General features: G+C 46.6%; 1 protein-coding gene across 1 annotated transcript; it reads right to left on the bottom strand.

Annotated features, from left to right (window-relative positions):
- Positions 1-115,229: 115,229 nt before the first annotated feature.
- On the bottom strand, positions 115,230-426,937 carry CTCFL (CCCTC-binding factor like). The gene is made up of 8 exons (XM_069650133.1): positions 426,901-426,937; positions 423,878-424,048; positions 393,884-394,017; positions 304,249-304,369; positions 295,896-296,045; positions 117,454-117,614; positions 115,958-116,140; positions 115,230-115,259 (listed from the first exon to the last, which is right to left on the bottom strand). Exons 1-8 carry the CDS (start codon positions 426,935-426,937, stop codon positions 115,230-115,232), a joined length of 987 nt encoding a protein of 328 aa, XP_069506234.1.
- Positions 426,938-576,716: the final 149,779 nt, after the last annotated feature.

Below are 576,716 nucleotides of genomic sequence, written 5' to 3'. Positions count from 1 at the left end.
ACCACTTGCATGGCACTGGTGCACCCAAAATATGATATCGTTACCACTTGAAAACCGCTTGGGGTCCCATCATCTGATGAGGTGTGACGTCAAGCAGCAAGCGCTTGGGTAGGGCTTGCAGTCAGGATTAAGGACGGAGCCACACTGCGAATGTCTTTTTTAGTGTTTGCACAGCACTAATGTGTACTTTCATTTACATTTTTTACATAGTATACTTCCGTCTTCAAACCCAAAGACTTGGCAGATGTGATGTGTTGCTCAGATGTAATTTATTGGTCAAAATAGACTATATTTTAAATACTCTCTGTCCAAACTGTACATTGTCTTGCGGGGCAACCACACAAATATTGCGCCAGTCTTTTGGTGAGGTTTGTATGGCGCTGAATTTGTGAAACTTTATCTGCTTCATACTGAAGCCCATGATACACATGCCTTTGGTGCTCGAGTTCGCAGGAAAGTATCTAGGTGATTGGTTGATTTCATTTTTTTAAAGGCCACCAATGCTGTGAGAAGAATTTTGGTTTTGCATGGTTTGGGATATTCATGCGCTGAGACACACAAGCAGAAGCATGCTTAAAAAAGTATACAAAACAAGGGAAAGTGTAAAGATGTACATGCAGGCACACACACGTAGAGTGGTACACATATGAACACAGAGGCAAGCACAGAGCCTAAAAATGGAGTGAAGCAAGGTGAGTGTGTGGTAACAGAATTGTCATTCAGTTTTATATTGCTATAAAGAAAAACAGTTGTCACCTCCCCACAGAGCCATGATACGTTGAAAACACATTCCTCAACAGTGCACACTTGTCATAATTTAACACTGTTAATTATAAGTATGGTCCTCTCTGCCCTGTGCGAACACTGTGCACAAAGAGTAATCTGCTCTGTGTGCAGTGTGCTCGCACAGGGCAGATTAGATCGGCTCTGAGCAGCCCAGGCCCCACCTGTTGGGGGTCTGTCAGCACCCCCGTGCATGCCCGTGAGCCCCTCAACCCACAGACCTCACTCGGCACACGTCTGTGTAGTTCGGGCTCCCCGGTCGCTCTCCCGCGGCCGGGAACGCCCCCTTTATTTATACATACCGCGGCGGCGTGACACGTCACGCCGCCGCGTAAGCCCGTCATCGGGCAGCGCCACACTCCTCCTTTTCCGGGAGGAACAACAAACCAGATTAACATTAACTTTATTAACCAGAAACCCACACATCTATCATAAACACTACTGAACACCCACAAAAAAACCCCCTTTAATGTCATCCACCCAGATCCTTTCACCCCAGTTCACTAACCAAGTGTCCCACGACATATTCACTGAGGTAGGCAGGTTTCCCTCGCCCAGCCCTCTGGGGGTACCTCCTGCCTACCTCCGGCACGTGACGTCCTTCCGCCGTTTCTCCCCGGACTGGGGATTCGGGTACCTCGTCCCAGAGGCCTTCGCCAGCAGGCATGTCTGGTGGATCAGGTTCGGGTGGGGTGTCAGTTCGTGGATCACCCAGCTTCTTGAAAAAACTCACATTTCGGGTGACAGCAGATCGTCCATCCGAGGCCGTCACCATGGACCCTTTCACTGCCACTACATCCAATGGCTCCGGTTCATAGGGAAGTGAGAGCTTCCCGTGGGGGTGTCGGTTGCGGATGAGGACCTCATCTCCCGGTTCAAGTCTTTGAGGTCGGAGAGTCCTGCGCAGGTTTTCCTGTTCAGTTCGGACTCGCCTTTCAGCCTCCACCCGCTGACTATCGATGACCCCAGGTTCTTTCTCCCCAACTTCCGGCAACAGCCCCCGGGGGCACCTCTTGAATAACACTTCCGCCGGAGCCACTCCCGTGGCGGCATGTGGGGTGGTACGGTACACCCGCAGAAACTGATAGAGGGCGCGTTGTAATGATTGACCCTGCCCCTGAGCAATTCGGAAGGTTTTGTTCAGAGTCCGCATCAGTCTCTCAGCATCCCCGTTCGCTCGGGGCCACAGCGGGGATATCTTCCTGTGTTGTATTCCGCAGCTCTCCATCAACTCGGAGAACCGCTCACTTTGGAAGGGCGATCCGTTATCAGAGCATAGAGTGTGGGGAAAACCATGGGCCGCAAATATTTTCTCCATAGCCACCACCACATGCTCAAAGGCCACAGATTCAACGAACTCGACCTCTGGGTATCTCGAATGTTCATCAACTATTACCAGGAAGTGGGTGCCCACTGATGTTGAGCCAAAGTCGGCGTGGGCGATCTCCCATGGCCTCGTGCCTCAGGGCATTGCCTCAATGGCAGGCTCTCGTTGCAGAGGAGAGGCCGCCTGACACCATACGCATGCCGCCACAAAGTCGTCCACCCTTTTCTCCAACTCCGGAAACCAGACTTTCGAACGGAGCCGCGCCTTGGTCTTGGCGGCGCCCTGATGTCCATGGTGGGCGAGACTGATCACCTCGCTCACCTTTGACTGTGGAACAACAATTCGGTCACCCCGGAGTAGCAGCCCTGAGTCCGAGAACGACAACTCCTCCTTCACCTTCCACAACTGCTCCAGTACTATTTTGGCTTCTTGGGTGTGCCCGGACACAGCTCCGAGGATGGACTTCCAAGACCCATTACGCATCGAGTCCTTCAAGATTCGAAAACACTCGTCCTCAGCTGCCGCAGCCTCCAACTCCTCTAGGGACATCGCATTTGGTGTTGCCGCCTCCACCACCATTCGTACATGACTGTCCGCTTCTTCTCCGCAGGTGTCATATCCCTCTCCCCCACCCACTCCCGGATGACGAGAGAGGTAGTCTACGGCATTGTTGGCCCCTGGCCTGTAGACCAGGGTGACGGAATACTCCAGGAGGGCGAGCATCCACCTCTCGATTCTAGCCGGTGGTCTTGAAGAGGAGCCCACCAGTATTGGAAGCAGTGGTTTGTGGTCAGTTACCACCGTCACCGTACGCCCAAAAACATAGAGCCGGAAATGTCTGCAGCCCCACAGCACCGCCAAGGCCTCCCGCTCGATCTGGGAGTACCTCTGTTCCGTTTCGGTGAGCGCTTTGCTAGCATATGCCACAGGTCGAACAATCCCGTTGCGGTCCACTTGAGCCAGCACTGCTCCCAACCCGAAAGGACTTGCATCGACCACGATCTCTGATTCCAATGCGGGGTCGAAGAACGCCATGGTGTCCCCTGTTGTGAGGGCACCCTTAATGTCCTCAAAGGCGGCCTGTTCGAGAGGGCCCCAATGCCATGGTGACTCTTTCTTGGTCAGCGCCCGGAGTGGTTCAGATCTCGAGGCTAAGTTCGGGATGAACCGCCCACAGTAGGTTACCATCCCCAGGAAACTCCTCACATCCGTCACAGACTCGGGGGCTTTCGCCGCTTTGATGTCCTGGACCTTTTTCGGGTCTGGCGACACCCCGCCCTCCTTGAATATGAAGCCGAAGAATTCAATGGAGAAGCGCATGAATTCACACTTTTCCCTATGAAGGGTGAGGCCCAACGATTGAAGTCGTTCCAGAGTCTTATCGAGCCTCTTCATGTGGTCCACTTCGGTTTTGGCGAATACCAAAATATCATCGCTAATGTTAAGGAGGCCCTCCAGATCTGCTAGGGCGCCCCTGATGATGTTTTGGAACACTTCAGCGGCAGACGATACTCCAAAGCTCAACCGCTTGTATCGATACAGTCCCCGATGGGTGGTAAACGTTGTTATGTACCGGGACTCTGGATGAAGGACGACCTGGTGATATCCGGCTCGGAGGTCCAGTTTCGAGAAAAATCGAGCCCCTTGAACATCAGCAATGATATCATCGATCGTTGGTGTAAGATGTCGCTCCCTTTTGATCGCCTTGTTGGGGAGCCTCATGTCCACGCAGATGTGTACCGAGTCGGGTTGCTTGGGCTTTCTGGCCACCACGATCGGAGACACCCAGGGGGTTGGGCCTTCAACCTTCTCGATGATATCCAGGCTCACCAAGTTGTCCCGCTCCTTATCGACCTGCTCCCTTAAATGGAATGGCACTCGGCGGTGTTTCAATGCAATGGGCTGCACCGACTCATCGATGTGTAGTCGAACTGGTTCTCCAGTCATCTTTCCGATCCCACTGAAGAGTGCAGCATATTTGTCAAGGAGATCATTAATGTCCTCCAGGTGGACGGAGTATGCAAAACTGACGATGCCTAAGGCCTCCGCAGCTGCACAGCTGAGCAAGGTATTGCTGCTCACCGGGGTTACATAGAATCGAGCCTTGATTTGTGAGCCATCATGCTCCACATCTGCCACGAAGGCACCGTCTAGCGGTATCGGTTCCTGACCCCCAAAAGCAAATATGCGGGCCTTCGGTGTGACCAGACCTGGGAGGGGTTTGAGAGAGTCATAATGCCCTCTGGCCATCACATTGACAGAGGCGCCTGTGTCAACGAGCACTGGGACTGGGGACTGGTTGATCTCCACCACACATCTCGGCCGTCTCCTGCTTTTTCCTTTGAGTATTCCCACGCTGGAGACGAAAAAGATGTTCTCCTCGTCTTCCTCCTCGGCTCCTTCAGCATGGGACTCGACTTCACCCTGTTCTATCTGGGCTACATTGGGCAGTTGGCTCTGGCGCGGAGTCCACGTCCGTGCCTGACCTCTCGGCACCATCACCGGCATGGCTGCACAACATACTCTCGAGAAGTGATCGGCCAGTCCACACCTCCCACAGGTTTTTCCAACCGCCGGGCATTCTGCCATGTGAGGGAGGTCGTACCCGCACTTCTGGCACGACTCCCCTGCTCTTCCTGCTCTGTCTCGGGGTCCTCCACCCGGGCGTCTCACTCCTCGGCCACCTCGCCACACGACACACACCTCCTCCGACCTCACCGACCGAGACCCTGCTTCCATCTTGTTGGCTCGGGCTTCTGCTACCTCGTGGCACCTGCCCAGCTCCAGTATGCGGGGCAGCGTGATGCCCGGTTCTCTCAGGACTTGCCTCCTGAGCTTGCCAGAGGAGCATGCCTGGATCAGCATCGTGCGTATCATGTCGTCTGCATCCCCCCATGCGCATCCGAGGGAGAGGCGGCGTAGGCGACCATAAAAAGTGTCCAGTGTCTCCTCTTCCTTCTGCTTAGCCGAGAGCATGACAAATCTCTCATAATCCACATTTGCAAGGGGAAGGAAATGTGCAAGGAGTGCCGTCTTGGCCGCATCATAGGAGTTATTAATAGGTGTAAGCGATTCAAATATCTCCTGGACTGCCGGCCCTGCCGAGTACAGCATGGTGGCAGTTCTGCTGTCGTCATCCGTCACCTGAGCAGCCCTGAAATACATGTCAAGGCGACTCACCCATCTTCTCCATCGGGGCCCCATGCTTGAGGGTGGGCCTGATGCATCGAACTCCGGGATGGGTTGCAAGGCGGCATGGGCCGCGGGCGCTCGTGCTTGAGCCATGATGGGAAGTCCTGGTTGTCCAGGTAGCTGTCCTGCAGGGGCTTGAATCACCGGAGGTAGGACAGCCTGTTGTTGAGCCGCAGCCTGGCCATGATCGCGGGGGAGTGACGCAGCTGCAGCACCACTGTCTGAATCCTCAGAGTCACCCATGGGCTTGAGCGCACAGGCACCCCCACCTACTGTCCTGAGGGCCGCAACTCAAACTCCCACCATCATAGTGCAACTCACCCCTTCCTTTCCGGGCACATGATGGATTGGCCTAGACAGGCTCTGTCATGTTAGTCCTTCTCCTAGCTTTCACACGACGTAGGAGTCCCAAAACTGGGTTAAAAAACACAAAACAGGCATGGGCGTGCAGGGTAGACTTCCTGTTACCAATGTTTCCAAAAATTAGGCCCGTGTTGCCTTCACGCTCCAAACCGGAGCCTCGTGAAGTTTCACAGCCTACAAGACAAAATGGCCGCCGGCCGCGTGTGCGTCCCGCGACCCGGCATGAAGCGAGGTGAAGCTTCGTTCCGCTTCGTTTGAAAAAATTAATCCAAAGGATTTCACCGCCGGGCCCGGGTCTCCCTCACCACTCGTCGCCATTGTTGGGGGTCTGTCAGCACCCCCGTGCGTGCCCGTGAGCCCCTCAACCCACAGACCTCACTCGGCACACGTCTGTGTAGTTCGGGCTCCCCGGTCGCTCTCCCGCGGCCGGGAACGCCCCCTTTATTTATACATACCACGGCGGCGTGACACGTCACGCCGCCGCGTAAGCCCGTCATCGGGCAGCGCCACACCACCTTCACGGGCCCGGCGGTGTAGTCTGCGTGGGTGCAGTGCAGGCATGAGGCAAAGCAATTTACCAGTAGTGACGGTGACGGTGTCGGCGAGGTCGGGCTCCAGAATCCAGACGATGGCAGCTCCAGCAGCAGGCTCCAGACAACGGCAGCTCCAGCAGCAGGCTCCAGACGACGACGTGGCAGCTCTGGCTCCTCAAGATGGCGTGGGCTAAGTGCAGGCCAGCCATCCAGGCCTGCTGTTCTGCTGTTGTGTACACGTAGGGGGGTGGAGCGAGAAGAGAGCCCATGGCGGCAATGAGCTGCTTCGCCCCCCACGCCATGCCATTGCGGGTGCTTTTGCTTTTTTTCCTCGCTCAAGTGTTTGGGGCAGCTGACTCTGGCCGGATCCGAGATCCGGCTTCACATCTGGTGCCGGATCTCAGATCCGGCCCAATGACCTGCACTGGTTGGCACTTTGTAGCTTTGATCGTCAATCACTGGCCAAGTATATCATCTACTAAATTAGAGTGTTAGTCGTTGGGGTAGAATAAAACGTACCTACTCATTAAGAGCTCAGTAGAAATATGAAAAAGAAACAGTGAAATCGATGTGCATGTCACACAAAATTAAGCAGGAAACCTTAAAAAGTACATATGTGTGCATACAGCAAACAGCAATCACACACATTTCGCTAGGGGTTACATGCACTAATAAGAAGTAGGGGTTATGTACATTTCACAAGCATTTCACAATGATTTCTTACCTGGCTGCGTGTCCTTGACTGAACTCTGGATATATTTTTTCATAAACTTGACCACTGAATTTTCAGCAAAAGAGAAAGTGAGAAATTCTTTGGGCACATTAAACGTTTGCCAGAGATGTGAAAATGAGTCATGCATTGAGATGTGCTGAAAAAATGCTAGTGCTACGAAATACCATTATTATGTGCTGGGAGATAGCATCAACATGGATTCCACATCTGCCCAGGCATCATTAGTACTGTATCATTACACAGTAGCAAGCAGCAAGTGACACTTGAAGAATGTTGGACGTTTGTCAATCTAGTTGTAAGAAGTGATTGCTTATAAATAAATTGACGAAAGCACACTTGGTTAAAATATTTTCAGTACACAAGAAGCTGATTCACATTTGCTATGAAGCCCTTACATTTCAAAAGACCTCTTAAAAATAACAATAGCAGCAAAAATAACAATGGCAGCCCCAAAATAGCACATAGATTGAGACCTTTGTCGGGGTGGTATGGATAGGGATGGGTTGGCAATAGTTGGAAAAGGCATTGGGCCTTATTCATGGAAAAGTGCATATTTATCCCATAAGGGCCGCGTGCCGAAAAACACCACTGCGCGAGGCTACGCACAGAATAAAAAATGTGCACCTCGCGTATTCATGGAATTGTTTTCGCAGCGTAACCGTATACGCAAGTCGTGGCTGGAACGCCCCCGACACAGACCCATGCAAAGCAAAAACAGCCAGAAAAGCCACATTTGCATGCTCCCCGGGCACGGATATATGCACCCTTCAAACATTGTGTGGGGTCCCCTGCAAGCAGGCCTGCATCTCGGGGACCATGCGCGGGGTCCCCCGTAACTGTTACCGGCACCCCGACTACATGCGTACAATACTGTGTAACTCAGGTAAAACTCAGAAAATCTGTGTGCGAAACCCTGTAAACTGTTTCTGCACCCCGCTACACTGCATATGCGCACCCATATGTTAGATCGGAAACCCGGCTGCATACGCGCACCCCTAAATCCGACACCCAATCTTACCTCTGCATGGTGAATCCTATCCACAAGGGCTTTGCGTGACCATTTGCTTGCCGAGACGTTGCGCGGTCGTACCGATGAATCTATATCGTTCCGCGCAATTATGGGCGTGCGATGGACTGCCTGTGGACCGTCCCTCGTAATGCCCAAATTTTTCCCTGTTTCTCCTCATTTTCCGAGTTCTACCCCCTTCCCTCTCCTATGCGCAAGTCATGCCCATGCTCTGCATGATGTTTCGCACAAGGCATTCGGACGCTCGCAAAGACATGCCGAGCCTGCCCAAAGTCCCAATAAAATATGAAAAAAAGTGCTGCGCAGTCGATTCCATGAACCGACAATCGGGATTTTGCACGTGGTTTGGCAAGCAAAGTCCCTATTTTCCGCACAGATAATTACATAAATCAAGCCCATTGTCTTTAACATGCACTTGGCTGTGCACGAGGCAGCGACATAGCCAAACAAAACCTACAGGCTGTGTGTGTCCCTCTCGTGCCATATCTCCTCTGTCTACCCTCTTATGGCAATAGTTTTGTAGCACTAAGTGCTGCACAAAAACTAAAAAAGGAAGGAAGAAAGAGCAAAGAAAAAATATAAAAAAACAGTGTTGACAATAATTCATCAAACAAATCCATCGAGGACCTTATTTAAGCAATAGAACCCGAGCATCGGGGGCATTACCGTCCCAGGTAATGCCCCGGGGCCCATAGGTAAGGACCCGAGCAAAGCGAAGGACAGTAATGCCCCCGACGCGAGGGTTCTATTGCTATTAGTACCCCCAAAAATTGCGTGACCGGGGCATTAAAAGCTTTTTTTTTGTCCCAAAATGCTGTGGCGTTTCGGCGCTGCAGCGTTTCAGGAGAAAAAGAAAATGGCCGCCATGGAAAGGGAAAACGGATAAAAAGAAGGTAAGTGGGGTTGGGAGGGCGGGAGTGGGATGGGGAAAAAAAGTACGTGCATCCCTGGCGAGGGACGAGGGAAGCCTCCAGCCGTGTGGAGGTACGGAGCGTGGATGGCCTCGCCCCGAGTCTCCACACGACTGGAGGCTTCCCTCGTCCCCCGCCGGGGACGTAGGACCAAGAAGGTAAGTTGGGGGGATGGGTCGGAGGGAGGGAGGGAAGGGATTTAAAAAAAATAAATAAAAAAAGACTTACCCGAGACCCCGGCGGGGGGCGAAGGCACCCTCTCAGCCGCAGGGAGGCTCGGAGCGGGGATTGCCCCGCTTCAAGCCTCCTCATTGGCTGAGGGGCTGCCACGCCCCCCGCCGGGGACAAAGGCCGTGGAATCCCGACGGAGGGATTCCCGGCCGGGTAGGGACCTGGCGAGAGCCAATCAGAATGCTTATTGCATTCTGCTTCGCTCTCGCCGGGTTACTAATACATTTTAATTACAATTTGTCAAGACACCTGAAACATCATCATAGTAATCATTAAAAAATCTCCAAAAGAGAACACTAGTCATAACAACATATAACCAATTTAACTCACCCTGCCAGGGTACCCTCAAATAGTGACAGTTCACTCCATACACCCTAACAATACATCCCTCTGCTGGATGGATTTACTCCAATGACACAAGATAGCCACAACTGGACATTCAAAACAGCAAGAGAGATAATGGCCATACTTGATTCCTTTCTCTACCAAACGTCATAGATTAGCCATAAATCCTCCATGCAGTGACTCAAACATCAAATTCATCCATGCTATAAAGTTGCGACTCATGCCAAACTTGCTGTCAGCCTCCCTCAAAAAGTCCTCTTGACTCAACGGGTGTCCTTAGCCCCAAGGGCGAGTAGAATGGGCCTTCCCAACACGGCCAGCCTCTTGCGTAACACTATTACATCAATATTTAACTCCCCATCAAGAAGATTCGTCATCACCGCCTTTATAAAGACTTCCTGCGGTTTAATCTGTCCCCAATGGATGACCGCTGCTGTGCCTTTGCATTGCCTGATGTAGTGTTCATTTCACACCTGGTTCTTTCATTTTATTCCTCGTCCAATACACCTCAGCCCCATGGGGAACGTATGCACTCCACTCTCAAGCTATCCCACATGGTTGTTTTGACTTCTTCCCAGGTGTGAGCCTTTACCACTTAACCATTGTCATCAGTCCCTTACGAAACGTCTCAAACACCTCTTCTATTTATTTTCTTTGAAAACAAACTTTCAATAGGTTATCATTACAGATTAACCATCCGTCCATAAAATAATTGTGAGGGGCCTGCAGAGAAACTAAACTTCTTTTCTGTGCACTCTCTGCTGTCTTCCTGCAGTGCTGGCAGAGAGCAGCTTTGAATAAATTCCTGCTTCAGGATTGCAGCCTCCCGGAGCAAATCTTCCTACGTCATTGTGATTCTCATTAGTTGTATCATACGTTTTTTGCCTTTTTTAGTGTCAGCGTGCTAAAGTAAAATTCTTTGGAGGGGGAATAATGAATCTGCTGTTTTCCGCTGATTATGGCTGGGGACAGAGAAATACCAACGTGGAACAACGCTGAAGAGCGTATAGGCAACAGCCTAATAACAAGCACAACTAGAAAACAGTGTTGGTAAAGAGGATTGATTACGAACAAAAAAAAATGTCAATCCCAGCAGGACCGCGCACCAGACAGCGAGAGAATCAGGATGAAAAATTGGCAAATAAGTAAAAGGCCTTCAAATCCACATCGTTGGACGAAAATCCACATAAAGTCACACCCACTCCACAAGAAACTACGGTGACCTGCGGTCACTGGAACTCCATAAACCCCACGACAATAGAGAACAATTGCCAGATTAAGATCTCGGTCAGAAGCTTGAACAGCCCTTTAACTAAACATGAAACCACTCTGGAAAAAAGTTCACACGACCAAGGTCCGCACAAGGGAAAAATACTATGTCACCTAAACGTTCAACAACTCTTGTGGGGACAGCAAAACCGAACAACATACCAACGTACTTACTGGTTACTGGCTATCTGCATGAAAGTCCCGCGCCATTATTAAAGGAAAAACCACTTCACATGGATGAAAAAAAGGGAACCAGCACTGCAAACCTCAAAGCTATAGCCACATCAATAGCTCAAGCCCTTGCTATACAAGGAAAGACGAATTGAACCGACTCACACATACAAACCGCGAACCCCCTCCCCACAATGCAGAACCCCGCCTGTGTGGAAGGGAGGGGCAGTAAAGACGGCAAACCCCAAATGCAACAGAAGCGGATCACCGAACCACAGCAATGCAACCTCCCGAACAACCATGAAGAAGCACCAAAGGAAACTTCTTTGGAAGAAAAAGCAAGAATAGCAAAACAAAAATTGCCAACAACATTCAGACAATTAGCTACAACGGACATAGCATGGGAGAAGACAAACCTTCTGGAAGAGCTGCACGGTTATCGTTAGATATAACAGAAATAGAATCAATTATGAATTTGTATGAAAGAAAAAAGGACATTTTTGGCGATCTTTACAACCTCGTCCTTTACAACCAACAGACCTCGTCCAAGGCCCACTGAGACAAGGCTGGAGCCTGTTTCATGCCTGGACTGACCCACTCCCACCTTCCCAGCCTAGGAGCAGGAGCTCCAGGATCCGCCTCTGCTGGAGCAGCGGGCCCCCCTGCACGAAGCCCTGGCCCCCTCTGAAGCATTTAGGTGAGCGCCAATTTTGGATGCGCTTTCCTGCAAAAATCGTTCATTTTAACTGCAGCACCTTCATCTGCTGAACCGCTGCGAAGTGAATTGCCTAATAGCCTGCCCCGACGAGATTTCGAGCAAGAATCACTGCCACAGAACCTTAAAGCCATCAAGGTACACAAGGTACCTGATTGTTCCAAGATGGCCGCCTGCTCACCATTGTGTTTCTGTAGTGCCTAACCTGACCCATGCACCAGGCCCTGATAGGCTGCCTTGCCTACTTTCAACCAGATTGGTTGCCGGCAGGCAGAGCCGGCCCACCTCGTCCAAGGCCCACTGAGACAAGGCTGGAGCCTGTTTCATGCCTGTTTGTGCCTGTGTCTGCCATCTGCCAGGCCCCCTGTCTGGCACACACCACGCCAGGTAACCTCTAAGCCTTCATAACACTTTCACTGAGACCCATGACTCTTGTCTTTCTGTCAATTACTACTACGCCGTGCTCGTGATACATTAGAAACGACAGACAGTGCGCCATAATCTTGCCTACGGTTGGTTCGCCCTACAAATTGCATGTATATTGCTTGAAACGGTCTGATCTAACGGTCACACTTGCAAATTATATCCCGAGTAGCCATGACCCTGCTTGGCACCCCCTAGAACTGCATTTAGTCTGTTGTCACCTACTTGACTTTTGGCAATTCTAGCCACTTAGCAACTGCATCTAGTCTATTGTAATTTGCCTGACTACTGCCTCTTAGCTGCATATTTATCACCTAGGTGCCTTGGTTGCTCAAAATTGATTCTAGATGACCCATTGCCTGCGCATATAGCAATTGACCTCACTCTCAGATCCTGCATGTCACTGCATTCCTATTGCTGAATCTCACTCTGCTTTTTGTGCTGTACATTGTACCTCCCACTGTCACCAGTGTTGTAGGCCTTTCTTGTGCTCTCCAGTCACTAGTGTTTTAGGTCTCTTTGCTAAAGTCGAACCTAGACGTTAGCTTGTTTGAATACCCTCATTGCATCTCTACAACGTCAATGCACTAAAATGTACTAAATGCTAGCTCACTGTACTCCCAGTCAGTGCTCTCCAGTCATTAGTGTTTTAGGTCTTTGAGCTAAAGTTGAACCTAGATGTTAGTTTGTTTGAATGTGCATCTCCACAACGTCAATGCACTAAAATGTACTAAATGCTATCTCACTGTACTTCCCTGTCATCAGTGTCTTAGGCGTCTCATGTGCCTTCCAGTCACTAGTGCTTTAAGACTCTATACTAAAACCATAACTAGATGCCAGTATGCTTGAACACCCCTACGGCACCTCTACAATGCAAAGTTACTAAATGTTAGTTCACTGTACCTCCCAGCCATTAACGACTCAGGTATATCACTGAAGTATCTTCGACCAAGCTTAATATCTAGACGCCAGCCCACAGTATGCTCTTGGCATAATCAGAAGATGTCCCGCACTTGCCTCACTAAAGTCACCTTGACCCTAATACTCTTCACCGCTATATCTAGTAAAATGGCATTTACTCTCAAAACCAGCCCTCCCAAGGATAGAAACCTGAGACTCAGGTCCAGACTACCTAGTATCTATGAACCTGTAGGAAACCACCAGAATGACGCCAACAGACGTACTACTACCCAACCAAAAAGCCTGTACCGTTCAGTCAAGCAATCCAGCTACACCGGTGTTCAAACTCCTACTATAACTTTCACAACTATAGATACCCTACCACCTAAAACCTGTCAAACTAGCAAACCCAATTCTTCTCTAACACTACTAGGATCTCGCATTAATGCGAGATCAGTGGTGGCCCATGCCGCAGAAATTGCGGACATCCTAAATAATGACAATTTGGACCTATTGGCCATAACTGAGACTTGGCTTCACGAGGCTGGAGGACCAACACTAATGCTAGCAGTGTCCGATAAATACCAAATTCTCAGAGCTAACAGGCCAAATGCCAGAGGTCGGCAGACTAGCCATCATCTGCAAATCTACCTATCCCATCAGACCTGCCACAACAGTCTCCTACTCATCCTGTGAAGTACTTTCAGCCAAAATGCTCCTCTCCAACAACCGCATGCTCTCAATCCACTTAATATATAGACCCCCACGGACCTCTAGGCACCTTTGAAGACGATTTAACTAGCCTTATAGCCAACAACACTAAAGACCACTCCCAAACCCTACTATTGGGAGACTTTAACCTCGGCTTTAATGAAACTGACAATAAACACGCAGAGTCAGTTGCAGCCCTGCTTAAGGACCATGGCCTTGATCAAAAAGTCCTCTCCCCCACGCACATCAAAAGAAGGACCCTTGATTGGGTATCGGAACTGAACTGAAAACATCAGTATCACCGATATTGTTCCACAAACATGGACTGATCATTATTTAATAACCTTTTCTGCCACTCTAGATCTCCTTAGCCCCAAAATCAACAACATGGTTCCCCCTCTCCTGACCAGAAGTAAGAAGGACATGACTGCTGAAAACATGATCCCTCTTCTCCTTCCAGCCATATCGGGATTGGAAAGTAACAACCCGGACACCTTGGTAAATTCCTTCAATGATGCTATGACTAAAGCATTAGATGCAGTTGCTCCAGCCAAATTACGTAAAGCTAAACAGGAAGCCCACTTAAATGCCTGGTTTAAGCCCCACCTCAAATCTCTGAGACAACAAAAAAGAAAGGTCCAATCCATCTGGCGCCACTCACCCACTGAATACAACAAAAACAACCTAACAGAATTTGCCAAATCCTACAAAAAAGAAATTATCAAAACCAAGAAGAACACCTTTAACGACAGAATTGCAAAAGCCAACTCTAATACTAAAGAGCTCTTCGCCATCCGCCGCAAACTGGAATCCCCTATTCAACCAATAGAAATTGCCCCCAAAAACAAAGTTTGGTGCACAAACATACAAAACGCCCTGGCTAAAAAAATGGCCTCGCTTCAATGTAAAATTGCTAAAAAAAAGGCCACACTGCCACCACAGGACCAACAAATACCCCAATCTCAGGAGAAAAAGACTACTGCACCGTTTAGATTCAAGTCTATCTCCATAATTGACACAGAAAAAATAATACTCTCCCTCAAACCTTCAAATTGTAAGGGTGATACCTGCCCAGCACAATTAATAAAGGACGCAGCTAGGGATCTAGCTCCCTTAATTTCAAAGCTCATAAACTCTTCCTTTAAATCCAACACGGTACCCACCAACCTCAAAGAATCATGGGTCCTCCCATTACTAAAAAAACAAACTCTGGACCCCACCATCCCCACCAACTACAGACCAATCACCACAGTGCCTTTTCTACTTAAAATCCTAGACAGAGCTGCCTACATACAAATCCAGGATTACCTGGAAGCTAACCACCTGCTTGACTCACGGCAATCCGGCTTCCGCCCACTCCATGGCACGGAAACAGCTCTGTTAGACCTCAAGACACAAATTGAGGAACTTAAGGATAACGGAAAAACAGCCCTGCTCCTCTTATTGGACTTGTCGGCTGTTTTTGACTTGGTGGACCATGCAGTCTTATGCAACCACCTCGAATCTGCCGCCAACTTCACCGGGGATGCCATAGCCTGGGTCCAGTACTTTTTAGCAAATCGCACCATGCGAGTCTTCTCCACCTCCGACTCAGCCGAACCTATCAAAATAACCTGTGGTGTCCCACAAGGATCCTGTGTCTCCCCCACCATGTACAATATCTTCACCAAGCCTTTGTTTGACAAGTTGGACAGACTGGGTGTCATCTACACGAACTACGCAGATGACACCCAGATCCTCATACCCCTTTCGGGCGACTATGTGACAGACTCAGCCTTGTGAACAAGATATACACCCTCATTCAGGCATGGATGGCCTCACATGGCCTCTGCCTGAACGACGATAAAACGGAGTTACTAATTCTAGGCTCTGAAGCCAACATCCAAAAATTAAGCCCAAACTACACATCCTTCAGCATTGATAACAACCCTATCAAGGTGATGTCTGTGGTTAAAACCCTTGGATTCTATCTGGACACCTCCCTCACTCTCAAGAAGCATGTCAACTCCCTCGCCTCTTCTACTACCAACACCTGCAAACTCATCCGCACATATAGACCATACCTCTCCAGTGCCAGCTGCATCACCTTAGCTAATGCCCTCATCATATCTAGGTTAGACTACTGCAACACTCTGTATTCTGGAACCAATAAATACATCACAGACAAACTTCAAAGACTACAGGATAATGCCCTGAGAGCACTTTGGGAGACTTTAACCTCGGCTTTAATGAAACTGACAATAAACACGCAGAGTGAGTTGCAGCCCTGCTTGAGGACCATGGCCTTGATCAAAAAGTCCTCTCCTCCACCCACATCAAAAGAAAGACCCTTGATTAGGTATCGGAACTGAACTGAAAACATCAGTATCACCACTATTGTTCCACAAACATGGACTGATCATTATTTAATAACCTTTTCTGCCACTCTAGATCTCCTTAGCCCCAAAATCAACAACATGGTTCCCCCTCTCCTGACCAGAAGTAAGAAGGACATGACTGCTGAAAACATTATCCCTCTTCTCCTTCCAGCCATATCGGGATTGGAAAGTAACAACCCGGACACCTTGGTAAATACCTTCAATGATTCTATGACTAAAGCATTAGATGCAGTTGCTCCAGCCAAATTACGTAAAGCTAAACAGGAAGCCCACTTAAATGCCTTGTTTAAGCCCCACCTCAAATCTCTGAGACTACAAAAAAGAAAGGTCCAATCCATCTGGCGCCACTCACCCACTGAATACAATAAAAACAACCTAACAGAATTTGCCAAATCCTACAAAAAAGAAATTATCAAAACCAAGAAGAACACCTTTAACGACAGAATTGCAAAAGCCAACTCTATTACTAAAGAGCTCTTCGCCATCCTCCGCGAACTGGAATCCCCTATTCAACCAATAGAAATTGCCCCCAAAAACAAAGTTTGGTGCACAAACATGCAAAACGCCCTGGCTAAAAAAATGGCCTCGCTTCAATGTAAAATTGCTAAAAAAAAAGGCCACACTGCCACCACAGGACCAACAAATACCCCAATCACAGGAGAAAAAGACTACTGCACCGTTTAGATTCAAGTCTATCTCCATAATTGACACAGAAAAAATAATACTCTCCCTCAAACCTTCAAATTGTAAGGGTGATTCCTGCCCAGCACAATTAATAAAGGACGCAGCTGGGGATCTAGCTCCCTTAATTTCAAAGCTCATAAACTCTTCCTTTAAATCCAACACGGTACCCACCAACTTCAAAGAATCATGGGTCCTCCCATTACTAAAAAAACAAACTCTGGACCCCACCATCCCCACCAACTACAGACCAATCACCACAGTGCCTTTTCTACTTAAAATCCTAGACAGAGCTGCCTACATACAAATCCAGGATTACCTGGAAGCTAACTACCCGCTTGGCTCACGGCAATCCGGCTTCCGCCCACTCCATGGCACGGAAACAGCTCTGTTAGACCTCAAGACACAAATTGAGGAACTTAAGGATAACGGAAAAACAGCCCTGCTCCTCTTACTGGACTTGTCGGCTGTTTTTGACTTGGTGGACCATGCAGTCTTATGCAACCACCTCGAATCTGCCGCCAACTTCACCGGAGATGCCATAGCCTGGGTCCAGTCCTTTTTAGCAAATCACACCATGCGAGTCTTCTCCACCTCCGACTCAGCCGACCCTATCAAAATAACCTGTGGTGTCCCACAAGGATCCTGTTTCTCCCCCACCATGTACAATATCTTCACCAAGCCTTTGTTTGACAAGTTGACCAGACTGGGTGTCATCTACACGAACTACGCAGATGACACCCAGATCCTCATACCCCTTTCGGGCGACTATGTGACAGACTCAGCCTTGGTGAACAAGATATACACCCTCATTCAGGCATGGATGGCCTCACATGGCCTCTGCCTGAACGACGATAAAACGGAGTTACTAATTCTAGGCTCTGAAGCCAACATCCAAAAATTAAGCCCAAACTACACATCCTTCAGCATTGATAACAACCCTATCAAGGTGATGTCTGTGGTTAAAACCCTTGGATTCTATCTGGACTCCTCCCTCACTCTCAAGAAGCAGGTCAACTCCCTCGCCTCTTCTACTACCAACACCTGCAAACTCATCCGCACATATAGACCATACCTCTCCAGTGCCAGCTGCATCACCTTAGCTAATGCCCTCATCATATCTAGGTTAGACTACTGCAACACCCTGTATTCTGGAACCAATAAATACATCACAGACAAACTTCAAAGACTACAGGATAATGCCCTGAGAGCAGCACTAAACACCCCCCACAGAGAGCACGTCACTAATTACAGGAAAGAGGTTAACTGGCTAAAAATAACGGATAGAATCCTACTTAAAACAGCATCCCTCACATATAAATGTCTAAACAACCTAGCCCTCCGTATCTAATGGAAGAAATCAATAGGAAAATGTCCACGCGACCCACCAGATCTGCCAACATCTTCAAACTAGAGATTCCAAGGTTTAAATTATCCACCGCGGGAGGAACTAGCTTTCCTGTCAAAGCTGCTCACTGCTGGAACAAATTACCACTTGACCTTAGAACTGAACAACCGTACCCGAGATTCAGGCACAAGATAATCAATTGGCTGCGCGCCAATGACACATAACTTGATCTATACCTAGCTTACTCCCTTAGCCACTACCTACCTTCCGCCTGGACACCCCCCAATACATGCCCTGTTCCTGGGCATATGTTTGTATATATTCATGTATATATTTGCTCTTTGCCGTTTGCGTTCTATAGGCATATGCTTGTATATAGCCTTACATATATTTGCCCTTTTGCCGTTGTGTTGTATGTACTCTTGCCAAACACTGTAACAAGCTTAAGTCTTCATGTAAACTGTTGCGCCTGGCTACCCATGGGTTTGGCGTGCATTACCAAATAAACAAACAAACAAACAAACAAACAAACAAACAAACGGAAAGTAAGCAACACGTATATTCAACTCCAATGCCAAATCCAAGAAAGAATAATAAGTAATATCGTCCAAATTTTTACCTAACAACTCATCTAACCAGCTGGAAGAAACAACACGAGAACCATGCCCGGAATCAAATCCGGAACATCCTACCAGAACCAGGATGAGCAACACCATCCAATAGGCAATGATATGAATCCTTACGACAGAATACCAACCACTATGGTGGATCTACAGAACACACTAATAGCAGCCCTTTCAGTAGCCATGGTTCCAATCTTAAAAATTCAAGAAGCCATGGTCGACGCTACAAAAGACCAAGCGACACTACTGTCCTTGATCCACTCGAACAGATAAGCACAGAATCATTTATAGCAAACCTACCAGACCGGGTAAACCATGAAGCAGAGGCTTCCAGAACGTGGCAACACCACCTTGCTGAGATCGCAGGAGCAGACCGAGAAGATAAACAATACCTGACAGAAACTCTAGCAACAATAACCAAAACAATGATGGAGGGCAAAGGGAAAAAAGATGCGGTCTCCCCAGCCACACTGAACACAGCACTGCCGCAAACCAATATGGAACATGGCCCACAATCAACTATACCCCAACAATCCATTGAGCAAACACTGCCAAACGCACTAGATGGTCTCACAACCCTGCAAACAATGAACGCTCTGCCCCCACCGTACACACCATTTGACATCTTTAACCTAACAAAACGAGAAGCCATGATGAAACCAAACAAGAAGAAAAAGAAAGAAATTAAAAACAACAAACAGGATCAAGAGCTTTCTTGAGAAAACCTCAATTACCTCTCTCTGACGATCATGATCAAAAGAACCTGCCAAAGGACCGCCAGACCGATCAACGGCAGAACAGCAAAACGATGCAAAACATTGAGCAATTTTAGCGTGCCGCACCACGTCAATCTGAAGAACCAATAGACATGCTAATAGCAATAATAAATTTGCAGCAGACAACCCAGCCAGAAGTCGATCCGCCACCGACATTCCCAGAACACACAGAAAAGCAAGTGTCGACAATTGACCTAACAAAACACCCACAAGACCAAGATTTAATAATGCTGGACGAATACTACAAAGACCCGTCAATTAACTCTATCTCTTGCGACGAGTCGACAAATGCCTCACTTTCATACTCTACCATTTCTGACACTGAAACCAGTGTATCATTCACTGGCTCGCTCACGCAACAAGCCGGTCAACCTGAAGAAGATGAACAGGAATCCTCAATAGTACTCCCGGAATTCGTTGAGCCGAGAAAAACCTCAAAAACTTTTAGAATCTGTCTGCACCAACAAAATCCGAAAACACAAGAGTCAACAATACTAAACAGAGACAACATATTACGTTTGTTCAACGTAATTCCACATCTGGCCGCAATTCGATCCAAAGACATTGATGTGATTTTCTTTCCAAACAATGTCCAACTCCACCTGGTCCATATTGATTTACAATCAGAACCAACAATGAAGCACATACTGCGTGAAAAAGGGCAACTGGCTACACTGGGCTTTACCTACGGTAACAAAAAAATGGTGAAATGAGAAACACAACTATGAACGAAACCAACAACCAAAGATCCCCAAAGATGACCCAAATGCTTATTCTGAAACTCATACACAAACAGAATACAATGCAATGACCACTCAAAAGAGACAGGAGATCTGGCGGGACATGAACTACAACATTCAATACAGAAACCACAGCCAAGAAGCTCATAAGGATCTCAGAAACCCCAGGACAACATATTTATAACCATTAAACATCACTAAGCCACCACAACAAGAGTACTCACTAGGATTTTGGAACACCAGGGGACATAATCATCTTCTTGCAGAAGGTGCCAATGAATTAAAAAAACTAAACATAATATGCCTGCAAGAGACATGGCTGATGTCGGAAGTAACCTGTGAAAGTTACGTTACACATATGAACCCAGCAATCCAACCGCAACAGGGTAGGCCATCATCGGGAATGCTGATACTAACTAAAATAGATCGCAACTGGTCAATAGTGACAAAGAAGAACCTCCATCTCTGGGCCCAATACCAGATTTTACTGATGAAGCAAACAGACACGAACCAACCGGCTAGAGATCCTTCACAGAAACATTTGGGAATTTTCAACATTTACTGGAACCCGACTGCTATGAACGACAATCAGTTCATCGACTCAATGCGACGAAATAGACAGCTTGGCAAGTAAGTTCGCCCACATTGAATATATAATTGTTGGAGACTTTAACATCCACTTATTCAACGCAAATGGAACACCAAGGGACTTGATTGACCTAACCCTGAGAGCGAGAAAATGGGTCAAAGAAATAGCGATTCGTCAATTAACTCTGGAAACCTGAAGATGATCAAGGACAAATGCAACTGACATGATCACGCGCCAACTCAGGAGCCATCATAGATTACATCTTCATTTCAGAGAGGATATCTCAAACACTGAGAACCGCAACTAACTACCGACAAGAGAACAGCGATCACCATCTCATAGCAATTGCGTGGGAGAACACACGCGTTCATCCGGTGCGATTGAAACTCCCTGAATTAGAATTAACCAATGGCACGAACAAACTTTGTATAAAACAACATCACATGCATGCCCTCCTAAAGAAATTTGATTCCACTTTGAAATCAGACAACAACACATTAAACTATGAATGGATATTACAAGAATATCAACAGCAAACTACAAAACAGGCAAAACCAGAAAAACTTCACAAACATAATTTCAACCACGAGATCAACCGGATGAAAAAAAGCTTACAGAAAAGATTACGCACTCTAAAAAAACAGAACACACTAACTTCCAGACAAGAAATCAAAAAAGAACAACAAAAATATACGAACAAAATAAAAGAAGCAAAAGCCATACTACATCAAACAGATGCTGAATCAATCTTGGCAGCCCTGAATCAAAGAAATACGAGACACATTTATGGGTGCTCCTGAACCACAACAACAAATCATCAGACCGGATGACCCAAGAAGTCGAGGAACAGGATTGGACACAGCACTTTACAAACATGTACAAGAAAAGGACCGACATTAACACAACAGACGCATCTAACTCGGTCAACCCATGGGATCTCAAATGGGATATTGAAGACATTGAAATGACAATGAAGGCCCTAAAAACATCGCAAGCACTGAGGCCTGATGGCCTTTCGAACGCAGACTTAAAATCCGCCCCAGAAGAGTGGGCAGCATTATTTGCACAGCTGCTCATATTGTTCGGTCGCACACAACAAATACCATATAGCTGGAAAGCTGCAACACTTATCCCAATCTACAAACAAGGAGACCGGAAAAAGTTGGAAAACTACAGACCCATAGCTCTCTTATATCCTCTGGGAAAGTTGTTTGCTTCAATTCCTCCTGAAAAAGTTGAATCAATGGGCAACTGATAATGAAAGACAAGTTAAACGACAAACCAGATTCGTCCGTAAGGTTGGAACCAACATCAACCTATTAATCCTAAACATGATCAAGCAAGAAGCCAGAACAAAAAAAACAACAGGAATACGCAGTCTTCATAGACCTAAAACTAGCATTTGACACAGTCAACCGACAAAAACTATGGGGAAAATTAACAGTGTGGAAATGCCGTGAAGCAATTCTCAACCCGATCAAACAACTGTACTCGAACACCATGATACGAGTCAGATTAACGAAAGAGGGAATGGTGACTAGCCCAATACACACTTGGAACAGACTAAAACAAGGATGCCCACTGGCAGCGACCCTCACATTTCGTCGAGCAAATCCAAGATGCAGCAACACATCCTCCGAAGATAAACGACGAAGCCGTCCAAACACTGATCTATGCACACAACATCATACTTCTAGATAAAACAGTGACCAGCCTCCAAATCAGCCTCGACAAATTAGACCAATACATGATTGACAACGAGTTACAAATCAATATGGCAAAAACATAACTGATGACCCTGTCAAATCAAAAAGGGAAGAAACAAAAATCGCCGGTATTCACACTCAGAGGTGAGCCTATTAAAACAGTGAAGCACATCAACAGGGTAATTCATAGATTTCAGCGCAGAGGCAGCTCACGCGAGGAGCGCAGAGAGGTAGCGTGCGCCGGCCGTGTGCGCTAAACAGCATTCTGGCACACCGCGTATTCATGGAACATCATAGCGATTTTGAGCGCTGGCGCAGAGAACATCCTGCAGCGCCAGTTACGCCCCCAAGAACGCCCCTTGCGCAGGGATAAGGCATTGAAATCCCCAATGCAGCGCAAAGGGCCACGCTAACCCTGCACCAGTACACAGGGCCGTTACAGTGTATTTGGGGGGTGCGTGGGAAGTTGTACATGCAATAGGCCTTGTGCGAGCAGGGTACGTGTATTCTGAGGGGTGCGCAGGGAGTATCACACGTGATAGGCCTTGTGCGAGCGGGGTACCTTTGGTCATCGTGCCTTTGACTACTTCCAGTGCCTAGTCCACCTGCGCTTCAGCCCCTATCAACCAGAGCGGCGTAAGCCACTCAGCGTCCACACCACCTTCCAAAAGGAAGAAGGGTGCTGTTGCGGTACAGGCTGGGACCCCAGACACGGCTACCCACTCTGGCACATCAAGGAAGCCTAGTTTCAATGATGCAGAACTAGACACACTTGTGGGCTATGTGTCGGCCAATGGCCGCGAAATGGTGGTGATTGCAGGGTGCAAGACTATGCCTGCTCAATGTAGGGCCCACTGGCAGACCATCGCGGACCACATTAGTGCCCTTGGATTTGTTAGGCGCACAGCTGATGATTGCTGTAAGCGGTGGAATGACCTGAAACGCAGAGCAAATAACAAGCAGGCTTACAATCATGCCTCTACTGTGGTGACTGGCGGTGGGTCTCCACCAGAGGAGGAACAACTCACTGAACATGAGTCTATCGCTGGAGCCTTCATCACAGAGGATCAGATCCAAGGCGTGGGAAACCTACCAGATCTTGAAGCAATGTCCGGTGAGTGCCAATTCATGTGTGTGCAATCCATGTGTATGTTGCTTGGGTGATGTGTTTTGATTGAGTGCCAGGTGAGGCTGTGTAGTCATGACTGCTATGGGTCACCCATGTGGTCCCTCCAAACCATTCCCCAGCCTTGGGTTTGGGTTTTAACGTATCCCTCCTGACCGCAGTTGACAATTTGTACCTCATTACTGCACTTGCCCTTCGACTGTCATCTTGCCACAACATTGTTCATACTGTTTTCCTGGTCATTCTGCCTGATTTATGAAATCCTTAGCATTTTTACCACACATTTTTGTGCCGTACTGCCCCAAATGTAACATACTTCAGTCATAGATTACACCCCACAATGGGCCACATTTGGTACCTTATTATGGGAATGATTTCACCAATCAGGCTGATGGAGTAATGTGCACCTGCACACAATCATTTTGGCGCCCTGTTTTAATGTTGATCATGACAATTGACTTTTGTCATGTCGAAGTGAACAACCATTGATGTATCCATGTGCCTGACATCACTGCATCAGTGAACACTGGCTTTGTTGCAGCGTGTGGCACATGCATGCTTTGTCACACTATTTTGCATGTTTTATTTCATGATGTCCATCTCACATGGATGGGTGGCAGTACTGATTTGCTACCAGCAGGGTGTCCTTGTGAAATCTTCCATGGCTATGCTACGTGCCATCTGTGTGCTGGCATGTATCATGTATGTGTATTGGCCATGCCACTCACAGGCTAATGTGTGATGCCAGTGCTATCCAGCATGCAGCACATGTGTTGCTTTTCCATTTTGGAGTCCTCAGTGTCTGCATTTTGCCTCTCCTTCCAACTCATGGACAGTGCATGCATGCCAGAGTTATTGTCATGTGTGACATGTGTCATTTATGTACTGGATTTCTGCCTCATCATGCCTATGTGTGTGTGCTATGGTGCTCATGCTTCCATTAGTTATGTTTCATGTTTTTGCAAGTGATGAGGCACTTGATGCTGTTGAGGAGGAGGCGATGGTGCAGAGCCAGGAGTACTCACAGCCACAACTGGCCAACAGTGGAGGACGTGGGGTGGTGGTGAGTGAATACCCAATCCACCTACAGATCATACTGTCCACGGGTGTCTCTGAGTACACCTCCGGAGACCTCTATGAATCAGGTGCTGAATCGGACATTGAGACATACGTTCCGTCGCAGGTGAGTGTTTCTGGCATGGATCCTGTTCGGTCCAACCCACCTGCACCGGGGGTAGACCCCACTATGGGGATTTCAGTGTTGGAAAGTCCGCCTGTGGCGGTTACGGATGCAGGGTCACACTCCACAATATTTGCTCCTGTTCCTGGGCCAGCAGATCAAAGGTGGAATGCAGTCCTGCAGCCTCAGGCAGTGCTAGCACAGCAAGGTGCACATCACCTTGCCCCAAACAGGTGTGGTGCCCGCCAACACGGTGGCCATGCGCCACCAGGCAATACTGTGTGGGAGACCTCCATCTACACTATAGCAGCACAACAGGGGGCATTGTGCGAAATTATGGCTCAGGCAATGGATAGGGTGGCCACTTCCATTCTCCCCCCTGAAAGCTCCATCAGCAGGCAACAGACTCCATTTGCCACTCACACAGGGAGGACATGTTGGCATCTGACAGGGAGCAATGGGCTGGACTGGAGACTCTGCACACAGCCATATCTGTATAGTCACAGGCCCACAGGGAAGCCCTGAGGTTGGAACACAGCTCCCTAAGAGATACTCTGTGTGAACTTGAGGTGTCCCGGAGTACAAAGGCAGAACAGCAGCTGGATCAGCTGACACGCACACTGTCAGCTGAGCTCCAGGCAACCCGTCAGGAGATCTGGGCATCACGCGAGTCCATGCAGGCAGAAATGCGTGCTACCCGTGAGGTGCTACATGGGATCTCCGTAGCATCATCCTGCAGAACCAAACCTTTCAGACCTGCATGCTTGCTGCCATGGAGGAGAATGCCAGGGTCTGCCTCCCATATCACGCCCACCTTCTAATGTACCACCAGAGGGTGATGACAGCGACGGCAGTTCTCTCACTGTAGCGTAGCTGTGCAGGCCATGAGCACATGGAGATTTTTCCTTTCTCAACATCCATGCATGTGGGTGTTGGGGTGCACCCTGTACCTCGTCCCTCCTGGGTGCCGCCCACCCCCCGGGTCCACACATGGCCATTTTTGATTTTTTTAAATTATTTTTTTTTTACAGTGTGTTTCTTTGTGTGGCTCCCGTAGGCATCCACTGTGTATTCCAGCTGGGCACATGCAGGCTTGTCCTGTCTTTGGGTTAGATACTTGTGTTCCTGACACACACACCACTCCTGCTCCCCCTTTCCATGGGCTTGCAAAGGGTGTGACCAAGTGACAGTAACCTACACAATGACATTTGGCTCCCATAAGTTGTGTGGACAGAGTGTAGTAAAAACTGTGTATACATCCCTAGTGGGTATTGTTGTAGAAATCTCCACTGCATGGTGGATTTATGTATGGTTCTACATACATGACTTTTTCCTTATATACATGTACCTTCTTCATGTCTTAACAAGCCCCGCTAATTTGCAGATGCAGTTCATGTTGTGTGCAGTACACTGATACATTTGACTTCCAGCTACACTCTGCAGTTGGAAGAGGTCGATGTGCGGCCTTAGTCAGGTTGTGACACTTGCACTACTTTCATTTATTTTTTCTCATATATTGCCACTGTTTGATCACGTACTGATGTTTTCTCTTGTGCGCTAAACGATGTGCACTTTCCCTGTGCGCGTAGCGCACGCCGTTTAGTGGCGTGTGCGCCCACATGCGCGACCCACGGATTTGGCGCACATAGCAAGTTTTACTAGCGCAGCACATTCCATGAATCGATGAACGGCTGCGTGCGCGGCTTTGGCACGCGTGCACTGCGATTTTCACGCTTGCACTCCCCTTTTCGGTGCACATTTATTCCATGAATTACCCTGCAAATATCTAGGTGCAATGATCAATCCATCTTACCATGAATAGGAATGGAAAGACTGCCTAGAAACAAAAGCCCAATCACTAGCGCAACAACGTCATTTTTTTCACAGTAAATTTGGCACATTTTCAATCAAACTGGCCCTAGCGCTATTCAAACAAAAAGTAGTTCCAATACTTACCTACATCGGAGAAACTATAATCAATCAACAGCATATCAAGTGGCAATTCTATGAAGCGACTTTTTGGAGGAAAACACCAGCATTACCATCTAATTTTCCGATGCCGAGAATCCGACACAAACTTGCGTTACAATCACTCGATTCAATAATCATGTGGAAACGATCTATACAGAAAAATCATTGCAAATGAAAAAATCTGTGCAATCGAGATTCTTCAGAAAAAAAAGAACGCAATGCACGTAACTGCACTATCCCAGTGGTCAACACAGATTGAGAAACTGATGCAACGGGAAGAAATCTCTGAAGAGATGCTGATTCAAACACCACAATATGCTAAGCACAAATTACAACGCAACAACTGGATTAAAACACAAGCACGGCAAATGCACTACAAAAGATTTCTCAGATGCAAAACAGAAACCAGAGCCCTAAACGAACTTCCAGCCTATCTAGTTCGATTTCCCGATCAAAAGATCCGGGATCTCTACCTGCTTCTTCGTCTGAATATACTCCCAACGTGGGAATATTTAGCACAAATTAAACAAATAGACACGAAGAATGTACACTGCAGATTTTGCAAGTAGGAAAACACCACTGAATCTCTCTTCCATCTAGTGATGACATGTCCTGCATTGACAGAGAAACAAAATCTGTTCAGCGACTTTTTTGGCATCTCAAAGAAACAGTTAGATACGCATGAAAGATGGTTCCAAATTCTCAGTGGCACTGCCAAGGCTCTAATCTTCACAATTATTAAATTCTGGATAGACATTATGGAATAAAAACAACACGGCGAAGCAAACGACAGTCGCAAAAGATAATGAAAAGTTTGGATCCCAAACATACCATTAAAAAAAAGAGATAAGGTTAGTTAGTGGAAAGATCTACCATATGATTGCAGTTGTAAAATTCTTGAACACATTGTTTTGTTTGTTTGTTTGTTTATTTGTTTATTTTATTTGTATAGCGTGCCAGACCCAGGGGTAAATGGGCGCTCAAGAAAATGGTTACAGGATACAGAATATACATTTAGAACATTTTGTGCAGAATGTATACAGTTTACAAAAATACAGTTATTGTACAGATTATATTATAGGAGTTATACATTATATATAATATGTACACAGGAATAATACAGAAGCTAGTACCATCAGACGCAGGGTAGTAGTGAATGGCTACTAGGGTATGTGTATAAGGTGTCCGGAGTGACATGATGTAGTGTTATTTTTTGTTCAGTAGCCAGGTAATGACCTGGATTCTGAATGATTGAAAGGTTGAGATAGATTTGATGTCCAGTGGGAGTGTATTCCAGAGTTGGGCGGCTAGAACAGGGAAGCTGGTGCCGTCAGCTCTTTTTAGGGTTTTAGGGTGTATCTGGGCACCACCAGGCATAGTGTGTTGGTGGATCTGGTGATTCTGGTATAAGGTTTCATGGTGAATTTGTTGGTGAGATATGGCGGGGCTAGGTGATTCAGGGCTTTGTAGGTGAGACAAATAGTTTTTAGGTCGATTTTTTGTTGTATGGAGAGCCATTTGCACGGTTTTCTGACAGCAGAACTATGTTCTCTACTGGGAATATTTAGAGCAGCTCAAAGTGCGTTGTTTTGTAGAACCTGCAATTTGTTAATTATGGATTTGTTTGCACCTACATTTAAGCCGTTGCAGTAGTCCAGTTTAGACTGTATAAGTGCCCTGGCTAATATGAGGCAGCTGTTTAAAGGTAGCAGAGGTCTGCAAGCCCTGATCAGCTTACCTGTGTAGGCAGTGGCTGAGGCGGTCATGTTGATTTGTTTAGAGAGATTGGTATTGGCATCCAGATAGAAACTGAGGGTTTTTACATTTTTAGCGATGGGTATGGTATTTCCATCGATAATGATGCTATTCTAGCAGGGGCTAAGCTTCAAGAGGTTGTTGGGGGAGCCCACAAGGAGCAGTTCAGTCTTATCATCATTCAGGCAGAGGCCAGGCGTGGCCATCCATGCCTGAATGATGGTGAAGACTTTGTTGATCCGGCTGACGTCAAAGCTGTAGTTACCTCATAGGGTTAGGAGTATCTGGGTGTCATCTGCATAGTTGGTGTAAGTGACACCCAGATGGTCCAGCTTGTCTAATAGTGGCTTTGTAAATATGTTATACAAAGTAGGCGAAACACAGGAGCCCTGTGGGACACCACATGTGATGGGTATCAGGTCGGCCGCCGCTATAGGTGAGAAGACACGCATGGTTCTGTTTGCGAGGAAGGATTGGATCCACGTGACCGCAGAGTGGGAGAAGTGTGCTGCTGATGACAGGTGGTTGCATAAGATTTTGTGGTCGACCAAGTCAAAGGCTGCTGAGAGGTCTAAGAGAAGAAGGATGGCAGCCCTGCCCTTATCTTTGAGTTTGTCGATCTGACTTTTGAGATTAACAAGGGCCGTTTCTGTTCCATGTTGAGGTCTAAAATCAGATTGACGGATTCCTAATAGTTGGTTTGTCTCTAGATAGTCTTGAATTTGTAAGTAAGCGACCCTATCTAGGATTTTCAGTAGGAACGGGACAGTGGTGATATAATTTGTGGGTATAGACGGGTCTAGTGTTTGTTTTTTTAACAGTGGGAAAACCCATGATTGTTTCAGATTGCTAGGGACTGAGTTGCTGGTGAATGACAGGTTTATTAGTTTGGTAATGAAGGGAGATAGATCCCTAGCTGCGTCTTCTATAATCTGAGCAGGGCAGCTGTCCCCTTTACAGTTCGATGGTTTCATGGAGGCTATAACTTTTTGTACTTCAGGTATAGTTACCTTATTGAATGTAAAGCCTGAATTGATATCAGTAGGCGGTGGTGAGGTTGGACTGGGCATTATGCCATTGATGAGTTGTTGTCGTTTGTTTTCTATTTTAGTTTGGAGCTCATTGATTTTGTTGGCGAGGGCATTCTGGATGCTCGTGCACCAGGGTTTATCCTTCGTACAGGTATCTGTGGAAGGATTAGGGTTTTCTAGTTCCTTTAAAATGTTGAAAAGTTCTCTAGTGCTAGAGCCTGCCTGGGTTATCCTGGAGTTGAAGGTTTATTTTTTGGCGCGTATTATCTCATTTTTGTATAGGGCGGGATATTAATAAGGTTAGTTCTATTTTCTGAGGAGGGAGCTGTTTTCCACAGTGTTTCAAGTTTACATTTTTTTTCTCTGAGTAGTTTGAGTTCAGGGGTATACCAAGAGTTCAAGTGTGCTTTGGGTTTCCCTTTACGCATTTTCACTGGGGCGATGATGTCGATAGCTTTAGACATGGATTCGTTGTAGGTGTTGACAAACAGGTTCAAGTCAGCTGTGGCCGGTAGTGCGTTAAGAGTAGGGACTACCAGGGGTATTAAAGCTTCAGCTGTAATGTTATGCTTATTCCTGGTTAGGCAAGCAGGTGCATTAGGAGGCTTTTTGGGCAGCAGGGTTTATCCTTCGTACAGGTATCTGTGGGAGGATTAGGGTTTTCTAGTTCCTTTAAAATGTTGAAAAGTTCTCTAGTGCTAGAGCCTGCCTGGGTTATCCTGGAGTTGAAGGTTTCTTTTTTGGCGCGTATTATCTCATTTTTGTATAGGGCGGGATATTAATAAGGTTAGTTCTATTTTCTGAGGAGGGAGCTTTTTTCCACAGTGTTTCAAGTTTACATTTTTTTTTGTCTGAGTAGTTTGAGTTCAGGGGTATACCAAGAGTTCAAGTATGCTTTAGGTTTCCCTTTACGAAATTTCACTGGGGCGATGATGTCGATAGCTTTAGACATGGATTCGTTGTAGGTGTTGACAAACAGGTTCAAGTCAGCTGTGGCCGGTAGTGTGTTAAGAGTAGGGAGTACCAGGGGTATTAAAGCTTCAGCTGTAATGTTATGCTTATTCCTGGTTGGGCAAGCAGGTGCATTAGGAGGCTTTTTGGGCACTAGGTTATTGATATTGATGTCTAACGAAAGGAGATGGTGATCCGTCCAGACAAGTGGTAGGGGTCCTTGAGGGTAATATTACAATTAAGAGCGGCTACTCAGTCGAGAGTCCTTCCTTTCGAGTGAGTGGGTAGAGAACAGAGTTGTAGGAGGCCATGCTCAGCTAGTGCATTGGCCAGGGAAGTAGCTGGGGGGTCATTGTATCCCAGGTTGAAGTCCCAGAGGATGATAATTTGTGCTGAGGGTTTAGACCTCTTGGCTACTAGAGATGTAATATCTTCTTCAAACGATACAGGCGGACCTGGAGGCCTGTATATTAGGTGCACCGTAATTGTACTTTTGGGGGAGGTTTGAAATTTGACTGTGAGATGCTCACATGATTTTAGAGGAGATGAGGAGGCTAGTCTAATGTCTAGAGAGGATTTAAAGATGATGGCTACACCACCTCCTCAAGCATTGGGTCTATCAGCTCTGAGGATGGAGTAGTTATTGGGAATAGCTAGTGTTAGAGATGGGCCCGCAGCGTCATGCAGCCAGGTTTCTGTCACAGCAAGAAAGTCAAGATTGTTGGTCAGGATGATGTCAGCGGTCTCTGTGGAGTGGGCGACTAGGGACCTAACATTTAGAAGTGCTCCTTTTAGAGGGAGGAGTTTAGAGTTATTAGAGACTTTATTCTGGTTGTTAGTCTTGGTATGGGGTTTGACTAGATGGTTGCTGTTCTTGTGGGGGATTCTGGTACCTAGTCTGTTGTTACGCTCGGTAAGGTCAAGGATGGCGGTGTGTGTGTCTACTTGGACATTAGTTGCAGGGAGCTTGATTGTGTGTGTGGGGTGATTATGGTTGGGACTGTGACCAGTGGCAGGGCGTGATGAACTCGGACTAGGGCGATGCCACATGGAACTATCAGTGTTACATTTGGCTATGGTGTCAGCTAAGGGGTCGCTGCCACAGGATTCTAGTGGGAACGCTGGCATGGAGGGGAAGAATGGTGTAGGGCAAGAGATAGGATGGTGCCTCGGGCAGGCACGTCTGGCTAGACCATTTTTGTAAGCTATGTAATTGTTGCTGCTGCAAGGTACACTATCTTGCATGACACAGAATGGGAACATGATGAAGGTGAGCCAGAGTTGCATGGTGGGAAGCTGTAGCAATGTGGCGGGGACACAGTGCAGGGATTAACAGTGTGGCATCAATGGCATGGGGTCAGATCAGTACCGTGTGGCATCAAAGGCATAGGGTTAGGCTGGTACAAAGTGGCCGCAGTAGCATAGGGCCAGATTAGCATCAATAGCATAGGTCAGACCGATACAGTGTAACATCCGTAGCATAGGGTCAAACCAATACAGTGTAACATCAGTAGCATAGGGTCAAACCAATACAGTGTAACATCAGTAACATAGGGTCCAACCAATAAAGTGTAACATCAGTAGCATAGGGTCAAATGGTGTAGCATCAGTAGCATAAGGTCAAACCAAAACGGTGTAACATCAGTAGCATATGGTCAAACCAATACAGTGTAACACCAGTGGCGTGGGGGCAAACCAGTGAAATATAGCAGGAAAAGCATAGGGCCAGATTAGCATCAATAGCATGGGGTCAGACCGATACAGTGTGACATCAGTAGCATAGGGTCAAACCAGGCAATGTAGCAGCAATAGCATGGGGTCAGGCTAAAATAGTGTTGCAGTAGTAGCATAGGGTCAGGCTGGTACAGCGTGGCAACAGAAACATAGGGCAAGACTAGCATCAATAGTAAGGGTAAGCTAATACAGGGTAACAACAAGTAGATTGAGTTAGGTGATTCAACTGAACATGCCCTGTAGTGGATGGGGATTAATGCATAGCAGGGGGAACAGGCATGCAACTAGTTCAGAGCAGCACTGATTCTTTTAATACATACGCATTTATGGAAGACATATATGCAGCACATTATTGTATGGCATTGAGTGTATATATAAGATTGGACAGGAATTTATCATGTACAAATATAGTATAGTGGTTATAGTGTACACGTGCACTACTGGATGGATAGAGTTCGTGCTGTGCGTCGTACTGATTGTGGCAGCGTTGCTGTACATGTGCAGGGTACACTTGTGATGTTATAGTTACTGTAGATTGAGAATGATAATTAGTGTCAGTGGGTCACAATGGTCGTACGCTTACCGATGAACATGGGCGGGCAGGGGTGTACGGCGTTCCGCTTCTTTGGCTCTGACAGGCTCGGGACAGGGTAAGCCTTTGTAGGTAGAGCCTTCGTTGGGAGGGCCGGCTCTCGCCTGCCGGTTTGGATTGGCCAGAGATATCTAGGGCAACAGCCAATCACCAGGCAGCTAGCTTGGTAGAGGTTCAGGCACAAAGGTACTGGTGATCAAAACAGGCGGGCGGCCATCTTTAAATGTGAAAGCCTCATGGTAGGAAATGGCGGGTCACTGAATAACGCGGATGTGAATCGTTGCAGGGGATCAGCTGCAGGGCTACTGATGTTGGAAGTAGAAGGGCAGTAATAACGCAGCGATCCTGGTCTCCGCCGAAATTCTGCATCAAGGCGTAAATAAGCCATCCGGCTTACCTTGCAGCACGCTGTTGCTGCAGGCATTTTCCTTTCTGTGGCACTGCTCCAGCAGTGTAGGGCACTTTTTGAGATTTTAAACATAATTTTCAATGGAATGGATTGGAATAGTTGTGTTTGCTTTTGCTAAACAATTGTAAATCAATTAAATGCAAAAAAAGGAAATAAAAGATTTGAGCAATTCTAAAAAAAAACTCTTAGATGTTGTCACTGGGGAGAACACATAAGTTTCCTCAGACCGTCCGTGCACCTGTCCCACAGCCTCTGCTCCTTGGGTTACATCTCTTCACACTGGCTTAACTGCTTCACAGGGTGACCTTTCTCAGCACCAGGAGGGAAGCCAAAGCGAAGTAGTGCCTTGAGGGCATCATAGCTTCCCCCTTTTGAATATGTTCAGGTAGGCCCTTGGCCAATGGAAGCTTGAGATGTTCTGCAACATTTCTAATTGGCATATTGACTGTGGTGCCTTGTTACTCCATTACTCCCTGGATCTACCCTGGGAGCATGAAAAGGAAGCCTGTAATGGGGACATATTCTTTCATTTTCTCCGGCACCACATCTGAGACATGAGTTGGGCATAGGCTAGTGCCACATAAAACGAGGGGCCTCCAGCTAGTTCCATTGCTTCTCTCCTCAACTGTTCCCTCACATTTCCCTTTGGACAGAAACATCAGCATTTGACTAGAAGATTTCTATATACTGTACGTTGACTTTGGCTTGTTACTCTGGTAGAGGTGTTGCTGGGTAAGGGGCTGTGGAGAGTAACTTTCGTGATTAAAATGGTGGGTGGGTAACAGAAGCCAGAGCATTAGAGAGACAGAAAGTGTAGTTAAGGGGACAGGAATATGGACTTTGAAAAATAGGTCAAAACAGTGGTGTCTGATAGCAGTAAGTCACATCTGCAATGAGGCAGGAGGCGGAGCTTTCGCACTTTCAGTGGAGTGGATGGGAAAGGTAGATTAGAGATAAAGTGGATGGAAGTATACACAGAGATTGAGGCTATAGGTACGGTCGGGTACAGACACAGAGATCCAGGGTATAGATATGGTCGGGTACAGACACAGAGATCCAGGGTATAGGTATGGTCGGGTACAGACACAGAGATCCAGGGTATAGGTATGGTCGGGTACAGACACAGAGATCCAGGGTATAGGTATGGTCGGGTACAGACACAGAGATCCAGGGTATAGGTATGGTCGGGTACAGACACAGAGATCCAGGGTATAGGTATGGTCGGGTACAGACACAGAGATCCAGGGTATAGGTATGGTCGGGTACAGACACAGAGATCCAGGGTATAGGTATGGTCGGGTACAGACACAGAGATCCAGGGTATAGGTATGGTCGGGTACAGACACAGAGATCCAGGGTATAGGTATGGTCGGGTACAGACACAGAGAGCCAGGGTATAGGTATGGTCGGGTACAGACACAGAGATCCAGGGTATAGGTATGGTCGGGTACAGACACAGAGATCCAGGGTATAGGTATGGTTGGGTACAGACACAGAGATCCAGGGTATAGGTATGGCCGGGTACAGACACAGAGATCCAGGGTATAGGTATGGTCGGGTACAGACACAGAGATCCAGGGTATAGGTATGGTCGGGTACAGACACAGAGATCCAGGGTATAGGTATGGTCGGGTACAGACACAGAGAGCCAGGGTATAGGTATGGTCGGGTACAGACACAGAGATCCAGGGTATAGGTATGGTCGGGTACAGACACAGAGATCCAGGGTATAGGTATGGTCGGGTACAGACACAGAGATCCAGGGTATAGGTATGGTCGGGTACAGACACAGAGATCCAGGGTATAGGTATGGTCGGGTACAGACACAGAGATCCAGGGTATAGGTATGGTCGGGTACAGACACAGAGATCCAGGGTATAGGTATGGTCGGGTACAGACACAGAGATCCAGGGTATAGGTATGGTCGGGTAAAGACACAGAGAGCCAGGGTATAGGTATGGTCGGGTACAGACACAGAGATCCAGGGTATAGGTATGGTCGGGTACAGACACAGAGATCCAGGGTATAGGTATGGTCGGGTACAGACACAGAGATCCAGGGTATAGGTATGGTCGGGTACAGACACAGAGATCCAGGGTATAGGTACGGTCGGGCACAGACACAGAGATCCAGGGTATAGGTACTGTCGGGCACAGACACAGAGATCCAGGGTATAGGTACGGTCGGGCACAGACACAGAGATCCAGGTATAGGTACGGTCGGGCACAGACACAGAGATCCAGGGTATAGGTACGGTCGGGCACAGACACAGAGATCCAGGGTATAGGTACGGTCGGGCACAGACACAGAGATCCAGGGTATAGGTACGGTCGGGCACAGACACAGAGATCCATGGTATAGGTACGGTCGGGTACAGACACAGAGATCCAGGGTATAGGTACGGTCGGGTACAGACACAGAGATCCAGGGTATAGGTACGGTCGGTTACAGACACAGAGATCCAGGGTCTAGGTACGGTCGGGTACAGACACAGAGAACCAGGGTATAGGTACGGTCGGGTACAGACACAGAGATCCAGGGTATAGGTACGGTCGGGTACAGACACAGAGATCCAGGGTATAGGTACGGTCGGGTACAGACACAGAGATCCAGGGTATAGGTATGGTCGGGTACAGACACAGAGATCCAGGGTATAGGTATGGTCGGGTACAGACACAGAGATCCAGGGTATAGGTATGGTCGGGTACAGACACAGAGATCCAGGGTATAGGTATGGTCGGGTACAGACACAGAGATGGAGGGTATAGGTACTGTCGGGCACAGACACAGAGATCCAGGGTATAGGTACGGTCGGGCACAGACACAGAGATCCAGGGTATAGGTACGGTCGGGTACAGACACAGAGATCCAGGGTATAGGTACGGTTGGGTACAGACACAGAGATCCAGGGTATAGGTACGGTCGGGTACAGACACAGAGATCCAGGGTATAGGTACGGTCGGGTACAGACACAGAGATCCAGGGTATAGGTACGGTCGGGTACAGACACAGAGATCCAGGGTATAGGTACGGTCGGGTACAGACACAGAGATCCAGGGTATAGGTACGGTCGGGTACAGACACAGAGATCCAGGGTATAGGTACGGTCGGGTACAGACACAGAGATCCAGGGTATAGGTACGGTCGGGTACAGACACAGAGATCCAGGGTATAGGTACGGTCGGGTACAGACACAGAGATCCAGGGTATAGGTACGGTCGGGTACAGACACAGAGATCCAGGGTATAGGTACGGTCGGGTACAGACACAGAGATCCAGGGTATAGGTATGGTCGGGTACAGACACAGAGATCCAGGGTATAGGTATGGTCGGTACAGACACAGAGATCCAGGGAATAGGTATGGTCGGGTACAGACACAGAGATCCAGGGTATAGGTATGGTCGGGTACAGACACAGAGATCCAGGGTATAGGTATGGTCGGGTACAGACACAGAGATCCAGGGTATAGGTATGGTCGGGTACAGACACAGAGATCCAGGGTATAGGTACTGTCGGGCACAGACATAGAGATCCAGGGTATAGGTACGGTCGGGTACAGACAGAGATCCAGGGTATAGGTACGGTCGGGTACAGACACAGAGATCCAGGGTATAGGTATGGTTGGGTACAGACACAGAGATCCAGGGTATAGGTATGGTCGGGTACAGACACAGAGATCCAGGGTATAGGTAAGGTCGGGTACAGACACAGAGATCCAGGGTATAGGTATGGTCGGGTATAGACACAGATCCAGGGTATAGGTATGGTCGGGTACAGACACAGAGATCCAGGGTATAGGTATGGTCGGGTACAGACACAGAGATCCAGGGTATAGGTATGGTCGGGTACAGACACAGAGATCCAGGGTATAGGTATGGTCGGGTACAGACACAGAGATCCAGGGTATAGGTATGGTCGGGTATAGACACAGATCCAGGGTATAGGTACGGTCGGGTACAGACACAGAGATCCAGGGTATAGGTACGGTCGGGCACAGACACAGAGATCCAGGGTATAGGTACGGTCGGGCACAGACACAGAGATCCAGGGTATAGGTACGGTCGGGTACAGACACAGAGATCCAGGGTATAGGTACGGTCGGGTACAGACACAGAGATCCAGGGTATAGGTATGGTTGGGTACAGACACAGAGATCCAGGGTATAGGTATGGTCGGGTACAGACACAGAGATCCAGGGTATAGGTACGGTCGGGTACAGACACAGAGATCCAGGGTATAGGTACGGTCGGGTACAGACACAGAGATCCAGGGTATAGGTACGGTCGGGTACAGACACAGAGATCCAGGGTATAGGTACGGTCGGGTACAGACACAGAGATCCAGGGTATAGGTACGGTCGGGTACAGACAGAGATCCAGGGTATAGGTACGGTCGGGTACAGACACAGAGATCCAGGGTATAGGTACGGTCGGGTACAGACACAGAGATCCAGGGTATAGGTTCGGTCGGGCACAGACACAGAGATCCAGGGTAAAGGTACGGTCGGGCACAGACACAGAGATCCAGGTATAGGTACGGTCGGGCACAGACACAGAGATCCAGGGTATAGGTACGGTCGGGCACAGACACAGAGATCCAGGGTATAGGTACGGTCGGGCACAGACACAGAGATCCAGGGTATAGGTACGGTCGGGTACAGACACAGAGATCCATGGTATAGGTACGGTCGGGTACAGACACAGAGATCCAGGGTATAGGTACGGTCGGGTACAGACACAGAGATCCAGGGTATAGGTACGGTCGGTTACAGACACAGAGATCCAGGGTATAGGTACGGTCGGGTACAGACACAGAGATCCAGGGTATAGGTACGGTCGGGTACAGACACAGAGATCCAGGGTATAGGTACGGTCGGGTACAGACACAGAGATCCAGGGTATAGGTATGGTCGGGTACAGGACAATAACCCTTGACAGGTAGATCTTTCAAAGTACTTTTTTTCTGCTACATTTTGCCCACAAATTATATATGAAGTATAAGGAAAAAAGATTTGGCCTTCAATTATTGATAGAAGGTATGTCAGATGGGAATCGAAGAGGAAATAAGAAAACGGAATTCAAAAGGCAATAAACAGAAATGTGCAATAAGGCTTTTGGTAGGCCGGAAGCATTTCCTGCTGTATCACTCACAGGCAAGTTATACCCATGCTGTGTATCGGTTAATGCTTTCATTTCCTGCAAAAAGACACATTTTCATGTTATTTAAACAGAAGATTAAGTCATTAGCAAACAACAAAAACATTTTATTAGAATACATTTCTCACCAATTGATGTTTACAAACGCAGGAGGTTATATATGTTTGAAACAAAGGCAACATGCAATGATGTTCCTGCGGTGGTATAGTTTCGGTGAGCAGTGGCATCCAACAACTTAGAACTGCGGAAACAAACTCCTTTTAGCCAAAAGGTATATTCATCAATAAAAAATAACTGTTTGCCACAAACATTCTCAGTCCACGGAAAACAAACTCAACAGGACTCTGGGGTCTCAATATCAGAAACTGGCCCAACAGCATGACTATGCAGTGGAAGGCCGTCTCAGGCACAGGATGTGAACTCAACTTTACATTAAAAAAGTTCTAGCATTTGCAATTGCAATGTCTAATTGTGATTGCGGGACACCATGAGGGTGCTGCTAGTGTTGTGGCCGTCACCTGCTAAAAATCAGAATGATGCATCAAAAGGGCAGCCACCGATCTCCCCTCACTCAAAGTTCTCTCCACCGCCCAATATCGCAGACAAAATGGCGGATGCATGTGGACATTACTGTACTGTGTATCAATGATGACATAGTGTGTTCCCTGGATACATCAACATCATAACTCGGCTACAATCAACAGGGCGCAGTAAAGAAATTCCTGCAGCTGACATCTGAGCAAACATAATACGAAATCTTAAATTCTATAAAAATGTCTTCTTTGACAAATGAAGATGCCAAACTGATACTCACCAAAGACCACGACAACATTGTAGACAATGCTACGGGTTCACATGGCCCTTAAATGCTATTGTAAGTCCTGCAATTAGAAAATGTCAGGGGTGGAGTACAATTGATTTTCCAAGAGGCTGTGAGGCCCGTTCCTCCCGCCGGCTTGATTACATGTGTAAAAAGGAGCAAGTGAGCACATGGTGCAGCTCCAGCCCTAATCCTTTCTCAACATGACTCCATGAATGTTTCTACCCCAGAACACAGATGACTACACCTTAAGTCAGGTGGGACAGCTGGCCCGGCCTTCTCGACCCTCCGACTTCCCTTATGACAGGGTTCTGCAACCTGCGGCTCTCCGGATGTTTTGGACTACAGATCCTTGATCACTCACGATTAACTATGCTGGCTACTGGTGATGGTAGTTGTAGTCCAAAACATCAGAAGCGCCACAGGTTGCAGGCCCCTCCCTTAGGAGATATATATATATACATGCACATGCCCTATTTGTAACTGGGAATCATTACATGCAGCCAGGGCTCTTGCAGGGACCAGCAGCTACACGTTTTAATAGGAGGTAAGGAACTGTGGGAAGCCATGCCATTCCTCACCTAAACATTCAAATGAGTTGAAGCCGAGTAGCTGCATGCTTTCCTCCACAGGGATCAGTTTCCCAAGCAGAACCAATCAAATGTAAAAGAACAACGTGGGTACTAAACCTTCAGACTCCCACCAAAGGAAGGCGGCTCTGGTTCCACTCATCGCGTCACATTCTATGACAGAACAGGTCACTTCCTGCAGAGTCCACTTCCTGCAGAGCGTTTCGGTGAACACAAGCAGTCATTGAATGACCAGAAAACAAGCGAGGTCTCATTGTCATAAGTGCGCCGCAAGCACAAAGGCACTCGTTTGCCACCAGGGTTCGCCATGCAGTTTGCACCTGCTAACTTTAAAAGGGGGGTTCTTCCTTTGCATGGTTGTTTGCAACATCCAATCTAGGGGATCCCTGATTCCTGTTTGCATCGTTTGCATTAACAACGAATGCGCCTAAGCCATAGGAATGTGCACATCCCAGGGGTCCATTGGAAGTGGGAAGGAGGCTCTCAAGCACCCTGCCTGGGACCTCTACAGTGGGGTGCAGTTAGAGACTGCACCTCACCGTGAGGCGCCCATGATTTCTTCTCTGACTAATGCGGTGAACATGTCAATGCTTGAACAAATTCACTAGAATGTACAGAAAGAAGTATGTTGAAATCCCTATTTTTCTTATTTCTAGTTATTGCTAAACCAAATAGCTCAATGGATTTAATTTTTGTGCTTTTGCAAACCTGTTGTCTAAATCTATTATTAATTAATGCATAATTGTAGCCCCGTTTAGAATGCTAACAATGAGATCAAGTTTCTGAATGGGCGGTTGGGGAGGACGATCTGATAATGGGGAGGTGGACGGACGAATAACTCTTGAGAGTAACACAAATGGGGCCTGAAGAATGTTTGTTTTCACAAAAAAGAGCCCAGTCCTAATGTGTTCGTTGGCCAAAGGGCCTACGTGAGCGGCCAAGGGGCGTGTTCTGGCTGTTCAGAACTATACGTTATAATGCCTGCTGTACAAACACTCCTCTTTGTAACGCCGCTCTCTCTTGTTTACTCTCTGCGATAACAGAACACAGCCAACCGGCAACTTAAAAAAGGCGGGAATAAACGGAGCAACAGCCGAAACTGCTGGAACCTACCCAAACATGTGCCTTTGCAGGACACTCTGCATTCATACTCCAGTGCGCTGAGGAGAGTGGAGATTTTCTCCTCAGTCTATACCGCCACACAATGGGCCTAGTGAGAGCTTTGAGGTGGGGGTTAGCAATCATTGGTATGCACGGTAGGCCTGGGTCTCTCCCATTTTAACTCACAATAAACATACTTACGTTTCGTTTGGTGTCATCACAGTTAACAAAGTGGTTAGTTGAACAACATCGCCGGGGCCAGTGCATTATGAACACAACCCAAAACCTTTGCATAACATGACAACTGCCTGATGAGGCAATTAGCCGTATAATCACCTGAACTGAATATCTTACCGTTTCTGGGAGAGTCAGCAAGATATTCAAGGATCTACCTAGAAGATACTCCCACTGGAGCCCTGAAGCCAGGAGGCGAAAAGGGAAAGAAGAGCAGAGGGAAGGGTGGGGGAGAAAGGTAATGTTAAGCCTCATTCTAATTAACTATGGGATTTGAGTGGCACTTTAATATTGATATAAGAGAGCAGGAGCCCATTTTGCGTGGAGTAAAAAAGACTTTCCCAGAGGAAGGGCAGGTCGTAGATGGCCAGCAGAAAAGGGGACCAGACAGCACCCATCCAGATTGTCCTTGTTTTCCATCAGTACAGAATCTAATCATTGTCTTTAACAAAAATCCCTGGAGATGGTTTCAAATGCAAAATGGTTTGCAATCAGTATTGGCAGGTTGCGAGCGAGGGTCAGGAGCACTGCTGTACACCTGCTCTGCCTTCTTTAGGGTTTAGGTCATCATTCTTAGAAGCGCCTCGCAGGTCAAGTCAGCCTGCTCCTTGCTCTTGGCCATCCTCTCTCCCTCCTTCTCCTCCTCATCTGCTTTAAAGGAAAGCACATCAACGATCTCAGTTTCGAAATCCGCATCGGCGCTCCCATCTTCTCCTTCCACCTGGTCCTCAGCTTAAAAGACATAGGGAAAACGTGTTAACGGAAACCCAGTCTGCACAAAGATCCATCCAATGCCTACCACCAGCCTCCCACCTTACGGCGCCAGACACGTGGCCGAAGCAGAGGGAGGTCCCCTATGATAACAATGGGAGAACATGTGACATGTCTGGGCCAGAGGAGACCCGAAGAAAAGCTTCTGGGTGCACTCTATGAAGTCATGAAGGATGCCCAGAAAATACACAAGGAAGGAGACAACAATGTGGGACAATATCAAGACAGACTTTTTAAAGCAACTAAAAACCCCAACAGGTGATTTTGCTGGAAAGAAACCTTTATGTGTCAACTCCTATTTTGGTTGCTAGCTTTCAAGGGCCTTTTGGTCCCTTCCTCATGCGCCTATTATGGAACTGAAATATCACCTTCATTTCCAAAGGAGAGCAGCCTGGTTAACATACTGCGCGGGGTGGAAGAGTTAGGCGAACACCGGTAAGGATGAAACATACTTTTCTGCATGTTGCTTTCACTCAGATCGATGTTTATAGTTTTTAAAAAGTTACGCTAATTTGGTCAAACAAAATCAGAAAGGGAAAAGTTAGTTACTTACCAAAGTGGTATCTGTACTCACAGTCCATAGTAGCCTTTCCTCCATACTTGCGCAACGTCAACCCTACAGGGATGGGACTGAAGCACTCGGGCCACAGTAATGAGCAAAAAAAAGCTTGGGTGGGCCAGACTCGTCATGATCGACACCTGGCGCCCAATAACCAGTCCTTCTTGCAGCGAGTGTTAACTCAGGCAGGGAACTTCTTAGCCGGGCAGAGGGAGGGTCGTTTGGAGGAAGGAGACTATGGACTCAGATTGCATTAGTCACCACAGTGAAAAACTTGTAACTTACCCCTACGCCCCATCCTCTTTCTTCCATATTTGATGGGGAATAACAAGCAATGAAATAAGATGGAGGATGGAAGCTTAGTCCGTGAATTGTAGAGTTAGCCAAATGTGCCACTCGGAACAGGCTGATAAAACCTGTGTTCATTCTAGAACAGGAGTGGGGCGAATAGTGTCTCAGAAGGCATCTGGAGTGGACCAGGTGGTTGCCTTTCAGATATATTCCAGCAGAACATGCTGCTGGAAGGCAAACGTCCTGGCTCTGACAAGGTGTGAATGCATTCCTTTGGAGGGAGCACTTTCCTTAATTTGAAGCACTCCAGAAGGCAGGAGAAAGCCCACCTATTAACTGGTGAGGGGGGCAGGTGGGTGGTGTCCAGACTGGAGGGGACTGCCTGGGGGGGAGGTGTCACAGGTGAGGGGCGCTGGTGGGTGGTGTCCAGACTAAAGGGCTCTGCATGTGAGTGTCACAGGTGACGGGGGCTGGTGGGTGGTGTCCAGACTGGAGGGGGCTGTTGGGCGGCGTCCAGACTGTGGGGGGCTGACTGTGGGGGTGTCACAGGTGAGGGGGGCTGTTGGATGGTGGCCAAACTGGAGAGGGCTGCCTGGGGGGTGTCACAGGTGATGGGGCTGGTGGGTGTGTCCAGACTGTGGGGGGCTGACTGTGGGGGTGTCACAGGTGAGGGGGGCTGGTGGGTGGTGTCCAGACTAAAGGGCTCTGCATGTGGGTGTCACAGGTGACGGGGGCTGGTGGGTGGTGTCCAGACTGTGGGGGGCTGACTGTGGGGGTGTCACAGGTGAGGGGGGCTGTTGGATGGTGGTCAAACTGGAGAGGGCTGCCTGGGGGGTGTCACAGGTGATGGGGCTGGTGGGTGGTGTCAAGACTGGAGGGAGCTGGTAGGGGTGTCCAGACGGGAGGGGGCTGACAGGTGGTGTCTGGGCCAGAGTGGTTGATGTGCAGTCGGGAGGTATGCGGCCAGAATGGGTACCGAGGGAGTAGGGGGGAGGACTCATGTTTTCACAGGTGTGTAGCATGGGCTTGTGAGGGAGGGCCTGTGGGTTCGCAGGGGTGCAGCCTGGGCTTGTGAGGTGAAGCGTGTGATTTTGCTGGGGTGCAGCCTAAGCTTGCGAGGTAAGGCGTGCGATTTTGCTGGAGTGCAGCCTGGGCTTGCGAGGTAAGGCGTGCGATTTTGCTGGGGTGCAGTCTGGCCTTTGCAAGGGCAGGCCAGCGTTTTCATAGGGGTGCAGCCTGGGCTTGCAAGGTGAAGCACACTTTTTTGCACGGGTGCACGGGGCTGCAGACTGGCCTTTGCGGGGGCGTGCCAGCTTTTTGGCAGGGGTGCAGCCTGGGCTTGCCAGGTGAGGCGTGCGATTTCAATGGGGTGCAGCCTGGGGTTGCGAGGTGAGGCGTGCGATTTAGATGGGGTGCAGCCTTGCCTTGCAAGGGAGGGTCCGCGTTTTCACAGGGGTGCAGCCTGGGCTTGCGAGGTGAGGCACACTATTTAGCTGAGGTGCAGACTGATTTTGCGGGGCAGGACGTGCCTTCTCACAAGTGTACTGGATGGTGGGTCAGGGGTGGAAGTGGAAGCTTGCGCCTGGTTTGGCCTTTAGCTTGCTTTTTGGCGTGCGTGGGGGGGTGTTGTGGGCGTTCCACAGGCAGCTTGTTTTTACTTGCGTGCCGGCTAGTAATGCGCCTTTGATTCCATGAATACGCGGGGCACGCAATATTTTGTCTGCGCCACGGCTCGTGCAGTGTCCTCTTCACGCAGCCCTATGCTCCATTTCTGAGCTCGATTCCATGAATCGGGCCTTCTATGTTCAAGGGCTACAACGGTGCAGATGTTATGTGGTTTGGTGTTTCACCATGATTTCTTCGGGAAAGAGTGCAGTTTATGTGTGCAATGGGCACATGTTTGGTAGCATCATCAGTGTTTTGTTTGTGTCTCACCACGTTTTGTTCCAAGATTGTGCACATCGCTTGTGAATGGGGCGAATGCTCCGAAATTGATGTTACTTTTCTTTTCCCTACAAGATTTTTGGGAAGAGGGCAAAGTAGTTTTGCATGTGCTGGAGGGCAATGTAGTTTTGCATGTGCACGTTTTTAGCAAAGATTAAAATAAAATAGTGTAACATTTTACATTCTATTGGATGTTTAACCCATTTCCCTTGCAGGAGTTCTGGGGATAGGACAATGAAGTTTTTAATGCCAAAGTTGCTTAACATGTTTACCATGTTTTGTTTCCCTAGGTTCTGTGGTCTTGGATTTTATTGACCACACATTTTCCATGGAACTCTTGTGACTCGTTTTTTTTGTTGATCCATAAATGTCTTTTAATGAACTTGCAAGATGTTTCCAAGTTGTGTCCTGACTCTTTATAGTTACTGATGTCATGGCATTGTTTGCTTAGTTTCTGAATAACAATTATCTTGCTTATGCCTTGTTCATTGGTAACGCCAGCAGTACTTCCCTGTATGTTTCGTTGTTCACCTGTTTCATTTCCTTCTGTGAGTTGATGATCGTGAGATGTTGTATGGGGGTGAGTGAGATATGCAGATGTTGGATGGGAGATGATGAATGACTGTGAAGCCTACTTTCCTGGTTTCTTTCTGGTTTGGTGGTGGAAGAGGAAAGGTACGCCCCTTCTTGTGTTGCTGTCTCTGGTATAGTGCAGCACCACCCTGGCCTGTAGTTGGTTGATTGGTTTGAAATTAGCATGGTGTACCAGTGCGAGTGCCCCCTGCTTGATCCTGTGTGCATGGAAAGCGATTGGGTCTGAGTGTTTTGGGAGGGGTGGAGAATGAGCTGCCGTGTTTGGATTGCATGGCACCACCCAGTGTGTTGAAGAATGTGCGCGCATGTGTTGTGGCTGCTATCCTGCTTCCTGGACCCCGGCTGCTCTTCAATCCCACTGGTTCTGATTGGTAGTGATTCTGATGGTTGTTTTCAGAGTGTGTGCCAGGCCCTGTGTTTGGGGGTGGCAGCCCCACACGTAAGGAATTTGGTTTGTGGTTGTCTGTTCAGGTGCTGTGTGGGTGTATGGCTTTGTGTGTTGTGGTTGTTGAGTTTGTACGGGGGAGGATGTTGTGATGTATTGTCTTGTCCTATATTTCTGCTGACCATCTGTGTGCCTGTTGAAATGTTCCTGAGTGAGTTGATTGACAGCTTGGTGGAATGTTGATGAGTGATTGTAGGTGAGTGTTCTATGTGTTTGAGTTGGGCACAAGCTTTAGTGGTGTGAGGATGGCTGGTGGTGGTGGTGGTGTGGCGTTTGTCCTTTTACCAGCCCCAGTCCTGTCTTACTGTACACATCCTACAAGTAACTGGAACTTGTACACTTGTATATATATATATATATATATATATATATATATATATATATATATATATATATATATATATATATATATGTATGAATAAAGCCTCCCCGACTCGGCAGCTGGTCTGTGTCTGAGTATCAGAGCTAAGAATCTACAGCCTTATTACAACAGTGGGCTGGATGGATTAGTCCACTACACCTGAAACATATAGACATAAAGAAAACACACACACACTACATGCAATAAGTATTTTATTAAATCCTGGTGTCTGTGTCTTTTTTTTTCTAGGTTTTCCTTAGGGGACAAGCACATAGTCCTTCCTAGATGGGCCCCATTTGAGCCAGGTGCTACACTAGGGAAAGTGAAATGCAGGGAATGGCAAGAGGATAACCTGCTTTCCCTCAGCAAAGTTCATATAAAAGGGGTAGACAATGCGGTGGCCGATGCGTTCAGCTGTGTCTTGCCTCAATAACATTTCAGCAGATTGGTCAATTACTCGGTTAGTCTTCCGTGGACCTCTTTGCCCCAGAGATAAAAAACCCTATTTCTGTCTTACGCCTCCAGGCATCTGGATGCAGAAGCTTGGGAGACGCGTGCATTGTCAATCCCATGGCCTTGGGGAGTCATCTATGCAGTGTCACTGATTCCCCTTCTTCTGAGGGTCCTTCACAAAATCAGGAGATCAGACTGCAGGGTAATTCAGATAGCCCACTTCTAGCCCAGGAGGTCATCGTTTCCCTTCCTACTCAGAGGGGCTGTGTCTCCTCCTGTTTTTCTTCTGAGGGTCCCTTCCTCAGTGGAGGCCAATGGGATGCAGAGCAGTAATGAATACTGCGTGGCATAGCAGGTTTTTTCCTGAGAGGGTGCGGCCTGTATTCAGGGGGGTCGGGGGGAGGCAGAAGTGAACCCAAGCTTCATATGACTAACACCGTGAGGTGTTCTCGGCTTGGTGTAGGAGTAGGGCTGATCCCCCCTTTGCATTGTGGGGTGCCTGATATACCGCCCATTATTTACCATTTTCTATGGGCTTGATCTCAGTTGAGCACATTTCTCTATCAGAATCCAGTGGGCAGAAATGAAGGCAGCAAGGAAGCCCTGGGTTGCCAGGAGCAGCGGGCTCCCCGATACCCAGAATGCTGAACAGTGTCATAGCAGAACAACCCGAGTCCGGTCACTGGTTCCAACTTGGAAGCTGCCGCAGGTGCTCAAATTGTGCAGGCTCACCCGCACGACGCCCATGGAGGAAGCAGAGATAATGTTTCACACCTTTAAGGTGGTGTTTCTAGTGGCCATCATTTCCGCCAGACGAACTGGTGGACTTTGTGCTTTGTTGTGTGTGGCGCCATTATCCGCGATGACCCAAGCGGCCGTCATTCTGCAGTGTGGTCCCTCCTTTAAGACCAAGGTTCCTTCACCCTTTCATTTGGCTCAGGACATTGGTGTCCCGGGGCTAGCAGGCTATCTCCCTCACGAAGAGTCTGAGGAGATGGCCAGGTTTGATCTAAGAAGGGCTCTGCTGTTGTTATTGGAAACGTCAGCCTCATGTCAGGAGATCTCAGAACCCGGTCGAAGTGAGCGGGAGCGGTTGGGAGCGGTGCTCCTCTACTTTTTTTAATTAAGTTTTACAGCTCCTATACTTTTATTTTAAAAAGAAACCGTTCCGGAATGGTTTCGTTTTAAAATAACAGTGTAGGAAGAAGTTGAAACGTGCACTTTCAGTGCACTGCATTGAACATTCCCTTAAACAGCAGGTACATGTGTTTGGGGGGGTTGTATTGTGTGTTGGAGGTGGCAGGGCAATGGGGTTTGTGAGGAGCGGGGCAGGCTAGCAGGGAACATAGTTTCACTACTTCTTTTCTTACACTTCGACCAGTTGGGAGTGGATGAAAAGCTTCTGGAATGTTTATATGCCGTTGCTTGAAGGAGATTATTGGCTTGGCATACTCTTTGGCAGGAGCGCGCCTTGTGGTAGTGTAAATGGCCGGCCCACTGGAGCGATGGCTACGTCCTGGCAGGAGGCACAAGGAGCCTCAATACATGACATCTGTAGGGTGGCTGAACTGGGCATCACTATCCACTTTCATGCTGCACTTCAGGCTGCGTCTACTGAGTCACACTGACCAGGCTTTTGCACAGGTGATGCTTTGTGCAGTGCTGCCGAACAATTAGGATGTGTCTTTATAAAATCACAGTACTGGGTGTGCATTGTATCTCGTGCCTGCTTTATTGATACAGTTCGATCTACTCTTGGTATGCTTGAGAATTGTAAGTACTGGAACGGGTAAGGAGAACAGGGGTTCTGGTTTCATTATTTGCTGGTAATCTTCAGTACTCCTAGTCATACTCTTCCTCGTCACTGTACTTACGCCAAATGTGCCCTCCCTGTGTGTGGAGCAATCCGTATCAGAAGTGCCTTAAATGTCAAAAGAAAACAAGCCGGGGCTCATCGAGGGGGGTGTGGCCTGGGGGCCACCTGCCCCCTTAACAAGCTCCGGCTCAATGGGTTACAGACATCCCCCACTGTCCCCTCCACCAGGAAGCACTTTGCAGAGATCATCACCCTCTCCCCCTGGGAAAGGGTGCTTATCTCTGCGTCTATTAACAAAAGGGATGACTAGCAGGAAAGCGCATCACCCTTTCAGCCTTAATGGTGGCGCTGTCCCTCACCAGCCATTTCTTTAGCTAAAAAATCACTGCATCTCTTAGCTAAAGAAATGCCTAGCGAGGGACAACACCACCATTAAAGCTGAAAAGGCAAGGCCGCTGGAAACCGAGGTTTTAGGAAAAAAGGCCTCGGTTTTCAGTGGCCTCAACTTTTCTTCATAATAGTGACGCCAGCACACGAGCATCTCTGCTGCCGTAGCCACATTAGGAAAAAAAGCTTTTTTTCCAAAGCCGGAAGCTCTCGCACATGAGCGAGAGCTTCAGGCTTTACAAAAAAGCCTTGGGCTCTAGTGGGCGGGACTGCCAGGGGACAAGAGGCAGGGCTGCGTCTCATATTTCTGAGCCTGTCGGGGTGCTGCTCCGCCTATTCTTGGCCCACTTAAAGCCATGCGTATTAGTGGGTATGGCACAGGAAGCACTTGATGGTTAAAGGAGCTTCCCGCCCGGATGAGGGGGGCGAGACCATGGGACCCCATTAATAAAAACTGCAGTAAAATACGACAAAACACTCCATGGTGTCAGATGTCAGGGATCCATTTTGATAGGTTTTGGCACATTTTGATGGTGTAACCACCAAAATATTGCCAAAACGTTGCTACTGTAAAATAAAACAGTAAAGGGATTTCGGGAGCACTGTATGCCGTTGGCATGGCAATTTACCAACGCTTAGGGATGAAATGGCCAAAGCATCAGCCAGGCTTTCACCCTCTCGCTCACGTCTGCTGGCCTTGTGCTGTTGCCGGGGAGCTGTGAGGTGCTCCGAAGTTGGAGCAAAATAAATGCAAAAAACGAGTTGGCAGTTATTTTTTATTTGTATTTACCAATTATTTTTTTCAGTTTAACTCCTAACAGACTATGTTTAGGTCTGCCGCAGAGTGATCTGTGTTCCTCCAGGCAGCGCTTAGGTTGACACAGGAGAGCACCAGGACGGCCGTCACAAGGAGGGTGGGGGGTAAACTGCTTGCCATAAAAAAAGTTAGATGCAAGCATGGGGGCTCGGTCATGGGATAGAGTGGGCAAGTGGTGCTGGCGGGACTGTAACAATGGAACAGTTTGCCAGCTCCACTGCCGCAATGATTTCATGTGACGTCACATCCCGGTGCCATTTCAGAAGTAGAACTTCCGAGCCTGAGCCAGTCTCCCTTGCCAGCAGTATCAGCGTTCAACTTTATTGCCAGGAGGCCCCATGGACTCGCGTTCTATGCCGGCAGCGGTACCCATTTGGAATGGATTTCTGGCCTGGGGGTCGTTGGAGAAACGCAGCAGTGCCGGCAGGGCATTATTACTAAGCCTACCGTGCCGAAGTGCAGCAGCAGGTAAGGTACCCTATCACCCACCAGAGCTGCCTATATTAACCCAGCCCCCTTTCATTCTACCCTCCCGAGGGGTGTTCTTTCGAGTCCCTTCTATTTATCTGCCAAATATTTTTGAATTGCCCTTCTAATTGCTTCAGTTTACAATTGGACTTTGGGATTTTAGCCATGCTTTTTCAAAAAAGCTCTAGAGGCTACATGTTTCCAGGCCCCCCGTGCTGGGGGCGTGGGGTGAAGAGTGGAAGGGAAGGGGTCAAGGATCACGGCGGACGCTGGCAGGAGAGACAATGAACCTGCAGGTTATACCCTCTTTTATCGTTTAGGAAAGATTGCTGTGCCGTTCTGATTAACTTGAAGCTGCATACTTTTATCGGGGACTGCCACAGAGTGCCTAGTGGGGCGATACCTCCAACCTAATTCAATGTGCAAACCTCGCAGCTGTGCAAAGGTGGAGGCCAGCTTGTACCATACATTTATCTGAATGTACCATGCCTAGTAAGATCGTCTGACTTGTCTTCCCTATGTCTTCCCCTCCCATGCATCGTTGAGCTTTGAATAACTTGTGTATAAGCGAATAATAAATAAACAATCAATTAGTTTCACTTGCTAGCAAGAACCTACATGAAAAACAAAACCCATAAACATTCCACCAGAAATCAGCCGCTAACACAGACTTTGACAACAATCCAGATTCAAAAAGACATTGGGCCTCATTACGAGGAAGGAGGTAACTACCCCCTTACCGGGTACCAGGTCCGGGGTTCTCGAATGAGGAATTACCAGGCCATTCCGACCTTGGAGAGCCCGGTAATTCCTCATTCAAGGAACCCGAACCCGGTACATCCCCATTCCCTTTCGAGCCCCCTTAGGGCTCAATGGGAATGGGGATGATGCTAACAACGGGCCCGTTAATAACGGACCCGTTCTTAGCATGCTGGCCTGCTCGCGGGACCCGCTAAGGCGACCTCATAATAGGGCGGTAGGGGGTTAACGGCTCCGGCACCTTTATCGACACCGTTAACCCCTTACTACCCACCTCGTAATGAGGCCCATTGTATTACGTTCTATTTGGATCTGCCATTCATGTTTGTACAAGTAAATGCAAAGGGAGTGGATGTTGAAAGTGTGTTTGCTCTCTCTCAATATGTCTATAATTTAGCAGCCCTATCGCTTTCAAGCCAGAATCCACCCTGCCCAATCTGGAGTGAAGTCTTTGCTTTACTGCCACACACTGTGCGCTATTATTGTACATGGGCCTGTTTTCTGCCGCAGACTAGGCCAAGCCCAAGTAATCGGAATCCATGTTTTGAAGATGATCCCACAGAAGGGGGATGTGATTGCTCCTATGCCCATGAGCAGGGCTTTATGTAATGCGTCACTTCTATTGAAAGTCCCATTGCGCTAAGTGCATATCTGGTCTGTTAACCATTCACCGTTGGTTCCATGTAATTTCATCGTGGGATGTTTTTTTGCTGTTTTTTTTTACCGCAGATTTCTTTATGAAAAAACTCATCTAATTTTTTATTTTTTATTTTAGGCGGGGGTCCACCCACAAACCCTTTAATTTTTTTGATATATTCCCGAAACATCCACAATCCAAATATATCGTTTTCTAACCCCTCCTACAAAATTCGATGATTTTGTTTTCGTTAAAAAATCTGTGGTAAAAAAAATGTGAAAGAACATCCTGTGATGAAAGGACGTTGTACCTCACCATTAGGGCCCTTCATCACTGGCCACCGGAAAGGTTTGTGATTTAAGAAATTCTGCATTCATAATTAAAACCGAAAAACGAACAAAGCACATGGCATGCTGCTTTAGTGTTACATTCTGTAAAGTGCTTGCACACGTTTAAACAATGTAATATTCTCAGTTGTGATGGACGTTGACAGTGACTCAAACGTGGAAATGTCTGTCAGGTTTTGTTGGCATTCTTTATAATTTCATTAATAATAGCGCTACTTTCCACTGAACTGTTAACGTGCTTGCCCCTTCGATTCTCCAAGAATGTAAGAACGTGTGTGTGTGATGTGGGACCTGCAAGGACGAGGCTTTGGGGTAATTCCAAGTACCAAATGAATGCATTGATCTGGGCTGGACTGGGGCATACAATTGTTTCGGGCACCAATGAAAATGCGGCCCACAGTTGCAAATGGCTCTTCATTCCTTATGTGACAGACTGTCTGAATAGTACCCAAAGGGGAGTTTTTTGATAAAATGTGATGCAAATTGTGCTTTTTAAAGATCTTTATTCAGCAACACTGGTCAAAACTACTAGCCACCTAGTGAAGTTACTCATCAAACTGGCCCTCATTGGCCAACATAGAGGCCAATTAAGACGTCTTTGGCGCTTGTTCAAGCCCTCGAGAAAATAGCTCTGCAATCCCCTCACGCCATGTCTCAGTGAAACCCGAACCCCCTGCAGGATGCCCATGCTCTGTGCCGTGTTTATAATGTTAATGTTAAAGGATATTTGTACCGTGCACTATCACCACCGGAGTAGTCCCCTGGTGCTCTGTATGCTAGTTCACCCCACAGAAGGCTACCTGGGCAGACTGTAGGCTCTCAACGGGCTTCAGTGCGCAGTGACCTTTGATCAACAGAGAATCGGCTGAAAGGTCCCATCTCTAGCAGTGCTACTGACCAGCAGCAACGCACAATAGCAGCAGACAGGTCTAGTCATACCTGCCTTATAAGCATTACATTGCAATCCTGCCTTCTCCCAATAACCGCCCAAACCTATGCTCAGCACCACGGAGCCACCAGCCTTCTCGCCCTTGCACAGTTTTCCTTCGCCTCCCGCTCCATTCTGACAGATCTTCCTTCGCGTCGTGCACTGCTCCTCTGTACAGCTGCTTGCCAGGCTGCCATCTACTGGATTTTTTAATTCTCCTTAATGCTGTCCTTTATAACCCCTCCGGCACAGTAATTACTCATTACTTCCCCCATGTAAAGTGCAATAAACAATTACACACGCCCAACACTATTGGCATTGCCAATGCTTGTTTTACTAGGTATTGCTTTTGAAAGTAACATTTTAGCGAATAAAAAAATAAAAAACATAAATGTCATGTTGTATTAAGGGAAGTTTCAAGTTTCCTGAATCTGTCAAGACTGGCACGGTTACTCATTAAAGAGGCAGAGGCCCTTTCTGAGAAAAGACTTCCCACTGCCCATCGGTGCCCATGTGCGTGTACACTGAGCATTTTATTCCTAAACGAAGCGCCTGCCATAGACGATTAATTCTTAGATTAAGTAGGAATCGCTTACCTGATGATTCAAAAACATCCTCGTCCTCGGTTTCTGAAAAATGAAATCCAAAAGGGTTAGTTACAGGCGGCGAAATTAAAACAGAACATGTTTGATCCATAAAAAAATAGCTAAAGCAGTACTTTTTAATAAGTGATTCAACGCCGCCCCCCAGCGGGGATGCAAGTGACTGCAATTGTATTTATCCATTTACCTGTTTTCTACAAAATGTTGTACTAATTTCACCTAAAAGCATCTCCATTAGGAGTGCTGTACATTGCTAATGAGTTCCACTGCCTGCAGAGTGGTTTGAGAAGAAATAATGGGGAAACACTGCACATTCTGCACACAGGGCGCTGCAGAGGAGTCAAGAGGGCATGGCTGTAGGTGGTCACAAAGAGTCAGTTGATACTGGTGGTGGGGCATGTCGAGTGGTACATCAGTGGTGTGTCCAGACTCTTTTGACTGGGGTGGCACAGTGGGTCACTGACTTATGCAGAGGTGGCATGAAGTAGAACCGCGTGCACGTAAGCATGCATGCACGTGCGATGATGGGGTGGCCTATCAGATTACAGGGGTTGCACATGCCACATCAGGCCACTCCCTGGACACGCCTACCATTGGTAGCAATGACCAAGCGCATTAAGAGTTTGGGGTTATTGCATTGACTCCCACGGGGCACAGCCTTTTTCGAGTTGGCTTCTGTGAATCTGGACATTTCTTCTGAATATTGGAAGAGAGAGCCTTCTTTGCTGAGATCAAGTGAGCAGTCTATTCTCGGGGCCTCGGACTACACCATCAAAGTGGCGGTGGACATCACAGACATGGGTTGTCGCCAGATGGGGAATGGGGCGTCCCTGCGTCGGCAAGGCTGGTTGAAGGCAACAAAAAACTTCCACAGGACGTTCAGGCTAATGTGCTGGATATGCCGTTTGACGGGTAAAACCTCTTTGGCAAGGCAGTCGACGAGTCTTTGCAAGCAATAAAAGCAGACAAGGAGACGGCACGCTCCCTGGGAACCTTACAGCAACAATGGCTGTCGTCCTTTCGCTCATCCAGAGAAAAACCTGGCAGATCTTCCATAGGTTACACTACCCCGTACTGGCAGCCTTCACACTCCTCCATGCAAGAAGCGTACAAAGGTCACTCTCAAGGCAGCAGTGGACAGTGCCGGCGCCGCCCGCTCTAACTCTAATGCAGGCCTGAAACAGCCATGGCCTCCGGCCCCCACTTTTGCACTTCAGTGGGAGGCTGGCTAGCAAAGTTCGTCAGCAAGTGGAATAAGATCACCACGGGTGCTGGACGCTCTTGGACAGGGGCACACCTTGAGAGTTTCAACTCAAGTGTCCTTGTATTCTATCTATACTGCGACAAGAACAACACGGACCACAGCTTCTGCAGGAGGTGAGAGGCATGTTACAGAAAGGGCCAATAGCACACATCCCCCAGCGTCTCCGGGGCTTTGGAGTATATCCAGATACGTTCTGGTTTGAAAGAAAACAGGGGGTTGGAGACTGATCCTGGATCTGTGTCGTCTCAACAAGTACTTAAAGTCCCAAAAGCTCCAGATGGTCAAGTTGCAGCACGTACTCGGACAACTGGGGGAAGGGGATTTTCTGACCGTGTTGAATCTGGAGGACACCTTCTTCCACATCCCCATTCACAAGCAACACTGCAAGTTCCTACGATTCGTGGTTCAGGGTCAGCACTACCAGTTCAAGGCTCTGCCCTTCGGCCTGAAGCCGGCATGAGTGCCTTTACGAAGTGCCTGGTCCGGTGGCAGCGCTTCTTCGTCTACAAGGCATCCACATATACCCTTACCTGGACGACTGGCTGGTGTGTTCCCACTCACTCTCTGGCAAGCGAGCTCACATCGAGGACCGTAGGTCTGCTGACAGCGTTTGGGTTCTCCATAAACTATCCAAAGTCCTGCTTGACGCCATCGCAGGACGCGCTGTTCCTAGGTGCCCAACTCAACACAGTGACGTGTTTGGCATCTCCCTCAGAGGAGAGGGTGAGAGCCATACAAGGCAAAGTGCTGCGATAGCCATCGGCACAGACAGCGATGGTGTAGTCCATCAAATCACTACTGGGCATGTTGTCCTCCTGCATCAACCTTGTCTGCCTCTGCAGACTTCAGATGAGACCTCTCCAGTAGTTCCTGGATTCGAGGTGGATGCAAGTATCAGGGACCTTTGCTGACAAGATATCCCTCAACAAGGAGTTCTGTCGGGCGATACAGCGGTGTGGTGTAAGATCGTATCGCGCCCAGGGGACTTAATTTCAAGTTCTGCCTTACCAGGAGACAGTCACCATAGACTCCTCTCTAGAAATATGGCGAGCCCACACCGGACGTTGCACGCCAGAGGCCTCTGGAAACCAGAGCAAAAGGGCCTCCTCATCAACATCCTGGAGCTTCGGGCTATATTCTGGCCCCTCAAATCTTTTCTGCCATCACTGAAGGGCAAGGTGGTGGGGATCTTCACAGACACCACCACCAACGGTTTACATCTGGAAACAAGGGGGACCCGCTCACCGGTGCTCTCCAAGGAACCCCAGGATATGTGGCTCTGGTCCATTTAGTAGGGCATCTTCCTTGTCCCTTTTCACCTGGTGGGCGTCAATAACACCATCGTGGACTGCCTCAGCAGGGAGTTGCATGGCTGCAGACGAATGGGAGCTTTGCCAGGACCAGGTGGACCATCTGTTCGACAAATGGGGCAAACCCCAGATCGATCTCTTCGCGATGACGGCAAACGCCAAGTGCCAGAGGTTCGCTAGTAGGTTCCCTCAGCCAGAGATCATGGGGATGCATTCTCGTACCAGTGGGAGGGACGGTTCCTCTACGCATTTCTTCCGTTTCCACTCATGCTACGTGTGATCATCACACTCAGACAGTCCCACTGCAAGATAATACTCGTCGCTAAAACGTGGCCAAGGCAGATCTGATATCCAGACCTACTGCGTCTTTCAGTGGCCCCCTCCATCAGGCTACCGCTGTTCCCGGACCGTCTCACCAGAGAGAGAGGGGCAATTCTGCACCACGACCCGGGGTCACTGAACCTGAGGGCATGGCTCTTGCAACCCTAGAGTTTGGGGGTTATGCTTTACCAGCAGAATGTAAGCAGATCCTGTCCAGAGCCTCGTCAACGTTAAAATGCTACGGCCATTAACGGAAGTGCTTCTCTGTGTGGTGCTGGACTCAGAAGATTACCCCTCTGCGGCTCACGGCCCCTCAACTTCTATCTTATCTGCTTTCCTTGGCCGAGGCAGGATTCACACATGCCTCTATCAAGGTGCACCTCGCTGCCATATGCCAGTACACCAGGTCTCCGGATAGACCCTCCCTGTGGTCGCACAGACTTGTCAAAGAGTTCCTCAAGGGGCTCATCAGGACTTTTTCACTGGTTAAGGCTCCAGGCCGGGCTTGGGAACTCAATGTAGTACTGACTAAGCTCAAGGGAGCTTCTTTTTTAACATATGCATCAAGTCCCGTACAATTTCCTCTTGTGGAAGACTGCTCTCCTCCTGGCTATCATTTCGGCCAGGAGGGTTGGGGATATCCAGGCCCTGTCGTGAAAGCAGCCTTACTTGTCCTTCCAAGCTTCAAATGTGGTACTGCGTACACATCCCACCTTTATGTCAAAGGTACAGTCGGAATTCCACCTCAACAAACTTTTGGTGTTGGAAATACCTAAAAAGACCAAATTAAAAAGCACAAATGGCATATTTGACCAAATTTAGGCTGTACGAAAATCTCGTAAAACCACAAATTCAATCAAATAATCCATTCAAATCCATTATAGCAAACAAGGGGAACGGGAGTTGCAAGGATGTTTCCCGCTCCCTTTGCTTGCTATAATGGAAGCAGAGTTGCAGGGTTGTCCCCCGGTTGGGGAAATAAAGTTGGAAAAAAAGGACCCTGCCATGCCGGTTCCCAAGTACGTAAGTGCTGAGAATCGGTGTGGCAGGGAGTTAGGAGAGTCGGCCAAAAGGTAAGTAATGGGGAGAGGAGAATGTATAGGTTGTTTGACCGTAACGGGCAAGTTAGCTATGGTTATTTCGACCATGATCATTCCCGTTATGGTTGAACAACCCAAATTCTTTGGGGTTACCTGTCTTCTTCCCGAATCAGTCGTTGCCAGCGGAGAGGGCCTTTCATTCGCTGGACGTTGCTCTTGCCTTGAAGGTCTACGTGGCACGTACAAATAATTTTTGGAAGACTTCTCAGTTGTTTGTCAACTCTGGACCTGTAAATCACTAAAAAGCCTAACCGAAGGCTTCCATCTCCAGGTGGCTCTCTGGCTGCATCATGCACTGTCATCGACTGGTGAGCAGGCCGCTGCCCGGCCGACCGAGAACCCACTTCACCACAGCCATCGCAGCAACGACAGCGTTTCTCTCTGGTGTGCCCCTGCTTCACATTTGCAGGGCTGCTATGTGGAGGTCTACGCACACCTTCACATGGTTCTGCTGGGTGAACAGGGATTCCAGGGAGGAGTCCAGAGTCGGCCAAGCGGTGCTAAGCAACCGGTTCACTTGAGGTATGTTCCAGAGGTGAGTATGTTATTGCTTCTGTTTAGCCTTGCCACCTCCTGTGGTTGTGTATATGCACTGCTGTGCAATCGTTATTCGTGAGCATGTTAATCCATGCCAGACCACATGCTTGAGAAGGTTTAAGTTAATTATCTGCAACTATTGTTCTCCAGCATGGGTCTGGCATGGATTCACAGGCAAACCCTCCCTCCTTCCCCTCTGATGCTCTTCCTGGTTCATACTGCCTCTTTACGTGCTTACCAAATCTGAAGATGGCCACCAGGGATGGATTTTAGGAAGAGGACTTTCATTGGATGGGGGAAGAATGACCCAGAGGACAGTGATTGATTTAGAGGGGAAATACAGTTTTAAAGTGAAAGTATAACTGTGCTTTTCATTTACAGAGGATTCCCATTCTGACGACGGGGAACATTCATGAGCATGTGAATCCATGCCAGACCCCATACTGTAGAAGAGATAGTTTGCAGCTTTTGGGACAGCATTGGGACTGGTGCCTCTGAGCCCACCTCAGAGGTTATTTGTTGTGAATTGGATCTGTCGCCCCGGTTGCAGTTTATTTGTTTAGCCAGAGGTCCGGGAGCTCAGGTGGATGTTTAATTGTTTGTAGCTGTGATCTGAGGGCCACACTGACACTTTATTTGTTTAAACTGAGATATGAAGACCTGGCTGGCAGTTTATTTGTTTACACTGAGAACGGAGGGCCCACTAGAAGTTTATTTGTTGGGATTGTGATCAACTTATTTGTTGGGATTGTGATCTGAGGGCTCAGCTAGGTATTTATCTTTTGGTACTTTAATCTGTGTGCACTGCTGCAATTTCATTTGCCGGGATTGCGATCTGAGGTACCAGTGGGGAGATTATTTGTTGGTATTGTCATCTGAGGACCCCCATTCTGGTTGAGTACCGAGAGTTTGTCTGCACAGTCATGAGGTTGAGGGAAGAAAGCTAGGGACCAAATGAAGGAATAGGCCAGAATTTGAATTTGTAAATTGATCTCTGGTAGGCAGAGAGTCATCCAACTTGCGGTCGATGTGGCCATGGAGCGCAAAATGTTGATTGAAGTGACATTGGTGACAATGGCGAGATGGGAGGGGCTAATGGATTCAGGAGTTGGAGTTCATTACAGAAGTCTCAGTTGCCAAGGACTAGAAGGCTTTTGAGGCCTTTGGTCACCCAAAAGTATAGGCACAAGTGCACTTTGCATATGTTCAGTCATTGGTAGTCCTGGCACTGGTAGAGGAGTTGGTAGAGGTTCTCCAGCTGCGGCCCAAGCAGCCACACGGCTACAGGCTCCTCTGGCTAGCAGAAGAAAGAGTATTCAGGAAGGAGGAAATGGGAACGTGATGGTGGGTGTTGCAGATAACAAGGGCAATTTCAGTCTTGACATGTTGAGCATGGTCGTCCACACATGACTAATGTCTGTGAGGCAGATCATACATAAAAGAAGAGGAAGGCGAGAAATCCTAGAAAGAGCTATAAAAACCATTAAAAAAGGCATTGGCACTTTAGTAGACAGAAAAACATTTAATGAGAATAGTCAGGGGTTTACCATTGGATAGAGGTGCTAATCAGAAACCTGCAGTGCACATCTTCTCTTCAACGCACATGACTTCCAATTTTCTAGAAGCAGATGAATGACTAAGCAGTGACAGTACAATATAAGGTTGAAGTATGTCTGTGGAGAGCGCAGGGTAGTGCAACCTTGGTTAATAAGGTTGTTTACGAGGACAGTGTGTTGGCCATGATCCACCAAGTCATCAGCGTGAGTGAATTAGCAGGATATAGTGCACAGGACAAAGAAGCCAGATTGATCCTTAAAGGCCTGAAAGAAGAAAGGAGAGAAGTGGCCACACTTCTGCCAAGATATCAAAATGTGGTACTGCAACTGGCATACACTGACTTTGTGAGAGGCAATCGAATAGTAGCTCTTGGGGTGCCAAGAAACAGAATCATCAGTTTGGTGCATAAGGAATACCTAGGTTGGGGTCCCACCAAGTGAAGGGTTATGAAACATTAGTGGTGGCCTAATATGGAGATCCAAATTGTGGAAGATATAAAGAACTGCAATCCTTGAAAACAATGCAACACAACGAAGAAACAGGCCATTCATGTCCTCAAACTTGAAGGATTTCCTTAGTGAATAAGGACCAAAGAAGGCAAGGATGTAGTTGGTCCCATTGAGGCTTTTGCGAAGTTGTTGCACTTACAACAGTATTGGTGAATAATATCTCAAAATGGAGTAGGAGAGCCTGCCAGCGGTCACCACATAAAAAGGTCATCATGTTTTTGACCGGGGTGTTTGAATGAATTCATGGCTGAAGAGATCAATACTGGCAAGGGTGAAGGGATCCAATGAGGAACATGATGGAATGGCCATTTCGAGAATAGGTGACATATCTGGACAGTGGCGCAGGTTGTGGGGTGAAGGAGTGAGGAAGGGCAAACAGGGGGAGGTCAAGCAGTGGCATTCAGATTTGTTTGGTACTTGTTGGTGGAAAAGTCAAAATCATTGGCATATGGTGGAACATAGAGAGGGCGACCAGGTAATTCCAAAAACAATGGCAGAGCAAACAGACACTGGGAAGGTGTAAACTTAGGCTCCGAAAAGAACCCTCCTCTCATGCCAGTGTTCTCGCCACCTCTGCATACATGACATGCACACTGTGTACCAATATGACAACACTGACTTAGCCTATGCACTGAATGACTAGGCGAAGCATACCACCAATAGGTTTATTGCACAATTAATGAAAACATATACATTATATAGAAGTGAGACTTTTACAAACTGTCCCCAAACAGTATACATTATAGACTCCCACCAGGGCTGGACAGATGAACCGACCAAATAGGAAAATGTAGTCAAGATTTCAGGAAGCCCACAATGAATATGGATGTGATGATGAATTCAGTGGAGGTTATGTGCATATTTGTTTGGTCATTTTGAAATCATAATGATTTTACTATTCAGTGTGTCCATGAACCCCTAACCGCATTACAAACGCAGAGGTTTCCTATAATATATTTCTCTTTTCCTTAATTTATTTATTTATGTCACTTTGTAAGGGAAAATGTATCACATCTCCCAGGAACCCTCACATTAACATGGCCTCACCAATCACTATTGCCAACAAACACTCCATAGTAAAAAACAGTGTCCACCCAAGTACAGTCCCTTGTTTGCTACTCATTGGAGCCAACAGCCAGTGTGATTCTACATCGTTGTTTTCTTTGATATTCTGGTTACATTGATACAAGGTATGTTGATAGTTAGTTTGTGCAATAAAGACACCTGTTTGGTGTTTCTTTCAAGGTGGTTAGGTACCTTTGCAATCTGAAGTGCGCAGAATTCTCCACTTTGCCGTCACTTCGCTCAGGCGTGCGTGGGCAAGAGGGCTTCCTACGTTGCTGTGTTAATCAATGGAGCCAATCAGCTCCTGTATCATGTGTTATTTATTTTAATGAAAGTTACCAGGGTCTGAGAAATCTCATCTTCATCCAATGCTAGGATTTAGAGGAAAGACCCCAGCATGAGAAGGCAGCCTTCCACTTGCTATTCAATATGGAGGCCGCTACATACCACAATGGGGAGCAGGTCTCTAGAGTTTGGGAACCTATTTCTTTGTGGTGCTGATGTCTTTCCGCTCACTTGAACTTGCCTCCCTGACCATTGATTTTGTGTCAGAAGGGATTTCTTTATTGCGTGACCTTAGCCTTACTCATGAAGATTTCGGGAAGTTGAAAGTATGAGTTGATCTGAGTTGATCTAATCAGCAAGCCCCACTCCCTGCCTTACCTGTTCGGAGCCTGTAAACAGCATTACTGATGAAGTATGCAGCAGGGTTTCAAAACATTTTAGGATTAATCTGTTTTTGATTTGATAGAAGGGAGTAGTTTCTTACCTGTAACTCCATTTCTCCAGCTTTGGTATCTTTCATGGATTCACATGCTGTGAATATTCCCCATCGTCAGGCTGGGAACCTCGGTCATTTTTAAAATAGCGTTTTCCTATGAATCATTTGACACTTTAGTGTCCTATCAACGTCTTCTTTGGGTGCTTTAGACACCACCAATACGACAAAGGGTATAAATAGCCCCACCCGAGCGGCTTCCCTTCAGATTTTAACCTCCAAAGTAGAGGCAACCCTGAACCAGGTTTGCATGCCGGGGTGGCCAGCGGGCGCATGTGAATCCATGAAAGATACCAACGCTGGAGAAATGGAGTTACAGGTAAGAAACTACTCCCTTCTCCAGCATTGGATCTTGCATGGATTCACATGCTGTGAATAGATTGCATAGCAGTATCAATTATGCATGGAGGTGTGCAATGCAAACCAAAACATCCTAGAATCACATACATGAGACCAGAAGCATTTCAGCATTGATAACGTTCAAATAGATACCCAGAAGCTGCAGGGCTTACCTTATTGAAATAGGCATTGCAGGACTGCCTGTCCCACTTGTACATCTGCACTGTGCTGCCATTCCAGACATTAATGTCGAGTAAAGGTATGCGGCACCGACCAGGGGGTCGCCTGGCAAATGTCCACCAGCGGAATCCCTGACCATAATGCCGCCGACGAAGCTGTAGACCTCATCGAATGTGCCTTGGGCCTTCTCTCCAGAGGTTTTCCCGCCTTAGCGTGGCAGAGTGAGAGAGCCGATGACAGCCAGCGAACCAGTCCCTACTTGGATATTGCCCGTCCCTCGACGGAGGGTCCATAAGCAAACAACTGTTTAGAAAGTCTGAACTCCTGCGTATGACTCAGGTAAAACTTCAATGCTCTTTTTACATCCAGCGTATGCAACGCTCTTTCTGCTGACGTGGTAGTGGAGGCAAAGAACGATGGTCACACACTCGACGAAAATGTATGAAAAGTGGTTGGCACTTTTGGAATAAAGTGCGGGTTAGTGGCCAACACCACCTTGTCCTTGAAGAACCGTAAGTATGGAGGATCTACAACCAGAGCCTGTAATTCAGATATTCTCCTTGCCGAAGTGATGGCCACCAAAAACGCCACTTTCCACGACAAAAACTGCAAGGGTGTCGATGACAGAGGTTCAAACGGTGGCCTCATCAGACCTGACAGCACTACATTGAGACTCCACCCTGGAGGGAACTTCTTGACTGGAGGAAAAGTTCAAAATAACCCCTTCAGGAAGTGCTTGATGATACGGTCACTAAACAGAGCTTCCGAGTGAATCAAGAAATTGCTGCCAAGTGCATTTTTATAGAGGAGAACACCAAACCTTTATTCGCCAAGTGCAACAAATAGGGTAGAACTTGTTCCGGTGAAATGTTCAAAAGGTCCACCCAAGGCTGGTCCTTACACCACACACAAAACCTTTTCCATTTACATGCATAAGAGGCATTCGTAGACGGAGCTCTAGCCGCCTTCAAAATGCATCGACAGTCACCAGAAATGTTCAGCAAGCCAAACTCGGAGAAATCAGAAGCCAAGCTGTCAGGCTGAGAGAGCCTGGATCGTGGTGCCAGACCGCGCCCTTGTCCTGAGACAGAAGGTCCGGCGTCACTTGACTAGATGAAGCAGGTCTGAGAACCACAGCTGCCTGGCCCAGTACGGGGCCACCAGAACCACACGGCATGGGTATTTCAGAATCCACTGGAGGGTCCGACGAATGAGTGGAAATGAAGGAAATGCGTAAGCGAACCGGTCTGTCCACAGGAACAAGAACGCATCCCCCAGCGACCCGGGCTGTGCCCACCTGCTGGCAAACTCCTTGCACTTCTTGTTCTCCCGCGTTGCGAAGAGATCCAACGAAGGACGACCCCATTCCCGTAAGATCGCTGACTCCTGTTGTTCCTTCAGCTGCCATTCGTGGAGTTGGTTTACCTCTCTGCTGAGCGAGTCCGCCTGCACATTCATCACACCCGGCAGATGAAACGCCACAACACTGATGTCGTGTAACAGGGCCAATGCCACAGTTAGTGAACTTCTTTCGAAAGTACTCTGGAATGAGTGCCCCCCTGTTTCCTGAGGTAAAACATTGTGGTGGTATTGTCTGTCAACACTCTCACCACAGAGCTGCGTATGCGTGGCAGAAACGATTTCAGGGCCCAATGTACCGCTCTTAGTTCGAGCACATTGATGTGAAAACTCAACTCCACCCGAGACCACAGACCCTGGACCTGGGAGCCCTCGAAATGCGCCCCCCACCCTGTTTGAGAGGCATCCGTCACAATTGTAACTTGAAACTCCGGCTCCAGCAATGGTATGCCCGATCCAGATTGTCTGAGCACTGCCAGCAGCAGCGAAGAGCGTCCACTAAGTCTCCGTTGACCACCACTTTGTTGGACCACGATCTGTGACTCTGAGCCCACCGGTCTGCAAGGAACTCCTGCACCGGCCTCATGAAGAGACGACAGTTCTTCACCAACGGAATGCAGGACGCCATGGCCCCCAGTAGTGACATGTATGTCCTGACCGTCACTCTTGCACCGACCTTCCACTCTGCCGCTTTCTGCATGAGCTTCTGAACTCTCTCGGCGGAGGGCCGGAGGGCTTCACCAGGTCTAGTTGAGTCTGAAATTCTGCGCCCAGAAACACCAAGTTCTTGGATGGAGATAGAAATGACTTTTCGAAGTTGATGGCGAAGCCCAGTCTTTGCAATAGCTGCATGGTAGCGCTGAGACTTGCCTGCGTCGCTCCCGGAAACGAGCCCCGCACCAGCCAGTCATCCAGGTAAGGGTAGACGTGATGACCTTCTCGTCGGAGCCACACCGCCACCGGTGCCAAGCACTTCGCAAACGTCCTGGGGGACGATTTTAGACCGAATGGAAGCACTCGGAACTGGTAATGATCTTGACCTACTACAAATCGCAGGAACCTTCGGTGCCGTCGACGCTTGGGTATGTGGAAATATGCGTCTTGTAAATCCAACAAGGCCAGAAATTCGCCCGGCTGTACCGATCGAATGACTTCTTGAAGTGTGAGCATCTTGAACTTCAGGCGTTTGTTTGTTTGTTTGTTTGTTTTATTCACTTATAATGCGCACCAGACCCGAAGGTAACCGGGCGCAGCAGTACAGAAAATGCGAAGCTTAGGTTGCAGGGTGGGGTCATGGGGTACATACACTGTACAAATACAAAATACAAATATACAATGCAAAATATCACGGTAAGGCAGCAATTGCGGTTTACATGCAGAATAAATACAAAATATGATCAAGACAGTCTATGTACAGATACTGTGTGGGCGAAAGCTCAACGGTCAGGTGGGCAAAGTGGGTGGGACCATAAGATCATGATGAAATGTCTGTTCTAGGGTGGGGTGAAGGATAAGTGGGCGCCAGTAGGCTATTCATTGGCAGTCCTTAGCAGATTGATGTAGTTATTTCTGAATTTAGGGAAGGGCTGTGCCTCGCGTAGAGGATTAGGCAATGAGTTCCATAATTGAGCTGCTTGCACCGGGAAGCTACTACCCCCCGCCTTAGATAACCTGAATCTCGGAATGATGAGGCTGTTGGCATTTGCAGTTCTGGCAGGGCGCGAGTGATGTCTTATTGTGAGTTTATTGCGGAGATAGCTTGGTGCTGCATTGTTCAGGGCTTTATGAACTAGGGATGCAACTTTAAGGTGGATTTTGTTTTGGGAGGACAACCAGTTGTTTTGACGCCTGATGTTTGAAATATGTGATCTTTTAGGTACACCAAGGGCGGCTCGTAGGGCATTGTTTTGAAGAATTTGCAGTTGGTGGGTAATGGATTTATTTGCTCCAATGTAGAGGGCATTACAATAATCAAGCCTCGAAAGGATTAATGCTCTCGCTAGGATAAGGCAGTTGTTATCGGAGAGAAAGTGCTTGCCTGCTCTAATGAGCTTGCATGTGTAGGCGGTGGCAGATGCCAATGACTTCACCTGCTTGTCAAAAGAGAGGGTGGCATCCAGATAGAAGCCAAGTGTCTTCACATCTTTGGAAACCTTGATGATGTTCCCGTCAATTTCAAATGAGGTATAGTCCTGACTGAGTTTCTGTATGTTAGAATGTGTCCCTAGGATGAGCAACTCTGTTTTGTCATCGTTCAGGCATAGACCGTGGGTTGCCATCCATGCCTGGACGATGATATACACCCTATTCACCAAGGCCAAATCCTTGTTGTAGTCCCCGGAAAGTGGGAGGAGAATCTGGGTGTCATCTGCATAGTTGGTGTAGGTGATACCAAGATGGTCCAGAACATCAAAAAGGGGCTTAGTGAATATGTTGTAGAGAGTCGGGGAGACGCATGAGCCCTGAGGGACTCCACAACGGATGGGGATTGGGTCCGCCGCTGCCGAAGGGGAGAACACCCTCATGGTCCTATCACTGAGGAAGGATTCAATCCAAGATATGGCCTCCTTGGAAAAATGTGCGGCTGAGTCTAAATGGCTACAAAGTACTCCATGGTCTACAAGGTCGAATGCCGCCGAGAGGTCCAACAGCAAGAGGAGAGCCATTTTACCTTTATCTCTTATTTCATCTATTTGTGCCTTTAGGTCAATAAGGGCAGTCTCTGTACCATGTTGTGGACGGAATCCTGATTGGCGCTCTCCTAAAAGTTTATGTTGTTCCAGGAAACTTTGGATTTGATTGTAGGCGATTTTATCCAGGATTTTGAGCAGGAAGGGGACTGTTGTAATGGGGCGGTAGTTTGTGGGTATAAGAGGGTCTAGCGTTTGCTTTTTAAGCAATGGTAGTACCCAGGCTTGTTTTAAGTTGGTGGGTACCGTGCCGGACGTGAATGAGGAGTTGACGAGTTTGGCAATAAACGGGGAGAGGTCTCTAGCTGCGTCTTTTATAAGCTGGGCAGGGCAAGAATCGCCCTGGCAGTTAGACGGCTTAAGAGAGAGGATGACTTTCTCCACCTCGAGAATCGATGTTTTGGAAAACATAAACCGTGTGGCTGTGTCCTGGGTCTTTGGGGTATGGTCTGTAATGAGGTCGTTGCAGAGTCTTGTTCAACGCCCGAAGGTCCAGAATGGGTCGTCACTTGCCGTTGGGTTTCTTCACCACAAAGTAACGGGAGTAAACCCCCTGGCCACTTTCGGCCACTGGAACCAATTCTATAGCCCCTTTCTGTAGCATAAGTACAACCTCCTGCTGTAAGATGTGAAGATGAGGTTGCACGGTGTACACAGGAGGAATGGGAACCGGTGAAGCCTTGAATTCCAGAGAGTGGCCCAACCACACCATGTCTAATATCCAGCGGTCCGATGTAATTGTGTCCCATTCGTTGACGCGTAGTGCTACTCTGCCCTTCAGCACATTTCTCCAAAGACAGTCATTGTTGCGACTTAGTTTGTCTTCCTTTGGCGGAAGAGGCCTGTCCCCCTCTCCTTCTGGATGACTGAAAATCTCGGCTCTTTCACGTTGATTGCACTGCCCGTCTATACCCTTGTGAGGAGTATCCAGACCGACCGTAACCCTGGTCTCTGAAAGAAGCGAATCGTGTGTTCCCTGACGCTCCACGGAAGGGACAAAATGAACGTCCACTTTGCAAAGCCCCCAACGATTTTGCTGTGTCGGAGTCCTCCTTCATGCCCTTGAGGGCCTCACCGATTTTCTCCCCAAACAACTGTTCCCCCTCACAGGGCATGTACAAGACTTTGTAATTTACCTCTGGCCGAAAGTCTGTACACTTCAGCCAGGCTTGTCGACGTAGTACCACACCATTATTAATCTGTTTGAAACCAGATTCTGCTAAATCTACAGCAATGTTAATGCTGTGATTCAACGCCTCCTCACCTACCAATAGCATGGCAGCTTTTCGATGTTCTTCCGGCAGGTGTTCCAACAGAGGGGCCATCCGATGTCACATCTCGCGATCGCAGCGAGCCATGATCGCCAACGAGTTGGCCGCCTTTACCGTTGTAGCTCCCCTGTCTTCTGGCGTCGCTGTCAAGAGATGTAGTACACTTGTGCTGGGTTCTGGCTTTTAGGCTAGCCACCGTCGACACCACCGACTCAGGGGTGGGCTGTGAAACCAAGCACTTCGTCGTAGAGTCCGGGGCCTTACATTTCTTCTCTAGCCTCCCTTTGACAGCTGGTTCTGAGAAGGGATGACGCATTGTGCGTAGGCCCTCCTGCCAGACATGGTCCAAGATAGGAATGGAGAACACCGCCTTTCGTCTCTTGCCCATGTGGTCAAATAGGAAGCATTCCTTCCGTTCCTCCTCCGGAGTCAGACCAAATTCAATACAGGCTTTTGCCATCATGGCATGGAACACCCCCACATCATCAGGAGGAGACGGCTGAACTGCACTACGAGGCGTTTCCATTTCCACAACCGAATCCCATGTCGGGTCTCTCGACGGCGACAAAGAGACTTTAGAGATAGTGGGGGTCATTCCGAGTATGGCGGTAGGGGGTTAACGGGCTGATGCCGTTAACCCCCTACTGCCACATTCCGAGGTCCCTTAGCGGGTCCCACCAGGACCGGCAGGTCTGACCAGCCGTCATTAGCGGGACCTGTTAAGGGAGCATGGAGCTACCAACGGGCCCGCTATTTGCGGGCCCATTATTAGCTCCTTCCCCATTCCCATTGAGCCCTATGGGGGCTCAAATGGGAATGGGGAATGGTATTCAGAATGGGGACCTACCGGGTCCTCCAAGGTCGGAATGACCCGGTAAGTCCCCATTCTGTCTACCCGGACCCGGGTTTGGAGGCAGCCATGGTGCTATTAGCACCATGGCTGCCTCCAAACTCGTAATGACCCCCAGTGTCCCTAGGACCACAGTCTGAATCAGAGTCCGGCAGCTCACCCTAATCCGGATGGGAACGAGGACGTTCCTCGCTCATCGGACGAGGCGTTGACAACTCAGCTGCAGGCGATGAACACGGAGGGACACCTGCCGCGACGACAGGGGGCACTGGGGCCACACTGAGAGGAGGCAATCTTGAATCTAGTTGACTCAACAATGACTGTAGTGTAGACAGGACTTGGAGCAACAGCATCAACTGCGGGTTCGCCAGAGGGTAAGTGGATAGACCAGACCCCACTCCCGTCGATGTCGAAGGGCCAACACGCTGTAAGCCGAGGCCCGTCGGATTCACCACTGGCTCCCGTTCCTCCTCCACCGATGACACTGAAAGGGCTGCCTCATGCTGTAGAAGAATGTCAGGCAGAAGGGCGTCCAAAGCAGAAGGCTGCCACGCCCCACCCGTTAGCAGCAAACTGTCCGTTGACGACGAAAACCTTGGGCCCTCTTGAACCACAGCCAACGGAGCCGAAGATACAATCGTGGAGGCAGACACTGTAGCCAGCAGTGAAACGGTTGACGACGGGACTCTCGTCGATGACGTCGGAGCGGGAACCACCAATTGTGGCGTAGTTTTTGGAGGCGATCCCGCCCGTTTGGCTCCACTGGATCGATGCTTCGACGACTCTCTACTGGAGGATGACCTACGATGGTCTCCTGAAGAGCAGCGTTTCGAAGAGTGTCTCTTTTCTTTCACTAATGAAGATGTTTTGTCAGGCCTTCCCTCCGACCCACGGGACTGGTCCGAACGACCTTGCTTGGAGGACGAGGGAGCCCTTTTCGGAAGGTGTTTGCCCGAAGAGGAGCGACCACTTTTCTCTGTACCGGAAGGCTGAGACTTCTTAGCCGGTGGTTCAGCTGACACCAACCGGTGAGGGACTGGTTGAACAGGTCTCTCAGATGCCAGGCTACGAACCGACCCCATCTCAGATGAAGGGTAGGTGCCCTCATTCAGCCAACACACCAACCGCCGATTGCAGTCCTTAAGCGTTTTCTGAGAGAATCCTTTACAGATGTCACAGGAATCGACAGAGTGATGAGGATAGAGGCAATAAAGGCAATCCATGTACCCATCTCCCTCATACACCTTCTTCAGCCCGCAAGTCGCGCAGTGCCGAAACAAATCTTTTCCCAAAGACATTGAGAAAAACAACCACAACATGCCGAATCAGAATGAGCACGAGGTGATCCCAACACTTTGGAGACCGTTGAAATCTGAAGGGAAACCGTGGAGGCGGGGCTATTTATATCCTGCGTCCTATTGGTGGTGGCTAAAGCACCCAAAGAAGACGTTGATAGGACACTAAAGTGTCAAGTTTTCCATAGGAAAACGCTATTTTAAAAATGCCCGAGGTTCCCAGCCTGACGACGGGGAATATTCACAGCATGTGAATCCATGAAAGACCCAATGCTGGAGACAAGGCAGTATCTTCATTGACGTCTTCTTTCTAATTGTCTCCTGCCATTAGTATCCTCTGGCTATCCCATTCATTCTGATGTTAAGTGAGTTATAATAGAACTAGGCAATGGCGGATTGTGCAGGGGGGCTGGAACATCCCTTTAAGAAAGGCGTAATGAAAAAGATAGCATATAAGGCCCTGGAGATTACTGCTGTGGTTTTTAATATCAGCCCTGTCACCCTAGCAGATTTATCATCTGCATGTGATTACCCCTTTGCATGCTCTACACTGTCTTAGCACAAGGAGGTCCAGACAGCACATTTTCTTGCTGTTCTAGACTCATCGCATGCAGGGTATGCAGTGCATGTCTAACACTCTAGGTCTCCTTGATGAAGAGGGTTTGCTGTTTCTTAGCATGATGTCTCTGGTAGGGGGAACATATTGATTCTCCAGACAATGATAATCCAAGTACAACTGCGGTTAAGGACAGTTTGTGGGTCTGTTGTTTGATCGTCCAATGTGGCACATTCTTACTCAAGTAAAGATTTGCTTAGGCCTCATGTAGGTGAATAAGCTCAATTCCAAACTTGTTGGAACAGGAGCAAGACTCAGTGCCCAGCACTCTCTCTTGATGGGAAGACTCTCTGGTTATAGACCCAAAGATGAATGTAGTCTTCTCAAAATATGCGAGCGATCCTAGTAAGGGGTAGATCATAGCTGGTATACCTGAAAGAACCGAATGCTCAACTCAGTCGGACCATTGATTGGGATCCTAGAGCAGAATGGCTCTATAATGGGCGTTACTATATATACAGCAAACTCACAATTGGTTTAAGAGGCCATTATGCTTCTTAGGAGATGCTAAGGCCTCAATTAACGATGGGAGACACAAGGGGAGCTTGTTGAAAATAAGTGCGAAATTGGGGCACTTGTCCGAAACGCAGATTAATGCTCGTCAGAGGTAGCACTTCTATGGATCGCTTTTTGAGGGATATTAGAAGGAACAAGTTACTTACCTGTAACTATTGTTCTCCAGCATGGCTCTGTCATGGATTCACCTGCTCATGAATATTCCCTGTCGCCAGGCCAGGAATCCTTGGGGAAATAAAAGCAGTCCTGCTTTAAAGCTAATAAACTTGCCTTTCACCCATTAACCAATCACTGATCTCTGGGACATACTGCACCAATCCAATGACATTCGTCTTCCTAAGCCCCACGCCCGATGGTCATCTTCAGATCTGAAAGAGCACGTGAAGTGACAGTATGAACGAAGCCGAGCCACAGCGGGGGAAGGCGGGAGGGTTTGCATGTGAATCCATGCCAGACCCATGCTGGAGAAGAACAGTTACAGGAAAGTAACCTGTTCCTTCTCCAGCATGGGGGCTGGCATGGATTCACATGCTCACGAATACAAATACACAGGAGTACATAAAACAACCATGGGAGGTGGCAAGACTCAACAGAAGTAACAACACTTACCCCTAGAACAGACTCACCTCAAACAAATAGGTTGCAAAGCTTGGCTGACTCTGGACTCCTCCCTGGAATCCCTGTCAATGCAGTACAATTTCGTGAAGCCCTGCAAATGTCCAGCAGGGGAACACCAGCGAGGAACGCTATTGTTGCATTGAGGGCTCAGGTGGAATAGGCTATCGGCCAGCCTGGAAGCGGTCTGTTGGCCAGACGATGACAGTGGATGATGCAGCCAGAGAGCCACCTGGATATGGAACCCTTTCAACAGGACCTTCCTGTGATGCACAGGTCTAAAATGTACAAAGAGTTGAGACGTCTTCTGCAAATCCTTCGTACGTGCCACATAGAACTTCAAGGCACGAGCAATGGCCAGCAAATGCAACAACCTTTCAGCAGGCGAAGAAGGATTCGGGAAGAAGACTGGAAGCAGCAAGCGTTTGTTGAGATGGAATTCAGAAGGAACCTTTGGCATAGAGGTGGGATGGGGTCCCGCAGCACCACCCTCGCAGCATGAAAAGAGAAGTATGAGCGCTTGCAAGAAAGAGCCTGAATCTCCCCGACCCGCCTGGCCGAGGTGATGCCCACCAGGAAAGCACCAGGAAAGCAGTCTTCCATCAGGCAATGGTTCGAAAGGGAGGTGCCATGTGTTTAATAAAAATAACATTGAGCTCCCAAGCCGGGGCAGGCACCATCACCGGCGGTAAAGTCCTGAAAATGCCTTTTAGAAATTCTTTGGTAGGCCTGTGAGGCCACAGTTAGGACATGCCCGGCGATCGAGTGTACCGGAAAATGGACACCAGATGCTCCTTGATGGAGGTGTGGGCCAATCCGACCTTAGCTAAGGACAGCAGATACATCAGGAGCTGTGGAGCCGTGACACGCAGAGGTGCAATGCCTTGAGCCTTGAACTACACAGTGAAATGTTTTAATTTGTGGGCGTAACATGATATCGTGGAGTTTGCTCTTGCCTTGGCCAGGACCCTTCTGCATTCCAGAGATATGTCATAATACCCAAACTCTAGGGCTACAGGAGCCAAGCCGTGAGGTTCAGTGATGCTGGGTCGTGGTGCAGCATTGTTCCGTCTTCTCTGGAAAGGAGGTCGGGAAGAGGAGGCCGCCGCACAGCCGGCGCCACCATCATGCAAAGTTGGTCTGGGTACCAAATCTGGTGAGGCCAAGCTGGAGCGATGAGTATCATCTTGCCGCAACAGTTTTATTGTGTTGATCACACGTAGCAGCAGCGGGATTAGAGGGAAAGCGTACAGGAAGAGGATCCTCCATGTGAATGAGAAGGCATCTCCCAGGCTCTCCGGCTTTGGGAACGTGATGACGAATGCCTAGCATTTCGAGTTTGATGCTGACCCAAAGAGGTCGATCTGGGGTCGGCCCCACATGCTGAAGAGACATGACGTTTGGATCTGCTGGAGATCCCACTCGTGGCAGGACCTCAGCTCCCTGCTAAGGGAGCCCGCAATGGTTTTTTTGATGCCCGCCAGATGAAATGGGACGAGGAACATGTCTTGAATAATGGCCCAGTGCCACAGGGCCTGCGTCTCCAAAGAAAGATCGGGGGAGCAGGTCTCGCCCTGCTTCAGGATGTAAAACATAGTGCTGGTGTTGTCTGTAAAGATACCACCAGCCCCCGCAGACGAGGAGGGTTTGAAGGCCCAAAACACGGGCCGCAGCTCCAAAATATTGATGTGCAGATCTCGTTCCTCCGGAAGCCAGAGACCTCTGGCATGGGAATGTCCAATGTGAGCCCCAACACGTCCAGCGAAGCGTCCTGATGCCCCTTCCTCAAAAGAGCTGCTACTCTCTCCTCCGAGGGAAACGTCAAAGATGCGATCATGTTGAGGTGAGTGTTCTGCAATGGCACCACTCAGAACTTTGAATAGTTGATGGAGAATCCGAGCTCCGTCAGCAGGCGTATTGTCTTCTTGGTGTGTTGCACCGCTAGGGTCTGAGAACAGAACCGGATGAGCCAGTCGCCCAGGTACGGACAGATGTGTAGGCCCTTGAGGCGTAGGTGCGCTGGCACCGGGGCAAGGCATTTTGTGAACACTGTTGGTGCCTATTTCAGGCCGAAGGGAAGAGGATAGTGCTCCAGTTGGCCGAGCACATTGCCGATCTTCACCGGCAACAGAGCACTGCTGCTGGCACTGACCAACGGTCAGCAAGAGAGAAGTTTGGACGAAAATTGAACCATTTGTACTGCTACCAAAATGTGCAGTAGCAATTGGAGCATATCAAGTGCTGGACGGGATTACCACAATAACTGATCAGGCCCAAATAACCAGACAGACTCAAAGAATATGGCAATTACTACTTTATTATCAGTACAATAAAATATGGAAATCTGTGGTCAAGTGAGTTACCTCCAATTTTACAATGACGCCAAATTATGAGTTTTAGCTTTGAGTGGAAGATTTACCTCCAGCAAAACCCTGGAGGTAAAACTTTCCACCCAACGCCAAAAAGTCAGCAGAATTGGCAGAATTACTGTGGCAGTAATTCTGCAAAAAAAGCCCCATTCGGTCCAATGGACCCAAAATAAAAGGGGATTTACACTGCTACCACCACTTGTAATCAGATGGAAATTCCGCCTGGACAAGTGGTGGTAACTGTAAATCCGTTTGTTGGTATTTCAGAGGATTCACCTCAGAAATATCTCCAAACTCGTAATGAGGCACTTTATACCTTGATGTACGTCAGCTAGGACTTCATCCTACGTGCCAAACAGTAAAAACCTATCGTGCAGAGGGATTGGTTAGGGGAACATATATACTTACAGTATGCATAAGTGTTAGTAACATCATTGGCTGCCCCTTATCTAGTAGGCACGCCTCGAACTACCTCTACCTTCATATAATAAAGATAATAATAAAATAATATCAGCGGATTTGCTTCTGCAACATTGTAAAATCAATCACTACATTGGCCCTTATGATTGGTTGGCATTCTTTTCCAACCTTGGACATTTGGCTCCATAGCAGGAGGTAAGCAAAACGAAACCCAGGTGCAGAGTACAACGTCAGGCAACTGCCCACTTGGCCAATTAGCCACCCATCTCTTATCCGTTAGGCCCTGAGCCAATGCTTCTTCTTTGTAGTTGACCTTGCTGACTGTTCTCTTCCTTGGAACATTAAAGGTAAGTAAGAGTAAGGGTACATTGCTATCTTCGTCTGGAGCCTTCTTGAATAGGCCTTGCTTCTGGTCTTGCACCACATATTAGGAGACCATGATTGTGTCCATTTTGTCCTTCTATTAAGTGCTATTTGATTCAATTATGTTGGGTGCTATCACTCATCCAGGCCTCTAGAGACTTGGTTGCTCTGTTTTAGATGTGCTTTCTGCACCTTTAATTGTCTACTAATTGGAACTCCCAAATGTTCCCTCCTTTGCTTAATCTTCAGAGAAATATGTCTTACGTACATGGCTTATCCTCTTCGACTCCCTGCTTCTCATTATGGCATCCTTGACCCTGAGCCAGACAAATATCCTTTGTTCTTGCACGATTCTGTACTCCAGCGCCTTTCAGCTCTGCAGCCTTGGTCTCTCTCCCTGAGGTAGTTTGGTTACTTTTAACACAATGCCGACATCCATTTTATCAACAGGTCTGCTTTACTTGCGTTATATTTCCTACGTTTAGCAAATTTCTATATCTCTCATCTACCTTGCGTTTCTGCGTATGTACATTTACTGTGTTTCTATTCGCTTATCTTCTCAACATATATGATTCTTTGTATTTTCACATTCAATTACTCTGTTATTGCAGTTTCATCTTCGTATTCGTATATCGTTTCAGTGTGCCCTCGTCGCTTTTCTTCATGGCGTCACTTTGCATCTGTCAAACTTCGCTTATAGCTCCTCGATGTCCAGTGGTGTCTGCAGACTTCCTTCTACCACTTCAGTTTGAGGGTACATTCGAAACGGGTGTCTGAGTGCATAACGTCTTTCATATGTTTGATACAGTATTGGGATGATACCAGTTGTCATGCACAGTGCTTTCTTGCTGTTCATCCAATATGGCGGAGGTGAAGGGGTGGGCTCCATGAGCGACGTCTACATCTCTTTCTCTACAGTATTCTAACTCCTTTACCACTTTGGATGACGCCCCGTGTAAACTCTTTTTTTCTCTGGTCTCCTCCAGGGCCGGCAGAAGAGGTGGCTCTTTAGCCACCGACTCCTCTCTCACCCTTTGCACCTGGGGGTGCCTTCAGATCCGGTGAGTGCTGGCACTTTCCACAACAGTCTCAACCGTACTTCTTCATCCAGAGAGGGAGATTCAGATTTTCTGAAGGTGCTGCCAGTCAAACAGTTTTCAAGATAATTCATTTTCTTCCAGATATTGCGGTGGAGGAAGATTAACCCATGCTTTAAGCAACAGGAGTTTCGGCAAGAGTAAAATAAAAAGCAACAGTGGGGACTTTGCCACATTAAAAATAGTTTTTCAGTGATATAGGATTGTAGAAAAATAAGGACAAAGGGTATTCTCCGGTTGTCCATCTGTGGAGCATTAATGGGCTCCCTTTTTACAGAAATGTTTCTTTGGCCTTTCGTCAGCACATTGGTGATTTGTGGAACTCCTTGGACCAATCGTGAGGTTATGGGTTTTCTCAGATTCAAGGTAGAACGTTTTATGATATATAAGGACAACATTTTCATAATGTTCAACACTATTGTTAGGTAAGATTTGCACAGAACTGGTAAATCTTCCTTTCCTGGGTCAACCCCAGAAAATGTTTTGCTTTATTAGTGGGATATTTTTCATTAATACCTCAGTGAGTGGGAACCTTTTTCCACACTCACATAATCTTTAACTCTTTTTATGGATGTCATTTTTAAGACTCTCCACAGTGTCTTTTTAAAGTTATCCTCTTTAACAACTTATTGGCAATACGTGCCTGTTATTGCTGGGTTGCCCTAGGGGCTCCCCTCTTAACTTTCTTGTTCTAACCTTGAGTGAACCACAGTTCCCAAGGGTAGAAAGGATCTTTGGATCCCTTTTACATTTTATTTAGTGAAACCAGCACACCCCACCTTATGTGGAGTGCTGGGGAGTTACAATGTATCCCCTTTCACACTAAAACTGTAACAATTACCTTCAATGGCTGGTGGCAGTGATACCTTGTATTAATTTGGTGCACCTTTACCGCGGGCTGTGTTCACAGCTGCAGTAAAGGGACCTAAGGGTATCCATTTTTACCAACATGGCCCCTGTCTTCTTTTTTCACCATTTTAGTGTTTCTTGTCATTTCTTGTCCCTTCCCCTGTCAATCAGGGCGGGAAATTCCTTTATCTGATTTTTGACTTCGGCGAGAGTCCCTGGACTCACCGGCCAGGCTCCAGTCTGTCTGTGAGAGCAGGAAGTGAGGGAGGAGTTCAAAACTCCCCAGCCCTTTGTCCTACGCCTTGCTTGAATGGCGACAAATCCCAGTGGGGGGCTGGCTGTCCTGATTGGACAAACAAATCGCCCCTTCTTGTAAAATGCAGGGAGAGAATGCAGAGGTTGTGCTGTAATTCCTGATAAATATTGCGAACCTGGAAGCTGAAGACATGTCAACCAGTGGAACTTAAACCGAAGCGTAAGATGAAGGAAAAGTGACTAAGACGATTTCCAGTGACTGGAGAGCCTGCTGTGTAACCGGAACCTGCTGTAGCCCTTCCTTCCAATCAAGCTCTGGACTCCGAAAACGACGACCCCGACGCAGAGCCTGGTGAGAGCCACTACACTCAAGAAGTCCTGCTTTTTGAGCCATCGCACGCGTTGCTGCACCCTTGTGTTGTTGCAATACCCCAATACCCTGGGACCTCAAGCCATTGTGCGGTGCACGGTCTTCCGAATCACGAATCTCACTGAAACTTTGTGGGCATCCTGGTGGATCTCCAGAGACACGAATCGAGTCTGAAAAGTCCCCTCACCAGAGTGCTGGACCTTTACAACAACGAGAATTGAACCACGATTTTCTGTCTTCTTCTGTGCTCCTTAAAAAGGTGCCAAACCAGCAGAACCGCATTCAGCCGCAAGGGAAACCTTGCCTAGAGCCTTCTTCATCGATCCCTGCTGCAAAGTCCCTTCTGAGGTCTTGTTTTCAGTCTCCACAACAAGGAATCCATTGATAGGGTATTCACCTTGAAGTTCTCCTGCTGCAAAAGCTTCTTCAATGCTGAGGTACTGTGTTGGCTTGGGTATGTACTTACCTTAAGCCTTTTAGGATTTCTGTGTAGTTAAGTGGTGTTTTCTGTTCAGTAAAGTCTAACATTGGGGTTTACTTTCCCCCTCCATTGTGAGGTTAAACAAAGTATGTGGGTTTTACTTACCTTGTGTTAGCTGTGTGCCATCCAAAATAACTTACAAGAGTTACTGCTGACCTCAATCTGGGGTTCCCCGATTTCAAAAGCACCTGTAATTGTATATTACATCTTTAGGTTTTACTCACCTAGTATAACTGTGTGTTATGACAAAAGTAGTTATAGGTAAGTGTTTCACTATTCATCAAAAGTATATTGTCCAGTTGACTGATTAAGTGATTTGTGCTGAGAATCATTATACAACTGGAAGGGTCTACTGTCCTTGCATTACTGAATGTAATTGTAAAAAGTGACCATTGGATTTTACTCCCCAAAAATAGGCTTGACCTATACTGAATGTGTATGAAAAGTGTTTGACTTCCCTAGAACTACTGTTAGGTACTTCAAATAAGGTCTATACTTGGGTCTGTGTACTTTCAATTATAGTGTTGTGTTTTTATACTATGATTTCATATAATGTTTTAGTGCTTACTTACCTCTAGATTCATCTGGGCCTACGTGTATTTAAATAAATTCTTTATTTTTACAATACATAGTGTTTCAGTGTTTCTTTGGATCATTTGTATGACAATTTACTTGTACTGATTCTACAGCCCTCTCTCCCTCCTAAGATATCTGTCTACGCTACCATGAACTCAGGTGGTACAGCCTTACACTAAGAGTGGAGTCTTGTACTGCCTCAGTTGAATGGTTTTACTAAGCCCTTAGTTGGACTTCAGAAAAACTGTCCTAACAACTATCACTGCTGATTATGTCCACTGTCACCAGATGATTGACCTATTGTAATCCCTAGGTCTCAAAGTGAGTTGGAAAAATGTGCCACCAATTCCATCTCAGAAAATATATTTTTTCAGTTTCATGGTAACCTCTCAGGCTTACTAACATCTTCTTCTGAACTTGAAGGGGTGTTCTGTGAAACATAAATTGAGGAGAAACTTCCAAGTGTGTGCATCCCTCAGGGGTCTGGCCAGGATTAAAGGGCTCTTGTCCTTACTAATTTAGGCAATATTTTCAGGTCCCCTCTTATCCAGAGTTCTCTATGCTTACTGGATATTTTATCACCAAAATCGGAGTTTAAATGATAGATTATCCACATGGAATCTTGTAACTAAAGACCTATATGCTGTTTTTACCATGTCAGTCACTGCAGGATCCTTTGCAGCCCAATGTCTTGCATAAGGAGGGTGCACCGCGCAATTCTGCTGCGCATTGGGCAGTGTGTCCGCAGTCCAATATATAAGCTGGGTCAAAGGAACCAAGTCCAAGGCCCTTCCAGACTTGACCAAAATCTTTAGGGAATTTTTGCCTGGGTCACCAGATCAGAATCCCGACAGAATACCTGCCGTGGGTCCGCAGCTTGATGGTGCACTGGAGTTCCTGAAACTTTAGACTCTATTGTTTGCATCTGCATCAAAGTATTTTTCTGCATTTTCCAAGCTCACTGGGCCCTGTTCAGATAGATCTCTTTGCCCCCAAAGGGAAAACACAGCCACAGTCCTTCTTTAGTCCTACACCACAGGCAGAGGTAAGCAATGCATTTATTTCAATGTTTGAAATAAGGAGCAATTACTATTTTCTCCCCTTAATGATTCACAGGACTCTTCTCTACCTCCTTAATCAGGCCACCATAATGATTCAAGTAATCCCCATTTTCTCTGTCGAGGTTCTGCGTTTCCTTTCTTCTAGATCTGACAATAGGCATCCGGGTTCTCCTACCAGCATTTCCAAATGAGTAAAGGTTCCAGCAGAGCTCAACATAGAATGATCATAAGCGTGTTGTCTTCAACGGATGGTCGGGCTAATCTCTGGGCTTGATGGTCCGTACTAGGCAGGATTCCTACGGAATTATAGACACCAGGTACTCTGAGGTCATACCCCTTTGCATATGGCATATGCAGTGCTCCAGATAAGGTTTGGAAGTGGAAGTATTTTACTCCCTAGTTAGGAGTAAAATTATTTTTTGGGGAATAACAATGTAAGTCCAATTCCCAATGAGAGTATTTTATAAGCAAGTAAAAATAGGTTTTTACTGAATATTTGTAATATTAATTTCAATGCATCTAGTTAATAGCATGCTCATTAAACGATACATGTTTACTGCTTCCAATCAGGCAGTTAAAATAACAGTTTCCTCCTGTGGGACTATGTGTACTACTGGTCCAAGCATATCCATGGGGCTTTCAGGGTGAAAGCAGGGTTGCAAGATTCTACGCCTTTTTCCTATTTTTTTTGCGAGTGCTTTTACTCCCCAATTTTATTTGTTGGGAGTATTTGCAATTGTAAGAGATTAAAAGTGGCCGATACACCCTTGATCTGTAGGGCTGGGCGCATGGGTTTCCTGATGTCATCCTCATCCCTGGAACCAGTTCAAGCCAATGCAATTGCCGTATTGTACTTAGTGACAAGCCTATGGGATGGTTAATTCTTACAGATCTGCAGTTTGAATATATCATTGAATAGCGGATGGTGTGACTGCAGCAGGAAGTCCTTTAACGTGCCATAGTTTGCATAGCATGTGACTTCAACTCCCACCTCAGCCCAAATATTGAAGGCTAGGGGATGTCAGTCTGGCCTTATCGTTGTTCCAGAACTGACTAGACAATTCAGACAAGCACTATCAGCAAAGTGGTCATGCTTATGCTTCTGGCCTGTTTCTGGAGAGCGTCAGATGTAGGAGGACTGGATCTTATGGGATGCACCTTGTGCTGCTGCTTTCTTTTTGTCCCGTTGTACCAAGTCAGGTTCAAGAGTGACTGATTATTCCCTTGTTCAAGATTTTCCAAAATGATGCATAATGCTGTTTCCATTCCTGAAAGATCTGTAAAAAGACTTGGGTGCGCCTGCTTCAGGGCTCCCATTTTCAAAAGGAGGTTTCATTGTCTGTTTCCTTTCCCACCTCATCTCCAAGGGTCAAATCGATCGTGATTTTGGCAGGGGTGGATGTCTCCGTTTTTGCAGGGGTGGTATGTTATGTTGTTTGGGGTCTTTCTTTCAGGAGCTATTAAGACATACTTGTTTTTGTTTATGTTGAAATGTTAAAGATTTGAAAAGTTGTTTTTAACAACTAACCAAATAAAAAATAAAAAAATATTAAGACATACTGAAGTCGGCAGACCGGTGGAATGATCAGTATTGCATTCTGCACATTTTATTAAAAACATGTGTGCATGCTACGGCTGCTGTCAACTTGCACATTAGGACATCACTGTGCCTGCCAGACAGCAACATTCCCATTACACCTATTCCCTATAGCATATAGTGGGTATTAATCCTCCACTATTCTCCCACCCTGACCGTTTGTTTCTATCTTTTTCGTGTTGCCCAGCATCATGTGATAACAATACATGACTTTATAACACAGTTGGGCATTCGTGTGTGCTCACATGGCTGTTGGGTTTTCTGACCAATCTTTCAAGGCTTCGCTCACACATATCTTGAGTATTTCATGCTCAAAAACAGGACTGCAGTTGCATCTACACTACTTCACAATATAAGCAAAACATTATTTAACATTTGTATAGCGCACATAACCCAAAGGCATTTAGGCGCTTTTTCTTAAGAAATCGGTTACATTGGTTACTAGAGATAGCAGGTTGCAGAAATGACATCAAATTACATGTGCAGCACAAGGCGGTGGGTCAAATTAGGTAGGTTAAAGGCAAATTACATAAGCAGTACAAAGTTCCCACATTCTTGGTACTAGTGATAAGTGGAGCGACGTCCAGAGAGGGTCCCTGGGAGAAGCTGTGACTATTGAAATTCTCACTGAGGAACACACACATTCCAACCTCTGGGCCTCTGAAGGCAATGCACTCTCAGACTCCCAAAGACATCCGAAATGTTCAGCTCTTACGTGGCTTTTCTCACTAGCTACCATAATTACCTTCTTCCGTGAGGTCGGACTGCCAATCCTGTCTTATCTTCTTGACTTTTCTTCTTTTAGAAGTCCTGTTTGTCTTGGCCATGGTGCACTTTTCTGTATGTCTGTGCAGTGCATTCTGTTGAATGAATGGAAGACGCATGTTCCAATGACCACCACAACATCTCGATTCATGCATTTTCAAACAAAGACATTAAGGACTAACAACTGGCATGGCAAAAGATTCCCTTTGTGCCCGCTAACCAAAGACGACTCAGCCACAATACGAAAATCAGAGGTGAGTGGGACATACTTTTTTAAAAAAAGTATTGTGCATTAGCCAGATTTATTGACTTTTAGCACATTAACCAACAACATATAAAAAAATAGAGAAAGATAAAAATATACACAATCCAGTCACATTTACAAATATCCAATCGTAACACTCTTAGCGAAAATAGAACATAAATCACCAAATGAGAAGGGGAAAAAAAATAAACAGAAAAAGAATGCAACCAGGTAAAATAAAACAAACATAAAAAACGCTTCATACATTGCATAGCATGAAAAGAAGACTTCATAGGATTTCTTAATCTCCTCCTTTTTCTCCCCTCTCCATATGTTTGTCAGATTATCACCAATTTAAGCTCCTTCAAAATTCTAACAACCTCTGCAGACAAGAAGATCTCATTACCTGGTGATAGTCTGCACCAGAATTCCTCAGTGTTTAACCGGTGGGGAGTCATAATGTCGAAAAAAAAATGTCGACAGACAAAAATGTCGACAAAATAATGTGGGAAAAAAAATGCATTGAAAAAAAAAGTCGACATTTTTTTTTTCGACATTTTTTTTTCGACTTTTTGACTGTCGACATTTTTGTTGTCGACATTATGACTATAAACCGTTTAACCAGCGTGCATCATGAACAAACCTAGCAAGTCTTTCAACCCTCACGTCCCAAGTACCGGAACAGCTAGATAGTAAGTGTTTGATTGATTGACATTCTTCATTGTCACACTTATTGCAGATGGGGCTAATGGTCCCTTCTTTATCTCAAGAGTGGGCAATAATTTTAACCGAAATCACAAAAAGGAAGATCTCATATATGGGTCAGGTGATTTTTTTAAATAGACAGGCAAGACTGACAGTCGTTTACCCAACACTGTAAAGGAGGTTGAGATCTTGGCCTTCTTCATACTGTCTGTCGTGCCTATCCAGTCCCATTGTTTCATCTGCTCCTTGACTTTGGTGGGATTTTGTACAAGGAGATCAACACAACACTCAGACCTAGTCAATATTTCAGTGCATTTCAGCTTGAATTTTACCAAGAACCCATTGTTCGCAAGCTGCATTGAAAGAGCCACGTCCTCATACAGAGAACTCTTCAGAGGATCTAAGATAAGTCTGCAGAGGGAAATCCACTTCCACTCCATCCAAGATCTAAGAGAAGAGAGACCAAGTTCAAATTTGAGGCAGACTATTGGGGCAAAATTGGGGAGACCTAAGGTTCACTTCCACAGTTTGGCCTCTATTACATCCCATGCTAAATCCATAGCCATTGGATTATAGTCCAAACCAAACAGTATTATAGGATCCACCTTTCCTATATAGAATCTTACAAGCAGGAGTAAAGAGAATTTGCAGAATTTGGATATTATTCTTTTCATCTGTGCTCCCAGCTTTATTACTTTTGATCAATAGATAGAAGAAGACTACTTTTAGAAGGAAAGGATTCAATTGAGGCTCCCAAATAAGTCAGTGTGGACAAAATCTGTATGGGTAAGCGGTCCAGGTTCCAGGTGTAGAACATAACTACCTTTCTCAGATGTTTGAATATTAGTACCCTGGACTTTGTAGGATTAATGGATAAATTATTATCCCGAGCATAGATCTCTAAGGCGGACAAGAGACGTTGCAGCCCAACGTGGAAGTGATCTAGAACTACAACGTCATCCGTATAGGCTAACCAGTTGATTTTCGTGTTTCCAATACAGGGTACTATTAGACCTATCTCCTGCAGCTACCTAGATGGGTCAGTCATGAAAAGAATGAATAAAAGGGGAGCTATCAGGCATCCCTGACACACTCCTCTCTAAATTCTGATAGGACTTGATAGTAATCCAGATCTGGAAAGCCTCACACGCATTGAATTATCGTGATGTAGCTCTCTCAAGATCGATAGTAGGTTAGGAGGGACCCCCCAAGGCGTCTAATTTCTTCCCCAGTAAATTCCTGTTGATTGTATCAAACGCCTGGGAAAGGTCAATAAACGCCCCAAAGAGGGGGAGCCACACTTATGAAGAGATTTTGCGGTTAGGCAGCTGAGAACTAGGCCATTAACAGAAGTTGACAATCCCTTCCTGAAACCTGTTTGCTGCCTGGGTATTATTCCATTAGATTTAGCCTAAGACTCCCCCAAAATTAGGCCAACAAAGATTTTACTGTCGGCATCTAGGAGGGAAATTGGACGATAATTTGAGGCCAGTAATCAATCCCCCTTCTTGTAGATTGGTATAACTATGGACTGCTGCGTCCACGTTTCTGGGAACTTCTCCAAGGAAATTATATTGTCGAATAGTTGTTTTAAAACCCGTGCCCAGGTTGGTGGGTCCATTTTGAGAATCGAATTGCTAAGGGAATTTGGGCCCACCGCTCTGGAGGAGGAAGAGTTCCTTATTAACATTTCAAGGTCTGAGCTAGTGAACAAGAGAGACCACTTAGATGTCATTTTTAACTCGGAGGTTGATGCCTTGACAGATCCATAAAACTCGGAGAAGTCATCGATCCAGAGCTGTTCCTGAACAATGGTGTCCTGTTTCTGATCATGAGAGTCACTATTAGATCCAACCATAGTCCAGAAATTCCCGGAATTTCTTAGACTCAGAGCATGGAGCATTGTTTCTCCGTTTTGCTGAAATACAAGATACCTATGCGAACTGAACCAATTTCTATAATTGTTTTTGAGAGCTCTGAGACCTTCTCTATAGGACTCTGGATCACAGTGAGTTCTTCTTAACACCGTCCTTTGCTGCCTCAGGCTTTTCTTTTGTTCCACAATTTGTGCATTAAAGGTATGTTTATGGACCCTATGTGGTTTCTGAAACTTACCATCTGATGAAGCCAAACTTGCAAGAAACGGGAGAAAACTCCCCGGGTCACATAGACCCGACAATTGTTGGTCAGAGAGTTGATCTACCATAACATTCAGTTTGTGATTGAGCAACTTCCCCACTCTTTCAAATTTCCTGATGGTATTCCCTACCTGGCTGGATGACAGCTCATGGTCAAAAATATGAACAGCTAAAACACCTTCAAACCACAGGATTGCCTCTAACATTGCATGATCATCGACATTTCCCTCCCCTATTTGAAATCTCAGACAACTTTCAAAATGCTTCTCGAGGCAGTCTATCGGTGAAAATGATATTCCCCTGTGCCAAGTCGGTGCATTCGGGATATCCACCCATATGTTACCATTAAACAAAAGGAGATCCATCCCAGCCTTCCATAAAATCTACCCATGTCATACCATTACTACTTTTAGGACAAACATTTCCTGTAGATAGGTCATTTGTAGGGATACAATGTGAGTTTAGATCTCCGGCAACAATGATTTCATCTTCTGGAAATTTGAAGACAGACTCAACTAGACAGTCTGAAAGAGATTGCAGGTACTCGTTTCAAGGGCAAGCACAGGGGTTCCAATAGACATTTACAACGATCCAACCTGAGCCCAATTTGCAGCCTCTTTTCCTTACCTTTACTATTATAATGCCCTGGCTTTCATTAGATAGTATCGTAGAGGTATTAAAGGCATCATTGTTACAAGAAATCAACAGGCCCCCAGTTGGTCTACTACCCGCCGAGTCCTGTGCCAACTGTTGGAAAATAGAGAACCCATCACTCCCCACTAGACAGGTTAACCGTATCTCCTGAACCAAAATTAAGTCATAGGTCTTGAATATTTCAGTTTTCCTAGGCTCTTGAGAAAAGGAGGCATATCCTCTGGTATTCCATGAAGGTACATTAATCTGGGTATTTACTAGAGTTTCTGCTCAGACATGCCCCTTTTCACAGAGACTTGCGAGATTATCTCAGGAACCATTTCCCACATATTCAGTTGGGCCTGTGCATTTCCCTCCTTACTCTGTACAGCCAATTATCGTTCCTGAGTCTGGAGATTCATTAATTGTTCAGTTGTTGCTACAGGACAGACCTGTGAGATCCTCAGTGCCCTTGGGTCCCAAGCCTCAAACCCCCCAGAATTAGATCCAATCCCAATCTTGATTTTAACACTACTTCAGCAGTTGTTGGTGTCTGGACCAAAAGGGAAGCTCACAACCTCAATATCTGCTGTTGAGAAATATTTCAGAGCTGAAATTGTCTTCATTTCTGACAAGATCATAGATCGATTTAATGGTGGCCCATTTTGCATAGCTGGCGATTTTCTTGAGAGAAAGACTTTTAGATCTGTTGCATGTACCTGTGGGTTCGATTTGCACCCTGGGATTGCTGTTCAAAAAAGGTGCTCTTGCTGTGTTATTTAAACCACTCCCATTTATTGTTCGGGCCACAGCCTGTTGCTCTTGTGGATTATTGTCAATCCTTGGACAGGGGAGACCTTGATCACAACTGTTATTAACTTCCCCTGTGTTGCATTGACCCTCTTTGTTGGTGACCATGGGCACTTTTCCTGACATTTCAGAGTCTCAAATTGTAGTCTTTTTCAGAAAAATGGGAGCAATTTTTACCAGGGGATTTGCAGGTTTGCCTTTTCGTCTGGCTTGTAGGAAGATTGGGGCAATCCTCTTTGCCGACCCGACTGATTCAGTTTGGCTGCCCACTGTTAACTTCACTATTTCTTCATTTCCGGAGGGATTATGATCAGTCAGTCCTTTTGATTTAACGCTCTTCTTCCCCTTTTTTCCTCGGCCAATTACAAATTCCTTCTCTTTCTGCTTTTTCTCTTCCTTACTCAGGTCTTCCTTCAATTTCCGCATAAATCGATTGGAGTCTGTTGTCTGATGTTTCTTCTTTTGTTTTCCTTGGTTATTGGTGGGTAGGTATGGAGCTTCGTTTGTTAATTTCGCCATTTTTTTACTTCTCTTTTTGGATTTACCATTCAATTTCTTTTTCTTAGGTTCTTCCAAATCCAAGTGCAGGGATGATACATGTATTATCGATCCCTCTTCCGGATCTTCATGAGGGGACTCAATATCTACCACAAGCGCCAACCGTAAAAACTCCTCCATCACTAATGCTAATAGAGGGGTATCATTTAAGATCGGATCCAGAGTGGTATTGGGTGCGCTTACTTTACTTCTTCCCTCGATAGTTTTAATAGGGTGTTCCGATTTTGCCAATGGAATACCCAGATCCTCTTTTAGTTCCCCACATAGTGCAGCCAAGTGAGCCATTTTCACTGATTGATCTTTGTTTTCTTTGCGGAGTTCAATCAGGAATTCACTCATTACTTCGTTAATTGCCGATTTTAAGGCCACCATAGTCATTTAATTTAGCTCCAAATCCATTGAGATCTCTAACAGTATACCCGTATGATGTTGAACCTCTGTTTTAAAATTTCAAAAACCTTGACCAGTGAGCTTAAAACAAAGTTCAAGGCCATTATTGTGGGAGGCATGAGTTCCTGTGGCGCATTCACTGGGTAGTGGTTGTCCATCATTTGAGGTGCAGATGTCAAATTAGGAGAAGTTTGTAGAGCAGGCCCTTGTCCCTGTTTGAGACCTCTTTCTCCTAGTGTCCTGTTAGATTCATGCAATGAGTTTCCCGGAACCACCATTTCCAGCAGGAAAAGATCCTCATCTCTTGGTTCACTAAGATTCAGTGTGGATTGAACTAGGGGGTCTTCGGGTTGCACAGTGACCGGTCCTTGGATAAGAGGATCATCTATGGTACTGTCCAGCGTTGTCACTGTGGCTGGCATACTATGAGTTGAGATCACATTCACATGCTAGGAGGAGGCAGAAAAACTCCCCCCTCCTGACTTATAGCGCTTAAAGACACTTTTTCTTGAGCCCACCATCCCTTGGCCCTGAGTCTTCCTGCCAGCCCCATCAACATTATTCTGGTTGCTTTGACTGTCTTCCACATCCTGGGAGGTGCTTCGAAGATCATACATTTTTAAAGAGCTTCGTGGGAGCTCACCCCAGTACTCGGGTCAAAGGCCAAAGGCGCGCAGTCCCCAAGGACAATCTTCTTCTAGGAAGGAGTTAACTTGCTCAGATGAGAGGCTAGATGTAAGAACACCTGTCTGTCAATCAGAAGACTCGGGTCAAAGGCACAAGACCGACAGTCCCCGAGTCTAAATACACAGGTAAAGCGCTAACGCACTGAGAGGGCACTAATTGGTCATAGGCGCTTGACAGCAATACCGTGTAAGACTTAATTCCGAGCAAACAGTGGGAGACCTACTTCTCCTTTTCCAATCATCTGTTGTATAGAGGTGCTGGAGCAGTGTGCACCTCTCCCAATGCATGCCAACAGTACTGGACGAAACTTCTTCCTTTATAGATTCAGGTACGTGGCTAGTGGAGTGGAGCGATACTCACTCACTCGTTTAACAGTTCAAGTATACTGAAAGGCAGGGTACCAAAACAAACTCCTTAACACTTCCATTTGGATTTACGGAATCAAACTCTCTCACGGCGGGTAAAACAGTATAAGCGCTGTCGATCAGATGTAACCTTCGGGTTCTGGCATAACAGTTTTTCTACCGCAGTCAGATTCAGCTCACAGGCAAACAAACGGACAAGTCACAGTATTTGCGAGTGCGTGAGAATTACAGGGGCGGGCAAGTCAATACCTATAGATGGAACTGATGAATAAATAAGGTTCTGCATGCGGTCGACAGTCCACCATCCCTGACACACAGACGTGCACGGACTGCAGAGACTGCTTCCACTCGCCTCCACTCCGCGGTAATAATGGGTTCAAATAAACAAAGTGTGGAAAGACTGCATACTTGCAAAAATCCACAGAATAAGGATGACAACTGCACAGACTGTGGACATACTCACACAGAGGCAGAGAGACCCTTCCAGTTCATAAGCAGACATCACACCCTTCCCTACTCACCTGCAATGTCCATCTTGCTATCACTGTGGGGTAGATTTGTGTGCACCAGTCATGCCTTCAGCAAGCTCACCTCTCCTTTGTAAACATTCCTCACTGGATCACAAAGGAAACTACCAGTAGAGCCACTTGAGTCCCCTCTAAGGCAGCAGGTTTGGTTCCACAGACCATGCCTCAGGGAGCTACTGTGGTGCTTAAGATAAAAAACACCCAGATTACGGCCGGCTTTATGTTCCGCTTAATCTGGCTGGTTTTCTAACTTCCACCGCCAGTTGCATAGAACACTCTCCCATGTAAACGTGGGCTGGAGGGTACAGTTGAGTGGTGTGTGCGTGTGCTGCACTTGCTTATTTTCCCACCCTTTCATTATAAATAGGGTGGTACCATGGCATGCCGCTGAGTGGTATGCTAGTGCCCATTCCCTAGCAAGGATCTGAAAATACAAATCATCGGCTATTAAAGGACCATTCAGCTTTATTGAAAGTTTAATTATGGAAACCACATAGGGTGCTTTGTCAGAAAGATGGCAACATTTGAAAAACAGAATATTTAAATACCTAAATTATCCTCAACAAATGTATAGTAAGCATTATTGGTTATGTTTTTAAATGTATTTTTAAATGAAAAGGGTTAAATGTAGAATTTGGCAAACTGAAATAATCTCTTCACCGATTGCTTGTTTTTTCTTCTGTTATATCTTGTGGCTATGAATTTGTAGGTTTGGTGCCACCGTTTTTATATTCTGTAAAGTGTTTTTTCAATTGATTTTTTTTTCGGTTGGCGAATCATTAGGGGGGGGCGTTTACAAGCCCATGTAGTATACTCATGTAGAGTAAGCCAGCATGGGATGGGGATACTAGTCCAAGTACTCTACTTAAGTAAGTGGTACCAGAGATTTGCACTGGTTGGGTGGGTATGATGTTACAACTGCTCCTTCACGATTCTACAGAATGAACCAGTGGCCTGGTCAGACCACCACTTCATCTCATTTTCTATCCAGGGAACTACCACCCACAGCACCACCATCACCCCCCCACTTTATCCAGAAACTGCCGCAACATCTCTATCGATAGTCTGCAACCACACATCAACAACATACTGTACACGAGCAAGTTTAAGAACCTTGACTCCAGTGAGTTGGTCGACCTATATAATGCTACTCTTAAATCAGCCTTAGATACAGCTGCACCTCTCAAACTAAGAAAAGCTAAACGGACCACCCATCTCAACAAGTGGTTCAACCCTGAATTAAAAACCTTAAGAAACACCACAATGGCAGCAGAAACTACGTGGCATAAATCACCCACCAGCCATAACAAAAGCCTGTTCACCTCAGCAGCAACAACCTATAAAGCGGCTATCCTATCCACTAAAAAAGAAACCTATAACACCAGAATTCACAATGCCAAATCAAGCACTAAAGAGCTCTTCAGTATCCTAAAGGACCTTGAATCCCCTGCACCTGCCTTCTAGGACTGTATCAAGGATGCAGCCTGGTGTGAAAAAATCCAGCAAGCACTTGCAGACAAAATCTCTCTTCTACAAAATAAAATTGAATCCAAAAAGACTAGTCTCCCTAGCTACCAGCACCCTAAATTTGCACCAGTGAAAAGTAAGCCGCACTGCACACCTTTCGAGTTCTCCCAAGTTACACCTAAGGAAGTCGAAGACATCATAAAAAGTCTGAAACCATCCCACTGTCAAGGTGACATATGTCCAGCTTCCATCATTAAAGAAGGAGCTAAACACGTAGCCCCCTTCATCACCACACTGATAAATTCATCCTTCACTTCCAATTAAGTTCCCAACAACCTCAAGGAAGCTTGGGTTAAGCCACTCCTAAAAAAAACAACCTTGACCCAAACATTCCAACAAACTTCAGGCCTATTACCACCATCCCCTTCCTCTTAATAATCTTGGACGAGTTGCATATCTGCAAATTCAGAAGCACTTAGAAGAGAACAACTTGTTAGGTCTCCAACAATCTGGCTTCCGACCGAGGCATGGGACGGAAAAAGCTCTCCTAGATTTAAAGATCCAAACGGACGAGGCGAAGGACAAAGGCAAGCTAGTGATCCTCTTGCTCCTAGACTTGTCTGAGGCCTTTCGACCTTGTCGACCACCAAATTTTATCGGCCCACCTCTCCACAGCAGCAGCCTTCTCCACTAATACATCAGATTGGATCAATTCCTTCCTCTCCAATCGGACCACCAGAGTTTTCTCCCCATCAACTTCAGCAGACCCGAGCCCTACTCTCTGTGGAGTCCCTCAAGGCTTATGCGTGTCACCCATGCTTTATAATATATTTACGAAGCTCCTATTCGATCGCCTGGACAACTTGGGTGTCGTCTACACCAACTATGCAGACGACACCCAAGCCTCAGCCCTCTCACAGGCTGCTACGATCAAGACTCTAAACTACTGAATGATTTATACCTAGAAATCCAGGCTTAGATGGCCACTAATAGCTTTGCCTTAACAACGATAATACTGAGCTCCTGATTGTCGGCACTCAAGCACGCCTGAACAAACTTGACCATAGGTACACATCCTTCAACATAGACAGTAATACGATCAAGGTCTCCAAAGAAATACAAACTTTGGGGGTCTATCTTGACTCAACACTATCTCTCAGGAAACAAGTTAGCTCTATAGCTGCCTCTACAGATTATACCAATACAGTAATCTACAGCTGCAAACTCTACCTGTCCACGAGCAGTGGCCTAATGTTAGCCAGAGCCCTAGCACTATCAAAAATTGATTATTGTAACACACTCTTCCTATGCTCCTCTGAACTCAAACTTAACAAGCTTCAGGTCCTTCAGAACAATTAATTGAGAGCAGCACTTAACCTACCCATATCTCAACTTTCAGACAAAGTTCCAACTGGCTACCAGTTTGTGACAGAATCACGCTCCGCACTCTGGTAATCATGCACAAATGCCTGGCGAACACAGCCCCCAAATACTTATCTGATAAAATCTGCAAGCACCATTCCTCTCGTCCCGCCAGGTCTGCCCATTCCCACTGCTTGACAGTACCTAGGTTCAACCTAAAAACTGCGGGAGGAGCTTCTCAGTCCAAGCAGCCAAATGCTGGAACACCATACCCCTGAACCTCAGACAAGAACCTGCCCTCCTGCCGTTCAAATCTGGAATCAAAAACTGGTTGAACAACAAGCCTCCCCAATGAGGCACCCCCTAATTGCTTTGGATACCACCCAATCTTCTGCTGCTATTATACCCTGTCTGCACTTGTGCTTATGCTATGCTGTATATCTGTCTCTTGCGCCCGACCGACCTGTAACCATTGGTCACCCTATTTTATACTGTCTCGTATTTGTTTCCAGCGTCCAGTTACCTCAGGATTCGGTGCGCGATATACATAATAAACAATAATAAACAAATAAAAAAAATACAATGGCAGGTTTTTTTCAAAGTTTTTTGCAGAAAGGTTTTTGCCGAAAAATGCTCATCGAAAAATGTGGGAGGGTGGGGGGTTTGGGGATATAAGGGATAGGGGAGTGGAATAGGGACTAGATAATAGGCAAGTGGGGGGTTGGAGGGGGAACCCCCAAATAAAAATAAAACATTCAATGAGTTTTTTTCGGGCAAAAATATGCTGCAAAAAAACTGCAGAAAAAACAACTGACCTAAGAACATAGAACTGGTTGGGTGTATTGCATAATCTGGGTAATGCGTTTGCTTAAGTACCACGAGTTACAGACGCCTGGTTGCTTTGGACATTACAGCAAACAATAAACAGATGACATAGGTTCTGTGGTAACTTTTCACACACAGAAGTGTCACAGTTGGCAGTCCCCTGCATTCATTTTTAACATTATTTAAAATGACCCCCTATATGTATGAAGATTTCAACATTAGATATTCTGTTTGAAGAGCCAGCATTCAACATGCCTTTGAATGCTGTTGAGGTTGAGTTCTGTTTCTAGGCATGAAAGGAGATTGCTCCAGAGTGTTGGGCCTTACACTGGCATAGATCTCCCTTTTGAAACTAGGGGCCTCATTACGACCCCGGCGCTAAACCATGGTGCTATTAGCACCATGGTCCATGCCGGGGTCCGCCATGGTGAATGGCGGAATTACCGCCCCATTCCAAGGTTGGCGGGGCGGTAATTCCCCATTCACCATGGCCCCTTCCCCATTCCCATTTTTGCCCCATAGGGCTCAATGGGAATGGGGAAGGCGCTAAGTACGGTGCCGCAAATTGCGACACCGTACTTAGCACCATGGTCCCTTTTCTGCACCCTACTTTAACGACTGTGAAACCAGCCGTTAAGGTCGGGTCCCGCAAAGGGACCTCGTAATTAGGCGTTAAGGGTTTAACGGCGCCGACACCTTTTACGGTGCCGTTAAACCCTTAATGCCAGGGTCGTAATGAGGCCCTAGGTGCTGTTAATCTGTCACCCAGTGATAACCTGAATGATCTCGTTATTTGTTTATCTATTAGTTCAGATATTTAGGCACGCTGTTTGAGGGGGATTTTCGTGATCAAGGTTGGTTTGAAATTCGGCTTTTTTCTCCTGGAAAACCTTAGCAATTGTGTTAGTGAGTTCCTTTGAGGGTCTGGGTTGATTACTGCTCTGTTGTGAGTGTATTAGATCATTGTTCAACCTGAAAAATTCTTCGCAGAACAGTGAGTCTTTAATATTATCGTTTTTTTCTTTTGCATTTTGGGTCCTTTCCATAATATCCTTTTATGAATTTCACAAACAAGTTCGTAAAAGAGAGTTTTAGATTTTCTCCAAGCATGCCAGGCCCTTTTGAGGGAGACAATTTCATCATGTAATCATCTGTGGTTGTTCTGGGTCATAGATTCTAATATTTTCTGTTTCTTTGGAGCAATAATACTATGCATCTTAGTTATTTCCACATTCAGATTTCCTAGTAAGGTAGTGTGTTTGTTAACAGCCCTATTTTCCTTCTTGGGCAGCGTGAATTTCTCCTCAAAATGTTGTCTGTGTATTTCATTCATTGTCTAGCGAAGATTTGGTGTGTTAGGTTGTTCTCTGTGTTTATTCTGTTTATGTGCTGGTTGGGGTTATCACATTCCCTTAGTGGAAGGTGGTGCGCAGACCATGACAGTTTCACATGAATGTTCTCTCAAGGTCTAGATGAAATGAGTATACCATTTCAAGGGCATGTCCACCTTTTGGGTTATTTGGTTCAAAGTCTGAGTGAATAATTTGGAATTTGGTTTATCTGGTTGGTCAAGTTGCAAGTTATTATCACCAATTACAAGAATTATATTTGAAATGGCTTGTATAGTGGGCAGCAAATCTGACCATTCCCAGCAGATATTAGTCCACAACAATGTCACTGAGTTGTTATTTTTGATATAGCATTTACAAACTGAGTTTCAAAGCTGCAAAAGGGACGGGAGGGGGTCGTCCTGTGATATTCGTAGAGTTCCTCATACCCTCCTTGTATTGCAAATATGAGAGACACGTATTTTATAGGTGGTTGGTAGTATGGAATGAATTCCTTTTTTTGTAATGTTCAGGGAACCACGTTCCTTTAATCCCTAGTAGGGCCTCATTGGACTCTTCTATGCATTGAAAGATGATGCTGCAATTGCTGATGGCTGATCTACTGTGGAATGTGCCTATTTATAAAGATGGGTTGTATGGCTTCTTGGTTGGCAGAGAGCATGTAGGTTTGCACGGTTTTATAACGTCAACCAGATTTGGGTCAGGTGAGGAGGGATTAGCTACTCTGGTTTCTTTGGGGGAATTGAGTCATTGGTAAGATTCCAGAGGATATATACATAAATGCTTGGTGCAGGGCCTGTGGATTTCCATGGATTCTTGGAGTCAATTGATTTCTTAAGTCGGTTGGAGCTAAGATTCTTTGTGGGTTACACATCTGCTGGATGTTTGTACTACCTGTGCATAATTTGTTAACATTATGCAGCCTATCATCAAGTGCTACTAGGATCACATTGTTCACTTGGAGCACAATGGTTCCATCATTCTGTTATGCTCATGGCTAATCTATATGTTTTGTATGGGGGATTCTTGCACACAGTGCAGCATTTAAAGGAATTTCAGATTTTGCGTTGAACATGGTTTTTAATGGCAGATGCCAGAGAAGGAGGTGCTTAGGAAGAATGAGAATATATGTGAAACATTTATTTTTATCACCCCACTAGTAGGCAGCATAAGGATTGTCAGGGTTATCACGGAGGCAATGTTTAACTAGTTCTGTCCTTTTTGGGGTAAGGTTAGGTGAGAGAGTTGTGTATTTAGTGTTAAGAATGTTGGGGTGATTTTTATCCATGTTACCCTATAGTAAGTACCTGAATCAGTTCACAATAGGGTGGGGAGGTGAAGGTAAGTTGTGGGGAGATTGGTTACTTCAGAGAGTGAGTGAGGACTGGCTTAGTTTTGCATTACAGACTCTCACGTGCAAGGTGCACTGCTTAGGAACTCTAGAGAACAAATGTTAGTACACCGTCTCATGCTCATGTTTCATTTTTTTTCAAATGACCCCACAAGTCTTTTTTTAATGCCCCTGCATACTTTACTTTGAGTAGATTGTAGTATCTCTGACAATGTTCTGTCCAATTTCCTGATAGAATTGTACATGTAGAATGCGTTTCAAGAGTTTGCAAAGAATAGCCCTGGTATAGTTATTTTACATGAGAATGTGCTGTTCAACGATACGGTCCATTGTGTGCTTTCAGATTCGTTTTGCCAAATTGACTGATGGCAGTCCCATGGTTTTATAGGACACCCTGTCTTTCTTCGTCCTTTGCATGTGCAAGTGGGTTGCTCACTGGTATATCGCTTGCCTATTATGTAGGGCGATCATACACTTCACAGTCTTCTTGGAGTGATGACATTAAGTACCCATACATTGAGTAATACCAACAGCTATCAAAATGCTTAGGTTATTACTATTAGCCTTGAAATAGGAACATTATTTTATTTCAGTATTTCAATGCCCCAAACTAAGTGGTAACTAGATACTGTGGACAAATATACTACAATACACACATAAGATCTACACCAAGAGAGGAAAAAAGGGGAAATCCAAACAGAAAAAAATAGATCCCACAACAAGCTCAGAACATGGTCACGGTTGGCTTACTCCAAGAATCAGGAGGACGTTCAGAGCACTCCAAACCTTGTGCGGTGAAATAAAGGTGGCACAGCCTTTCAGCATAGAGTGGCACACCTTTGGCATGGCGAGGTACACTTCCACCAATGACCCTAGGTTTTGCATATTTGCCCTTTGGTACATAGAAAAGACCCCCTACACTGAAGAGCCCTGAAAGTCAGGATGGGAAGCTTGTACCAAACATGGAAAACACTTGGGCAGCGTGGGTCTCTCCGAGTCAGCTTATAGGCTTTTAACGTGACACACACACACCCCACAGTACTTGAGCACCAGCATTCTACACTAGCTGTGAGTCTGTGTCAACAAAGACTTTGCATATAGTGTATTTCTGTAGTCAAGACGTGTCAGCACAATATCATAGATCAATGATTCCTGGTCAGTTTATGCCTGGGGAATTGAGACATGTGAATTTCCTGAGATATAAATACACAGCCTTAAATGGCATGGCGGCATCCTGAGCATGCGCATTAAGATTAAAGTCAAGTAGGATGCTGGTACTGCTCAGGTGGGTAGGGGGTGCATGCAGGTATTCTGCAGCAGCAAACCTTCTCTCTGACCCTACACTTGGGCATCTCTACAAAGCGCTATTTCCATCTTATCTGGGTTTAGTGTTAACCAATTTGACTCCCAGATCTCTAACACATCGGCAGCCACACGCTGTGTTCAAGCAATCAAACATGGCGTTTTTGTACGTCGTCATAATATCTAATTCACAGAAAAAGACACAAAAGGGTTGGCACACGTCGTCGTGTCCTTGGACTACCAATTTCGAAATGTGGTTTAATCATGCCCCTGATGTTTGCACTACGCAGCGACTGTTGCCAGAACAGTTATTTATGGAAGTAGAGAATCGTGACTGCCCAGGAAAATGCCAAGTGGTGTGATGAGCTACATCTATTTTAGACCCAAGCCCAATAGAAAGATCAATAGTGAAAAGAAACAAGGGGAACCGGGGGAAAGGTAGTAACTCAGAATCAAAGGAAGAACATGGCCTAGTGACGCCCACTTCTGAAGAGCAGATTTCCTATTTAATAACACTTTCACAATAAAAAGGATTATCATTTGTTTCGAAATTAAAGTGGACTCTTATCATTTTATGAGAAAGCCAAAACTTGGAATTAATTAGGCAGACCAAGAGGGCACTATAATAGCAAGTGGAGTCCCCTCAGAATATAAGGAATTTAAATCAAGGGGCATCTTAAACCCTCGTATGCCAATAATACCTTATTTGAGACATTGATCCCTAATAATATGCGAGAAACACATTAAATTTACAAATACTGGTTTTACCCAAAGAAGTCTTAGAAAATCAATTCAGGATATCTTGGTCATGGCAAAATGTAACAACTCTTTCATTGGGCGGTGCCTTATTCAAATACAGTTAACATTCTATCAAAGACAGTCTGTACCCGAACAGGATTTGCACAATTATGGGTCTAAGGTCCTTTTTAGCGACATCAGCAACCCCACTACAAGGGTCTTGCATACAACTATCCAAGTCCCAGCCTCTGAGACAAGGAACAAAAGGCCTTGCCATAATAATTTCTGTTATTCCCATATGATTCCCCTCTCATAATAAAAGGGAAATACATCTGAAACACTGTTGAGAAATCCTGGCTAACAATGAAATCTGAGCAAAAAATACAGATTGCCTGGCTTCATTTTCCTAAAGTAGAATAAGCATGCTCCCGACAGCCGAGGAATCCGCCAAAAGCACCGGGCATGTTCTCATGCTTGCCCTGAGACTGACGAAACTGCTTACCTGTTGGCTTAGTCAACACCGACAGTGACGTGGCTTTTTGGGAACTACTTTACTTTTGGTCGCGCTCGTCATCAGTTGATGAGTGGAACAGTTCCCTTGAAAGGCAGAGAAAGAATGTGTTCCTGCACATCAGTGGTAAATTTGGTTAAGTGAGTCTATGATGATCTCCGTGTGTCTGTCCCCTCACAAGTGCTGTGACTTGCAGGGCCTATAGTGTTACTTGAAGATTGTTGCAGGTATTGAGCTTCAAGTTTAGCTTTGGATAACCCAGCCTTAAACGTCGCTTGACGTTTAATTGATAGCTCCGGCAACCAATCTGCACGCTTGTGCCACAATTTCTGATTTGCCACAGCCTGGGTGGCATCGAAAATGGTATTACCCAAATTGTTCGTTACAATTGACCTTCACAATTCGGTCAATTGTGAAAAGGTCAATTGTCATTCGAACAGTTGTAAAACGAACAATTCGTATACAACCTCGAAAATTGACTGTCTCCGATGTAAGGCCGAAGTTGAATATACTTCATAGCCAAACAACTTGAGCACCTTATCTTTTGTACTCAAAACTGCAGTGGACGATCAGACTTAACTGGAGGGTGAAGGCCGCTGCCACTACAGATGAATGAGGCTGTGAAAAGCAAAATAACTGTGCCCCTCAGAGCCTACAAGCCTGTACCTGGATTCGATTTTTCGGGTTTGCTGGATGCAGGGGTGTTGCTAGATCTGGAAAAGACCCGGGGCTACGCTAATGTAGGACTGTCGGGACTGGGGGCTAGTTAGCCTTTTGGTTGTAGCTCCTGAGATTCTATCCGGGGCTACAACCAAAAGACCAGGGGCTATAGCCCCCTTAGCCCCCCCCCCTAGGAACGCCTCTGGCTGGATGACACCAGTGGGGCCACATCTTCCCAGCCACTGATAGCACATCTTTTTGTAAGGGGGCACCTATCGACCCTTTAACCGCAAGGCCAATATCTCTGCAAACACCCCCTCACTGGCTGGTTCTGCTGAGGCGCAGGAATACGTAAGACTTCTGTCAGTCATGCCAGTCTGGCATGGATGGCATCTGCGGATGTGGGGAGTTCACCCTCTTCCTCCTCGTTATCTGTGGCTTGCCCTCCTTGACTGCCCAGCCACCTGCTTGAGGCTGTAGAAACATCCTGTGCAAGAGGCATGTCCCAATGCCGGAGCTGCTCCCACATACATCTGAGGGTGCTCCAGTGGTGGCAGCAGAGCCTGAGGGGGTGGTGATGGAGTAGGCATGGGAGGTGGCGCCTATGGCGGTGGAGGAGCTGGTACTGGGACCAGTGGTTTCGGAGGCATGGGAGCCAGTTGCCTGCATTTCAGCTAGCAGTTACCAAACTTGTGGCATAATTATACCTTACAGAATATTCAACATTTCAGTAGACTTCATCAGACCCATGAAGTGGCAAAAAATCTGATCTTCACATGCAGCAGAAGCTACCTGTGCTGTGAAGCGTGATGCCGCAGAGGACGAGTCCAGGTTGCCTTGGCGGGCACCCAGGGGGACAGCCACTCTTGAAAGAATCACACCTCCAAATACCAGATGGAAATGGAAGATGAGGTGTAGTAGGCGCCAGGGAGTGTTTACCAGTGACCAATCCACCATGGGAAAGAAATAGTGCCTCAAGATTATGGGTGGTAGGGAAATTGTGTCCTGGCACTCTGTACAGCTTATTGATTCAGTGGCCACTTCTGAAGACAAAGATTCGCCTGAGGATGGCACATCTTCCTCACCCACACACAGTATACTACAGTCCCACCCTGGCGACATTTTATTAGAGCTGTGATGGTGAGGGATCATGTGGGGAACCTGTGTTTGGCATGGAACCTTAAGGGGAAGGTTGCTTGGGACCCTCAGGCCAGAACCTGTTTTTCCTGGAGACCTTTGCCACACCTCAGGAGGATTGGCACACTCAGACTGGGGCCTGTTAGTCTCTTTGTCTGCAGGTGCTCCCTCAGTGAGAGCCGGTTCCAGAGCTCGTAAGCCCTTAGGATTAGGCAAAGGCCTGGTATCGGAGCTCAAAGGCCCCTCAGAGGCATTCATGGGAAGAGAACTGGAACGTCCCTTTGGAAAGAACGCCATTATTAGTGCTATTAGTGCTATGGGCCTCGGGATAGTGCCCTGGAGAAGGATTTGCTGTATTCCTCCGAGCAGCAGTACACTTGGGGAAGGAGTCCCCCACTGGAGTGCCCTGTTGAGATGTGGAGTACGTAACTTAGCCAATTTCGACTTCCTCTCGGCAAAAGACTTCAGATGATTTGCAAGTAAACTGGAAAGAATTGCACACTATCGGCTAGTGTTCCCTTTATCGTTCTTGGTGTCCACGTATCCCACGCTGGGCAGGAATGCCAGTAGTGGCTGGAGCCCAGACAGACCAAACAGACAGTGTGATAATCCAATACCAGGAAGGATCCCTTGCAGGGCACACACCTGGAGAACCTGGCCGAGACCAACATGTGCCGGTAGGTCCGCCGCCCCAGAGACTGTGGAAAGAATTCTCCGGACAAATTAAATAGGAGATAATAAAATAGCAAAAAAAAGTCCTTGCGCCCTGCAAGGCATGTCAGCAAGGGAAAGAGGACCGAGATGTAGGGGCTGGGGATGGGACTAGAAAAGCGTGGTCACGTAAGCGGCCACATATGTACATTTAAAGGGAAAGTTCCCAATTTATGGTGAAAATGCCTCTGGTCCCATCCCCTGGCAGGGAAGCCAATATAGTATGGAGGGAAGGGACGGGACATGGGAGTAGAGAAGGTATTTTTCAATACTTTCATTACACTGCAACAGAATGCAAATGAGGACCATTCTCAGGTGCACAGGAGAACTGAGTGTCCTTCACTGGATTCTTGCAATATACAACGAATTCTGGAAGGTCTTTCAAGTTTAGGAATCCATAAGTACTAAGCAGATTACAGTTTTACGAATTCCTGTGGGCCAGTAATTTGGAACAGAAACTCATTTTTTTAACCAACAGTCACGTGACAGGGCTGAATGAAAATATTCAGTGGCACAATGTTAAATAAAACATCATTAGGGCAACAACTAGTTGGTGGTGAGTCTTGCACTTCTATTGGTGATCCCTATTGGATTCAGAGGTTAGGGAACTGACAGAATGTATAGAAATCAGACACTGTAAGAGTACCCATTTGGGGTGTATCAGAGGTTATGGGTAGATCTATCCTTGTTAATAATGGATGTAATACCATTCTGTCTCGTTTTTTTAGAATGAGTTCATTCCATTGGGGTACAATAATCATGACAATAGGTTTTTCAGTGGGCATTTCTGTCCAGTTCATGGTGTAATTAGAATCTATGTCACAAAGTGAATGCAAAATAATAATGTTTTGTTAAAACTTCTTGGGGGGTTTCCCCACTTGTTTTCATACATAAGAGGGAACTCTTCTAGTCGTTTGATGTCTTCTGGACAATGGATCTATTTTACACAATGAATGTACAATGTATTGCCATGAGGTGTAAGAGGGTACATACAAACCTTATATAGATGCCGAATACATTATTTAATCAGGATGATAGAGATCCTAGGAGTCAGATGGGGTCAAGCTGAGCGCAATTCAGATATTTTGTGGGACCAGATGCATCCCATGTGGGAATGGCATTCAGGGGTGTTGATAGCTAGGCTAATGGAGTTCAGTATGCACACTGAACCGGTCCGTGGGTGTCTGATGCCCGAAAATGCATCTCTGGGACAACAACGAGGTTGCGATGCGCGTTTCGACGTGGCGTCATGGCATTACGTTGTACGCGATGATGTCATCGTTCCGCGCGCGACGAAGTGGGCATCCATTAGGCATTTATAAGATCGCGTCCCGGGAACATCCGGGATGCAGAGCAGCTGTAGCAACACCACGGGAACGTTGTCCTTATACCAGAGGTAAGCTTGAAATGTACAGATGGGACCGAGGACTTGAATGATAACAGTAAGGTGGGTGACTCTGAATAGATTTTAAGATGAATCTGTTTTTTTTTTGCAGACCAGGCATTGAAACCTGAGACATCCATTAAATGGAAAGGGAACTACCCATATGAAATGTGGACCTAAAGATTGCGTGCCGTATGTGTGTTAATACCATACTTAAGGTAAGGGCCTTAGCAATCCCTTTAAGGGGGAGGTATATTACCCACTCCTATTCCCATTAACTTATAGAACCCCATTGTGTACATTAGAACCATGGATGGGGAGAAAACCGACTAGTGACCTGCATGGTGGCGTTGCTTCCAAGAAAAATTACTATCGTCCTCAAGAGACAGGTGATCAGTCTCTGTGACCTAGGTGAGGATTTCATATTGTATCCCTGGGGTAGTCAGAGTTAGATTTATGGCAAACCGTCCTTGTGGCGGTATGGGAAATTTAGAAGTTCCTAAAGGTGTTGGTTAGGTATAGGCGAACTCTCCTTTCCATTATGCAGGTGAACAACAATATTTGTAATAGTTCATAAACTTGTAAACATTTATTGCTACAAGTGGCTTGGCACAGGTATATTCTGAATTGTATACTTGTTGCACCCTAGTGGTGATTAGGGATGGCTAGGTTTAATAAATGAACCAAAAATGCTCATGTAGTAATGTGTATACGTTTGTATGTACCCTCCGGTATAGGAACTGGAATCGTAAAGGAAAGAATAGAAAATCCTACAGAAAGCACAAGACAAACTTCTGCCCATGAAGAATGTCCAGTTATTTATAACATCAAGGACAGAAACTTATATAAGTTGGGCTAATTCTACGCAGTAGGAAGCAAGAGAAAATTAAGTTGCTACTGCGTTTGGGTGTTTCAGGCATTGATGAACTTGATTCCGTGTGGTGGAAAAACTACTTTTAACATTGTATACTTTTATGTGGTGTATATGTGTTTTTTTAATGTTTTTTGATATTTGTGCTATGAATCAGTAATTGAATTAAAAACTTGACTTTTTAAAAAATTGGTCGTATATGTTATTAATTAGATCACACACAGCCCACATTTGCTAAGTGGCTGTTGGTAATGTTTCGAGTCCTCAGGGTAACATGTTATGTTGACTAATTATGTTGTGTCCCTTCTTTTGGTTAAATAGATCATCTCCGAGACAAACATGTTCACAGACGCCAGATACCAGTGACTGTCACTGCACCATTGTGGTTCAGTACCCACGACCAGTGGAAAAGAGTTGCGTCCCTTTGCCCGTGCATGCCAAGCCTTTCCACAAAATGGTGAAACCATGAGTGTAGTCCGTGGGACATCATTCTAATACTATTCCAGAGCGCTTCACAGCAGAAGGGAGAGCGCCCTGCTCACACAACATGAAGGCATGAACCATCTCAGAAACCCCTGCTTCATCCCAGGAATCAGACGGTGCCCCTGCATACAGACTTAGTGCACGCTCATAAGGCCCAGATCATGACCTCGGTGGGCCAGGGGAGATCCAGGCTTATATACCAAACCAGACAAATCTGAAGCCCAGGGTTGACTGGTCTGTTCCATCTTGGGACAGACTGAGCCATGTAAAGTATGATAAGTGTGGGCCTTATGTGGTCGTACTTGTGGTGACATTTGATGAAGCAGATAGCGCAGTGAGGGACACAACTCATAGATACAAGGGTGGTGGTAGGTAGGCGATGAGCAGCGGGTTTCCTTCATCCAGGTGGGATAGCACCATCAGAAAATTAGTAGCCAAGTTTCCAGCCGTACATCATGATTTCAGGCTCTTGGATGGTCCAGATAGACAAAATTATGCCTGAGTTTTCTACACTATGTGTATTTTGAAGGATATGTTGCTGTCTATCAGAATCCTAGTGACTTGTCCTGGGTGCCAACTGCGCAGTGAGTCTAGAGATACATGGCAGACAGCTAGATCTGTATTTTGGGTTGTTTATTTTTTTTGGAGAGGGTCAGAAATTCAATCTTCTGGGCTTCAGCCACAGGTGGGTGCTGGACATAAAGCTAAGGGTCAGGAGACGCAGGCTTTGAGATGGGGAATGCCATAAATTAGTATTTTCTAGTAGATTTGCGTATCATCTCGGTATTGGTGGAGATGGATGTTGTGGCTTTCATGCAGGATTCTCAGGGGCTCCTTGCAGATTTTAAAGACCATTGTTCATAGGTTGTGATGTTACATGTATGGTAATTAGATCTCACACAAGCCTTGTGGAACATTCATCTAACCAAAAGTTGGCAAGATAGACATTTGATGGTTTGGATTACTCCTTTGGATTTATATGTGCTGAAATGCCACTGCTTACTCTCAACGTGGGAGAGTACTTCTTCCCTAAAATTGACCACGGGATCAAAGGTCATTATTAAACAAACAATGGGATTAGATTCAATACAAGTCACGTTGTGGGCATTCAAGAAGCACAAACAAATTAAGCTTTCTCTAAAGGATTGTGGTCCTCAGTCCTCTGTCCCTTGCGGGTACAAGGTCATTCACAGTCTTTTGGGGTTTAAATGCCCCAACATCTCTTCTTTGACCATTGAAGCTAGCTGCTGGCCTTTCATAGACATTCTCAGGCTGTAGCTCTTCTTTGTAGCAAAACTGCCACCAGCACCGCTGGTGTCCTGTGTTGTCTAAACATGGTCTAGTCTTCAGACTCTTCAGGCTCTTCACAAAGATTTTGGTGAGCCCTCGGATAGTCAGATTTATACCCTTTATGGCCAGGCACATGTATCTCAATACCACCCATTGTCCTGGGTGCCTCCCACTCATCTCTTCCCCGTCCTACATTCGGGTCTCCTTCTCGCCCCTCTTTGATGATTCTTTCTACCATATGGTGTACTTTTTTTCTCCTTGACCCCGGACTTTACTTCTCTTGTATGTTTCTACTTCTTCCTCTCCTGAGGACTTCTTCACTCTTCCTATTCATCCCCCTGTATCACTACCCTTCCTACCATTTCTCTCTTACCCTTGAGGGTGCCCACTTCTTTCTTCTTATTGCTCCTCTTAACCATATTCATTTCTGCTACTCCCTCCTTACTTTGTGTTCACTCCACCTCTTCCTTAGAGCAGCTCTCAACCTACTTTACCTCTGCTTCTTCCTCTTTGCTTGATGTGCTCTCCACCTCCTCATAACTGTACCTTTCACCCTCCTCCCCCTTACTTCTTCTCTGTCTCCACCACGCCAGCACTACTCCTCACAGCATCCTACCCATCATCTCGCCTCTACCCACTTGGCTCTCTATCACCTCATATTCTCCTCTTCTCCTATTCGCACCACCTTCTGTCTACTACCCTTCTCCCACCAATGGTCTCTCAACTTCCTTTTCTCTCTTCCAATGCCACCTCCTCTACTGCCCCTCCCTCCTGTGCCTATGTCCTCACCACCTACTGTCAACTAATCTGCATCGCTATCCGCTCATCTCCTCTCCTTATCCTCCCTTGCCCAGTCCCCTCAGCCACCTTCCTGCGTCTCTCCTCTTTGCCGTTTTACAGGTACTGCCTCGCCCCCAAGTCTCAATTCCCACACTTCTCCTGTTTGTCCCTTTTTACCTTCAGGTTTGCTGGCCCACTGACTTTGTAATTGCATGATTCACTTCAGCTGAGGCGTCTTTGTGAGGGCATTCCGCTGTTGTCCAGCCTGCTGAGGACATACTGAACCTTCAGAGATATGTGTCTGTCACTGGAAGCAGGCATTATGAAGCCAGTTAGGGCAAAATGTAATTTAATTTAATTGTTTTTTTATAACGTGCCTTATACCGTACCTGAGTTTGGTTTCTAATCGCGGATCAGGGATTCGAACCGCTGTTGCTCTGCGTGGTCTTGCTTCCAAAACTAGCGGGTTGCCCCTGGGTCTGTGCTAATCTCCCACATGATATGGCTTCAGGGTTTCCTGTAGCGCCTATTCCTTTTAATTGGGGTGATACATGGAGGGATGTTTAGATTAGTCTCTGGAACAAAGGGTCCTGATGCCTGTTTTGGACATTCCCAGATGAGATTTTCTGGTACCTCAAACTTTCCTTCAATACACCCATCCTTTCCTGCTACATGCCTTCTCTGCTACACTAGTAAGACGTACTAGCCAATGAAGCTTTTACCCGTCTACTAATACTAGTGTGTTTACAAACAATGTTGCTTTCTCCTTCGATAAGGGCTTCACATGTGTTGAATAAAGAGACACAATAACTGGTTTACTCCAAAACAAGGCCATATAATCCTGCACTGGGCTAGTTTAGTTGGAGGAATCCGCCTTGAATATGTATGCTTGCTTCTTAGATGGACCTCTGTTTTGGCACAGAAGCATGTGTATCCGTTCACTCGCTTATGAGCAGCTGCACAATAGCTTCTTTGTGTAACCCTGCTTATGTTGCTTAATTTAAAGCCCATCACCGACTAACTTCGTTTCAGAGTCTTGCTGGTTTGCCAAAAACAGAGGTCAATCTACTTCAAGTGGTGCAAAATAATGCGCTCAGAGTGATTATGGACCGCAAGAAAAGGGACCATATATGTGAGGAGATAAGAGGCCTACATTGGCCTCGATTAAAGAAAGAATCTGCTTCCGGCTCATGCTGATCACGTTTAAATGCTTAAGAAGCACAGCGCCAGCGTATCTTATGGATGAACTGGTTGTTAATTCCAATATGCATAATTTGAGATCCAACAACTCTACTCAACTGAAAACTCCTACCTGTAGACTGGCTCAGGTTAATAAAGGAGCATTCTATGCAGCAGCTCCGGTGGCCTGGAACAGCCTGCCGTTGAGTCTGAGGGTGGAACCCTCAATCACGATTTTTAGGAAAAGACTTAAGACTGTTCTTTTTAACTAATTTTATCTGCCCAGTCTCTGAAAAACTGGAGCTGGGGGGCCCCCACATTTGGATTTTTAATTGTCTGTTTGCATTGTCTCTTTCTTCTAGAGCCCTTAAGCCTCCGGGTCAGCGGCAGCGCCATAGAAATTAATAAAGATGTTTAGGCTAATAGGGGAGTAGCCGGACAAACTTGAATTGAAAGATTGTATGTGGAGATACTTTGAAGATAATTGTGAAGCCAGAGGAAACTCCTTATATCGAGTTGTACATTTATTTTCTGACATAGACGCAATGTGCTACAAAACCTATATAAGTTGAGGCCCAGAGGGAGGGGAACACACTCGGGATTGGTATGTTTGTCTGAAGCTGTGGTGTTATGTGTATGTTCCAGTGTTCTTTTCTGCTATGCTGCTATTAAACATTTATTGGAACAACGTCGCAAAAAAATAAAAAAAATAAAGAAGTTGTAAACTCAGAGGACAGCTAGTGTTGTGTATGAGGGTGACACCTGATTATCACAGTTTGAATGAGCAGGTTAGACGTGGTGTGGCCAAGGCCATGGTCAAGACTTAGTCAGTGCTATCACAGCTACTCTGGTTCCCAAGAAGTGGGAGTTTTTGGGGGGGCACTAAACATGCAGACTGCGAGCATTAACATATGTTAAAACCGAGCAAGGATCCAAAAGCAAAAGCAAGCATCTCGTAAAGGCCCCTATAAACTATTAATTTGGGATGTACAATTGTGGTGGCAGAGATTGGGTCTCTGGACATAGTAAGCCAGTTTGGTAGGGTCTCAGAAATTTGCTGTGCCAAGGCAGAATTATTTCATAATTATTTTATCGTCATGGCCCCAACTTATCCTGCTATATCTAACAAGTAGCCCACAGTGGCCACAGATTCAAGAACATGTCTTGGGGCCAGAGTCCACTGGTAGTTATGCTGATTGTATCATGCACCAACTGATGGCGGTTTGTGTCAAAATAGATAGATGGATGCAGCTCCGGATGAGCACAGCGGCCAGGATAGCGCAGTCTAAGGAGATTATTGTGTCCATGTTGTTCTATATCTTTGCAAGCACACTATACTTAGTGCTGTCCGCCAGGTTTTTCAAGTGGAACTGGGCGCTTATATACCATCTGATATTGGCTGGATAAGCTCTGAGAGTTGATGAAGACATGCTATCGAAACCACTATCCAAGGTGGTTTTGCAGGTCCCCGATCTTTAAGGGTATTATTAAGCGGCCCATCCTCAGCATGCCGTTCCGGGAGCTCACTAGGGCGAAAAGAATACACATTTATTCACGGAAATAAATCAATTGGCTCCTTCTAGACCCTCAGATCTGTTGCCATTTTCAGATAAGTTCACGTCCCCATTCGAATGCTCCATGGTGTCCTGGCTGGCCACTATGAGAGTATTCCAATGTAAGTTGCCACATAGCTATGTTGTGCCGGTGTGAGATACTCCTCCTTACTCTGCCGAGATAACTTTCCATAATTATGTGGAATGGTGGACAAATCTGATAAGAATGTTTGGGGATCGCTTTGGCAATGTTACCTTGGAGCCTACAGCCAATTTACAGGGGGTGTTGAGGAGATGTACTCAGTGGGCTCTTCCATATGGTCAGCATTTGGAGGCACTAGGGTGTGACGCTGGCCGCCTCTGCAGAGATTTGCCTACAGACATATATCAGCAGGTGATAGCAGTAAAATAATCACTTGCATTTATTCCTTGATACGACAGGCATGTGTGGTCTATCCCAAGCTAGTGAAGGATAAATGGTCTGCAGACCTCGGTGGTAACATGGTGGATGTAAAATGGTAAAGGGCATGCATAATGGATTATAGATTCCTGGCAGGATCATGCCTCACACCACATTATGATTGGCACTTTTGCGAATGATTATGACCCAAAATATTTTAAATGCAGTGTTGTTTATGGCACCTCATATTACTTTGTTTGCAAATGTCCCAATGGAATTTTTGGGCAAAGTAGCTAATGATTTCAATACTATTTTATCCATTATTGTAGCCCTAGATAAGGAACAAGTTACTTACCTGTAACTGTTGTTCTCCAGCATGGGTCTGGCATGGATTCACATGCTCATGAATATTCCCCGTCGTCAGGCCGGGAATCCTGGGTATAGAAAAAATCAGTATCAGTTTTGTTTCTGATCTGTCTTTCTTAGTAGTAACCAATCACTGGTCTCTGGGTCATACTGCCCCCAGCCAATGACTGCCCTCTCCCTAAGCCCCGCCTCTGGCAGCCATCCTCAGATTTGGTAGCACGTAAAGTGGCAGTATGACCAAGTGAAGAGCCACAGAGGGGTAGGCAGGAGAGTTTGCATGTGAATCCATGCCAGACCCATGCTGGAGAACAACAGTTACAGGTAAGTTACTTGTTCCTTCTCCAGCATGGGGTCTGACATGGATTCACATGCTCATGAATATAAGAATACATAGCAGTATACACATGCACAACCACGGGAGGTGGCAACAGGCTCAACATTAAGCAATACAAAAAACTCAACATTAAGCATCTCTTACCTCCTCACCAGGCTCACCTTAAGCGAACAGGTTGCGCAGCACTGCTTTGCTGACCCTGGACTCCTCCCTGGAGTCCCGATCGCCGCAGTAGAATCTCGTGAAGGTGTGCGTCGACCTCCACGTCGCATCCCTGCAGGTGTCGAGCAGGGGCACACCAGATAGGAACGCATTGGTAGCAGCGATCGCTCTGGTCGAGTGGGCTCATGGACGGCAGCGGTCGGTTTGCCAACCGGTGACAGTGCATGATGCAGCCGGAGAGCCATCTGGAAATGGAAGCCTTCGAGAGAGCCTTCCCTTGATTCACAGGTCCAAAGTTTACAAACAGCTGTGATGTCTTCCGGTCCACGTAGAACTTCAGCGCTCTAGCTACGTCCAGCGAGTGCAGAGTCCTCTCAGCCGGCGACGAAGGCGACGGGAAGAAAACTGGCAACACCAAGGGTTTGTTGAGGTGGAAGTCCGAAGGCACCTTGGGCATGAAGGAGGGGTGCGTCCTCAGCACCATCCTTGTGTCTTGAAAAGTCAAGTATGGTGGCTTGCAAGATAGGGCCTGGATCTCTCCCACTCGTCGTGCAGAGGTGAAGGCCACGAGAAATGCTGTCTTCCACGACAGAAACTTCAACGGTGCCGAATGCATAGGCTCAAATGGGGCCCCCATGAGCCTGGTCAGCATCACGTTGAGCTCCCACACCGGGGCAGGGGCCTTCACCGGCGGGAATGATCGGAACAATCCTTTCATGAATTCCTTCACCAGCCGATGAGACGACAAGGACGCCCGTCCTGTAGTTCTGGTGTATCGTGAGATGGCGGCTAGATGTATCTTGATGGAAGTGTGAGCTAGTCCAGCCTTGGCCAATGACAGTAGGCACGGCAATACTTGAGGGGCCGTAATCCGCAGAGGGTTAATCTTCTGTGCACGGCACCAGACAGAGAACCACTTCCATTTATATCCGTAGCACTTGAGAGTTGAGGACGCCCTGGACTTTGCAAGAACCTCTCTGCAGTCGGCTGGGATGTCGTACCCTCCAAACTCTAGTGCTGCAGGAGCCAGGCCTGCAAGTTCAGCGACTCTGGGTTGTGATGAAGAATGGCACCTCCTTCTCTGGAGAGAAGATCCGCGTTCGACGGCAGCTTGACTGGTGTGGACGCTGACAAGTCCAGAAGGTCCGGGAACCAGCTCTGTCTCGGCCACGCCGGTGCGACGAGGATCATCCTGCACCGGAACCTCTTGAGCTGGTTGATGAGCCGGAGCAGTAACGGCAACGGAGGGAACGCATAAAGAAATAGGCCGTCCCAGGGGAACGAGAAAGCATCGCCCATGCTCCTCGGCTGGGGGAACCTGCTGGCGAACCTCCGGCACTTGGAGTTTGTCGCCGTCGCGAAGAGATCGCTCTGGGGTTCGCCCCATCGTCGGAAGAGTCGATCCACTTGATCCTGGCGTAGTTCCCACTCGTGGCACGAGCGCAGCTCTCTGCTGAGTGAGTCGGCGATGGTGTTTTTTATTCCTGCCAGATGAAAAGGCACCAGAAACATCCCTTGGGCGACGGCCCAATGCCACAGATCCTGGGCTTCCTTGGATAGGGCAGGGGATCTGGTTCCGCCCTGCTTCCGGATGTAGAACATTGTGGTGGTGTTGTCAGTGAAGATCCTCACCACCTTGCCCTTGAGGGACGGAAGAAAAGACCTGAGGGCCCAGAACACTGCGCGGAGCTCCAAGATGTTGATGTGGAGTGACTTCTCCTCCGGGAGCCAAAAGCCTCTCGCGTGAAGATCTCCGGAGTGTGCTCCCCAACCTTACAGGGAGGCATCTGTCGTCACCGTCACCTGGTGAGCTGGGGTCTGAAAGTCTGTGACCGCCGACAGATGAGAGCGGGTACCCCACCACCGGATCGCCTGACGGAACGTCTCGTTGAGTGGGATCCTGTCCTCGAAGCTGCCCGTCGACTGGACCCAGCGGGCGTCGAGGAACTCTTGTAAGGGGCGCATCCGAAGTCTACAAAGGCGCACCAGATAAATGCAGGAGGACATCATCCCGAGAAGGGACTTGATAGATCTTACCCTGGCCATGTCCGTGGCCAGCAGACGCTGCACCTTGCCCAGGATGTCCTGGTCCTTTCCTCCGACGGCGCGCCACTGTGTTGAGCTTGGCTCCCAGAAACAGGGCGACTTGCGACGGGACCAGGTGGGATTTTGGAAAGTTGATGGAGAACCCCAGGTCCGTGAGCAGCTGGACGGTCTTCGCAGTGTGCTCCACGGCGAGCTCCCTTGTCCTTGCCCGGATGAGACAGTCGCCCAGGTAGGGGTAGACGTGGATCCCCTGCAGGCGCAGCCGCACCGCCACCGGTGCGAGGCACTTGGTGAACACCCTGGGTGCCGACTACAATCCGAATGGGAGGGCCTTGAACTGGTAGTGCCGCCCTTGGACCACGAACCTGAGGAACTTTCGGTGTCTTTTTAGAATGGGGATGTGGAAGTACGCATCCTCCAAGTCCAACGACGACAGGAAATCGCCCTCCTCCAGCTGTCGCAGCACGTGCTGGAGGGTGACCATCTGGAACTTCTGTGCCTTGATGTACTTGTTCAGTCGTCGCAGGTCCAGGATGGGACACCATCCTCCTTTCTTCTTTTTTACGAGGAAGTACCTTGACTAAACTCCGGAGCCCCGAAGCCTCTTTGGAACAAGCTCGATGGCACCTTTCTTGAGCATCGCTCTTACTTCCAACAGTAGTTGAGGGACGTGATTTTCCTTCCTGGCCACGGGTGGAACGCGAGGGCACTTCTTCTGGAACTCGAGGGCGTGCCCTTGGGCCAGGGCGTCCAGCACCCAAAGGTCAGTGGAGATGGACTCCCACACGCTGGAGAACCTCGTCAGCCGGCCTCCCACCGGGGTGCTTCGGCGGGGGCCAGACCCCACGGTCGGTTCAATCTTGTTTGGAGGCCGCCTTGCCTCCTTGACCTCCCTGTCGCTGACAAAATGGCCGCCGAAGTGTCCTGCGGCACCGGAAACGATGGGCGCGAGGGCTCTTGAGGAACCTCGTCGGCGACACCGTCGCTCTCGTCGTCGCCCTCGTTGGGATCCCTCCAGATGGGCTGGGCCTCCTCCACGACTTCAATGAGCTCTTCGTCAGAGGTCGTGTCCGTATCCACGATGGCCACCTGCCCCTCCCCCTCCTTTTCCAACGGGGACTTTGTGGGGGTCTTCTCGATGGGCCTGAAAGACGACTCCCTCCGCAGTGGCAGGGAGACTCTGGATCCTGAGGTCGCCTCCACTGGCGTAGCCTCCACAGGCTGAGCCAGGGCCGCTGAGACATCATCAATCGAGGTCTTAGCAATTAAGGCCATAGTCACCTTCTGCATGCCTGGGGCCTTCACCTTGGGGGGAGGCTCCGAGCCTCACCCACCCTCTGCCGGAATCTTCGAGATCGACCGGGGCCTCTCCAGAAGCTTCGCCGGGTTCTCAGACTTCCTCTTACCCGAGCCAGAGCGTTGGCTCGTGGTTGATGGTGCCGGGGAGGATGCACCCTGCCTGGCAGCCAAGGAGCCCGACCGTTCGGCACTCCCGATACCCGCGAACTTGCGGTGGTTGGCCTTGTGTTGGGCCCCCATCGCCAGGGTGCCCTCACAGGACTTAGAAGACCGCTCGGACTTCTTCTTCTTCTTCTCGCCTGACGGGCTCTTACCTTCCAGCCAGTTGGCGAGACGGAGGTGGCGATCCTTCATGGTCCGCTCCGACATGTTCCCACAAAACGCACAGTCCTTCTCCACGTGCGACTTGTCCTCATGGAGACAGTAGAGGCATAACGAATGCTCGTCCTCACATTCTGAAGCTGGCATCCAGGGCAGGTCCTGAACAGCTTCCCGGGCGTCGAGCTTCCTTTCTCCTGGGCCATGTCCGGGGTAGGCCTCAGAACTTCTGGAATCCTCCAAAAGCGTAACTCGAGGAAATCTTCACCCTTGAGGGGTGTAGAAAACTCTGAAACGGGTCCCCATTGATCAGATGTAGAAACGGTGGAGCTTGAGGCTCTTTTTAACCAAAAAATGAGAAAAATCTCCTGAAAAAGCGCAAAAACGCAGCAAAAGCTCGAGAGCTACAGCACGAGGACTCCCAACACTTGAACGTGCGGTAAAAATCTGAGGATGGCTGCCAGAGGCGGGGCTTAGGGAGAGGGCAGTCATTGGCTGGGGGCAGTAGGACCCAGAGACCAGTGATTGGTTACTACTAAGAAAGACAGATCAGAAACGAAACCGATACTGATTTTTTCTATACCGAGGATTCCCGGCCTGACGACGGGGAATATTCATGAGCATGTGAATCCATGCCAGACCCCATGCTGGAGAAGCTACACATATTACTGACCCACTGATGTAGCCTATCGCTGCCTCAGGCAATATTTGTCAATCTGTCACCTAAGCCTACCAAGTGTGGCATATCGCTTTGCTGGATGAGAAGCAAAGGCCACAAAATATACTGGTTTGGTGGCAGTTCTAGCAACATGCAACCCCTAGCTCACCCGAAGCAGGTACTTATGAACATAGGGTATTAGGAGATGACTACAAAGTCTTCTTGTCATGTCTGGCTCATTGATCCGAATAGTACTGGGAGGTCGTTGCGGTTCAGCGTGATCATGTCAGATAAGGGGCAGAGGGGGGAAATTCGTTGCTGCAATCCCAGATTAAGTGTACAGGATAACTGTGCCGGTATTAGCTCTGCCGGTATTACCGATGGTAATACTGGAGATTTTTGGAGGTAAAGTGGAGGAGTTACCTCTGGCTTCAAGGGTATGCACTGAATATATAATTTAAGTCTGGTAGCATGTTTCCCCTGGCAGCAAACAGATGAATCGATTGAAGAAACTCTTAAACTGAATTGTATTTCAAACAAAACATGTGTGTGGGGAAAAGCCCCGCACATTTTAGAAAAAAACGTTTACAAATAAGACTTTTATTAGTCATGAAACCTAATAAGATTAAATAACGGCACACAACCGTACACAAACACAAAACAGATCAAGGACACAAAGAGCAATAACTTATATAATTTACACCGTAAATAAGGCTACATTGTTAGATAATACTATGCAAAATAAATGCTATTTAATTCATTTTACATGAAAGCTTCTAACAGATGTTTGTAAAAGCATTTCTTAATTTTAAAAAGCTTTTCGGAAGCCTCTGGGCAACTGGCACCTTCAATCACACTGTACTAGTCCAGAATTAAATAAATGCGTGTCATTTACACAATCCTGTAGCAAAAAGATCAAAACCAACGACAGGACACCTCGGAGCGGGGCAGAGCTTTGTGACTCAGTTAAATCCATCCAGCTTTTCAGTAAAAACAACCTGGAAATAACATCAATTGAAATTCATTGCATGTAAGTTTTAACTATTCATTGTGTCGACAAGCAAAGATCTAAATCAGAGCAGGAAGTACTCTATGCCTAGTGCACATTCATTAAAGGAAAGGACCTTGTCCTGGAAGAACAGAATCAGTCAAAGTTACCAAATGCGTGATTTGGCCAAATTTCGGTTGTTCGAAAATTCCGAATGGCCGAAAAGTTCGACCAGATCACGTATTCGGTGCTGGGGGCTGTGGCGGTGTCCCCCGCCCTCTTGCTCACTATATTGTGAGCAGGGGTTGCGGGGATGTCCCTCACAGCCACCCCAAAAATAAAAGAAGTAAAAAAAAAAGGAAAGGACCCTGCAGCACCGGTTTCCGATCACGTAAGTGAAAGGAAACAGGTGTTGCAGGGACACAGTGAATCGGAAGCAAGGTAAGTAGGGGTGTAGGGGTGTGGGTAGGGTTGTGAGCCAAGTCCGAAATGTTCAGGGGAGAAAAGAGCAAAGGTTATTTCAGAAAAAAAAATCTTCTGTCTTTTCTGCCTCGAACATTTCTACCTCGGTCTTTCAACCCCGATCTGGAAGAACAAATCTCTCAAGAAACGGGGGTGGGGGGGCGGAGACATAGGCACTGATGGGTCCTGGGAACTGAAACTGGATTTCAGCAATGATTATACACTATGGAAGGATGTAAAGAGAAGGACATTGTGCAGTCTAAACCAATAAAAGATGAACTTGAGGAGGTGGAAGACTGGCGCAGAAATTGTGCCTGCTTCATTGGGGCATTATTCCCCACGCAGTTAGTGTGCCTTTAGGCTCGTCTTTATGAGCATCTTTGAATAAAGGATTGGCCTACAAACATTGTGACCCAAATAAATTAATTGGTGATGTGGGGCAGCCCCCCCAGTACATAAAAACGGTTAAAAAGGCACCGTATGGAATGTAGCGAAGGCACTGGCTCTTATTTCAAGGTGCGTCCAGTGGCACAGGACTGGTGCAAATATGAGAACATCCGTCATATTACCTAGAGTCACCATGTAGGGCACCCAGAGGAGGGGACGTACCGTATCCGCGCAAGAGAGCCAGGATTGATGCAGCTCTAGACTTGTCACCAAGGGGAGACTGTAGGAGGGAGTCTTTCTAGTTCTAGGCCAATAGTCTCCAAGGATTCTCAACCTTTGGGTTCTATCCAGGACACTCTTCCTTGGAAGAATCTGTGTTAGTGTGAGCTTGTGTACATCATTTATGCGAATGGCTTCTTTTCACAAATTGGCCAAAATTATAGTCTTTCGTAATGTCCCTTCCCTTCTTAAATCCCTTTCATCATCTTTTTCTTTTGTTAACCCTTTTGTTATGTTTTTGCCGCCTCACAGCACCAGATCTACCCCTAATTGACATTCCATTCCCAGGTGGAAGTGTCCTCAATGCATAGTTGTCCTTCTTTTGTTTTCGTCATTAAACGCTGTGGAGACCGTCTGGATATTCAGGAATGTATATCGGAGAGGGCCTGAACACAAGTACCGAAAGTAAGAAAAAGGGAGGAAACATCCTCATGAGTCATTACAAATGCGCAATATAACAAAACCTGCACACAAATCAACGTTCCTCAATATACATACATGAGAAAAATCCCCAAAGCACAAACAGGTTGGCGATATGACAAAAAACCCCAGCGAGGCAGAATCTCACCCAACGAGTGAACTCCTTTCCGCAGTAGACACATCCGTGAAGCTTTGGCACAAAGTCCGGGTCATGGTGCCTCTTGAAGTGGACGTCTAGGAGCTGCTTCTGCCTGAAGCACTTTTCACACTGCGTGCAGGCGTACGGCTTCTCCCCTGTGTGTATGCGTTTGTGCATCTGCATGTGACGCTGCTGCATAAAGAAAGGACAAAATGTGTAAATAGCAGGACTTGGAATTAAGAGGATATACCAATGGACTACAACCATACAACAAGCTCAAAGTGCATCTTTAATTCCTTATTAAAGACAGAATAATATATTTACGATGAATCTACAGACCTCTCTGGAAGTCCGACAGGGAGAATGAAGCACATTTGTTTGGTGGTGTCTACTCAGTTAGGTGCGATAGCATCCAAGATGCATGAAATTATATGATAGCCATCAGGTGGCGACATTAAGATTAGATAAGCAGGATCTAAAAGCAGCTCCAGAGTATCAGACATTAACCAGTGAGCAGGAGCTACCACTGGGGAACCAGGCGCTAGTACATAGCTTTACGCAAATCTACCTTCCAGATAAGATGCAAACTTAACATTTTGCTTATTTTGTGCCCCCTTATACTTTAAATATCATATCGATGTGTCCTAATTCTTCTTTGTAGATTGATCCAAATGAGTTAAATTCACATAGGTGTGTTTGCTTGGCATCCGTCGGCCTGGGGAGCCAAAAGTAGCTCCTTTTAGCTGCTGGTGCTAAGCTAACCGGGTGCTTCTAGCTCCAAGCAGAAGCTAAATAGCTCCCAGCGATATCAGGTAATATTATCCTCACCAATAATATCGCCATATATATGGACATGGGGTAAGGCCATAGGCCATATTATTAGTGGGGATAATTTATGGGTTTATTGGGACGGGGGGTTGCGGGGGTGTCCTCCGCTCCAGTAAAAAAATTATGGGAGTTGCAGGCATGTCCCCCGCAGGTTCCATGGCTTAATATCGCTGCATAAATATGGCGAGATTTTTGTATGGCGATATTTTTGCGGGGATATTAACACATGGCACCCTCCCAGCTGCCCTCAATTTTGAACCATGGTCATGTTGAGGTGAGATGTATTTTTCTTTTCAAACTGCTGTTAATTTGCGCTTTAAAACACTTCTAAGCACTATAGATGGTCAAAATAACTCAGAAACAGATGCATGTGTGCCGCTTTTTATTATAACCGCTCAAAAAGGACTATGAGGGATACTAGGGTATATAACATCTGAAGCTCCATTTCAAGCAATTGCAAAGCGGGCGTTATCACAGTCCCTCATTAACTATTCCATAGTGAGATGCGTAACGCTGTCACCCATTGAATGGATCTGATTATTACGTCTTATTGCATACTACTGAATAGAGCTGTTCTGCGGACTATGACGTTCTCCTCGCTACCACTCTACTGTGTCAGGTCTCTCTTGGCCTGTAGCAGTCACCGGACCAATGGCGAGATCATGAACGCGTAGTACCTGCTTGCACCTGTACTTGCACTCATCGCAATGGAACCTTTTCTCTCCCTTGTGTGATTTCTGGTGCTGCTGCAGGGTGTAGCGCTCATGGAAGGCCGAGTCGCAGTACCGGCACTTCATCGCTGTATCGACGTGCGAATGTAGTTTTCGCAAGTGAACACCTGGATGAGATAAAATGGGATACATTAAGCATGAAAAACGTCTTTCCCTTTAGCACGCCTGACCAGTCACATTTTTTCAGAGATCCCATTAGGAGGTATAATAACCCCCAGTATATCTTTATGCCAATAACATCATTGACACCAAAAGTAGTTCCCAGACCCTGAGAAGTGGCACAACTGCCACATCACATTACGGGCAATGAGCTGGAGGGGATGGCAGGAATGGTTATTGAGGAATCTGTGGGAACGTCACTGGGCCTGATTTGCCAAGATTTGCACTGCAGCAAATGAGGCGATGCCGATGAGCCTCTCTGAATTGCACCTGCTACCATATACCTGATTCTCAAAGCCTAAAAAAGTGGATCAAATATCAGAATGCATGGAGCACCTTTGAGATGCTCAAGCGCAAGTGCGATTTACAAAGCTTTGCTTAGATGCATCTCAGAAAAGCTCAAGGCATCTCCAGTTTCGCTCCAGTTTTAGGCTTTGGGAAGCACCAGGTGCAAATCTGATTTGCTCCAGCACAAATACTGAGGAATCAGGACCACTTTGACCGTCATAAAGAAAATGACGAAAGGTAAGTAAATTCTACTTCTAAAGCATCTTTAGGCAAACTGCATCTCTTCAGATTTGGCCTATGAATCCCATGACCCTTCACCTTGGACTTCGCCAGCTAAGGATTATTGGAAATGCAGTCCAAAACGTCTGTAGAGCCGCAGGTTGCCTATACTTGTTCTAAAGGGTGCCTTCTGCCCACAGATTCTGCATCTCATGAAAGGCTCCCAAAACGATACCAGATACAGAAGAAGAAAGAAGGCCAGCTACCATACCCTACAGGAGGAACTTCTGAAGAAAAGAATGCCCAAACTCCACACACCCTCCCAAACGTTTACACAGGGGCCCATATCGCAACCATCTGGCTGACCTCCATGCAGAACGGACACGGCTGCTAAACTGCTGGTAGACGGAGCCATGACACCTGAATTCAAACCTCAACCTCAATTCTGATTCGACAAGACTATTCAACAGCAGATGTTTATTGCGGTTACTGCTTTTTCTTTTCTATGACTAACAAAACGGACAAACTGCTGGTCACCAACCATGCATTTCCTACTCCTGGCATCATAACTACAGAGAGGTTTATTATGGGGTGAACACACTCCTCCTCCTGAGATGCGCGACTTCTGGAAAAAGGCAGATCAATGCATGGTCTTCTGAAAGGACATGGCCTTAGGCAAGAGAGAAGGTACAACTCCAACAGTCTCCATCCAGAACACAGGGGAAGGTTGCTCAACACATGATGCCCACAGTTTAGAAATGCACCTAGTGTTGTGTTGGCTGTCATGAAAATCCCTATGAATGTAAGCACTATCAAGGAAAACAAATTTAAAAGGCCTCTCAATAAAGTCCTAAGAAGAAAGCCGAAAGGATTTCGGAGGAAAAGGATTCACCAGACCCTTAAGAAACTGCATCACAATTAGGATGAACCTACAGGCGTCAGGCCCGAACCCTTACAATTCTCTGGTTATCTGCTAGCATTCCACTCACACACTGCGGGCCTATTAAGGTTGGTAGCGTATAGCCGCCTCCTGGCATCACCAGAGAGGAATTCAGGGGCAAATTGTAACTCAGTCGACAAATGCTGTTCTTTTCCCTAACAGGCCTAACCTGCAAGGTCCAGCTTGGTTTGCACCTGTGGAATGTAGTGTGACTCATCAGACGCTCTCTGGTGCCAAATGCACACACACAGGGCTATGTTAATGCTGACTGTTCATCTGCCAGAAACAGACTGACAGCAACTGCTTGCACAGTCCAGGCTGATTCCAAGGGATACTGATTATTCACCACATCATGCAGTGGGAGGCAAGAGAACTCCATGCCTTCTCCTGGCAGTCGCTAAGATTTAGTGTGAGCCAATACTCTATCCCTACAGACTCCACATGCTATTTTCAAATACAAAAGGGAGGACGCAATTATCCCCGCCTCTCTGACGTACCTTGTGATGCATAAGTGCTCTCGCAGATGGTGTTCAGGCCTACTAGGGCAAAGCGAGCACTAGATTCTCCAAGAGCGACCAAAATAAAAGTCTGGGGCATGGACTGTGCTGCAGCTGGTACAGGAACACCCCCCAGCAAGCATCTGCCGCTCTGGGATTGCCTGAAAGTGCAAGCATGATTGCACAGAAAAAGGGTTGCAGCACGATTCAGGGAGATACTAGATATAGTGGCGTATCTCTTCCTTAATTGAAGGTTTAAAACCATGAACAAGATGCTGGCAGGTCAGGAAAGAACAATGATTAAGTACTACAATATCTACAACTAGGTGAAGCTACGAGGTTTAGATACAAAGGTTCCGCTGAGAAGTTGGAATATAATTATAATTGTTCTTTTATAACATGCTTAATAACCGGCGACCACTTTCGAAGCACGAACCGGGCATTTGAACCTGTGCTGCTCTGTGTTGTCTTGCTTCCAAGACAAACACGTTTTCCCTGAGCGATCCTCCCAGTCTATAGACTGTAGTCCTGTAATTCATACTGCGGGTGGTTAACAGCAGAACATTGTTAATTCACTTTTAATCCCTACTTATTGATGAAACATCAGGTAATACTGACCAAGTGCAGGATAGATGGTCTGCAGATGTACAATAGAGCCCGACCAAAAAAAAAGAGGTGATCACTGAAAGGTTTTGTATTAATCTTAATCTCTGGCAATGCTCTGGGCAACCCTCCAGACCATCGTTCATCACCTGCCACGTCATTACAAAAGGGTAAAGACCATATGCAAATCAGACTTAGTCCCACCCCAAAAGGGGGTTTCCAGCCTGAACTGCTTGGTCACATCCCTTCTGCACGAGACCACCAGCATCCCCAAAAATGTTTTGGCCTTGTTGGGTCTCAACAGTGAGGAGTAGCTTGGGTTTCTAGGCCCAGCAGGCATGGGACCCACATCTGGGCATACCCGTCCCACTCGGGGTGACAAAGCAAAACAAATGAGGTGATGTGCTGGAAGGTTTAGAATTAATCTTAACCTCTTGCATTACTCTGGGCAACCATCCAGACCATCCTTGTTCGCCTGCCAAGCCATTACAAAAGGGGAAAGACCATATGCAAATCACGCTTGGTGCCCCCTGAAAAGGGGTAGTCCAGTTGAAACTGCTTGGTCACATCCCTTCTCCACGAGACCACCAGCATTCCCAAACATGTTTCGGCCTTGTTCGCTGTGCCATAGGGAACCAAGCTGCACCTCACTGAAGACGCCCAACGAGGCCGAAACATGTCTGGGGTTGCTTGTGTTTCTGTGCAGAGGGCACCTGTTCTACCAGCTCAGCCAGGGCTACTCCCATTGGTGGACTGATTTGCTAATGGCTAGATCCCTTTTGCAATGGCGCAGACGGGCTAAAAAACATTGGAGTGGATGGTTGCCCAGAGCAGCGTCACTGGTTCAGATGAATTCAAAACTTTACACCCATCAATTTTTTGGTTTTCAATAGAGACGGACATCACAGTCTAGGAGTGGAAAGCCAACGGTGCCCTTACCCGGAAGGTGACCATCAACGCCTTGTTTTCTATGATACCTTACTGCATTTTAATGAGGCTTTACAAAACAACCCAAATGATAGAATCCCATAACAAAACAATCCCAAATGTACCGACTGTGGGACAGAAGATGTTACACTTCTACATGCACTCTAGGGTGCCTCAGGGCTGGCGGACCGTTGGTCAAAAATCAATCCAGACATACCTGGGAACCGGCTGTCATGGAGCTAGAGAACGCCCTTCTGAAGAGGTGGGGTTGACAGCGGGGCTCCCTTCTTTGTAGAGCAGGTTTTACAACCGCCCGATAATATTGGCCAAAAGAAGAATGCATTAAGATCGTACTCCGAGTTATACCATATGGAGAATGCCTCACCTCATACAATGGCATGGATGAATGCTTCAGTGGCCCTTCAGCAGAGCCGGCTGACATCTTGGGAAGAATGAAAGTACCAAATTAGGAGGAAGTCGCTACATGTGAATGGTGAGCCAGAATAATAGATGGGAGGTTGATGCTTGAAGCAGGCTTGTGGGTGATCAACAATGCCAAATCCTTTTCAGGGAACTAGTTTATGTTCCTTTGCATTTGTAATCTGCATTACTGCATCTATAACACCACTAGGTAGTCAAAAGATATAGGGGAAGTATCAGTTTCCGTTTGCTGTTCTAAAATGTGACATCTCATCAAAAACTATTTGCGATGACAACGTGTACATATAGTATTGGATGGGTGCTACGTGAACCCTGATAAAGACATATCTAAAAATAATGCTATGAGCTGGGGGTCAATCTGCCAATTTTCTACAGAATTACCACTGGCGGAATTACTGCTGCAGTCATTCCACCGAAATCCCCTATGGAGTCCTATGGACTCCAATTGAATGGGGACTAACACTGCTATCACCACTTGTAATCCAGTGGTAATACTTCCGGACCAAATGGCGGTAATGTTATTACAGTTTGGCGATATCTCTGCGTATTTACTGCCTGATACTACCGAAGTTGCAATGAGCCCCATTGTTCTAACATTTCAGCCTTTCAAGAGACTGGCATTAAGGAAGAGGATATGATGTGCCCTCTCCATGTAATACTCCACGAAGGGTTATAGCACAAAGGATCGAAAACAAAGAATCGAAAGACAAAATGGTCGAAACCAAAGGATCGAAAGTCAAAGGGTCGACAGCCCATGGACATAAAGTAAACTGGTCATTAGATCGAAACAAAAAGATCGAAAGTCAAAGGGTCGACAAACACAAAAATAATATACACGGGTCATTTGATCGAAAGAAAATGCAAGCCCATTGAAATAGCAATAAAAACAAAAAAGGGTCAAAGGACATGATAGTAAATGAAGAGTAAAGCACCTTGTATTAGACCAATAAACACAGCTGACGGTTGAAAACAAACTGTCAGTGCGTCAGGAGGAAAGTGACAGAGAGAGCAGCTGACCAAAACAACCGAGTGAATAGCGTACACGTGACTGGAAAAACGGTAAGATAAACACACTAAAGATTTGTTCACACAGTTTTATATTAGAAATGGGGAGGTTCCCCTCGACCCCCCCATTTTTTTTAAAAATCTTTTTTTAGAAATGCGAACCCTCTCAGAAATAAAATTATATAAATAAAAAAATAAGCAATTTGATCTTTTTTTGCCATTAAAATATTCCATATTACAACTTTCAACGTTAATGAAAAGATACTTTAACTGCAGACTCATTTACCAAAAATAATAACTGAGTGGGTGAATTCATTTATCAAATTTGATATTTCAGATACAGATCGATAAAGAAATGGAATTCATGAAATCGCAAATGGGCGCTTCGCAATTATCATACGAAGGGTATATGTACAACAAGGAATGCACACGAAATGAAAAAAGCTATTGGAAGTGTAAGGAGTACAAAAAAAATAAATGCAACGGCAGAGCAATAACTGAAGGAGAAAACATATGTTTAACTGGTGAGCATAACCATATGCCGGACAATACCACAGTTTTAATAAAGAAAACGCTTAATGAATTGAAAGAAAATGTAGAAATGAATAAAAATGAAGCAACAACTTCGATCATAGCCAAAGCTTATGAGAGGTTACCACTGCATATAACAGCACAAATGCCAAATACGAAAGTAGTGAAACGGAATGTAAATAGACAAAAACAACGCAAAGAAAACCTACCCATAGCACCACAAAGTTATGTAAACATGATTGTACCAGACGTTTTACAAAAAACAGAAAAGGGAGAGCAATTTCTGTGGAAATCATTAGAAATAAAGAGTGAGAAAAAGTTAATTTTTACAACTTTTCAAAATATAACACACTTGGGGAATTCAAACACTTGGCATGGAGACGCTACTTTTAAAACCTGTCCAGCACCATTTCTTTAGTTTTACAGCATTCATGGGACAATAAATGGCACAGTGATACCTTTAATTTTCGTTTTAATGCCAGGAAAATCGGAAGAACTGTACAGCTGTATATATAAATTAATTAACAAATCATTGCCGGAAAAAAAACCCAGAAACAATAATCATGGACTTTGAACAAGGACAAACAAAAGCATTTTCAAAAATATATCCAGAAACTCATATTCAAGGCTGTTTTTTTAATTTTAGTCAATCATTATGGAAACAAATTCAAAAATTAGGATTACGGACAATGTACATAGAGGACACAGAATTCCAGCACCAGATCAAGAGATTATATGCTTTAGCTTTTGTAAAAGGGGACATGGTTGTTAAATATTATGACACTTTGATTGCATCTGAATGCTACACAAATCATGAAGAACAATTATGTAATTTAATGGACTATATGGAGAGCACGTGGATTGGGCAACTAACGAGACATGGGACCAGAAGAAAGGGAAATTATGAAATACAAATATGGAATTGCTATACATCGGTGAAAAAAAACTGGCCAATAACAAACAACGTACAAGAAGGTTGGCACAGCAAGATAAATAAAGAATTCAACACCTACAACCCGAACTTATGGCACTTCATCAAAAGTCTCAAATGTGAACAAAATAGACAAGAAATAAAACTATCCCAAACACTATCACTGGAAAACCGACCAATAACCGCAAAAAAATACAGAGACTATGAAGAAAGAATCACAAGCATTGTAAACAATTTTTGAAAGTACAGAACCTATGCAATTCCTAGAAGCAGTAGCCTACAATTTAAAATGTTAATAACAAAAAAAAAGCAAACGCACCAAAAAAAACGCCAGCTCCAGGCACAGAAAACATGCACCAACTGCAGGAAACCAAATCCAAATAGCGACTCCATGCTGAATCCATCCATGGTAGAAAAAACCCAAATCCAAAAATGCGTACTCCAAGCCAAAAAAATCTGTAAAAGTGAAATCCCCCATGCAGGAAAAACCAGAAAAAACAGAAATCCTCACCAAAAAATCAGCCATCCGTTGTTGTGAAAAACCCAAATCCATGAACATGTTATCCAAGAAAAACAATCAAAGACACGATCCGGTGAAAAAAGCATCCAAGCAGGAGAAAAAATCCACAAAAATAAAAAATGCATCTGAAAATCCATGAAAAAGGAAAAAATCCATCAGGAAATCCAAGAAAAAACGGAGCGCGAGCAACAGGCATCCGAAACGCGAGCAAGGAACTTCAAAAAAGGCATCTACGTGGACTTACAAAAAGTAATATGTCAAACGTTACAAAAATTATACCGTTTAACGTTACTATGCATTTCAAAAATGATACAATAGCAACATCTAGTGTTCAAAAAGAAATACATTCTTCTAAACTTTTTTTTCCTTGAGCAAAAACATTTCTTATATTTAATTATTTAGTAAATAAAAGCACAGTAATAATGTATTTATTTAAAAAGTTAACTATTAAAATATTTTAAATGTTGAAATTACACATAATACAACAAATATATGTTAAATAATATATGACCAAAAACAATAATAATAAAAATATATCAAATACAATACCATTGTAAAGTGTATTTTTGAATCCATTTCGACCAAAATGAATGCATTTCGATCCTTTGACCATTCGACCAAATTGCAATTCGACCAAATTGGGTCGATCCATTGTCTGTCGACCCTTTGTCTGTCGACCCTTTGACTAGACACCCCACGAAGAGCAAATCAACAAGTCGAGCCAGTCTAAGTACCAGGCCAAGTACCATTGCGCACACTCCCAATCCAGTGGGCCAGGAGGATCACGTTGGTCCCAAACCTCATCATACTTCTCAACACAACAGGAATGATTGAATAGGAGTCAAAACGTACCATATTCACACTATGAAGTGCAAAGAAAGGTTTAAAGGTGATTCAGCCTGTTTTTGCACTTTTTTTTCTCTTTGTGGTGCAAATGATGATAATTGCAGAGGGGGACCTTTTGCACGTAAGTGAAAACATAACGGTCCCCTGTGTGCAATTTACTCTTGACAAATTAAATTTATTGCATTTACCATTCACATTGAGGGCAAAAGGTTTGACTAATATATAATAAAGTAATACATAGTAGAGGAGCAGCGTGGGACTAACATTAGCAAAACTCCACACATGCCAACATGGTGCTCAGTTTCCTCAGTTTTCATCGCGGGATGCAATTTTTTGCCTACAGGCTGACAAACAAATTGTAGCGATCACCCAACAGAATAAGTGAAATAGGAGGGCTTCAGCCCCGTTTCTGAGAGTATCTCCCCAATTAATAGCAGTAGCAACCCTTCTAAACTATGACACTGTTTGCTTCCAGGCCTCGTTGATACATGCGAAAAATGACTGCAGCGTCATTACGAGCTGCACAATCTAGCTGCTTTGGTAAGGACTACGCTCTCTATCCTGAATGCACAAAGCCAAACTTCAACTTTCAAATATGATGCAATAATGGTAACATCACACATTTCTCTTTAGAAACCAACACACATTCATCAAACTGGTAAACAAAAGCAACAAAACAGGTTCCCCCACGGATCCTTGTCCCCTAGACATAAACAAAACAATCCTCTCACAAGGAACACCCATTGACTACTACAGAAACATCTTCAACCAATCAATCTCAACAGGGAAAAGGCCACAATCCTTCAAATCAGCATATATCAAGCCGCTCCTCAAGGATACTGCAGGAAATGATAAGGACCTCTCCAATTACAGACCCATCTCCAATATCCCGTACCCAGCTAAACTGCTGGAAACATACATATATAGAACAACTCAAGAATTCATACAAGAGCACCGCTTATTGGAGTAGGAACAAGTAGGCTTTCGACCATTGAGAGGAACGGAAACAGCACTTCTCTCAATCTGTGATGATCTAAAGGTAAACGCGGACTCAGACAATAGTACCGCTCTGATACTTCTCAATATCTCTGCGGCATTCAACACAATTAACCACAACATCCTCATCATGAGATTGGAAGAAATTGGAATCGCCGACCATGCCTTAATATGGATCAAATCCTTCCTAACAAACAGAACAGAAACCATAAGGATCAAACCTTTCAAATCCAACCCAAGAGAATCCTCATACGGAGTACCACAATGATCATCCTTCTCCTTGTTATTATTCACAATCTATCTGACTCAACTAATCAAGATCATTAAAAGATATGGCCTCACCTGGTACAACTACACTGATGACACACAAATAGTCTACAAAATACAAGACACACAAGAAGAAAACACAACATTAGAGAGCTGCCTTCGTGAAATCTACAACTGGATGAACTCGAACTACCTCAAACTTAACCCAGGCAAAACAGAAATAATGATCATCACAAAAAACGGAGGAGACAACCACTACATCCCCTGGCCAACAGAACTTGGTACAACCCTAGGCCCATCGTCGATTGTAAAAACCTGGGCGTCCTGATGGAAAACAAACTTACTATAGCGCCACAAGTAAACGCTCTAATCAAGAAATGCTTCTTTCTCTTGCAAGTAGTAAAGAGGATGCTACCGTTCCTGTCATTCGCCAACAAAACACTCACCGTCATCGCTACAATACATCACATCAGCGCTGGAAACGCTACACTGGTTACCAATAAAACAGCGAATCAAGTTCAAATCAATGTGCATAACTCACAGAGCAATCCACAGGCAAGCCACAGAGTGCCTAAGGGAATAAATAAACGTACACTGCCGAACAAAGACACTCAGATCCAGCAGCGACATCCGTTTGGAACCAAAACCATACAACAAAAGAAAATTCTGATGATTCTCTTTCTCTCCGCTCGCCCCAAAAACCTGGAACGAGCTACCAAAGAATATACATAACACAAGAGATCACCTTCTATTCAGAAAACTCCTTAAATCTTGGCTCTTTACCCCATACCTAGAAAGAATGCCTATGGGAGCACATACACAGCTGAAACCATACTCAGAGGAAACCGATCCTCCCTAAGCTACCGCCCATCAACTGAAGTAAGGGAAGAACAATCTACGGCATACAAACTTACCAATTGAAAGATAGATAAGCTAGAATCATACCAAAGAACGATCACAGAGAGATCGGGATGGAAGGGTAAGGATGATATGTCAATAACACCTTAGTCTACAAAGTAAACACAGGCAGCAATGGATCACCGACAGGAAATAGATAGGAAGGGAGCAGGTGATTATAAAAATACACCAATACCAGAGTAGGGGACAATGCACGTCTCAACTTGGTACACAAAGGTCGAAAATAACACAGCTGGGAACTTGCCACGCCATCACTCCAAACAATGAGACGGCCAGAAAAGAAAAAGAGAAAGAAAATAACTACTCCAAAGGACAACTGGATACATAGAACAAGAATTGTAAGGACTAGCAGACATATAACCCACTAACCCAAAAGCTCACATTTCTGCATACTTACCTCACACAAAAATCCACACAACCACCTTCTCGCACAGCAAAGCGCACGCACTTCACCACACCGCAACAACAAACAAACAACACATAAATTGCACCAACAGCACACGAGGACTCACACCGATCCGATATTCACACCCACGCTCCGTGCACAGTGAAAACCAAACTGAAGCTGCCAGCAGGACATCACCTTTCTCACTTTCCCACTCCCTCTTCACCCGACTAACCCCACTCCGCTTTCTTGTTTGCAGATCCACCTGAGCAACTGGGGACCAATTCCATTGGTGACGGTGCACAGTACTAATACCTTTAACATTAACATTAGATGCGACACAGTCTCCAGGCTGGTCTACTTCACCATTGCATGGTCAGAGCGTGCATAGACGGACTTGATCGCATTCCTGTTGCTCTCGACAGAGAAAGTGATTGAAAGCATTTTATATTCCGTACTTTTACTCCGGCATCTATGTTAGGCATGTTATCAGCAGTGGCATTTCAATGCATATCTGGCATTTCCTGCCTCATAGGACACAAGAAAGCCGGGCTATAAAAGTATGAGAAGGCCATTCACGGCCAACACTTAATCAGCACTTAAGGGGCTCGGACTAAGACATTTGTGTGTAAGACCCACTATCACACACAAGCCATCTGCTACCTTGATTTGCACTAAATCACATCTAATGGGGACGTGCTAACACTAAAAGCCTGCCTCATGCGTTGAATAATTCCCACGACTTTGGCTCAATAGATCACACAGCAAAACTAACTGAAATAATAATGCACCTGACAATATACAATAAGAAATGTCTGTTTAAGGTAACGGAATAGATATTCCTGTAAAGACAAGCTCATGTCAAAGCTACAAGCATATAACAAATTTCTATTGCTTATCTCTCTCTCTTTGTTTTTCTGTTTCTTGTCGTTCTCTCGTGATATTTTTATGAACGTTGTCGACTACCACGGTATGGTATAAATATGTATTATTTTGATGACTTATTAGAAGCTTAGAAAGTTCACAACAGCCCTAAAGAAGATTTTATTTTGAAACACGTGTCGGCTGAATACATGTGCCTCTAGAATTTCTGCTTGTCTTGAAAACGGCCTAATTAGACTCATTTAACCTATGGTTGAATATATGTAGAATAAGACTGACTTATGCAATACATGGTTGAAGATATGCAAAATAAGACCTCATGCAACATATCCTAGAATATATATGCTTTATTTGAGTATATCCTGAGCATTTGTCTAAGGTAACTTCAAACCAACCATGTAAAGTATGCTGAAAAAGGGTTACATCTAAAACATAGAGCTATCAATAAGCTATTTGACTCTCTTGATTTCTTAATGAGGCGCACAGAGAGGCTTAGCAGTTTTGTACGTGCTAAATCCCACACATGGTGACAACCCCATCCACTACCTTCTGGTGCAAAACCCACTCATGCTCAACAACAGGCACCAGTGGAGCATGTCCCCCAAGATGTTCTTCTTGCCTGCTGGTGAGTCAGTAAGAAATTCACATTATTCTCCAGGTCCCAGAACCATCACAACTGCAAAGAGGAATGGACTCCACTCCCCTGCTTTTTAGGGTATTGCATGGTGGCAGTACTGTCTCTTTGGATCTGAATTAATTTACTGCTGATACAAGGAAGAAAATCCTCAAAAGCCAGCCTGAGTGACCGGAGGTGCAGGAAGCTGATATGTCACCATTTTACCTCCTTTCAAATGCCGCTAACTAAGATATCTTGCAGGGGAGCTCCTCAATCAATCAGGGATGCATCTCTCACTAAGGTAACGGTATCAGGTAATATTATCCCTATATATATGGTCACTGTATATAATGTCGCCGGAAAACGTTGTGGGGACATTATATAGGTGACCATATATATAGGGACAGGGGCAGAAGGGGTTGCAGGGGTGTCCCCCGCTCCCATTCCATGTAATAATGTCCCCACATAAAACATCCATTTTTCGTCCATTTTTTTGCATGCCGATATTTTTGAGGGGACATTATTACATGGAACCAAGGTAACTTGATGCCAGATGGCACAAAATGGTTTCTCGCCCAGGACTTTGGGCATTCACCCACCACTGCAGGTAAGCCGAGGAGATACATGCACGTAGTGGACAATAAACACGACTCCAAAAGTGCAGTCTTTTGCCTTTCGAGTACCATTGCAACATTCATCCTCATTCTGCCTGGAGAAGCAAGAAAATGCGTGATGCCATGTGGCCAAACACCCTAACGAATTTTGCTGCAGTAATCCATGGCAACCAGAACATGAGGGTAACTATTTGTTGGGTGCTCAGATTCTGTCCTGGAGGGAAACACCACCCAAAAGAATTGGAGGTGTCTGGAAGGTGTTAGCAATGTCTTGCACAGGTTCAACAAAAGCCCCAGCAGTTGAAGCCGGTAAACAAGTCTTCCTCAAGTCATATAGGTCTTGGCTAACCGATATCACATAATGGAGCCAGTCGTACAAATCGGGAATGACATGCACCCATCCCTCAGTAGCTGCGCCGCTACGATGGGCATCACATTTGGGAACATTCCTGCAGCAGTTAATGCTCCACTTGGCAGATCTTTTAACTGGTAATGTGTCTAGTCCAAGAACTGATGGTGTTGAGGATGCACCTGGACTAGGAAGTACACATCCTGCAGGCCCAAGGACACCTGATCGGTCCCTTTCCTTTAAGGGCCAAAGAATGTTTGCCAAGGTCACTATTTTGATATTCTCGTTTTTATGTATTCGTTTGACAGCAGCGGATCAGCTTCTGCCAACCCTTTTGATGCAGGCAAGGAAGCATCTCAAATACCATCCATTACTCACCCGTGCAACCTATAGCCAATTCTATTGTCCAAAACATGAAATGGATGTCAGGTTCGGAATTAAGCTGAACCACTGGCGTTACTCTTAACAACCTTTCAGGCCATTGTTTTTTAGATACTGTGTGTCATTGCAAAAGGAGACCAGTCCTGTGCAAATCAGTTTTGGTATTTACACCAATGGGAGCAGTACAACCAGAATTGCTAGGTCGCATCCCCTCTGCACAAACATCTTCCTTATCGAGCTCTCCACTCACCCACCTCCAGCTCTCTGAGTGTCAGAAGCTTCTCCAAACAGAGAGTTGGGGGCAGATCTATCTCCTCGGCTGGGGCCTCCCTCTGGAACAGCCTCCCTGCCTCTCTCAAACTTGAGCAGAACCACCTCTGGTTGCGTAAGCAACTGAATACCTTCCTTTTCGCTTCCGCTTTCTCTCTTCCTCTCTGCTGCTGATGCAACTGAGTGCTCCACGCACTTGTTACCTGGTCACCCTCTGAACTCGGGCCCAGGCTCCTGCATGCCAGTTACCCTCGCACTGCCTCTGGGCTCCCCAACACTTAAGAGTCTGCACCTGCCACCCTAAAGTCCCTTCTCTCTGCACTTATGAGCCACCCGCTGGCTGCACTTGTGAGTTAACTGCACTTCCCCATTCCCCCAGACCCCGGCACTTCTCCCCTTCCCTCTTTCCTGCACTTGCGTGATCTGAATGACACAAGGCCTAGTAAGAGCCTTATTTTGTCCTCCCTTTGTTTCCTCCTCCTTGTCTTGTCACACCTAGAAACACTTGTGTACAGACAAGTTATAAATGCCACATCATATCATATCATATCTTATCATATATCACAGAAACAAAAGCCCCCCTAGGCATGTTTCAGCCTTTTTGGTCCTCATCAGTGAAGTGCAAACTGATTCCCTTTGGCACAGTGAGGAAGGGACTCATGTCGGTGTACACCCTCTCTCAGGGAGAGAATCTATGACCAAAAGATGTGATGGGTGGCAGGTTATGAAAAACACATATCCTCATATTCGTTCACAATTCCATGGCCTGGTCATCACACATGCAAACCACCCTCTCTAAGATATATTGATACCAATGGAGAAACATGGTGGCACATCTTAACCAACACTCCTAACCACTTAAAAGTATTTGTTAATATCTATGGGACTGCTATGACTCAGGGTAGTAGAACCTGCGGACCTTCAACTCTCTCCTTCCCTCCCTCACCTTCACTTTTCTGCCCACAGCCCCGCTCCCTTCTATCTTTAAAGCTTCAACTGACCCCATAGTCAATTATTGCCTTCCCACGCCCATCCTAACATTACCAACCTAAAACTATCACCCTGCTGACTCCCACTAAAGCTTCCTTGAGTCATCAATTCTGTGTTCCCAAACACCCAAATGAAGTCTTTCTTCTCTACTGGAAAATGTAATTTCCGCTCTGAAATGATACACACAGCCACCATACATGGCCTCCTGTAAGACTTGGAAGCTGATTTATTTCCAAGCATATGTGAAACTTCTGCAATAACTTCACCTTTATGGTTGATACACGCCTCCCTCTAACTATAAAATCCTTACCAACAATAAGAAAAATAAACCCGGTGGCGCGGTGGCAGTAATTCCCCCTGCCCAAATCCATTCCACACTGATCATTATGCCTAACACTTCCTCCTTTGAAAGTAGTGCATGCACATTAATTTGGGGTCGCAAAAAAAATGCCTATGTTAATTACCACTGGCAGAAGTACCCGTTCTCCGAATGGCTTATGTAGACAGACATGATAAGGCTGTTCGATTTGCTTATCGCTTGATGTGCTTTGCACCCTGAAGTAAGATGCACTTATAATGGATGCAGACGTTGCGGGGAGGCGAGTGTTGGTGTGCTGCTGCATACTGGGACGTTCTTTACACTCTCCCCACCTGTCGCCTTACCCTGGCGAGGTGCAGTTCGTTGCAGTGCAAATATCTTGGAAACCGTGCATCCGAGCGCTTGGACCTCGAGTTTTGTTCCTCGTGTCAGGACCGGTCCTTCTACGACCACATTGATGTTTCGCCGATTTAAGGCAAGTGTGAAGGTGCTGAAATCCGGGGAAGGGGTGGGGTGTACAAATGTCAAATAAAACGTACCAGCCTTTTAGACGGTGATGGCGCTCACCAATGTTGTTATAAAAAATGAAAAGAGATAGAAAATGCTGCAACCTGGTCTTGCTCAGAGGATGGCCTGGGCTATGATACGTACAAATATAGAATGTAGTCCTTGGTTGTGCTTTTTCATAAAAATACACTGTTCTTGAGATTTCCAAAGATTTTTAATTGATTGAAAAACGAAAATACATAAGGTTTCTCCCAAAACATTATGATCATGGATATCCTACGAACTAGAGCCTTAAGAACGGGGGCCCCTCCTCTATATGCTTTATATATAGACTTTGCGGCAGCCTTTGATTCTATTCCCAGAAGCCGTCTATGGTGGAAACTAAATCTAATGGGTTGTCCGAAAGGTCTTATATATTATCTGAGACTACTACATCAAAATAACACAGTAAAATTGAAACTAGGTCAAGAAGGGCACATAACTGCTAACATTACACAAAACAAGGGTGTTAAGCAAGGCTGTGTTACAGCGCCCCTTATATACAATTTATATGTGTCTGACATTCCCGAAGTAATAGCCGCCGTAAACAATTGCCCGCCAAAAATTGGCAAAGCCTCTTGCCCTGTCCTGGCTTATGCCGACGATCTGGTGATTTTCGACTATACCATCAGTGGAATACGCAGATCTGCGGTGGCCCTCTGAGAATATGCAGAGGTCAATGGCCTGAGTATTAATTTGGGGAAAACAAAGGTTATGAGATACACAAAAAAGAGAGTATCACGTGTATCACTTAAGGTAGGTTTGGTGAATATTACCTACGTTCCCCAATATCAGTACTTGGGTATAGACTTTGAAACAACTGGCGATTATGTGGCCTGTAAACAGGTGCGCGTAATTAGAGCGGCTCAATTGACGGCCCTGTTCCACAGGTTCACCATTAAGCAGTGTGGTTTTACGCTGTGGGGTATTCGGCAGCTGTATATACAGGCTTTCTCTCCGGCCATAATCTATGGCTTAGAATCCCTATCGGAGATGGATCTAGGTTGGCTACAGGTGATCGAAGGAAAATTTTGGCGTAGTATCCTCGGCCTTGCTCCTTGTATACCAATGGCTATAATAAGATTAGAATTGGGCTTGATTTCTCTTAAGGCACTCGTACTGAAGAAGCGAGCATCAATCTATCTAAAAATGACTCGTGATACCAGTAATGGTCTACTAACAGCAGTCCATCAAGAAGTGGCCAGGGAGAAATCGAGTACCACAACTATTGACCAAATGACTAAACTGTATTCTGAAATTGGGTGGCAAAATAAGGAGGGGGGTTACTCAGAGAAACCTCAAAGGGCTCTGTGTAAACGTATAGATCTCTGGGACTGGATTAAAAATTTTGAGCATCTAGGGAAGTTGAGAAGCTACAAATTCGTTCAACATAGTCTTTATGATTTTAAGAAACCACAGAGATACCTCAACATATGTCCATCAGTCAGACTCCGACGGTTTATCTTGTTGCTCAGACTGGATCAACTGCCTACGCTGACTGTTACGGGAAGAAAGGCCAAGATAACTATTTCTTTGCGAACATGCCGTTTATGTAAAGTTCTAGATTTGTTGGAAACGGCAAAGCATCTTCTAACCGAATGCACTGAGATGGCCAGCACATTCAAACCCCTGTTGGATAAATATGTCTTCGACAATGAGTATATTAAGGATGATCTTTTTTGGAACCATTGTATTAATTCTAACAGCATGCGTTTGTTGACAGCATTGTATACTATCTGGCTGAGGATTGAAGTCAGACTGGACATAACACTCTAAATAATTGTAGGGACTGAACAATTGTATATTAATATATGTATTATAGATAACTGTATGGTCAACATAGGACTCATGATGCTTTGTGTAAAGTTTATAATTTAAACTATTTCACAATAAATCAATAAATAAATAAATGTTTGGCTTGTTTTGTCTGTGAATAGCTGTGCTCATGTCCTCAACACGTGTTTCCCCGCTCCTTGTTGTGAGCGGTTCCTCAGGAGGTGTATTTATCAAAAGCATTCCTCATGACAATGGCATTCTTCCAGATGTGTGTTGTCAAAATAAGGAGTTTATGACAAAGTTTGAGTCCTTTCTATTTCATCAGGTAAGGTTTTAATGTTGGCTGACTAGTATTCAGATTGGTCTCTAGTATTTTTATGCGTGGATAGAGCATGGTTGCTTACTCATGATGGTGAAAAACAAAGTGTTTTGTTTCTAACAAAGATTGTAGAATCTTAATTCATTATTTCCATGAATCTCTTCTTGAGTTGATGGAAGAGAGCAATACAAAAAGTACTTCTATTTCAAATGAAGTGGTCTGCTTGGGAAGCTTGTTGATGTTCTGATTGCCATGTCATGTAGCTAGTAATGTCCGCAGGGTCCTAATAGGTAAATATGCATAATTTGGTGCAGATTGGTGAAACAGCATGGAAGTGTATGAGGAACAATGCTTCGCCAAACCAACATACACATTTTGACTTGTGCTGAAATACAGGGAAAGGGGAAGGGTGTCCAAATATCATGTAGCCAGTAATGTCCATAGGGTCCGAACAGGCCACTATGCAGAATTTGGTGCAGATTGGTGAAATGGTGTGAAATTGTAAAAGGAACAATGCATTGCCACAAATCCTGCCACAAACAAAAGCATTTTGACTTTTATATATATAGATTTACAGACATCCTGGTAATGCTACATTCTTTTTTACCAGAGGGGTTAGACGACATCTCCTCTGTTCAACCATCCACTGACTTTCCTTAACCTAGGAGACTTTAATTTCTTGTTAGACTGCCCCAACATTAATAGCATGCGTGACTTCCTTTCTCTAGACAGCACTGTTATTCTCAAAGTCTGGACAATATGCTTAAATCACATTGTTGGTCACATTCTAGATGCCACCATCTTCTCCTCCCACATTTATCTAGCCCCTATAGGAGTCCATCCTCTATCTTGATCTGACCACTGCCTTTTGTAACCAACCATATGAAACGCCTGACTGAATGTTCGACTCTACCTAGAGCTTCTAAAAGAATGCCCTATGAAAAGGGTTACTCCTGATCATTTTACTGCCTCCTTCACTATTCACTAATCCGAATGTCTCTGATAATGACCCAGATGCCTTCCTCTGATCCTTCAAACTTTCCAAAGCCCTGGAGACCGCTGCACTTATTCTATGCAAGGAATGTGTGAGACAGACATGGTATCAAGAGAGACACAGACTCAAACATAACAGTTCGAAAACCTTTATTATCAAACTTTGTGGGGTTGATGTAATGTCTATTTATTTTTATAGTGTTAAACATTTACGAATCAAAGTTATTCTAAGAGCATCTTACTAAAATTCGATTAAGAATGTCTTCATAAAAGCAGCAACATTCCATTTCATCATAATTAGAATAAGAAACAGGACTGAAAGCACTCTCAAAATTAAAGAAATGTCATTTTGCTACAATATCAATCAGCCGAAACTACTCAATTTGCCCATGTCTCAATTCCAGCAACAGATCTAAATAAGGTGCTAAAAAGGTCAGATTCCTATGCCAGGAGTTTAAGGAAGCAATGAATCTAAATAAGCTGTGATTGCTAACACAATCACAGTTGTTCTCCCCAACAAACATAGCTGCCAAACAGACTCATAATCACTTGAAGAAAATAGATCAATGAATTTATAAAAGAAAGAAAGTGATTAAGTGCTTCAATGTTTCTCTTTCATTTTCCACCTGGCAAAACCTGCATATACCCAACTTGGTATGCAATTGCCCATGACAAATTAAAACCTCCGTAGTAGGTAGCATAAAACGGAGTAAATTGCCTCTAGTTCGAATGTGGGGATAAATCGTTAAGTATGGAGCAAGAATATCAGCTTTTTTACAGTCACCACTCAAGTGACTCAGAGGTTTATAAGCATGCATCTCCCCCAATCATAACAAAACAACTGTGATTTAACTTTCTCTGGATTTGTGGGTAATTAATTTGCGGATTACCCAATTTGATTGAGAAGATTGCGGCAGAATTTTAAAAATTCACTAACAAAGCGATCCCCCTTATCTTTGAGAACTTGGCATAGATCTGCATAAAGGGAATTCTTCAATGGGTTTAAAATTTGATAAAAAAGATTTTAAAACTTCCAGCTAGCCCTATTCTTAAGGGAATAAATGACCAGCTCAAACCGAATCAGTGCAATTAGTGTACACTTTGGTAGCCACAACACATTTTTTCATATAATACTTTCGAAAGAGGATAAAAAATCTATAACCCAAGTTGCCTGAAATTCGAAACCATATGGAATATTGGGCACACATTTCCCCTCACATCTCAATGAATCAATATTTGGCAAATTTACAATAATTTCAGCGCAATTGGTTCAATAATGTTGCCGTCCGCGTCTTTAGCCAATCTTTAATGAACTCTTTATTTGCTTTCGTTAATATAGGAAAGCTTACGTAAACAAAATTGCCTACCTGCTCGATGGGAATTGTTTGCACATTCCACGTATATTTTGAAATCGTCCTGTGCCTAGTAATGCCTATCTGGCTCTAACTCTAAGGCGGTTGTTCCCTCAACTGATGTTTCTAAGGGCCGTCAATATCCTTAAATCCAAAGCCAAAGTTTGTCTGTGTCCAAACCTATGCTTGTCCTCACTCTTAAACCAAATGTGATGTGGTTCTTCTTAAAGGAGAAATGGTGATTCAAAAGAAAATGTAAACCACAGCTGGTTTCAGATAGTCTTACCCATAGATGTAGTTCTGCCAGTTCAAAATAGCCAAACTCAAAAGGGTTGCCCTTGGACCCTTTCACATTGGGCTCTTGTAGCAAATCAATAAGGTTCACAAGGTCTCTGGGGCTCTTGAGGTTCCCTTCCCCAAGCTTTGATCCTTCCAGTGTCAAACAAACAAAAGACACAGGGCCTCATTACACGGATGCTATTAGCACCTTGGTCCATGCCGGTAAAATACCGGCACCACCTTGGTGGAAAGGGGAATTACCGCCCTATTCCAAGATTGGTGGGGCGGTAATTCCCCCTTCCCCCATTGCCCTTCCCCATTCCCATTTTTGCCCCATAGGGCATAATGGGAATGTTGAAGGAGCTAATTACGGCACAGCAAATTGCGGGACCGTAATTAGCTCCCTGGTCCCTTTGCGGGTTGGTTTTTAATGCCTGCAAAAAGCAGGCGTTAAATTCCCCAACCCCCAAAGGGACCTCGTAGTAAGGCGGTAAAGGTTTACCGGTACCGGTAAAATACCGGTACCGGTAAACCCTTACCGCCTACTGTGTAATGAGGCCCACAGTTCCTGTTAGGCCTCTCAGGGTTCCCTTCCCCAAGCATAGGCCCCACTGGTCAGGATATACCTTTCACTGTAAACGAAGATCACCAATGTCTCTGGTGGGCCTCTTAGGGTTCCCATCCCCAATCCTAGGCCCTTCTGGTCTCAAACAAACAAAACGTTCCTCTTATCAGGATGTACTTTTCACTGTACAGTTCCTTCATGGGGGTAGTATCGGAGACGTTTGAGAATGTTGGGTTCTTTGCTCCTCCCAGGCACAACCACTCTGAACTCCAACCCCTCCGCTTATTTATTGGCCTTCTGTGCCTCTTTCACTCCGTTCTTTACTTTATTGTATGCCCTGCACACCTTCTTTACCTCTCGTGCACAATTGCACCTTCTGTGTTTCCTGTAGGCCACGTACACCCTTTACTCATGTTCAGGTTACATTCACCCTCTCTTCATTGTGCATTTTCCTTTTCACTGTCTGTTTGCTGTGTCTCTGTTTCGTGTTGGTTGTGCCCCTCTCCTTATTTTTGGGTCACTCACACCCCCTCTTAGCTGCTTTGCTGTCTCTCTCTGTTTAGGGTCGCTTGTGTCCCCCTAATTATTTTCGGATTACTTTCACCCCCTCTTAACTGCTTTTGTGCTGCCAGCGCACTTGCTCTGTCTTTCTTTACTTTGCCTCTAGCACACCTTTTCTTACATTCCGCTTTCTTTCTCTTTTCCCACTTCCAGCTTTCGCCTGCTTTGCTCTTGCCTTTTTTTGCTTTGCTTTGCTTTCTTCCCGCTTTCGCTCATCAGGATCTTCCATTCGCAGTGCTCCTGCTCCCTCTCCGGCCACCCACACGCTACTGAGTTTCTCCCTGCTTCACGAAACTCATCAACAGTGGCACAGTGCTGGCCAGCAGGTCAATTCAGTTCAAATGGGTTTGGGTCGAGGTCAGGGCCTCACCACCTTCCCCTGAGACACACCTGGGACCCGCACGCATCCCAGGGGAATGAGCACTTGCTTCGTCCTACTCCGGCTCCCTGGAGAAACTGGTCCCTCGCCACGATGCAGCCCTTTACACACACTGGGCCAGCATCTCGGTGTCCCGCACCCCACCGGTCCTTCTGGGCTCCTCTCCTTGCAGGCTTTTGCTCCTTTATCTCCTGGTTCCATCAGGAATCCCCAGCTCGCTCAATGACCCTGGCAGAATCACCCTTTATATACTGCAGGTGAGAGTCAATTGGAGTCAGGTGTGCACAGTTGGAGAAAAGTGCCTGACCTTGTCTGACTCTATTAGTGGGACAGTTCAAAGTTCTGTAGGCCTCCCTTTGTATCCTATGTTGTTGCTATGGGTAAGAACCCCCTGCCCAGGTGATACTCCCTTGCTTATCCTCCCCCAGGGTTGGAATCGGAAAACGATGGCCCTCCCGAGGCCACCTGAACAAAGGATCCTCTGGGAATATTTGTGAGAACGCCCTCAGATTTCACACAAATGCAAGACCCAGGCTAAGATTAACGTTTGGTTTGATAGTGATTTAACTCTACTGAAGTAGGGTCTCCTCTCCCTGGAACAACGCTGGAGGAAATCCCAAGACCCTCATGACAAAAACATGCGTCTTCGGCATCAAAAAGGATACCATACACTGATCATTTGCACACAAAACAAAATAAACTCGAGGCACACAATCCTACAGCTGAACTGTTCAGAATCTACAATGAACTCATAGCTCCCCTCTAGTGCCCCTCCTCCTTGGTCACATAGCAGTCCCTGACAGATCGTCGATCCTTCCTTAATGAAAGTAGTTTAATAAACGTGTAGGGTGTGTTTTATTTAGATGAGTGTGTGTGTTCCCTGTGTTTGTTTTTGGATCAAACCATCCTGCCCACCATTGGGCTGGAAGGAATGTTTAATAAAGAAAGAAAAAGAAAAGAACAATATAACGGAACTCCTCTGCCCAACAATGGGCTGGGCAGAGGAGAAAAGAATCCACAAGGATTTAGAACCAAAGCACAATTGAAAAGGGACAATTGGAAGGAGTTGAGAGATAGAGAAGGGAGAAAGAAAAGAAAAAGACTCGGTGGTGGGGAGGGAGTGTTCGCTGCATCCAGTGGCATCCTGGGACTTATAATCCAGAAATGGTGCCGGGCCGATGTGTGGGGAAGCCCCCCCAGAGACTAACCGAGCTGCTGATGATAGAGGCCCAGGTGGCGAGACCGGACAGGCCCAAGAATTAGGGTGCTGTAGGGTTGAGTAGGGAAGTAAAGTGTGTGGGTTGGCCTCGCTGGTCAACCCGTGTGGAGTGGAGGAGGAAGGAAGTCCCGGACTGCTCCATTGGCCAGCCCGGTTGAAGGAAAGCCGCAGGCCACCCAGCGAAGCAGCCCATGTGAAGGCTAGTGGCCGCCCACTGCCTCGCATGAATGAAAGGCAACGCCCCTGTTGTCATGGGGATGCCGCCTGAAAACAAAATGGCAGCGGGAGCATGGCGATGAACATGGTGGCATCCACATGACAACAGGGACAGGGCCTGAAATAAAGATGGTGTTGTGGGCCGCGCAGTGACAGGGCAGCCTCCACGCTAATGAGGCCGCCTCGAAGATTTTAAAGTATGCTGCGGATGCATCAATGACTGCGGGTGGGCCCTCCAGTCAACGGGCCCACCCAAAAGATTCGAAAGGGCTGCGTGTCACAAGGGTGATCACGAGTTGGCCCACTAGCCCACAGGGCCACTCAGAAGACGGGAAATAGACGCAGGAGCGGTGGTGACAACGGGCAGATCCCTTGCATGCAGGGGCCTGCCTAGGACCTTTTTAAAGAGCGCAGGCTGTGCAGTCAGTGCGGACGGCCACATGTGGTGCACGGGGCCACCCTGAAGAAATAAAAGGGTCTAGGCCCCAGTTGTAAGGAGAGGCCTCAACCAGCCAGTCAACAGCCAATACAAAGCCACCCATGCTAGCAGCCAGCCCCAGACAGCATCAACACCAGAGACAGACCTTAAGGTTATGTGACGGGGGACTAGCTTCAGCATTACCCCCTATTGTGACATAATGTTTATATGGAGGTTATATATTGTCTTTTAATGTATATGTAGTTGTGTAGTTATATGTATATGTAATTACTGTTATGTAGGGTATTTGTTAAGTAGGGGGAAGTAGAGCGTTGGGGGATGCTAAGTAGGGCTAAGACTTAAGTAGGGTACAATATTAAAAATACATAATGACGTTAAGTAGATGGGGAAGTACCCTGGCGTGAGGTACTCCATGTGGATGGTACCTGAGTTTAGGTAGGGGCCTGTTGCGCTAGACTCACCCTAAGGGTCCCTGAGACCCTTCCAAGTGTATTCGAGGTCCTGCCGAAACGTCCTTCCTATAACTCTGTGCCATCAAGTTCTGCTACACAGCACAACATCATAATTGAGGACGTAGACCTGGGATGTGCTTTCGGTCTTGAATAATGATTTCTTCAGTTTAGGCTAAGTGGCACTGTTCAAATGAGGATGAATGTGATTTATTAGACAGATAGGGCCAGTAAGATAGTCCTTGTCTGTGCTTCCTCAAATTGTATCATTGTACTGTGTTATCTTGGTCTGTACCTATTAATTCGATACTTTCATTTATCTATCAAATTGGTGATTTGTCCCCACCCCCCTTTTCTTCACTTCATCTCGCATAATTCATTCACAAGTTTGAAAGAGATGACATTATTGTGAATGAGTTATGGTCTACATGCGATTTGTCTAAGGTGGGGTATAGGCATTAATAGTACTTGTATGAATTTTTTTGTATATTGTTTTTATGTATTAATATATGTCTTGTTTTACCTGGATTATTATAAACAGGCTTAACTAGCATTTTTAAGATTGAAGTTGTAGGACCCATGGTCTACGTAATAAATTATGTATTTTCTAATATAACAGAAATACTACTTTGTGTGTGCTGTTCTTTGAGGCAAATTAGAAACCCATTGAATATGGCCAAGTTGATGCAAAAACTAGGCTTTTGAATCAGTTGCTTAATGGTTCATTTGGGGGACTCCCCTTTGCGTTTTAGGTTTACTACTCATTTGTCCCCTGGATGCCTTTTCAGTGTTTATCCCTTATGTGTAACATATTAGCACACAACAGCCACTAGCATTAAATCTTTTCCCTTTTTTTTTAAAAAACTAGAGAGAAAAAGTCAGTCCTTGAGCCTACTGTTTCACCTGCAGATCAATGCTAAACCGCCTAGCGACATTAAAATAGGAAGTCAAAGAGAAGAAAGGCCTGTCTTTCTGTTATGATTTTATCTCCTATATAGTTCGGGAACTCTAGGGCTTGCGACCGATACGGGAGAGCAGTTGAAGACGGTTTGCCTCCGGGAGTGGTGTGTGTGCTGTGCCTGGGGGTCTCTAGTTAATAAACGTACTTGTGTCCTCCCTCCATTGTCCGAGCCTCCTGATTACAACTCTTTCACATAGGAAAAGTCCTCCAGATCAATGTATTTTTAAGAAACAGCCTCAGAGAGAGTACATAATGCACTGCACTGGCAGTTAGTCCTCAGTTCATATGTTGTGTATAAAGAGAGAAGACTCTGCAATTGTTAGGGAGAATTCTCAATATGTGCTAATTTCCCTTACCTTTTGAGACCCCCAGAAACTTTGCTGGATTTCTAGGATTTTATTTTTTTTACCTGGGAAGAGTGTGAGCCTTTTTTTCCCACTCTTCCATGTATTTTGTGTGTGTTTTACTTTTGCGTTCTTTGGTTATGGAGTTTTAAAACAACTCCATAGGCATCATCTTTTTCTGTGTGTCAAACAGCACTTTCAGTGCAGTGGCACAGGGATGTTTTTCAGACTTTCTCTGGTTTAAATACCTTCTCTGGGACTGACTACCGTCTCCCAGAGCATGTAACGTTAAATTGACTTTACTAGTCTCTTTAAATTTACTGACCCAGCACAACTATCTTACTATAGAGTGCTGGAGGGGTTGCCTAGCTTCCCCTGAGTCAAAACACTCATGTAACAGTCAAATGTTACCCTTTCCTACTTCAAATGGCTGGGGGCAGTGGTTTAGATCAACTACCATGATTTTTACCGACTTCTAACAAAAGTAGCAAAAAATTGGGTCAGCCATGTTTTTCAATATGGCGCCCAAGACCTATCTGTAATAACAGACTCTGGTCATCTTTTTTCACCATTTCTTTTAGGAAAGGTCCTTCTTGTGTTTGTCTCTGCACGCCAAACCAGGTTTGGTCCCTTTGTTTGTTGGCCTTTGGTAGGATTCAGTGCTGAAGCCCTCCTCTGGCGCCTGAGTGTCTGGGGTGGACAGGATGTGAGGGAGGTGCCCGAAACTCCCTGTGCTTAGTCTCCTAGAAGACCTAAATGCACTCCGACGTGATTGGCCGGCTGGCTGTCTGGCAAGGACAGCCACCCTGCTGTGTGAGTGACAGCCAGGCTGGAATGAATGCGGGAAAACTGTTTAAAAGTAGGTCTCTGGGACTTGGAAAGCAGAGTCGACCACTGGAACGAAAGAACCGAAGATGAGCTGAAGGAAGAGGACTGCTGCAACTCCTGTACGACCGGTGATGCCCTGCTGCATGTCCGAATTGCCTGAAACTCCAATCGACAGAGAAGCCCTTCAAGGTTAACTAACTTCTTCCCTTGAGTTTGGTGGGAACAACCAACTCGTAAACCACCTGGACACCGTCTCCATCTGGTCGAATTTTCATCAGAGTGCTGTTGAAAACAGGATAGCCAGAGGGAAGGAAACCAGCTGGTGGACTTTAAGGCACTCACACCTTAAACCAACATCTTGCTAAGCTTTTGGCCCCATCCTTGGGCAGTGCAGGAACCTCCCAACGTCCTCCTTCTTGTCCCCACAACTGAAGCTCAGGAACAGCGAGATCTGCTCGAACTGCCAGGAACAACTGCCTCAGCTACAGCTCTTCTTCAATACAAAGGTATTGTGCAAACGCAGTTCAGAAATCTTTTCGGCCATTGCGAGAGTTCGTGGAAACTTTCTCAACTTCGAAGGCATGCCCTTCCCTAAACATTCGTCAAACTTTTCGTCTAGCCAAACTCTTCTAAACTCTGTGGCAAAGACTTAACCTTTATCTACCAGAACTGTGCTATCCTATACAAAGTCTCTGAACCATTGACTTTGGCCCAGGCCTATTGAGAAGAATGGCTGGTTGTAGCTCACTGAAACCCTTTGCCCTGCCTACGAATGTATTTTGGTTCTCTGTTCTTATAACCTTGTCTTTTTACCCCTTTATTAAGTATCTGAAGTGCCATTTTGCTTCCACTTCAGTGCAGCTAAACTTGTTCTTTTACTTACCAGTTGTGTATTTGTGGTTTATTAGTGTGTGATATTGAGCTACTCTGGTAGTGTAATATTTTCGAACTGAGTATATTCTTTTACCAAGAAACCTTGAGTAAGTGTTTGTTTGAATCATTGTATTAGTTGGTCCTTTGTGTAACTTGTTCTACTGCTCACTTAAACTCTTGTGATAAGTCTGGCTGCTCAGCCATCGCTACCACTTTACTGTGTAGTACAGGCTTGTACCAAAGGTGAAATTGTGTTTACACGTGTAGTCCTAATTAAATGTAGTGTGCCCAAAGGGTACTGCATGTGATTCTGCCTAACAGCAATCAGTAGCCAAAACTCTACCATGTCGGAAAGGTAGGAGGGAGTTTATGATTATAATTAAGATACTCATGTTCGAGAACTAGGATTAGAGGTAAGTAACTTTCCCTTCTCCATCATGGAATCTTCATTATAAATCATAAATATAAAGTAGAATTGCAAGCTCCAAACCATGTAATATAGCATCATACAAGGATAATAGTTTTTCCAATAATGTACACATTTCAGAAAATTCTAATAACCACAAATCTTTCACCTCCTAGGATTAAGCAAAGAGATTTCTTAGTGAGGCCTGTTCCACCTGGGCATCTGTCCTAAGATCTGAATCAAGACAGTAGTGTCTGGTGAATGTATGAATACATCTCCAAGCAACAGCTTTACAAATGTCTGTCAGAGGTACATTGCTCAGCAAACCCATTGTAGCCAATTTGCCCGTAGTAGAGTGGGATCTAGGTATTCCAGGAAGAGTCCAGTGTGTAATACAGGATACAAAAACTTTGGAGATAAATTGGTGGGAAGCAGGAAAACCTATTCTGACAGCCCTGTTATTTTCAAATAATCTCTTTGACTTCCTAATCTATTTAGTTCGGTAAAGCTAAATGTTTGGAGCCCTCTTCATGTGAAGAGTGTGCAAAGTCTGCCTAGCAGGGGAGGAAGGATTAGGAACGAAAGAAGCAAGGGATATGGTTTGATTTACAAGAAAATCAGAAACTATCATAGGGAGAAAAGAAGGGTTAAAGGGTTAGTCTTCAAGTCTACCTTATCCGTGTGAAATACCAGGACTCGTGAGACCACAATGCCTGTATTTCCATTCGAAGGGAGGTGAGTTCTTCCTATGAAAAAGCTAAGAAAAAGCTATGAAAAAGCTAACAAAAAGCCCCTACCATTCCTCCCTTCTTACTTTCTATACCCCTTCTCGTTCTCTCCGCTCTGCTGATCTTTTACTACTCTCTCCTCCTCCACCACCCTGCGCCCCCACCCACTTATGCTCTTTCCTTCTCCTCGCTCCGTTCCATTGGAACCGCCTCCCCCTCTCCATCGCCTCTTCTCCCTCCTACCCTTCCTTCCACTCTTCTCTAAAATCTTATCTTATCCATTCCACTCCCTAACACCTTTCGCTTCCTCCCCTATTTCTCCCACCGCCTCATCCCTCACCTCTTACTCCCTCTCTTTCTTCTGTACTTCATCACCCTCTACTTCCTCTCTACTCCCTTCTACTCCACCTCCTGCTCTTGTCTAGTCTTATTCTTTCCACTCTTCTCCCTCACACCTTTGAAAGGAAGCGCCCCCAATTTCAGCACGATCCTCCCCGCAATGAGAGACAATAAGGGACTCTCCCGTAGTGGGAATAAGACCAAGACAGAGTGCGGGTGAGCGTAAGTGGGAGTTTATCCAAAGAATAGGGCATGCAAAGAACTCTGCAACCTCCGAGAGCGCTCTGTCTGACAATAGCAAAGACAGGCGTATTTCTAATACAAAAAACGTCATCAGAACCTACACACTATAGGGGGCACAAGTTAATTGGGATTGGGTGGCGTCGACTAACTATAGGTGTTGCTGCAGCGTGGTTGGTCTTGGCGTGAGGACGTCACTGGTCAGCCTCGTGGGTTGGGTTGGGCCTGGCAGGCCAGCTTGAGGTCATCCGAGCGGTGTTGGTATGCTGGGGCAGCCTGTGACAAAGATGAATACCTTTCCTGACTCGTTTGCCCTAGGCCATGCACACTGCAGTTATTCAAGAAACGACATCTAAGTTCATCAATAAATCGCTCAGCAGTTTGTCTTATAAAATAAACGCAACACATGAGGAATGCACCTCGTGAGAGATCCGGTGGTTGTCGGTTGGGGTGAGATTTACCTGTGTCCTATTGACCGGTATTTTAGGTCGAGGGGCTGGGCTCTGGGGCCTGAGCCGAATGATACATGTCTGTCTGCCGCGTTAGAAGTTATTATATAAATGGGTCTCTGTGTCTTGTCCCAGTGATGGGGGTCGTCTTTGCACGGGGTCATGATTCTTGGGGTGGTCTAGGGGGGGTTGTGGGATTTACGAGAGGGTGCTGGTAGATCAGTAGATTCAAACGTGGGTTTATTACCGTGCTGTAAATAACACAGGTGGCGGGCTGTGGCCTTGGGTGCGGTACCGGGGCCTCTGACTCTCTGAAGCGGCTCCAGCTTGGTTGGGGGAGGTGAGGGAGCGCGGCACATGCCTTAGCTTCTTTATCTGGCAGGCTTGGTAGGGTGGGAGGGAGAATGGCCTTGCATATATTCACAAAGGTTTTTTCCTCGTGCGTTGCTAACTTTTGAATGCAGAACTTTTATAATGTTCCGCCTTATTTTGATGTTATTTAAACACACATATATATTTCAATTTCGTTACACATTTCTTTAATACAGTCGGTCCGAGTACCTTTTCATTATCTAACATTATATTTACTACATGGTGTGATTATTTTATGTACATTAGACGTTACACGAGGTAGTTCTAGGTTATGGCCTACAGAGATTGATGCTCGCTGCTTTAGGTGATTTAAGAAAACATATATGAGTTCAGGTTTCTACATAAAATTGTAAGAACACTTATACAGATAAAGGCTATACATTTGGTCGACATCTTTCTCTGTGGTTATAGCAGCACTAGTCCAGACCTGGGGTGGTATCATGTAACGTTACATCTTTATGGTTTATTCACAGTTTACAGGATCTGTTTAAACAGAGGTAGTTCGTTAATACCAATACTTGAATTATTTTCTACTTTCTTCAGATAGCGATGCTTCAGCTTTTTTCCCGTCACCCCGGCCTCGCGGACCAGGTCGTGCGGGGTGCAATATTACATTGTGAACGATAAAATGTTACAGTGTTAGCATCTCGGGTTAGCTCATACCCGACTTTCTCATGGGAACGCGCTCGCAGCGGATCTACCAGGGCTACTGCGGCGGCAGAGATGCATGAAAGGCCCTCCAAAGGTGGGGGCCTCGTTACAGTGTACTGAACTCACGCCATGTTTGCTAGACAAGATGGCTTCTAGGCCTAACTGAATTTTGGTATATGCAGGGAACGGATACGTGTGGGCAATGTCGTCGGCGGGTGAACCCTCCTCCACCTGGGCCCGGGTGGCATGAGGGGACGGCCACCGAGTCATGGTCCTCACCTGGGGAGAAGGCTGCAGGTGAGGAGGGCCTCGCGGCCAGTCCTCCCCTACATTTCCCCCCTTTCGTTACTAAAGTAACGAATTCTTTAGCTCTTCTAATCTTCTACATTCTTGCTCCTCTATCACTGCGTCATCCCATGCAGGTGTTCCTTTTCTAGGCATCCAGGCTCTGCATACCCCCCTCAAGCTCTCACCTCTTCTAGCATACTCATCTGGTGTACATGTTAAATATATACAGTCACCAGTTTCTTCCAAGTCTACCCAGACCTCCTCATACCATTCCAGTTCCACGTCTCGTGGTTCTTTGATAGTGGTGTGCCATAGTTTATCTACTATGTACTTATCACGGTACATAGGCACTAACTGGTACCTGGGAGTGTTATCTGTTCCTGTCTGTACATGTACTTCTTGTGTCGCCTTAATTGTACCACCAGAGTTGCCCATTGTCACCATCATCATTGCACCATTAGGGACTGCGTTAGCACAACATCGGAGGCCCACCTGGCACAGGCAGAACACCACGAGGAGGACCACCACAACTGGTATCAAGATCTTTATTGCCATTCCAAGCCATGAGGGAACCCAGGAGAAGATATTGTCGAACCATGAGCTATCTTTAGCCCCACCTTCCATCTTCATCTTCTCTCCCAGGTTATGTACTGCCTCAATGACGTGGGACAGGGACCCATTTTCTGCGTCTTCAGAAGGTACGAACGTGCAGCACGCACTTCCTATTTTTCGGCAAACACCTCCATCGATCGCTGTTAACAGGTCCAGAACATACCTGTTCTGCATGGTCATTAGTCGCAGAGCTCGTAGTTCCACCTTTATTATGTTGAACCCTTCTTCAGTGTCATTGGCCAGCTGAATCAGTTCCCACCGTGTGATCTGGAGCCATTTTGCATTTGCTCTTGCTTGGACACTTGAAACTAGTGAGGCAAAAAATGTTTCCACGGAGCTGAACAGGCGATACCTGTCTGGGATCTGTGCCAATAAATCGGATGATGCTTGTGATATGTAGTTCGATGCTCGCTTATTCCGTGATAGCTCCTCTTCTTTCCCTCCGGAGGACAGGACATAGAGGTGCGCTTTTGCAGTGGGAGAAGTCACATCCTGGTTCACGTTTCCTTGCGTCCTTTTATTTTCGTCGACGTGACTTTCTGGAATCACCATTAGGGCCGAATGCAAAGTGGCCATTGAGCAGCTGCCACTCCATGCCTGGGGAAGGTGCAAATAAGCCTGATTCCCGCATACCCAGTATGTGTCCATTAGTGCTGCTGTTCCTTTTTTCATGTCTGGGATGGTGAGAGTTTTGTTACAGTTTTTATTCGTTCCCATTGCCACTTTTCCTTCTCCCTTGAAACATAGTTCGTTTTGTATTTCACTTTGTAGCTTGAAGGGTTTCTCCATCGCTGTTACCCATGTTAGTTTAGAGATGTGTTCTTTCCATATTGGTAAGCACGTTTTTTCCATCCACCGCAGCTTGTCTGGTTGGACACCTTTCAGTGCTTCCGCTTTGCACAGTACTTCTTCATCTTTCCATTTGTTTTCGGAAAACAGCGTCCCTTGTATTGCAAAGAAAGGTTCTTTAAGACAGACCACTCCAGACGCTTTTGAATAGCACGTTTTGTTGTCCTGTATCATTTTGAAAGAGACATCGTGTGCTTGGAAGGTGTTCTTTATTCTACACAGCGTGAGATGAAGGAGACATTGGGCATCCACAATGGGCAATTCTCTTGGCAACAACACTTTGGGTGTGCCTGATGCATGGGGGATGAGCGAACAGACATAACAGCTTTCATTGGTTGTCTGTTTAGCTGTTGTACTCATATCTGCATACCATTTATTTGCTTGGTGGGGGTGTCGTGGGTCTTCCATCTTGTCTAATCCTAACCCATAATACTCATCATACCCCCTCCTACTTGTCTCTCTTCTTCGCCTACTTTTCTCCCCCCTCCTATACCTTTTAGTTTCGATAGGTGAAATAATAGGCCCCCCTTTCTCATTCCCACCCCCCTTTTCCAATTCCTCATATAGGAACTTGTGTTCTGTCATCGTAATTACTTTTCCATTTTCCTCAATAAACAACAAATCGCTGTTTTGTATCGGGACGGGAAGGGTAGTGGGGCTGTTATATATTTCAGGTGGGGACATTGTGTCATTTTCCATATCTTTATTTCTTGATTGTGACAGGGCAGCAGTGGGTGGTGCAGTATAGTAACCCCATACAAAGTGTGATCCATCCCAGACCAAAAAATCACCTTCTCTAATATTCATACTTGTAATGGAATTCGTGCCAGGGGCAAGGGTGGTGTTACTCCCCCCTCCCCCCTCGTTCATCTCGATAGAGATGAACGCTATGAACCAATATGTCACCAGGCAAAATATTGAGATGAAGAACACAATAACACACATTGATAAACCACATTCGTATGAATATGTCAATCTATCTACTAACATTTCTCTAAATCTAACAAATCTATTAGTTGCAGGCTGCCCATTCGATGCCATAGTAAATCCTGTTTGAAACATAAAAGTGCATTAAGTACAAGCATGTAAACATTTCTAACGTTGTGACATTGTTTCGACAAAGTATGGGAGTGGGTGAGGGAGGGGGTGTGTCCACAGACAAGGTAACTTTACAATCATTACTATCCGTACATTATTTCATATATAAAAAGGAAAGTCGAGAGAAAAAAAATTTCTCCAAAACCAAAAAAAAACCACAAAAACCTTCAAAAGTTGTAAAAAATTATATATATATATATATAATTTATTTCAGTACACTTGTCGTGCGCCAGTCGCGTTCAATGTTCATCACTTAATGCACACAAAATTCCCATCATTCATTCTGCACAACTTCATTGTCCGCAGTTGCCTGTGCCTCGTCCTGTACCTCACCTTCCACGGCGCTATAGGCTCTGCGTACGTCTGTCAAATGCACCCAGTATCGTAGGCCCTTCACCTTTACTGCTGTGGGTGTGCAAAACACTACCTCATAAGGGCCATGGAAACGTGGCGCATTCCACCTTCGCACAAAACTTCTGACATATATAAGGTCACCAGGCATTAGTTGTAATGGTTTTTCAGGCAGTATCTCTGTTTCTGTTGTGTTCCCCTCCTCTCTTGTAGAGGGGGGGGCTAGTTGCTTCGCAATTACACGCGCTGCCCGTGTCAGTTTTTTCAAGTACTCTGTGAACTCCTCTCCCAATATCGCTGCACTTCTGTGTGCATCAGAACGTTCACGGAGAGGCGAATGCGCTGTGTGCATTCTCCTTCCCGTGACGATCTCATGCGGGGACAAATGGTGGTCTTTACTTGGCTGATTTCGTAACTCAAACAGGGCCAAAGGCAGGCAGTACATCCAGGTCTTTTTAAGGGAAAAACACAGTTTTGACAATCTGCTTTTTAACAGACCGTTCATCTTTTCCACTACGCCATTACTTTGAGGATGATAAATCGAACATAATTTGTGCTTTATTCCCAATAGCGTAGTCACTTCCTTGAATAGTTCATTAACAAAATGCGTGCCGTTGTCTGAGCGAATAACTTCGCAAATCCCCCAGCGCGGGAATACTTCCCGCACTAGGAACTTCGCGGCGCCCTTCGCATCAGGGCGCGCACAGGGGCCTGCCTCCACCCACCTCGAAAATAGACATACAACCACAATCATGTAGCGAGCCCCGTTACATCTTTCTCCCATGTCTACATAATCAATGTGGAGCTCTCTGAATGGGCCACTTGGTTTTGGTATCGTTCCTCTCAGTGTGCGCAATGTCATACCTGAGTTGTAAATCTGACATGTCGTGCATTCTAAAGCCAGCCTTGTGATGTGTTCATGGAGGCAAGGTGCAAACCAATCTTCTTGTATGTCCGCCATTATGTGTTGCTTTGCGTTATGTGCGGGAAAGTGTAGTTGTTGAAATGCTATTTCTAACAATGTAACTGGCATTACCGCTTTTCCTGAACTTTTTTGTCGCCACAATAAATCAGTCGGCGATTTGCTGCATCCCCTCTTAGTCCACAGCAATTTTTCTTCTGCACTAGCTCCCTCTTGCAGCTCTATTATTTCCTGTGTGGGCATCATGTTGTATCCTGTGGGGACCTCTTGGCTTGCTGTGTGGTGCAACATGTACTCTCCTACTTCACCTTTCTGTAAATACGAAGCTTCTTTGGCAGCGGCGTCTGCTGCCGCGTTCCCCAAAGATATAAAATCTGTATTTGTGGTGTGGGCTTGGCATTTTACGATGGCCACTGCCGTGGGGTCTTGCAGGGCCTCAATCAGTTCTTTCAATAATTCTGCATGCTGAACCGGTGTTCCATCTGCTCGTCGAAACCCTCTCCGCCCCCACCGTGCCAACCCGCCGTGTACTGTTGTTGTCATGTATGCTGAGTCTGTATATATTGTCACTGCGCACCCCTTGGCGGCATGCAATGCTTCTATTAGCGCTATTAGTTCTGCTGCTTGGGCTGAATAGTGTGATGGGAGGCGGTGTTGCACTAGTGTCTCGTATTCATCTTCCTCTAATCGTACAACTGCCATACCCACATGTTTCTCTCCTGTCTCCATGTCTATTGATGCTGACCCGTCCACGAAATACACCTCTCCCTCGTTCAGGGCATTCTCAAAAATCACTTGATCCTGACCTTCGTCACCTGTGTACGTAGCGCAGTTGTGGTTCTGCATGTCCTCTACGGTGCACGCCTCTGTGATGAATGTGGCCGGGTTCACTGTTTTACATCTTACTATGTGGATGTTTGCGCTGGACAGTATTATTTCATATGCTGTGGCGCGCTGTGTCGTCAATGTGCTCTTTGATCGCTCTAATATTGCAAAGAGTGAGTGTTCCACAAACAGTGTCACAGGACAGCCCATCACTATTGTGGCACTTTTCTCAATCGCGAACGCGGCTGCAGCTAGGGATTGCTCGCACGCGAAATGACCTTGCATTACTGCGTCTAGGGTGCCACTATAGTAAGCCAGTGGTTTGTGCCCTAACGATGTCTTTTGTGTCAGTACTGCTGTCATCAGTGTTCCTTTGCAGTGTGAAAATAAGAAGAATTCGCGCCCATAATCTGGATTTGCCAGTACTGGAGCGCTTGATATCAGCTCTTTTAGTGAGTTAAATGCTGTGTTCATCTCTTCTGTCCATTCTATGTGTTTGTTTTCCTGCTGTGCTTCTTTTAGTGCCTGTAACAAGGGCCTTGTGTACGCTGCATAATCCAATATCCATGCTCGGCAATAGTTGCACATACCCAGAAATTTCTGCATCTCTTTTACTGTTTTGGGCTCCCCAACTGTTCTAATCGCCTGTGCCCTGTCTGGTATGATCCGCTTGCCATCCTTTGATATCAGCTGTCCCAAGTATAGGACCTCTGTCAGACAGTATTGTAACTTCCCCTTGTCCACCTTGTACCCTTTATTGGCCAATAATGTCAGGAGTGTTATTGAGTCCTTTCTACACTCCTCCTCAGTTTGTGCACAAACCAATAAATCATCAACGTACTGAATCACTGTGCTTTCTACAGACAAATTCCCCAGATCTTCGTGTAGTACCCTGTTGAATATGCTTGGGCTCTCGCAATATCCTTGTGGTAGTCTGCAGTGTTCGAACCTCCTCCCCCCTAGTGTAAACGCTGTTAAGTACCTGCTCTCTTCTGCTAAGGGAATCGAGAAAAATGCATTTTTCAAGTCAATAACTGTGAAGTGGGATGCCGTTTTCGGAATGTTGCACAGTATTGTCGCCGGGTTCGGGACTAAAGGGAACTCCTTCTGAATCACATCATTGAGTGGGCGTAAATCTTGTATCATCCTCCATGAACCTCCCTTCGCCTTTTTAATCGGGTAAATGCATGTGTTGCATGGGGAGTTTGAGGGCACTATTATTCCTTGTGCTAGCAGTGCATCTAGTGTCTCTCTGATCCCTTCTTCTGCTTCGCGTGACAATGGATATTGTTTCACCCGGGGTAGAATTGCTCCCTGTTTCAGTTTTATTACCACAGGCTGAACCCCATGTAATAACCCCACATCATGGGGGCCATTTGTCCATATGTTAGTGGGTACTAACCTCATGTCGTCATCAAAAAATGCATGTGGTGCTCCTACTACTGCCATTAATTCAACTTGAGTTTTTCTGGCTGTAACTACAATGTCGCACGGCATTGCTAGTTCCATCACTATTTCGCCATCTGTCTCAGTGTCAGAAAATAGCTCCTCGTCCGAGAGCTCCCTCAGTGGGATATTTGCATTTGTACACAGTACTGTCCGCCACTCACATCCTTCCATGTCAACGCCAATCACACATATTCTGTTTGCTGACACGTGTACTCCGTGTAAATCCAACGATAGCACTGACCCGGGAGCAGTGTCGGGGCTTGCTATGGGGCGGAAAAGGAATTCGGCTGGAATCCTCCAATCCATCCTTTTTAGTTCTGGTACTATGAGAGCCAATGTTCTCATGCCCTCAACAAACATCTCCTTGTTTCTTGGTAACCCTCTGATCTCTTGCATGATTGAGTGGCCGTGTATTACTGCTAATATGCGGAGGGGGCATATGCCTGGCGTCGAACATACGATACCGCTCCCTGTGAATGATATTGTCATGTTTAGTTTGCTTAAGAGATCTCTCCCCAGCAAATTAATGGGAGAGTGTTCATAGTACAGTAAGGGTGCTTTCACTGTTTTACCCCCCACTGTCACATCCAATGCCTCTGTGTAAGGAACTTCAATTACAGCCCCAGAGAACCCCTGCGTCTCTAACGTTCTATTAGATAACGGGAACCGGCCCTCTCTAATGCATGATTTCTCCGCTCCCGAATCCACCATGAATATGAACTGCTTGTCTCCTATCTGCGCTCCTATCAATGGTTCCTCTGATGCATTGTGGGTCGTAGATAGTACTGGACACGCAAGTGCTCTCTGTGGGCTGTCCTATGCGGGGTGTCTCATTGCCCCCCCTTGATCAAAAATGTTCCCCGAAACTACTGACACCCCGCTGTAAGGTGCGGGGGCAGGCGCTCCATTAGCTACTGTGGCGAAAGTGTTACCTGGCGTGTATTGCATATTGTCATTATTCTGTGGGTGGTTTTGTGTTCTGTACTGATGTCCGTGTAGTTGTGCGTTACTTCTTTGTCCTACATTTTCTGGTTGCTGGTATTGTCCCATGGGGAGGCCGTAGGGGCTTCCTGGGTGGGGGTGACCGTACTGCTCTGTCTCCTGGAACCCGTTGTTTTGTCTGCTCCTGCACTCTCTTGAGTAGTGCCCCCATCTCCCACAATTCCAGCAGCTCCCCTGTGGACCTCTGGGACCCTGCCACCCATTTCCTCCCATTCCTCCATACCCTTGTCCTCCTCTTCGGCCCCTGTACCCACCTCTTCCCCCTCTTGGGGCCCACTCTTGCCACGTTGGACCTCCGTTCTGCTCCTGCTCCGTCCACTGTCGTTGTCCTTGTCCTGTCCAATTTGCTGCTATTCTTCCTTGTATTGCTATTTGCCCCTCCTCTCCTTCGTCTCCCTCCCTCATGAGTGGGAGCCCTGCTACCGCTGCTGCAACCTTCACCAGTTTTGATTGTACCAACTTTGCCTCGTCTGCCAACCTTTTCTGTGCTACTTCCCTCTCTCTCTCTTTGATCCTTTTGCAATGGTGCACTATTATACTTTGGATCTCTGGCCACCCCTTTGCCTCAACGCCCGCTATTTTATCGAGTGCCTTCTGCACCTCTTTTGGGAGCCCTCTCTTAATGATAAAATAAAATAGAGATGTGGATTGGTGCCAGGGCATGCCCGTTTCCGCTCTCCACATCTCCTGCACCCGGAGAATGTAATCCATAGCATCCTCCCCTTCATTCATTGTACATTGCATTACTGATTGTAAATCAGGGGTATCTGGGAATGTCTCCCGCAGTGCGTCCCACACCCTTGCTCGTACTGTATTAAAGGAAGCCCCATCATGGCGATCACAGTCTAACGTCACAGCCGGGAAACCAGCCTTAGCCCATACTCTGTCCGCTTGATCTCCTACTCCGGTTACTAGTAGGCTTTTCACATCGCCTACTGCCAACGGTATGCCGGCGGTATGTTTCTCAAATGCATATATCCACTTGCTCGCCCCTCCTGACAGCTGGGGCAATAATTTCATTAAATTAGCCTTATCCATCTGAGCCCATGGTATATAGTTTGGTCTCCCCCCCCTCTGTGTATCAATGGAAGTTGTAACTTCCCTTTTGCAGTTGCACCCTCCCTTTCCTTAGTCGCTGCTGACTCCAATGACGCCATCTTCCCCACCCTATTTCTTAGTCGTCCCATCCATTCGTCGTCTATAGTCCCTAGTGAACATGCACCGTCCACTTCCTCGCTCTCCCCTCCTACTGCCATACTCAACCTATCACTCTCATCCAACCCTCCTCTGACATCACATAACAAGTCCTCTCTGATCCCTCTCTCTCGTGGTACATCACCAATGCTCCCTTCCACTGCTCCAACCTCTATTATTCGTGTCGGCTCTTCCTCAATTCTGAACAGTATTTCCCCCTTTTTCCATCCTTCCTCAATTTGTCTACTTTCGCTCGACGCTCTAGACGTGCGTCCTGATTGTGTAGGGGCGCACGCTGTGCGCTCACATATGTCTTTTATTCTTGAGAGTTCATCCCTTGCCACAGTAAGCCTCAACTCTAAGTCACTCGTTAGCTTCTCTATATCCACCCTCTGTGTGCTTCCCTGGGCGCGCTCTCTGGTGCTTTCGTATGGCGGGGGGGCTGTTGGTCTTTGTGGTGTACCAGTTGTGGGGGGGGGCACATAAGTAGGGTCGCTATATCCTGCTGCGGGGGCTGGTTTAGGTAATATCGGGTACAAACTAATCACCTCCGCAGGTTGTTCTGTACTTAGCTGTTCCTTTTCCTCTCTTGGAATCATCAGTGGATTATCTGTGGTGGAAGGTAGATCAATATTTGGTGCCGGAGCTTTGGGTGGGGGTACTTCCTCAAACAATCTCCAGAGGTCTAATATCTCCTTCCTATTTTGCCATTGTTTCCCCTTATACTTGAGGCTAATGCATGCTCGTACCATATCAAGAACGCTTTTGTCAAAAGACCCTCCCTCGGGCCAAATCTGGGGCAGACCCTCCCCTTTCAATTCTGTTACCCATTGATCGTGATATTTATTTATTCGTTCAGCGTATCCCGGTAAGCTCTTACAAATATGTGACAAGGGAGTTTCTGCCCCCATACTCTAAATCACTAACACAGCCGTGTCCACCTTCTTTACTTTTAGTTAGGTGTAGATATGTGTATGTATACCTTTATGGCACAGACAAGAGCGGACGTCTCAAAAATTATCACCCAACTTTATTCACTGCGCAAATCCTTTCTCACTCACCGTAGCTCATCTCCTTCCCATTCCCATACACTCTCATGTGATTTCACTTGCAACTGATCAATTACTAGTTATGACCAACACTCTCTGGCACCACCTCGCGGTCAACCGTTCGTCTCCAATACTCACACGGTGCGCGCACCCTTCACAATACTTTTCCACTCACACCTCGTCTTTTTTTCCTCCCTTTCCTCCCTGGCCAGCTGTCCCTGTTTTTCTGCTAAGGTTACTGTGTTCACGTCTGTACGTGCCACTACTTAATCCCCACTCCTACAAATGTGCTCCCTATTTTATAGTTCTTCTACAAGTATATTTACCTTATACCCTTTTCGCTTTCTCCCCCTGCCCCGTGGAATGGAAAAAAGAAATAGAGAGAGTAGCAATCACTAAAAAAATATTCCCGGTGTCTCCCTTTGCCAGACACCAATAACTTATTTCTTACTTCTTCATATATTCCCAGTACTAGTTTAGATAGCACTATGCGGCGCCGCCTTCCACCCCCTTTCGGAGCTAGGTTTCCGTCACTTCTACCACTTCACTTATTTCTTACTCCTAATGGCCATATGCAAAGAAAAGATAAAGAAAGTTTCAAGACCCGTCTTTAGTAGACCCCCGTTATTCTTCTCCTCTACCTGTCCCCGTTCTTCTGTTCACAATTTCCCCTCCCTTCCCCTTTACGATCGCTCGCACTCAGTACTCACGTGCCCGTCTTGAACCGATAGTCTCCGAAACTGGGTCCGTCCAGGCAGTGTCACCGGTAACTCAACGGTCAGCCCCTGGCTCCGGCGAGCGGCACTCAAAGGGGATTTTTTTCCAATCGGGATCCCGTACCCTTTCTCATTGAGTGCGCACTTCTTATTGTGCCGGTCGCCGTTGGCGGGCAGCCTCCCGGAGCCGGCTCACCGTGCGTATCCCTTCTCGACCGGAGATTCTCGTGCCACAAGGGGGTCGTTAAAAAGGAGTTAGGAAAAATAATTTGGAGATATCACGCTATCGGGGTCACCACTGAAAGGAAGCGCCCCCAATTTCAGCACGATCCTCCCCGCAATGAGAGACAATAAGGGACTCTCCCGTAGTGGGAATAAGACCAAGACAGAGTGCGGGTGAGCGTAAGTGGGAGTTTATCCAAAGAATAGGGCATGCAAAGAACTCTGCAACCTCCGAGAGCGCTCTGTCTGACAATAGCAAAGACAGGCGTATTTCTAATACAAAAAACGTCATCAGAACCTACACACTATAGGGGGCACAAGTTAATTGGGATTGGGTGGCGTCGACTAACTATAGGTGTTGCTGCAGCGTGGTTGGTCTTGGCGTGAGGACGTCACTGGTCAGCCTCGTGGGTTGGGTTGGGCCTGGCAGGCCAGCTTGAGGCCATCCGAGCGGTGTTGGTATGCTGGGGCAGCCTGTGACAAAGATGAATACCTTTCCTGACTCGTTTGCCCTAGGCCATGCACACTGCAGTTATTCAAGAAACGACATCTAAGTTCATCAATAAATCGCTCAGCAGTTTGTCTTATGAAATAAACGCAACACATGAGGAATGCACCTCGTGAGAGATCCGGTGGTTGTCGGTTGGGGTGAGATTTACCTGTGTCCTATTGACCGGTATTTTAGGTCGAGGGGCTGGGCTCTGGGGCCTGAGCCGAATGATACATGTCTGTCTGCCGCGTTAGAAGTTATTTTACTACTCTCTCCTCCTCCACCACCCTGCGCCCCCACCCACTTATGCTCTTTCCTTCTCCTCGCTCCGTTCCATTGGAACCGCCTCCCCCTCTCCATCGCCTCTTCTCCCTCCTACCCTTCCTTCCACTCTTCTCTAAAATCTTATCTTATCCATTCCACTCCCTAACACCTTTCGCTTCCTCCCCTATTTCTCCCACCGCCTCATCCCTCACCTCTTACTCCCTCTCTTTCTTCTGTACTTCATCACCCTCTACTTCCTCTCTACTCCCTTCTACTCCACCTCCTGCTCTTGTCTAGTCTTATTCTTTCCACTCTTCTCCCTCACACCTTCTCGCCTCCCCTCTTACTTCTGCTTCTACCTCCACTCATACCTCCCATTACCTCTCACACCTCTGTCCCTCTCCACTCTCACCTTACCTCAGCGATAATGTAAATTGTTCCTTGTACTGTTTTCGAGTTTTGATTCAATTGCCATTTTATGCTTGTTGTATATTTTCTTGTTCCTCATGTAAAGCACTTTGGATTAAAGTGCTATATAAATTCAGTAAAATACAAATAAATACAAATACAAAAGGGGACCCATGAACATAGACAAAACTATGGCCAGTTCCCAAGGGGGAGTAGGTTTGCTAATCAGAGGCAAAACATTCTTCAGACTTTCTAAAAAATCTCTGATGACAGGAATAGAGAAGAAAGAGGCCTGGGAATGACACTTCCTATATTCAGTAATGGCCGACAGATGTACTCTTAAAGAGGAATATTGCACGCCACTTTTGGCTGAATGTAGTAAATAAGGCAGTACCCTGTTTTCTTTAACTGTTCATGGGTTCACCTTCTTCTGTATGCACCAGATGGCGATTTGTTTCCATTTCAGACTGTATCAAATCCCTGCAGAAGGACGTTTGGGTTCCTTTGGAATGCCCATGCAGTCCTGAAGTACATTCATCTGCCCGCATTGAGGGACCTCATGAGCCAAGCAGCTCAAATTCAGTGGCAGAAGATTTGGGTGAAAAAGCATGCCCCCCACTTCGCCAGAAAGTCTGTGTACCACTGTTGCCTTGGCCAGGCCAGGGCCATGAGAATGATTGTTGCCCATGACCGCTTCATCATCACAATCGTATGCGGGATAAGAGGCAGCAGAGAGAAAGACTATAGAAAATTACCTGACAAGGGCATTGCCCACAGAGATGGGTTTGTAAAACCTTGGGGCGATGTTTAGGCATTTTGCATTTGCCGCTGTTGAGAACTGATCTATATTTCACTGCACCCCATTCTTCAAAGATGATGTGTAACACTTCTGACAATATTCGGCCAAAAGTGTGTATTTTTTCATTTTTGTTTCTGGGATGATAAACCACACTCTGACCGATCCCCCTCGGAATGGCACAGTACCACAGCTGTTATGCTTCTCTCTCGATAACCCTCAACCTTTTCTCTCTTTATTGGTTTATAGAGTGCATTGTGGTAGAGTTGCAAGTTTGTACTAGCACTGATTTGTTCTGCATCAGAGGGAGGAAGGATTTGAGGAGTAGACAAACTGTTCTGATCTCTTACGGACTGATGTGATAGTATTCTTCCACAATGTACCATGCTCTTTGAAAAGACAGATGGTCCATGAGTTCCCCTCACCCGAAGAGCGATGCATCCATCCCCATCGCTCCCCTTCACTGGAGGGAGGTACAACTGACCCTCTTCTATCAGGTTGGAGGATTTTGTCCACCATGGTAGAAACTGCCTCGCTCTCTGCGAGATGGTGATCCAGTCATCCTAAACATCAGATATCTGCTGCCTCTGGTCTTAAAGCCACTTTTTAACAGTACTGGTTTAATCTCTGCTCCTTTTGAAAATTCTGATTTTAGACCTGTACTGATTTAGTTTCTGCTGCCTTAGAATTTAGCCACACTAAAATTACTGATTTGGTTCCAGCTGCTTTAGATTTTAGCCAGCCCAAAGCTGAACTGGTTCAATCTCTGCTGCTTTTCAATTTAGTCACTTTTAAAATGTATGGTTTAATTTCTGCTGCTTCTGAATTTAGCCACCTTTGAACACTAGTTTAATCTCTGTTGCCTTGAGCCCAGCCACACAAAACCTGCTGATTTGGTTTCTGCTGCTTCGGAATTTAGCCACTTTAAAACTGTACTTGTTCAACCTGTGCTGGTTTTGAATTTAGACACATTAAAACCATACTGAATTGGTTCAAATCCTGACATTTGATTTAGCTGCTTTTGAACTTATCCTCATCCCTCTCTAACCAAGCTACAAACCCAATAAGATCAGACAATAAACTACTCAAACACTGGACACTGCCCTTTCGGACATGACAAGCAAGTGTACAAACCTAAGCACACCCAGAAACCTCACATGCATGGACGCCAGTACCTCCTGGTTCTGCACGCATCAACAGATGAGCACAACATCTATCATATCACGCTCTCCAGCAATAACCACCCAACCCACTTTTCCTTACAGAGCCACGTGAGCACCTGGAGAACATGAAAATGACAGCAGTTTGCGGTATATATGAATTTAACATAACATAAGACTCCTGGAGAGGGCACATGTTCAGTCTAGCATTCAGGACTAGGAATACATAAAACGCCATTGAACCTAGAAGACAAGGCACTTGTATCATGATCAGTTTTGTCGATTGTTTAAGTCTGGCAACCTTCATTGGTATGAACTATAACCTCTCTTGAGAAGGTCATATATATCCTTCTTGTGAATGTATTGTAATTAAAAAGATCCAGGAAACTGGTAAGGTAACAAACTCTTCTTTATTTGTAGATCAGATATACGCCCACCGGCTCCTAAACATAGTTTACTCCAAATGCACCAACAGCTTTCCTTTTGCATCTTTCTTATTACATTCCATACTCTACATTCCACCCTCCATGCCTACCTCATGTGAAATGCTACATGTAGAGTATGGAATTCTACACATCTCCCTTTTTTACACTATAACATTGAAAAATGTACACTGTATTGGTGGTGAAATAACATTAACATGTGAATATATACAGACATAGCACAGATTTGATAACCAGATAACAGGACATTAATTTATACATGACCCGATAAGGCATAAAACTAATACATGTTAATAGGAGCATCACATCTTCATTCCACATAGTCTTTCAGGCGCGAACCCCGCAGTGAGCCTATTTTCCTTTATCTCTTTCATTGAGACATCCGTTCTATCAGTATATTGTTCCGTGGAATTCACACCTCTATGTTTATCATTCACACATTTAAACAGCCTGTTAACATTACACATTCTTCCATCTGAAACCTTTACCGCTCTGTGAAACCTCTCCACAACTTTCACAAGTTCAGACCAATTCAGACCCTTTTCTGCTCTGGCATGGGGAAACATTATCCGCACCCAGTCACCTTCCTCAACCACACATTTCTTTACTGCCTTCCATATCAAAATGAACTTTATTACACATTTGTCTCTTGGTAATATTCTCCTTGACAAAACTAAAATCAATGACTTTCTGGCATGCTCAGCCCAACCAAGGTGGACAAACTCTGGTGTAAGATTTTCTCCCCTTCAACATCTCAAAGGGTGAAATCCCTGTGGTGGCACGAGGTGTAAACCTATGCGCCACTACTGTGTCTTCTGCTGCTTTCCTCCAATCTCCATTCTCTGAAATAGCACACTTGATACTATTCTTAATGACCCTATTGAATCTCTCAACAATTCCGTTTGTCTCTGGGTGATAAATCGAACTGGTTCTATGCTTTATGCCATTCCACTTAAGAAACATATCAATTTCTTCAGACACTAGTTGAACACCATTATCCGTCACAATTGTAATTGGATAACCTTCTCTCTTAAAAATGTTTTCCACAAACTTAATGTTATCCTTGGAACAGATATTCTGCACCCAGGAAATCTCCACCCATCCAGACAGCATATCCACTAAAACAATGCAAGACGGCAACGTTCCTTGACTCCTCACCGGTCCTACAACGTCCAACCCTGCAAGCTCCCAAGGTACAGACAAAATAAACATTAATGCCATGGGTTCTACTCTTGTCACACACCCTTTTGTGGCACCTTTAAAAATGTGACAATCCCGGATTAATCCCCCCACCTGCAAATCCATGCCAGGCCACCAGTAGTCTTATCTTATACGTTGTTTGGTCTTTGTCATGCCTTGATGTCCTTCATGTGCTATCTCCAGAATATTCTTCCTCACTCTGACCTGTGGAAATACTTTGTCTCCCTTCAAAATCGTACCTTTATTTATTAGCACCTCATCAAACACAACAATTCCTTGTTGTTGGGACTGGGAACATAGTATTCACCAGATCTTTCTTTGGTCTAATACCATGTTCAGATATCTCATGCCTTAAATATTGTATGGCAGATTCATGAAATGTGCACTTATCCTTACTCAGTGTTAACCTATGCTCCCTGAATATGTCCAACACTTTCTTAAGTCTGGCATTGTGCTCTTCAATTGTTCTCTGTCTCGGGAGGATAGCACAGTGGCAACGTTCTCGCCTTGGAAGCAAGATGACACAGAGCAACAGAGGTTCGATCCCAGAGTCCGTGCCTAGAAACCTCTGGGTATTAAGCGCATTATAAATAACCAATCATATCATATCTCCCACAAACTAACACATCAGGCCTCATTACATGTATGCCGGTCCGGAAATAGCATTGCCGGTCACTCCGTACAGGCACCTTTTTCCAGACCGGCATAGTCTGAGTTGCGATGCTGGTAACACTGGCACCACAACTGACCCAACCGGAACAGAGAACTGTATCATTCACTGAACGTGCAGATGGTGTGTGATGCCCACCACCTCATCACCCATTGCTGTGCCAGTTTTCCCGAATCAAACCCACAACTCCATGGTGCTGCGCAACTCCACGCTGCCTGGGTACATGGCACGTCACAGTGGACAGAGTACTTGGCTGTTGGGTGAGTCTAACTACAAGGGCATGTGGACTGTTGAATTATGGGCATGTGTAACACCAATCAGCTGTGACTGTGAGCAGTGTATGCATCTATTCATTTGTTGTTCTACTATTATGCGCTCATACAATTAGCAAAACACCCTGAAACTGCACAGGGTCAGACAGGGTAGGTAAAGGGGAGGGTAGACCATGAATAAGAGCAAGGATCAATAATTGCTACAATAGTACAACAAGTAGTGATAAAAATGGTAAGGGAAGACAAACCTACTTTGGGTTGTGAGTGCATTCAACATGCAAGTTTACCAGGGAAATCAAGGTGCAACACAGTAATAGCATGCCTGAGTGCAAGGCCTTGACAGGCATGTCTCAATTGAAGAAAATGATCCAGTGCATGCATAACAACATCAATTACCTACACCAATACAAAAAACACTACATGTACCAGAATGCCCCACACCAAACTGTGAAAAAAAAGAAACCCAAGCACAGTCAACAAAACCCACACCACCTGATGCACAGACCGAGAATATCTTTGTTCCCACTCACATGTGCAGGCTGTGTGCCGAGGGGGACAGCCGCATGGAACACCGTCTTGACCCGCTCTGCGCTAAACTAGCAGGTGTTGTGCTTGTCAATGGTGCGGGGGGGTGGGAGGGACATGGGACGTCGGTCCTGGAAAGCCTGGAGTAACATGGCCATTGTCTCTGCGATGGACATCACACTGTTCCCCTCTGTGACATCTGTACAATGGCACGTGTACAGCGACCAAGTGCACAGGCATTACGGCATCCACTGCCTTGGACAATCGCGCATGAGCTGCACCTCCTGAAGGTGCTGCTGGACCAGGGATGCCAGGGCATCCTGCCGTTGTTCCATCCTGGTGAGCCGTCCATCAATATCCCTCACACCGGGGAAGGGGGGACGTTGTGGGCTAATTGGGCTCACGGGGCTGAATAGGAGGAGCTCCTCAATGCTGTGGTCGGTGGTATCTCTGGTTTCCACAGCACCCTCGTGAGCTGTGACCTCTACAAAGCATGCATGTGCACGTCCTTGTGGCAGTGGTACTGCTGCATCTGGGGCTGCCGTGGTTGGTGCAGCTTGTGGGTGCACCAGGTGGCTGTGCTGGTGGCACCACTGGGGCCAGAGGTTGCACGATGGATGTAACTGGGGTTGCAGACGCAGTTGTGCCTGTTGAGGCTGTGGAGTCCTGGGTTTAGGTGGTGGTGGTCCTTTGGGTTCCTCTGTGTCGACGCCTGGTGCCCCTTGAGGTGCTGGGATGGGCATCCTCATTGCCAGATGATGTGCCTGAAGGAGTCAGAAAGGCAGTTTGTCAGCGACGAGTGTGGATTGATGAGGCAGACATTAATACTTTTGCTTTTTAATGACAGTGCTGTGTCAGGGACATGGCGGGGGACATGACATGGTGAACACATGCTTGTGTCATGCATACTGTGCGGGTGGATGCGTGATGTATGTACATGGTGTGTGGTGTGCCGGAGATACTGTCGTGTTGAAATGGCAATTGCTGGCTAGGGCGTTAGGGGTGTGGCACACATGCTGTGTGATGTCTTCGGGAGGGCTGTACCATGGATGGGGTCACCATATGCCTGCTGCTTGTAGCACTTACAGGGATAGGTGGCAATTTGTGCTCATGGGTCGGGCTGGCTGGGACGAGGCAGTCACATGTTTCCTTGGTGTGTGATGCTGGTCATTTGTGGGTGGTGAAGGTGCTTAGCACTGATGTGACTTTGTGCCAGGGCTAGCACAGAGGACACACACCAATTCATTCCTGTGGCAGGTGGATGTGTGTCTGATTGGCAGCAGGAACATGTTCTGTTGGCGATACAGAGTGCCTGTGCTATGTTATATTTGCATTTGTGGCATGAGTGAGGTTTTGGGTGAAGACGTATATCGTTGTCTGCACCCAGGTTGCAGGTCTGGGGGGAGGGCGGCAGGGGTGTATTGGTGTTGTTCACGACACACTTGACATATTTTGCTGCTGTATTGGGTGCAGGGTGGACAGGGAGGTTGATGTGACAATGAGGTTACATGTACTCACCAGCCTCCTCAGATGTCATGGCTCCGGCCTCTGCAGCACAGACCCCTTCTATTGACTCGAGGTACAGCACACTACTGCACGCCTCCTCCCAGGGCAGCAGGTGGATAGGGGATGCACTGCTGCCAACTGTGGCCATACCCTGCCTGTTCTGGGCAACAGGAGGTTGCGCACCCTCAAGCGCAGGTCATCCCACCTCTTGTGGCAGTCGAGCACAGTGCAGGGGGTTGTGTCAAAGGCTGTCACTTTCTTGGCAACCTCCTCCCAGGTGGCCTTCTTACGCAGCTGGGCCTGCCTGCGTTGGTCAGTGGAGAAAAGTTAATCTGCATGTTGGACAATGGTGTCCGCCAACATGTTGAGCTCTGCCTCACTGAAGCGTGGCTGGCGCCTCCGGCAGACTCTTGATGCTATGTTGTTTTATTTGATTCTGTGCTCAGGATTTTGGTCTGTAGCCTGTGCTCTCAGTATTGCAATGGTTTGTGTTTTAGTAATGGCCGTCTGTCGATTTCCTGTTCCGGCAATTCACTGTATTTCCGGTCACGGTAATTGAGTCAACAGCACCGAGGACGCCGGTGTTGGCATTTTAGGGGGGCAGGAGCTTGACTCTGGAATTACCACAGAATCATCTAGTGTTTCCGGCATCAAGGGTTGAGGGACAGGGCGGCAAAGGCATGTCAGGAATTGGGATTTCTTACTTGCAAACTTTTAATGAGGCCCATCATCTTGAAAACACAATACCCCCCATGGTGAAACAATTGATACATAATTCGTTGAAATATGGCTTCAGCCGATAGCAGACCAAAGGGCATGCGCTCACACTGAAACAAACCCTGTGAGCTACTAAAGGCTGTTACATTTCTAGAGGATGGGTGCAGGACAATTTGGTGGTACGCAGACTTAAAATCTAAAGTGCTCATTACTTTTGCTCCATGAATCGTGCACAGAATCTCTGTTATATTAGGTAGAGGATGTCTATCTGGTATTACACATTGATGTACACACCTCAAATCAATGCACAGTCTGAGTTTCCCACTAGGTTTGTGAACAATGACTAACGGTGAGACCCACTCAGAGGACTCAACTCTTTCTATCACGCCTTGTCTCTACATTTGATCAAGTTCATCCTTTACAGCAGCCCTGGTGGCTAAAGGTACTGGTCTACTGCTGGAACGGGATTGGGCATCAAGCAAAGTTTGTGCATAAAATCTTTCAAGCTGCACAATTCCTCTTGGAAAACTGTGTGCTGGGTAAATAATTCCAGTAATTTATCACAATCCACAACATAGACTGCTTCATCAGCATTTGGTTCAAGTTTTATCTTAAGCCTCTTCTGATGTGACCAACTTAGAAATTGATATGTCCCTTTGCTAGAAACATAAATCTTTCCTTTTGCTGTTCTGTCTTTAAATGGTATAACAGACCAAAACCAACCTTGTAAATCAATGTGTTTGCCTCCATAGGCCACTGGTTTCCTATTTACTTCAATGAGTATGATCTCTTTGCCCATTTTTGCTTCATAAATAGCCTTGGGCAGCAAGGTATACTTGGCTCCAGAGTCAATTACCACATCTATATTAATGCCTCCAATCTCTATGGTCGACATGGGTTTTTCAACATCAGCATCCTAATCCTCCACATTAACTATTTAATTGTTCATACAGTCAATAACACACGTACATCCTTCCAATTCTTCACACAACTCATCAACACAATCAATGTTCTCAGCTTTTGTCTTACAACAGTTAGTGAATTGCCCCTGTCTGTTCCACCTCTTAAACATTGCCTTAATGCCAGGACATTTGTCACTGCTGGCTAAATGATACAAACTAGGGGGTGCTGTTGAGCAGCGAGCTGTTGAAGGTCTTACCCGACATCGCTCCGCTAAAAACTGCGCTATTCGCACGAAGTGTGCAAGCATTTTCATAATAAAACACTTATCAATTTGCGAATTAATCGATCTGACAGCTGAGGCTACCCATACCAACATTCCTGGGAGAAAACAGAGCCGGGGAGGCCCCGCTGTGGCAGCTGCAGAGGAGAGATACAGGAGGCGGTGCCATCGCGAGCACGCCTGGTGTGGGGGAACCCGGCGCTGGAGGGGAGGCATCAGAGTAGCTGGGCAGGACTGCTCCCGTGGCGGATTGGGGCTGAGACCTGAGGGAGCGACCAAGCGAGAGGCCCCGCACATATTAGCCCTTGCCGCAGGGCTTCCTGTCCAGGGTCTGCGGATGTTTCTACTCCAGGAGTCTGCGTATGCAACGTGAGGGTGACCGACTGCAATGCAGTCTAATCAACATTAACGTGCGGTCTGTGACAGCCGGTGAACAATTGCGACAGCCTGTGAACCACTGCGGCTGAAATCCGTCTTTCCTGGCACAAGAGACATGGCTGTGAAGGACCTGTAGCTTTGCTCCGAGGTGGGATTGCGTGAGGTGGGAACTGCCCACAGATTGTCCGGACCCCTCTTGTGTGGGTGAAGTGCAAGCTGAGCGCTCAGTGTAGCCTGTCCGGAGCTGCACGGTTCACGATGCTTGGTGCCACAGCCACTGGACATGGCTGTGGGAGGTCGTCCCATAAGTGAGATCAGCTGCAGACCTGTACTACCTGGGAGCCTGCTAGTGGTGACCCGGCACTCTAGTTGTGTGGAGCTGTGATGGGGCCTCCAATGGTTGCATGCAGCCCTGTGCTACCCTGGAAGTGACACTTGAGCCCTCCCCTGCGTGGACATCCTGGTGGGAGCCATTAGCACGCTGGTACATACCACAGCCCCTCCGGTCTCCCAGTGAACTCTTTGTCTTTCTCATGGTTGACTCGGCGCCCACACTCACCGCCCATACTGCGCCACCCTGGGCCTGAGTGCTTGTATCGCCCAGATATGCATGGACTGGCTGCGGGTGCCACCTCGATGGAGGCCTGGACTGGGTCCACTATCCAGATTTGAGCATAAGGGGTGGAAGGACTGGCTTGGAGGACAATCTGCAGACTTGCAGCTGAATACTGCCTGTGACTCTTTGTTGTCAACGGTGGAATCTGGCCTTCACCGGATAGTAGCACAACAGCACTTTCTATACCCCTCACCAGTGGGGGAGGTTTCAGCATCTTGTTGGCCCTGTGCTGCCGAAGCCAGACCAAATATTCATCATACGTGTGGATTGTACGATATTGTTGGGCCTGCGGGCCAATGTCTTATTACGCACTGATCCGTTCCCACCCACCATATACAAATACCAGGGACCCAGCGGGCCACAAGGGAGGGAACAAAATATAACTTTCAAGAAAATTGATCCATCAGATGATAGCTGTGGAGCCCTAGACGGTCAGAGATCTACTATGAAAGGTGTGAGTCATAAGTACAAAGACAACTGCGCAAGAAGTTGACCCCAGCCGTGGATAGGAGAATTGTGGTCTTTGCAACAACAACTAAGAGCAATGCATACCACAGCTAGCTATGTCGGAGTTACTGGGCATTAGTGGATGGACCATCCCCGCTGGTGGGCTATTGGGCGGTGTGGACCTTGCAGTGAGGGCCCCTGAGAGGGTGGTGCCCTGGTGTGGACCAAATGTGGTGGCTCTGGGAAAAGTGCTCTGTACACTTGGGTGGGTGAAGACTTCTGCCTTCCCCGAATAGCAGAATTACCTGGACATAAACCCAATGTCAGATGATGAAGCTGTAGTGTGCACTGGCCGTCGCGGGGCCAGTGGAGCAGCTGGCGCTGGAGGCGGCCCCCAGCTTCCGGCTGGACATTCCAATAGTGAGGCGGGTCTGCCCCAGAGAGACCATTCCCTTGTCTGCCCCTGGATGTGTAAGTGGAGTACTCTGGTACCTGATCCCACGCTACCACACAATTGAGAAGATTCAATGTCCATCACACGCGTTCATAAATTCAGAGTCCTACTGATGGTTGACCAACGGTCTGGGGGCGTCTTATAGGAGGTTGGCAACATACAAGATTGTAACATTGCTTCCAACAGAATACAGGGTAATAACCTGGAAAAATGCATGTACCACTGCTGTGACAACATAGGTGCCTGAGGCCCCCACCGGAGGAGTGTAGACGTGCGAACAGCAGTCTCTGATCACAACACGATGAACAGAAGCGCAGGCAGAAGCAACAAAAAAATAACACCAAGGGTACCCCTGAGCCTGTAACAACCTCTGATGCGGCAGCACAAGCACAACCACTGATGACTCCACCTCCAGAAGAGCATGTGATGGAGGCCATGGCTAAGGGTTTTGCAGCCGCCCACGAGAAAGTGGATGATGTCACGGCCAATGTTGCTTCAATGAGGACTCCGCTGGACAGGGAATCCAGATGCATAACAGAAGCCAAGACAAGAATTGGGGGAACAGAGGACACTGTGCAGATCCTCCAGAATACGGCGTCATCCCTGGTGAAAGACATGAAAATGGTGAAGTCTAAATGTGAGGATTTAGAGTCCCGATCCAAGAGGAACAACATTAGGATAGCGGGAGGGCCGGAAGATGCCCTGACAGGGAGTATGGAACAGACAGTCAAGAATCTGCTCAGGGACCTCTTGGGATCACCAGCCTTATCCCCCTTCTTTGCAGTTGAATGGGCACATCGAGCCTTGGGTCAGCGACCAAAACCCAGCGACTTCCCACAACCCATTATGCCTAAGATTCTCAGCTACTGGGACAGGGACCATCTCCGTCGCCTGGCAAGGGAAAAAAGGGAGTTGCGCCTGGGCTCCCAAGTAATTAGACTTGTCTCTGACTTTTCCATATTAGTACAGAATGAACAACACCAGTTCATCAATGTTAAAAAACTGCTCCGCAGCCGCAACATTCAATATGCCATGCTATTCCCGGACAGATTGAAATTTAAGTTCCGTGGCAAGCTCCATTTTTTATGGTTGCAGACGAAGCGCTCAAGTTCATAGAGGCACAGATCCCGGTGCCGGACGTCCCTGAGCAGGCTGATGATGATCCAGCGCCGAATTGATGTGATACTTACAGACCGCACCATGTATTATCCTACTAAGCCTGTGATGATAGAGTTAACATAAGACACCCTACTGCACAATGGTATTTGAAAAGTATTGTATTATGTCATATTTACATAGTGGGTCTTGGCAATCACAGTTTACCCCATGGCAGTTGCTAATGTTATGTTGTCTCAGGGGATCGGTGGAGGCTAAGTTGTGGTATGCCAACCAGAGAGGGGGGGGCGGAGGAGAGGGAAGGTTACACTGCTAGGTTGGGGAGGGCAGTGAGAGGTACGGGGGCTTGGGAAGCGGTTTGATTGCATTGAGTCCAATCGGATGGCTGGACGCTACTTGCGGAATCAAGCCTGAAGAAAATGGGAAAATGTTTGGCAGCAGAGTCCATCGTTGACAACGTTCATATTGGTGTAACTGAAGGAATATCCGCTGAGATGGTAGTGGACGTGAAAGATACTTCCCATGGTACGTGATGGATACTAAACTAACGTCCTGGAATGTTAGAGGGCTAGGTAACTACACCAAGTCACGCAAAATCATGGCATACGCCCTTAGACATGAAATTAAAATCCTATTCCTACAGGACACACATGCCAAAAGGGGAACTGCAACTGGCATAGCGCCGACCTGGAGGGCAAAACAGATACTTTACCAACTATTTTTCCCAGGCCAGAGGGGTCATGATAATGATTCATAAATCTGTTAAATTCACTCTGAAAGGAGCTATATGGACCCTAACGGTAGATATGTCATATTGCATCGTATTATTGCAGGTGCTGATTACCTGTTGGTTGATACATCCTGTCCTAATGTGGATTCTCCCGAATTCTTTGACAATGTGGCTTCAATACTGATGGGATTTATAGGGATTCTGATCATATGGGGGGACATGAACCTGATACTTGACACAGTGTGGGATAGAACCGGGACAGCTTTTAGACCCCTATCATGCGCGACCCGCAAGCTGCTATTACACATGAATACTTTGGGATAACGTGATGTGTGGAGAACACTTCACCCACAAGAAAAGCAATACACGTAATATTCCTCGGTTCATGATAGCTCATCGCAGATAGATCTGTTTTTAGTGTTGGGGAGGATCAGGAGTGCTGAAATACGGCCCTGCACCTTATCTGATCACTCACCAGTAATATTAACATTGGTTCTGGGATCATCTCCCACATCCCGAAACTCCTGGCGATTTAAGTCTCAGGCTCTCCTGGATATTGTGTGCAAAACTGAGATTCGCCCGGATATTGACACATATTTCGATTGCAATGAACCAGAGGCCACTTCTGCGGGGGTAAAATGGGAAGCATTTAAGGTATATATATATATGGGGCATGTCCATATCCAGGGAAGCAGGTATACTAAAACGAATAAGGTGAGACCTTCACTATTCTGAAGATACGCTCAAGCACCTAGAACATGATTACTTAACCTCAATTAGCCCTAAAATATTGGAAAACATCTGTACCGAGTTGCAGCTCTTTGAAGCTCACGCAATTAGTGAAATACGATACCTCACGTGCCCACAGGCGGCTAGCAGATACAGCGAGGGTGAAAGGACTAGTTTTATCAAGAAAATGCAGCCCTGCTCTCCCCGCGATTGCTAGAGGTGTGGAATGAATCACTTCATAATTCCATCCTTCCTCCCACTCTGAGGGATGCCACTATGTCCTACAGACTATTGTCCTGTATGAATATAGACACTAAAAAGTACTGGCCTATACCGCTCAAGCCCTATATAATACATGGCGATCAAGGGGGCTTTGTTTGTGGTAGATCGACATCCCTGAACATCAGGAGACTCTTTAGTGTAATGGCCAGGACTGACTCTAAGGCTGAAGCTGTGGTAGTCACATTGGATGCCCAGAAGGCCTTTGACATGGTTCTGTGGCAATACATGTGGGAGGTATTGAGAAAGATGGAATTTGGTCCTAAAATGATCAGATATATTAAGTTGCTATGCACCTGCCCTACAGCCAGTTTATTGGTCAACTCTCACAGATCATCATCATTCACCCTGGGCAGGGGCACGCTATAGGGTTGCCCGTTTTCCCCCTCTCCTCCTTGCACTGGTTATTGAACCTATGGCTGACATGATCAGAGCTCGCCACGCCCATCAAGGTATCCGACTGAAGGACCAGCCGGAGATAACATCACTATATGCCGACAATGTTCTGCTGACCCTCAGAAGAACCTGGACCCTAGCTTGAGAGATATAATTGAAATGGGGGGCTTCTCTGGGTTTATGATTAATTATAGCAAATCTGAAAGATACCCGCTAACAGAAAATACAAGTCGACCAACTAGTGTGTTTCCGCTTCGTTGGTCCCCAGAGGGATTCACATATCTAGGGGTAAAAGTTACTGGGACGAAGTCGGCGTTATTAGCAGATAATTATGTGGCTATGGAAACCCACGTTGTAAGCAAATTAACCAGATGCCAATCACTACCCATCACCATGGCAGGTAGACTATCCATGATAAAAATGGTTTTGGTTCTGAAACTACTGTATATATTCGCAAATGTTCCTGTCTGGTCCGGGAAGGCATATTTTGTTACATTACATAGCCTTTGTGCACAATTCCTGTAGCATGTGTGGGCCGTGTGTAAAAAATGGGCAGCTATGACTCTTCCGTATGATAAAAGAAGCTTCATAGCCCCTGACCTCGAATTATATTGGATAGCAGCACAGGCCCAATATGCCTCTTTCTGGTATGCAATGTCCATTGACCGCCACATGTTAAACCTGAGCAATTGGCAGTCGATGATTCCGATCTCCGAACTCATATACTGAACTGCACCTACAGAGATGATTGCTCATTTGACCCAATTGCTACCACACTACAGGCCTGGCACAGGCTGTTGCTAGGGGACACTGTATCGTGCCCCTACAACAGATCTCACCCCATGTGGAGATTCCATGGCTTTGAACCCACACAAGACACTGCAATACTACCTTCATTGGAGGGGTCTAGGCTATGAGATATTGAAGAACATGTTCCCTAAAGGGAGGTTCATAACACTGCAAATCTGGTGGGGGCGAGGAGGGGTACTCTCTGGTTCTGGGCTGGAAATGCTACAATACTATAGACTCTGTGCATCAATTTGGTGCCGATGGCCATGTTTCCCCACCAAACCCTTGGAAACTCCTGAGTTACAGTACATTGCTAACACATATGGCACACATGGGATTGTGTCATCTCTTTACAAGATACTGCTGAAGAAACGCCCAAACCTTACGGCAAGGGTGCGTGCTAAATGGGCGGATGATCTAGACATAGACTTGTCGGATGCTCCGTGGAGATTCATGTGTTTGCACACACATACTGTTTCTCTCAATTTTAGGTTCCGATAGTACAAATTGCAGAATAGGTTGTATTACACCCCCCAAAGGATCACTCAGTTTGCCCAGAATACGATTCATAAATGCCACATGTGCCACTCTGCTGAAGCTGATCATCTACACATGTTCGGGTCATGCACTTGCCTTCAGGACGTCTGGGAATAGATCTTACAAACGCTTACCTACATAATTGGGACCCCTACGAACGTGCCCCACTCGGCGTGCTTTTTGGAATGTGGGATATAACCATGAACAAAGAAATGTTGGCATTTATAAACATAAGCTGTATCATTGTCAAGAGATGCATACTCCAGTGTTGGAAACAAACTTCCCCACCTAATTCTAAAATGTGTCTCACAGCACTCAGACTTCTAAGAACGTCTGGTCCGAATTCCGCTCATACCTGGCCAATCAGCTGGGAGACTGAACTCTGAATTGTATACTTTCCCATCCATTTACTGTTGCCTATCAAACTGTATAAATGTACCTACTACTGACATTATGTACCTGAAATATTACGTTCATGATCCTGTTCATGAGTCTGTAATGAATTTAACTTGTATTCCATGTAACCTGCTTTGTTTTTGCCAATAAATAAAAGGTTACAAAAATAAATTATATAAACTATCGCAACAAAAGCATCTTCGCCTTTCGCTCTCATCTTTTCTTTCTTTGAACCTCCCTATCTTTTTCTTTATAGTGCTTTCTTTTTTTGTTCCTTGATTCCTTATAACAACATTCTGTCCTTGTATTGCTAGAACTTCCATCACTTGTAGAGTTTCTTCTTTCTTTTGTTTCCGTTTCAGGTCTTTTTTCTAACTCCTTTACACACTTGTTTGTGTGTTCAACTCCCTTAGCAACCTTGATCACTCCATCAATAGATGGATTGCTCTTCGACCATAACGCTTCCCTCACCTTTCCATCGCTGAATTCCAACATAAACTGATCTCGTAATCTCTCATTCAGAGTGGTGCCGAATTCACATGAGGCTGCCAAGCCCGAGAGCTGTAATGTACTGTTCGACTGTTACTCTCTTCTCCCGTTTCCTTTTCCCAAAATGATACCTCTCAATCATGATGCTCACAGATTTATTGCAGTGCTTGTCAAGCATTTTGATGCATATTAATGCTCAGTGAGACTTGCTTATTCCGCATCAATGCGTTGTGGAAGGTTCTCAAACTGTTCCTGACCATAATTGCCCAAACAATGCATAAGCAGACATTTTTTCCGCACACTTGCAAAGTTCAAACCATGTACTGCAAACACATAATGGTCAAATCATTTTCTCCAACGTTTCCACGGTATGCTGGGTTCACCTATGGTATCCATAAAGTAGCTAGGGAGAGGTATGCCTTGCATGGTTTGCTTTCTTGTGAAGTAGTGTTTTTGTGTATTTGTTAATGGAAGGATTTGTTAAAACTACTTTCTTGGATTTGTTCATACTGTTTTCTCTTGTTATAAATTCTGATATTGTTGGATACTTTATTTCCAGCATATAGCGATTCTTCTTCCACCTTTGTGAAAAATTACCTTCACTTGTACATGTGTAAAATGAGAAGATCAGCACAATTCCCTTGTTATAAATAATGTATTATTGTGCTACTTCTGTATTCCTTAATGTGAAGCTTGTTTGTGTCTGCTTTGGCACACTGAACAAACTTGTCGTTGTGTTGCCTTGTTTAACGTGGTGTACTTTCTGTCGATCAGTCAAGCATTCAATTTCATTGCTCTATGCCATGACGGTTTGTTGTGATGTTACACTATATTTATGCTGTACATAGTTCAGGCTTATACATTCACGTTCTGCAACCCTGACTACACACCTTCGTGTATGATTCCAGAATGTGATGTGGAATCATACACGAAGATGTCAGTTTGAGAAAGGTTGGCCTCCTGGGGGCTCTTCCCTATAAACTACATTAAACCATAACCACGCAGCATTATGGTATAATTGTTACTTCAGACTTCCTAACAATTGGCCACGAGGACTCGTTAAGGAGGGAGCCCCCAGATGCGATTTGGCACCAGTTCCAGATCGATTGACTGCATTACAAGGAGTTAAGAATACGACCGGAACCCACGACAAACAACAACAAGAAAATAAGGCAAGTTGAGTGATACGTTGGGCAACGATCGATATACACAAGTGGGAAAAGCAGGAAATGATTGAAAGCACATACGCTTCAATCGGCATCTTTTGAGCTCAACTCGAGACCCAGGCTAACCGCTAGACAATTAGAGTAAAGCACCCTTGTGCGTGCTATGCGTGCCGCCATATTAGATATTGCGGATCGGTTGCTATGGTCACTGGACATTATGCGGTGAGCTCAAAGCAACACACTAAATAGCAATGGAGCGCATGAACTAAGTCATGCGAAAAGAATCGTATTATCATTGTGAAGTGATTGCACGCTGTGTGTTGGATAGGAGTCACAGTGCGCATTGAAAGGAACGAATGAAGGCACGAAGTGTTGAAAGCACAATATGAGGAATTTAAAGTCACAGCATACAAATCTGCTAACACTGGTTTCGATTTGACTAAAGTGAACTGCCAACTGTTAAATGTTTATGAAGGAAGAGGAAAGTTATAAATAAAAAAAAAAAAAAAAAGAAGGAAAAATATACCAATGAATTCAAGAGTGCAATGAATCACATGTTATGGCAATTGTGAGCAGTGTGGAAATATAATGAATGATAAGTGACAAGACAAAGCATTAAGACTACAAAAGAGAAGTAGAAACAAGCCACGTTTTAGTGCACACAAAAAAAAAAATGCAGAACAATATTGCGGCTCCATTAAAAATTTTAGCAGTACCAGGAAACCCAGTATGTCCTTGGGAACAATGGCAAGACAATTTCCAGGTGTACTTGAGGGCAATAGGGTGGTCAAAATTCAATGATGACTTAAAGGAAGCCAACCTCCTCAACAGCGTTGGCGTAGAAGCGCTCAGGATTTTCAGAACGCTACCTGATTTGGAAAGCACAGAGGAAGGCTCAGAGGAATCTTCAAGTGGAGCCAGGAAATATGACATAGCACTTGCTAAACTGAATAAACATTTTGGGAATAAAACCAATATCATTTTGGAACGCTACAGATTTTTTTCAAGAAAACAAAACAAAAGCGAAAGCATTGATGCATATATAACTGCACTGAGAGGTTTGTTGGCTACGTGTGTATTCACAGGAGTGGCAGACAAATATTTGAGGGATCAGCTGGTCCTACATGTAGCAGATCCACGAATCCAACAGCGTTTGTGGCAGGTGAAGAACCCTACATTAGAACAAGCAATTGAGATAGCCAGGTCCATTGAACTTGGTGAAAAGTGCATGAAAGAGGTCCAAAATAAATTGGAGAATACAGAAATAAAATCAGTTTGAGACATGAATGAGGGACAATATGGCAGAGGTGAAGAGGATCTCATTGCCATAGTCAAAAGAATAGTAAAGTCTGATGTTGAAAGCGGATCGAAGCAAGAAAAAGAGAATGCATATAGAATACCCAACAAATGTTTTAAATGTGGCTGGTACAAACATTTGAATCCAGAGAAAGACAGCCCAGCTCTATTGGCTGAATGTTATAAATGTGACTAGTAGGTCATTTTGGCAAGGTGTGTCGCAACAGTAGAGGAAGAGGAAGATTTAATTCTCGTTACGTGAGGAATGCTGGTCGTTATGGAAGGGGAAGAAGTACTACCATGACGAGTATAAAAGCTTTAGAAGAAATTGGTGGTCCAAGCAGTCTTTTGGCGATTTCAGTAAAATTTGAAGATGAAGTGCAAATCATCCACATCCGATGAGGGCAGTTTAGGTCCTTGGGTATCAATGGAAATAAATGGAAAAGTTATGGTGGATACAGGTTCCTCACATACAATGGTGGATAAAGAAAAATATGTGAATGTTTTGAAAAAGAAAATAGAGGATTTGCAACTGACCAAAATAAGGGCAACTGGTTAGGGAAAGAAACCTTTCAATATCATTGGATATGTGTGGGTGCACTTAAATTTCGTGGGAAGGCAGACGTACTGCAGGTTGTATGTTGCTGAAAATGGATTTTCCATAGTTGGATGGTGGGAGCAAGCGTCATTGAAGATCAGGATACATCCAGGTGAAAATGTGCCAATTCGTTGTATCAATGAAAACAGTTGCAACACATCAGAAAATCTGGCAAAGAGTTTTCCCAAAGTCTTCAATGATAAAATTGGAAGTCTTAAAGGTTTCAAACATCGCATCATACTCAAGAGAGGAGCAAATCCAATAGTACACAAAGTTAGGAACATACCAATTGGTACCATAGAAGCGTTAAAGATTGAACTGGAGAAATTGTGCACACAAGATATTATTGAAACTATTGAGAGTTCTGAGTGGTTATCCCCAATTGTAATTGTTAAAAGACCTGATGGATCAATCAGAATGTGTGTCGACCTGAGAGATCTGAATGCCAACATATGGGTGGATCGCCATCCTCTGCCAAACATCGGAGAAATGTTGACTACTATGAAGCCGGCGAAATATTTCACAACAATAGATCGATCATCAGCGTATCACCAAGTTGTGTTAGAAGAAGGATCCAGGCATTTAACATCATTTATAACGCCATTGGGAGCATTCAGATATAAACGAATGCCTTTTGGTTTGGCTTCGGCAGCTGCTGTGTTTCAAAGACTGATGCATCATCTGTTTGACGGTCTCCAAGGAGTTCATCATTTCCAGGATGATATTTTAATATCTGCAATGTCTGAAGAAGAACACAATGCGAAGTTGTTAGGCGTGTTGCAAGTTATAAAGCAAAAAGGCATGACACTTAAGATTGAGAAGTGCAAGGTAAAGATGAATGAAGTGACTTACTTGGGTCATCGCATAACTGCTGATGGTATAAAACCTAAAGAATCATTGGTTGACACCATTCTTAAGATTCCTGATCCCATCAACAAAGATCAGCTTCGGAGTTTCTTAGGGTTGACAGAATATTATTCTAAATGTGTGGATCATTACTCTGATAGAACTGAACAAATGAGAAAGCTCATGTGCAAAGGTATGAAATTTGATTGGTCTGAAGGATGCAAGGAAGAGTTTAAAGTGATCAAATCATTAATCAACAAAGCACCTGCACTCAAAATGTTTGGCTCAAGTGCAAAAACAAGGATATCAGTGGATGCCAGTAACATAGGCTTAGGAGGTGTATTAGAGCAAGTGCAAGAAGGTGAAATAGTTCCAATTGCTTTTGCCTCCAGAACATTGAGAGGGGTTGAGAGACACTATTCTATTCGACCATTGAGAAGGAGGTTCTGGGAGTCAAATGGATCTTAGAACATTTCAAAGGACTCATTTGGGGCATACCTGTTGATGTTAAGACGGATCATAAGCCGCTTATACATGTTTTGAATTAAAAAAAACTCTCACATGACATCCCCTCGCATAAGGAGGTGGACGCTGATTATCATGCAATACAATGTCAATATAAAATATACCCCAGGAAAAACAAATGTAGTGGCAGATTGTTTTACTCGTCTACCATGTGATAATGACACAGGTGAGAGTGAAGACAAGGAAGAATTAACAGATGACCAAAACATGGATTGTATAATTGCACATGTGCATCCTGGTTTTACAAAAGAGGAATGGATTAACGCTAGAGAACAAGATCCTGAGCAGAAACCTTTGAGAGAAGCTATTGTGATTGGTTGGAAGGATATTGAGGAAAATATCAAATCCTGGGAAAAAATAAAAGATGAACTAACAAGTGATAATACGTGTATTTATAGAGGAGAGCAGATAATACCTCCAGCAAATATGAGGGAGAGAATTATGAACATTGCACATGAAGGTCATGTTGGTAGAAATTTAACGAAAAGAAGAGTAAGAGAGGCTTACTGGTTGCCCAACATGTGGGGTGAATTGGAGACTCTAGTCAGAGATTGTACTGCGTGTGCAGTAAGTGACAAAGGAAAATCACACACATAACACCATTGCAACCAGTGGAAGTTCCTAGTACAGTCTGGACAAAACTAGCAATTGATATAGCTGGACAGTATGAAACACTAGGACCACAAGAAGTTTACTTTATTGTATTGGTTGTTTACACATCCAAATGGGTGGAGTGTGGAATTATTGAAGAATCAGTATCATCTATGAAAGTAATGACATTTTTAGAAGAAATCTTTAACAGGCAGGTGAACCGCAAGAATTAATTTCTGACAATGGAGCTCAATTTATGTCACAAGAAATTCAAAACTTTTTGAAAGCAAGAGCCATCAAACATAATACCACAGCCTTATACCATCCCATGGGGAATGGATTAGTAGAAAGAATGAATCGCTTCATAAAAGGAATTATTCAGCTGGCCATTGTTAACAATTTACCGTGGAAGGAGACACTGAAGGAAGAACTCAATACGTACAAAGTCACCCCACATTCTGTAACGTAGGAGGAACCATTTACATTGATGAGAGGAAGAATTGCCACAAACTGATTTAGACCCGCCTGGTTGACAAAAAGGAGGCACAAAGAAATAAATTTGCAAGAAATTGTCAACAAAGTAAGAAGAACAATACAAAAATTATTATGATAAACAAAAACATGTTCAAGAGAATAAAATTGAGACAGGTGACTGGGTTAGAGTGAAAGAACCCAAACGTGTAATGAAAGGAGAATCCAGATTTCGCTCCCCTCAAAGAGTAATAGAGTGTTTTAAAAAGTCTGTAATTCTGGAAGAGGGAAAGAAATGGTTGTGTGATGATGTAATCTTAGTAAAGGAGGAGGAAGTATTGAGAAATAGGAAAGAACAAATTGTAAATGGAGAGATGTTTAAAGACAAGTTTAATGACTCTAGAAGTATGAACAATGAGAAGTCAAAAGACGGAGAAACATATGAGGGAACAACCTCTAGACCAAGGAGAAGGGTGTGGAACTATAAACAAGACTATATATATTATTAAAAGATTGGTGGAACTGAATTCTTGGACACAAGAAAAAGAATTCCAATTGTGTCCTCAGTCATCAATGCATACATATATCCTTTTTATGGTTTCTTTTAAAAAGAAAAATATAGTCAGATATTGTTACACTGTTGAATTTATTGATGTAAACAAAATGTACACACAAACTATTTTGTGTAATTAAGTATAGAAAGGAAGATGTTGTGATGTTACACTATATTTATGCTGTACATAGTTCAGGTTTATACATTCACGTTCTGTAACCTTGACTACACACCTTCGTGTATGATTCCAGAATGTGATGTGGAATCATACACGAAGATGTCGGTTTGAGAAAGGTTGGCCTCCTGGGGGCTCTTCCCAATAAACTACATTAAACCATAACCACGCAGCCTTATGGTATAATTGTTACTTCAGACTTCCTAACACGGTTGCCGCGGCAACCTAGAAAACAATGCAACTTTAAAATTCCTTCCTTATGTGCTCTACGTCCTGTGGTTCTTTCCACGCACTTAGCATCGAATGTTGCCAGGGAAACAAAAAGGCCAGACAACGTCAGGAGCATGAGCACCGAGCGCACTCAATGTGCACACTCGAGCTTTCTCCCAAAAGGGGTCAAAGTTCGTCCCCAGCTCCTTACTTGTGGAGCTGTGATAGCCCTATGCCAGAGCTTCTCCTTACTCGGATCGCCCTAGATGGCTGCTTCTCTGCGACGTCTGTGTTTTGGCTGTGGAACAACGGTGGCTGCTTGTAAGCGACTTCGGTGAAATCTCTAGCAGCTGCTCGTCCCTCACCTTTGTGCTGTCTAACCTGCTCTCAGCTCACTTTTGTTCCAAATAACGTGCTCTCAACAGCAGGATGACAGCAGGGGAAGATAATTCTGGGTCCAATAACAGACGGCTACTCAGTGGGCTGCCGTGCTTTTTTCCTTGTCGCCAATAAAAAGATCGAGGAAACTGGTAAGTTAACAAACTCTTCTTTATTTGTAGATCACATGTACGCTCCTAGACACAGTTTATTCCAATAGCACCAACAGCTTTCCTTTTGCATCTTTCTTATCGCATTCCATACTCTACATTTCACACTCCAATCCTACGTCATGTGGAATGCTACATGTAGAGTATGGAATGCTACAGTAGTCCCTACATGTAGAGTATGGAATGCTACAGTAGTCCCTAGATACTGAATTGTCTAAACCAGTGATAAGGTAGACTTCTCCTTGTTTACTAGATGTCATAACTGTTCCATCAGCTGTAAATTGGTCTTTATGGATTAAATTAAAGAGGCTTCTGTTGACGCTTTCAAAAGCCCATTGTCCAAATAGGGATATATGACTATGATGCTCCTCCTTAGATAGGTGGCAACCACTGGTATACATTTGGAGAATGTATGGGGTGAAAATTTCAGGCTGCGATGTAGGGCCTTTTAATGAAAGTGCTCCTTACCCACTGTGAATCTCAAAAAATGCCTGTGATACCATCTGAAGGGTATATGGAAGTATGTATCTTGGAAATGTATTGCTGCTAGACCATCCCTTTTTCTTAGGTGTAAAACTATCTGGTGCATCCTGAATTTCACTCTTCTCACCAACTTTTTAGCAGAACTGAGGTTCAAAATTTCTCTGAGGTCTTTCTTTTCCCCTTTTTTCCACACCACGAAAAACATGAAGGACACTGTTTTCCCTTCTGGTTTGTTGGTACGTGCTTGTTTTGATAGGAGTCTGTTCTTTTCCATTTTGAGCCTTTCCAGATGCACCCAGGAGCAGGTTGCTTTCGGAAATAGAGCCAGTGCTGATGACTTGAATCTCAGCGCATAGCCCTGCTTGATAATTGTGAGCACATATGCCTCTCTGGCGATGTTTAACTGCTCTTGAACTATTACACCACCTGTATTACTTTGCTCTTCGGTGGGAGTGGCAAGTCATTGCAATTTCTGAGAGGGGAGAGGATTTGTTTAATGTAGTTGCTGGTTGACTGCTACCCCTTTCTCAGGTACGCTGTCTTTGGCTCTTGAGGTATTCATGCCTTTGATTATGTAAGGTAGTTGAAACAACTCAACTTGGATTCTCCTTGCGCAACTTCCTCTGGAATGCTGGCTATAAAACTCATTTTTGTACTATTAACCCTCTGGTTGCAGTTTGTCAGCTATGTCTTCATTTTCTGTGTACCTATTTATCAGCCAAAGCCCTAAACAAAGACGAACCACAGAAGGGAAGATCCATTATCTTCTGCTGAGCTTCCGTATTTGGAGGTGTTTGTCTTACCCAAGAATGATCTCTTAGGGAATAACAAGAATGATGTCTTAACATAACCGTGACACAATTCCCTCAAAGATTGGTCCACCAGATCAGTGGAGGAACTGATGACCTAATTCAACACCACTTGCCTTTTAAAATAATCTCCAGTCAATCTTCCCACTGGCACAGAGGCATATAACGAGACAATTGTTCCACTGAATTCCATCTCCTCAGTCATACCCTGCGAGCAATATTTTGGCACAGGATGCCCTCAAAACTGTAGAAGCAGACAGACACACTTTCTTTCAAACCGCATCCACTTTCCTGCTGTCCTTATCTGGAAAATGTGACAAAGATCATGTACTCGCTAAAGATCTCTTCTTGGCCACTGTTACCACTAGAGAGTCAGCCAGGCCTGGGAACTGATAACAGGCTTCTTCTGGCGTTTTGTATTTCTTGTCCGCCATTACTTTGTATCGTTTGCTCAAAAGGTCTTAATGAACACACACACAGATTCCACAACTTCCATAATGCCCAGAAAACAGAGGCAATATAGGTTTAGAGATCACTGGCTGGTGAAATGACAATAGCCTTTTTCGCTGTCATCGAAGTTGCAATATTATGTTTGCTTACAGCCCCAATGAGTACTTTGGTGAAAGTTCTAATATCGTCTGGAGGAGATTCAATTTCAATGTAGACAAAGAAATTGGACCAATCTGACTCCATAGGAGAACAAGGCCTCGGAGGAGTGCCAGATAACATATTTATTTATTTTATTTTATTTATTCATTATTTGGAATATGCACTATACAGCAAACATTGTGTTTCAAGGCGCATCAAGAAAAAGGGGAGAGGAAGAAGGTATGAAACAAAACCAGAAACGTTCTTAAAAGGTCTTGAAACATTCAGAACATGCAAGTGTTATAGCATGGGAGCAGGGGAGAGGGGAAGAAGTGCAGAGAAGGGGTAGAAGGGAGGAAACAAACAAAAATGACGCTAGAGCGGCCTGCTGGCTGATAGCATAATTCCCATCAGAGAAGCTGCTATTGTTTCCCCGAGGTGCAGATTCTGATGTCTTCAGAGAGATTGTCAAAATGTTGAATGGTCTGGTAGTGATTTCATAAATTCTGTGAGGATTTGGAGTGCTTCGACATTGAGTGTCTCGGCTGCAACAGTCTTGATGTCCGGCAGGGCAACGCAGTGGAAATCATAAAAGACAATGAACATGTCACCTGCAAACCCCTCGACATCAAGGAGTCTGAATGGCCTCCGGATGGGAGAGGGGAGCCTTGCAATGCCTGAGGGACCTCAGAAGGTATGAGGATCACATTGAGGCAGTTGGTGGACCTCTCCCCCACCTGGGACGTGCCAGAGGCACCGGAGTCTTCTAAAGATGCCCAACCTAGCCTGTAAAATCTTGGTCTCACTATCCCGAAGACTCCAACAAGGCATGTCCTGGCATACACTCAACACATTTGTCCTGCTTTGCCATTTTATCCCCACAGTCTCGGCATTTGGCGAACCGAGCCAGCATGGCAGACTTAGAATGTAGACAACTTTAGGAAAGAACTATCAAAAAAGCTTCAAATTAGAGGCTAAAAGCCTTGTGCTCAAGGATTACTCTCAGTAGGTTGGAAAAAATGAACCGAAGACTAACTGCAAGCGCACTGCATTATGGGGCCCTGTCTGGGCCTAAATGTTAAAGGGCCAGTGATCTGGAGGACTGCTTTTGTGTTAAAGGTGAACATTTCTTCTCTTTTTCTCTCGTTTTCAATTTTCATAGGCCGTTTAACATGGGTTGGCAGGTGACATAGCAGGCTCCACGACTGAGATTTCTCTCCGGTTTAAAAACAAAAGAAATTGAACATTGATGCTAATACTTGTTGTGTGCTAATATTGTATTGTCTACATTTAAAGTGTTAGTATTTAATTAAGTGTGATCTGAGACATGTATGCTCAGCCTGCCAGAAGTGCCATGACCTGACACCCCAAATGGGATTTGTGGACCTGGACACACACATCACTTCTGCTTGTCTTTGGTTGGTGTTGAGGAGGTGGGTTAGTTGTGGAACCACTTGGGGGATGGCCTCTTTTTCTTTACGATCATACAATCATACTGGGGGCCGGAGGGGGTCTGCTCCTGCAGTCAATGAACCTGCAAAAGTCTCCAGAAGTTCAATAATGGCTGTTCTTGCATGCTGAATGTATGTTGTGCCTGCAACATGCATCCCCTCTCAGCTGTTCTCCACTCAACAAAATGTAGAGAGCCACACAGATTCCTCCAACACTGTGGCCTCACACAATTGTGCAGCATTGTTGACAACATTGTAATTTTCAACCAGTTTAACATTGCTGCGAGATTCCTTGCTATGATGTGTAGAGAAACTCCTCCAAGCGCAGAGGAAAGAGCAATTTGCCATGGGATGGAATGAAGGAAAGGTGTGAAGGATGGGGACCTCTTGTCTGTGATTTCTGGGCTTTGTCCTACATTATTTTGAACTCGCTGCCTGTAAACATCCACTGCATGGAGAACCACCTTCTCTTCAGGAAAGCACTAAAAACATGGCGTTCTCCTTGCCCCCAGCCCCCTCCATACTTAACCTGATCCACTTGCCCCAGTACTACAAACAACCTCCTCTAAACAACCATCCAAACCCAGTGCCCCCACCTACAACATACATAACCCACTAACCAGCCTTCTTACTTACTCACTTCCGATCTGGCAGCATTGACAAGAGGCAGCGAATGACACTGACCAGAATCAGCCACTAACGCTATTCTATTCCCTACTAGACCACACCTGTTTCTGGAATTTGTATGGAATTATGCTCTACTAACATAAACACCTCTAGCCCCTACAATGGCCCCACCAGAGACTGAAGACTTTTGACACTCCAGTACCCACCCATAGGAATTCAGTCTCTTCCTCAGGTTGCCTTACCACGCTAAGCAGAAACCTTACTGACTTCAAAAGGACTCCTCACCAGAAACAAGGGTTGGCCCAACCCATATTCCATTTTTGTACGAACTCATTTACTGGATCCTTTGCAGCCCCCTGAGAACCCTAGTAATAGACAAGAGCATGTAGTCCCACACAATAGGCCCTGGAGACATATCCCACAAGCCCCAGACATCCTGGCCCTCCTTGGCCCTGGACAACCAATAGCCTCAACTGCAGATAGGTCCTCAAGGACCATAGCCTTCTTTGGACCTAAAACAATTCCGCACAATCCCCTTACTAATGACAGGACTGAGAGCATCATTCGGGAGTTTGCCCACACTTCTAGCGAGTGGTTTCTCTCTAGAGGACCTGATGTCCTGGAGTCTGGAGATGGCATGGATGACGAGTTCAGTATTTCTGTCTATCAGTGGCTATGCATTACCACCACTAGGTTTGAATCCAGTATACTACACCTTTACTGCAATAACGAGATGATACAGAAAGAGAACTTGGCGCTCATGGTATCTGTATCATAGCTGACAAGTGTGCATGTAATTAGGGGGGCGCTGTTGCACGCAACTAAAATGGCCGCCTGATTGGAGTGCTCCGATCCCACGAACATCCTATATTCGATTTAATCCTGTTTGGAGCCGTGACGAGAAGAAATGGCTTTACCAACTGATGCCCTAATACGTGCGGTACATTGTGTGCAAATTTTGTCCAGAAACACGGAAGCACCGAGGAGTTCGCAGCTCCCTCTACATTGACGGCTTGCCCAGCGGACCGCGAGCCACCCCTGAGATCCAGGAGAATTTCGCACCAGACCGATGCTGCACCAACATCGCGGGCCGTGTGGGGGAGGAGCTCCAATCCCCACGTTACGGCCTCTCGACGCGGGCCTGAAGGCGGACCGTGTGGGCCGGCGCCGGGCTCCCGGGCTGGTGGAGGATCGACTGCAGTGTATGCACACCCCCCCGAACAGCAGCTGGGTCTGTGCACCGTCTCAAACGCGGGACCCCAGCTGACTCCGGCTGCGGGTCTTCCGCCGAACGGGCCGCCCGCCGGCGCTGCGAAAGCAGGTGAGGGAAGTGGAAGGTGTGCAGCCCCAGCATCACAGAGAGGCTCATAAAGCACGTAACAGGGTGAAATAGGGAAAACATCCCGGGCATATCGGCCGACATTCAGAGACATTGGAGAACGTGGGAGGACACAATTCAACCGCGAAGTGGACCGTGAACTATATTACACCTGTAATCCCTTGAGGTGGTTACTTAAGGGTGTTGCCCCACTGATATTTGCCGCTGCGGGGGCCCATACACGATTCTATTAATCCTGTAATCCCGACTAATCAGCTGGAGGACAAACGTGCTTCTTAGCCGGACATCATCAAGGCACCCCTGACACCATCAGCATGATTGTGCCCATAGGGGGATATCGCGGTGACCCTCTGCCACTCCGGGGTGGATAGGCGGGGGGGGACTGCACTGCGGGGCAGGACACAGCCCGATTACATCAAGGAGCCGGGCATCCAGCACCGCGTGGACCAGGGCGCTATGTACGGGCGCTGGGGGCCACGTGCTGTAACACGAGTGGGCCGCTGGTTATTTGTGTGGAGGCCTGCCGGAAGTGATACTGGTTGAAGTCTATATTGGGGAGACACTAGACCAGAAGTGCAAGCGCGCCGCCACCAAACGCTGCACAGGATCTGGTCCATTATACGCAGCGGCCTGTGCTTAGCCCCACTCCAATCTACTACTCAAGTGCGCCGCGCCTGTGCAGGAGCAGCCCTGGCCTGCAGCTCTGTGGACTGCCACGCAACCAAGGTGCCGAACCCGTTGCAGTTTGCCCTGAGCATGAGGATCCACAGATCAGCTGATAGCACGGTAACAAGGGCTGGAACTACACTCATTACGGGCCAGCTCATACGTTGAAACTCCCCCCCGGCGGAGACTGTATTCAAAGCCCTCACGTGTACACTGCCTGATACAGCGGCCTACAGAGACACAAAACGAAATCACGCTGCTATCTGGACTACCACTGAGCAAAGCCCTGATCCAAAAAAGAAACACACCATCCTTTCGAACCGCCGACAAGAACCCGATACACACTGCTGGGGAGAACCCTGCGGGGCATGGCCTAGCTACGGAATACCTAAGGATCCGTGCAGCAACGACACCGTTCGGTCAAAAGATTTGATGTATTGGTGCCCAACGGGTTGCAACATATAGACAGCTACACAAGTCCGTACAGACTATATTATACCAGTGTAGACGACCGGCCCAACCCAAGTCACCAACCCTTGCTCTGCACGGGCGACTCATGGGCCACAACGAGAAGAAAAGCACAGGCGGGAAGAAAACCGGCCCAATGGACTCCTTTGCCATCTCCCAAACCCAAGGGACGCTGGCCACCACATCCATGGGGGACGACAATCCTGCCAGGACATTGCCTGACGCCAGAGAAGATCGCTTAATGGCTATGGTCCAGAACGGCTTCCTAGCAGTGAATGTCAAGTTGGACGATATTGTTTCAACGATCAGCTCCCTTAAGGCTAGAGTGGACAAAGAAAGCTCTTGCATTACAGAAACCAAGAACAGGATCAGCACAAATGAAGATGCGATAATACAACATGGCCGAGACATAGCGCAATTGAAAGGAAAACTACGTAAGACCCAAGCAAAATGTGAAAACCTTGAATTGAGATCTGGAAGAAACAATATCTGTATCTTCGGCATTCCGGAATCCTTCTGCAGGGGCCCGATGGAACGACAAGTAGAGGTCCTTCTGAAAACTCTTCTAGGCACAGAATCCTTCTCTGACCACTTCCTCGTTGAAAGGGCTCACCATACCCTAGCGCCACCACCCAAACCTGGAGCACCACCGCGCACGATCATTGTTCGCCTCCTCAATTACAGGGACAGAGACACGATCCTAAAGCTTTCCAGATAAAAAGGCACCCTACAATATGAGGAGAGCAGAGTCCACATATATCCGGATTTCTCGACCAACGTCCAAATACAACGCAGATGTCACGAGTGGCACTCTGGAAATAGTGGCACAGGACACCCAGGAAGGGTTTTGGGTAGTTGTGCCAAAGTAAGGTGGACAGATAAGTACACACACAGCTGAAAGCAATGAGAACGAAGAGTAAACAAGTGTAGCAACGAATAAAGTACAACAGAATGGATTCCCTCTAGGGGTGTATGCAGATATAGGAAAAGAGTATTCCACTGACCTTAGGAAAAACTCTAGCCTTCTGCACAGTTTGCTATAACAGAGGCCCACGCTGTTTGCTCATGGCTTGGAACAACAGCTATGGGTGTCTGTAACGTAGAAACGAGACAAGGGAAGGGGCAGAGGTTGCTGTCATGATCTCTGCTTCCAAAAGATCAGGACTTGCCCGACTCCCTTGGAAGCAGACCCATAACCCCGGTTCCGAGTGCCAGCCAGTCCCAATTGGGACCTTTTGGACCCTGTCCTGGCGCCAGTGGCACCAGGCTCATAAAGATGCCCAGTCCCAGCGCTGGAAGCGCCGGGCTCATAATGCTTGGGTGGACTTACCTGCAGCAGACCATGCTGCTTACTTACCTGCCAGTTGAGCCCCTGATCCTCTTCTGTTTGGGACTACTTTTCCTGTTGGGTGGGGCAGGAGCCACTCCCTAGGTTCAGAACACTGGAACTCTTCTGGAAAGCAGGAACTCTTTTCTTACCTAGGCGAGGCTGTGGAAGGAGACACCTAAGCACTACAGGAGGCTATTTAAACCACACCCGATGGATGAATCTTGCTTTGCGTTATTCTGCATTCTCTGCAGCAGAACGCTCATCGTGTCTTCTGCTTCTGATCCTGGGCCTAATGGAACAAAGGCTTACCATCCTGGAATCCAGTCTTCAGCAGCACCTGTAAAGACAAAGAAAGAACAGGTTAGCACTACGGTCTTCAGTGGCAGCGCATCTCTTACCTGGTCCATCGGCTGTCACCAACGCCTCGCGCTGCATTCCGGCATCTGAAAGACAAAGGCTTACCTACTCTTCGCATGCTCCGGAGGTCTTCGCACTGCATTCCGGCATCTGTAAGAAAAAAGCTTACCAGCTCTTCGCACGCTCCGGAGGCCTTCGGCGCTGCATCCCGCATCTGAAAGACAAAAGAAGGTGCGTTTAAAGACATTGGGCAAACTTATTACTCACGTGCCCTTACTCCTTCCCACGCCAAATCCAGTGGGTATTCCAGCACCCTTCAGCTTCTCTAAAGCTCCGAACTTGTACCTGCAAGATAAAAGGGACAGTTAGTGCGCATCGTGAAGCAGGCTACAAGCGCTTACTTACGTGCTTCCAGGCGCTTCTATTCCTCACGCGGGTTCGATCCTCAACTCTCATCAGCCCGCCATCCGCCATCGCCGGAACGCTGCAAAACAAGAGATATCATTACAAAAGACTTTTAAGACATTTGAAGTGCCCAGAACTTACCGTTCGTGCAGTTAACGACGGACAGCAGTCCTCTGAGGTCAAGAGGCCTGCACCCTTATCCAGTGAAGAAACTGGTTACGGCACCCTGCCCCGAGGCAGATGGAGAGCTCGGCGTTCACTTACCTAAGGTGAGGGCGTTAACCTTTGGGGTTCTACAGGAGAAGAGAAAGGGAAGAGGAGAGAGGCACCCAATAACCCCAGTTCATTAATCCCATATTTTCTATCTGCAGACATCTTACTCTTCGAGTCAGACATACAGAGCACAGAGGTACAGCCCAAAGAGCCAACCGTGTGTTACACATCACCTTTAAAGATACGGTATTCACCCAGTCAAGACCGGCGCCTCTGCGGGAATCAGGTGAGCGTTACAGTTGCCTGACGGAAACCAACAGACAAGCTCTGTACAAAAGGGTCTTCAAACAGTACAAGAGAAGATACTAACAGACAAATCCAGGAAAAGGAAGTCGATAGCAAACTAGCAGAAGGAAATGAAAGGAAAGTTGTATAACAGGATTGGATAGCAGAGGAAGGTAGGGAACCAGGTTGAGAGCTCAGAGGAGCACGAAAGCAATGAGCAATCCCACAGGAGCAGGGCTGTAAGGTAGGAAGCCCAGAGGGAAAGGGCTTAGGGCAGTGGAGTAAAGCAGGCTGCACAGCAAGGAGACCAGAAGGGCCGGGCAGCAAGGAGTGAGCCCTGGGGGGCAGGGCCACTGACCGTAGAAGGCTGCAGAGGACTGTAGAGGGCTGCTAGGCTGAGAACCCAGCGGACAAAGGCTGTAAGTAGCAAGCAGCGGAGCGTGATCGGCTGCAAGGTAGGAAGCCCCGAGTACAAGGGCTGCTGGCAGCAGAGAGAAGCAGGCTGCGCGGCAAGGAGCCAGAAGGACCGGGCAGCAAGGAGAAAGCTCAGAGGAGCAGGGTCGATGACTGTAGCAGGCTGCAGAGGACTGTAGAGGGCTGCTAGATTGGAAGTCCAGAGGACGAAGGCTGTAGCCTGGAAGACAATGGCGGAAGGTAGCAGCTGAACGTGATCGGCTGCAAGGCAGAAGCCCGAAAGGGCAAAGGCGGATGCTGGAAAGCGGCAGAGCGAGATCGGATGCAATGCAGAGAGCCCGGCAGGGCACTGGAGGAGACTGGAAAGCAGCAGAACGTGATCGGCTGCAAAGCAGAGAGCCCGGCAGGGCACTGGATACAAAGTCGGAGTAAGGAGGAACCGCATACAAGATCTGTAGCTCGAAGCAAAAAAGGTGTTGGAAGGACACTTAATGCAAGAGACTGAGCCCCTGCAGGCAGCAGCTTATATACCGCCCTGCCCAGCACAGAGGCAGGCTAATTGGTCGCACCTGGATCAGCACACCTGCAGACAATCGGCCACCTCCCTCTCTGTTCCTGAACTGGTGGAAGCAGAGCAGATCCCTAGGGCTTCTGGGGATTGTAGTTCCGAAGATGACGAATAGGAATGGCCAGGAATAGATGGTTATAGCCAAGTGCATTGTGGTAAGTGTAGTTTGTTGGGATAAATAGAAAAGCACCAAAGTCTCGCAAATGGGAAATAAGGTCCATATTGATCGCCAATGTATGCGCCCATGGCGCAGGCATGATAGTATGCCCCTCTTCAGGCCCCTCTCCAGACTCCCTGAAGGTTGACCAACAAGAAGAATGTCTGTCACAACATGAAAGCGTCTTATTCCAAAAAGGCACATCATAAGGCACCAAAAACTGTTTAAAGTTGCTAGGTGGGAGTCTTGAAGGACGGAGACAGTATCAATGTTCTGAACCTTTGAGGTAGAATTCAGAAAAGACAATGTCTTTGGAGCACAAAACCCAACAGTGTGTTCATGGACAGAGGAACCGTGAAAGACTGCTGCAGGCTCCATGGCAAATCTTGCTTTGAAAGGCAATAGTAAGGTGTTGAAAGTTGGAGCCAGATGTACAGCAGAGTTGGTTGCTCTAGGAAGGTTTTCCAAGGCATCAGAAGCAGCAATGGCAAAGTCAAGATTAGCCGCAGAAATTTCAGGAGTCACAGTGGCGGGTTCTCCATGATTAGTAGGAAGTTCAGAAACCACCGCAGCAGGGAGATCATGAATGGCTGTAGATATTTCCGATGCTGTAGCAACTGAGAGTGTGGGTGCCGTAGAAGAACCAGCAGGCAGTGACGCACCTGAGACTGACAGAGTAGAGTCTGGTAGTCCTAATGCTGCAGAGGCACCAGCAGGAACAACTGGAGCTGTAGTCCTAAAAGAAAAGTTGATATCTGACTTAGCAACCGGTTCTGTCCTTGCAAGTAGAGGAAGGGGGTGCTTCTACTGCAGAATGAGTGATGTGAGATGCTGCAACAGTAGCAGATTTAGAAGTATTAACAGGAGGAGCATCAGAGATTGGGTTAGCAGATACAGTAACAGGCAGTATGACAGATGTGGGATCAGGATAGGATAGGCGTTCGGAAGGCTGATCTTCAAAGTCTGGTGTGCTCAGATTGCTAAGTGGGTCTGGGGTATAAAAACCCTTAGAAGCAGAGTACATTTCTGATTTGATCACTTCAGAAGAGGCTGTAAGTGTGAGCAAAGGACAATAGTCATGGTTAAGAGTGGAACAAACCTTTGACTCAGAAGGATCTCTAATCAGAAGATTACACTTGACTTGTGGTATAATGGCAGTGTGAGTGATTTGGCCCACCGAAGGAGTTAATTCTTTACTGTCTGTACAACAACCTGAGTTACTGTGGCTGGAAAGTGAAAGAGCCGTGTCAGACTTTAGAAGGGATGCATATGTTAAATTTAGGTCTTCCACCTGCTTGGTATAAGTCTGTATTCTTTTCTGTGTGGCAATTCCAGGCCTTATCATGTCGATCTCTAAAGACAGAATATCAGGTGTAGGACATAGTGTCAGAAGGTCTGGAATCTTGTGTCCCTTCATTACATTTTTACTATGTATATAAACAAAGTCATCATAGAGATCTTCGGTCTGTCTTTTAAGGCGTAGGAGTTGTTCTTGAAACAGGTATGTTTCATTAGCCTGATCTAAAGCTTCAGAATCTGGTGTAGCAGAAGATTCGGTTGTAGCAATAGGAAGACTGACCTTAAGGTTATTATGGTTAGTAGATACTGGGGAAGTATTAAGACAAACAATGGTCAGTATTGGTCTTTTGTACCCAGGACCAGATGGACTAACTTCAGGATACTTAATGCCATGTCCTATCAAATGAGGGTAACCAGCAGTCTGGGAAGCTTGCCAAGCTGATCTTGAACATATCACTGTAGCAACAGCGTACTCTGGGTTAGAGTCTCCCACAATGAGTGCTATGTCCTTGGCTGTAGCAGTGTTAGAAGAATTGCCACAAAATGCATGAGTGTTTTCCATTGGTTGGGCTAACAAAATCTGCAGGAATTCATTTTCTTGTTGTAGTTCTTCTACAGATAGAGACTGCGGCTCATAGTTGCAAATGTCATAATAGTTACACATAGAAGGGTCAGCAAGCCAGTGAGTGTAGTACCGTGCTTGTAAATGTTTGTTTACTAAGGCGAGACTGTTCTTTAGACTAATGTTCTTGTTTGCTGACTTTAGGGAACCTATAGATTTTTGCAAAGGTTTCTTAACCCGAAAGGAAAGCATCCTCGGTCTGTGTGTGCCTTTCCTGCCTATAGAACAAGACATTTTTTGCTCTTGCATTCTGTCACGAGTGGCACTCTGGAAAGAGTGGCACAGGACACCCAGGAAGGGTTTTGGGTAGTTGTGCCAAAGTAAGGTGGACAGATAAGTACACACACAGCTGAATGATATGAGAACGAAGAGTAAACAAGTGTAGCAAGGAATAAAGTACAACAGAATGGATTCCCTCTAGGGGTGTATGCAGATATAGGAAAAGAGTATTCCACTGACCTTAGGAAAAACTCTAGCCTTCTGCACAGTTTGCTATAACAGAGGCCCACGCTGTTTGCTCATGGCTTGGAACAACAGCTATGGGTGTCTGTAACGTAGAAACGAGACAAGGGAAGGGGCGGAGGTTGCCTGACGGAAACCAACAGACAAGCTCTGTACAAAAGGGTCTACAAACAGTACAAGAGAAGATACTGACAGACAAATCCAGGAAAAGGAAGTTGATAGCAAACTAGCAGAAGGAAATGAAAGGAAAGTTGTATAACAGGATTGGATAGCAGAGGACGGTAGGGAACAAGGTTGAGAGCTCAGAGTAGCAGGAAAGCAATGAGCAAGCCCACAGGAGCAGGGCTGTAAGGTAGGAAGCCCAGAGGGAAAGGGCTTAGGGCAGTGGAGTAAAGCAGGCTGCACGGCAAGGAGCCCAGAAGGGCCGGGCAGCAAGGAGTGAGCCCTGGGGGGCAGGGCCGCTGACCGTAGAAGGATGCAGAGGACTGTAGAGGGCTGCTAGGCTGAGAACCCAGCGAACAAAGGCTGTAAAAAGCAAGCAGCGGAGCGTGATCAGCTGCAAGGTAGGAAGCCCGAGTACAAGGGCTGTTGGCAGCGGAGAGAAGCAGGCTGCGTGGCAAGGAGCCAGAAGGATCGGGCAGCAAGGAGAAAGCTCAGAGGAGCAGGGTCGATGACTGTAGCAGGCTGCAGAGGACTGTAGAGGGCTGCTAGATTGGAAGTCCAGCGGACGAAGGCTGTAGGTTGAAGGCAGCGGAGGTTGATCGGCTGCAAGGCAAGAGCCTGGACGACTTTGGCGGAAGGTAGCAGCTGAACGTGATCGGCTGCAAGGCAGAAGCCCGGAAGGGCAAAGGCAGAGGCTGGAAAGCAGCAGAGCGTGATCGGCTGCAATGCAGAGAGCCCGGCAGGGCACTGGAGGAGGCTGGAAAGCAGCAGAAGCAGGCTGCAAAGTAGAGAGCCCGGCAGGGCACTGGATACAAAGCCGGAGTAAGGAGGAACCACATACAAGATCCGTAGCTCGAAGCAAAAAGGTGTTGGAAGGACTCTTAATGCAAGAGACTGAGCCCCTGCAGGCAGCAGCTTATATATCGCCCTGCCCAGCACAGAGGCAGGCTAATTGGTCGCACCTGGATCAGCACACCTGCAGACAATCGGCCACCTCCCTCTCTGTTCCTGAGCTGGTGGAAGCAGAGCAGATCCCTAGGGCTTCTGGGGATTGTAGTTCCGAAAATGACGAATAGGAATGGCCAGGAATAGATGGTTATAGCCAAGTGCATTGTGGTAAGTGTAGTTTGTTAGGATAAATAGAAAAGCACCAAAGTCTCGCAAATGGGAAATAAGGTCCATATTGATCGCCAATGTATGCGCCCATGGCGCAGGCATGACAGCAGATCCTATGAACAGGCCAAAAGGCTTTTAAGATTGCGCCATGTTCCATACACCCTTATCTTCCCGGCAAAGCTACGAATTCAACATGGAGGCAGGTCGCATTTCTTTGAGAACCCTGCGGAAGCTATATCGTACATAGAGGCGTCCATCCCCATTCCTGCCAAAGATCATGCACGAGATCAGAACAGGCCGCCGCGACCGGGCGATAACGACCCAGACTCGGCTGATTGAAATGGATTGACGGAGACATCCTTACTTGAGCCGTGAAGAATATCCATTCGAGAACAACGGCTCCAATTGATATCAATTGAAATGGTTGGGATCGTGAGCCTCTACGGATGGAGGCCTTGCGACTGCAACTAGTGACCCTCAGGAAAGTTCCACAGGTTATGGGGGAAGGGTTACATCATCAGGTTGGGGTTGATGGTGCGGGCGGGGTGGGGGAAGGGCACAAAGTTTTACCACGATTGGCAACAGTTTCAAAATGGAGAGACAGGTTGCATCAAGTACACAGTTGTTAAGGTCAATGGCATACGCGACTTAGTTCACACATTGCGATTAAAATAAAACTATGGTATTGGGTGACAAAGGTATAACCGTTAAACTCCTTTCATGGAACATTCGGGGCCTAAACAATCCGATTAAGGCCAGAAAAACTGCAGCGTACATAACCAGACACAATGCCCAGATCATACTATTACAAGAGAAGCACGCACTAGGGCAGGTCTGTACCAATTTCCTTCCAAGATGGGGCGCACTGCGATACTATACTGAATACTCCTCCCAATCTAGAGGAGTCCTTACCTTAATACATCCGAAATTGGGCTTCCGTATCCATGATGCTAAAATTGATATACAAGGAAGATACATTTTAGTCTGGGGAGAGTTGGCGGGACGGAAGATGGTTATAGTCAATACATATGGCCCCAACATAGAAGACCCCGAATTCTACAACACTATACATAATATGTTAATGGAAGGTGAAGACACGGCAGTGATTTTGGGGGGGACATTTTAATACAATACTAGACACTACCCTTGACAGGTCCACAATCTCATACAGAACGTTAACCAAAACCGCACTAGCTATACGACAAATAACGCAACAAATGACTATGGTGGATATCTGGCGAGAATTAAATCCCCAAGAAAAGCGCTTCACTTTCTATTCTTCAGTGCATGATTCCGAAACCTGAATAGATTACTGGCTTATTAGTTCAACACTCACAAACATGGTCCAGCACTGCGAAATGTACCCCTGCACCCTCTCGGATCACTCCCCTGTATCAATCACTCTGGGTGTCAGCGAAGCTACCCCGAGGGCCAGACGCTGGAGAATGCCCCCTGTCCTACTTAGAGACCCGAACGTTTGCGAATCATTATGCATTGAAAGAGGAATTTTTTCAGCTAAATGAGGGTTCGGTGGACCGGTGCGCTACACTATGGGAAACATTTAAAGTATGGGTACGAGGTGCAATCATGGCCAAGACTACGGCCCTATTGAAAGCTGTTAGACAGGAATTGGACACCATGGAAGCCAAACTGGAGCTCCTGGAGTTTAAATACACCTGCACACATAGTAAAGAAGCCCTTCTGGACATTCACACAACACTGGCAAAATTTAATAAACTTGCTGCAAGGGAGGTCCAATACATGGCTGCCCCGGTCTGAGCTCGTAGATACGGGGAAAGCAATAAAGCAGAGAGGTTCCTAGCCCAGATGCTCAAGGCCGAGAATGGCCACCCCCCTATTGCAGCCATCCAGACGCCTGGTGGCGACATAGTAATGGTGAACAAGAAATTAATTACATGTTTGCCGCGTTTTACAAATCACTATATTCCAATCAGGACACCAAAACTAAAGAAGAAATAATGGAGTACCTGCACGTACTTGATCTCCCAACCCTGACCCCAGAAACACACATGCTATTAGATACCCCATATCACTTGAGGAAATTACAGAGGCAATGAAAGCATTAACCTCGGGTAAAGCCCCCAGATCCGACGGTCTAGGTGCTGAAATATACAAAGAATTCCATGACATACTAGCCCCTGCCCTACTGAGAGTCTGGGAAGAGGCAATGGAGCGTGGCGTTTCTGCCAGACACCATGCGAGAGGCAGTGATAACTGTCCTCCTTAATCCCCGAAGACCCCCTCAGGACATGGGTTCGTATAGACCTCTCTCACTTATTAATACTGATGCGAAGATTTTCGCAAAAATCCTGTCTACCAGGCTTCTGCCCTATATGCCCATACTGGTACATCCCTACCAGGCTGGCTTTATACCAACAAGGTCCACTGCCCTTAATCTGCGCAGACTCTTTGGAGTGATGGCACAAATAGATCCAGCGGCGGATGCAGTGGTGGCATCCCTAGATGCCGAGAAAGCTTTCGACTCTGTCTCCTGGGTCTATCTATTTCTGGTCCTTGAGAGATATGGGTTGGGACGATACTTTGTGAACTGTGTTCGGCTATTATACACACGTCCGGGAGGGAAAATACTATCTAACCAAACCATGTCATCCTTATTTCACCTAGGTAGAGGCACAAGGCAGGGCTGCCCCTTCTCCCCAATTTTATTTGCACTTACAATAGAGCCTATGGCCGAATACCTCCGACAAAATCATGCACGTAGAGGTCTTCGTATGATCGGGAAGCCACAAATTATCTCCCTATATGCAGATGACAGCCTACTACATATCAGGAACCCTGAGGAAAACTTAGCGCCAATCATGGCTGAGGTTGAGATGTTCTCTGAATACTCGGGGTACAGGATCAACATTTCTAAGTCAGTGCTGTTCCCGCTCACTCCTAAAACTAGAGACATGTCAGACACACATGGATTCAAATGGTCTCCTATACGCATCCGTTATCTGGGGATCATGGTATCAAGAGACAAGAGTACATTGTTTACAGAAAACCATGGCGAACTACTACAATCCCTCACAGTTAAATTATAACTCTGGAACAAGCTCCCCTTATCCCACTATGGGCGAATATCGCTGCTTAAAATGGTTGTGCTACCCAAACTCTTATACCTTTTTTGCAACATACCGATTTGGCCGGGCAAACTTTCTTTACCAAACTCAACACGCTAACCACTACATTTGTTTGGGGAGGAAAGACGGCCAGGTTGAAATGGTCCAAAATGACAGAACCCTTTGAAAAGGGTGGGATCGCAGCACCAGACTTTGAACTCTATTACCTAACTTCGCAGGCACACTTTGCGAGACACTGGTTCGACCCGGAAGACACAGCAACACATATCCCCCTGGAAAGATATGCGGCATCCCCCTCAGACCTACGAGCCGCAATGATTGACCCAAGTCGAAAAGTCACATGCGAACATGACCCTGTAAGCACCACCACGCGCGCGTGTTTTATGATATATAAGAGAATCGCCCTTACAACCCCGTATGACCCGGAGGTGCCACTGTGGAACTTCCCGGGCATAAGCCCCACATTCGATAAGGTACTCCAGGGTACATGGGACCCACAGAAGCAGTTCAGAATGCGGGACATGTTCCCGGAAGGGAGGTACTGTGAATTAGATGATTTTGTTAGGGCGGTGGGTGGAGATCACCTCAAGCGATTCCAGTTCCATAGGATGAAATCCGCCTTTGCCGCTAAATGGCCCTCGTTCCCAGGCGAGCCAGCCACACATAAATTTATTGCAGCCATGATGGAACCGGGGGGACACAGGAAAAGTCTGTCCGCTCTATATAACCTTGTCCAAACCCACTCTAAGTCATGCAATAATATTAAAGAGGCCTTGGAACGGGACCTGGGTGTGGAACTATGCGAGGCCACATGGTTGAGATACTGCCAGTTGACCAAACACGTATCCATGAACTCAGGGCTGCGTCTCATCCAGTTTAAAGTTCTAAACCAGCTACACTATACCCCAGCCAAGTTAGCTAAGTTTGTACAGGGCCACAGGGGAAAATGCCCCAAATGTGATGCCCCTAACGCGGACTCTTATCATATGTACTGGGCTTGCCCACCGTTAACTAGATTCTGGGGGGAAGTGGCGGAGATTCTAGAAGACATTACGGCAATACCTGCTACACCTTCCCCATGGAAATACCTCTTAGGGGATAACGGTAAGGCTGCAGTTACCACTAGACGATTGTTTAACTTGGCATGTGTGGTTGCGAAACGAAATATACTAAAATGTTGGAAATCCGTAGACCCCCCCTAGGCGGCTGGACTTTCTGAAAGACCTATCAATGGTCAATGAACTTGAGGAACAATTTATTATAACATTGCCGTCGAGATGCCGCCCAAAGGACATATGGGCACTGTTCAGACTATATTTATGCAATATGTTATCCGATGAAGACGATAATCTGTCGCCGCCCTCCTAGTACTGTCAAACAATATGAAAATATGAAATTTATAATGTAAATGCTCATTAATGTTGTACTTTGATGTGATACGCCGACTGCTGGCCAGTTTAGTCTTGTTGTAACTCTCTCTGAACAAAAATAAACATTTAAAAAAGAAATTGTGCATGTAATTAGCTTGTTGATTGTATGTTAGTCATTGATGCATGTGTTCTGCATGTAAAGTATAGCAACGACTTAAACTGTAGACAGTTGCCCTAGGGATTGATAGACTATTCGCAATACTCTTACCCCTGCTCGCGCTGGCCCAACTGTCACATAGTCACTGACATAGTCTTCCCTATGCCTTTGCAATATGTCCTGCATGATTTAAAATGCTTTAGCCTAGTCATCTATGCTAATTCCACGAATTGCAATTCTGTTTGCATGCATTGTATTGCTCCTTTTATCTACGTTTGCACAGTCTATAGTCTTCCGAAGGGTGTTCAACCACTGCAGCGCTTCGATGCCATAACATGGCACTATACAAAGATCAAATAACATAACAAGGGTGTCTCAGACCAATGCTGCCAACACCAAGCCCACAAGGCAGCATATTAAACGTAGAAGTGATCAGTCTGGAAAAGAGTGGTTGTGTGTGCATGTGTGTGTAGAGCACCAATTGTAATATCTTATTTGGGGAAAGCTATGTTCTGCAGTTTTGCTGTTTACATCATTATGTGTTTGTTATTCTAAGCTATGGCATATTTTTGCCATTTCGTTTGCGCTATGCTCTGCTCTGCTTTTAAAATACTATGTTCTCTTAAGTTTGATATTCTAAGCTATGTCATGATTTTAAGCTGCAAGAACATGTCATACCATGTTTTTCTGGAAGGGAGGCCCTATTCTATATGCAAGAGTGTGTGGGGACCAAGTGATTTACCAGATCTCCATCCACCACACCTTACAGCACACCCTCTGGTCCCTCCGTTGAATGACAATACCCCATCCAATATGTAACTGCCACTGCTGACTGATTGAGATTCCCACCACACACAGCAACACACACCAGTCCACCAGGGGTGATGAGCTTCTGTTCCATTTCAGTTTGGAACATTATTCGCGTTGGATTCTCATCACAACTTGATTTCACTGGGACCCAGCTTGACAATGGATTCATTTTTGCCCTACTGCACATCTTTCCCATGGACATTACCTTGGACTTTCCATTCGCTATCCACCCAGTGCATATCCCTTTTTGGAACTGTTTTATTTTTAGGCGTTTGGCCCCACCCCCATTGGCGCAGCAGCAGCAGCATTCTCACCTTTCCCTGTTTCAATAAGTTTAATACCGGAGTTGGTCTGGTCATTTCATTTGATTCATTTTGACTGGTGTGGGAGTAGTGGGGTGGGAACACTTATTTATTTTAGTGATGTACTAGATCAGAAGAAATTGGATGATTTCTTCCCATAGAACAAGCTCATCTACACTGTCCTGTTGTTTCCCTGGTGTCTGCTTGTCATGCCCATAGACACTATCATTGGAGGCTTCACTATATTTGCTACATCGGGCATGAGCATGTTGCATTGGATGGAAGTGTTGTGCAGCATGCAGCACAAGGCCACAATCATGAAAACATTCTCTGGTTGGTAAATATATGCACAACCAGTCTATACAGAGACTGGAAGTATGGCAGTCGGCTGCAGCCCGGACGTGTGTTTCTGTGCTTTGGGAGCTGTACCTTTAATAGCTACAAGGAGGAGCTTCTTTAATATCTCAGCGTGGCACGAAGCGCCGGCGAAGTCCAACAAATATGTGGCAGTCAGCTGTATATACATTTTTTGTTCGTCCATGCTCCAGATTGTTGAAAGTGGATTGTAACTGGTGAGCGTTAACACGTGACATAGGCAGAGAACCATACAGGAACCGTGCTGACTCATATTAATTAAAACGTGGAAGCCATACCTGATAGCCTCGACACAGCATTGTAAAACGGGGGCTCTGGGTTCTACATCATCGGCAAAAATCACGCCCTTTTTTGCAAACAAGTGTGTCTTGCAGAGGCCTTGCCCCCAGCTGATTGGCCATCTACCGGAACCTTATGAGCAGGTTAGAAGCATGTGTACTGCATCCCTCGCTAGAGAGATTTCGGATGCTGAGTTACTAAATATGGCGCAGTCGGAACCATGTATCCCACCAACTCGTGACTTTCAACTGGATCGAGCTGATGAGACTCCTGCTGTTTTAGAATAAGCTTAAGGCTCACCAATACTTGTGCTTGCAACCTGTGACCAAATTGTGCAAGCTGATCATCCTGATTAGGCATCTAGGAACTCTGTTGAAACTCGGCAAAACAAACAATCTCCAAATTTTGTTTTTGATTCAGACAGTAGTTGTTCTACAGAATCCAACAACTCTGTAACTTTGAGGAGGGCGCCTCGTAGGCAACATGTTCTACATGTGTCTCCTACGGGATCCTTGTTGCTTGCTGCCCTGGACTTTGTGCTAAAATCATTGTTGAGTGTGTATTCAACTGTTAATGAGAATATACTGGACCAACAGAATTCTTTGGTCCAAATGAACTCAAAGATTGCGTTCTTAGATGGATTGATGGTCGGTGTTAAGGGCAACGCAAGTCTACTAACAGAACACAGTTAAGGGTCTATGTGAAGAGAAAGCATGACAATATCAATTTACTTTAGAGACTGAACCTTGCGTGTTGATTCAAGAGCTGCAATCCATGAATCCTTCTTTGAATGAGGATATTTTAAGTGATCCGGCAACTCCAACTGTATCACTGGTACAGGTGCAGGTGGAAAATGACTCTATCTTCTGCAAACATAAAAAGAAAAAAGATCTCAGAAAAATGTGATGGTGGGCTGCAGAAGAAAATCCAAAAAGCAAAAGGGAAAATAATCTGTATGCGAATCGTGGGTCACGTAAATGTTTGTGTAATCTACCGACACTGAGGTGGAGACTAAAAAATCCAAAAAGCTGAGGAATATCAATGTACAACAAAATGAATCCGCTATTATATATAAGAGAAAAAGGAAACAATCTCCTCACTATGGAACCATTGATGATGAGGAAATCTTTGATGGCTTGCAGTTGGAAATGAATAATGACACGCCTGGGAATGTCGATAATAATTATATCGATGATTCACAAATAGAGATTATCGTACTGAATGACTTGACCTACTTTGAAGCTATTAATGACACACTGGAGACTAATAACATACCGTCTAATCCCCTGCCCATATCTGAGATGGTAAAAACTACCCACAAGCTAAAACTGAATGCTAGCTAAATTAAGTAAAACAAAGGAAAATGATGAAGGCAAGAAGAGTAATTAATTATAGAACAAAGGAATGTTTCTCCTCCATAGGAGGTGAATTAGCAGCACCAAAGAGTGGGAATTGAGGAAAATAAGATAAGGAAAACACTGAATCATGTTTAGAATCAAGCGTTTAACCTTAGAATGGAAGAGGGCACTAACTCTTAAACAAGCAAATTCTCAGGTGAAATGGATGCAACTAAGGAGTGTTTGCAAGCTGAGCAGCGTTCTAATGTAAACGATAAAAACCTGCAATTACAACTGGGAAAGAACAAGCCAAAGCCTTTGGGCTTGGGAGAGGGTTCAGGTCAATTTACGCTTCTTTTAGAAAAACTGTTCATTGATAAGGAAAGAGTGATTTTGAACCACTCTGCTATTTTATCAATGTTTCAAACAATTCCCATGCTACAGTCGATATTGAATGGGTAGTATTTGGGACAGTCGAATTCTCCACAGGTTGCTTTTGCATATTCGATCAAAACCTGTGGTTAACTTGCTTGTCAATGCTTTTGGGATATAAAATAACCCTGTTTAATAATGAGAAGGGTATGGGACAACAAGGTAATGTGGATCTCCAACTGAGTCTTGATCAGGCGGAGAACTGAGAAGTTACATGTGTATGAGGGGTGACATCTTGCAGAGAGGGCTGTAGAATGGTGCCTAAGGTTGTTGATTTGGATGAGGAAATACATTGGGCATGGGTAGCAAGAGCACTGAATAAAAGAGTGGGGTTGATGTGTAGCTGTCACTCAGGTACTGTGTTGAATCGATGCATATCTTGGTGTAGAACACGAGGGGTCACAACCATCTGTTCCAACCAGGTGGAGTAGATTTGACAGAGGTTGATTGTTCTCGCTGCAGGAAAAATGGCTCCTCCAAAAACCTGTGTTGGATGGCTACTCAGCTTTTCTTAATCAATGTTACGCTGTTATCCACAGGGACGCCACCCAGCCGGGTTACTCGCTGGTATGCTTCTCAGCTTTGCCCAGATGTGGTCTGCGGGGAAGGTTCTGCCTTGTGGTAGAGTTAGGCGAGCTCTCCGTCCTGCCTTCTTTGCATGGGAGCATTGTTTTTGATGGGCGTGTGCAGTCCAGTTACTTCACTGACACCGGCCCGTTTGATATTGTTCAGGTAGGTCTTATTGCTGTTCTTTAGTTTTGTTGCTATCCTGCATGCCTTTCTTTGTTTAAAATGTCTCTTTTTTGTCCCTTAGGTATGCAGAGCTTCAGCGCGGCGAACTGGCTTGGTTGAGCCCCGCTGGTAAATGATGGCGCATTAAGAGCGCTATGATGCAGTAAGTAAGCGATATGCGCAGCGCTGCAAAGTCTTGCCTTTGCTAACCTGTGTTTTCCTTCCTTGTAGGTTGCGGTGTTCTTCAGCACGAGTGGAATGTCCGGAGTGGTGCCAGCCAAGAGGCGACCAGCCAGGGAAGACTTTTGAGCAGTTAGTAATTTGCAAATGTCTCTACTGCTTACTTTAATGTTGCCTCTATCTTCCTCTTTCAGGTCGTTCTGTCCGGGAGGCGTGCAGATTCGAGGAAGCTGTTCTTAGTAGCTGCGAGTGGCTAAAGATGAAGACTGCAGGTAAGATGCTGCTGCTAATGATGTTCCTTTTGTCTCTTTGCAGGTTCTGCTTCTCCGAGGTTCGAGGGAATAGCTGGACACGGTGAGCGTCACGTTGCAAGCTGCAAAGTAACGCGAAGCGTGTTGTCTTGCTCGTGTGTGGTTTAAATAGCCCCAACAAAATAGTCTGGGTTAAGTAGTCCCTAGACTACCACTGCCAAAACACTAGACCACATACCTTGGTTCCTTGGAACCAAGTTATGTGGATGCCTCCATGTTGGCTAGCAATACATTGAGTAGTTCCCAAGCACATGTTTTTTCATGGTGTATGAGCCTGGCGCCATAGGTACCAGGAGTGGCCCCAAGAGGGTTTTGGAAGAGGATGCCAGGCTCTAGAGGCCCGAGTCCTGACTCCACCTGGCCAATGGGTTTGCCAGAGGGGTTTTGGGCGAGGGTCGTGACAGCACTCCCCCCTAAGGCCCCTCCCATGGTGTTCCTTCTGTCTGGCCCAGGTTTGGTTGGGAAGTTCCGATGGAATTTCCTGATTAGACGTGGTGCATGGATATTCTCATGGGGCTCCCAGGATCTATCTTGTGGTCCAAATCCTTTCTAATCGACGAGATAATATAGCTTGGTCCTAGAGTATTTAGAGTCCAAGATATCTTTGACTTCGAATTCTGGTTCTCCGTCAACAAGTATGGGCTTAGGTGGTGTCCCAATCCGTTTGCCGGGTTGCATTGGTTTCAGGAGAGACACATGAAATACCGGGTGGATTTGTAGATTAGGTGGTAAATCCAGTTTCACGGCTACTGAGTTGATAATTGCCTTAATGGTATAGGGTCCTAAGAATCTGTGATGAAAGGTCTGGGTTCCCTTGATGGGTACGAATTTAGCGGCTAACCAAACTTTGTCTCCTACTTGATAATGCCTTTTCCGGTGTTGGTCGGCGAACCTCTTTTGTTTTTCTTTGGCATGAATAAGGTGTTCCTTTGCCCTTTTGAACGCCTGAGTAATGGTTTTGTGTAGAGCCTTTACCGCTGGCATTTGCAAGCTGGCTGGAAGGTCTAGTTCAGAGGTACGTGGATGTCTGCCATAAAGGGTATAGAAGGGCGTTTGTCCCGTGCTTGAATGCAAAGAATTGTTATATGCATATTCGGCTATCTATAGTAGGTCTTTCCAATTCCTTTGTTCGTGGTGCAGCATGCACCGTAAATATTGCTCGAGTGTCTGATTGGTTCTCTCGGTTTGGCCGTCCGTTTGGGGATGGTGACTGATAGATAGCCGAACATCGATCTGCGCCATTGCACAACATTTTTTCCAGAAGTTTGAAACAAACTGGCTGCCTCGATCAGAGACCAGAACCGAAGGGAAGCCATGTAGCTTAACCACGCCCTCCAGGAACACTTTTGCTAAAGTGGCTGCGTCTGGGAGGCCTTTGAGAGGAATAAAATGGGCCATCTTCGAGAATAAGTCCACAACTACAAGGGTGGAGTTGAACCCTTGGCTTGGAGGTAGATCAATGATGAAGTCAAGGGAAAGAGTGTGCCATGGAACTGGAGGAATGTCCAATGGTTGTAGGATAGGAGACCAGATGGTTTTTGTTTCTATGATTTAATTTCTGCGCAGACACCGCAGGACTGAATATACTGAATAATGTCCTTACGCCAGGTAGGCCACCAAAAGTTCTCTTTCACCTTAGCTAGGGTTTTGGTGATCCCAGGATGCCCTTCGATCAGTGAATCGTGATAGTTTGAAATAATATGCTGTTGTAATTCCTTCTTGGGTACATATAGGCGATCCCTAAAAAAGGGTAGATGGTCCTTGATGGTATATTGTTCTCCTTGAGTTTGCCATGCGAGGAAGGCATCAGGATTCATTGTCCGTTGGATTTCTTTTCGTAGTTCTGCTTGTGTTAAGGCTGTCGTAATACCCAAGAGTTTGTCTTCAGGTATAATAGGTACTGGCTCTGGAGTTGTATATACCATTTCATCTATGCCTATGCGAGATGAGGCATCCGCCTTTCGGTTTCTGACTCCTGGTCGAAATGTGATTACATAATCACATTCGGCGAAGAAAAGGGCCTACCATAATTGGCGCGAGGACTGGGCCTTGGCTCTTTTGAGATATTGCAGGTTTCGATGGTCTCTGATGACTGTACTGGTGTGTCTGGCCCCCAGAAGGTAGTGCCTCCAGGCTTTAAAGGCGGATTTGATAGCCAGGAGTTCCTTGTCCGTGATGGCATAATTAATCTCTGGAGGTGAGAACTTTTTCGACCAGAAGGACACAGGATGTAGCTGGCCGGTTTCCGGGTCTCTCTGTGAAAGGACAGCCCCCATTGCGAGACTGGATGCATCAGTTTCAACGACATAAGGGAGGTCTGGACGAGGATGTCGCAGGATTGGAGCGTAGGTAAATCTTCGTTTAAATTCCTGAAAGGCTTCTTCTGCTTCTTCATTCCAAGCAAACTTTTTATTGTTTTTTCGTAATAGTACTGTGATTGGGTGCACAACCTGAGAGAAGTCTGGGATGAACCTGCGGTAGAAGTTTGCAAAGCCCAACATGCTTTGTACCCCTTTCAGGGACCTTGGTGAAGGCCATTTCAGAATGTCATCTACCTTGTGTACATCCATTCTGATGCCTCCTGCAGTAAGGATAAAACCAAGAAACTCGACTTCGATGACGTGAAAAAAGCATTTTTCAAGCTTTGAAAACAAGCGATGTTGACGGAGCTTGGTGAGGACTGAACGAACGTGCCTGACATGATCTTGTTTCGAGGCTGAGTATACTAAATGTCGTCTATGTACATTAAGGCACACACATCAATTAACTCCCTTAAGACGTCATTCATGAAATATTGGAATGCCACAGGAGAGTTACATAACCCGAAGGGCATGACTTGATATTCAAACATGCCGTACTTAGTACGGAAGGCGGTTTTCCATTCATCTCCTTTTCTGACTCGGACCAGGTGGTACGCTCCTCAAAGGTCCAATTTGGTATAAATCTGGGCATCTTTAACTTGCTCTAGCATCTCAGGGATAAGTGGCAAGGGGTAGAGGTTCTTCACAGTGATCTGGTTCAATGCGCGGTAGTCAATACAGGATCTCAAGTATTCTTCCTTTTTCGGTACGAAGAACTAAGGACTGGCTGCGGGGGACTTCGAAGGACGGATAAATCCACTGGTCTAAATAGGATTTCAAATGAAAGTTTTCCGGTTCTGTGAGAGCGTAGATCCTGCCGCAAGGGAATGGTGCACCAGGAACAAGGTCGATCTGACAGTCATAGGGTCTGTGCAGCGGCAATGTATTGGCTTGTTCCTTTTGGAAAACATCCTGGAAATCATGGTATTCACTTGGCAAGGTATTGGTTGCTCCCAGGGTTGATACTGTCGCTCCGGGAGTCATGGGGATACAGACGTCGGGTTTCTCCTCTTGGTAATAGCAGGCTGGGGAGCAGTCACCAGGGCAAGGTTAATTTTCGTGCCCGCCAGTCTATCAAAGGGTTGTGAGCAACCAACCATGGCATCCCTAGTATTAGCCTGAACTGAGGTGCCCTGATGAGATCAAATGAAATAGACTCCCGATGTCCATCCTGGCACAGCAAGGTTACCCTGGCTGTGCACTGGGTTACTGGTCCGGAAGCGATTTCTGTCCCATCCACGGTGGTTACCTTGTCCATAGTTGGCTTAGAACACAAAGGAAGCCCCATCTCTGCTGCCAGTTCTTGATCAATATAATTTCCAACTGCTCCGATATCGATGTATGCTTCAACGGCATGCATTCTTGACGACTGTTGGGGGTTGATTAAGATCACTGGTATTGCAAAGTGCGAGGTCAGCAACTCTTTCTTCTCACTCGACAAACTGACCCCTACGTTTGTCGAGCTTGGTAGTTTTCCGATTCCTTAGCTTCATCCTTCTCTGTGGCCCGACTGTTCTTCTAGGGGGTTTTACTGGACAGTCCTTCAGGAAATGTCCTATTTTCCCACAATACAAACAAAGTTGTTGTCTTCTTTTGTCGCGCTCTCGTTTTGTTAATGGAGGCCGTATCCTTCCAATCTGCATGGGTTCTACAGCATTTTCAGGTACATGGGGTGTGTTTTCCCTTGGTCGAACATACATGGTCCGAGGGTCCGTTTTAGACCGGTCTGCTTTTCGGTCCTGCAACTGGTGGTCTAGCTGCACGACCAGATTTATGAATTTGGCACAGTCTCTGGGTGGATCAACCACCTGGGCTAAGACGTCCTTTAATTCGCCTCGTAAGCCTCAATGGAATAACGTGGTTCTTTTGTTTTCAGGCCACCTAGCTTCGGCAACCAGTCTGTTGAAGGTAGCAATGTACGTTAACAAGTCCTGATTCCCCTGTCGGAGGGATAAGAGTTCATTGTCTACTGCTTGTTCCTGGGTATGGCGAGCAAAACGTTTTTCCATTTCTCTCTGGAACCCCCCAAAGTCATGTAATAGAGGATCGTCATGGGTTACCAACGGCACCGACCAATCTGCTGCACTACCACTCAGGTAAGTTAAGAAAAAAGCTACCCGAGCTTGGTCGTTTGGAAATGCTCCAGGCCTACAAAGAAAATGAAGGCAACACTGATTGATGAATGGCGCATACTTCCGTGGGTCGCCTGGGAACCTTTCTGGTGGTGCCAGGGGAACTGTTCCAGGTAACGTGATCTGTACCGGAGTGGAGGTAGTGGATGATATGGCGGGGTTTTGCATCATTGGATTGCTTCCAGGTAGAGGCGCCTGTCCTGCCTGTGATTGCAAGTATTGCCTGCTAATCTCTTCAGTGCGTTCTTTGGTCACTATTAGGTCTCTCCAGAGGCATTAGTCTCTTGTCGGGCAGAATGAACCTCAGCACGAAGCTCTCCTAGTAATTGGGCCAATTGGTCCATTTCTGATGTCTCCATGGCACCCAGGTGGATTTGTTAGGGTAGGCTTCACGTTCTGTTACGCTCACCTGGTATCCACAGGGACGCCACCCAGCCGGGTTACTCGCTGGTATGCTTCTCAGCTTTGCCCAGATGTGGTCTGCAGGGAAGGTTCTGCCTTGTGGTAGAGTTAGGCGTGCTCTCCGTCCTGCCTTCTTTGCAGGGGCGCGTTGTCTTTCATGAGCGTGTGCAGTCCAGTTACTTCACTGACGCCGGCCTGTTTTATATTGTTCAGGTAGGTCTTATTGCTGTTCTTTAGTTTTGTTGCTATCCTGCATGCCTTTCTTTGTTTAAAATGTCTCTTTTTTCTCCCTTAGGTATGCGGAGCTTCAGTGCGGCGAACTGGCTTGGTTGAGCCCCGCTGGTAAATGATGGCGCATTAAGAGCGCTATGATGCGGTAAGTAAGCGCTATGCGCAGCGCTGCAAAGTCTTGCCTTTGCTAACCTGTGTTTTCCTTCCTTGTAGGTTGCGGTGTTCTTCAGAGCGAGTGGAATGTCCGGAGTGGTGCCAGCCGAGAGGCGACCAGCCAGCGAAGCCTTTTGAGCAGTTCGTAATTTGCAAATGTCTCTACTGCTTACTTTAATGTTGCCTCTCTCTTCCTCTTTCAGGTCGTCTGTCCGGGAGGCATGCAGATTCGAGGAAGCTGTTCTCAGTAGCTGCCAGTGGCTAAAGATGAAGACTTCAGGTAAGATGCTGCTGCTAATGATGTTCCTTTTGTCTCCTTACAGGTTCTGCTTCTCCGAGGTTCGAGGAAATAGCTGGACACGGTGAGCGTCACGTTGCAAGCTGCAAAGTAACGCAAAGCGTGTTGTCTTGCTCGGGTGTGGTTTAAATAGCCCCAACAAAATAGTCCGGGTAAAGTTGTCCCTAGGGTACCACACCCAAAACACTAGACTGCATAGCTTGGTTCATGGGAACCAAGCTATGTGGATGCCTCTATGTTGGCTGACAATACATTAAGTAGTTGCCAATCTCATGTTTTTTCATGGTGTATGAGCCTGGCGCAATAGGCACCAGGAGTGGCCCCAAGAGGGTTTTGGAAGAGGATGCCAGGCTCTAGAGGCCCGAGTCCTGACTCCACCTGGCCAATGGGTTTGCCAGAGGGGTTTTGGGCGAGGGTATCGGCAATCAAGCGTCTTATACAGGATGTGATTGAGCCTCTGCGGAGCTGCTAACTGGTGCTCAGAATGGAATGGGTACTAGGGTGAATGAGTGTAAATACACTAGCCCCTAAAGCCAAATGGCTTTATTACAATGGGATAAAAAATTGTATGGGATAAAGGCACCCACTTTAGTTGTTAACTTGTACTGGAATCCGGTAGCCATCTCATTCCAAACGACAACACAGGGCATTAGAGGTAGGTTTGGAGGAGAACATGGCTCCGTTTATAGGATTGGAACTTGTTGTGGGTGGCAATTTTAATTGCTACTGTTTGTATGACTCTTATTTGATTAAACCAACCCCCACACTGAAGAAGGAATCTATTATTTGATGGAAGACTTGGAGTAGGCTATTAAATGATTAAGATCTTCATAGAGTTAATGATGCATTGCAGGATGACATTACCCCGAGAGTCACTTGGAGGAATGGATTTTCCTCCTCTCACATTGACTACATATTTGTTTCAAAAAGTATTTTTTGTAAATGTGAATCTTTTTATGCCCAGGAGGTTGATATTAGTGATCATGCATGCTTGCGGCTGGAGTGGGGAGTTATATGCGAAAAACTGCACAAAGAAATATATCCTTTAGTGTTAAAATGTAATTCAGTCAAAAATCTTATCGCTTGGAATGGGCATTTAGTGAGTAAATTCAATTGCTTATTTGAGAAGAATCTGCAGGAAAATGATTTGAATGCGAGGCTCCTGAGCCTATCTTATGATGTTTTGATGGAAGATCTAGATAAACTGTTGATTCAACTAGTTAAGATAAGAGCTATATATTCATATGCTTATGATGGGGACATGAAAAAGGGGAAACAAGAGTTGAGAAAGAAGCTGCGCTCTTTACAGAGCTATCATCCCCTGAAAATAGCTGAATTAAGTAGGCTGACTCGAAATAGGTTCAAGAATTGGTTGCACCAGCATCGATAAATCATGGTTCAGCATGATGCACATAGGATACTAACCATACTGAAAGATCGAAATGTTGCCCAGTTTGGGATATAGTTAATAAGCATCAGAATCCCCAAGAACGGCTACAGATTAACTCCATTATGGAGGGAGTATGGACGGCCTTTTATTTTAAGGTATATAATAAAGCCAGTGATGATCCTGTATATGAGCCCCTGGGTAACAATCTTTGAAGTTTGAGCTGGAAGATATCCTTGGTATAATTATTAGACGTAAAAACTCTAAGGCTCTGGACCTGGCGGCCTGTCTAATGTTACTCTGAAGGGCTTGCCAGTGGTATGGGCACATCTTTGGGGGGATTATTTAATAAAATTGTAATATGGAGAAAAATCCCCCCTCTTTGAAAACCTCAATTGTGGTCACTATCCTTAAGAAAGGGGATCAATGAAACCCAATGAATGTTCGGCCCATAGCCCTCTTAGATATTCCAGGGAAGATCTTTTGTTCTAGAGTGGAATCTAAACTCAGAAGTTGGGATGAGGAAGAAAACATTCTACATCCCTTTCAAACAGGTTTTGTGCGTGGGGCGGGAAGAACACTGAATGGATTAGTGGTTAATGGAGTGCAAGCTAAATATGCGAAAAGCAAATTATGCTTATACCTGTATTTTAAAGATGTTATTAGGGCGATTGACTCTATAAGTCGGGCCCTATTATGGACATACTTAACTGAAATCGTTCAGGAGCTCTATTCGGGACCATCTATAAGAATAATGCTAAATGCTGAAGGTCTCCTTTCCGCACCAATAATCACATCTAAAGGCTTAAAACAAGGCTACGTTCTTGCACCAATACTTATCTTTTTATATCGGACGTGGCAAAAACTTTGAAAAGAATGCAATGCTTTCCCCTGAAATTTGCAACATTGTGCTTAAACTGGCTATTATATGCTTATGATTTGCTGCTGTGTGACAAAACCCGTATTAGTCTCCAGCGCCAAATCACAGCACTCTTAAGATATACAGAGGGTAATACATTGATAGTTAACGTAACAAAATTCGAAGGTAATGATTTTAAAACAACCGATAATGAAAATGATACGTTCTTTTAAACAGTTACTTTTGAAAGACACTAAGCGGTTGAGGAATTAGTATATTTGGGATTTAGCATATTTGAGAAAGACAGACCTACAACCCATTACTTATTTCTGAGGAAATAAACTCATGTTGCTAACCGAAGCAAAAATAATTGATCACTGCTACGGACGATTCTCCGGACTGCCGTTAATAAACTTTTATAAACTGATGGTTATGCCAATTATGACATATGGGGCAGATGCTCTGCCCAGGTGGTCTGATATTAAGTGGGGTCGCCTGGAGGGATTCTTTTGGAAACGGTTCTCAGACTCCCCTTAGGGATCGTGGTGACTCTAATTCGATTTGAGCTTGGTTTGTTATCTATGTGGACCCAGGTCTCGTGGGAGATTTTATCTTTGTATCAGAAGATTTGAATAGCTAAGTAACAGTCATTGTTTTATAATCTGCAGCACATTTTAAATAATAAAAGGGAGGGTAGATTAAATGAATGGGAAACCAGCTGTAAGAAAATGTTAGTGGTGCTGGAAATATACTCACTTATTTTAAAGGAAACTCCGGAGTTGGTGAAAAAACATCTTGGGGGGTGGGGAGGAGTGGGTAGATTGGATCCTTACAATAGACAGGTGTAAAACGGACATCTATCACCATTACATTAAATTAGATGCAAAATCAGTGAGTAGACTAACAAATTATATGGTAACATTTCCAAACCCTAACTGGAGAGGATATTTTTTAACAATAAAGTTGAACTTGTAGAAACAAATTAAGTTTTGGGGGAGAGACAAAGGGCCTCATTACGACTTCGGCGGTAGCCATGCCGCTATTGGTGGCATGGCTGCCGCCGAAATCGGGTCCGGGTTCCCAGAATGGGGAATTACCGGGCCATTCCGAGTTTGGAGGGCCCGGTAATTCCTACCTCCAGGAACCCAGCCCCGGACCTTCCCCATTCCCATCTGAGCCCCCATAGGGCTCAATGGGAAGGGCAGAGGGTGCAGACAACGGGCCGATTATGAGCGGCCCGTTGTTTGTTCCCTCTTCCCCTCGCGGGACCCGGTAAGGACGCCTGGTTTGACCAGGCATTACTTACCGGGTCCAGCGAGGGGAGCTTGTGATGAGGCGGAACGGGTTTAACGGATCCGCCTCCTTTAGCGGAGCCCGTTAACCCATTTCGCCTCCCTCGTAATGAGGCCCAAAGTGTGCCAAGAGAGGAAAGAGCCTGTAGGTTCTGTAAGGGGAAAGAAATTGAAACATTACTGCACTTGGCTGTGAAGTGTGAAAAACTTATGGAACTAAGGCTAACCCTCCTGAGCAAATGTTTAAAGGATTTTACACATTTTAATACAGAGACGCTCTGGAATTTAATAATGGAGGGAGCCAATGTGGGTTTAAAATTGAATCTAATGAGATTTTTTTAAATAATTGTTCAAATGTTGTAGTAAGATGTTTTATGGATTGGTAACCGATTGCAAGATAGGTGGTATTTTATGAATGTTTATATTAACAGCTAAAACTGGTTTATACATTATATGCACCATAGCACAATAAAAATAAATAAAAAGAAGGGTTCTTCATATCACTAAATGCCCGCTCAACGGGATTGCATGTCTTGTTGTAAGGAGCTTTGTAGATGTGCTGTCTGAGGTTGATGCTTTAGTATTGCCATGAGTCAAGGGGTATCCAGCATCACCTGGGGAGTGGAGTGAAAAGGAGGTTCTGCTGGTAATTCATGTACTTATCGGGCACTTTTTCTGCAACGGCTTCTTTGTGTGGTGTCACTCAGATATGTGCAGAGTAGGATGAAGTTGGCTAACATGCAGGGTTAGTGTGCTCTTGCACAAATGATCATGAAGAGCAGGTCAGCATCATAGCCAATCTGTGCATTGATGGCGTGTTGCATGCATCTGCTTCTGAAGACCTGCTCTCTTTGTTTTGGATGGAACAAGGACCAGGTGTGGCAGCCCAGAGCCTCAACAACATTGGGAAAGCCTGCTATGGGATACCAAATGTGCCTTGATACGATTTAGGGCCACATGGACGGAAGGAAATGTGATGGCGCATCCATTTAATTATGGTGGTCAACACCTGTGAGAGGATCTGGGAGAAGCAGGGCTGGATGGTGCCATGCGCCAGGAACACAGTGAGCTCGAGTGGGCTTGCGGCATAGAAATGGGAGCACTGTGAGGCACTTCAAAAGAGGTGGATAGATGTTACAGTCTGCCTGTCAGGCTCAATGTAGCGCCCAATTTGTGCCAGGAGGCCGTAGACGGGGGGCTGGTCCAGGCAGTGGTCAGTGAGGCCTAGGTCGGACAGCTTGGACCTGTATATTCTCAGTGAGTAGCTCCATTATGCTCTCCTCACCTTTTTCCTGTTCTGGCACCGCTAGGGTTGGGGGTGCTGGTGTGCAGCTCGATGAGCTGCCTGAGGGGGTTGTAGTGCAGCCAATGGGTTGCCGGTGGGAGGGGGTGGAGGGAGTGAAGGCCGGTGGACTGTCTGTGGTGAGCTGGAGGGCAGGCTGATAAGCTGCTTGGGGAGGGGGCCCAGGGCGATGGGCTATATGGGGTGGGATTGGGTGCAGGTCCATAGCTGACCGGGAAGACTGGGGTGAAAACGGATGAGCTGTCTTGTGGGTAGCTAGGGTGCAGGCTGTTTGGCTGCCTGGTGGGTAGCTAGTGTGCAAACTGATGGGCTGCCTGGATGGGGGATGTGGTTCAGGCTGATTGGCTGCCTGGAGAAGGGCTGTGGTTCAGGCTAATGGGCTGGCCTGAAGGGGGCTGTGTTGCAGGCTGATTGGCTGCCTGGAGAGGGGAAGTGATATAGGCTGATGGGCTGCCTGGAAGGGGGGCTGTGGTGGAGGGTGATGGGGTGCCTGAAGGGGAGCGGGGTGTAAGCTGATGAGCAGGATGCTACTGTTGAGTCTGCCGTCGCTGTCCCAAAGTGTTCAAGCCAGGATTCCATGTTGTTGCCTTAAGAAGAGCCAAACCTGTAGAGCTCATTTGGTGGTGCTACAAAAGACTGTGTTGAATCTCTGTTTTATGTGGTGTCACCACCCCCTAATTGCTAGTCTGGTCAATGTGTATTTGTTGCATGGTCTGACATGGCTTGTTCAGCTAATTTGCTTCTCCTGTGTTACTTCACAAACAGTTTACACTTGCTCTGAGCAGGTGATATTTCTTGGAGTAAAGGGTGGTCCTGAAACATGTATAAAGGCTTATCAAAATGCCCCTGTGAATAAATGCTATAAATAAAACCCATGCATAAAAACAATCCAGACTAGACAGTATATACACACAGATTCTCTGAACAGATTTCTATGCGTAAAAAATCAAGGTGTAGGGTCATTGTGATACAATATCAGGTGAGGTGTTCAAAGCTTGCATACTATTGCATACTATTTTTGCAACATGTTTTTTGCTCTCTCAGTGCTTGGAAAATAAATACAAAAAAGTCAGCTTTATATTTGACCAAAAATCACTGGAGCAAAATTAACCAACAACGGAATGTGTTGGTATGTTGACTCTCACAAGACGATTCTCATGCACTGACATAATAGTGTCTACCCCTTCATATTCTTTCAAATTTCCACTCCCAGAGGGCCTCATTACAAGCCTGGCGATCCGTAAATAAGGGTGCCGGTAGCAGCAAACCGACACACGATTAACTAGGCAGCCACTCTCAACTCTGGGAGTTCCGCCTAACCCCCCAAGCAAGGTGGCACGCACCTAAAGCGCTTATACAGATTCAACTTTAGAGGGGCCTCCAACCCGTCTCACACCACCCCAACAAATACCCTCTGTACGACCAACAAGCTAGGAACCAGGTCTGTGTACAGTAAGTATATTTATTTAAAGTTTTAGCAAAGAATCATAGGCAATCACTAAAATATCAACCAGCAATGCTGTGGCACAACACAATAGCATAAATTCAAATGTCTCGCACCAGTTGACTAACATACGTTTAGAGAACTTTCAGTTGCTATAAGACACGGGTGACATTTTAAAGTTTGCAGTCACACTTTACATCAGATTTCTTGCAAATTAACCAATAGAAAAATAACAAACACACAGTGATTGCTTAGTTTGGCAAAATACTGCTTTTGCTCGGCAACCCCCACCCTCCAGGCATCAATTAGATATGACCCCTCTGATCTGAAGGCAAGGTACATGGAGTGGGAACATAATGGAAATCGTTTTGTGCTTTTTATTTAGGTAAAGTGCAATGATATGGCATTCTGATTGGACTGAAAGGGAAAATTCGTTTTGCACAATTTGTTTTCAATGGGAATGCAAGGGGTTGGGATTTTCGTTTTGGGGCCTCTAGCACATTCAATTGAACAGCGGGGTTACCCAATTACATTACAGACTAGAGTCATTTACAGTGCACTTTGATAATCCTTTGTCAATTTTGAATGTTGACAAAAACATCACCCTGTGATAAATGACCTTATGGAAATTAATTAAATTATATTTTTAGTTAATTGTGCTAAGGGTATGCACGCTCCACCACCCCCCGCCTCCCGCTAATGGAGAGCCCCCACCAATGCAAAGGTAAGGGTTAAACAGACAGATTCCAACACGATTGAAAGTAATTGGCTAGGCTGTTCTTCTGAAGAGGATTCATTGAATTAACGTTTTAGTTCAATATGTAAAGGGTCTACCTGGTCTTGCCCCCCCCCTCTTCACACACTAAGGGAAAGGTATTAAGGCAGGTATCTCACCACACAATTGATAGCTTTGGGATATATCTACTTACATGCGAGATCTCTGTTCTCTGGTGAGGAGGGTTGCAAGATCCTAGGACTCTCTTTCAGGCAGGCAGCTCACACCACAAGCCTCTATCCACCAGCCAGGTCTCTACAGACACAGGCCTCTCTCAGCTAGGCCCCCCAGATTTCCAAACAAAGTACATGGGTCTCCCTTTCTCCCTCCTTCTAGGTAGGCCTTGGTTTAGCTTTGTTCTCCTAGCAAGGTGATGTCCCGATGGATTAGGCAGCTCTCCTGGTCTCTCTCCCTAGTGGTTTTCTTACAAGTCCCCCTCTTAGATTAGAACTTGTCAAGATATAGTGCTGATGACACTCCATTATTATCAAAATGTCCATGCTACGTATTGGCCAGCTCTCTCCCTCCCCCAATACGCCAACTGCCTGCTGATAAGACAAGGAGTTAGGGGGTGTGAATGCTGGAGGCTGAGGGAGGAGGAAAAATACATCATTTCAAAACGACAGGCAGTTTTACACTTTTGGGTTCAGAAAATCTAACAACATGGTAGCTACCCTAATTTTTCAGATATTGGCTGGCACATATATATTTTTGAGTTCTATATTTTATGATGAGTCGGAAAATACTAATCATACCTCAGTACGCTTTTCCTGGAAGGAGCTACTGTTTTTATCGATTACTCCGGAGCCGAAATAATCACAAATCTGCCCCTTCCTGATTCAAACCTTACTTACATAACAACAACTTCCTATTCCCTCGGAATTATGAGAAGGCCGGAATCATAGTTTTTCTCACAACTCAAGTTGTATCCATCACAAAAGATTAGTTTTTACATGGTACTAACTGGCCTATGATCCGCTTGAATGTGAGACCGGGGTGAGCTCACTGGGACGTAGGGTGCATCTTTTATTCAAGAAAATGTATTCAATCAATGTTAGTCAATGGCAAGGCATCCCATGTGTCCCTCAGTTTCACATCAGCCCCCACCAATTCTTAGGCTGCATTTCTCCATCGTCACCTGACCCGAACATCTGCTTATCAGCAATCTGCTGCTTCATACATAATGTTTGATCATCCATTAGTGGCTCTGTAGCCATTTCTTGAGGTTGAGTTATTCCTGGCCATGCACAGCTAATGGAGAGACCTGACCTTACAGGTCATTTCTGCTCGCTGTGTTATCTGCAAACCCCACAATTTTGATCTACTTCTCTGTAGATTCTTTGTATTTATAAATGAAAACCAGATCTTCTCCTGGAGGTCCTCGGGCAAAGGTCTTGAGTTAAAATTTTCAAAGGCACAGACCTTTCAGTTCAGTGGGAAAAACACAAGCTGCATCCATACTTCAGAAAATACAGCTTAAAACCAACAACATGTGCTTACATGTAACATTTTAGCATTATATCTGGGCATGTGGTTTAAAATTCAATCTCTCTTTTCTACTATATTAGAACAGAGGTAGATTCATTATTAATCTTAAGCACAAAGATAGGCCGCAGTTAACATGGGAAATCAGTGTTCACTTCTACAAAAACCGAGATAGGCCTTTCTCTTTACAGGCTGTCATTTTATATGATGAACATTAAGGGCCTCATTACGACCCTGGCGGTCCCGTAATGAACGGTGCCGGTACGGGACTGGCACCATTCATTACGGGATGCCTGATTACGAGGTCCCCTAGCAGGACATGGAACAGATGTCTGGTAAACCCAGACGTCCTTTCCGGGTCCCGCAAAGGGACCAAGGAGCTAATAACGGGCCCGTTATTAACGGGCCCGTTATTAGCTCCATCCCCATTCCCATTGAGCCCTATGGGGGCTCAAATGGGAATGGGGAATGGTTTTGTGCATGAGGAATTACCGGGTCCTCCAAGGTCGGAATGACCTGGTAATTCCTCATTCACAGAACCCAGTATTGGAGCCCGGTATGGAGGCAGCCATGCCCTTATTAAGGGCATGGCTGCCTCCATACTCGTAATGAGGCCCTAAGTCTCTTTATTCCTGATAAACACAATGGGGGTCATTACGAGTTTGGAGGTAGCCATGGTGCAAATAGCACCATGGCTGCCTCCAAAGTCGTGTCCAGGACCACCGGGTAGTCGGAATGGGGACTTACCGGGTCATTCTGACCTCGGAGGACCCGGTAAGTTCCCATTCTGAAAACCATTACCCATTCCCATTTTAGCCCCAATAGGGCTCAATGGGAATGGGGAAGGAGCTAATAACGGCCCCGCAATTAGCGGGCCCGTTATTAGCTCCAAGGTCCATTAGCGGCTCCCGTTAAGGGCAGCTGGTAAAACCAGCCGCCCTTAATGGGACCCGTTAAGGGACCTCGGAATGCGGCGGTAGGGGATTAACGGCACCGGCATCCTTACCGGGGCCGTTAACCCCCTACCGCTGTACTCGTAATGACCCCCAATATGTCACTTGACATATTTATTTCTTAAATATCAGGCATCATTCCTCCTTTTTATGCTCCAAATATACAGGGCCTCATTACGAGTTTGGAGGCAGCCATGGTGCTATTAGCACCATGGCTGCCTCCAAAACGGGCTCCATTATCGGGTTCCTTCAATGAGGAATAACCGGGTCATTCCAACATTGGAGGACCCGGTAATTCCTCTTTGAAGGAACCATTCCCCATTCCCATTTGAGCCCCCACAGGATTCAATGGGAATGGGGAGGGAGGTAATAATGGTCACATTACAAATGGCCCGTTATTACCTTCCTCGTCCCCTTATGGGACCCGGAAAAGACGTCTGGTTTTACCAGATGTCTGTTCCGGGTCCCGCAAAGGGAACCTCGTAATCAGCGCTCCCGTAATGAAGGGTGCCGGTCCCGTACTGGCAACCTTCATTACGGGAGCGCAAGGGTCGTAATGAGGCCCACAGTGTTTCAAATGTATCATTTCTTTCCACATACACTGCTGCAGTTTTACATATGTCAAGGTGCCTTTTCCCAGTTAAGACAAATTCCGCCTCTGAAGCCCCCATGTTACTTCCAAGTTATTGGGTATATCCATCAGTTTTGGGCTCTCAGGTAGATTCCCCTTCACGTGCACACCTGTCCATTTTAGTGGAGTTGACTAGGCCCATTTATTTATCACTGTTTTGTACTGGCTTTTATATTTAAATGACACTCTACATTAGTCAGCTTCACTCTCACAATAGGGGCCTAGCATGGCCCGCCCCATCTCTGTCACCTTGGGGCTGTCTTTTCACCCCACAACTGGCACCCTTTCAGGACTGCCAGACTACAAGTATGCCTGCAGGAGCCGTTGCCCCTGGTAGGTCTGACCTGCTGGGGGCACCGGCCCCTGCAGGTATTGTTTTTCACAGAAGCACCGGCACCGTTGGCAACGGTGCTTCTGTGTGCCCATTCCCGTGGAGTCCTATATAGGACTCCACGGGAATGGGGATTTACACTTTTCGCCACCTGATATCCCGGGCTGCCGGGATAACAGTGTTACGAGTTTGACGGAAACCCGCCAGTAGCACTGGTGGGTTACTGCCAAACTTGTAATGAGGCCCCCTAGTTCGTCATTCTGTTTCCACCGTACAGCTCCCATTTAACAAAAAATGAAAGGCCGGTGGATGTAATTTGACCACTTAGTAGAGGCATTAACCCCACGTCAGTTTAGACACCATAGAAAGGGAGAAGAGTGCTTTGTCCTGTAGCTGCAGTTCTAGTGGCAGGACCTAATCCATTGTCTGAAAGCAGCTTATTTGAGCGTGGGGGACATTATATGCACATCAAGCTAAACCCTCCCATGCTTTGTAACTCCTTTGGCATAGAAAATGTAAACTGAGTGGCCACATGATTTAGTGCATTTGGGGCCTTCTAGGGTGATTAAAGGGGAACACTGTTGCTTCCTCTCCCATAAAAGCAGACAAGGCAGGGAATTGCTGATGCAGACTCAGGGACTCGACAGAGCAGCTAGGATGGTCAGATTGTGGGAAACTCACAGGGATATAGTTTCAGTGAGAACACAGCTGCATAACCTCCCCAGCCCAGACTGGATCCCTGTTGCACTCCATAACTTCTAAACCTTTAAGTGTACACTTAATAGTCTTGCCTTGTAACCATCGATGATAAGGCATAGAAGTTGATGGAATCTGGCATGAAGCACATTATGTACTATTAACCTAATATTATAAGAACCACAAGGAGTAGCTTGTGGGAAGAGGAATTTTAAGCAGCAACTTTGACTAACATCCAGTCCAAGCAGGGGACAAGGACATCAACAGACTAAAAACTGAAACAGACATGATAGGTACGTTACAGTAACGAGTTTGAATTACAGCATGGCCGATAGAGCCTTTCATATTTTCCAAGTTGAAAAATGAAGTACCATTATATTAAGCAATAAGAACACCTATCTTTATGCCCAGTGCACCAGATCTCTAGCCGGATCTCGGGATTCATCTTGCCTCTGCCTCAGCCCCTGCAAACAACCCACAGAACGCACTGTGCAAGATTTTTTCAGGGCACCCATGGCCTCCCCCCCACCCAGGGACGGCGGCAGAAGTGCACCGAAAAAACATTTCTCAATGTCCATCCGCTCACTGATTGGGACATGGAGAAAAGTTTTGAAGCGCCTATTAAACAATTAAGCCCCACCGGGCCACACAGACAGAGAGCCGTTTGGGCGGGCGCAGGTGGACACCTGACCGGCAGGCAGTGGGCTGCTAATTTCCTCCTTTTCCAGCTCCAGAGTGCGGAGAGAAGGATTGCAGCAGTGTGCGGGAGAGTGGAATTTATTGGGCAGAGGGATGACATTAGTGTTCAGCGGGCCTTGTTAAGCCGTGGTAGCTTTCTGGAACCACCTTAAATCAGCTTTGGGTGATGCTGGCAGTTTTGGGTACAGCCAGGATCAGTAGAAAATGCCCCCCCAGCCCCCTTCAATCCAAAAGTGAAGTATAGCTACTAGCTTGTTTTCCCAGGCACAAGACAAGTGTGCTTTAAACTAGACCCACTCACATTAATTTCAGTGCAGGGGGCATGGAAGATAAAACCCAAAGGAAACGTACATGTTGCTTATGTGTTTGTCCTGTCTTATATTTTAAAGAAATCTTTTACTACAATCCTTTTTTTTGTGCTACAATATGGATAGAGAACAAAACGTTATTGTTAATGTGAATATTAAAGGATATTTGTACTGTGCACTATCACCAATGGAGTGGTACCCTGGCGCTCTGGCGGTTCTCAACGAAAGGAGGGGTGGGGGGGGTTAGTGGGGATGAGCTTGAGAAGTGCAAGAGAGCAGTGATGTGCTGCTGGCGGCCTCAGCCCGGAATGCCGTTGGCTGGGCTTGGGGTGTTTCCCGAGATAGAGGCTGTTTGCATAGTCGATTCTTGACATGATTAGGGTGACGATTTTGAGTGTTTTGTGGGTGAAGGAGAGGAAAGGTAAGATTCTTCTTGCTGTCCGAAGGAGGCAGAAGCATTTCATGATTATTGCATTTATTTGTGGTTCTAAGGTTAGGGTGTTGTCCATCAGGACTCCAAGATTTTTTACTACCTTAGATGGAATTGTTGCGGTTCCCATTTCCGTTGGCCTATGAGGTCCTATTCGTGTCCTGGGAGCAGATACGCTCTACAGGGCTCGGAAAAGGGGGGCCGTAAGAAGAGCATAATTCAAGCCTTTAGCTGCTTTATTCTAACATATTCTACCATATAACGAGACTGGCTGGCAGCTGTGAAATGATTAAATTCCCTGCGGCTCTGCTTGAAGGCATCATTCGGGAGGGAGCTGGGCATTCCTCTCCGGAGCTGCCTACGTTGTGTTTCAACAAACTCTTATTAGCCTCGCGGCCTTGCGGCCTTGTCCTTTCACGTTCAGACAACAATGTTAACAGCCGAGCAGTGTAAGCAGAAATTTGCTGTGAAGCAATTTGAACAGAAAGCAATGAGCAATCGTTAGAAAACAAAATGGCGATCCTTGTTACATCAAAATGGCCGTTCATTGGTCAAACTCGGAAACCTGTATTTCTATCGTTTCGTACATGAGACGGTTGGCCTTCGCCGACCAAAATGCGTTTGCTGTCCATCGTGAGAGGTGTCCATTTTTCCTAGACCGACAGTGATATTTGTAGGGCTTTCTGGGTAAAAGCCTGAAAACAATGTAGTGGTTAATTACAAGCATTCCTGTGCAAGGCCTGTCTATGCCAAGCTCCTGGAGGTCTTGCAGTTCTCCTCGGTGCCCTTATCAGAGCCGGTCTGAGAGCATCTCCTCCATGTCCCGCCTTAGCTCCAAGATAGTACTTTTCCAGAAGCTAGGTTGGACCACCTGCTGAGACTATTTCTGCCTGACTCTGAAGTGGTCCAGGGCCCTGGCTGGAGTAGCACAGCTGCCATGATGGAGTGGCTGCTCCTACCTTGGGATCTCTACCCCTCAGCAGGCTGCTCTGGAGTGTCCAGCTGGCATCTCTCCGCCCTGTGTGTTCCCTTGCACCTGGAGGCCGCTGTGTAACGACAACCACTTGTGAATCACTGCTCAACTCAAGACTCTGCAGAGAGGATCCCAAGCTGTAAGCCTCTCTGTAGAGTTCAGCAGTCCATGTCCTATGACCCCCCTGGTCCTCAGATGTATTTATCTTAGAGAGGCAGTGATTGAGCACAGCATCTGACCCCCTTTCAGCGCCCTGGTGGTCGGAGCTATTTCAAACTACCTTCCTCCTCTTGGCACAATCAGTGGGTAGATTAAATTGGGGGGGGGGGCAGAGATTTTCAGAGTTACCGTCGACACGCCACCCTCCCACCGACAGGGCAACCTATGGACCCTGGATTTGGCCGGGCAAGGAGCGGCTGGGAACACCCCATAACCTGTTTATCGTCCTGGCTGCAGTGATTATTTTTCAGCTGCGAACAGACAAAGCAGGGCCATCAGCTGTGTGATGCATGAACAGTCACATGTCAGTGTGACACTCCCGCCTGTAGTCCACACTATTTATTACCCTAAGGTGAGCAGGTGTATGAGGTAAGCTCTGAAGATCCTTGTTTCTTGTGCTTTTGCTTACTGCACAGTATTCAAACTCCTCTAAAGAAACGGACTAAGTTATAAAGTGAAACCATTTTCTAAAACTGAAAAACACCACTTGTTATGACTTACTGTATGTTACATTTTTTTGTAGAACTGCAAATTGTAGTCAGATCATCCATATCGATAAGACGCGTTGCTTTTTGAAATACTGGTTAAGAGCAGGTGATGTTATCACAGATAGATATTAAAGACATCTCAGTTGGCCTGTGTGAAATGCTCCGAGAGTCGTGACTTTAGGGGCCAATCAGATTGCACCCTGGTAAGCGTAGTTCTGTGTTTTTTCGACATGCAAAATATAATTACAGGCACTGTACAAAAATAAGCCGCAAAATGCCAAATTTCCATCCTTTACCCAGGACAGGGAAATATGGGACAGAAAATGGTGTAGTGTGAAGCACACACATTTGCAAACTGCAACAAGAAAACCTAGGTGACAGCAAGGTTTCACATGTTAACCAGTCTGTGCAATCCTGGGCAAATCACTATCTAAATGGGTCCCCTTTTCTTTTGTACTTAGAAGTGATTCTGAGAAGTGTCAACTTAAAAAAAAAGCCTGGCTGATGCATGGTTTAACACACAGCACCGTTTACTCCATCTATAATAATAATATTGCCCACATATGCAGCGCATATCACATACGGCATTGCCCCAGGGCTCCAGCCCAATTTAATGTTTTTTTTTTATTTGTGTATGGTTCAATACAAAAGTAGAACCTTTACAAAAAGTTTATATTTACAGTACTACGAATTTAAAAATAATTCTTCATAAAACAAATTTCATAAAAACAATATTCATTAAACAAGGAAAATCAGATCTGAGAAACATAAAATCAATTGGAATCATAGAGTGTCAGTTCCTTTTCTATGTATTTACAAAAGGACACTATAGCGTATATTAGAGGCTTCTGATTTCCTTGCATCATTCTTGCCCATAATAAATTAAGACAGTCATCACACTCTAAAGTTACAAATTTCATCAATATAGTGGTTTGCTTGTCTTTGAAATAAGGGCAATATAAAATCAAATGTTTTAGTGTCTCCTTGGGTTCTGAGCAAGCTGGAAAACGACATTTGTCACAAATTATGACATTTTTTGTTTTGTTCCAAAATGGTGTCCTTTCTCGTGTACGATATAAGTTAAATTTAAACCACAAGAAGGCTGTTCTATCATGATTGCAGGGAAAAGAATCAATGTAGTGGTATATGGGAATGCGTTTTTTAGTATATGCAAAATATTCAGTATACATTTTATATTTCCCTATTTGTTGAAGGGTTATAATCCAGTCTTGCTCAGAGAGTTTTTTCTTTGCATACCCCTGTCGAAATGTACATCATCAACTGTTAGATTCAAGTCAGTCAATATTGCCTTCAAATTAGACTGATACTCAGTAATGGAAGGAGTATTTGTCATTTCAAGGTAAGCTTTCATGTCAATATAAATACTGTTTGAAGGAGGGAAGCATATTCTAGCATAGTTAGTTAGCTGTCTCCATTTCCTGCGCGTGGATAATGCAACTAACCCAAGTTCGTGTCTAATTATAGAATTAGGTACGGACATGGGCAAGTACATGGCAGACTTTAGCAAGGTTCCTTGTAAATGATCCAAACATATACTCATATCACATAGACAGATATCAAGCGCGTATAACAGTACGCTTTCAATTTTAAGCATGAGAAAATCAATCAAAGGCACTAATGAAAATTAGCAGTATTTTGCATGAATCATTTTCAGTTGTGAGAGTAATGGCCTACTCTTACGCTGCAATAGTTCCACCCAAGCAATAATTGAATTTTTCTCTGAGATGTAATAGCCGAGATAGATCATACTTGTGATCACAGGGATCGAGATTTTCGCAAGGTGCCACTGATAGCCTTTATATCTATTACGAGGTCCAAATCTCATAATAGCTGTTTTAACAGGATTCGGAGATAAATTGTGCGCACTTGCGAATTCTACAAACAACTGTAAGTCTGCTTGTAGACCTAACAGAGTAGGGTCAAATATGATGATGTCGTCAGCAAATGCAAGCCACTGAAGGCGTAAGGTGCCCAGTTTTACTGAAAATAAATTTTTGGTATTCCAAGTATGATCTAGATCGGCCATATACAGGATGAAGAATGTGGCTGCTGAGTTGCAACTCTGCTTTAGACCCAAATAGGTCATTATGGGCTCAGTGGTTCGCCGGTCAACGGATATATTTATCTTATAGGAAGTATTGGTATGTAATTTAATAAACCAATATAATAAAGCTGGCGGAATTTCCATTTTCGTCATTTTAGTCCAAAGGATGTTCCGGACTACATTGTCGAATGCTGACGACATGTCGATAAGAGCAATATAGACAGGATTTGTTTTTTTGGTTTTTGCACCAGCTATAACATGTGCCATTATCATGGCATTATGGGAAGTACTCATAGCTTTGCGAAAGCCTGTCTGGTATTTCGAATAAAGACTGTGGTCCTCAATGAATTTTTCCAATTCGTGCAACAAAAGAATAGCAAATATCTTTGCTTCCGTGTCGATCAGCGAGATGGGCCGATAATTCACAGGCAGAGAGGGATCTCCTTTCTTATAGACTAGGATAATATTCAAGATAATATTCAAAGATAGCCAAGAACAGGGAATATTACCACATCTAATTATGGATAGAAATTTAGTTTCTAGAATTAGTGCCCACAGATCTGGATCTGTCTTGTATACATACGGGGGAAGCCCATCTGGCCCTGCTAATTTTGAGTAGGACAGTTTGGAAATAGCCTATTTAATGTCGTCTAGAGACCAATGAAGACGTTGCATCTCGCTGTAACATAAAGACACTTCTGGTACATACATAAATCTAGTTGCAAGCCGATATTTGGAAGCGATGTAATCACACCATATGTGATCTGGAATGCAATTCGGCATAATCAATAGAGCTTGATTGACAGAGCTTTTTATATTGTGCGCCAGATGGTTCTAACATCGTGAGAACAAATTGCTCTGATTAAGGAGCAATTGGTTTTATTATAGTTCATTATGCGGGCATGTCTCAATTTCTGCTTATAGGTGAGGTGTATTCGCTTATAAAGGAGTTGGTAGGTCGACTGATCCACCCTATTATTTCTCAATCGCCTAAGCTCTTTATTTTTTTCACGTTTAAGGATCTTACAATTCGGATCATAGGGGTGGAGATGTTTCTTATTTGGGTACTTTAAACGAAAATGTCCCAAACCCATTTTAATTACAACAGAGCACTAGGCTGATAAGTCCATGCCCGATTTGGTTTTATCCCCTTTGATCTTATCTATGTTTTTTGAGACATAGTTTATAAATTGTTTACAAAGTCCTGAACTCCATCTCAGAGATACTTGTTGCTGATTAACTTCAGGAAAGACTATGGAAGGATCAAGGTGAAGTAAGGAACATTCATATTGCAATGCGATGGATAGTTGAGCATGATCCTCTTGGAATATAGAACTAATCAGTAAGGGGGAGGCTAATGCTAGAAGGTTATGCAATAGAAATATAAAATGTATCATTGAGGAATGAGAGCCACGCTTCCAAGTAAATTTGGAGCATGTGTCACTTGCTTCTACCATGTCCAAATCCCAATCTTGAAAGTATGATTTCCAAACAGCCCCTCTAGTACAGGAGGCTATATTGCTATTAAGTTCTTCTGTCCCCTGTCTATTCCGACAATCAGCATTAAAGTCCCCTCCAATTATTATTTCAAGAGGACAATGATTATTTGTCGAAGTTTCGAGACACTTATCAATTTCATCAAAAATTGCTTCTATTGGTGTGTTAGCTGGATTCCAGTATAAGTTAATTATAAGGAGGGTGCTATGATTTTTCTTGTTCGTAGACAGCAATATACACAAAAGGTTGGAGGACTCCCACACAAGTTTGGTTTGAACTTTCAAGGTGTTGTTAACAGCAATAGCAAGGCCACCAGAGGGGCGTCTGTTAGGAAAGATTTCTTAATTGTAGGTCATTTTCCTTCCATGTGGCAACCCCTAAACTTTTTGCTGTTGTTTTCACCCTGATCTAGACTTTGCCAGAGAAGCGCAGCCTTCCGCCGCACTCCTCTGGGCTTTCGCTCCATTCTTACGGGGAAACTGACATGCCCTTAAGACAGTGAGTACCGGGAAAGGTTGTTTTCCGTAGTTCTTTTATCATGTTGCAGCTTTCGCGCAACATGACACAAGAGGGCAGTGTAAGCTAAGTTACCACTCTATTTGGTCTCTAGTCACTCTACAGGCCCTAGACACTCTCTTTGGATTGTTAACGAACAGTGCAAGTGAATCACGGACGGGACTGGTGGCAGCGATCGTTTATTTGTGTTTTGAGCTCCTTTTGGCTGTTTAAGTGCGTTTCTCGCGCTTAGCCCAAAATGGTGGCCTGGCTCCCAAAATGGCCAGACCACGAGGCTCTTTGTCCTGCCCGCTGACCGTCTTGCCCCCTTCTCCTTCCCCAGGTCGAGCCGACCCGGGTCCTTCCTTATTTGGGCATGTACTTTCCCGCGAAACACAGATTTTTCGCAGGCTTCTACAGGCCTTGTGTGCGCCTCCAGGATGTGGGCTGGGATGTCTGGTCCCAATACACATCCTGAGTGCCAGAGAGTCTAGTGTGTTGTGAATGCCTGGGACCACCATAGTCCGTGATAGGTCCACGTACGGTGTGAGTGTTTTGTGAGCAGATCTCCCATTGGGTCCCCTCCGTTTTGGCGCGAAGGGAACTCTGGATAAGAGGAGGCTGGAAACACCACTACCATGTCGATCTCCTGAGTTCTCACGAACGACGGATACAGGAGCCAAGTATCCTGCAACCAAGAGGCTGAACCGAGGAATCGCTGGTGACCTGCTGAAGGACTGCTCCTCTGCACTGCTGTCGCTCTGTGAAACCATTCTGCCTCTGATCGAATGAGAAGGCCTGTACTGGTACTTCGACCCTTTGGAATAGTGGGAACAATTATTCTCGGCCTCTTCATCATCTCCTGCACGTAAGCCTTCGGAAGTGTCTCTGGGCCATCCAGTGGACTGACCAGTTTACCCAGGAGTCTTGCTCTGTTACTGCCGTCAGGTTGTGTTGTATTTCGCATCCGTAGCACTCTCACACGATTCGTACACTTGGCATTTGCAGGTCTGAAGTGAGAAGTGTACATTGGGCTGAAATACACACGGCCGCTCCGTTGCCCTGCTGTGGTAACAAACTGTGCGGGTTCACTGCGTTTGGGACATCCTCAACTCTAACTTCTGCTGCCGCGGAATCTACACGACGCCGAGACGTCCCCTGCTCGTATCTGAACCTGCCAGCACTGAAACTGACGCGGAGAAGCCTGGGTCTACCTGCATCGGGGACCGGTGAGTAGCAACGCTAGGAACTGGTCGCCCTCCTGCAGTAGCCCGTAGCTTTTCCTCGCTGTGTTAAACAGCACACCTTTTTCGCACTTGCGCTCTGCTTCTGCCCGCAAGTGGAGGCCGCGCTTGAGTAGCGGAGATCTGTTCGCCCTCCTTTGTTCACCACTCCGAACTGTCTGACTTCCTTGAAGAGACTCCCCTTGGCCCACTGGTACCAGCGTGTGCAGGTACTTTTGAGCACAAGGCTCCACTCTTCGTAGGGCTCGGACTTCCTTCTAGTTAGGTGGCTTCTGAAGGCGAACTGGGTCTAAACAATTACTTGCACTGCCTATTTTCCTCCCCATCTAGGTGGTCTGCATATTTCGTGCTTCTAACTCTTTAGACCCTTCGGTAATTGTATATATATTGTATTTGATTGTGATGTGTTGGTTTACTTGAGTTTTATCGTGATTCTTTGCTATGGTCAATATTACAAAGGCCTTGTAATAAATGTGTCTATATTTTTAATATAACACCTGCTTTGAGTAATTTGTAAGCGTCCTTGCTTTGTGTGCTCATTGCGGGCTTTCAGACACCCTCACCCCTCTTGAGACCTAGTCTTGACCACCACGATCGCTACCTTGATTGGTCTGGCTTATCCAGAGGTTACCCTGTTCCAAGAAACTAGGCTGGCCTTCTGATCCTCTGCCCCTCCAGGACAGAGTTCAGAAATACATCTTAACAAATTGGTGTACAGCGGTGGGATACGACTGAAGGTATCCAGTGTTGCGCACGAGCGAAGGCATTTCAAGTTACTCCTACCAGGACACGTAGTGAATTGTCGTAGTATAACTTTTAAAAGGCCATAGTCCTATCGAACAGTATGGAAACAAATACCTTGTTAACTTTAAATGCTTCTAAATCTGAAACATTGAAAAAGATGTGTGCGGAGAGAGGTGTCTCCTCTCAAGGCACCAAGTTGGATATGATCCAAAGAATCGTGGCGTGGCAAGAGGCGCAGCTTGACGCTATAACTTCTGAGGACAGTGCGGAAGGAGGTGGGGCTGCTCTCACTGGTAGAACCGACGGTTCTGCCGCTGCACTGGTCCACCGCGACCACGAGGACAGGGAGGATGAGATGTCTAATGTTTCCTCTGCCAGTGTCGATGGGGAGGCCATGCTTGAATTCAAGAAACAAGAGCTGCTCTTTAGGCAGAAGGAGCTTGATTTCAGTAAGGCCAAGCTAAAAAGCGAACAGACAGAAAAACAGAAAGACAGGGATCACCAGTTGGAACTGGCCAAGCTTCAGGTTGCAAATGGATCCAAGGGTCCTGGACACAGGGTCTGGGGCCTCCTCTCATCCACGGTTTCCAAAAGATCTGCTCAGTGTGTATGAGGAAAAGAATGACATTATGGACTGGCTGAATACGTTTGAGTATGCATGTGAAGTTCAACAAGTTGACAATGCTGATAAGATTGCCTGGTTACTCAGCAGACTGCCCCATTCTGGCTGTAGTGCCATTATGGAAATGTCAAAGGCTGAGCGAGCTGATTTTCCAATGTTGAAGCAAACTCTCATTTTAAAGTTTGGAAAGACTCCTGCCCAATATTTAAAACGATTCCGAGAGTATAAGAAAAAAGAAGGTGGTACTTGGGTATCTTATGTAACCGAATCCTTAAAAAACTTAACTGGCTGGGTCGAAGGTTATAAGGTTTCTACCTTTGAAGGCATGATAAGTCTTGTCATGCTGGAACATATTTTTGCATCTTCTTCCCCGGAGCTCAAGCAGCATTTGGCCGATTCAAAGGAGATAGATCCTAAGAAGCTGGCCATTGCAGCAGACTAATGGGTGTCACGTCGAGTGTCCCATAAGGAAAAAACTCATCCTGGTAAGCAGGAGGAAGGGAAAAAGTCCAAAGATAAGGAGGGTGGAGAATTTGATAAATCTTCTTCTCAAAAGGGCCACAAAAAGAAAAATAAGGGTAAGACACAAGAGAACTCACAGGGTAGTGGAGGTCCGCCTCCGAAACAGAACTCTGGTTAGAATAAGCCTCCCTATGTAAACAGACCCAGTGGATCTTGTTTTGCTTGTGGAGCAACTGACCACGTGAAGGGGGATCCCCGGTGTAAGGTTAAACCTTTGGGGGTCCACTCCGCTAATCTGGCCTTCTCCTCCTACGAGGAAGAAGAGATTACAGGAGCATCCTTCTCCTCAGACTCCTTCCCAGTGGGATAGAAGTTGAGGTAGTTTTAGTTTCCCTGGGTTCCTGGGAGCCTAAAGTCGCAGAGGCTTATGCTAGGATTCCAGATAATACCAAGCACTACTTTAAAGACAGTGTGGAGTAGATATTCCAGCTCTTAGGGATAGTGGGTGCAGTCGAACTGTAGTGGAATATACCTTGGTACACTCAGAGGAAGTTGCCAGAGCTACTCTGATGCCCACTAAGTTGGCTGACGGCCCACCTCGCATGTTTCCAGTAATACCTGTAAATCTTACTTTATGGTACAGCAGTCAGGATTCCAGTGAGCATTCAGAGAAACGTCCCGGGAAAGGTCTTGTTGGGCAACGATCTCAGAGCTTTAGGGCTCGTAGGAGACACTGCTGACAGACTCTGCACATGGTCTCAAACACGGGCAGCATTGGCCAAGACCAATACGCTGCCGCAGCCAAAGGGGAAACCCAAGGCTAAAGGAGTACGAAAAACAAAACGAGGGAAAGAGAATATTCCCCCGAACTCACCTACCACTGCGGTGGAGGAAGTTGGTCAATCGCCCGGACCTGACGAGGAGGCGGTGATACCTGAAGTATTTGCCCCCAATGACCATCCTGAACTAAAAGACTTGTTAGTAGAAGGTGGTCCTGACAGGGAAGAATTCAGTAGAGGCCAACGTGAGTGCCCATCTCTGGAAGGCCTAAGGAGACGGGCCTGCTCCCAGCTTGAGGGTAAACCTCCTGGGACGCATCGGATTTATTGGGAAGGTGGACTCCTGTATAGTGAGCCCACAGAGTCTACAGAAGGAGACCATAGGAGGTTGGTGGTTCCCCTTGCTGTAAGACCCTTCCTCCTGCAGCTGGCGCATGAAGTGCCCCTTGCTGGTCACCTTGGTATTAAGAGGACCAAGCAAAGGTTATCCATGCACTTCTACTGGCCCAAGATGGGGGTGCAAGTAGAAAGTCACTGCAGGAGGTGTGCCTCCTGCCAGTTATCTGGTAAGAGTGGCTCAACAATCCAAGCTCCATTGGTACCACTCCCAGTTGTGGGAATACCATTCGAAAGGGTAGAGATCGACATTGTTGGTCCCCTTGACCCGCAAACATCCTCAGGCAATAGGTTTATCCTGGTGCTAGTCGACTATGCTACCAGATATCCTGAGGCCATCCCATTGAAAACTGTAACTGCCAAGTCAGTTGCAAAAGCGTTACTTGGCATCTTTACTAGGGTTGGCTTCCCTAAAGAAGTTGTGTCTGACAGAGGCAGCAACTTTATGTCAAAGTATATGCAGGCTATGTGGTAAGAATGTGGGGTCACCGACAAGTTCTCTTCTGCATACCACCCCCAGACCAATGGTCTGGTGGAACGTTTCAACAGAACGTTAAAGAGCATGATTGGGGCTCTGGAAGAACCTCAGAGAAGAAAATGGGATCTTCTTTTACCATGCTTACTGTTTGCCTACCGAGAGGTACCACAGGAGGGTGTTGGCTTCAGCCCCTTCAAACTTCTGTTTGGTCACCCTGTGCGGGGACCCTTAGCCATAGTCAAGGAGGGATGGGAGATGCCCACTCCCCCTATAACTACCAACGTAGTCGACTATGTGTTAGGGCTCAGAAAACGGATGGTACTTCTGATGGGTCTAGCTAGTGACAAGTTGAAGGCAGGACAAGCGCTGGTGAAACATTGGAATGACCAGAAAGCTTCCCTCATCAACTTTGCACCTGGTCAGCAAGTCCTGATCATGAATCCCATAAGGCCTAGAGCTTTACAGGACAAATGGTCAGGCCCTTACACAGTGGTGGAGCCCCTGGGTGAGGTTAACTATTTAGTGGACCTTGGAAGGCCTGGACAGGCTCCAAATGTGTTCCACGTAAATAGGCTGAAGGCTTTCGTCCCAAGAGTCGAAATCGCAGCACTGCTACTGGCTTCAGATGTTGAGGAAGAGGAGTCTGAACCTCTCCCCGACCTGTTCCAAAGGGGTCCTTCAGATAGCTCCCTTGAGGGTGTCCGAGTGGCCCCTCACCTGACTTCTGATCAGCAGGCTGAGGTGAAAAGTTTGCTTAGGCATTTTTCCCTTTTTTCCCCCTGTTTTCGCAGTCCCCTGGTTTGACACTGTGGTGCAAACATAACATAGACACAGGAGACAGCGTTCCTACCAAAAGTAGAGGATACAGGATGTCAGACAAAGTACGGTCTTATATTAAGACCGAGGTCAACAAGATGTTAGACCTTGGGGTGACTGAACCCTCTAGTAGTCCTTGGTCCAGCCCTGTGGTTTTGGTTCCAAAGGCAGGCACTTCTGAATTCAGGTTCTGCGTGGATTACAGGGCTCTGAATGCTGTCACCAAGACAGATGCACACCCCTTGCCTCGAACAGATGAGCTGGTGGATACCTTGGGTGCCTGCAAGTACCTCAGCACGTTTGACCTCATTGCGGGCTATTGGCAAATAACCTTAGCAGAACATGCCAAGGAGAAGACAGCGTTTTCCACTCCAGACGGTCTTTACCAATTCTGGGTAATGCCGTTCGGGTTGAAGAATGCACCTGCCACTTTCCAGAGGCTTGTGTTGAATGGGTTGGATGAATTCTGTCTTGCATATCTGGATGATATAGCAGTTTTCAGTGCCACCTGGGAAGACCATGTGAAACACCTCGGGATTGTGCTACAGGCTCTTCAGAAAGCACACTTGACCATAAAGGCTAGTAAATGCCAGATTGGACAAGGCTCAGTGGTTTACCTTGGACATGAAGTAGGTGGAGGGAGGATACAGCCTCTTCCCAGTAAAGTACAAGCAGTACAAGACTGGCCTACCCCCACTACACAGACCCATGTGAGAGCCTTCTTAGGACTCACGGGGTATTACAGCAACTTCATGGCAGACTATGGCACCATAGCTGCCCCTCTGACTGCCCTCACCACTCCGAAGAAACCCAAGAAGGTAACTTGGACCGACGAGTGTGAGAAGGCGCTCAATGGCTTAAAAGACTCCTTGTGCTAGGCCCCTGTCCTCAGGGCCCCTGATTATCAAAGACCTTTTATTCTGCAGACAGACGCCTCTGACACTGGGATAGGAGCTGTACTATCGCAAGTAGATGAGAAGGGTAAGGAACACCCTATTGGTTTTATTAGTTGCCAGCTTAAGGACAGAGAGCTCAGATGGTCCACAGTGGAGAAAGAATGTTTCTCTGTTGCGTGGGCCCTACGGAAGCTTAGGCCCTACCTCTATGGGACCCACTTCACTGTGCAAACTGACCATAAGCCTTTAAAGTGGCTGATGAACATGAAGGGAGAGAATCCAAAGTTGCTTAGGTGGTCCATAAGTCTACAAGGCTTCGACTTCACTATTGAGCATAGGCCAGGTGTCCAACATAGCAATGCTGATGGGTTGTCCAGAATGTTTAACCGACCTGAACAAGAGACTCATCCAGGGGTGGATTAGTTCCCCCTGTCCATAGTCTGGGAGGGGCGAGTGTTAGGAAAGATTTCTTAATTGTAGGTAATTTTCCTTCCATGTGGCAACCCCTAAACTCTTTGCTGTTGTTTTCACCCTGATCTAGACTTTGCCAGAGAAGCGCAGCCTTCCGCCGCACTCCTCTGGGCTTTCGCTCCATTCTTACTGGAAAACTGAAATGCCCTTAAAACAGTCAGTACCGGGAAACGTTTTCCGTAGTTCTTTTATCATGTTCCAGCTTTTGCGCAACATGACACAAGAGGGCACTGTAAGCTAAGTTACCGCTCTCTTGGGTCTCTAGTCACTCTACAGGCCCTAGACACTCTCTTTGGATTGTTAACGAACGGTGCAAGTGAATCATGGACGGTACTGGTGGCAGCGATCGTTTCTTTGTGTTTTGAGCTCCTTTTGGCTGTTTAAGCGTGTTTCTCGCGCTTAGCCCAAAATGGTGGCCTGGCTCCCAAAATGGCCAGACCACAAGGCTCTTTGTCCTGCCTGCTGACCGTCTTGCCCGCTTCAACTTCCCCAGGTCGAGCCGACCCAGGGCCTTCCTTATTTGGGCATGTACTTTCCCGCGAAACACAGATGCTTTCGCTGGCTTCTACAGGCCTTGTGTGTGCCTCCAGAATGTGGGCTGGGATGTCTGGTCCCAATACACATCCTGGGTGCCAGAGAGTCTAGTGTGTCGTGAATGCCTGGGACCGCCGTGGTCCGTGATAGGTCCTCGTATGGTGTGAGTGTTTTGTGAGCAGATCTTCCATTGGGTCCCCTCCGTTTTGGCAAGAACGATGGATACAGGAGCCAAGTATCCTGCAACCAAGAGGCTGAACCGAGGAATCGCTGGTGACCCGCTGAAGGACTGCTCCTCTGCACTGCTGTCGCTCTGTGAAACCATTCTGCCTCTGATCGAACGAGAAGACCTGTACTGGTACTTCGACCCTTTGGAATAGTGTGAACAACTATTATCGGCATCTTCATCATCTCCTGGACGTAAACCTTCGGAAGCGTCTCTGGGCCATCTAGTGGACTGACCAGCTTACCCAGGAGTCTTGCTCTGTTACCGCCGTCAGGTTGTGTTGTATTCCGCGTCCGTAGCACTCTCACATGATTCGTACACTTGGCATTCCCAGGTCTGAAGAGAGAAGTGTACATTGGGCTGAAATACACACGGCCACTCCGTTGCCCTGCTGTGGTAACAAACTGTGTGGGTTCACTGCGTTTGGGACATCCTCAACTCTAACTTCTGCTGCCGCAGAATCTACACGACGCCGAGACGTCCCCTGCTCGTATCTGAACCTGCCAGCACTGAAACTGACGCGGAGAAGCCTGGGTCTGCCTGCATCGGGGACTGGTGAGTAGCAACGCTAGGAACTGTTCGCCCTCCTGCAGTAGCCTGTAGCTTTTCCTCGCTGTGTTAAACAGCACACCTTTTTTGCACTCGCGCTCTGCTTCTGCCCACAAGTGGAGGCCGCGTTTGAGTAGCGGAGATCTGTTCGCCCTCCTTTGTTCACCACTCCGAACTGACTGACATCCTTGAAGAGACTCCCCTTGGCCCACTGGCACCAGCGTGTGCAGGTACTTTTGAGCACAAGGCTCCACTCTTCGTAGGGCTCGGACTTCCTTCTAGTTAGGTGGCCTCTGAAGGCGAACTGGGTCTAAACAATTACTTGCACTGCCTGTTTTCCTCCCCATCTAGGTGGTCTGCATATTTCGTACTTCTAACTCTTTAGACCCTTCGGTAATTGTATATATATTGTATTTGATTGTGATGTGTTGGTTTACTGGAGTTTTATCGCGATTCTTTGCTATGGTCAATATTACAAAGGCCTTGTAATAAAGGTGTCTATATTTTTAATATAACACCTGCTTGGAGTAATTTGTAAGCGTCCTTGCTTTGTGTGCTCATTGCGGGCTTTCAGTCACCCTCACCCCTCTTGAGACCTAGTCTTGACCGCCGCGATCGCTACCTTGATTGGTCTGGCTTGTCCCGAGGTTACCCTGTTCCAAGAAACTAGGCTGGCCTTCTGAACCTCTGCCCCTCCAAGACAGAGTTCAGAAATCCATCTTAACAGCATCCTTGAGTTACTCTTGTGGCTGGCAAGGAATAGGTGGTGTAACCAGGCAGCAAAAGAGCATTGAGTTTCATGGTTTCCTGAAGAAGTATAATTGATGGGTAATTGCTCGGAGACATCGTGTTGTACCATTGCATTAAGTTATGGAAGGCACATGAGTTCCAGGAGAGGATCTTAATTTCATTAACTTGCAATGGCTATGGCGTGTCCGGTGATGTTTTAGAGCTTAAGATTGAGTTTAGCATTGGTGCAAGCCACGGAAGACCTTTGTTTTTGGCTACTAAATTCAGTCATTCGTGGACCACAGAATCACCATCTTTAATATAAGTACAGGGTTGGGATTTCGTGCCAACATTAGCAGCAGCTAAAGAGCACGAGTATGTAAGAAACTCATTTGCAGCGAGCTTGTCAGCAAAAGTCATCAGAGTGAGACCTTGGTCTTTGATTTCAGCACGATTAAACCAAAGGAATTTCATGATCGACTCTGATGAAAGATAGCATATTGCCCAATAATTGTTTGTTCTTGCAAGTGATACTCTCAAGATGTCTTCTGATTTTAGAATCCTTAATTGTGGAATTCGTGAGAGCAAAGCAAGAAGAAATGGGCGATTTATTCGAGAACTGCCAAAGGAAGCCACGGTTCCTTGAAGTCCAACTAAATAGGCTTTATTGGTTGTTTGCTGAGTACAAGGCTGTAACGTAGAAGGTGCAGTTTCGCTAATAGAGAAAGAGTTAAGAGGCATATGAGTAGGTAAAATTTCAGCAGATGTTACACCTTCCTGTGAGGCTTTCCTCAATGTTTCCAAAGTATCAGCACGGGTGGAATTAAATTAGTCGGTGATTGTCACTACAATTTAATCTTAACACCCCCCTCCCAACATCCTAGAGGCAAGAGCCATGGGGTCTTCATCTGCTACACAGTTTGCAAGTAGGTTGGTGAAGGAGAAGAAGAAACTCATTTTAGGCATGGGGTGGCTGCCTGCCTAATCCGGTTGTTTCACCACCAATTTGCTCCTCCCCACCCATTAGTTGTTAATGGCATCTGCTGGTTGTTCGGCAGTACAGTAAGCTTTATAGTTGTGGCTATTTCGGAACTCGTTATCAGGCATGTGTACCTCACCGCATGCTAAAAACCAGTGAAAAAACAACACCACAATAGAGTGCCAAGACACAACGGGTGTGGGCAAGGGCAGCGCTAGAGTGGGGTAAGCGCTATAGCTTCTCCCTGGGACACCTGAGGATGTTTCCTGGTCGTTTTAGGTGTGAGCAGCTTGCTGCTCCGGATTCTGTATCTTTTTGTCAGGTGCTCATAAAGTTTAAAAATTGGAACAAGTCTAGATATGCTTGAAGCATCTTTGACCAGAGCTCTCAAGTTTCCCGAGGGCATGTGTGAGGAGGCCACCCAGTGCTGTTTTTCCTTTGAAGCCTGGGACTTGTAGTATCCCTTAATTTCAAATAGGATATACAGAACTACAAGTCCCAGAACGCAAAGGGGAAGAACTGGACTGCATGGCCTTCTCACGCATGGCCACGGTAAAATTGAGAACTCTTGTTTTGACATTCCCAACTGCAAATACGGTTCTCAAAGGCTCTCGGAGATGGCACAAGGAACTCAAAATGTGTCCCAGCCTAAGGCTTTGTAAAAAATAATGTAAACCCCAGTCTGCTTGGATCAGCAATGCTCGGTGATGGCCTCTGTGGCAACTTCACCCTTTATCATTTCGAGCCATGAAAGACTTTGCACCATTTTTAAACTATTATTTAGAACATTTCCTTTGATCGAAGTTCAACAACTGCCAGCTCTGAATCCTCTGAACTCCGCCCCCTCCTCCAAACTCCGCCTCCCACCCCGCCAGCCCTTGGGGATTCCCCTTCCAATGTTTTCCATTTCCAACCCTGATTATGCATGCCCCTTAGAAGGCGGGAACACAGTGAAAACGCGAGATGGTTTTATAATGAAACTACAGAAACACATAAGAAGCTAGTGCTACGAAACCCAACAGACTCCCGAAAAAAATACAGAGCATGAAAAGCCAATTGAAAACAAATCTACTAATCTCGTATTCCACTCGCAATCAACGGTTGTCCCTGTTGCCCCAGGTAAATTGAATGCAGCTAGACATCAATAGTCATGCAATTAGTTGCGTGTAAAACAGGTATGTGCATGCCATTTTGCCCGCAAATCCCCATCCATCAAACAGTGATTTGCGGGCAGAATGGCACACTAACCCCGGTTTCACGAGCAAATAATTCCATGAATCAGGGCCCAAATTAGCGAAATGGAAATGGCACTAAAATCTGAGGTGTCGATATGTGAAACAAAATTGCGGCCAGAGGATGGCGCTGCAGCTGCACTAAGTGGATCTTCGTTATATTTTGTTCATACATACATAAATACACGACGAGTTTCTACAAGTATCAAGTAACCAACGACCCATAAAGGATTGTACGAGCTTCATATGAGCAGTTGCGGTTTATGCTTTGAAAGCATTATACCTAGGACCTTTTACAGCATTCACGTTCTATTCTGTACCCGGGATTCTGTACTGCCAAATCCGCTCTTTAATCCAGTTTCTATGGTGGACCATAAAACAATACACACTGGCAGGACCATCTGAATCATGCTCGGATTACTTACAAGTAAACGAAATTACTTCCCTCTAGACCTCCTCTTCCTTGTCACAGTACTTCGGTGTCCAAGGAACCTTTTTGCAACTTTTTTGTTGCCTCCCTTTTGCACCACTAAATACATCTCACAACCTCTTGGTTAACATTCCCGTAAGCATATTGTTGGCCCCTTTATCAAGGGTGGGAGTGGCAGGTCGTAAGAACTGTAAAGCCGAAGAGCAGAACTAGAAGTCAAAAAGATTACCAGTAAGTGACCTGAACATTAAACCCCACGTTCCTCTTCCTCGTCCTAGTACTTATTTGTGAAGAGTATAAACGCTTAAGATGGAAGCCAAGGAGCCTATGAATCACTGACACGGGCCATTATGGAATGCGGATGCATCACCATTTAGTAGGTACTTCAAAAAAAGACCTCCCCCTTCCCTCATAGTGACCCTGGTCATCGGGCACACATGCCAAAGGTACATGAAGCCTGACAAATTACAAGACTTTTGTAGTGTGTTAACAAGATATTAGGAAATGCATTCTTGGCAACCCTGCTAATGCCCACCAAAGCATCCCCTTGACTGCCAAGGAAGTTGCCTAGGCACCATTCTACGATCCTGGAGCATTGGTGATAGAGGCGCACCTGCCACATGGTATGCTGAAGGAACCCATCTACTCATAGACCTGACTGGCGCCTTTTTCAGCTCACGCCACTCTAAAATCACCAGAAGACTATGACTTTCTCACAACGTTTTTTTCCTTTTCATTTGAGGGGATGCAGCCCTTTTCGCACTCAAGCAAAGACCGCATTGTCTTGCTTTTAAGAGGATTTAGGAAGGCTGAATACATACCTGTGACCTATGGAATTTGGAATCATCCATTGGGAAAGGATTCCAATATTAATGTTAGCCTCCTGAATATTAACAGAAAGGGGATCTGACCATTAGGACCCCTAATCTCCCGCCCTCGTCCCGGCGGATGCAGTGGCCATTAGGGCATCATTTGTAAGTGTCAGATATACTATAAATAGCATCAATCCGTCCTCAAGGGTGCCTTGAAATTGCTCTGGAGCCAAGTAAGGAACCCAAGAGTATTTCCTAGAAAAATCAATTTTCGAGGAAGATATTCACTGACACTTTTCCATGATATAAGCCCAGAGAGCCCGATATCTGCCCACTGATCTCTTCAGATGGCTCTAAAGCTGGGGGAGGTCTTGAATGACCTATGACACCATTAAATGCAGAAGGAAAGGCATCAAGGTCTAATTGGCTAATGTGAAAGATAGTGTGCTTTCCAGAGGAATGCCTGATAAGCTGAACGACCCGGGAAGCAGATGACTCAAGCTAACATGATAGTTTGCCATAGAAAAGACATTGCATCCTCTGCCCATCCTCTCTATTTTAGGGACTGAAGTGAAAATTGGGAGAATTCAATTAACCCGGGGACTAACAGATTCAAGGAAGGGAACCCTAAAGTTGATCAGACTATGTAAAAACCCAGGCTGAAATAGCTATTCCTGATGATGAGGTAAGCTGCTGGGTAGATCTGTCACAGCATTTAATCATTCATGTATGTGACCAGTCCTGGATGTCCTTCCTAAGGCAGGTCTATGTCAGGCTGCTCTCCAACGCCCTCTTTCCCATTAATGCATGTGATTTCTCTGATATTACTCTGTACTATGGCCTAGAAGACCCGAGAGACCAGAGGCAGTGTCTGAGTTCGCTAGCCAGTAAAAGTTGCAGATGCAATCTCATTGACGGCACCGGGAGGACCCAGGCAGCCATGGGGTTCAGAAGTAGAGGTAAGCGACATATCATGACATACTCATTCTCCAGTACCTTCTAAAGAGTACACTTATGTATTGCAGGTTCAGAGATGGACTGAGCTGAGAGATGCTGAAGGGGCTCGGATGAACAAGTCACTGAGGAAGGCTAAGGACTGACTACCCTCCAGTGGTGGAGCTGTCATAGCCGGAGCACAAGTTAATGTGAACTCCTTATGGCCGCATGGATGCGCACAGAACTTGAAAGAAAGGATGACAGTGCAAGATATTTCTGATTGCCCTGTTTAAGGGAACACACATCTAAACATCCTGGAGGTCCAAGGACAACAGGAAAAGCCCCTTGAAATCATCAAGATTTCCTCGTAGGAAATCCAATTTATTGAATGCTAAACTTGCTGAGGGGAATCATGTTTTATAAACTGTCTGTTTCCCTTTGCACCCCTCCTTCCAGATTATCCATTTGACCAAGGATAATACAGGGAACAAACGAAGGAGGTGAAATTAGGATTCTATTTTTATCCTCAATTCAGAACTCTTGGTACTCACTGCACCTAGGTTAATAGCATGTCTGGAACATGTCGAGGACTACCGGGATACAGTAGACCCTAAGGCTTTGAGGTTTAGGCCAGGAGGTGTACAGGAATCACATCCTGGCTTTAGGAGTGGAAGCCCCTCTGCTTATCATTCTGTTTGTCGTCCTCAATACCTAGACCTCTAGGTGGAGGCCAACAACTGGCCCCTTCCGATTTGTATTTATATGGCACTGGAATGTTCAATCACTCTCTGCGATAGAGCAGTTCCTAAAGAACCGCCATCTACCCTCCATTGCCAAACCCACTTTTATAGGCGATTCCCGAAACCTACCTTTTGGACAGTGAGGAGAAAAACCCCAATTGCTTGCCACCCAGGAAGAAAGCTTAACCTACTCCCCCATCAACATCCCGATGAAAGTTTCTTGACTTGGAGGTACAGGAGAGTAAACTCTTGCCCCCCAACAGAAAGGCGAGCCAAGCATAAGTGTGAACCAGAATCATATGCATCTTCTTGCCTTTTAGTGTAGGTAGGACATATAAGGAATACGTTGCTTACCTGTAACTCCTGTTCTCCAGCATTTGTCTCTTTCATGGATTCACATGCTCTTGAATATTTCCCGTCGTCAGGCTGGGAATTTAAAGCAGTTTACCTTTAAACTTTTAAACTGCTTGTCATTTTAGTGCTCTATTAGAGTCATTTTGGGTCATATTGACCACAGCCAATTAGACAGGTCCCCTTAACTCCTCTCTTGGTGGCCATCTTCAGATTTGGCAGCGCAAGTAATGCGGCAGTATGAGCCAAGAAGAGCCAGAGAGAGATAGGAGGGAGGGTCACATGTGAATCAATGAAAGATATCAATGCTGGAGAACAGGAGTTTCAGGTAAGAAACTTTTCCTTCTCCAGCATCTGATCTTTCATGGATTCACATGCTCTTGAACAAGATTATACAGCAATACATATACACAACCAAAAACGAGTGGAGGCATAGCTAGCAGAAGTAACTACACAATTCTGGAACACTCGACTCATGCAAACTGGTTGCAAAGCACTGCCTGGATGGCTCGTAACTCCTCCCTGGAATCCCTATTGATGCAGTATAACCTCATGAAAGTATGGATCGACCTCCTTGTGGATGCCCTGATGTCGAGCAGGGGAACACCAGACAGAAAGGTCGTAGTAGATGCCATGGATCTTGTCGACTGTGCTCTTGGTATTCCTGGAAGGGCCCTGTTGGCCAGGCAATGGCAGTGGGAAATAACGCTGACACCCATCTCCCATGGGAAGGCTTTGAAAGGGAGTTGCCCTTGGCGACAGGCCAAAAGGCAACAAACAGTTGCAATGACTTTGAGAACTCCTTGGTGCGAGCCACACCGAACCTTAGGGCTCAGGCGACATCAACGGAATGGAAGGACCGCTCTGCTGGTGACGGTGGAGAGCCAAAGAACACTGGTAGAATTAAGAATTCATTCAGGCGGCATGCCGAAGGAAGAAAAGCTTCATCTGCAACAACACTTTAAACTGGTGAAACCTAGGTAGGGAGGCTTGCAGGAGAGAGCTTGCAGTTTCCCGACCTGTCTGGCTGAACTAGGAATGCCATCTTCCAGTAGAAACATTTTAAAGATGCTCTGTGTAGAAGCTCAAAAGGAGGGCCCACAAATTATGAGAGGACAACACTGAGTTCCCACACTGCAGCTGGAGCTTGGACTGGAGAAAAGACACCAAACAGGCCCTTAAGGAACTCTTTTACTAATCTTTGAGACCATAGAGAAGGCTGGTTTATGGTATGCGTGGTGCGCAAGGCCGGATTTCGCTAAAGACAAAAGGTATGGTAAGACTTGCGCCGCTTTAATGTGCCACAAATCTAGATGTTGAGTTGTACACTAGATGGTAAAGCGTTTCCACTTGCTCTTGTAGCAGAATAGCGTGTAAGCCACTCTCGCCCGGTCAAGTATCCTTTTGCATTCTGTGGGTAGCGGAATGTCCCCAAATTCTAGGGCTGCATTAGCCAGGCCATCAATTTTAGTAATGCAGGGCACGACGATGAAGCACTGATCCGCCCTCCCTGGAAGCAGGTCGGGTAGAGTAGGAAACCTGACAGAGGGTGTCACTGACAGGTGTAGGTCTGAGTACCAAATTTGATGAGACCAGGCTCGGACCGCTACAATCATATTGCAGCTGCTCTGTGTGAGTGTATGGATAATTCGAGGCAGCAGAGGGATTGTGGGAAAAGCATACAGAAACAGTTTGTCCCACTGGATTGAGAACGCATTCGCCAGACTCCCTTCCCGGTGAAACCGGCATGCAAACTTGGCACATTTCTTGTTGGCTGCTGAAGCGAACAGATCAATGTCTAGATGTCCCCAATCGGAGAAGAGATTAAGAACTTGGCTCCGGTGAAGCTCGCATTCGTGACAGGACCTACGTTCTAGGCTAAGTGAGTCCGCTATTGTATTGTGGATGCCTGGCAGGTTAAAGGCGATCAGAAACATACTGTGTGCCAGCCTCCATTCCCACAGTGCTTGTGCATCTGCAGATAGAACCAGCAAGCTGGTTCCACCATGCTTGTGGACATAGAACACAGTGGTGGTTTTGTCTGTGAAGATGCAAACCATCTTGTTCTGCCGCGGAGGTTTGGAAAACCTGAGTGTAAAGACCGCAGGGGGGGGTCTGAACTTCCACTCTCTATATGGTAGAGGGGAGGCACAGAGACCCCTGCCAAGATTCTCTATTATGGTAATGTAGTCGAGCAATCAAGGCCAAGATTCACGGGAGGTGTTGCAAGCTGGTTTTAAGTACAGTGTAGTCCCCAAGCACCCACGAAGGAATGTCCGCACACTGTATCGGTTAAAACACAGTCTTTATATAATTAATATTCAAGGTCATATACACAATCACGAAAGCTCACTTTGTACTCTGAAAATCAAAATTGGTAAATATATACAATTCTAAAGTGGTACCACTAACGTTATTAGATCTCCTTAAAGTGCATACGGTCAGAATGACACAAGATCAAAATAAACAGGAAACCAGCAGTAGAGAGAGGAAGGAAAGCAATATGGTTAAGCAATTGGCAGAATACTGGTCCTGCTACCTAGACACAGTTCTGTGTGGAGATCCCCCCCCCACCTGGGCAACCTGTAGAAGAAAGATACAAGCCCAGTCCATATATTGTTCACACTAGACTTTCCAATAGTTCTGCAACCCCAAAGTACCTGGCGTTGTAGCGTTCCTCGTTGGGGAAATCGACAACCCTTCTTGAGTGTCCTCCCTTTCAGGCAGGAGTCTCGGGTCGTCGAACGTCCGACGGAGAAAAGGTTGAGCTACGACGGTGAAGTGGGCGCGTCGTTCCTAGCGGTGCTCGTTGACGGGGAAGCGTAAACGTCCTGCCAGGAAGAGGCGTGTGGGGCACCTCGGTGTCGATAGTTCTGGACCGCAAAGAGTTGAAGAACTGTGGCCCAGCAAGGGCGTCAAGTCGTCGGCATCTCTGTGGTCTTTGGGTGGCGGGAAACCCACCGGTGGATGCTCCTCGGCGCGTCGACGGTCAGGCCTGCTCCAGCAGGATACAGCGGCGACGATGTGGATGAGAGCGTCCTTGGATCAATGAAGTTCTTAGGCAACGGGAGTACCGCGGCTCCAGTCAGCGATGGCGGTCATGGACAGTGGCAGACAACAGTCTGGGCGCTTCTCCTTGGAGTTCCACAGCAATCCCTGTATCGGGTCGGCAGCCAGTCGAAGGTCTGTCTACCAGGGAGCTTACGCAAATATCAGCTGTGCACGATGGTCCCTCGTAGCTCAGGAAGAGGGTGCCTTACCAGGTCCTCTCTGGGTCGGTTCTTGAGGCACAGCAGCTTTCAGATTTCTAAGGAGAGCAACAGCAATTCTTCTCGTCCAGCAGGGCTCAAGGTTAAGCTTCAGTTACTCCAGTTACTCGTCGTAGTGGACTTCAGCTTCCGAACACGATTCCTAGCAGTGAGAGGTCCCCAGATATACTGTTGATCTCTCATTCATTCCGCTGGGTCATACTCACGCATCCAATCACGACTACGGGCATTCATGCAGGCAGGCAGCCAATCAGGCACACAAGGTATTCAGGCCATTCACTTCTCTCCAGACGCTCACAACAAGTTATGTGTATTGGGACAAGTACCGAGCCATTCAACACTCCAAGCTGCATTCATACCGGTTTCGGGCAGGGCTGTCTCAACCATTGTGTCAAACACCAGACACTAGACAGCCACAACATAGAATGTATATTTGTCACACACTTCATTCACCCAGGTCCCACCCACACGCGTACCCACAACATACGGTCGTTGAGAAGGCTCCAGCTAGTCTGGTCGGCACTTCCCCACACTACCATATACAGAACTTCCACCCAACAGGCAGTCAGGGGGAAGGGACAGAGGCAGGGCTTCCCGGGACTTCAGGAAGATCAAGGTTACAGGTGATGGAAGGCAAGAGGCGGTGGGGGCCATTTTGTCTCCATCAGGAATCTGCCGATTCCAATGACAGGGCCTGGGCATCCCAAAATGGAGGACGCTCAGGGCACCAGTCATTTCAGCACTGAGCTGCCACCAGCCCGTACCCTGCTCTGTGGGTCACACACAGGTGCCCAAAAACATACACTAGGTGCACAGGGTTGTACCCCTACCCATGGGTGCCATAAGGGTATCCCACGGATCTGTTCACCAAACCAAAAGAGAGAGAGCTGCACCGCCAGGAGTCCCACATGAACTCCTGTGCGGAAAACACGACAGAACACACAATAAAAAGCAGTAAAGGACAAGGATATGGAGGCCCTGTCCCTCTGATGCATTTCCAGCATCACACTGAGGACCCAGAACACTGTTCTTAACTCCAATACATTGATGTGAAGGTGATTTTATGAAGGGTCAGAGAGGTTTCAGTGAACAGACTGATGAGATGTCGAGGCTCGATAGATGTTAGACCTTGTTCAGTATCGTTTTCACTCTTTCCTCTAAAGGTGTAATGACACATGCAAGAGTGTTGAGGTGTGAGCCCAGGAATAATGAGTTTTGAGTAGGATGCAAATATGATTTTGCAAAGTTCACTGAGAACTCTAGTGATGTTAGACACTAGATGGTATCTGTGGTGTTTTGCAACACTAGTTGTAGAGAGGGGGCACGCACCAACCAGTTATCCAGATATGGGCACACGTGGATGCTTGAATGACAGAGGTGGGCCGCAACTGGAGCTAAGCATTTAGTGAATACTCTTGGTCCTGATTTCAGGCCGAAAGGCAGAACTTTGAACTGATAGTGTCGTCCCTGGACTTGAAACCGCAGGAAGCATCTGCGCGTATGGGGATATGAAAGTAAGCATCCTCTAGGTCTAGAGAGGAGAGAAAATCACCTTCTTCCAGATGGTCTGGGATGTGTTGCAGCGTTACCATGCAGAATATTTGAGGCTTGAGGAATTTGAGTTTCCTGAGGTGTAGTATTGGCCTCCATCCTCTTGACAACTTCTTCACCAGAAATTATCTGGAGTATACTACTGTGCCTCGGAGGTGCAGAGGAACAGGTTTGATCACTCCCTTGTTTAGTAGGGACTGGACTTCCTGAAGAAGCAATGATTAATGTTTTTCCGTCTTTGGGGTGGGAGGAATAGAGGGGTGGAAAGACTGGAGGTGGGTGTCTGTACTTCTGCTATCTATATAGTAGAGGAGAGGCACAGAGGACCCCAGCCAAGATTCTCTATTATTGGTATGTGGTCGAGCAATCAAGGCCTAGCTTCTCAGGAGGTGATGCAGGATGGTTCTTAAGTACAGTGTAGTCCCCAAGCCCCCACAAAGGAATGTCCGCAAACTGTATTAGTTAAAACACAGTCTTTATATAATTAATATTCAAGGTTATGTACAATATCACGATAACTCACTTTGTACTCGGTTATCTACAATGGCAAATATGCAATTCTACATGGTACCATTATTACTATTCAATCTCTTTAAAGTGCATCAACTGTACGGTTAAATGTCACACAAATCAGTTTGTAAAGGAAACCAACAATAGATATAAGAATAAAGCAGTTGGTTAGTATAATTGGCAGAATACTGGCCCCTACCACTAGACACAGTTCTGTGTGGAGATCCCCCCAACTGGGCAACTTGTAAAATAAAGATATATCACAAGCCCAGTCCATATATTTTTCACAAAAATCTTTCCAATAGTTCAGCAACCCCAAAGTACCTGGTGTTGTAGAGTTCCTCGTTGGAAAATCGACAGCCCTTCTTGAGTGCACTCCATTTAAGGCAGGAGCCACGGATCGTCGAACGTCTGGCGATAAACACAGTGAACTACGGCGGTGAAGTGGCAGCTTCGTTCCTAGCGGTGCTCGTCGACGGGGAAGCATAGACGTCCTGCAAGGAGGAGGCGTGCGGGGCATTTCGATAGTTCTGGACCGCAAAGAGTTAGAAGAACTGTGGCCCAGCAAGGGTGTAGTCGTCAGCGTCTCTGTGGTCTTTGGGTGGCGGGAAACCCACCGGTGGATGCTCCTCGGCACGTCGGCGGCCTGGCCTTCTTTGGCGGTATAAGGCAGGCAGCGATGTGGACGAGCGTGTCCGTGAATCGAAAGTTCTTAGGCAACAGGAGCACAGTGGCTCCGGTCGGCGACGGCGGTCAGCGACAGTGGCGGACAACAGTCCGGGAGCTTCTCTTTGGGATTCCGCGGCAGTCCCCGTCTCCGGTCGGCAGCCTGTCGTAGGTCTGTCTACCAGGGAGCTTTGGCAAAGATCAGCTGGTGCACGATGGTCCCTCGTAGCTTGGGAAGAGGGCGCCTTACCAGGTCCTCTCTGGGTCAGTCCTTGGAGACACAGCAGCTTTCAAATTGACGAAGTAGAGCCACAGCAAGACTTCTCTTCCAGCAGGGCTTCAAGGTTAAGCTTCAGTTTTACTCCAGTTACTCTTTGTAGTGGACTTCAGCTTCTGAACACGAATTCTAGCAGTGAGAGGCCTCCAGATATACTAGTTGATCTCCCATTCATTCTGCTGAGTCATACTCAGGCAACCAATCGGTCAGAAGGGCATTCATGCAGGCAGGCAGCCAATCATGTGCATAGTGCATTCAGGCCATTCACTTCTTTCCAGACACTCACAACAAGTTATGTGTATTGGGACAAGTACCAAGCCATTCAACACGCCACACTACATTCATACCAGTTTCGGGCATTGCTGTCTCAGTCATTGTGTCAAACACCAGATACTAGACATCTACAACACAGAATGCGTATTTGTCACACACTCCAGTCACCCAGGTCCCACCCACAGGGTGTACCCACAACATAAAGTCACTGGGAAGGTTCCAGCCAGTCTGGCCTGTACTTCACAACAACACCATATATGGAACTTCCACCCAACAGCCAGTCAGGGGGAAGGGACAGAGTCAGGGCTTCCCCGGACTTTGGGAAAACAAGGTAACAGGCAATAGAAAGCAAGAGGCCACAGGGGCCATCTTGTTTCCTATCAGGAATCAAATGATTCCAGCGCCAGGGACTGGGTATCCCAAAATGGAGGATACTCAGAGCACCTGTCAAATTCAGCATGGACCTGCCACCAGCCCATACCCTGCTCTGTGGGCCACACACAGGTTCCCAAAAACATACACTAGGGGCACAGGGTTGCACCCCCACCCATGGGTGCCATAAGGGTATCCCATGGATCTGTAGGCACCCATGGGTCTGTACACCAAACCAAAAACAGGTAGAGCTGCACTGCCAGGAGTCCCATATGGACTCCAGGGCGGAAAACAATGCAGAACACAAATGAAAAAGGACTACAGGACAAGGACGGCAAGGCCCTGTCCCTCCAATGCATTTCCAGCATCACAGTAGACCCCCACCCCACTGAGGTTAGGGTGCCTAATCTCCCACGAGATAGACACCCTCATCCAGACAGTCAACATACCTTCTGGAAAGGCCATCTGCATTATCGTGACTCTTCCCTGGTCTATGCTCCATGGTGAAGTCTAGCCCTTGCAGGCTAATGGACCACCTGAGCAGTTTCGGCTCCTCACCCTTCACCTGCATAAGCCACTTCAGGGTCTTATGATCTGTTTGGACCTTGAAGGTAGACCCCGCAAGGTAGGGCCTAAATTGCATAAGGCTCCAAACTATAATGAAACGCTCCTTTTCAACAGTAGCCCACCTAAGTTCTCTACCCTTGAGTTGTCTACTGATGAATATGATCGGGTGTTCCCTCCCTTTGTCATCTAACTGGGACAAGACAGCTCCAATTCCAGTATCGCAGGCGTCAGTTTGAACGATAAAGGGCTTGCTGTAATCAGGCGAAAACAACACAGGTGCCCTACACAGACTTTCTTTCAAGCCATCAAAGGCCCTCTGACAGTCTTCAGTCCAATTAACCTTCCTAGGCTGTTTGGGCGAAGTCAGAGCTGTCAGGGGTGCAGCTATGGTTCCATAGTCTGCCATGAAATTGTGATAATACCCAGTGAGGCCCAAAAAGGCTCTCACCTGGGTTTGAGTAGTGGGAGTCTCCCAGTCCTGCACATACTGTACTTTACTGGGGAGAGGTTGGATTTGACCCCCTCCTACCTCATGACCAAGAAAGGTGACTTTCGCCTGAGCTATCTGGCACTTGGTGGCCTTGATAGTGAGGTTAGCCCTTTTTAACGCCTGTCGTCTAAGTAATCCACACAAAAGGCCACCAGCCCGCTGGGCGCATGATTGACCAATCTCTGGAAGGTGGCAGGGGCATTCTTCAACCCAAAAGGCATGACCCTAAACTGGTAGAGTCCCTCAGGTGTTGAGAATGCCGTCTTTTCCTTGGCAAGGTCCGTCAGAGCTATTTGACAAATAGCCTGAGGTAAGGTCAAAGGTGCTTACAAATTTGGCAGCACCTATGGTGTCCAGGAGCTCATCAGTCCTGGGCAATGGGTGCACGTCAGTTTTGGTGATGGCATTGACTCCTCGGTAGTCGACACAGAACCTCCAATTCTTGATACCTGCCTGGGAACTTGCCTTGGGGACAAGGACCACGGGACTGGACCAGGGACTGGTTGAGGGTTTAATAACACCCAGATCGAACATCTTGGCAACCTCAGCCTGGATGTGGTTTTTAACTGTTTCTGACGTACAGTAACACCTGCTTTTGACAGGCACACAGTCACCAGTGTCAATTTCGTGCCTACACCACGGTGTAAGGCCTGGAGTCAGTGAAAACAGAGAGGCATACTGACGGAGCAAAGCCCAGCATGCCCTCTGCTGCTCTGTCGTCAGATCGGGAGAGAGATGCACTCCCTCCACTGAGCCATCCTGAGGGTTGCTATGCAGCAAATCGGGAAGGGGCTCACTCTCATCCTCTTCTTGCTCTGAAGCTAGCAAGACACATGAGACATCTGCTCGCCTGTGGAAAGGCTTGAGCCTGTTAACATGGAATACCTGAGGGGCTACCCCAGGGACTCCCATGTCAACCAGATAACTGAATTTGCCCATCTTGGAGATGATCCTGAAGGGTCCAGTCCACTTGTCTGCCAAAGCTCTAGGCTTGGTAGGCTCCATCACAAGGATTTCCTGTCCCGGAGTACAATCCACTTACGAGGCTTTAAGATAATGCCAGTACTTATTCAATTCCTAGCTGGCCTTGAGATTTTCTATCGCCTGACCCATCATCTGTGTCATCCTCCGTCTGAGGCCTAACACATAGTCCCCCACTTGCTTGGTGGGACCTGGACGGGTGGCCTCCATACCTTCTCTGATCAAGGCAAGGGGCCCCCTCACGGGATGTCCAAAGAGTAACTCAAAGGGGCTGAACCCAACACCCTCTTGAGGTACCTCTCTGTAAGCAAACAGCAGGCATGGTAGGAGGAGATCCCATTTCCTCCTAAGGGGCTCTTCTAAAGTGCCTAGCATGCTCTTGAGCGTTTTATTAAATCTCTCAACCAGACCATTGGTCTGGGGATGGTAAGAGGTGGAGAACTTGTAGGTTACCCCGCATTCTTTCCACATGGTTTTCATGTAACTAGACATGAAGTTGGATCCTCTGACTGAGACAACCTGCTTAGGGAATCCAACACGGGTGAAAATGCCCAGGAGAGGCCTGGCAACCACCTTGGCAGTAACAGTCCGAAGGGGTATAGCCTCAGGGTACCTGGTGGCATGATCAACCAAGACTAGGATGAACCGATGTCCACCTGAAGTGGGAATGTCAAGGGGACCGGCAATGTCGATGCCCACCCTCTCAAACGGTGTGCCAACCACTGGCAACGGCTGCAGTGGGGCAATGACACTGCCTCCAGTCTTACCAGACAATTGACAAGTTGGGCAGGTCCTGCAGTGGGGCTCCACTTCCACTCCCATCCGAGGCTTAGTCTTCTTTGTACCAAGATGACCAGCTAAGGGCATCTCATGCGCCAACTGCAGCAGAAGGGCCTGTAAACCTGGGGTACCACCAACCTCTTGAGGTGACCAGGTTCAGGCTTAGTGGGCTCATTAACAAGGTGCTCACCCTCCCAATAGATCCGGAATGTCTAGGCACTTCTCCTCTTGCCTGGGACAGGGCCTATTTCCTCAGACCCTCGAGAGAGTGGCACTCTGTCATTTACAGAAGTGCGCCCGGGTGGGTCCCCCTTTAGCTAACAAGCATTGAAGGTTGGGGTAGTCCTCTGGGTTGAGTACCTCTCCCACAGGGAAGTCTTCTGGCTCTTCTCCCACAGGAGTTGAGAAGGGGTTCACCACTGGGCCCAACCCGCCCGGAGCCTGGATCCCAATGGGTGCTGTCGGAACAGCAGGAGGAGCAGGAGCCGCTCCACACAGATTGCCTTCTTACTCTTCCATTTCCTTTGTGCCTTAGGTTTCCCCATCGGTGAGGGTACCGGGCTCGCAGCCGGACCCTGGGTGGCCTGCGATCGGGTGACCGCCACAGCAGCCATGGGTAGCCCATCCGTGATCAACCCCAACTCGACCAAATGGTTACCTAACAATATGTTTGCAGGCACGTTGTCCTGAACCAGGACCGGAAGCTTCGCTGTCTGGTCTCCAATAGTAATGTTGACTAAGGCTACAGGCGATAATTTGGGAGGCCCACCAGCTAACCTGGTGGTTCTCAGAGGAGCACCTACATAGCCATCTGGCTTGAGCAGGGTCCTGTCCACCACTATCATGCTTGCCCCAGTGTCTCTTAAACCAGTAGAAGGCTGGCCATTCAAGAGGACACTTCTCAAAAACCTGCGGGTGTTTTGTGGGATAGTTGCCAGTACTTCTGCGTACTGGTCCCAGGCCCCAAGAGACACTAAGGAAATCTCTACGGGAGCACCGAATGTGGCGGACCACTACTCTTACTCCCACCCACAACAGACCTATCCCCACTCGGTTTTTGGGTCTTTGGAGAGAAAGGTTTTGGTTTACCCGACTGTGATTGCTTCGGGGACTCCTCAGCTTTCTGAGAGGGCCCCTTTTCTTTGTCCTTGTCCTTCCCACTGGAGTCCTTAGGGGACACCCGGTGGGAGACTCACTTGTCAGCCAACCTAGCCTGCTTAAAGGGGTCCAAAATGTTCTGGTCAGCAACATACTGACGCAGCTCTGGTGAACAGGCTTCCAAATAATGCTAAAAAATCAAAAGGTGGGACAATTCAACAAACGTTTTCAATTTGTAACCATCAATCCACCCCATCATGTTCATGAGTGCAGCACTCACCCAGTCAATCCAAGACACATTCTTTCGTTTCTTAAAATCCCTGAACCTCTTAAGGTACTGGGTAGGTGTCTTGCCAAACTTGGCAATTAAAGCAGACTTCATGCACTCATACTGACCCCTTTCTTCCACACTCAGTTTCAGAATACAGTCATATCCAGTCTGAAGCACTCTGCTTAACAAACACTTAGCCCAATCTCTCTTATCTACATCATGAATTGCACAAGCCATTTCAAACGCTTCAATCGATTGGAGGATATCTGAACCCGCCACAAACACACCAAACAAATCTTTCATAAACATAATGCTGGGGACCTAGCACTCTCAACTGGTTTAGCTGAAGTCTCCACTCTAGCTTTCTCTAGCTGGATCCGCTGACATTCAGTGTCCTGGTTCTTGAGTTCAAGGTCCTTATCTTTGAGTTCAAGATCCCTATTCTTGAGCTCCACTTGTTGTGCCAACTCCTGTTTCTTAAGTTCAGCATTTATTTCCAACTTGCGGTATTCAAAGGTCAATTTCATCCTTAATAACTCAAGCTCCAAGGAATTGCTGGGGTTTGGAACAGAGGCAGCAGGAACAGTGGCATTCCCAGGAAAAGATTCAGCAACAACCCCTGGAGTAGAGTCCTCATTGGTTGCACCCCCCCAATCCCCTTCAAGAGTTTCACCATCAGTCTGGTAGTCCACCATGGCAGCTATAAGCTCAGCCCTAGACGTATCCACAAAGTCTAATTCCTGGCTTCACAAGCACTCTGGAGAGCCTCTAAGCTCATCTTCGTCAATTTACCATTTGCAATAGATTCCATTGCTTGTAATGCAGTTATCTTGTACACAACTGAACCTCAATTTAACAATGTGCAGATATTTTGTAAGTGGCACAGTTATACACTTATTCTTAAAACCATAGGCATCACACCGCTGCCGCCAGTGTAAAGACTGGAGGGGGTGTCTGTACTTCTGCTCTCTATATGGTAGAGGAGAGGCACAGAGGACCCCAGCCAAGATTCTCTATTATTGGTACGTGGTTGAGCAATCAAGGCCTAGCTTCTCAGGAGGCGATGAAGGCTGGTTCTTAAGTACAGTGTAGTCCCCAAGCACCCACAAAGGAATGTCCGCACACTGTATTAGTTAAAACACAGTCTTTATATAATTAATATTCAAAGATATGTACAATATCACGATAACTCACTTTGTACTCAGTGATCTACAATGGCAAGTATATACAGTTCTAAAGTGGTACCACAATTATTATCAGATTTCATTAAATTGCATCAACTATACTCCGGTCAAATGTCATACAGATCAAGGAATAAAACTAACCAACAATAGATATAGGAGGAAAGTAGTTGGTTAGAACAATTGGCAAAAGATTGACCCCTACCAACTAGGCACAATTCTGTGTGGAGATCCCCCCACCTGGGCAAACTGTAAATAAAGATATATCGTACAATCCCAGTCCATCTATTGTTCAAAAGAGTCTTATTTCCTTCTAAAATAGTACTACAACCCCAATGTACCTGGAATAGCAGAGTTCGTCGTTGGGTCATCGACAAATCCTTCTTGAGCGGCTCCCTTTAAGGCAGGAGCCACGGATCGTCGAGATCCCACGAGGAAAAGGAACAAGTTACTTACCTGTAACTGTTGTTCTCCAGCATGGGTCTGGCATGCACATGAATATTCCCTGTCGTCAGGCTGGGAATCCTCAGTAAAGAAAAAATCAGTTTCAGTTTTGTTTCTGAACTGTCTTTCTACTAGTAACCAATCACTGATCTGGGCCATACTGCCCCCAGCCAATTACCGCCCTCTACCTAAGCCCCTCCGCTGGCAGCCATCTTAAGATTTGGTAGCACGTAAAGTGGCAGTAGGACCAAGAGAAGAGCCGCAGAGGGGTTGGAGGGAGGGTTTGCATGTGAATCCATGCCAGACCCATGCTGGCGAACAATAGTTACAGGTAAGTAACTTGTTCCTTCACCAGCATGGGGTCTGGCATGGATTCACATGCTCATGAATACAAGAATACATAGCAGCACACACATGCACAACCACGGGAGGTGACAAGGCTCAACATTAAGCATTTTAACAACTCAACATTAAGCAACTCTTACCTCCTCACCAGGCTCACCATCAAGCGAACAGGTTGCGCAGCACCTGGCCGACTCTTGACTCCTCCCTGGAATCCCGGTCGACGCAGTAGAATCTCGTGGAGGTGTGCGTCGAACTCCATGTAGCAGCCCTGCAGATGTCCAGCAGGGGCACACCAGTCAAGAACGCTGTGGTAGCAGCGATCGCTCTGGTTGATGGGCTCTCGGACGGCCAGGCAACGGTCGGTTTGCCAACCGGTGACAGTGCATGATACAGCCAGAGAGCCACCTGGAAATGGAAGCCTTGGAGAGGGCCTTCCCTTGTTTCACAGGTCTGAAGTTTATAAACAGCTGTGATGTCTTCGAAGACCCTTTGTGCGGTCCACGTAGAACTTCAGCGCTCTAGCCACATCCAGCGAGTGCAAAGTCCTCTCAGCCGGCGACAAAGGCGACGGGAAGAAAACAGGTAACACCAAGGGCTCGTTGAGATGGAAGTCCGACGGCACCTTGGGCATGAAGGAGGGGCGTCCTCAGCACTATCCTCGTCTCGTGGAATGTCAGGTATGCAGGTTTACAGGAGAGGGCCTGAATCCCTCCCACTCGTCGTGCAGAGGTGATGGCAACAAGAAACTGTGTCTTCCATGACAGAACTTCAACGGTGTCGAATGCAGAGGCTCGAATGGCGGCCCCATGAGCCTGGTCAACACCACGTTGAACTCGCACGACGGGGCCGGAGCCTTTACCAGCGGGAATGATCGGAACAGTCCTTTCATGAATTCCTTCACCAGGCGATGGGACCACAGAGATGATCGCCTCGGTGTTCTGGTGTAGCGGGAGATAGCCGCCAGATGGATCTTGATGGAGGCATGTGCCAGCCCCGCCTTGGCCAGCGATAGCAAGTACGGCAGCACTTGAGGGGCCATAATCCGCAGAGGGTTAAGCCTCTGTGCACGGCACCAGACAGAGAACCTCTTCCATTTGTGTCCATAGCACTTGAGAGTCAAGGACGCCCTGGCCTTTGCAAGCACCTTCTTGCAGCCCGCCGGGATATCGTACCCTCTGAACTCTAGTGCTGCAGGAGCCAGGCCTGCAGGTTCAGCGATTCTGGGTCGTGGTGCAGGATGGCGCGTCCTTCCCTGGCGAGAAGATCCACGTCTGTCGGTAGTTTGACCGGGGGTGACGCTGACATGTCTAGAAGGTCCGGGAACCAGATCTGCCTCGGCCACGCCAGTGCGACGAGGTTCATCCTGCACAGCGACCATCTGAGTTGACTGATGAGTCGCAACGGGAACGGGGGGAACCCATACAGGAACAGGCCGTCCCAGGGGAATGAGAAGGCATCGCCCATGCTCCCCGTCTGGGGAAATCTGCTGGTGAATCTCCAGCACTTAGCATTCGTCGCCGTTGCGAATAGGTCAATCTGGGGATTGCCCCATCATCGGAATAGGAGATCCACTTGATCCTGCCAAAGTTCCCACTCGTGGCATGAGCACAGCTCCCTGCTGAGTGAGTCGGCGATGGTGTTCTTTATTCCTGCCAGATGGAAGGGCACCAGGAACATCCCTTGGGCACGGCCCAGAGCCACAGATCCTGCGCTTCCTTGGATAGGGCTGGGGATATGGTGCCTCCCTGCTTCCTGATGTAGAACATTGTGGTGGTGTTGTCGGTGAAGAACCTTACCACCTTGCCCTTGAGAGACGGAAGGAACGACCTGAGGGCGCAGAACACAGCTCGGAGCTCCAGGACGTTGATGTGTAGTGACCTCTCCTTCGGGAGCCAAAAGTCTGTTGCGTGGAGCTCTCTTGTGTGCGCTCCCCATTCTTCCAGGGAGGCGTCCGTCATCACCGTTTCCTGATGTACTGGGGTCTGGAAGTCCATGCCCGCCGCTACATGCGTGCGGGTGCCCCACCACCGGATTGCTTGGCGGAAAGTCTCATTGAGTGAGATCTTGTCTTTGAAGCTGCCCGCCGCTTGCATCCAACGGGCGTCGAGGACTCCTGTTGTGGTTGCATCCGCAACCTGCATAGGCGCACAAGGTAGATGCACGAGGACATCATGCCGAGTAGGGACTTGATGGACCTCACCTTGGCTACCTCCATGGTCAACAGCCATTGTACCTTGCCCACGATGGCCTTCGTCCTTTCCTCCGACGGCGAAGCCAATCGTGCCACTGTGTCGAGTCTGGCTCCCAAGAACAGGGCAACTTGCAATGGTACCAAGTGGGATTTCACAAAGTTGATTAAGAATCCCAGATCCGTGAGCAGTTGGACGGTCTTCGATGTGTGATCGACGGCGAGTTCCCTTGACTTTGCCCGGATGAGCCAATCGTCCAGGTACGGATAAACGTGGATCCCCTGTAGGTGGAGCCGCGCCTCCACTGGTGCCAGGCACTTGGTAAAGACCCTGGGCGCCGACTTCAATCCGAAGGAAAGGGCCTTGAACTGATAGTGTCACCCTTGGACTACGAATCGTAAGAACTTTCAATGTCCTTTGAGAATGGGGATGTGGCAGTAGGCATCCCCCAAGTCCAGCAACAATAAGAAATCGCTTTCCTCCAGCTGTCCCAGCACGTGCTGGAGGGTGACCATCTGGAATTTCTGGGACTTTATGTATTTGTTTAGACGACGAAGGTCCAGAATGGGTCGCCAACCGCCGGTCTTCTTTCGGACGAGGAAGTACCGCGAGTACACTCCGGAGCCCCGGAGCCTCTTTGGGACAAGTTCTATCGCGCCCTTTTTCAGCATTGCTCGTACCTCCAGAAGTAGCTGTGGGACGTGGTTTTCCTTCCTGGCCACAGGTGGTAGGCGGAGACACTTTCTTTGGAATTCCAGAGTGTGCCCGTGGGCCAGCGGATCCAGCACCCACCGGTCGGTGGAGATGGACTCCCACATGCTGACGAACTTCCCCAGCCGGCCTCTCACCGGGGTGCTTCGGTGGGGGCCCGACACCGCGGCCGGTTCAATCTTGCTCCGCCGAGGTCTTGGCGCCCTGGCCTCCTTGGCGACGACGATGTCCTCCGGCCTTGCTGCGGCCTCTGTAGGCCTCCTGCGACAATGAACGGGCCACTTTGCGGTAGACGAGGAACCGCCACCAAATCCTTTGGAGGCACCTTGACACTTGCCTCCGGAGGTCTGAAAGGGCGGCCGTCGTTGGTGGAGAGAACCCAAGGCCCAGGCCGTCTCGGTGTCTGCCTTGATGGCAGCATTCGTGACTAGTCCACTGCCTTGCCGAACAGGTTGTTCCCGTCGAAGGACATGTCCAGTACCCTGGTCTGCACCTCCTGATGGAAATCGGTGGCCTTAAGCCAACCACGTCGGCGAAGGCAAACGCCGTTGCCCATCTGGCGAAAGCCGGTGTCAGCGATGTCCATGGCCACCGTGATGGCATGGTCCAAAGCCACCTCGCCTTCTTGCAGGATTTCAAGGGCTTCTGCCCTCTTGTCATCTGGGAGGAAGTCCAGGAGGGGAGCGATCTTGAACCACAGCTCCTTGTTGTAGCGTGCCACAATCTCGAGGGCGTTGGCCACTTTGATGGTCGTCGCCGCCGCCGAGATGACTCGCCGCCCCATGGTATCCAGCTTCTTCCGCTCGCCGTCCGGTGGGGAAGTGGAAGTTGATCCCGTCGCCCCTGCCAATTTCTTCTTGCCTGCTGCAGAGACCACCGAATCCGGAGACGGCTGAGCTCTAAGGCACATCGGGGCAGAATCTGGGACCCAGAATTTCTTCTCATACCAGTCAGTCTTCACAGGAGTCGTGGATGGGTTCTTGAGTACCGACAGTCCCTTGTCCCAGATGTCATCTAGTAACGGCACTAAGAGGACGGTCTTCCTCTTGGACTCCCGTTGTTGGTAGAGGAAACCTTGCTTCTTCTGTTCTTCGGGGCAAAGTTGAAAAAGCTCCAAAGCCCTGGCGACCATGGTGTGGAAGGAGCCAATTTTGTCGGACGTGGAGGCCCGGGCAGGTGATGGGAGATCTGTCCCGTCGTTACCACCGTCAAAGTCCGTCCGCGTCATTGCGGTCTCATTCACGTCCCATCTCTCGGTGAAAGGGAAGGAGGTGAAGGCTAGGAAGGAGGGGGAGGATGGATTTGCCTCTGTTTGTTCGGCGGGCTTCCCGACGGTCCAGGAGCCGCCGGATCATCCGCTGAGCTTAAGGGCAACCTTGTCCGTATCTCCGTACACAGGGCCTGTATAGCCGTCAAGATTGCTCCTGAGTTGTCCTGTGGCATGGGTTGCGACGGGAGAGATGGCTGGGGAGTAGGATCTTCCGCCTCCAGGATCCGCGGCTCCTCATCTGCTCCACCGTCACTTTCCACGTCCGCCTCATCGGGATCCCTCCCATATGGACGGACTTCCTCGAACTTCTTGTCCAGGATCTTTGCAACGCCAGCCAGCTCATCTTCAGAGGTGGTATCTGTGTCCGTTATGGCTACCGTGCCCCCCCCCCTTTTATCCACCCGGGGTTTCACAGGGGTCTTATCGATAAGCTGAAAAGAGGATTCCCTCTGGGGTGGCAGAGAAACTCTAGGCCCAGAAGTCGCCTCCACTGGGATAGCCTCCACAGGCTTTGCCAGGGCCGCCACGACTCCTTCGATTGAGGCCTTAGCAGGGTGAATCAGGGCCTTCGCGACTTTGGGTGCGCCTGAGGCCTTCACTTGGGGGGAGGGTCGTCACCTCGCTCCATCTCTGCTGCCCCTGTCGGGATCTCACCGGGTGAGTTTTGTCTTTGTGAAGGCAGTAGAGGCATCTAGAATGCTCGTCCTCCTTGAAGACATTCTGCAATCCATCCGCATCCAGGGCAGCTCCTGAACAGCTTGGATCCGGGCATTGTGTTTCCTTTGTCCTGGGCCATGTCCACGCGGGGTAGGCCTCAAAGATCTTCTGGAATCCTCCAAGAAGCGGAACTCGATGAAAACTTCACCCTTGAGAGGCGTAGAAAATTCCGAAACGGTCCCCGTTGATCGGAAGTGGAAACAGTGGAACTTGAGGCTTGATTGACCGAAAAAAGGAGATTAAACTCTTTGAATAATCGCAAAATCGCAGCACGAGGACTCCCAACACTTGAACGTGCGATAAAAATCTGAAGATGGCTGCCAGAGGAGGGGCTTAGGTAGAGGGCAGGTATTGGCTGGGGGCAGTTTGACCCAGAGACCAGTGATTGGTTATTAGGAGAAAGACAGTTCAGAAACGAAACTGAAACAGATTTTTTCTTTACCGAGGTTTGCCAGCCTGACAACGGGAATATTCATGAGCATGTGAATCCATGCCAGACCCCATGCTGGAGAAAGTCTGACGGAGGCGGCAGCTCCCTCACTCTACCCGAGTCCTTCGGGAAGGAGGCAATGATGGGGATTTGCAAAATTGGCACTGCCGTCAACGAGATCGTGGTTGATATTACATACGGAGGCCGTGGTGGCATAGACGTGGACATGTTGTCGTAAATGTGGACATGGCAGTCGCTGCCAAACTCTTTGTCAACGAAGGAATGGTCGTCGAAAAGGTTGTCAAGAAGGTGGTTGCCGGTGCAGTGGTTGTAAACGGTGTTGTGGTCGTCGATGAATTGACTGTTGACGAGTTGACGGTCTTGGCAGACAAAGTCGTTGTCGACAAGGCTGTAATCCTGGTAGACAAAGCTATCATCAACGAGGTCCTTAAGACCGGCAGAGCTACAGCTGAGGGAGCTGCCGACGGGCCTCCCGGAGGTCTCTCTTTGTGACAACTTATCCTTGTAAGAAGACTTATCCTTGGACGAAGACTTGTGCTTGGAAAGGGTTAGGGACTTGATCACAGAAGGCAACCCACAGGCCGGTAGGCTTACCATTGATGGTCCCAGCGATGGGGATTGGCCTCTTCCTGAACCAGATCCCACAGCTGCAGTAACCTTTGTGGGAGCAGATGGGTGAGGTTTTGCCTTCTATTGGATCCCCTCGGAAGGAGCATCTGAAAGGACCTCCACCTCTTTTTCTCAGAGGGAGCACGCTCATGGGACCTGCTGGTCCATGACAAGGTATAAGTGTGCCTAGAAGCCGTGTCGGAGGCCTTCTCTTGGTAGATCCAAGCTACCAACTTCCACTAGCAATCTATCTTGGTCTTCACCAGGAAGCCACAACAGATCTTGCACCTGTCTTTATCGTGATCTGGGTGGAGACAGTACAGGCACTTGAGGTGCTGATCCTCGGCATAAACTTTCTTCAGGCCACAGAATTCGCAGGCCCTGAAGAGACTTCTCTTGCCCGCCTCAGACATCATCAAGGTGAGATGTCGGCTAAGCCTGAGCCGCCGAACATGCAGAGAGAAGATTCAACAATGAAACTATGGGGCATCCCAATCCCAAAGTACCCCAAACTTATTCTATTGGGAATAGGGGGAGAAACGGACCTTACCAAATACGAAAAGACACTTCTAATTGTGGCACTAGGGCAAGAACCTGGGGCTCTGCGGACAGGATAGGTATTGACCGGTGGACCAATGAAATGGACAGGTGCGCCTCCCTGGAAAGGTGAATCTACATGGCAAGAGGGTGCCCCCGGAAGTTCCTGAAAATATGGGGGAAGTGGGAGGAATAGGAACAAAGCCAGGAACCGGGGAGAGCCTGGAAACATTCCGAACTGCCTCACGGTGCATCGAACCAACCTTTCTCTCCCTTTGAGGGACTCACTACCAATTGCAATGTCACATGTTTTGCTCCTGCTGTTAAGTCTCCTATTGTGATCATAAATGTGTACCTATGCTGTTTTTCTTGTTTTTAAAAAAAAACAATGGAACTACGATCTTGGCCGACAACAGGTCTCTGGTGCCAGTAGTCAAAGCGCAACCGTTGATGCGGAAAAGGTTGAAGAAAACTATCGAAAACTATTCAAAAATAGCAAAAAGGTCACAATTCCCAAGGAAAAAAGCGAGAAGATTCCCAACACTGAAACGTGCAGTAAAAATCTGAAGATGGCCACCAGCGGTGTAGCTTAGGAGGACGAGTGCCATTTGCTAGGGGCAGTATGACCCACAAGACAATGATTGGTTATAGAGGAGACAAGTAGCTTTCAGTCTAAAGCAAAACTACTTTCTTTTTACCAAGGATTCCCAGCCTGATGGCGGGGAACATTCATGAGCATTTGAATCCAAGCTAGACCCCACGCTGGAGAACTGTGCCCTTCACAGGGCTATTTTTTGATCCTCGAAAGCTCTGCAATAGATTTTGACTTATTTTGTGTAGTCCGGGAAGACCACCAACGATCTATTACCTCCATAGATCTTTCCACTCTCTCTGGTATGTCTAGGTAACAAATTCAATATCTTTGCGATAATGGAACAAGACGGTGTTCAAGGGGATGTGGTGCCTATTAGCACCATGGTCCATGCCGGTCTCCGGCATGGTGGATGGCGGAATTACCGCCCCCATCACAAGGTTGGCGGGGGCGGTAATTCCCCATTCACCATTTGCCCTTCCCCATTTTGCCCCATAGGGCATAATGGGGATGGGGAAGGCGCTAATTACGGCACCGGAAATTACGGTTGCCGTAATTAGCTCCAAGGTCCCTTAGCGGGTTGGATTTTAACGCCTGCAAAAAGCAGGCGTTAAAGCCTCCAACCCGCTAAGGGACCTTGTAATCAGGCGCTAATGGTTTAACGGCGCTGACGCTCTTTACGGCGCCGTTAAACCATTTGCGCCAGGGTCGTAATGAGGCCCAATGCCTTGTGAAAACCTGCCAGGCCCACGGATCGCAGCTGTAAATTCTCCAAATACTCTGTGGTGTCCACTCCTTCTTCCCCTTCCGGCATTTGTTTCTCCTCGCACGGCCTTCTGCATCCTCTATCTTGTATACCAACCCCACAGTGTGATAAGGTGTTTGTTTTTAAATATGTCTTGGGGCGTCCAAGTATTTTGACAAAGTGGCAGTACCCATGTTTTTTGTAATACTTTTTGTAATATGAACTGTTTTTACCGAGAGTTTTTAACAGATTTCTGGCAGAGGTGCACCATATACTGGCTCCATACAGATAATCCTTACAATGAATGCAATGTACAGCATGCATTTCGTTTCCTCAAAAGACCATCAAGGACTGATGCAGGTGACTCCTGACTCCTGCTACACCGTAGTGAAGTGGTTGTGATTTCCTCAGGGGACAAAACAGTGATAGCTATACCCACTAACCGACATAGATCACAAAGGGACCTTCCTGAACTGACCAGGAAAAGATCTCTCTCAGAGGAAAGGACAACAAGTGTAGGTAGGATGCAGTTGCCAAAAACCACATGAAGGAGTCCAACTTCCTTTATCGAAATCTGCAACCATCTGTAACAGCACGGTTCAAGTTACTTACCTGTAACTATTGTTCCCCAGCATGGGTCTGGCATGAATTCACATGCTCATGAATATTCCCCGTCGCCAGGCTGGGAATCCTCAGTAAAAAAAAAAAAAAGTTTCACTTTCGCTCGAAAACTGTATTTCTCCTCTAAACCAATCATTGGGCCTCATTACTCATTACGAGTTTGGCGGTAACCCTGCAATGGCTCTGGTGGAGTGGGCTCTCGGCCGGCCCGGCAGCTGCCTGCTAGCCAGTCGATGGCAGTGAATGATGCAACCGGAGAGCCAGCTGGAGATGGAGTCTTTCAACAGGGCCTTTCCGTGATTCACAGGTCTAAAATTGACGAACAGCTGAGAAGTCTTCCAAAAGCTCTTCGTGCGTGCCACGTAAAACTTCAAGGCACAAGCAACATCCAGAGAATGCAAGGCCCTCTCCGCTGGCAACGATGGATTTGGGGACCACCTTTGAAGCGTGGAAGGACAAGTACGGCTGTTTGCACAAGAGGGCCTGGATCTCCCCTACCCACCTGGCCGAGGTGATCACCACAAGGAAATCCATCTTCCACGATAGAAACTTGAGCAGGCCTGATGCATCGGCTCAAAAGGAGCCCCCACAAGTTTAGTCAAAACCACATTGAGCTCTTAAGCTGGTGCAGGAGCCTTCACCGGCGGAAAAGTCCTGACGAGTCCTTTGAGCAACTCCTTGACGAGTCTGTGAGACCACAGAATAGGCCTACTTGGCGCCCTGGTGTGACAGGATATGGAGCCGGGTGCACTTTGATAGAGGCATGAGCCAGACCAGCCTTGGCTAGGGAAAGCAGGTATGGCAAGAGCTGCAGGACTGTGATACGCCCAGGGTTAATCTTCTGAGCCTGGCACCACACAGAAAAAACGCTTCCACTATGGCCGTAGCAGATCAACGTTGAAGAGGCCCTGGCCTTTGCCAGGATGCCCTTACAATGCGCAGGTGAAGCATAATGTCCAAACTCTAGGGCTGCAGGAGCCAAGCCCTGAGGTTCAGCAACGCTGGGTTGTGGTGTAGAATCGCTCCTCCCTCTCTAGACAGAAAACCCGTAAAAGGTGTCAGCTTGACGGACAGGACCGCCGTCAGATGTAGCAGGTCTGGATATCAGATTTGTTATGGCCACGCCCGGCGACAAGTATCATCCTGCAGTGACACTGCCTGAGTGTGTAGATCCCTCGTAGCAGGAGTGGGAATGGAGGAAAAGCGTACAGGAAAAGTCCCTCTCACGGGAACAATAATGCGTCCACCATGCTACTCGGCTGTGGGAACCTGCTGGTGAACTTATAAAGCGTGGACTTTGTTGCCGTCGCGAAAAGGTAGATCTAGGGATGACCCCACTTGTGGAATAAAAGATCCACCTGATCCTGGTGAAGCTCCCACTTGTGGCAAGAACATAGTTCCCAGCTTAGCAAGTCTGCAATGGTGTTCTTGGTGCCCGCCAGGTGAAAGGGGACAAGAAACATGTCCTGCCAAATGGCCCAGTGCTACAGATCCTGGGCCTCCCTGGAAAGAGCCGGAGAGCGCATCCCGCCTTGCTTCCGGATGTAGAACATGGTGGTGGTGTTGTCTGTGATGATCCTCACCACCTTGCCCCTCATCAACGGCAGGAAAGACTTGAGGGCCCAGAAGATGGCCCAAAGCTCCAAGACGTTGATGTGCATGGTCTTTTCTTCTGCCAGCCAGAGGCCTCTGGCGGGCAACTGTCAGGAATGAGCTCCCCAACCCTCCAGAGAAGCATCCGTGGTGACTGTCTTCTGGTAAGGAGGGACTTGGAATGTGGCCCCTTGCTTGAGATGAGAGCGCACGCCCCACCACTGTATTGCTCGTCGAAAATCCTCTTTGAGGGTGATCTTGTCCGTCCAGGTCCCCGAGACTTGCAGCCATCTCGCATCCAGGAACTCCTGGAGAGGACTCATCTGTAGTCTGCAAAGGATGATGAGTTTGATGCAGGAGGACATCATGCCCAACAGCAAATTGACAGCTCGCACAGTTGCCGACCGCACCGACGACAGGCGCTGTACCTTCCCTGGTATGGCTACCACCCTCTCTTCCGAGGGAGCCGCAAGGCAAGTTACTATGTTCACAAATGCCCCCAAGAACAGAGCATTCTGCGAAGGCTCCAAGCAGGACTTTGGATAATTTATGGAGAATCCCAGTTCCATCAGCAGATGCACAGTCCTCGCTGTGTGCTGGCTCGCCAGAGCATGGGAGCGGGATCAAACAAGTCAATCGTCCACGTAAGGGTAGACGTGGATGCCCGAAAGACGAAGATGTGCCACCACCGGAGACAAACACTTTGTGAAGACCCTTGGGGCCGATTTCAGACTGAAGGGAAGTGGTTTGAACTGATAGTGCCTCCCTGGACCACGAACCGCAGGAACTTGTGGTGCTTCCGATGGATGGGGATGTGGAAGTAGGCGTCCTTCAGGTTCAGAGACGGCAGGAAGTCACCTTCCTCCAGTTGGCCGAGCACATGCTGCAACGTGACATCTTGAACTTCTGGGACTTCATGTACTTGTTGAAACGTTGCAGGTCCAGGATCGGCCTCCACCCTCCTTCCTTCTTTCGGATCAGAAAATATCTGGAGTACAACCTTGAGGTGCTGGGGAATGGGTTCTATCACCCCCTTTTTTAAAATGGCTTGGACCTCCTGTATTAGGTGCGCCAAGTGATTTTCTTGTTCTGCTACGGGGGGAATATGAGGACACCTGCTTTGGAACTCCAAGGTGTAACCCTACCCGAGAGCGTCCAGCACCCATCTGTCGGTGGTGATGGTCCTCCACGCCCTGACAAACCTCTTCAACTGGCCTCCCAAAGGGTTGCATGAGTGGGGGCCAGAGTCCACGGCCGGTTCGGGCCTGTTTAGGTGCCAGCGCTGTCCTTCACTGCCATATGCCTGCAAGCTTCCTCTGTACGCCTCCTGTGTCGTGGAGCGGGAAGGCTGCCGATAAGGGGTGGTGTAGCCCTTGGAGGACCTGCCAGGTTTTCCCCTTGAGGAATGTAACGACGACAGCCGACGTTGCTGCAGGGTGCTCAGCGAACGTGCCGTCTCCATGTCAGTTTTGATGATTTGACGAGGCTCTTCGACCATCTTGCCAAACAGGTTTTCTCCGTCAAATGGCATGTCTAACACCTTCGAATGAACGTCGGGCCTGAAGTTGGTGGCTTTCAGCCGACGAAGAGACACCCTCTTGCCCATCTGACAGAATCCGGTGTCCGCAATGTCCACCGCCACTGTGAAAGCATTGTCCGAGACCACCTTCCCCTCCTGGAACGGTTCAAGAGCTTCTGCCTTCTTGTTGTCAGGTAGGAAGTCAAGAATAGGGGTCAGTTTATACCAGAGCTCCCAGTCGTAGCGCAACAAAATGGCCAATGCATTAGCCACCTTAAATGTGCTGGCAGCCGTATAATCCTCTTCCCCATAGTGGCCAGCTTCTTCCCCTCCTGGTCCAGGGGTAAAATGGATGAGGAAGACTGATTCGCAGAGTGTTTCCTGGCTGCGGCTGAGACCACAGAGTCAGGTGAAGGTTGGGACCTGTGACACTAGGGGGCCGAGTCCGGGACTCTGTATTTCTTCTCAAGCCTGTCCCGCTTGGGCGGGGCAGTGCTAGGCCTTCATCCCAGATATCATCCAACAAAGGAATGGACATGATGGTCCCAGCCTGGACTCGCAACGTTGATAAAGGCACCAGTTGAAAAGGTTCATAGGGCCTGGACATCATTGAATGGAAGGAGCCGACCTCATCCAGTGCAGAGGCCTTGTGTGGGTCATCCACGCCCGCTGGATCTCCGTCCGCTGGCACAAATTCATCAGCTTTGTCGGTGTCCGTTGCCACCATATCCATGGCCTTATCCGTGCGCGTGGCAGGGTCCCCGTTGGGATCAAAACCCGAGGAGGAGGTGGTGTTGTGGTGTTGGTTGCCGCCTCGGACCCAGAGGATCCTTCAACTTATGTTTGCGCCTAGAATAACTTCCGGAAAGCAGCTTTGGAGGACTTCCAGATGGAGCGGGGCACGGTGTGGGTGGAAGTCTTTCCTGAATTTCCGATTTCCAGCGTGTGCAGCATGGTCAAAATGTCCAACTAAATGTTGGTGGGTTGAGGTGTAGAAGGAATGAGAGGTGGAGGCTCTGGGCTGGTATGCCTCTTCTGGAGAGATAGGCGATATGCTTTACTGTGCGGCAACCCACCTTTCAGTGAGGATCCCTGGCCCACTGCGTGGTCTGAATAGTAGCCCTCGGGCAGGTTGTCACCCTCATCACAGCTAGTATACATTTTTCTCCTGGGATACTTGGGTCAGCTTCTTGTTCTGTACCCTTGCTAAGGGTTGTGGGAGGCCTACTCCCTCCCCTCTCCTGAGACTTCTGGGAGGAAGAGGCTGCTATCCCCTTTATGGGGGTTTTTGGCCAAAGCCGTAGCAATGGCCCCATGCTGTGCCGGTAAGGACACCCGCAGAGTAGCCGTTGCTGTCACTGTGGGCACCACCTTCGTGGTCTCCCCTCCTTTCTAAGAAGTAGTGGTCGCCGACGAGGGCTTTCGACAGGGTTGTCGAAGGGGTGGCAACAGCAGTTGTCGATGTCGCTGTTGATGACGCAGTTAAGGATGGTTTTGTCTTGGCTGGTTTAGACGTCACTGTAGGCAGAGAAGGGCCCACCTTGGGTTTCTCCTTTATCGCCATGTCTGCTGATGGCAAGCAGAGTTTCGAAGGGGTCAAGGACTTTCTCTTTGAGCGTGCGTCCCTTGCCGGCAGGCTCACTGTGAATGTGGTTGCTGATGGCGACCCTTCTTTTGGACCAGCGTGGGCGGGGTGTCCTCAAAGGACCTTGACCTCTTATCTGAGGGAGTTTGATCATTGGACCGGCTGGTCCTGGGAGAAGCGTGCTCATGCCCAGAGGCCAAGTCAGAGGCCTTGCCCGATTTTAAGCACGCAGCCAGCCTGCTGCTGCAGTCCTTCTTGGTCTTCTTCGAAAAACCATGGCAGACCTTGCATCCCTCCTCATCATGGTCCAGATGCAGGCAGTAAAGCTATTTGTGGTGTCGATCCTCCATGGAAACATTCGTTAGTCTACATTTCACAGAGAGTTTGAAGAGGCATCGCTTCTCTTCGGTCATGGTGAAAAAGGCACAAGGGAGGCGCAAGCCTGGGCCATCTCTGATCCGATGACAGATCCTTGATGAAGTATGATCGTTACCGACAGCGGATCCAAATTCAAAAATCAGTCAAAACATTCAAATTTTAACAAAAACTCAAAATTTTAGGAAAAAAAAGTTCGGAGAGCACTAAGAGGACTCCAATACTGAAGCGTGCAGTAAAAATCTGAAGATGGTCACAAGAGGTGGAGGTTAGGGAGATGACTGTCATTGGATGGGGGTAGTATGACCCAGAGGACAGTGATTGGTTTAGAGGAGAAATACAGTTTAAGAGAAAGTGAAACTGTTTTTTTCTTTTACTGAGGATTCCAAGCCCGACGAAGGGGAATATTCATGAGCATGTGCATCCATGCCAGAAGCCATGCTGGAGAATGACGGATGAGTACTTCACGCTTGCCGAATACCCAAGAAACATGCATCAGCAGCCACTAAACAAATGAAAAGCTGGCAAAGTCGCTGTCACCAGGGAACACTCTTCTCATCGATCCTGCATCAGATTTGTCTGTGGTTGTGATACAGTCAACGGCAAAGACCTTGTCACTTGGCAACCACCCATCAATGAGACAGACCCGGACTACTTTCCTCTTGACCAGAAATTACTTGTGAGTTAGAGAAACCTAATCTACAAACAAACATCCATTAGCTACCAAAAACCCATTGACTTGAGGTTTGTCAGAGGATGCAAGGGAGCATTCTCATCCAAAACTTTCCTGTCAAAAAGAGGAGCAACACCGCCTTTGTTCAAGGATTGTACCCCTTCAGAACAACTTTGCACATTTTCCCAACTGAGGAAATGTCGGTGGTGCCTGAAATGATAAACACTGATGCAGATTGGGGCATGGTCAAATACTTTGTGGACTCTTCTTCAGTGGCCAGAGTAGGACATTTCCTCTGATGGCCTTGGTGGAATGGTATGTGGAAGTATGCACCCTCCAAATTGGGGTTTCCCAAGTTGAGACATGAACAAACCCTTTGCACACTCTGACTACTTCTAGATCAATTGTTGAGTTTCTGAAGTTCAAGGAACTGCCCTCACTTGAGGTCCTTCTTCTGAATCAATAAATACATAGTGTAGAATGAAGTTGTTGTTCTTTTGACACCTGCTCTCCTGCACCCTGCCTGAAAAGAGATTCCACCGCTTTTCATTATACTGTGGGCTTGTGGGTGTATATGGAGGCTTCTGTACGTGCTCCAAAGTTTGACCAGAGTTAACAATCTGTTATACCATCTATGTGAAGTGCTTCCCTCCAACACCAACGGGAAGTTCAAAATCATCACACATACTGCAGAATTCAAATTGGGGGAGGTCAGATTTGCGGTGGGTTTGCAGTTATTGCTACCTGGAACATAAGTATGACAAAGGGTGTATACTGTTGCTGGTGTGAGTAGGTTGTGCCTGAGGAAACTGCGTTTCTAGATCATGAACTCAAAAAGAGTGAAAAAGACATTAAGCGCAAAGCAACAGCATAGCTCTGGCTATCTCTGTGGCCGGTTTCATACACTTAAGCATCTCCTCCTTTCTATTCCTGTCATGTACAATGTCCAGGACCTTTGTTTAAACGTCAGGCAGAATATTCATAACTGTCATGCAAGCTTGCTGACAAAGAATAGCTGAACTGGAAAACAATTTCCGATATATCACCCATAGGACCGACAGCATCATTAGAGGCATTTTCTCTATCCCAAAAGATCTATTTTGCCATCTCGTGTTTGTCCTAGTGGATATACCTGATAAGTCAGCCATGTTAAAACACATCCCATGTTCATACTTGACATTATGGTACATGCATTTGCGACACAAACTGTGAGGGATGCAGTAGAGGATACCTTGTTTCACATAGCGTTGACATTTTTCCATTTGCTATGAATACGGGTGCGGAAGATCATCTCTTTACTTTTGCTGTCACCATTGAGTATAACTTGTAATGCCGTTTCAAACAAAGGGAGGCAAAGTCAATCAACTTGGCTTTTTAACTGGCATAGCACCAGACGTAGTCAAAAAGAGAGGCCTTGACGGGAAGCTTCCCTGCATCTGCTCTCACGAAGGAATGGAGGTAGCTACTACCCTCTGTCTTTCCAGACATAACAACATGGTCTTCTCCTGTTTCGGCACTTGAAGGTTGAACACTCTAGAGGAGTCCTCTCTGTTGCAAACATGCACTGTCCTCTGCAGTGGAGGCTCTTGGCACAGCATGTATTTTCTCCAGCTTGCCATCTTTTTCAAGTGGATTCTGTCCCTCATGCTGCACTTAAGGGTCATTCAGCTGAAAGGGCTCACCTTCCTCTAGAGGGATATCATTGTCAACTTCCTGGTGGAGCCCCCAATGTTTCAGCTCAACACCTGAAAGAATAACAGGTACCATAAATGACTCTCTATGGAGTGCTGAATCATACATGGTTGGGCATGCCTCTTTCCTTAATACTTTTGCAGGAGGTGGGGCTTGCATACTATAAGCACCACATTTCTCCACAACTAAGTCCTTAGTCTTACCTACTTAGTTGCAACAGTGATGGACAGTCTTTGAATCTTAGGAGGTTCAAGAATTTCATACTGAGCTACAATGCATTGGAATGACTTCCATAATTCTGGTTACATGAATCTGGAGAAGGGTCTCCATAGTATCCACTTCAGTGTAGCAGGCTGCATTAGGAAATGCCACTGATGGGTAGGCATCAGTGGCATTTCCTCAGTCGGGTAAATGTGTGGAGTGGTTGCATTTCTGAAAGGGCCAAAGAATAGAACAGTGACAGTGTTCCTCCGCCTGTCGTTAGGCAATATTTTGGGTGGTCATGATTGGCCAAAGTGCTGTTTTGTCATCCAAAAGTGCCTCTTTGCCTCCCAAAGTGTGAAAACCACCCTGCACTGCCCTGTTAAAATCATATGGAGTTCACATTGGACAGGCTTTTTGGCATTGACACATGTTTGCTCGTAGATGGGGGTCTTTCTCACTGATGAGTGCTTTCCCATTGACAGGACTATAGCAGACAATCACCCATTGACAGCTGAATTAATTGGCTTTGCAGGTGGGCAGAGTGTCTTCAATGGTGAGAGTACCTCTCCTGGCTGATTTCTTAGCCATGGACAGGCATGAAGTCCCCATAGACATCCTTATGAATGTCACAGACAGTTGCAGATTTTGGTAAAGGAAGATTTACTAAGAGATGTTTCTATTTTGATTTCTAATTGTGTTCTATCGTTTTTACAAACCTTAGACACATTACAAAAACAAAAAATCCCAACATACATATATATTACATTCATTATACACATATTAAAAAGGAATACATAAATAAGTAACCGTTTTTTAAGTACAATATCTAAAACAAATATTACATCAACTAACATCTATACATTTCAAAAACATTTTCCAGATGTAAAAAGCTGATGTTAAAACCACCAAGCAGTCCCCAGAAAATAGCCAACTCCAAAATTGATCAGTTACCACACTTGAAACATCATCTACCAGGGACTCATAGCCCCTCACGTAGGCAAGGGTAAGCCTACTACAGCTAGTTCACATATGGAGACTAGACTTCATTTGGAAACCACATAGTCTAAATATTCTGTCCCTATGTGGGAGACCACTCCAAGTGCAAGTCATTTCCAAGGTGATTCAGTCACAGCCTAAGCATACAATCCCAAATATCTTTTCTTTTAGTGAACACCAAATATTTGTTAAAGTAGTAAAGTTAAAACCTTGCCTGGCATATTCTTTAAAGTTGATTTTAGAGGCAAGATGGTCAATGGATCTACATTTGTCTCATTCAAATGAATTGAGGCCAAGCCCTTTGATCGCAACACCTAGTATAACTGGGAGATCTATCTTAAAATCAATCGCCTTAAAGAATTCTAACACTTCATCCTCGATTTCAATGAATATTGTGATTTTTTAACCTTCATTTTTTTGGCATAAGAGAAAAACAAATTAATATTGTTATATTGTAATTCGACATATTCAACAGTTTTAAATAAAAGTTACCTTTGTTAATTTTCCATCTGGTGAGCAGGGAAAGAGATCCCAATTCACACCTTATGGCTTCTATCGGAACACATTGAGGTAGTCCTAACAATAAACGCCAGATTTTACCCTCTAGTTTGGATAGCCATTTTACCTCTTTTTCTAAATAAGGATCCAGACATTCCAGGTACCATTCTTGCTTTGTAAAGTTTCACCATAGCAGGAATGGAGAAGCTACCTTTATGGGCTACAAAGGATCTTATCACTCGCACTTTTTCAAAGCTTTTAGAGACTACATGATCACGCAGTATATCCGCTTGCAGTTTAGCATGAATAAGTATCTCTCTACCACTTCAATAACATCCCCTTCCATTTGCCATACAAACATCTTAGTACCCCCCCCCCCATTTGAGCCCATCGTAATGATCTTTTTCTTCGTGACATTAGTTATCAGGCCATTAGTCTTAGAATATACAGCAAGTGCATCTAGGCTCCTCTGCAGTCCCACCGCCGTAGTATCAAAGATGACTATATCATCTGCATAGGCTAGCCAGCCCAATGGACTGTTATTAATATTTTGGGGAAAGTTTCTGCAATTCACAAAGCATTGGGGCATGTCTGACACAAATAAGTTGTATAAGAAGGGGGCCAACATGCACCGCTGTTTTAGTCCACAGTTTGTCATTGTGTCCCGAGTAGCCAAACCTTTATGATCTAGTCGTATGCATACATTTGTGTCACAGTAAAATTGCATGACCAGGTGTAAGATTGATCTATTACATCAAGCTTTCAAACTGTTTTCCCACAACAATTTCCTGGATACTGTCTCAAATGCCTTCGTGTATCGGTTTAGGGTGAAAGGATTGAATACAAAGTTTCGAAATGCAATTGTTTCGAATCAAAAGGACCGAAAAAATAAATAAATCGAATGCATTTTATTTGGGGGTCTGCCCCTCCCAATCGCCTGTTTTTTGGGCTAAAGCCACAAACGTAACCTATACCAAGGGCAAAAAAAAAAAAATACATTTAAAAAAAGGCATTTGATCTTTTTTTTCTGGTCCTTTTGAGTCGAATGTATTGCATTCGACCCTTTTGAATTCGACCCTTTGACTGGACACCTTGTGGAACCAATAGAGCATATATACAACTCACTTCCAGTTTTCCTATGGCAATTTCTTATCATATATAGTAGTACAAATATATTAAATACTGTACCCATGCCACTTCTAAATCCCGTTTGTTGTGGGGACAATATTGTGGAGTGGCAAACATTTTGGCAATATTATCTGATAGTTCCAGCATCATATAATTATTTGGATCAGCACAGGTTGGTTATATGAAAATGGGGACCGAGATAGCCTTTTTCCCTGAGTCTGGGATAGTTCCACATTTAGCAACATATTTAAATAGACAGAACACGGTTCCTCATATTTATTAATGATCATATTTGGTATTCTATCAGGCCCAGGGGCTCTGGACATTTTAAGGTTCTTTATGATATATATTATGTCCTCCACATCGAACGTGAACTAACTGCCTTTATAATCCAGATACAAGGATTCATTTAGTAGTCCACCCTTGTGCATTTCATTGCACTCAAACATTTTTGTTAAAGTATAAGCCTTCCACTGCAGAAATCCATTCATTCTCCCAATTTTCTCTCAGCTTAACCTTCATTCCAATTCTGTTGGCTGTCTCCATGACCACCAGTATGGCTTCAGAGCTGCCAGAAGCACGGAAACTGCTCTCCTGAACATCCGTGAAGATCTGCTCTCCAACCTTGACTCTAACATTCCCTCTGTCCTCAGCCTCCTCAATCTCTCTTCTGCCTTCGACACGGTCAACCATACCATCCTGCTCAACCGTCCCCGTGAAAACCTGGGTATCACTGATCAGGCTCTGGCCTGGCTGACCTCTTTCCTCTCAGGTCCTTCCTTTCATCTAGCTTCCTCGCTACCTGTGGTGTTCCCCAGGGGTCTAACCTCTCGCCCTGGCTTTTCAACCAATACCTGGCAACTCTCGCCTACTACATTGCCACTTTCTGCTCAAATTTCCAGTGCTGCGCTGACGACACTCAACTCATTTTCCGGCTGCCCTCTGCCACCTCCTCTACCTCTCTCATCTCGGATTGCCTAACTGCCATTCAAGATTGGTGTGCTGCCAATGATCTTTGAATGCCAGCAAGACCGAGATCCTCCTCATTGGCACACCTTCACCATCCTTTCCCCTCACTCTCTGGCCGGCCTCCCTTGGCCCTCCACCTTCCCCCACCTGCGAGGCTAAGAACCTCAGGGTCATCTTTGACTCCACCCTTTCCTTCTCCGCCCACATCTCTGAGGTCTCTTAAAAGTAAAATTTCCTACTGCACCTCCTTAGAGGTACTCTGCCTTTCCTCTCCTTCCCCCAGAAGCTCACGGTATCCCAAGCTCTGGTTCTCTCTTTGTTGGACTATTGTAACAGCCTCTTTCTAAATCTATATGCCTCTACTCTCCGCCCTCTGCAACTAATCCAGAACAGGACTGTGAGACTTGTCCTTGGCTTCAAGCCCTGGGATCGTATCTCTCCAGCTCTGAAATCTCTCCATTGGCTCCCAGTGGATGCAAGGATTAAATTCAAAACCCTCTGCATTGCCCACAAGGCTTTCTGAAGCCTGGGCCCAAAATACCTTCCGCTATCCCTCCGCAAATACCTCCCCTCTCAAGCTCTTCGCTCCTCTACCTCTAACTCCCTCAGGGTCTGTCGTTTTTCAAAGAAACGAGCTGGGGGTAGATCTCTGTCTTCGGCTGGGGCCTCCCTCTGGAACAGCCTCCCTGACACTCTAAAACTTGAGGAGAACCATCTCCGGTTCCAGAAGCACCTCAAGACCTTCCTCTTTTCTTCTGCCTTCGGTCCCCCTCTCCCCTGCTGATCTGTTCTGTCTTGGCACCGTGCACCTGGCCACCCTCTGTCCTCCGGGCCCCGGTACCTGCTCACCCCGCCACCCTCCCGCACTGCCTCCGGACCACCCCTTGCACTGGGGTCTTTATCTGTACCCATACAGCCCCCCCCCCTATTTCTTCCTGCACTTATCAGACCTACCCTGTCTGCTGCCTTTAACCTAGCACTTGCAAACTGCTGGCTGCACTACCACTGTTTGTTGCCTTTATTATTTATTTATTGCTATTTATCTGTTTCTCCTCTGTTTCACACTTTCCACTTCTCCTTCCTTCCATGCACTTTTCCCCTCCCCCTCTCCCATGCACATGCGCGTTCTCAATGTCACTGGGCCTAGTAAAATTGCTGTTTTGTTCTCCCCTGTTCCCCTCCCTTGCCTTGTCGTGCTCTGAAACACTTGTGTACGAGCGCGATAGAAATAAAACATCAATATCAATATCAATTCTCTGCAATCGGGTTAATTTCACTAGTTTTGTTTATATCTTTGCCATTTACCAGATACCAACATGTCTTATATCATTGGATAATAATGCCTCCGATATTACCTTCCAATTAGTATTGAATTGGGATGATTTATAGTATAGAATCCAATTTTTGTATCTTGTGGTCACTTTGGCAATCAATCGCTTGCCCATCAACGGGCTATCAATATTTTATTTTTTTAGCTTCCTAATCTCAGCCCAATGTAACTTTCTCTTTTCAGCAATGTTGACATCAAAATTATACTTAAATACTTTAGTGACAGGATTACACCTGCCCCATCACTACTTATACACTGCTTTGCCTTCTCTAAGCAGTCGACAATAGCTCTGATACCCTCATCTGCAATAAAATGACAGTCTTCAAAATTCAGGCCCATTTTCTCCCAATACTCATACACACAGAGATTAAACCTTGTAGTATTTCCAGGCGTCCATTTGAACATGTTAAACTGTACAAAGATTGAAACATAGCCAAGTCCAGAGTTAAAATTAACACGCTGATGCATCCTCAGATTTACCTTCAACATGCATGGTCACTAGCATTAGTGAAAACTGTTGTATTAGCTTCCAGTGACTGTAACAAGGATTGTGAAACAAACATATAGTCAATTCTGGTTTTAGACTCGCCCCTGAACCATGTGGACAATTCTTTTTCAACACTTTGATTTCATTATCATTCATATCTTCAAAGTCAATAAATTGCATATGCCAAGTATCATGAAACCAGGCCCAGACCTGTATCATTAGGCAAGCAAATATTACAGCAGGTTAAATTGAAGTCCCCCATAATCATAAAAAGTTTACCATCATCCTGGTTAACCAGTGGCTTAATATTGTGTTAATATACAACTGGATTTCCTTGGTCATAAGTCGACCTGGAGAATCATAAACATTGATCAACAGTAATTGCACTCTACAATCCTTATTCCGTCGCAAAGCAGTGACAGGAGGGATCTTTAACAAGGAAGTTTTAGAAAAAGAATTAACTAAACAATGGTCATACCAGACCACCGGTACAGCAGGGGAGGTAGAGATAGAAAACTCCTCGAACAGAACCAAATCAAGGGTATTACCCAGAACATGAGTGGGCTCATTCATGGTCCGATGAAGACCAAAAGCGGATAATGCCTTAAAAGAAAATGAGTAACAAAAGGAGGACGGGGATGATTGAATTTCATATTAAAGTCACCTAAAACAGTTAAAGTTGTATTTTACCTGAAGTTCAGCTATCAGGCCAAGAAATGGGGCCTACAGGGGGCCATATACAATAAGGAAATGCCATGACAGAGTTGCTGATATTGTAAGACAAATCAGCAATGCTTCCATAGCAATGTCGTGCACTAGAGAGGTCTGAGATAGTTGAAAATCAGTTTTAAAAATAAGTGCCACCCCAGCACCAGGGTGGGGAGACATTCTATCCAGATGGATCATTTTATATTCCTCTGGCAGGGCGTTGTGCAGTGCCGGTGCACCAGTCGCAGTAAGCCAAGTCTCAGTAAGGCACATTAAATCAGGAAGAGACTCAGCTAATACATCCTGGATGTAGGCAGCATGAGCTACCAGAGAGCGAGTGATAGATAAAAATGACTTTAAGGGAAGGGCTTGCCTCTCCCACACGAGTTGACTGCACATCTTACAGTATGAGTCCAATTTAGAGGAAACAATGGCAGCTAGATAAAGAATCTTTTTCTGCATAAGTCCAGCAGCGGAAACTTCTTCAAACCCGGTCTGGAACCCGGACGGGCCCACATGGGCTTGCATTAAGCGCGCTCAAGGCATGCCCGCTGCGCCAGCTTTTCCCCAAGCACATATGTGCAGTGGGTCACGTGCGGCGCGCGTAAATGAAACTGGAAGATAGACTTCCCTGTAAAATGCGGCAATGTTAAAAAGAGCTAATGTAGTCCCCCAAGCAGTGTGCAATATTAAAATAAACGCAACTTCACATAAAAACAGTACACAGAGCCCCGGTATTAAACTGGCGTGCTCATAGAACAAAGAAGCAGCCTTGTTGCTTGTCTCCCATGGCCTTCGTCAAAGCCCTGTGCCCCACAAGGCCAATAGGGCTGGTCAACAGCTAGGCCCAGTTACCATTCTACCTTCGGTGCAGGTCTGTGGTTCACTAGCTATTGCCTGCAGACAAACACAGTGGCCAGTGTGCCCCCATTTTGGGCCTGGGCCATGTCCAGTGGCCATTTTGCCCTTTGCATTGCCTTCAGGAACATTGGCTGTGACATGCAGCTATACCCAGTCCCCAGTTTAGCTAGGGCTTGGCCTCCCTCATACCGTAGGCCCTGCCAAGTCACCCATTGTATGATCTGCTGACCACAGCTAAGAATTACAACCCTCTCAAAGATTGACAGCTAACACTTGTAGGTTTAGGTGGTCTTGTGTGAGTAAGTGTTGTGGGGATGTCAGTGGGTCGTGAGTGTGTTGGTATATGTTACGTTGGTCATGTCCCAGCCTGGTCAAGCCACTTGACCAGGTCTGCAGCCTGATCCAGGAATCACTTTTCCCCTATTGTGGGACGGTGGGACAGTGGCCACGGCAGGTCCCCACTTTGTCCGCAGCACAATTTTCACCAATACTTTGCCAAGTCACCCGAAGTAGGCATTGGGTCTAGCCTGCAGCAAACCCCAGTTCCCACTTTGCCTACCCTGTGGATCCGTGGGCCACTCAAAACTCTGACTGTGGCTTGACTGCTCAAAATTGTTTCCCCCTGCCATAAATCTAGCTGACCCTTTTATGGGTTCAGGGACACATGTTCAGGTTTATGGGCCCTGGTTCCAGTTCAAGGACTCATCAGAAAAACATAATGTTTCTACAGTTTCTGTGGCATAATTAACTCCTCTGTGACTCCCTCACCTTGCCGAGGGTCCGAGGATGACCCAGGGGGCTAAGATATGCACCTTTTAAAAGGTTTACCAGCCGAGTTTGGGCACCCAAGTTTACGTTCAGGGTCGCTGTGAAAGAATTGCTCTTTTCTTTGACGTTTTGGGAGAATATTGCACTCTTCAGTGCCCACCACCCCCCCCCCCCAGCCCTGCCGTTGGTTGGGAGGTGGCCAAGGGGACTGCCCCTTTTCAAATGTTGGGAAACGCAGTGTCCACAGGACCACACAAATAGTCTGTGGATAACAATGACAGACATTTAAAAAAGTTTCAAGCCACAGGCAAAAATACTCAATCTGCTTGCACCTTACCAGGTCCACGAACATATCCTCGAAGAGTTTCCACGGACCGAAATCCAAGGTCGACAAGCAGGTGGCAAATATGCTTCAAGTGGTTCCACAGATTTTATCAGGAAACCCCACATATCTCTAGTTGATTATTGGCTACTTTTGGTCACTTCTAAAATAAACGTCTAGACGGTTATACACAAAAGAATTGCATGTCAGTCCAGGCATTATGTCCTCGAAAAGATTTGTTTCAAATCCATCCAACAGCTCGATCTGCAGGTCCAATCAAATATGTTCCCATTGAGAATGAACGTGGAAACCTCTTGACCAAACTGCACACCTTTCCCAAAAGATTCAGAGTCTATATTTTTTGGTCTATCTTTATTTTTGAAGTGATGTGCGGATTCATCGAACGAGCAAAACATACAAATCACGGAGAGTCCAACTCAACCAAAAGTATGGGGTTACTATCACTGACCCTGTGATTGATCTATGTACGCACACAGACACCTTTCCAGGGCTTCCAGCCTGTTGAAGGGGAAGTATCGAAATCATGGGTTCTAGCTAACTATCCAATGTTGGATAAGAGGGCTCTCTCCCTTCTTTCAGTTTCCTGCACACATCACCAGGAGTCGAAGCACAACAAGAATGATCCGGCTGCTACTTTTGTCAGGGGATATGATAGACATTAGTAGGAGAATGCGCATACCTTGGGCAATCGTGGCATGGCATTCTTGAGACTGGTGTAACCATTTTCTGAGGCAAGGAAAAACCAGACTGACAAAATGCTTAGCTGAGGCAACACTGGTGGGGAACTGTCGAGACTGGCACTACAATGTTCAATGGGCAACGTAAATGATGGCTTCAAAATGTGTTCAACTGGATTCCAAGATGGCTGCGTAGGTAGGCGGACGCGGCACCCCGAGCTCTCGACCTGGTAAAGGCCATCCTCTGCCCGCTCCATCTATGGCCCTCCCCGGCATTTTGAGTAGGCAGCGGGGGCCCTTGGCAGCGGTATTCATGCACTCGGCTCGGGCGAACCCCCCCCGAAGACAGGGCAGCGACGCTCCGCGGGCTGCGATCCCGTTCGAGTCTGTAGTCGGCGGCTAGAGGAAGCAGAGAGATCGGCCGGGTCTGGAGGCACGGAGAGCGGACCCTGGGGCAGCAAAGCACTGCGGGCTGCGTTCTGGTGCCCCAGTGGGGTGTTTTGATGGCGGCTAGAGGAGGCGGAGTGGCCAGCCGGGTCCAGAGGCACGGAGAACGGACCCCGGGGCAGCGACGACGCACTGCGGGCTGCGTTCTGGTGCCGCCGTTCGAGTCCTTTGACGGCGGCTAGAGGTGGCAGAGAGATCAGTTGGGTCCGGAGGCACAGAGGACGGACCCCTGCGGCGAACCCCGTGGATGGCGGTAGGGCTCTCGGGGCCCCGACGGTGACAGGGTGCGAGGCCCCCCTCTTGGATCCCAGCGCCCAGCAGAGGAGGATCTGCCGCTGGAGGTACGGGGGCGGCCTGGGGCTGGCGGTGAGGGATCCCTCGGCCCCAGGAGCATTTGGTTTGCCGCTCGGGGGGCCCGTGGGATGTAGGAGGTCCCCTCCCCCCTAGAGAGGCCCCCCCGTGGTCTCAGCTAATCTGGCCCTGGCAGAGGCCCAAGGGGCCCCAGTATGAGGCGCTGACCCCCGGAGGCAGGGGGGGCCGGGCGGAGAGTTTAAGACATTAGGATAAGGGGTCCCCCGAAGGGGGCCCCGGAGGACTGAAGCAGGCCCAGGTGCCGAGCCTGGATTCTGGGACAGGGCTCCGGCTGGTGCCGCGATACTCGCGGCTTGGGCGAGTCCGGACCAGCTCGGCGGCATCCTCTTCCTGTGGAGAAGCACCGGGGAAGGAGTGGAACATTGCAGTAACCACCAGGCCTGTGGTTGGGCGGCCCAGCTGGCCCTTGCGTTGGGTCCCTGGGGTCCTGGCCCCTTGTCACACATAGCAGATAAGCTTTGAGATGTCCAGGAACAGGGCTAGAGAGAATCTGTCCCAGGGAAAGTGCACTAGGAGACTGCCGGAGGGGCCCCTTACAAAACTTTGGGTGAAAGACACGGAGATGGCATCCCCCCAGGACATAGCCGTACCAACGGAGGTGAGCGCACCCCAGGCCACCCGGGGAGACAATGACGGACCGGTTACTCAGGCTATGCTAACTCATTTTATGTCGGGCCTGGTGGAGAAGATTACATCTGCAGGCCAGCTACAGATGGACAAGCTCCGTGAAGACCTAGCAGAAGGCCTCAGAGATATTAAAAGAGATATTAACAGAATTGAAGAGAGGGTGGACACCAACGAGCGAGCCATCCAGGAGCTGACCGAGGACGCGAGGAAGGTGTACATTCTCCTGGAAACCCTAGCGACAGCCACCCAGAACTTGGAGCTTCAAGCCGAGGACCTGGAGAACAGGTCCAGGAGGTCGAACATTAGGGTTAAATCCCTTCCAGAGAGCATCTCCGATCAGGAGCTATCTCCAACGTTGAAGGAGATCTTCGGCGGCCTGCTGGATTCCGACCAAGACACAGACATGCAGGGTCCATCGGATGGGCCCACGCAGTCAGGAACCAGGATCTCGTCCACGTGATGTGCTAGTGGCTTTCCACAATTTTGCGTTGAAGGAGAAGATTATGGAAAAGGCGAGAAAGGCCACGCGCATCACCCATAACGGTCAAGATATAGCTTTGTTTCAGGACCTGGCGCGGATTACGCTAATTAAAAGGAGACGGATGGGCCCGGTCCTGTCCTACCTACGGTCCCAGCACATTCGGTATAGATGGGCCCACCCGTTTGGTCTGCAATTCACTTGGCAAGGTTCCCAGCATGAAATCACGACCTGTGATCATGGTCTGGCCTTGCTTGGTCTGGAGGAGCGGCCGCAGTCCCTTGCGGCGCCGCGGGAGGCACAGCCTATCGAGCGTAGACCTTGGGAGTGGTCTACGGCTAAACCCAAGTGCAAAAAGAGGAGGGACACGGGCCCGGCCCCCAAGAGTGACATTAGCATTGATTCAGCGGGGGAACCTTCGGGGGAGGCGGGTTCACCCCTGGGCACATAGGCCCTTGAGCAGCCATGCGGCCACCAAAGTTGAGTCCGGGGAGGGTTTCAGTCTAAGCTTTTCCGTACCAGCTGCGGGGCAGCATTATTGAGGTGTATGAGCATCAGGGAGGGAGGGGGGGCGTTACTTGGAATGGGATTGGGTTATCCCGCGTGGGGAGTTTCCGGGTGTTTTATTGAGTTCGGTTCTCGGGGATTGGTCACAAGGGGGGCTCGGTGCCAACCGATCTCACCTGGCTTTGGGGTGGGTGGGAAGGGGGGGATCCAGGGGTTGGGTTTTGGGAGCCCATCTTGTGTCCTGAGGTGGAAGAGTTCTTTCAGGTGGCATTCGATGGAGTGCTTTGGGGCCCAGGGGGGGGGGGGGGGCAGCGAGACATCGCCAACCCTTGAGTAATGGCTAGAGCTGACCTCTTAAAGTGCCTTTCACTAAATGTGAATGGCCTTAACTCCCAGGTTAAAAGGATGAGGGTGGAGAGGTTTCTTAAGCGGGAACAACCACATGTAGTGGCCCTTCAGGAGACCCATGTTCACACTAGGGACACACATAGGATTAAATTTAGGGGCTATTCCCGGTTATTCCAGGCCACACAACCACACAAGAAGGGAGGGGTATTAATAGCCATGAGAGATGGACTATATTTCACTGTCAGCGCTATGCAAAAAGACAATTGCGGTAGATATCTAGCCCTGATTCTGGAGGGGACGGTGGATACTTTCACGATAGCAACACTTTATGCTCCCAACCTAGCCCAGGATGCCTTCATACAAAATATTCTGGCCCACCTAGGGAAATTTGCCAGGGCTAATATTCTCCTGTTGGGGGACTTTAATCTAGCGTGGGACCCTTCTAGGGATAGGAGCTATGCCTCCTGGGAATCACAGGCAGGACCATCGGGGGACTTGGTGCGGAAAATGCAGGATTTGTCCCTAGTCGATGTCTGGCGGAAACTCTATGGGGATGCTGTGGGCTTCACCTTTTACACGCATGCGCATAGGTCACATTCGAGGATAGATTATGTCTGGGTTTCTAAACCATTGCTGGGAAGAGCTCTTGCACTAGAGATAGGGGCGATTGCCCTTGGGGATCATGCCCCACTTATCTTTAAGCTCTCCATTCCAAAGAGCCCTCTGGGCATCTGGAAATGGAGGTATCCAGTCTCGCTGTTCAGGGACCTCGTTCTGGTTCGGGAGGTTGAGGAGCAGGTGGTAGAGTACACTGGCCATAATAAGTGGGAGGATACAAACCCCCGAACCTGGTGGGATGCCCATAAAGCTACGATCAGGGGTAGGATAATAGCCATAAAAGCAAGAAGGGAACGGGAGCTGCGTCTAGAGGAGCAGCAGCTTGAACACAGACTGAAAGAAGTGATGTCTCGTATGGGGGGGGCATCGGCTGCTGTCAAAAGGGAATTTAGAGCAGTGAGAGGTCAGCTTAACCTCATTCAGACCAGAGCTGCAGAACGCACACTCCTCAGGCTGCGTCAAAGGTTCTATATCAAGGGCAACAAAGCCGACCGTTTGCTAGCCAGAAAGCTTCGGAAGGAGTCAGGGGACTCAGCAATCCTTATAATTAGGGGCGAGGGAGGCACCCTTCTCACTAGGAACCCCGACATTGAGAGTGAGTTCTGTAAGTATTACACGGCCCTCTACAGGTCGGATGCCCCATCGCGCCCGGAGCAGAAGATATACCTCCATTTAGCGGGGTGACGCAGGATGCTGCAGGCGGATAGAGAGGCGCTGGAGGCTGAGATCATCACGGACGAAGTCCGTACAGTGATCAACAACATGTCCTCCAACAAAGCCCCGGGGCCTGATGGGTTCATGTCAGAATTTTACAAAACACATAAAGAGGTCCTGATCCCCATCGTAACTAAATTGTTTAACTCTATTGGCTCCACAGGGCTCCTCCCCGAGTCCATGAATGAGGCTAAAGTCATACTCCTTCATAAAAAGGGTAAAGACCCGACTAACTGCGCCTCTTACCGCCCCATTGCGTTGATTAACGTTGACGCTAAAATCCAAACCAAGATCTTAGCCAATCGTCTCGAGGGGGTCCTCCCCACACTGATACACTGGGACCAGGAGGGTTTTATAAAAGGCAGACAAACATCTGACAACGTGCAACGCTTGGCTCATTTAGTGGAAAAGGGCCAGAAAAAAGAGCTGCCGGCCTTGCTTCTGGCGACTGATGCCGAGAAGGCCTTTGATCGCGTGGAGTGGGGCTTTTTGTTTGAGGCTATGGGTCAAATGGGTTTCGGACCGGGCTTCCTGAGGGGGGTAAGGGCAAATTATTGTGCCCCCGTGATACGCTTAGCAGTAAACGGCCAAATCTCTCCACCGGTATGAATAGAGAGGGGGACTAAGCAGGGGTGCCTGCTGTTTCCGCTCATATACGCTCTCCACCTGGAGCCGTTTTTGCAAACGGTGATATTGACTACGGACATTGAAGGAATCCCATTTGGGGGTCAGATCCATAAGATCGCAGCCTTCGCGGACAACATGATCTTCACTCTGACCCACCCGATCACCTCCTTGCTGGCAGTGGTGAGAGAACTAGACAGGTTCGGCCAGGTAGCGGGCTTGAAAATCAATGCCCATAAATCAGAGGCCCTCCCCCTCACTTTGAAGTCCCGTATGGTCCAGGACATTAAGAAAGCGTATAGCTTTCGTTGGGTTGACAACTCGCTAAAGTACCTTGGCATACATCTGACCAGGAACATCAGCGACCTGTACACTGCAAATTACCCCCCGCTTCTTCAGAAGGTCAGATCGAAATTGGTTGATTGGGGCCCCCTGGAGACCTCTTGGTTGGGCAGAATCAACGCTTTGAAGATGGCGATCCTCCCTGTCCTGCTGTATCATTTCTCGGCTCTCCCAGTGCACATTCCGCCGTCCTTCTTTAGAGCTTTACATAAGATAACAAGCTGTTTCATTTAGAAGCGTCGGCGGCTGAGGATGGCGGTGTCCCTTATGAAGTCCTTGGCTTCCCGGGGGGGGGGGGAGTTGGGGAGCCGGACTTTAGGGTATATTACCTGGCGGATCAGCTCAGGGTGATAAGAGATTGGCAGAGGGATGATAGAGGGAAGGTGTGGAGGGTCATGGATAGGGCGGTGGTCGGAGGGGATCTAGAAGGGGTTCTGTGGTTGCCGAGGCATGACAGACCGATTAGAATGTACTGCAGCGATATCACGTCCACTACAGCGGATGCTTGGGACGAAGCTATTAGAAGGGCCCACATCACTACTTTTCCCTCCCCGTACACGCCCATGCATGGCAACCCGCAATTTACTCCTGCGGCAGCAGGAGACCCTTCATTTGACACTTGGTTTCAGGGGGGGGTGCCGCATGATTCGGGACATGGTGGCGGAAGGGAAGGTGAAACAATTAGAACGGTGCAAGATGGACTTCGGTTTAGGGGAGCTGCAAAGGTATTCATATCTCCAAATTCGGCATTGGGTCTCTCACCCGGTGATCATCCAAGCGGGTTCCAGACCGCTCACTCAGTTTGAAAAGTACCTGGACACTGACCCAGGTGATAAAGGGGTGGTCTCGTCTATATACAAACTTATAAAGCAAAATGAACCCCTGAGGTCTAGGAGGTACATGACCAAATGGGTACGGGATGTTGGGGGAGTCCTAGAGGAGCAGGGGTGGTCGCAGCTCTGGTTGCAGATTCGTAAGCTTACAAGATCCCTTCAGCTTCAGGAGATCTGGCTGAAACTGATGCTAAGGTGGTACCTGACCCCGAGCAGGTTAAATAGGATGTACCGGGCGGTGTCTGAGCTTTGCTGGAGGGAATGTGGGGCAATAGGGTCTTGGTCTCATATATGGTGGGAGTGTCCAAAAATTGATCTCTTTTGGTCGCTAGTTCGGCAGGCCATCTCCCAAGTATTAGACGTAGAGATGGGAGTGGATAGAGGGAGGGATTTGCTGGGTCTTAATGGCACGCTCTCAGCTCTATCTAACAGAGCGGACCGCAAACTCTATGTGATAATAATGTGGGGGGCGGCCTTGGTACTAGCCCGGAAATGGAAATCGAAAAGACCCGCCTCAGGAACACGAATGGGTGGCGAAGATGTGGTCATTGTTGGCCCTGGAATGGCTTACTTATACAATTCAGGATCTCCACATGAAGTTCATGTCAGATTGGTCTAACTTACTATCATACTTGAAGGCGGGAGCACGACGAGCTTGGTGTCCCAAGGCTATGGAACTAGTGGGAATAATTCGCCCCCAGGATGATTCAGACCTATAAGGCCTCGAGGAGGGCTGCGCACTGACTCATTGGTATACCACCTGTCTTTCAGCCTTGATATCTCGTCAGACCAAACGAGGCACACAAATGTTCATTATCTGTTTCAGTTCAATGACAAGGAAGGGCTTCCACTTGTTCTCTTGGATCCGAGGGGGAGGGAGGGGATGTGGAAGGGGGGGGGGTTCAAAGGTTGGGGTAAACTGGGTTTTTTGTGTTACTTTCAATAAGAATTTACTGGAAAAAAAAATGTGTTCAATTAGCGAAACAATAGCACAACACTGTTTAGATGAGCAACACTATTTTCTGGGTGTGAAGCAGAAACCACAAGATAATGAGCTTAAATGGGGCCACACTGACAAGGACTTGATGAAACCTGTATCACTGGTTTCCTCGGGAAATACAGAAACCATTAGGATGATGTGAGGATGTTAGGCAACACTGGAGTGGCTTTGTTGAAACTGGAATCACATTATGAAAGGGCAATGTAGACACCAGCGGGACCATGTGAATATGCTAGGCAAAAGTGGCATGGTGTTGTTAACAAAACCAACAAAACGTTCTGGTGAAAATGTAGATACAACCTTTACAGTGTGATTAACGGTTTAACACTGGCATGGTATTGATGAACCTAGCATCAGAACCTTGTGTAGGCAATGTAAAAACGAGCATGACAATATGCTTATCTTAGCAACACTGGCATGGAATTGTGGAGACTGGATTTTCATCACCTGTGGGCAATGTAGAGGCTAGCTTGACAATGTGTTTAACTGGTGCAGAACGACGGCATGGCATTGTTAGGCCTTTCATATCCCAACAGTACTGCATCACCATAGCCAGAGCCATCATCGGTTCCAGACTGGACTATTGCAATGCCCTATTCATCGGAACCTCTCAAAAAAAGCTTGCCAAGCTCCAGATTGCCCAAAATAATGCCTTAAGGGCCGCAACAGGCATCTCCCGTAAGGAACACATCACTGGGGTCAGGAGGCAGGTACACTGGCTCCCCATCAAGGAAAGGATGGTTTACAAAAACCTTGGCCCTAACACATAAATGTCTTCATGATCAGGCTCCTTTGTATCTAGCACAAAGGATCACCAAACAGTGTCCAGGCCCTCGAGGTCGGCCTATGCCAACCACATCACGGTTCCTCACACGTGCAGAGTGCATGCAGGAGGCACCAGCTTCCCTACAATGGCTGCAACCTTGTGGAACAACCTCCCAGCTCAGATTAGATCCATCGACTCTCACACAGCCTTCCACAAGGCCCTAAAAACCAGGCTCTTTATCTAAAGTGCAGATCCCCATGAACTCTGTACTGCATATGTCACTATGTATATGAAACCTATATGTACTGCATCTGTTACTTTATATAAGAAAAGAATACCGTAAACAACTGAAACGTATCAAACTGTAACAAATGTAACATAACAAAATGTAGCTAAGCATTCTTTCTTGGGCCGCTTATTGTAACCCTCAAGCAAGCCTCCTTAAGTTTCCTTAAAGCGCCTTGTTGCCTGTGGGCTGTAGTGCGCTCTACAAATACAAAACAAATAAATGAATAAATAAATTGTAAAGACTGGCATCACAGCCTTTTGGGGGAAATGTAGAAACTACATGACATGTTTAACTGGGGCAACAATGGTATGGCCTTTTGTGACTGGCATCACTATTTTCTGTGGGCAATGTAAAAACAGCATAAAACTGTTCTTAAGTGTGATAGAATTAGCATGGCGTCACAATTTCCTCTGGCAATATAGAAACGAATATGGCAATGTGCTGAACTGAGGTAACACTGTGCATGGCACAAGTGAAACTTGCATGGCACTGATTACATGAGATTTACTAGGACATTTTGAAACATTCTTAGCAATGTTCAAATTGGCATGGCACTTCTTAAACTGACATGCTAGCAAATTGAGTATGTATATATGTACTTGAGCAAACCCCTGGAAGGTAGCACACTGAGCATCTTATTGAGCAAAACCCTGGAAGGTAGCACACTGGGCATCTAACTGAGCAAAACCCTGGAAGGTAGCACACTGGGCATCTAATTGAGAAAAACCATGGAAGGTAGCACACTGGGTATCTTATTGAGCAAAACCCTGCAAGGTAGCACACTGGGCATCTAATTGAGCAAAACCATGGAAGGTAGCACACTGGGCATCTAATTGAGCAAAACCATGGAAGGTAGCACACTGAGGATCTTATTCTTGGCAATGACTAGAATACTTTTGTAACACTCTGATATGTTTCAGTGTGGCTTCCCATGAGGTAGCAGACAACCTGCAGCTATTTTTGAGTGTATTTCATTAAGCACAGGAACAAAGATATGAATGATATCTCTCCTGGCACAATAATCAAAAGGGATATATTTTCTACTGGCATATGAGTATATGAGTATCACTGTCCCTATTGTGGAGTGGCAGACCGGATCGGGATTGCTCCAGGACTGGATCACACATCTGGAATCCAGTGTTTGTCTTACGTGCCCAATTGTCGGATGGGCCTCGGCACAATTTGCTACAAGAAAAGGCTCCTGTGTACCAGTGGTGAACTACTCGCAAGAGATGTATTAGAATATTTAATATGTTTTGTCACAGAACTGTCTGTAAACCATACAGCTTTTTATACACGTTTTTGAATACATTTTGCTGTAAAATGTAGCATTTTAACTGACCATTTAAAAACGCCTTTCTGGAGGCGAACTTCCCCAAACCACAATGAGGATTGGGCGGGAAGGTGCAGGCTTGCTTGCGGAAAATGGTTACACCCAAGATGTTTTAAAATTCACTAGCTACCACTACACACAAGTATGCACATTAATGGGTTGGTACTATCGTCACAGCTCTATACGGTTGCCAGACATTTGGTCGAAAAAAATTGGTCGACCAGACAAATGGTCGAACCAATTTGGTCGAAAACCAAATGGTCGAATTTTTTTTTTTTTATTTTCACCCCTTTTTTTATTTTTTTGGGGGGGTCCGCCCGAACCCCCTTTTTTTCTCTAAAAACCCTTTTTTTTAAAAAACGAAAACCCGAAAAATAAATATATAAATAAAAAAAAATTCGACCATTTGGTTTTCGACCAAATTGCGTCGACCAAATGTCATTCGACCAGTTTTCAGTCGACCAAATGACTGGACACCCTCTATACGCTCTCACCAGTGACCAAGATTGTGTTGCAATGCCTGGGTACTCACACCACTGACTGAGATTGCCTTCAAATGTTTCAGTGCTCATATCATTACTAGAGAGTGCAATAGTATGGGTAGGTAGACAATCAGCGGGTATGGCTAACATGCCTCACACCATTGCACTGCAAGGGAGTAACAACGTTGCAAGGGTTTGCCATCAAATGCACAGGTACTGACGCCATGGCTGATTATTGTGATCAACCACTAAGGTGCATGCACCATTGCCAGAGATTACCATCAAATACACAAGTACTCCCATCATTGCCAGCCAATGCTAACATACACCAGTTACACAACGTATTCTCTGGTATTACTTTCAAAATTCCAGGTTCTAGTGCATAGCCATTTATTTTAATCAGCCAGCATAAAGGCTCAGGCCGCAGCGGTGTCAGGGCGCGGAGCGCCTGTAACCCTCCAGCAGTGTTCTCCAACTGTTAACTGCTGCTCTGCTCACGCTAGTGGCAGTTTATTTTGTGAGGGTCCCTTACTCGAACCCTTTTTTCTTGTTTCCTGGTCCCCGGCACGTATCTCGCGCCGGGGATCCAATTTTCTTTTTTTTCTCCTCTTTGGGATCCCCAGTGCATCTTCACGCACCGGGAACCTTTGTTTAATTCATTGCCATCATATGCCCAGGTATTTGTCCTTTGACCGTGATTTCATTACAATCTAATGCCAATGCCCAGTTACTCGCAGTATTGCCAGGGTTTGCCATAAAAACCAAGGTATTCACTCCACAGCCAGGAATTGCGGTCTTTCGTCCTAGTACTCACACTCATATCAGTCCCATGATTGTTCTCATATACACAAGTACTCATATAATGTCAAGGCATTGCCATCAAATTCCCAAACACTCATGTAATTGCAAGGAATATCATTCAAATGCTGGCACTACTCACAGAATGGTAAGAGTAAGTTACTTTCTAGAAGATTTCATCATGATTTTTCGGTTTTAATGTGGGGGTCACCCCATACCACCCGACCACTCTGCTCCCCCACCCCTCACCCGACCTTTTAATCTGTAGGGCTGAAACCATGGAACACGACCAGATATGAACCTCATTGCCATAGATTGCAATCTTACACCCAGTGTTAGAGATGTGGGTGCACAGAAGGCAGCATGGCGCGGTTGGAGTTGTGTGAGTCCAGGAAGTGGCAGATAACAATAGCACCAATCATGTCCGTGTTGTTAGCCACAACCTCAGTCAGGGTGAGAAAGCCATTCAAATGCTCAGAAAGTTGGCCTAGGACTGCATACCCCAGAATCCGCGGCTATCAGCCTTTTCGCTGGCAATTCGGTTTAGACCCCTGGTCCCTAAGGTCTGTGATTAAAGGTCTGGCACAGGTTCCAACCAGGTGAGGCACTGGCACCACACCAGGTGAGGCACTGGCACCAGAAGCGTGGTGGGCTCCCCTCCCAAGGAAGCAGCATTCAGCACAAATTCATCCGTGCCGAATCAGAACAGGAAGCGGCAGCGTTTAACATTCCTTGCTGTGTCACAAACCTGGGATCTCCATACCAAGAATACAGAGGCTGCCACCACCACATGTGAATGCACACCTGTTGTATTCTGTGTAAGTGGAGGCGGAGGAGTGATTGACAAATCTGCCTCGTGCTGAGTGGAATGTTGAGAAGACCCTCTGTGTAAATGTTTCGGGCGCCTGAGAGATGGGTGAAATGGTGTGCATGGTGGGTCTGTCTTCCCTGTTTACTTATCTGGACCCTCTACACTATAGGGAGTGAAATAAAGGAACATGGATCAAGTTCTTGGGACGCCTGACTTATTATTGCAGCCGGTCACTTTGGTACCTCTTTGAAGGGAGGTGTGCATTCGCATGTGGCTTGGTGAGTCACTGCTTCATGATACTGTTTCAGAGCCAGTCTTGAAGGGTCTGTGCCTGCCCCTGCCTGAATCTGAAGTGTGCGGCTTACTCTCCTTTATTTTTCATCGAAGCTGGGAACTCAAACAAACTTTGCCTGCAGACCTTCGAGCATATTGTTGTGAACTATCGCCTGTCTTCCCCTGAGGCTCCAACCCGGTGTCCTAGGGTGCAAGATTTACCTGGACTCATAGTGTCCAAGACGTAGGGGCCTGATATGCCTACTGTTAATCTGGTGTGATACCTTTTTCATCTATTCATTTGAAGAGTAGAGAATTACCAAAAAAGCTGATTGTCTAAAAAAAACGGATACAGTACTTCTAATGTTGTTGTAAGGCAAATATAGAGACACAACAGATACAGGAATCTGTATTTCCAGACCCGTGGCATCTGCAACACAGCAACACAAGAAAAGAGTAAGATCACATAAATGAACTAATGCTGCAATGTGTGGAACTACCCATAATGTTGGTGCACACTTTAATATTTGTTTTTCCCAATTAATGGCCTTACCTGGTTGCTCTTTTCTCCCTAGCCCTCTTCTTGGTCATCCTATCCCCCCTTCCTTCTCACAACCTCTTTCTAACTCTCTTTCCCCTTTTACTGCATTGTTGTGTACAATCAGGTACCCCGTAATGTGTGAGGGTCTTGCCGGTGCACGTTCCACAGTAATGTTAAGGGCATGGATACAATAAGCTAGCCTTGACACAACCCTGAAACCGAGGTACATTGCTAAAAATGACAATCAAATACCCTTGTGCTCAGACCACAGGCAAGTAATTCATCAAAAGGTCAGGTGCCCAGCCCTGTGCCATGTATTGCTAAAAAAATGGCCAAATACTCACATCGTTCCTGAGATTGTCATCCAATGCCCAGGAACATACACTACTGTCAGTGATTGCCATTGCCCCATGTGTGTGCACGCAAAGGCCGGGGCGCTGCGTTGCGTCACGCTCTCCCGTGCAGAATGCCTTTCCAGTCCCAGGCAGAGGGACTAGGGAGGAGATCTGCACGCTGGAGCAGCGATGCTGCACTCCTCCTCTCCCTGCCGACTTTATAGAACAACTAGCACTGGGACAGGATTGCGGTGCCTCTGCTCTTAATTTCCTCGCCTGTCTCACCTCGCCTGAAAGTGCAACGCGAGAAGAGAGGCTGGGGGAGTGCAGTTAGGGTGATTAATAGCAGCCGCATAAAGCAGGCGGACGCCAGAAGGATCCGTTGCGCTGGCTGTCAATTTCACTGAAACGCGGCCCGACATGCGAACATGCCAGGCAGCATTTACTAACTTTGCACAGCGCAGTGCAAAAGTGCAGGGCAAAAGGCAGTGTACACACATGCACGCAGCATCTTGCCCTGCACATTTGCCCACTGTGACAAAACTTTGGCACTGGGAAGCCACCTTCGTGTATGTCAACATGTATTGTCTCTCCTAGCCAAATTAAACATTTGAATAAACAGATCTCTTTCTAGGATTTCTGAGGTCTCAGGAAGAAAAGACTCATAAAATGTACACAGTGTCTGGAGGACTGATGTAACACATTTTTTACTGCCAGTTTGCAAATCCCTTAAAAAAAAAGTAAAACTTGTATGCATGTTTTTATGAACTGACAGATTTTCAATGAGTTTCATGGCAGAGTAGGGGCACGGATTTTAGGTTACAATTCGCCCACCCCTGCCCACCCGGCCAGAAAAATCCGAATTCCTTTCTGCCAGCATATGACTGTGATGTGGGTGAAAATGCATTTCATTCCTGTGAAATCTCCCAGCCTTTTGCCATACAGGCACATGTCACAAGGCATTTATAATTTCCTTTGGCATTAGAGTAAAGCAATAAGGAAACACGTCTGTGTCCAGATTCTGCAGTGCACATCCGGTCCTAGGTGCAACTTAAACAGACTACAAACATGGCCCACATAATGGGAGGGCCAAGCTTCAACAGACTGCTGTACAGCTTAGACAAGCTGCCCCCTTCCCCAACCCCTTTCACCAGGCAATGCATAGAACCTCTATTCTTGGCTACATTAAGCGTCACTTTAGACAAAGTAAACACACAGGCCCTCATTACGACCCAGGCGGAATCCGCGGTGCTAAATGCACCGCGGAGCATGGCGGAAAGCCGCCGATAGCGCCATGGGGGTTGGCGGATTTACCACCCCATGCCGACCTTGGCGGAGCGGTAAATCCCCAATCCCCATTTTACCCTTCCCCATTCCCATTCTTGCCCCATAGGGTATAATGGGAGTGGGGAAGGAGTTAATTACGCCGCCGTAAAGTACGGCGGCGTAATTAACAACGAGGTCCCTTAGCGCCATGGTTTTCTCCGCCCGGTAAAACCAGGCGGAGAAAACCTCCATGGCGCTAAGGGAACTCGTAGTACGGCGGACGGGTCCGCCGCGATTAGCGCTGGCGGAAACCCACTCCGCCAGGGTCCTAATGAGGGCCACACACATCGACAGCATTTTCTTTTAAACAAAGAGCAACACATGAAGCTTACCCAAGTCACTCTTCCTGGAAAGGACAACGCCACAACGAGGACAGTGATATTTTGGTACATTTTGCGTGTGTTTCTGCAAAATATGCATCTTCAAGGTACCGCTCTGCGTGAACTTGGCATGGCAAATGTAGCATTCATAGGGTTTTTCACCTTTGAGGAAACACGAATATCATGGAAACAATCAGGGGGCAGTAGAGCTCACTACAGGAAAAACAAATCAATAAGTGCGGACTCCACATTGCTTCTTAAAACTCATTTCCCCAACCTCCCAGAATGCCTTTCCTCAGTAAAATGAACTTAGGGGAAGAAAACTAAATTCAGGCTGCAAACATACAGGTCATTTTAATGTTAATGTTAAAGGATATTTGTACAGCGCACTATTACCACTGGAGTGGTCCCCTGGCACTCTGGAGGCTCTGAAAAAGGGAGGGGGGTGAGTTAGTCGGAATAAGCTGGAAAACTGCAAGAGAGCAGTGATGTGCTGTTGGCAGCCTCAGCCCGGTGGGTCAGGTAACTGGGGTCATTAACAGTCGGTCGGTAGTCATCATGTGCTGTTGTGCGAGTCTATGTGTGGTTTGTTTTTTGTTGCAGTGTAGTGAAGTTTGTGCGGATTGTTGTGTTGTAGGCTTGTGGTTGTGTTTGGTTAGAGTTTGAGAGGTGTATGCAGAGGGGTGAAATTGTTAGTGGATTGGTTAATTGGGGTTGCTGTCCTTGCAATTATGTCTAGGCGTGATGCTTGCTATCATTCACTATTCCATCTGGGTGTGGCACTTGCTAATCTTCAATATCCTAACTAGATGTGAGGTAGGCTAGTGATCACTATTACACGCTAGTGTGGCACATACTAACATTCATGAGAAATGTAGTCGGTTTGCAATACAAAAATGAGTTTCTTTCAGCTATTTGGGGACTCTTTATGACTATGGTGCTAATTCCTTTTCTTGAGACATGGCTTATTGTTTTTTTTTTCCAGGACAGCATGAGATCTGAACAATAATAAGTCGTTGCACAAGTAGAAATCAGCATATACAGTGGTGTTCCTCATTATTGAAGACATTACTTACATTTGATCCCAGCTTCTAGGCAAGATACAAACAACACATGTTTCATGGATGTTAAGGGGAAAGGGGCAGGGACAGAGAGGAGGATATTAATGCTGACTGAATCATGAAGGAAACATAAGGCTGAAGGCAGTAAAAGGAGGGGAGACAATGGGCAACACTTGCTCAGCCCGGTACAATCACAAATAAAGGTAGTCTTCCTCAAGCTTATCTTTCCTCGGAAAGGAAATGTTCTTACTGGTTGCAAGAGTGATCATGCTCTGCAGCCAGTCCTCGCAGGATGGTTTGGTCCGACTCAGTACTTGTTTCTTAGCCACATTGAAATCTTTATAAGTCCACCTAATTTGTCCATTAGGAATGTGCAGAGGCGAGGACAGTAGGTCCAATATGCTGTTGAGAGGCAGTCTTGAGATCGCAACCCGTAGGGCCAAGGCGATTCCCTGGAGCTCATCGTCCCAACATGATTTCATCTTCTTGCAGTGGCTAGAACATGTGCATGATTGTGCAATCGTTTCCATACAAAAGTAGCAGTCCCCAGAGGGAAGCAACCTGCAGGTCCACATCTTCCAGGATGACCAATACAAATGATGAATTGTCCTCTGCTGAGATTAGCACAGGTCTAGAATTACTCTTCAGCCAATTGCATTTGTACAGATCTGATTCCAGTTGTGATCCCTGATTGTCAAACCTAAGTAAGCTTCCCAGGCATCTTTGCTCCTGAAACACTAAAGTTTTGGTAGTGATGGATTTGAGGTGTCAGTAATTTGTAGAAGCGAACAGTAAAGATTCCCGGGACAAGAGGAAGACACTAGGAGGAGCAGGCATGATTGCATTCAGTCGAGAAAGGAGTACAGAAAACAAAGATTGGAGTAGTTGGTATAGCTTGTAGTTGAATTTGAGAAACTCCAATAGATTACCCCCATCAATAATCTGTCTATGTTTCCATATTCTGGCCTTCTACAAGGTCCTCCAGTGTAGAGTGCTGGTGGCACGTTTCATAGCAGGGTTTCTCTATAAGCACAAATCCTTCAAAAGAAGATATTTGTTTCTATGCAGGTTTCCACTTTTCCATTCTGAGAGCAGGTGTCTGATAGGCAGAGGGATGGATGATATCGGGAGCGTCCATGGATCACAATCAGTCATTTGGGGTGGGGCTGATTGGGTTGCTCTTGATCCGTGCTCAGTTCTGTGTCTGGTCTACATCAGCGTACCCAAATGGTGGGGGGAAGGCCTCATTACAACTTTGCCGGTGCAGAATTAATGTGCAGGTGCTACCATATACCAGCATGTTTCCGCACCAGCAAAGTACAAGTTTGCCAGTGGGGTGGAGAATTACCTCCAGCTAATAGCTGGAGGTCATTCCGTCACCCTACCAACAAAAATCGCTGGTATTACCGGCACCAGTACAAATCTCTTTTCAGAACATGCACTTGCGCCAAATAAAGGAGCAGTCCAATTCTCAAAGGGCATCTAAATGAGTGAATCTCTTCCACCCTGTCTACATTTTTGCAAGGAACAGGGCGTTTCTGGGCATTTAAAAGCACATCCCGAATTCACAAATGCGATGCACTTAAAAGGAGGGTCACCCCCTACACATTTTGAAACGTCCCTCCTGAAATGCTCAAGTCACCTTTGAGAATAAGGTGACCTGAGCAGTTCAGCAATGAGCTCTCCATTCATTTTCGCTAATTTCAGAGAATCTGGCCCTATGTGTGTATCAGAGAGTGTTCTGGCAGGAAGCGCTTGCGGAAGCATTCTGACTAGGCAGAGGTAGAGTTTGGGCAGGCGTGTCATCTTAGCTGCTGTGATGTTTCCCCATATAGTTAAGTTCAGTATAGCCCACATCTTACATAAGACCCTAACCTCAAGCAGTCTTACACGTACCTTGTGTGCCAGCATTTTGCATGTGTTCCTTTGTGTAGTGGATCTGTAGGTATTTGGTGCAATCCCTCCTTTATCCACTCTAAAGAACCAAGCATGCAGGTTGAGAGGGTCCGGGCTTGGGTGAAGCACATTACCTTCGACTGTGACAAGAGCTTCGGCCTCCAAGGAAGCTGGAGAGACGGGCAAATAGCCAGTTCCAGGAGATCCCGGGTACCACCCTGTGGGCATAGCTCCCACTCATGGGAGACCAAGCTCTGTCTGCTCAGACTGTCTGCCAACCCATTCTCCACTCCTGCAGGTGAGCTGCAGAGCCTGAGATGTTGTTCTCCAGCATCCAGAACCATAGCTGCATGGCTTTCCTGCACAGGGCCAGTTTTCCCACGCCTCCCTGCTAGTTGAGTGGTAACTGCGTTGTCCATTAAAACCAGGACATGTTTCCCCTGCAGGGAAGGCGCAAAAACTGTCAGTGCTAATCTGGCTGCTCCCAACTCCAGCAGACTGATGTGGTAAACTTTCTCCCTCTGAGACCAATGACCGCTGATCTGGTGGGGGTGGCAATGAGCTCCCCAGCCCTTCAGTGAGGCCTTGGTGACAACCTGCTCCTCTGGCCATTACACCCAGAAAGATTCTCCCGCCAACATGTTCGTCCTGTTGCTCCACGAGGTCAGGTCTTTCGCCACAGACCTCGACACCTGGAGGACATCCGACATATTGCTGAAGTACTGCCACAACTGGCTTCTGCAACACCAGGAAAATACAGTATGCCATGAGGCCCAGCAATTGCAGGAAAGCCGATGCTGGGAGACTGCTGGAGTTCTGTAAGAGACTGACCATGTGAGCATTCCCTTCCTGGGTATCCAAGGCTGCTCCGATGAACTGGAGCCTTTACGCTGGTGAGGTCTGTGATTTCTGTAAATTCAGGGAGAAACCCAAGTCGTGCAGTGGTGAACAGGAGTCTTCAAATTGGCTTAGAACCTGTTCCGGCGACCGTGCTCAGACCAGCCAATCATCCAAGTATGGAAGCACAAAGATGCTGGCTCTCCTGAGGTGGGCTGCTACTACTGCCATCAGCTTGGTAAAGACCCTGCAGGCAAAGGTCAAGCCAAAAGGGAGAACTTTGAATTGGTAATGCGGATCCCAGATGACAAACCTTAGGAACCGCCTGTGCTTCCTGTGGATGGGCATATGAAAAAAGGTATCCTGAAGGTCCACCAACACCATCCAGTCTTGGGACTGAGGAGCCTGGAGAATGTCCCTCAACGTCACCATCCTGAATTTGTCCTTCATCAGGAATTTGTTCAAATCCCAGAGGTCTGGGATTGGACAGAGTACCCCCTCCCTTTCTTGGGAACCAGGAAGTATCGAGAGTACCAACCTGAGCCTATTTCCACCGCGGGACGGCCTCTACTGCTTCCTTCAAAAGAAGGTCCTGCAGCTCTTCCTGGAGCTCCCGTTCCGGCTTTTGAGAGGGAGGTGGATGTCTGTTCGGTGGTCTCTTAAGGGAGGCAGTAACCCCACTCGAGCTGAAGGACCCATGCGTCGGAAGATATTTCTTACCATTTGACCAAGACTCTCCCTCCAACCGGCAAAGTATGGGGGGAGACCTCAAAGAGGTTTCTGAGGCGCTGTTGACACTATAGCAGTAGTTGACTGTCCCAAACCTCCTCTATCTCTACGTTGCCATGGGAACCTGCGTTGCCCTTGTTTGGCCTGTGGCGCTTGAGCCCTTCTGGGGAAGGTGGAGTACTGTAACCCCTGGCTGGCTCTCCTGAGGTGTAGGCAAAATTCTGCCGTGGAGGCTGTTGCTGCATGGCTAACCCTAATAATTTAGCCATCAGCTTTGAGTCCTTGACCTCTTCCAGTGACTCGTTGGCTTTGAGACCAAAAAGATGTTTACCATCGATACCAAGGTCCAACTTCTCAGACTGAATGTTTGTGGAAAAACCAAGGCACTCAAATAAGCAGACCTGTGCAAGAATGTCAAAGTGCCCATAGCACAACACATACAGTCAGTTGCGTCTTGGGGCAATTGACAGGCCATTTCTTTGCATTAGCCACTGTTTCTAAGAAGCCATTCTTGACATCTCCCTCTGGGAGGTGGTCAGATGCTTCTAAATGGTGCTCCAAAGGATATGTGGGAACTTAGTAAAAGCACAAGAGGCATTCATAGCTTTAAGAGCCATGCTCCCTGAGGCAAAAACGTTCTTCACCAAAGTGTTGACTTTTTCAATTCCCTTCTGGTGAGGAGGTTGGACGTCGAAGCTGAGGGCCTGGACTGTTGCGTCCTGCACCACTGACCCTTCGGGGTTCGGGTGAGTCATCAAAAACAGAAGGTCACCTCTTGCAGGCTTAGATTCTTTCATAAGCTCCATGTCAACTGCAGGTGTTGAGCACGGCGCTGCCACAAGTTCATGACTGGGTGTGCTATGGCCACATTGAATGGCAAAGCCTGTTCAGTTTGCGGGCCACGGTCGAGGATGTTGATAATGTCATACTGAAACACAGGTATCGTGGGAGCGCTAGGCCCCTAAGCCACGCCGACCTTATCGACCGACTTACGATATTGGGCGTTCGGGGGTGCATATGGGTTTAGTTTCTGGAATTCCGCATCCAGAGAAGTGTCTAAATCATTGGAATGGTGGAAGTCCTCTGCCAGTTGCAGTAACCCAGCCTGGTCTTCTATAAAATCTGGTAACAGATCCATGGTCGCACCCCCATCGACTCTAACCCAAATGGTATCAGGTCACCCTCCTCGTCACCACTTGACAACATCGAGTTGAAGAACACGGATCGAAGGTCTGGTACGACACTTTGATCACAGGTCGAGGAACTTCTTGGTCCGAGGGGGCTGCAGATGGTTTCGGCACAGGAGGCGGTTTCTCCTTAGGGTTCACACTCAAGGCGTTCGACCTGCCTTGGCTGCATACGTGCTGGACGGATCGGGCACAGTTGGAGTCGTTTCGACCTGTGGCATCGAGCCTTACCAGCCGAGGCCTTTTCAAAAACGTTCAACATTTAGTTTTTGAAGTCCTCCCATTCCTCCCTAGATGCACCCTTTTCAGGGTACGGCTCACCCTTTTTGTCCGACGAGTCGGAATAGCGTCTGAGACGACGACGATGAGTAGTGAGATTCGCTATGCGAGTGCAAATGTTTTTTGGATGTCTTATGGCGATGTTCCTCCCGATCTTTCTCGGGAGTAGGCCCTTCAGTATTGTGCTCTGATGACTTTGGAAGCGATTTCGCCGGGAATTTTGATGGCGGTCTGCCAAGTGACAGCTTTGTTGACCGTTCCTTCATCGCCTTCCGGGTCATCACCAAAAAAGAACCACATTGCTCCATATTATGCCCGACACCAAGACACCACACACAGATAGTGTGTGGATCCATGAGAGACATTTTAGAGTTGCAGTCCTTGCTGCATTTAAACCCAGACGGTTTAGGCCCTACCAGACTGATGCTGAATCAAATTCTTTTGAATTGAAGACGAGCGTGTTCCGAATAGCATGCTAAGTGCTCAGAAAAAGGAACTGAGACAAGGGGGCGTAGTGCATCCTTTTATACGGCACCCGACGTTACATTGTTTTCGAGGAATGGCGCGGTCATACATGAGGGAGTCGTCAACGATGAAATCAAGTGGCCCTATCCCAAATAAATGTGAGCAGCTGATGTTGGAACAATATCTACCAAGATGAGGAATCTATGGGTGAATGCAATCCATTGTAGCATTTGCATCCTGAGGGCTCACTGATCCCAAGAAGAACTACTCGATCATCAAGAAGAAAATGCTTGCATGGGCTACACAACATTTCCACAACTAGCTATGAGGAAGAGCTTTCACGCTTCGCAGTGATCATAAACTTTAAGTCCACATAATAACGCTGGGAAGCACCAGCAAAGTCACATAACGAGTGGCACGTCTGACAGCTAAGTTGCAGGAGTTCCTGTTCAAAATAGAGTATGTTCGAGGATGGCAGAACACCCAGGTGGATTGCTTATCACCCCTTGCACTACTCCACAAACCAATGTTGGATGCAATTCAAACAATTTAATTGTAGCATCTGTGCAAGATGCAGAAGAAAGCGTTGCATCTAGCAATTCTATATCCATATGGAGGAAGAATGTACATGAAGACCCCAATTTACACTTAATTGGGAAATACACAAGAAAGGAAGGCCCCGGAAAAGGACCTGTCCCCCACACTACAAGCTTTCAGCAAGATGGCTGCTGATATCACAGATGAGGAAGGACTGTTATTCAGACACAACACACTCATCCCTCCTAGACCTTTCATTGCACAATTGTTGGCATTGGCGACTGCCTCTCCCAACTCGCCCGTAGAGATATATTTAATCTTCCCAATCCACAGTCGTTGATCATTTCCAGCTATCAAATAAATATATGTTGAAGCTACAAATGAAGAGTGGCACATTTTTACCTACATGGTAATTTCCAGATTCTCTCCTCCCTAGACACAAGATGCCACATGTGTTGCACCACTAGCTGCACCCACTCAATGTAATCGCCTGACACTATCAGCTCTAAAATAATCTAAGCCCAAACAACATATGAGTCAGTGTGTGCTAATTCCGCCTCTTCCTCAACTACCCTTATGTATCTAGAAAATAGAAAATTAAAGCATTCCCTATTTACCTCTAAACTAGAAAAGCCACCAGCAACCTCTAGCTTCTGCCATATGTAACCTTCAAGCCTGAACACCAATGAACCACCCCACCCAAACCCTGAAGAGCTTTGGAAGATTTTCACATGTCTATATCGGCAGCAATCAGGGGTGTTCTGAGTTGACCTGAAAGAATTTACCCTGGAATTCTTAACAGATGAGGTGTGCACAAGTGTGTCTAACAAATTGTCTGTGCATTTAATATTGTTTACATTATATAATGCACATAGGCGCAATTTTAAGATGGGGACAAGGGTGTTTGCCTCCCCCCCTCAACTTTCGTGCCACACCATTTTGTCCCCTTCAGTTGGCAGGGGTCCATTTACTTTAGATGTCATGTCCCCAACAATTTCAGCAAAGTTACTCCACTGCTAATGCATGACTTAGGTTGTGTGCAGGGTAGTGTATGTTTTAACAGTTTGAATGTTGAATAGTGTATGTCTTCGATAGGGTGTTCATAAAATAGTGTATGCCTTAAATTGTGTTTATATTGAATTGAGTTTGTTAGATTGAATGACAAATAAAGAGGATTTTGGTAGCTGTACCTCCTCCATCTGTCTGCCCTGATGTGTAAATGCAAATCAATCCTTCTTGGCTTTGAGAAACTGCATCTCAGTTGCTTCTTAAAACTAATTAGGTGTAGCATTTGGGGTTTTCAGCCAAGCATAGTGTATAATGGTGTCCTCCCCACCCTCCATCCTAGATGCATAATGTTGCATAGCAGCTTACCTGAATGAATCCTCATGTGTCTTTTCAGCTTGTATGTATCTCTGCTGGCATAACTGCACAGACAGCAGGGGAATGGGCGTTCTCCTGTGTGCGAACGAACGTGACGCTTCATTTTACTAACCTAGAGGAAAAATGTTAGATAATAGTTTCATTGTGGTAGAAAGCAAATGCAAACATATGACCAATTTACCAGACACCCATGTCTTGTTTTGCTCTGGAGTAGATGCCTGAGGAGCCAGGATAACAGAGAGTAATGTAATGAGAAATGAGGTAAAAGAGTGTTTAACATTAGAAAGCAGCATACAAAATACAAAAAATATGGCCTACCCAATAGGCATTTGGTGTCGTATGTCAGGTACAGTCTCAAATGCCAAAATTATTCCATTATACACCTTTTAATCAGTGTATGCTAAGGTATAGCTAGATATCCGCAGGCTTTGCTATCACATTCTAAATTGTGGCGACAAGGAAAGAAGAGATTGACCAAGTGGTGCCATAGTGGTTGCTATAGACTTTTATTAAATGAAAACCAAAACCTATCTATCCCTCACTCTGATGAGGTTTCCCTACAAAAACTACAGAGTTACCCTATGCTCGTCACTCTGGTACGAACCACTCAAAAAGAATTTGGTTTGTAACAATATTTATTTAAATGAAGGGGTTAAACAAATTGTAAACAGATCATAAATCCAAGGGACAGTTACCTTGGACTATTAAAGAAGGGTTTAAGAACAAGTGTGTTGGAGAGAGAAATCAGAAGTAGTAGACCCGAAAGGTGTAGCGGCCTCTGTTTGGACACAGACTAGTTGGAACCCGAAAGACCGAAAATTGTAGGGTTAAAGTAATACAAATGCATTTCCAAAAGTATTATATATGCCAGTCATGTTAATTACATCAATGCAAGAAAACACATATCAACCAAATAAATCAGTTGAAGAAATCCCCCCAGGGAAGCCTTACCGACTCCAAAGACTACTTCAGCAAATACGACACAACAATTGACGTGTGGTCACGCATTGCCCCCCATACATGAGGTCAAAAAGCTCATACGAAAATAGTGGCAGTTGGCACAATTGAACCTCCCGGGTGAACCATCTCCACGCTTTGCTTTCAAGTGCTCAAAAAATATTTGTGAGCATCTGGTTCACTCTCAATTCATCAAAGGGGCACCTCGAACCGACCAATGGAACTTGAGCACAGTCACAGGACACTTCCCCTGAGGTACCTGCATAGTTTGCAGATTTGGCAAAAAAATACGCACATTCAGTATGGGGTAAAGTGAATGGGACATACACAACTTGATCAACTGTAAAACAAGTCAAGTTGTGTATTGTATCCAATGCCCGCGTGGCCTCTGCTATGTGGGACAGACCATGAGGTCGATCCAAATAAGGATCTTGGAACACAGATGAATAAGACAATGCATTACTTACCGTAAAAGCATTTCTGATGGTTGTATCTGCTTAGATTCACATGCTGTGCATAGGTCCGACATCCAGTGGTTACTGCAGAGTATTGCATTTTGTTTTTCGTAGTCGAAAAGGGGACGTTGACAAGGCGTGTCTGTAACACTATCCTTATAGTGATGTGCGTTGTACCCACAATCCCTCACGCGTCGAGGTCCCTCTGTTTGTATTTTTTCTGCCCTGAGGGAGCCTTCTATACATGAGTGAGTACAGAAAAGAGAGAGAGATGTAGAAAGATGTCTATGTTCCTTCCATCCGAGCGGGGAGGAAGGGTGGGCGCATGTGAATCTAAGCAGATACAACCATCAGAAATGTTTTTACGGTAAGTAATGCATTGTCTTCTGATGTTTCTTCACCTGCTTAGAATCACATGCTGTGCATAGACTAGCGAGCAGTACCCGGAGTTGGCGGTGGGTTATGAGAAGGAACAGTAGAGAAAAGATGTCTTAATACTGCCTGTCCCACCTGGGAGTCAGATCTAGAGTGTGCATCTAGACAGTAGTGTTTTGTAAAGGTGTGCACAAAACTCCAGGTAGCCGCTTTGCAGATGGACTCAAGGGGAACATTTGCAATGAACGCTATGGAAGCCCCAGTGCCTCGAGTAGAATGTGCTCTTGGCTTGAAGGGTAGTTCTCTCTTAGCAAGAGTGTAACAGAGAGTGATGCATTGAACAATCCATCTAGATATAGTGGACTTTGAGAATGCATCTCCTTCTCTTCCTGCTGCCACCGAGACAAAGAACTGATTAGTCTTTCTCAGTGGTCTGGTTCTTTCCATGTAGAACATGACAGCTCTGCGTACATCTAGTGTGTGCAGACTTTTTTCTCCCAAGCTGGAAGGGTTTTGAAAGAACGTTGGTAGTTCTATTGACTGGTTTACATGGAATTTCGAGATGAATTATGGTGCAAACCTCGGGTGTGTGCGTAGAACCACCTTATCCTTGTGAACTGTTACGAAGGGGTCTAGAACAGAAAGAGCCTGTAGTTCGCTTACTCTCCTAATGGAGGTGATAGCTATTAGGAAAGCAGTCTTAAGAGTGAGGTCTTTAAGAGTTGCCTTGTGCATGGGTTCAAAAGGAGGGCCCATGAGTCTAGAAAGTACCACATTTAAGTCCCATCCGGGAGCTGGGTTAGCTATCGGAGGGTGTATTCTTTTTAACCCCTCCATGAAGGCCTTGATAACTGGTATCTTCCACCACGACACTTTAAGTTGGGAAGTGGTGTATGCAGAAAGTGCCGCCAGGTGGACTTTAATGGAATTGAACACTAGACCTGAATCCAGTAAATGGGTCAAGTACAGAACAATGTTTGTGGGAGAGCAGTCAACCGGGTTGATGCTCTTACCTCTACACCAGATGACAAATCTTTTCCACTTGCTAGAATAGCAGTGGCGAGTATTAGGTTTTCTGGCTTCCCTGAGGATGTCCATACATCTCTGCGTGAGTTGTAGATGTCCAAATTCTATGATCTCAGGAACCAGGCTGCTAAATTCATGGTCTGAGGGCATGGATGCAGTGTCCTGCCCTTGTCCTGTGACAGCATGTTGTACGGGCAGGGAAGTTTCACTGGGGGAGATAGGGACATCTCCATCAAGTGAGCGAACCATGGCTGCCGGGCCCACATTGGGGCCACTAGTATCATGGTAACCTGCTCCTGGTGCATCTTGTGCACCACCTTGTTGAGAAGGGGAGTCGGGGGAAAGGCGTAAACAAATTTCCCTGACCATTGAATCGACAGACCGTTCCCCTGGGACCTGTTCTGGGGGCACCTGGAGGCGTAACTTTGGCATTGTGAGTTCTCCAGAGTTGCGAACAGGTCTATTTCCGGGAATCCCCATTGCGTGAAGACGTCTAAGACGATGTCTTTGTGCAATTGCCATTCGTACTCTTCGGGCAGGGGGGAAGTCTCTGCTGAGTTCGTCTGCTAGCAGATTGAGTTCCCCTGGGACCTGTTGTGACAGTAGGAACATGTTGTGTTTGAGAGCCCACTTCCATATATTCTGGGACAGCTTGGACAGTCCTGGAGAGTGGGTTCCCCCCTGCTGGTTGATGTAGTACATGGCTGTGGTGCTGTCTGTAAGGACCATCACTGTCTTCCCTTGTAGGTGTTCCTGGAAGGCTTTTAGTGCTTTGAACACCGCCAGTAGCTCCAGTAGGTTTATGTGCTTGGATGCTACGTTCTGAGTCCACACTCCGTGAGCAGTTTGATGGGATAGGTGAGCCCCCCATCCTGTGAGGGATGCGTCCGTGGTTCGAGTGGCCTCCACCGCGGGTGTGGCAAAGGGTTTCCCTATTATCAGGTTTTCCTTTGTCCACCACCGTAGCGAGAAAACCAAGGCTTGCGAGACCACCACTAGATCGTCCCATTGTCCGCTGGCCTGACACCACTGGCTGTTGAGCCACTCTTGCATTGGGCGCATGCGCAGGCTCGCGTGAGTTACCAAATAAATACACGACGCCATCATACCTAGCAAACGCATCGCTTTGCGCACCGTCACCTCTCGACCTGCCACATATTGGGGGATCTGAAACAGCATGTTTTGGACCCTCTCGTTGGAGGGGAAGACGAGGCCGTCCTTTGTTCGAATTAGAGCCCCCAGGAATTGTTTGACTTGGCTGGGGTCTAAGCTGGACTTCTTCTCGTTGATGGAGAAGCCCAGTTGGAACAAAAGGTCTGCAGTCTTTTGGGTGTTTGAGAAGCATGTCTCGTAAGAATCCCCTGTTATGAGCCAGTCGTCGAGGTAAGGGTATACTGGGATGGATAACCTGCGCAGGTGTGCTGCTGCCACTGCCAGTACTTTCGTGAATACCCTTGGTGCAGATGCTATGCCGAAGGGTAGCACTCTGAACTGGTAGTGTTTGCCCTCTATCATGAACCTGAGGTATTTTCTGTGCGCTGGCAACATTAAAATATGAAAGCATGTGTCTTTCATGTCCAGTGTTGTCATGTAATCTCCCTGTGATAGCAGTGGGATCACTTCCTGTAAGGTCACCATACAAAACTTCTGGGGTTTGACAAACTTGTTCGCTGGGCGCAGATCTAATACAGGGCGCATGGTTAGATCCTTTTTGGGTACAAGGAAGTACATTGAATAAATACCTTCCATTACCTGAGATAGAGGCACAACCTCTATGGCTCCTTTTTCCAGCAGTTGGTCCACTTCTTGGAGAAGGATGACGAGGTGTTCTGGTGTCATGCGGCGTCCCCTCGGGGGTCTGTATGTTGGGGAACTGTTGAACTGTATACAGAAGCCGCGGGCTACGGTGGAAAGTACCCAGCGGTCTGATGTTATTCCCTCCCATGCTGGAAGAAAGGATGTTAACCGGCCCCCGACCGGCGTTGCATGGGAGGGGACGCGAATCTTCGCGTCACTTGGTGGTGTTGTTGGCTTGGGAGCCTCTGGGGGTGGAACCCCGGCCTCTTCCCTTGCCACGACGTTGACCCCTCTGATTGTACTGGCCGCTATTACTCTGGTAGTTGCTGGCAGAGTACTGTTGTTGTTGGTTTTGTTGCTGGCGTTGTCCACGAAAAAGGCGCTTATTACCAAATCCCCGCCTATTAGGGGGTTTAGAAATTTGGTCTAAGGTCTTTATTGTATCAAATTCTTTCTTTGCGTTCTCCAGCGCGTCATCCACTGCTCTCCCAAAGAGGTTGGACTCCTCTATGGGTTTATTAATAAGGGACGCTTGTGTTTCCGCCTTAAATCCGGAATTGCGAAGCCAGACGTGACGCTTCAGTAAAATTCCTTGTACCAAAGTGCGGCCAGACGTCTCTGCTGCATCGAGGGTATTCTTGACGATGCTTTGATTGACCAGATAGCCCTCGTTAACTGTAACCAGTAAACAAGTCTTTAGGGGTTCGGGAGCTTCTTCGATGTCCTGTCTGAGCTTAGCCCATTGAGCATCGACGTAGCTTGCCAATAGGGTATTATTATTGGCGATTCTGGTAGAGAATGCTGCAGAGGTTGTGATACTCTTGGCTAGGGCATACAGCTTCTTCCCCTCTTTATCTGGGGGTGCCTCGCTAGTAGATAGTGGGACTCCTGCCCTTTTCCTGGTGTTGGTCACGACCAGGGAGTCCGGGATTGAGTGACCCTTAATATATAATGGGTCTGATTGAGAGGGAGAGAACAGTTTCTCAATCCTTGGATTGACCCCTCTCACCAATGCAGGAGTGGAAAGAGAAGGTGTAATACATCTCTTAACTGAGACGAGGATAGGTATAACCTGGCTAGTGGGGGGGTTTTCTTTGATAATCCTCTCCACAAAATCGGTGTCTGGGGTGACGTCCCCAGTTTCGATTTCGAAATGTGCTGCTGCCTTCTTCAGCAGTGCATTGAAGGTGGGTTGATCATTGACAGGCGAAGGGTTCCTGACCGGTGTAGTTTCAGTAGACCTGATGACTATACTGCTACTGCCTGTGTCAGTCGACCTAGCCGGTGACTGCCAGGGATTTTGTTTGCCCTCGCCTGTGTCTTCCTGGAATCCTTCCTCACATAGGTTAGTTTCCTCTTGAAAACCTTCCTCTTATTGTTGGTCCTCAACATAGGTGAACTCATCTTCCTCTTGGAAGAAGGTGTCTTCCTCAGTGGGACTGTAAGAGTTTATGTCCTCTTGTATGGGGTTATAAAACTTCTGGTATTTAGCCCTTGGACTCTCAAGGGGTGCCTCCCTTGGTCTCTTGGGTGCCCTGTCTTCTGGGATGGACATGAACCTATCTAGTTTGTCCATACAGGTCTGGAACCTTTCAAAGGTCCACTGAGGTCGGCCAGGACGGTCTGGGAAAGAAAAGGGGGTTTCTTCCTCCTGTAATTGTCTGGTTCTGTCCCATAACGTCGAAGAAAGAGAGCCTTTGCCTTCTGAGTAGCCTTCTTGCTGGCTAGGGCCTTCTGACGGCGTCGGGAACTGGACTGATCTGTTTTCCGGCACCTTCGGCGTATCTTTGGCCTTGTGCGCGGTTTTCACTCGCCGTACGTCTTTGGCCGTCCTTAGATGCTATGCCCGCGAGGCTTTCGGCGATCATTCTCTCTTCCGAGGGATCGGTCGCCGTCGCGCTATGGAGCGTCGAGCCTTTGCTCGTCGAGTCCTTGGTCGTCGAGTCCTTGGTCGTCGAGTCCTTGTTGGCAACGTGAGCGCTCTTGTGATGCGCGTCGCCGGAAATTTTTGTGATAGCGCCTTTATTTTTAGAGTGCCCAGTCGCCTGTCGCGGAAGCGGTGGTGGGGAGGGCTGACGACCCTTACGGTCGGTGGAAGACGTCGGTGGGCCCGGCGTCCCTGTTGGCGCTATGGCTGTCTTCGTCTTCGACGAATGTGTGCCTGGGAGTATGTGCTTTTGTGTTTTTCTGTGTGCGTCCTTGTTGCCGGGGTGTTCATCCCCATAAGCTGGGCGTGAGCCGGGCTTGTCAGGGCCGAGGACCGACTACGAGGAGCGTGAACGCTCCTTTGAGAGGTCTACAGCCTCCGTTACGGGGGCCATGTAGTCACTGTCCTCGTCACACTCGGCGGCGGCGGCAGCGGGCGAGGAGTCAGGCCTAGACATGGCGTAGGCCGCCCACCTTTTGACCCTGTTGTCCTTTAGAGTTTTGGGCTTTAGTAATTTACAGGCCGCACAGCCGTCCTCCTGGTGATCGAGGGGTAAGCAACGATTGTAAGCAACGATTGGAAGGTTGTGCTTATCCTTCCAGGTATATTTACCCTTGCAAAGCGGGCAAAACCTAAATGGCGTCCTCTCCATAGCTGAGGGTAATAGGTGTGACTACGACCTCGAAAGAGAGGGAGGGGAAAGAGAAAGGCATTCTTAAAGAAAAGAAAGAAAGACCACAAAGCCCCACTCTCCCTACTGTGTATGGCTGGCGAGGCCAGGCCACGTGTTCGGCAGCGCCGAAGGATCTCCTCTGCTCGTCCTTCCGTCGAAGATCTTGCTCGGCGGAGAAACGGCTCTGCGTCGAGGGAGGGATCTACGTTATTGATATTAATAACAAACGACCAAAGGTCGAAGAAACTATTTGGCAATGTCTCTCGAGGAGCTCCGCATACAGACGAACAGTAGCTGGGCAGAAAAAAAAACAATCTGAGGGACCTCAACGCGTGAGGGATTGTGGGTACAACGCACGTCACTATAGGGATAGTGTTACAGACACGCCTTGTCGACGTCCCCTTTTCGACTACGAAAAACAAAATGCAATACTCCGCAGTGACCACTGGATGTCGGACCTATGCACAGCATGTGATTCTAAGCAGATTAACAAACATCAGAAACATTGTTACACATTTAAATAAATATTTTTATAAACAACAAATAGTTTGTGGTTCATACCAGATTGACAACAATAAGGTCATTCTTTTGGAGCCCCCACTTAATTAATAAGGTTTAATTGAATGTAAGTAATGAATTCCGGTGGAAGGTCTCTATGTTTTGTTCCTACTCTATCCCTGTCACTACTACAAAACACCATAAAGTTCAGCTGCTGTTCGTAATCCAGGAGAATCACTCCCTTCTCCTGGATATAAAGCGTCCAAACGGCTCTCAGGTTGTTTAAAGCAAAAGTTCCACAAGAGTTCTGGGTTCTATGTGACCCAACAGAAAATAAACAGTTGCATCAGGTTCTAGTGGGGCTAGGAGAATGCCTCCCTTCTCCTAGCTGGTTCCCCAATCTCTTTCACAGTTCTTAATAGATTTTGTAGCTCTCTTAGAAAGGTTTTCACAATCCCTAGGTTTTGCACAATTCTTGATCTACCCCCACTCAGATGATAAAGCTTTCTGGAGCCCTTCACAACTCTCCAGAACCACACCTTTGAGGAACTGGCCTGAGAACTGTATCACAAAATGGTTTACGATTTTCTTTATTTCTCTATGGCTTACAATCTCGTAACTTCCCGGCCCCCTCCCAGACTTGTAGGTGTTCCTGTTACCTTCTCCCGGGGAATGCTTCATCGGTTTCACCAGGGGTCATGGGCCCACACTACTTAGTTCAACTTCTTCCTTCAGTAGTCCTCAGCTTCTCGCATCGCACAACCTCAAGTTATTGTGGACCACCTCCGAATAGCTGTCAGACCCCTCGATCCTTTTGTGACAGGTTACACCTCCTCCATGGTCCCTCGCTCTCTACAGATAGTCACCTATGGGGCTCTGCTGCTGGTACGCGGTCTCAGCACTGTTGTATGACCGCACCATTCTCCTACTACAGGTTGTGCCACCACCTCTCAGTCTCTGCAAGTTTATCTCGCTAGTTCCCAACTGACTCACAAGAACCTTCTTAGGCGTCCCGCTATTCCTCTTCTCAGCCTTGGAGATGAGCCTTGCTGCAGTCTCCCAAAGCCCTGCACCAGCTTTCCAGGCTTCGATGCGGCCTCCGTGGTCACCTGGATCTCCCTCTGGTTGTTTCGCAGTTTCCAGCTTGCCAGAACCGAATGGCCCATTGCTGAACAGGTCAACGGATAACGAAGAACACAGTCTGTCTTTTCCGTTCAGTATAAATAGCGGGACAGCCCCAGCGTAACGTCTTTCCAACTGACATCAGCTGTTCTAGCTTTCAACCCGCTCAAATGTAGCATTTTTGAGCGCTTCTTTGTCTCAGTACTTTTGTCATCAGATGGGTTTGATATTTCAAAATAATACATAGTTTCTGAGGTAATGTTATGTTGATAAGATTTGGGCGTTATCATCAGCCTACATGGGGGTTTTCACAGGTGCTGTGCCTCCCAATTTCATCCTTATTCCCAGGGGCGGGAGTGCAACCCCATGAGAAACTCCTGCATGTTACCACCCATAGGGGGACTATTGGTTAGTGGCCTCACCTCCCTAGCCTCATAGGAAGAGATTCTCCACTGTGGAGAACTGACGCCATCTGAAGGAACGTCACAAAATGCAGTCTCAAACTCTGCAATAATACCTGTGTATGCCTGGCAAGTCACAAGCTGTAAGGTAACCATCATAAGCAAAATGCATCCTTAAATGCCCCAATAATCCCATCATAAGGCTGGCAGAGTCATCAAATGAAAGGTTTATCAACACATGTTCAGGTGCTGTCAACAATTGCCAAGTACAATCTGAAATGCCCAAAAACACTGTCATAAGTCTGGGATTGTCATCCTATCTAACATGGATTTTATAAGTGCGCTTTCTATTTAGTGTTAACTTCACTTATGAAGGTCTCACTAATAAAATCCTCCCAATAATAAGCATTGAACTTGCACCAAGTTAACTGGTAACATTAGTAGAGACAGCCTGCCTCACTTTCAATGCGTCATCAAAGCACAGCAAAAAAGTTCAATGCATGAAAAGATGCGACCAAAAAATGTAGAGTAAAACAAAGACTGCTCTTTCAAGCTCGGGTCATCTGCCACTATTTTCATTAGATCACCAGCTGATGCCATTGTCACATTATTATTTCTAAGATAAAAGTCTCCTTTGGAGATGGAGGGCTAAAGACATTACATCCAGGTCTCCAGAAGAGGGTTACAACCTAAGTCACCTGAGATCATGGGCCAATAATATAACATGAATCTCATCCTCAGCATGGCTGTGTGTTTTGTGTTTTATAAATAGGACAAGCTGATATACTCAGTGTTGCCCGGGCTTTCATTCCCTCATATGTACAGGTAACTGTGCAGAATTTGGTGCAGATTGTTGAAACGGTGTGGAACATACGCGAAGCCACAAACCCACACCAAGATTTGCACTTTTGTTGAAATCCGGGGAAATGGGTGGGGTGTTCAGATGTCATGCAGCCAGTAAAATCTGCAGGGTCCTAACAGGTAACTCTGCAAAATCTGGTGCAGAATAGTGAAATGTGTGTAATTGAATAGGGAACAATGCCAAGCCACCAACCACAAACATTTTTGACTTTTGCTGAAATCCGTGGAAAGGGGTGGGTGCCCAAGTGTCATATAGCCAGTAGTGTACGGATGGTCCTAACGAGTGACTGTGCACAATTTCGTGCAGATTGGTGAAACGGTGTGGATGTGCATAGGGAACATACGCGAAGCCACAAACCCACACCAATATTTGCACTTGTGTTGAAATCCAGGGAAAGTGGTGGGGTGTGCAGATGTCATGCAGCCAGTTATATCTGCAGGGTCCTAACAGGTGACTCTGCAAAATCTGGTGAAGATTGGTGAAACAGTAGGAATTGAATAGGGAACATATGCAAAGCCACAAACCCACACCGAAATTTGCACTTTTGCTAAAATCCAGGGAAAGGGGTGGGGTTTCCAGATGTCATGTAGCCAGTAATGTCCTGAGGGTCCTAACAGGTGACTGTGCAAAATGTGGTGCAAATTGGTGAAATGCTGTGGGATTGTATAGGCATCATATACGCGAAGCCACAAACCCACACATTTTCACATATATATATATATATATATATATATATAGATTCAGTGACAAAACTTTGTTAAAGGGACGTTATGGTGAAGTTGCGCTAATAAAAACATATGAAGTTCAGTGAAAAACTTTAATGAAGGGACGTTATAGTTACAAGTAAAACCGAAAAATCTCAGAAATTCACCAGTTACGGTAAACTAAGCAACCATAACTTGCGCCACCACCGTGCACAGCTAAGACTAACACCTATGACATCAAAGATGACATCACAAATGTCATTGGTGACATCACTGAACATAACGTCCCTTCATCAAAGATTTTCACTGAATTTCATAGGGTTTTATTAGCGCAACTTCACCATAACGTCCCTTTAACAAAGTTTTTTCACTGAATTGCATAGCTTTTTATTAGTGCAACTTAACCATAAGTCCCTTTAACAAAGTTTTTTCACTGAATTTTATAGGTTTTTATTAGTACAACTTAACCACACCGGGCCTCATCTATCCATATAGCGAATAGTAACTCTCACTCTCACAAATTGCATTGCGTAAAGTACAATAATATGCTAATCGACTATTACATCACGACAGAATGTACCAGCAATGTTCGGAGAAACAGCAATGGTTACACAGTGGAATAAATCTAGTCACAATAGCCAACCCCCTTTGCGCTTAGTGCATTGAACAGTGCTAGACCTGAGTAAGCTGGGCTTTCTATGCAATTTTCTTGCATGCATGATATATCCACGACCGTTCCAGCAACACACCCCAACCTCGAATACTCACACGTTCACAGCTCGTAACCTGTTTGACAATGCTATTGAAGACTTGCATGGTACTCCGTTTCTTTTGTAGTGGCATTGTTTCACGAAATCAAAACCAAGCGTCTCTACCTTGGAGGACAGAGAACAAGTTTCCTTTGTATTTTGGACTTCAGTGCAAGCCAGCAACAGTTCAAGGGACACAACTTGTTGAATACCCACACAAAATGATAACATTTACTATATTGCGAGTGGACACTTCAAAACCTAGTTTACTCTTCAGAGATCCGTTGTATAGAATGCTTCGTCATTGACAAAATGGCACAATGGAATTTCCCAAAATCATGTAAGCTGTCGTTTACATAATATTATTATTAGAATTCAAAATGACCATACTGCTCCATGCATAACAACTAATTAAACAACATGCAAACTGACCTTGTTCTTGGTTGTTAGCTATAGCATATTGTAACTATTAGTCATTTGCGTGCAGCAAACACCACCGGTACACAAAGTAGTAATATGTGAACCGCTTTGTCCCATGCAACAAACCGTTGCATCCTACAAACTCATAAAGTCCCAGTTCGGGGCAATGGGCAGTAGGTAAACATTGTCCGTGGACACTGTCTTCGCTTTTCCATCACTAATGTTCTCTGTTACTTTATACTAACATCTGTCTGTATTACAACCTCGAACGTTCATATCTGTCTCCTTCTTTTCTGCATATATTTTTCCATCCCACTGCAAACTATAACCAGTGCTGCTGAATGTGCCACCTTACGCCGGATCCAGCTCACATGTACAGCCGGATCTCGCAATCCTTAAATAAAAAAATCCTTCAAAAGATATAACTCTCAAAAACAATGCAAGTACTATAACGTAGATTGTACCTCGCTTGCTGATTATCAAAGGCTCCTACAAAAGTTGTTAATAGGATGTAGGATACATTACGCACAATGTAAATCCGTAAATTGAGTGACAAGAAAGCAAACAGTAGCGGACTACAAAGGCACGGGAAGCGCTGTCTATGGGCATACATGTAGCCACATTGACTTTAGCCGTGCAGTCCTTACATCATTGTTAGCATGTTGCATGTCTGCCCGGTCTCGCTCTTGCAGCTTGGTGACTTTACCACAGTAAGTACATTTTACCACAGTTGGTCTATATTGGTAATTCTACTTCCATTTGTTTGCCTGCCCATATTTGCATATTGCATTTTGTACATGGTCATGCAAGCGATGCGTTTGGTAAGTTCGAGTAATATATCACATTTTTTTAATGCTACAATGATATCAAAACTTGCCCTTTGGCAATCACCCATCATACACATGGGAAATTATGCAAATTAGGGTATGACATAATTGGTATTTCTACTTCCATTTGTTCGCCTGCCCATATTTGCATATTGCATTTTGTACATGGTCATGCAAGCGATGCGTTTGGTAAGTTCTAGTAGTACATAACATTTTTTTAATGCTACAATGATGTCGAAACTTGCCCTTTGGCAATCACCCATCATACACATGGGAAATTATGCAAATTAGGGTATGACGTAACTTAGCTACTTCTAGAACAGCCAATAGGTACTTTCCTTACTAACCAGTTCGCTACACTGCCTCCCTGCTACCGCAAGGTGCATAGCATACTCGCACAGACCACATTACATCACTAAGACGAGCATCGAGGTTCGCCGAGAGTTAAACACCCTGTGATTAACCAAAAAGCAGAATGCATTACGAAAACACAATTATGACGGAGCCAACACCTTTCCGGCCTCGCTCAAACTTGCTTTTCTGAAATTAATTGTTGTATTTGTATGTTCGCATATGTAAGTACATTTTCACATGGACGCTGCTCGCTTGAACAGTACAGAAAGCATAGCAACAAAAGCTTACTATAATTTGTGTATTTTTGCACCATTTAAACAAAGTTGCCATTTTCAAAGTATTATTTTTACCTTTACTTTCATCGAAGTTCAACTGGCACCTCCACTCCTTCTGAACTCTGCCTCGTCTGACCTTGTGCCCCATCCTCCAAACCCCACCCCCGCACCAGCCCTTGTAGAATCTCACTCCACATTTCTTCCATTTGCACCACTTCCTCTACCTACTTCACAGTGCTCACCTTTTACGCAACTCGTGCTTTGAAATACTCCCCCATGTTCTCATGCGTGTGTTCAATGTCTGTAGTTTGTGTTTATAATTACGTTTCATCCAATTATCAGTTATACAATAACTTGCTGGATGCACTACCACTTTTCAGCTTTTATAATTCGTTTTATATATGTATTATTTATTTATTTTTATTGTTTTGCATTCCACTTTCCACTGCTCCCTACCCCCCATGCACTTTCACCCTTTTCCTCTTCCATGCACTTCCACGTTCTCAATGGCACTGGACCTAGTAAGGTTGTTGTTTAGTTCCCTCCTACTCCCCTAACTTCCCTCGTCGCAACACTTCTGTACGAGGGCAATACAAATAAAATAGCAATATCAATTGTTACATTCCAGTAAAAAACAGCAACTAAAATCTATTTTTATTGTCTTATCTCGACAGATATCTTCTACAATACTGCATGTGCCACAGTTTCCAGCTACCATCCGACGGGCTATTTAACCAACATTGGAAACTCACTATCCACTGAATTTTCTCCATCACCATGTTATGGGACAACCGACATGGACCAATCTGTCCTTTCGCTGTACCAGTAACATGAAGCAACCTATCAGCCTTCCAAATGTAGCAACGTACAGAAGGAAAAACATTGTGCGTCAAAATATAACTTCTTCTCCCACAAAAAACACCATGTCCGTCACTCCAATTATTGACTGCTGAACCATGAAAACACAGAAAAAATGTTGTTCTTCGTAATCATCATATCATGCAGATATTGGAAACCACAATGGAATCATGCGATGTTCCTTAGCTGTAATTTCCATGTGAAAAAGAAATATTGTCAATTCCGTGGGCTTAATAATGTCTTGCAAACGTTCTTTGTTAAATAAAAGCAGTTGTGACATTGAAAACTGTTACTGTTTCCTTACAAAATTGTATATGTCAATACCATTTTTAACAAGAAAGAAAACGTACCCTTTGTATAACGATATCTGTGTTTGTATTCCTGGTTCTGCGTTAAGTAAGGTTTTGGCGTAAATTCTAACCAGGCACGTTTTTACGTACGATGCCCACAAATGTAATAAAAACAGGTAGAGCAGATCGTTGGGACTAAGTATGTCACCTTCGGGAGCGGCCCATCTCTATTATTACTACAAGGGAATTTGAATTTACGGCAACACATCAACTGTTAACATTAACACAACATCACTGCACCCAGTACGTTGTTTTCGCATATATGAAAGTGAGTAAAAGTAAGGTAAGATGCACAGAAAAACGTTTATAATTCATCACAGTATGCTTAGCAGGAGATGCCCGAATAATCAGAACAATAACATTTTTGGACGCACTTCCCCTTTCATGTCACATAAAATGATCCACTGTGGAGTACTTCACAATCTTATAAAAACAACACAGAAATCACACGCAACCATTAAAAATAACAGCACAAAACTAATTCTGGAAGCTCTCGTTGACAGTGTAACGCTCCTCAAAAGGAAATTGTTTATAAATCACCAACAAAATTAAGCAGTAAACTACCAAAAAAATGCCAATATCAACAGATACCTTGCAAACTTCTCTGCAGATGACTGCATTCACACAACCAACACAGAACCATATTTCAATGAGAACGCATAAACACAAGAGCATAGAAACCCAATTGCCCTATATAGAAGTGGTAAAGGATATCACATTAACAGACAACACCATTATGTCACAAGAAACCCTCATTCCAAAAAATGTGCCCAACAAACTTACCATCAACTCTCCAATGCACCAAACCAATCCTTTCACTCTACAAATGCCCCTGCACCTCAATGTGTAATATATCAAAAAAGTACCAGTTCCACTTCAATGGTATTGTCTCACTGTGCTCCAAAAGGTGTACACTGCCTATACAGTATGTATAATCACTATACACATATTATTGCAATACCTCTTTCCAATAGCCAAATTACATTGCTGTGCACACTTTATTACAAAGCTTATAGCCTGTGGCCACAATCTTGGGTGCATGGCCGTATGATGCTGTGGTGGTTGTGGCCAGTCCTTAGTCTCATGGGTGCATGGCCTACGGCCTCTGGCCATACACCCAAGAGTCTAGGGACTGGCCACAACCACTAGCATAATACGGCCATGCACCGAAGAATCTAACCAGTAGCCACAACTCACACACATAACCCATGCACCTGGACCAATTATTGCTGGTATGGTCACATCACACTGTAGTAGTTGTGCTACAGCCTACATTCTTCTGTGAACAGCCTGTAACCTATGCAAACATCCTCATATCACCTACATTCCACTACCCTACCCTAATGAAGCCTCCCTGCCTTCATCAGACAATCTGCACAGTAGTCCTGTCTGAGAACTACCGCTTTGTCCACGAACCACTGCGCCCCACACAGTCTTCTTCCACCTAAACAAATACATCATAACAACCATCATTCACTCACCCACCCTTCCTTCAAACACCAACTACCCCAAAACATGTTTCCCAGCCCCGTCCCCCACTGCGCTATCTGCGTATATCGGCGAATACAACATGGTAGCGTTTTGTGAAAATTTGACGCACATCACGTCTGTCTGCGAACATCATGCGGCCCTCCGGGGCAATTTGAGCCCTGTTCGCGGAGTGAACAGGGAAGTGGCTTCGTTGAGCAGAGCCAGAAATCACACATTTGCTGGCACCCACATTTTGCCTGTTTTAAAAATAACTACTGGACACATTTCCACCAAGTTTACAAAAGCACGCTTTTGGGCACAAGCCGCCGCACTGGCCGCAAATTTGGTGAAAATCTGTCCAGCGGTTTGGGCTGTAGGCACAAGCAAAGTTTTTTTCCAGTGTGCCGTGCTACAATTTATAACCAAGAATGCCCAGCAAAGTCCCAAATGTTGGGAAAAAACACACTTTTGAGACATTTGCCACCAGGAAACCAAACACGCATACAACAACATATGTCCTACCTTCCAACGTTCCCACAGGTGTCCCGATGAAAACGGTACTTCACATGTGTGGATGCACAGACCTGGGCGCAAAGGGAAAAGCCTAAACCACTGATACACCACACGCCCGGGGGACCGGATTTGGCCTTGTGGACAACCTACACATTTGGGTCTGGGGTGTGTTAGGAACTCATGGTAGCAACAGTTAAGACAGACTCAAGTTATCACAGTTCAAGGGTGTTTATCAAATGTTTGCAGGGTGGAAAAACGGCTAAACTAAACCTAAATCTAAGATGGGAGCAAGTGTCGACGATCAAATCAAAATAAGGTAGTCCTAGTGGCGTTGTGCCAAATTAAAAGGGCCTATACTAATAAACCTATTGCCAAACCTTACAACTACTACAAAAAAGAAGTGGGAAGGATTTCAAGAAAAGAAAGAAGCGTTCTCAAATTATATGTCAGGATGTGGTAGCCTGTGTCTCCCTAACCCACGATTTGAGCACGGGGTAAGGTGGGATCTTGGAGCACAGCACATACTCGAGCTACCCCAGCACAAGTCAACAGTTCTGTTCCAGTTTATCAGGAGCCTCGTTGGTCAAGTCTTGTTTCGTTCAAAGTATCTTGCCTTCGAGGGCCTGATATATTCAAACAACAAAACAAAAATGTCTTAAACAAAACAAAGTTTGTTTCCTGCTTTCACTTAGGATGAGGATTCTTCACCCCTGGCTCCCTCTCTTCCGGGTGCAGACCCCTCTTTGCTTTCAGCCTCCCTCCACCGGGTTCACTAGGGCTTTTCCTTCCTTCACAAATCTTAATGTCTTTTTAACCAGTTCCAGTAGACATCCCCACTGCCAGGTTCACGTTTGTCAACACACTGTTTCTTGGGACTTTAGTCTTACCCCCTTCTTGTTGGCATCCCTCAGTCGGGTTCACTCTTGCCAACTTCACATTCACAATTGTTTGCGGGATTCAATTCCCTTGTTGCTTTCTTACAGTTCTTAGGTCAAAGGCTTTCGGCTGTACAGGGATTTTGCTTGAGCTCCTGTATGACCACTTTGCCCTAACTTGGCGGCTCTCCTACGGCCTTCTGGTAACTGTAGTTTCACTCTGACGGGGATTGACCGGAGTCTCTCGTGTTAGCACCCACATGGTGCCGGTTCCCTCTGCAGCTGGTCTCCCCTTAACACTTTTACAGTTCTTTGAACTTAGTTCATCTTGCCATTTTGCGTCTTTCATTCAGCACAGCCCAGCTCTTATTGGCTCTCCCCTCGACTCACTGGCTGTGATGAACCGCTTCGCTTTCCTCGTAACTGGAGTCAAGGCCGGTACCACAGTAGCAGTAGTTTCCCTTGCTCCCGCTTATCAGCGTCGACATGCGCTGTCTACCGTTGACATCTGTTGCAGCATACTTGGGCTATTGTCCTCGGTCTTACGATTCCTTCTACAGCTACTTGACTGAATGTCAAGCACGCACACTGACGTATGCCCAATGTGCTTCGCACATTCCTGTTGCCACCTTACTTACATACCGTGCTGCTGCCTCAAGCCTATCCATGTCCACCTGTCTGGCACTGTAAATACTGTAAATATTTATTTTTATGTATTTATTTAATTTAAAGTGGTTTACCGTTAACCTCATATACTAGTAAGTAAAAATCAATTACATAATAATAAACATTAAAAAATACAAAGCAAAACAATTGTTATTTAAAATAATGTAGACCCTAAAATAAACTTCATGTGTTATACGTATAGATTGGAGTATCACAAATCATAATTCTTACTTGAACATTATTAGCACTAAAAGCAATAGCTTGCTATTGGTAATATTACATATATGGGGGGCAGTACATTAGAATTGTACTTGGGTGACTATCAACTACGGGGAAATATCCAACTAAGGGGTTCATAGTCACATCTTGTAGACAGCGAAAGCGAAGTAACCCATGTACAATTTTATGTTGTACAAGAGTGGGAGGTAGATCTCTTTCCTCGGCAGGAGCCTCCCTCCTCCTTCTCTTTCCCCCTCCCTTGAACCAGCACTTGCAGCCGGGCACCGTCTATGACCAGTCACTGATTCTGATCCCCCACCTTCCTCACACTTAGCTTACACCGCCCACTTCCCTGCACGGATAAAAGGCGGAGCACGAGAGCACACTCTGAGCGAGGCAAAGCACACGAGGAAGCAGTAGTTTAATACAAGGAATTCTTCCTGCTTGTCCAAAGGTAGATCATCTGCAAAACCCATGCTATCCCTCCACAGCATGAGATATCAGGCGGGGGGGTCAGAATCAGTTACTGGTCATAGACGGTGCCCGGGTGCAAGTGCTGGTTCAAGGGAGGGGGGAGAGAGAAGGAGGAGGAGAAAAGGAAGGTCTTGAGAAGCCTTGTTCCTTGTGCCTTATGGCGCTTTGAAACATTGGGCCTCATTATGATATCAGCGGTAGCCGTGCCTGTAATACAGGCACGGCTGCCGCCGGTGTTACTTTTTTTCCGGTGCCCGCGAATGGGCAATTACTGGGTCATTACAGCCCTGCTGTAGCGGGCTGAATGGGAATGGGGAGGTTCGGTGAGGTTCGATACACCGACACCGTTTATAACAGTGCTGTGCATCCGACATGCTGTGCTCGCGGGTGCCGCTCTGCCTCCAGGTCCGACCTGGCAAGCAGAAATGCCCCCGCAAACACAACTCGTAGTTTTGCCGGTCAGGTGCGCTTACCGGTACCGTAGTTCCTGGACCGGCAAACTTATAATGAGGCCCACTGTCTTGTTGTGTAAGCGCCTTATAAATATCCAATAAATAAATAAAATAAATAAAGAGCTGACAACATCAGAAATGGTTTGGTGTTCTGTCGTAAGACAAGTGTGGTATGGAAGACCTACAACAGGCAGTCTACTGAGTGCGATATAGTGCATTCTCGAATGTGCAGTCATGTTGTGACTGCTGTATTTACTGACACAGAATGTTTTCTGATCTATGTTGTATTGAGGAGCTTCGTTCCTAAAACAGGCATAATGTATTTTGGAATTTGCAGTCACCCAGGGCCACTGCACTTGCAAAGTGAATATTTGGTGCATGATGACATCTAGAATGAGTGGATCATAGTGCATTCTAGTAAATGTAGTCATGAGGGGCCCTCTAGTCAGTCCAGGAGCATACATTATGGAACCTATTGGCCAACCTATCTCATTTCAATTCCCTCCTACATTTAAGCATAATTCAAGAGATACTGGCTCTCAGGATCTCTTTAATCCTCAAGATTCCTCAAGATTCCTTTTCCTAGCTGTACTAAGGTTTTCAAGAAGAACATCTCAGATTGAAACACATTATTGTGTATAGGCGCATTCTAAAAACCCAATAAATAAAATTCCACTGATTGGCGGTGCTGACTGCAGTTCTGTCAAACGCTCTACAACTCTTGTCCAACGTAATCAACAAATGTACCTGTCTGCCCCCTAAAATGACCTAATTCACTTTGACAATTGTAATACATCAATCTCCACTCCCTCCCACCACAGCTCCATGTATTCTTTCCTCCCCTCTCCACCCCACGCATCTTTACGATCATCCTCAACCTCTTGCTATTATGTGCTTTGAATTGACATATTGTTCTGCATTAACTTTTTTTTTTTTACAAATGTCCATTAAATTAATAATACATTGGAGGGTGTATACAACAAAAGAGGTGGTTTCTAGCATATGATGGTTTCAGCTGTAGACATGAGTCAGAGACAGAGACCATTTGAACAGACCTACAGACACATTTGTGCATAATATGTTATATGAGTGAACAGATGTAACTGACTGTTCTCAGATCCAGTTAATTTAAATCATCGCTCTATGTGGCATCAACGGGCAGTGAGAGATTTATCTTCATCTATGCCCTGACATGGTCAATTGAGGCTGCATGTGTTATTTAATGGAGGAGACACTCATTGCTTGCTTTATTTTTGTTATCAAAATATGAAATATATATGTGTGTTTCTCAAGCAGTAATGACACCCAATGGGGCCGAAACATGTCCAAGGTTGATTGTGATCTGGTGTAGAAGGTTTCTGACCTAACATGGCGGCTGGGCTGCTTCTTTGGGTTGTCTCAATTCTGATTTGCATATTGTCTTTCTGCTTCTGTAATGGCCTGGCAGGCTGGAAAATGGTTGTCATGGAGTTTATCAGGAGTAATGCCAGAGGTTATGATTAATTCAAAATCTTCCAGCCATCAGTCTTCAGTTTTGATAGGGTGTTTTAAGCTGACAGACATAAATGCAGAAATACTAAACACCAAAACGTTATTGTGAATGCCCTAATCGGTTACTACCATTTAATGGGAATTGTGGTTACAGAAATGTCTGTGCGAACAGGTCGTACAATTAGTCCTCCCTGATCTATAATGCAGCTAATACAGTAGTTGTATTTTCAAAGACAACGGCCCTCATTACGAGTCCGGCGGTAGCCGTGCCTGTAAATCTGGCATGCTGCCGCTGGAGCCATCAACAGTTACCGGCACCTGGCTTTCCGGTAACACTGGGGTATTACAACCCTGGCTGCCGGTAAGTAAGGTGCCGGTAACTATGTTGTTCCCCATTTCCATGGAGTCCCATAGGACTCTATGGGAGTGGTACGACTGAAACACAGGCACCGTCAATGACGGTGCCGGTGTTTCAGTGAAAGTTTGCGGGCAGGTGCCATTCTGCCCGCCAGGTCAGACCTAGCGGGCGGGAAGACAACCCGCCCGCAGGCTCGTAGTTTGCTGGTCCGGAAACATCAGTGCTGGTAAGCTTACTGGCACCCTTGTTTCCGGACCAGCAAGCTTGTAATGAGGCCCAAAATTTAGAACCCTCGATCAGGGATGAATGGTACAATTCAGTTTGTATAACAAAGCATGTCCTAACACATGACAGAAAAGGGAGACTTAATAGGAATGCATGTTTATATGATATAAAACCCAGATACAGAAATGGGTGCAATTACACTGTGCAAAACAGGCTGTTATGAAGTACCAGAAACTCGAATAGATGCATGGAAAAAGGGTGCATTAGGAAAATCTTTAGACAGGAGCATGTAGAGGCAAACATCAGCATCTATAAGAGATGGCACACATTCTATGTCAAGACCGGTGGCAAGCATTATGCTTCAACTTCTTTTATTCTCACACTTCAGCAGCTTTAAAATCTTTAAACTTTTTCTTCATATAACTTGTAACCTTTTGTATTATTTTTATTAGGGAACTACACATTCCTGTGAGTCCCTTCTGTTCTGTAGTCCTTTGACAGTCCACCTCTTCCTGGAACTAGCAACTAGCGTCCTGCGTAGGTCCCTTCTGCTTCTTTTTCTGCTCTTCAGATAGATAAATTGAGTTTTTCTATTGCTAAGTGATTTGCAATGATATTAAGGTGAAATTACAGGTTAGACTGCTGACTGTAAAGCATCATGGCTGGATAGAGTTAACGGATGCCAGATTGATGCATTATCTTAGCCGCACTTCTTAGCTGCTTTGCACTTTCACAAAGCGCGATTGTGCGTAGTATGCAAATGTACATGGCTGCGCATCATTCCCGCAGACGGGAGTAGCTTGGCCCGTAGCACAAGAAAGAGGCCTCAATTTTCACCTATATGCATGTGCGAACGGTGCGAGCGATGTGCGCATCGTGTTAAAGTGTTGCGCCCTAAATTAGCACGTGCGACAGCGTGCAGAACGCTCATACAACGAGAGCTCCTTAAAACGAACAGAACACTTGGATAGAGTTACTGGGTGTACAAAACAAATTAAGTCCAGCACAAAGTCCTCTCAGCCACAAGGAGAATATCCAAGAAGGAAAATAAAACAAATGTAAAAACCGGAAATATATGTCATTTATAGTTATATTCACTTTACACCACCTGTGAAAGGTAGGAGACAGACAGGACTTAGGCCCTTCTGAGTCTCTACGGGCGTGTCGAACAGTCTGCAGGTCCAGGCATTGGCACTGAGCAGCACCAGATCAATTTTAGGTACCATCACATGTGGTGGAGGATGATTTTAGTGAGGAAAGCCAGGAATGCACAGATGCAGAAGCAGAGAGCGATCTGGCGCTCAACTTCAAGAAGGTGCTGGGGGACTCACTAGTTGAGGCCTTAGCTCAGGGGGCTCACCCCCTATAGGACAGACTGGACACTCTGGAATCCCTTATTGGGAAAGGTAGCAGCAACATGCAGAGTGGCATGAATAAAGACGCACCAGTTATTGCTGTCCCATGCGAAGGGGACGATCAGGAGAGTATTCCAATCCAGAAGAGAAAAAAACTCTTCTACTCCACCGAGGCAAGGGACAGGCCCCAGAGGCTACTGACGTATTCCGGAAAACTGAAAGAAACTTTTCTTTAAAAGTCAGTGGTGCCAGGCCTCCTACTCCCCACCCAAGGGGATGATAGTAAGGGTGACACAGATGACACATCAGACACTGACACCTCATCGATAGACAAACAGCCTAGTAAAGAGGCAGAGGTGGTCCACGTACGGATTAAGAAGAAATCCAGAAAAGAGAAGCATGTCGAACAATAGGATACTTAAGTATCTGACATGTTTGACCCGGACAGCATCAGGCATTCAAGGTCCACTGATTGGCAGCCATTGCCTAGAGTAGCCTTGCATATTGCTCACAGACTTAGGAAGCCACCGGAAAAGGAGACCAGGCTTCACATGCGATCCGAGTGCCCACAGCCGGAGCTGTCAGGGGAGGTGGCAGAAACACCCAAATTAGATACACGTGTGATCACCTTTGTTACAAAGGCCTCTTACGATCCGTGATGGTGTATGGACACAGCGCGGAAAAGCTGTCAAGAGAAACTCCTAGACCTGACAGGCCCCATTGCCAAGATGATAGACTTGGCCGAGAGCCAGGAACACGGCCAAGCCGGTTGATCCGGACGTGCTGGCAAACTCGGCCCAGATAGCGATCTGTCTACTTGGCAACATGAACTGTGAATTATCCTCCAAAAGGAGGAGGAGTGAGCTTCTCAAAATGTATTCCAAGCTGGGAGAAATATCGTCTTATGAGTCAAGAGAGGCAGCGAAAGGTTTTGTGTTCAGGGAAACCTTTATTAAGGAGACGGGAAAGTTCATCAGGGAGTGTACCGTGCTCAGGAAGGCACAAACGTCCATTATAAAGATCTTACCTGGTTGAGTTTTTGCTGGGACTGGTCAATACAGGAGTCGTCCGACCGGTCATCAATCCTCAGCAGCATGAGCCTTTACCAAGCGCATGAGGCCTGTGTCAGCGGCGATCAGAGAAAGAGGCATCAGGATAATTGTCTACCTGGACGACATCCTGATTTTAGCAAAAAGCAAGGAGGCGGTGGCGGAGCAAACTCACTGGGTAAGAGACCTCCCGATTTCCCTCAGATTTCTCCTAAATCAAGAGAAATCAAACTTGTCCCCCAGCAGGAGGATGGACTTCTTAGGCTTCGTAATAGATAAAAGCCACTCTAGAGCTGCCAGTGAAAAAGTTAAAATAAATAAAGAAGGAGATCAGGGCGTGTCTCAGGAGACCTCAGATATCCCTTCGGACCCTAGCGAGGATAGTAGGATTGTTAGTCTCCTCAATTCAGGCCATATTCCCAGGCCCGCTCCACTACAGGGCCTTGCAGAGACTGAAAACGAAACACCTGCACCAGGGCCTGGGGTATCATCAGATGATTCCATTAGATCAGGAGGGGAGGTCAGAGCTGGAATGGTGGCTCTGAATATGGAGGCATGGAACGGCCATACAATTTTCTGAGATGTCCCGGAGTTAGTCATATAGGGCCTCATTACGGGTCCGGCAGTAGCCGTGCCGGAAAAACCAGCAGGCTGCCGCTGGAACTGAAATACCATTCTGCCTCTGTGATTGCCGAAATCCCCAGGGCATTACAACCCCGGTGACCCAGTAATTCTGGAGGCGGAATTCTGTAAATCTATGACGGAGCTGGTGTTTGCATTTCTGCCTGCAGGCGGGTGGCGTTACTCCCGCCAGGTCAGACCTGGCGCGAGTGACACCTCCCGCCTGCAGAACTCGGAATCAACCGGTCCGGAAAACAACAGTGGTGGCGGATTTACCGGACCGGCAGGGTCATAATGAGGCCCACATTCAGGACACCAGCAGAGCAGGTTGGGGCCAGGTGCGGTTCAATAGAAACCAGAGGAAAATGGGCCCTGAAGGAATTGGAACTCCATATAAATTGTATCAAACTGTTGCTGAACTGCAGCATTCTCTTAAAAATGGACAATGGGCCTCATTATAAGTTTGCCGGTCCGGTAACAACGGTACCGGTAAGCTTGCTGGTACCGTTGTTACCGGACCGGCAAACTACGAGTTCTGCTCGCAGGTACCTTCCCGCCCGCCCGGTCTGACCTGGCGGGCGTACCGGCACCCGCGAGCAGAGCATGTCGGATGCACTAGCACCATTCAGGAATGGTGCCGGTGCACCCGACCTCCCCATTCCCATTGAGCCCTATGGGGAGGTCGGATGCACCGGCACCATTCTTGACCTACGTGGCTCAATGGGAATGGGGAGCATTTTATTCCGGCGCCCGCGAATGGGCAATTACCGGGTCCGGCCAGACCATAATGACCCGTTAATTGCCCGGTAAAAAATTCGCAAGTTTGACAGCGGCCAGCCGATTTTACCAGCAAGGCTACTGCCAAACTTGTAATGAGGCCCAATGGGAAAGTAGTTTTCTACATAAATCGATTAGAAGGTACGAGGTCCAGATTACTAGCAGAGTTGGCAAAGAGGTTCTGGCACCATTGCACACAGTACGGGATATCAGTCAAGGCAAAGTATCTGCCGGGGACCCTGAATGTAGTAGCGGATTGGTAGTCCCGGTATCTGACGGATGCCAGTGACTGGAAGTTGGACAACAGAGTATTGCATCAGTTGAGTCTCATCTGAGGCCTCATGAACATTGATCGGTTTGCCACCAGATTGAACTCTCAGTTACCCAGCTTCTACGGCTGGAGACTAGATCCAGACGCACTGGGCACGGACGCTTTCTTATGCAACTGGCGAGGGAGACATCAGTATGCATCCCCTCCGTTCATAATTCTGAGAAAGGTACTAGCATACATTTGCTGGGAAGAAGCAGAGATGGTGCTAATAGCCCCACATTTGAAGTCACAAGCGTGGTTTCCAGTTCTAATGGAACTTTCCTCAGATTTTCCCAGAGTTCTGCCTCAGAACCAGGACCTACTCACAGACCCAGCTGGGCGGTTTCACCCTCTGAGAGTGAGGCAGAGCCTTCCCCTGCTGGCCTGCAGGGTGTCGAGACACGCTAGGGTTTTCTGGGCATTTCGGGCCAGGCTGCCCATCTTATCAAGGAATCAAGGGCGCCCTTTATGCTTAGGAGCTGTAACGCTGGGTGGAGCAAGTGGGAAGATTGGTGTCGGTGACAGAGTCTTCCTCACGTTTTTGCCCCAATGGTACATGTGCTTAATATAAACGTTAGGAGTTTACATGTCAGCGTTATCAGCAGGGCACAGCCTTATCAAAGGAAAGACGGTAGGGGATCGTCCGGCGGTTGTAAGGTTGGTTAAGGGAGTAAAGTTTCAGATCCATTCAGTACCGAAATACGCGCACTTTGGGGATACCGACATTGTGCTGCTTTTTCTCGTCAGGGGGCCCGTGAACAAGTATCTGTCAGTGACACAATTGTCAAGGAAGAAAGCAACGCTTCTGTGTCTAGTCTCCTGTAGGAGAATTTCAGACGCAAAGGCTCTGGCCATTGACAGGAAGGTTTATGGATCGGAGGGAGTGACATTTACCATTACGAAAAGAACAAAGAGAAATTGCTCCTCAATCTCGTACCCTTACTTGCCGGACATCCACAGCTTTGCATGGTGGCTTGCATTAGAAAGTACGAGACCGGGACGGCCGAAATGAGACCGGCAGGCATGCCACAACTGCTGATAGTGCATAGGAAACTCTTCAAGGCCGTGGCATCAGCCACCATAGTTAGATGGATGCGCAAGGTGATGACGCAGTCAGGGGCGGATATGTCACGGTTCGGCACGCGTTCCTCCAGAGGAGCGATGGCATCCAAGGCTTTTGCCTCAGGGGTCAGCTTGCAGGATATCCTGAGGGCAGTAGATTGGTCCAATGACAATGTTTTTAAAGAATTGTATTTCAAGCCGATATTGTCAGTGGCAGAGATGGAGTCCACAGCTTTGAACAGGCATAATGTTTGGTTCCGGTCTTGACGTAGAATGAAAACTACACAGGCTTACTGCGCAGGGAGTCTTGGTTCTATTAAAGACACAGAGGCAGGTATTATTCCCACCCAGTATAAGCACGATTGTCTAGACCTGTTGAGTTATGACTGCACTTTGTCTGGGGGTAAACATATACCCACCCTGATGCTGTTCTTTCTTGTCTCACAGGGGATAAACAGAAGAACGGCTTAATTTCCAGAGTGTAAAGAGAAGGATCCACCATTGGTCAGCGGTCACTGAGGAGTTGCAGTTGTTGCGGACCATGCACAGAGTGGAGTTCGGTTGGCGTTGGTCTCAAGTTGCCTAAATGGGACAAGGTTTTATGGGGTTCTTGGCTGGAGAATCAGAATAAGAGAGGAAGGGACCTGGGGGGGTGAGGAGGAGTGGACTGTCAGAAGACTACCGAACCAAAGGGATTAACAGGGATTTGTAGTTCCCTAATAAAAAATAAAAAAAGGTTAAAAGTTATATGAAGGAAAAGTTGAAAGATTTTAAAACTGAGAATGAGAATAAAAGAAGTTAAAGCATAATGCTTGCCACTGCGTCTTTATTAGAATCAAGACTCCCTGCGCTGTACATTTTGGTAATCTTCATTGTCCCTCGATCACACATTCCACTGAAGGGCCCTCTGGATTAAAAGGAATTAAAGGGGTAATGATGATATCACATACTCCAAGCCCAACTTGTCTGCAGTAATTGTATGTAGTATTACTTACAGGTGTTGCATTGTGAGAACCATTTGTTACACCTCTTCTCCTGCCCCACCCATTTCCATGCCTACTTCCACTCACTGAACTTCCACCTGAGTTTGCACCCCTGCTTCTTCTTTGTTTTCTCCTGCCATATATTGTCACTAATTCTGCTAGTGGTTTAATTTGTCAACCTTCGCAAATTATTTTCTGTTGCTGTTGTAACTGGAGTTGTAGTCCATGAGCAAATGCTGCAAGGACTGATTCCTGGATGGTCTCTGCTTGCTTGTTCATGCCTACGTCTTGGGAAAAGACCACATTTAAATTAATTGGCCAGCGATACACCCTTATTGTGTTTACAGTTGTTCATTTAATCCGATTTGTTTTCTGTTGACAACCTTCAGCTATTCTTGCTTGTACATTTTCTGTCTTGAAAATATTCTGTGCCTATGTCCGGGTCTTGTGCTGGTCAGTGGCTACACTGTATGAGGCACTGAAGCACCTCCACTGGCAAAATGAAACATTCATTGATTTATGTTTGTCCAAGATGGATTATTACCCTGGATAACTATCTGGATTTTTTCTACAAACCTTCTGTTTCTTCTCTATCATTTGCAAAATCTTTTAACATAAAAGACATCTAACGTCTCCCAGTGTCCAATGAGCATGCACTGTCACTGGACTACCAGCCTTTTCCATGGCACCTGGTGGCTGTCTTAAAGAGGGTTGTAGTTGGGGGATGTGGGAATATATACAAGTCCTATACAAGAGAGAACAGGAGGGTGCAGAGGTGGGTGCTGCTTTGGGGTAACCTGGTGGGGGAGGAGTGATTGAAGTGGTATGAAAGCTGCAGGTCCTAATGCAGCATGCTATTGCAGTTGTGGCCGAGGAGAAGTGGGTAGGGTACAACTGAAAACATCAATAATATATTAGTCTTTTACCTCTCTATTATTTTGTTTCGGGATGTAACTGCTGGTAGTGGTGTAGGAGAAGACAAGCTCTTTTTCTGTTTGTTTTTTCAATATTTGCACTTTGGTTTTCAGGTTCTCATTAAAATCATGTAGACTTCTAACCAGGAACTCACTTAAGTCACTTAAAGCCTTACCCATACCAATCAGGAAATACTTCCTACTGTTTCAGAAATATTTTCCCCTTTTAGAAATCGAGTGTTGTTTTCAAATGCATAATTTTATTCAAATTAAAGATGCCTTTGGTAGGGAACTATTTACACTCTTCAACCCTCTTTGTAATGGGATTCAATTTCTTTAAATGTCTGCAAGTATCAGGACTGTAATGTGTGTACATAAAATGAGCAGAAGTGCCTTTGTAGGGGATCGAACATTTATCCCCTCGCCTGTGCTGTTCCCATTCTCAGTCATGTAACAAGGAAAACTCAGTTTATCTATGTGGCCCATGAGAGGAAAGCAATATCAATCACATATGAGGGTTACTGCCAGCTTGCAGCTGAGATAGTGACGGTATCATTCACGTTGGGGGGACACGAGGTTCAGCTCCCCACTCTCAAAACAGCCTCACATGGGAGAGCATTGGTGTGCCTGGAGTCGCCCTAGTCCCAATCACGGTCAGTCATTCATTCATCATAATTGCTTTTTATTCTAGTTTATGTTATACTGTTTCATTCGACTACTCTAACTAAATGGGTCTATTCTAGCAAGCATTCAGATTTGCAGTGGTATTCTACTTTGAGTTTCGTGTTATATTTTTTGAAGTGGTACAGAGGGAGTGGTTACATCTTACCAATGTTATTTCTACTGTTGTAGACTTTTCTTTTTGTCACGGTAACTATAACTCTTTTTAAAAAAAGAAATGTTTGGGGTGTTAATGTGTGTAAATGCGGCTTATGTATTGTTGTTATTAATTTACCTGATTTTATACTGTGATGTAACTATGCTTTTTTGGTTTTATACCAGATAAAGTTATGTGATTATCAAAAAAGTAATGTTTAGCTTGTTAATGTGTGTAAATGCGGCTTATGTATTGTTGTTATTAATTTACCTACTTTTATACTGTGATATAACTATGCTTTTTTGGTTTTATACTGTTAGGAAAGATTTCCATTCCATGTGTAATTTTCCCTCCAGTTGTGTACCCCTCAACATTTTGCTTTGGTTGAACACCATAGTCTGAGTTTACCAGAGGAGCACAGCCTTCTGCTGCACTCCTCTGGGCTTTTTGCTCACTTTGTTATCGGGAAACTGACATTCCCTTAAACACAGTCAGTGCTGGGAGACTTTGCTTCCCTTAGCCAGACGCTTCGATCGGGACTGAGGAATAAGGTGTTCTCTGACGTAGGGGATAAGGGTTGTCGACAGTGGGAGATTTGTTTCTCGTAGCAATGGAGGGGTTGATATGTGATTACGGGCCATAGTAAGAAATAGTCTTTTCGGTTCATGATCACAATGTTACCGCCTATGTCGGCTTCCTTGATACGGATCTTCTTATCTTCCTTCAAGTATTTCATTGCCAATCTTTCTTCTTGAGTTAAATTCCCCTTAATTTTCTTGTGCGTATGCCTATCCGATAGTTTATTAATCTCATTCGTCACTGTTTTATAAAAAAGCATCAATCATGTTGTCAGGTGCCAATTGTGTTGTAAACTTGGACTTGGATTTAAGTTCCACTTGCGTCATATCCTTTGGTACTATGCCTAGCTCTTGTAGTGTGTCAATTATTTCAAATGTCTCTGTTCATCAAGTGATCTAAGTAAATGGATATTTTCGATCTATTCAATTGCTAGTGTACTTGCCTGGGTCCCAGCTGGAATGTTGTATGGTCTAAAACCTTTTTAATTTTAACTTACCTACATATTTGAACAGGTCAGATTGAAGTTCTATCTTGTCAAACTTGCATGTTGGCGCAAATGAGAACTGAAAGCTTATCTTAAGGATACCACAGACACCATTAAGATTCTACAGAGAACTGATTGGCAACCTGATTACATACTTGCCACATTGGACGTATGTGCCCTCTATACGTCAAGTAAACATGACCTTGCAATACAGACAATAGATTATGTGTTTAAAGGAACAACTGCCTCACATTACCATCAGGTAACAATGCTCAAAGAAATGCTTCAAGCAACCCTTGACTACAATGTATTTATGTTCGATGACACCTACTATCGCCAACGGCAGGGAGTGGCAATGAGTACAAAATATGCTCCATCCCTAGCAAATCTCTTTATGGGAATGCTACAGGTCAAAGTAGTATATACGGACAAGGCATTCGCAGACCAGGTGGTCTTTTAGGCCCGCTACATTGACGACGTGATAATGATCTGGAAAGGTAGTGCACATGAATTAGAAGAATTTATGGAGAGACTAAACCAAAATGATGCAGGAATTGAGTTTACTTCACACACAAGCTCAAGTGACATAAACGCCTTAACATCTATGCAGTAGAAAAGCAACTGCTTACCAAAACATTGTAAAGAAACTGAAGTGAATTCCACCTGCTATGCGACAAGTTGTCACTACCAGCCAGTGAAATGCAACATTCCTACTGCAGAATTCCTACGAGCACGCAGGAACTGCCATGAATATCCCATATTTCCGGAAAAATGCGATCTACTATCTACACGATTTAAAGAAAGAGGATATCGATATAAACATATCAAAAGGCTTGTGAAAAATAGACGAACCTTACTCAAGACCAAACATTAATTCCGAGAGACAAACCTGGAACACAACATCAGGATCAAGTCTTTTTTATAACTAAGTTTTATCAAGATAATCACAATATTAGGAAAATCCTGACCCGGAGTTGTCACCTCCTGCAACTATATCCGCATATTTCAAAGTATGTGGAAAATGGTCCCAAAGAAATGTACAAAAGCGCTAAAACTTTAAGAAACAATCTGAGCCCATCTTTACCTCCTCAAGACAAAAGTATTCCACCACCAACCTGGCTAGGTCCGGAAGTCTCCGGCTTCAGAAAGTGTGGGACTTGCACACTGTGTAAACATGCTCACGAGAATACTAACTTGTTTCAAGATAAGCAAGGCAACAGAATGAAGATCAAAGAGAACATAAATTGCAGGATGAAGTTTGTTGTTTATGCTATCATTTGCATATGTGATTGTATATACATAGGAAGTACAATAAAAGAACTCTGTACATGAATAAGAGAACATCTGTCTGAAATTGGTAGCCAAAACCCCATGTTGCCACTTGGCAACCACTGGCAAAAAGAACACCAGATGGTTCGGAAACAAGACGTTAAGTTCATCGGACTACAAAAAGTCCCTCTTGGTAGAAGAGGTAGCAACTGAGAGATTGGTCTTCGACAAACAGAGGCGAGATTCATTTGTAAAATTAGGACCCATGAGCATGGTCTCAACAAAGAAAATGAAATGTACTCTTTTTGTAGATCATCTTGGGCACAAACATCAGACAGACTTATAACGTCAGCAATAACTATGTTCCAAACACCTTAAAAATGACAAAGAACAAACACCTGAAATCGCCATTTTGTTTTCTCTAACATTTGCTTTTTGCTTCATGTAAAACTGCTTTGCTGAAATATTATTCTGCTTCACTGGAGTATAATATAAGGTCGCGAGAGACATGTTGAGACATAACGCAATAGCCCAGACAGAAATGCCCGGTTGCCTCCCTCACATATCCTTGGAAGTAAGCAGCGAGGCATTCTAATCAGTACAGCAGGTGCCAGCTAGTCTCGGAAACACAGTAGAAATGCTAGAAGCGAACGTTAAATGATTTGAATTATGCTCTTCTTTGCGGCCTCCCCTTTCCTCAGCCCTGTAGAGCTCTGGGGAGCAAATTGACCCCAGCACACAAATAAAAACCAAGAGATAGCAAGGCCTGGCATGTGTCTCTCCCCTACGCGCAGCATGTTCGTGAAAACAGAAGCATTGTGTTCTTTTAAACAAAGACTTATGTCTGTAGGCTCACGAAGATTGCAACCTGTGCCAAATAAATGTTTGAAAGTGTCATACTCGTCACCATTGTTAATCATCGTGCCCAATTCAGAGGAAATGTATTAGGGGCGGTATTGGATGTGTCATTACTGATTGTAAGATACTTGCTTTGTATATATACAACAGTTGTACGATTCTGGGGGCTCTTGCGTCCCCTGAGGTTTGGCAGCACACGTCGCGGGGCGTCGGACCCAGTTGGCCAACTGAGACTATTTGCTTTGCAATAAACCCTAGATTTTGGGAATACAACCTTATGTCTGGCTTATCAGTTTGTTTGTGGTGATTCTGCCTTGTTTCCACAAATGAGGGCCCCCCAGGGGCCCCTTCAAGAAGGCGCCTGAATAGGGACCCTACCCCACTTGTTCCATCGTGTGCGTTGTAAAATAAGGAAGGCGGAGAGAATGGCGAGGACGGGACGATCGAGCCGGGATCAAGAGGTGTTCAGGGCGCCCCCTGCGAAAGCGATGAGAGACTCCTTTGCAGATCTGCACACAACTAATCCCTGATCAACATGCCCGGCCAGAGAACAAGGAGGCGAGGGTCCCGAAACGAGGCAGAGTGAGCCAAGATACGCAGACACAACGTCATTGGTTGCGTCAGTATACGGACGAATTGTGTCTCGAGAAGACAAATTGATTGATCAGGTGAGTCGTGCCACGATTCAAAAGTGATCCTGATATTGGTTGAGAGTTGATTTTGCAAAATCAAACACCCAGCGTAAGTTTGATTAGCCAAGGGTAAGGTTAAAACATGCCTGGGGTATTGTCTACCCTAGCAGGATTTTTCCGCTGCGGTGGACAATCTTTGGAAACTGGCCAGGTTGCACCACCCGTGGGAACGCCGGCTTATGAGATGTATGTGAAGTATGGTGTGGGTGCGATAATGTTTTGTGAGATTTGGCATAGGCAAACCAGAAAAAAGGAAGACCTTCCGTGGCCGAATCATGGGAGTTTTGAAATGACGAGAATAGATCATTTGGAGAAGGTTTTGATAAAAAAGAAAACACGCCCTGCAGTACTTGATATTCTTAGGGATTGGAGGAGGGAAGCTATGCTTCGTTGGAGAAGTAGAGGGAAACATGCGCGTAGGAATAAGTCAAAAGCAGAGAGAGCGGAAGAGAATGAAGAGGAAGAGTGGAATGATAGTTTGAGGAAATCAAATAGACACGATCAATTGAGTATAGAAGAGATATACCCGCAACGATAGCTGCATTCGTCAGACAAATTAATAAATAAAATATTAAATGATACAAAGCGAGACCCAAGGGAAGAGACTAAAAAGTCTGCGTCGGTACCTACTGCTCAGCCACCTCCAGTTGCTCCGCCCCCTCCAATTGACCAGATACCAGCACAGCCACAGACCGCACAATCAGCGCCTCCCATTAGCCAGCCAGCGACGCAACAGTCAATTCCCGTTCCCGTTCTTCCCTCTGCACCTCCCTCCCCAGAGATTGTTTCTGTCCCATCTGCCCCTCCCGTGATTGAACTTGAACTTAATGAAAAGGAAGAAGGGATTGGACGAGGTGGATGTGTGAGAGTGACCCGCAGTGCGATCAGCAAGGAGTGAAAGCGAGAGTTGCAAGAAGAGGCGGAACTGTATATAAAGGGGAATGATGCAACGTCAGCGCTAGCTTCGATGTATGACTTCAGACGGAGCAATGAAAGACCGGTAGTGTTGGAATGCATGGGGGAATATTTAGTGATAAAATGGAAACAGTTAATTGGAAAGTTACCGCCGCAACGTTTATTGGATTTGAATGCATTAGCGCGCTGTAGAGGAAGAGAGGAAGAGATAAGGGAACATGTAGACCAACTTTTTGAACTTAAGAATGAACTTGATGATGAATATGCTGAAATGTTTGCCACACCAGGGCATAGGAGTAGAGATATTAGGAGAAGTAGGACGGAAGAGGTAGAGCCCTATATACAGCAGCGATATTTGCCGTCGACAAGACAGGCAGGCGATAAACTAAAAGTGTGCGTAAGAGAGGCGCTAAAATGGATTTCAGATCCTAGCATTCCCACAATGGAAGTACATGAAATATTAGACGAATACACATTGCCCATAAAAAGAAAAGCACTGCAGACAATCGCTGAACATTTGATAGACAAAGACATAAAGGAGAAGAAAGCCAGCCCTACCGAAATAATGACAGTATATAAGAGAGCACTAGAACGTGGAACTAGGGGAGACAGCCTTATTACTTGACCTGGGAATATTACTGCATATGAGAGAAGGGGGAGGGACAGTGAGTGCGGCATTTCCCATGAGAGAAGTGCCCCTTACCTATGTACCAAAGGTAGAGATTCCTGCAGTAGGCAGTCAACCAGCGCGAGTAACAGAAGCGCATTATACAGCCTAATGTGTACATGTCCCCTTTTTCAGGCAGGAAGTGAATAACATAAAACAGACAATTCCCGATATAAGAAGGAATCCTGCGGGATTTTATAAAGAAGTAGAATCCTGCTTGCAATCATCCGTGTTTACCATGGGTGACATAGATCTAATATTCCCAGTAATCCTACCAGCAGACATATGGAAGCAAATAAGAAAAGTGGATGATGAAACGGCCTACGGCGCCACGTGGGCGAACTTGATAAAGGAGGTTCAGGATAAAGAAGTGGGGGGAAAGCCAGGGCCAAATATGGTAGCATTACCAGCACGGATAATACAAAAACTGAAGGAAATTGTGCCAGAGAAAAGAATTCAATGGGACAAATTGACTGCATGTGTTCAGGGCAAGGATGAATTAGCTACAGATTATTTTAATAGATTTGAGGAAGTATTTACAGATTTCAGTGGACAGGATGTAAGCACAGAAGCGGGGAAAAGACTATTTGTTGACAAATACGTGAGAGGGTTAATACTTCCAATCCAAACATTAATAATGACATCGGAAAGTGCATGGCAAGCAAAAACGTTAAGTGAAGTACTACATATGGCCCAATATTACGAGAACAGAGTGAACGCAGAGAAAGAAAAAGAGGTAAAAGATAGGGCGAATTTGAAAACAAGGGTGCTAAACCAGCAAGTAGCAGGACACAATAGGGGAAGAGGAAACACCCAAGGCAGAGGTAACTCAAATATACATGGAGGGCCCCTGGGATTGAATCAATGTGTGTATTGCAGAGAGGAAGGTCACTGGCGAGCCCAATGTCCGCATCTGCAGAATAGAAATAGGTATGGCCAAAGAAGGCAGTATACGGGGCATCCAGGAACAAATGGGCAAAATAGAAATAGCCTGCAGCAGCACCAGAATGGTCAAGGAAATGGTACTCAAAATCAGAACCTAGCACAGAATCAAACTTCTACTCCGAATCAGAGCCATCAAAACATGCAAAATGTAAATACAGGTAGGGGTGGGAACATCTTTGATACCCAATCGAGTGCGTACTATAGCAATAGTAGCGATTACACATCGGATGATGTGTTGTTTCCCCAATAGGACAGCCCAAGACAGGGGTTGGAACCAGTGTCTATTCCCGTGAATCAGCAAGAACCCTACGTAGAAATGAAAGGCGGGGATAGTGAGCATAGCTTTCTCATGGATACGGGGGCACAAAAGTGTTCAATAGACAATCACTTGGTTCCAGAAATAACGCTGTCAGGGCAAAGGACTATTTCAGTAGGGTTTGCAGGCACCCCAGTGATAAATCCCCTATCCCAACCAGTAGCAGTGACATTAGGCCCATTCACTGAATATTGTCCGTTTCTCTTAACAGAGAATTGTGGGGAAAACATTTTGGTGTTAAATCTATTGAAAAAAACTGAGCGCAGTCATTCACTGTACACCACATGGAGTATTCTTGACCATTTCACCACAGAATGTACTGATACCTGAATTTGTTACCAAACCCTTGTCAGGGGAATTGAGTGAAGTGCCAACCTGTATATGGGCGATGAATGACAATGATGTGGGATGCTTGAAGATTGAACCGGTGAAGATTGTTTTGAAATAAAGAGTAACGTTACTGCGCATTCCACAAAACAAAATCTCAGCAGAAGGAGAGAAAGGATTGAAAAGTATTGTTTCTGATTTGGTAAAATTGGGAGTGATTGAAGAGATTACAGGGAGTACATGTAACAGTCCGATTCTTCCACTGTATAAGAAAGGAGGTAATGTGGTACCGTATCGTTTCATAATTGATCTGCGTGCACTAAACAAGATAGTAGATCCCCAGTTCCCATTGGTCACAGACGCTACCACGATTTTGACAATGATTCCTGCCTCGGCTGAGTATTTCAGTGTGATTGACTTGAAAAATGTGTTTTTCAGCATTCCTGTACACAAGGAAAGCAGATATCTGTTCGCCTTCACGTTAGGAGGACGATCATTCACATGTATGCGCATTCCACAAGGCTACACAGAAAGTCCAAGTGTTTACAGTAGAGCATTGAAGGAGCAGCTAGACATGCTAGAGTTACCAGCAGGTTGTGTTTTGTTACAATATATAGATGATTTATTGATCGCTGCAGATACAGAGGAGATTTGTAAAAAGAGTACGGTGTTGTTATTGACCCATCTAGCAGCGCATGGCCATAAAGCAAGCTTAAAGAAATTCCAATATTGTCGAAAGGAGGTGACTTATTTGGGTTACTTACTTTCAAAAGAAGGGAGAAGACTGACGCCAGAAAGGATAGAGAGCATTTCTGGTATGCCTATTCCAGAAACACAGCAAGGAGTCAGAGCTATAATAGGCATGGCTTCCTACTGCCGGCAGTGGATCGTGAATTCTGCATTAATTGTGAAGCCAATGGTGGAGTTGACAAAGAAGGATGTTGTGATGCCTTTGCAATGGAATGAAGAATGTCAAAGAGCATTTGATCTGCTTAAAACTGCATTGTGTTCTGCTCCAGTTTTGGGCACACCAAATTATGAAAACATTTTCAGATTGTTTGTTCATGAGAGCGAAGGTTGTGGGTTGTCTGTTTTGACACAGGAACAAGGTGGAAGAAATAGGCCGTGCGGCTATTTTTCTTCCGCGCTGGACCCTGTAGCGCGCGCTCTGCCAAGGTATTTGCGAGCTATTGCTGCGGCTGCTGTGTCAGTGAAACAAACAGAAGGAATGGTATTGGGGCACACCTTAATTTTGATGGTGCCACATGCCATAGACGTTCTATTAAATAGAACGCAGACGCAACACCTCACCTCTGCTAGATTGATTAGATATGAAATTGTCCTCTTTGCGCCACACATTCAAATTATGAGGTGTAGCGCTTTGAATCCTGCAGAATTAATGCCACTACCCATGGAAGAACTCAGTGAGAATGAATCACCTCCCCATGATTGCTTAATGGTTACTGAGAAAGAAACGAAGGGGAGAATTGATTTGACAGATACCCCACAAAAAGAGCCAGACAGAGAGTTATTTTGTGATGGCTCTTGTTTTAAACTACCTGATGGCAAATCAACTGCTGCCTGCACTATCACCACGTTAAAAAGTATTGTGGAGAGTAAAAGAATCCCCTACAACTCTGCCCAAGCAGAGTGTAAACATATATACTGACAGCCAATACGCCTTTGGCGTGGTTTCTAACTTTGGCCGACTCTGGGCAGAGAGAGGTTTCTTGACATCACATGGGGCCAGAATTCAACATGGCCCTTTGATTGTGCGATTGCTGTCTGCACTCACGTGTACAAAGCGCCTACCGATAGTGAAATGCGAGGCGCATAAAAAGGTAATAAGCAAAGTAGGAGAGGGAAACGCATTTGCAGACAGGATTGCGAAGCAAACTGCCACTGATTTGAATACCAAAATGATGTCAGTACAGTCTGAGGAAGTGCCCTGCATGATAGAAAATGGAATTGCTACTGTCAAAGAGATGCAGGCAGAAGCAACTGCTGACGAAATACAAGGGTGGGCTGAGGGCTCGGCTGAATTAGATCTAGAAGGTTGCTGGGTGGACAAGAAAAGTAGAAACTGGATGCTGCCCAATTCTTAAGTAACTGCAATGGTCACGATGCCCCACAGCCCTACTCATATTTGTGCCAAAAAGATAGTCCAGCATTTAGCCACAGTATGGGAGAATGCACACATAAAGAAAAATGCCGAGAGGGTGGTCCAGAACTGTATCACGTGTCTACAACATAATGTGGGAAAGGGAACGGTGACTCCAACAGGCAGTTTTGGCCCTCCCTCTATGCCGTTTGAGGTGATCCATTTTGATTTCATAGAAATGGAGAGATGTCAAAACTTAAAGTATGTCCTAGTAATCATATGTGCATTCAGTAAATGGGTGGAAGCATATCCACTGAAAGACTGCGCTGCCATGAGCACTGCAAAAGTAATGCTGAAGGAGCACTTCTCCCGTTTTGGTCTGCCCTGTGTCATATGGTCAGATAATGGTCTGCATTTTGTGGGCGCAGTAATAATACAGATTTGCGCAGGTCTCCAAATCGATAAGCGATTCCATTGTTCTAGACACCCCATGTCTGCCGGTCTTATTGATCGCCACAACGGCATCTTGAAATCCAAGATAAGCAAAATATGCGCAGGAACCAAGTGAGTTGGGTAGACCCATTACCGATAGCGTTATTATGTATGCGTACATCTGTGCAGGCAAGAATTGGGCTCTCCCCATATGAAATAGTCATGGGGAGACCGGCGAATGTTTGGTGTGCACCCCAGCCGAGAAGGCTGAGGGAACTTGAATACCCCGTGCTCAGCATTTATTGTAATTTTTTTATTCAAAAATTGCGTTTGATTCATCAGCAGGTGCAGGAGGTATTGCCAATAAGATACACTGGCCCAGGACATGCACTGGAGCCAGCAAACTGGGTGCTAATTAAGAACTTTGAGCGGAAGACAAAGTTGCCACCCATATGGCGTGGACCCTATCTGAACCTTCTGACTACGCAAACGGCAATTCGTGTGGATGGAAGGATGGCGCGGATCCATGTGACGCACGCCAAGAAGGTCCCATCACCGTCTGAAAAACTGACTGATCAGGACGACCAGAAAGAGTCGGCGATCCTAGAAACAAAAGAAACGATTGCCATGTTCTTTGCCACAAAATTTGCATGATCCTGACACAAAACCTAAAAAGATTGCTGTGAAAGAGGAAGGGCAAGGAGTGCCCCAACGTTGTTCAGCAGAACCTGCATCACTGCTGACAGACACAAAACGTGTACCACTTTGGCGCCCACCCTCTTCCATTGCGCCGCAGCCTGAAACAGAAGCTGCATCATCACTGTGGTGCCCACCATCATCTGTTATTGCGTCACAGGCTGACTCTGAGCTTGAGTCTGGAAGTGCACCCACACTATTCATTGATCATACGATACCAGGAGCAAGGCGATACAATTTGCTGCCTCAGAAGAAGGAGTGATCAAACCTACATTTCTGTTGATCTTTTTGTTGCATCTGTTTCCTATTCTCGGATGAAGTAGGAACCGGAGGCCTAAAGGAGAGCGGCGTGAGGATTGTGCAAATAGGACAGCCCAATAAACAAGGCTCCTGGGTGCTAACATAAAATCCATGTGTCCTGAACCCGTGCGAACGAGCGGGGCGCACATGGTACGAAGGTAAGTGATAACTGCTCTGGAGTTCTTTGAGCGATGTGCTGTACAGACGCACAAAGGTCTTGCCCAGCGTGTAGCAATCCAGGCTGCTAAGAACTGGCAGAACAGACTGTTGACATTTATCAAACTTATTGACATTCCAACGAGCGCAACGAAGAGAGATATTCATGATGAACACTGCTGAAGAAGAAGAGCCGTGAGAGAAAAATGCCGGAACCAGCTTTTGCCCCCTCCTGCACCACTGCTGATAATGAATTAAACATAGTGCCTAGAAGGTTACAAAAAGGAAATGGTCGGAAAAATTGTATGCTGAGCTTAACAATAATAATGTGTCTAATGAGTATATTGGCCCCAATAATGACAGTACTGGTTTTATGGTACTTGGAAGGAATGCACCCGTTAGAAGTACTCTCGCCTGTTATAAACATTTCCACTACTGAAAGCCCGGTCCATGTGATTACTTATACTTTGTCCCCAAGGGAAGAAAAGCACAGCAAAGGGTATGGGAATAACACATTGCTGCTAATAATGAACATGAAACACTCAATATTAAGAAGAAATGATTGCTGGGTCTGTGCCCACTTGCCACAGCATGGTGGTAAGGGGATTGGTTGGTATGTGCAGCCCCTGCCATTGAGCTCTACATGTTACACCTCTCTGAGTGCATTGTATTATGGGAAATGGAACAAGAGTAAAACTGGTCAACTAGACAAAACAAACATGAATGAATTTGAAGAGATCATTATGAAACTGTAGGTTGCTCTATATTCCACAAAGCACGATTAATTACACCAATATTGATACCATAGGACAGATTATCTGTGCCCTATAAATCATCTGTAATCACGTTTCATATGAACCCAGAAGGAAATAAAGATACAGTGCCCCCCTCCTATCCAGTAGAGTGCAATCCATGTTCTGTCCCCTTTTGCCTGAAAAAGAAGGGTTCCTATTCAGTAGGGACATGCACTAGATGCATGAATATAGCATTCCTTGACAGAGAGGTAGAGCCAGTTTATGTAGGAGACCCTGTTTATTTTATATGCGGAAAAAAAAGCGTATCCCTGGTTAGCCAGAAACTGGGGAGGTACTTGTTATTTAGGATTCTTGCTCCCTGGGGTATTCCTTTCAAAAACAAAAGACATAGCAAAATTGGCCAGGTCAAGACCACGGCGAAATGAGGAAGGAGGGTTGATAGTGGAGGACATAGCAAAATCATTCGTACCATTCCTGGGCCAAGCAGTAAACTCCTATAATATAAGACGATTGACTAGAATATTAGAGAAAACAATAAATAGAACAACAGATATAATATATAATATGACATTAGAGGAAAAGGGAATCAGATTAATGTCACTTCAAAATAGAATGGCTCTTGATGTAATTCTGGTTGATTGTGGTGGTGTTTGCAAAATTGTGGGATTAGCGTGCTGCGTATTTTTAAGCGACTCCTCCCCTACGATTTTCAAAGCGATAAGAAAATTGCACATTTTAAGCTCTGACCTCCACCCCCCTGAAGGAAGTTGGGAATTAAACATAAGTTTCTGGTTCTGGGAAGTGTTACGATCATGGGGATGGAAATTATTTGCGATTTTAGTAGCAGTGCTAGGAATATTCATGACATGTTGCTGTTGCATACACTGCTTACCTATAATATGCACTGAAATAAGCGAGGGATGCATGCTGATGATAGAAAGAAGAAACCCTATTAAAATAAGTATTTCTGGGAATGATGAATCGAAAACAGTAAAGGAATTCATGTCAATCGATATTGATGATAATGAAGAGGAGATCAGCAGTGTGAAAAATTCAGAATCTGATTCAGATACTTGGCTAGAGGAGGATGCAATGTATGGATGAGGCGTTTGGCATACGGCCAAAAGGAGGGTTTGTCAGTCCAGAAAAAGTAGACACTCCGCGATTGTAAGGCAATGTATTATGTTGGCCGAGGACCAACCGCCTCATGTGTTCAGGATTAGAGATATGTAACCAGCTTGACTAAAGTGCGGCCATTTTGAGGTGACTTAAATCGCCATTTTATTTTCTCTAACGTTTGCTTTTTGCTTCATGTAAAACTGCTTTGCTGAAATATTATTCTGCTTCACTGGAGTATAATACCAGGCCGCGAGAGACATGTTGAGACATAACGCAATAGCCCAGACAGAAATGCCCGGTTGCCTCCCTCACATATCCTTGGAAGTAAGCATCAAGGCATTCTAATCCGTACAGCAGGTGCCAGCTAGTCTCAGAAACACAGTAGAAATGCTAGAAGCGAACAAAAAATGATTTGAATTATGCTCTTCTTTGCGGCCCCCCTTTCCTCAGCCCTGTAGCGCTCTGGGGAGCGAGTTGACCCCCAGCACACAAATAAAAACCAAGAGATAGCAAGACCTGGAATGTGTCTAAATAAGGAAGGTGGAGAGAACGGCGAGGACGGGACGATCAAGCCGGGATCAAGAGGTGTTTGGGGCGCCCCCTGCGAAAGGGATGAGAGACTCCTTTGCAGATCTGCACACAACTGATCCCTGATCGACGTGCCCAGCCAGCGAAAAAGGAGGCGAGGGTCCCAAAATGAGGCAGAGTGAGCCAAGATACGCAGACACGACGTCATTGGTTGTGTCAGTATATGGACGAATTGTGTCTCGAGAAGACAAATTGATTGATCAGGTGAGTCGTGCCCCGATTCAAAAGTGATCCTGATATTGGTTGAGAGTTGATTTTTCAAAATCAAACACCCAGCGTAAGTTTGATTAGCCAAGGGTAAGGTTAAAACATGCCTGGGGTATTGTCTACCTTAGCGGGATTTTTCCGCTGCGGTGGACAATCTTTGGAAACTGGCGAGGTTGCACCACCCGTGGGAAGGCCGGCGTATGAGATGTATGTGAAGTATGGTGTGGGTGCGATAATGTTTTGTGAGATTTGGCATGAGTTTACTTCACACACAAGCTCAAGTAACATAAACTTCTTGGGCCTTAACATCTATGCAGTAGAAAATCAACTGCTTACCAAAACATATTGTAAAGAAACTGAAGTGAATTCCACCCGCTATGCGACAAGTTGTCACTACCAGCCAGTGAAATGCAACATTCCTACTGCAGAATTCCTACGAGCATGCAGGAACTGCCATGAATATCCCATATTTCCGGAAAAATGCGATCTACTATCTACACAATTTAAAGAAGGAGGCTATCGATATAAACATATCAAAAAGGCTTGTGAAAAATAGACAAACCTTACTCAAGACCAAACATTAATTCCCAGAGACAAACCCGCAACACAACATCAGGATCAAGTCTTTTTTATAACTAAGTTTTGTCAAGATAATCGCAATATTAGGAAAATCCTGACCCGGAGTTGGCACTTCATGCAACTAGACCTGCATATTTCAAAGTATGTGGAAAAAGGTCCCAAAAAAATGTACACAAGCGCTAAAACTTTAAGAAACAATCTGAGCCCATCTTTACCTGCTCAAGACAAAAGTATTCCACCACCAACCTGGCTAGGTCCGGAAGTCTCTGGCTTCAGAAAGTGTGGGACTTGCACACTGTGTAAACATGCTCACGAGAATACTAACTTGTTTCAAGATAAGCAAGGCAACAGAATGAAGATCAAAGAGAACATAAATTGCAGGATGAAGTTTGTTGTTTATGCTATCATTTGCATATGTGATTGTATATACATAGGAAGTACGATAAGAGAACTTTGTACATGAATAAGAGAACATCTGTCTGCAATTGGTAGCCAAAACCCCGTGTTGCCACTTGGCAACCACTGGCAAAAAGAACACCAGATGGTTCGGAAACAAGACATTAAGTTCATCGGACTACAAAAAGTCACTCTTGGTAGAAGAGGTGGCAACCGAGAGATTGCTCTTCGACAAACAGAGGTGAGATTCATTTGTAAATTTAGGACCCTTGAGCATGGTCTCAACAAAGATAATGAAATGTACTCTTTTTGTAGATCATCTTGGGCACAAACATCAGACAGACTTACAACGTCAGCAGTAACTATGTTCCAAACACCTTAAATATGACAAAGAACAAACACCTTATATGTGACGTGTCTAACCATCTAGATCATTAAACTCATTACCACACGTCAGGGAGAAACCAAGTTGCAGTATGCATAAGTACAATTGTGCATTTGAAGCAACATGCATCTATGAAATTCTCACCAATACATGAGCCATGTAAGCCAATCTTAAAATGGATGCCAATTAGGGGAAGATGAATTATGAGAAACATAAGCGTGGCATTTTGGTGAACACCATAAAGCAAATATAGTTACACTCATAACGTGACATGTATCTTGACACACTTATCCTTAAGTGTGAGGCAGCCTAAATCACCTTCAAGCACGTATCTGATACAGGCAATCAGTTGCACTCATATCGAGATTCCCGATAAAACAACAGCTTTATATCTACATGATTAATATTGCTTAGGGTTATCAATGAGCTCTGTTTTGAACTGGCCTCTTTTTCTCCCGAGAGCAGGAGGCTGTCTTTTGGAAACAGTAATAGGGACTTAGCTTGTAACCATGGTAATAGCTTGTAACCATGGTAATGCTTATCAACACAAATGACGTAGTGTTTTACTCCGTGACTAAGGGAGGTGTTGTCATACATAGGACATAAAAGGAAGAGAGGACTTGCGACGTAATTATGGCTAGCATCAATGCATGTTTACGTTGGAACAGGAAATGAGACATGGCCATTTGTTCAATGTTATATTAAAACAGTTATTCACAACCCATAAGCATTCAATGGCAAGTTAGGACTTTCCCAAAATATGGCGGCCTGAGAACGCACACGGGAGAAACTGAAGACTTTTTTGCCACGTAACTATGGCAGCCTATAACAACACTTGCGGCGGGACGTGGCACTCCGACTGTGTCCCGGAGAGCTGACGCCGCGCGGAGACAGACCGCTAAAAAGGTAAGAAAATGCAGCCACCCTAAACAGTTTGTGAACATATGCGGACAACTATATCTCCAGTTTTCCTTTTGTAATGAGTCCCGATCTGCACGCATGCAGTTGTCTCACAACACCGCAATACAAAAGGACCATTTAAGTCAGTATATATGGAACTACAACGTAGCCAGTAAATGCAGTTTGTCAAACTATGCGGATGTCTATATACATAACAACACATATCTTATTGCTAGCAATCTGTATGTACACAGTTGCCGCACAACTTCGTACAACTAAAGGACCAGTCAGAAGGGATGCAATAGCACAGATTAACAAATGGCGAAACGAACACCGTTCGGAATGTAATACAGTCACAAGTAGGTCCTTTGACCTTTTAATTTGTAACACTTTGAAAAGGCGGCCAGGTGTACACTGTTGGGACCCTAAGATCACATAATGCTTTTATGTAATAAAAATAAGCAAACAAAAATATTCAAGGTAGATCGTTAGCACTCGATAGACAAACAATGTTACTTTGTCCACAAACATCAAATGTGTTATAATTGTAACAAGCCATATTTTGTTCCAGGTGGGATTTAACCTGTGATAGTCTTTAATTTAAACTGCCTGAGAATGCCAACTATACACACATTTGGTAAGATATGAAACAACTTATTTATTATTATTTTGTGTGTGTTTTAAAACTTTAAATTTTTATGAAATTTTGAAGTTTAGTTTTGTAAAGGTTTGTATAAACCAAAACAATAAACAATAATAATAATAATAATAATACTCATTTTTGTTTTTTTATTTTTTCCTTTTGAAAAAAACTGTTTGAACATGTTGGCTGCACTATAAGAGGAAACATTTTTGACTAAAGAAGTATACAAGGGTTGTAATGATGTAGTTCATGGAACTCAATAAGGTTTAGAAATACTTAGCCACATGTAATTGTATGGATACTTAGCTCAAATACAAAGATATAGGTTGTATATCTGTGAAAACTGCAAGATTATTGATACATGGTTATCAGGAGACTCTAATATGATATCTAGTATTCACAATGATTGTAACTAACTTGACAAAACGATCACACTATGGTCTAATGTTGTTTTTTTTTTTTTTCTCTCAATATATCTCCTTGATCCTAAACACTCCTCCCCTTCACCACTCCTTTTTGTCTGTCTATCTGTGATTATGCATTAATTGAATCCAAATTCTATGTAACAGTAACTTTATTGTTTGTGTTAAAAAAGCACTGATTTGAGAAAGGCACTAGACGTGCCGAAACACGTGTAATCAAAGGGCCTCTCCTATTGGAGTTCCAATCCACGTTTTTGCTTAAATAATTTGGCCAATACCGGAAGCTCTGAGTGTGGCGCAAATAATTATTGAGAACTACTACATTGATTAGATATATAATATACCTCCTTCTCAGCCAGTTCCTGGAATTTTAACAAGTTTCCCTTAAAGGCATGGTCTAGTAAAATTTTTTATTGTCCCTACGGGTCGGCCATGTGTTTTTAAGCCTAAGTGGCTCGATTTTAGAAAACTTTCCTATGGACCTTACCCGAGTTTTCGTCCATTAAACGCACGTGAAAACAAGCACCAGGGAGCCGCCATTTTCTGATAATCCTATCTTTTCCCCCATCGCCCTGGCTGACCTGCTTTTGCGGCACTAAATCAATTCCCCCGCCCCTGAGCCTGACATTATCAAAACATTCCTATTCCCCGCCTCTCTCCGTGACGTTACTGTGCTACGTAGGCAAACGCGCTCAGTCGTCTTCTACGCGACTCCACACAGAACCCGGAAACCAACACAGACCATCTCACAACACAGCGCGCCACAATTCGGAATATGAAACTTTACTTTAAAATCAAACAGCAACACGGTACATTTGGTAAAGTACATTTATTTTACATTAAATGTTTCGAGAATATTCAGCAATTGCCATATGAACTCCGAAAGCCATTTATTTTATTTTATCTGTATCCGCCATGGTACACAGGGTGTTGCTTTTCGTTAAAAGAAGCACTTTGGAAGCACGGTGAACCGCAAGGCTGTTCCATCAACTAGGCACTAGTCCATCGTAAAGGTTGATATGTTGCTTCTAGCCACTAGTACAGCTTAAGGGCATGTGGGCCCTTCGTGATCGTCCCATAAAATTGTCAGTGTGCTCCAGTTGTTCACACGAAGCTGCAGGTGTCTACTGTAAAAGCCATCTGCTGGTGTCTCAAACCGATGGCAGTAGCAGAAGGGGAGCAAATACCTGTTATGAAAACAAAAAATTATAATTAGTCTCGCCAGCCGATCTTCATTAATATTACTTATTTTATTTATTACAGCCGATCAGAAACTATTTGCTTGCAAGGATAGTTCAATGGAGTATGTTCGGCTCTAAAATCAATGCGAAAAGTAACGAAATAAATCGAGGCCAACACACAATGATAAACGACAGTTAGTCTACATGCGTGAGGAATGATATGATATATGATATGGCATTTGTAACGCGCCTATACTCAAGTGTTTCTAGGCGTGACGAGGCAGGTGGGGAACAAGGGCAGACAGACAACGATCCTACTAGGCCAGGTGTCTTTCTGATCGCTCATGAGGAAGGGCTGTACATGGTTAGTTGAATACAAATTAAATAATAGGGCCAGCTGGTGGCAAGTGCAAGGTAAATGCCGGGAGAAGGGGCTGAAGGATACAGAGACAGTCCCGTAGTGCAGGTAGGCAGTGCAGGGAAAAGTGGCTGGGCCAAGGACCGAGATCGGTGAGACCAGTGGACCTGCATGCCCATGTGCCCACTACGAACACGTTTTACTTGCTTTTCCTAGCTCTTCATTCATTCATTTATTCATGCATCCATTCATTAAATCTTCATTCTGGTATAAAAGCGTGTAAAGATTTACTTACATTATATTTGAAATTTCCATTGTGTCTCTTCGTAATGCAGTCTGTAAAACGGACCGTGCTCCTCACAATGATTTTTCGTATACTGAACTAAAATGAAACTCAGTCTAGTTTCTGAATTTTCTGCCTTATCGTCTCTTACGTTATTGCGCACTCCCTTCAAATGTAGTTCTTTCGGCATGGTCCCTGTCTCAAGGTCAAAAAACAATAGACCCTTATACTTCCAGTGCGACTTGTGGGCCTCATCTGGGCGCTGTCCTTCGCATTCTTTATTTGCAACATCACGTAGTATAGGCATCTGTGAGAACTTGAAGTTTAGAATGCGTCTATGTAGTGCACCTCAATGTGCAAATGCGAACTGGCTTCTCTCCCAAATGCCACGGCCCGCTTGGCTGACGCGTTCTAAGTGCCCCAATTTTGCCCCCATTGTCTGCGAGCTTTGCAGCCCAAATTGAGACATTTAATTTTTGGCGGAAGGTCAGGGAAAGTATAAAGTACCACAGTAGTTGAGTTAAAAGTGAGATTTATTGTTTGTTTGTTTGTTTTATTATTTGCAATACGCAAGCCTCCCCTCCGTTAACAGTGCGCAGCATTTACATTTACATGAGATGAGACATGAGAAAAATATATATATACACATATGTGAGGTGAATAGAGAGAATTCAAAGATGACACCCAGCTTGTTCGCCACCCATGATGGTGAAGGTAGGGGTTAGGTTTACAGGTACACTGTACAATAACATTTATCTACAAAAAGACAATTGTATTGCAATTATTTAAACCGGGATTTGTACTTCACAATCAGCTGTGCTTCGGGTCGGCATGGCACAGTCGCAATGTTCGGTGGCAATGGATCACTGCTCTGCACAGAAACGTCCAAAATTCCATATCTGTGCTTCTCTAACACAGCAACAATAAGGCCTTTCACAAAGTCGAACTGCATTTCATCATAGACTGGTTTGATCACCCATTGCTTACTTCGTTTTGAAAACACCTTAGTGTAGCGAGGCATCCTTACTTTACCCCTAGTCCTAGATTGTTCACGTCCGACATTGCTGTTATGGGCCAAGACCGCTAGTAGAGTGCGATGTATCATGCCCCGAAAGATAAAATGCAAGCGCTTTGGCCTGTACTTTAGGCACATATTGTGGAACACCTCCAAATCTCCTGTATGATAGAATTCTGTCAGTCCTCTCAAATCTCGAAAACAATCTTCTCAATGGCTTTGTGTGTCGGTGAAGATGGAATCAACCACTCTTCTTCCGTGCCTCCTCTGGGGACAAAGGGCCATGTTCACATTGGTGGAAATGTTCATTTGCTGTCCAGCGGTGAATGTTAGTACAGTGGTGCATCAGTGACCGCCATTTTTCAAGTAGTATTTCCACTGACCCCTCACAAGTTTTTGAGCTCCACCAAAGATGGTTGTTAATAGAATGTGACCACTGCAAAATACTTTCAAAAACATTTTTTTCCCTGCAGCCGAGATTTTCTTATTGATTGATTTAGCAAGATGCCATACGTCAAATTGATGTTTAATATGTGGTAACTGCTCTCTCATTGTCTTGGCAACTGAAACATGTCTATCCGTGGCTATGAGGTCGATGTGCATTCCCCTCGATTGTAGATATTCCACTGATTTTATAAATCCTAGTATCTCCATGGCCACTGACGATGTACATTGTGTTACCTGCACGACCACCGAACTCACAATTTTCTTACTATCCATGTCCTGAAAGTGGTAGGTGCAGTACTTGGCAGAAAATCCAGGGCTGTCGCACTGTCCATCGCCGGCTAGCCTGAATCGTTTGCCTTCGAATGTGCGTGCTAGAGACAATTGTTCAATTTTCCAAGCATCACTAATGGCCGGAAACAGATAATCACGTTGGTATATGTAGTACAGCGTTTTAGAAATGAAATGGAGTCCCACAAACTGAAAGAAAGCCTCTAATTTTCTAAAACTGGAGCCCCTAAAAAGTGATGCAGCTGCACACAGTAGATTGCCTGCTGGCAGTTTCCCCAGCATCGGTTGTGCAGACCATGAGAACCTATGATTTAATCTACAGGCGGCATTTATTTTGACGTTACTGCCTTTTATTTGACAAGTCACATTAATCAATGGCTTCCCACATACTTTCACTCTAATGGAATGCACACATTTCAGCATACTTATAATTTCCATCAAACAACTGTTGAATACAATGTATTTGCTCTCTTTCATTAGATTGTCATCCTGCGTCAACGTTGTTTCGGCCTGTGACGTGGAGATTTCAACACATTGGAAAGTAACATCGCTGATATCAAGTTCTGATGCGTCTATGGATGCTGCGGCTGGTTCATTCTCTGTCATTTCAACATCTATTACTTCAACATTGATGGGAGAACACAACAATGTCGACAGGTTTTTTGGTGGCAATTTTTGGCGGGTGTAGATTGTGTAAATTGATCTGCAACTACTTCAGAGCTATCTTCAATACATTCAATAACATCTTCTTGTGGTGGTGCGGTCGCACTGTAGCTATGGTCCAATGCAACTTTGCTGTAGTCTCCAAACACAGTTAATTCATGTTCTGGCCATTGGACATGAGCATCTCGAGCCTGAACACGCCTCGCCTCAATTAATAGTTCCTCCATAGTGTACACGGTCTGGCAAGCCACATCTCTCATTCGCTTCACTGTCTGTGTGTGTATAGTTCTGACACCCACGGGTAACTGGAGGAGAGATTGGAAAAGGGATGTTCAGTTTAAACACAAGATTGAGTGTAGTAGAATTGCCTGGAAAAAAACATAAAATAGTCCCCAGCACAAACATTTTTTTAAAGTTATGAACTGTTTGTAACTAACCTTTTTTGTTTTTTTTTCTTTGCAACTTTTTTGACTCGACCTTCAACATCTGCACGCTGTAGCTCCGATTCGTTTCCGCATGTCCTCCCTTCCTCTTGCGCTGCAATGACTATATTTTCTGTATCCGCATAGACAGCACGGAATGAGGCTCCATCGTCTCCCTGAAACATAGTACTTTCATTACTATGTATCAAAATATTGTTAGCTTAAAACACACGTGAGGACGAACACACAGATACATCTCAATAGCCAAACACGATTTAAACATTGTGTGCAACAATCAAACGACAAGTATTCGACCAGTGATGATCTATTTTGATGGAACTGTCAGTATCCATACCTCCGGCTCTGCATGGACTGCCATGAATGGTTGTATTGGAGAGGAGGCATCCGCATCTCCCTGAAACACAGTACTTGCATTAGTATGCTTTTCAATATTGGAAACACAACACACACTTGGGGTCGAACACACAGGTACATATAAAGAGATAACCGCAAATGATGCATTGTCCAAAAGAATCAAGGAAAATCTAAATATGATCACATTTCATCGACTTATTTCTCCGATTTATTTACATCTGCATCATCTAAATTGGATGTTGTGATTGTAGTAGAAGCTTTGTCGTCTCCCTGAAACACAGCACTTCGTTAATAGGGAAGAAAGTATAGCAAATGGCATCACGTTATATGATCACGCATGATGGAGCTGTCATTATCCATACCTTGTGCTGCTGAAGAATATCTATGGATGTTGCAAATGTAGTGCGCACTTCCGAAAGCTGTTGTGCCGATTCGTATACGCATGGTCCCGCTTCCACTTCCCCTGGATTTACTTGAATGTCAGGCTCTGCATCAAGTGCAGGGGTTGACGCTCCATCAACTGCCTGAAACATAGTACTTGCATTAGTGAGGATTACAATAGTTAAAACATAACACACACCTGGGGTCGACAGCACAGGTACATATCAACGGCTAACCACGAATGAAACATTGTGTAGAACAATCAAACAACAAGAATTCCAGCTCTGATGATGACGCTCGATGGAGCTGTCAGTAACCATACCTCCTGCTGTTGAAGAACATCTAGAAATGTTGTAGATGTGGTGGACGCTTCAGCATCTCCCTGAAAGACAGTACTTGCATTAGTATGGATAACACAAATTATAACTGAAAACAAACACCAGTGGACGATAACTAAGAGTATATCAATTGGAAAGCACTAACCAAACATTCGGTAAAATGATTACACGATAAAATAAAAATATTACTTGACATGCATAAAACAAGTCTGTAGTGGATTAGCCTAGTAAGATTACCTGATACGCGCTGGAAGTGGTTGATAACTGCGACCACGTCAAGGATGTAGAATGTTCTTGCTTCAGATTCAAGGGAAAGTCAAGAAGTTGTAAAGGTAAATTAATGATTGATAATGAAATGCCAATATTAAAAATAGCCATGTGGGTTATGAAATCGAAAAAGAATATATTGGTAAATGTCATTATTCAAAAAACTATACACTCATATCAATATCGAAATTATTACAAGGGATAGAACACCTACAATATCAATTAATCCGTTCGGATACCTACACACTACCGCAAGGCCTAAAGCTAAATCCGGACACTTGACTCACCGGTGGCGGAATGTGGACGAATAGAGTGGGAATAGCGTTTTCGAGCAATTTCCGTGTTGTTCGCCGTTCAGTCTTCTTTGTTACCCAAGATATTGTGTACATGTCCAAGGAAAAGTGCCGGCTGCAGATGCGGTATCGATCACCCCTCTTGTCCTGTAAGACTTGTTGGACTCTACTTTCCAGCTCATCCTGTGGATATCTGACCCATTCTCTTATTCGATCAACAGTTTTCGGGAATACATGCATTGTAGTGCCTTCAGATTTAGCATGGGTCTTCGAAGGGCAACCGCTAATCGAACAGGCAGGCATTGTTGATAAATCTGAAAAGTAAATATCGACATTATTATACAATCTTCAAGAATAAAGATTTGATACAAAAGTAAATGAATCATACAATGATCAATGCAAGGTTTGTTTTGGTTGCAGGAACTATACCAGTTCATTATGCGCGGCTTAGTATTTGCATAAGTTGCAGAAATGTATAAATGATGTGAGTAAAAACTGAACATGTGACTCATCCCTTGGATGTTCTGTATTGCACGAGAAGGAAACATGCTTACATTATAGACTGGACCCCCGAAGGGTGCAATTCGATGACAATAGACACAGATGAAAATAAATAGATCTATTGATAGCATAGCAATGGAAACTCAAGTCAATAGCAATGAGACCAATGAACCTAGCAGTATTGTGTACTCAACTCGCAAATAGATAGAAATTTAAAAATCTGCAAACTATGACTAGGATACATGGCCTTACCTTGACCAACTAACAGTTGGATTCAGCAAGCAGAGCAGTATGTTGCAGGAGAATAGGTTGGTGGCCACAGGTAGCACACTGATGGGTTTGCTCTAAGCGGTCACAGAAGTTCACGGATAGCACGACGACGAGCAGATTAGCGTAGATCTCAGTGGTTGCCAGGTAACACGTCCAGGAGTTGACTTGCAAAGCACAAAGATGTTCTCATGAGACATATCAAGTGGTTTATAAAGTATTAGGAACAGGGGTGTGTTTGTGAATGAATGACGTATGTATGTCATGGTCTTAGGGGGGCGGCCTGCTTCAAGGGGAGGCCTGGCTGGAGACACGGGGTCTGAGGAGGCCATGTGACCGATGGCCCCTTGGCGTGGGACACCTTTTGAAGTGTACATGTAGTTTGGCACCGTGGCCTTTTGCGCCCCTGACAGCCCCCCAGGCCAGCGCGCATCCACCGGCGCGAACCGCCTTTGATACAGGGGGGTGGGATGGATGGGCCTGCGGCGTGCAGATAAGGCACAAGAAGACTGCTGAATGGAGACACACTTATGTGGATTGCAGGGGAGCGGCCTGCTTCAAGGGGAGGCCTGGCTGGAGACACGGGGTCTGAGGAGGCCATGTGACCGATGGCCCCTTGGCGTGGAACACCTTTTGAAGTGTACATGTAGTTTGGCACCTTGGCCTTTCGCGCCCCCGACAGCCCCCCATGCCAGCGCGCATCCACCGGCGCGAACCGCCTTTGATACAGGGGGGTGGGATGGATGGGCCTGGGGCATGCAGATAAGGCACAGGAAGACTGCTGAATGGAGACACACTTATGTGGATTGCAGGGGGGTGGCCTGCTTCAAGGGGAGGCCTGGCTGGAGACACGGGGTCTGAGGAGGCCATGTGACCGATGGCCCCTTGGCGTGGGATACCTTTTGAAGTGTACATGTATTTTGGCACCATGGCCTTTCGCGCCCCTGACAGCCCCCCATGCCAGCGCGCATCCACCGGCGCGAACCGCCTTTGATACAGGGGGGTGGGATGGATGGGCCTGGGGCGTGCAGATAAGGCACAGGAAGACTGCTGTATGGAGACACACTTATGTGGATTGCAGAGGGGCGGCCTGCTTCAAGGGGAGGCCTGGCTGGAGACACGGGGTCTGAGGAGGCCATGTGACCGATGGCCCCTTGGCGTGGGACACCTTTTGAAGTGTACATGTAGTTTGGCACCTTGGCCTTTCGCGCCCCTGACAGCCCCCCATGCCAGCGCGCATCCACCGGCACGAACCGCCTTTGATACAGGGGGGTGGGATGGATGGGCCTGGGGCGTGCAGATAAGGCACAGGAAGACTGCTGTATGGAGACACACTTATGTGGATTGCAGAGGGGCGGCCTGCTTCAAGGGGAGGCCTGGCTGGAGACACGGGGTCTGAGGAGGCCATGTGACCGATGGCCCCTTGGCGTGGGACACCTTTTGAAGTGTACATGTAGTTTGGCACCTTGGCCTTTCGCGCCCCTGACAGCCCCCCATGCCAGCGCGCATCCACCGGCGCGAACCGCCTTTGATACAGGGGAGTGGCATGGATGGGCCTGGGGCGTGCAGATAAGGCACAGGAAGGGAATAGTTTCTTACCTGTAACTCCATTTCGCCAGCATTGGTATCTTTCATGGATTCACATGCTTAGAATATTCCCCGTCGTCAGACTGGGACCCCTCGGTACACATAAATAGCCTTTTCCAATAGGAAAACTCCAGACACTTTTGTGTCCTATCTATGTCCTTTTAGGACCCGCCTACGCATGCTCCGTAGGCCGTCCCCGTATAAGAGGCCCGCCCCCGCGGTTCCCCTTCAGATTTCGGCCCCTCCAAAGTAGGAAGGGTTAAATTTATCAATCAAATACATTACATTCCGGGGAGGTTGGCGGGCGCATGTGAATCCATGAAAGATACCAATGCTGGAGAAATGGAGTTACAGGTAAGAAACTATTCCCTTCTCCAGCATTGGATCTTTCATGGATTCACATGCTTAGAATAGATTGTATAGCAGTAACACTTGAGACGGCGGTGAGAATGTAATGTAATATACCCTCAACATACTACACAATGCATATGTACAGTAGGAATAAGTTAACTCATATAACCTTACCCACATAAAATAAACTGTCATTAAAAAGGTAGACAACAGATTCTCCACAGCGTGGAGCTTACCTTACTGAAACAGATGGCGCAGGACAGCTCTTCCCATCTGCACCTCGTCCGCATGCTGCCTGGCAAGGCAGTAGTGGCGGGTAAACGTGTGGGGCACTGACCATGCCGCAGCTTGGCATATGTCCGTCAACGGAATTCCTGCCCATAAAGCTGTTGAGGAGGACATCGATCTTGTAGAATGGGCTCTAGGATGTCCTTGCAGTGGCCTTCCGGCCTTAGAGTGACAAAACGCAATCGTCGATGAGACCCATCGAGCCAATCCTTGTTTAGAGATTGCTTTTCCTCTCGTCGACGGACCATATGCGACGAACAGTTGTCTAGTAGACCTGAATTCCTGTGTACGATGTAGGTAAAATTTCAGAGCCCTCTTAACGTCCAGGGTATGAAGAGCTTTTTCTGCTGCCGATGATGGTGTGGCGAAGAAAGTAGGGAGAACAATGGACGAGTGTTTGTGATACACTGTCGGAACTTTTGGGACGAACATAGGATTAGTTGCCAGGACTACTTTGTCCTTAAAGAATCTTAGGTATGGCGGGTCTACGACCAGCGCTTGCAGTTCTGAGATTCTTCTAGCTGATGTGATAGCAATCAAGAATGCCAACTTCCACGAAATGAATTTTATGTCGGACGTGGCCATAGGCTCAAAAGGCGGTTTCATTAAGCCTGCCAACACTGTGTTGAGACTCCAAGTCGGGGGGAAACGTTTTTCCGGGGGAAAAGCTCGAAATAAACCCCTCATGAAGTGTTTTACAAGTCTGTCGCTAAATAGAGGAGACGACTGCCTTTTCCTTGTGAACCTCGAGATGGCCGCTAGGTGCACCTTTATCGATGTGAAGGATAATCCCCTCTCCGCCAGGAGGAGCAGGTAAGGTAGAACTTGTTCCGGCGTCACCGACAACGGTTGTAGGCCCTGTTGTCCCCTACACCATTCACAGAACCTCCGCCACTTATAGGAGTAGGATTTGTTTGTAGAAGGGGCTCTAGCCGCCTGCAGAATTTTTTGACAATCCTCCGAAACGTCTAAAGCACCGAACTCCGAAAAGTCAGGAGCCAGGCTGTAAGATTGAGACTGTCCGGGTCGTGATGCCACACCATGCCTTTGTCCCGGGATAGTAGGTTCGGGACTTTCGGAAACCCAATGGGATGTTCCAGCGACAGGTGAAGCAGGTCGGAGAACCACGGTTGCCTTGGCCAGTATGGTGTCACTAGAATTACCCGGCAATTGTATCTGCATATCCACTGTATTGTCCTCCGTATGAGGGGGAACGGGGGAAAAGCATAGAGGAACATGTCCGTCCATGGGAAGGAGAATGTCTCCCCCCTGGAGCCCTCTTGAGGCCATCTGCTTGCAAATTGCTCGCATTTCTTGTTGTCTTTGGTCGCGAAGGCGTCCAGAGGGGGTGACCCCATTTCTCGAACACTTTCATCAGGTGAACTGTGTCCATTTCCCACTCGTGTATCTGGGCCATGGTTCTGCTGAGGGAGTCTGCTTGGGAGTTGCTCACTCCTGGAAGGTGATGAGCCACGATGGAAATTTCGTGCTTTAATGCCCAATGCCATGTTTTCTGGGCTTCTATGGAAAGAGTGCTTGATCGCGTCCCTCCTTGTTTCCTCAGATAAAACATGGCCGTTGTACTGTCGGTCAGTATTCGTACTCGCGAGCCCTTGATGTGTGGTAGGAATGCCTTCAAGGCCCATCGTACTGCTCTGAGCTCTAACACGTTTATGTGTAGGAGTGACTCCGTTGGAGACCAGCGACCTTGCGTTTGGAGAGCGCCCATGTGAGCTCCCCATCCGGATAGGGACGCATCCGTGACTATGGTTCGCTGAAACTCCGGCTCCTGTAGGGGTACGCCGTTGTTCAGATTGTGGAAACCCTGCCACCACTGAAGGGTCCGAAGCAGCGTCGATGGTTATCTTGTCTGACCACGATCCTTGAGCCTGCGTCCATCGGTCCGCGAGGAATTCCTGGACTGGCCTCATGAATAGGCGACAGTTTTCCACCAGATGGATGCAGGATGCCATGGCCCCTAGGACCGAAATGTATTTTCTCACTGAGATCTTGGTGTTTCGCCGTAGTTGGCATGCTTGTTGATTGAGTCTTGAGGTTCTGTCGAGAGAAGATTTCACTAGCCCTAACTGGGTCTCGAACTGTGCCCCCAGGAATACCAGCGATCTCGATGGCTGCAGAGAGGATTTTTCGAAGTTTATGGCGAATCCCAGCTGTTGCAGAAGCTGCATGGTGGCTTGTCAACTTGTGTTGGTCGACGCTGGGGAGGATCCCCTTACCAGCCAGTCGTCGAGGTATGGGTATACATGGTGGCCTTGCTTCCTTAGCCAGGCCGCTACTGGAGCCAGGCATTTCGTGAACGTTCTGGGGGAGGTCTTGAGCCCAAAAGGAAGAACCGTGAATTGGTAGTGAGTCCGCCGTATTACAAATCTTAGGAATTTCCTGTGTTTCCGACACATTGGAATATGGAAATACGCGTCCTGTAAATCCAGGGATGCTAGAAAATCCCCCTCTTGAACGGCGCGGATCACTTCCTGCAGAGTGAGCATCTTGAATTTTAGGCTCTTTAAAGACTTGTTGAGATCGCGTAAGTCTAAAATGGGACGCCATTTGCCAGTCGGCTTTTTTACGACGAAATATCTTGAGTAGACTCCTTGACCTCTCTGTGATGTTGGAACTAATTCTATCACGCCCTTTGCTAACATTAGTGGTACCTCTTGTTGCAGTATCTTCAGATGGGAATGAGCGGTGAACGCAGGTGGAATTTGCGGAGGGCTGTGTTTGAATTGTAGAGAGTGTCCGTTTCTTATAGTATCCAGCACCCATTGATCTGTCGTTATTTGTTCCCATTCGTCAACATATGCTGAAACTCTTCCCCCCAGAACGGTGTGTTGTATGTCACTGCTGATCTTTATTTTGCTTGTCTCTCGACGACGACGGATATGATGTTCTTTTCCTGGAAGTCTGGAAGTTCCGGCGACGGTTTGCCGTTTGGGAGGCACGTCTGTATCCCTGGGAGGGGTAAGCTGATCTGCCAAAGGATCTGTCTCCAGATGCAGAGAATCTTGAATTACCTGAAGCCCCTCTAAAGGGACGAAAAGACTTGTAGTTTCTGCCACTCTGGAGGGCACCCAATGAACGTGCCGTGCCCGAGTCCTCTTTCATTCCCTTTAGGGCTTCGTCCACCTTCTCACCGAAAAGAAGGTCTCCCTCAAAGGGCATATCTAAAACTTTGTATTGTACTTCTGGCCTGAAGTAGGTACACTTAAGCCATGACTGTCGACGTAATACGACCCCATTATTGACTTGCTTGAAGCCTGACTCAGCGAGGTCCACCGCAATGTTTATTGCGTGATTTGAGGCTTCCTCACCTTCTCGGACGAGTAACATCGCTGCCTTCCTATGCTCTTCCGGAAGATGATCAAGCAACGGAGCTAGCCTGTGCCACATCTCCCTATCGTATCTGGCAACAATTGCCAGAGAGTTTGTGGCCTTTACTGTGGTCGCTCCCACGGATAGCACTTTTTTGCCAAAGGCATCTTGGCGTCTCGCTTCGTTCTCAGGAGGAGTCGTGCACTTGTGCTGGGCCTTCGCCTTCCTCACCGCTGCCGCCGACACCACCGAGTCTGGCGTTGGTTGGGAGGATAAACACTTGGGGGTAGACTCTGGAGCCTTAAACTTTTTTTCCAGGCGTCCTTTCACTGCCGGCTCTGAAAACGGGTGACGCATTGTCTGCAACCCCTCCTTCCATACATGGTCTAGTATTGGTATCGAGAACACAGACCTCCTTCTCTTACCCATGTGGTCGAACAAAAAACAGTCCTTTTTCTGTTCTTCCTGGGACAAACCAAATTCTTTGCATGCCTTCTCCATCATAGAATGGAATGACGCAATGTCGTCCGGAGGGGACGGGTGAGCTGGGCTTCTAGGGGTTTCCAACTCCACCTCTGACTCCCAGGTTGGATCCCTGGAGGGGGATGATGAGATATCCGACATGGCTCCCCTGTCAGACTCCGAATCTGGCAGCTCACCTTCCTCTTGTGCCAGTGCTGAGATTGGCGTGCGTAGGTGCGTCGGTTGACGGGACGGGCCCGGCTCGTCGACGGGTGACTGTGGCAGGTTTGCCTGAGGTAGTCTCTGGTCCAACGACTGTAACAACGACTGAAGCGTGGACAGAATTTCCAACGACAAAACAGATTGAGGATTGAGAAGAGGGGCAGATACCGGTATAACGGATCCCCTCGTCGACGACTTGTCAGCCACTCGTAGCCCTAGGTCTGCTGGGCCAGCTATTCTCTCATTCTCGTCCTCCGAGGACAGCAACACAGCCTGTTCTGGTAGTAAAGTATCCGGGGGGGTCGGATCAAAAACTTCAGGCCTCCAGGCCTCCTGTAGAACCCCCGTCGACGAGGCCATCGTCGACGTCGTCGTCGGTGGGACGGTGGATGCCACCTGCGTAAGTGGCAGGGTGGAGGCCGATGACTGGGCCGGCGTCGACGACGGTGACTTAGCAGGTGGTTTTGGCGGTCCCGCCTTTTCCACACTTGACTTGCTTTTACTCGACTCTCGACTCGTGGTCGATCTCTGATGATCGCCCGAGGAGGATTTCCTTTCCTTTTCATGCTTTTTTGATGAAGATGATTTCTTTGACGAGGAGTCTCTTCCAGATGACTCTTTTTCCGTCGGTCGAGATGTCTTCGCCGGTGGTTCCGACGAGGTAGCGCGGCGTGATGTTTTCGCCGATTGTGTGGAGCCTACCTCCGAAGGGGGGTATGCCCCCGCTCCATCATTCAGCCATGCCACCAGTCGTCGACTGCGGTCTTTGAGGGTTTTTTGAGAAAACCCTTTGCATATGTCGCAGTTATCCGCTGAATGATGAGGGTGGAGGCAATATATACAATCCATATGTCCGTCCCCCTCGTAAACTTTTTTCAAGCCGCACGTCGCGCATGGGCGGAACAGCGCTTTTCCTGACACGGAGGACATTTTCTGTACTCAAATTCCAGTAATGCAACCTTGTACAAAATAGTAAGACAACGCGAGGAGATCCCACTACTTTGGAGACGGTTGAAATCTGAAGGGGAACCGCGGGGGCGGGCCTCTTATACGGGGACGGCCTACGGAGCATGCGTAGGCGGGTCCTAAAAGGACGTAGATAGGACACAAAAGTGTCGGAAGTTTTCCTATTGGAAAAGGCTATATATGTGTACCGAGGGGTCCCAGTCTGACGACGGGGAATATTCTAAGCATGTGAATCCATGAAAGATCCAATGCTGGAGAAGACTGCTGAATGGAGACACACTTATGTGGATTGCAGGGGGGCGGCCTGCTTCAAGGGGAGGCCTGGCTGGAGACACAGGGTCTGAGGAGGGCATGTGACCGATGGCCCCTTGGCGTGGGATACCTTTTGAAGTGTACATGTAGTTTGGCACCTTGGCCTTTTGCGCCCCTCCAAGCCCCCCATGCCAGCATGCATCCACCGACGCGAACCGCCTTTATATCAATATATAGTATATTGTCTTTAAATCAATGATAGTATATCGTTGCTTATCAATAACAAATGCCACATACCGGAGATTCTTGTGAGCACAGACCCACACTTCAACCGGTGTATTATAGTGGTCAAGACCCAAGGTCTGTATAATCCAATGGTAATTGTTAGTATAGACATATGTGTGACTTTTATAGAGACATAACCCACTGAAAGACTTTGAACAAGTGTTATTTACTGCATGCATTATCGAGAATATGTTATGTTAGCTTAGATAGATAGTGACCACCCTGCTTCACAGCGACCAGACCTTCACCCATTCGGAGCGCAGATGTCTGACGTCCATCCTTGAATGGAGACACACTTGATTCATTTAAAAAATCGAAAAAACCGCTGTTAAAATATATGTGGTGTTTTATTTTGTATCTTATTTTGATGACACAAAAATACAAGACTTTAAACATTGTACAGTTCAGGTTGCAGCACAGCGAGAGAAAATACCCTGTACTGACCGCTGTCACTCGGGAACGTTTCTCTAATGGCACGAACGGCACAGGCGGGTATCACTCTTCCAACGCGGTGCCCAAGCCTCCCGTGGAGCCACCATGTAAAGGAACGATAGGCCACCAGCCTATACCACCTGTGAAAAAGAATGAAACAAACTGTTTTTAAATGACCAAGATAAGTTTAATAAACGTTTGCTGTCAATGACAATTCTTGTAACTAATGGCATTCTGCACGGACAAATGCTATCTAGACAATGCACACTATTGAACGACTTACATGCGTTACAATGATATGTAGATGTAATTTTGGATATAGTAGAAGAACATGAAATAGGAGTGGCATGACAAGCAGAGTATACTTACTCGTTACTCGGATTATGAGGACGAACAGTTGCGCAAAGTTCGTGCATAAGCACCATCATTATTCTCAGCACGGCCCTTGTGAGGCAGGCTGCCCTGAAGTCTGGCAGCTCGGTGATGCATTGCGGTCGTGGCTCGCCTTCCGAAATGTAGGCCAGATATCCCGAGTTTTCTCGGCAGCAGCAGTTCTCGTCCTCAGTTGGCATTAGCTCGCACCGATTGCATGTGCACCAGGTGGAGACGCCGTCAATTCGACTAGGCCCAGGCTCTTCATCTGTTGATTCGTCCTGCCAACTGCCGTCCGAATCCCCATCGTTTTCGCGTGCTTCCCTTTCCAGTAGTTCCTCCTCGGTATACTCGGGCTCGTACATGTAGGGCATTATTGTAACCATTGTGTGTTAAACAAACTAAAATAATTTATAGCGGTGGTACTGGTATCTGTTCAGACGGGCTACAAGCAGCGAAGGTAGCTGACCAGAGCACTGAAACGAGTCACAGAATACTCAAAGTAACACAGAGAGAGGAATAGAATCGAAAATCTGCTGCTGTGTGTTGTGAAACGGTCTGTTTATACTTATTGAGGAAAGATGCGTCCTGCCATTTCCATGGCAACACGTCATTAGCTGAAGCGCAGCGAATGTTGACACGAGACGTGCTTTGGCGTTGGGAAATGGGCGGTACGAGTCTGCTGATGACAGGCTCAGGGGCGGGGGAATTGATTTAGTGCCGCAAAAGCAGGTCAGCCAGGGCGATGGGGGAAAAGATAGGATTATCAGAAAATGGCAGCTCCCTGGTGCTTGTTTTCGCGTGCGTTTAATGGACGAAAACTCGGGTAAGGTCCATAGGAAAGTTTTCTAAAATTGAGCCACTTAGGCTTAAAAAAACATGGCCGACCCTTAGGGACAATAAAACATTTTACTAGACCATGCCTTTCATTATTCCCAGCAGCTCCCTGTTCTTAGTCACCCTGTATGCATTCTCCAGCCGCTTTATCTAACCATCAATATCCTTCCCAAAATCTAGGAAATATAAGTGTCTCAAACGACCAGGACAATAGTTCCCCATACATATACACTTTAAATGCTTTCTACATTGTGGAATGCACAGACACAGAGACAATGTTGTTAACACAGAATTTGCCTATCTTGGCGTGGAAAGAGGATGTCAGATTAGGGTCCAACAGCATAGGGGGGACATCCTCCCTGAGGGAAAGGGTTTCAACTGCAGGTCTACTGCAAGTGATAACCACACTGAGGAGTGTTCTGATAAGGTGCACAGGAAAATGTCTCATCCCTGCACGTCGGGCGATAAACTAAATGAAAGTAGCCAATAATCTGTTCTGGACATTAAATCATAGACTGTAGAGTAGTATGGTTATTCCCTACCCATTGGATGGAAGCCTCTCCAGACATCATTCAACTGTAAATGGGACATTATCTGCAGTAACGCCTGAGCTGCGGCACAGAGGGATTGCTGGGTATCAGATGAACAGTATGGTATTAAAATCTCATCCTCAAATAATAGGAATGTCAGCTGATCTTTCCAGGATGACAGACAGTTGCCTATAAAATTCCAGACCATCAACGTTCGATCAGTAAGTATTGACCAGCCCAATCATCTTTAGCAGCTAGATTCCCCCATATGATGACATAACGCCCCAATGGGTCAATACAGGTTCTAGTGACCTGAAATGAGACAGAGGAAAGGATAAGGGTCATTACTTCCCTTGACTGCAACAAGATATCAGTATAATATCTCTGACTACACCACTTTTTAGCAAAAGCCTCATGAACCTTACCCATCGCATGTGTTTCCTGCAGCATAAGGACCTTAGGGGAATGCTGTTCTAGGTATGCTAGCAACGTTCTATCTTTAGTCGGGTTATCCAAACCCTGCACATGCCATGTTTGAAATGTAAGCGCTCCCCTCTAACATTTAGTAATCATATCAGGCATTCCAAAAAGCACATACATCAGTCGCCCACTGTAGCGTAAGCACTCTCTGCATGCCAAAGAACAGAGTGTCTGCCAAAACATTAAAACTTGCCCCTGCCAATAACCCCGCCCCTTCACCATCCTCCCCAGCTTGATAGTGTATAACCCAAACATCCTTATGTGAAAATTCAAGGAGTGCAGTGCGAACAACAACTTTACATACAAGTCCTTTAGTTACCCATCATTGCTTAGACAATTGAGCACTGAGCCCACATTTACTATGAACCAGAGAAGGCTCCCTAACAGGAGCCATCATAGTCACTCCCCTGAATCTGTGAGATCTGTTGACGGGCCCTAGCCTAGACCTCCATTGACTGGAATGCTTCTTGTTGGGAGTGGGATCAATGCTTCAATATAAGTCTTGGCTTCAACAGGATTTTAAAAAAATGGGTGTGACCTCCATGCTGTATGCAAAGCTTTGATGGGAATAGAATTGCGTAGGGGATTTGTCATTCTCAGAGCAGGGTTTTAACGTGGTCATAGACTCTTCTTGCTGCATGGATGCTAGTCGAGAAGTAAAGCTGTATGAAAACCCTACTGCATTCGAAAATGTAGAGTTCCTCGGCCTCTAGTCAGTTTCAATATTCAATCTCTGTAATTTACTAACCTCCCAATAATCGTATGCGGCGGTGCACCAGCCTTCTGGGCCGGAACAAGCGCACAATGTACCCTTTTCACCAGGAATTGTGTCAAAAACTACACCTCTCTGAGCATAGGACCCTTTCTAGCATTCTCTGGTACCGCAACGATACGCATGTTATTTTGTCGCAATCTTGACTCCAGGTCCGCCTCAACACCTAAGCCATCACATCACCCCTTGCACCACCTGACTCGCTAGACTCCTCCCCGCCACCGATACAGCTGTACCCTTCCTCTGTGCCCCTCTGTATCCCACCCCCGCTGTATATCTGTTCTGTTGTTACCTCTGAAAAGCGCTCTGATAGGCATCTGTACTGCATTACTGCTTTACTGCATTACTGCTTTACAGAGGTATGCATACTGCATACCTCTGTAAAGCATTCCGTTATCTATCTGTATTGTTGTATACCTCTGTAAAGTGCTCTGTTGCTTCTTGAAGCTAGGTCCGCGCTCAATAAATACCATAATAATTGTCTTTTATTATTTATTTATAAGGTGCTATAACTTTTAAAAGAGAAGAAAAAACATTTTTCACCTTCCATGACCTCATGCCCATACACAGTTATAACATTCCATAACATACTAGGATGCATTTTACTTCTGTTTCTCCCCCACTTCACAGATCCCATCAACTTCTTGCCGCCTTTGCTTCAATAGCTTCAATGTGTTTGAACACTCCATCCAGATAGGTAATCAAAGCAATAATTAGCATTGTCCTAAGGGAGTTCCACCATTCATCTGGCATGTAAGTATTCAGTTCTTCAAAGAAAACTCCCAATAACAAAGTTCTTAAAGATGTCACAGCCTTCCAAAATAGAACCAAGTGCTTTAGAGTTTCCTTCTCAGTCTTTACTTTACACAATCTACAGCTGATGTTTCTTTTCTTGCCTTTATAACTTGAAACCAAAAACTCTAGCGTAGGGTACTGGTTTAAGCGGAACCTCATAAATCTTGTTCTAATGAAGTGGCTTGGACACCTTGACAAATATTTGCAGAGGACGTTGTATGGCCTACATTCTAGACCTCCTTGAGAGCAGAGCTTGGACCTACTGGCTTTTTCTTGTGTCGGAATCCAGTCCTGTCTCCAGATCATAATGTTTACTGAGTCAGGGTTGGTCACTAGTTGATCTTCAGTTGTTGATAAGCTTTCCAATGTGTCAATGCAGAGTCTCCTCCAATCCTAGAGACATTGGTCTCGGTCACCCTGTATAGCTCCCTTCAGAATGCCAAAACCTTGTATCGGGTCAGATAGATTTCTACAGTAATGTTAGATTTTTCCATGTAATCTGTGCCTGCAGAGAAACTAACCCGAGCTCTTGTCTCACAACTGTGATATGGATGCAGTTTGGGAGGTTCAGCACATTTTTCCCAAAAATGCTTTCCAGGGTATCCTAGATTTTTGATGGAAGTGACAGAAACGTTTCAGCCCCATGCGTCACTGTTGGGACTACTTTCATTTTAAAGAAAGTTAGTGCTGGTATGATGGAGAATTTGCCATATTTCTTTTTTATCAATCTTCCTTCAATGGCGAATGTTTGCGTTTTGTTCCTCAGCATAAGTTCTTGAGAGAGGTCCCTTGAAGCAGTGTTTATGTAGCTCCCCAGATAAGTACACAAGTTCAATTCCATCAGCCTTTTGTTTTCTAAATACTACGCTTTTTTACCCAGTCTCCTTCCCCTGGCTGACTGTAGAATCAGGGTCCTTGATTTCATTACGTTGACTTTTAGACCATTCCGGTGTACATAGATATCTAATGCATTTAATTGTCTTTGTTTGCCCACATGAATTTGATCTATTAGGACCAAATTGTCCTTGTATAATATGTGGTCAATCTTCACTCCGTCACTATTAGGGCGAACTCCGTATTTTACTCAGTATGTCCGAGAGGTCAGATAAAAATAAGTTAAACAAAGCTGGCACTAGCAGGCAGTCCTGTTGTAGTCCTCTTGATGTTGATATAGAGTGTGACAGGGTGCCCCTTTAGTCCAGCTGTATATATAGCTTTGTGTTTGTATGCAAGTCTTTAATGGCTTTCAGTAAGTCCCACAGGCATCCCTAATTAGCCAGTTTGGTCCATAATTGATGTCTATTTATTGAATGAAATGCTTTTGCTAGATCAATAAAAGCCAAGTATGTTTTGCTGCTAGACCCCTTGATATATTTTTCAGAAGATTAAATAGGAATAAATTCAAAGAAGTATTAATTCCTTTTACAAAACCTGACTGCTACAAATTCGAGCGGCCGGCCTCCTTTGTGCAGTTTTCCAGGCCCACCAGAATCAATTTGGCGAACACCTTACCGATCAAGTCTAAAAGTGCTATAGGGCGGTTATTACTAGAGTCGATCCGAGTGACCTTTTTGAAAATTGGTTCACTATAGAGGTCTTCCAGGAGGGCGGTACCCGCTTCAGCTTCTTAATATTATCAAATAGCATCGCCAGGAACTTAGCCCATAGTTCCGGTTTCCTCTTGTAAAGGGCATTTGTCAACCCGTCTGGGCCCAGGGCCCTTGAACGGCTGGCTTTGATAATAAATGACAGAATCTCCTCTTCGTCAGTGGGAAATACCCATTCAGGACCCAATTTCCCCCCTCCTTGAGAAAATTCCACTTTTTTCACATTAAATACTTTCCCAAAGTAATCCATCCACTCTTGTTCGCCTACTGAAGTATGTTGAAGCGCCTCTAGTGGGTTATTTGATGCATTTAGTTGTTTCCAAATATCTCCAATTTGCTTATTTGATATGTTCTTCATCATGTGTTCAGCATCCTCCTGCAGCATTTTATGTTTCAGTCCTTTTATCCAGTTTTTATAATGTTGTTTCCTGGTTTTAATGAGGTTAATACTGTCATGCTGTTTTCTACTTTTATTCTCTTCCTATCTCACTCGTCCCTTCTCCTACCAATAGTTCTAGATCATAGCAATGTTTATGTTTGAAGGCTACTTTTGATTCTGTCCTTCCTGTTTCTTTAAAAGTCATCAAAAGTTTTGGATATTCGAGAATGTTATAACCATTCTCCTTTTTGGTTGCTGTTAGTTTAAGTTGTTTTGCTAATTTCACAATTTTTGTGGCATTGATTTTTGCCGATTTCAGCCCTGTGAGATGGCAATTGGACAAGAGTAATTTACTGATGGCAGCCAAATCATTCTGCTGCCTGATATCTTAACTATGTTGTGATCACTACTTGGTGATTGAATTATTTCAAGAGTGGATATCCACGGCAAGACGTTTCCTGATACAAAGAAATAATCTAACAACATGTTTGAGCTTCCATGGGACCATGTGTAGTGAGGTGGGATGTCCACCCTAGTTTGTCCATTTAACAAATGTAGGTCTCATGGTTCCATCTCCTCCATCCATCATATACCCCTTTACCTAGCCACTGTCAAACAATCTTTTTGCTCCAGGCATGAGCTAGGATGTTCTTTCAGGGCTGACATATTTAAGTCGCTACAAATGGTGACTATAGGATCTTCTAGGTCTTCCATCAGTCTGTCCAACATCTCCATGATCGCAAACTCCCTGCATGGTTTCTCCACTCAAACTGGATGAACCATCTGTGCGGCTCGAAGATCGAAATAAGTGTCCATAAGACCCAATCTGGCCATCCAATCACTGTGGAGGAGGGTTCCCCTGAGCATATGCACGCCTTCCACCTTGAAGTGCCTGTAGGCCAGAAAAATGGTTCAAGGGCCATAAGTTTATCACCGGCTGCAGTTTCCCTTTATCGGTGCACAAGGAAAAGGTTGCTCAAGAACCCCCTGGGATGCTTGTCCGCTCATACTATCACAAATTTCTGTGCCAAGCTTGTCACTTGCTCATCTATACACGCTCATTTTGCTGAGCAAATGTCATCCTCAATGATGCTTGTACCTGTACTGGGTTTGCAAAGAACTCCAGATGAAATTCCCTTATAGTTTCCCTGACCAAAGCATCTCCTTACAACTTCTCCCAGTTGCTGTCTTGCCAGTCTTCTCCAGGATCTTTTCAGGCCTCCTCTTCCCCTGAATGGTTTGGGATCTTCTGTCTGATTGCAAACGACTGGAAGTGTGGCCCTTGACTTTGCTGGTCTTGTAAAAAATTTTAGTGGAAGTACCTCTCTTTATTGAGGACTGTGTTTTCTCCAGCGCAGTGAATGTTGCCACAAACCTGGCCAGCTCCTTGGTGAAAGTCTCTCCAACGGCAGTCCCCCAGCTGTTGGTCCTGCCTCAGAGAAGGATAGCTCTCCCAGATTGGCCTTTGCTCTCGCTGAAAAAATGGTACATTTAACATTCCCCAACAGACAGAGGACTCTTGTTTCCACCCTGCCAACACCTCTGGGCTCACTGGTTCCTATCTTGCGCTCTCTATGCAAGGCCCAATATATGGGCCAGCGCATCAGTGACATCTAGTAATTTATCCTGGCACGCTCTGCAGGCGCGATCAATCCCTTTCTTGGGATATCTGATCTATTCAAGAAGGAAAGCATCTTAGCATCCTGATCTGGGGTGACCGTAACCTTTCCCTCTATCTCCGGCCTTGCACACTCAGCCTTAAATCTGCCCCTGTCTAGAGGCTTTCTCATTCAGAGTCGGACACACTCTGCCACCACCAGCTAGCGCGTCCACTCTGAGGATCTAGGGTCAAACATGGCACCTTGGTTCCGAACACAGCCTTTTCAGGTACTAGGCTGAGTCTCTTCCTTCTCCTCTAGCCACTCTTGTGCCTTTGTGTCCCCTGCTTTGTGTCTTTTGGGGGACCTCCAATGGCGTGCCTCAGAACCTTCACGTAGGGAGATTGGAGGGGGATGGGAATGTTGCTGCTGTGCATCCCACTGCACCCTGTAGTAGTGTGCCTTGCCCGCTCCGGCGGCTCTACTCCACTAAACTCTGTTGCCCCAGCAATCCCGGCGTCTGGGCTAGCTCCCCCGTCCTTGGATCGATGCAGAGGAAGCGGGCAAAAAAGGCAGCAAACACCATCCGACTGAACCACTTCACCGGAGCGCAGCATCTCTGTTTCGGTACGCGCCACCCCCACCTAAGCTGCAGAACACAAAGCCAAGAGTCGGGGACCGCACTGGCATCCGCCACCCCGAGGCCCAGCCACTGACTAGGCCTCACTCCCAATAGAAAATAGAAATGGATGATCACTTATATGCTGCTTTAGCACCGAAGCATGAGGACGACGGAAGGAATGGAAAGGAACCTGTGATTAAAGTTGAAAGACACATGTTTTTCTGAGTTCTTACAGGAACGATAGAGGCATTTCGGGAAATGTAGTTTGGTTTACAGTTGTGATATTTCAGTGTTTTATAAGGCTGCTTGAGCAACATAAATAAGAATACCATAATGCTTGGATCCTGCCTTGACATAGAATCCATGCCATTTACACCGACATGCGAATGTAATGCTGACATAAATAGTGTAGCATTTGTATGGTGGAGAGGGTCGGGGTAGCAGAAAAAGGTATTATGTTCAGTGCCCCATTTCTGCCATACAAATGATGGAACATGTGGAGTGGAATAAAAGTCACATAAACATTTTTTAGACATTTAAAAGATGTATTGTGTTTAAAGATTCCATTTGCGCTTCTCCACACATAAAGAGTCCCACAAAATGAAGTCTTGCTCACTTTTCAAAGTTTATTATAAAGTATTTCTTGTAAATAAGTATCTTTTTGTTTAAATCTACTTCTTCAAATAATAGTCACTTTATGTTGCAGTCATTTCTCACATCAACTTCTCTGCATGTTCCCTTGCCTTGCACAACTTCTTCAGGTAATTTATTACAAAACCCTTATTTACAAAATGGGTTTGTTTTGTGTTATGCTCTGTTAGTGTTATCTTCAGAAACAACAGCCATTATGGTTAGCCCGCTCCTGACATATGTTAATTCAAATTAGTTTGCCCCGTACTGTACTCTATTTAAAAAGTCACTAAGAAAGTAATTGATAGCTTGTGTGCAAATAGCAAGTCCTTTGTTTCAGGCTGAACCATCATCGTGTATATTGAGTTATAATTCACCAGCATCCTCATCATCATCATCTACCACTATTTCATTTAGTGGCGCAACACTTTTAATTGCTAAATTGTGTGGCATACATCACAAGATGATGATGCAATGCACTTTCTCAGGGGCATATAAAAGATTGGCATCAGACACACGAAAGCAGCAGAACTGACGTTTTAATATTCAAAAAGTGTGCAAAGTGGTGCTACGTGTGCCCTCAGGAGCATCATTGTACTTGGCTTCTGCTGTATTTTCTGGTTGCAATATTGGTCTGAGCAGCCGTGGCTTCCGTGTCTATGCGCTGTGCCCTGCAGGACTAAAAGGCTGACCTTTGTAATGAAAGCTTAGACATACTTTCTTTTTGTACCCAGGAAATGATGGTTAAACACACTAGTAACCAGCCACACTCCAACGTTAATGAAGCCATCAGTGTGAAGAAGACGCCACTTCTCAAAAGGAAATCGTTGTGTGTCAACATAATTCTTCACCTACTTACACCAGACTACGCCTCAACACACCATCTCCTGTCTCCTCTCAGCACCCATCCACATGCCTGACCACATGGGCTGCTCTCTACTGGAGCCTGACCAGCCCTGCTGAGCATTCTTTGGCCAAATGCACACACGCATCCTAATCTTACTCCATGACCTCAACAACATTCTGGACTTCGGTCGTCCGAGGGCATTCCCACTAACAGTGCTTTGATAATAATGGTAAAAGGTGCTATATAAATGACAAGTACAATACAATACAACGGCAGATTGCACAATGTGTTACAGTTAGACCAACCATACACCATGTGCACATTGACTGACTGTTTCCGATTTTGGTATGATTTCTCACATTCGAGGTGGGAGTGGGGGCAGGGGGTCATAAGTCGCGTAGCTGTACCATCCAGAGAAACAACCAAGTTGGGAAATCAATATGTTTATGTAGGGTACCTTCTTACTGAGTAACCTTCATATGGACTCTTGTATTTGAGTAATCAGGCATCAATTCACTGCTTCAAAATGTGACAAAAAGAAGGTTGGGACATTCCAGTAACCATGGATACTGAAACCTGAAAGGAGCCAGTTGCCCAAAAGTGTGAACCCAAAATCAGCTTCTCAATTGGTTGAATAGCTGTGCATACGTTTTGGCATGGCTCAAAGAAATGTTTGATTGTGTCCAACAAAGGTATAGCAGTGTCACTATCAAACCAATATATAACTTAAGGATGTGCTCCTGCGACATGCTAAGAGACCCCTCCCATCGGCCGGGGGAGAGAGCACCACCTGCTCTTCCTCCTCACATTGCTGCCCTAGTAATCAAAACCAGACATAACTTCTCAGGTGACTTAGATTGTCTAGAGAAGCATCTTGTTGCACTAATGCCAGTCTCTATTGAGGTTATAGCATTGGATTGGTGTTGTTAACATTCATATAGCTGAAAATAAGTTGTACAACACGATCAAAATATCAGCGCAGTATCAATTTTCCCTGGGAACTCACTGTAACTTCCAACAAGGAGGATTGGTGCTTCACTGTGACGAAGACGTATGCCGAAGGATTAATGGCACAATTGCATTTAAGGGCACCACTTCTTGGCCTATCAAACATCCATGCGTTGATGAATTTCTAGTACTTCCTTCCAGTGTACTAGGAGCTGGCATCAATAAAAAATTTAGTATTTCCCTCTTTCTGATCATCATTCGATCTGAGCCACACCGAATGAGAAGCCATGCATCCCTCCTTTTATTATTACATGCTCTATACCACAACCCCCTCTATGAATAGTGCGCTCAAAATGTTTATTGTCCTGACTGTTCGGGCATGTGGTTTTAAGCAAACTGTGATCGATCGTAAAAACATTTCCTATGCACCTTACCTTAGTTTTCCTTACTTTTACACATACGAAATCAAGCAGCAGTGTGCGGCCATCTTGTGCTAATCTTATCTGTTGCTGCATCGCCCTAAGGTGAACTGCCCTTGCGGCACTAAATCATATCCCCCACCCCTGAAGCTGACATCACTAGACTCGTACTGCCCATTTCACAATGCGAATGCCCATCTCGTGCCAACGTTCTCTGTGCGCCAGCTAATGATGTGTCTCCATGGAAATGGCAGGACGCCTCTTTCCTCAATAAGTATAAACAGACCGCTTCTCATCAGACAACATCAGAGTTGCTTTTTCAATTGTTTCACTGTCTTTATTTGTGTATCCTGTGACTCGTTTCTGCTCTGTTCAGCTATCTTCATTGCTCTTAACCCGTGCAAACAGATACTAGTACTACCATTACTATCGATTTTAATTGTGTCGTATAATGGCAACAATCCAGCCCTACCACTACAAGCTGGAGTATTCCGAGGCAGAATTAGTTGAAAGAGAAAGATGTGGAAAGGATGGGGCATCGGACGACAGTTGGGAAGACGAATCACTGGATCATGAGCCTGAGCCTAGTCGCATGGAAGACGTTTCCACCTGGTGTACCTGCAATCGGTGCAAGGTCATGCCAAGCGAGGAGGAGAACTGCTGCTCTGCTGCAGAGAAAACTCTGGATGCTTGGCCTACATATCGGAAGAAGACACACCACCGCTATGCGTTACTGAGCTGCATGACTTCAGGGCAGCCTCCCTCACAAGGTCTGTGTTGAGGATTATGATGGTGCTTATGCACGAACTTCCCACAACAGTTTTCCCTCGCAATCCAAGTAACGAGTAAGTGTACTCTAGATGTGATGTCACTTAGGCCACTAACATTTCATGTGTGTCTCTAATATTGTCGTAACTTTGATCAATCAATGCCAAATGAATGTAGTCTGTCCATTCAATACATCTCTCGTGATTTGGGGAAATCATAGTGGTCATTTTTTGTGTCTTTCACCTACAACCAAGAAACAATATTTCTCTTTGCACCAAACGTTATGGATTGCGTGGGTGTTCACCTTTGTAATGTGTCTACACTTTAAAGCCCAAGCTGATTGATTCATGAAGTAACATTTCTATTGGCAACTATTCCATAGGATACAGGATTGCATTTTCATCTAAGGTTTGTACACTTATCATGTTCATTTAAATACAGTTTGTATGTTTCTCTTCCACAGGTGGTACAGGCGGTGGCCTATCGTGCGTTTACATGATGGCTTCATGGGAGGCTTGGATATTGCTTTCGACGAGTAATACCTGCCTATGTCGTTGGTGCCATTCGAGCCAAATTCCCCATTGATAGCGGTCAGTACAGGGGATTTTCCCACACTGTGCTGCAAACCGAAGTATACAATTTGTAGTACATTTGTGACATCAACATCAGCAACAAAATTAAATACAAATCAACTTTTATGAATAGTTGTTTCAATTTTTCAGTGAATCAAGGACATGCTTACTTGTCCTGGCAGGGCTGGCAGGTTGAGAACGGCCAAGGTGCCAAACACCATGTACACTTCAAAGGTATCTTCCACACAGGGGCCATTGTTCACATGGCCTCCCCAAACCCAGTGTCTCCAGGAAGGCTCCCCTGAAGCAGACCGCCCCCTGCAATCCACATAAGTGTGTCTCTTCCTCCACCAGTGTTCCGGGCCTTTTCTGCATGCCTCATGCCCCTCCATCCCCCCTCCAGTATCAATGGCAGTTCGCACCTGTGGCCGTGCCCTCCCAAGGGGGCTGGCAGGGTGGGAACGGCCAAGGTGCCAAACACCATGTACACTTCAAAGGTATCTTCCACGCAGGGGCCATTGTTCACATGGCCTCCCCAAACCCAGTGTCTCCAGGAAGGCTCCCCTGAAGCAGACCGCCCCCTGCAATCCACATAAGTGTGTCTCTTCCTCCACCAGTGTTCCGGGCCTTTTCTGCATGCCTCATGCCCCTCCATCCCCCCTCCAGTATCAATGGCAGTTTGCACCTGTGGCCGTGCTCTGCCAAGGGGGCTGGCAGGATGATAACGGCCAAGGTGGCAACACCATGTACACTTCAAAGGTATCTTCTGTGCAGGGGCCATTGTTCACATGGCCTCCCCAGACCTAGTGTCTCCAGGCAGGCTCCCCTGAAGCAGACTGCCCCCTGCAATCCATATAAGTGTGTCTCTCCCTTCAGCAGCGTTCTGGGCCTTTTCTGCATGCCTCATGCCCCTCCATCCCCCCTCCACTATCAATGGCAGTTGGCACCTGTGGCCGTGCTCTGCCAAGGGGGCTGGCAGGGTGGGAACGGCCGAGGTGTCAAACACCATGTACACTTCAAAGGTATCTTCCGCACAGGTGCCATTGTTCACATGGCCCAGCCAGACACAGTGTCTGCAGGGTCCCCTGAAGCAGACCGCACCCCTGCAATCCACATAAGTGTGTCTCCATTCAGCAGTGTTCCGGGCCTTTTCTGCATGCCTCATGCCCATCCATCCCCCCTCCAATATCAATGGAAGTTCGCACCTGTGGCTGTGCTCTCCCAAGGGGGCTGGCAGGGTGGGAACGTCCGAGGTGTCAAACACAATGCACACTTCAAAGGTATCTTCTGCACAGGGGCCATTGTTCACATGGCCTCCCCAGACCCAATGTCTCCAGGCAGGCTCACCTGAAGCAGACCACACCAGAAACATGTCACTCATTCACATACATACCCACTTTTCTAATTCTTCATAAACCCCTAGATATTTATCCTGAGAACATCTGTGAGCACTGCAAGCCAACTCGTGATTGTGCTACATGTGAACATCTGTGAGCACTGGAAGTCAACTCTTGATTGTGCTACCTGTTCTCCGGCTACTAACTACCCGGCTTGCTGAATCTAATTGTTTGTTAGTCAAGGTAAAGGCAGGTTACCTAATCATCTCTTTCTGATCTCAAAATGTCTATCTATTTCGAACGAATGTACCCAGTAGTGTAACGTTCATTCATCTAATTGACTTTACTATTGTATACTGTTTAAAGTGTTCTGATCTCGATATATAGCAAATTTCATCAGTGTCAATTGTGATAGAATTGCATCTTTTTCGGACCATGTCTATAAGCATGTTTCCTTTTGATGCATGAAAGTACATTCAATGGGCGTGTAACACGTTACGATTTCCGTCGCATCAATCAATTCTGTATGAAAGTTATCCCTGTGTATATTCGACTACGCTACACAGGTTTTGTTTCTTTGACCAAAACAAACATTGCATAGAAAACTTTGATATAATTCCATTAATCTCATGCCTTCAGTAGAATTTCTTTGTAATGTTGTGTACTTTGTTTATACAGATGTGTCAAGAGTGCCTGCTTGTATGGTTTTTGGTTGCCTTTCTAAGAGCCATGACAAAAGTCAGGGCACAATCATGCATACCATTCCAGAGGAATATCGATTTAATAAGAGAATGGGTTTGACATTGTGGTTTCTGGTGGATGAGCTTGAAAGTAGAGCCCAGGATGTCTTGGGGTACTTGAGGGCCAATCGATTCCGCATCTGCAGCCTGCACTTTACCCCGCATATGTCTGACCAATCGCAGTACAAAAAAAAGCATCGACTCCGAACGTCTCCTGAATTGCTTCCAAATGCAATTCCAACTCTATCCATGCACATGCTGCCTCAGGTGAGTCCTGAATGATGAATTAGCTGTAGGCTGTGGGGTACTGAACAGGTAACTACATGAACGGATTGGTTCTTTCAGTGTAAATGTGTCTTACTAAAGCTTGCATATTTACCAGATTGTATTACTTTTTTAGTATACCACATTTTACTACATATCTGTCCCTGGTTTATGGAGCATCATAGAAAGTAATTATGACCATAGTAAACAATGTCGTGGTGCCCTTCAAAAGAAGCATAATCTTTTCATAATCGGTTGCTTGACATGTCAATTTTTTTAGGAGAGCATACTGACAGAAGCACAGACCCTCGCAAGTGACGATACCACCGACACGTCTAGTATACCAATGGTGAGTCCTACAGACTTGCAGAAGTTCATATTATCCAGAGTTGGATCTTCCCACGCTTCCCATATATGATGCAAATCTAATTTTCCTTTTTACCTGTGCGTGACAATGCACTGAAAATGAAGGAGCAAAATTCTGCATCCATTTCTTTTCCTGAGTCTTCAACAACTTCGAGCGCCTATCGGGTAATTTTATTTCACTTTTCAATTACGAGAATGCATTATGCTTGGAAATCAAAAAAATATGAAAGTGTTTATGTATCCTGTTGGTTGTTTACACCATGTGTCATTTATGGGTTTCTCTTTATATGTACCATTGCCTGCATCCTATTGTCTCTGTTCCATTTCGCTGTTTTCATCCATACTAAAACAAGCACTGTGTGACAGGGGGATGCCGTTACTTTGACTACAATTACATCATCCATTGGAGCTGATCCAGAGTATGAGGTATGCGTACTGACAGTTCCCTTCAATGAAAGAAAGTAAATCCTACATAGGATACTATTAGACAGTGACCTTCATATAAACGTGCAGTGTTTCAAACATTTATCATTTCAGTTCTAACGTTACAATTTCTACCCTAATGCAGAATACATTGCACAATGTTTGAGGGCAACATTACAATCAGTATGTGTTGGACGGTGATCTCTGATCGAGTACACTTGCCATCAATCAGGTGAAATTCAAAATGTATATTTTGACTAAATGACGTACACTGTTTACAAGGGTATGTATGTAAGCGATGTGTGCAGTGAAAGATTTTAACTCCAAATACGTTTGACTTTTTAAAAAAAAATATTCTATTCAAGGAATGTATACAAAGTCAGGAATTGGAAGAGGAGGCACATGGATCAGAGGTGGTGGACCGGCTTGCTGGTGCGGTTGTTACAGAGAAGACAGCGGTTTCACAGAAAATCAAGAAAACAAGGGTAACTAACAAACAATTTTGTATACTTTTTTATCTAAAGTGCTATTTACTGTATGTGTGATTTACATTGAAAAAATGTTTACAACCCATCTCCTAGAGGCCCAGAAGCAAAAGAAGTATAAAGAAACAGACAACAAATGAAACCGAAGATGCAGCTTGCCAAACAGATTTCACCATGGAGCAACTACTACTTCAGGCGCAGCGTGGTCCAGTCAATAAGCAGACACGAGATGCTTATGCCCAATGACCAGAAAATTAATTGAAAGTGACTGGCGAAGCAAGCAAAGTGTTCTTGGACCATTGCTACAATGTGAGAACTCGACAAGATGAAGATGAAACTGAATATAATGAAAATGCTTTTGAATTACTCGCTGACCATTTGACACAATCTACACCCGATTCGTGTGCAAATAACACAAGCTGAAGTAACAGAGACTGAAGCTTCTACGCAATTGATCAAGGAACTTGCCAAACATCTCGACTACAGTACGTCTAGTTTGGCCGATTTGTCCACCACAGTTGAGTGACAAACCACAATCATGCAGGACGATTGGCTAATATAGGAGCAGAAATACATTGTATCCGAGAGCTGCCGGGAAGAGATTATACTGATGCTGAAATGTGTCCATTCAGTGAGTGGGAAAATATGTCGGGAGCCATTGGTGAATGTGACTACTGTATTACAAGGCACTAACCTGAAAATCCAAGCCACCTGTGCCCACCTCCATGATACATTTTCATGGTCCGCTCAACCGATGCTGGGCAAAGTACCAGCTGGAAATGTACTGTGTTCAGCAGCTTCACTTTTCAGTGGCTCTACTTTTAGTAAGTTGTCCAGTTTCTGTCAATTTGTGTGACTTCAGTTCCTTGCTAAAATGCAGTACTACAAATATCGAAGAGAATTTTTATTCCCCGCTTTTAGTCAAGCCTGGAAAATTGAACACATGTCAATTGAAAGGACATTCTCTGGCAAACGGTTCAGGCTAGCTGGCGATGGACAGTGTGACATCCCCGGATTTTCAGCAAAGTACTGCACAGACCACTTTGAGGACATGGAAACTAAAATAAATGTGAGTTCAGAGGTCGTGCAGGTGACCCAATGTGAATCCTCAGTGGCCATGGAGAAACCTGGTTTCATAAAATCCCTCGAACATATTAATTCAAGGGGAATGCAAATAGACCTCATAGCCACTGACAGAGTTGTTTCAATAGCCAAGGAAATGCGAGAGCTGTTTCCAAACATTCACCATCAATTTGATGTATGGCACGCTGCCAAATCAATCAATAAAAGAATCTCAGCTGCTGGTAAAAAAAAGCAGTCTGAAAATATTTTACAGTGGTCCCAGTCTTTCAGCAACCATCTTTGGTGGAGCTCCAAAACTTGTGATGGGTCTGTGGAAATTCTACTTGAAAAATGGCGCTCATTGATTGATCCAACGTCCACTCATGGACAGAAAACCAACATTTTCACCAATGTGCACATGGACCTTTATCAGAGGAACAGGAACGCAAGAAGAAGTGGTTGGTTCCATCTTCACCTCCACACAAAGCTTTTGAGAAGATCTTGTTTGATAAAACTCTTTCAATAGACCTGAAGGGACTCACACAGTTCTGTCACACCAGAGATTTGGAGGTGTTCCACAATATGTGCCTAAAGTACGAGTCCAAGAGGTTGCATTTCGGCATAGATGGCATGCAATCTCGTACATTACTAGCCGTATTAGCACATAATGAGAATCTAGGCCGAGAACAATCGAAAACTGCAGGAAACTTTGGAATGCTTCGTTACACAATGGCCTTTTAAAAAAGAACCAAGAAGGAGGTGGCGCTGTGGAGCAGCCCAAGATGGCTGCCTAGCTCTTGAGCTCCGTGTGGCTCCGGCTGAAATCCGTCATCAACTGCGGTTCCTTTTGCCTGCACTGCCTTATCCTTGGTGGAGCTGTTGCCCCTTCTCTTCTGGCAATCTTGCTGCAATCCCGACCCGAATCGGCCCCGGGAAGCCTGCAAACGGGATTTCTGGGCCTGCTGGCAGTTGGCGCGCCTGGCCTTGGCGGGCACCTGGCTCCCGTCCCCTGGCCTCCTTCATCAGCCACGGGCGGCGGCCGCGGAGCGCGGGGCCGGTGCGCGCGGCCTCGACTGCCCGCCTGGGCGGGCCTCTGGCCACCGGGCGTGGCAGCTCCCCTGAGGACACCGTCGAGCGGAGGTCCGGTGCCGGGACCCGCATGCTCTCGCCTCCTCCTCCACAGTCGGCGCCGGAGCGCTCGTTTCTGTGCGGCGGCTGCGCTGGAGCCTGACCGCCTTGACAACACGCGGCCTGCTGGGGGGCGACCCCACCTCTCCCCTGCTATCAGCGCCGGAGCGCTCGTCCCGGCGTGGTGACCGGACTGGGACCTCGCCTGCCACTTCTCCCCTTGCATACAGCGCCGGAGCGCTCATCTCGTTTAGGCGGCCTGCTGGAGCCAGGCTACCCTGAGCTTGTGTGGCTCACATTACTGGACTAAGGAGGTGAGGAGCGGGGGGGTGCACCGGGCGGACCCCCATCTACTTGTCTGCCTGCTCCTGTGAATCCTGGCCCTCTCACTCTGCCCTGCGTGTCATCTGAGCGGCCTGCACCCCCGGAAGACCTGGATCTCTGGCCGCAAGCTGCTGCACCGCTTCCCATACTGGGGCCCCGGACCGCACCATATACGGGCTACTGGGGGCCGCCGTGTCTCGGGCCCGGTGGGGTACCGAACCTGCACATTCCCATTCCACCAGGGCCACCTGGCAAGCGGCTTCTACTCAGTATTCTCTGACATGATGGGAGGGGGACCTCTATAAAACAACTGTCCGGCTTCATTATCAGGAAGCCGCTCGCTCGCTAGGGCTGGTTGCCCTTTCCTGTCGACTCCTACATGGCCTTGGCTTCCGACTCTCCTGCAGCCTCCCCGACCCCACTGCTTCTATAATCTGCCTGGGCTGTCTTTTCTACCTACCACGTCTGCACGCTCTGCCACGCGGAGCCGGATCTTCGGGGGGCCACTGCGAGGGATCCAAACAGTGAAAAGCCAAGGGTGCGGCACCCTTGGCTTTTCACTGTTTGGATCCCTCGACTGGTCCCTCCACTCCGTCGTCTGCCCCAGCGGCCATCTGCCATCTCTGTGTTTCTATCCACAATGCCAAATAAAACCAAGGGGGTCTATGGGAGGGGAACCATGGATAAATTTGCCAAATCAGTCCCGAGGGAGGAGATGGGACACGCATCGTCCTTGCAGGAGGACCCGGAAAGTGACACTCCCTATGGGGCGAGAACCCCTGATCTGACCACACTTATGGAATCCATGACCAAGAACTTCGCCTCGCTCCACGAAAAATTGGACGACATTAACGCCAATGTTGCTTCTCTTAAAACCCGAGTGGACCAGGCAGGCACCAGAATTACCGAGGCCGAAAGTAGGATATTCACGAACGAGGACGAGATTCATGTGCTGCAGATTACCGTCGCCTCCCTGTCGCGCGACATGAAAAGTGTGAGAGCCAAGTGTGACGACCTAGAATCGCGCTCCCGTAGGAATAACCTACGTATAATCGGGGTCCCTGAGAACGCACGTAAGGGCCGCATGGAAGACGCTGTCGAAGCTCTACTCAAGGATCTACTAGGCAACCCGAATCTCTCACTGTACTTTACTGTCGAGCGTGCACACAGTGCCCTGTCTCCGCGGCCCAAGCCGGGGGATATCCCAAGGCCCATCATTGCCAGGATCCTCAACTATCGGGACAGAGACCTTATCCTCCGGCTGGCCCGTGAGAGGGGAGACTTGCGCCATGAGTCCCACACCATCAGGATCTTCCCGGACTTTTCAATTGCGGTGCAGCAGGAGCGGCGCCAATTCCTTGGGGTTAAGAAACTGCTTAGAGAACGCAATGTCCCGTATGCCATATTGTACCCGGCACGTCTCAAAATTACTCACAATAATAAACTATACTTTTTCACTGTCCCGGATGAAGCGGCAAAATTCATCGAGGCTCACATACCACTCCACAATCCGGTGCCTGACCACGCCGGCGCTGACTGACCAGATGTAGCTTAGTCTGTCACTGCTTCACCTGACTGGTAATCCTTCAATGTGCATGGGTCAATGGCAATTTTCTATCATCAACCATGCGGTCTAGGTACCCTTAATTTACTTACGGGCCGTGGCCCGGCTTGGGTGTTGGAGACTAGCGCTGGGACCCTACAAAGACTCTGTATTCCGCAGAAACCTGTTATTTGACAGCTTATGCTGTCTTACGCAATGTTTAAGTAGCCGTCCACACGGCAACAGCGCACCTCACTGCAATTGCAATGTTTATGTTTTATTGGATGCTACTGCTAGTTGGCCCCAGTTGGGCCCTGGAAAGGGCATATCCCTGTTGGATTTCGCCCACGGACCCTTACTTCCTGGTGATGGTCGGGTTAGTTGTTGGCACGTGCATCCGGGGGGGGTGGGGTGATTTCCACTGCACGTTGTGGGTGGGCAGTGAGGGAGGGGGGTGGTATGGTTGGGGTCTGGGGTAACAATATTGTAAATGACAGGGGGGGTTTGGCAAAGCACACGACATCGGGGCACCCTCGCGGGGGCTCCCTTCATTCACTGTGTAAGTTTCTACAGCGGTTGTGGGATGTACCTTAGTCTCCTGTAATGTCCACAACAGTGATGTCCTGGAATATCCGGGGTTTAAGTAACTACACCAGGGCGCGCAAAATCATAGCCCACGCCAACAGACATGGTTGCAAGATATTACTATTGCAAGAAACACACTGTGGGGGCCTGCTAGCTAGGTGCATCGCACCTGCATGGGGTCCACACAGGTACTTCACGGCTTATTCGACCCGCGCCAGAGGGGTATTGACAATGATCCACAGGTCACTTAAGTTTGTACTCCACAAGAGCTACATCGATCCAGAGGGAAGGTACATTATCCTACACTGCGCAATAGCGAACAGGGACTATTTACTGGTTAATACGTATGGCCCCAATGTGGACTCTCCCGACTTTATTGACCGGATTGCTTCCATACTGCTGGGATACGTAGGGGTGCAGATCATTTGGGGGGGGACATGAACTTTATCTTAGATACCACACTTGACAGAACTGGCACGGCCCCCAGACTCCTTTCCAATGCGCCGCGCAAGCTCCTTGCACATAGCATTGCCCTTGACATTCGAGACCCCTGGCGGGTAATGCACCCGCCGACGCGGGAATATACTCATTATTCCTCGGTGCATGACAGCTCCTCCAGAATTGATATGTTCTTCCTGTCTAGTTCTTTGCTGGGGAGGGTGTTGGAAACTCAAATATTGGCGCGCACCCTGTCGGACCACTCACCGATCCGGCTATCTATAGACTTGGGCGTGCCCGCCCCTACAATTAACTCTTGGCGTTTCAAGTCCTTGGCCTTACAGGACATAGTATTTAAGGCTGATATATTGTCCGACATCCAGTCCTATTTTGAACTTAATACACCTCAATCTACCACTACAGGGGTCCGGTGGGAAGCTTTCAAAGTCTTCATCAGGGGAATGTCCATATCTAGGGAGGCGGGAACCCTCAAGGCCATTAGGGCTGCCCTTGCCCGCTCTGAAGCCAAATTAGGCGAACTTGAGAGCGCTCATCCTACATCTATCGACCCCGCGACTCTATCCCAGATCAGCAAGGAACTCCAATTTTTCAATGAACAAGCCACCAGGGAAGTCCAATACTTCAGTCGCCCACAGGCGGCTCGTAGGTTTGGAGAGGGGGACAGACCTGGCAGGACACTGGCTACATTGGCCAGGGGTGAGTGGGGTCAAACCCAGATAACTTGCATCAAGGACAGCCTGGGGTCGGAACGGTGGTCTGACCAACATATTCTGGAGGTCTTCACAGACTTTTACTCAGAGCTGTACACCCAACCCCCCCGAGCACAGTGAGTCCCAAATGCGCGACCTCCTCCAGCAGATCTCCATGACTATCGTCTCCCCCGCTACCAGGGACCAATTGGATTCCCCCATCCTGCTGAATGAAATAGTTGAGGCTATATCTAAATTCCCTAAAGGAAAAGCACCTGCTCCCGACGGGCTGACAGCTGAGTTCTACCAGGAGCATGTGACCATCTTGGCTCCCAAGCTGCTTGAGGTTTGGAACGAGTCACTTCGGCTGGGCACTCTTCCCCCTTCGCTGCGCGAAGCCACCATCACGGTCCTGCTCAAACCCGGTAAACCCACTAACGAGTGTGGATCATATAGGCCCCTCTCACTGATGAATTTGGACACCAAAATCTTCACCAAAGTGATTGCCAACCACTTCCTCCCGGTCATGTCGTACATGGTCCACGATGATCAATCAGGCTTTGTACCCGGAAGATCAACATCCCACAACATTAGGAGGCTGCTTAACATCATGGCACGTATTGACCAAGGGGGGAGTGCGGTTGCGGTCACACTGGATGCCCAGAAGGCATTTGACATGGTGTCTTGGAAATACATCTGGTTGGTCTTGGAAAATATGGGGGTAGGGCCCAATATGATAGCATACATTAGGTTACTGTACACTTCCCCGGTATCCAGGGTACGAGTTAACTCTCAGACTTCCGGTCTGTTCCCTCTCTTTAGAGGTACCCGACAAGGCTGCCCGTTTTCCCCGATCCTCTTCGCCTTGGCAATCGAGCCGATGGCCGACTACGTCAGGGAGCGGCATGCGCGGAGGGGGGTGCGGTTGAAGGACTCCCCTGAGATCATCTCACTGTATGCGGACGATGTGCTACTCTTTATAAGAGACCCAGCTGTTCATCTGGACCCGATCTTACGTGACGTCACCCGCATAGGCACATACTCGGGGTTCACTATAAATTATACGAAATCTGAGATCCTCCCCCTCACTAGCTCCACGATGCAGCCCACCACCGAGTACCCGCTGCGTTGGTCCCCGAATGGGATTAAGTACTTGGGAGTCCAGGTGTCCCTCGCCAGAGAATCGCTACTAGCAGACAACTACCAGGCAGTAGCTGAGCAAGCCGAGGCCAAAGTCACGCGCTGGCGTACCCTTCCACTATCACTAGCCGGCAGACTCTCACTGGTAAAAATGATCCTGCTACCCAAGTTGTTGTACGTATTTGGTAATGTTCCAGTCTGGCCGGGTAGGAAATATTTTACGAACCTGCATAAATTATTTGCTCAATACCTGTGGCACTCTGGCGCGGTGTGTAAAAAGTGGTCGGATATGTCACTACCCTACAACAGAGGGGGTTTCACAGCCCCAGACTATCTGAGATATTGGACTGCTTCACAGGTGCAGTTCGCATTTTACTTGTACCCTGGGCCCCCACCCCGTCCCCACGTCAAACTTGAGGTTCTGGCAGCGGCAGGCACTGATGTCATGTCCTTGATTCTAAACCGGCAGTATGTGCCGGACTCTCCCATTGATCCGGTCCGGACCACGGTACAGGCTTGGGGCCAGATATTCAAAACTTGCGACGAGCAATGTCTGTACTACAAATGGCTCCCCGCCTGGAGGTTTCCCGGGCTGGAGCCCACGCATGACACCGCCCTGGCGCGCCATTGGGAGGCCCTGGGATACCGCGCCCTTACCGATTTCAATCCAGAGGGACAGTTTATAACACCGCAGACGTGGAGGCCGGGGCACTCGGGTTCCGTTCTGGAGCTCCTGCAGTTCTACAGACTCCGCGCTGCCTTCCGAAATGCATGGCCTGTCTTCCCCATTGAACCCCGGGACTCTCCTGCGATTGCTTACATCGCCAACTCGGGTGGCGCCCGCGGGGTGGTTTCCTCATTATATAAGCTCCTCTTGACCTCGCCCTCTCCACTTCCGTCCAGGGTCCGTGATGACTGGGCCTCCGAGCTGGAACTGGTACTTACTGACCAACAGTGGGAGAAGATGTGTTCCCATACTAGCAGAGTGTCCCTAAACGTCCACTACCGCACCATACAATATAAACTGCTCAACAGGCTGTATTACACTCCAGGTAAAGTGTCTAGGTTTGCTTGCTCCGATCCTCGGCTGTGCCCCCGCTGCGGTGCGGAGGGCGCTGACCACTTGCACATGTTTTGGGGCTGCCCGGAACTGGCCACATTCTGGAGTAAAGTCATAGAGACACTGTCTGAGATCACTGACACTGAGGTGGACCCTGATCCAATGGGGGTTCTGTTTGGAGTGTGGCAGGCCGGGGGAGCGAGAGACATTATTAAGTTCTTAAATGTAAGCTGTATCATAGCCAAAAAGTGTGTCCTACGTAGCTGGAAGAACGCCAGCCCCCCCCACATTCCAGAAATGGTTAAATGTACTCACCTGGTCCCGAAACTTTGAGAAGGGGTTTCTGGGTATGCTCCCAGTACGTTCTCGTCCTCGAAACATATGGTCTGCATTCAACAGCTACTTGATTAGGTTAAATGACACTTCCTCGGTGGATGAAACCCCCTAACGTCCCTATTGCTGTTTGGCATCTTGGTGCTCTGTGATATGTTATTACTCAACCGCTGTTACCATAATTTTGCCTATATGCTCTGTATTCACCTGTATATGCAACAAATTTGTGTCTATTGCTCGGATGTGTGTGTATGCCTTTTGCCTCTGTCAGCAAAAATAAATTTCGTTGAACGGTTGACTTCCCGCTATACATGATTAGCAGCGGTGTGTATGTTCCACAATGTTTGGAAATCTATTCAACTTGAATTTCAAAGCTATTAAATGTATTGAGAAGTATTAAGCGTCCAAATAGTCTTTTCAAATGTATCCTATTTGTTAATTTTTTTTGCAAGAAGTGCCTGTTGGATTATGCCATCAGTGTGTGTTTTCCACCTTCTCGCTTTCGGCCAGCTCTTGTGGGTCCTTCACTGATCAGGGCACGGGAGGGTCAGATGGATATCAGCATGAAAGCAACTGCAGGGTCTAGAGTTGCCTTAGCATGCATGTGTCCCAATAGACAGAATAAATACGCGTCCCACTAGGGAATGAGACCAAAGCTAAATAACAAACTTGGCACGCAAGAACTAATGACTGTAAGCAAAACACCACATGGGCTGTTGCTGTGAAATAGGTGCATTCTTAAATATATTTTTATGGGGGCATGTTTTAGGGGTTGTTCCTTTCGGATCCCTTATCAGAAAGGCTGATCTTTAATTTGTGGCCTTTGGAGTCTTACAATTTCAAACACAGTGAGGATAGGTGTTAGTGTTACCAAAATATATGACCACTCTAGATTAGGTATATGGTAGACGAATTGGAGGTGTGTGGGGGTAGGGTCTGGTGACCAGATGCGTTCAAAGGGAATAGGGGGCATGGGTTCAGGGGAACGCGGCCTGGCAGGGAGGGGTTGGAGATGGCATGAGTCAGTCAGCAGAGATGGATGGGGCCCTAAGGTTGGAGCAGGCCTTGGTCTAACATTCTTGGATGAGCACATTTTGTCAGGGCTCGATACTCGCTGCTTGTAAATTGGAGACGCGCTGAGCTGACAGAGGTCAGAGGTGGTGGGGGCTGCCTGTGCGCAGCACTGGGAGAGGCAGGGTGAACATTTCGCCAGGGGGGCAGAGGGCCTAGAAAAATATGGTGTTTGGAAGGACACAAAATGGAGTTCAAAGTATACACATTAGCAATGAAACATGGGTGATGCAAATAGGTACAGGAGGGATGTAGATGTCTCCCACCTTAGCTTATACGTCATTTGCCCGGTACGAGAATGGTGCAGTGGGGCGGGATATACCGTATCTACTACAACCTATGTTAGTGCACGGGAAGTTCACTGGAGATGGAAGGGCACATGGATTTATGACTTAGCAGTGTCTAACGTTATCCGCAGAGTACATTCCTCCGTGAAAACAGGGCTCACACAGACATGACAATGGGGAGGACTCTTACTGGAACTATTGCCCTAAAATAACTAAATCACTATCAATATAGAAGAGTGAAAAAGTATTACCAATAGCGCGGCATTGGTGGATGCCAGCAAAAAATATTTTATTTTTTTAACATATTTTTAATGCGACGTTGGACGGCCGGGCTAATCGCTCACATGGAGTCAAGGTCACTGCATTTGATGTTGCTTGTGGGCAGTTCACACCGATGCTTTCTGTACAGTATGTTTTTGATTTGTAGCTTTTCTTCACCAAAAGGAAAATTTGCATACACGCTCCTAAGAAGGTTCAATTGTTGTTCATCCTTGGAAGAAACAGGAAGGATTCGCTATGGACTGAAGGACAGGAGGTGTGCAATACCCGCAAAAATTATAAGTTTCACCATTTTAAAACTGGACAAAGGAACATGTGATTTAATTTCATGAAAACCGTTGATCTGAGCGGACACTCTGTGTTACACCAAGAGAATGGAAATACCAAATATAATGTAAATATTACTGAAGTTGGGGCATATTGGTTGGGGCATATTGTGACGACACGCAAAAACAACTTGTATGTATTTGTCTTTGTCCCGGGCACATGGACAGTCCAGCACTGCAATGCATGGAGTCCACGTCTGGGATCCCCCAGGTTCCACCAACAGCAAGTTCATTGCTGATATTCCGTTATAATGCTGTCTATGTGTTGTTCAAATTCTTCTGTCAGTTTCCGCATCCGCATCCCATCTGCAATCCATCCACATCCCATTGCGAGCTAAACCTACTCCACAGCACTCCATACGCCATACACATACTCCATAGCAGTAACCTCTCAGGCACATCGTACACTCCACAATGTGTTCTCTGTGTTTCCATTGTTTCTGGTTTGTGTTCATTATTAGGTTTCAACTGGTGCAAAATTAAAGGGTAAATGGATACATTTGAATAAAGAACGGCTATTGAAATATATATCTGTTATGGTTTCTACACAGCTACATCCTTCATTTCTGCGAATGTCATTGATTCCAGATCCCAAGTGATGGCTACTTCAACAGGCAGTGACAGATAAACCTAAATGGCTGGATCGCAATTACTCTTGTGTGGGACGATCGCCCCGGGACCGATATGCCCTTTTGCGGTACCAGACACAAGGAGCAACCTGACATCGTTTATGGTGGTCTAGCAAGAACTTGAGGCCAAAGCCTTGCGATTCAAGGTGAGTCCAATGTGCTTCTTCTACAGAAACAAACACTGTGTGACTCATAATAAAGATTTGATGTATGAACACAACAAAATGACAAATTTGGTTGAAAATGGAAATTGGCAGATGTTCTCGGAGCGTTTACTGTGAAATAAAAGCATATTATAAATTGGAGAGTATTGGTGTTTCCTTTAAAAATAGTGTTTTCTATTACCATTTCAGACACACTGTGTGGTGAGAGGATGTGTGTGTTGATTTTCTGGGTTCTGCGTCAAGTAACGTGAAGACGTAGTTGATGACTGGGTGCGTTTAGCTATGCTGCACACTAACGTCATGAAAATAGGTGGAGAATATCGTTGGGAATAGTGATGTCATCTTCATGGGCGGGGGATATGATTTAGTGCCATAAGGGCAGGTCACCTTAGGGCGGTGTGGCAACGGATAAGATTAGCACAAGATGGCCGCGCCCTGCTGCTTGATTTCGCATGTGTAAAAGTGAGGAAAACTAAGGTAAGGTGTATATGAAATGTTTTTACAATCGATCACAGTTTGCTTAAAACCACATGCCCGAACGGTCGGGACAATAACATTTTTGAGCGCACTATTCCTTTCATTTTCCATTGTTAATCGGTGGGTCTGCAATCCTACTCCTCCTTCTCGCTTCCTCTCACCTTTTTCCTCCCCCTTTACTCCAGCAGACCACAGTCTGGTTATGCCTGGAGGGGGCACAATAAACCACAATTCAGATGCTGTAAGGCCACTATGAGGCTCATTACGAGTTTGCTGGTAATCCGCCGGTTAATTCCCCCAGGCCTTACTGGCCTTACCGTTACCGGCATATTAGGGGTGCCACAATGGCGGTAAATTCCCATTCCATTGAGTCCCATAGGACCCCATGGAATGGGTTTCCTGCAATCACAGGCACCAGTAGTACCAGTGCTGGTAATTGCGCAATTATTTGCCGCCAGGGGCCTGAACTACAGGCCGGTCAGGTCTGCTGGTGACCCAGAGCCCTACCCGGAGTGTGCCGGTCTGGTAAAAATTCCAAAGTCAGTATTGCCAGCATTTTTTCTGGCATTTTTACTGGACAGGCACACTCAAAATGATCCCCTATGTTAGTGAGTGCTGCATTATAACATCTTAAAAACATAGCTTAAAATTCAACATAAATCAGTTCCTTATCTTAAAAAAGCTGCAGCGCAAATTCTGCATTACACCCGATTGTCATAAATATACAACAGAGAGATTGGCCACCAGGAAACTTGTCCCATGCCACCACACCATCAAAAGGATCTTCTACACATTGAAGAGAACGCACTGCGGGTCCCCGGAGGAATCTGAGGAATATAACAAATATAAATCATGAAGGAACTCTCTGTCCATTTCTGTCCGGCACGTGCATCCTAAGTGCACATTGAAGGGACTGCAAGGAGCGATCTCACCATTGCAGTTATGAAGGGAACTCTACATGGCTGACGGGACAGCGAGGTTAGCAAAGGACAGAAAATAAACAATGTCCTTCCCAGACAGTGCCCCATCTTACTTCAACACTTGCGTATTCACACATTGTGCATTTAAAAGGCTTCTCGTTGGTGTGTTTATAGCGTCGGTGACGCAAGAGTTCCCCGCTGGTTACAAATGACATGTCGCATTCATGGCACTGATGGGGCCGCACCCCTGCAAAAGAATGAATCTTGTGTTATTACAATTATTTCTTGTGTTTTACAGACATATTGTAGCATTCTTATTAATAAACTGTGATCTGCACACTTGATCTTTTCAATGATTGTGACAGCTAGGATTTTAAGAGTGGCAGTCTGCTCTAGCAGTAATTGCTAAAAGTATACATGTTGACAACAACCCCGCTACTAACCAAATGCCAGCGTATATAGTGACTGCCTTCCCAACAGGACTGCCCAGCTGGTCCAACCTGCACATTTCTCCACCTTCTGCAATAGACTCAACTTAATCACCTGCTGTGTCTTTGCTCTTACGATATGATTAATACCACGGCTGTCCCAAACCATGATTATTCCTATGTCTGACCCACACTATGATTATTCCCATGCCTGACCCACACTACAATTATTCTCATGTCGGACCGACACTATGATTATTCCCATGCCTGACCCACACTACATTTATTCTCATGTCTGACCGACACTATGATTATTCCCATGCCTGACTCACACTACAATTATTCTCATGTCTGACCGACACTATGATTATTCCCATGCCTGACCCACACTACAATTATTCTCATGTCTGACCAACACTATGATTATTCCCATGCCTGACCCACACTACAATTATTCTGATGTCTGACCGGCACTATGATTACTCCCATGCCTGATCCACACTAAACTTTTTCTCATTTCTGACCCACACTAAAAATGTTCTCATGTCTGACCAACACTATGATTATTCCCATGCCTGACCCACACTACAATTATTCTCATGTATGACCCACACTATGATTATTCCCATGCCTGACCCACACTATAATTATTCTCGTATCTGACCCACACTACAATTATTCCCATGTATGACCAACACTACAGTTATTCTCATGTCTGACCCACACTACAATTATTCCCATGTATGACCCACACTACAGTTATTCTCATGTCTGACCCATACTATGAGTATGCCAATGTCTGACTCATAGAACGATTAGTCCCAATTCTTGGCCACCCTTCACTTTTTTCCCCATTTGTAGATTATGGTTTACCTTTTGTCTTTACAAACCTGTCTAAGTATGACGTACCTGTAAACCATGAATATTTAATGAAAAACTGAGCTTCCTTTATGAACAAAATTGTACCTTCTCACAAACATATAATTTTACAGTTTAAATTGATTAAAATGATTGCTGTTTTATCAGGACTAAATGACACCTTGTGAGGATTATAGCAACGGATACTGGAATTTCACAAGTTTAGCGAAAGCTACTCTCCAAATGTCAGGGTGTATTCTTGCAGTGGCTTAATTTATTAATGGAAATCATTGATTGGAAACGTACCACGTAGGTGGTAAAGTACCATTTGTCCTTTCACAAGTGCTAGCATACTATTTGTCACACTGAGTAAGGCACAACACAGAAAATCCACCTTATTAGATGCTACCATTTTGCCACTATTTACTGCAGACAAGGGTAAGAGGTCCACAGTCCAATTCTGAGTTTAGCTTGTGCTGGCGCACAGGATTACATGGCAGGAGCCTCCCCACCTTCTTCGTGGTGTTCCTCAAGGTTCTTCCCTCTCTCGTAGGTAAGTAATCGATCTGTTCACAAAAGCATACATTCCTGAACAGATATGCCCCAGTACAGGACAAGCCACATTTTCTTTGAAGATATGATGGGGAGAAGGACACCCTACCAGTTGTGTTTCACATTGCTGGTGAGTGGGCCGTAAAGTCCAACTGGATTCTTCTCAAGATTAATAGTGAGTCAAGGGTGCCCCTTAAATGCACACAAGGCTCTAGCAGATATTGCAAGGGGGTTACAAAGGGTAGATATTGGGGATTAAAGTGTCTCCAAACTCACAATTACACTTTGTACTCAGTACTGCATGCCTACTACTCAAGGCTGGACCTATGGTTGGTTCCACATTCACGCATAGGCATAAAGAAGGTCCTGCGATACCAATGTCATACTGTACTAATAGCAGAATTCCCTGATAAACCCTGGCCCCCTCTGATATGTGCTTGAGCATGGCAATGTTTAAACAAGAGGACATACAAACAGGAATAGTTGCACTAAGGAATAAACACTGGGAACTGAGGTCTATGCCAGAGGTTTCGATCTGACTTGCTGGGAGGACATGAAGCAGGATTGGATGATGGGTGCAGTGTTTTTCTGAGCCAAGAGAGAGTTGATGGCGAGTTTTAAGTGTTGAGATGGTTTATACCTTGTAGAACATTCCTATGCAAGCAAGATGGTTGTTTTACGAGACCCTGCTATGGATCGTTTTGGGAGTGGTTGATATATACCGAAGGGCCTCAAAAGTGCTGGAACATTTATTTACAGCTCTGTGACACTAGCTTGGAAGAGAATGCCTTGGCCTCCTCCATAAAATCTCATTGGGGGCACGAAGCGCCGCAACGGGCCTCAAAGGGGCAGTTGTGGCAGAGATGTCTGCGGGTGCTGGAGCCTTTATTTACTGCTCTGTGACACTGTGTTCCCCTGAACCGCGTTCCGACGAGGATTTAACTGTGGAACTACAAATTGCCCCTCATCTATTTCTATCCTGCAGTGCTGGCTCGCAAGAGAACGCCCTGGGCTCCTCCATAAAATCTCATTAAGGCGCTAAGCACCGCAAAGGTCGTCAAAGGGGCAGTTGTGGCATTTGAGGCTGTTGAGATTGTTGCCGCTCGGCACCTCCGCTCCCGATGCTCACTATAAATGCCATATCACATCATATCATATCACTGCCCAGGGGATATACATTCTTAAACCAGTGCAAGGAGCAGGGTTGCTGGACAAATATGCCAAGAGACTACCTGGAGGTGCTTAAATACTGAAGCACTATTGCTGGGAACGGAGGGTACCGAGTGTGAAGAGCTTTCCTAGTAGGGAGTTGAACTGTAAGCGTAAGCACCGGATACATCTTTAAGCAAACTGTTTTCCTGTTAGTTGCTGTGATTGAGCATAGAGCACTCTGTGCAATTGAGAAAACTCACGTCCTAGGGGCTCACTTCTTTTTCTTCTCCGCTTCCTTTTTTTCCCATAGCCTCCCCTTCTTCGCCTCAAGCTCTACCCTTTCCTGGTACCTTTGATAACTCCTACTCCCCTCGCCACTTATTTTTGAGGACCCCCGGTGTCACTGCGGGACCCTGGAAATAAATAAACAATCTCAGGATTTGCTGCCTCGAAGCCGCTCCCCTTGTAATCATAACCACGGTGCAAAATAGCTTAAAAAGCAAGAGTGGCGGTGCAGTGATTAAACCCAGTCTTTCTCACAGCGAAATATGTCCAAAGAGATGGGGAAGTCCAAAACCACTAAGTGGGTAACACTTAGAAGTGACTGTTGCACATCGGCAAAGCGCCCTTTGAGCCCACAGAATGCAAAATTAAAAATGATCTCATCTCCAGGCAGAAAAAAATGAAAAACGAGAGAGAGGGGGCTCTCCTGACCCTATGCAAGCTAAGATAGAGACTTTATTTGGGACAAGCGCAAGCAGCAAAAACAAAGGACCTGAGAAGGAGCCGCAAGGGTCCCAAGAGTAACATGAAGTGGAGGCCTCTGTGGAGAACATATCAATAGACAACAATGGCTCTATGCTGAAACTCTGTAAAGTTATCCAAAGAAACTCTATGGGTCCAAAAGATTTTGCCTATGATAACAATCTGGCCTCAAACTTATCGCAAACCGCAGACTTGGAACAGCAACTCACAACACATGGTTCATCCTCCAGTGAAAGTGAGATGGAGGAAGAATCGAGCCTTGAGGTCTCAACTTTGTCCCAATTCTCCCAAGAATTCTTCGCAACCACTGGCCCTTCTTTGGTAACACTTGATGCAACAATAGAGACAGTCTTGAGTCTCTGAGCTAAAATCGCAGAGGACCAGCGGGGGATCCAAGACACTTTGGCAAGAGTGGTAGACGTGATACTTAGGGCCAGCCAAGAACTTGAAGTGCCCGAAACCACTCATCAATCCAAGGTCAGACAGAGACACCTGGATCACAGCAGGGGCAAAATGGAGGCCCAATTCCAAAACTGTAAGACCATGAATGATCTATTAACAAAAGAAGCCACAACCTCCCTCGGGAAAGGAAATAACTACTTACTCCAGCCACTCTCTTCCAAGGGGGATGGTTACATGGTGGCGACCTCAGAGAGTGATGCCATAGAGGCCCTTTGTGCCAAAACTTCCCTAATGGAAAATACTTCGCCCCCTCATAGAAGACCCCAAAAGAAACAGCAGTTGTCAACAAGAAAGAAGCAGCAAGAAACCAATTTGAGAGCAATCACAAAATCCAATGCCAGAGATGGACCGGAAAAGCCCCTTAAAAAGCTAATGAGGAAAAAAGACAGTCAGCAATCGGCTGGGGATGGCACAATAAGGAGGGTACAATTACAGGGCCCACTGAATGACTGCAAGTCCCCCCCCCACAGGGGATTAACAAATTACTTCCAGCATGCCTAGATGTCACACCTCGCACACCAGAAAAGAGGGCCCCAGTAGGCGGAGTGGGCCCCTCGGCTTTTGCGTCCTACACCAAATCAACCGGGCATGGCAGACAGCCTCCCTCTAAAACAACTCTCAGGGCTACCACCACAGACCAAGAGGGGATAGACGGAGACCAGCGTGATGGAAAACAAAACTTCACAAGTTCTCCTCTGCCTCCACACCCAGTAAATCCCAAAGGGGGAGCCTATAGCATACGTCACTCTATAGACTAATGGAAGCGAAGAGTGGACAAACTACAACCCCCACTTCCAATCTATAACAGTAAACAGAGACAGAGACGAATACTACAGAGACAAACCCTTTGTAAAGTTGATTGAGACTAACCCTACCGTTACCAGCCCATTTCTTAACCAATCATGGCTCCTAGAACTGTTTCACTTGGTTCCTTCACTGGAAAACATTACGTCAAGAGACATAGGGAAGCTGGAGCTTCCAAAGTCTGATAGTTCAACCAACTGGGTGCTGGTTAATTTAATCTCCTCTTTCATGGTGAAAAATGTCTGCAAAAACGATCTGGCGTTTAAAGACTTGGGTTTTGAGTTTGTATTGTTCTGGCCACATGCTCAAAGTATCTCCCCTGCAGCACCACCCCCAGATAAAAAAGTAGCCTTTATCATGGGAAACAAGCAGTGACAGGCAGGGAAAGGAGAGAAAGACAGGGTACTGGTCCCCAATACAAATATCTAGTTTGTGACCAAGGGCTGATGACTGGCAGCTTATTTCCTGGAACACAAGAGGCTTTTGTTCCTTCCTCCACTACCAGCCAGTGCGGGAATTGATAAAGAGGGTGCAGCTATTATGTTTCCAGGAGATATGGCTGACGACCTGATTTGAGTTGGAAGGTTTCACGATCCTATTTAACTTATCAAAACCCCTTAAGAAGGGTCACCCTATGGGAGGTCTGTTCATCAGGGCAAAAACGTATCTGAACCTAACAAATATTAAACTGCGTCACCTCACAGTAACCTAATTTGTGGTCAAGTAAATAACTTCTGGCAGGTAGGACGACCCACATTGGTGCTAACGCTATATGACCCATCAGGAGGGGAGGGGACAAAGGGTTTAAGAAAGGTTTTGGTAGACACCCTCAGAAACTGGAGCCACTACTTTTTTAAGGGGTGGCATCATCCTGACAGGGGGTTTTAATGTGGATTGTGTCTATAACCAGGCAGGTAATATCTGTTTGGGGAGAGAGGGTGGCCTGTGACCCAGAGCATGCAACTACAGAGTGGCCCTAGATGAGTTTGAACTCTCCCCCTTTTTAGTAACAGTTGGGAAAACGCAAACAACATAGTCAAATGTAACATACAAGAGCAGTATTGATTTCATCTTTGTAAACACGATCATTAAGAGGGCTTCCCCGAAGTTTGAAATACTTCCTGCCCCAAGTAGCGATCACGCTACACTAAGTATGAAGTGTAATGGAAGCATGGACAGATGTACCATTGCAGGTCCCGTGAACCCCCACAATTAATTTGCAGAGAAACAGATTACTCTGGTCAGAAGCCCGGATCACCCATTTTAGCCAAGCAGTTGGAGCACTTGGACAGAGTGAAGAAGACATCTTAGCCAACTGTAATTGGGATCTAAAGAGATTGGTGTACACATTGGCCAAATATCCCCCATCAGACAACCAGTGATTGCCAAACATCTGTGAGAAGTAAGATCCAGATTTGACCCTGGAACATTTAAGTCAAAAGGGAATTAAATTCACTAATAAGGAGAATCAAAAGATCACAGAATATTCCACTGCTAGAGAAGAGAAAACTACGGAAAAGGGCCAAATTGAGGTACAAAGTATGGTTGCGGAATTATAAATATGGGGAACACTCAGCTGCCTGGAGATATATAGACAAACTGATGAAAATACATGACTCCAAGAAGTCCTGGCCTCTCATTCATAGTAATGGGATGGGCAGCATAACATTGGAGGTGTGTGGGGGTAACTGGGGCACAACGGTACGCCTTTGTTGGGAACATCTCTAGACGGGACAGGGAGCTGGGGGATCAAATGGAAACTTGTACAATTAGGGACACAGTAGTGGAAAATCACATAAGGGGAGCAAATCCAGAGGGGCTGTTAGTCAAGATGAAATCCTCAAAGGCAATAGGGCCTGATGGTCTCTGCTACATAGGGTTGAAGAGTGATCCCCCTTTATGGGGTCCTCTCCTGCAATCCCTCTTTATACACATCTGTGAAACAGGGATCCTATCTAAGAGCTAGAGAATACTTATGCCAGTCCACAGGAAGGGCCTCAATAAATCACCTTCACATTTTAGATTGTTAGCAATGCTGGCTGAGTGGGTAAAGGGAGAAGGCCTGCTTCCCTTTCACCAAACTGGCTTAAGGAAGAGATGCGGAACAACCCACTCCATATGGGCCCTGATGACTTTGATAACAGACACCCATGCCTATCCCGGCACAGCGATTTCCATCACTTTCGTGGACTACACAGCTGCGTTCGACAGCGTCATTAGAGTAAAGTTATGGGAAAAGTTAGCAAGATGGGGAATAGACCCCTGGCTGCTATTTCATCAAGGCACTCTATTCTGAAACAGAGTTTCAGGTGAGACTTTCCCAGGAAGGAACCCTTACTAAGTCCCTCTCAACTAACAGAGACTTTAAGCAGGGATGCCCTCTGGTCCCCTTGCTATATAATTTATATGCGTCAGAACTAGCAAAAGCCCTAGACAAGGCATGTAACCCCCCCGCCCCTCAATTTGGAAGGGAAGTCCTTAGCTGTCTAATGTATGCCGACAATACTGTTATCATAGATCAAACGGCCATAGGACTTTAGCGTTCGTTGGAGGCCTTGCATATTTATTCCAGAGAACATGGGCTACACCCTAACAGCACAAAGACCAAAGTCCTCATGGTAGGAAAAGGAGCATACAGGGCCACCGCATTCAGATGGAACTTAGGTGAGGTAAACCTGGAACAAACGGAAGAATACAAGTACCTGGGAACGATGATCAGAGCAAAACTTATCCAGACTCAACTGAGGGAGGGAGTGACAACCAGAGTCTGGAAAAAGTGGTTGGTGATGAAAAAGATAATTCACACCTATGGTGGCAATTCTATGCAGGCTAAGACCAGAGTATATAGGCAATCGATAGTCCCCAGCTTCCTATATGCTCTAGAAATCTTTCAATTAAATATGATTGACTGGCTTCCAAAGATGGAGGCAAAAATATTGTGCTCTCTGCTCGCTCGTCCATCTAGTGTACCAGTAGAAGTAGTGCGTCTTGAATTAGGGCTACCCTCACTGCTCTCACTATGGAAGATCGCGGCCTGCAAAATGAGGGTAAAAATACAGCCCAGTGAAACTGGGGAGCTGACGATACTGAGCCTCACAATTCCCTGTTCAATCCATTGCAAAAAAAGCGTTTGGTATAGGCAACTGGGGAACACGATGGCACAACACTTTGAGGATCTGGGAATCAAAAACCCTTCCGGTAACTTGGTTAGAACTTCACCTGACAAAGCTGGAGAGGAAAACTAGATTCCATGATATTTCACTGGGGGTGAACCACTTGGCAACCCTACGAAAATACACAGCCTATTCCCACCAGGGTTTTGACAGGGATTCGGCAAGATCCTACCTTACAAAACTTAGCACCCCCACATTAACACGATTCATTCTCTCACTTAGATGAAATATTCTCCCGGTATTGGAAAATTCTGGGGCTTGGGAGGAGATCCAATGGGCCGAAAGGCAGTGTCGCCTGTGTGCCGGTCCAGTGGAATCTCAGAGACACATACTTACAAATTGCCCAGCACTCATGAGGGAATATGAGAAGGGGTATTCTAAGTTCAAGATGCAACAGACAGACCGACTTTGGAATGCAATCTGTGGGGCAGACTCACTCGTGATCACAGCAGCGGCATTCCATGTCTGGCAAAGAGCCTGGGGGAAAAAATCAAAAGGGACAACAGATACGCTCCACATGGACAGATAGCACCGGGGCAATGACTAGCTCTATATACTAGTTAGATAAACTAGTCTCTTTTTTAGTTGTAAATATGCATTTTTTTCTTTTTGTTTTATTTAATATTACACCTATGCATGAAATGTATTGAATTGTTTTTATGAACCGTGTTTTATAAACTGTGTATACTTTTTTTATAGTGTAAAAAGTCAAACTTGACCAATAAGTACTCGAATAAAGATGTTTACAAAAATAAATTAAAAAAAGAAGGCCTCCATAAGGGCTAATTGTATGTGTTTTTGGGCTTCTAAATGCAACACATTTAGGGAATGGGGAAATCCTTCTAGCAGAGATAGCAAGACTTGAAATATAACATAAGAGGAAGGGCTCCCCTAAACCCTGAGAGCACTGAGAAGAACTAGAATGCAGCTGAAAGAGCTAAACTAATATAAGGCTGCTAAGCTCTTTGCAAGACAAAAAAAATACTTCTTTGAAGAAGGAGGTTGGATAACACATTGGATGGCGTACTCCCTGGCGTAATTCCAGCATGCAAACTGTGGGAATCAAAACAGGAGCCGGTATTGATGCTAAACAATACTTTATTCAAGGAAACTGCAAAAGGTCAAGAACCGAGTAACCACAGACTTTAAGGCAGTTACTTCACTGTGGGATTAAAATCTGGGGTAAGTATTCCTTTGGCCGCTTCTCCTACTCGCTCGAGCCCGGATATGCCCACCAGTCGCTTCCACTCTCCTCTAATTCTCCCTGCAATAAGCAACAACAGGATCATCAGTCCATTTCCTTTTATCCTCTGTGATAGGCTTGTATGTGTGCCATTCAGGGACCTGTTCTCTCACCTCCATTGGATTGGTTGATAACCTGGAAGTCCTGCCCCTGAAAAGAGAGCTGCCGCCTCCTTCCTGTTCCCCTTGCCCCTTTGAGTGTGTCAGGACCTCCCACCAATCCCCCAGTCCACGTTGGTAGCCCAGCATCTGAGCTTCTTGTAGGCTCCGCCCCCATTGTACGGCGTGCCAGTGAGAGGTTTCTGCCTGTGTTGCCATGCTGATGGTCCGGGGCCCGTTGGCCGTACAGGTGAGTAGAGCCGCCTGGGGCTCTTGGCGGTGTTTCCCCTGGACTCATTCCCCCTTCCGACGTCGGTCGGGCGGGCCGTGCATGGAGCCTGGGTGTCAGGCAAACTGCCGTCGGTGCCCGATGGTGTGCCATCATTGCCCCAGCAGCTCCCGAGACCACAGCACTACCCATTCCCCTCATTCCCCCAAACCCATGGCCTTCTAGTGCCCCCACCCTCACACAAACACAACAGGCTAAGTATCAAAACACGTGATCAAACAAGCCTTGAAGATCATGCACTAGTTACTTCTGCAACAAATAATTGCTTTTAAATCCCCATGCATTATCCACAAATCCATGCATGACAAGACACTGAAGTACCTAGTTTCAAGAATGAAAAGACTCCACCAAACTAGAACATTACAGATTTTCTATTACTACAAAGCTTTTCCCTTGAAACAGAGAGCAAGAGACTTGGGAGGAAATAAATAGACATAGGAAGTGCACAGTCATAAGCGGGGGCAGGATTAAAGAGAAACTTAGTTTTTGTAGAGCTGAGAAGAGAGGTGGTGGCATGCACAGCTTTATAGCAGAAAGACTGGGGAAAAAAAGTGGAGTTGGTCGGAAAAGGTAGGAAAAGAGGGAATTAACTGAGAATTATCAGCATTAAAAGTGATTGCGAAGGCCAAAAGGGAGAATAATGGAAGAGAAATAAACGGTGTAGAGAGAGAGAATAATAGAAACCAAGGACTGAACCTTGTGGAGTGGCCAAGCGCATGGATAGTGAACAGGAGGAGTTGCCAACCAAGCAGACAGAAGGAACAAGTTACTTACCTGTAACTGTTGCTCTCCAGGATGGGTCTGGCATGGATTCACATGCTCATGAATATTCCCCGTCGTCAGGCCGGGAATCCTCGGTAAAGAAAAAATCAGTATCAGTTTTGTTTCTGATCTGTCTTTCTCAGTAGTAACCAATCACTGGTCTCTGGGTCATACTGCCCCCAGCCAATGACTGCCCTCTCCCTAAGCCCCGCCTCTGGCAGCCATCCTCAGATTTGGTAGCACGCAAAGTGGCAGTATGACCAAGTGAAGAGCCGCAGAGGGGTAGGAGGGAGTGTTTGCATGTGAATCCATGCCAGACCCATGCTGGAGAACAACAGTTACAGGTAAGTAACTTGTTCCTTCTCCAGCATGGGGTCTGGAATGGATTCACATGCTCATGAATATAAGAATACATAGCAGTACACACATGCACAACCAACGGGAGGTGGCAAAGGCTCAACATTAAGCATTACATCAAAAACTCAACATTAAGCAATTTTTACCTCCTCACCAGGCTCACCTTAGGCGAACAGGTTGCGCAGCACTGCTTGGCTGACCCTGGACTCCTCCCTGGAATCCCGGTTGACGCAGTAGAATCTCGTGAAGGTGTGCGTCGACCTCCACGTAGCAGCCCTGCAGCTGTCCAGCAGGGGCACATCAGACAAGAACGCTGTGGTAGCAGCGATAGCTCTGGTCGAATGGGCTCTCGGACGGCCAGGCAACGGCAGGTTTGCCAACCGATGACAGTGCATGATGCAGCCGGAGAGCCATCTGGAAATGGAAGCCTTTGAGAGAGCCTTCCCTTGGTTCACAGGTCCAAAGTTCACAAATAGCTGTGATGTCTTCCGAAAACTCTTTGTGCGGTTCACGTAGAACTTCAGCGCTCTAGCCACATCCAGCGAGTGCAAAGTCCTCTCGGACGGCAAAGAAGGCGACGGGAAGGAAACAGGAAACACCAAGGGCTCGTTGAGGTGGAAGTCCGACGGCACCTTGGGCATAAAGGATGGGTGCGTCCTCAGCACCACCCTCGTGTCGTGAAAAGTAAAGTATGGAGGCTTGCAGGAAAGGGCCTGGATCTCTCCCACTTGTCATGCGGAGGTGATGGCCACAAGAAACGCAGTCTTCCACGACAGGAACTTCAGCGGTGCCGAATACAGGGGCTCGAATGGCGCCCCCATGAGCCTGGTCAGCACCACGTTGAGCTCCCACGCCGGGGCAGGGGCCTTCACCGGCGGCAGCGATCGGAACAGTCCCTTCAAAAATTCCTTCACCAGGCGATGGGACCACAAGGACGCCCGTCCTGTGGTTCTGGTGTATCGGGAGATCGCAGCCAGATGTATCTTGATGGAGGCGTGAGCCAGTCCAGCCTTGGCCAGCGACAGTAGGTACGGCAGCACTTGAGGGGCCGTAATCCGCAGAGGGTTAATCTTCTGTGCACAGCACCAGACAGAGAACCTCTTCCACTTATGTCCGTAGCACTTGAGAGTTGAGGACGCCCTGGCCTTTGCAAGAACCTCTCTGCAGTCAGCTGGGTTATCGTACCCTCCAAACTCTAGTGCTGCAGGAGCCAGGCCTGCAAGTTCAGCGACTCCGGGTCGTGATGAAGTATGGCGCCTCCTTCTCTGGAGAGAAGATCCGCGTCCGTCTGCAGCTTGACTGGTGGGGACGCTGACAAGTCCAGAAGGTCCGGGAACCAGATCTGCTTCGGCCACGCCAGTGCGACGAGAATCATCCTGCACCTGAACCTCTTGAGCTGGTTGACGATTCGGAGCGGCAACGGAGGGAACGCATACAGGAACAGGCCGTCCCAGGGGAACGAGAAAGCATCGCCCATGCTCATTGGCTGGTGAAACCTGCTGGCGAACCTCTGGCACTTGGAGTACATCGCCGTCGCGAACAGGCCGATCTGCGGTTTTCCCCATCGTCGGAAGAGTCGATCCACTTGATCCTGACGTAGTTCCCACTCGTCGTCACCTTCGTCGGGATCCCTCCCGTGGGAACGGGCCTCTTCGACGCCCTCGTCGAGGCCCTCGAAGACTTCCACCAACTCCTCCTCGGATGCTGTGTCCGTGTCCACAATGGCCACCGCCCCCCCTCTTTTTCCACCAGGGTCTTCACGGGGGTCTTTTCAATGGGTCTGAAAGAGGCTTCCCTCCACGGAGGCAGGGAGACTCTGGGCCCCGAGGTCGCCTCAACTGGTGTAGCCTCCACAGGCTGCGCCTGGGCCGCCGCAACTTCCTCGATAGAGGCCTTGGCCGGGTGAATCAAGGCCTTTACCACCTTGTGTGGGCCTGTGGCCTTCACCTTGGGGAGAGGGTCACCGCCTTGCTCCCCCTTGGCCGGATCCTTCGAGCTCGACCGGGGCCTCTCCAGAAGCTTCTTCGGGTTCTCAGCCTTCCTTTTCCCTGAGCCAGAGCGTTGGCTCATGGCTGATGGCGCTGGAGAGGGTGCGCACTGCCTGGCAGCCGAGGAGCCCGATCGTTCAGTGCTCCCGGTGCCTGCGGACTCGCGGTGCTTTGCCTTCTGTTGGGCCCCCGTCACCGGGGCGCCCTCACAGGACTCAGAAGACCGCTCAGACTTCTTCTTTTTCTTACCTGACGGGCTCTTTCCTTCCAGCCATTTGGAGAGACGAAGGTGTCGTCCCTGATGGTCCGTTCTGACATGTTCCTGCAAAACGCACAGTCCTTCTCCACGTGCGTTTTGTCCTCATGAAGGCAGTAGAGACATTTCGAGTGCTCGTCCTCCTTGAACCCATTCTGCAGCTGGCATCCAGGGCAAACCCTGAACAGCTTTCCAGGCGTCGAGCTTCCTTTCTCCTGGGCCATGTTCGGGTAAGCCGCAGAAACTTCTGGACTCCTCCAAGAAGTGTAACTCGATGAAATCTTCACCCTTGAGGGGCGTAGAAAAATCCGACACGGATCCCCGTTAATCGGATGTAGAGACGGTGGAGCTTGAGGCTCTATTTGACCGGAAAATGAGAAATTCTCTTCGAAAAAGCATGAAAACGCAGTAAAAGCTTGAGAGCTAAACACGAGGACTCCCAACACTTGAACGTGTGGTAAAAATCTGAGGGCTGCCAGAGGCGGGGCTTAGGGAGAGGGCAGTCATTGGCTGGGGGCAGTATGACCCAGAGACCAGTGATTGGTTACTACTGAGAAAGACAGATCGGAAACTAAACTGATACTGATTTTTTCTTTACCGAGGATTCCCGGCCCGACGACGGGGAATATTCATGAGCATGTGAATCCATGCCAGACCCCATGCTGGAGAATAAGAGCATCTAGAAAGGCAAGACGACACCCAGGAAAGGAGAGAGCCAGATACACCAACTGAAGAAAGAAAAAAATCAAAGAACTTAAAGATGCACCATGTCAAGAGCAGTACAAATTAAAAAAAATTATTGATTTCTTATAATGTGCTTCATGCCAGACTTCAGCCTCTTAGCGCAGGGCCGGGTACCGAACCTGTGCTGCTCAGTGCAGTCTTGCTTACAAGCCCATAGAGTTGCCCCTGAGCTATCCTTCCCATTCAGCAGACAGGTCTAGAAGAAAATAAATGAAGGAATGTTTGGAATGAAGTGAGGAAATTAGAAACCACAGAAGAGCCATTTCTGTAAAATGAGTGGGTCAGAAGCCAAATTAATAATGGAGGCAGAAGGGAATTGAACTCAAGATAAAGAAAGTTGATAGTAGCCAGCAGACTTAGGAAGCTTATAGAGAAACGGAAGACGAGATATAGGACAGTAATAGAGTCAAGAGTTGGATTTTAAATAATTGGACACATTTAGGCATGCTTAAAGGGAAGGGAAAAGATAAACCTGGAGAAAGAAGAGTTAAATGGAGAAGTCAGGTAGGAAAAAAAGTCAGGATATACCAAAGGAATGAGGGCTGATGGAAGAGAATCCGAGGGAGAAGAGTGGGGTTGGCCCCATTACAGCATAAGACAGTGGGTGACTACAGAGTGGAGAGTAAAACAACAGAAGGGTAACAGATTAGAGGATGGTGTGGGCAGTGGAGGAGAAGCAGAAGAGAATGAAGAACACAAATTATTAATTTGAGTAAGGGGAGTTCACTTGAGTAAGGGGAGTTCGCAGTAGGGTCAGGGGGATGGGGAGTTAGAAGATTATTGAGGGGGAAAATCTAGTTCTTTGGGAGGGTATCCCACTACTGAACATTAAACATGCAGAAAAAGGATTCTACATTCAGGGTTCTTGTCAGCCAAGAACACTATTCTCAATATCTGGAAATAAGAATCAGACCTCACTTCTACTAAACGTTAGGCCTTTGTCAGTTATGTTTACAAGAAAGAGGTGGTCTAGCCTAGAGATTATTAACCCCAAGTGTTGGAAAATATGAGGGCAATGTGCAATTGCTTTGCATGAGGTGGACAAATGGGACAGAGTACCCGGATTATTGGGACCTACCAATGTTGCACTCTCTCAAGAGTGGATGTGGTGGATTTAGGGGAGGGGATAGAGTAGATGTCTTAGCTAGGTGCAATTGTTTCTATTGTTATTCATACTATTTGCCATGTATTAGTGTTCATTTTATAACTATAGGATGATATGTTGAGGTTTTAACTGAGATGCTTTTGCGTATCATCATCCATGCTCATATAATGAAGCAAATTCATCATTAGAACACATCTGACGGAAACGTATCATTTTCGAAAATGTTAATTGGTATAATTCACCGGCTTGCAAATTGGATGTTTATCAGCAACCCAGGAGATCTTTGCAGAGAAAAGTGTGAACATTGTGAGTTCACAGAGCTTAAAGCAATCAGGATGCTCAAGTGTCCCCAGTTCTCAGTTCTTCCAAGGGGCAACTGCCACACATGCCACACATGCATGCATCGGCCCACAAGGAGACACACATTGCCGGGGATGAGTCCACATCAGTGGCAAGCGACCTTGGCGGCACACAGTTGGCAGCCACAAGTTGTGTGGGCGAGGCTGCAGCATCCACACAACACAGTGACGACGAGGGGCATGAGGAGGACCCAAATGCAGGAGGCAGCATGTCGGGGGATGGTGGACACACGGCCAGCGCGCAGGACACACCACAGGGCACCCCTCATCATGAGCCTGAAGGTCACCGCAGCCAGGAGGAGAGGTCTCCACCAGAGGATAGGCCCTTGTTGCGCATGTCCCCACCAGCAACACAATCATCCCGAACCACCTCAATCCGGGACATGGATGGCTGGATGTCGCGAATGGAGGCCCGTCAACAGTCAATGCATGACATGATAAAGCAATATGTGTCTGATAGGGAGGCAACACGCAGGGCCAACAGAGAGAACACTGTGGCCATCATCCGGGCTGTAAACCGTACGGCAAAGCGGGTCCATGAGGGCATTTGCATCTGTAGCACAAATACTGGAACGCATGGCCAACAACATGGAGCAACGGTGTCCTGCGGCATCCGAGCCACAACTGTCCACATCCACGACAACCACACCTCCTAACTCAACCCAAACAAGCCCTGTGCCCAGGTCCCTGTGCAGCATGCGCCGTCCGGACATGCAACCCCTTTCATCGAAAAGGGGGCGGCAATAGGAGGGGAACCTTGGACGTATTTCTTGTCAGTCCATTTGGACACATATTGAGCTCTTGGTGTGTGGGGGTGTTGGGGGTGTGGGGAGAGGGTATGAGGGGGTGTTTGGGGGTGGAGGGAGGGGGAGGGGGTGTGTGGGGGTGATGGGTGAGGGGTGTGTGGGGGTAATGGGGTGGGGGAGGGGGTGTGTGGGTTTTTTTTGGGGTGGCGGGGAGGTGGTGTGTGAGGGTGTTGGGGGGTGGAGGGAGCATAGAGGTAGAGTTAGATGAACTGCAGGTGGAGGGTTCATTCATGTTCACATTTATATCAGTTCAATACACCTGTTGTGTTTAAAAAAATCACATGACTGGACATTGCTTCTTGAGCGTGTGTCAATTTATTGCATGACAGTGTACAGTGCCCAGAGTCCCCCAATCCCAGTGCCGAGTCCCCCAATCCCAGTGCCCAGAGTCCAACATTCCAAACTCCCCCTTCATCCCAATGCCTCAGAAAAAATGGGTGATCAATGATTGGCGCACAACACGTCCATAATGTGCATCGCGACCAGGCCATTGTGCAACATCTTCTACTTCATCATCTTCATCCTCACCCAGTGGTGGCTGGTCCAGGTCCGGTGGCAGGGGTACGTTGCGCCGGATGCAAATGTTGTGCAGCATGGCACATACCGAAATGATCTTGCCCACCTTCTCAGGCCCGTAAATGAGTGCGCCACCCGACCTGCTGAGGCAGCAAAACCGTGCCTTCAACAGGCCAAAGGTTTGCTCTATGACCACACGAATGCGTGTATGAGCACGATTGTAGTCCTCTTCGTGCCTGTTCTGCGGATTCCTGACAGGGGTGAGGAGCCACAGCTTCAGGGGATAGCCAGCATCACCTGCATGGGAGCACAAAAAGGTATGTGTGAGGTTATTTCTTCAATTCACTCTGTGCTTAGCCTGTACATTGTTCATGCTCATATGCAGTATATCGTCAATGGCAGCTATTGACTGCACATCTGCACAACTATCTGTCCTGTACACAACTTGGTAATCCCTGGTGCTGGTCTTGGGTGATGGACAAAACTTAGGGGCCTTGACATTGGAATCACCACTCACCCAGATGGAGCGAAAAGGTCCATGATGTACTCACATGTGTGGCAGGGGATGAGACCAAATGCATGTTGGGCAATGCTAGATGCATTAGACTGATGGCCAACATGATACATGTTGTTTAGACTATCATGCTATTGAATAATTGATGACGCCATGCACATGTCCCTTGACATCTTCACACATGTCACAATGGCACAATGTGATTGTTGTTAAGGTCCGCCAGTGTAGGGATGCGTTCTTTGGGTGATGCAGGGAGTCGACTTGCATGCTGGTACTCATGTATTGTGGGTGATTCCCGCACCATTCACACCCATGTTGTTGTTGTTCACTACTTGATGGGTTCAATTTTAAGCATCCTTATCACATGTGATTTTCCCATTAGCATTCATCTGCACATGTTGCCATGGTGTTAGGCAGTGTTACTGTTGGGGAGGGGCAGTGACAGGGAATTCCCAGAGTGGGAATTCATACTGCGCACTCATGGATGCCTGACCTGCGAGGTGCTTCGATGTGGTCATGTGTATTCAGGTTTGTGACTGCATGATGGTGCATTGTGGTGCAGGGGGTACGGTCAGATGATGTCCAGTGGACAAGTTCAGGGGTGTGCTCTGATTGTGAGACTGACATTTACACATTGTTGTGCGGCCAGAGTATGTCGGCCTCCATTGTCAGTGTCATGCATCAAATTTGAATGGTTATGGGCACAGTGTTTGCCAGCATGGACAGTGTCCAGACACCCCAATGAGAACACTCCCATGGCCCAGAGAGCAGACAGGTTGCATATGCATGTACCCCTCACCCCCAATATACACTCTCATGGCCCAGAGAGCAGGCAGGTTGCATATGCATGTACCCCCTGCGCCCGCAAAATACACTACCATGGCCCAGAGAGCAGACATGTTGCATATGCATGTACCCCCCAAAATACACTCCCATGGCCCAGTGAGCAGACTCACCCAGCAGCCAGGCACGTCAGGCAGCATGTGGTTCCATGTAGCGGGGTAGCGACGAGTTCCGCAACACCATTGCATCATGCGTGGATCCTGGGAATCTAGCACAGCAATGTGTTATCATCTTGCTGGCATCACACATCATCTGCACATTGATGGAGTGGTATAGCTTCAGATTGCGGTACACCACCTCAACGGCATGCGGGACTACCAACTCCACGTGGGTGCAGTCAAGGGCACCAATGACACTGGGCATGCCTGCCAGTGCATGAAATGCAATTCTGGTGTCATTCACCTCCTGTGCTGTCCATGGTAGGGACATGTAGGCACTTGCATGCTTTAGGAGTGCATCCAGCACTTGGTTTAGCACACCTGAAAAACATGGATGTGAGATGCCATGCATCTGCCCCACTGTGTGCTGGTAGGTGCCTGTGGCCAGAAAGTGGAGCACAGACACCACCTTCAGCAGAGGAGGGATGGTGGTGCGGATGTTGATCAGGCAGACCAAGTCTTCATGTATTAGTTCCACTATGGTGGTGATGGTGTCCCTGTCCAGGCGGTACAGGGTGTGGATCTGTGCTGGGGTTACGTTGAGTGGACTGGCCCTTATGCGCGGGATTGGTGGCTGCCTGCGGGGAACCACTGCCTGCACTGGTGGGATTTGCTGGCCCAGTTTCACCCTTCTTCTTCTCCTGTGTCTACTCTGTAATCCCTGGTGTATTGCCTGCTCAAGGAGTAGCAGTGCATGCATGTCCTCCAGCTCCAGTATCGCAACTGCAAGTGGAATCATTCTGGTCTTGGAAGGGGTGTGGTGTGTGGGTATGCTCCTTTTGTCCAGGGCCAGGCTCCATTGCCTCCACCTGTGCTGATTGTGTGCACCTGTGGCAGTTGGGAACACAGCAGTTAGCTATTAACGGGTGATCCACGATGCCGGTGTTGCCGGCACCATGGTGGCCCTTCTTACCTGCATCTGGATGCCGGTATATGCATGTCCGTGCAACTCGTAATGTCCTCTTCCTTGCAGGATGCCGGTGTTACTGGCACGGCACCTGCGCGCATGCCGGTACGGTGGTGCACGGCCACAGCGGGTCCCTGTCGATGCTGGTAGGACCGGCATTGCAGGTCACGATGGGCCGGTCCAGTAAACGATGCCGGTAATGCCTTACCGGTATCGTTATTACCGGACAGCCAACCTTGTAATGAGAATATATAATGGTTGTGTTGAGCTATCCCTTGATAGTGCGCCGAAAAATAATGGAATGGCAAGTAGTGATGATTAATCAATTCCTGTTTATTTTTGTGATGTTAGAGCCTTTGTGGATGACACGTGTTTCGGCAGAGCTGCCTTTATCGAATCCAGGCTATATAGATAGCTCATAAGTCACTGCATAATGCATAAAGGTGCTGAAGTTCACAGGGATGAATCCCACCTGATACAAAGAAGTCCTCCGTATGTACGAGTGTCCTGTCAGGATAAAGGCAGCTCTGCCGAAACACGTGTCATCCACAAAGGCTCTAACATCACAAAAATAAACAGGAATTGATTAATCATCACTACTTGCCATTCCATTATTTTTCGGCGCACTATCAAGGGATAGCTCAACACAACCATTATATATTGTCACAAACGGAGTGGAGGGACTCTAAGTCTCCGTAGTAGCTAAACCTGGTGCGACGCAAGATCTTTAACATCACCTCAACTCTCATGGACAAACCCTTTTAATTTAACGGGGCGCGTAGGTACTGCAGCAGGTGTCATCACAAACAGTCCCTCACCAAGAATGCAAACCTTGTAATGAGGCCCAATGTCTTCATACCAAATGGTCTATAACCGCCAGTAGGCTAGATCTCTTCGCAGGCGCCTCCGCATCTCTTGAATGTCTGATTCGATTCTCTTTGATAACCATTAGATGTGATAGAATATATGTTCAACTGCTCCATTGTGTATTATGACTTGAGAGACTGGCCCCACGACTGCTAGTACAAGCCACTGAGGCTTCTTCATTTCCTCTGGAGTATATTTCTAATTCTTCCAGCATTGTAACAAAGACATGGTCGGGCCCTAGCGCCCACACCATACCCAAGGCGGGGGAGCCTAAAGTCTTGAATGCTTGTTTCCTGAACGTGTTACATAGAGCTATGAATTCTTTAGTTGGGAGGGGGTTAAGTGCTTGACCTGCATTTTGATGCCAACAAGCTTTCTTGGTGCCATTACTGACGGAGATCAAACTAAATGTATGCCCCATCTTTTTTAGGGGTTTGTCTCTATTCCCTAACCATCCTCATCTTTTTTTCTCTCACATCCAATCTTGTAAAACTTAGAACAAGAAGCCCAAGTGGTCAAGCAGACGAGAGCTATTGATGAGGTCCTATGTTTACAACTCTCCCACGGTTTCTACCTCACCATCAGGGATCGGTTGCAGCTCATGGTATTGTTGCGTCCACACTGTTTCAAAATGCTCACCCGCATCATAAGATCTTACCACCCTGTAGAAGGGTAACTAGTTGTGCAAAGTGATTGTGATGAACACTGTTCACCACATTCCCACCTCACCTCCACACAGGAGAGACCTGTACCCTATTGCATGAGGGGTGCAATAAGGAGTATTCTCCTCTGTCCACAGTTCTACTACCCTGGAATTCAAGAAGGTTATGGTGATGGTCACTTCTTTTATAAAGAAGGATGGGACCCACATGTATCGATATCTGGATGATTGGCTCTTCCGCTCTAAGTGCATGAAATTGAGTGAGTGGCATTTGGAAAGGCGTGTGACCCTGCCTTTATAATGGGCCCCACAGTCAACAACTTCAAGTCCAGCCTTATCCCAAAGCAGAGGATATGCGTATTCAACCCAGGAGAGGATATCAGTGGTTCCTTCAGCTTGTTCCCACTGGAGGTCTTTCCCCACAGCTGAGGCCTGGACCTTCTGAATTACTGTTGGACACCTATGATTCTGTGTAGAACGAGTGCCCCAGGGAGGTCTGAAGATAGAGATTACAAAACTATCTCTTGCATCTTCCTGGAATTCAACCATAGCTCATGATCAAGAAAGACATAAACTGGTGGTTCAAGAATCCAAATTCCTATGGCCCCTTTTTCCCCTAGGTCTCCATCATGATTGGCACCTCTGAGTATGACTGTAGAGAAACACTGAGAACGTTTTGTGTACATTGCTGCAAACAAAGTATTTCAGACAGGTGTAAGCCTTTGTCTGAGGTGACTTTTATGCTCTCACGTCCGATACGCAGAAACTGCTGTTTTTCTTCATCTTCAATAGAAAGCTTTGAATATTTGCTCACATCTTTAATTGCTCTGGCAAATTGATATTCAATTGTTCATTAACTGCACCATTACAGATGGTGAAATTGCATGTCTTTACCACAATCTACTGTCCATTCCAAATTACTAGGTCACATTTCTTTTGCACGGTTCTCTAATAACGCGTTACATGTCTCGGCATCAAATTACATTATCAGTGATTTGTAATTTGGGACGACAGGCACAGCAAGCTACGGAGCCATGCCTGGACAAACTAGTGCCACTTGAGTGACATTGCAAAACTAACAAAAATGATAGAAATCTCTGATGTAATCACAACCACTAGCAGTTGCTCTGGGCACCATTCCATCCGTTGTTCTTATAACCTGATGTGTTATAGAAGGGCAAAAACGATATTCAAATCAGTACTGGTCCCACCCCAAAAAAGGTCTGCCTGTCACAAACTGCTAAGTCACATAATTCTGGACAGGTGCAAAAGTCATCTCAGATAAACCTTGGCCTCAATGGGTCTAATCCGTGAGTTGAAGCAGGCAACGTCTCCCTTTGGAAGGAGATGGGAGTGAAACCATTACAGAGTTACCAGACCGCACCCGGAGCAATGCCAGTGATTATGATTAAATCAAAGTCTTCCCAACACATCATATTTGGTTACAGTTTTGTCACCCTAGGTGAGACAAGATATGCCTAGACAGAATTCCCTTGCTCTTTACACCTGTGCAAGCAAGGTGCACCACACAGAGGTGGCCCATCAAGGACGAAACATGTCTGGGGATTTGTTTGTACACCGGCAGATGGGTCAATGGCTACCAGTTTGTGCTGGATTGATCATAATTGGTAACACGATCAAGATGACTATGCATGTTGCTCATCCCTTTCTGTGATGGTATAGATGGGCTAAAAATGATGGCATGGATAAGGAAAAGAGGAAAACCTTGAGGGTGGGTGTCCGAGACACAAAATAAATGTAAAAGAGAAATGGATTTGCATGGGCTGAGAGACAATAGGTCCAGTCCCAAGCAGGAACAGAAACTCTATGCATAGCAGAATGGCGAGTGCAGTGCGATGCAGAACACCCCACAGACACATCTCGGTGGTATATCCCATTGCAAGGGGGAAATGGATGGTATTTAGGACTAAAAGGATTACATCACTAATTCTGTAACCTGTGAATATATCACCAGTTCCACTCCTATAACTCGTTCTTCAAAACTTAATGGTCAGAATTTTTAAGGGGGATTTTTTATTCATTTATTGTGAATTAGTTTATAACAAACTTTTTACACACTAAAACATCCATTTTTAGAGGTCCAATGAAGTCAAGTCATTTTTCATCAATCTATACATCTTAAAACGTATCATGTGTGCATCTAATCAATCCGTAATAACAGTTTGTTCAACTAAGTGTAGACAGGTCGCTCATTATTTTGTCTAGGAAATTAATTCCTGCACATACTCGTGCTGGTTTCTCACCACAAAGAAACAAATTTCACCATTCATCGGCTGTCAATGAGCTTGCATTCTCAACATATTTCAGAAGAAACAGCAATCTTTCGACCATCACTGCAGGGCACGTCATTATCATGTTTTTCACTATCTCCATATTCTCTGTGATATTACACAAACGACACACACCATTGTTAGATTCTTGTTGTCCCCTCGTGTACAATTGATAATTTGTGTAGTAGATATTTTGTCTTATATGAAGGAACTGATTGCAATGTTATCTGCTCGGGAATTTCTGTAGAGTGGAATTGTGTTTACAGCCCGGAAGTCCTGAGCCGAGTTCTTGAGAGATTTGTATCGTGCTTTTAGTTCAAGAGTATGAATCCAATCTGATCTTTTTCTTTTTTCTTTTACCCCGCATGGTTTCAAGACAAGTGACTCCAGAGACGACTCTAGGTGTTCCATTTGATACGTGCATTGTTGTTTCCATCTTTCCAGAAGATCAAGAAGTTTTCCAGGAGTTTTTGATTTTAGGATGCTGTATGGAATGGATGGGTTGTCCATTAATATTTTCCTCAGTAACGTTAGCGATTTCCATAATATGATGGAGTACAGGGATTGCAACCCAAATTCCACTCTTATGGCAACTATTGGTAGACACTTTGGAACATTCAGGATTGTTTTCCAGAAAATACCTTCCAGACTGTTCCAAGATTCCCACGGTAGATTCAGAATTTCCTCTCCTCCTTACGTTAAAATTGGAGCTCCCTTTTGTATGTAAAAGGTGCGCCAGGGTATCAATGAAAATTTGCCATATCTTGCATGCAGTATGGATCCTTGTGACGCCAACATTTTGGCCTTATGTTATAGGTCTATTAGCCAACTATTTTCTGCAATTCATTTATTGAACTTGATGCCGAGGTAGCGTATTGATTCAACGGCCTGTAGTTGTTCACAGCCTATTCTCCACTTGAAGCTCTTACCCTTTTTCCAAAGCTTGTGACCGAATTACATTTTTGATTTGTCAATGTTAATGACCAAGTCATTAGCAGATATGTAATGTTGCAATGAATCGAGTGAATGTTGTAGTCCGATCTTTGTTTGATCCATTAAGACCAGGTCGTCTGTATAGATCACATCTGATATCGGTTGATTGTTTATCTTAGGAGGGAAGTGTGATGTTCTTTTTAAGGCCTCAGGCAGATCTACCAAATATAGATTGAACAAAGTGGCAGCTAGAGGACAGCCGTGTTTGACTCCTCATTTTCCTGGTCATGAAGTCAGAGGCACAGACATGCAGGGGTTGCATGCACAGGAGACCTGGGTGGACACTGGCGCCAGGCTAATGAACAAAAGTAAACAAGAACATCCATTTAACACCAAAAGGCTTTTATTATGGACATAGTACTTCAGATGCATTAACCTTGAACATTCCATCCATTAAGCACTTCAGATGCATTAACCTTGAACATTCCATCCATTAAGCACTTCAGATGCATTAACCTTGAACATTCCATCCATTAAGCAGCCCCAAGTGTATTCTTGGGTGTGGCTGCTAATGGATTCACAGCTATATAAGCTGCCCTGATCCTCAAGACAGACGCTTCGTGTTATTCTGCACTTACTAGCAGCGTAACGCTCACTGTTGCCTGAGGTCAGACCTGCTTACCTTTAAAGATCCTGCTTCCTGGACATCCTGCTACCTGCTAGCATACTTACCAACTGGGGGAAGCTGTTCTTACCGGTACATCTCTTCGGCGAACCGAGCATTCATCTTTATACTTTCCGGAACGCCGAAATCTTCATCTTGGCACCGCAGCACGACACGCTCCATCGTCGACAGCAGCGCCTGCAAGGAAAAACAGAAGACAAGGCTAGACATCTAAAAAACAGTCAGTTTAAGGTCGCGCTTTGCCATACTTCACGCTTTTCCTTAAACCATCACTTACCTGCTGTCGAACGTTGCGGTAGCATCAATCTTCCATCCGGCCGCGTCTATAGTCTCACAGCTGCATTGAGGCCGAATTTCCATCTAAGGGAAGAGAGACATTATTGCGGGCATAAGGAGCAATATATAAAGACATTAAACAGAACAAACAGAGTCACAAGAGCTTAAGAGACATTTACCAATCATAATGTGCCCCTGCCAGAAGTAGCAGGACAGAGAGCTTACCTTCCATAATTCACAGGTGAGCTTTATGGTCCGGCGTATGCTCAAAGAAACCATAATTTGGGAGAAGGGTTCGAGAGGTACAACAACCACAAATTGGTGCACTCACACACTCTTATCTCCACGCAAGAGCAGTATCACCACGTACCACCGCTCGCAGCTTTTCTACCAAGGGAGAGGCCTGAAGGGGTGATTCAAGTTCAGGGAGGGCTGCAACTATGCCCCACGCCTCCGCAGAGATCAGGTGAGCGTAACACTCATCTACTTGTGATGACAATTCATCTTCGTTATTCAGTGGGATACTCATAATCGTGTTGGTGTGGAGGGCTTCTATCATGATTAACAGGTCTTCAGGACACCCCCATGTCCATTTCGTCTTTATCGACTCCTTATCTAAGTTTAGAATAAAGAGATTTAGGTTAGTCCCTATGCCTTTTGTCAACCCAGTTTGTCTTGGGTCCAACAGGTCGATCGAAATAGTCCATTGTGTTAGCCTTTTTTGCAGATGAGAAGCAAAGAGTTTTCCAATGACATCTAACAGGGCTATCGGTCCATAATTGGCTGGGTCATCTCTTGATCTCTTCATAAAGATCGGGGCGATGATAGCTGAGGTCCATGATGTTGGTGGCCTTCCGGAAGTAGAGATGGACTTGAATAATATTGCTATGAACCTTGCCCAGTCTTCTGGAGCGGCTTTAAGCATCAAATTGGTTAAACCATCTGGTCTAGCTGCATATGAGTTCTTGAGTTTTCTAATCGCGTCTTCGATGTCTATTGCAGATGGTACCAGGTTCCATGGTTTCAACAGCACACAAGTGCTCGCTAAATCTTTTTCCAGAAAGCTAGTGAAAACCTTCGAGTAGTATGCAACCCACCAGTCTTCAGATACTCCACTGCTAAACCTGCTTTGCTGATTTAAAGTAATGTAGTTGATGATTGACCATGTGTCTCTGGAAGAAGATTTACATATTGCTTTTAGCATTTGTTCACCTTGTTCTTGATCACGTTGGTTTTAAAAAATGATCAGCCAGTTTTTGTATCACTGTTTCCTATGTTTCAACGCCAGATCCAGCATGGTACGGTTGGGCAATGTGGGTTTGTTCTTGATATTAGTTAGGCAGAGTCATAGAAGCTTCTGCTGTTCTACAACTGATCTACTGTAGAGTTGTCTCGGTTTCATTGGTGGTTGTCTAAATCCTGTTTTCACCACTTTGTAACTTGCCAATTTGATGCAGTCAGATTTTTGAGGGTAAAGAATAAGCATGCACAGATCTAAATAAATTGCAATACCACATTAATGGCTCGATTGTTTTTCTCCAGTTTCATAAATTCCCACCATGCCTTTGTCTAGAAATGTGTCATCAAAAGAGACCATGCAAACGGCAGTAGTATGCAGTACAAATCCTAATTATATAACATAAAATAACCTAAAAGTTAATATGTGGCCTGTGTAGACTTGCATGAAATCTACTGCTTTACTCATGTGTCGTTCATGATTGAATGGGCCACCAAGATGATAACAATGAAGACCGCTATGTTAGGTTTATCAATAAAATGAAGATTGCAGAAGGTTTTTCTGTGATACAATCCTAGGCTGCAGGAAGTGAGCTGCCTGCTTGACAAGACTCAGAGATGCTCTCGTTGGTGAAAAGATATGGGTTGGCTAGGAATTGCTTTTGTCTCCGCTTACCTCTAGTTAATAATGACTTCAAGAAAACTAACAAACATCAGGTGGATTCCCCCGCCGCAGTGTGACCAGTAATATGGAGATGATATGCAACTCAAGAAAAAAAGCTAACACGGGTCTTAGAGGGAGGCTTGTGAGGTAAGGAGTCAGTTGCTATCCACTGCTGTTTCAGCAAGTCTATCAAAATCTATTTTCTTCAGGGCTCACCAAGCTCTTCCAGCAGCCACAGAATTAGACAGAGCTGCACTCTGCACTCATGCACTCTGTGGTCGATTGGGTCTGCGGCCAAAGCCAAGAATCGTTTAGACCCGTGATCTTGCAGTGTACTCTTGTCAAAAGGTTTTGGTAGGATGTGTGGTAGTTTCTAAAGGATATTTTAGTTTTCACTATCCCTTTGGCTAGCAAACACATAATGTTTATGATTAGTTCCTAGCCCTGTCTTTTGTACATATATAGCAAAAATATCACAAATATAGGACTGTGCTATTCGAACTGACGAAACAAACCATTGGGAATTACCTCCCAAATAAGACCTCAAGACACAATGAACTATATTTGAAAATTATCATATATTTTGAGGCTCATAGTTGTATTACCAAACTTGTTTTCATAAGATGCCACTTAAAGGGAATGTAATGAGATGGTGTACCTACTTAAAGCACAATTCGAGGCAAATCTTTGTGTTAATCCTGGCCTAGCACTTTCCTAGGAAATACGGCAGCGATTTTACTATTTTAATGTCTCTTCCTGACCCGACAAGACCACAGATTGTACAACAGTGGCACATACAATGGTAAAAGCAAAAGAGATCATACCCATGTGTGTGTTTACATGGTTCCGCAAGAGGGTCACTGTGCGAAAGGCCTTGCTGCAGAGGTGACACTGATGTGGTCTCTCATCCGTGTGCCTCTTCTGGTGGCGGACGAGGCCAACAAGTCGGCCACAGCTGTACATGCACTGGTCACACTGAAAGGTTTTAATTTTGCCTGTGGATACAGAATACACATTTACATACATAGAAAATGGAAGATAAAAATGAACTTTGTATGCGCAAGTGTGTCTAAAGTGCCATGAATGCCATGTTTCTTCATTAGTCATTGCAAGACAAAAGACTTTAGCACAGACGCTTTATAATACTAAAATTGCTGCTGCGCAGCTCAATCATCGTTCACCTTCCAAATAAATATAGGAGTGGAATCAAAGAAATCAGAATTAATTTGGGCATTTTTTCTTTAAAAATAAGCAGATACCAGTGGCAGAGATACCTGCAATGCACTGCAATACTGTGTGTGACTAAAAGGAGGGACAGCGCACATGGTGATACTGCATTCACCTGTGCATGTACCATTAGTTTGTGAGCATACGTTTTTTTACAACATACCCACCCGGTGACACAAGAACATTCCAAAAAATATGCACAGGAACAGTATACATCAGAAACAATGTTATCAAACCCATGTGACCCATACTTCACACTTATGCAGTCTTCTGCAGATTCTTCAGATAGAGAATTAGCTGCCATTTTAGAGTCAGGCGTAGGTACTTGGTATGGTAGGAAAAAGGAAAAACGTCCTGTACCGCACCACTCTATATAGAGTAGGAACTGCTGCTGCACTCCAGATTTGAAAGACATGTAAAAAAGACAAAATTCCAGAAACACACGCACACAACCTCTAATTATTCATTAAAGGAAATCAAAAAAGAGGTAAATTTTTCTAGGACGTACAGTCCCCCCGCACCATCCTCTGCAGGTAAGGGTATTTTTGTATTTAGGGCGTGAATTGAGTGACTTTTTGAGTATCTTCATTGGGGCGGCCGTATCAAAACTATGCACTCCAGACAAAATAATTTAGGTTATCACCTACAAAAATACATTCAACATACTTTGGCAATGCAACCATTAAGGGTCCAACCAACACTCCAAAACAACAAAAATGTAAAGTCCACAAATGTTGGGGATGTTAACTTTAAGGTTACTACAAAGTCCACTACACTACAAGTTAAACCTTAACTTATTTTACATTGAAATTATGAATTATAAAGCAAGACTACAATTAAGCATAATAGATAGTGAAGAGAGATATTATTATGGGACAAACACGGCGTCCAAATTATTGAGTTAGATGAGCCAAAGCACACCATCGTTAGATTCTTTTTGTCCCCTCGTGTACAATTGATAATTTGTGTAGTAGATATTTTGTCTTATACGAAGGAACTGATTGCAATGTTATCTGCTCGGGAATTTCTGTAGAGTGGAATTGTGTTTACAGCCCGGAAGTCCTGAGCCGAGTTCTTGAGAGATTTGTATCGTGCTTTTAGTTCAAGAGTATGAATCCAATCTGATTTTTTTCTTTTTTCTTTTACCCCCATGGTTTCAAGACAAGTGACTCCAATAAAATGAAGATTGCAGAAGGTTTTTCTGTGATACAATCCTAGGCTGCAGGAAGTGAGCCAACTGCTTGACAAGACTCAGAGATGCTCTCGTTGGTGAAAAGATATGGGTTGGCTACGAATTGCTTTTGTCACCGCTTACCTCTAGTTAAAAATGACTTCAAGAAAACTAACAAACATCAGGTGGATTCCCCCGCCGCAGTGTGACCAGTAATATGGAGATGATATGCAATTCAAGAAAAAAAGCCAACACGGGTCTTAGAGGGAGGCTTGTGAGGTAAGGAGTCAGTTGCTATCCACTGCTGTTTCAGCAAGTCTATCAAAATCTATTTTCTTCAGGACTCACCAAGCTCTTCCAGCAGCCACAGAATTAGACAGAGCTGCACTCTGCACTCATGCACTCTGTGGTCGATTGGGTCTGCGGCCAAAGCCAAGAATCGTTTAGAACCGTGATCTTGCAGTGTACTCTTGTCAAAAGGTTTTGGTAGGATGTGTGGTAGTTTCTAAAGGATATTTTAGTTTTCACTATCCCTTTGGCTAGCAAACACATAATGTTTATGATTAGTTCATAGCCCTGTCTTTTGTACATATATAGCAAAAATATCACAAATATAGGACTGTGCTATTCGAACTGACGAAAAAAACCATTGGGAATTACCTCCCAAATAAGACCTCAAGACACAATGAACTATATTTGAAAATTATCATATATTTTGAGGCTCATAGTTGTATTACCAAACTTGTTTTCATAAGATGCCACTTAAAGGGAATGTAATGAGATGGTGTACCTACTTAAAGCACAATTCGAGGCAAATCTTTGTGTTAATCCTGGCCTAGCACTTTCCTAGGAAATACGGCAGCGATTTTACTATTTTAATGTCTCTTCCTGACCCGACAAGACCACAGATTGTACAACAGTGGCACATACAATGGATAAAAGCAAAAGAGATCATACCCATGTGTGTGTTTACATGGTTCCGCAAGAGGGTCACTGTGCGAAAGGCCTTGCTGCAGAGGTGACACTGATGTGGTCTCTCATCCGTGTGCCTCTTCTGGTGGCGGACGAGGCCAACAAGTCGGCCACAGCTGTACATGCACTGGTCACACTGAAAGGTTTTCATTTTGCCTGTGGATACAGAATACACATTTACATACATAGAAAATGGAAGATAAAAATGAACTTTGTATGCGCAAGTGTGTCTAAAGTGCCATGAATGCCATGTTTCTTCATTAGTCATTGCAAGACAAAAGACTTTAGCACAGACGCTTTGTAATACTAAAATTGCTGCTGCGCAGCTCAATCATCGTTCACCTTCCAAATAAATATAGGAGTGGAATCAAAGAAATCAGAATTAATTTGGGCATTTTTTCTTTAAAAATAAGCAGATACCAGTGGCAGAGATACCTGCAATGCACTGCAATACTGTGTGTGACTAAAAGGAGGGACAGCGCACATGGTGATACTGCATTCACCTGTGCATGTACCATTAGTTTGTGAGCATACGTTTTTTTACAACATACCCACCCAGTGGCACAAGAACATTCCAAAAAATATGCACAGGAACAGTATACATCAGAAACAATGTTATCAAACCCATGTGACCCATACTTCACACTTATGCAGTCTTCTGCAGATTCTTCAGGTAGAGAATTAGCTGCCATTTTAGAGTCAGGCGTAGGTACTTGGTATGGTAGGAAAAAGGAAAAACGTCCTGTACCGCACCACTCTATATAGAGTAGGAACTGCTGCTGCACTCCAGATTTGAAAGACATGTAAAAAAGACAAAATTCCGTAAACACACGCACACAACCTCTAATTATTCATTAAAGGAAATCAAAAAAGAGGTACATTTTTCTAGGACGTACAGTCCCCCCGCACCATCCTCTCTGCAGGTAAGGGTATTTTTGTATTTAGGGCGTGAATTGAGTGACTTTTTGAGTATCTTCATTGGGGCGGCCGTATCAAAACTATGCACTCCAGACAAAATAATTTAGGTTATCACCTACAAAAATAGATTCAACACACTTTGGCAATGCAACCATTAAGGGTCCAACCAACACTCCAAAACAACAAAAATGTAAAGTCCACAAATGTTGGGGATGTTAACTTTAAGGTTACTACAAAGTCCACTACACTACAAGTTAAACCTTAACTTATTTTACATTGAAATTATGAATTATAACGCAAGACTACAATTAAGCATAATAGATAGTGAAGAGAGATATTATTATGGGACAAACACAGCCTCCAAATTATTGAGTTAAATGAGCCATGGGAAATAAATTGGAGAACTGCATTATCACAAGCGATAATGCCACTCCCACATCAGTCCATAACGCTATTAGTATTAGCTTACTGCTTTAATCCTTTTTTCTGCTTCATGCACCTTGTTTGAAGGAGAACAAGAGATTAAAAGAATGAAAGTACAACAATCCAAGATAGCTGCCAAGCAACAGTCGCTAAGAAGCCATGGCATGCAAATCCATCGATTAAGTTAATTGCCAAAAAGCCAGCAAGGTATATGGACGATGAGGGAGGCAATAGTGGCGGACTAGGACAAGAAGAGGGAGCTGGCATCACTGGTGGAGGAACGAGCACAGAGAGGTGTTGGAAAATTAAACACAGCGCCAAGCCAGCCTCAGTCCGAATTCTAGGGATGTGTTAAACACCAGTAGTTAAATCTCGCATTCAGAGCATTCCGATTTGGTGAGGCACCGTCTAACTGCAGCTGTTTCCATATATCAGTCCATATATAGGAATGCTTTTGTTGAAGCGAAAGAGACAATAAAAAACACAATTTGCCAGCTGTGGTTTCTAGGTCAGCCACGTCATGCACTCCTTATGAGGTCACACATAACATTACATATAGGATCACAAATTATATCATCCATGACATCATTGATGAAATCCCATATGGCATCTCTGATGCGTAAACATTGTGCTTGAAATATTAAAGAGGGGTTTAGCATGCTCTATGTACTCAGGACATATTAAGTAAAGGTTACTCACTGTAATGATTACTGTACTCATAGACAATAGACGTCTTTCCTCTGTACCCATGTGAGTACCGTCCACAGACGGGACCGCAACTTTTTTGATCAAGACAAAATATTTTTATAAATACATTAGCAGGTGTACCCGTGCTTCGTGCAGCAATTCCTAGTTCAGTCCTAGTTTGAAGTTTATCTAATGAACTAAGCCATTGCGTCTTTGTAGACAATTTGCTAATCTTTCAAGCAGAAGCTAGTGTGAACAAATTATCTTTGTTTACAACTCTGGAGCAAGGCACATAAAGCTGTCTACACCATGGAACCTATCCACATAGCACATTTCAGGTTTGTAGCATGTTGGGAAGTGTGCTGAAACTTTTGAACAGACACACATACATATCCAAGCATTGAAGACTGAAAACATTAGCTAAATCTATATTTTATACTTTACATTGTCTACACACTGGAACTTGCCCACATGCCAAATTTCAGGTTTGTAGCATGTTGGGAATTATGCCGAGCATTAAGAACAGACACACACACATATCAAATGCCCCTTTTATATATATAGAGAGACTAGCAGGTGTACACATCCTTTACGCAGTGATTCCTACTTCATTTCTAGTATGTAGTTTATTTAAAGAACTGAACCAATGCTTCTTTGTAGACAATATTGGTAGTCTTTACTGTCTTTTGTTTCCAACTCTGGAGCAAGCCACATAAAGCTGACCATGAGAAAAGCATGAATCATAAATCGGTTCCAGCTACTTTGAGTTGGAGCGTTGAGATTGCACAGCAAAATTATTGGTGTCCCGATCTACAGCCGAGGCAGCAGCGACCTCAAGATAAGTGCTGTATGTGTAGGGCTGAAGCATGTAAGCTTGAAGTGCCGTACCCGTACGTGTACAGCTGAAGCATGTAAGCTTAATACTGTTGAGATGACATACATTCATCAACTTTCGTGGGAAATTAAGTTTCTGTAATTACCATGAGATATTTGCCACGATGTGACGGTGAACGTCATCGCGGACACTATTAAAGAGACATGCACTGTTTCCTGTAAACACGCATTACTACAAAAGAACTGTATTGTCACCCGCATGACTTCAAAAGTGAGTGCCAGTAATGTCAGCTAGAATGCTGATAGTGTGTAGAGTTTAGGGACAATGAACTGCTGAAGTTTTCATGAACTGCTAAAGTTTAGGACTAATGAACATAGAACTATAGCAGAACTACAGCGCAAAGAGCCATATGGCAGGGGTAAGCATGGCAGACCAAAAAAACTGAAAAGGGTATATTTTATAGTACATTGTCTACACCATGCAACCTACCCAAATGCCACATTTCAAGTTTGTAGCATGTTGCGAAGTATGCTGAACATTTCGAACAGAAACACAAATATCTAAGCATTGCAGACCGCTTAACATTTTTGTTTCTCGAAAAATGTATATTGTATACTTTTTACATTGTCTACACCGTGTAACCTACCCACATGCCAAATTCCAGATCCGTTGCATGTTGGGAAGTATGCACACCATTTCGAACAGGCACACACACATATCCAAGCTTTGCAGACTGCTTGAAAAAAATGAAATTCAGAAAAATGTATATTTTATATTTTTTACATTATCTATACCATGGAATCTACCCACATGCCAAATGTCAGGTCTGTAGCATGTTCGGAAGTATGCTGAACATTTTGAACAGACGCACACATATCCACAAATGTCCCTTTTATATACAGAGAAGAGTAGCAGTTGTACACATGCTTCGTATGGTAATTCCTACTTCAGTTCTAGTGTGACGTGCATTCAATGAACGAATATGGATGATGATGTTGCATGGTTGTTTGCGTTACCGAATGATAATGCGTGGCGGTCACCATGCGTCGTTCCTCATGGTGAGTTTGATATGTCACAGAAGGCCTTTCTGACTACTGCTGTGTTTGAGAATTGTATTGTATGGAGAGTTATGAGGAGTTTAATTTGTACCGGTCAGCCCCCTTTGACTACTGCTGTAAGTAGTATACTATTATCCCTAAACCAATGCTTTTTTGTAGACACTATTGCTAGTCTTTCATGTAGTTAGTTAGTATGAACAAATTATCTTTGTTACTAACTCCGGAGCAAGCCACATAAAGCTGACATGAGACAAGCATTCCAGCTACTTTTAATGACTGACCCTGAGCTTTATTAATGGTCATTGCCAAACAGGGCTTAACTGGAAACTGTAGGCGCTTGAACTGGAAAGGGCAATCACTTGGAATAAGTGGTATGCAGATTTTTTTTTGGACAAAGGTACATTTATATTTTAGACATTTTACATTGTCTACACCATGGAACCTACCCAAATGCCAAATGTCAGGTTTGCAGCATGCTGAAATATTAAAGGACTACCAACGCAAAATGAAATTAAGAAAACTACGCAAATATTTCAGGGATGAAAGAGATTATCAGGATGACAGGGTATATACCTTTCAAGAGAAATGTAATCAATGGAATAGGCCATTATCAAGAGGAAGCACGCCAAACACCTCTTCGGTGAGCTCCGACGTGGAATCAGAACCGGAGTAAGATAAAGAAACATCTGGAGAAAGTGACACGAAAAAGTAGAGTTTTGGTTTCTCAAACCAAATTCGTAGATACAAGAAGGGCAACAGAAACATAGCGTACAAGCAAGTCTGTTTTCAGTTACTGACCAATACGGACAAAAAACAACATACGCCTGGAGGAGAGGAAGGAGGGGGAAGGGCAGATACAGGAAATCCAGAAGCCCTAGAGGACTACAGAAGTGTAACGCTCACCTGGTATCCACGGGGACGTTACTCAGCCTGTTATGACCTCTTACGACCTCGAACCCTTCCCTGGAGGCTAGTCGACTGGAGACTGGGCCTGAAACACAGGATTGGTAGAGTTTAACTCCCTATTGTCTCTGTGTGCTTGAACCCCTTCTTCCCCGGGGTCCAACCCTTCCCTTTGATCCACAGCTCACCTTGTTTTCTTGGATAGTGTGCTCTCCGTCCTGTTTTCAGCGCAGGGGCGCGTTGATTGATGCAAGCTCGTTGCTGCCTAGTTACTTCACTGGCAAGAGTCTGACAGGTAAGTATAATGAATCTTTTGAACAGTTCTCTAACTTCGTTCCTTTCTTGCCTTAGATGATGGCCGGCATCCGGAGATGGCGGCATGCTGCTGAGATGAGTAGCGTTGAAGGTGAGTGAGAGCGTGATGCGCGATGCACCCCTTTCGTATTTATATTGAACTGAGTTATTTTTCTGTGTCTTTTAGGTGCTGCGATGTTTTCAGCGTGGATGCCGGTTATGAAGAACAAATGCGGTGAGTAAGCACGGTATGCAGTGCCTCTAAATGTTTCCACGCTAACCTGGAGTGTCTTTTCCCTCTTGCAGATGGATGAGAAGTTCCGGAGACAGAGTTTGCCCAGAGCGGCTGGGATTCAGGTAAGCGTTTGAAGCTCGAACAGTATTTAAAAATTAGCAAAGATTTGCAGAATGCTTACTAATGCCTTTTTTCTGTTCTTTTCCCTTTTCCTTAGGAAACGGCGTGCCGGAATGGGAATGACACCGCCGAAGATGCACGCAGAACAGAAGGAGCGATGAATGATGGGCAGAAGTGCTGCAAGGTTAGGCTGTTCCTAACGGTGTTCTTGTTCTTGCAGGAGCTGAGCGCAGAAGAAAGATGCAGGCCTACTGGAGACCGATCCGAACATGGTGAGTGTCACGCTGCAGGTGCAGAAAACGCAAAGCATGTTTCTCAGCCTGGGCGTGGCTTAAATAGTCTCTGGGTATCCCAGGTGTCTCTGGGCTGAACCACAACCAAAAGACTAGACTGCACATGCAGTTCTGGGAACCGAAATATGTGGGGGCATCCATCTTGTCCCCATCAATGCACTTCAAGTCCAATCCCCAATGTTATCGTATGGGAGTGAGTGAGTCTGGTGCCACCAGCGCCAAGTCTGACTCCAAGTGGGTTTTTGGAGGGATGGAGAGGCCCATGAGGGCCATGTAGGTGATTGTGGCCTGGCTCCAGCCTGACATCTTGGAGGGCTGGGGACATGAGGGGCAGGAATCATGACAAGAACACTGATGAGGGCCGGCTCAAGGGAGGCGGCCAGGAGAACCAAATTACCAGTTTGGTCATGAACTTATCTGACAAAACTTTATCGATAGACAAGACTACATTATTAAATAAAGGACTATCATTCATGCCCACATGCAAATATGACAACACAGAGGTGCAAATAGACCTGTTCAAACTTATACAGAAACTGAAGCTGAAGAAGTTTTTCGCAACACAAGTGACGAGACAACACAAATCACATGGACAGAGAGAGAAAAGTATGTTGACCATTGAGGACTTGGACAGTATCCACACGTTAAGAGCCTTACAGGCACTGGAACCTTTTGAAGTACACAATACAATACAGGAGCTGGGGGCAGCACCCGTCAGTTTGGTTAAAGACAAATTGAAACCAAAATCTAGGTTCACACACCAACTTTCACCAGAAAACATAATTGATGCGTTCTATAAATCAATCACTAAGGATCTGAATGACACATCAGACAGGGACAGCAAGAATATGAGAAAAAGGAAATTTGATGTGAATCTAACAATGAATGAATACCAGGCACTCAAATAACTTAAGCAAGACAAGGGTATAGTCATTAAGGAAGCAGACAAGGGTGGAAATATCATGATCATGAACTGAAAAGATTACATAGCAATGGCCATGAACCACCTAAGTACACCAGAATGCTATGAAACACTGCCCAGCAATCCAAGGACCCAAATAAATCAAGAACTGGAATACTTGATCACAGAATGGCACAGAAAAGGACTACTGACAGATGAGGAGAAATCATTTTTATTTGTGAAACACCCTGTCTTGCCAACGATATATTTTCTACCTAAAATTCACAAGCCATTTGAACTTATTCCTGAAGGGAGACCGATTCTCAGCGGTATCGGGTGGGCCACGGAGAAAATTGCTGAATACATAGATAATGCACTACGTCCAAGAGTATCCAATTTGAAAGTTTACATCAAAGACACAACGGATGCAATTAAGACTACAGAAAGAATAATCTGGCAACCAAATTTTCTTTTGGCCACATGGGATGTGAAAGTGTTATATACTTCGATCAGACACGACTTAGCAGTGCAAACCATCGATTACGTCTTTAAAGAAGATTCCACTTTGCACTATCATTTTGTATCCATGCTAAAGGAAATGCTCATGGCAACCTTAAAATACAACGTATTAATCTTTAACAACAAATTCTTTAGACAGAGAAGGGGAGTTGCAATGAGCACTAAATATGCCCCCACGTTGTCAAATCTCTTTATGGGGGGGCGCTGTTGCGCACAGCGGAAGATGGCGGCTTCTGTGTAAGCTCTGGCAAACTTCGGTGCCGTAAGCTGGGATAATCGCTTGTAACTGTCCCGATTCCCCATGAAACTTGAGAGGAGCCTGCAGTAGCACCCTCGGAAGTCGCACAGAAAATTTGAGGCCAGACGGAGAAGGGACAGAGAAGGGGAGTTGCAATGAGCACTAAATATGCCCCCACGTTGTCAAATCTCTTTATGGGGGGGCGCTGTTGCGCACAGCGGAAGATGGCGGCTTCTGTGTAAGCTCTGGCAGACTTCGGTGCCGTAAGCCGGGATAATCGCTTGTAACTGTCCCGATTCCCCATGAAACTTGAGAGGAGCCTGCAGTAGCACCCTCGGAAGTCGCACAGAAAATTTGAGGCCAGACGGAGAAGGGATCGCTGAGTAATAAGCCCAACAAGATCCCACGGCACGTGGAGGAGCGGCAACCGAGCGCAGCGGGGAGGAGCCCGGATCCAACCTACGCGAGCTACGCAGGCGAAAAAGCAGGCGAGTGCGGACCCTTTCGAGGTCGCCCGGATGGACCAGGAAAGAGGGGAAGACTCTGGTCCGCACCGCACCGCAACGCAGAAGCGGGGAAGTAAGAACGACAACCCCCCCCTTCTGCCCCCCCGCCGATACATGCGACTCTCCCTCCGAACGAAAGCCACGTAGAGCGGCACTAAGGGGGCATAAACTGAACACTACAGGCACCGGCAGAGGTATTGCATAATTTCACAGTGCGGAGTGAGGTCCCCCCCCCTCAACTTACACGTGCCCGGAGTTAAGGAAGTAGCACGAACGCTAGGCAAGGTGCGATTCAAGACGCATGGACTGCTGCCTCATCTCGTAAACTAACGCAATCCCACTCCCCCCATTTCAACCCTCACGTCGGGCAGGCCACGAAATCCCGGAAAAGAGATCTAGGGAAAAAGGCCTGGTAAACCGGTTAACGATATCCGTCCCCTAAACGCACTGGGCAATTGGAGCATTCACAGGACATATAAATGCAGCAAATACTCCCATAAATTAGGCTAATTCGGCGACAAGCGAAGCGCACCGCTCAGTGAAGACACTCCTGCGAAGAACTTAACGTTGAATTCAACTGGATCAGCGACGATGCCCAAGAACTTTGGCCCCAAAAAGAAAAGAGGCACAATAGACAAATATACAACCGCAATCCAAAAAGACACGGCATCAGAGGCCGAAGGGGAGATGGAAGCACAGGACAATCAACCCCCTCCCACAGCAATGATGAACCCCCAGGAAGTTTTCACAGCCATGCAACAGGGCTTCACAACGCTCACTGAAAAACTTGACGGGATCACAGCCAGTGTGGCCACCATGAAAGCACAACTTGACAAGACCACCGCTTGTATGACAGAGGCTGAAACAAGAATATCAGGCACGGAAGATGCCCTTGAAGCACTGAAATCCACAGTTTCCACTATGGCTATTGAACTGGGCACTGTGAAAACCAAATGTGAGGACTTAGAAGCAAGATCGGGGAGGAACAATGTTCGAATTATTGGGGTCCCGGAAGACGCAATTAAAGGGCCGATGGAAAAACCAATAGAAGACCTCCTATGCTTGCTACTAGGGGATCCTGGATGGTCCCCGACGTTTATAGTGGAGAGGGCACACAGATCGGCGGCCCCGAAACCTAAGCCAGGGGCTTATCCGAGACCGATCATGCACGTATATTGAATTACAGGGACAGAGACCTGATCCTGAGAACCTCCAGAGAGAAACAGGAGTTGAGATGGGAGGCAAATATAATACGCATCTACCCGGATTTTACAATGGCGGTCCAACAGGAACGGAAACTCTTCAATGGGGTCAAGAAAATGCTACGGGACCGGCAAGTGCAGCACGCAATGCTTTACCCCGCCAGATTGAAAATCCAACACAAAAACAAGCCCTTTTTCTTTACAATCCCTGAGGAGGCAGCGAACTTTGTAGAGACACATATTCCTCCGAATAAGGCGCGATCCGCAACTGAGAGTGACTAAGAAGGGGGAAAAATGGCCACACTACCACCAGCGCACCAAGGAATGAAACAGACAACAACAAGGCAGACTCCACACGGAACTCTACACTAAGGTGCGTCAGAATATAACTCTCATTGATTGCCGATATACACCCTAGACAGCACGATAAGAGCGAGTAACGGGACAAAACCAGAAATGGCTCAACTCCGGCTGCAGCACCAAAGACGCTGCAGCCCCCCCGTAGCAGGTGCTTAAGATGTTGAAGGGAGGGATGGGATGGACACTCTATTGCACAGTTGAAGTTTGGGGAACTGTGAGGGTGGGGGGAGGAGGGACACAAGGGATGTTGGGGGTTTGCTATTTACAAAGGGCGGAAAAAAGAAAAAGCACACAGGGGAATGACACGTTTGTACCAAAGCACACAACGGGAGGCTACCGGGGCGCAAACCAAAAGGAATACGTAATAGATAATGGGTAAACAAGGCAGAGATGATATAAATGCGATAAGCTGGAATGTAAGGGGCCTTGGGTCTAAGATTAAGAGGAGAAAGATCATGGCATATCTAAACAGACAAGCTGCTAAGATCATCTTCCTTCAAGAAACAAATATTGGTCCAGGACAGACTGAACATGTGATACCTAATTGGGGCCCTTATCAATACTTCACCACGTACTCTAGACGAGCGAGAGGGGTTGCAATACTACTGCATAAATCATTACCATTCCAGCCAATAGAGGCAGAATGCGACCCGGAAGGGAGATATGTGCTACTGCATGGCAATCTCTATGACAAACATATATGGCCCAAACGTAGACCAACCAGATTTCTACGCATCGATCTTTGAGAAACTATCAAGTTTCCCAACAGCTCAAGTGATCTGTGGGGGGGACTTCAACACTATCTTAAATGTACAACTTGATCGCACATCCACTCAACCTAGGTCATTAACTAAAGCTGCCCAGTCAATCCTCACATATATGTCAGACCTGAAGTTAAGGGACGCCTGGAGAGCACTACACCCAGACACGAGGGACTATACGTGCTATTCATCAGTCCATGATATGCATTCCAGAATAGATCTTTGGCTACTGGACCCGGGCAGCATGACATGGGTCACAAACTCCCACATTCACCCTAGGACATACTCTGACCACTCTCCGATACAACTAACACTGAGAATCCCAGATAAGACATATTCCCGCCCACCATGGAGATTTAAGCCGGAGGCGCTGAGGGATCTAGTCTATAAGAATTCAATGGAACGACAGATACAGGAATATTTTGAATTAAATGAACACTCGGTCTCCACTCAGGCCACTTTATGGCAGGCATTTAAAGTATGCATTAGGGGGCAGTCGATATCCATAGAAGGTGGAATACTGAAAGATATTAGGGGACGGTTAACCAAACTTGAGACACACATAGCTTCCCTACAGGCCCAATATGCGACCACTCCAACGCCCCAAATTAGCTTAGAGATCAAAAACACGCTCGATGATTACATCGAGGCAGCAGACCAAGAGATGAGATACTTCGATAGACCAGTGGCAGCACGCAGGTATGGAGAAGGGGAAAGGCCAGGAAGGCTATTGGCTAGGACAGTGCGAGGTGAAAGGGGCCCCACGACTATACCCTGTATACGATCGGCGGATGGTGCAGTAACCGCTGATCAGACAAAAGTGAAGGACACATTCTATTCATTCTACAAAGACCTATATTCACAACAGAGCACTGCACAGATCCCGAAATAGAACAGTATCTTTCCCAAATACCCACGACCCTCATAGCAGATGCCACTAGGGAATCGCTAGAACAACCCATCACTGAGGCTGAGATTAGAGAAGCAATCAAGGCACTCCCCAGCGGGAAGTCGCCGGGCGCAGACGGATTGGGGGCGGAGTTCTATAAAGAATTCAGTCAATTGCCAGTGCCCAGACTTCATGCAACATGGATAGAGGCGATACAAAAAGGAGAGCTCCCAGAAACCACAAGAGAGGCAATAATAACACTGCTACTCAAACCGGGGAAGCCTCCTGAAGACTGCGGGTCATATCGACCACTCTCTTTAATAAACACGGACGCTAAGATCCTAGCAAAGATTCTGGCCATCAGACTCACGCCGCTGATGCAATATATGGTTCATGAGGATCAGGCTTGGTTTGTAACAGGCAGATCCACAGCAACTAACATAAGGAGATGTCACCACATCATCTCCACCATCCCCCCCGAGGCCCAAGCGATAGCAGTCTCTCTAGACATAAGGAAAGGTTCGATACAGTCTCCTGGCCCTTTCTCTTTGGAGTGCTGCAAAACTATGGATTCAGCCCGCAATTCATAAAATGTATCAAAATATTATACACACGACCCCAAGCGAGGATTAGGATCAACGGAACACTCACAGAGGTCCTGGAACAGCTGGGCGGCACGAGACAGGGTTGCCCACTTTCTCCGCTCCTTTTTGCGTTAATAATAGAACCAATAGCAGACATACTTAGATCGCACTATAGCACGTTTGGAATTCAGAGTGGCGGTAAACTTCATGTAATAACACTATATGCCAACGACATCCTACTCTATCTAAGGGACCCGGATCGCACACTTAATAAGGTTCTGGCAGAAGTAGAGAAGTTCGGCGAGTACTCAGGGCTACGCCTTAACCCTAACAAATCAGAAATATTCCCGTTGACCGAAATCACAGCCCAACCTCGAAACATGCACGGCCTCATATGGAGTCCGGTTCATCTCACATATCTAGGCGCACACATAGCAAGGACGGCCCAACTGTCTCGCACCCTGAACTACTCCTCTCTTATAGAAGACCTATGCATCAAAATGAAACGTTGGAATGCCCTGCCCATATCTCTGATGGGAAGGATAGCACTGATTAAAATGATTATACTACCAAAACTTTTCTACCTTTTCAATGCTGTCCCAGTCTGGCCAGGCCGTGCTCTGTTTTCCAGGATAAACAGTGCCTGTATAGCGTTTGCACGGGGTGGGCACCCGAGATTAAGCTGGAGGGTTATGTCTGACACGTATCCTAGGGGTGGACTGATATGACCCGACCTGGAAGTGTACTACCTTGCGGCACAGGCACACCATGCAGCGAGCTGGGCCACTTCCTTCATAGACCCAGGCCCCTCACCCCCCATATCAGTGGAGAGTGAAGCAGTGATGGCGCTGCAAAGGATCACTATGCCGGCCCCCAAGTACTACAACGCAATAAACCCAACCAAAGTCACGATCACGGCATGGGCAAAAATCACGGAAATATTTGGGGCCAGTAAATTATACCATCCAAGCATGCCAATCTGGGGCGACCTTTATACATCTCTATCTGAGGAGAGCGTAGTAGCGAAGCACTGGAGCTCGAGAGGAATAACACAATGGGGACAGCTGTTCCCGGAGAAGCGGTTTGTACTCTGGGAAGACATTAAAGACGTACTGGGTAACACAAATACACATAAACTTCAATACGCTCTGGTGGAGGACACTTCACGTCGTATGTTCCCTTCATTCCCGAAGGAGCCGGAAATGAACATGGCACTAGGCTACATTTACACTGGGGGAACACAGAAGATAACCGCCTCAGCGTTATACAAGATTATAATACAGACACGACCGAGAGTGAATCATTCAGCCAGGGGCAAGTGGGAGCAAGATCTGGGACAACAGATTGAGGATCAAGAATGGTCTCAGATATGCTCACTAACCAAACAAATATCATGCAACTCAAGATTTAAGCTGATTCATTATAAGATAACACATAGGACACACTACTCCCCAGCCAAACTCAAGAAAATATATCCCACCTTGCCCGGCAACTGCCCCAGATGCAACAGTGAGAACGCGAACATATTTCATATGCTTTGGGATTGTATTAAACTGAAACAATATTGGACAGATGTATGTGGAGCACTGGACATGATGGCAGATCAGCCAATGGAATGGTCCCCGAAAATATGTATGTTGGGGGCGGTGGGGAAGATGAACCCGACATGGCGTAAACTGCTAAATGTGAGCCTACTAATCGCTAAAAGGGTCATACTGATGAGGTGGAAGAATATAAGCCCCCCAACCAGAGAAGACTGGAATAAGGACATGATGTGGGCTAATGATAACGAGGAATTGTATATTGACTCTGTGTTACCCCCCTCCAAACCTTGAAACATATGGTCGAGATATAAACAATACCTAACCGAGTTAAATGACCTTGAATCCCCAACCTCTGAAGAAATCCCGCCAGCCTCGGTTGTGTAAAAAGCAGAATGTATGGTATAATGGTATGTTCATAACCTGTGTGCAAATATATAAATAAAGTTGTTAAAAAAAAAATAAACAAAAAACTCTTTATGGGGATGTTTGAAGATCAATATGTGTACACAGACAAGGCTTATATGGAAAAAGTGATCTTATGGGCACGTTACATAGATGACGTGCTACTTATTTGGAATGGACCACCTGACAAACTGGATGAGTTTATGACAAGGAGGAACCAGAATGATGCAGGTATTGAGTTCACTGGACCAATAGTCGGACCAGTATCAATTTTCTAGATCTCAAAATTTATATTGCGGGAGACCATTTGATGGCACAAACCTTTCGGAAAGAGACAGAAGTAAATTCAATGTTATACGCAACTAGTTGTTATCATGAACCGGTAAAAAGAAATATACCAACAGGGGAATTCATCAGGGCCCGAAGAAATTGTAAAGACCAATGTGAATTTGTAGAACAATGTGACCTGCTATATGCAAGATTTCGACAAAGAGGTTATTCCAATAAATGCATTCGAACAATGTGACATGTGAAAATCACAAGGGATCAAACGTAAATTCATAAAGAAAAAGTCACTCTTAAGAAGACTGAGAAAGTCAAATTAATAACCACATTTTGCAATAACAACTATGTGATCAGGAAAATCCTTAAGAAACACTGGCATCTGTTGCAATTGGACCCGCAGGTAATTCCACAAAACTGCGATTCTTCTAAGTCCTTTAAGAAAGGTCCCGGCCCTGAGATCTAGAACTCTAACGTCAGAAACCTTGCCAAAGGAAATCGGGCTCAATTCAATTCATATGCTTTATTGCGACGCAAAGTCATAAAAGCCACAACACATAAAACAATTCATGAGCATAAAACATGGCATTTACCCATTAAAATACTAGATAAAAGCATCAGTTCATCTGCACTTCCCTTAAATCTCTCCTCCTCCATTCCCCTCCTTGAAACCCCTTCCTCCTTCTGCATCCCCTCGCTTTATAAATCAATAAATGCAAATACAAATACATATCAAAGTATGTCGACGATGGTCCAAACGTAATCTTCAGAAGAGTCAAAACTTTGAAAATGAATCTAAGCCCATCACTGCTCCCAGATGACAACAGAAGATTGACTGAATCCTGGCTGCCAACCAAAGCGACAGGCTTCAGGAAAGGCGACACATGCACTTTATGTAAATATGCACATACAGCACAGACAAATTTCAAGACATAAGATGGACCAGCATGACAATCAACGAGAATATTAATTGCAGATCCAAGTTCATGGTGTATGCAATAATCTGCACATGCAAACAAAGTTATATAGGCAGTACTATACGTGAGCTAAGAACGAGGATATGTGAACATCTATCATCAATTGGGAGCCAAGACACTACGCTTCCGCTTGCTCAACATTGGCAAAGGAAACACAAAATGGACAAAACGCAAGAGATCAGATTCATAGGTCTACAGAAAGTGACCCTCGGGAAAAGGGGTGGAAAAGGAGAACAGCTATTGAGATAAGCGGAAGCCCGACTAATTTGCAGATTCAGAACGCAGGAAATCAGTCTAAATATGGACAATGAAATGGCATCATTTTTATAGTGACTTGAAACCATAGCTATGAAAACAGTTATTCAATGGATATACAAATGAGGCAGTTGATGCACATTTTAGATGCAGTCAGTATACGTGACCAACCTGTTAGTATGAAAGATTATGTCATGTTGAACCTTATATAAGACATAAGGAGAAAAAATGTTTTAAAACGAATGTTATTCTAAGATATGTTCTGCTATGATTTATCTATTGTGATGTATTAGTACAATGTCTACACTTAGTGAATACATGGAAGACGTGGACAAGCTGTTTTCGAGAATGGTCCATTTGGCGGTTTGCTGAATAAGGGCGCCACTAAAAACTCTGAGCACCAAGACGGCAAGTGTACAATGCTTTGTTAAAAACGGTGTCATTCAAAAAGTGCCTACTTACTGACTAGCCTTCAGTTAAAACACATTAAGTGTCACATGAAGACAACAGGAATGTCAAGAAATTGGAGGTATCACTTAATCTCCTTCCATTATTTGGGGCGATCATGGTTAAAAATGGCATGATACTGGGCACTAACCCGGTCGTGAAATCTCAATTTTTTATACATCATATTTTGGAATGCTGCCAGTCAATGTGCTGAGCAGAAAAATAAGGAATCTAACAAACCCTATGCAATTAGCCAAATAGACTATAAGGTCAAATCCAGACATAAGAATGTTGAGGAACCGGAGGTTTTACTAAACCTATTCTATCCTCTTTAATGCTCTTAATTGACAAGAAACTAGCCATCAACCAAGCTGTGGGAGTTTAACACTTCACACATTATGTTCTGGGTTCAAGTTTTCAATTGACAAGAAATTGGGCACCAAGCTAAGCGTTTTTTCATTTATTTCATTCCGGTTCATAGTCAGTGTGGGGCGAACTGACAGGTTGTACTGTAATGACAAACAAGGTTTCAGGATTTATTTGCAGTTTTTCAAGTCATGAATGTGATATCCACACTAAACGTGTATTAAGGAAGGAAGATTATAATTTAAAAGCAGGAATTTCTATTTTGAGTAACTAAGTTTTGGGGATTTTTTATTGTGATTTACAATGAGGGCGCTGAATGTAACGTAGAGGGCAATATTTACAAGAGGGACACATACTTCCCTGTGTTAGCGGATGACAAGTTGGTATGGGCACAAACAAGTCAGGCACGAAAATATTGTATTTAAGCCCCTTTCCCAAAAGATGGCAGTGGTTAAAGATCACGACTAGGCATAGAAGTAGGACTTTTGGCTACCATTACAACCTTATTACACAAGCCCAGTACAAGCCAGCGTCTCCATTAAATTTGGAACGCCGACGCAAACGGACGGGTTAAGATACTTTGTAGGTAAACCCTTAGCAGAGAGACGGCACCAGTAGAATATTAACTGCTTTGACATCATATTATTTATGTCACTGGGAACTCTGCATCCTTATATGGGGATTTGAATACATACACAATTGAGTATTCAGGCATAATGAATGCGTCTGTGGTTTGCAGGAACGTACAAATAGGACCCGAAGATATTAATGGTTTGGACTAACGAGTTGGCACTAATTATGCAGCACTTAACAGTGCCTTACTGTACGTGTAACAACGAGATTTTATACTCTACGCGAGTCCGGAGTTTCGCCATAACGAGATGCCATTAACGTTCTTTAGTGCGGCCGTTTTTGATCTCCACGAGTAACAAATTATGAATCCAAGGACGCAATGTTAAGCAAGCGTGAAATAAGCTAAAAACAGTATTCATTATGAACTCACACAATAATGAAGTGACAATATATTACAGGTGGGATTAACCCAGGACTGATGATAGAGCAAAGACAAAAGAACACAATATTAAGCGAACACGAACAAAAGAAGCAATGGTAAGGGTAATACTCCCATCTATGCCAAAGGGCTAACTTCAACCGCAATATGGCTTATTTTTAGAATTACCTAAACTCTATGGGTCAATACGTGATTCTTAAAGTTACTACATGGTGGGGAACAATTCTAATTATTCATTTGGAATTAACAAATGTGAATGCTAATTTGGTAACCAGTTTATCTGTTAGATGATGAAGCCACATAGCAAACAATATCTAATCCCCCACACTAGCGTGAGATGGGGGTTTAAATTCTATAAAAGACAAGGAGGCGAGTATTATGCATTACAATCTTTACTGAGAACCACAGCAGCAAAGAATAAAAAAACTTTGCAAAACGAATTTTTTCCAATAAAAATAACGTTATAACAATGTAATGGGAAACATCCCAGCCCAACATGGTGGGCAGGTCATGCCCTGGGGGCAGCCAATAGGGAGCGAGCCACTCCCCATATAGGTCCATTCCTTTAGCAACTCCCCTTCTTTCTGACGCTGATCCTTTTCACACGACCACCGAACATTTTTTCCACGTAGTACGAAGAACAAACTCCCATGGAAACGCCGGAGCTGAAACCTTCTGCAACTTGGAGCTGAATCTCTCTCTTCTTCCTGCGTCCAAGCCATCAACTGAAAGCTGAAACAACAACCAACACCAGTAAGGGTGGGTGGGTGGTATAATACTCGCCTCCTTGTCTTTCATAGAATCTAAACCCCCATCTCACGCTAGTGTGGGGGATTAGATATTCTATGGCAAGTCAGGAGACTCATATTATGCAAGTTCAAAGCCCTTGCATTACATTCACCGCTACATGAGAAATACGTTTATGGTAAAATGTCTTAAAAGTTGATTCCCTTGACCAGTCTGCTGCTTTTAAAATCTGTTCCAAACTACCCCCCAGAAAGGCTGCTTTAGAGGCCATAGCGCCTCGGACTGAGTGGGGACCAAAAGAGGATGTGTCAACCCCCGCCTCCCGCATAACCCATTTGATCCATCTGGCCAAAGTAGAAGGGGAGACCGGCTTATGGGGTTTCCTGTAAGAAATCAGCAGCTGAGAGGTATTGGGAGGTCTAAAACCTTCAGTTTTAAGCTCAAAACATTTCAAACAGTTGACCACACATAATTTACAATCTTCAGGAAAAGCTGGATAGGATATTGAGGAAGTCATGCATTTAGTCCTTCGTGAGATAAAGAAAGTAACCCCTTGAGGGGTGAACATCTTATTATCCACATCCACAGCTCTGATATCAGAGACCCTTTTAATAGACACCAGACATAGTAACCTAGCAAGTTTGGCAAATAACTGCTGCAGGGACAGTTCTTCATTAAGAGGCCAGGCTTGAAGAGCTGCAGCACCATATTAACATCCCAAAGAACCGAATACTTCGGTTGTGGCGGAACCTTAATACGGATAGATTTGAGGGCCCTTCGCACCAAAAAATGCCTACCCACTGGTTCCCCTTTTACCAAAAGGTGACCGGCTGAAATAGCTGAACGAAACCCATTAACAGTCCTGTAGGCTTTTCCTCCTTAAACAACTCTACTAGAAAATTAACCACCTCTACAGGAGGGGCAGAAACGGGATTGATGACCGCCATAAAGTCTTGCGAAAGTCCTCTGAAGCACCAGGAAGAGCTGAAATCTTCCAAGCCATAAGGGCAGGGTGTCCCTGCAGGACCAACTCGTGAGGGAGACCCTCCGGATCCACCAGCAACAGGGGATCAAGAGGGAGAAGATGGGGAATATCTATTGCCAATTCCAGAAGGGCCGGGAACCAAACCTGAGAGGGCCAAAATGGGGTAACCAGAACCAGAGACACCGCCTGTGTGCGAACTTGGACCAGAGCCCGAGCTATCATGGCAAAGGGAGGAAAGGCATACCCCAACTGACCCGACCAATCCTGGAGGAAAGCGTCGGTGTCCAGAGCTAACGGATCTGGTCTCCAACTGTAAAACCTGGGAACTTGACAATTTAGTCTCGAGGCAAACAAGTCTATCGTCAGGGGACCCCAGAGGGACGCTATGCGGGCGAAAAGAGACCTGTTCAACATCCAATCGCTCCTGTCCTGCAGGTGCCTGGAGTTCCAATCTGCAACTTCGTTGCTGACTCCTGGGAGGTATTCCGCTTTCAATAGAATATCCCTGTCGAGGCAAAAATGCCAAAACTCTCTTGCCAAATCCGCCAAGACTTTGGACCTGGTACCCCCCAGGTGATTGATGTATCTCACCGCAGAGATGTTGTCCATGCGGAGGAGAACACAACAATTCCCCTGATCCTTGAGGAGACTCCGAACCGCAAAGGACCCCGCTAACAACTCTAGGCAATTGATATGTAGTTGTTTCTCTGACTCCGATCATTTCCCACCTGTGGAAACCTGACCCAATCTGGCTCCCCAACCCGAACTGCTCGCATCTGACTCCAGAACGACATCCGGAGATGGGCCAAATATTGCCTTGCCATTCCAGGCCTCGATGTGCCTGAGCCACCACAGGAGTTCCAACCTGGCTTCCGGCGGCAATTCCACCATTTGGGAGTAAGAGAGACACTTGCGCAAATGCTTGGCTTTTAAGCGTTGCAGCGCTCTGTAATGTAGGGGAGCAGGGAAGATAGCCTGAATGGATGCCGACAGCATCCCCACAACTCTGGCCAACTGCCTGAGGGAGATCCTCCCTCTCCTGAGGAGAAGACGAATTTCCTTCTTTATCTTGGAAAGTCTGCTGTCTGGGAGAAGAAGGATGCAAAGCTTTGAATCTATATTGAAGCCCAGAAATTGGATACATTGCGTAGGCTTCAATATGGATTTTCTTTCATTTATCACAAAACCTAGATCCTGTAAGAGGGTCACAGTGAATTTTAGATGAGAACACAGAGTTTGATAATTCTGGGCTAGGAGCAACATGTCGTCCAGATAGATTATGATCCGAATCCCCCTGGATCTGAGAAGAGCCATCAAAGGCCGCATGAGCTTGGTGAAACACCATGGGGCCGAGGACAGGCCAAACTGAAGGGATGCAAACTGCCACACGACACACAACTGCCCCCCCATTGAAACTGAAGAAACTCCTGATGCGGGGTAAGACGGGAACTACGAGGTAAGCGTCTTTGAGGTCCAATTTTACCATCCAGTCTGCAGGGAGAAGGGTGTCTCTGAGCAAATTAATTCCTTCCATCCTGAAGTGGTGATATACCACAAAAGAGTTGAGAGCTTTCAGGTTGATTACTGGGCGAAACCCCTGGTCCGGTTTCGGGACTAGAAAAAGAGTACTCAGAAACTGAGAGGCCCTGTAAGAGGCCGGGACTACCGCCCCCTTGCAGATGAGATCCCTTACCTCCACATCTATGAGGGATTGTTTGACTTTGTCGAACACCAAAGGAAGGGGAAAGGACAACTGGCAAGGTGGGGCATAGAATTCTATCTGATAACCTTGAACCGTTTGTAACACCCAAGGATCCGAAGTGAGGGCCTCCCACTGTGGAAGAAACCTGGCTAGTCTGCCACCTAAACTTTTGAGGGAAAAAAACTTTTAGCACCTGAGAAAGTACCTGATGGCCCTCTTGATCTTCCGGCTCCTCTGCCGGCACGTCCTCTCCAACTCGAGTTTTGTTGTGGGTAGAACTGGTTATGTGCTCCTCGAGCAGAGGAGGTATGGTATGCGCCAAGGGCGCAAACTGGCGGGGACGGGAGGAGCCCTGGGAAAAGCGGCCGGAGGAGCGGGCCCTACCTCGTCCAGCCTTGTTAAAAACCTTTGGGGCAAAGACCTTTTTTATATTAACCTGCGCCTTGTCTAGCGCCGTAAATGTGTGAACATATGCAGATAAATCTTTCAGGAAAGAATCCCCAAATAAATTACCCTGAGCCGAAGTGCCACCTTCCCTCTTAGCCATGTCTGCCAGTTTGGAATCCAACCTCATTAATAATGATTTTCTCCTCTCCCTACATATGGAGGCATTAGCGTTGCCGAGCAGGCATACCGTACGTTGGATCCAACCCCTTAATGCGTCAACATCCATCGGGGTATTAGAGGACGCCGCCTCTTCTGCCATTTCAAAAATATGCGTGACTGGACCCAGGATGTCCAACAGTCTGTCTTGACAACTACGCCACGCTTTATCGACCCCCTTCTTGGGGTCCTTCCCTTTCTGGGATAGAAACGCCACCATAGATTGGTCTATTTCTGGCGCTAAAGCCACCTTGTCTGCAAGCACAGGTCTGGGACACTCCGACCGCAGCTTATTAATTTCCTCTTTGGGCATAGGGCGCCTTATCCAGAACTTGAGGAAAGAGGAAACTTCTTCAGAGGGCTGCCACTCGGCTGACCTGGGGTGTTGTATCAAGGCAGGGTCAAAGAAAGGTACTCCGCTACCATCAAGCAGGGGCGCTTCCTGAGGGGTCACTGATGTTACCTTCTTTTTCCGCCTCTTAGGGGGCGAATCAGAATCAACTGAACTTTCGGAGGATGACACCGTAATAGGGGACTCCGCCGGCACGAAACGCGCGTAGGCTGCCCAGGGTGTGGAAGAGATAGGTTGATGGGACTCTTCCCACCCTCGCTTTAAAGTTCTTTTAGGGGAAGATATGGGTGAAATGGCCAAGGGGGGGACTGAGTTGTCCCTGGATATGTTTAGTTTTGGCCGTACACTTTTTAGGGGCCTGGGTTGCAACAGATGGGGCAGCATCTTGGGAGGGGTGGAAATCCGCAATGCAGGTAATTAATCTGTCAAAAGCTGACGCCAAGGTGTTATTTAAACCTGTTAAGGCTGTGTCCAAAGAGGACTGAATAGCTTGAGCCACTGAAGGCTGGGTATGACAGGATTGATCCCCCATATTGTCTCCTGACCTATCACTTTTCTTGGCAGTACGTACTTGAGTGCTGGCATCAGCAGAGGAGGGGAGCACCCCCTTGTCCATGACAGCACTTGACAGTATTCCACTTGGAAAAAAAAAAATATATATATATATATATATATATTATGTCAATAAACAGCAGGGTCAGCTGTTGTACTATGCAAGCCTAGCAGGCTGAACCCTCAAACTCACAGGGTGTAACTTTCAGGGAAAGGGCCACCTAGACCTCACACAGGCAAAGCCTGCTGGCTAGCAGCCAAAAGCACGCGAGCAGCGTGAGGGGAAAATATGAGCACAAACCCCCAAATATACAATTGTAAAATTTGAAAACAGAAAAATACAATGAACTAATAATTGTCACAAAATTCACCAGGCGGATAGCAGGCTCGAACCGCCAACCTTCAAACTAGAACCGGCACGCTTACTGCATGTGCCAGAGACCTTGTGAAAGCGCGTGCAGTCTGTTAGAAGATAAGCTTCTTGACACCGGCTGCCGCGCGTTGAACCAACAGCACACGCCGCGGCCCTGAACAGGGAAGCGCGTCTGAGACAAAACGCTGAAAGCGTTTGCAACAATGTGTCCGGAAGAACACAACCAGCGTGTGTGAGGAACGCGGCGCCCTCAGGCGGCGCGCAACCACACCAGACGCGAAGCGGGCCCGAAAAACGGAACGCCACACTCGGGTGAGGAAATGCTAATGAAATACACAATGTAATGGAAACACACGCTTTCAAGCGAACGCCGTAATTTAGTCAAACAAAGCTATTTAAGTAATAAAATCAAGCAATGACCACAGAAATGCCACAATGTAACCAAGTACAAGCTAAGCAAACTAGAGGTGTGACTTAGCTGTGGGTCAGCAGCAAAGAAAGAGGGGGAGTTGCTAAAGGAATGGACCTATATGGGGACTGGCTCGCTCCCTATTGTCTGCCCCCAGGGCATGACCTGCCCACCATGTTGGGCTGGGATGTTTCCCATTACATTGTTATAACGTTATGTTTATTGGAAAAAATTCGTTTTACAAAGTTGTTTTATTCTTTGCTGCTGTGGTTCTCAGTAAAGATTGTAATGCATAATATGAGCCTCCTGTCTTGCCATAGAATGTGAGCTGAAAATCTTCAATTATTATAAAGAAGGGTTTAGTAACACAGATAATGATATAGTAACACCCAGGAAAACGGTATCCAATATGTTGCTCAATGACATAAAATCCCATTCACCAAATGAATAGGTTACATAGGAGTTATTGAAAATATTTTTGTTCAAATGCGCAATGATGCTAATTTACAGTTCGTTTTTTCTGTCCCGTGTTTTGTCTTTTCTCTCTCTTTTTTTAATCCAAACTACCCTCCCCTTCACCACTCCTTCATCTCTGTGACACTGATTTGCAAAAAAGTTTTTTTTTCAAATTGGGCTTTTTTGTTTTGCTTATTTTTTCATCATTAGATATATTGCTGTTTATTTGTATTTTCTGTTACCTTATTAACCAGTACAATGTGATACTATTACAATTGATTTGCCCTGATTTGAAGAAGGCACAGGTCGTGCTGAAACACGTGTCTCACAAAGGGCCCTCCTATGGGAGTTCTAAAAATACAAACAAATAAAACCAGACAAGGTTTTGCACTGTGTGTGGCGCAGTTATTGTGTGAAAGTTTCTCTTATGTTGGGGAAGTATACGGAAAATTTCTAACAGACACACACACATATCCAAGCAGTGCAGACCGCTTCAAAAAAAGTTTCAAAAAGAAAATAGAAACATTTATTTTTTATACTTTTTACTTTTTCTACCCCATGGAACCTACTCACCTGCCAAATTTCAGGTTTGTAGCAAGTATGCTGAACAATTCGAACAGAGACACACACATAGCCACAAATGTCCCTTTTTTATATACAGAGATTTAATGTGCAGCCGCATGCTTGTGCGTACATGGCCAATATCCTCCAGGGTCCCCCTCAGCTTTGACTCAAAGGTCCTTTTTCATTCGCCAAGGCCATGCCCGACTGAAGTTGTAAGTTATAAAGGTGGGAGGGTGTATATGGGAAAGGGGTCTATGGAACAGGAGTACAGTTCACATTCAAAATAAATATAGTAGGGGAATCCAAGAAATCCAAATGAGTTTGGGCACTTTTCTTTTAACATAAGCAGTTACCAGTGGCAGAGATACCTGCACTGCACTGCAGCACTGTGTAGCATCAACACAAGGGAGAGTCCAGATGGTAATACTAACAAAGTCTGCATCTCTGTTGAATTACCCAAGAAGATGGAGTGCCTGAAGGACAATTTTTTGAGCAAGGGCCCTCCCCCAAATCTCCACAGCCAAAGGTTTGAGTTGGGGTCAATTTGTTGACATAAACATAGTCGTGGTTTTGTTGATCAGGAAATGCACAGAACGGCTCTTCAAAGGGGACCCCAAACAAGATATTGGAAGCTCAATACCACAACAGAAGGTCCTCCCTAAACCCAGATAGGATGGAAATGAGCAGTGATTGGGGCTGAGAATATGAACTCTAGAAATTCGCCAGGTGGAGTTAAACCCTTGTTCTGAGGCCAACATATGGCACTGACTTAACACATAAGGCCATAGGAATCATATGAGGCATGGTCACCTGAGAAAGATTCTGTTTCTAAAAATGATGCATCTGCAGGGGCGCTTCCCTCAGTGGCTTCCATACTGCATTGCTCCATTTCCCTGTGGGTAGAGACAAGGGGGTTGCTTCCCTAATGATTTGGAGGAGGCGGCCTTTATGGGACAGTAACGGGAGATAAACCCTTGACCCTGCTTCTGATCTAAGTCCCGGGATTTCCCTAGGGTGGATCACCTCATGATTGAGCCGACTTGTGTGTTTACCTCAGTACCATGAGTTTGCTTTGGATAGCAGCGATGATGAGGGTAGAAATATTTCCACACCCCCAGTTAACCTGTACAACATCTGAACTTGGTGGCCCCTCAGGCTCAGATAAAACAGGTGGGTGCACATGTCCTTTGCAAAATGGAGGGTAGTGGAGCCACTATGTACGGCTATTATGCCATTGGTTCTAGATAACATCAAACAAACACATATATGCATATGTGTAAGTAATAGCAATAGAATTATTTTGTCGCAATTAGATGGGAAGAAGCACACACTTGAGTCAATTAAGAATAAATATAGTCGGGGGCGTGGCCAACTGCTGAGAGATGCAGCCATGAGTCTCTTAGGCTCCCGTGGCCGCCCAAATTATCCTGATTAAATATCCTGTTATCCTACGAAGTAATATCCGTACCATTCGATCAAGCAGATGACTGGGATCTGATTGGTGCAAAATCTATCCTGAAGTTCCAACCCTTGCCATGAAACCCAGAGCGGGAGATTGGTGTGACAGTGCGCCGTCTCCCCGAAAAGATGGCCGCGGCCTGAAACCTGGAGGAAGGGAAGTTATAATGCGACACAGTGAGTGAGCCCGCTATGAGAACCTGACTGGCTGGGTCTGCCCTCTGGACCGACAACCGAACACTGGGCGTTGTAAACAACGCGACACAGATTTACACGTGCCGGCTCCCTACTGAGGGTGTGTGGACTCCCGGAGAGATCTGAAGCAGCTGAGCGGGACTGCTGCAACCGAGCGCCGGCTGGAAAATCGAGCCAGAACAGATACAGGTGCACACAGACCAACTGGACCTGGCGGGGCCCCCCCTGCACGTCTGTGAAATAGAAGACAGCGAGCTCGGCTAGCGATCTGCACAATAGCCGCCGCTGTGCACCTTGGATCGCGGACGGACCAGATGGAGCAGGGGCGGGGTAACAGTGGCAGAGAGGCGGATCGCCCACGAGATTTACGTTACGGCCTTAACATTGTCTGAGTGCTAAAAAGGAAGGTGCTAAAGAACTCCTGAGGGGCTACAGCATCGAACCAAGATCCCACTGCGAGGAAAAATGCTGCGGTAACAGTGACAGAAGAAGCCACTGGCCCGGTTTATTGCGGCTGCTGTGAAGGAGCGTGCCCCTGCAGACCCCAATTCGTGTGGCCGGGGGAAGTTATACACCACCCGCCACAGGAACGCTGTGCTGAAAGGCAAGTCACCGTTGTGCTCGTGGATGGGGTGTAGCATGGAGCGAGTGGCGTGGGGCGAGAAACAAAGACCACAAAGAATTGTCTGGGAAAGAGCACCCTGGAACAGAACAGGCGAAACCCTTGAAGGAACACTGTAAACATTGACACACAGCGATGGCGTGCTTATATACCGGTGCAACAGCGTGGGAAGCTTGCCCCCACGATTGTGAGACCGGGCTGGACAAACGGTGAGCATACAGGGTGATATGCCCGCTCGCCCTGGCACCGATAATCACACACAAGAGTTGGAGTGCGCGACTCAGCCACAAAGGAGCTACGAGAATGCCCGGGGTAAGACGCCATAACAACGGATCCCTGCACCCTGCCCGAACGGAACACAGCTGGGATACACGCAGCTGGGTGTTGGAGCTACGGATAAGGTATGCCACCCACTGAATGCTCTGATTTACGTACCAAATCATAAAAAAGAAATAGTCAATTCCCTTCCGACATTGCGAACAATAACCTGTGTTGACAAACTCAGTCATTACAACACTGGAAAGCGCCCCCCTCCGTCGCCGCCGTCCCAGAACTAATTGGGGACGAGACTTCCAGACTTGGTGGGTCCGCCATATAACTGTGACCTGGGTGGGGGCAAACCACGGTTAGCTGACCCAAACCAGGCTGAAGACCGTGACCAGTCCCGGTGGGGGAGGGGGGCGGCCTAGGCCTCACAGGACGATCACTGACCCCAGGAACAGCTGCAGTCACAGAAGGAGACTGGAAAACACACAGTACTGAACTAAAGTACGGTACACAGCTGTCCTGTTGTGACCCCACTCCTGGAGACGAACAGTGGGGGGATTGTTTGTGGGGTCAAACCACGAGGGGTGCTTCACTGCTTTGAAACAACCACAGGGGAAAACAAAGGGGGAGAACAAACGACACTGGTTGCCTCAGACAAAGCTTCCCCCTCCCTCTTCCATACCTCCTGAGGAACCATACTACCTTGTGACGCACTGGAGCCTTAATGAATGCTTTGTCGAGCCCCTGCACTTACAAGATAGTCTAACCGGTATGGACCAAACACTGGCCATCAATTTGTTGCACCCAAAAACAGCTGCAGGAATATCTGGGATCCATCCCTACGGTGCCACGAACGACATGTACAAAGCTGTATACCAACATGGCAGAGTCCTACAGGAGACTGTGTACTAATCAAGACGAACCTTCCTCAGTGAAATGCACTCAATATAGGTAGAAGTCACAAGAATCACCGGTTGACAGAATATGGCAACGCTGGGACTCTCTAGGGGAACACCGCTGCCTGGAAAGTGGAAGAGAGTCAATACGAGCTAGGTGAGGAGAGGCGATGGAGACAGAGGTCGCGGCCTGAGGACCAGACTACCACAGGATGCAATTCCCGCATCTGCTGGAATATGCCACTGAACATTGCAACATCTCTTCTACACGTGCCGTGGGGAAGGTATTGCTGGGCCAACGAGGGCTGTGCCACAGTTGACGCTTTGGGATCCCGGGTCCGGCATGAGCTAGAGTTTGGACAAAAGACACAATTGGACCGACTGCATTGCTGAGATAGTTGATGGAAACCCATCAACTTACAGCTGGACTGCCCAGCCTGTGTCTACGTGCTGCAACCATAAACCTTTCCCTCGACAAACGACTCTGTGCGCATCTACCCCACTTGTACAGTGGTCGCCCCTGGCAAGGTGATGCCCATGTCCACTATGGGTAAAGACAATGATAAGAAACACTTCATACAAAACAAGATGGTCCAATACACAACGTCATCGGTACAAAACCAAGACAAGCATGAACCAATAACTGCCACTCCAGGCTCAGAGAATATGCTGTCCTTGAAAGACGTTATGGCCACCATTGCAGACTCACGTGCCTCCATGGAAGAGAAAATGGACGGCATAAGCATGGATGTGTCGGTCCTCGGCCACGACCCTCAGAAGCTAACCTCTCGCACAGGTGCGTCAGAGCAGCGCATCTCTTGCGTCGAAGATGGAATACAGGACTTACAACAGCAGCTGAACGGCGTTAAGTCTGAATTGAAATTGCTGGCAGATAGAGTGGACGAGGGTGAGATAAGATCGAGACGCAACAACGTAAGACTCCTCGCCCTACCTGAACATTTGGAATGCCCAAACATGGAACTCTTCCTATAGCAGTGGTTTGTTTGTTTATTGATTTTGTATAGCGCGCCAAACCCAAAGGTAACTGGGCAGTGGCTCACAGATATGTTTGAACCAGACTCCTTCTCCAAGTTCTTTTTTCGATTGAGAGAGCACACAGCATGCTGACCGGGAAGCCACTGCCCGGAGCATCCGCCAAAAACCGTGATTGCAAAAATCCTCAACTACAGGGACCGAGATGCACTGTTACAGCGAGCACGTGCCAAATGCACACTGACTTACAACGGCTCGAAAATTGCATTCTTTCCCGACTACACCAGAGAAGTACAGAAAGCCAGGCAATCATTCGACCAACTCAAGAGGCAGCTGCAAGCCCTCAATGTCAAATACGGTCTTTTGTTTCCAGCCCAACTCAAAATATACTATATTGGAACAACAGTCAATTTTACTGACCCGAAGGAGGCCTGGCTGGAAATGGGCAGGACAACACATAGAAGGAGACTGGAGGACTCTGCAGTATATCTGAAAAGGGAACCCGCGTGCCAGACCGGAAAGGAGACCGCCCTCACCACACATGCCGGCAGTAAACCCTACGGGTGACGCAGAAGAATGAACACTTGACGAGACAGTTTAGCATGCAGCGTGTCCCCCCTGGACACAAGGGGCAGGAGGAAAACACCCCTTGCAATCCGCAGGTCACATGCTGAATAAGGATATCCAATATGCAGGCAGCCACCGGAGATGCTGCCCCGAACAGTGCGAAGTTTGACCAAGTTTGAGTTGTTTAATTGACAGCTGATTGTTTCTTCTCTTTTCTTTCTTCTCCTTTTCTCGAGCTGTCAGTTGTTGCTATTTGGGCGACAGATGCTTCAAGTTGGGTGGAGTATAGGGAGTGGGGTGGGGAAGTTACTACGTTTTCCCACGGGTCTGGGATACACAACACACATACTCATACGCAAATGCACTATATTCTGGGACAGCAGTATGGCCACCTCCCCAGATCTTCACACACAATATGCAACAGCAGCCACTTTACCTCTGATGGCGGCGTCTGACAGTGATACACCAACCTTATGATTCCTGACGTGGAACATTAATGGGCTAGGTAGTGGTATCAAGAGGAGACTGGTCACACAAGTTCTAAAGAGGCACTCACCGGATGTGGTGTTACTTACTGAGACCCATCTGGCAGGCACAACCTGCAATCTATTTAGGCGCACCAACTATCGTATGGCACTGCATGCTGGCTTCACTACAGGCTCGAGAGTGGTGCTCATATTGCTTCACAAAAGGCTCCCTTTCACACTCTCCAAGGTGACACAAGACAAGGGGTGTAGATATGTCCATATAACCGGAACACTGTGGAACCAAAGAATAGCACTATTGGCTGTGTATTCACCACCTACACTGATGTCCACATTCATAGAGGATGTTACCCCTTTGATTGGCAAAGATAGTTCGGACCTACTGATCCTGGGGGGTGATTGTAATGAGGTCATGAACATAGGAATGGACCGCACGCACCTGAGAGGCAGAAACCCTGATACTCGCACAAAACTGGCCACCTTCACCGAGGCACTAGGATTGAGAGATGTGTGGCGAGAACTCCATCCTGCGGCCCGTGAATACTCATTCCACTCAGGAGTCCATGCTTCCCTTTCAAGGTTGGACTACCTATTTTTGCAAACAACAGATATATACACAAGGCGACCAGTGCAACCCTACTCCCACGTGGAATCTCTGACCACTCCCCCTGCTAATGGAATTGAGAACAACAAGACCACTTCCTCCGCCCTCCTGGCGCCTTAACAATTACTATCTGGATTTTCCGGAATTGGTAGACCATATCCAAAAATCTACGAAAACCTACTTTAAACTACACACAGGGTCAGTTGATGACCCAGGGGTACTATGGGAGGCGTACAAACTGGTGCTGCGAGGTGAGATCATCTCCCGGACAGCAGCACATAAGAAAGCACACTTAGAAAAGGTGAAGGAAGCAGAGGTGCAAGTGAAGCAGGCAGAAAAATCCCACCTGGCACTGGACCTGCCCAAGACTGTTAGGCAGAAACCTGTGCAGTTCCCTCTGGGACCACTGCAAAAGATTTAAGACTCCAGGTGTTTGGCAGTAAACCCACTTGGTAGCAGTCTGTACCACACAGATTCACTTGGTAGCTGTGGCTGAGCAGTCAGACTTCCCTCAAGAAGAGTTAGGCAGTATACAGAGTATTCACAATAGGTCAAGAGAACAAAATAGAACAAGTAAACACTGACCAGGGCTTGGTGTAAAAGAGATATAATTATTTATTTAAAACCACATCTAGAAAAACACACAGGTACTAATAGTAAGCAATTCAAAAACACGGTCACTAAAAGATATACACTCCCTTAAAAGAATATTAGACAAGTCTTAAGTAAAGCCCCACTTATTTTCAGACAGCGGTGAGCACTTAACGTAGATGGCACTCTAATAATTTGTTTTTAAAAAGGGAGAGAAAAGCAGAGAATAAAGTGAAACAGATCCCAACACTTTTTCACGAACACCACAAGAGAGGAAGCCAAAGTACCACCTTGAATTCAGAGTCAGTAGGCCGGATCCGCTTTAAGAGGATCGAAACGAAATGTGTCAAAGGTCACACGGTTGCAGTGCACAAAAGTCTTGTAAAGGTTCAAAAAGGAGTTGGACCAAAGAAAGGGACCAGTTAGAGGGTCAAGGCAGCCAGCCCAGTCCAGAAGGTTAAGGAGTTATTATTACCTTGTAGCAATCTTTAGAAAGGGAGGCCTGGCGGACACGGTACCTTAAAGTGGTGAGAAGACTCCAGCGGGGGCAGTTGTTCCTGGCAGCGGATGCAAGTCGGTGCTTCGTCCGGGGGAAGAGAGGATCTCGTCGGGGTGGAAGACAGGAGTCCTTTGTACTGCCAGGGAAGTAACCAGCCGCGGAGTTTCTCTGGTACAAGGCCCGGTCCGTTGATTCGCGGTTCAGTGGTAAGTGGCTATCCGGCTGCCGGGGTGCTTGGCACGGGCAGTTCGACCACAAACCGGTCTGGGGTGCGAAGAAAAGAAGATAAACTGGTTGTGCCCACCAGTCAGGGGAAGAAGCCTCTCCAGCCGGGAGATCTTCTCTGTCGTCGGGAAGTGGTGAGTCGGTTCCGCAGGGCTCCACTGGTGGTGTCGTTGTGGTAGGTCGGCTCAGCTTCTCCCTCGTCGGATTCTCAGGTCTTGTGGCGACTTCTGAAGTTCCAGTCCCAAAAGCCCTGCTTTTATGCAGCATACCCCCATTCACTCAGCCTAGCTGTCAATCAAACATGCTAAGTGGTGAGCCGGCCGGCTCACCACTTGGGCCAATCACACAAGAGTGCGACTTGGGTTGCGACAGGGTGCCTAAACCCCCTCCCACGCCCCCTGTGGCACCCAGACAGAGTGGCACCACTTTTGGAGGCTTCTGTGGAGAAGCCCGCCAAAAAGTGGAACAAAGGGCTCGACAATGTTGGAGTCACAGAAGAGAACACAAACGCCATTTTTGAATCGAGTCCTGGCAAAATATACCAACCGACGATAATATTAATTAAATAAACCGGCGGTATGTTCGAGGCTATGAGAATTAAATAATTAAAGTTGGTAGCCTCGAACAATGGGAAAATCCCATAGGGAAATATTCGCGGTCGAATATAAAAAGTAGTTTCCACTGCCACCAGCCAAAACTCGATCAGGGGGGACGGAGACGTGCCCCCTCGACTAACAGACCCCGGGGCAATCGAATTGCCCCGACCAGTACGTCCACAATATGATGGTTTGTACTGGTTTCTGTTAATAATTTGGGACTAGTAAAGCCAATGGTGACTTTACATGCCCTGGGAGACAGTAGTCAGTCCCAGGGTATGGAGTCTATGGTGGGTGTCACTATGACACCCCTGTGTTACGGCACGGAGGGTGCTGTGTAACACACATAGTAAAAACACATGAGACCCTATGGAGTAAAGGACCCCATAGCCCATAAAACACATTAACAGTCAAAGGAACACCATAAACCATGTCCAAGAGTGGGAGAAAAAGAGTCTCACTCTTGGCAGGAGAAAAAAACAAACTCCAGAAATCCAGCAAAGCTGCTGGGGGACTCACTAGGTTAGGAAATTCAGCCTAAAGAGAGAATTCTCCCTAACAAAGACCAACCGCTCATTAGTGCTAGTCCAAAAAAAATGGCAGAATATAGCCCTAAATAACGCCAAACAAGCACACAGACCGATGCGTGCCAGAATCTATGAAACCGGCGACAAAGCAGGTAAAATGTTGGCGTGGCTGAAACGCAGGGATGAGGGACATAGGCAAGTTAGAATGATTAAACCTGACAACGCAGAACCTTTGCTAACTGTTACGCTCACCTGGTATCCACGGGGACGCCACTCAGCACTGGTCGGATGATATGCACCTCAAACCCTCTCCCCGATCCCTGGGCAGTGCTTCCAATGGAAGTTGAGCCTGAAATACAGGAGGGCTGGATTCAAAACTAGACTGTCTCTAGTAGGGTGTCTACCCACCTCCCTTGAATTCAAAAACCTTCCCTTGGCCCTCTCCTCACCTTAATTCCTTAAAAGGTGTGCTCTCCGTCCTGCTCTTCATGGCAGGGATGCGTAGTCTTGTGTGGGCGTGAGCGACCAAGTTGTTTCACTGGTGCGAGCCTTTTGAATGTCTTTAAGGTAGGTCTTGCTGTTTTACAGTCTTTGTATTATATTCTGTTCTTTCCTTCCTTCCTCTTATTGTTATTAATGTCTTATTTCTTCTCTTTAGGTGTGCAAATAGATTTTGGTGTTTTCGTGCGGGTAGGAGCTGAGCACGAGCCTATAAAAGAAGGCACGGTGTGCGCGATGCTGTCCGGTAAGTGATGCGCGATGTGTGGTGCTGTTTTGCCTTGTATATGCTAACCTGTGTCTTTCCCCTTCCTTCGTAGGCCGCGATGCTCTTCACCGGTTGCAGTGATGTTCCGTAATGATGCTGAACAAGCGGCGACTAACCAGGTAAGATTCTTGTGATTTTTCGTTGTTCGTGTGCAACCGTGAGTATGCGCTCACTAATGCTGTTCTGCTCTCTCCCCTTTTCAGGTTGCTGCGTTCTGGGAAGCATGTGGTGCCCAGATGATGGAGTTTGCTGGATCGACTGTCTCCAGGTAAGCAGAATCAGGAGCTGACGATGGGCTGAAGACTGGATGCTACTCGCAGGTAAGATTCCAATAATGATGTTCTTCTTCTCTCTGCAGGCACGCGGTTCCGAGAATAGCTGGCATCAAGAATACCGGAGGCTCAACTGGACACGGTGAGAGCTACGCTGCAAACAGCAGAATAACGCAAAGTGTTTTCTGCTGTTTGGGTGTGGTTTAAATAGTCTTCAGGTAAAGTAGTCCACGTAAAGTAGTCCCTGGCCAGCCACACCTTAAACACTATACCGCATAGCTCAGTTCTTGGGAACTGAGCTATGTGAGTGCCTCCATGTTGAATGAAGCCCCTAAGAAAGTAGTTCCAAGTAAAATAGTCCGAACCTAAAGGTGTTAGTCATAGTGATTATGAGCCTGGTGCTAAAGGCGCCAGGACTGACTCCAAGAGAGTCTCGGGTGAGATTTTAAGGCCTTTAAGGCCAAAATGGAACCCCGAAACCTGGTCCTGCCTGGCAGGCTGACTTGCCAGTGGGGGTCAGGGGTAGGGATCATGACCTAACCGACAAAGACATTGAGGAAGGTTTCGCAGCTTACTATGCTGATCTTTACAAATCACCTGAGACCCCCGCTAACACCTCCGGGCTAGACGAAATTAGCCTTCCAAACCTGACTATTGAACAAAAAGACCTACTCGAAACAAATATCAAAGATGAAGAGCTGGTGCTGGCCATGTCGCAGCTCCAAACCGGGAAAACTTCAGGACCAAATGGCTTCCTGGTGGAGATATGGAAGCGAATAGAATTGAGCGAGATAGCGCCGCACCTGCTGTGTGTGTACACGCATTCGAAAGCACTAGGTCAACTACCCACAGACCTGAGGAAAGCAACCATAATTGTGATGCCTAAACCAGACAAGCCCCCAGACAAATGTAGTTTGTATAGGGCAATCTCACTAATAAACAGCGAAACAAAAATGTTAGCAAAAATACTGGCAAATCGACTGCAGAAAGTGATCACATCACTAATACATCCAGATCAATGTGGCTTCATACCCAAAAGATCCACACGCATGAACATACATAGGCTGCACACGGCACTAGAAAGAATTCCTGCTCTCCAAGTTTCCCTGGCACTGTTGGTGATAGACTTCGAAAAAGCTTTTGATTCGGTCTACTGGGAAGCACTGTGGGAAATAATGCACTGAATGGGCTTTGGGGAACAATTTATGGGATGGATACAATTTCTATATAACTCCCCCGAGATAAGGGTGAATGGGTGGCCATCGAAACCCTTTAAATTAGGCAAAGGGACGAGACAGGGCTGCCCCCTATCTGCAATGCGCTTTGCACTGGCAATCGAGCATCTAGCGATACTATTAAGGGATACTCAAACATGGAACAGATTTCGATGGACAGACGAGTGGGAGGATAAGATCTCGTTATACGCAGACAACCTGCTTCTGTACCTATCTAGCCCTGCACTTTCCTGTCTAGTAGTAACACACCTGCTGGAAAGATATGAATCTTTCAGTGGTCTGAGGGTAAACTGGTCGAAATCTATATTATTCCCAATTAAAGGAGTGGAGGACGCTATCCCACGTAATTGCCCCTTTCCTATTGAAAGAAGCCACTTTGGATATCTGGGGTGCAGATTACAACAGACCTGAATGAATACGTATCTAGAAATCTCCATCCAATCATAGAACGATTCACAGAAGATTTTAAACATTGGACCGCCCTACCGTTGAACCTACTAGGGAGAGCAGCACTATTCAAGATGATGTCCTTGCCACGATTCTTGTACATTCTTCAGAATGCCCCACTACACATCCCCACACGTGAATTTCACAGGATCGACAGGACCATTAGGAAGCTTCTGTGGAACAACGGATGCCCGAGGCTAGCACTTCATACCCTGCAGCGGTCTATTTGGGAGGGGGGCATTGGGCTACCACGCCTGCAGACATATTATTGGGCAAGCCAAATGGCAGTAAAAAATGACATGCTACATGGAGCTGTAGCGCTACCTCACATTAGACCTGAAACCACAAGGGGAGCAAAAACAACCCAACTGGAATCCCTGTACCAGAAAAGTAACACTAATACCCCCAGAACTATGTCGTCCTACCTGAAGATAATCTGGGCAGAGACACACAAAAAATCAATTGGGAAGGGAAAATTACCCCAGTGCAACCACTATGGGGAAACAAGAACTTATCTGAGTTGGATAAGCTCCCGAAATGGCAGAGCTGGATATCAGCGGGGATAACAAAAGTGGGTGATGTGATTACGGAAGGGAAATTTGTACCCTTCAATTACTTTATTTTAACCTCCCTGATACGGAGCAATACCAACATACTCAGTTAAGTCATGCACTAAAGCGTCACCTCCCCGATCTATACTACATGGCAGAATGCACTCCCATAGAAAGAAACCTAGTCCTACACCAAATAGATGTCAAGATGTCAAGATTACCTCTGTGATGTACAATGCCATTACCTCCTTCGCTACACCTGAATTAATGAGCTTGAAGTCCAAATGGGAAAGAGATGTGGGAGCGATACTGCCGGAAGACCGGATAGCAATACTGATGTACCCAAGGGAGACGGCCATATCATCCAGACTTCGCCTCATATAGCTCAAAATATTACATACAATATACTATCCAAGGGTAGCACTCTATCATTTGGGCAGAATCACAGACCCTTATTGCCTAGGCTGTCACCAGGAGGAGGGCACATTCTTCCACATACTGTGGGACTGTTACCACATAAAACGATACTGGCAACAATGCTGTGATACATTATCGCGAGTCCTGGGTTGTACTGTGCCTAGAGATCCTAAACTAATGTTGTTGGGTGTGGAAGATGACGGATCAATGTCGCAATGATAAATTGCTGTTTTCAACCTCCACAGCACTGATTAAACATAACATTGCGAAATTGTGGGGGTCTAACATAACCCCAGAACATGCACAATGGTTTACTGATGTGGATATATGCGTAGCGATGGAAAAGCGAGTATACGCGGCTAGAGGTTGCCCGGAGAAAGCCAATAAGGTATGGAGGAAGTGGGAGAATGCCCATTAATCTGCTGAAAACCATATACTATATTCAGAAGTCATTGATATGTGATACTGTTATTACTGTGTGTTGCCGAATCTCGGACCAAAAGGCTGTTTGAATGTTAAGGTTATTGGACTCCTCCGGAGTCAATGTTTTATTTGTATTGTGCAATGAGAAAAACAATAAAAATGGGATATTAAAAAAAAAGAATGAATATAGTCTGTATTAATTGTGATGATCAAATATTGAGATTAATTGTACAACACATTGAACTCAAAATTAACATCATATGTACTAACTGTTCTTCATTACACAGTGTACTTTCCTGGTTCAAAAAAAGTTCATGAAGATGGTTTAAACCAATAACACAATGAAATCATGTTGACACACAGTTAACACACCGCTGTATAATCTGAACACTGACACGTGTTTCAACGCTGGGCCATGCTCACTAATATCATCATCAAAGATGTTAGCCGTAATCATTGCATGTATCACAAAAATTATTACATAGCTATTAGTGAAGCCCTACGCATCTTCTTCAGGGTGGTTGTGTGTGTGTGCAAAAGACAATGATGTAGTCTTAAATAATGTAGAGTAACTATGATTCTCAATTGAAAGGTTCCTCTGTTAGTTATCACCGGATATGCATCTTGCGCCAAATTAAAATGCCCAGTTAGTTTGGGTCCCTATATGAGGTTCTGGTCCAAAATTAAGGATAACCCAATCATACAGCCGCTCTCTGGAATCCCAAACTGGGTTCTGTATTTGTTGTAATTTTGCTATGTATAGTTCCTTTAGTCCAATTCTTGGAAAAATACGAAAGTCAAATATATAGTGGTTTTCAATGTTGGTTTATCCATCAATTAGGAAATAATTTTATTGAAAAAAGTGGCAAGTAGCCACCAATAATGTTCTTCGTGAGGAAGAGATTGCCATAAATCACTCTATCCGTAGACTTATATCGTGCCAATGCATTTCGGAATACAACAAATTCCTTCATCAGGGCAAGTCTGATGTAGGTGAGTAATGGCGAAATCTATGTTTCAAAGGCCAGGCTGCTCCACCGTGTACAGCGAGCAGGTGCATATGTAGAGAACGAAGCGGAGAAGTTCTCTCTGCGTTTGCTGAAGGCAGACTGTCTTCGTTGCAAGGAATTTGTTGTATTCCGAAATGCATTGGCACGATATAAGTCTACGGATAGAGTGATTTATGGCAATCTCTTCCTCACGAAGAACATTATTGGTGGCTACTTGCCACTTTTTTCAATAAAATAATTTCCTAATTGATGGATAAACCAACATTGAAAACCACTATATATTTGACTTTCGTATTTTTCCAAGAATTGGACTAAAGGAACTATACATAGCAAAATTACAACAAATACAGAACCCAGTTTGGGATTCCAGAGAGCGGCTGTATGATTGGGTTTTCACCTAATCTTTGTTTCTTGCTGCATTTCTGGGTTTGGGTGTCTCCAGGCCTTTTTCAGCCAGCTCCTGTATACAGGATCTAACTTCCTAACAAAGATTCATCACACTAGAGACCTTTGATAACACTTAAAAGACTCGATACCCTTGTGGTGCCCACTCAAATTTGCTTCCAAAATTAAGGATAACCTGAATGTATAGCCCTATCGGCTCTCTTGGGTCGGCCGTCTGCGAATCTGGCGCGCCGCGCTCAATCAATGTTTTCAGAAAACACACGTCCTTTGAGCAATAAGCTCTTAGAAAGTACCTATATCATCAGCCTCTCCGGAAAGCCTCTACAGAGGAGGATTTAGGCAAATGTCGTTACTTCACTACTGCATGAAGCAATACTTCAAGATGATGATCATGGAAGTAGTATTACGCCCTCTGGTACCAATGGCTTTGCTCTTTCTTAACCAAGTAACATTTGCTTTCCCCCCTGTTTTGGAGGGAATACTGGTGCAGGTGGTCTTGACCCTGTTAGCACTGGTCATCCTCTTGATAGTAAGGTGCTTTGAGGGGTAGAAACAGAAAAGCACTTGGGGAAGTTTAAGATCAGTGACACAACTACCAAGACTGTGGGTGTGATCTCCTAACAACCAAGTAATTCTTTGCACAAAGTCGTTCCCAGAAGAGGTGTCGGGAAAAAAGATCCTCAAGCGCACAAGAGAAAGCAAGGCAAGAGGTTCCTTAGCTCAGGGGACTCAGCTACTAAAAGGAAATAGAACAGACTATCCCTGGTTATACAGCGAGTGACACCAGAGCAGATGGTGGAGAGCCAGGCCTTACTGATGAGAGCCAGGCCTTACTGAAATCAAATGTGACAGAAAAGGTGTCACCGCGTGAGAGTGATTAGGGTTTTTACTCCCACTTCTTTGCAATGAAGAAAAGGAATGGAGGGCACATCCAACCTGCTCTGCTTAAACCCGTGCATCACAACCAAGCACCTCAAAATGATAATGGTGTAGCAGGCCATCAAGTCCCCACAACGGGGCAATAGTTAGAGCACCATAGATCTGAATGAGCATATTTGCGCACCCCTATCTGGCCCCTACTAAGATCCTACCTACATTTTGTTGCAGAAGGGAGTCGCTTTTAGTACAAAGGGATTTGCCGGGCCCTGCAGGTCTTCACCAAGGTGGTGGTTGCAGTAGTGCCTCACTAACATCTCCAAGGGATCCACTGCAACCCATTTCAATGCCTAGTCAAACACCTAATTGGTCTGGGATGCTTTTTAGCAACAGACGGTAGTCTCAGCTCAACCTCTTCCACTGGCCGAAAACTGGCATCTGTGACAAAATTTTTAACCCCACTGATTTCTATCACCACAGAAGTTATGTTGGGATTAAGTTATGAATGGTGGCATCCAAACTGATGGTGGGGTGTCCAGTGGTCCTGCCCGAGCTGGAGAGCTCCATCACAACCAACTCTTTGGAGTTTGCTTTGGTTGCTTTTGTTGCTACCCTTGATCATCTACAAATACACAAGCTTCGTCAGAAAAAGTGACATGTATCACACATTAATGTTCTCTAGCTCAAGGTGATTTTCCTAGTCCTGAAGGCATTCCTGTTGTCCCAGTAGATCAAAATGGTGGTTGTTGGTTTATGTTGATAGTGCAAATGTAATGTTCTGTGGGAAAAATAAATAGGTTACCATTCCCCTTAGCTGTGTGCTCTGGAAATCTGGTACTTGGACATCTCTCACAACATATAGCTGTCTGTCACTCACTGTGCATTTGCAGAGCTGATTCCCTGAATCGACCGACAGATGCTTCACAAATGTCGGATATCCACAAGCAGATGGTGGTTGCCATCTTTTTAAGTTGGGGGTCATCCTCATATCTACCTCTTTGCAACATAATAAAACCCATCAGTGCAGTTAACAAACTTGCTGGGAGGCGTAGCACCCTCAATCATAAGGAGAAACATTTGTATTGAGTTGGCATGCAGTGTTTCCATACGAATGTCCTCCCCTTCCTCTCATACACAAGGTGTTTTGCAACTTTAAGGCAAGGACATAGGGCCTCATTACGACCCTGGCGCTAAGTGAAAAACGATGGCGGTAAAAGATTACCGCCATCGTTTTCCGCTAGGTCCGATTATGACCCCTGACCGTTAACTACGATGCCATTAGCGGCATCGTAGTTAACGCTGCCGCTAACTGCACCAAGGACGCGCGCACGCGGAATCCCACACCGTAATCACCGCCATGGCGGAAAGGTACGCGAATGCCGACCCAAGCGGACATGCACCTAACGCCATCACCCATCCCGTAAAGTACCTTACCGCCATGGCGCTAGTAACGCCATCGCGAACCAACCGTAAAGGGCCTTGTGCAGTGAATCCAGCTGCCACAGGTGCACAGAATCAGCACAGGTGGAGGCAATACAGACTCAGGAAGTAGAAAAAGAGCACACCCAACCCCTTCCCAGACCCAGTCACACTCCACAATGATACCAATAGGACTAGCAATGTTGGGGCAGGAGGACCTGATAGCAATGCAAGTGCTACAACTTCAACTACAACAACAACAACAAGAGGCTGCACAGAGGAGACGCAGGAGGAGAAGGAGGGCAAGGCAGGGCCAGCAAGCCCCACCAGCACAGCGAGTGCCACCACAGAGGCAGCCCCCAATCCCACGCATCAGAGCCAGTCCATTCAACCTCACCGCTGAGCAGATCCACACCCTGTACCGACTGGACCGGGACACCATCACCACCATTGTGGACATGATACACAACGACATTGTCAGCATGATTGAAACAGCCACCGCCATCCCCCCCCTACTGAAGGTAGTGTCTGTGCTCCACTTCCTGGCCACAGGCACCTACCAGCACACAGTGGGGCACTTGCATGGCATATCACAACCATTATTCTCACGTGCACTGATCCAAGTGCTCGATGCCCTCCACAAGCACACAGACGACCACATCTCATTGCCATGGTCTGCCCAGGAGATTGCTAACACCAAAGTGGGTTTCCATGCACTAGCTGGCATACCTGGTTGCATTGGTGCCATCGACTGCACCCATGTGGAATTGGTGGTCCCACATGCCATGGAGGTACCGTACCGCAACCGTAAACTATTTCACTCAATCAACGTGCAAATGCTCTGAGACTCCAACAGGATCTTCACACATTGTTGTGCCCGATTCCCCGGATCAACCCATGATTCAATGGTCCTGAGGAACTCCACAATACAACGCTACATGAAGCGACATGCAGGCCCAAGATCCTGGCTACTCGGTGAGTCTAATGTCATGACCATGGAAATGCGAAGTGGGTAGGTGATCGACGTACCAATGCATACTTCACCTGGCAGAAAGGGGGGGGGGGATGATGCATACTTCACCTGGCTGCGGCTAGCAGTAGCCAGACCATACCCTGAGGCAGCACTTACGTCATCTGACAACTGTATACATGATGCCTGACCTAAGCAGCCCTAACATGGGAATGAAGGTGTGCCCCAACCATGACACAATCATCTGCAAGTGTATTGTACAAAATGTGACAACATTGACTCCAACGAATAGCAGCTACATGCACGTCACCAAACACCATCTACTGATAGGCCTGTCCCCCATAACTGCGCACAAAGGAGGCACATGACGGACAGGAACATCAATACACCACAACTCAGACAGCAAGGCCCACAAACTGTCCACATTGACATCAGTATTGTTCACTGGGGTCATAATGTGCCAGACATCAATGTTGCAATCATGTGAGCGTTGACCTCACAGGACACGTGCCAGGTCACCTGAAATACAGCCTGAACGGACACAGTGGATGTGCACTCACAAGGCACTTGTCACCCCTTCATTGTGACTTGGCATGCAAAACAGTACATGAGAGCCATGAACATATACCGGTTGCATAGTGTGAATCCATTAGTGCGACTAAAAGTGGTGCAAAGTAACAGTCTAATGCAAGGCATGGCGTCACGTCATGTTCAGTAATCATTCTCATCCCTGACACATACATTGTTGTCCACTTACAGGTGATGCAGGCTATCCCCTGAAGAGGTGGCTCCTTACACCAGTCCGGAACCCACAGAACCAGCATGAGGAGGACTTCAACCGTGCCCATGCACGTACCCGTGTGGTGATTGAGCTGGCATTCGGCCTACTGAAGGCACGTTTCCGCTGCCTCTGCAGGTCTGGCGGGGCACTCCTGTACCGCCATGAGAAGGTTGCAAAGATTGTGATGGCATGTGTCATGCTACACAATATGTGCGTCAGACAAAATGTGCCCCCTGACGCAGACCTGCAACCACCTGGCGATGAGGATGATGAGGGTGGGGATGGTGCAGCACCTCAAGGAGGCAGCGATGCACAGGAGGGGCGTGAAATGCGTCAGAATCTCATTGACCAATGCTTCTAGCACACACGTCGTGTGCGTGTGACATGGAGAGGGCACTCGGGCCAATGTGTGTGTCTTGAAAATGCACACTGCGGACTATTCAACAATAAAGCACACATACGCAATAAGCAATGACCACACATATGATTTGTGCAAAACGAAAAAGTGTATTGTGATTTCAAAAAGGAATGACACACCCCCTCCACCCTCCCACCTCCCCCCTGAACACCCCAACACACCCCCTCCACCCTCCCACCTCCCCCCTGAACACCCCAACACACCCCCTCCACCATCCCACCTCCCCCCTGAACACCCCAACACACCCCCTCCACCCTCCCACCTCCCCCCTGAACACCCCAACACACCCCTTCCACCCTCCCACCTCCCCCTGAACACTCCAACACACCCCCTCCACCCTCCCACCTCCCCCCTGAACACCCCAACACACCCCCTCCACCCTCCCACCACCCCCCTGGAATCCCTATGAAGGTGTGGTACTGTCTGTGCAGCAGTGTGTGAAGGAGTCCTGCTCAACTGTCCAGCCACTACTGACAGTCCCCTCCTCTGACTCCCGGGGCACCCCTGCCCGTGCTGCGCAGATTCCTCCCAGATCTGCGGATGGGGCTGCTCTGTGCCGAGCTGGTTGATGAGGAGGGTCCTGGCTGCACGATTGGACGCGTGTCCCTAATGGCCTGTACTAGTTCTGTGAGGACGTGCCGCACAGCAGCGAGCTCTGTACAGATGTCCTTTGTGGAGGACTCAATGGCATCCGTGACTCGGTCCACACTTCTCTCCATGGCAACACTTGCACCCCCACACTCTGCTACGTGTTCATTAAGGAGGGTGGATAGCTGCTGCTGGCGGGTGACTATCTTTTGCAGGGTCTGCTGGTTGCGCTGGCTCATGCCCAGTGGCATTGCCATGTCCATTGGGCTGCTCGCCTCAGGCTGCGGGGACGGGGTGGCTGGCCAATCCTCGGCCGCCGAATGCCCCTGTGTGGGGCATCCGCCTGCAGGGGGCTTAGGGATGTGTGGGGGGAATGTGGGTGGGCAGTGGGGCTTCCATCATCGATGTCCTCGATGCTCCCTGCCTCACTGTCTGAGGATGCTGCTATGGCAGCAATTTCCCCCATGGTGGTGCTCGCAGCGGAGCCTGTCCCTTCGGTGGGCACAATTGTTGACGTGTGCGGTGCTGCTGCTGCGTCTCCGATGACTGTTGTGGTGGCTGTCACTGGCCTGGCCTCTTCCCCTGGCAGGGTTTGTGGTTGCTGGTGTGTTTTTCCAGGGACGGCTAAGGTGGAGGCTTGCGGCCTTGCCACTGTTGTCCTGGCCCTCTTGGTGGCTCTGGAGGCAGTGGTGTCCTCATCTTGGAGGTCTGAATCAGAGCCTGTGGTGGAGCAAAGGTGGGATACTGTTATTGATGGGTCTGCAGACATTGGCCGTGCATTGTGACGAGTGACATCTTAACAGTAGGTACATGCAGAACATTTCCGGCAGGGGCATACAGGTTTTGTGCCTTTTGTGTGGAAGTTGCATGGTGGTATGTGGGTGCCAGCAGTTAGGGTGTGCATGCTGCATGTGTGCAGGGTGTATTCCGGATGTGTCTGTGGGCATTCTCCTGCCGATGTGTTGCATATGCACTATGGGTCAACATGGTACTTCACATGATTGAACTTTGTTGCTTTTAGCATGGCTTGATTTGGCCACCGACCTGCATCTCCAGATGTCGGGACTCCTCTCTCCATCCCTCCGACTCCTTCGATGCTTTCCATCCCAATGGTGGAGGCACATATTTCTTCCCATGCCTGAAGCTTGATGGGGGATTCTGATCCACCCCCGGTTGCCGTCCCCAGGTTCCGGTTTGCTGAGAGTATGCTCCGGACCCGTAGCCTCAGATCGTCCCAGCGCTTCCTGCACTGCTGTGCAGTGCGGGGTACGGCCCCCACCGCACTGACACGCTGTGCCACCAAGGCCCATATGGCCTTCTTTTGGACTATTGCCGGCCTGGTCATCTGCGTGGAAAATACTACTGCAGCATTGTCCTGCAGTGTCTCAGCAAGCATGGTGAGCTCCTCACGTGTAAAGCGGTCCTGGCGCTGCCGGTCGCATGCCTTCTTCACAACTTTCGGCATTTTTGGGTGGGTAATAGGGTGGGTGATGGGTTTGGAAAGGTTTCAGGGTCGGATCTGGTATGGTTGGGGAGGATGGCAATGGATTGTGTTTTTAAAGATGGCCGCCGTGCTCCTTCCCGTTCCGCCGCGATGACGCTACTTCCGCTTCCACTTAATTGCGGTCACCGCTAATTACGGTCACCGCTAATTGCGGTCACCGCTATGATGGGTGGCGGTAGTGCACCATGCGCAGCGTACGATGCCGGTAGGGGCCATTTTGGGGTCTTTTACGGCATCGCGTTCTTTGCATTACCGCCATGGCGTAATGCTCGTGCGCGATGGGTCGGAATGTGCCGCACTTTACGGCATCCGGCCATGGCGTAAACGTTAATTACGCCATGGCGGTAATGTTCGGTACTTAGCGCCAGGGTCGTAATGAGGCCCATAGTGTTGGTTGCTTCTGGTAGTTTCCATATCTCCTACTCAGGCTTCCTTCCCGGATAGCTTTCTGTTGTTTTCTGCTCCTGAAGAGTGATGGCCTGCATTCTCCACAGCAAAGTCAAGTTCATGAGATTGGTAGCTTGTTAGCTGAAAAACTGAAGTTTGGTATTTGGGGCAATCTCCACCCTACACTAGAAGGACCTGAAGACCCCATGCTTCAAGAAACATCTCACCAATTCCTGCTTACTCCACTCAAACCTCCTTCTCCCTCTCCAGATCTCTCTCCCCCCACAACCCCCACGGTCTTCCTACCTACTATAGCTACCTCTGCTATGCCCACACCTACCTATAGCCCCCTGCTGTGTGCTGGGTAGTTGGGGGACAGATAATTGATTGAGATTTAAGAACTTCTGCCATGTACAATATGAACAGACAATAACAAGTGTATTAGAAATAGACGTAAGGAGGTACAATACCATATGAGTCAGTGTTTGTTGGCACAGGAAAATGAGCAAGGGAAAAGTTGGCAATAAGAAGCAGTAAAATCCATAAAATCCATAAGGCACTGGCCCTCATTACGACCCTGGCGGAAAGGGGAAAACGATGGCGGAAATGCAATTCCGCCATCGAATAGCGCTCGGTGCGACTATGACCCGTCACCGGAAAGTACGAAGCCATTAGCGACACCGTAGTGAACGCCAACGCTAACTGCACCAAGCACGCGCGCGTGCGCCATGCCAAACCGCAAAGACCACCATGGCGCAAGGGTACGCCAATTCCGACCCTAGCGGACATGTACCTAACGCCATCAGGCATGGCGTAATGTACCAATCCGCCATGGCGAGAAGTACGGCATCGCGAATCAACCGTAAACGGCCCCACTGAGTGCCTGTACACCGCTCCCTGCCCACAAAGTACAACCCCCCGTAGGTGCAATGAAGTCACAATGCAACCATTGAAATGTACAAGTCACCCCTGCATGGCAACGAACAGAAGAAACACAAGAGGGGCCAATGGGAGCTGCAGGGCACAGATGGCACGAATACAGAAGCCACCTCAATGGACATGACCACAGTCCCCCACCAAGAAACGCACGCAAACACAGGCACCTGTGACCAGCAATATTCCGAAAATCACATCATTCCACCAGTCCACCTGGCTGACCGGCATCTGTCACACAAAACCCAATCCCCCGCCCCTGAGCATGACAACATTCAAACAGTCATATTGCCAGCCCCCATCCCTGACCTCACTGGGCTTCGTAGGCAAACGCGCCCAGCACAGTACCACGCAACTAAACCCCGAAGCAGGAACCCAATGCAGATCTCCTCACAATACATCGCCCCCCAAATAGGCATATGCCACATCACTTGCAAAGAAAAACGCTACACGGGCCAAATCAGAATAGAAATTTAATGCACATCAAAGTCACCAAGCCCACACAGCCATCAGGCCATGAACTCCAAAACACTAATCACCATTGTGTGCTGCATCCGCAAGAAATGACCAGCCACTACCTGCGTGTCGCCCTGTTCCCCCATGGTACACAGAGCCACATTCACGTACGAAAAGACAACATGGAAGCGCACAGAACCGCAGGGCCGACCCAATGGGGAGGCACTAGTCCAGCTGAAAGGCCGAAATGTTGCTCCGAGCCACCAGTACTGCGTAAGGGCATGTGGGCCATTGGCGATCGTCCCATAAGATCGTAATGCTGCTCCACTGATTAACACGAAGCAGCAGGTGTCGGGAGTAAAACCCATCTGCAGGAGTGGCATACAGATGGCAGTGGCAAAAGGGGAGGAGATACCTGTCAACCAAAAGAAAAGAACAAGAACAGAATGGCCATCAGAACTACATTCGATCAACTCACTTCAATGATCACACGAAATCCACAGCCATATACATGCTAGCCCACTCAAAAGGACCATCACCACCCCAAAACCACTTGCGACTCATGACCATCTATACCGAGGTGCAAACACCATCACAAACGAGTGTACCTGTGCATGCGTCTGTCAAAACAGAATCCATCAGATGGGAATGTTAACGTGCATGGACACAAGTGTCTGAGGGCGCGTCGAGACAGGGAGGGCTCAACAAGGCCAGATAGACGATGGTCCCACTATGGCAGCCCTGCATCACATAGCGTAGGGGAGGCGGATAGATCCCAAGAAGCCCTGTACATGGCAAACCCTGTATCAAATCACCTGCCCATGCATCCATTCATCATTCCCTCATCCCGGGATCAAAAGGCATGAATAATAACTCACATGACATTAGAAACATCCATTGAGTCTGTGCGTAATGCAGCCTGCTAAATCCACAGTGCCCCAGCCCGTAATTCCAGTGTCGTGAAGTAACATGTATTTGGGAACGGCCTGCCTCATCGCCCACGTAGCTATTGCGCATCCCAAACTATTCATATCAATCATTGCCCCCTCGCCATGGGCCCTGTCTCAAGGACATAGAACAAGAGAACGTTATATTTGCAGTCAGACCTGTGGGCATCTCCTCGCCAGCTGGAAACCGAAAGCGCCGCCCTTCGAATTCCTCATTTGCAACATCACGTCGAAAAGGCACCTGTGGCCGTTTGAAATCACTAATTATTCCATCGAGTGCGGCTGTGTGTGAAAATGGCAACTGCCTTCACCCACAAATGGGACGCCCCGCCCGTCGTTGCAACTCGGTACAGTGCTGCATGAGGGCCCACCGTTACTCGAATACTACGTTCCACTGACCCTTCACAAGTCTGTTCGCGACTGCACAGATAGTATGTGAAACAATGGGACCACAGCAGAATGAACATATCAACCAATCTTACACGGCCATCGGGTACAAATACATGATTGCAATAGCAAGATACCATTCCCCGATTTGCAGCGTTCTGCGCGGGACGTGCCCGGCCAAAGGGGAGAGCAGTTTGCACAGGTGGAATTAATCACCACAGGTGGAGGCCATACAGCCTGGAAACACATAAATTGCACAGCCAGTCTCCTCCCACAACCACACCGAAATGCTACCGGCAGGACTCGCGATGTTGGCCCTGGGGGACCTGATAGCACTGCAAGTGCTCCGACTCCAAGAAGAAGACGAACGCCAACTACAACCGGCCGCACGGAGGAGACGCAGGAGGAGGAGGAGGAGGAGGCCAAGGCAGGGCCAGCAAGGGCCGCCAGCACAGCCACTACCACCACGCAGGCAGCCCGCAATCCCACGCCTCCGAGCACATCCGTTCAACCTCACTGATGAGCAGATCCACACCCTCTACCGTTTGGACCGGGACACCATAGCCGCCATTGTGGACATGACACAGGCTGACCTTGTCAGCATGATAGATAGCCCAACCGCCATCCCACCCCTACTGAAGGTGGTGTCTGTACTCCACTTCCTGGCCACAGGCACCTACCAGCACACAGTCGGACAGTTGCATGGCATTTCTCAGCCACTGTTCTCACGGACACTATTTCAAGTGCTCGATGCCCTCCTGCAGCACGCAGACGACTACATCTCACTACCACGCTCGGAGCAGGAAATTACCAACACAAAAGTGGGATTCCATGCACTTGCCGGCATACCGGGTTGCATTGGTGCCATCGACTGCACCCATGTTGAATTGGTCGTCCCACATGCCATGGAGGCCCAGTACCGCAACCGAAAACAATTTCATTCCCTGAATGTACAAATGGTGTGTGACTCCAACAGGATCATTACACATTGTTGTGCCCGATTCCCTGGATCAACCCATGATTCTATGGTCTTGAGGAACTCTACAATACCACGCTACATGGAGCGACACGCAGGGAACAGATCCTGGCTACTCGGTGAGTCTCATTACATGCATGATGATGTGGGGTATGTTAATTTTGCAATGTACTGGCAGGAAGCGGGGGGGTGTGCGTACGTATCAATGGCATTCCACATCATACGTTTCTCGTCCACATACAGGTGATGCTGGATATCCACTGAAGAGATGGCTCCTCACACCAGTCCGGAACCCACGGGACCAGCATGAGGAGGACTACAACCATGCCCACTCACGTACCCGTGTAGTCATAGAACAGGCATTCGGCCTACTGAAGACTCGTTTCCGCTGCCTCAGCAGGTCTGGCGGGGCACTCCTGTACCGCCATGAGAAGGTTGCAAAGATGGTGATGGCATGTGTCATGCTCCACAACATGTGCGTACGTAGAAATGTGCCCATGCCCCCTGACGCAGAACTGCAAGCACCTGATGATGGTCATGATGAGGGTGGGGATGTGGCAGCACCTCATGGAGCCTGCGAGGCACCGGAGGCCCGTGACATTCGTCAGCATCTCATTGATGTATGCTTCTAGCACTCACGCCTGGTGGCTGATACATGGACACGGGACTCGTGGCACTGCGTGTGTCTGGGACATGCACAATATGGACTGTACGCCTATGATGGCCTAGTACACGAAGATCAATGTCCACACATCTCATTGGTTCATCGTGCACTTTTTATGGCATATGTGATGTCATGTTGAACACCCTATCGACCCGCCACCCAAGTGAGCCCAACACACCCCCTCCACCCTCCTACCTCCCCCCCGAACACCAGTGTCCAAAGATGCTCATTGTCAGTGGGCTGTCGCTATTGCTTGCCCCCTCTGCGGGTATCAGGGGCACCCCTGCCTGTGGAGCGCAGGTTCCTTCCAGATCTACGTTGGGGGCTGCCCTGGACGGAACTTGCAACGGATGATGTGTCTGCCTGCTCACGTCCATGCATGTCCCTAAGGGTTTGCGAGAGCTCAGTGAGCACGCGGCGCACTGCGGCAAGTTCGGCACATACGTCTTTGGACGTCGCATGCAGTTCCCCCCTCAGGCTCTCGGTGCTTCTCTCCATTTCTACTCTCAGGCTCTCGGTGCTACTCTCCATTTGTGCCCTTAGTGTCTCTGTACTTCTCTCCATTTCTGCCCTAAGTGTCTCAGTTGATGTTTCTATGCCTGCCTTAGTGCCCCCACATTCATCGGCATGGTCCTTGAGGAGTGTGGCCAGTTGCTGCTGTTGTTCGATCAACTGGTCGAGGGACTGTTGCCTCTGCTGGGCCATGGCCATTTGCGGGGGTGTCGCAGAGGGGCTGTTGTCCTCATGTTGCCTTGCCACAGGGCTTGTGGGGGATGGCCAGTCGTCGTCTTGTGGGTGCCCCTGCGTGGTATCCTCAGGTTGTACGGGATGGGACAGACAGGGGGATTGGGACAGGTCATGGATGGATCTGACTTCGGCATCCCCGTTTTCTGTGTCCGAGCATGCTGCCATCAATGGGGTGTCACCTATGGTGCTGCTGCCACCTGAGGCAGTGCCTTCTGTGGCATCCATTGGGGGGACCTGTGGTGGTGGTGTTGTGGGCATGCTGGCTGCTGGGGTGCCTGTTGATGTTCCCTCCTCTGTGCTGCCACCTGATTTGTGCTGCTGCCGTGTCTTGATGCGTGCAGCTGAGGTGGAGGGTCTCTGGCCGTTGGTCTTGGCCCTCTTTGCAGGTGTGCTGGTAGGGGTGTCCTGTAGCTCGTCGTTTGGATCGGACCCTGTGGTGGAGTAAAGGAGGGCGAGGGTTATTGATGGGTCTGTGGGAATTGGAATGGCATTGTATCACATGCATTGGGGTGGTACCTGAGGGTGATTTGGGTCGGGGCCTTGGAGGTGCTTTGATTTGTGTGTGGAGTGAGGGTGCAGTTGTTTGGCAGCCTGCAGTTAGGGTGTGCCTGCTGCACGTGTAGTGCGTGTTTTAGGGGTTTTTAATTATTTATGTATTTATTGTGGGTTTTAACGTGCGCTATCAGGCCGATGTGTGTGGACGTTCTCCAGGACATGTGTTTCTGTTGCACTATGTGGACGCATGGTACTTCACATGGATGGTCTGTGTGGATTTGGCATTGTTTTGTCTGGCCCACCTACCTGATTCTTCTGATGTCTGCACTCCTTTCTCCATCCCTCCGACTCCCTCTATGCTCTCCATTCCGATGGTGGAGGCACATATTTCTTCCCAGGGGGTCAACTTGATGGGTGATTCAGGACCTCCCCCGGTGGCTGTGGCAATGTTGCGGTTGGCAGAGAGTATGCTGCGGACGCGTATCCGCAGGTCGTCCCATCGCTTGCGGCATTGCTGTGGGGTGCGGGGTGCGGTCCCCACCGCACTTACCCGCTGTGCCACCAGAGCCCATATGGCCTTCTTGTTTGCAAGTGCCGTTCTGGTCATTTGCATGGAGAAGACGACGGCGGCATTCTCCTGGAGGGTCTCTGTTAGCACGGTGAGTTCCTCACGGGAGAAGTGGACCTGCCGCTTGCGGTCGCACGCTTTCTTCGCTGCTTTTCCCATTTTACTTGGTTTCGCTAGGGTGGTTGACGGGTTGGGGTGTGTTTCAGGGTGGTAATTTTAGTGGTTGTGTGGTTTTAGTGTTTTTATAGGTGTACGGCGGGTTGTTTCCCGTTCCGGGCCCATGTTTTAGCTTCCGTTTCCGTATTTTTCCGGTCACCGTACTTTACGGTAGGCGCACACTGCGGTGACCGCTGAGAGGGGTGGCGGTATTGCACCTAGGGCGCCGTACGGCGGCGGTGTGGGCCGTTTTGGGGTCATTTCCGCCATCGCGGACTTTGCACTTCCGCCGTGGCGTGGTGCTCGTGCCCGATGGGTCGGAATGGGCCGCACTTTGCTCCTTCGTGCAATGGCGGAAACGCTATTTACGCTGTGGCGCTCCGGTCAGTCGCTTTCCGCCAGGGTCGTAATGAGGGCCACTGTGTTTGTTTAGAAGCAGCAGGACCAATACAATGGTGTAGCATGAGCTAAGGAGAAATATAGGACATGTCTAGGCGGAGACAGAATGTTAGGACTAGAAGCCAGGATGCTTAGGTAGGAAGCAAGGCACGTGACTACGCTAGGAAGAAAAGTGCCAGGAGTAGGAAGAACTCACTCTGATAAATGATCTGTAAGCAAGGTCATAGACATGAGATAACTAAATGTTCAATGTTAATATGTCCACCTGCAACGTATATTAGGGTCCTGCATTTCTGGCTCGGGGCTTTGTTGGTTTTATGGGGAGACTTTTTTGGTGTATGTTCTTGCATTTGCAATGGATAATAAACTTGTCTGTGACTTGTTACTTCCTGAAACTGCAGTTTGGAATTTGTTGGCTTCAACAGTGGTTATTCGGCAGCTCCAACAGTTGGTTGGGCTACACATTTTTATAGGCGATAAGCAATGTTGTTTTTGCCTTCATCGAGATACGTCATTGGCCCATCTCAATGTTCGTGAAAACATTCTGCAGAATATGGGTGACCATCATGATTCTGTTGTCTGCGTTTTTTTAACACTGATGTTTTTCATCCCTCTTCATGAATCTTATACAGGTTTGGCCTCAGAAGGAATTGATACCCTAACTCTCAATCATCTTGTGGAGTTCCTGAAGAGTCAGTGCTTTCACCCTTACTGTTTAATCTCTACAAAAAGCCCCTTTACAATCTGTTATAAGTCTTCAAAGTTGGGTGCCATTGTTAGCTAATGATAGACAGCTTTATGTAAACTTTTTAGCAGTAACCAGCGAGAGTGAGACAATGCTACCTTTAATCATATTTTCAACTCAACATAAACCTGTACGGATTGGACCTGGCTCAGTTTCCACAGCTCTGAAAATGAACTTGCCATTGCAACAACTTTTATCAGAGAGGGAAAAAAATATAATGAACATCCTCCAACCCCACATAAACGGCCCGACTCACTATAAAGGACACACTCTTGACGCCATCTTTAGCTCCCACAACCGGATACATCTAAACCCCCCCACCCCTATGATGTGGTCCGATCACTTCATTGTTTCTTTTGCCATTCGCTACCCGACCCCCTTCCTGTACTCGCATCTGAACCTCTGAAGCAACGCAAATGCTGGAAAAAACTAATAATCGTTCCTGACCTAGCCAACGCACTCCTCCAGTCTCCACCACCTACCTGCCAACTCAATAAACAACTAACCCCCGACGCCTTTGACTCATGGCTCAACACCTCACTAATGTGGCTCACACACTCGTGCAAACCATCAGCGCGCTCTGGCCTGCTCCCTAGATGGTTCACACCTGAGTTGAAGACCACCTAGAACGCAAATGGCAAAAAGACAAAACCCAGGAGAGCAGAGCCACCTTGGCCCGACACCTTCCTCAGTACAAGGCCAAAATCCAGAAAGCAAAAAAAGCCCACTACAACTCCCGAATCCTAAACTGCAAAAACCCCAGCAAAGAACTTCACAAAATCATCTCTGAATTCACCAAACCGGCATGCACTACAACCGTCCAGACCCCCACACAATCACTGTGCGACTCTCTGTCTCTCCACTTTTACGCCACGGCTCTCGAAAGAACAAATGCCCTAACCACCAAACTGGCTCTCTTACATCCACCAGGCAACCCTCCCCCCTATTCCGGCCAACCCACCACCTACGACCACTACGAAACCAACATTCGAATCCTTTAGTCCAATATCACCAGACCAATTTCTCAAGCTTCTATCTGCCCTCAAACCATCCGGCTCTCCGCTTGACCCTTGCCCAGCCACAACCCTCAAAGAAATGTACGCTTCCACCTGCGCAGGAGAACACGCAAGATCCATCATAAATGACTCCCTTTCCTCGGGTATCTTTCCCGATGCATTCAAAACGGTTCATGTCAAAACTCTAATAAAAAAACCTTCCCTCACCCTCTCGAGCCCAAAAACTACCGGCCCAACCCCAACACCAGGTTCCTTGCCAAACTCATTGACCGAACCGCCTACTCCCAACTAAATGCCTTTGTCGAAGCCAACAATCTCCTAGACCCCGCACAATCAGGTTTCAGAGCCCGTCACGGAACTGAAACCACCCTAACCTCAATCTGGGATGACTTTAAAATTACGGCAGACTCCGCGGGATGTGCCACAATAATCTTTCTTGACCTATCCGCCGCCTTCGACACAATCAATCACTCAATCCTCCTTGACCGCCTCCACTCCCTAGGAATTTGTGGAACCGCTCTTAAATGCATAGCTTCATTCCTCAAAGATAGTACCAAATAACGATACTCTCCACCTATTCCTACCAAGCCCGACCAGTCGACACGGGAGTCTCACAAGGAGCATGCCTATCTGCCCTCCTGTTCAATCTCTACTTGATCGCCCTCCCACCAATAATTCGTTCACACAACATCCTGTGTTACAACTACGCTGATGACACTCAACTAATTCTAAAACTCCTGAACTCAAAACCCAACTGCCAACCTGACCTCGCCTCCTGCCTCCTTGACATAGAGCTCTGGATGACCCAAAGCCACCTCTTGTTAAACCCCTCCAAAACTGAAATCATGGTATGTGGCAACTCCAAACTTCTTCCACACCCACTACCCTGGCCTGGATGAGTGCGTAGAGTGGATGAGTGCGCAGAGTGGATGAGTGCGCAGAGTGGATGAGTGCGCAGGGTGGATGAGTGCCTAGAGCGGACGAGTGCCTAGAGCGGACGAGTGTGTAGAACGGACGAGTGTGTAGAGCGGACGAGTGCCTAGAGCGGACGAGTGCCTCGAGCGAAAGAGTGCGTAGAGCGAATTGAGTACGTAGAGCCGACGGAACAGGTGAAGTATGTGGATGGAATGGGTGACATATATGGATAGAACGAGTGATGTATGTGTAAAGAACGGATGACGTAAGTGGATGAAATGGGTGACGTATGTGGAGAGAACGTGTGAAATATGTGGATGGAACGGATGAAGTATGTAGATGTTACGGATGAAGTATGTAGATGGTACGGATGAAATATGTGGATGAAGTGCATGAAACAACTTAGAATACACAGAACTGATCGGAGTAAATAGAACAGATTTGAATGCATGAAACGGATTGGAGTGCATGGAACAGATTGTAGTGTGCGTGGAACGGACTGGAGTGCGTGGAGCAGACTGGAGTGCGTGGAACGGACTGGAGTGCGTGGGGTGGACTGGAGTGTGTGGGGTGGACTGGAGTGTGTGGGGCGGACTGGAGTGCATGAGTGCATGGAGCGGGCTGGAGTGCGTGGAGTGGACTGGAGTGTGTGGGGTGGACTGGAGTGTGTGGGGCGGACTGGAGTGCGTGAGTGCGTGGAGCGGGCTGGAGTGCGTGGAGTGGACTGGAGTAAGTGGAGCGGACTGGAGTGCGTGAGTGCGTGGGGCGGCCAGGAGTGTGTGGAGCGGACTGGAGTGCATGGAGTGGACTGGAGTTCATGGAATGGATTGGAGCGCATAGAACGTTTGAAAGAGCATGTAAACCATCATATCACATCACCACGCTTACTCTCTTCTTTACACCACCATTCAACTAGAACACAGAGATACTATGACACCATTCGGTATAACTGTTCTCAAACCAACATCTGCCGCATACTCCCCATCACTCTAAGTAAACACTGCTGGTTACACCCCCCCCAGCCAGGCGTTCTCCTCAGGCCTAACGCAGCCACATACGGTCTGGATAAATCCTGCCAGAATGAACACATACTCCTGATCTCTCAACCACCACACCTACCGCTAAGAAGCAGCTATTACACGAATATCACACCAGCTGCACACATATCCGGTGCTCACACGCACCTTTGACTCTCTCTACTCTCTCTACTGACTTGAACTCCGGTTCCCAAGGGCGTTCAACCCACCAGCGCCTTCACACCATGCCAATGGTACATAAGGCGCTATACAAATGCAAAGTAACATAACATAACATAACATATAGTCTGTACCACACCAACCTCAGGTCCCTGTCCAATCTGAAGATTCTGTGAATAGGTTCTGATTCCGTCCCATTTGCTTCTATTTTTACTTCTGCTAAGTACTATATCAGACTATTCAAGACGATTAGAACATTTCCTGCAGAGAATAGCCTAAGCTATCTAGCCTGTGCTATTACCGGTGTACAAACTGACTATGGCTATGTCTTCTTTTTAGGAAGTACTCAGAAACCTCTCCATAAACTACACATTCTACAGAGTAATAATGCCAGAGAGCAGTGTTCACTCTTTCTATATCCGCTCATGTCTCCCCTATTTTGAACCAGCTTCACTGGATCCCCTCAGAGGTCAGCATTCTATTCAAGGTTGCCACCTTAATCCAAAATGTCTTTACCAGAAATGCCCTCATTAGCTTACATCCAGAATTCCCTCTTGTGTAGCTGGGAAATTGAGGCCCTGTCCAGCTTCTCTACTGGAAGTAGCAGATTAACACCTAAAGACATCATGCGGTTGCACCTCCGCAGTTCAAGGCCCTTTCTGCAACAGTCTTCATTGAGCTTTTGAAAATCCAAACCTCTCTCTGCCGTTTCAAGAAACAGCTCTAAAGTATTCTCTATCTGAAATACTTCCTTCAGACTTACAAATCATCCTCAAGTTCCACCTGCTCACTTGCATCCTCAATATTGTTGCTGTTAGTGTTTTCATTTACCTTACTAGTTTACAGTGGCTGTTCCAGGGCTTTAATTTCTTTTGGGTTATCAGCAATATACTAAATCCTTGCATACCATAACATAACATCATCTAGATATGGCACTGTTTCCAAACAAGGTTTGTGCGTTATAAATTCCAACCACACCTCATACAAAGACTCAGGTTTCTTCTTGCAGAATGCAGTGGTTAAACGCCAGGTTCAAGGTATGCTGTGGCAGTATCCTCAAGGGAGGATGCCTCTCTCTTTGTGGTCCTGGCAGTACTGGCTTACAAACCCTTTGAGCCTCTACCCATATGTGATTTCAAGCTAAACCTCAGCTGTTAGATTGTGATTCACATTGGCATCCCTTTGGTCGGACTTGTCAGTGAACACCAAGCCATATGGGAAAGCACACAGACATGGCTGATATGGATGCCATATAGCAAGGACAGGGTTTTTCTGTGGACCAATGCTTCCTTTTTTTCTGAAAGTCGTGTCTGATTTCAACTTGCATCAAGAAATGTTCTTGCCATCCTTGTCATGCACAAACAAAAACTTGAGCAATGACATGTGTGGTAGGTCAGAAGAAGGAGACAGACTAGTTTTTGGCATTCTTATAAATGTTTTACTGAAATAATAAGTAAAAAGGACTCTCTGTCCCTAATCTGTGGATTCCCCTGTCTAACAAAACTAATCTGCACTGGCCCTACAACTAAGACAAAACAACTACAGCCCAGGAGAATGGCTCCCTTCTCTTGTATAGCCTTCCCCAGCCTTAGTATATCATTCTTAGTTTTTGGCTATCTTTTGTATTAACTTCAGTTCAAAGTCTGTGGTTCTTCTTTCTCTTGACTTTGTAACCTTCTACACCTCAGCGTTCTTGGCCTTTGAATTTCTCTTATTATGTTTTAGTCCCGTGTCTCTGAAAGTCTCTCTTTCTCTGTTATCTCTGGGGAAATAGAATCCCTCTTTACATTGTTCCTGTTCTCCATATTTACTCCATATACGCCCTCTCCACACTGTCCTCCTCTTTAACCTCCAGTCTTGACCAACTCTATCCTCTCACTCCCTTCTCCCCTACTCACAAACCTTCCCAACCCTGGCTCTCTTCACACCTTCTGTCCATGCGCCGCCTCCTCCGAGGCCTCGAATGACGCTGGATCAAATCCCCTTCTCTGACTAATCAATCCTCTTATTTATCATATCATTCTCTCTACGACTCTTGCCTCTCAGCTGCCAAACACTCCTACTACTCTAGCCTCCTCCACTCACAAGCCTTTTATCCTTGCCGTATCTCCCAGACCCTCTCTCGGCTTCTCTCCCCTCCCACTTCTGACCCTTCCATGAACTCTCCCCTCTCTCCCTCTGACTTCGCCAACTTCTTCTCATCCAAAATCATCTCTCTTCGCCAGAACATCCTCTTCTCTTCTTCCTCCCCCCCTAACCCCTCCCCCTCTTCCAGCTCTGCCAACTTGTCCACCTTCTCTCCTATCACCCCTGCATGTGTCTCCCACCTACTGTCCAAAACTCACCCTACTGCTGCCCCCTCTGACCCCATCCCCACCTCCCTCATCCCCAAAATGTACCCCCTCCTTATTCCCTACCTAACCACCTCCTTCAACATCTGTTTCTCCTCCGCCACCTTTCCTTCAGATTTCAAACATGCCACCATAATCCCTATCTTGAAGAAACCTTCTGCTAACCCTCTTGTTGCCTCCAACTTCTGGCCAATCTCCCTTCTCCCCTTTATTTCTAAGCTCCTCGAGTGCCTTGCTTACTCTCAACTTTCTGCTTTCGTCTCATCCCACTCCCTCCTCCCCATCTCTCAATCTGGTTTCCGCCCTAAACATTCCACTGAAACAGCCCTCACCTATGTCCTCAACTCTCTCCTCACTGCTCGCTATGCTAAGCAATCTTCAATTCTCATCCTCCTTGATCTTTCTGCAGCTTTTGATACAGTAGATCACCCCATACTTCTTAGCACTCTGTCCTCCTTCGGCTTCAAAGACTTTGTTCTCTCCTGGCTCACCTCTTACCTCTCCAATCGATCCTTCACTGTCTCCTGGGGCGGCCGTACCTCCACTAGCCTCCCCCTGAACTTTGGCGTCCCTCAGGCCTCTGTGCTGGGACCCTTTCTTTTCTCTCTCTATATGTCCCTTCTCTCCCCAGTCATTTCTTCTTTCGCCATTTCCCACCACTTCTATGCTGATGACAACCAACGCTTTCTTTCCGTCTCTTCCTTCACATCTGACCTTCACCTCAATCTTTTTTCCTGCCTCACGGCCATAAAAGGTTGGATGTCATCCCACTTTCTTTCCCTCAACACTGAAAAGACTGAGGTGCTTTTCTTCCCTCCTAATACTCTCTCCCCTTCTCCCACTCCCTTCATCCACTTTCCACCTTCCAACCTCCCCATATCGTCCCATGCCCGCAATCTCAGCCTCTACCTCGACTCCTCTCTCTCCTTCTCCAACCACATCTCTCTAACCTCTCAAGCCTGTCCGTGCCACCTCTATAACATCCGCAAGATCCGCACCTCTCTCACATTCCATGCTTCTAAGCTCCTAATTTCCTCCCTAATTTTCTCCCGTCTCTTCTACTGCGCCTCTCTCCGCTTTGGACCCCCTTTCTCTCACCTAACTCCCCTAAAATCCATCTACCACTCCTCTAGCCGTACTCTATGCCTCCTCGAGACTCTATTTCTTCCTCTCTCACTCAACTTGGGTGGCTTTCCTTCCTCTCACAACTGACATTTCAATTCCTCTGTCTTGTCTACAAATCTCTCCATGACCTAGCGCCCCCTACCTTTCCTCCTTCCTCTCATTTTACTTCCCCTCCCGCTCTCTCCGCTCACCAAACCTGTACCTCCTCACTGTACCCCCAGCCCCATGTGCCTCCTCACACTTCGGCTCCTTCCAACTCTTGGCCCCCCTACACTGAAACTCCCTCCCGCTCTCCATCTGCCCCACCCCTACCTACTTATCCTTCCGCCACTCCCTGAAAGCTCATCCTCTACACTCCCACCTGACTTCCCTTCCCTAACCCCCCTGCCCTAACCTTGCCACCCCTCCTTTCCCCATCTTCTCTCCTTCCCCTCTGACCTTAAATTAGTAACAAATACTACTTAAAGGCAATGAGGACACCATATCACTCCCCCTTCCCTTCCCCTGCACCCCTCCCCCACCTCAAATCCTACAGTGTAACTCCCTTCTCCTACCCCCTCCTATACCCTATCCCCACCCTCCCTCCCCCCTTGTAAATAGTTCTACTCATTGTTCTAATGACCTGTTCATGCTTGTATATATGCTTCCCCTTCCCCTTCCCCCTCCCTCCCCCCACCTCAAATCCTACACCGTTATTCCCTTCTCCTACCCCCTCCTCTACCCTATCCCCACCCCCCGTAAATAGTTCTACTTATTGTTCTAATTACCTGTTCATGCTTGTATATAGGTTTCTCTCATTTTTGTACCTGTTGTTATATTGTAAAGCGCTCTGGCTTAAAGCGCTATATAAATTCAATAAACATAAACATATTTCTAAGGTTCTTGAGCTTTTCATAAGTAAGATATCCGATATCAGGATTCTCGTTTTCCGATGTACTGATTTTCTCTTCAGGTCAAGTATTTTTATGTATTGTATTTTATTCAATATGGTTGGTTTCAAACCCTTCATAAAATATGTATTTATTTTTATATATGTTTGTTTATGGTTTTATTAAAAAACCTTTACAAATAACTTAAAAAAACAGGAATAAAAACAGCAGAATAAATTAATTTAAATTAGTAAACAACAAACTAAGATTATACATTACAAAGACCCTACTACATAGATAAAAAGAGGATATTACATTAGAACATTAAAAAAAAGAATAACCAAACAGTAAAAGAAAGAAAGCATAAATGCCTCTAGTTAAATTACTAACTAAATAGTTTGCACACATCTTTTAAAAATCTTACAACATCCTTTTTTTAACGAGACATTTTTCCCATGAAGCATATTTAGCCATAGACAGTCCAATTACACAAAATGAAGATTAGAAACATATTTCCCAAAAAACAGTAGTCTCTGAGGTCTTAGTGCAGGGCAGTAAATCAAAAGGTGCTTCAAAGATTCAGTGAATTGATTATTTTGACAACACCTGCAGAGCCATCTTGTGCATGTTGTTTACCTGCTTTATATTTAAAATTAAAATTGTTGGAAGAACATTAAAACGAAAAACCCATAAAATTATTTCTGACACATTTCCACGGAAATTGGATCAAATTATGATTCTAATGTACCGATTTCTTTTTTTATAGGAAAGTATATGACCACTTAGCTTAGAACTAGTAGTTGCATCTATAGTTTTAGACGGGTTGTGAAGCCATTTTTTCTTTTTTACAAAATTGGGATAAGTTAATAAAATAATCTGTGAGGTCCCAATCTTTCCAAGGATTGAGAGACACTTTGTACATAGTTCTTTAATGAAGCCTTTATTGCCATGTCCCTCCATACCCTTACTACCAAAGAGTTCATAGAGGTAAGATACCGGTTTTGACCATAATTTCCTCATAAGCAGCAACTGCTTCCACTCCACCAAACTGGTAAGTCAAACCCAGCTCATATCTTAGAGCCGCAAATGTAATTCTGCGGGGTAGATGGAATAAAACCTTCCTCCATATTAGAGACTAAGACAGATCCAGCTCCCTGTGAATCCATTCTGGAAAAAGTTCCAAAGAATATATTAATCTGGGGATCACCTTAGCAGTATAGAACTTCAGAGCAGGTGTAAGTGAACAATTGCCATATTTTTTTCCACTTTGTCCCATTGTGTTGCAAGTATTGAAGCTTTGTTCCTTAAATAAACCCTACGGAATCCCTTGCTAGGGGGCCAACAATGGGATAATCAAAGTAGACCATATGGTTCCTGGCTTGGATCTTAATCTTATTTATAAATCAAATGAATGAGCATTTCTTATGGGTTCTGCACAGCTTCAGTATGACTGTTTTTTTAGCATCATTTGCCAAATTGTTTAATGGCATGTATTCCATGAAGCTATTTAATAGTCTCTGTAGACCGATTGGCGTGACATTGATTAATATATGAGGATCTCGATATTGCCAATTTTTGGAGGGACTAAGGATGCTTTGTTTAAGTGATATCCAACATCTGATACATACATATTAAATAATGTAGAGGCAAATAGACAAACCCTGCCTTAAGCCATTAGAAGTAGGGATAGCCCGAGACATTAAGCCCTCATGATTAAGTCTCACCCTAACAGAAGATTAATTATGAAGACAGATCAAGATATTCAGCAGACCAACAGGCATACCAAGCTTATGTAATTTTTGCCAAAGCTTCCACTAAATTGAATGCCTTAGGCAGATCCATTGAGGCGATATAAACTGCAGCGAAATCCCTTGTGCTATCAATTCCTTGTTGGAGACTGGTCAGTATCAGACCACCAAAGTCAGTACCCATTCCTTTTCAGAAACCCAGCTGGAATATGTGATGTATGTTATTATCACTACACCAGTCTTCTCTGTGTCTCAAAATAATAGCAGCACAAATATTTGAGTCTGCATCCATTATAGATATAGGTCTATCATTTTCTGGAGCTATCCTGTCCCCTCACTTAAAGATAGGACAAACATATGAGGTTTTCCAGGAAGTTGGAATTATCTAAGACTGTATGATATCAGTAAACAGGATAAAAGTATTCTAAACCATAGGACAATATTCTGTTTAAATATCATATATGTTAAGGAGTTAGGACCCCCCGCTCTTGATCTGTTAGCCCTAGAAATGCTTTTCATAACATCTCCCAAGTTAAACTGGAGTGACCAAGTTTTGTCAATCCCTTCGTATGCTGAGAGGGTGGATTGGACTCCTGCTTTGTATAGTTCTCTAAAGTGAGAGACCCAGATTTCTTCCCTGATTGAATTTTCTTAAATTAGGTTTTATGTTCTCTCTAGGTCATTAATCAAGACCCAGAAAGTATGCGAATTACTTTCCTTTAAAGAAGAAAGCATAGCCCCGCTGACGGCTTGTAAAAGTTTGGCCCTGAACATCTTTATTTATTTATTTTATTTATTTCATTTGTTATACGAGCCCAGGACTCAGAGGTATCACGGCGCTAGATTACATACAGTAAAGCATAGGTGATTACAGTACAGTCCAGTCAGCAGTAGTTACATAGGTAATCATACATATTTGTTAAAAAGTGCGGTTTTTACTTGTTTGCGAAATGCAAGGTAGGAAGGTTCGTTCCTGATGGAGGGAGGGAGCGTCTTCTATAGTGTGGGCACAATGACAGTGAAGCAGGAGCCCCCTGATCGTTTTTTGTTGAATCTAGATGTAGTAAGTGAGATGGAGGAAGTTGAGCGTAAGGTTCATGGATTTGGTTTCTTGGCGATGCAGTGTGTGAGATAGGGGTGGGCTGTGTTGTAGAGGCAGCGGTGGGTGGTGGAGAGTATTTTAAAGTCAATGCATGCTTTAATGGGAAGCCAGTGAGCTTCGTGTCCGATTTGGGAGATGTGCTCTGAGCGTTTGAGGCCCCAAACTGCTCTGAGGGCGTTGTTCTGTGTGAGTTGTAGTTTATTGAGGTCCTTGTTGGAGGTCCCTGCTAGGATGGCATTGCAGTAGTCCAGTTTGCTACTGACTGTTGCTCTAGCAAGAGTGAGGCAGTTGCTAGGGGTGAAGAATTTTCTGGATAGATTGAAGAGTTTGGTCGAGTATGCAGCGGAAGAGGTCATTGCTTTCACGTGTTTGTTCAGGTTGAGTTCTGCATCTAGGTAGACTCCTAGTGTTTTCACATGAGGGGAGACAGGGATGCTGTTTCCGTCGATGATGAACGCACAGTAGGCAGGAACAAGATGTTTGAGGTGGTAGGGGGATCCGACAATGAGTAGCATGGTTTTATCATCATTTAGGCATAGGTGGTGGTTTGCCATCCATGCCTGTATGATGTTCTAGATGTGATTGATGTTTGCGCAGTCGTGGTCATAGGTGCTAGATAGTTTGAGGAGGATCTGGGTGTCGTCAGGAAAATTTGTGCAAGATATATTGAGGTTGTCAAGGCAATCACATCGGTCCTTAGTGTATGTGTTTGCAGAACGTGGGTGAGACGCAGGATCCCTGTGGGACACCATAGGGAACAGGGATGGGCTCTGCTGCTTCTGTGCCAGCGAAGACCCTAGAGGTTCAGTTGCTCAGGAAGGATTTGACCCATTTGGCTGCTTCTTGTGAAAAGTTGAAGGAGGTGGTGAGGCGGTGGCAGAGGATATCGTGGTCTACGACATCAAAGGCCGCAGAAAGGTTGAGTAGCATGAGAATGGCGAAGTCTCCTTTGTCACGAGTGAGGGTAATTTGTATCTTAAGATCAAGGAGGGCAGATTCAGTGCTATGCCTTGGTCTGAAGCCGGATTGGCGTAGACCAAATAGGGAGTGTGTTTTGAGGTAGGATTGGAGTTGTAGGTATGCAGTGCGGTCGAGGATTTTCAAGAGGAATGGAACTGTAGTGATTGGGCGGTATTTGGTGGGGAGAGTGGGATCAAGGGAAGATTTTTTCAGTAATGGTTTGACCCACGCTTCTTTGATGGAAGTGGGTAGGGTGCAGGTGCTGAAGGAGGCATTGATACTTTTAGTAATGGTGGGGGCTAAGGGCTCGGCACAGAGTTTGATTATGTGTGCGGGGCAGAGGTCACCAGTGCAGTTGGAGGCTTTGAGGTGTTGGATGGTTTCTGCAATGGTGATGGGGGTGAACTGGAAGGGTGGATGGAGGGTGTCGGTGGGGAGGAGGGAGGGTCGGAGGATTTAGATTGAGGGATCTGTGCTTTCTTGAGGATGGTTATATCTCTAAGGTTCTGGATTTTGTTGGCTAGGGTGGATTGTACCAATGTTCACCAGGCTTTGACCGACTCCTCAATCTCTGCTTTATGCCTTTGATCTGGTTCTACAGAGACATAGGGTCACTCAACAAAGAGGCTTTTACCTGCCTAATTTCTTTCCTGGCTGACTTTTCATATGTTGAACAATTGGGTCAAATGTGTGGTGATGGATTTTACCAGGAATACCCAAAGGCCTTTTTTTAACCATCCTTCGGCAACATCCTCCCAATATACTGGTTGAACGCAGATACAATATATATTGCTCTCTTTGTTTCAAGCGACGAGTTATCAAAATCGTTCAAAATGTGCATGTTGAAGGATATGATCATTTTATCATTCCATTTTATACGGTTACTCTGTGAGTTTATCCTCATCTGGGAATTATAGTACAAAGCATTACAATTGCAGTTATCCCAATCAAAGCTAACAATCAACATCGCATGATCGCTAAAATCATTGCGGGCCACCTCAAAAGATCTCTTAATATTGTGTAAAGTATTAGATACAACAATGTAATCTATACAAGAGGATGATGTAGCATGTATCCAGATTATCTTTATCACTCTTTTCCGCTGTAAATAGTAAATGGAGACCCCAACCCTTCAAATTCAGACGTCACAGTTGGCCTTGAGTAATTTATCAGCGCGCCACATTTGTAGGTGTCCCACCCTCCTCCCACCCCACCCAAAAGGTTGGAATGGAATATCTTTCATTAATGCATCATCATACATAGGAGAAGTATAAGAACAGTCTGCATTAAAATCACCCAGAACTATCACCTGGCCCCCAGCACAAGTCCAATACAATTTGTTGATTGATCTTCTGCAGAGTTGATGGCAAATTGCCCTCCGAACCCCAATAGATGTTAAACAACAGAATAGCCTTAAGGTTGGATATACCATCAACTGTAATGGAGACTACCAGAACATCTTTGCAGGGTACCAAGTAAGCCCTAACCCTGTTGGACTGCAATCAAAAGACCCCCAGCAGGTCGGCCCCCATGACCCTGTGTAGCAGGTTCCCTAACAATATGATACCCTTCAATTAGGGGAAGACAAGGAATCAACGTTTTTTGCAGACAAATGAGGCAATGGGTACGAAGATGTTCACACAGGATTTTGTTGGTACACAACCCAGAAAAGCCCTGGACATTCCAAGAAAGTACTGTTAAATACTGTCTCATGCTAAAGCTTCACTTTCATTTAATTTAGCTGGGCTATGGATTCTGTCAAAGAGATGGCAAGCCACAACCAACTCTCTTTCCCAACATCGTGGTCATCAGCCACCATTCCGGCCAGTCAGTCGAAACCATTTTATTAGAGGATAACACCCTTTCCACTCCGTCCTTAGCGCCATTGGGTACAGTTTTAGCTGGATAGGGCCTTAGATCATAACCCAATTTTAGAAGGTTTTCTGATTCATTCAGCAAGATCTCACAAACCATTCTAGAGGGGATTACCAATCTAACATAGTCATAATGTCCCAAGTGTATGAAATCAACTAGCTTAATATCTTTAGATGTGAGCAACCTCAAAGATGGAATTTCATTAAATAATGCCAGTATGATTGCTTTATTTAGATAGTTAGGGCCCCGAGTATCGAACATATAGTTCAAAGTTACACTTAAACAGTCTAAGAACGTGGGATCCTTAAAGAGGGGATCAGTCCCATAGTTTCCCAGAGGGACGTCTAAATACTCCCTTAATGGTTGCCTACCCCAAATGGTTCGGTCAACCTCATACTGGACAGATGCATCAATCTGACCCCCTTCAGAGTTTCTCATATTAGTGCTATTTAATTTCGCTTCACTCCCATTTATTGTGGACCCTCCTGAGATGTCTGAGACCTCTATAGGGTCCCCTACCTTTGGATTATCTCCTACACCAGAATGATGAGTGGATGACGGATCAATCACATTTTTTGGTACTGTTTTTAGTGTGATCACAAACACATCCACTGACATTTCCCTGCCTTATGAACTGCTTAATCAGATCTCTAATAGTTGATTCAGTAGGAAAAGTGTGTAAGAACAGGGGGTCTGAAACTTCTTTAATGATATTTTAACAGCTACTGACCCCTCTACCCAAGTATAGAACCAGAAGAAACCACATGAATGTTCAGTGGGTCACCGAAAGTCTTGGGCCCATTTGCTCACAAATGTGCTTTCTAGTTGAAGATTTTGAAGGTACCTTTCGCAGTCTCCAGATCTCCTATACTTGTCGGTATGTACCTCTTATTTTTCATGGCCTCATCAAGTCTCTCAGTAGCGGGAGCTTAAGGACCCTCCTTATTCCCCTCAAGTGGAGTGCCTTCCTTTGCCAAACTAGCTTCTATAGCCGGATCAAGGCCAGACTTGGTGTTCTCCTGCCCCATACTTATCAAGTCAACCTCATCCAATGATGAATCGTGCAGCTCCACAAAGTCCTGTAAAGAAATCATGGTGGCAACAGTAAAGGCAGACACAAGTGATCACAGCTCAAGGGTGTATTATTAGACTGCCACCAGGGGGCGCATGAGCATGGCTGCCTGAGCCCGCGTCTCCTCAATCAGGCTGAATCATTCTAAAATTAAAACAGTATAAACTGCAATTCTGCAGTTTTCCTTCCTCTATTCCAATTACTTACCTTCTGAGGCCCCTCTGACTGCATTTCCAGAGAAAATCGGATCCACCTTGAGCGACATCGGCTCGAGCTTTGGGGCGGCCTCCTCCCGCTCTGTCATCAGGCCGGCCCTACGCGATCCTTCCCGCTTCGCAGACTTCTAAGGCGGCAGTCATCCCCTCCTGCCACTGCACACCCGGCGCCAGCGGCAACCCCCGGAACCTCCACACACCCTATACAGCCCCCGGAGCCCCTCTCCTTGGTTTGGGGTCTGGGTGCAACTGCAGCCATCATCGGAGCCAGCATCAGCGCAGCTTCGGGATCTCTCCTGACCGCCTGGCTCCACACGGCCCTTGGAGCCCCCTCTTCATCACACGGGGTCCGGACCCTCCTCTTCCACACACGGGGTCCCGGTGGTCAGCGAAAATCGGATCCGCCTTGTGCGACCTCGGCTCGAGCCTCGGGACGGCCTCCTCCCGCTTTGTCATCTGGCCGGCCCTACGGGATTCTTCCCGCCTCGCAGACTTCCAAGGCAGCAGTCATCCACTCCTGCCACTGCACACCCGGCGCCACCGGCAACCACTGGAACCTCTCCTTGGTTCGGGGACTGGGTGCAACTACAGCCATCCACGGAGCCAGCATCAGACCAGCTTCGGGATCTCTCCTGTACGCTGGGCTCCACACGGCCCTTGGATCCCCCTCTTCATCACACGGGGTTCGGACCCCCCCTTCCAGGCACGGGGTCCCGGCGGACCTGCATCGCTGCTTCGTGAGCCCCTTCTGCAGTACACAGGGTCCGGCCAAACCTGAGACCGTCCGTTGTGCAGGCTTCAGAATCCTCTCACGACATCTATCTGGCTCCCGCCCTTCCTGTGTCCGGACAGTCTCAGGACAGCCCTGTGTGTTCACTCTGCGGCTTCGGTGCACTCCGTTCATCCACCAGCCCCCTTCTCCACTCCACGGGGTCCTGGTGAGCCTGCGGCCGCTCGCGGAACCAGAGTCAGACCCTCCTGGAGCCTCCATTTGTCTCCCGCCCCCGCTACACCCGGGCGGACACGGGGCAGCATTGAGCGTCCCTTCTGCAGCTCTGAAGTGCTCCGCTTCCTTGTTGGCCCCCTCCATCATTACGCCAATCCTGGTAAGCCTGCGGCAGTGCCTGGATCAGTCATCGGATCCCCTGGGACCTCCACCTTCCCCTGTCCGGCCGAGACGGGGCGGCACTGGGAGTCCCCTGCGTGGTTCTGAGGCGCCCCGCCTCCTCAACGGCCCCCTTCTCCACTACGCGGAGCCCTGGTGAGCATCCAACCACACCTAGAACCAGCTTCAGGACCTCCTCAGTGGCCACCTTGCCAACGTACAAACTTATTGCCCCTGCGTTGTGGTAGCTTCTTCATTCTACCCTGATACCACCCACAGCGGTCCCCTGGCCTCCCCCAGCCATCACTTTGAGTACCTACTCCCTATGACTCTCTGGGCTCCTGCTGGTCATCTCTCTGCACTGGTCCCGTGACCTCCTTGTAACCCGTTTGCTCACACCCAGGTGCAGCGGCCAGAATCCGCTACTCCCTTTCTCGCCTCAGGCACCAGTTCTCCTCCAACCTCTACCTCGAGTGCCTACTCCCTCTGTCCCTATTGATTCTTGCTGGTCATCCTTCAGCCCTGGACCCGTGACCACCTTGCTACAATTCGGAATTACCACCTAATTTTCCTGCCTCAAGCACCTGGACTTCTCCAACCGCAGTCTCGAGAACCTACACCCTCTGACTCTTTTTGCTCCTTCCGGCTGTCTCTCACCACTGACTCGAGTCCACCTTTGACGCCATCCTCACTTAACTCCCCAACTTGAATCCCCACTACCTGCTCCCCCTGACCCTATGTGATCCGCCATATCTCCCTTCCACCTCACCCTCCCCCCTCTCCCCTCCCTTCCCCCTCCTCCTCCTCTCCCTTCTACTCTCCTCTTTCCTCCTTATGCCTAGTCCTCTTCACTATCCTCTCCCGCACTCCCCCAGCCACCCTCCTTCCCTTTCTCACCGCCCCTACCTTCTCTACCCCCCCCCACTGCCAGCCACGCTGCCCTCATGAACACTGCACTCTGGAACGCCAGATCCATCTGTAACAAAACCGCTGCTACCCTTGATCTATTCTTTCGTCTTAACCTTCATTTCCATTGCCTAACTGAAACCTGGATTCCCCCTCAAAACACCTCTGTCCCCGCTTCCTTAAAAACCTCTTCTTCCTCTTTCCTCCATACCACCCGCCCCTCTGGCCGTGGTGGAGGCGTCGGTCTCCTGTACAAGCCCAAATACATCTCCTCCTCTTCATCTCCAACTCTCCCCTCTTTCCCTTCCTTTGAATTCCTCTACAAGTCTTTCTCCTCTCCCCACCATATTTCCTTCCTGACCATCTATCGTCCCCCTGGCCCTCTCTCCTCCTTCTTTGAAGACCTGGATCACCTCCTCTCACTTATTTCTCCCTCCCCCTCTCCTCTAACTGTACTTGGCGACTTTAATATCCATCTTCCTTCTCCCCCCCAATCTTCTCCCCTCCTCTCCATCCTTGATTCCTACCTCCTCTCCCCCCTTCCTTCATCCCCTACTCACTCATCTGGTTCCACTCTTGACCTCATCTTCAACTCCTCCTATCCCTCCTCCCCTGTCTCTTCTCTTCCTGTTTATCTCTCTGACCATGCCTTACTCTCATTCTCCCTTTCTCCTCTCTCACCCTCCACTAATACCAATCCCTCCCCTCCAATCTACTCACGTCGTGATCTGCGTGATTTCGACACTACCCTCTTCTCTGACACTTGCTCTTCTTCTCTTCCATCTCACCAAGACTTTGCACTACTCTCTGCCGATGATGCTCTCTCTTCCCTTTCAACTTCTATCTCCACTGCCCTAGACCAACTCTACGCCCTTTCTCTCTTCCGCCCTACTCAGAAACCTTCTCAACCCAGGCCTATTTCCAATTTCTGCTCTATGCGGCGCCTCCTCAGGCGATTAGAGAGACTCTGGCTCAAAACTCCCTCGCTTTCTAATCAAACCTCTTACTTCTCTTACCACGCACTTTACAACTCTTCCCTTGCAAGGGCCAAATCCTCCTACTACTCTAACCTTCTTCAGTCTCAAGCCGCCCATCCTCGTCGGATTTTTCAAACCCTTTCCCGCCTTCTCTCTCCTCCGACTCCTGATCCATCATCCAACTCCACACTTTCTCCCTCTGACTTTGCTAACTACTTTTGCTCCAAAATCATCACACTCAGGCAAAACATTAACTCCCTCCCTGACTCCCTCTCTCCTCCTCCCCCCTCTCCTCCCTCTTCCATCATGTCTGTCTTCTCATCGGTTTCCCCTTCTGACGTCTCCTCCCTTCTATCCATAGCCCACCCCACATCCGCCCCTCTGACCCTCTCCCCTCCGTTCTCATCCCTAAGATCTACCCTTTCCTTATCCCTTACCTTACCACTTTCTTCAACTCCTGCCTCTCCTCATCTACCTTTCCCTCTGCTTTCAAGCATGCAACGATTATTACGAAACCCTCTGCTGATCCACTGCTCACTGCTAACTACAGACCTATCTCTCTTCTGCCTTTCCTTTCTAAACTCCTTGAACGCCTTGCCTACTCTCAACTCTCCTCCTTTGTCTCTACTTCCTCTCTCCTTCCTCCTTTCCAATCTGGCTTTCGTCCCAAACATTCCACTGACACTGCTCTCACCTCTATTCTTAACTCGCTCCTCTCTGCTCGTCATGCTAAGCAATCCTCTATCCTTATTCTCCTTGATCTTTCTGCAGCTTTTGACACTGTCGATCACCCACTCCTGCTCCACACGCTCTCCTCCTTCGGGTTCAAAGGCCCTGTTCTAAAATGGCTATCCTCTTACCTTTCCTCCCGTTCCTTTGCTGTTTCTTGGAGAGGCCAGGCCTCTCCTTCCTTCCCTCTTATTTAAGGTGTCCGCAAGGCTCAGTACTTGGTCCTTTTCTCTTCTCTCTCTACACCTCCCTCATTGCCCCTGTTATCTCCTCCTTTGGCATCTCCCATCATTTCTATGCGGGCGATACTCAACTCTTTCTCCTCCTTCAAAGCTGACCTCCACCTTAAACTCTCCTCTTGTCTCACAGCCATCAAGAACTGGATGTCCTCCTGCTTTCTCTCAACCCCTCTTAAATCCATATACCACTCTGCTATTCGTACCCTTTGTCTCCTTACCTCCCGCGACTCCATCTCCTCCTCGCTCTCTCACCTTTGCTGGCTACCTTTCCACAAACAACTAAATTCCACTTTCTCTGCCTTCTTTTTAAATCCCTCCATGGTCTTGCTCCTCCTTATCTCTCCTCCCTTCTCTCCTTCTACTCCCCCTCTCGCTCCCTTCATTCAGCTGACCACTTCCTTCTCACTGTACCTCCTTCCCCCTGCGCTTCCTCCTGGTTCCGCTCCTTCCAACTCCTTGCTCCTCTGCACTGGAACTCTCTCCCCCTCTCAATCCGCTCTTCCATTACCCTCACCTCATTTTGCACTTCCCTTCAATCCCTCCTCCTCCATTCCCCACCTTGAAGCCCCCCTCTTGCCCTCTCTACTCCCCCCGTTTTTTCCCCTCTTTTTATTCCTCTCACCCTTCTCCCATTACACTCTCTCTCCCTTCCTTTCACACTCATTCAATCCTTCTCCTGCCCCCTTACCACTCCTATTCCCACTTCCTTTCACTCATTCAATCCTTCTCCTGTGCCCCCTCAACACTCCTATTCCCACTCCACTTCCCCCCTCTCAGTTAATTGCTCTTTGCACTGTTTTGTTGAATGATTCAAGTTGTAATTTTTGCTCACAATGTTATTTGTTGTTATTACTCTGTATTTTGTTGTTCCATTGTACAGCGCCTTGGTGTAAAGCGCTCTATAAATAAATAAATCAATCAATCAATTATTAAACTGCAAAGGGAATTAGGAAAAACGCTTACTCTAAACCTAAATGGGAGCAAGCTTCGACCATCAAATAATAAAAAAGCAGTCCTTGTGGCGTCTTCTTAAAGTAAAAGGCCTATACAAAAAAAATTGCCAAATCCTTACAAATAATTACAGAAAGAGTGTGGGATAGAGTTTTCAATAAAGGAAAAAGTGTTCACAAACAATAAGTCAGGATGTGATTGCCAAGGTTCTCCCATCTCCACGTTTTAAGCATGGGACAAAGTAGATCTACAGAGCACAGCAGACACTCAAACTTTCCCAGCACGAGCTAACAGTTCCGTAGCAGCTATCAGGTTCTTCGATGGTTAAGTCTCTTTTCAATAAAACGTCTCTTGCCTTCGAAGGCCTGATGTATTCAACAAAACAAACAAAAAGTTCCTTTTCCAAAATGAGCTTTGGGGCGATGACATTTCACTCCCGGATCTCCCTCTTTCGGGCTCGGACCCCTTTCAGACGTCAGCCTCCCTCCTTCGGGTTCACTATGGCTTTTCTTGCATTCACGAGTCTCAATGTAATTTCAAACAATTCACTGTGGACATCATTCAGTTGGGTTCACTCCTGTCAACACACTGTTCATAGGAACTTTAGGCTTCGCCCCTTTTTGTCAGCATCCCTCTGCCAGGTTCACTCTTGCCAACTTTTGTAACACACTGATCATTCGCTAATTTCACCAAGCGGGACTCATTTCCCTTCGCTTCACAATCATCTGTCGGTCAAAGTCTTTCGACTGTACATAGGATTTTAGAAGACCCCTGTATGACCACTTTGACCCCCTTTTCACCTTCCTCCAAGGCCTTCTGGTTATGGTAGTTTCAACAATTGGGTAACCTTCCAGAATTTCCTGAGTGAACACCCCAGTGGTGCCGGACTCCTCTGCTGCTGGTTTTCCCCGTTCTAATATCAAGAGTTGTTTATAGTTTCACAGTTCAATAAGCTGATTGCTATTTGCCGTTCAACACAGTTTGGTTTCTTATCAACTCTCCCCTTGGCTCACCGGCTGTGATGAACCGCTTGGCTTTCTTTCCTTGGAGTCGAGGTTCGTACCACAGAGACCAGCATCTCTCCCCAGCTTGGTTATCAGCGGAGGAGTGTCTTGTGTACCGTAGACATCTGCTGCAACACACGCTGGCTATTTCTCACTGTTTAATGCTTCCTTCTGTGAAGGATTCACAGGCCTTGGTCGGAAAAGGGCAAGGTCGCTTCTCTCCTTGTCACCATCTCGGTATGTGCCGTCTTTCGCTTCCTCTTGAATTGCCATGCTGAGTTAGCTCTCACGTCGTGCGGTCTGCCTTGCTCGTCCTGTGCTCTCGTGCATCACCTTTCATCCCTGTGGGGAAGGGAAAGGGCCATCAGGCGTGTGCGATTCTGGTCAACTGCCTGACCATGCATGACCCTTGTATTGAGACATGTTAGGTAAACGGCTCGGGTGGTAGTCCGTTGTCTGTCGTGTTGTGCAAAAGTGTTCGTGTCGGGAAAAGGAGGGACAGTGTTATTGAATGTCCTACATGGCAGGATGGGGAAACGGTGTAAAAACTGCGTCTCGCCCATCAGTGTCTCACTCCCACTCCCCAAGGACCCCTGATCCAGGTGATCTTTCCTCACTGGTCCACCCAAGGAACTGGATCCAATATCGATGGCCGTGTCCTGGCCACCTGGATGACAGATCCCCGGGGACTTGTCAGGGAGACACCATCAGGTTTCTCACAGTCCTGAAAATCTGACCACCCCTTTTTCCGAATATATTTTCGAGAGGATTTGTTTAGGGCATTCGTATTCCGGATAGTCTTGCTATTTTTTTAATTTAGTTTTGTTCTTTTGTTTTTTTCAGTATAATTCATGGTAGGTTGGGGACCACTGTCAAATTCTCCCCTCGCCCAATTTTCAATCTCCTCAGGGTCACTACTCAAGACTGGACCCTTTCCTTCAGAGGTGGGCCCAGACAAATCCCGTGTAGGACGTACCAATGCTTTTGAAGAGATGTTTTCATTCAACAAATCAACCAATAAAGAGAGGTTATTACTAATATCAAACAAATGCCTCGTCTGAGTATTAAATTCAGTATAAAACACATCATGCAAATTCTTAATGGCAACAACCACGGGGTTACACTCTTCATCAATTAATACAGATGAGCTTGCAAATTGTTGTGAAACTGAGAGGCTCAAGTTGTTAATAGTTCCTCCACATATATCCATATGCATTGCTCATAGTGAGAACCCCCCGTAAAAAAGATAGGGGATGTATTCAAGTAATACCCGCTCAGACGGTCAACTTGGGTTGAGATGCGTTCTCTAGATACCCCTATAAGTGGCAACGCGTCTACCAACAATGGTTGTGGTCCAACCCTGTCTCCAACCGCAGCGGCGGGGTCGGACCCTTCAACAGTACTACCTGCTACAATGTCTCCACCTTCAATCACACACACAGCATCCATGGGATCCCTAAGTATGGGGATCCTAATAGGAGATGGAGGAAGCGCTAACACCACAGCAAGTGACATGCTGTTACGACGGGAGGAGAAAACAAGAGGTGCAGTAAGGGGATCAGGCAGCACCTTTGTTTTTTTCCTCATGGTGGTGGCCTATATCTACCATCTCAACAAAGAGAAAAATGATAAATCAAATAATGACTCACCCAAGCTTCCAAACAGCCCAAACAGCACTCTCCAGGCACTCCTCAGTGCGCGTGCCCTGCCAATATATCCGGTACAGGCGAGCTAGGGGTGTCGCTAATACTTGAGATAAGAGTTATAGTTCAAAGAAGCTTGAACTTTCCAGCATGTTGCACGGCAGCTGTATGTATGGCTCCAGGAAAAGTCAACGTTCTCCCCAGCCCAAACAGCACTCTCCGGGCACTCCTCTGTTACATTCCATCACAAAATAAAATTGTTAAACCAATCTTTAGAGTCTTTTCCATTACTGCTCTCTTTTACAGGTGTAAACATTAAAGGATTTCATTTTACAGTCACAAGTTCCTGCATAAATTTCATTGCAGCCAATATTATCGAATTAGTTTCTCCTATTATTACACTCTGTCAATAGGTGCTGAGAAGTTTCCACCTTGTCTTGCTTCCTACAAAATCTACAGGATGTGTGCTTATCTTGTAATTGTCCTCTCATGCAAAGGACTTCTCTAGAAGGCAGAATATTCAATCTGAGCCGCATAAAGAGATCGTTATACCTGTGACTCGGAAATCTTAATAGATACTTAGGGGGTTGAAATATAGATACTCCAGATTCAGCAGAAGTCTTTAAGAACTTCTTTATGCTAGAGTATCTATTCAGTCCCTTCGCTTTATCTGGAGCTTGACTTTGCCAGGGTTGGTTGCAAGAATGTCTTCCGTTAAGTCGAGACTCTAAAGCCACTCTCTACAGGTAGCTTTCCAGGTATCCAAAATCCGTTCGCACCACTTTGCCCCATATTCCTTCGAATTTCAAAGCGGGGAAGATTGTCCTCATCTGTGCATTTCAGGAGCATGCACAGGGAACTCCATCTAATCATGGAGTGCAAAGATTGGAGACCCAATTCAAACCTAATCAGGGAGATTGGAGGGCATTTAGGAAGATCCAACACCCTCCTCCAGAAGAGTCCCTCCAGCTTGTCCCACAATCTTATGGGGAGGTTAGGCACTGATTCTGCTCCATATATGAGAATCAGAGTTCTTTAAGTCTATAGTAGGTTATTAACGGTGCTAGAGTAAATTTACCAAATCTCTTATGGATCTGTCTTGTCTGGGTGGCTAGTCTTACGCATTTTAATCTTAAACCCTCCATCCATAGTTTCTCATTCACACTGCAGTTGATTGAGACTCCCAAATACACAATAGATTCTACACCCTCTGTTTTCACCAAGCCCACAACTCAGGGGAATTTTGGTTTCTTTTTTCTGCAAGCATTAGGGAACACCATAATTTGGGTTTTCGTGTTTATTCTCAATTCATTTGCCTTTAGAAATGGTTCTAGTTGATTCAATCTTCTTTGTAGACCTATCAGCGTTTGGTCAATAAAGACCAAATAGTCTGCGTATGAAACCCACAGAATGAATTGGTTGTTTAGCTTTGGGGGGAAGGCATTAGCTCCCACCTGACTAGATTTCATATCCGACAATTACAGGTTCAATAATTCGGGGGGGCCAAGGGACAGCCCTGTTTCAGACCCCTGAATGTTCGGATTTCTTTCGTAAATGCTCCCTTGACATACATCCTTATTTGAACTGTGGCTGACGAATACAGAGCCTTAATTACCTCCATCAGGTCCAGCGAGCAATGCCAGTTCGTCAATTTCTCCAACAGCTTTTATCTACTAATACTGTCAAAGGCTTGCTCCAGAGCGATAAAAGTTAGATATATTTTCTGTTTGTTCTATATCACCCTCAACTTCCAAGATGTTTAGTAGAAATAGATTGATATTGGTACCTACCCCTGAGACAAACCCAGTTTGTCTTTTATCAAAATGCCCACAATCTCAAGCCCACTTTTTAGATGTATGAACAGAATAGACGCAAAGATCTTACAAAGGTTGTCTAAAAGGGCGATGAGCCTATCATTTTTGGGGTTATCTCTATCGCCATTCTTAAAAATAGGTACGATCAGTGCCGCCCTCCAAGAGGGAGGAATCTCTCTTGCGTGTAGATTTGGTTAAACAGCACCCAGCAGAAATCAGCTCAATCCCCCGGGTTCTGTTTAAGCATGTGTTGTTCATGCCATCCGGGCCTGCAACTCTAGAGGAGTTCAACTTCTTGATTAGCACAACTATATCCTCTCGGTCAAACTCAATGGACATGGGATGCTAGCCTTTCCTGGGCTAGCCAGGTCTACTGGGGTCAAGGAGGCAAAGATATCAGTAAAGTACCTACTACAGGCCTTTTCAGAGACTGCTGAAATAACAGTAGCCAGTTGAAATGTTGTATTATTATTGAGCAGCGCCTTTGTTCTTGTTAGAAATTATACTCATGATCATTTCCCATCTGCTTGAAAGCATTGGGCTTTAGTAGCTAGCAGTCAATTCCGATATTGTTGCTTACATTTCTTTTTAAGGGCAATTTTATCACCAATCTGTAGACCGTCTATACTACAAAGATTGGCTCTAAAGATTTTCTTTGCCTCTCTCAGATCTTTTTGGATAATGCAGTCGCTTGGAGTCTTGTCCCCCACCCGTATTGGATTTCATTTGGAAGCTCAACAAAACACTGGAATAGTCTACCCCCAAGTTTCTGGATTCCAGGGTGTTTTTATACTGGGCCATAACCTTACAGACCTCCCTTGGGAGTATTCGTAATCAGTTGCCACCCTGATTTATGTGCATTTCATCTTCCTTCAGATCATCAAATTCCTGTTCCAAACCTTTGAAGGTAAGACTTAACCGATAGAGGTTACTATTTACTATTGGTTTATTGTTTAGAGACTGCAGCCATTTGAAAAGACCACTGGATACAAAATAGTAGTCCAGGTGAGCTTTTTGGGAGCCACAGGACCATGTAGCACTTTCCGGAATATCACCTCTTTGCTGGCTGTTCACCATACAAATGTCTCACGCTTTTAACTCTGATACCCAAAGAGCTGCTTTTTTAGATAAGGAAGTCTTTAGCAGCCTCACTCCCGTTTTATCCATGCACCTTATATTAAGATGCCCACAGATCACTATATGGGGGTTCCTCAACTCCACCCATCAATCATCTATAAGTTGAGAAACAGACCCCAAAAATTCATCTTCCCCAATTCCCACAGGGTTCCAGTACAGGTTGAACAAAACTAGTAACTATGAGCTTTTACCAGGAATCCTCTCCCAGTTGAATAGTACCAGCGGAACAAAGAGATTTGGGTTACTCATTTCCAAAATCGTAGAGTTTTGCCTCAGTTTCATCAACGTCAAAAGGCCAGCCTAAAGTCTTCCCGCTGGTCTTGTTTGGGCTGAGTAAAGACAAACTTCGAAGCCCTCACAAAACGGCTTGGAGACCAGCCAGGTTTCCTGCATGCATAATATGTCATAGTTTGAGTACTCCAGTACTTCCTCATTGAAAAGATGCACAAAACCTCTAGTGTTCTATGAGGCCATGCTTTGGGTTACGCCTTCCTTTGACTCTGAGAGTTATAGACCCTGGGCCAGAGCCGGTGAACCTGCCAACCAAGACCAGTCGGCCGGAGACTCTGTATAAAGGTTACCAGTCATTTGGTCGGAAAAAAAAGGTCGACAGGACAAATGGTCGACACCATTTGGTCGAAAGACAAATCGTCGAATTTTTTTTTTTGTATTTTCACTTTTTCTTTTTTTTGGGGGGGCCAGCCTAAAGTCTTTCCGCTGGTCTTGTTTGGGCTGAGTAAAGACAAACTTCGAAGCCCTCACAAAACGGCTTGGAGGCCAGCCAGGTTTCCTGCATGCATAATATGTCATAGTAGGAGTACTCCAGTACTTCCTCATTGAAAAGATGCACAAAACCTCAAGTGTTCTATGAGGCCATGCATAGGGTTACGCCTTCCTTTGACTCTGAGAGTTATAGACCCTGGGCCTGAGCCAATGAACCTGCCAACCAAGACCAGTCGGCCGGAGACTCTGTATAAAGGTTACCAGTCATTTGGTCGAAAAAAAAGGTCGACAGGACAAATGGTCGACACCATTTGGTCGAAAGACAAATGGTCGAATTTTTTTTTTTGTATTTTCACTTTTTTTTTGGGGGGGGGAGGGTCCCCCCCCAACCCCCTTTTTTTCTAAAAAAACCTTTTTTTCCCTACGAAAACCTACAAAATATATATATAAATAAAATAAAAAATTCGACCATTTGGCTTTCGACCAAATTCTGTCGACCAAATGACTGGACAGCCTGTATACATACTTCTTTCCTAGCACACCTTCACCATTCTTTCCTCACCTTTAGCTCGATCAAAGATGACTTGCAGGGTTGTTACCACTTTCCCAGCCAACACAGGGTGGTTGGAATCTCGTCTTGGTCTTGAAGTGGACACCTTTGGGCCATCCACAGTTCTTGAATCAAGCTTATTTACGAGGATTCCTCTCGGCAAGCCTTTCCATTGGCTAACAACTAGCTTCCTAGGGATATGGGACTTGAGTTGGGAGCCATCAGATATCTCAAAACCCAGGAGAAGGAAGTCCAGAGAAGGTTCCAAGAGAACGTTTCTCACCAATATTTAGTGCAGATGCACAATCACCCAGTCTAGGTGGCTTTCGTTTACAAATACCACAATTTTTATGTCCTCTGGGCGAATGAATCTGAGTTTAGGCGAACAATGCAGCAATTTTAGAAAATGTTTCCTATTCATGATTAGGCCATCACTCTCAAGAATTAGCCTCTCAATCGAGACTTGTACTTGGACTGGAGCCAGAGGACTCGTCAACCCCTTGTGTTACCTTCTTCTATTTGCCCTGTGGTAATAGAGGGAGGTATGATAGCTCACCCTTTTTCCTCTATTAATGATTGTCTCTTTTGTTCCAGCGGTTGAAAGAGAATACACCCACTACCCCCAGCTTTTTTCAACCGTGCGGCGGTGTGGGAGCAGAGGGGTCGAGGGTTTGCTGGCGTAAATTAAGTTGGGCTGGTCTTTTGCATTGACACAAACCTTCTGGTCCAATTCAAATGTTAAATCAATCCTGTCTTCAAAATCCTTGTTCCACTCATCCAAATAGGTTGATAAGTTCATCAAAAGGAGGGTGTTCTCATCCATTGCATTGCAAGTGTCTGTATGCTCTTCAGACACAACCTGGGGCATGGTTGCTTATCTGGAACCTTCAGGGATGCCTTTATCTGAATTCCATAGGTCTCTGAAGCGTAAGGTTCCTCATAAACGCTCCAGAGCCGTTAGATTTAACTTTTTTGGACACTGTTGGCTTTTGGTACTTTTGTTGCTTCACGACCGGTTTTAAACCTTGGTCACCCATACACCGGTTTCCAAAGACAGAATAGATCTTCCTACTTTCTGTTCTGAGCACACTGACATGCGGATTCATAGGTACTACGACAGTGTTCTCTATTTCAGTGGAGTACCCCACTGATTCTGACCAAACCATTATAGATTGATCTTGGATAGGTCTCGTCCTCACTAGAACATGTTTTTATCCCTCCCAGTTACCTTCCATTACTCTTCACGAGCCAAGATCAATGGATAGGCAGGGTGGATCAAGCAGGAGATGCCCCCTAGTTTCCATTGAAGGCAGAACCTTAGTGAGGGCACTGGTCAAGGCCCCTTGATCACTAACTCTCATGGCTCCGGCTCACGAAACCCCTTCTGGTGTCTTGACCATTTCAGTATTCACAAGATTAAAGTAATTAAAGTTGTTTTCTCTGCTTCCTCTCCTCTAGCGAGATCACCAAGTCTGGCTTGCCATTGAGCTGATAATTCTGCTTCCTAATCAATCATTGACTGTACCGATCCTGAAAAGGATTTCAGAAAAATTACTTAGGTGTAAATCATCGCTAAAATAGTAGCCTGGCCCTTTAATGTTTCATTCACGGTCTCGTACAGTTTCACAAAGGGATTCATTGTCACATTCAAAGCTTCCATCACAAAGTTCTGAAGTTGGATGTGGTAAATGCTTGATGCAAATTGGCTGGTCCATTCCTCATAGGGGTTAAGCTCACTCAGGATTCAAGGGGGAATGAAGAAGATGAAGACGATTCATGGGCCACCCTTAAATTTGGTGCCTCTTAAGTACTGGCTGGCGGCTCAACTCCAACACACTGCACACTGGTTCAATATATCGGACCCCCCACCCCACGTTAGACTGGAAAGGCTGTCAGTCAGCGATCGCGACATCCGATCTCTGGTGTTCGTACCAATGCCAGCGGTATCGGACTCACTGGACCCAGCGACATGCACATCCTTGGCCTTGTCCAAATCTTGGCAAATATTGGGCACCGCCCATCCCTTTCACGGTAACTTCCCAATTTGGAATTTCCTCCCTGGGGTCCCACGAGTCCCTCCCTCTGTGGTTCGCACGTGGGCCGAGGCGGGTTATGAATTGCTGCGTGATATATTCGAACAGGGTAATTTTATAGAATGGCCTGACCTCCCGGCCCCCCTTAGACGGAAACCTTCCGTCTGGTTTCAGTATTCATCCCTCCGTAGAGTACTCAAGCACAAGTACACATGCTTCCCAACACTGCCAGCTGATGAACCTGCAATCACCGAACTGTCCTCACCTGACCCAATGAGGGGCAAAATTTCCAGACTATACACCTTACTTCAAACCAGGACACCCCCTACACTCTCCAAACTACGGCGCTCCTGGGAGACAGATCTCGGCCTCGAGATAACCGATGAGCGCTGGTCCCACATGTGTGCACGGATCCATGGGGTATCCTTCAACTCCCGGTTCAAATTGATCCAATTCAAGGTGCTCCACAGGTACCACTACACCCCGACCAGGCTACATCGCATCTCGAGCGACTCCTCCCCTAGGTGCCCTAGATGCAGCTATGAGGATGCCGACTACATCCACATGATCTGGTCATGTCCCCGACTCACCCAATTCTGGATCTCAGTGTGCTCCACTACATCGACCATCCTCGAATCCCCCTTCTTGCCATCCCCAATGAAATGCCTATTCCATGATTTCCCCGAACTCCACCGTGACTCCAGAAAACTGGCTGGCCTCTGTATGCTACTAGCGGTGCGTACAATTCTACTTTGCTGGCTACGGCCTATCACCCCCACCCACGCGCAGTGGCTCAGAGCAGTTACGTGGGCCTCCGACACCGAAGAATCCTGGGCGGTTCAGCAACCCGCCTGCTCCAGGCCTAGAGATATCTGGCTGAAGTTCCGCTCATTCTGATACCGACTCAGATCCCGCATCCCCAGCTCCCTCTCCTAACCCAACCTTAGGTGGTCCCTGAGCTGTCTTTCATCTACCTTCGTTCCGACCTTCTATGGGTCCCCCTGGTGCATATGTCGATCCCATTTCCTTTATGTACCCCGTTTATATGTACTGTATGAAATGTGCCGATTGCTCTGTTTTGATTCTGAAGGCTCTATTGTTACTCACCTGTATCTGTGTTACCAAGCTGAATGAATAAACAAAAGTTTAAAAAAAAAAAATTTGGTGCCTCTTGAAACAGAGTAATTTTTAAGATATTATCCCTTGACGTCGTCTTTGTATTGTTAGAATCAGTCACCTCCATATTTCCCTGTACTAAGTCATTTATTGATTTGTTCCCTAGCATTGATGTTTTAATGTTGTGCTGCCTCCCTTTGGGGAATTCAATGGACTTCGGAGTAGAACAGTTAGAGCCTTCACTGGTTTAGACTTGTAGATTTGAGCTAGGCGATATCCTGAGCTAACTGCGCAGCCCGAGCCAAGTGCTGGCGCTCCAGAATTGCCCCTGGCAAACAAGAGAAGGCCAGGTGAGAGGGCTTCATTGCGATCTCAGGTGGCCGCAATACGGCATACTCTGGGAGTCTGGTCGGTAAAAGACCACCTCTAGATAAGCAGGATCTTCCTCGAAGTCAAAGTCCTCCATGGCCACGTTTCTCGTGGGATCCACCCAAGCATCTGGATTATCCTGCAACGCTCGCAGAGGGAATGGTGAGGCAATGAGGATGGGGTCCCGTTCTCTCCGGATTGATTGGGACCGTCACAATTGGAGGAGCCTGAGGGTAAGGAGTCTGCATTCTCTCGAGTCCTCCCCCACCCTCAGAGACCCCCGCATCAGCCTTCAGGGCTGTTAAGGTGGCGGACTAGACAATTTCCACCTGACCTCCATCGCCACCACTTAGCTGCTTTTCTTGGGATAGCGGGTCATTCATTTTGTAAATCATGGGCGGGAAGCCTATTAGGCCATTTAGTGAGGAGGTTAGCATCTCCACTCGTAACTTCCCCTGTCGTCTGGTACAAGGGCCTGCTGGCAGCATACTGCTTCGTGGAGACTCTAGGGGGCACTCCAAGGATACCAAAAATCAAGATACTATGCAGGCACAGCAGGCACAGTACAGAACTTTCAGACGCACAATGGGCCATGTTCTTACCTTTAGGCCAAAATCCAATTGGGCGAATACAGAGGCCAATTGTATCGCAGCAGGCGATCTGTCAGGCTTTTCCCCACTTCCCGGCCTGCAAAGACTGCAACTACTGCACACCTCAACTGCACAGCTCTGCGGTCCACACTGTCTCCCAGTTAATGTAGGAAAGCACTCCCCTTCCAGCAGAAGAGAGCAAGAGCAGACTCTCCCCTCGCAACGACTGCACACCTCAGCTGCACAGCTCTGCGGCGTGTTCCCCGCTGTCTCACAGTTAATGTAAGAAAACACCCCCTTCCAGCTGTAGAGAGCAAGAGCAGACTCTCTCCTCGCAACGACTGCGCACCTCAGCTGCACAGGTTCAAGTATAATAGACCCAATAGTTATTCTTATATTATTGATCACTTTGTGTATTACTGAGATGAGTAAGACGAGTCACGTAATAATTAACACTCTCTTTTTTCTCTTTCGTGTCACTGGGACCAGTAGAGTAAGTCCTGTAATAAGTCTCACTCTCTTTGTTCTTTCTCGTATCACTGGGACAAGTAGAATGAGTCCTGTGATGAGTCTCACTCTCTCCGTTCTTTCTTGTATCAATGGGACGAGTAGGATGTGCCACGTGATGGGTTTCACTCTTTCGGTTCTTTCTCGTATCACTGGGACGAGTAGGATAAATTCTGTGATGTGTTTCACTCTCTCAGTTCTTTCTCGCATCCCTGGGTGAGTATGATAAGTCCTGCAATGAGCTTCTTTCTCCTGGTCCTTTTCTTGTATCACTTGGACGAGTAGGATAAGTACTGTGATGATTTCTCTCTCTGGGTTCTTTCTCTAATCACTGAGACGTGAAAGATAAGTCCTGCAATGGGCTTAACTCTCTCCGTTATTTCTCGTATCACTGGGATGAGTAGTATGCTGGTACTCTTGATACCTGTGTTCTCTCCCGGGTCTCCCGTCGCCCCCGTTACCTTTTTTTCCCATTAGTTGGCATCGCCCAGCTTGCAATCAGGATAGGAACTTCTCTTTGTTTGGCCAGGACTGCTTCTGCTCTCCCTGATTATCTCTGCTTCTTGTCCTCGATTCCGCAGGGCCACTGTTACAGAGGTCTCAGCGTCGTTGCCGACTGCACATTCCACCTATCAAGTGTTACGCCACCACTCGTGACTTGGTCTCTTTCTTGGGGTTTTCTTCCCTGGCTCTCCTCTGGCTTCAACTCTCTTGGTGCTTCTTGCGCATGCTAGCTGGTTGCTTCCTCCCTGCGGAGGATCTCCCAGTCTCTGTTAGCTTCCACAATGCTGCTGATTTGAAACTCCTGGGTTTCAGTTCCCCATGACAGTGGTCTTTCTTCCCTTTTTATGATACATTGCTGGGCCCTGCCCAGCAGAGGATTATAGTCCTTTTTCTCTTCCAGTTGATCACTCTCCATCACTCGCTCATTTCTCCTTGTTACAGTATTGTTGGTTTCTAACCACTGAGCGATAAATATTACTTGCTCACTCTTCTTCTTCTTCACAATAGTTTTACCAGATATTTCTTCAAGTAGGGTATTGGATCTTATGGCACAATAACAAACAGTGGCCTGGTCGGCTAGGTCTTTCTGAAGCCTTGGTGTTACTGTTGGCCCAAGAGAGAGGGCTTTAGAGAGTTCCTCTTAGGAACAGGAGTCTCTCCCATTGAGGTCCCACTTGCCCCCACCACTAGGGGGAATATTGCGAAGCAGGCTCACCTCCCTAAACTCACAAGTCTGCCTCCTGGGGAGAAGTGACTGAATCCCATGATTCATCACACATGACAGAAGGGGGCTGTAATTTGATTCTGACAGGATTAAGGATTTCAGGGTCTCTCTTTGTGAAGTGCGGCAGACCTTCTCCTGACCTTCAAGACAGTCTCCCAAGGCTTCTTGTGCCTGTTGGGTAGTCTTGCACATTCTGGAGGCATGCAATGGGCTCCGAGTACATGCTCTGAATCTAAGTGATATGCCAGCAGCTGAAACTACCGCGGGCGAAACGTTTGCATGAGAAAGGTGCGAACTACCAAAGGTTTGCACCTTTCTCAGGAGAACACACATACATACTCACACCCACACACACAACACACCCATAACACCCCCCCACCCACACCCTCAGCACACCCCCACCCACACCCCCAACATAAACAAACCCCACTTACCTTCATCTTCACACTGGATTCCTGCAGCGCCAGTTCCCTTTCACTTCTGTGATCGGGAACCGGCGCCGCAGGGTCCTTTCCTTTTCTTATTTTTACGGAAGGCTGCGGGGGTGTCCCCTGCAGCCCCCGCTCACTATACCATGAAGTATAGAGAGCGGGGCGATGCGGGGGACACCCCCGCAGCATGTTTTTTTTTTTTAAACGGAAGGCTGCAGGGGTGTCCCCCGCAGTCCCCGCTCACTATACCATAAAGTATAGTGAGCGGGGCGATGCGGAGGACATCCCTGCAGCCCCCGTTTTTTTTTTTTACAATGCTACCACCAAAGGTTCAAGCTTTTGGTGTTCGAACCTTTGCTGGTAGCATTTTTAGAACGTTTGGTCATTGCGACCATTTTTTTCGGTAAAATTGGCCTAGAACCATGCACTATGGGTAAAAGCAGCATTTGTGCCATATCAACAGCGTGTCTCTCGATATAATTTGTGGAGTAGCATCTAGTCATGGCCACATGCTTTCTGTAAGCATAACATGTTGGGAACTAGCTCCACATATGATGCTCTTTTTTGGCCACATTGCTGAAACATGTTTGGCTAAATGTAGAGTATTTGAATTATTTCTGAGTCCTATCTAAAATGGCTCCTGTGTGCTCTGACATCTAGCCAAGAGTCCACGGAAAGGACAGGGCAGACCTGTGAGCACAGACTAAGTTTCTTACTATAATGTTGTTTGCACTGGTGTCAATATCTGCTTCCTATGGTGTTCCCACTGGGCATCTCCTCTCTCTATCTTTCTGATTTGGCATTGCATGGGCCCGGGCACCAACTGTTTTCCTTGTGCTTTGCAAGAAAAGTAGAAATCTCATTAGAGACAACAGAAATTGTGGGTCTCTGTGGCAAGGGCAATATGGACTACTAGTACAAGCACGTCTCCAGGTAAGTGGTGCACCTTTTCATGCTACTCCATACAAATAATTTAACACTCACAAGAAAAGAAAATAGGGCAATAATAAGCAGCTGTCTGCCCACTGAAACCACCTGCACTGCTATGTTCATGTATTCAGACCAGTGGAAGTTGCGCAAAGACTAGCTCTAGCTTTATTTTGATAGGACCTTCATGATTAAAATAGATCAAGCACTCATTTATAGGAAGGACTACATTTTAAAAAAAAGTATGGATTGCACAAAAAAGCTGTTTTAAAATTACCTTTTTTTTACTTGCTAAAAAAACACTCCAGTACAGAATGAAACTACTTTTTCACTCCCTAAAAAGCCCTTTTATTACCAAGTTCCAAAAAGTAGAGCGTAAAATGCTCCAACTAAAACAGTATACCAGTTAGTACTTTTCCCCGGATGTGTTGCATAGTCAACAACATGCTGGCCTGCATAGCCTCGGCAAAGGCCAAGATCCCCTCTGTCAATTCCCGCTCCCTCTGTTTAATGACAGTCAGGGCAGCAGATGTCGCAGCCGTCTGCCGTCGGTCATGGTCCATGGCCCTCACTACCCTCAGTGTGGTGCCCTGGACACAGTCCCTGCTGGCCTTGAGGCGAGAACCTACATGTCAGCAAGTGTTTCCAGACTCACCTGGCGCTGCTCCATTGCATCCAGCTTCCTCAATATGGCTTCCTTCTATGTGGCATGGGGAATAGGTTGAGGGCTATGGGGAGGGCTGGGGCTGAAGCACGGTCGCCCTATGATTGGACATCTGAGTCACCCTCTGACACCTGGCCATGCTGCCCATGTTGCTGGCAGTTTTGCTCAGGTGACGAGGGGGTTTGATGGGCCAGTTGGGTGGGTGATTATGCAGTGCCTCCTGCACACCTATCAGCAGCTTGCTCCCCTGTCACATTTACATTGGCCAGCTGTTGGGGGGTGGTTGCAGGTGCCAGGGGTGCAGTATCTGTGGCTGTGTCTCCATCACTGCCAACAGGTGCTTTGCTGGCATTGGCAGGTGTGGTGCTGCTGAGCCCTGCTGTCACATGACTTCCTTTACCATCACTGGGTGGCGCAGGGGTGGTGGCTGATGGTGTAGCCCTGGTGGCCTGGCCATGGGACGTAAATGGGCTATCTTCCTCCTCCTCCTGAGTCACCTGTTAACCTTTTGGGTGAAAAATTACATGCTGTCAGTCAACATGCATACTTGTACGTGGGTTTGCTAGTCACACATGCTACATGGTGGAGGGACATCCTACACATGTGTACTGAAGGGTATGGTTGATTGCAGGCCAATACATATGGCCAGAGCAAGGTACGGGTAGTGTCTCCTGAGGGTGTACACCCCATTGGCAGGTGCTCTTTGCCCCTTGTGCCGACAAGGTGGCATTTCCAGACGGTTGGGCTGGGGGGTCCACTTTGGCACTTGGTCTTTCTCAGCACACATGGGTGCTACACACAGATGCATGTGCTCCCATGCACATTCATACTACTGTGCATGGTTACGTGCCGGAATTGGCCATGGCAGCATACGAGGAACAAAGATATTTGCTGCACCCCTCTAAGGGGGGGGCACTATATTTGTGCTTCATGTGCCACAACAGCATGGGGCAGCTGTGCAGACCCATGCTGGTGTAGCTGCGGTGCCGTGTTGCAATGGAAAGGGTCCAGCTGTTACGAAATTCTTCCCTTGGTCCATTTGGTCTGATTGGCGTTCGCCACCCAGCTTACTTCACTCAGTGCTCCTTTCCAAGATGTCGCCCCTTGCGACAAACAGGGCACAGCTTCATCTCTGTAGTCGTTGGTACCAGTGTCTTCTCTTCACTTCCGGTTTTCGCTGTATACATACAGCTGGCTGCCCTCCGATCGTTGGGTCTCAACGCTAGGTATGGTACTAGCTCAGTGCTCCTTCTCTAATACTCCTCCTGGTCCTTGAATTTGTTTGCTCGCTCCCTGTTACTATTTCTTTTATTCCTCTACTTGCTCCGGTCCTGCTACCCAGCTTAAGTCCTGGTTTCTTTCCCGAACCTCTTGACTTTTGCATTGCTTACACTGTAGCTGAATTTGGACATATACTTATACTATCTAAATCCTGAAAACTGTTTTTTTCCATTCTAAGGATTGTTTTTTTCCTGGCAGTTACTTCGGACCTTGCTTGGCCTGATCTTTGCTTTAAACGGGCAGAGTGTCTACCGGAGAGACTCGCCCATATCTGCAGGACACCAGCACCCAGAGAACCAGCAGGCGCAGTCAGTACCTGCCAGATCAGTCTCACAGGAAACCTAAGGTGAGCTCAAAACTTGACAGTTTGAGACGCCAATAACCTATTCCTAATATGGATCCTATGCAAGATGTCTTGGGAACAGAGGTACAGAACTTAAAGTCTGAAAATTCTGCCCTGTGCCAAATGATGTTGACCAGAGATGTACTGTCTCAAGAATATCCTTTAATGGGAACCATCATTGAAAAGTATGACGGGTCACCTAAAAAGATATAAACCTTCTTGGATTCCTGTATGATACACTTTACATTTACGCCTCTCTTTTATGCTATACAAAGAGCCAAAGTCGTTTTTGTTATTTCCCACTTAACGGGTAATGCATTTTCATTGGCGACCCTTTTGGTTTCCGCTGGAGATCTCTTGATGGATAATTATTCTGCCTTCATCAACGCATTTAAGGCCATTTTTGAACGCCCTAATTTGGTGCATAGAGCACAAGAAAAGTTGTTGGACTTTCAGCAGGGCTCACAGGTTATGATCAGCTATGTATCAAGATTTAAATAGCTAGCCAAAGAATCAGAGTGGTGTCAGGATGCTTGTTTCACTCTCTTCAGGAGAGGCTTACATGAAAGCATCAAAGATGAACAAGCAATGATGCCCAGACCAGGTATTTTCCAGTCTCTACTCAATGTTTGTCTGCAGATCAACATTCGACTTCAAGAAAGACTGCAAAAAGGAAAGCTTGCAATTCTTATCCTAGACCTGTTATCGCAGATCCTACCTAGCCTTCTACATCTACCACAGGAACTGTCCAGCCTACAGCCCCTGAACATATGTAATTGGGTTCGGTCAGAGGACAATTGACCCATGAAGAAGGAACCTGACGTGTTGAACAGGGCTAATGCTTGTACTGCGCTTCTCCCAACCATATGGTCATAACCCAAAAAAACGGAGGTGATTGTGTTTGGGCCTAAACATCTCCTTGCAGGAGAAAAATGTCCTCCTCCTCCTCAGTTTTTGAGGGCTAGCCTTAAATACTTCACCAAGGTCAAGAATTTGGGCTGTATCTGGCAGAGTGACCTGGGATGTAATGCCCAGGTCTCAGCCAAGGTACAGTCCGTATTCTATAATATCCACCTCTTGCGCCAAGCTCTACCCTACGTGCCTAAAGCAGATCGTGCTGTAGTGGTGGGAGCACTGATCAATTCAAACCTTGACTACTGTAATGGTCTTCTGGCCGGAGCACCAAGTAATCAAATACATTGTCTCCAGAAAGCACAAAATGCTGGAGACAGACTGGTCTTTGGTGTACCCAAAAATACTCACACATCCGGTCTTCGTCGGTCACTACACTGGCTGACAGTCGAAGATCGGATTAAATTTAAGATTGGCTGCTTGGTTTATCGATGCCTGCACGATATGGCACCAGCATACTTGATAGATAAGTTGAGACGATACCAACCCACTCGCACTCTCAAGTCGGAGGATCATTCCCTTCTTGTAATTCCTGGGATGAAGTACAGGTCTAGGGGAGATCGGTGCTTTTCAGTGACGGGGTCCAGATTGTGGAATAGTCTTCCATTATATCTGAGACAAGCCAACTCCCTGATGACCTTTAGAGCAGGTCTTAAAACTCATCTCTTTAAATAAAGCTGTTATTATGACTATCTTTGTTTGCTGTATAGTTCTGTCTATCTAGTTGGTCTTTCTGGCCATCTGAGTGTCATCTTCTTGTTCCATCTACGCCAGGATACGATTCGGTTTGTTGTGTGCGCGCTTATATATACCTCAAAATCAAAATCAAAATCATATGGGCCCTCATTACGACCCTGGCGGAATTCGGAAAACGATGGCGGAAATGCAATACCGCCATCGAATAGCGCTCGGTGCGACTATGACCCGTCACCGCAAAGTACGAAGCCATTAGCGACACCGTAGTGAACGCCAACGCTAACTGCACCAAGCACGCGCGCGCGCGCCATGCCAAACCGCAAACACCACCATGGCGCAAGGGTACGCCAATTCCGACCCTAGCGGACATGTACCTAACGCCATCAAGCATGGCGGAATGTACCATTCCGCCATGGTGAGAAGTACGGCATCGCGAATCAACCGTAAACGGCCCCACTGAGTGCCTGTACACCGCTCCCTGCCCACAAAGTACAACTCCCCGTAGGTGCAATGAAGTCACAATGCAACCATTGAAATGTACAAGTCACCCATGCATGCCAACGAACAAAAGAAACACAACAGGGGCCAATGGGAGCTGCAGGGCACAGATGGCACGAATACAGAAGCCATCCCAATGGACATGACCACAGTCCCCCACCAAGAAACGCACGCAAACACAGGCACCTGTGACCAGCAATATTCCGAGAATCACATCATTCCACCAGTCCACCTGGCTGACCGGCATCTGTTACACAAAACCCAATCCCCCGCCCCTGAGCATGACAACATTCAAACTGTCATATTGGCAGCCCCCATCCCTGACCTCACGGGCTTCGTAGGCAAACGCGCCCAGTACAGTACCACGCAACTGAACTCCGAAGCTGGAACCCAATGCAGATCTCCTCACAATACATCGCCCCCCAAATAGGCATATGCCACATCACTTGCAAAGAAAAACGCTACACGGGCCAAATCAGAATAGAAATTTAATGCACATCAAAATCACCAAGCCCATACAGCCATCAGGCCATGAACTCCAAAACACTTTTCACCATTGTGGGCTGCATCCGCAAGAAATGACCAGCCACTACTTGTGTGACGCCCTGTTCCCTCATGGTACACAGAGCCACATTCACGTACGAAAAGGCAACATGGAAGCGCACAGAACCGCAGGGCCGTCCCAATGGGGAGGCACTAGTCCAGCTGAAAGGCCGAAATGTTGCTCCGAGCCACCAGTACTGCGTAAGGGCATGTGGCCCATTGGCGATCGTCCCATAAGATCGTAATGCTGCTCCACTGATTAACACGAAGCAGCAGGTGTCGGGAGTAAAACCCATCTGCAGGAGTGGCATACAGATGGCAGTGGCAAAAGGGGAGGAGATACCTGTCAACCAAAAGAAAAGAAAAAGAACAGAATGGCCATCAGAACTACATTCGAACAACTCACTTCAATGATGACACTAAATCCACAGCCATATGCATGCTAGCCCACTCCAAAGGTTCATCACCACCCAAAAACCACTTGCGACTCATAACTATCTATATCGAGGTGTAAACACCATCACAAACGAGTGTACCTGTGCATGCGTCTGTCAAAACAGAATCCATCAGATGGGATTGGTAACGTGCATGGACACAAGTGTCTGAGGGCGCGTCGAGACAGGGAGGGCTCAACAAGGCCAGATAGACGATGGTCCCACTATGGCAGCCCTGCATCACATAGCGCAGGGGAGGCGGATAGATCCCAAGAAGCCCTGTACATGGCAAACTCTGTATCAAATCACCTGCCCATGCATCCATACATCATTCCCTCATCCCGGGATTAAAACGCCTGAATATTTACTCACATAACATTAGAAATATCCATTGAGTCTGTGCGTTATGCAGCCTGCAAAATCCACAGTGCCCCAGCCCGTAATTCCAGTGTAGTGAAGTAACATGTATTTGGGAACGTCCGGCCTCATCGTCCACTTCGCTATTGCGCATCCCAAACTATTCATATCAATCATTGCATCCTCGCCATGGCCCCTGTCTCAAGGACATTGAACAATAGTACGTTATATTTGCAGTCAGACCTGTGGGCATTTCCTCGCCGCTAGCTGAAAACCGAAAGCGCCGCCCTTCGAATTCCTCATTTGCAACATCACGTCGAAGAGGCATCTGTGGCCGCTTGAAATCACTAATTATTCCATCGAGTGCGGCTGTGTGTGAAAATGGCAACTGCCTTCACCCACAAATGGGACGCCCCGCCCGTCGTTGCAACTCGGTACAGTGATGCATGAGGGCCCACCGTTACTCGAGTACTACGTACCACTGACCCTTCACAAGTCTGTTCGCGACTGCACAGATAGTATGTGAAACAATGGGACCACAGCAGAATGAACATATCAACCAATCTTACACGGCCATCGGGTACAAATACATGATTGCAATAGCAAGATGCCATTCCCCGAATTGCAGCGTTGTGCGCGGGACGTGCTCGGCCAAAGGGGAGAGCAGTTTGCACAGGTGGAATTAATCACCACAGGTGGAGGCCATACAGCCTGAAAACACATAAATTGCACAGCCAGTCTCCTCCCACAACCACACCGAAATGCTACCGGCAGGACTCGCGATGTTGGCCCTGGGGGACCTGATAGCACTGCAAGTACTCCAACTCCAAGAAGAAGACGAACACCAACTACAACCGGCCGCACGGAGGAGACGCAGGAGGAGGAGGAGGCCAAGGCAGGGCCAGCAAGGGCCGCCAGCACAGCCACTACCACCACGCAGGCAGCCCGCAATCCCACGCCTCCGAGCACATCCGTTCAACCTCACTGATGAGCAGATCCACACCCTCTACCGTCTGGACCGGGACACCATAGCCGCCATTGTGGACATGACACAGGCTGACCTTGTCAGCATGATAGATAGCCCAACCGCCATCCCACCCCTACTGAAGGTGGTGTCTGTACTCCACTTCCTGGCCACAGGCACCTACCAGCACACAGTCGGACAGTTGCATGGCATTTCTCAGCCACTGTTCTCACGGACACTATTGCAAGTGCTCGATGCCCTCCTGCAGCACGCAGACGACTACATCTCTCTACCACGCTCGGAGCAGGAAATTACCAACACAAAAGTGGGATTCCATGCACTTGCCGGCATACCGGGTTGCATTGGTGCCATCGACTGCACCCATGTGGAATTGGTCGTCCCACATGCCATGGAGGCTCAGTACCGCAACCGAAAACAATTTCATTCCCTGAATGTACAAATGGTGTGTGACTCCAACAGGATCATTACACATTGTTGTGCCCGATTCCCTGGATCAACCCATGATTCTATGGTCTTGAGGAACTCTACAATACCACGCTACATGGAGCGACACGCAGGGAACAGATCCTGGCTACTCGGTGAGTCTCATTACATGCATGATGACGTGGGGTATGTGATTTGGCAATGACCTGGCAGGAAGGGGGCGGGGGGTGTGCGTACGTAGCAATGGCATTCCACATCATACGTTTCTCGTCCACATACAGGTGATGCTGGATATCCACTGAAGAGATGGCTCCTCACACCAGTCCGGAACCCACGGGACCAGCATGAGGAGGACTACAACCATGCCCACTCACGTACCCGTGTAGTCATTGAACAGGCATTCGGCCTACTGAAGACTCGTTTCCGCTGCCTCAGCAGGTCTGGCGGGGCACTCCTGTACCGCCATGAGAAGGTTGCAAAGATGGTCATGGCATGTGTCATGCTCCACAACATGTGCGTACGTAGAAATGTGCCCATGCCCCCTGACGCAGAACTGCAAGCACCTGATGATGGTCATGATGAGGGTGGGGATGTGGCAGCACCTCATGGAGTCTGCGAGGCACCGGAGGCCCGTGACATTCGTCAGCATCTCATTGATGCATGCTTCTAGCACTCACGCCTGGTGGCTGATACATGGACACGGGACTCGTGGCACTGTGTGTGTCTGGGACATGCACAATATGGACTGTACGCCTATGATGGCCTAGTACACAAAGATCAATGTCCACACATCTCATTGGTTGATCGTGCACTGTTTATGGCATATGTGATATCATGTTGAACACCCTATCGACCCGCCACCCAAGTGAGCCCAACACACCCCCTCCACCCTCCTACCTCCCCCCCGAACACCAGTGTCCAAAGATGCTCATTGTCAGTGGGCTGTCGCTATTGCAAGCCCCCTCTGCGGGTATCAGGGGCACCCCTGCCTGTGGAGCGCAGGTTCCTCCCAGATCTACGTTGGGGGCTGCCCTGGACGGAACTTGCAACGGATGATGTGTCTGCCTGCTCACGTCCATGCATGTCCCTAAGGGTTTGCAAGAGCTCAGTGAGCACACGGCGCACTGCGGCAAGTTCGGCACATACGTCTTTGGACGTCGCATGCAGTTCCCCCCTCAGGCTCTCGGTGCTTCTCTCCATTTGGACTCTCAGGCTCTCAGTGCTACTCTCCATTTGGACTCTCAGGCTCTCGGTGCTACTCTCCATTTGTGCCCTTAGCGTCTCTGTACCTCTCTCCATTTCTGCCCTAAGTGTCTCAGTTGATGTTTCTATGTCTGCCTTAGTGCCCCCACATTCATCGGCATGGTCCTTGAGGAGCGTGGCCAGTTGCTGCTGTTGCACGATTAACTGGTCGAGGGACTGTTGCCTCTGCTGGGCCATGGCCATTTGCGGGGGTGTCACAGAGGGGCTGTTGTCCTCATGTTGCCTTGCCACAGGGCTTGTGGGGGATGGCCAGTCGTCGTCTTGTGGGTGCCCCTGCGTGGTATCCTCATGTTGTACGGGATGGGACAGACAGGGGGATTGGGACAGGTCATGGATGGATCTGACTTCGACATCCCCGTTTTCTGTGTCCGAGCATGCTGCCATCAATGGGGTGTCACCTATGGTGCTGCTGCCACCAGAGGCAGTGCCTTCTGTGGCATCCATTGGGGGGACCTGTGGTGGTGGTGGTGTGGGCATGCTGGCTGCTGGGGTGCCTGTTGATGTTCCCTCCTCTGTGCTGCCACCTGATTTGTGCTGCTGCCGTGTCTTGATGCGTGCAGCTGAGGTGGAGGGTCTCTGGCCGTTGGTCTTGGCCCTCTTTGCAGGTGTGCTGGTAGGGGTGTCCTGAAGCTCGTCGTTTGGATCGGACCCTGTGGTGGAGTAAAGGAGGGCGAGGGTTATTGATGGGTCTGTGGGAATTGGAATGGCATTGTATCACATGCATTGGGGTGGTACCTGAGGGTGATTTGGGTCGGGGCCTTGGAGGTGCTTTCATTTGTGTGTGGAGTGAGGGTGCAGTTGTTTGGCAGCCTGCAGTTAGGGTGTGCCTGCTGCACGTGTAGTGCGTGTTTTAGGGGTTTTTAATTATTTATGTATTTATTGTGGGTTTTAACGTGCGCTATCAGGCCGATGTGTGTGGACGTTCTCCTGGACATGTGTTTCTGTTGCACTATGTGGACGCATGGTACTTCACATGGATGGACTGTGTGGATTTGGCATTGTTTTATCTGGCCCACCTACCTGAATCTTCGGATGTCTGCACTCCTTTCTCCATCCCTCCGACTCCCTCTATGCTCTCCATTCCGATGGTGGAGGCACAGATTTCTTCCCAGGGGGTCAACTTGATGGGTGATTCAGGACCTCCCCCGGTGGCTGTGGCAATGTTGCGGTTGGCAGAGAGTATGCTGCGGACGCGTATCCGCAGGTCGTCCCATCGCTTGCGGCATTGCTGTGGGGTGCGGGGTGCGGTCCCCACCGCACTTACCCGCTGTGCCACCAGAGCCCATATGGCCTTCTTGTTTGCAAGTGCCGTTCTGGTCATTTGCGTGGAGAAGACGACGGCAGCATTCTCCTGGAGGGTCTCTGTTAGCACGGTGAGTTCCTCACGGGAGAAGTGGACCTGCCGCTTGCGGTCGCACGCTTTCTTCGCTACTTTTCCCATTTTTCTTGGTTTCGCTAGGGTGGATGACGGGTTGGGGTGTGTTTCAGGGTAGTGATTTTAGTGGTTGTGTGGTTTTAGTGGTTTTATAGGTGTACGGCGGGATGTTTCCCGTTCCGGGCCCATGTTTTTGCTTCCGTTTCCGTATATTTCCGGTCACCGTACTTTCCGGTAGGCGCACACTGCGGTGACCGCTAAGAGGGGTGGCGGTATTGCACCTAGGGCGCCGTACGGCGGCGGTGTGGGCCGTTTTGGGGTCATTTCCGCCATCGCGGACTTTGCACTTCCGCCATGGCGTGGTGCTCGTGCCCGATGGGTCGGAATGGGCCGCACTTTGCTCCTTCGTGCAATGGCGGAAACGCTATTTACGCTGTGGCGGTCCGGTCAGTCACTTTCCGCCAGGGTCGTAATGAGGGCCATGGTCAGGAACCGTCCCTAAATGGAGCAAGGAATCGGGAAGAGACCAACAGCTCCAGCATTACAGCCTTACCTCAATCTCTCAGCAGGTCTTCCCTGGTGGTGCTAAAGATTGAAATAGTACTACAACCCAAAAACCCAATTTCAGTTCTAGCCCTGGTGGACTGTGGGGGCTGGGTATGTTTAGGGAAAACGAATGCGCAGTAAACAACGGTATACCATGTCTAGCCAAAGAAGCAATACAAAAAGTGGAGGAATCGGTGGTCGACCTCTGTCCTCATGGCACATAATCAAACAAACCTCCTCCTTGATCATTACAATTGACCATCATTATTAGAATGTGTATTTTGATATCATGAAGGCAGCACATTACCCAGTGGTTCTGAGAATCCCGTGGCTTCAAAGGCACAACCCGTATATTAATTGGTCAGCCAGAACCCTATTCTTGGGCTCTGAACTTTGCGTCCCTCACTATCTCAATGGAAATAAGGAAGTTGTGGTTGAAACTTCTCCATTGAACAGAGAACCAATGTCTACATCAGTATCACATGTTCAACAGGTACCTACTGAGTTTCATGAATATATGGACGTCTTTACTTCTTTACAAGAAAAGATTCTACCACCTCACTGCCCCGAATATTGTGCAATAGATACCCTTTCTAATGCAATCATACCCTTTGGCAGAATGTTTATATTATCTTCACCAGAAAAGGCAGCTTTAAAAGAATACCTAGAGGTAAATTTGAGAAATGGCCTTATAAGGAAGTATAAGTCCCCCACTGGGGCTTCCTTGATTTTTATACTGAAAAAAGACACATTGGAACTATGCCCTTGTCTGGATTACAATCAAAGTCACACTCAAAGACAAGTATCCATTACCTTCCATCAATGACATCCTAGAGACCGTAGGCGGTGCTGTGAGTTTCTCCAAATTAGATCTTATGGGAGCATACCACCTTATCTGGATCCGCTCAGGAGATGAGTGGAAAACAGCATTCAGAACACCTTTTGGGCACTTTAAGTATATTGTTATGCCGTTTGGACTAATTAATGCACCTGCTGTTTTCTAACGATTTATGGATCGGGTCTTCTCAGACATTCTATTTCAATATGTCATTGTATATCTGGATGATATCTTAATTTTGTCCCGTAACCCAGAAGACCACCCAAGCCATGTCAAGCATGCGCTTTCTCGCTTACGACAGAATCATCTTCTGTCTAAACCTGAAAAATGCAAGTTGAGTTTTTCAACTATTCAGTATTTAGGTTATGTTATCACCAGTATCAGCATAGCGATGGATCCATGAAAAGTCTCAGCCATCCTCAACTGGCCACAACCTACCTCAGCTAAACAAGTTAAATCTTTCTTAGGTTTGGCGAATTTCTACAGAAAATTCATTTGTGGGTTTCCCAATACTGTACTGTCGATTACACATTTATTACAAAAAGGAGTTTGTTGTGACTGGTCCTCTGACCAGGAGAAAGCTTTCCTTATCTTGAATAGTCTGTTCACTCAAGCCCCCATTCTATGTCAAACCAATACTTTAAAACCCTTCCTTGTAGAAACAGATGTTTCAGACGCGGCATTGGGGGCAGTCCTGAAACAGGTTCAAGAGGATGGAGAAGAACATCCTTTGGCTTATCTATCCAGACCTCCAACAGAAAGTATAAGACACTACTCTGTTCTTGAGAAAGAACTCCTGGCTATGCAACAGGTCTTTCTTGATTGGCGACATCTGCTCTTGGGAGCCACTCATCCGGTAATCATAACGACTGATCACTGCAATTTACAAGTTCTACAATCTTTAGAGTGTCACAACACCCGACAAGCAAGGTGGGCATACTTTTTTGCCCAATATCAATTCACTCTCACATAGCTAGCTCCTACTTTTTCTGTCGGAGATCAAGTGTGGCTTTCTTCTAAATATCAGCCAAAGGATCTTTGTCCTTTCAAGCTCTCTCCCCGCTTTCGTGGACCTTTCTCTGCTAAAAAAATCATCAACCCAGTTACCTTTCTATCATCCTTACCTCCATCATGGAAAAGGATCCATCCAGTTTTTTCATGTTTATCTTCTTAAACCTTATCATTCTTATTCTAATCAGCATCATGTTCTCCTCCTGTGGTTCTCTCCAAAAATAAACAGCTGGAATACAAGGTTTCTTGGATTTGTGATTCCCATTTTAGACGTGGGCGATTGATGCATCTTGTGGAGTGGAATGGTTATCCACCCAGTGAGCGGACATGGGAACCATTTTCTACTATCAATGCCCCAGTCCTTCTATGCCGTTACCACCGTCTACATCCTGCCAAACCGGGGGGGTCGAGATTTCAGGGGGGCATACTGTGACTAAATTCCGCCCCTGGCCCATTTGGTCTAATTGGTGTTTCTCACCCCGCTAACTTCACTCAGCGCTCCTTTTCAAGGTGGCACACCTTGCGGCAAACAGGAAAAAGCTTCATCTATGTAGTCATTGGTACCGGCCTCTTCCCTTCACTTCCGGTTTTCACTGTATACATACAGATGAATGCCCACCGACCGGTGCGTGTCAACGCTAGGTATGGTATTAGCTCAGCGCTCCTTTTATATTACTCCTTCTGGTCCTTGTATCGTTTTCTCACTCCCCATTCCTTTTCTTTTATTCCTCTAGTTGCTTCAGTTCTGCTACCCAGCTTAATTCCTGGTTTCTTTCCCGAACCTCTGCCCTTTGCTATACTTACACCGTGGCTGAATTTGGACATCTACTTCTACTACCTGAATCCTAAAAACAGTTTCTTCCCTTCTAATGAAGGGTTGTTTCCTGGCAGTTACTCTGGGGCTTAGTTGGCCTGGCCTTTGCTTTAAACAGGCAGAGTGGCATGGGGCAGCGGTGCTCTGTTGACATCATTGACTCCATGCTGCAGCATGGGAGCTGGGTGCTTTCCATTGCATTAGGAAGCCTTCCACACGCCAGCAAGGGGATGCCCTTGTTGGACTTCTCCAAGCTGGCATGTCAGTGGGGCTGATGTGGCACACCAGGAGACTGGCTGGATCACTCATGCCTAAACCCGGCTCTGCTGGAATACGCATTGGGGGCGTTTTCTTTGGGAGCATTGCCATGTGGTGACACCTGATCCTGTCCATTGGGCCCATCTATGCTAAGGGAAACATACTTGGGATGATCATTTGTCCAGTGCTTTGGCAGGGGAAAGGGAGGGGGACGTTCAAACTCACCAGATTGGTCTTGGCTGCTGGCTCCAGCCTAAGCACCACCAACTCCCTCAATCCCCTCGATGATGGCCTTCTCCTCACACAGGGTCAGGACAAGGCGGTCAATGGTGCGACCTCATGTGGCCGATGACTAATGCAGGTTTGTAGAGAAGAAGCTGCAGACCCTGACCTTGAGGTTGTTCGAGTGCTTTCTGCAGACCTCCAGATCCCATGGGACTGTTCCCACAACTGTCACCTTTTCGCTGATGGCCATCGAGATGGCTGCCTTTCGCTGCCCCAAAGTTTTGCGGTGGCGGGAGCCATATACTTCCTCAGCATGGCTCACCACCACATGAGTGAGGACCTGTAGCTCTCCCCCACTGAACTTTTGGTGTCTCAGCCTATGTTCCTGCACCTTGCCCTTGGATCTCTCCTGAGACATGATTCCACTGTCCTGTTGGTTTGGATGGCTACAGGAAGTGGTTGATTTAGATCGGATTGAGTTTTTCAATATGGCTACCGCTGTGCTTCGTGTTCAGGCGATGCCACTATTTCCGCCGGCAGAATTAGCACCGAATGTATGGTAGTAATGGTAATTACGGCAGAGTTACTGCCAAAAATGAGCATACGGTGCCCATATTCAGTGGAATTACCATTACCACTAATGGTGAGTGCACGCTCCTGACACATTGTAATACGGTGGTCATTCCGCCCGACACCACGACTGTAGCAGTAATTTCAATGAGGCACATACTTCTGAAAAGGGGATAATTGGTTGCCGGTTCAGAAGCATACATATCATGGCTAAGACACAAGACCATCTATACGCAGATCCAGGATTTTTGCTGGCTCAATTACAAGTGTACCAGCTTGGCCTCAATCATCTTCCAAGTTTTTGGTAATTGCATCATTCAGGCGATCCACATTTGGAGGCTGTACTTAGTCCCTCCAAGCATATCACCTGGGCCACATTGATCCTAATAATGCCATCAGTTCCATTGAGGATCTGTTTTTCTGTATTTGTGTATATGGAGAGTATCTCAGAGTGCCCAAATAGGCCATTACAGCTAAACAAATGATTAAATTTGATGGAAGCTGCTCTGACTAGAAAAGTATGCAAATCAGTCACACCTCTCAAAGCAATTCTCTTACAATGATTTATAGAACCTTAAAATAAAAGTGGGTGGGGGGCGCTGTCAGACGCTAACGAAAATGGCCGCCTGAGAGAGTAGCTGCGCCGTATGAAATATATCCTGCAGAAAATCCTGTGTATCCAGTGAAGGTACACCTAAGAACTACGGTGGGCGAGAAAGCTAAGCCGCTAGGGTACTGGTGGACTCTCCTGGGGTGAAACAGCACCCGGTAAATACGGAGTAAACCCGTGGTAAAGTGCCGGTGGGCTGCCTGGGCGGGAAGTGTTTGCGAGGCCTGCTGCCCCTCCCCCGCCCACGGTGGGCTCGCTGTCATCTGGATTGGGTAGAGCAGTGCGGCGGAGCTGCGGTCGGAGTGCCCGAACACAGAGACAGGCGGTGAGAAGTGAACAAAGGTACCCGGAGCGGGCTACAGGCACCATTTGTACGGAGGACTCGAGTCTCTGTGAGTGGTTGTAGGGGCGGACTTCCCCTCCCCGGCGGCTGCCGTGTGCGCTGTGTGCGAGCGGCTGGCCGGCCGGGTCGTGGGCGGGCCCCCTCCCGCTCTTCAATTACGATCCAGCAGGTGCGTGTGTGAAGCAGAGATTCTGAGGCACACGGCACACGCAGGGCGAGAGCCCTTAAATAATAACCCAAGGCTACTACAATAAGCGTGAGCCTGGGCAGGGGAGCGGCACAGCGCGCGGTGCATAGACACCCCCGCTCTGACATTCTACTCTTCGGGGGGCGGATCGGTTGCGGCGGGGGGGGGGCCAAGAGTGCGGTGGTTGGTGGAGGAAGCACTATACAATGCCCTAGCAGGCGGCAAGCCCACTGGGACAATAAGACTGTGAGCCAGCATACGTGGAAAGGTGGTAAGTGGCACTCCAGCGGACTGCAACACTATAAACTGGCGCCCCTCAGCACGATTGAGTGACAGACGTGGGACCAAATATTGCCCCCAACACGGTTTGGAACCATCGCACTGGGGCACGTCTTGGGGGAGGTGCCTGCCTAGACACATAGCCCACACTCAGTATGCCCAGAGGCAATAAAGCTAATAAGAAGGGACCCATGGATGCGTTCACTAACATCACCATGGGGGACCAAAACACTGGAGCATCATGGGCCGCCACACCAGAACCGCACAGCCCTAGAGGTGAATCACCGGATCCCTATATGGTGGCACTACAGGCAGGATTTGCCGGAGTCAACACCAAACTGGACGAAATAGAAAGCACTATCTCATCCATTAAAGCAGACCTCCATAAGGTGAATGCATGTGTACTGGAAACAGCGAACCGGATAAGCACCGTAGAGGACACTGTGATAAACCACGGCAAGGATATGGAGACCATTGAAAAGGACCTGAAATTAGTCCAAATGAAGTGTGAGGATTTGGAATCTGGGTCCCGCCGTAACAATATCAGGGTGGTCGGGCTGGCAGAAAAACAAATTAATGTCCCAATCGAGGTGTACATGGAAGAAGTAATCCAGGCAGTCCTCCCTGATGCACAGCTCTCACAGCAGTTCCTGATTGAGAGGGCCCACCGAGTCCTGACGTCGCCCCCAAAACCTGGGGCACCGCCACGCACAGTTATTGCCCGCCTCCTCAATTACCGCGACAGGGATATGATCCTACGCCTGTCCCGGGAGAAAGGTACCTTAACATATGATTCCACCAGGATACATATCTACCCTAACTTTTCAAATGGGGTGCAAAATGCTCGTTGCAATTTCGATCAAGTCAAGAGAGCACTCAGGGCACGATCTATCCCCTATACAATGATGTTACCCGCCAAGTTACGTCTGCAATACGCTGGGAAGACGCATTTTTTTGAATCACCGGACGAGTCCATCGGATACATCGTGCGGAATATTCCGCAACCAGCAAATGACAAGAACCCAAAATCCAGAGCCATCAAGTGAAAACATACTGGAAGCCCGAGAATACATAATAATCTTCCACTCCTGGATACACAAAGTTACAGGTGCGGCGGCCCTTAAGGCGGTCTGGTTAGCATGCGGAAAAGTGCAGAATAGACGTGCAGGGATGCCCATCTGTTCAAAGGTTGAAGTTTTATGAGGGGTCTACACTGTCCAGTTGGGGGGATGGCGAGGGTGGGGGGCGGGAAGGGAGTTGGGCCAGTTGCCCATGGGGTGAAGAGGATGAGACATTTTACAATACATGGACCAGAAACATACAGGCTGATATGAGAATTGGATGTAGACAGGAGTGGGAATGGAATGGTATAAACAAAAACACTGATGAGTGTGGCGCATGCAACATGGCACTGCAAGAGTTGAGTGGGAAGCTGCGACACAACTGCGACACCAATATGAAGGCTACCGGATATGCAGGAGATTAGGCTGCTCACTTGGAACGTACGGGGTCTGGCACACCCGATAAAAGCAAGGAGGATACTTGCATATGCAACTCGACATAAGGTCGACACATGCCACTAGGAAGGTCACAGAAGTATTTGCACGAAACTGGGGCCATACAAAGGTAGCCACAAATTACTCCTCAATGGCGAGGGGGGTCCTCACAGTTGTACACAAGAAGGTTAACTTCCAGATGTCCAAAGCACTAACAGACGACGATGGTCGCTACGTGATTGTATGGGGGCATCTATACCACCGGGAAGTCATACTGGTCAATACGTATGGCCCTAACTTAGATAGCCCAGAGTTCAATCTCCGTATTTTGCAATTGATATCGCCTCTGGGAACAGCAGCTGTGATATGGGGAGGGGGCCTCAATTTAATTCTAGACTCCGAGTTGGACCGATCGACGGGGAACCGTAGACTGTACACTAAAGGGGCACTGATGCTGAAACAGGCTAAGGCTGCACTAACTCTGGCAGATGTATGGAGAGAGTTGCACCCCCTCGAAAAAGGGACTATACATTGTACTCGGGGGTACATGGATCTAGCTCACGTATTGACTATTGGTTATGCTCCCCCGAGCTGATATCAGAGGTGGAACAGAGCTCAATCCTCCCACGTACGCTGTCGGATCACTCCCCGGTTCTCCTGAGACTGGCACCAAAAGATATGGAGCGCCCCACCTGCACTTGGTGCATGCCCCCAGAGCTACTGAAGGATGAGTCAGTGATCGAATCACTTAGAACTGAAATAGAGCACTTTTTGTGCGCAATTCAGGCACAGTACTGACCCAGGGTTTCGGTTTGGGAAATATTCAAAGTGTGGCTGAGAGGCCAGCTGATGGGGACAGCCTATGGAGCCCTAAGAGAAATCAGGAAGAACTTATCCCAGACTGAACGGGAACTGAGGGCCCTTGAGAACCAACAACCAGTGACTGCAGGGAAGGGGCACCTACAAAAAATACAAGAACAATTGGAAAAATGTAAGATTCTGGCAGAGAAAAAACTATACTACATAACTCAACCTGCGAAGGCAAGGAAGAATGGGAAGGGAATAAGGTGGGTAAGGCAATGGCAACCCTTATCTTATCAAAACAGAACAGGGATTGAGACATTTTACCAGTATCCGTGATTTAGCAGGGAAAGTAAAGACGGCCCCAAGTACAATTACTGAAGAGTTCAAACTGTTTTATGCCAAATTGTATGCTAATGCAGACACAGTGACCCTAGGAGACCTCCAAACTTACATGGACTCATTCCCAGTGCCCAAATTGGGGAAAACAGAAAGGTCAATGCTAGAACTCCCATTGACGACCGAGGAAATTGAACAAGCCATTTCAGACCTGCATGCTGGAAAAGCCCCTGGATCGGACGGTATCCCGCTTGATTTCTACAAGGTATTCAAGTTGGAGATGGCCCCGAGACTGCTGGAGATCTGGGAGGAGGCGCTTGAGAGGGGAGAGTTACCGAGTACCATGAGAGAGGCGATAATAACAGTCCTGTTAAAGCCCCATAAACCTCCTCAAGACCCAGTATCCTATCGCCCTTTATCACTGATTAATTCGGACGCAAAAATGTATGCCAAGGCGATAGCAAATCGTCTGATCCCGCACATGAACAAACTAATCCACACAGACCAAACAGGATTTATCCCGATCCGATCGACGGCACTGAATTTGCAGAGATTTTTCGCAATCACGTCACAACTGGACCCGAACGCTAAGGAAGCTGCAATTACTCTAGACGCCGAAAAAGCGTTCGACTCTGTCTCATGGAATTATAATTTTGCAATGCTGGATAAATTGGGATTTGGGCCAATGTTTATGTGTTATATCCGTCTGCTATATAAGAACCCGGCAGCAATGGTAAGAACTAACAACACTCTATCGTATCCCTTTGTGATGGGTAGGGGAACCCGGTAAGGCTGCCCCCTGTCCCCTCTCATATTTGCGCTTACAATAGAGGGTATGGCCGCTAAGGTCAGACATGAACATACGTGGAGGGGTAGTCGCATTAGAGGGATTCCCCAGCTACTCTCACTATACGCAGATGACATAATGGTGTATGTCAGGTGTCCAGAAACACATCTACCCCCGATAATGCAGGAAATAAACACATTTTCCACGTACTCTGGCTACAAAATCAACCAGAGGAAGTCAGAGATACGCCAACTACAGGGCAGTCTCAAGCTACATCAGATTTCAGATGGTCCCCTACAACAGCACGATACCTGGGAATAATAATGGCCACTGACAGACAGACCATATACACGAACAATTACCAACCTTACTTGCAACTCCTGGAACACAAACTGGCTGTATCCATGTATGGACAAGTGGCCCTGCTCAAAATGGTGGTGTTATACATGTTCTGCAGTATTCCTATATGGCCGGGCAGAGATTTCTTTCAGAGGTTACAGAGACTAGCGGTTAACTTTGTATGGGCTGGGAAATCGGTTAGACTTTAATGGCCCAGGATGTGCGAAAGATATGAAACAGGAGGACTGGCAGCCCCAGACTTCATATTATATGTTCACGCAGCACAAGCAAACTTTGCAAAGTACTGGGGGGGACACCTCAGAAAAACATGCACAAGTGCGGACCGAGAAATTCGCTGTAGACCCAGTTAACATCCAAGCAATGCCATTTACAAAAAATAAAGGTAATATTAGGGAAGTAGACCCTGTGAGCTCCACAGTTCGTTCCTGGTTAGCACTGTTTGCAAGGGTGGGACCCGGACAAAGAAATGAGAGTCGGAGATCTCTACCCAGAGGGCAGATTTGCGACACTCGCAAATCTGCATAATAAAGTGGGGTCGGGGCTAATTACCACGCTGCAATACTATCGTATGAAAGCAGCTTGCAAAAAGAAATGGCAGTTGTTGCCCGACGCTCCCCCGATACATGAATTCCTGTCTGCAGTTATGTAGCAGGAGGGTTTTACGGGTACAGTATCCAGACTATATAAAGCAGTCCAAGAACACACCCCATCAGGGAACACTATGAAACAAAAATGGGAACGGGATCTTGGCACCACCATAGAAAATGCACAATGGACAAGATACTGCCAGCATACTAAGATTAATTCTAACTTTAGGTTAATTCAGTTTAAATTGCTAAATCATCTGCATATAACCCCAAAAAAGATCTCCAAGTTTGACCCTACCCTCCAAGTAGCCTGCCCCAAATGTGGTGTCCCCAATACAAATTCAATGCATATGTATTGGGAATGTCCCCCATAAAGGCCCTCTGGGAGGACGTAGCTAGAAACATAAGTGATATTACAGGGCTACATATCCCGGCTGTCCCACATAAATATCTCCTGGGTGATATAGGGAAGGCTTCTGTTAAAATTTGTAGATTTGTTGCTGTTGCAGGGGCAGTGGCCAAGAGAAATACATTACAATTATGGAAATCCAAGGTAGCCCCCACTTCGAAGGCATGGCTGCGGGACTCACTATATGTTCAGGATACTAAAGAACAATACGTTAACAGTGTCACACCTACCAATAGACCTAAAGACATTTGGGCTCTTCTACGAGCCTACCTTAAGGACAGCCAAGAAGGCGGGTCTGAGGACTCCTCATAAACGTTTGAAAATATTGTAATGAGTATAACATGTATGTTGAAAAGTCATTTGCTCTGTTGCTATGTACCTATTGAGTCCACTCCCAAAATGTTTTGTGAATTGTGTTACACCTATCAGCAAAAATAAAGATTTAAAACATTGTGGGTGAATAATTGCTTTCAGTAGGTAAGTGCTGTGGCCATGGGTAAGGTGTATAACTAAGAAGTTGAACACTGATTTTTCTTGGCACATGAAACAGATAGTTGCATACTAAGATCTCTTCACATTCTGAAATAGTGTACTACAGACAAAAAACATGAAAAACGTATGAGAACATGAAAAGTAATCTTTTCATTGCAACCTCCACTCCCGAGCTGTGCAGGCACTTGTTCGGATCAAGAGACAGTAGGGTACACATGGTCAGACTTATCCTATCAGTCTTATCCATATGGTGTTTGGATTCCCCCTTTGAAATCTCTATTTCTGTCCAGAGCTCAAAGTGAAGAGCTGACAGAACGAGGGACATGCCAAATGATGAGATATAATTTCTCCTGGAATACCTGCTAGGTTTTCTGCAAGTATCCAGATTCAGGTTCCATGTGATTTCAACAAAACTCTTTGTTCCGTAAATTTTTCCCTAACCTTGTCGTTTTCATATACCTTTTCTCCTTTTTTCCCCCCTCTTACTCCTATGCTACCTTTGCCCATGTTGTTATACGTTTTATTTGGTTTCTTTATATGATGCTTGAATTGTCTCTAAACAAGCACTTTGAAAACTGTCAACAATAAAAAATGCACGGAAGAAAATGCATGTTTCTAGGCGTGGATGATGAGTAGAGCCTATTAATGCAGTCTCTTGCTTTCTGAGGGATGGTGGCCTCTCATCTAAAATGTTGAATTGTTGCATGTTTGCTAGGCTATGCGGCAGGACTGTAGAAGGCTCTCCCTGGTGATAGGGCATTATGAGTGTTGACAGGAGGTTGTAGGTTGCAAGATTCTTCATACTTGAGCCATGACACTTACAGGCACTGTGTAAACAAAAAAAAGTGAAATTGCACTATACTTTTCAGGTAAGGTCAGGCACTATATTCAGAGTTAGGATTAGCAATGTAATACTAAACCCTAATTATGGCTTTTATAGGTGATGCAATGGGGGAGGGGGGCAATGGTTTGCTTATGTTCACAAGGTTCTTTTCCTACAATTGTCTTGTTTTAATCTCAGTAAATGGAGGGAAGATTCTGAGTACTGCAGAATGTGTACTTTAGTATGACCACCCAGACTTAATTGTGCAGTGTTTGATTTTCTCTATAATTATTATTTGTACAGTTATTATTATTATTATTATTATTATTATTATTATGTGACTCAGAGTACTTTGGAGCCACAGTAAGGCAGTATGTTAAAACATATCCTCAGGCTGATGATGTCCCTGAAAGTCTTCATGTCAACAATTCTGCTTTCTTATATTGTTTTCTTTACTTGTGATGGTTCTAGTAAAACATTTCTACCTGGTCCTTTGCAGCAAAGACAGATCGAGTGATTGGCCATATATTATGAGTGTAATTTTTTAAGTGACTGAGGATTGTTGGAAGTTGGTCTATGTTTTTCTGAAAATCAAAATAAATAAACCTTTAAAAAAAACTATCCTTGCCGTTACTGATATATACACAACACAGAAGCAAACACACCCTCTGAACCACCATTTCTTATGAAATTGTTTGGTAATGTAATACATCGCATAGTAACCCTGGTGCTGCCTGCTGGATAACTGACCAAGTTCCCAGTGGGCAAATCTTTTAGGTAAGAATTTCAGTAATAAAAAACCTGCAGAGGAAAGCACCAATTCATAGAACATGACCAAAATTCAAAAATAAGACATACAGGGCCTCATTACGGCTTTGGCGGTAGCCATGCTGCTATTGGCGGCATGGCTGCCACCAAAACCGGATCCGGGTCTGGGTTCCCTGAATGGGGAATTACCGGGCCATTCTGAGTTTGGAGGGCCCGGTAATTCCTCCCTCCAGGAACCTGGGCCCGGATCTCCCCCATTCCCATGTGAGCCCCCATAGGACTCAATGGGGATGGGGGAAGTAGCTAACAACGGGCCGATTACGAGCGGCCTGTTGTTAGCTCCCTGGCCCCCTCGCGGAACTCGGAAAAGATGCCTGGTTTTACCAGGCGTCTTTACCGGGTCCCGCGAGGGAAACTCGTAATGTGGCGGAATGGGATTAACGGGTCCGCATCCATTTGCGGCACCCGTTAACCCATTCCGCCAGGGTCGTAATGAGGCCCACAGTAATTTCTGCAAAGACCTTTCAGTAAAGTGAGCCTACTGTCAGTTTAGATGCCATTTGTCCCTCTTTAGGAAATACATTCTAGGCTTTGATAGCATTAACTGACAATGTTTATATATTTTTCCTTCTTGTCCTACTTGAAAATTAATTCTACCCAATGCATTTCGATAATGAGATGGCATATATCTCTTTTTCTGATCCAAAACGCCAATTTTCGAAGCATCCTTGCATCGAGGGGTACATTCCAGCATGCTACCAGCCTAGTTGGGCATTCTAAATGCTACAATACTATGATTTCATTGGCTAAGAACAGCATCCAGTGAAGTAAGCTAAGTAACCTACTAAGATAGTATTTCTAAACTTTATTATAAAGTACCTGTCATGGACATTTGTAACCTCATGGTGACACGTGACATGCTCTTTACTGTGACAATACATGGTTCATTGGCAAGCTACCTTTCGCACATTTCTTTCTTTTGCCTATTGTGGGTATGCCTAAAAGAAAACTAACTGTATAATTCTACTCTGTCCATGGTCTGGTGGTAGATGCAAATCGCACTATCCACCATGTTTACAATAATAATGTTAAATGTTAAAGGTATTTGTACCGCGCATGGTCACCAAGGGAGTTGGTCCCCAGGCGCTCTGGCGGATCTGCAAACGAGAAGGTGGGATGGGTTAGTAAGGTGAAGAGGGAGTAATATAGTGAGAGGAGTGTTGTTCTGTTGGGAGCTTCAACTCGGTATACACCGGGTGCTGAGCTTTGGTGAGAGTAATCGGATCGATGTCAGTCCTAGTGTGCTGTTGGTGCAGTTTATGTGTTGTTCCAGCGTTGTGAAATGCATGCGGGTTGTTGTGCGAGAGATGGTTGTGTGAGTTCTTTTGAGTGAGATAAGTATGCAGAAATGTTGAGCTTTTTTTGGTTAGTGGGTTATATGACATTTAACATGCTAATATTCACAATTCTGTCTAAGTGTGGCACTTGCTAACCTTCATAATTCCATCCAAGTATGGCACTTGCTAACCTTCACAATCCCATCAAGAAGCGACAAAGGCTAATGTTCACAATTCTATCCAAGTGTGGAACATGCTAAAATTCCCAATTCCATTTAAGTGTTGCACTTGGTAATCTTAATAATTCCATATAATTGTGGCAGCATGCTAACATTCACAATTACATCTAAGTGTGGCACTTGCTAACCTTCATACTTCCATCTATGTGTGGCACATGCTAACATTTGTTTGTTTGTTTGTTTATTCATTTGTAAAGTGCTCCAGACCCGAAGGAATCAGGGCGCGAGGGTTACAGGTAGGTTCTAGCTTAGTTACACAATATCTACAAAGTAGATAAATTAACAATACAGATACATGTATGCCCAGGATAGTCACAGGATAACAGGAGACAATACAGTTATACATTTTGTTACTGTCCACATTATGGTATTTTGCAGCTAGTGGACATAAGGCTGGGTTAGATATTGGAGGTTTGAGCCAGATGGTACATTTAGATCCGAAGTTCTGATAGGGCTGATCTCGGTTTGCAGGTGGCATGGAGTTTCAAAGCTGGGCCGCTTTTATAGGGAAGCTATTACCACCTACCTTAGAAAGCTTAAATCTAGGGACAAGGGGGGAATTTCTATGGGCTAGTCTGGAAGGTCTGATGGAGGTCCTTTTATGGAATCTCTCAGGGGCAGCGTTGTTCAAGGATTTATGGGTGAGTGACACAATTTTCAGTTTGATTTTGTCATTTGTGGAGAGCCAGTTGTTTTGATGCCTGATCTCCGAGATATGGTCTCTCCTGGCCACTCCAAGGGCCGCTCTAAGGCGTTGTTTTGGAGTGTTTGGATTTTCATGACTATTGCTTTGTTAGAGCCAATATAGAGGGCATTACAATAACAAGCCTGGACAGATGAGGGCTCTGGCCAGGATGATACAACTATTATTTGAGAGGAAGGGTTTACCAGTTCTGATGAGTTTACACGTGTAGCCGGTAGTGGAAGCCAAGGTGTTAACTTGTTTGGTGAAGGAGAGGGTTGAGTCGAGATAGAAACTGAGAGTTTTCACCTCGCTGGCCACTTTGATGAGGTTGCCATCAATTATGAAGGAGGCATATTCACTCCCTAGTTTATTGAGGTTGGTAGGGGTACCTAGGATGATGAGCTCTGTTTTGTCATCATTAAGGCATAGACCATGGTTAGCCTTCCATGCCTGGATGATGAGATACACCCTATTCACCAAGGCCAAATCCTTGAAGTAATCCCCTGAAAGTAGGAGGAGAATCTGGGTATCATCTGCATAGTCAGTGTAGGTGATACCAAGACTGTCCAGATCATCGAAATGGGGCTTAGTGAATATGATGTATAGCGTGGGAGAGACACATGATCCCTGGGGGACGCCTGAGATGATAGGGATAGGGTCTGCGGCTGCTGAGGGCGAAAAATACCCACATGGTCCTTTCACTTAGGAAGGACTCAAGCCAAATTATGGCCTCCCTAGAGAAGTGAGCCGCTGAGTCTAGGTGGCTGCATAGGCCTTTGTGATCCACATGGTCGAATGCAGCCGAGAGGTCGAGGAGGAGGGCAGATTTCCCTTTGTCCCTTAGTTCATCGACTTGGGTCTTTAGGTCTATGAGGGCCGTCTCTGTGCCGTGTTGTGGACGGAAACCAGATTGGCATACTCCTAGAAGGTGGTGTAGTTCCAGATATTTCTGGATTTGTGTGTAGGCGACTTTGTTAAGAATTTTTAATAGAAATGGTACGGTCTTGATAGGCCGGTAATTTGTGGGTATTGAAGGGTCGAGTGTTTGTTTTTATAGTAAGGGGAGCACCAATGATTCTTTCAGGTTAGCGGGGATGATGCCGGATGCAAATGAAGCATTAATAAGATTGGATACAAAGGGGCTAGGTCCTAGCTGCATCCTTGATGTGCTGGGCTGGACAGGGGTCGCCCTGGCAGTTGGAGGGATTGAGTGAAAGTATGATTTTTTCGACTTCAAGGATAGATGTTTTAGAGCAATTGAAGCAAATAGGTGGTGAGCTTGGTGTGGTGGGTGTCTTAAGGTTGGACTGTTTCAAGGCTGTAGGAGGGATGTTGGGTGGCAGTGAGTTGATGGGTGAGTTCAAGGATGCTTTTTTTTGGGCTATTTTATTTTGGAGAGTAGCTATTTTATTGGAACGCGGATGTTGGATACCGGAGCACCAGCTTTTGTCATTGGTGCAAGTGTCTGGCTCGAAGATAAGGTTTTCTATCTCTTTGAGGATAGTGAATAGCTCCTTCATATAGCTTCATATAGCTTGGGAGATCCGTATGTTGTATGATTCTTTTTTGGCCAGGCAGGTTTCTTTTTTGTAGAGGGTGGAGATCTTGATGAGTTTGGATTTATTGGCTTCTGATGGGAGTAATCGCCAGGCGGCATCACAGATCCTTTTTTTTTTCTTTACATCTTCAAGGTATGGGGTGAACCATTTGTTCAGGTGAGTTTTGGGTTTGCTGGGTCTCAGTTTGAGCGGGGCAATAGTATCAAACGATGTTGCCATGGTTTTGTTGTACTCGTCGACCAGAGTTCCTGGATCGGTACTATCTGGAAGGGAGTTAAGAGTGGGAAGGATGGCTGGGATGAGCCGATCCGCAGTGATGTTCTTTTTACTTCTGGTTATGGTAGGGGGGCGGTGGGGATCATGGTAGGGAGAGGTCTGGTGGTGGTGAGAGCAAAGGACACGAGGGAGTGGTCTGTCCAAGTTAGAGGGGAGATAGAGGTGATGTTAGCATGACAATTGTAGACAGCTACCCAGTCTAGTATTCTTCCTTTGTTGTGGGTGGGTGAGGAGACTTTTTGGAGTAGGACGAGTTCAGTCAGGATGGTGGTAGTGTTCAAGGCAGATTTATCAAGGGGATCATTGAATTCCAGGTTGAAGTCGCCAAGGAGTAGAACTTGCGATGAGTTTTTGAGGTTATTGGAAAGTATGGAGAAAATATCCTCCTCAAATGATCCAATGGGACCAGGTGGCCAATAGATCAGGTGTAGAGTTAAGGTTTGCGAATTAGCCAGTGATAATTTCACTGTAAGCGTTTCGCAGGATTCGAGATTTTGGGAAGGGGCAAGTCTCATGGCGAGGCTGGCTTTGAAAATGATGGCGATACCGCCTCCTCAGGACTCATGTCTATCTTGTCTGAGAATAGTATAACCATCAGACACAGCTAGCATGAGAATGGGTCCTGCTGAAGCATGTAGCCATGTCTCCGTTAAGGCAAGAAAGTCAAGGTTATCACCTAAGATCAGATCTGCAATTTCTGTGGCATGTGCTACCAGGGACCTGGAGTTTAATAGGGCCCCCTTGAGCGGTGGTACAAGGGAGTATTTGCTTGCAGACTGGTGAGTGGGGACAGAAGTTTTGGGAGGAGGAGCAGCGCACTGCTCAGTGGTGGCCTTGGCGGGGGGCTGTTATTGTGATGTTTGGAGTTAGTTGCATTTTGTTTAGAGGAGTGGTTAATAATGGCATAAGAGGTGGGTGTGAGTCTGGCCGGGGTTCAAATAGTTTGGCCAGTCTTGATCTAAGTCTGGAATTCCTGATATTTGTGTTGCAAGTATAAGAGGTGGTTTGGCTCTGTGTTGGGAGGCTGGGCTGAGTTGCGAGCATGGTAACAGATGTAGTCATTGTGAGGCAGGTAGTCGTGCTCAGAGGGGTACGGCTGTGGGGGCTGGCGAGGCCCAGTTAGTTGTTAATAATGACTAGTGTACCTAGAGCGATGAGGTAGACTGAGGGAGGCATGCTAGGATACTATTCTAGGTAACAAGGAAGTGCACACCGTGGCACGGGCAAGGTATGTGGAACTAGTGAGCTGGTCTAGTGGGCTGGTCTGGTAGTGGTGAAGGTAGGTACCAGGTTGTGGATTACCCGGACCTGCTACCATCATCAATACAAGCTGATCCCATATATCGTGAGTGTGCAGATGATGTGGGCATTATCACGGTGGCGACAGGCTGGGGAGTTCTAATGGCCTGGAGTTCTAATTGCTTGGTTGCAACAGCAAATGGGCTAATTCACTATAGCAGAGGACTGGATGCTGCTGCACAGTGAGCAGGTTCGATTAAACCTAGAACCGGCTATCTCGGCACAGTAGGCTAGGCTAGATCACACGTCAGAATAGGCTGATTCGATTTGTCACAGGGCTAGCTAACATAGTGGAATAGGCTAATTCAAGTTATCACAGGGCTAGTTCACACAGTGGGATAGGCTAATTCAAATACCACATTGCTAGTTAACACAGTGGAACAGGCTGATAAAAATTGATATAGGACTAGTAAGCACAGTGTAGAAGGCTAGTTCAAGTTATCACAGGGTTAGTTCACACAGCGAAATAGGCTAATTCAAATTGACATAGAGCAAATTAGCACAGTGTAAAAGGCAAATTCAACTTAACACGGGCTAATTAGCACAGTGGAATAGGTTAAATCAAAATCACATGGCTAAGTCGCACAGTAGCTGTAGACTAGAATAGGCTGATTCATTTAACAAAAGGCTAGATAATCCCAGTAAAATATGTTGATTTCATTTCTCACATGCTAGTTAACACAGTAGAATAGGCTGATTCAATTGTCACAGGGCTAGATCACGCAGTAGCAAACGACTATAATAGGTTGATTCTAATATCATAATAGCATAATACACAGGCTACTATGTGGGATTAGGCATTGTAGCTGTGCGTAATTGCTAGATAACAATATATAGCATATAGTATGAAGCAGATTTCGTAATGGAGGTGCGACGGTGGGTCAAATATGGACATGCGTCACCTTACCTTGCAAGTAGGAAGATGCACGGGCTAACAAGAAATCAGATTGTGTGGTATGCAGGTACATGCGGTCAGCAACTTTAGTCTGTGGCAGCTAGAGGTTAACAGACATTAGTTCAATGACGCGCGTAGCAACTTTCAGTCACACAATAGGGCCGAGTTGGTAGTTGGTGAAGGCAGGGAAGGAATGAAGTACTCCTAAACTCTGGAGGCTTTAGGGAGTTGGCAGGATGATTCATCTTGGGACTCACTCTGGTATGCAGCGTCGGCTGTATTGAGTACTGCACTGATGGTGCCGGCACGTTGTGGCAAGTTTAAGCAGAAATTGAAATCGGATAGACAGAGAGACGCGGCACAACGGCACAGTGCAGCAAACAGGAGGCAAAACAGGGCGTTAAGCTAGGCCTTTACCGCAGGACGGCTAGCGCCTTACAGTAACTCTGATTGGCATAAATATTGTGCGTTTCTTAGCAACCGAGGTGAACAGTCTCGCTATCAACCCACGTTGTGCCAGCCATTTTGAGAAGGCAAAGGCACGGCAGCAACGTGGCAGGCTTCGGTAGGTGCTTCACAGGCAGCTTGGTTTTGGGCAGATTAATGCTGGTTGTAGTGTTATTTCTCACCGAAGAAGGCTGGATCAGATGGAGGGAAGTGCCATTTAGGCCAAGAAATTCGTGCAGGCGTGCAGGGGCAGAGATGGCCACTTCGTTGCAGCAGGCTCCTGATGCTGTAGTCACGGCGGCAGTGTAGATGCGAGGAGGAGGAGAGCTCCTTCCCACTCCGGCGCTGATGCTGGCTTCTCTGCAGTGGTTGGAGGCAAAACAGGGCCTTAACCGAGGCCTTTAACGCAGGACCGCTAGCGCCTTACGGTAACTCTGATAGGCATAAATATTGTGCGTTGCTTAGCAAACGAGGTAAACAGCCTCGCTATCAAACCGCATTGCGCCAGCCATTTTGAGAAGGCAAAGGCATGGCAGCAACGTGGCGGGCTTCGGTAGGTGATTCACGGGCAGCTTGGTTTTGGGCAGATTAATGCTGGCTGTAGTGTTATTTCTCACCGAAGAAGGCTGGGTCAGATGGAGGGCAGTGCACTTTAGGCCAAGGAAGTCGTGCAGGCGAGCAGGGGCAGAGATGGGCACTTCGTCGCAGCAGGCTCCTGATGCTATAGTCATGGCGGCAGTGTGGATGCATGGAGGAGGGCTCCTGCCCACTCCGGCGCAGATGCTGGGTTCTCTGGGGATTTGCAGTCCTATCTAGATGTGACGCAGGCCAATGTTCACAATCCCATCATAATAATAATTTTATTGTGATATAATCCATAATTTGGACTTAACACAACATATGAGAGCATGTAAACAAAGCAGAACCGAAGTAGAATACAATATGTATAAAATACAATAAAGTAAAACAAAATAATAAAGTGAAATACAGTAAAATACAGTAAAACTGAGATAAAATAGAATACAGCACAACACAATTTAGCTTCAAGAGCTCAATACTCAAATTCATCAGCCATTTCTCAGAACAATTCATCAGGCATTTCTCGAAATAATTCATAGGAGAACCACAGGCAAATCAGGTAGAAAGGCAACTCAGGTAGAAAGGCAACTCAGGTAGAAAGACAAAGTCTAAGGGTACCGTGGCATTCACCGCAACAAAGGGTACCAAAAGATGCCATAATGAGATACTGCCAGGAGAAGGAATCACAGTGTCATTATTCAGGTAATAAGGTCTGAACGTGCTTCCATACCCTAGATAAGGCAAGCTGCACTGAGATGGTAGACGAGTTCAGACAATAGTCCCAAAAGAGTCTGCAGTGATTACCTCATAAGAGTGGACCAGTTTACCTAGCATACACATGTATAAAGGCGCCAAGTTGGCGCATTGAGATAGACATGGCTGGCTGTCTCCAGTTAACCAGGTTTGCCACAAATTTGACAAATGGGGGCCCAAGACAGGCTTCACTGTCCAACCGTGGTTTTAAAAGAATCTGTCTGAATGTGCTTCCATCCACCATGTGCAAGGTTTAGCTATGCTCAACAGGTTGCCTGCAGAGCAGGCAGTGACTGCCAACCTCAAGGTTACGCACAGCGCATCCTGAGAACTTTGAAATTGGAGCAAGCATTTCAGCTGGGTTTGAGCCGCTCTGTTTTCCCTCCAAAATGTAACTTAAATGTTGGTTCAAATGTACATTGCTGATAACTTACCATCTCCGGAAGCAACAACATCGCCAGCCTGGAAACAAAGTACTGAAAGCGGCAAAGAAACAGGAACAAAGTATTTTCCTACTACACACCCTGCCTATGGAATATGTTACAAATGCAGGTAAGACTGTCCACCTCCACATCAGCAAGGACCTGAAGACCCTACTCTTGCAAGAACATCGCACCATGATTTCTACTCTCATCCCTAAAGCCTCCTCATTGTCGCCAGAGCACAGAACTCCCCCTGCTCCACCTATCCATCCCAGCTCCTCTGCTACTCATGCACCCTAACTGGTAACACCTGGGTGCATCCCCTATGTACAGGGCTTCTTTGCATCCCAGCTACGTTTGCACTTATGAATCCCCTACATATAGGCATGCATGCATAGATGCAACAATGTTTTAACAGATTAGTTGAGTTGTATACAATATAAAGGAAAAGAGAACTGTCATCTAGGGAGAACAAGCATAAGCAGGCCTTTAGAAGGTTGCTCTGGGTGTTGTTGAGTTGCCACAATACTGTAGGTGAGTTCACATATTGTACAGTAGCTCCCTTAAAGGTGCTGATTAACATCCTGCACGGAAGTCTTTGCTGCCTTCTTGGGATACAAAACTAACCCCAATGTGGCTTTAATGGCTGTACTCCAAGCTTGGCATTGTCATTCATGTTGGGGAGTGGAGAGAAACTCACAAAGACAACTACTTAAAGTGATGCTCTTACACAACACTCGCAACCCTAATAGGAATACATTTTTACAGATTAGAAATGTTAAAATGTGTAAAAGTGGTTTGTAAACAAAACATAAAGAAAATTAGCTTTGTTATTGATCATAATCTGCATTATAACTTTCTGAAAGGACTGGAGGGAATATGCCGGCATCTGGATTCAGTACAAAAAGTCTTCTTTTAGTATGGTTGTCACTGCCCCAACACACCATCCACTTCCATCCTATTTATTTCTAAAATGCTTTATTGTATTTTATAACATCCAACATAAAACAACAATGCAACAAACACCATAACATAACATACAAATGGCACTGCTTGCAGGGAGTCTTTCTCAATTGCGATAATAGTGGTGCTCACTCTTTTCACTATGCACAATTCGCGGGTATTCATTTTCTAGCTGCATGTCCATTCGCCCAAACCCGTGAACTAGTGTTCAGATGGCACCCACGTCTGGTTAGATGCCTTCGTTAAGGCTTTCCTATTGGTCAATCGGGTTTGTAATCACGCTTTCCGACCCATCTGGGTCCTCAATGCCTCTGTCCTCTCTGGATCCCAGCATATCCTCTAGAAGTGTGTTTCAAGCCAATAACGTGTTGCTACTTTCTCTCAACCCTCTCTGTGCTGCGCTGGTCCATACTACTGTCTCTGCCAATGCCCAGCTATTCAGGTCAGCCCACCATGCTTGTATTCTAGGCCCTGTGTCGGTCTTTCACACCACAGAGATCCGGCGTTTCGCCAAGATGCACATCAAGTCCTTCATCTTGGCTGTATGTGTCCTTTGTTTCCCACCCCTTGGGAATAGTCCCAACAAGTAGCTTTCTGGTGTCCATTGTTGCATTTGCACATCGCCCATGGTCACCCTTGCTTTGATGTCTTCCCAAAATGTTTGTATTACTGGGCACCCCCAGAACATGTAGAGCATGTCTGCGTTTTCCGCGGCACATCTAGGGCAAGTTTGAGTGTCTTTGTTCCCCATTTTGGATAATCTTTTTGGGGTGAGGTACGCTATGTGGGTGACATAGAGTTTTGTATATCTTAAGACTCTTAACCATTCCTGATCCGTAAAAGGCTTCAGGAATCCAACTCCCATTGGTCTCGCACCTGCAGTTTCTTAGTGTCTTTAGTTTTCATGAGCTGTTCGTACAGCCTTGATGTAGTGCGCCCTCCTTTGGAGATGTCATACCACTTATCTAGGTCTTCCTGTAGGTCCGACCACCTCCTTTTGATGGTTTGGATCATGCTATTGTGCAGCATGTCCTGTTCTTTGTGTATTTCATTTTCTTCTATGAGGGTGTTGAAGTCCACCCATTTTCCCTCCTTCCAAAGGTCGCGGACCTGTGCCACTCCTTTAGCTTCCCAGGGTGTCCTGTATGTGGCCAGAGCTTTTGGTCTGGTGTCTGTAAGCCCCGCCAGGGTGAGCTGCAAGGAGCCTGGGTCTTGGGTTCCTTGAATCTTCCACGCCCTCTTCCATAACGTTAGCCCCATAACGTTAGCCCCAGTTTAAGCAGGGTTTGCAGGCCTTTGGCCCAGGGTTTTCCCATCCAGATAGTTTCTATGAGTCTATGGATTCTTCATCGCGAACCATCGGACTACAAATTGCAGCTGCCCTGCTAGATAGTATCTCTCGTAGTCCGGAACATTGAGTCCCCTGGACATGTAGTCCCTTTGTGGAGCGGAAAAGCTATATAAGTGGGTACTCCCTAATTTTTTGTTATCGGGGGGTCAAGTCTGATGGAAGGGAGAGTCTACAAAGAGAAAAAGTACATGACAAACTGACTACCCCTCTCTAATGGTCCTGTGAAGACACAGGTTTAGATACAGAGACTGCTTACTTATTATGCAGACTAAGCACCTGTGGGAAAAGAATTATTTCAACTGAATGCAATGTAGCAAAATCATAAATCACTTTAATGTTAGTTCATAAAAACATAATTAAAACACATTATTGACTTCTACGTTAAACAGTCATACCTTTCATTCCACTCATACGTTTTACAAACACGGGGTTCTATAATTTGAATGTTCTTCTAGCATATTAATTATTCACAATATGTATAACATAGGAAAAAACATTTGGTTTTCCTTTTAAGTCGACATATGTTTCGGCCCTTGCTGGAGAACCACCGTTGTCGGCGGTGGTCAATAAAATGGATTTTGGGCCATCTTCAGGACATTCATTTTTTCTTAGAAGGTTAATTTCGTTACCCATTCACATAAAAATGCCAGATCTGTGATCCGCACCAATTAATAAGGACCACTGAGCTGAGACTTCTGGAAGTATAGTTTATTCTCCAGTATCCGAAACCGGAGGGCACCTCTGTGTAGGTGTATCTTCAAAACCACTTTTATATTAAAGCTGTGCTCGAGGTTGATTTACTGCGCTCGGCTCGGCGGACGCTGTTTTCTTTAATGCGTGCATTAAAGATAACAGCGTCCGCCGAGCCGAGCGCAGTAAATCAACCTCGAGCACAGCTTTACAAAGAGGCAGCACTACAGTTAGCAGTGGTGGATCAAGCCACATATGATGGAAGCTGTCCACCATGCATCGCCACTAATGAGCCTATTGGCTAGGGCTGCCGTTAGAATTTTGCAGTCCTGATTTATCAATGAGATAGACCTGTAAGAGTTGGAGTTTACAAGGGGTTTAGACGGTTTCAGGATGGGTATTATTGAGGTTTCTTGCATGCTGTCTGGCAACTAGCCCATTTCGAAAGTTTCCTGATACACCTTGAGTAATTTGATGGCTAAAGTGGTCTTATATGCCTTGTAGAACTCTCCGGGTATCCCATTGGGTCCCGGGGTCTTGGACGTCGGGAGGCTGTCTGTTACCGTTTCCACTTCCTCTACCGTTAAGGGGGCCTCAAGCATCTCAGCGTGTTCTACATCCAACTTTGGGAGGTCAATCTGGTCTAGGGTGTCTGCAATATGTGAATTATGTGGTTCGCGAGTGCTCGACTATAGGTTCCCGTAGAATTGTGAAAAACCCTGGTTTATTCCCTCTTGGGTTCTCACCTCTTCCCCAGCATTATTTTTGATCGAGTTGATTGGGTCTTTCTTAACCTCCTGTTTGGTTAGCCAGGCCAGGCCAAGAACCTCCCCGGTTTATCCCCTTCAGCATGTAGTCTTTGTGTATATTTTGCATAATTTAGATTCCCCAGTTTCTCCCAGGTTGCCTTGCACTGTATCCTAAGGGGTATCAGTTCAGGTGGTTCCGCCCCCAGTGAGCCCGCTTGCGATTCCATCCTCTCTATTTCCCGTTCAATCTCCCCAAGTTCTGTCAGGAGCCTCCCTTTAAGTCCTGCTGTCTTCCCAATCGCTGCACCTCTGACTACTACCTTAAAGGCATCCCACACTGCTGCTGATCTGTCTACGCTACCTGTGTTGAGGTGAAAGTAATTATCTATTGCATCTTGCAGATACCCCTGGACCTCCCCCTCTAGCAGAGTCTCTGCTCTCAATCGCAGGTCGGTATTGGGGCCTTCCTGTGCGTGTACGCCCATATTGCAGTCATCAGGGTATGGTCTGAGAGTGTTCTCGTTCTTTGATGCGCGCTAGTGAATTCTCCTAGTGTCTCGCTGCCAGTAAAGAGGTAGTCTATGCATGTAACCGTACCATGTGGGGAGCTATAGTAGGAGTATCCCCTCTTGCCAGCATGCAGGTTCCTCCAGACGTCCTCCAGTTTTAGCTGCTCCAAACATTTCCGGAGTGCTTTCGCCGGCGGGCCGGCATCTTGTATTTATTGTCCCATCAATTTAGGAGCGGGTTCAATGCACAGTTGAAATCACCTGCCCAAATGAATGCTGCTTCCCTGTAGGGGGCCAGGCGTGGTGCCAGTTTCTGAAAGAACATTGTTGCATCCTGGTTCGGGGCGTATGTGTTAACCAAGCACACCTCCTTGTTTTCCAGCATCGCGTGCACTGACACACACCTGCCTTCTCTGTCCTGTTCTTGCGTTAACAGCTGGAATGGGACCTCGGGGGCTATCCACCTTAACACCCCTCTGGCATAGTTTGAGTTGAACATTTGTCCACCCTACTTGGCCGCTATCTTGGACTGTTTGTGTCTCTTCTAGAGGGTTTCCTGCAGCATCGCTATTTTAACTCTTGATTTGTTGAGCCATGTGTGCACCCTCAACCTGTTAACATAGGCATTCAGCCCCCAGACATTCCAGGTTGCTATTGTGAGTTCTTCTGAGTTCATATCACTGTGTCTTGTGTGGCCCCTTCCATTCCCATGGACCTATTCAGGCTCTTGTGCCTGTGTCCTGGTCAATTGCCTTTGTGTTAAGCGCAGCTCTTGCTGCCTTGGTCGATCCCCACGTGTCTTTGCCCTGCTCATGCCATGTGGCTCTTGTAGAGACCCCGCCACTGGGTGGCGTAATGCACAGCCTTTGTCTTCTTACCCTTGTACACCTTTTGTTTCTTGCGCTGCCATACTGTCTTATCCATATTGAGTGCTCTCCCCTTCTTGTGCCTCGTTCTGAACAAAAAACATGAACTGTAAACAAACCACAGCCACCCTCCCCCTGCTCGGGCACCGCTGCTTCTCCTGCACTTCCCTCCTAGGTGGGACAGGCCCGCAGCAGCGTGATGCCTTAGAACTGGCATCTGAACTTGTAGAACTCGGTGGGGTTTCGTGTCCTGTCATCTTCTGCTGCAGAACCCAAGCTTGTCGCTCCTTTGTTTATATTGCATCTGGCTTGCATCATATCAGTGGTGTCTTGACATTCTTTTCCGATGTTAGGTCCACACATGTTGTCACTGGGGTAGGTTCTCGTTATTGTTAGCATTTCTGTCTCTCTATTGAGGGATGCCCTGTAGGTCCATCCATGCATGGGCCTCCTCCGTCATTTTAAAGAAGTAAGATCAGCCTTGTCGTATCACCTTCAATTTGGCGGGGTACAGTAGCATGTAACGTATGTTTGCTACCCTGAGACATTTCGTAGTTGGGCCAAAACGCGCCTGTTGTCTCTGGACCAGAGCCTTATAGTCCGGGTAAATTGTTATTCTAGAGGAGTTCCTGGTTATCACTCCCCCTTTCCCTTGAGAATGTCAGTATTTTCTCCCGTTATTTAAAGTTCATGATCTTAGCGATCATTGATCTTGGAGGGGCTCCTGGTTGAGGTTTCCAAGTCAGGGCCCTGTGGGCTCTCTCCATCGAGAAGCCTTGGGACAGCACCCCTGTCCCCATCTCCTGCAGCAACAGATTTTCGACATAGGTCTCTGGCTTCCTGCCCCTCCGGCAGTCCAACAATCCGGACATTATTTCTTTGAGCCCTCCCCTCTGCATCTTCCGCCCTGTGCTCGAGGTTCTTAACCCGTTGTAATACATATGACATTTGGGACTGGGTGGTGACAATGTCGGTGGTATTGTTCTGTACCTGCTGTTCCTCTGTATTCACTCGGTCCGCCGGGTTCCTTACATCCTGCCGAAGGAGGCCCATATTCACCATAACCGCATCCAGTTTGTTTTCCTGGGACGCCTTCAGGGCCGCTATAGCCTCCAGTATAGGGCCCTCGCCTCGGCCTCCTTCCTGCTGTTCAGAGCTAGTTGCAGCCTTGTTTGTGTCTGACGAGGTGGGTTGGCTTTTATCGTGCTTCTTGGCAAAAGATTCCATGCTGGCCTGTTTGCCTCTTTCACCTTTAGATTCGTCTGGTATCCTTCTCCACTTGGCATTATGCAAGACACGGTTACGTCCTCAGTGCCTGGAGCGCGGCCCCCTACCACAGGTGGTGCTATCACGTGGACGTCTGAAGGTATCCAAAGTTTGTGGCATGAGTTTAGGGGTTGGCTCAGATTGGGGTCTCTTCTCCCCCTTTACTTCCTCATGGGCCCGGAGGTCCAGTTATTGTGCCCTTGTTATGTTTCCCTGCTCTTCTCTGAGGTCTCCTGGGGGTTTGCTCTGTGTCTTGTTTGCTAAATGTAACCGAGTGTCCCATGACGCAGGTGCGCTCCACCGGACTAGGCCGTTCCCCCCTCTCTTGTGTGTTGTGCTCGGTTACCGCCACCTCACAAGGGGTGCATGCTTACAGGGCACTCTTGTCTTGTATATGCCAGGCCCAGCCATGCGGGTGCAGGTCAGTCGGCTCTAGGAGACACCATGGGTTGTTCTCTCCCACGTATCAACTTAGTATGTGCACCAACCGCCCCCCCTCCGCCACAGTAACAAACCTTGGGTGCACTATGGACTCTGACCTAACCCTCGTCAAATCAACAACGTATCTAAGTCTTGTCATTACCATCTCAAAAGCCTCAGACGCAATTTTCCCTACCTCTCCTTCCCGAACAGACTTGCCGCTGTTATGTCTATAGTAATGTCGAGACTGGACTATGCTAACTCCCCTTTACCTTGGAATCCTGGCATACCACCTTAATAAACTGCCAAGAGCGCAAAATGCTGCTGCCAAATTGCTACTAGCACTGGGTCCGAGAGACCACACCTCTCCAGCTCTCAGAACCCTCCACTGGCTCCCAGTTGGACGAAGGGCCACCTTCAAGACCCTATGCATCACTCACTGTGCAGTGCACAAGACCGTCCCTCTATAACTACAAGACAAGCTAAAACCTTACCTCCCAACCCACACCCTAAGATCAAGCTCCGCCCTCCTTTTAGTGATCCCAACAACCAACTTCAGGATCGGAGGATCCTCCTTCTCAGCCTTGGCCCCTACTCTGTGAAACTGGCTTCCACCCCACATCCGACACACCCAAGACAATTTGTCATTCTGCAAATTACTAAAAACATGGCTCTTCCCATAACACCAATGACCACCCTATAGATATGTCTGAATCCCCCAACAACCCAATGACGAAACACACAATGAGACTATCTACCTGGTGTTCAAAGACCTCACAGCCTACCCACAGGATAGGATGGAATGGATGGAGTGGATAGAGTGGATGGATAGAGTGGATAAATAGAGTGGATGGAGTGGGTTGATGGAGTGAGTGAAGTTTATGGCGTGGATAGAGTGGATGGAGTGGATGAAGTGGGTGGATGGAATGGGTGTATGGAGTGAGTGGAGTGGATGAGTGATAGAGTGGATGAAATTGGATGGAGTGGATAGAGTGGATTGAATTGGATAGAGTGGACGGAGTGGATCGAATGAATGGGTAAAGTAGATGGAGTCGACGGAATTGGACGGAGTGGATAGAATTGGATGGAGTGGATGGAATTGGTTGGAATTGGATCGAGTGTATGGATTGGATTGAGTGGAATGAGTAGAATGAGTGGATGAGGTGGATAGAGTGGGTGGAGTGTGTGGGGCTGATAGAACTGATGGAACCCATGGAGAAGATGGAGTACGTGGAGCGGAAGGAGTGGGTGGAGCGGATGGAGCGGATAGAGCTGATGGAGTCGATGGAGCGGATGAGTGCGTGGAGCGGACGGAGCAGACGGAGCGGATGGAACAGAGAGAATGGATCGAACAGATACAGTGGATGGAACGGATGGAACAGGGAGAGTGGATCGAACAGATAGAGTGGATGGAACAGAGAGTGGATGGAACAGATGGAACAGAGAGAATTGATGGAACAGAGAGTGGATGGAATGGATAGAGTGGATGGAATGGATAGAGTGGATGAAACAGATAGAGTGGATAAAACGGATGGAGAGAATATAACGGATGAAGTGGATGTAACGGATGGAGTGGATGTAACGGATGGAGTGGATGAAATGGATGGAGTCAGATGGAGGGGATGAAACGGATGGAGTGGATGTAACTGATGGAGTGGATGAAACGGATGGAGTCGGATGGAGGGGATGAAATGGATGGAGTGGATGCAACTGATGGAGTGGACAAAACGGACGGAGTGGATGAAACGGACGGAGTGGATGAAACGGATGAGTGGATGAAACGGATGGAGTGGATGGACTGAATGGAATGGATAGACTGAATGGATAGAATGATTGGAATGGATAGAATTAATGGAATAGATGGAGCGGATGGATTTAGACGGAACAGGTGGAATAAATGAAGTAGATGGAGTAGATAGAGTGGATGGAATAGATGATCTGGAATAGATAGAATGGATGAATTGGACAGAACGGATGAATTAGACAGAATGGATGAATTAAACAGAATGGATGACTTGGACAGAATGGATGAATTAGACTGAATGGATGAATTGGACACAATGGATGAATTGGGCAGGGTGGGTGGAATAGATAATAGGTGGATGGAGTGGATAATGTGGATGGAATTGGCGATTGCACAGAGTAGATGGAATTGATGAATAGGTAGAGTGGGTGGAATTGATGAAAAAGTAGAGTTGATGGAATAGGTAGAATGGATGGAATGGATAGACTGGGTGGAATGGATGGAATGGATGGAGTGAGTGGATGGAATATGTGGAATAGATGATATAGATAAAATGGACGGAGTAGATAGAGTGAACGAAGTAGACGGAGTGGCTGGAATGAATGGGGCAGAATGCAATGAGCTGAATCTCTGTGCACCCTGTCCCCCTGTTCCCCATGCTGTTGCCGTATATCTCTACCCCCTATATATGCTATATATCTGTATCCCCCTTTATATCCGTATCGCCCCCTGTTGCTAAGTGTCTGTCTGTCGCCATGTTCCCACCATCCTGTTCACGTGCCTGGTCTCGGAGCCTTAAAGATAACCACCATATCACATCACTACGCTTACTCTCTACTATACACCATCATTCAACTAGAACACAGCTATACCCCTGATTAATTTGGCCTCGCTGTTCACATACGAATACAACCCCATGAACACCTCATCACCCTAATAAAACACAGCTAGCTGAGCACATTCCGGCTTAGTTGCTCACATATGCGTTCTTCAGACCTAACGCAGCTATAGCCCAGTCTGGATGTCCACCCACTAGACTGCACACATGCTACTGATATCCTCTGCACCACACCTATCATTAGGATGCAGCTACCATCCAACAATAACACCAGCTGCACACATATCTGGTGCACCCACGCACCCTACAACACCATCTCTCTCTATTGACCTGAACTACGGTTCCCAAGGGCGTTCAACCTACCAGCGCTTTGAGGTCATACCAATGATATATAAAGCACTATAGAATTGACAAGTAACATAACATAACTTAACTTGTTTCTGTTGCTTATTCGTGCGATGCGTTGGTGATCGCCCCTGTCCGTGCAGAGCTGTATTCACTAGTTCCCCTCGAGATCTTGGGATAGACTCGCTATATTTCGCTTGTTCACACTCTTCCAGCTATCTTGCACTGTATTCACTTTTGTCAGTTGATGGGGTTATCCACCTACCTTTGTGTGTCGCCCCCTGTCTCACCCACGACTGAGTGGGTCAGGGGATGCATGAGGATCTCAGCCGTGCGCACTTGGCTCGCGCCGAAGGTTCTGGGCTATTTTCCCTTGTTGATCCCTGCGCTTGTACGGATAGACAATGTATTGCGGCTACACTCGTCCACCTGACTTCGGCCCTTGGTCCGAGTCCCTCGCAGTGAGGTGCGCTGTTGGGGTGCGAATGTTCCAGGTCCTGTAGTCTAGGCGGTTTAGAAAACTACTTCGGTTGGGTGCAGGCGGGCTCGGTGGCTTGTGTTCTCCCATATATCGACTATCTTTGTTTGTTGTGCCTGTTCCAGGTGTTTTTCTCCATCTGCCACCTGGGGAGTGAGGGGGAATGGCTGCCCTGTGTCCTGGCCAATACCCCCGGGTCCGCTCGGGCCTCCTGACCCTTACAGTCACTGTGCACTGTGCCAATGTTTTACCCCCCGACTCAATGCAGGGATATCTTGGTGCTTGTAGGCCTCTGCACTTGTAAACCGACACAAGTGGGCTGCCTGCATGTGCAGCCCCCAAAGATCCTGCCGGTGCTGGGTTTCCTTAACTCGGCACCACTCTCCGTGTCACAGTTGTCGCGGCCTCTGCGGTGCCAGGTCCTCTCACATCCCTCTCGCTGTGCGTACTTGCTGGGTGCAGGCTGGCCTCTCTTCTTCACGAAGTGGGGGGCGCCATTCGTGCTGTTACCGCGGCCCTTGTTGAAGCGCTCTCACCCTCCTTGGTCTGGCTGTTCTCTTCGTCTGCCACACGGCCTGGCCACCATTGTCATGCACCACAGAGGGTATACGCAGCTCCGCCCTCACGTGCCTTGGCATGGGCGGTGCACTGTTTCTGTCCCAAATGGGCTGTCGCCACTTGCCTCCGGGCAGCCTTGGGTTGTCGGGCCGCCACGGGGCCGTCTAATCTGTTGTCTACTCCGATAGGGACTCCCCGTCTGTCGCCTTCCCTTAGGGTCTTCGTTGGGCTTAATGCCGATCACTGGCTCACGCTCATCAGACGTTCCGAGGGCTGATGCTCTGCCCCTCGAACCGCCGCTCTGCAGCACCTTCGTGCTCTGGGTGGACTGTGATCCCACTCGGTGTTCTGGGGCCCAAGTTTGCTCCAGGGCACTCACGCCTGTCAGCGCCTGTGGCGCGATCACTACTGCCACTCGTGCCTCCGGACGGCCTCTCTCTCTTGCTAGTCCGCCATTGCACTCTCCGGTGTAGTCTCCTCCTAGCGAGCCGGGTGCACCCGCCATCTTGAAATCTGCCACTTAGTTTTTTTCAATTGCCGTAATGTCAGTTCACCTTCCCAATTCTTAACGAAAGTTGCTCTAGATGGTCTTCCGACCTTCCAACACCTTTAGTTCGCATTTCCGTGATGTTTGTGGAACAAATCAGGCCAGGATCTATTCGGAGCTCTGAAGGACAGCTGCCTACCGCATAGCCGCCAAGCCACACCCCACCCCCAATTCCATCCTAGCTTGCAGTCCAGTCATCAATCCCATCATGGAGTTCAAAGGTGCTCATACCTTCCCCTATGATTCACTTCCACCTACTGTACATTATTTTCCACTTTAGAGTATCAGGAATGTAAAACTCAAAACCAAACTACTCCGTATGACGGAGGTCAGAGGCTGGCCAAACTAATGAAGGATGATTGCACTTGATGGCTCCCATCAGAGCTATTACTGTAGGGTAGGGGAAAAGGGTAGCATCCGGACATGCTCCTCTGCTGGGAAACTATTGGAAGCAGGGGAGAGAGGGTTACTGGCACAGAAACACATAACTACAGTATACATAGACATCATACTGTTGAACACTGCCCTCCCAGTTTTTAAAACATAGTGATAAAAAGCTATAGGTGACTGGTCTTTTCAGAACAATTGCATATGTACTTGCCAAATATTGGATATTGGTAAATAATGTGCAATACTATATTTTTAAATTATGTATTGTACATGTACTGTATTTTGTTTCCACAGTACCAACAGCCTTAAACTCAACCCAGACAAAACAGAAATCATTATCATGCCCAACGACCCAACAAACCAACACCACATTCCATGGCCTACTGACATGGAAAATCGACCGGAACCTACCAAAGTGGTTAAAAACCTTGGAATATTAAAGGACAACGATCAAACACTCGAAGCAAAGTCAACGCAGTAGTAAAGCAGTGCTTCTTCCACCTACATACAATCAAGCATATCCTACCTTTCTTCACCATCCCACATAGAACATTTGCTGTCATCTCCCTCGACATGTCAAGAATAGACTACACCAACCGCATCTATCTCAGAATGCCCGACTACCTTACCAAAAAACTACAACAAATACATAAGGTAGCAGCAAGACTACACCTCATACTCACTAAGAGAGAACAAATCACACTAGCTTTGTGAACTACATTGACTACCAGTTAAAAAAATAATCTTCTTCAAAACACTCTGCATAACCCACAGACCAATACATGGCCAAGGAGCAGAATTCATACAGGGAAAAATCTCCATCTACAAACCAAACAGAACACTAAGGTCCAGCAATGACATTTTCCTCGAACCAAAACAATACTCAAAGAGGAAATTTGGTTGATCAGCATTCTCCTGATTCTCAGCAAAACTTTAGAATTCACTCCAACAGAAGACCACCTAAAATTCAAAAAATTGCTAAAAGATGGCTCTTTAACTCACCGAGCTAAACAGGAAACATTGTCGAAGGGAGCCACCCAACACAACACAAGAGAAACACCCAAAACAACTGAGACCTAATGAACCGCAACTTGGATACCACAACTAAAGAAAGCATTTGAAGACACAACCCAATAAAAGAATATGAACCCTTCCAGAGCAACATAACAATCACATAGAAGGCTACAGACCACTAACATCACTAACTAACCCTACTAAGAACTTTCCGATATCCTGCACACTCACCCTCGAAAACCAAACCAAACACACAAATACCTCTAACACTCAGAAACCCACAACCACCACAAAATGCACACACTCAGTAACACTCAACTAAATATAACTCAACACACCGCAGAACACGTAACCAATTACAAACAAATCATCCCAGACACACACGACCTAACCCTTACCAATTAAAAACAAATCCAGCACACAGTGACTGTTTTTTCCAGACTGAAGCTAACAGCACATCAAAGCTCTCTAACACTTTCCCTCTCTATCTCAATAACTAAAGCCCTCCCAACCCTCCTTCCTTTTCAGATTCACCACAGCGCTTGGAGACCATGAAAATGGCAGCAGTGCGCTGCAATAACAAAACATAAACATATTAGCTGAAAAAGTAAAAGAGCACTGGAGGAGCTTACTGGGTAAACCACATGGGTTTATACTTAGGACAACATTCTACAGGCTCAACCAGTTACCACAGGTCACCAATGCTTTGTATGGGAATGCAGGTGAGGTTTTAAGTACCTCCTAGTTGAAAGTGTTTAGATTCTAAAGTGTTGTATATTGCATACAGAGGAATTCAAATATATATTTGATTAGCAGGACTTGCATATCAGGCGAATTCCAGAAAGCAGGAACTACCTCTGGGGAAAGAGGGTCTATATATTGTGCCACAAATCTAACTTCAACATGAGATGCACATTATAACTTTTTTGTCTTTTACATACAATCCATTATGGTTTAACTGTCTGCTATCTGTGCCATAATGCTCCCTTTTACTATTTTCCAAACACACATAGTTAATGTCACAATGCTTTGCTTGTATGACAGCAGCTGGTCTGGAGAGTGAAACGTGGCTCCTAGTAAATGTAGGTGTGAAGCTAATCATTATCTACTAGGCTACAGACAGGCACTAAATAGCTTGCATCTCCTAGCAATTTCGAACACGACATAGAGCATCTTATCATTTTCTGGTACTGGACTCCTTGTTATATATGTTAAATAGCCCCCAAAATTTTTTAAAGTTGTTAGGGAGCAGCTGTGATGAAGCTCGAACCCAACATTTATTACTGCTTAGTCTCCCAAGCGAGTGTTGTAACTTCTAGTTCACCATTGTCCTTGCTATAAAATGTGTCTCAGAGCTTATGCGCCTGAGAGTGGTGACCATGTGCAATGTGGTCAGAGCATTCATGTGCTGGCATGATGGTCCAGGAAGGACAATGGCAGGACCTCTGTTTCCCCAATCACTTTTAGCACAAATAAGAGTAGGCAGGAGCTACCTCTGGGGAAATAGTAGCTAGAATGTATTGTACCACAAATCTAACATCCACATGAGATGCAAACTATAACTTTGTGTATGTTACGTATGATTCATTATGGTTTAGATATCTACTAGATGTTCCATAGTGTACCTTTATACCCATTCCTAAACACACACAGCTAATGTCACATAGGACACAAGCTTGAATTCAGCTACAAGGCCACAAATTGTACACACCCCACTAGCGAGCCTCTTAGCACGCAAGAAATGGTCTGTTGAGTGCATGTGGAGAACTGAGCGGGCAAATGACTTTTTATGCCTCGCTAGTAAATTGCAACTTGGCATTTTCACCCCTGCCGTTACAGCCCTCATGCACGGGCTCCGTTTGGGATTGGATGAATTGCAGCTAGTGCCAATTCCTCTAGTCCCTGTTAATTAGGCCCAATTGCTGGAGGTATTTCCTGCAATTTACCTAACAGTTCAGGATGTGGCAGAGCGGTAAAAATGGCCGTAAATTTATTATCACCATTTTTACTGCTAATACTAGTCATTGAAAGAGGCGCATGGTCTGGTTATTAAGTAATCCACTCCAGTGTGGGTTGCAGAACACATTCATTGAGTGACTTGAATGAGTGAGTGTCTTGTGGAGTTTGATTTCATATAATCGTGCATAGCCTCTTTTTCTAAAGATTATCTTATCCCAGTGACAGCGAAGAGCTTGATTCTAATAGTCTGTGGAACCGAGAGTGATTCTCTATTGTTCTTATGTACTCTGAAGACAGAAAGGCGGACAAAACAGACCTTTGAATTGCTATGTAGCCACCTCTTTTCTTGAGAACGTTGTAGCTTTATCCTCAGGCTGCTACACTAGTGACCACATCTGCCACTAGTTCACAAAACCATAGTCCTATACAGATGTTAACAATGAGCATTTGGCCCACAGTCAAATTTGGAAAAATGACGACCGAGTACACACAAGCATTGAATGCATTTTAGACAAAACGAGTTCAACTAGTACAAGTAACACCCACCAATCAACTATTTCGGAGGAGGGTGGTAATGTATTCGAATTGAGCAGTAGGTTCTGGGACATCTGCTGACATACACCTCAAAGTGTATGTTGTGAAAGTTGAGATGGCTTTAGGAAAGAGGATTTATATTCCTTTGACACTGGAAACATCATACTTGCGTATACAGTTAATCAGTCTGATGCCTAGTGCAGTGGTCTGTAAAGTTGGGCTCTTCAGATGTTTTGGACTACAATTCCCATCAGCCATATCCAGCATAGTCAATGGTGAGGAATCATGTAAGTCGTAGTCCAAAACATCTAGAAAGTCATGGATTGCAGGCCCCTGTCCTAGAGGAATGGCTAATGCCTGCCACAACCAGACAATAACTGCACTGCAGGGTCCTGAATCTTATAGGCCATGAGAAGGACCTTTGCTATACTGTAATTTTTGAGATCCGTTTGGAGAAATGGTTTTGAGTGCATGGTGGAATGACTATTAGAAGCGTACAAATATGGAAAATAAGCATTTTGAAAACACAACTTGGCAAAGATCTCAACATGCTCAATGGAGGGCTGCGGCAGCTACCAAAGCACTCTCCTGTAGCTTAGTGTGTATGATGCAGTTACCTTTCTCACCACTCTTTGTCGGTTGCGGTTTGGGATCACCATCTCTTCCAGTGCTGCTCACTGTCACCCACACACTTCCTTGGGCTTCACCGGTCATCGGATCCCCCACAGGATTCTCACATCCAGCTGTACAGATCCCTTTACTTCTTGCTTCATTGACTGGCGAAGCACCTTTGTCGTTTTCCTCTGCAGAAACAATCATCTTCTGTGCCCGGTCTGATACAGCTACAGTATGCCCAGCCTACCAGTTACAAGAAGACGGTTATGAAAAGCCTGGCATCACACATATATACAATTGAAACTGTTTTCCTTTTCTTGCGCCTTTCGTCCTGCCATATTCAAGACAAAGGGGGCAGTTGAATTCGCTAGACTCAAATGCAAGGTAATCTTAATCAAAATTCCAAAAAAGAAAATGGATGGACATTTTTGAGCCAACACTTCTTAATTGCTTGGAATTCCTGCAGGCAGCAAGCGCATAAGGGGGTTAAAAATGCACCTCACAGAATATCCCAAATAAGGAGGAAAGCCATCTGGCGTTCTTGTTTTCCTGTGTAGGGGGCACATCGCCTAGCACGTTGTGCTGCACTTCTCTCATGTAGGGTGATTTCAAGACTGATTTTCATATGGTCAGTCTTGGTCTGTTATGACACAAATGGGAATCCAGAGGAATTTCCCGTTGTTAGTGTTGGGTCAAGATTTTTCATCCACAAATGTTAGTTTTTCCTGGTGCTGTTAAAACACCCCCTTGCCTGAAATGCTGGCTTCATGTGTTTAGTTACAAAAACAAACAATATCCTCTCTGGTTCTCCTTATCTATGTCACGTCTGCAACTAATTGTTCTGACAGTTTTTGCTTTAGTGAGCCAAGTTCAATATGTTTTGTGAGAGAATGTTTAATATCATTCATCTTAATAAAACTGATGATAATCATAATAATTTTTGAAACAGCAAAGACTTCAACAATAAGAAAGAATATTAAAATTTGCTATAATTGTCTTGCATATGTTATGTTATTAAGAACTGCACAAGCCGGATTTGGGTTGTTTGATTGTGGTAGAATTGTTCGCAGCGGAATTGACCGTAGTCTTTTTCACCGCAAATACATTTTTACCACGGCCAAACAAACCAGCCCCATGCTCCCCCAATTTGCCAGTACTTCCACAACTAGCCCCACCCCTCCCTACTTACTTACTCACCATGCGCCACCTCTCCTGTACCCTGCGGCGGTGTCCAGTCAATTGGTCGACAGCAAACTGGTCGACTGCAATTTGGTCGACACCATTTGGTCGAATGCCAAATGGTCGAATTTTTTTTTTTTTTTTTATATATGTTTTGTGGGTTTTCGTGTGGGGGGAAAAAAAAAAGAAAAAAAAGGGGGTTGGGGGGACTCCCCCAAAAAAAACCAAAAAAGGGGTAAAAAAAAAAAAAAAATTCGACCATTTGTCATTCGACCAAATGGTGTCGACCAGTTGTCCTGTCGACCAAATGTTTTCGACCAATTGACTGGTAACCCCCTGCGGCGTCAGTTCCGTCCCCCACCTCCAATATTGAGGAAGCAGGGGACATCCCCACATCCGCGAAATCCAAAAATACCGAACATTGGGAGCTACCTCCAAAGTCGTAATGAGGCCCTCTGTTCTTCTTCACCTCAAGCCCCTTCCTAAACTGATACAGCTCCCTGAAGAGGACCCGCTTTCTCTCATTACGCACAACTGCGTGTTTTTAACGCACTATTGTACTTCTGAGCACAAGACTAGTCACATCGTAGGGCTGGACTGCTTAAGTTAGGGATTGAGTCTGAAGAACTGCGTAATGCTATATTTGTGTTAACCTACCCATCTGTTGCAGGTTGTGGCTCTGTTTTCCCCTTTACCGCATTAGGCAAAACGTAACTGTATATATGTTAAATAGTGAAAGGCGTGTGTGGTAACTGTTTTATACTACTGTGGTTTATTCGTGTTTAATTATTGAGTCCTATAATACATTTATATGTATTTTTGATATACACTTGTCTAAGCGTATTCTGTGGAGTTTTACTGTGTGTGCTGATTGTGGGATTCCGATCACTCTCACCCCTCCTGAGACTTAGTCTTGACCGCCTGCCAAGCTATCAAAGATTGCTCTGGCTTGTCTAGAAGGTTTCCCTGTTTCACTAAACCAGTGTGGCCTCCTAAACTTCTGCCCACCAGGTCAGAGTTTAGAAATCTATCTTAATACTAGGTTCTTAATAACTTTGGGTTAGGGCAGTTACCCATTTCCAAAGGTCATGGTAGAGGTGTTTCAGGTGCTGTGTGAGGTAAGATTACCATCATTTCTCTTTTATCAGGTTGAATTTTAGGTAGTTGGCCAGCATCCATTCATTTATTTGTGTGAGGTAGTGGCTAAGTGTGGGGCTAGAGTTTCCGCCGTCTGTCATTTTGTATATGATTTGCGTATCATCTGCATAGTTGTAACAGGTGAGCCTACAAGATGTTATGATCATCATCAAAGGAGTCCAATAAAGAGGAGCGGTGAGAGGCTTGTCCTTGAGGGACTCTACAGATAGTGGGCTGAAAGTGCAGAGCCAGGTGGTTTTTGGTCTGTCCATTAGGAATGATCTCATCCATTGTAGACTTGTGTTATGGAGTCTGGTTTCTTCATACCTTCTAATTGGTATACTGTGGTTAACCGTGTCGAAGGCTGCTGGGATGTTGAGAAGTACAAGTTCTGAGGTGATGTTGACTTTCCCTGTGATTTTGCGATCATTGCAAATGGAAACTAGTGCTAATGCAGATCCTCTCATAGGTCTCAAACCAACTTATGATCAATCTAGTAAATTATTAGACTCTACATGCTCCAAAATATGGCTGTGTACATAGCCCTCTAGAATATTGGCTGCGTAAGGTATGTTTGATATAGGGCAAAAGTTTAAAGGGTCTTCTGGGACAGGACAACAGCAGTAATTTGTAGAATTGGTTTAACGTAGACAGTCTTGAAAAGCTGTATTAATTTGCTAAAGTAGAAAACTGGTGTTTCCGTTTCAAGAATCTGTTTGTAGATGTTTGGGAGTGGCAGGGGTCAATCGGAGAACCGGCTTTGTAGGCACGTTTCACCAATACTTTGAAGGCTGATTTAGCTATTGGTTTTAAGGTGTTCATCTGTGGGGTTGTACGCTGAATGTCATTGAACAGGGTTTATTTATTGCTATCAATTTCGTTCCTTATTATTATGTCTGCAACATTTTCTGCAAAATATGGGTGATGGTGGTCTGTAAATACGTAGAATGAAAAAGTTGGCTTGGTGGTTCAGTGGGAGGTGATCAGGTGGATCAGGAGTCCGTCATAGTCTGAGAAGTCCTTGTGGTGTGAAGTCGAATGTTGAGATGTTCACAGCAATGTCTCCTCTTTTGCTGGTCTAGTTAACTTGGATGATTCTGAAGTTGTGGGGATGGATTTGTGTGCTATTACCTTGTATTTGTCGGACAACCAGGTTTCTGTTATAAAGAGCATGTCAGTTCATCATTCACTAAGAATTTCGCGACACTCCCTTCTGTGCCCTCGATGACAGTGGCATTGAATGCCCTGTGTTACTTCAATGTTCTGTGTATGAGCCAGAATCGAAGTTGTCAGATGGTTGATTGGTTGTCGGGTGGGAAGTTGCACTGATTCTGGCATTTTGTTGTTAAACAGGTCCAGTAGGTTACGGGTTGGCTTGTTTATTTCATCTGATTCTAGGAATAAAGTGGTTGTTGGGTGGTCTGTCATGATAAAAGGAGTGTATAGGTTGAGATTTCTTATTAAGGTCATGTGGTCGCTGGCATCTGTGCCCTGATGAGGCCATGGGCCATGGTTTCAATTTGCTATGCTAAAATTGCATTTTTGAGTTGGTCTGTGGGGGGTTTCCAAAGTTCTAGTTCTTGTCCTCATGTGTTTGTATTTCAGAATTGCTCCTCGTGGTGTGCTCCATGAAGGGCACTTGGCGTGTCATTTGGTGGAAAGGTAGCATGAAACAAAGCAGGTTTTAGATATGGCTCATAGTCTTTCACCCTCAGGGGTACGTGGGTCATTTCTTCTCTGGCTTGTATATGTGAGCCCGTCAGTGGATGGCTTGGCAGTGTTTGCAGTATTGGCGTTGTGCCTGTAGGATCGTCTCCTTCTGACTCCGCTGTACCTTTGGGTGTCCTATTGCTGAGGTTGGATGGAGAGTTCTGGGCAACTTAAATATGCTGATACTGACAATGTGTTACTGTTGTGGGGTATCTTTTGGCTGAGGGTGACTGGATACATGTAAAGATCTTATACACCACAGTGTGCTTTTACTCTAAGGCAGCGTGGAATGTGACATGGTGGGGGTAGTATGTTTTAGTCTGGGTATTTAGGGTTGCCTAGATGTGAAGCCAAAGAGGGCACAGAATCCAGCAATGCAATGTGCTTTTTAGTGATGTCCATATATGAACACAAAGAGCAGGAGTAAACATTTCAAGTTTCAAGCCAACCACTTCATGCCATTGCCTAGTGTTGAGGGCACTTTTGAGCCTTGCAAAGAGAATGACTAGAAAAAGTAAACTATGCACATTCAGAGACAGATGCATGGCAGAGTACACCATTCAGTTGGGGGTATCTAGCTGTGGGCAAGATGGAGCATAATATGTGGCTATATAATCTCAAAGGGGGCACGCTTTGATTAAACACAATAGTACACCAAATGGAACAACTCAATGTGCTATGTAACGGATACCAAGAAGTAGGTGCAATGCAATGCATAATCACAGCGGCATCCAGATATGAAACACCACAGTATATAAAAAAGAACACGTAGATATGGAACACGGCAGTATAGAAAAGGAAGCAACAAATACGCCTTCCTAGAGACATCCAGATATAGAAAACAACAGGAAAAATATACAGCACGTTTTTAGTGATGCCTATTTGTGAGCGCAGCGGAGTACAATTTAGAATCAATGCAGTACGTTTTCTTAAGGATGGTTAGCAAAGAGAGCATGTGTTTCCACAGTCTTCTTTTTATATCACTGTAAATAGCAAGTATTATTATTAACCCTCTTAATGGTAATCATTATATTAATCTCAGAAGAAATATTGAGTCAAATCCACTAGGATATAAACTATGACCTGTGGTTTGCATGAAGATCCTATCAGAAGGTGCATAGCCTTTATCTTAACTTTAGTATCACCTACTTGTTTGCAAGTTCACCACTATATAATAAAACATATGCAAACCCATGTTTTCAAACTTTCTAAGGAAACATACTTTGTCGATCTGTACAAAGACACAAACCATTTAACTTTTTGTCAACGGTTTCAACGAGTTGTGACATTAGAAAAGAAGCTTCTGCTGATGAGCATGTTGGAAGCACAGAGCAGCAGAGCACAATCAGCAAACAGAGCTGGGTGCATGCCCAATTCATGGTTCGAAATTAAGATTCAATGAGCAGGAGCTAAAAGCAGCTCCTTGGTGCCAGCCATCATCCAGTAGTATGAGTTACCGATGGGGAACCGGAAGCGACTACCCAGCGCACAGCGCAGCAAACTTCCAAAAGAGATGCACATTTTAAATGTTTGCCCATTATGTATGAGTCATTATGTTAAAATGTGTACTCTATAGATCATAATTCTACTTTATTAACCTTCACAAATACTTACAGGGAATGAAACATGTTTATAAAGCACCAGTTGGCCCAGGGAGCCCATAATAGCTCTGGTAGCTGTTGGTTTCAAGCTAACTAGGATTTCCTAAACTAGAAGCAGGAGCTAAATAGACCCCAGCAATTTTGAACCCTGACAACTGATGTACCATGTCAAGCAGTAGAAACATGGCTTGAATCTAGCCTGAGGTGGGCTTGCCCATAGAGTAGGGGTCTGCAATGTTTGGCTTTTCAGATCTTTTGGACTGCAATTCCCAGCAGTCCTAGCCTACTCAGCATAGCTAATGGTGAGGGGTCATTGGATATGCAGTCCAAACCATCTGGGAAGCCGCAGCTTGCAGATTCCAGCTCTAGGGAAACCAGTATGGAAGTCCCTCAGGTGTATAAACAACTGTCAGCTCTACCACAGAAGAGTGTTGGTCAGCATTCCTGGTGGGGTAAAGGATGACCATCTGGCAAGGGTGTGAAAGGGGGTGAGAGCCCTGCCTTTTTTATTTTGATTAAATAATAGAATTCTCCAAAAGGGAAATCTGATAATGAGATTCCCCTTTCATAAGCTCCATGCCAAAAGGATAGTGTATACATGTGCCCTGCTACATCAGTATCCTGATTCGCAAGACCTACTCTACCAGTGGCACAGAGCAGATTCCGAGGAGACAGGTGCCCCAGTGACAGCTGCAGTGACACCCAAGTCTCTGCAGTGCAGGAGATGCATTTAAGATATGCACCCCTGTGCCAAAAAACACACAAATACTGAAGACGTTTTCCTGGTGGCACATAAAACTGTAAATATAAGCCATACCTAAGTTAGAGTCTGGTGGCCAGCATCTTCCACAGTTATCCCAGCCATATTAAATTCATCTCGCACATGTTTGAGCCCTGTGGGCCCAGTTCCGCTGTGGAAGGATAATCTGTATTCCTCCCAAACAAGACTCACCCAGTCCAATGACGAAACGATCCTTGGGGGATTGCATCTCTTTGTTCCTTTGTAAGGGAAGGTAACACCCATTCCCCCAGGACAGCCACTCCCTGGACGCTGGCATGCAAACAGAAACTAAGAGGCACACTCATTCACAGAGAGCCATGCCTCACACCAGGAGGCTGCATTCCTAAAGTCCTTGTATCCTATTGAGAGGGGAGGGGGCAGAGTTAGGGTGAGCCAGAGAGCAGTCTGCACAGTTTTGGAAAGGTCCAGCCATCTCGATTCTTTATGGGTCTCTTTCTCTTTCCTGTTCCCTCCACTTCCACTGGAGCAAAGCACTTTGGGTGTGACATCTTAAGGGCAATGCCCACACATTTCAAGAGCAGGATTGGACCCCAAAAGCAGGCTAACTTTAGTCCAATCGCCTGGGGACGTTTGCCTATAAAAGAAGGGGTCTTCCACCACTTCTTGGAATCATCTGGACTCAACTTGGACCATCCTGAAGATTTAATTTGACCCAGCTGAGAGAGGAGTCCTTTTTAAAGTCCTTCAGTTGTGGAGTGAAGGCAGAGGTTCCAAAGGCAGAAGCCAGATCTGCTCCCTAACCATCTCCAGGGACCATTGGGGTTGAATACTGCTGCTGGACCAGATGTCTGCCTCTCTGCCAGCCACCTTGTGTCTAGAACCTCACCGTGCTGCAGGTCTCCTGAAGATGTGTGCCAGCCTCTGCAGTGTTTGAGAGCCCGAGAACAGACTGACATTGGCCCTCGAGACCCTGTAGTGGGACTCTCAGCACCCGGAAGACAGAACGGGCTGAGATCTCTGTTGTCGACGATGGCCCGCTCTTGCGCACCTTGCCACCAAGCAATCCAGCAGGACCCGTCTACGCTGCCCTTTGGCATCAATTGTTCGCCGAACTGGCGTCCAGTGTTCGACCTCTTTGGCTGCTGCACCGCGCCAGCAAAAGCACATTCTTGCCCCAGCTCAAACTACGAAATACCACTGCTGTGCCTTGCTCGAATCGCCATCCAAAACGCCAGCATCTTCACCACCATTCCTGTGAATCAACCAACACTACCCTGGTGTTCCCTTAACAACAACCTCAAAGCCGTCACATTGCATCTTGGTACCAGCTCGATCACTGTTGATCCTCGACCGCAGAACCAGACATGGTAATCACCCGATCCACACAGCTCGAGTCAACGCTTCGAGACAGCAGCTCCACTTGGCGCGGCCTCGACACCAGCTTGCCGCTGGGCCAACGGGCTTGTTGCATCTGCGACCCGAGTCAACATCGCTGGCAATGCTGAGATACCTGCTTCGATGCTGTAGTACCCCCAAGACATTTGCAGAAGGTATTTGACTGGTATCTGCCCCCCTAGGCCATTCTTGGGCCCTAGAGACTGGCTAGGTAATTTGTATCCCTTCTTGCAACTTGAAGAAATATTCTCTTTGAGCATTGTGGTCTTTTGAATGCCTGTTTCCCCTTGTATTATTACCCAGAGTGCTGCATCTATTCTATCTGTGCATATTCTGTATTTCTTCTTAAGGGTTGGGTTTCTACAGTGTTTCCTAATTAGTCAGTATTGTACATGGTGTGTCTAACTAAAGCATATATTTTTTATAGAACTTTGATTGGACATTTCTTTATTTCTGACTTTTTGGGTTGCTACTGAACCATATTCAAACCCCTCTTAAGAGTATAGCCTTCCCTCAGCCCATGTTACCAAAATAGACAAAGGAGGTATATCTCTTGATTGCGCTTGTTTTACCTTTATGATTGTGTAGGCCCTTGGCTTGCAGAAGTGTGAGGACTAAGTGGCCGCTTTAGCCTCTACGCATCGTTGTAGGGCAGAAGTCAATTCGTCACAGGCCACTGTTGAGAGGACAATTAGTTCTTTTGTAGATTGAGGCCTACTTTCATGCTGAACACTTGTGTTCCATCTGCTGGCCAGAATATTCTTGTGCAGGCAAGGCCTAGTTAATGTCCCAGCAACAAAACAAAGTGGGGTGTGGAGTCTCTCAGAAGGACTGTGCTCTTCTTGAGGTGCATGGGTCTGGGACGTGATTGGTCTACCTCAGCATGTAAATCCAAGATATAAGCCAAGATAGAGAATCTGAGGTGCTTCAATGTGTGATTGGCAAGGGTGCCGCAGTATGCGTGGGAGGGGGAGAATGTGGTGAAGAGAAAGAACATTCAAGTCAGAATTACTGTAGTATGAAGATTCTTGAGGAAGACCTATTGAAAAAGAGGTATAGCCCCTAACAAACAGGGGCTCTAGTGAGGGCCTTCTGGGGTTCATTTCAGTACCTTTGGGAAGTTTGAATCCACAAAACCTAGAGAGGGAGAATGACTCTACAGGCTAGCAACTGGTAGCCTGAGAACCCTTTTTATGTAGAGATTACAGTGAAGATGATTATCTGAATCAAGGGGAGAAGATCCTGTACCATGAAAGTTGCACAACTCAGAGGAACAGGAATAGGGAATCCGGTTTCCCTGTTCCTTAAGGAACTGGGCTCGCGGAACAAAGCCAAAGGACATTGATTAATGTTCTGAAGTTGAGCGCCATCAGGTTTAATTTGTCTGTCTCTCCCAGTTCCAAGGGGTCACACAGCTTTCCCATAATATATGCGTTTTCCTGATAGGATCCCAAGTGGCTTGCACTGAATCTAGTGCACATACTCCCAGTGAATCTGTATCAAGAGGTCTCAGGTTTCAGATAGCATTGCTCCATTCCTGTCAGAGAAGTGGTTGGAATGAAATGTGCATTTCCTCAAGTCATTGCCTGGGAGAGTTGTTAGAGGAAGGTCAAATACATATGGGCTCATTACGAGTTTGGCTGTGCTTGAAAAAAGTTGAGGTAATTCCATTTCCCACCATTTTCCCCACACCGCCAAACTACAAGTTTGCTGGTATCATGCTCCGCCGGTGTTACCTGATGATAATACTGCTGTTTTTTGGAGGTAAATGTAGAGGAGCACTTTTTGGAGGTAAAATGGTGATTTAGAGCACTGAACCACCAATTGTAATCTCGCGGTATTAGCACTGGAGGTAATACCTTTGGTGGTAATACCGTCTGACCAAGTGGCGATATCTGTAATTCTGTTTGCCAGTATTCCGGCGGATTCACCACCGGAACACTGTGAAGCTCACAATGAGCCCCTTAGTCTCTCGCCAGCGCATAAGTGAGGGAGACGATGGAGCTGGGAACTTGACATGGTACCAACATTTTGTTTTATAGAGGGAGTCGGATGAAACTGAATGTATGTGGGGACTGTGTCTGGGTCTCACCCAGAATCGGAGGGGTCCTTGGAGCTTTGTGTTTGTCTCACTCTAAAGCTTGTGAGGGAGGTGTTTTGAGAAGCTTGACATCTTGCCCAAGAGCCTGCGAGGTAGTAAGAGGATTTTCTTGATGTTTCACACATTAGCCAGTCTAGGGAAGGGTTGAAGCTACTGCAACATGATATGATCTCTGAATACGCTGTATATTAGAGCTCGAATGTGTAAATGGGAGTGACGCTCATACTAGTGGCACACTAGTTGTAATGCCACGGCTTTGTGAACTAGATTTACTCTGAGAGATTTCAGATAGAGGCGACTATTTAGCATAAAGGGCCCATGTGGTTTTACTGACATTCATGGTGAAGTAGTTTAATTAATGCTGATATATTCTAACCTCGTGGTGCAAACATGTGTTTATGGGTTTGGCTTCGTTGCTAACCCCTTAAATCAATAAAGGTGGAGGTGCTAAGTATTACGAATGTTATGTAGAACATATTACAGAGGGACAACAATATTCACTCATCCCATGATGTTCAGCCCACTTAATCACAGAACATCAGGGAAAAGAACTACCTTCAGTGTTCAGGAGTAGTTCCAAATAACTAGCACAGTGACGGGAGAAACGTCATGCAGTCATTTTCAGTCAGCCAGACATGCTGCTTAGAGGTGTAAGGGCTATAAGGTCCAGGAAGGGGCCAAAACAGAGATCTCTAGTGAGGTTTCCCAGCAAGTTTGCCTCTGAAAGTCTGATCGAACAGTCAATAAAACCTCAAGATTTCTGTGAAGACTAGCTAAGTCTCTTCATGCTGCCGTTGGAAAAGTCGACCTCTGACAAATACACCCCATGTCCAGGTTTTAGATGGGGTCAACCAAAAAACAATTACCTTTTTCTTACTTGAAGTTCTTATTCCCTTATCACGACTATTCAGCCCTTCCGACTCCTGAGTGATTCTGTCCCATTTCTCTGCAACTTCTCTAGGTTGAAAAAATGTGTTCATGGTGTGTGGTGACAGACCAAACCTGGACACATTATTCTGAATGTGGGCCCTCTCTATTGTGCAATTAACCTTAAACAAAAAAAAGTTAAGGATGAAACCTTTTAATCAACATGGTACAATCATGTGGTAATCAATGATGGGGGACATGCCATAATAATCTAATTTAGGATTTGAAATGTCTCAAATACTCAGTCTGTTGGTTCCACAAAAACAGCTGCATCTCTTATCTTTTCATAAGTGGTTAGTCATTGTGACTGTACACATAAAATATCTTTAAATCCTATAGGTCAGTATCAATGACATATGTAATAGGGTTTTGACCCGGAGGAATGAAGGAAATAGGTTAAAGATGATGAAGAGTAGCAAAAGGACAGAGCATGCTGTTTCTAAAGGGCTATCAGTTTGCCTATATGTTCTTGCAGAGCCAGGCCTTAGGCACTTTCTGAAAAGTGTGTGTTTGGAATTTAATATATTTTGATAAGAGTATTCCAACATGTGGTACCTTTGCAAAGGTGTTCTGTATCTGGATGCTCACAATGGTTTTGAATGAATTCTTGACAGGTGTAGAGGTTTCTTTCAGCACTAAAGCCGGGGTTTTTAATAGGATGTGTTCCATGTATTTTCCAGTCCACGTATCTGTCTCATTAATGGCCTTTACAGTGTGTGTGCAGCTTCATATTGACGGTTTTTCTAATGCCTGCAGTAATGAGGTCACCTATCCACTGCCCATAACAGGAGGCTGAGGAATTCTGGGGGAATAGGGTGGTGGTAAATGGAGGATCACCCAGAGCACCTTCAGATCTGGGATATTGCCTAAAATGAGGAAGAGAACTCTATCTGTTGCCTGGGGGGCAGAAGGAGGATGTCCCAATAAACCCAAGACCTAACACTGCCCTGCAAAAAAGCCCCAAGGTAAAAGGCTGCAGAATGTCTGTTTCCCAACTGCACTGCTCACAAGTGATTTTTTACAGTTCGCAAACTCCATCATCGACAGGTCCATCCACGACTGAAGCCCAGAGTTCACCATAAACTTTTGATAGCCATTGAAAACTTGTGCAGTGAACGCTTCATGCATGCCACGGGCGAAGAACAGAAACACTGACAGGGATCCAGGGTGTTGGCTGCCATGATAATTCAACATGATTCTAGCATGGCGGATAGAGTTTTTAAAACCTCTGCAAAAGGTGCACAGGCTGGGTCTCATAAAAACTGTATGCACAAAACCTGCACGAGATATTTATCACTATCCATATGAATGAAGGAGCAGTGCATATACTGAGCAAAGATTAATCGAGTGACACAAAGCCTATAACAAAGCGGACCTACGAATCAGAGACATTTCATAGTCAGTCACTCTATCCATGTGTGTATAAAAGGAGGCAAAAACCTACTGATTGTTTGGGTGACAGGATGGCATTCCTGAAAGAGAATGGTGACAGGCTAAAAGTAGGTGAGATAGGAGACGCAAGAGAGGAGAACATGCATTGGCCAAGACAAGAGGGCCAAAGAGCAAAATTAGGAAGGTAAAGAGACCATAGATGGAAAAGACATAGGACAACTAGGTTTACACCTGTTTTGGCAAGGCCAAGAGGGCCAAACAGGAGGAGGGAGTCTGAAGGGGAATTGTTTAAAACAAGGAGTAGGGAACAGGACAGGTGGTGCGGCCAGCTGACCTAGGGTCAGAAAGTGGTAGAAAAGCATTCCCCAAGATCCCTGAAGATCCCTGTATTCAAAATAAAATGTATCTGGGAGTTATAGTATCACCCCTGGTGGGAGTACTGAGAACACTAATGCAACTACATATGTCTTACCAGGTAGGGGGCCATGCTTTCTATCCCACAGTACCTGGTAGGTAGAAGAATACCCACCATTGTTGGATAGCACAAGGACCTTTGGGCATGATGGAAGCGTGGCCAGCAGCCATGTAGAAAAGACATATCTGTGCACGAGCTCCCGAAAGATCCGGGCCTATTGATTAGTTAACAGCATGGATATTTGATCATAACAACTTTCACACCACTTTACATCGAGCGGTACCACAGTACTGTCTTTGGCAGAGCCTGGATATGTGCTATTGTCTTTTGGAAGCAGAGAAACGAAACTCACGGGACGGTCCCTGCGAGAAGTAAGATGACGGGCGGAGCGTCCACCTGGTCAGAGCACTGAAGAGGCAGCAATTACGGTTTCCGACTTGAGGGAACACTGAGTGCCCGAGACTGGCACCGAAAAGCAGGCGGCAGTGTTCGATATACTGCGAGGAGAAGAGGGAAGTCTGCACCAAGTTCCATGCACAGAACGGGACACTCAAGGAGGAGAGCGAGGTACGGTGCGAGGGAAGCCGAGGAGCAGGCCATGCCAGCGAGGGTGGCGGGCGCCTTGCTCACCGGCAGCAGCTGAAATTCGCAGCAGGGCAAGAGCGGGAAGCTGACTCACAGTCAAGGTGACAGCACCTGCGAGATACAAGATGGCGGACGGAGCGCCCACTGTATGGGGGCTCTGAGGGGACTGCTACCTGGCACACACGCACACGGTGAGCTGGAGCCGTGCCGATGAGGAGAATGACTGCAATTGCAGCAGCGCTGTGAGAGTGGAGCTACACAGGCAGAGGACCGTGAACCAGGCTTAACTCCCTGGGGTGGAGAGCACGGTGATAACAGCAAAGTACAGATAGCAGGCTGACCATTGTAACCTAGAATACTAAAAAGGTTTTTTTATTTAAAGCAGGGACCCATGGACCTAGTGCACCAACTTAGACCTACTTAGAAGTGTGGGAACACCGCCACAGGGCATGGAACCACCCCTCTGCAGTAGAAGAACCCAGAGAGATGGCTGTGCGAGGATAAGTGCAAGAAGGAACAGGCAGTAAGATATTGGAAGCTATAGCAGCACTGAGGACCTCAATGGAAACAAGAATGGACAAAATGAAGAGGATTGGTATGGCAGGATGTGCGTACATTGGTGACAAGTGTCAGCAAGAAAGAAACAAAAGTGGAAGAATTGACGAACACCACGCAGGAACTTAAATCAAAAGTACAGAACCTAATGCTGAAAGTGCAACGGAAGAAACTGAAGGACGCAGAAGGTGGGTGCGCGGAGAAGCAAAACCAGAATCCTGGGACTGCTGGCGGGAGAAGAAGGCAGAGACCGGACAATTTATTTTGAAAACATTTTGCTACAGGAGGTGGGACCAGGCACACTGACACCGGGATTCACAGTGGAAAGAGCGAACAGATCTTTATCTAACTAGCTGCCCCAGGGAGCACCACCGAGGCAGATAAGGACAGATAGAGAAATGTGGCCTTTTCCAGAGAGGGGGGGAATAAAAGGGTGTCTGCCACTCTGGCAATCTATCCAGATTACACCATATAGGTACAGAGGCGCAGGAATCAGTTTGTTCCAAAAAAAGAAAGGCTATGTCAACAAAGTTTAAAGTACATGCTCATATATCCAGATAAACAAAAAATCAGGCATAATGGAAAATCTCTCTTCTTTGACAACACAGAGGAAGTAAATCTGTAGATGGGCATTAATACGATGACACCTATGGTAGCCAGGAGGAGGAACAACAACAGCTGAAGGATTAAGTGTATGGACACTCAAGAGGATGCTCAGAGCCCTCTTAGGATATCGACCAATCATGCAGACTTGAGAAGAGAATCAAGTACGCAGCTCGAACAGACGGCACAAGCTCCTTCAAACTAGTACTTCAAATTGATTGAATGGAGGCTGGCAGGGTCTCCCAGGTTACGTTTGTATTTAGGATACATTTTGTTTAGGTATCCAACTGACCTGTGCGGGTGGGATGAATGACAGATTGGCCTGAATGGAATGGTACTGTTAGGCCAAGTAGTTGTAGTTTGTTTGTTTTGTTGGTTCACTTTTAAGTTACAAGGCAGCTTGCTAAAATGTTGGGAAAGGGAGCAAGAGGAATGTTGGGAGTCTTGCACTAAGGGGATGCGGAAGGGAATTGGAATGGCAGGAACACCACGATTTGCAGGAGTACGTTATGTGGAGAAGAGGGTTGGATTTTGTTACGACAATACTATTTTGGAGATAAAACCAGCTAGTAGGACGCGGGATGGGGCGGAATGAGAGAGTGAGGAAATTGGATGGCTGAATTGCTCAGGATAGCCACCTAGAACATTCGGGACTAGCTATGTAAAACGCAATAAAGTGATAACATTCCCAAGCAGCCACAATGTGGGGATAGCCATACTGCAAGAGACGCACCTCACAGCAGAACAAGAAATCAACATCCTGAAACAGCAGGGAGGACTAGGGCATGGGTCTACCTTCTCCACTTACGGAAGAAGGGTGTTGATTTGTGTGGTGCCCACAGTACCATTTAAGGTTAAGAAAGTGCAGACAGATGATGAGGGAAGGATGGTCCTAATACAAGGGTATGAGGACACCAGAGAGGTATGCATATTTAATACTTACGCCCCCTATCACAATGCTTCAGCCTTTTTTAGATAATTATACGCTAGGATGGCCCTGTTAAGAGGAGCTATGTGGATTTGGGGTGGGGGACTTCAGTTGCACACTGGGCCTACACTAGACAGATCAGATGATAAACATACCAGGCCGGCACCACCAGCTAAAGTGTTAAGAGAGCTGCTAAAAAATCTAAAGCTGGTGGATGTCTGGAGGTGGATAAATGGGGACACCAGGGAATATTCGTATCATTCAGGATTGCACAAAATGTATACACGCATTGGTTACCTTTTCACAGGAGAGGAACAGGTAGTGGAATTTGCAAGGGCCTCATAGGAAGCACAAACACTTTCAGACCACTTGCCTCTATTTGCAAGTTGGATTGTGGGTACAACCCTATGCTCAGTCCCAACATGAAGACTTAGAGCAGAAGCTCTCCAAGACGGATCTTTCCAAGAGCATATAGGCGATAAGATGGAGAACGGATTAACGAGGGTATTGTGGGGGCGAATGCAGCACTCTGAGTTGAGGCAATTGCCAAAGCGGTAGGGGTAAAGCAGGAGCTGTTGGGGAGCCAGTCCAAATCGGAAGCGAGGATTAAACATTTAGAGAGCACACAAATAAAGGGTGACAAAGAGGAAACAGAATTCCACGTACTCAGACAGAACTCCATAGAATATGGGGAAAGACTGGGCAGATATAACTATGTGAAGTACACTGAAGGATTACATGATCATGGAGATAAACCTGGCAGATAGTTAGCTTGGCGTTACCGTAAGGAGGGCAAGTGCATAATGATCAATGAGATGGTGGACGAGTGCAGAGAATTGTGGCGATCGCAATGCAAGATCAATGGAATATTTCAGAGGTTTTACAAACAGTTGTATAACCACTACAGCATAGATGACTCGAGAGACATAGAAGACACACTATCTCAGACAGTGTTGTCCAGACTGCGGTATGAGCAGAGGGAAACTTTGGGGGCACCATTCATTGTGGTGATCCGATCTTTACCAACAGGAAAAAAACAGGGGGTATGGACTACCAGCAGAAATTTACAAATAATGTATAGATATTGTTAGGGAGAATTCTTCAGAATGGCTAATTTCCCTTACCTACTGAGTCCTTCAGCGGCTTTGCTGGATTTCTAGGATTTATTTTTTTCACCTGGTAAGAGTGTGAGCCTTTTTTCCCCACTCTTACATGTGTTTTGCTGTGTGTGCTTAACGTTTTTGTGTTCATAGACTGTGGAGCTTCACCTACTCCATAGGCATCATCTTTTTACTGTGTGTTACACAGCACATTTAGTGCAGTGACACAGGGTTGTGTTGTCTTTTTCAGACTTCCCACTTCAAACTCCATATTCTGGGACTAACTACTCTCCCTCAGAACATGTAAAGTTGCCATTGATTTTATTAGTCTTTTCAAATTCACAGACCCAGAACAAACTATCTTCCAGAGTACTGGAAAGGGTTAATAGTCATCCCTTTTTGTCTGTCTCTCATGGAACATTATTTTGTTCCCCTTTCATTAAGATGTGGCTGGTGGCAGTGGTATCTACCCTATTTTTCCTACTGCGGTCTATGTAAATAGCCATGGTACTGTTTAAGGCTAAGTTAGTAGCCTCAAACTTAAATCACTGGACCCCATTTACTTTTATTTGGTTCCGGCAGGGTTTATTCACCATTTCTTTTCGTAAAGGTCTTTCTCGTGTTTTACTCTGCACGCCAAACCAGGTTTGGTTCCTTTGTTCACCGTCCTTTGGCAGACTTCTGCACAGAAGCCCACCTTAGGCGCCCGAATGTCTGAGGGAGATAGGATGTGAGGGAGGGGTTTGAGACTCCCTGCACATGGTCTCCTTGGAGACCCATATTGCACTCTGTATGAATGGCTGTGGTGGCTGTCCCGCCAGGACAGCCACCCTGCTGTGTGATTGACAGCCAGGTGGAGTGAATGGGGGAAAACTGCATAAAAAGCAGGTCTCTGGGGCTTGGAAGGCAGAGTCGATACTGGATTGATAGAACCGAAGAGAAGCTGAAAGAAGAGGACCAGTAGCACGACTGAACATTTCGGTGAAGCCCTGCTCCGGGTCCGAATCTCCAAACTTCGATGAAGAGAAGATCTGCAAGGAATCTTCTTCCCTTGAGCTGGTGGGACCAACCAGTTCGCCAAACACCAAGCAAGGCCTCCCTCCCCTGGTCAAATTTGCTGTGCACAGCTGCAGTGAACCAGATAGCCAGGAGGACCGGACCCTGTTAGGTTTTAAGGAGCACACCTTTTATTTGTTGCTTTGCTCTGCTGCTGGTTTCTTCCCGGGGCAGTGCAGAACCCTGCAGTCTTCCTACTCAGTGTCAGTCTGACAGTCGCTTCAGGAACCGTAAGCCTGCAGGATCTGCCAGGAACATCTGCATCAGCTACAGCCTTCGTCTTCATTTAAGGTACTGTTCTAACCCGGTTGTTCGTTCCGTCCGAACGCGGTGAAAGTGTTTGAAATCTTTTGCCAATCCGAGGGCTTGTCCTTCTCTACTCTTTTAAGTAACTTTTCTTCCAATCAACTTTGTTTCGAATTCTTGGCAAAGACTTAACTGCTCTGAACTGTGTGATCCTCTGCAAAGACTCTGTACCATTAACATTGGCCCAGGCCTACTGATTTGAATCCTCTTTGTAGCAAGCCTTTTCTAGATTGCCCTGCCTACTTACTTGTTCGTGCTGCTTAATTTCGTATAACCTTGTCTTTCCCTCCCTTTTAAATTGCTGGAGTGCCATTTTGCTCACACTTCATTTTGAGCCTAACTTGTCCAGAATTGATTGGGGGTTGTGTAGTATATTAAGAGTGTGATTTTTTTTCTGCTGCTTCACTTAGTGAATTGTTTTACAACTAATGTGTAAATAAATGTATATTCTTTTACTCAGAAACCTGAGTCAGTGTTTGTTTGAACCATAGTAATTGTTGTCCTTTGTGTAACTATTGATACTGCTCACTTTACTTTTTAGATAAGTCTGGCTGCTCAGCCATCGCTACCACTTTACTGTGTAGTACAGGCTTGTACCAAAGGTGAATTTGTACTGTGACTTGTAGTCTTAATTGTGTGTGGTGTTCCCAAAGGGTACTGTATATGATTCTGCCTAACAGATATAGTGGCACTATGGCTGCTGGAGACATTTGAGAAAGCACGAGTGTGGGAAGCTACCAAATAATATGTCTACAACTGTCCCAATACCAAAACCAGGTCAATCGACACAGAAATGTGAGTCATATAGACCACTGTCAATGGTCAATCAGGTTTGCAATATTCTCACGGCCTCGCAGAGAGGCTACAGACGCTAACTGGGCAGCTAATACACCCGGATCAGACAGGCTATGTCCCGAGGAAAACCACTTCTGCAAATTTAAGGAGATTACATACAGTGATAGATAGAACAAGATTATGGGAAGATAGATGTGTAGTGATATTGCTCGATGCCATCAAGGTGTTAAACTCGATCAGATGGATTTGGCTCTATGCCGCTCTAGAAAACTTCGGTGTAGGGTCAGAGTTCCTTAGTTTTGTCAAATTAATTCATGCAGAGCCCTCAGCAGGAGTGAGGACAGGAAAACAAGTACTGGAAAAGTGGGACCTGCAAAGGGGTACTAAGCAGCAATGTCCTTTATCACCTATGCTATTCATATTGGCACTTGAGCCATGAGCAGCGTTCCTTAGAACAGAATTTAGGGAAGAAGGATTGATGGTGGATTGGGTTGACCATGTAGTCTTGCTAGACACAGATGACATATTCTGCATGTCCAGAACACAGAGGACAACTTACCATACATCTTCGAGGTACTGGATAATATTGCAGCACTATCAGGGATTACAGTCAGCAGGGATCAATCTTACATTTTTCCATTGGCGGGATGGGCTGTCATTGATGAAACACAATTGCCAAACCTGGGGCTGCAATGGGCGACCAAAATTAGTTGGTACCTGGAAGTGAATATTTGCCATGGGGTTATATTATTACACAAATTAAACATGGCTAAAGCGTGCAAGCGGGTGGAACAATCTGTTGCCATCTGGGAGAAACCTCCACTGTCGATGATAGGAATGATAGCACTCATCAAGATGGTGGTCCTTCCACGCCTCTCGTACCATTTATAAACGCTCCATATTACATACCAAGGTCTTTTTTTGGAGAGTTAACTGCTACATTGGGCTGGTATATCTGGGGCTCAGCAAGGTGCAGAATAGCTCTGAGGGTGCTACATATAGATTATACAGAAGGCGGAGTAAGACTGCAAGACTTAGAGTTATACTACTTAGCAGGGCAGCTCCAGAAGGTAGCAGTGTGGCTCTCGGACGAGGAGACGCAGGAAACTAGGCTTTTACCGGCAACAACAGAACCATACCTGCTGAAGGAGGTGCTTTGGTTAAATGATAAATGAATTCCAGATTCCCCATATATGCTGCAGCTCGGTAAGAAAATCTGGAATCAAAGTAATTGACCTTATTCTCCAAACATAGCCTTAGCAGCCATTTACGGAGAGAACCGGGTGGGCCTTACACTCTTCCAAACCCATTAGGAGGACAACGGGTAGCAGTATGGGGGATCTATTTCAAGATGGTGAGCTACTTAAATTTGAGAGTATAATAGACATGACCGGGCTTAACACTGGGCAGTTTTTGGCATATAATAGGCTAATTCATGAAGGCAGGTCCAGGTGGCAAGGATTCTTGGAGAATCTAGAGGAAGAAGGCGTTCTAGGGGTTGTTATATGACTTCTCTGAGGGAGGCCACAGTGTCTCAAGACTATACCAAGGATTATTATCAAGACTACATGAGGATACATTGGGTGTGAAATCTAAATGGGAGGTCGATCTGGGAAGAGAATTCACAGAGCAGGAATGGGCGAATACATTGCTTTGCATGAATGTTTCGAGAAACGCCAGATTCAAGCTTACTCAGTTATATGTATTGCACATGGCTCACCTGACACCATTTAGGATATCAAAGCTCCCAGGATCATCAGATACAGGATTCCCTAGATGCACATCGGAGGGGGTGGACATGATGCACATATGTTGGGAGTGTGCTGTGATCAAACAGTTCTGGGATGAAGTGGAGGTTAGAATTCAGTTTGGGGGGATTACTAAATTCAGCTGGACACTGGGGGCATGTCTGCTAAGAATGTTTCCTAGGCCGGAGAACGCTAGACCGGTCACAAGAATGATAGATTTGGCATGTCAAGAACCGAAAAGACGGATGACCATGACATGGA

Source organism: Ambystoma mexicanum, chromosome 3p, assembly GCF_040938575.1.
Source record: "Ambystoma mexicanum isolate Mex_15411 chromosome 3p, UKY_AmexF1_1, whole genome shotgun sequence".
NCBI lineage: Eukaryota > Metazoa > Chordata > Amphibia > Caudata > Ambystomatidae > Ambystoma > Ambystoma mexicanum.
Note: the sequence above shows the minus strand (reverse complement) of the source record. Positions and strands in the feature narration are given on the sequence as shown.

What these genes read in the sequence shown, in the direction of transcription:
- CTCFL (XM_069650133.1), bottom strand. Translation starts at nt 426,937, where the DNA reads ATGACGTTCACCGTCACATCGTGGCAAATATCTCATG. An exon ending in ACACATGAGGATTCATTCAG is followed by an intron (nt 296,046 to 304,248) that starts GTAAGCTGCTAT and finishes GTTTCCTCAAAG; the next exon opens with GTGAAAAACCCTATGAATGC. An exon ending in GAAAGGAGTTCACTCGTTGG is followed by an intron (nt 115,260 to 115,957) that starts GTGAGATTCTGC and finishes TATTTGCACCAG; the next exon opens with TCCTGTGCCACTGGACGCAC.